Genomic DNA, 554,695 nt, shown 5'->3' on the forward strand with positions numbered 1-554,695 from the left:
GTCAAATGAGCAAGTGGGCTTACCACAGCTGCGGTCCTCTGGCAGTCTGAAAGCTTTGCGCACAAGCCGGATTCTAAGCGCCTCCCTTGGCCTTTTGGCAGTGCTCGTGCATTGCCAGCACTAGGCGTGAATGGTCACTATCCCGCACACACGTTTCGTTGTGCCTGTTGCCAAGCGCTCTGGAGCACTGTTTATGACGAAAGCGGAACACCTCTTGCCGTTCCATTCTCAGAGCTCCTCAGTTAAGCAATCTGCGACTCTTGCTGCGAATGCCAGAGGAAAACATTTCCAATGCGTCTGGCAGGGAGAAACTGAACCTGGAGAAAAGCTTTGTCAGGAGCTGGCACCTGCACCTTACACACACACGGGTTTTCAGCACATCTAAATGGCCAAGCTCTTTCTTAGGCAAGTTGAAAGCTGCTGTCAGAAGGTTGTGCTCCTTGTCAGATGGAAGCAGCAGCACGCACATAGCAGTTTGGCAAGCACTAAAGAGCCACAGAAGAGCGTGGCCTAGCAAAATGAAACAGGAAAAAGCATTTGCTACATGTGCCCTTGTTGTCGCCTAACAACAGGTAGCAGCATAAACCAGATGCGGGTGAAGTTCTTGCAGGCGACAGCTAATGTCAAATGAGCAAGTGGGCTTACCACAGCTGCGGTCCTCTGGCAGTCTGAAAGCTTTGCGCACAAGCCGGATTCTAAGCGCCTCCCTTGGCCTTTTGGCAGTGCTCGTGCATTGCCAGCACTAGGCGTGAATGGTCACTATCCCGCACACACGTTTCGTTGTGCCTGTTGCCAAGCGCTCTGGAGCACTGTTTATGACGAAAGCGGAACACCTCTTGCCGTTCCATTCTCAGAGCTCCTCAGTTAAGCAATCTGCGACTCTTGCTGCGAATGCCAGAGGAAAACATTTCCAATGCGTCTGGCAGATAGAAACTGAACCTGGAGAACACCATTGTCAGGAGCTTGCACCTGCACCTTACACACACACGGGTTTGCAGCACATCTAAATGGCCAAGCTCTTTCTTAGGCAAGTTGAAAGCTGCTGTCAGAAGGTTGTGCTCCTTGTCAGATGGAAGCAGCAGCATGCACATAGCAGTTTGGCAAGCACTAAAGAGCCACAGAAGAGCGTGGCCTAGCAAAATGAAACAGGAAAAAGCATTTGCTACATGTGCCCTTGTTGTCGCCTAACAACAGGTAGCAGCATAAACCAGATGCGGGTGAAGTTCTTGCAGGCGACAGCTAACGTCAAATGAGCAAGCGGGCTTACCACAGCTGCGGTCCTCTGGCAGTCTGAAAGCTTTGCACACAAGCCGGATGCTACGCCGATTCCTTGGCCTTTTGGCAGTGCTCCTGCATTGCCAGCACTAGGCGTGAATGGTCACTATCCCGCACACACGTTTCGTTGTGCCCGTTGCCAAGCGCTCTGGAGCACTGTTTATGACGAAAGCGGAACACCTCTTGCCGTTCCATTCTCAGAGCTCCTCAGTTAAGCAATCTGCGACTCTTGCTGCGAATGCCAGAGGAAAACATTTCCAATGTGTCTGGCAGATAGAAACTGAACCTGCAGAAAAGCTTTGTCAGGAGCTGGCACCTGCACCTTACACACACACGGGTTTTCAGCACATCTAAATGGCCAAGCTCTTTCTTAGGCAAGTTGAAAGCTGCTGTCAGAAGGTTGTGCTCCTTGTCAGATGGAAGCAGCAGCACGCACATAGCAGTTTGGCAAGCACTAAAGAGCCACAGAAGAGCGTGGCCTAGCAAAATGGGCCAGGAAAAAGCATTTGCTACATGTGCCCTTGTTGTCGCCTAACAACAGGTAGCAGCATAAACCAGATGCGGGTGAAGTTCTTGCAGGCGACAGCTAACGTCAAATGAGCAAGCGGGTTTACCACAGCTGCGGTCCTCTGGCAGTCTGAAAGCTTTGCGCACAAGCCGGATTCTAAGCGCCTCCCTTGGCCTTTTGGCAGTGCTCGTGCATTGCCAGCACTAGGTGTGAATGGTCACTATCCCGCACACACGTTTCGTTGTGCCCGTTGCCAAGCGCTCTGGAGCACTGTTTATGACGAAAGCGGAACACCTCTTGCCGTTCCATTCTCAGAGCTCCTCAGTTAAGCAATCTGCGACTCTTGCTGCGAATGCCAGAGGAAAACATTTCCAATGCGTCTGGCAGATAGAAACTGAACCTGGAGAACACCATTGTCAGGAGCTTGCACCTGCACCTTACACACACACGGGTTTGCAGCACATCTAAATGGCCAAGCTCTTTCTTAGGCAAGTTGAAAGCTGCTGTCAGAAGGTTGTGCTCCTTGTCAGATGGAAGCAGCAGCATGCACATAGCAGTTTGGCAAGCATTAAAGAGCCACAGAAGAGCGTGGCATAGCAAAATGGGCCAGGAAAAAGCATTTGCTACATGTGCCCTTGTTGTCGCCTAACAACAGGTAGCAGCATAAACCAGATGCGGGTGAAGTTCTTGCAGGCGACAGCTAACGTCAAATGAGCAAGCGGGCTTACCACAGCTGCGGTCCTCTGGCAGTCTGAAAGCTTTGCACACAAGCCGGATGCTACGCCCCTTCCTTGGCCTTTTGGCAGTGCTCGTGCATTGCCAGCACTAGGCGTGAATGGTCACTATCCCGCACACACGTTTCGTTGTGCCCGTTGCCAAGCGCTCTGGAGCACTGTTTATGACGAAAGCGGAACACCTCTTGCCGTTCCATTCTCAGAGCTCCTCAGTTAAGCAATCTGCGACTCTTGCTGCGAATGCCAGAGGAAAACATTTCCAATGTGTCTGGCAGATAGAAACTGAACCTGGAGAAAAGCTTTGTCAGGAGCTTGCACCTGCACCTTACACACACACGGGTTTTCAGCACATCTAAATGGCCAAGCTCTTTCTTAGGCAAGTTGAAAGCTGCTGTCAGAAGGTTGTGCTCCTTGTCAGATGGAAGCAGCAGCACGCACATAGCAGTTTGGCAAGCACTAAAGAGCCACAGAAGAGCGTGGCATAGCAAAATGGGCCAGGAAAAAGCATTTGCTACATGTGCCCTTGTTGTCGCCTAACAACAGGTAGCAGCATAAACCAGATGCGGGTGAAGTTCTTGCAGGCGACAGCTAACGTCAAATGAGCAAGCGGGTTTACCACAGCTGCGGTCCTCTGGCAGTCTGAAAGCTTTGCGCACAAGCCGGATTCTAAGCGCCTCCCTTGGCCTTTTGGCAGTGCTCGTGCATTGCCAGCACTAGGTGTGAATGGTCACTATCCCGCACACACGTTTCGTTGTGCCCGTTGCCAAGCGCTCTGGAGCACTGTTTATGACGAAAGCGGAACACCTCTTGCCGTTCCATTCTCAGAGCTCCTCAGTTAAGCAATCTGCGACTCTTGCTGCGAATGCCAGAGGAAAACATTTCCAATGCGTCTGGCAGATAGAAACTGAACCTGGAGAACACCATTGTCAGGAGCTTGCACCTGCACCTTACACACACACGGGTTTGCAGCACATCTAAATGGCCAAGCTCTTTCTTAGGCAAGTTGAAAGCTGCTGTCAGAAGGTTGTGCTTCTTGTCAGATGGAAGCAGCAGCATGCACATAGCAGTTTGGCAAGCATTAAAGAGCCACAGAAGAGCGTGGCCTAGCAAAATGGGCCAGGAAAAAGCATTTGCTACATGTGCCCTTGTTGTCGCCTAACAACAGGTAGCAGCATAAACCAGATGCGGGTGAAGTTCTTGCAGGCGACAGCTAACGTCAAATGAGCAAGCGGGCTTACCACAGCTGCGGTCCTCTGGCAGTCTGAAAGCTTTGCACACAAGCCGGATGCTACGCCGATTCCTTGGCCTTTTGGCAGTGCTCGTGCATTGCCAGCACTAGGCGTGAATGGTCACTATCCCGCACACACGTTTCGTTGTGCCCGTTGCCAAGCGCTCTGGAGCACTGTTTATGACGAAAGCGGAACACCTCTTGCCGTTCCATTCTCAGAGCTCCTCAGTTAAGCAATCTGCGACTCTTGCTGCGAATGCCAGAGGAAAACATTTCCAATGTGTCTGGCAGATAGAAACTGAACCTGCAGAAAAGCTTTGTCAGGAGCTGGCACCTGCACCTTACACACACACGGGTTTTCAGCACATCTAAATGGCCAAGCTCTTTCTTAGGCAAGTTGAAAGCTGCTGTCAGAAGGTTGTGCTCCTTGTCAGATGGAAGCAGCAGCACGCACATAGCAGTTTGGCAAGCACTAAAGAGCCACAGAAGAGCGTGGCCTAGCAAAATGGGCCAGGAAAAAGCATTTGCTACATGTGCCCTTGTTGTCGCCTAACAACAGGTAGCAGCATAAACCAGATGCGGGTGAAGTTCTTGCAGGCGACAGCTAACGTCAAATGAGCAAGCGGGTTTACCACAGCTGCGGTCCTCTGGCAGTCTGAAAGCTTTGCGCACAAGCCGGATTCTAAGCGCCTCCCTTGGCCTTTTGGCAGTGCTCGTGCATTGCCAGCACTAGGTGTGAATGGTCACTATCCCGCACACACGTTTCGTTGTGCCCGTTGCCAAGCGCTCTGGAGCACTGTTTATGACGAAAGCGGAACACCTCTTGCCGTTCCATTCTCAGAGCTCCTCAGTTAAGCAATCTGCGACTCTTGCTGCGAATGCCAGAGGAAAACATTTCCAATGCGTCTGGCAGATAGAAACTGAACCTGGAGAACACCATTGTCAGGAGCTTGCACCTGCACCTTACACACACACGGGTTTGCAGCACATCTAAATGGCCAAGCTCTTTCTTAGGCAAGTTGAAAGCTGCTGTCAGAAGGTTGTGCTCCTTGTCAGATGGAAGCAGCAGCATGCACATAGCAGTTTGGCAAGCATTAAAGAGCCACAGAAGAGCGTGGCATAGCAAAATGGGCCAGGAAAAAGCATTTGCTACATGTGCCCTTGTTGTCGCCTAACAACAGGTAGCAGCATAAACCAGATGCGGGTGAAGTTCTTGCAGGCGACAGCTAACGTCAAATGAGCAAGCGGGCTTACCACAGCTGCGGTCCTCTGGCAGTCTGAAAGCTTTGCACACAAGCCGGATGCTACGCCCCTTCCTTGGCCTTTTGGCAGTGCTCGTGCATTGCCAGCACTAGGCGTGAATGGTCACTATCCCGCACACACGTTTCGTTGTGCCCGTTGCCAAGCGCTCTGGAGCACTGTTTATGACGAAAGCGGAACACCTCTTGCCGTTCCATTCTCAGAGCTCCTCAGTTAAGCAATCTGCGACTCTTGCTGCGAATGCCAGAGGAAAACATTTCCAATGTGTCTGGCAGATAGAAACTGAACCTGGAGAAAAGCTTTGTCAGGAGCTTGCACCTGCACCTTACACACACACGGGTTTTCAGCACATCTAAATGGCCAAGCTCTTTCTTAGGCAAGTTGAAAGCTGCTGTCAGAAGGTTGTGCTCCTTGTCAGATGGAAGCAGCAGCACGCACATAGCAGTTTGGCAAGCACTAAAGAGCCACAGAAGAGCGTGGCCTAGCAAAATGAAACAGGAAAAAGCATTTGCTACATGTGCCCTTGTTGTCGCCTAACAACAGGTAGCAGCATAAACCAGATGCGGGTGAAGTTCTTGCAGGCGACAGCTAACGTCAAATGAGCAAGTGGGCTTACCACAGCTCCGGTCCTCTGGCAGTCTGAAAGCTTTGCGCACAAGCCGGATTCTAAGCCCCTTCCTTGGCCTTTTGGCAGTGCTCGTGCATTGCCAGCACTAGGCGTGAATGGTCACTATCCCGCACACACGTTTCGTTGTGCCCGTTGCCAAGCGCTCTGGAGCACTGTTTATGACGAAAGCGGAACACCTCTTGCCGTTCCATTCTCAGAGCTCCTCAGTTAAGCAATCTGCGACTCTTGCTGCGAATGCCAGAGGAAAACATTTCCAATGCGTCTGGCAGATAGAAACTGAACCTGGAGAACACCATTGTCAGGAGCTTGCACCTGCACCTTACACACACACGGGTTTGCAGCACATCTAAATGGCCAAGCTCTTTCTTAGGCAAGTTGAAAGCTGCTGTCAGAAGGTTGTGCTCCTTGTCAGATGGAAGCAGCAGCATGCACATAGCAGTTTGGCAAGCACTAAAGAGCCACAGAAGAGCGTGGCCTAGCAAAATGAAACAGGAAAAAGCATTTGCTACATGTGCCCTTGTTGTCGCCTAACAACAGGTAGCAGCATAAACCAGATGCGGGTGAAGTTCTTGCAGGCGACAGCTAACGTCAAATGAGCAAGCGGGCTTACCACAGCTGCGGTCCTCTGGCAGTCTGAAAGCTTTGCACACAAGCCGGATGCTACGCCGATTCCTTGGCCTTTTGGCAGTGCTCGTGCATTGCCAGCACTAGGCGTGAATGGTCACTATCCCGCACACACGTTTCGTTGTGCCCGTTGCCAAGCGCTCTGGAGCACTGTTTATGACGAAAGCGGAACACCTCTTGCCGTTCCATTCTCAGAGCTCCTCAGTTAAGCAATCTGCGACTCTTGCTGCGAATGCCAGAGGAAAACATTTCCAATGTGTCTGGCAGGGAGAAACTGAACCTGGAGAACACCTTTGTCAGGAGCTTGCACCTGTACCTTACACACACACAGATTTGCAGCACATCTAAATGGCCAAGCTCTTTCTTAGGCAAGTTGAAAGCTGCTGTCAGAAGGTTGTGCTCCTTGTCAGATGGAAGCAGCAGCACGCACATAGCAGTTTGGCAAGCACTAAAGAGCCACAGAAGAGCGTGGCCTAGCAAAATTAAACAGGAAAAAGCATTTGCTACATGTGCCCTTGTTGTCGCCTAACAACAGGTAGCAGCATAAACCAGATGCGGGTGAAGTTCTTGCAGGCGACAGCTAACGTCAAATGAGCAAGCGGGCTTACCACAGCTGCGGTCCTCTGGCAGTCTGAAAGCTTTGCACACAAGCCGGATGCTACGCCCCTTCCTTGGCCTTTTGGCAGTGCTCCTGCATTGCCAGCACTAGGCGTGAATGGTCACTATCCCGCACACACGTTTCGTTGTGCCCGTTGCCAAGCGCTCTGGAGCACTGTTTATGACGAAAGCGGAACACCTCTTGCCGTTCCATTCTCAGAGCTCCTCAGTTAAGCAATCTGCGACTCTTGCTGCGAATGCCAGAGGAAAACATTTCCAATGCGTCTGGCAGATAGAAACTGAACCTGGAGAACACCATTGTCAGGAGCTTGCACCTGCACCTTACACACACACGGGTTTGCAGCACATCTAAATGGCCAAGCTCTTTCTTAGGCAAGTTGAAAGCTGCTGTCAGAAGGTTGTGCTCCTTGTCAGATGGAAGCAGCAGCATGCACATAGTAGTTTGGCAAGCATTAAAGAGCCACAGAAGAGCGTGGCATAGCAAAATGGGCCAGGAAAAAGCATTTGCTACATGTGCCCTTGTTGTCGCCTAACAACAGGTAGCAGCATAAACCAGATGCGGGTGAAGTTCTTGCAGGCGACAGCTAACGTCAAATGAGCAAGCGGGCTTACCACAGCTGCGGTCCTCTGGCAGTCTGAAAGCTTTGCACACAAGCCGGATGCTACGCCCCTTCCTTGGCCTTTTGGCAGTGCTCCTGCATTGCCAGCACTAGGCGTGAATGGTCACTATCCCGCACACACGTTTCGTTGTGCCCGTTGCCAAGCGCTCTGGAGCACTGTTTATGACGAAAGCGGAACACCTCTTGCCGTTCCATTCTCAGAGCTCCTCAGTTAAGCAATCTGCGACTCTTGCTGCGAATGCCAGAGGAAAACATTTCCAATGTGTCTGGCAGGGAGAAACTGAACCTGGAGAAAAGCTTTGTCAGGAGCTTGCACCTGCACCTTACACACACACGGGTTTTCAGCACATCTAAATGGCCAAGCTCTTTCTTAGGCAAGTTGAAAGCTGCTGTCAGAAGGTTGTGCTCCTTGTCAGATGGAAGCAGCAGCACGCACATAGCAGTTTGGCAAGCATTAAAGAGCCACAGAAGAGCGTGGCCTAGCAAAATGAAACAGGAAAAAGCATTTGCTACATGTGCCCTTGTTGTCGCCTAACAACAGGTAGCAGCATAAACCAGATGCGGGTGAAGTTCTTGCAGGCGACAGCTAACGTCAAATGAGCAAGCAGGCTTACCACAGCTGCGGTCCTCTGGCAGTCAGAAATCTTTGCGCACAAGCCGCATGCTAAGCGCCTCCCTTGGCCTTTTGGCAGTGCTCGTGCATTGCCAGCACTAGGCGTGAATGGTCACTATCCCGCACACACGTTTCGTTGTGCCCGTTGCCAAGCGCTCTGGAGCACTGTTTATGACGAAAGCGGAACACCTCTTGCCGTTCCATTCTCAGAGATCCTCAGTTAAGCAATCTGCGACTCTTGCTGCGAATGCCAGAGGAAAACATTTCCAGTGCGTCTGGCAGATAGAAACTGAACCTGGAGAACACCTTTGTCAGGAGCTGGCACCTGCACCTTACACACACACGGGTTTGCAGCACATCTAAATGGCCAAGCTCTTTCTTAGGCAAGTTGAAAGCTGCTGTCAGAAGGTTGTGCTCCTTGTCAGATGGAAGCAGCAGCACGCACATAGCAGTTTGGCAAGCACTAAAGAGCCACAGAAGAGCGTGGCCTAGCAAAATGGGCCAGGAAAAAGCATTTGCTACATGTGCCCTTGTTGTCGCCTAACAACAGGTAGCAGCATAAACCAGATGCGGGTGAAGTTCTTGCAGGTGACAGCTAACGTCAAATGAGCAAGCGGGCTTACCACAGCTGCGGTCCTCTGGCAGTCTGAAAGCTTTGCACACAAGCCGGATGCTACGCCGATTCCTTGGCCTTTTGGCAGTGCTCCTGCATTGCCAGCACTAGGCGTGAATGGTCACTATCCCGCACACACGTTTCGTTGTGCCCGTTGCCAAGCGCTCTGGAGCACTGTTTATGACGAAAGCCAACACCTCTTGCCGTTCCATTCTCAGAGCTCCTCAGTTAAGCAATCTGCGACTCTTGCTGCGAATGCCAGAGGAAAACATTTCCAATGCGTCTGGCAGATAGAAACTGAACCTGGAGAACACCTTTTTCAGGAGCTGGCACCTGCACCTTACACACACACAGATTTGCAGCACATCTAAATGGCCAAGCTCTTTCTTAGGCAAGTTGAAAGCTGCTGTCAGAAGGCTGTGCTCCTTGTCAGATGGAAGCAGCAGCATGCACATAGCAGTTTGGCTAGCACTAAAGAGCCACAGAAGAGCGTGGCCTAGCAAAATGGGCCAGGAAAAAGCATTTGCTACATGTGCCCTTGTTGTCGCCTAACAACAGGTAGCAGCATAAACCAGATGCGGGTGAAGTTCTTGCAGGCGACAGCTAACGTCAAATGAGCAAGCGGGCTTACCACAGCTGCGGTCCTCTGGCAGTCTGAAAGATTTGCACACTAGCCGCATGCTACGCCCCTTCCTTGGCCTTTTGGCAGTGCTCCTGCATTGCCAGCACTAGGCGTGAATGGTCACTATCCCGCACACACGTTTCGTTGTGCCCGTTGCCAAGCGCTCTGGAGCACTGTTTATGACGAAAGCGGAACACCTCTTGCCGTTCCATTCTCAGAGCTCCTCAGTTAAGCAATCTGCGACTCTTGCTGCGAATGCCAGAGGAAAACATTTCCAATGTGTCTGGCAGGGAGAAACTGAACCTGGAGAACACCTTTGTCAGGAGCTTGCACCTGTACCTTACACACACACAGATTTGCAGCACATCTAAATGGCCAAGCTCTTTCTTAGGCAAGTTGAAAGCTGCTGTCAGAAGGTTGTGCTCCTTGTCAGATGGAAGCAGCAGCACGCACATAGCAGTTTGGCAAGCACTAAAGAGCCACAGAAGAGCGTGGCCTAGCAAAATGAAACAGGAAAAAGCATTTGCTACATGTGCCCTTGTTGTCGCCTAACAACAGGTAGCAGCATAAACCAGATGCGGGTGAAGTTCTTGCAGGCGACAGCTAACGTCAAATGAGCAAGCGGGTTTACCACAGCTGCGGTCCTCTGGCAGTCTGAAAGCTTTGCGCACAAGCCGGATTCTAAGCGCCTCCCTTGGCCTTTTGGCAGTGCTCCTGCATTGCCAGCACTAGGCGTGAATGGTCACTATCCCGCACACACGTTTCGTTGTGCCCGTTGCCAAGCGCTCTGGAGCACTGTTTATGACAAAAGCGGAACACCTCTTGCCGTTCCATTCTCAGAGCTCCTCAGTTAAGCAATCTGCGACTCTTGCTGCGAATGCCAGAGGAAAACATTTCCAATGTGTCTGGCAGGGAGAAACTGAACCTGGAGAACACCTTTGTCAGGAGCTTGCACCTGCACCTTACACACACACAGCACTGACAGACCAAATTTCAATCTTTCTGTCACACCACAGATGGAACAAGCCCAATTTAGACCTATCTCTATCACCCCAGCGGTGACAGTGCCAGGTTTCTCTTGTCCGTGAAATGACATCAAAGACAAGTGGGAATTCATCCCCTCCTATAGGCCACAGCAGTTACAGCCTCAGTTTTCCTCTCTCTGGGAGATCACTGCACTGACAAGTCCAATTGACACCTCTCTGTGACACCACGGCGCTGAAAGACCCATTATTCCCCTCTCTGGGACATCACAGCAGAACCAATTTAAAACTCGCTGTCATACCACAGCCCTAACAACCCCAATTCCATGCCCTTTGTGGCAACAGACAAGTCATAGCACCTGTGCAACTTTCTCTGGAACTGCACAACAGTGATCACTCCACTTTTCCCCAATCTGGGACACCACAGCAGTGACAGACTCACTTTTCCCCTCTTTGTGACACCACAGAAGTGACAGGCCCAATCGATGCCTCTCTGTGACACCAGTGCAGAGGCAGTCTCAGTTTTTTCCTCTCTCTGACATCACACCAATCAGGGACCCATTTTCCCCTCTCTATGACATCACTGCAATGACAACTCTAATTTACGCCTCTCGGTGACAACACAGTGATAATGAACTTATTATGTTTCTCTCTGTGACATCACATCAGAGACAGGCCCAATTTACGCCTCCCTGAGACATCACAGCAATGACAGGTGCAATTTACGCCTCTCTGTGACACCAGAGTATTAGGTGCCTCAGTTTTCCCCTCTCTGTGACATCACAGTCATGACAACCTCAAATTCATTCCTTTTGTAACACCGCAGTGTTGCCCTGAAAACTCAGCTTCTGAGCTTGCTAACCTAGTTTTCTAAGGACTTTCCCAGGACAGTAACTATAAACATAGATATGTGTACATTCTTTCTGCTACACGTCTTGTGATGGGCATCTCTCATGGCCAGTGCAGTGAGAAGGTGTTATCCTGACCATCCAATCCCTGGCCGTGGTAAGAAGCTTATAAATCCTGGGAGGAAAAATAAACTCTGCTCTTTCTTCCACCACACTTTGACCTGTGTCCGCGTGATCTATTCATCTTCAGCGGTAACACCGCAGCAGTGACAGCCCCAGTTTTCCCCACTCTGTAACATCACAGCTGTGACAGGCCCAAGTGATGCCTCTCTATGACACCAGAGCTGTGGCAACCCCAGTATTCCCCTCTCTGTGAAATCACACCAATGAGTGACCTAGTTTCCCCTCTCTCTGACATCACTGCAGTGACAAGTTTAATTTACGCCTCTCTGTGACACCACAGCGGTGACAGATGCATTATTCCCCTCTCTGGGACATCACAGTCATGATAGCCTCAAATTCATCTTCTTTTTAACACTGCAGCTGTGACAGGCCCGACTTTTCCCCTCTCTGTGACAGCACAGCACAGAGAGAACCAATTAAAACCTCTCTGTGATACCACAGCCATGACAACCCTAATTGCATATCCTTTGTGGCAACAGACAAATCAGAGCACCTGTGTAACTTTCTCAGGGACTGCACAAGTGTGATCAGTCCAGTTTTCCCCTCTGTGTGACACCACAGCAGTGACAGACTCTGTTTTCCTCTATCTGTGACATCACAACCATGACAGCCTTAATTTCAACCCCGATGTAACACTGCAGCAGTGACAGCCCCAGTTTTCCCTGCTCTGTAACAACACAGCAGTGACAGGCCAAATGTATACCTCCCTGTGACACCAGAGCTGTGGCAGCCTCAGTATTCCCCTCTCTGTGACATCACAGTCATGACAGCCTCAAATTCATCCCCTTTGTAATACTGCAGAAGTGACAGGCCCCAGTTTCCTTTCTCTGTGAGATCACTCCAGTAACAAATCCAATTTACGTATCTCTGTGACACCAGAGCAGTGGCAGCCTCAGTTTTTTCCTCTGTCTGTGATGTCACACCAATGAGAAATCCAGGTGCCCCTCTCTGTGACATCATTGCAGTGACAAGTCCAATTTACGCCTCTCTGTGACACCACAGGTGTGGCAGACGTATTTTTCCCCTCTCTGTGACATCACAGCTCAGACAGAACCAATTGAAACATCTCTATTATACCATAACCATGACAACCCTAATTCCATCTCCTTTGTGGCAACAGACAAGTCATAGCACCTGTGGAACTTTCTCTGGGACTGCACAAGAGTGATCACTCCAGTTTTCCCCTCTCTGGGACACCACAGCAGTGACAGGCCCCAGTTTGCACTCTCTGTAACATCAGAGAAGTGACAGGCCCAATTTCTACCTCTCTGTGACACCAGTGCAGTGGTAGTCTCAGTTTTTGCCCCTATCTGTGACATCACACCAATGAGGGACCCATCCCTGTGACATCACTGCAGTGACAACTGCAATTTACGCCTCTTGCAGACAACACAGCGGTGACAGACCCATGATGCCCCTCTCTGTGAAATCACATCAGAGACAGGCCTAATTTATGTCACTCTCTGACATCACAGCAGTGACAAGTCCAATTTACGCCTCTCTGTAATTTTACCAATTTACAGTAGTGGCTGCTTCAGTTTTCCCCTCTCTGTGACCTCACAGTCACGACAGCCTCAAATTCATCCAATTTCTAACACTGCAAATGTGACAGCTCAGTTTTCCCCTCTCGGTAACATCTCAGCAGTGACAGGCCCAATCTACGCCTTTCTGTGACACCAGTGCAGAGGCAGTCTCAGTATTCCCCGCTCTGTGACATCACTGCAGTGACAACTGCAATTTACGCCTCTCTGTGACACCACAGCAGTGACTGGTCCAGTTTTCCTCTCTCTGTGACATCAGAGTAGTGACAGGCCCAATTTACATCTGTTTATGGCACCAAAGCTGGGGCAGCCCCTGTTTTTTCCTCTCTGTGACATCACAAAAATGAGTGACCCAGTTGCCCCTCTGTGTGACATCACTGCAGTGACAAGACCAATTTACGCCTCTCTGGGAAACCACAGTGATGACAGATCCATTATTCCCCTCTCTGTGACATCATAGCAGAGACAGAACCCATTTAAAACTCTCTGTCATACCACAGCCCTAACAACCCCAATTCCATCTCCTTTGTGGCAAGAGACAAGTCATAGCACCTGTGGAACTTTCTCTGGGACTGCACTACAATGATCACTCCAGTTTTCCCCTCTCTGGGACACCACAGGAGTGACAGACTCAGTTTTCCTCTATCTGTGACATCACAGACATGACAGCCTTAATTTCAACCCCGATGTAACACCGCAGCAGTGACAGCGTCAGTTTTACCCTCTCTGTGACATCACAGCTGTGACAGGCCCAATTTACGCCTATCTGTCACATCAGTGCAGTGGCAGTCTCAGTTTTTTCCTCTCTGTGACATCACACCAATGAGGGACCCAGTTTCCCCTCTCTGTGACATCACTGCAGTGACAACTCTAATTTACGCCTCTCAGTGACACCACAACGGTCACAGACCCATTATGCCTGTCTCTATGACATCACATAAGAGACAGGCCAAATTTTCGCTTCCCTGTGACATCACAGCATTGACAACTCTAATCTACGTGTCTCTGTGACACCACAGCAGTGACAGACTCAGTTTCCCCCTCTCTGTGACATCACAGTCATGACAGCCTCAAATTCATTCCTTTTTTAAACACCGCAGGAAGTGACAGCCCCAGTTTCCCCTCTCTGTGACATCTCAGAAGTGACAGGCCTAATCTACGCCTCTCGATGACACCACAGCTGGTGACAAACCCATTAAGCCTCTCTCTGTGACATCACATCAGAGACAGGCCCAATTTAAGCCTCCCTGTGACATCACTGCAGTGACAACTGCAATTTACGCCTCTCTGTGACATCAGAGTGGTGACAGAGGCATTATTCCCCTCTCTGTGACATCACAGTCATGACAGTCTCAAATTCATCCCTTTTGTAACACCGCAGCAGTGACTGATTCAGTTTTCCTCCATCTGTGACATCAGAGCAGTGACAGGCCTAATTTACGTCTGTTTATGACACCAAAGCTGGGGCAGCCTCAGTTTTTTCCTCCCTGTGTCATCACACCAATGAATGACCCAATTTCCCCTCTCTGTGACATCACTGCACTGACAACTGGAATTTACACCTCTCTGTGGGACCACAGTGGTGACAGACTCATTATTCCCCTCTCTGTGACATCACATCAGGGACAGAACCCATTTAAAACTCTCTGTCATACCACAGCCCTAACAACCCCAATTCCATCTCCTTTGTGGCAAGAGACAAGTCCTAGCACCTGTGTAACTTTTTCTGTGACTGCACTACAGTGATCACTCCAGTTTTCCCCTCTTTCTGACACCACAGCAGTGACAGACTCCGTTTTCCTCTCTCTGTGACATCACAGCCATGACAGCCTTAATTTCAGTCCCGATGTAACACCATAGCAGTGACAACATCAGTTTTCCCCTCTCTGTGACATCACAGCTGTGACAGGCCCAATTTACGCCTATCTGTGACACCAGAGCAGTGGCAGTCTCAGTTTTTTCCTCTCTGGACATCACACCAATGAGGGACCCAATTTCCCCTCTCTGTGATCTCACTGAAGTGACAACTCCAATTTACAGCTCTTTGGGACACCACAGCGGTCACAAACCCATTATTCTCCTTTCTGTGACATCACATCAGAGACAGAACCAATTTAAATCTCTCTGTGATACCACAGCCATGACAACTGCAACTGCATCCCCTTTGTGGCAGCAGACAAGTCATAACACCTCTGTAACTGTTGAAGAACGGCTTGCTTCTTGAGGCCATAGCTTTTTGGAAGGCCTGCACAACCCTGACTTTGAACTAGCAGATGTCCTTGGCAGAATATTTTATCAAAGAAATGAAGACTAATTGTTAATATGACAATGAAGAATAAGAATTTAGGATGAGAAATCTGCTAAATGTATCTTAATAAGTTTTACTAAAATGTATCTTATAGGGTTTGGGTGTTATGATCTGGACCAATAGAAATATAAAAATTAACGTGTGAAAAATAGCAATTATCCAATCATAGTAGAATACAGATCACACGTTACCTTTTCAAAATACTATAAAAATGTAGCTAAGATTGTAATAAATTTGGAACAAGCAGCTAATTCATACTGGATTGTCTCTTGATTCCCGAACCCATCTCCTACATTCTCTGTCTCTGTGCACAGGCACAGGAAGCCACAGTAGGTCTTTCTAAATATTTTTTGTTGTGTAGTTCTTCCCTTGCCATAAAGGTTAAGCTGCTGTTTTCTTATTCCTTAGAGATGCTTTTTAGTCAGCCCTCCTGGATGAGGAAAAAAATAAAGTGGAGGTTGAATTGTATAAGTGGAGTTAGTGTGTTATATTTGCAGCATAACTCTAGCTTGATATTAATTTGAGTGTAATGTATTAATAGAAGCAGAGATAATTTTAAGGTGGTCCTTTTAACACAACTGAAACGACCCTGTTGACTTTTCCACTATGTCTTCATGCCCTATCAAAAGTTTTGTAGAAGGGGTACCTTTGAGTCACCAAAGGATGATTCCCCACCACTGGATTTAGTTTCTCTACTGAGAAAACTCTAATTTCAGCACACAAGGGAAGGGAAGAAATTATCAAGTCTTATCCCTAGTGATTGCACTATCATCTTCTTTGGTTTTGCACAAGGAATTTTCTCTGCTTTTACAAGGCACACAATGATTCATTGACTGACCAGATCATGGGCTGGGCTGATTTGAGCAGATAATGCTAATAACTGCATTAAACCCTGCAGATGAAAGCAGAATTTAGGCTGGTTTTCGCAGAGAACTCAAACACATGCAGTGACCTGCTTGTGTGTTACTTTGATTATCTCTGAGTTACAGGGGGTGTGTGAGGTGCAGAAGCGATGAAAGTGCTTCTCCTGGTGAGGTTTGGATAATGCTTTCTGTTTAGCCAGGACTGTGAGAAGTATTGCGGAGTAGTTGAACAAGTGTGGTGGCAATTTTATTTCCAGATTGAACTTCTGATTGTATTGATTAGGCCCTGATTCAATAACACACCTCCTGAGGATATAATTAATTTTGTTTTATTTTAAGCCCCCACCCCAAACCCTCCACCCTCCCTGAGCTCCCTGAGTTTTTTAGTGTATGTAGCAAGCGATTTCTTAGATTGCAAAGGGGAGGGGGAAAATCACAGAATAATTGTGCCATGCAGAGGAAGTGAAAATTCAGCTGCTGGCTGCAATGAAATGTCAGCATACTTTGGGAACACCACAGCCCCAAACAGTGAGACCATCTCCAAAAATATAAAGAAATAAGAGTGGTTGTAGAAAAACTTGGTGCCAATTACTGTTTATAAAGCAGTAATTTGTCTGGATTAGAAAACACATTTAATGAGCTACAGTTATGAAATAAAAAGGTAATTCTGTATCAATGTGAACCTAAATCCTTAGGATAAAAAGAAAATTAATTAAATGCCTATATGGTTTCCAGGGATAGTCCCTGAAGTTAATGTGTCAATTTTTAGCCTAAATTGCAGCAGCAAACTGCAAGCAGCATTTTCAAACTCAAGTCATTGTGATATTACAGATAAAATGTAAGAAATTGCAGAATGGGTCTGGATATTTAGTGAAGGATCACTGCATCAAACAGGAAGGTATCTGGGAAAGGGCAAGGAAGTGAAGGCTTGTAGGGGTTGTAGCCATTTGTTCATTCTTCTGGCCACCCTTCTTGCTAAGAATTCAGTTTAAAATTTGGTATGCTCACTTTTAATGATGCTTGCCTTTGATGCTTAAATTAGGGATGGGCTGTGTACATGAATCTGCCTTTAATTTGGATGGGGAATCACACTTTCAAAAAGAATAGCCTCATTATCTCCGGTGCTTTTGTTTCAGAGTCTGCCAGCTGATTTGCTCTCAGATACAACTAAATTAGATGATGTGCTCAAAGGGTTCACCTGATGTGCCACAACCATTAATGGGCACTCAGGTTATAAATATTCCAAAATAAAATCCCTAAGTCACATGTAGTCTGGGTACTGCATTCTCAGCATCAAGAGCTCACCTTCTACAGAGATCTGCACTTCAGTTCTCCAACTGACACTGGAGACCTGGCAATGAATTTGAAGTTTGTGAAAGTGGCATGAGGGAAACGGATCTCTTTTTCTCTCAATAGAGTATTTTCTTTCAGAGATTTTTAGTCTTTTTCAGTCATGAAAAATATAGACATCCCCACGAAAGAAAAACCTCTGTGCATTCAACAGTGGAATTCAACCGGAGCTCTTTTTGTTAAGTTCCAAACTGGCTCAACTTCGCCTGAATTTGCGCAAAATTATATACACTAAGTTGTTTATACCTGCTTTTATTGAACTTTAGATATTTGAAGTACACAATTGTAACTTCTGGAAGAGGAGATCTGATAAGAATAGCTGTGAACTTCAGTGAACAAAGGGAAAAGAGTTCTCAATTTATTTTCTGATTAAAATGTGAATTTTTTCTTCAATTTTTCAAATGTTGACAATTTCAGATCAGAGTTATGTCAGTGAACTTTCCCACTCTGTGTCACAAAACAATCAGGTTTGTTGGGGTCAGAAGCACAGAAAATAAGCCCTTATCTGTGCTGCCTGGCTCTGATACCTAAGAGAGCACTGAGTTTAGCATAACACTATGAAGACAGCTTTTAAAGTTAAGTAGAGAAACTGGGAATGTGAGTGTGTAAGTCAGATAGAGTTTTCTTAAGTCACTGGGTGAGAAAGAGTTTAGGATTTAAGCTGTATTAGAGAATAAGAGACAAGACGGAGGATTTAGAGCATTGTCCCTTTCTTCTTCTTCGTCCTTCTTCATCATCTTCTTCTTCCAAGGGTTTTTGGGTAATAATGAGGGATTGGACAAAGAAATCCTCAGTGCAGCACACAGGTGGTGGGTCATTGAGTCACTAAGAAAAATAATTTACTTGGCATTTGATCTTTGGACAAATAGACACATAAATGACCCTGGAGAGATTCTTCGTTCTCCATTTTGCACTTTCTTATCTTAGTGTATGTAGCTCCTTGTGTTCTGTGTATATGTAACATAGATAAGGAAAAAATAAACAACTGAGCCTGAACACAAAAAATCAGCCTCTCTCTCTGTGGTCAATCTCAGTCCTGAGGAAAAGAACCCAGCCACCAGTATCACTGTTCTCAATATTTTACTGGATATGCAAAGCCCTCCTCTGTGAATCAGAACTGAAAAGTCTAAGGCAGAGTGGTGTCTACTCTCCTTCCCACAATTATTCCATGAAAGACAGAATTTGCCTAATAGTCATTATTCACATTGCCTGAATGAACTAACACTACTTCTACTAAAGTTGCAGTAAGTGAATCACAGAATATTTTGACTTGGAAGGACACACAAGGATTATTGAGTCCAACTCTCAAGTGGATGGCCCATAGGGGGATCAAACCCAACAGCCTGGATCTAAGGAGTTTTTGCAGGAAACATGATGACCTTAATTAAAGGGACATACATAAACACGTTAATAGAGCTAATCTGCCTTCTAACTGGGCCTCCTTCTTCACAGTGGTTCCAAACGTCTTTCTTGTGAGGATTTTTTAGTTTTGTTTTCTTGTCTTGTTATTCCCACAGAGACACAAATACTCACAACAGAACAATTGCAAAACAGAATTTTGCCATCTGGTCCAGCCCAGCAAATCTATTTGTAGCACAGTGTGCTGCCACTTGCAGGAGCTTTGCTTGAGCTAAATTTAGTGGTGTCGTAAGTGGTACGACATGCCAGTAAATCAGTGCAAATCAGCATGAAGGCAATTTGGATACTAGAAAGTGTGGGTTATAATAGGAAAGGATCCAATTTAGGTATGCAATATAATGGAATGTCTATCAGCTGATCACTACTATAAATTATAAATTTAGGCTCTAAAGTCAGTATGGAAGGCTGCATATAATGTCATTCAACTTAAAACAAAGCTTTTTTCATACAAAACTCCCAAAAGCTCTATAGAAACAAAAGAGGAAGACTATTTTTAATGATGACCACAATTACAATCACAAAACAAGGGAACTCTACGGGAACTGGATGCATGGTGCAGAAGCATGTGAAAGAGCAGGGAAGCCTTGTTATGTACATTATTTTTAAAACTAGGCAGATAGTTTGACTTTACTAATCTGCTGCTGGATTCTGCTTTTCATTTCCATTTGAGAACTGTCCCACAATACTGCTTTATGCTCTTAATTTCCCTAATTAAACCTGTTGCTTTTGTAGCTACACTTAAACTAAAAAATAAAATAAAATAAAATAAAATAAAATAAAATAAAATATAAAATAAAATAAAATAAAATAAAATAAAATAAAATAAAATAAAATAAAATAAAATAAAATAAAATAAAATAAAATAAAATAAAATAAAATAAAATAAAATAAAATAAAATAAAATAAAATAAAAATTGAATTGACCAGATTAAGCACACAGCATGTTAGGGTTCAAACCTAAAGACTTGAGATTTTGTAAATGGTGGATGTGTTTCACCCAACTTTAGGTGTCTATTCTTTCCCAGACCCTGAAAGGAAATATCTGTCTCCTGAGCGTGATCCCCCTCCTTCCTTCAGTGGACCAAAACAGGTGCTTCCTGTGGCTCAGCTCAGCTTTCTCTGTTCACTCCAAAAGAACCTCCAAGTTGGACTTGTTCACAGTGCCTTTCACATTTCCAGCCTGCAAAAGCCTGTTCTAATTCAGATGCATATTTGACAATTTGTTTTATAGTTAATCTATCCCAGTTTTAAGGAGCTGGTAGAATACTGTGGGTTAGGAAGTTGTTAGGCTTGGGTTTACTGTCCTGAGCCAGGGCTCAGGAGGATGATAGAGGCTGTAGCTACATCAACTTGAATGTGGGATGGTAAGAGGGGATCTGTGAATGAGGCTGTGTCACTGAGGATCCAGTGTCCCTGTCACAGTGCTTTTAAGCAGCTCTGCCTCAGTGCCATGGTGACCTCAGGCACAGCTGGTGGGAGCAGTGCAGGTGTAAGACCAGCCTGACAAGAGGAGTGATGCTGTGGTTTGGTGGGTTACACTTAGGATCGAGCAAGAATATTGGAGCAGGGCTAGAGTTCTTAAAATTCTGAATGTTATAACTGTCCTCTAGTATGATGGAGGCCTTGTATGCTCCTGCTGATGAGGGAAAAAGTTATTGAAACCTCCTTTTTGAGTGGTTCACTCTTTGGTAAGGTATTTCACAGAACAGAATTCCTTATTTCTGCTTCAGTTCTAAGCCTGGATTGCAGACACTGCCTATGTTTTATTTCCTGTCCCGGTTTCTGATGCTATTTGGAAAGATGATTTCTGGAAAACACTGCAACTTTGTCTCCATTATCCATGACTTAGCACTTACAGATAAAGATAAGCTCCTTTTGGGTGGCCAGCTGGGAAAGGATTATCATAGACTATACCCTGTGAACTGCTAAAGTATATAAACAGCTTCTTTTTCCCCTATTCTTTTATATCATTTATTCTTATCGCAGATTTGTGTGACAGTAACAAACTACAAGAAATTTGTGTTAAGTTTTAGTCTTCAGTGTTTAACAACTTTTCCAGTCTTTCTTTTAAGTGGCACCTTTAGCAAATTGCCAGGTAGGTACTCTGTTTATAATAAGATGATGGAAGAGGAACACGGTTAAAGCCAAATAACAGCAGGGGTCCATCTCGGATGTCATTGTAATGTCTGCCTAGATATGTAGTCAAAAAGACCGATTCATTTTTGGCATTTAGCTCTTCTGTGTGAAAGGTCTGTGTGAGAATTCATGATAAATGAGGCTGAGGTTTAACGAATTATCACCACAAGGGAAAACACAATTTCGTGAGTCAGAGCCCAGCAGCAGGTAAAGGTCAAGCAGAAAATATGCTTTATTCTGAGAGCTTTTCATGGGCTGCCTCAAAAGCTGCTAGTCTGCTGCGGTTCAATCATATGCTATCTTATGCATCTTGCCCTACTCTGTCATCCTATTGTGGCTGAAGGTGCTTTAAGCCACAGGTATTTTGTAGAGAAAAAGTGGAGTTGTTGCACAGCTAAAGAAGCATTTCTGCTTAGGAAAAAAAAACCAAAACAGCAAAAAAATAGTGAGAAAAGTGTAATTTCTTTTGGCACCACCTGGTTTCTTTTAAGTCAAAATAAATGAAAACTGAGAAGGGCAGCACAGAAGAGCAGTATAGTGAAGGTACTGCTGCAGGGTGGCTGACACGGGATCTGACCTCTGGCCCATTATTGTGTCATTACAGATCTCATTTCCTTCTTCAGCACATGTGGGCCTGTTATATCTATGAATTGTGGTATTAATTTGATCAGTTTGGCTGTTTCTTATATAAAACCATCTGCTGCTTTCTCCCAAAGCCAAACTTTTGGTGAGTTGTATGACTGTCTCAAATGTCTCTTACAAAATTATGCTATTTTCTCCCATCATATCAGTGTTTCATCTGCTTTTGGTACCTACTTGATACTATGTTTTCCATGTTTGTTTTTTGTTTAATTTGGGGTCCAAATCATCAGGAAAAACACTAGATTATATTCCATTTTTTTATTAATTGAAAATGTAGCATATCAGTTTATTAATATGGGAAATAACTAAATTTTACTTTCTAATTATTAAAAAAAGGCTGAAAATATAAAACATGAGCAGTGATGTTAAATTAAAAGATGCAGACAAATAGAATAAAATACTAATATTTGTATTCTATTTTTACCAGAGAATGTTAATTTGTAAGGCTGGCAGCAAATTAATGTTGATCCAGCTATATGCCATTGATCATTTCAATAGAAATGGAGTTTGATGGAAAAAGACTATTGCTCTTGATGAAAGCATTCTCAGTTCAATCACACAAAAAATAGAGGTTTTTACTTTTTAAACATAAAATTAATACTTCTCTCCCAAAATATTGAATTACAGAACATAAGCTTGGACCAGAGTTCTCCTCTGATTACCAGTGTGCCAAATTATTGCATTTTCTGACTGTGTTGAATGTTTTTGTAATCAAAGTAAGTCTTTCAAACCTGATAATGCTTTCTTGAAATACTTGAAGTTCAGTAAAAAGGTATATTTTAATAAAGACAAAAAATTGTTTCTCAAACGAGCCATCTATTGACTCAGCAGAGAAAGCAGGCCAAGGTTTGTCAGTAATGGACATGTTAATGTTCATTACCTGCATTTTTGCATATTTTCAACTGCTGTTCACTGATTGCTAAGGGACTGGACAGGGTGAAGTTGAATTTTAGTCTATTGCATTTCCATCTTTACGAGTCAAGATTTTCACTCATTTAAATAAATAGAAGTATTACCTGAAGGTCTTACGCAGCTTCATAAAGCTCCTTTGAATTCATTGTGATTGAATCCTGGAATAATTTCAAATAAGTTGCACTGGTCTTTGTCTTCTTCATTCTGCTGCATCTGTTGAAGTACTTAAAGAAGATCTTGTTTGGGCTTTTTCTGACGGAAATCCTGGCTTGTGGCATTTGTTTTAGATTTACCAACCAATATTTTAACTGCTGATCAATATTTTTATGTATGACCTGAACTCAAACATAGCTTAATATAGATTGCTTGGCCTGCTAAAGGAGAAATTTTATTTTTCAACTATGTGTCAATTCCTATGTGACTTCTCACTGAGGATTGCTGGAAAATGTTATGCTCTCTTTATGCAAGGTTAAAAATGTAAATCCTGTTGCCAGTCTTTGGCCATACAGTAAGATTGTGAGATGCTGCTGCTCTGATGTTATGTGTTCAGAGAGCTTCATTCCTTCAAACACTTCATTCCTGAGTGTTCCTTAAATGGGAATAATCTACATTGTTTATAGGGTCCTGAACATGGTCTATCTTGTCATCATCTCATTTGTATCAATTTAAATGATTTATTATTTATGCCTTGTTGCACACTCTTTACTTATTTAGCATTGGCTTTTTTGGCTTATTATTAATTTTTGACCACTTTGGTGAAAGGCACTGTAATTGGTCCACTCAAACAGTGCCAGCTGTAGAACGAACTGCAAGACTCTCAATAAACAAGCTGATTATGTTTAGCTTAAAATCAATAGAATATTTTTTTCCTACGAAAAGCCCAAAAGTTGCTTGTTTGTTTTGTAATTTTTGTTTGCTTCTCTGAGCAAGATTACTTAAAGAAAATGGAGCTAAGAACATTGAAGTGCTTCAAGCATGAGTTAAACTGCCATTGGTAGTGATGTGGACTTTGTTAATTGTCTGAGTGGTGAAATAGGAAACCCCTGACAGTCTTTGTAGAAAGCCACATGTCCTTGCTTGTGTGGACACTGAACTGATTCTTTATTATCACTGAAGGTAGTGTTTCTGGGGAAAAAGGGTTTATGATCCCAGTCTATTAAGAAATATGAAACTCTTGCACACTCAGAAATGAGTTTAAACAGAATCTGCTGAGGGAGTGAATCAGTTGCTACAGCTGCCACAAATTTTTGCTGTGGGTGCAAACAACACTTTCCATTTTTTGCTGGGTGAGGTTGGTCTCTACATCTCCTTATGAAATACCATCAGATCTCCTTATGAAACAGTCTATCAGATACTGCTGCTCTATGTATATCTGGTCTTACAAGTGATTCTTTAGTTTTAAGATGTTACATCCCAAAACCCCAAACACTTAAATGGTCTAGATATACATCCCTGGCAGGTTTCATACAAGCTGGACAACAAAATTCCTAGTAGAGATTTCACCCAAACATGCTGTGTGTGCATCAGGGCAGAGGAAAAAGATCAGGGAGTTAGAGAAACATGAAATCATCATTCTCAGATTAATTTCTGCAATTACAACACAATTAAGAGAAAATATCAGTTTTCAAAACTTAAAAATTTGAAACTGATTTAACCAGAATAACTATATTCTTCACTAAGTGCTTTCCTATGTACTAGTAGGATTCAAGTTTTTGTGACATAGGAGACAGAACTATAGTGATTTTATCAACTACTTTACTATGACAGCCACTCACAAGGCAAAATATGCTGCTATTTTTTGGTATGTCAGTATTTTTCTAGTAAGCACACTGGGGTTGTTAATAAATTGTATACAATAAACACAGAGAGTAGCAGCTGCTGCTTTTGATTTTCATCAAACTCTCCACAGATACGTGTTGAAAATTATTTTCTTCCACAAACACACTGAGGATTTTTATTGCCTTAATTTGTGGGGAGTCTGAGGCATCTTGAAGTCTGATTATTTTTCAGTGGGTGTAATAGCACTCTAAAATTCAGAGCTCTACAAGATCATTTGATGATTACTGAAACTGTTGGCTTGTGATCATGATTTAATAGAGAACTGCTTAATCAGATATAGAAGTCATTAAAAAAAAAAAAAAAAGCGCAACATCTCTTTCACATGTTTGTTTTTTACCATAGTTCCATATGTTTACTCTCTTGGTCTCTTGCTCTCAGATATGTATACTTTAACCTCTGCTTGTGCTTTTGTTTCAGTGACAACAGCAGTTACTTTATAGTGCAGAGTAAAATAATTAATTAATTTTCCTTTTCCCAGTTCTGATTAGAGCATGTCAATGCTGTGTATTAGATGCTTCAGTGATGAATCCTTTTCCCAGTAGGAATGGGAATAGTCCGTATTGTTGCTTTAGAAATTGGCTGGCTCTGCTAAGGTCTGTAATTGACCATTCCAATGAGATCAGGTGCTGAGCTTTGGCATGACGTTGAGGTTGAGTTAAGGCTAAGCAAAATAATCCGGCTTGGCTTCTGATGAAGTGTCAACACTGTGGAAGCAATTTTATTCTATTAACTGATTTTTTTGAGGCATCTAAAATTAGAAAAGATTTGGGATTGGCACTGGCAACAGGTTAAAATATGAAGTACTCCAGACATCCCAGAAATTATATCTCTGGAAACAAATATAATGGAATATTACCATTTTCTACTGTTTGGTTGTCTCTTTGAATTTCTCTTCCAGAAGAGTTCTGTCATGTTAAAGAAGGAAGTAATACAATGTGTACTGCAACTTTTTGTCATAATGATTTTGTTCAAAGACTTAATAGTGTTCAGACTATTATTCCTGAGTTAAAATGGCAGCTGAAAGGCCCTGAGCACAGGGTACCTGAGTAAGAATCTTTGCAGGGGACTCTGTCACCTGCCAGTATTCTCAGTGGCACTGATTTCCCTGAGGGGGAATCCCACTGCAGTGGAATTTGTTCAGGTTTGCTGCAGAATAGGTGAGAGCAGAGTTCAGTGGCCTCAAATTCCAATTAATGGTTGACAACCTTTGCTAGAAAGGAGTCGGTAACTTCTGTTTTGAAGTGGATTTCATTATCTGCAATATAACTTTTAAAATGTGATAGCCATGATCTTTGAAAAACTTTAATCTCTGAAGGTCTGTTTTGTAGATATCCTGAGTCTGGTGTCTTTTGAAAAACCTTTTGTCTTTCTGAGTAGCAATCAAATTCAGAAATGGAAAACTGCATTGCTAAGGCCTAATTAGGACATTTTGTGTAAGAATCAAAATGCTGCAAACAATGAGGTTATACAGCTCAAATCACAAATGATCATAAGCTCAAGTGCTGAAAGATTGCTGGTGCCTGGCTTCCCACTGAACTGTTTATTACTTACAAAAATTACACTTTTACATCCTTCTTTGATATGCTTCTCTTTTCATATTTGAATAACATTTACTATTGGCTGTTTCCTCAGCCGTTTCTAACCTTCCCTGAAATTTTTAATGCAGTGGTTCTTGCCTTGCTCAGGAAATGCATCCCCTAGTTTTTTAACTGTTAATTCACACCAAGTCCTGGACACTATCTGTGCTCTCACCTCAGCAGTGTGAATTTTTCTGTTTTTATAAGTCTGTAAGACTAACGCTGCAATCTGTCTGAAGTTGCAAATTTCTAATAATGCTGTAGAACTGAGCAGCAGGTCACTCTTGTCTCCCAGGAATCTCTGATAAATGAATAGTTGCGTATGTCCTGTCAGTTTTGATGCTGCATCGGAGACAGTAGCCACATTCCTTGCTAATACCACCACCAGCAGTAGTAAAGTGTTTATTTAGGTTTTTTTAGAGCTAAAGTTGATCACCATACATAGCTGTAAGCACAATTAACTGCCCATCAAAGTTCTAGTTAGAATGCTTAGAAATGCTTAAAAATTTTCTCCATTATCTTCTTTCTTAAAACTCTTGCACATTAAGCCATTTCTTATCAGGTGGACAAATATTGCATATCAATCTGAAAGCATATTTTTGCCTCGTTGCTTTGCGTATCAATTTTTTATCCATTTCAAAATGTCCTCTATAAGGAAAATGAGTACATGAACAGGTCAGTTTATACTTCCATGATTCAGGCAGGAGAAGGCCATGTGGATTATGCAGAAACAGACAATTCACAGTTCAATGTCCTGGGCCTTAAAAATAGTTCCAGTTATATCAGAGACCAGTGAGTGTGACAAGATACTCCGCACAGCACTATGATACAGGTTTGACAAATACCCTTCCTAAACCCCAAGAAGAGTTCCTTGAATTTATGACTCGTGTGATTGTCATACTGCTCTGCCATCACAAATGAAGTCTCCTTCAGAGTATTCAGTCAGCACTCTCTCAGCAAGTTACTTTGAGCTTACACCCTGCAGCACTTGAAGAAAGTGTATATTTAGACTGACAGAAAAGCAGTTCCAGATAGGCAGTTTCATATTGGTTACTTCCCTAAGGCACCAGATTTACCAATTTGTTAATGCCATTTGCCTGTAGCAATTTCATACTTGGTTTGTCAAGCACATTTGTTACATATGTTCAGGCAAAGACTGCAATAATGAAAAATACCTTATCCTGCAAGTTCTTCCATCTCTTCAATTCAAAACTTAGAGCTGAAGCTTTTGCATTCCAGCAGTAATTGACACTTAACTCTTGGCGGTTTTCTTTCCAAAAGTTATGGAAGACTTGCAAGAGGGGAAAGCAGTGAGGAATAGCAAAAGTATTTAAGGTTAACTCAGAATAAGGTCACAGGAAAAGGCAGTGGTACACAGTACATAGTAGAGAGGAGTGTGTTCCCTATTTGGAATAAAGGTCATAGGGTGTTGCTGTTGGACACAATGTATCAGTGTGGGTTCACAGCAAACACACCATGAGTTGCTAGGAAAAGGGGGCCTTTATTCTCTGAACTTTTCAGCTTTTATAGGGTCTTACACTACAGGGTTGATATGATTGGGTAAGGGAACATTACCTCTTGTCCCATTGGTGGGACAAGAGAAAAACATGCTACCTACAGTTATGCAGAATTGTTTTGAGAAAGCAAGATGATTTACAAATGTTGTCCTTGAGTGCAAGATCTCCCAAGAAACTTTCCCTTGGGAACACTGACACTGACAGCCTGTAATTCTCTCAGACTCAGAGAAAATCAGGTCCACAATAGGGGACATGAATGTCCCTTTGTTAATGGCTGTCCCTGTGTTAACAGGAATTGTGTATATAATCATATATATACATTATATATAGTATATATCATATATCATTGTAGTGGTTTAGATTTGCAAATTTTATTACCCGGCCAATGCACCAAATAAATGTTGTGGTTTTAAAGCAGTAACTAAAAAATCACTAGAAAACTTGCTTATTTCTTGCTGTGAGATATGGATTAGAACAAGAACAAAACAGGTTTAAAACTTAAAAGGAATAAAGAAAGTTTATTAACAAAACTACAAGAATAAGAAAACCAGAATAAACCCTCCAGAAAACCCTTTTTCCCCCACTACCCAACCATTCTCTTGTTCACATGACAACATAGAGACAAAAAACTTTGGTGTTTAAAACAGTCCCAATTTTTGCTATAGTCTTTCCATCAGTCTTTGTAAAGAAACAGAAGTCTTCTTCTGCTAATCTATGGAGTTTTTCACAAGAAAACTATTTTCTTTATAGCTTTCTATTTCTCTGATGCCAGCTGCCCAGAAATTCTGCCATCACTCCATTCCTCCCATTCACATCACTCTGAGGTGTGTTATGGGTCAATGGGTCTAGGGATGGCATTTTTAAGGATGAGTTATTCAAAGGCAAAAGTTCTCTTCATCTGTTTTTGTGAGCCTCTCTGGAAACAGAAGTTTTCTCTTTGCCTCTTAAAGGCCACAAATCTTCAACTATTACTTCTCCCCCTCTGTTCCAGCATCCCACATTATAACAACCACTTTACCATTTGCTCAAAATCCACACATTGACACACTCCATTCCTCCCAATATACTCTGTCATGAATTAAAGGAGTTTTTTTCAGAACAATATTGTCCATCTCCAGAGCTTTAACAGAAAAATATTTCAGCTTATTAAAGCATCTCCTTATTTCTCTTCCCCATCTAAACTTAATTCTTTTCTTCACTGTCTTTGATGGTTTTATGGCATCTCCTTACATGTTGATCATTCCTCTCTCTCTCTTCTCTCTCTCTGGGAAAAAAAAGATTAATCTTTAAGTTTCATCCAGGTAGTAAAAGAGTTAAAGTCTTGCCCATGCAGCAGATGTTCATGGTGTCAGGTTTCAGTTCAGCGGCAAAAACTGCAAACCAGTTCAGGCTGGCCAGCTCTGTTTCTCCCGCCACCCCCCCCGCCCTCTGCGGCCTTGTCCGGCCTGGAGGGAGGGGGGAGGATGAGGCCAAGACAGAGCCTGTTACCTTGTCAGAAGCCGGAAACCAAAGAGAACAAGAAATTCCCGAGCTTACATCTTAAGGTAGGTTGATCTCACTTTTCAATGGTCAAAATCACTGCCAGTTCTCAGAAATGGTTAGTTATTGGTCAAGAGAAAAACTCCCTCCAGCAGTTTCAACTTCCCCAGCTCTCAAAGCTAATCTTAAAGGTGCAGAACTTAATATATATATATAAAGCAGGAGATTGGGAATACCAGTATCATAAAGTCACCCCAGGACAATACTCATATATATAATATATATACATGTTATGATAAGTATATTTATATAATGCATATAAAATAAACATATATTCAGATTGCAATTGCATTCTTGGATTGATTAAAAAAGTTGTACTTTCGTCCATCTTTGCATTCAAAACAAAATGAATAGGGCAGGCTTCCAGTTGAGGAGCAGCAGACTTTTGAGGCAGTGAAATTACTGTGAAAGTGCATCAAAAAGTGGACTGGTTTTGGTGTAGCGACTTGAGGGTTATAACATGGTCTAATCCCTTACTGATGTGAGAAAATAGGCAACAAGGGAAACTACAGGATTGTTGAACCTGGGGCTGTTTTCTTTTTTAGCAAGGGCCAGCAAGGATCAGCTTAATCCAAGTTTGGGAAATTTAGGCAATGCATTAAAATTTGTTACTTCAGCATAGAAGAGTATCTAATTCTCTTAAATCTTAAGTCCAGAAATAATAATCCAATAATTAAGACTACATAATGTGCCACTTTACAAGAGTTTATAATGGATTAGTCCATCCCTTGAATGCTGTAGAGGAACAGCTTCTTCCTAGAAGAGAAAGCAGGGCAGTGCTCATTTCTAGGAGTTTTTCTGACAAGCTTCTTCATTTTTTTTTTTTTATCCAAAATTTACTTCTGGGTAAATTGTGAGTGTGCTGACCTCAAAGAAAGTGAGGGACTCTTGAGATAATTTGAAAAGAAGATTGTAAACTGCAGCCTGACAAGCAGAATTCCCTATCCCTGTCCTGGCACTAGCCAGACATCCACAGCAACATGTCCTGTTTGTTGTTTGCTTGAAATGTGCAAGATGCTTGGAATAATTTGTTTACACAGTGATAGAATTTTTCTAAAGCAAGGATTATCCCAGGTGAACTGGTTTAATACAGGCCATGGGTATTTCTGGAAGTGTTTTGTAGTCTGCTTGGGAACTATAGATCTGAAGATAAGTTAAATCAGTTAAATAAAGAAAAAGAAAAAAAAAAAGAAAATAAAAGAAAAAATAAATCTATTTAAAAATAAAAAAACCCAGCCAGACTCATTACTGATTGAATAGGTCCAGTATGCAGAATAAATAATTTCTGTTCTCTAGCTCAGCTTTTGGGTTTCTTGTCTGTTCTATAACAATCTCTTTTGAGATTTTCACTATCCTGAAAGCAGTTCTAGTTGCTTCCAATATTCAGCAGGAATGTATATTTGCCTTCCAAAAGCTGGTTTCTGTGGGTAAAAGCCTGCTTTAAGAGCAGCTGTTGTTACTGACTAACATGAGTGGATTCAGACATGCAGTCCATGCTTTAAATGACACAAAAATAGTGCCTCATCTGCAGCCAAGCAGTATTACCAACATTTTGAGGATCAATGAGATCCTGATATACTGTTTATTTTTTGGAGAAAAATAGCTACTTGAAAAACTCTTTGGTCCAATTCTCAGCTGGTTCAGCCCCATTCCATTGATCTTAATGTTTCAGAGGGAGTGGAAGCTTTGAGGCACTGACAACATGAATCATGTGCAGACTATTCCAGATGAGACAGTTGTATAAAACAGGTAAGTGAAATAACATGGTGGTAAATTATTCTGTTTGAAGATTCCATTTTGTCTTGCACAGTCACTAATTCAATATTCTGTCCCTGTTTTGCCTCCTTTTCTTGAATTGCCTAACATCCCAAAATTAGTCACTTACGATTGCAAACAGGGACTCAGAAGAGTTGCCTGGATCTGTGGTTATGGTCAAACTGCAGGAAAATAAGAAGAGAAGACTGCTGACAAGTGATTCCAGAGTTCACTTTTGCAACTCCCATTTTACAGAAGGCGCACACAGCACTGGCACGCTGCACTGGCTCAGAACGATCTCTGAGTGAAGGAGAAGAATTTTCATGTGTGGAACTTTTATTTCTTAGAGGAATACTAAAGCAAGCTAGAGGAGACGATTTTATAGCTGCTTTTTGTGGGGCTTTGTTGGTACCATTGCAGTAGTCAGTAGACAAGGCACAATCCTCTTCTTGACACCATCCATATGCTGATTCTGAAGGAGCACTTTTTGCCAATGAAAACAAAAGGGAAGTAACTTGTGGATCTGATTTTCTCTGAGCCTGAGAGAATTACAGGCTGTCAGTGTCAGTGTTCCCAAGGGAAAGTTTCTTGGGAGATCTTGCACTCAAGGACAACATTTGTAAATCATCTTGCTTTCTCAAAACAATTCTGCATAACTGTAGGTAGCATGTTTTTCTCTTGTCCCACCAATGGGACAAGAGGTGATGTTCCCTTACCCAATCATGTTAACCCTGTAGCGTAAGACCCTATAAAAGCTGAAAAGTTCGGAGGATAAAGGCCCCCTTTTCCTAGCAACTCATGGTGTGTTTGCTGTGAACCCACACTGATACATCGTGTCCAACAGCGAGAGTAACTGAAATTTATGTTACCCACTTACATTAAGAGTCAATATTAAAAAACCACACCCCTGGGAGGTTCACAAAGAGCAGTGTAAAGATGTCTGATGTTTCAGCATGTGCTCAAAGGGCACTCAAAGGCAGCTGCCTGGGCATTCAGTGGCCTTATGAACTGCTGTTTTTCAATGATATTGGGAAAGAGGAAAGTAATGCAGCATTACTGACCCTGTAAATATTCTTATCTACAACAATTTTCCGGAAAGGGTTAAAAAAAGGACAGCTTAAGTGGTGTTTTCTAATAGAATACAGTATCAGTGATATTATAGAGTGTGGCATAAACTCTGCCTGGATTGTCCAGTCTGCAGCCTCATAATTTTTTGGTGTGATGAGCTGTTTGTTTCGTGTTGTAAGACCTACATCAACTGCAATTATCACTTAATCAGTCTTGAGCAATAGAAAGTATGTAATGGGCTGCTGGATCAATTAGGAAGTTAGATAACTTTGTCAATATAGCAGGGCAAGATTATTTTCAAAACTGATCTCCTTTCATAAAATGTGCTTCATATGTCAGAGACAAAACTGAGGTCAGGCCTAAATTATACATGAAAGTATTTTATTATCAAAGCAGCAGTCCTAAGGTTGAAATTAGGCTATTACTGAGTTATGCAAACAAAGCCAAGCATAATACAAATAAGTGTTGGTGCACTGTGCCATTCTTTATGCAGTGATGAATCACACATTTGTTCCAGTTAATAAAAACTTTCTAAGCAGTTGCCTGGTACCAAATATTCACCCTTCTTATTCAGAGCTTCACCTCCTAATTTGAATACACAAAGTTTGATTGCGCTAAAACAGTCTGTTGCTGTGAAAAGAGAACACAGTTGTTGGTTGTTGGAATCTGAAACACAGTGTGTGCCCTTGTTTCTGATACCTGGCTCTGAAATCCAGAAGAATGCTGAATTTCATACAACATGAAATTTATGAGCATGTTTTCATAGTGATACATGAAAACAACTGTTAGATAGGACAGATCAAAGTGTGAGTGTGTAGATCAGAGAGTTTTCTTAAGTCACTGTGTGAAAAAGCTAGTTTAGAGTTTAAAATAGTTTAGAAAGCAGAAGGCAAGGAGGATTTAGAAAGTTGTTTCTTCTTTCTTCTTCATGTTCTTCTTCTAGAGGTTTTTGGGTAATAGTTAAGTGATTGGATAGAAAATGCCACAATGTAGCACATTGTGATGGGTCTTTGGGTCATTAAGAAAAATAATATACGTGTCTATTGTTAATTGGATAAAAATAAGTATAAAGTTAAAAGAACTGTGTAATTCAGGGCCATTTTGTACCATCAGAACAAAATGAGAGAGGTTGCGGTAAATTGAACTTGTGCAGAGAGTCTGGAGAGATCTGCAAAGTTTTGTGATAACATCCTAATGCACATGAGAAGCAAGATCCTAACAGGCTTTGGAGTTTTTGTCCTGACCCGGAGAACTGAAATAAGTGGGACTCCCCGTAAGCTCCCAAGGAGCTCAGCTCAGAGGAGCTGAGAAATCCAGGAGTGAAGAGAAGTGCAGAAGAAGCACAGCAGCAGAATCAAGAGAAAAAAGAAACAGGAATTTTAAAAAGTTATAGTTGGTGAATTAATTAAAATACAGTATCTACAACTGCAAAACATATTATGAAAATTATTAAGAGAACATCAGAATGCTGAGTGGTAGAAAGATAAATCACTCTAGAAAGGGAGATATTTTAAATTAATGGGGGTTTGTGGGCTTTGAAATTGCTGCAAATGAAGTCTTTGAATGGCTTCTGGAATTATTGGTATGGTATGGTGTGGTTTTATGTGATGTCTTAACTGTAGTAATTAATCTTATTTTTAAATCTTCTGATAACATTTCTGACAGTTCTTCAATTTGAAGTCTCTGAAAAGACTTTTTTAATGATAAGAAGTTAAATTAAATGCAGAGCATTTAGAGCTGAAGAGTTGCACAGATAAACCTACAGAAAAATGTTACAATTTTCACATAAAGGAGTAAAAGCAACAGCAAAAAAATGAGCCAAGCCAGAACACCATTTTTCTTGATGAGTAGAACTGACTGAAGTTGTCATGAAGGGTCTTATTACATAAGGTGCTCTCCATAGACCTGATTGAAAGCCTATTTATAAGGCAATGGGAATCTCTCAGTGCAATTCCCAGATGACTTTGAATCAAATCCAGTAAATTTTGACTTGTTCCTCTTGAATCCAAATTCTTTTGTGTCCTTGTGTGTCTTAAGTTTAGCATTATTTTAAAATAATCTAAATAGTTTTTCTGTCTAAATATTATTAGGCCTGTAGCAGCTCTAACACATGTTTTTTGCCACTGAAAAAAGCTGAGAAAACAAAACAAAACAAAAAATCCAAACAAGTAAAAAACCAACAAAAACAAAAAATTATGATAGATAACCATATTAATAACATCTTATATAGTGGGGCAGTTTGGAAAGAAAAATGGGAATAACTGGATTGGCAAAAAAACCCAAAAAGAGTATTGCGAGGTGCCCCCCTGCCCAGGGAGGCAAAGATTTAGTTTCAGATAAGCATTGTTAAACTGAGAGGTGTGGCTATAAAGCCCAGGAAAAATAAATTCCACCCTCTGCCTTGGGGGATGTGCCCTGTGAGCCCAAGAAGAGTTGCCCCATCCCAGACCCTCGAAGGGTGGCAGCCCAGGGTGTTTGGATTGTTCTGTGCCCCTGGGGTTTCTCCCTTGCTGTGTTCCTATTAGAGCCTGACCTTAAACTCCACCCTGGTTCTGTCCCATAAAACCTCTACCCTGCCTGTGCTCTGGGTTCTCTGTCTCTGGATTTAAGCTGAGTTTGTTTCTGTGTCAAAAATGGTTTCCTGAGCCAAGCAGAAACCTGTCTCGCTGAGTCCTGTGTCATTGGGTCAGTCACCAGAATCCATAACCTCCCTGGACTTCATTCTGCAGCTGCAGAACACAGGAAAGTATATATATATATAGATATGAAAAAAACTGACCAGGAGACAAGACTCTTGTTTGATGCCTTTATTAGGATTCAGCTCTTGGGGTGGAGGGCTGTTGCAGGCTGTTCCCACACTGTCAGCTCCAAGAAGAGACACAATTCAGCTTTGCAGCACACACTGCAGAGCTGGGGCTTCCATCCTCATGAGAGTAGCCAGGAGGCCCATTGTTCTGGCTCACTGTCTAGGGGGGGTCAGTCCTTTCCAGTCCTCTTAGGACATGGTGATACAGGAAAATGGTTTTTAAGCAGGCTTAGGTGATGCAGGGAGATGATCTTTCATCATAGCTTGCTAGAATATGTTTCCTGTCCTTTTATTCCTCTGTTAACTTGTTGTTTTGGTGTCCTGCATGCCTTAGTTTGCATATTACTCGGTTGCACAGCTTCATGGGACTTTCTTTGTTCCAGGGTGGCACAGAGTCCCTGGGAGTTGCCTCCTTCTGTGGCATACCTTTCTAATGGGTCGCTTTTGTTAGTTTGATTTAGCCCCCATGGGAGCAGCTCTGTTACAAAATAGCAAGGAAGTAAGGGAAAGGGTACAGGAATGTCTCATAAGAACCTTTATAACACTTCAGAAACTGGTAAGTAATTAACATTACTAATGACCATCGGAGTAAACAAGGGGTACAAGGTTTACAAATGGGATAAGAACATTAACTGTACATAACTAAACACAGTATTTTAACCGGGGTGGATTTCTTGAGAGATTTTATTCATGACATATATAAATAGAAAATGCTAATTTTGACATACAAAAAGAATTAATTTCAAATACTTTTAGGTGTCTGTAAAGTTATCCAGTAACATAATGCTTCAGAAAGATCAGTGTCATTTCTATACTACATAAAGGAGCCATTTGGAGTCAAGGTTTAATTAATTTTATATACCGATTTAAACAATTAGAAGTGGGTAAAAAATACATTTACAAAATGAAAAACCATTTCTGCTTGGATAGCAGTGGAATGAAAATATGATCTGTCAATTAATTTGGAAGACTCTTGTAGGAGTAAAGTCGTGAAAGTATTAGTATTAGTATTTCAGAATAAAATATTTCTCTAAAGACTCAAAATGACAGTCGCTTCAGTTTTAAATCAAATATATGTATATATCTCATATATTATCCCACTCAATACAACCTGCTTCATCTGTAGACTCAGTACTAACAGGAACATTTCAAACAAACATAAATACTTGGCAGAAAAATCTTGCTTCTTAAAATGAGAAACACTTTGTATTATATTTAGTTTGTCAAGGAAATGATGATAAATAATTCCTAGATTAAAGCAGAGTAGTGTGATTAAGTGATCTGAACAACTAGTGGCAATATCCATTCTAATTGCTTTCCCTGTGCTTGCATAATCTCTTCTGAAAGCTCAGCCATGCTCATAGTGAAATACAAATGCGATAATTGACATTTTCAATCTAGGGCAGCAGAGACACCTCAGCAAACAACCTGTTCTTAACGGCTGCAGAGGAGATTTTGGATGTGCATGGATGTTCTCATGGCATGTGGCAAGGAAATGCATGTTTTCTTTGGTCCTTAGAGGAATCAGGTTTTCTCCCAGAGGGAATGATTTCAGGAGAGTGTCCTATGAGCACAGGCAGCCATTGAAAAGATGTTGCTTTCTCTTGCCATCTCCAAGAACAGCAAAAAGGGGCAGGGATAGAATCAGTATCTTTGTGTTTAATATTAATATTTGCCAAGCTAAAAAGTAAGTGTAGAGAGAAGATCTTCCTGTTTTCTATAAAAACTTGAGTGATGAACACCATGGAGGTTGGAAGAGCTATTGCAGATGATGAACAATGCTGGCATAACAAAAAATGAGTCTACAGTGCCCCTGAACAAATTTATGGTGGAAATTATAAAGAATTATGAGTGGAATTAGGATCTGGAGCAGCTATTCACAGGGGCAGAGGGGGCCATTTAGTGTTAGCATGGATTTTATTGTGCTCAGAGTTATGTGATGTGCTTGTCTGAACAGCTGATTGGATGGCTTTGTGATGTCTGGGTGCTTTGCCTTGTCCTTTCAGAGTCATTCTGCCTAAAGAAATCAGCTGCCTGGGGAGATGTAAGCTAGGAGACAGTGACAATTTTTTAGCTAGGTTGAACTTAATGATCACAACTGTAATGAGGCTTTGAGTTAAATCTAGGAAATGATAGGCAAAGGATGACATGATTTAAGCATCAAAGCCATGCTTGCCTTTCATGACAATTATTTGTTGACAGGTGTGTTAGTACCTCAGTTGTGAGAAAGATGACTTTCATCCTCCTAGATAAAAAATGGATATTGCAGTTGAGCACTGAAACCTTACAAGTTTTAAATCAGTACTATATGTAATTAAATGGAGATGTTTGGCAGTTTGGATTCCACTGAAATCTTATAAAGGAAAACCCTATAACTAAGAAAGTGGAAACACATTTTGAAGACTGTATTACAGTGCTGGTCAGATAACACAGCTATAGTAATCACTGGCTCCCATCAGTCTTTTGTGGTTTAGAGTTTGTGAATATCTATCTTACTAAAACAGGTGTCTAAGTTGCTTTCTCTTTCTAGAATTTTATCTGATGTCAAGATGGACTCTTAACTCAGAATTTTTGAACAGAAAGTCTTTTCATATGCACATCTCTGACAAAGCCTCTTTAAAAATTGAACAATTGGAAGACTAATGCAATTCTATTACTTGTAACCATTTTCAAATACTTATTCTGACTGATTTTGAAAAGGAACTTTTAACTCAGTATTATGACATTCTTGAACTAAATGTAAGATCTCTCTTACACAAGGTATCTTATTATTACCATGTCTAATCAGATTGATGTTTAAGATCACACAAAAATCCCTTTTATGTGGCTGTCCTGGGGTGACTTTACCTTTAAGATAGCTTTGGGAGCTAGGGAAGTTGAAGCTGCTGGAGGCTGATGGGAGTTTTTTCTTCTGACCAATTATTGGTAATTTCTGAGAATTGGCGGCGTTTTTAACCATTGAGAAGTGAGATCAACTTGTGAACACCACCTTAAGATGTAAAGCCAGAGTTCTCTTGCTCTCTTTGGTTTCCAGCTTCGGACGAAGTAACAAGGCTCTGTCTCGGCCTCCTCCCCCGCTCCAGGCTGGACATGGCCGCAGAGGGTGGGAGGGTGGGGGGAGAAACGGAGCCGACCAGCCTGACTTAGTTTGCAGTTTCTGCTGCTGGACTGAAACTTGACACCATGAACATCTGCAACTTTCCAAGACTTTAACTCTTTTACTACCTGGATGAGACTTAAAGGTTACTCGTTTTTCCCAGAGAGAGAGAGGGAAGAGAGAGAGAGGGATAATCAACATGACAAAGACATCATACATAACACCATCAAAACCGTGAAGAAAAGAGTTAAGTTTTAGATGGGGAAGAAAAATAAGGAGATGCTTTAATAAGCTGAAATATTTTTCTGTTAAAGCTCTGGAGATGGACAGTAGTGTTCTGAAAAAAACTCCTTTAATTCATGACAGAGTATATTGGGAGGAATGGAGTGTGTCAATGTGTGGATTTTGAGCAAATGGTAAAGTGGTTGTTATAATGTGGGATGCTGGAACAGAGGGGGAGAAGTAATAGTTGAAGATTTGTGGCCTTTAAGAGGCAAAGAGAAAACTTCTGTTTCCAGAGAGGCTCACAAAAACAGATGAAGAGAACTTTTGCCTTTGAATAACTCATCCTTAAAAATGCCATCCCTAGACCCATTGACCCATAACACACCTCAGAGTGATGTGAATGGGAGGAATGGAGTGATGGCAGAATTTCTGGGCAGCTGGCATCAGAGAAATAGAAAGCTATAAAGAAAATAGTTTTCTTGTGAAAAACTCCATAGATTAGCAGAAGAAGACTTCTGTTTCTTTACAAAGACTGATGGAAAGACTATAGCAAAAATTGGGACTGTTTTAAACACCAAAGTTTTTTGTCTCTATGTTGTCATGTGAACAAGAGAATGGTTGGGTAGTGGGGGAAAAAGGGTTTTCTGGAGGGTTTATTCTGGTTTTCTTATTCTTGTAGTTTTGTTAATAAACTTTCTTTATTCCTTTTAAGTTTTAAACCTGTTTTGTTCTTGTTCTAATCCATATCTCACAGCAAGAAATAAGTAAGTTTTCTAGTGATTTTTTAGTTACTGCTTTAAAACCACAACATTTATTTGGTGCATTGGCTGGGAAACAAAATTTGCAAATCTAAACCACTAGAGTGGTTTTGCAACCATGGCTCCTCATCTTTATGTTTACATAACAATGTACTTTCATCATCCAAAAATTCCTTCACCTGAAACTTTGACCTCTTTTTCAGAAAAAAATGCATTTTCTATCAGATTATTACTTTTGTCACACAGAGAAATTAAGAACAGGTAAAGTGATAACAGGGTCTTTTTCCTTGTGTGGTGAGGAAAAGACACATTCTTGACAGGTGAATGAAACCCTACCTTTCCAGGTAAGAAATGGATCTATTTAAAGAGATAAAATTTAACCTATAGTGAGGTTTTAAGAAAATCTGTAAGGTGGAAGTTAAAGGTTTGAATATGAATAGAACCAAAATCAAGTATTGGGTTATTAGTATCCTTTGCTTATAGAGGCCAAGTTCCAAGATAGAAGATTCAGAGCTGTACTCATCAAGGCCTAGGTGTCCTAATAGTTTAATAGCTGTTGAAAGAAAGACAAAATAGTTATGAAATATAGGAAAGTAATTAAATATATGTGGTTTTCCTTTTCTTTTCTATGCACCTGGTTCTAATCTTCAGTAGCAGCATTGTCTATATTTGGGTCGTATCAGAAAGTTCTGTCTTTGGATAGATAATGAGTTCTACCTTTGGATAATCACAGCTGCGGCTTTTGTGTAAAAAAACTTTTCAAGGAGCTGCTCTGATTTAGAAGGTAAAGATAATTTGAGTATGGTGAAATAGTGTGTACCCATTGCTATTTTTCCCTGAGAGTGGTAACGTTATTCTGAGTGGAAAATTATTTTGAAGTTCCTTTTAAAAGATGATTTTTGAGAGCTGATGATAATGGGAGATGGTAATGAAAATTAATTGCACATGTTCCTAAGTGTTAATTTCCATTGCAGCTTCTGAAGATAATGAAATTGCTATTATTCTTTGATCCATAAGGACAGACATTTTCCTAACCTGTGACTGTTGTCTTCTCAGAGGAAACTGAGCTCATGTCTGTGCTGCTGCAAATGGACTTCACTGCATGCAGTGAGGAGAAGCTTCCAAGGGAAGGAGTCTTTCCCAAGTCTCTGTTAGTACATTATAGATATAAACAACCAGATAATGCTAAAAAATGTGTTTTTCCAGGGTGGCTTGTTTGTTTGGTTAAGTACCATTCTGGCCTGCTGTAGTTTTTTTGCTTGTTTTATATACTGTTTGTTTTCTTTGTACCAGATCTTTAAATTTGTTTCAGAATTTTGGCTTTAACTTCAAGTCTCACAACATGAATCATCTTTTTATCTCCCTATTACACTGAGATCTGCATAGTTAAATGGAATGAGGAAATTAAATGTCAGTGCAAAGAGATGTACTGACCTTTACACTTCCTTTTTCCCTTCTGAAAAACTGTTTTCAACATGTTCATCCACAGCACCTACCCCCAGCAGATTCTCTGTGCTTGATTATTGAGCAGGAGATGTTTTTGCAATGAAATCTTCATGCTTGCAAGGCAGTGCAAAATTAGTTAGTATCTATTAAAGAGGGAAATAGAGCTACTAAAGAAATACTTCTTAAAACTCTTGGGGAATCTGTATTCTATAAGCTGGAAAGGAAAAGCCTACCAGAAACCAAAGTGTAATTGCAAGGAATGAAATGTGGAGTTTGAAGGTACTATGTAGATGCTAAATTCAAAAAGAAGGGAAAAGAGCCTGTGTGAAACTAAGTCACAGGTTTCTCATTCTGGCCTGACAAAGCATGAGAAAGAATCCAAACAGTCCTTGATAAAGGACAACAATCCTTGCAGGTGGTGTTTAGGAAAACAGTCAAGGGATGATGTTACACTTAACCAATGATGGCAGATGTGTTGCTTTAATGACCAATGAGAGTTTTACCTCTTGGACTTTCTTGAACATGTCTGTAAAAGAAGATCAAGAATAATAAACTTTGCTCTTCTGTTCAACACACAAGAGAATCTGTGTCATTCTTCTCGCCATACCCAATAGAGCAACAGTATTAAGTCAATGCCTGTGACAGGGTTATCTAATGGGAAGCCTAGAGGCACAGAACAAAGGGTGATGGCTTTAACATGACAGATGATTCAGATTAGATTTTAGGAAGAAATTGTTCCTTGTGAGGCTGGTGAGGGCCTGGCACATGGTGTCCAGAGAAGCTGAGGTTGCCCCATTGCTGGGAGTGCCCAGGGCCAGGTTGGACGGAGCTCTGAGCAGCCTGGGACAGTGGAAGGTGTCCCTGCCCATGGCAGGGGCTTGGAATGAGATGGGCTTTAAGGTCCTTCCAATCCAAACCGTTCTGTGATTCTACACATTGATGGGCATTCTCATTCTCAGTAGCTGTAGGAAAAAGAAGTCCCTTGTAATGGTAAGTCCCTTGTTAATGGTGAGCAAGATTTGTCAGGGAAGTTCTGAGTGCATAGAAATTTCTGTTCCTTTATCCTCCTTCTTCTGGGTGTTCCCAATGCCACTAAATTAATTTGGCTTTAATATAAGGATTTAAACTTAAGTTCAAATATATCATAATACATTCTAACTCTCAAAATTACTTTCCTCCTAGAAGTCATGGTAATTTTTTTTGAGAGAGGAATAGCATAATTTGAATTCCAGTGTGTGACACACTAAAATAATGTTGCATGGTAGATTAGTCCTATATGCATTTAACAAAGTTGTCACATATCACACATGCTGGAGAAGTGGCTATAATGAGAAAGTTGCAGATGGTAGCCTATTAAATATATTCTTTATCAAGCCTGGCTGGCCAATGAAACTGAGCCACCAATGTGCTCTAGGGGAGATTTTCTAGCTGAAGTTATTTACCTTCAAAAGTACAAAGTAATGAGAGAAAGTAGGTTATATCTGTCTCTTGAAAAGAAAGACACAGGATTTTTATAAAGTCATACCTGCCCTGGGTAACACATATAGACCCTGGGGTAAGTGAAATTATAATAAATGGAACAACACATTGCTGATACTGGAACATTTGCTTTTAGTGTTCCCTGTGCTGGGCAGAACCCAGTCCAGAGCAGTCAGTTCATAGTGTGCTGTGTAACCTGCAGGAGGAACCTGAAGGAGAGGACTTCAATTAGGAACCTGAGGAAGAGAGGATTGAATCAAGCAGTCAGGAGAATAAATATATATTTTTATAAGAGTTTAATCAGGCTTTATAATAATGAAAATGAAGGGTGGGTTTTCCATTCCTTTTTTTTGAAATTAAACATTGAACATGTAGTGATTATTTGCTAGATAAATATAATTATTTTTCAATTACCATGAAATTGTCATCCATTCCCTATCAATATCTCTGGAACTTTGGGTTCCTCTAATCAATGTCACACAGCCAAGTCTCACATTGGCAGGAGGTGAGAAAAAAAGCCCTTGATATAAGAACCATTGTTCTTTGTTGAGTACCAAGGTTTGCATTTGAAATTGGACTAATGATAGAGCTGGACAAGATCTGCTTTGTTATGGTGATAAATGTTTTAAGCATTATCTTTAGTTCCTTCCTGCCCTTTGTGCAAAGCTTACTTGTGGGGTTTTGATCAGATAAGTAATGATTAAGGTTACTCAAAGTGTATCCTGAATATGCTTTTCACTGTAACACTGAGGAAGTGTCCTCAGCTTTCCACTTCCATCTATCCAGGGAAGGAAATTGAAATAATGGAAATGAGATTCTGAAGCAATACCATCACAAGACATGTGGTAGGGAGGTTTCCCTGATGTATTAAATTAATTGACAAATAGGTGTGATTGAAACTTCGAATGTACAAGTTGTAAGGACTTGCCAGACGCAATGTATCTTTTCCAAATTTTAAAGGCTCAGATTACCTCTGGTCTTTGTGCAGAATGCAGAAACCTTCTTATTTGTCTGAAACTGCACTGTAAAGCTTAGCAAAAATTTCTTCTTTCTGCAGCTCTGAGAACATGAATTGTGAGACTTTCTGGTATTTGTGAAAGAAAGAAGGGCCATCACTCTGCCCTCCTTCCATACTGTGAAAAGGACACTGCAGCACTGCAAAGGTTACAGCACCCTGAAATCCAACTGTAGTAGCAGGATTCTGTTTTTTCTTGCTCCTCTGTTCCCTCCTCCCTGTGTCTGGGAAATAAGAATTGAGTAAACTTCCCCCTGGCTGAGTAGATGAGGTTCTGGTTTTCCAGGTTACGTGTTGGTTGTCTATACTCCAACAGGTTCCAGGAGATTTCAGAGGGCTCTGATCTGAGCAGACACAAGCAAACTGTGTCACTTCTGAGGTTAATAAAATGTTAATTAATGCAGTAACACCACTCTGAGTTTATAATATCCCACTGAATAGGCTGTTTTATTAGCCCACTTTCAGCACTGTATTAATGGGGTGTCTCTAAGGGCTGTGTGTCTCAAAGGTCCTAAGTCCTGTGGTGCTAAGGACACAGAAGCCCCATAATGTTTTCCTCAGAAGAGCATTTTGAGGTGCTGTGTTAAATACCACAAGTGCCTCTGTTTGTAAAATACATTTATTTGTAGGGAAAATAAGTGCTTTGAGTTTAAGAGAGGACAAACACATAAAAAAACTGTGAGCAGAATTTTCTGATTAACCCTCTAAAAAAACTCCATGTGGAACATAAAACATGTCTGTAGCTGAGCAAAATTCCTGGTAAATTTGTGGATGACACACAGTAATCTAATGTGGAGCTTTCTGTAGCTCCTGAAGTTTCCTGAGGTGCACAGCACAGTTGGTCTGTTGTGTTTAATTTAGAATAAACCCTCATGAGAGGGAGTTTGTGTAGTCTTAGTTACTTTTAATGTGTTTAACTGAGTCAAATGGATGTTTGGCTGGATAAGCTTGTAATGATTTGATTTCTAATTTTATAGCAAACTGGGACTTGAATGAGGGCTCGCTTGAAATTTATTCCTCAGTGAGTAATTCACTGACTAAGAATTTGATGAGAAAAGATCAGTACAAGATAAAATCACCGGCACTTTTACCAAATTTCTCTACACCGTGACAGACTCATCCACTTCTAAACTCATAGCGCAGTCTCCTTTAGGGGTCAGTTCACGGATGTGCAGAAATGCAGAACTTGATTCTGCTTGACTCAGTGTTGCCGCTGAAGATGAATAGATCACAGGGACACGGGTCAAGGTGTGGTGAAAAGAAGAGAAAGTTTATTTTTCCTCCCAGGATTTATAGGCTTCTGATCACAGCCAGGGATTGGATGGTCAGGATAACACTTTCTCACTGCACTGGCCATGAGATATGTCCATCACAAGACGTGTAACAGAAAGAATGTACACATATCTATGTTTATAGTTACTGTCCTGGGAAAGTCTTTAGAAAACTATGTTAGCAAGCTCAGAAGCTGAGTTTTCAGGGTGACATCTCACCCTTTTTGGTTTAACAAAAAGAAAAGGAAAAAGAAAAATGAACAAAGAAACTAGCAACATTATAAACAATCAAAAAGGATAAATAATAGGAAAATACAATACTTCATACAATCAGAAGGCTGTAATTTCAGGGTGATATCTCACCCTTTAGTTATAACAAAAAAAACAAAAAAACAAAACAACGAAACCCAAAAAAATAAATGAAACAAATGTCCAACATCAACACCTGCTTGTGGATGGCTCCCAGTTTGGTCATGGAGGCAGAATCCATGGCCAAATTGAAAGGTGCCTGGGAGAACTTCTGAAATGCTATGACAGCAGCCCATAATTCCACCAACTGGGCCTCATGACTCTCCAAAAAAAACAAACAAAAAACCAGCAACATCAATGGAAATATCAATGTGATAAACTTGATGAGCAGAAACTGCTCGCAGAACCTCCTCCAGCATCTACTGTGCCTGTGGGGTCAGTGTCAGAGGTGACTTTAAATCAGAGTCCCCCTTTAATAGACCAAACAAGGGAGACAGTTGTGTAGTGGTCAGTCCCATATAGGGAAACAACCATGTAAAAGTCCATTAATATTTGAACATCATTCATGCAGTGTCTGCACTAAATGCAAAAAAAATAATTGCACCTCCAGACACGGGACTGTTCGTCCCAAAATTATTTTGACCCTCAAATAATTTCAGGGAGGTTGTAGAGACGAGCAGCAGGAAACTGCTCACAAACTCCAAAGAGGGCTAGAGCCCCATATCATTGGTAAATGCTGGAAAATTTTCACAAGCTTTATGGCACAATCTCCATTGATATCTGTGTGGGTTCAACATTAATGATAGCTGGCACCAGAAAGGCAAATTTTGGTCTGTCATTGGGATGCAAAGGAATTGTAAAGAAACAATCCTTCAGATCCACAATGAGGACTAGCCAACCAGCAGGAAGCATGGCAGGTGAAGGCATGCTAGCCTGCAACCTCCCCATGCTTTTCATCATAGCATTAACTTTCTGGAGGTATTGTAGCAACCCCCATTTCCCAGACAACTTCTTGATACAGAAAACAGGAATGTCCCAGGGACTGGTTGAAGCTCCAGATCACCGTGATCCAACTGTTCCTGCATCAAGTAATGGAGGGTGACTAGTCTATCATGAGAGAGGACAACAGAATCTGCTGAACAGTCAGTCTCAAGTTCTTCTTTGTGTTGAATGTGTCAGCATTGGGTCCAAGGGTCACTCCGGGAGCCCGTCAGCAAACCTGACAATCGTGATGTCCATGCCAGTGTCAAGAAGCCCACGGAGGCTAATCTCTGACAGCATCTCACCAAGGATGGACAGGGTGCAGATCATTCAGGATGATCCCTGGCTGTCAGAACAGCAGTCCAGTGACCCAGGGAGGTCCAGGGAACCCGAAGCTGACGCTGCTTTTGGCTGCACCGGAGCTCCAGGCTAGCTCTACGGTGCCACTCCGGCACGGGCAGTCACCAGGAGTGGGGAACTGCAGGGGAAAGGCGATCCCACTGCAGAACCTTCAGAGCACCAAATCCTGCCGGGCTCTGCCAAATCAGGCGTCGTGGGTGGTGGCAAAAGGAAGGAGGAGACTCACTCAACTGTACTTCCCAGGAACAGGTTTATTCGGGAGAGGGGATGAACACAAGGGTCTGGGCTGGGAGAAATCAGGACTGAGGAGAGCCCAGAGCACCTCTGTGCACTAGGTTTTATCTCAGGGGCGGGCACAGTCCAGGGTCCAATGGGAACTCATGGAGGGAGAGGTAAGGGGAGGAGGTTACAATATCAGGGGCCAACGGGGATACAAAGAAGGCGGGAACATAACAACCAATAACATGTCGGGGAAGGGATGATATACATGGAAGGAGCTGGAAGGAGAGGCAGGGTTTACGATGATGGATGGGGAGATGGGGCAGGGTAAAGGTGATTGACCGGTAACATTCAGGAAAACTGGGAGGGGTTTACATAACAGACAAATGGAACCAACCAAAGCAGTAAATGGGGGAGAACCAGGAACATACCAAACAGATGAAATAATAACAATTTTAACAAAACTGAATAAACATACTCCAACACGAAGCCACCATCTCCCCGCAGCTGGTTCTCAGCTCTGCGAACACAAGACTCAAAAGGCACAAGGAGAGCAAATCTGGGTCCCGCAGGGATAGGAACAGGAGGGGTGAGTGTGGAACCCATGGCAGAAATGCACCCCAGGAAATCTGAATCAACATCCCCTAGGTGAGCAATGATGCCCTGAACAGTGATATTCAACCACGCCACAAGAAGAGCACTCACGGCCTCACCCACCGGACCAAAGCATTCGGAAGCACATGGAATGCCTAAAATGCTCAGCTGCACCGTCATCTGACAGGAGGACAAAGTCCACAGGACAGACAAAGAGGCTCCAGCAGCCTGGGACCCTTTGCCTATGGAGGCCACCGGCTTCGCCCCCTTGGTAGCACCACCGGAGCCAATGATAAACAGCACAGGACCTTGGTCTCCCGCGGCCACAGGAGGCGACGGGGAAGGGCCGGCTCCAGCCACAGGCTCGGGCGATTCCCGGGAACCCAAGGCAGGGTGGGTTGGAGCCAGATCGGCACGGCCGGCCTCCAGCGCTGGGGGAGACCGAGGCGTAGGTAGAGGCACAGCCCGCGAAGCTGCGGCACCGCCCCGCCCCGCTGCCAGGGGACAACCCGGGCTCGCAGGAGGGGAAAACCTCAGCATGGGGCCAGCAGCACCCGTCCCCATGCCCCACGAATCCAGCGCGGGAGGATCAGCACCCAGAATCGCCCCGAACAGCGTTTCTTTAGGGGCAAAAGGCCGCTGGCGCGGAGCCTGGGCCTGTCCCGTCCCCCACCGCGGGGCAGGGCACAGCCCAGCCGCAGCAGGGACATGGGACTGACCCTGAGGCATCCTCCAGGGCCAGCGCGGCCCCCCGTTCAGGCAGCCCCCCATCGGTCTGTGCCAGGAGGGCACACGAAGGAGGCAACCCCGCCCCAGGCTTCCACCGCTGGGGCACCAGTCGAGGCGGGGTTACGTCCCCCTTGTTCTGCAGCATCCCCGACATCCCGTTGGCCAGGATCCAACCCCACCTCAGGCCTACGCCTCCGGGGCGCTGGCCGAGGCGGGGTCACGCCCACTGGTCCCCCAGTGGTTCAACCTGCTGGGGGCCCCAGCGATCCCAGGGGAGCCGACCTCAGGACCCGAAACACAGCTGCCCCCCGGCTCTGTGACACCAGGGGAGAGGAAGAGCCCCGCCCCGCTCCCACAGCCGGAGCCGGAGCCAGACCTCTCGCCCAGGGCAGAGGAAGCAGCTCTCGACCTGGCAGAAGAGGACGCACAGCTCCTCAGAACGCTGCCGCACCTTCACCAGATCCCCAGCAGCCGGACCAGCTGGGGCTCATAACTGACCAGCAGAGCCTCGAGCAGGGAATCACCTAAAGCGTCCCAAGCCGACTTCAAAAAAATCTCTTCAACCACAGGGAAAACCACCTCAATTCTCCCATACTCACACAATCGCTGAAAGTCAGCACCTGAAACGTCAATCCTCCTCTGATTGAACACCGCATGCCATATTTCCATAACCAGATCCTCCGTAGGAGAGAGCCCAAAAACAGCCATAGCCACAGGCTATATAGTACCCTGTAACGTCACCTGCAACACACGTGGGAGGTCACCAGATGTTGCTGCTGAAGATGAATAGATCACACAGACACAGGTCGAGGTGTGGTGAAAAGAAGAGAAAGTTTATTTTTCCTCCCAGGATTTATAGGCTTCTGACCACAGCCAGGGATTGGATGGTCAGGATAACACTTTCTCACTGCACTGGCCATGAGAGATGCCCATCACAAGACGTGTAACAGAAAGAATGTATACATATCTATGTTTATAGTTACTGTCCTGGGAAAGTCTTTAGAAAACTATGTTAGCAAGCTCAGAAGCTGAGTTTTCAGGGTGATAACTCAAGAGATGTTGCACCATGATTTATTCTCCAGACAGATTTCCACCACTGACAATGAGAATAATAAATATCATTCCCTAAAATGATTTCCTAAAAAATGTAGGTAGAGATAACTTAAACTGTAGAGTTTTCAAAAGAATTAACTAAAGCATTTGCTTGACCACTTGTCTACTTCCGAATAAGTTTTGGAAAAATTAGGAATGTATAACTGCCCAGAAGAAAATTATGCAATAACTATTATTTTAAAAGAAGCACATATAAGTATATATCAACAGTGGTGAATAAGGGAAAAAACTTTGATCTTACAATGATTATTACCTTTTCCATTTCAAATTTCCAAATATCACACTGATAAGTTTTTAACAAGATTCACGTACATTTATTTGGCACTTCTGTTAGAAAGCCCCTTTGCGATGTTTTATTTTAGTTCCATTTGAGATAGTCATTGGAAATATTTCTTCTGTGATTGTAGACATTCATAAGGAAGCTGGGCAATAAGAGAGACTTTATCTGGTAGAAAGAAATTTTAAATATCAGTTGCATATAATTAACTTCAAAGCTCAGGTTTGATTTTACTACTGGAGAGGGTGAAACTCCTGGCTCAGGGGTTATAATACAAAAAGTTGTCAGGATCTCAAAAGGGCAGCACACAAATTCAAATTTTTGTACCTGACAAAACCCTTAAGCCATACCTTCTGAAAGTTTGTAAAGTATCCCTTCCTACACTCTTCTGCTGGTCCCAGTTGGAGGCTGTGGATAGTTGTTGTGTCACACTAAGAAGTTTACACTAAATGGTTTTCCCCTGTGCCCCCCTCCCTGTTTTGTGATGTTGGTTCCTTCCCCTCACCCCACCCCCTTGGGGGGTTGTAATTCTACCCGACCCCTCCCCCCAGTTGAAAAGGCTCCGCCATGTTGTGTTCGGCCTCTTTTCTCCCTGGAGTGATTCTGAGAGTAAACTGGCAGTCAGTGGTCCCGGGAGAAAAATCCTCCTTTGTTTTTATCTTCGTCCATTGTCAAATCCTTCCCCCACCCCCCCACCCCTGTGGACTGGAAGCTAGCTGGGTGATTCCCAGGGCTGGGAGTTGAGGATTACGGCAGACACTGGGCAGAGCTTTCATCCCACCTCACTGTTCTTACATTTGGAATCATTCAGATCACTAGGAGCTGTAACACTGCCTGAATGTGACCATACAGCTCACCTGTTGTGCACTGAGTCCAGAGTGCTGAGAATCCATGACAACATTCCACTGCTTCTTTAGCCTAAGAGTTCTTGGAGCACCGGGTTCTGCCTTGTTAGTTTGTATTGTCTCATGAAGTTCGAAAATTGCTTTGAAAAGTTGGTTTCTGGATGGTTGGGCTTTCTTATGAAAAAGTGTGTACTACTTACTGTGCAGGCTTCCTGTTGAAAAGCTGAGCATTTCAAAGGGTGAAACTACTAGAAAATACAGTGTCATTCCTGCTCAGAGTGTTAGCTGGGGTAAGGTAATCCTAGGGAAGTCACTGATGTGTCCAAATGTTTTTGAGAATAAAAGCTTTGAGGATATTTTTTTAATGAATAAAAAGACGGTTGAACCTTTTCCCTTTCACCTTATGAATCTTGTGGAACATTCATATTCATTTGAGTTACAGTAGAATAAATGGCTTGATCTTAGATTTCCTATGATTTGTTTCCTGCAATGAGCTGCTAAAAGCAAGCAATACAAAAATCTCATGATAATTAGCATTAATAAATGCAAGGGAATGTCCAGGAGGTTTTTATTTGCAGACCAAAATCCTAGAATTTATAGCATCTATCCTAGTTATTATTGTAAAGAAGAGGGGGAAAAAAAGCAATGAACTCTATTAAAAATATTTGTGCATGGCTGTAAGAGCTCTTGACAATTGAGATTTCTCTATGAAGTGTCATTTACATATGTATGGCACAAGAAATGCAGAGGAAGGAACCAAATTTTGCTGCGAATTCTTGTAGCACTTTGTATCTATCAAAATAATGAAACAATTGAAATACAAATTCTGTGCAGCCAAGAAAATAAAGTATTTTTGTTTTACGAAACAATAACTCATGCCAGAAAAAAGAAGCAAAATGATTTCAGGGTATTTGAGCTGCAGGTGGTCTATATGGGTGTGGTAGTTGGGCTGGTCACAGTACTCTGGTCGTTTCTCTTGTTGAGTCACTGCCTAGAACAAGAACTTTGAAGCTGGTAGGTGATCTTCCTGTGACATGCACATCCTAGCAAATGTTCTTTTAAAGATAAAGTTCTCCTTCTCTTCCTGAAGCTGAAATGTTCTTTACTGGATGAGACTTGAGACTGTTGTCCTGTGAACTCTCTCTAGTATTGGACAACATTGGAATCGGTTTTGCGCCTGAAAAGAATTTGTAATATGTAACATATTTCACTGTTGATTTAAATTTTGTATAACACCAGCTGCTTAAGTGAAAGCAATAATTTCTGAACACTGTTGTGTCATGGTGCTTGGGAAGTTTTCTCCCTGCTCTCAGATGTTTACACCTTTCAGGCAGGCTGTTACTTTATCCTTGCTTTGCTGTCACTTGGATGGATATTGAGAACTTCGTTCTCATACATACATTAACTTTCCTGGAAATGTTAGGGAGAGCTTGAGGTCTTCAGTAATGCAACAGAGAAGTTAATGTTTAATTTTTCTGTGTAAATTAATCCTCTCTGATCTCCAGTAATTTTGTTTGTCTTTTACTATCTAGACTTTACTATCCTAAAATAGTACTAGATACTATCCTATCCTATCTTTTGTTCCAGTTCCACTAATGATTCTATTTTCTATGGCAGGAGCAAGTAACCAAAACCTTACATTTATGGATACATGTTTCATGTATTTTCAATTTTTTATTTTCTAATATCTAGTTCTTTTTTCTGTTTATTTGAGTTCTGTTTGTATTTTCAAACTACATTATTCAGATGCTTTTGACTGAAGATGCATTGGGGAGAATAAAAGTTGTGATTTTGCATTTTTTACAAAAGAGATATTGTTCAAATCACTTTATGAGTTATTTTTTCAGTTTTGTTCTCTCTTCTAATTATGTTTACAGAATCTCCTGGTTTTTATAATATATTTCTCAGCATCATTAGACCATAGTATTACAGTCCAGAACAGAAGAGTTTTAACAGGCTGGTTTTATGTATGTATTGCTCTGCTTTATTTTCTTAAAATGCTGACTTAAAACAATACTTGTAGTTGGTCTTGAGTTCATCATTTAACAAAGAGAGGACCCACCATCTCAGAATATTTTCTTTCAAATTTTCATTTGCTTCAGCCCAGCTGTTTTCGTGCCTTTGGAGGAGGTAGTTTGACAGCTACCTTTATTCTGTAATGTTTTGTTAAGGATTGGTTACAGACATTCCAAGAGACAAATGGTGGGAAATGAAACAATGGTTCATCTAATATTTGATTACATATATGTCTTTCATTTGTTTATCTCAGCCACCTGCCCAGCACAAATAGATGCTTATTGTTCCCTAAATAAATTATATTGGTTCTAAACTTCTCTGCAATTTGATACAAGAGTTCTGTGTTTATTTGCTGGCAGAGCCTGCTCTAAAAATATTCAGCCTTCTGTGGTTTGGCTTCTGTTATACTCATTACCTTGAAAAGTAATTATGGAAATATCACATTGCATTAAATACAGGCAGGTTTTTACTTATTTATAAACATCTCAATATTTCAATTTCTGGGCAAGCAGCTGAGAAAGGTCTGCTTGGAGTGAGAGATGGTGCTGCCTCCCCATCCATTGCTGCAAAGGAAAATTGTTCCATTCCTTGCCTTACCCGCTTATTGGAAGGAATGCAGTAAATTGGTTTGTAGACATCTAGTCACCAGGGGATTTGACTGTGCTCAGTTAAGTGCCTGCCTACTGCATGTAAAAAACTTAACACATCTTTTTTTTTCTCACACGAAAATAAGGAGGAAACCCTGGAGAAAAAAAAAAGGAAGGAGCTGAGATAGAGATGTTTGAAATACAGTTTGTTAAAAAAGAAATGTAGGCTTCCAGCAGCCCCTACTGATGGAACAAAAATCCTAAAGCTTGTGGCTTTGGACTGATTTCTGATCTCTCAGTGATATTGATAAAATGTTGCCCCATCTCAGTGATCTGAGTCAGGGTTTATGTGAAGTGGGAATTGGGAGCTTAGTTTGGCTGTTGCACAGAGCTGTGCACAAAAATGGCCTCTCTTGGGCACTGCTGGGTACAGAAGGCTGCCATTCTCATGGATGGCCAAGTGCTGCATAGGGATTTTATCCACCTGATCCAAATCAGTCTTACACATCTACAGAGAAATAAACTAAAAGGGATGGGTGAGTATCTGGGGAGCTACAAACTACCAACAAAAACTCACCCATCCTTGAAAAAAGTGGAAGATGTTGCTGTCTGGGGAAGGGGTTTTAAAAACCGTAAGTATTGGAGGAATAACTGGGCTTTACTATATAGAGAGCTGACATTTAGATTTCTGCAAAAATCTAGCAAAAGTTTTAGAATGCAGGTGTGATAATCAGGTTCCTCTAAATATTCTAATATAAGCTTCTCAAAATCAGACAATACTGTAATTATTTAATAGGTTTGAAAATGCAAGCTTCTTTTAATAGCCTTTACTCCTGTCAAGAGACTTGGTTGAAAGAAATGTATGTTGTCAAGGAAAGGCTGCACAGAGGTCTTGGCATGAACTGAACATTAAATAATAATAATAATAATAACAACAACACTAATAACTAAGCATCACTAATACCCTGCTGACTAGCATAAGACAGAGAACTTGGCATTCTGAGAGTTCAGATTTCAGCTTTGCCCTTTTGTTCGGACTCTTTTGCCACATTTGCCATCCATAAAGTGAGTAGAGTATCACTACCTGGCAGCAAAGCTAAAGTAGAGCTTTAGAAATGAAAGGTGCAATAGAAAAATCATATATTATTAATAAAAATACCTAAGATGTATTATTTGCCTTAAGGAAGGTAGTAGGAGGGCCATGATTTCATAAGCAGTATTATGGGATTTTCCCCAAATGGATTTGTTCTGTGCAGAAGGTAAGACACAGATATGCAGTTTAAATGAGCTGGTAGTGACTCTATTTCCATTCCTATCTAAATGCCCTACTTTACAGGGAAGAAAAAGGAAATCCACCCTCTAATAGTTATCTGCAACTTACATCTGAAACAACTTATTCTCTTTCGTCAAACAGTAAAGGACAGTGACATCTATATTGTACATATTCAGGAACACTGACTTTCAGTGTTGGTTTCTGTACTGTAGCTAACTGAATTTTCCAAAATTTAGCAATTCAACTTGTTTTAGTGGGTTAATGTGTAATTGGGAGTTAGTTAGACAGGTCTTAACATAGTTTATTGTAACAGCGTCTTTGAGCCAGTTTGCTCAAAGTCTGTTTTGCCCAGAGAAATTTTAATTCACTGATCCAGAGCCCTACAGTCCATAATGGCTGTGTCTTATGTGTAAACATTTACATGATGGGCAATAAAAGGTTCTTTGGAATGGTTATAACCTATTGTGTCAATTGGATTTGCATGCATAAGTACTAAATTTGTGTGGTGAATAGCTTTCTGTAGCATAACCTGAACTTTTAATGGATGTTATTTATTCCCTTTTTCTTTCCAGTTTAAGCAATGGTAGTGCTTTTTTTTACTGTGTGTATTTAATTTTGGGGTATTGAAAGGCTTTTGAATTTGGTCATTAGAAAGGGATCTTGTGATGCTTGTCTGACTTTTGCAACACATTTGTGAATACATGTGGAGTTTTTTTGAGGAAGAAAGTGGGAGAATAAGAAAACAAACAAAATGTGTGTCTTGCATACTTCATACTGATACTTAGACCCTCTTTTTCATTTTTGCATAATACTGAGGCTAATAGCACTTTGTGCATATATAATTATTAGAAACATATTGTTTTTTTCTTGCATTCTGTGTGAATTGTGCTTTTTCTACTTTTCTTGGACAATTTTGTCTTCTGCCTCATATATTTCCTGTGACTTAAGAAATAGTAGAATTTACAGTACTCATTTTTTCTGATTTTCATTAGCCTTATTGTTCGTCCTTCATTCAACTTTTTGCCTGCAGTGAAATGCCATCCCTGACTTATGTTTCTAGCAGCAGAATTATTTTGCTACTTTCTATTGAAAAAAAGGCAGAATTGGTGATATTCAAATCTCCACAACTGAGCAGGAGTTTTGGCAGTTAGGGAGGCTAGATGCAGCAGCCAGACCAGGGCAGGGATGGGGATTTGCTCCCAAGGTCAGAATCTGGTAAGAACAAAGTGCTGTTAGACTTTAAGGCTCGTTTATTGCTTTAAAACTGGATAAGGAGTATATCGTACTGGGTGCCAGAAGCCTTTATTCCTAGATAAAAAAATGGATGAGAAATTATTGCAAATTTCCTTTGACCACTTTCTGATTCTAAATACAAGGAATATAATCTGATTTATTTATGAGGTCACTCTGTTGACCACATAATATGAATCCTCATTTTATAGTAATTTAAACTGTCTTTGACTTCAGAACTATTTGTAATTACTGTACACTACAAAAACTACAACTGTTATGATTGATCGAGAATGAGGAATATTGTATTTGAGGAGTATATTATTTGACCCAGAGGGAAAGCTAAGAGTATGCAGTGCCAAAGGAAAGGGTTTTCTAATATAATTTCGGTTGTATTTCTTCATTAGCAAACTTAACTGAGATCATATAGTAACACAGTTAGCACCAGAAATATCTAGATAAGAATAATCTTGATGGAATAATTTTTAAAAAGCAATTTAAATGAGCCTAGTATTTTCAAAGTATCAGGGCCTAATAAAATTCATTCAAGGAATATAGACAAATACTTGAAGTATTCACAGTGGGCTTGTTCTTTTTTGAGAACACATGAAGAATGTTGGAAAAGGTACAGGACTAGATGAAATTACACAATTTAGAAGAAAACCTAAAAAAATCTCATTTTGGTTGAGACACATTACCCACAGGACAAGGGCTTTATAAAGCTCATGTGAGAGAGAAATCACAGCATTTCATTCCCCTTTTCAGAAATCTCAAAGGCATTAAGTGAATCTCTACAAGATGCTTAAGAGGGTCTATATTTAGGAACTACAACCACACACTATTTCCACGGTCTGCATGAATACTAGGGTCTGAATGCATCAGCTTTTCCAACCTATTTCTTACTCCTGCTGTATGAAGCCTTATTTTATGTATTAGTGTTACAAGGCGAGCCCTGTCATTGTTTGGGACCCATAAAATTTATGAAAAAAGTCATAAAAGCATTTTACAGAATGTCTGGAAATACTGGCTGTGTATTATCTGTCTCTCCTTTATTCCTCTCCAGCCCTTGTGTACTTTTTCCTTATCCTGGTGGTCGCACACATATCCTTTGCCTGATGTGTTTTGGTTGCTGGGTTGGCTCACTTTTGGATCCCCTTGGTTTCTTTTTGAACTTGTTTATTCCCGGAGTAAGGGTCTTCATATCCTCAAGGTAGACATGACTGTGCTGCTCTTCAGACCCCAGAGGAGAAACTTCAGTTCAAAGCAAACACTGCAGCAGTGCTAGCCACAACAAATGTAGCAGCTACGAACCAACACATTTAGAATTTAGGGCCATGCTGTGTTAAAGGATGCTGTACTGCATGTTAAACAACTGTCTGTGTGGCTACAAACCAACCAAACTTCTTTGAGGTTTTGGGTTTTGTTTTTTTTTAAATTCTATTACAAAACTGGACACCAATAGAACCATGCTTCTTAATGTCAAGTCTTTGTCGTGGTCAGCAGTGACAGGGTGTTTGCACACCTTCAGACTTGTGTACCCTCTTTCTTAACCCTAGGATCCAGCTCCAGCCTCATTTTTTAGTCTGGTTTTCATTTTTGTGTTGGTTCTCTGCTGGACATCCCGACTCCTCTCTTGATTAGCCTGGCTCCAAGCAGCTTATTAGAAGGCCTAGCTGATAAGTGAAATATGCACTAATAACTTGGCTCTACTTAAAAGGGGAAAAAAAACCCAACTAATTTTATCACTTATTCTCCTAGGGGAGGAGAGGAAAATAAAAATGAAGTGGGCGAGGTGAGAGTAAAGGCTTTATGGAATAAGCAGTGGTAATCACAAGGAATTAAAGCTGTGGTAAGCAGCTTTATGATCAGGGAAGTGAGAATTTTCCTTCACCTCCTTCTGTCCACCTGAGAAGGTTTATCATATATGTAAAAGAAAAATAAAGTAAGTTGGTTTTAGAAGAACTTTTGAAGAGGGAAAGAAGAGCTCCCAGCAAGGAAGTTAACAAGTGTAAACACTTAATCTGTAATTAAGATCTGAAGACAATGCTTGCAGCTCCCCTGTGGCGAGGATGGAGAATATACCTGTCTGCATGCACTGCATGCTTCTTGAACAAAGCTGGCTGCTGTGAGTCTAAGTTTGCACTTGATTTAAGGCTGGAACTATTGTGTCACAAACAGTAAACATTCAATTTTACTTACAGTTTGTGAGGTGCCCCCCCCCCCCCGCCCAGGGAGGCAAAGATTTAGTTTCAGATAAGCATTGTTGAAGTGAGAGGCGTGGTTTTAAGCCCGGGAAATCTGCCTTGGGGGATGTGCTGTGTGAGCCCTAGAAGAGTTGCCTCACCCCAGACCCCTCGTGGGGTGGCATACCAGGGTGTTCGGATTGCTTCTGTCCCCCTGGGGTTTCTCCCTTGTGTTCCTAGTGGTCCCTGACCTTGAACTCCATCCTGGTTCTGTCCCTTAAAACCCATCACCCTGCCTCTGTTCGGGGCTCTCTGTCTCTGGGTCTGAGTTTGTTCCTGTGCTGGATAAATGGTTTCCTGAGCAGAATCCCATCTCGTGTCCCATGCCGGTTCCTGGTAACTATTGCCTGCCTGGACATGATCCTGCAGCTGCAGAACCAAGCAACAATTTTGCAGCTCTGGGGTTTTTTCTCCTCTTTATGCCCCTGTGCTTGCTGTGTGCTTACCTCTTGTGCATTCACCCCGATGGGAAAAAGATGCCTACCAACCTCTCAATCACTCCCCTCCTCAGGTGGACAGAGGCATAGAAAATAACAAAAGGCTCATGGGCTGAGATAAGGACAAGGAGACATCACTCAAAAATTAAAAGACCTTCCCTTCACCCCTCCCTTCTTCCTGGGCTCAGCTTTGGGTTAAGAAAATTAGAAAATTAAGATTTTAACTAGAATTGGATCAGTTTAAAAGAAATATAAAGAATCTAAGAAGCAATGTCGGTGATTAATGATTACTAGGTGTGGTTGGAGGCAAGCTTCTATTCAGCTCCTGCTTGTAGTCAACAATTGCCAAGATAAAATGAATAGCCCAAGGATATATAATACCATTCTTCTTGTCTTAATACTTAGTTAAGAACAAGACTATATATCATTTACTTGTCTTAAGCTGTGTTTGTCGAAGGAGATAAGAAAGATGGACCATTGTGGAATGGAAAGAACCATGTCTGCACTCCCAGGCAAGGGGTCTGAGCCAAGTCCAAGAAAACTAGGAGAGCTGCCAATAGAACACAGTTAAAAAGTTCAAGCCTGAAAAAGAGAAAGATGTCATTAAAAGAATGAAAGACCCATTTCAAAAGAGGAACTGAGCATGCCCAGAGGGGTGTGGAACTCATTGCAATATGAGGCAATGAACATGTGTTAGGCATGTTGTGTAATCTTATGCATATGTAATACTTTGGGGAATAAGTAGGGAATAAGCAGCAGTGGTAGAGTGCACACATCTTTGGGAGAGGACTCTGGCGTGCTGCCCAGTGGTAATAAAACCCACCACTTTCTAACTTTAAATAGTTGGAGAGTCCTTTGTCCATTATTTTATTGCTTCAGCTTCAGTCCAAATTTCTTTTCTCTTTCAATTTCTTCCCATGAGCAGTGTAGGGGGACAGGGAAGGTGGGTTGAAGTCAGTTTATCCCATGTCTCTGTCACTCCATTCTCCTCACATTCTTCCCCTGTCCCACTGTGGGTCCCTATCTCCACAGGTCCCTTGGTCCTGCCAGGATCCTTCCTCAGTGCAGGCTTCCCATGGATGTCACAGCCTCCTCCGAGAAGAACCATAGAATGTCTTGGGCTGAAACAGACCTTAAAAGTCATCTTGTTCCAAACCCCTTCTGTGGACAGGGACACCTTCCACTAGGACAGGTTGCTCTTAGCCCCATCCAGCCTGGCCTTGAACTCGTCCAGAAATGCAGGCATCCACCTTCTCCAGGTCCTGCACCAGCTGCAGGCGGATCTCTGCTCCTCCCTGTCTGCACCACCGGCTACCATGGAATCTCTGCTCTCACTTCTGGACCAGCTCCTCCCCCTTCCTCTTTACTGACCGTGGTGTTTCTCTCACATGTTGTCACTCCTCTCATTTTTTCCCTCCTCCTTGATTATGTTCCCCCAGAGGCACTCCCACCTTCACTCTGCCTTTGACAGTGGCAAGTCTAGCCTGGAGCCAGCTGGCACTGCCTCCACTGGACACAGGGAAGCCGCCTGTAGCTCCCCACCACTAAAACCTTGCCACGCCTCTTGTATGAGAATGTCAGAGAAGTACTTTTGTTATTGCATTAGGCTTATCTCTACTCGGTTTCTCATCAGTAGTAAGGTACAGGATGCTGTAGTCTGATGAATATTATTTCTTACTGGAAATTCCACATTCTATACCATAAGAGATGGTCCTTTATTGCTGTTTCTTCTGTTCCCTATTTAAGTTTCGGACATGTCTCTGTGTGGTGTTTTGGAAAGGCAAAGGGTTCTCTTTAAATGTCCTCTGTCTTACTTTATATAACACAACAGGAGTCAACAAAGTTTCCATTGTCAACAGCTTTTCATTCAACTATCTGGGATTTAGAGAGTGAATGCTTCTGCCTAAAGGCTTAGGTTGCTGTTCCTATACCAACTATTTAAATTATTTTTCCCCTAAAGTATTTTCATTACTGTATTACAGTAATAATACAAAATACCAAAATACAAAATACACCAGAACACATGTGCTATTGTAAGTGAAAAATGATGCAGCATTTGCAATCATTTGGCTAACATGTAGAGGTGATGATGGTGATTATAATTAACTGAATTTGCTGTTCACTCTTGGCTGCAGAAAATAATGTGCAATTATTATCTAATGTGCTCGATGACTGCCTCAATTTCTGATCCACAGACATAGACTTTACTAGTTATATATTACTTGGTGCAAATAGATGTAGTATGCTTTCCATTTAAAAAACTTTATGGAATGAATCTTCTTTTCTTCAAATTAATTAATATGAGTTGTCCAAAAGGCTTGTATTGCAAAATCTCGTGTATATTATATCTGCAAGCAGTTCATTTGCAGCAGGTACTCCTTGCTGGGAGAACATAATTAGTCACTTAAGTCACACCTCTTTTCCCTCCTCTCTTCTCTGTCTGAGTAATAAAAATTTACGTGTAGGAAAATGAATTTGCAATTTTTTAAGTAGAATGAAAGTGATTAGTAGCATAGAGTTTGGTTTCTACAGGGATCTATTCTGATATACAAGGAGGTATTTCTAGAACAGCAGTTAAAGCACAAACACTGCACTGAGTGATAGTTACAGTATGTAAAAGAAAATTGCATTTGGCTCTGGATTCTTGGATTTGGAGATCCATCATCACAGTTTTCCTGGTTGCCACTGAAGTAGCAATGCTAAAAGACATGGCTTCTTAAATGAATTGGCTTATTAAGATTATAACAATGGGATAGTTTGAGTTTCATCTGATCTCAATACTGTCTACAATATTTTACTACGAGAGCAGTCTGCTCCAAAGTGTGATTCTTATACTGAGATGGAAAAACAGAGAGAGAACCATATGACAGGATGACGTGCTTTTTAGGTTGAAAATAAGTGTATCATACAGTGACAGAGACTAAGCTGTTATAAAACTTTGGGAGTAGAAATAATAGTGTAGAGCTGAAGCATGTGAAGAAAGCTTACTCCAATCACAACTGGATTATAAATGAACAAAATCTTAAACAGTAGTCAGTAATTCCTCTATCCGCTCATGGATAACTGAGCTATGGGGAAAAAACCTGCAGTTTGATCTCCAGCCCTAAGCAAGTGACTTAACCTTGCTGTGCTACAGATTTGCTGCATGACTGGTTTTAGGATATTGGTTGAAAGTCTTAATTTTTAATACTTTAACCTCCTCAAGATTCATTGGCCTATATATATGCAAAGGGTTGTTTGAGTATTGGAGTAAATTAAGTCATTAGATTGTCTTATATTGAATCCAGTTGTTTTTTGTTTTTCCCTCCTTTGAACAGTAAATACTAGAAGCTTTCCACTTAATTAGGATGTCAGGCAGTGATGTCAGCTCCTGAGATGCACTTGCTGTTTTCCAGGAGATCCCCACAGGAGGTAGCAGTCAGTGATTTCTGTGGCACTGAAGGAGCCAGCAATAGAATACTGATAGTGCAATGTGGGGTGCTGTGCTTGAAGCAGTAGACTAAAACTTTAAGATGTCACAAATCTAGCTCTTTCTATATAAACCGGGTGTATTTTGGTTATTGCTTGGATAGCTTGATGTCCTTATTTTTTAATTAGGGTTACAGTAGCAATCAGTCTCATAGAAGGCTGCACCTCATTATTTTATTATTAGAAATGGAAATGTGGCTCAGTATGATACTGCAGTGTTTCATATACTTCATGCACTTGAAATGTCACACAAATGATATAACTTCATGGTTTCTTTTTTGTTGTAATGTTCCAAATTTTTTATATAATCCCATTATTAGTTAAGGAAAACCCCTCCATATAAGCCAAACCTCTGTGAGCTAAGGAGCTAAATTTCATTCAGTGATATGTATCATGTATCTCATTTCCAGCAATGATCATTCTCCCTTTCTTTTACAGTTGTCTTCATTCAGCTGGCTGTTCCTTCAACCAATTTTTATCTTGTCATATAATTCTAAGAAAGAATTTGGCTGAGGACTGGAATCTCAAAGGACCAAATTATGAAAGCTGATATAAATAATTTTCTTTCATATAGGAAAAAAAAAGGCTCATTGTTTCCTGTTTCCTGAAACTCTTTCTGTGTCCTTAAACAAAGTAGTTTTGTCAACTGGTCAAAACTTTTGGTTTTGGTCAACTTTTTTATGTTCATGGGCTGACCTGAAAAATTCCATCACCTAATAATGAATGAGTGGAATTCGAGCAGAGGGGGATTAACAGCACAAAGTTCCTGGTTGCTGCAGGGTGCAATAGGCAAGGAAAATATCTTGCTTTTCCTGATCCATGATGATGAATGTCAATGATTACCACGAATTTGAGACGCTTTCCTGCAGCATTCTCCTGGAGAACCTGGCAGTTTATGGCTTACACAAGTGTGTTCTTCACTGAGTGAAAAACTTAATGGATGGCTGGGCTGAAGGAGGGGTGGGATTAAATCCAGAAGATATAAAACTGGATATTCAGATCTTCTGAGCGGGATACAAATAGCAGAACATGTTTTTACAGTTTTGTTTCTAGCATAGTTAATCCTACTCAGTAGAAGATAATCTCCCTTCTGCATTTTAAGATGGATTCTTTCCTCCCTACTCTGTGACATCTGTGGCTCTTTAGAACTGAAGATGTTTACTACTCAAAATTTACTCTGGCTTATTGCAACCAGTTTGGTTTTATTGAAATCCTCTCTCTTTCCTTGTATAGCTTTACTTTTATTAGTACAATGCTTGTACCTTAGAGGGAATAAAAGTTGTTATACCTTGTGGAAATAAATACCTTTTTCGTTATAATTGAACTCCAGCAAACTCTCCAGAGAGTGGTAGGAACACCAAAGGTGTTCTTTGTGTTCAGTGGGACAAGAATAGTTTTGGCTTTAAAGCTGGTAAATTTATGACCCCTTTATGTACAGAGTGCAAGCCTAGATATTGTCAAGGAGGCTTTTCCTGTGCTAAGGGAGTGCTTGATTTGCTGTTCACATGTGATATTGAGAAAATGTGGTGTTGAACAAGGCAAGTTGCATGTTACCCCAGAGTTGCAATTTGTGTGGTACTGGAACTTGATTAATTAGCAGATGTCAGATCAGAGTTTTGGCTTAATTCTCATTTATTAGTGTTTATGCCTAGAAAGGAATTATCATAATTCTTCCTTTGTCCTAACCAGATTTTTTTTTAAAAATTATCTTGAGCTTTGGGAAGAAAAAACGTTGCTTTTCCACATAAAAATGTCAGTACTTTGAGTCCTTCTTACAAGGAGAAACAAAAGGGAGTATTCCTTTATCTAAATAGCAGCAGATGAAAAATCAGGCCAGCTTCAATCACATGAACGTATCTTCATTTTGTTGTAATACATTCTTCCTTCTGCTTTCATTTTCTGCTGTGTTTTCTCTTGAGAACTGGAAAGCAAAGCTTTTGCTATCACACTCAGAAAATCAATCAGGTCCACCTAAAGAAATAACTCAGACACCAAGCAGTGTTTGCAATCATCTTTTTTCCTTGAGAAATATGTTGGAGACTTCAGACTATGATTATTATTGAACTTACAAATGGGTAAATGGGATGATTGTTTTATTTTTAATGTGTCTGGAATAAAACTGACAAGTTAATAGTAGATTCACTTTTATTCTGCAGACCTGTTTCTTGGGTAATTTTGAACAGAAATTAATGATTTCAATGACATCTGCATATGTTTATACTAAAGTGCTTCCCTTAAGTTTATTTGATAAAACAAGTATTTTTTAGAGCAGAGAGTCCTGCCTGCTGTTGTCCAAGTTTGTTATGCTCTAGAAGGACACATGGAAATGTGAGGAGGAATCACTGCATCCTAACCAAACAACTGTGGGATTCTGTCACATCTATGCTGGGGAGTGAAGGCTCAGGTCTCTGAATTCCCTCTGCAGTGAGCTCCAAGTTCAAACCTGAGGTGGAGTGGTGTAGCTGCTGTGCTGCACATGGTGTTCAGCCTTTGTCTGCTCCGAACACAACTGCCCCTATAACCCAAGGTATCAGAAGGAACTCTGCAGTACTTTCGGCTACATTCTGCAGCTAAACACTTTTTTGGGAGCAAAATGTTTGATTGTGCAGTGGAATGAAAATTGTGTTGCAGAAGAAGCAGAAAAGAGGTAGAGAAGTTGTAAAAAAGCAGTCAGAGACAGTGCTTTTAAAGACTAGAATTATATAGGCAATTATATATTATTTTGCTCACTGTGTCATTTCACTTGGACACAAAACCAACCAACCAAAAAACTCCAAACAAGCAAAAAACCCAAAAAAGGAAGCCAAAACAAAGAAAAAACAAACAAAAAACCCCAAAAAACAACAACAAATAAACCAAACAAAAAACAAAAAAGCCCACCTCCAACCAAGTTAAAAAAAAAAACAGTTTTTAGATGGCTATGATTTATTCATAGCAAATTCTTTCAAATTCTGAGACTGGAAATAGCATAAACTAAAAGCTCTCAAGATGGGCAGCCAGTAGCAAATCTTTTTTCTATGGTATTGGTGCAATCTGAGAAATACTAAACAATTCTGGTCCTGTTTTATTTTCTTTAACATACATAGTAGCCAGAGATTTAACTGCAACTCTTACAGAAATGTATATATTACTCAGGAAAGGCAGTCTGATTTTTTTTCTTGTGTCAGTACATAGATGCTGATTTCTGTGGCATTAGAATTTAAGGATGTAGTTTAATTTTATGCTCTACTTCAGAAGGGTGTAGGAGCTACCAATCTATTGGTATCTGTCGGACTTTGATGAAGTCCAACATTTGTCTTTCAACTTTCTGATAAAGAAGAAAAAAATGAAATTGTGGGCAAGCTCACCTACTACTTGCAAAAGAAGAGTTAAGACTTTGAAAAACTAATATTTTATTAACTGAAACAAGAATCTTTTTCTAGGCTCTCTAAAAAAGTAGTTGCCCCTAAACTCTTGGTATAGCAGCATTTATAATAAGTTTTGACATCCTGAAGACGTGGGGTTTTTTCATTTGATCTCTGTTCAAACTTGCTTAACAAGAAAGCAAAATCAGTTCTTCGAGTCTGAAGTATATTTATGGAAAACCAGGTTATGGAATAAAAGAAAATTTATTAATTTATATCTAACTGCAGTATTTTTATTAATACAGATCTTTAGTCTTAATATGGGTGTAGTATTTTATTTTTATGCATTTTTGGAAATAGATTTCAACACATTCAGTCCATTAAAAGCATTTTGTCACTAGAATACAAGATCACGTGGCAGAAACAACTGAAGGTGAACCAAAACATATGGTTTCCCTTTTCTTTCACATGATAATCCTGGTGTGCATAATAGCTCTAAGCCAGAAACATCAGGGAATTGTGATTTGATGAAAGCAAATCTGTTTGCCAGAAGCTAATTTGTGTAAAAAACTTCTCATGAAGCTGCTACGATTTAGACCTCAACTCAGAATAAGATATGATCTTTATAGTTCTTTGAATCTGAGATTCTTGCCAGGAGTATTTGCTTTAGTAGTTGATGATACAGTAAATCTGTTTGCTATGAAAGTAAACAAAGAAACTGTCCTTGTCTTGGGAGCTGTTTGATTATTGAGAAACTGTATTTATCCCTTTAATTATTTCATCTTCAGACTGCAGTGGTTTTTTCCTTCTTGGTACATAGCTGAAAAAACTGTTTCCACATGGAAAAAGAAACAAGGGAACAGTATTTTTCCCCACCATCCTCAATGTGTTTTATCAGTATTCCAATCTTTCACATCTCTAGTAGAGATTAATATGCAAATGTTGGATTATGAGCCTTGTCAGCAAGTACAGCAAGACTGTGAATGAAGGATATCTGATTTAGCAAATCAATTTAACAGTTGTATCAGATCTCCCTTGTCTTTTCCATAGTGGAGTGTTTAGCAGACAAGCTTATGAGGAGATTGAAGGCTATTCCTATTGACACATTTAAAATCTGACATTTTTTCCCATTCTGTAATGAAGTACCAGTTTGTCTGGATTCTCAGCTTCCACATGCAGTGTCCTTTCACCTATATGTTTTCTCATTTTGTAATTTTATAACAATGAATCATTACATTCAGCAAATGAGTTGTAGGTCCCTCCTGCTTTCTCAGCTGCTGTCTGAATTTTGAGTTCCCTCTGAACTCCTCTTTTTTGTGGCAGTATTTCCATTAATTGCTGATATGACTTTATTCCAAGAGCAAAGACATGACCTTTCCTCTGAAGACTGTGTCAGACAGCTGAGCTCTCAGCCCCCAACTGCAGCAGGATGTGTCCTCTGAGTGGAAGAAACTGTGAAGCATAAACAATTTGTTTTGCTTAGTTGTCGCTGCCTGCTCGGCTCTTCACACCTCAGCTAGCTCTGGCCGACGTCAGCGGCAGGAGTGGGGAACCAGGCGAGCACTGTGTGGCTCAACCTGGAACCTCTAGAGCTCCTCTGCACTCGGGCTCTAAAGCCCGACAGGGCAACACGGGTTATGGCGAAGGGAGAAAGAGTGCTCAGGCTCTTCTAATTTCCCAGAAACAGATTTATTCCAACGAGGGCAGGGAAAAGAGACGAGGTACGGGGCTGGGATCGCAGGGAAGAGGTCTGAGCCAAGACCCTGGGCACCTCCGTACGCCAGGTTTTAAGGACTGTGGGCGGCCCATACAGCGACCAATGGGACAGCAGCAAGGGAGGAGTTATGGGTGGGGAATACAACACGCAGGACCAATGGTAGGGACCCGGGGCAGGGAAGACAGTTGTACAATCAATAGGGCGTCGAGGAAAGGATGATAGGCAGGGAAAGAACTGGAACAAAAGGTGGGGTTTACATAGATTGATAGGGCTTGGGGGCAGGATTGGGGTGATGGATGGGGAACAATCTGGAAAAGGGGAAGGGTTTACAATGATGGGCAACTGGGGACAAACCATTTTGGATGACAGGGGAGTAACTGGGGTAAACCAACTCTGAAATTAATAAAACTAAACAAATCGGTGCCAACACTTAGTAGCTGTTATGTGTAATTGTTTGTACTACAAAGAAGCCTGGGGAGCCCAGGCACAGAGGAGGACATTGCGTTAACCTGGAGCTTATTCTTCACTGATAGTAAGAGAATTTGGCTTGATAATGAACTAACAAAACCAAAGTTCTGAAGATCTGGCAAATAGAATGTATGGTAGTGGACTTCAACACGTGTCATGTGTCAGGTGTTGTTTTGTGTTTGTTCTTGGCCAAACCACTGCAACCTCTTTTATTCTGAAGTTACACTGAATTTCTGAAATTTGTGAATACAGCATGTGATTGATAAATACCTGCTGGTGTAAAATCAAAAATAACTTTCCCCAAATGTCCATACACTTCTAACATTACAATGCAAGAAAATTAGATTAGAAGGAAAGTCTGCTTTGTTTACAAGAATATTTTGATTTATTTTGGCTGAAACTTATTGTTCTCAGTTTTTCTTAGGAAGATGCAAAGAATATGACTGTTAAGGCTTTTCATGCTGTTGTGGTTTTAAAACAGTAACTAAAAAATTACTTATTTCCTGCTGTGAGATATGGATTAGAACAAGAGCAAAACAGGTTTAAAACTTAAAAAGGAATAAAGAAAGTTTATTAACAAACGACAAGAACAAGAACACCAGAATAAACTTTCAGAAAACTCTTTTTATCCCTTACTACCCACCATTCTTTTGTTCACATGACAACATAGAGACAAAAACTTTGGAACTTTGGTGTTTAAAACAGTCCCAATTCCTGCTAGAGTCTTTTCATCAGTCTTTGTAGAGAAACAGAAGTTTTCTTCTGCTAATCTATGGAGTTTCTCACAAGAAAACTATTTCTGTTATAGCTTTCTATTTTCCTGATGCCAGCTGCCCTTAAATCTTGTCATCAGTTCATTCTTCCCATTTCACATCACTCTGAGGTGTGTTATGGGTCAATGAGTCTAGGGATGTTATTTTTAAGGATGAGTTATTCAAAGGCAAAAGTTCTCTTCATCTGTTTCTGTGAGCTTCCCTGGAAACAGTTTTCTCATTGGCTCTCAAGGCTTCAAATCTTCAACTATTACTCTATCTCACTCTGTTCCAGCACCTCACTGTATCACAATTACTCTACTTTTTACTCAAAATCTACACTTTGAACACTCTGTTCCTCCCTATATACTCTGTCATGAATTAAAGGAGTTTTTTCAAGACCCTATTGTTCATCTCCATAGCTTTAACAGAAAAATATTTCAGCTTATAAAGCATCTCCTTATTCTCTACCTTTTCTGAAGCTTAATTCTTTTCTTTACTGTCTCTCATAGTTTATAAAGTCTCTTTACATGTTGATTACTCTCTTTTTCTCTCTCTGGGTAAAAGGATTAATCTGCAAGTCTCATCTGGGTAATGAAAAGGTTAAAATCTTGCCCAGGCTGTTGTAGATGGTTCTGTGATCTCTGCCGGAGCAGGAGCTGGAGTTGTCTGCGATGAAAGATTCTTCATGGCTGCTCTGGAGAGTGTGGTCGCTGTCTCAGCCTGCCGCAGGTCAAGAGCTTTTTTTTTCCTTTCTTTACTCAGCAGTCTCTGGTGAATTCAGTCACGGCAAAAACTGCAGTGAAGCCAGGAACTGGCCTGGCCTGACCAGAGCCCGGGGCAAGCCCCGCAGGCCCCATCTCCTGGCCGGGAGCTGCTGGGCCCAGCCCAGCCCCCGCCCGGGCCACATGGCCGGGGCAGGGAACGGGAGGCCAGCTGGAGCTCTGTTGCCTTTCACAGCCAGGAAACACAGAGAACAAGAGTGCTCTGACTTTACATCTTAAGGAGGTGTTCACAGGTTGATTCCACTTCTTAATGGTCAAAACTGCTGTCAGTTTTTAGAAATGACTGATAATTGGTCAGGAGAAAAAGACTCCCATCAGTCACCAGCAGCTTCAACTTCCTTAGCTCTCAAAACCACCTTAAAGGTAAAGTCACCCTATGACACATGCCAAGAGGCAAACTGAACAATCTCTTTACTTGAGTCCAGGCTGGACCGTCTTGCCAGTTTTTCTGCTGAGGGGAAGACAGTTTTTTTTTCAAAGAACCTACAGTGTGTGACTGAATAAACACTGTAGGTGGTAGGCAGGTGCAGTGGACCTTGAGAAAGCTAATTCAGTGATAAATCAACTTCATATTTCTGACACCTCTGATTCCTTGGCTCCTAAATATGATAGAAGGTGCTATGTGAACTGCAGTTCATAATGGTTTATAAAATGTAAGCGCAGTCCCTGGTTCCATGATGCCTAAACTGAATTCTTCACTGCATTTAGGCAGTCATTAGACAGCATTTTGTTTGAAGCCCATCCTAGAAATTTTGGGAAAAAGTGTGGCTTTAATAACTGGGAATAGCATTGCCAATGTGTATCAGAAAAAAAACCAAAGGTTTTTCATGTAAAGATAGACATTGAATCTTGGAGTAATTACTAATTTCAGGATCTTAGCTTTCCTTGTGTACTGGCTGTAGCTGTATTTATCTAGTAAAATGTGGGGAACTGTACACTGGAATGCAGATCTTGGGTGGTGAGGAAAAGAGGGATGGTGGTTTGTGTGATGAAGCCTCTGTGCTGCTGTGTTATCCTGGCTTGTAATCTCTTGCAAAGAAACAACTGTGTGAGTAAAGGTTTTACATTCAGGTTTAATATCTGCAGAGTAACTGCAGTCTTTGTGCCTTGAACAGGGATTTAAGCTCTGCCGACCATGACACTGTCAGGTCTGCCTGGGACTGCAGTGTTAGCTGTAGCCAAACATTTCCATGAAAAGCTCCTCCCTTACCAAGATGCTTTCTCCTAATGAATTCTTGGTTTGGGTGTGTGTTTCTTGTACCTTTATTCTTATGAACATCCATAACCACACACAGAACAACTCATCCCCTTCAGGCTGGAACAGCTGCTCACCAGCCACCAGAGAGGAGAGCTGTCTCCTGCTGACCCAGGTCATGGGCCAGCACTTTTCTCACCCCTCTCTTACACAGTTTCAAACCACTTCTAGTGACTCATTTTCCCAGTGAGCCTGGGAAAGATCATCTTGCTGGTAAACCAACATGATATTGTTCAGCAAAGTACATGAGGAATCTTTATTCCTGTTGGTAGGTGCTATTCTGAAGTATCAGTACACACACCTCTCTTGTTCTGACTGCAAACCCAGTAATTGCCAGGTTTACCCTTTTGTTATCCTGACTTAAAGATCATACTGTGTTTTTCAGGGAACATATAATCCATATACCCACAATGAATGCTTAGCCATCAAACCTAGAGCAAAATCAGAACAATTTTTTTCAGAAATAAGAACCTGCCAATGAAATATTTCAAAGGACTGGAAGGAAGAAACCATACTTTATTCTCTCACTCCCTCATTCAGGTGACCAAAGAGACAACTGGAAGACTTGTAGTAAGCTACAGTTAAAGAAAAAGAAATAATATATCATGTTGCTATTCACTGCAAATATTAAGATAGCAGGCTTGTAAATTTATCTTTTAAAGAAAACAGAGCAGTGAAACTGTTTATAGCCTTGACATTTTATTTGTTGTATATGCACATATACCCACAAGCATACATATAGGTTTAACAGAAATACATTTTTAGAAGTCTATTTATTTTAAACATATAAAGTTATATCATGAGGTGTGACAGTGTCTCGGTTTGGAAGACAGGTGTCTGCTAGGGAGGGCAGGAGCCTCCCCTGGAATGAAAAAAATGTAGACCCCCTCCCTCCAAATTATTATAATTTTGGAATCAAGGGGCTCTCGGGCAGAGATCTGGGGATAGGAATAACAGTTCTTTACTAGTATTTATAACAAGGCAAACAAACAACAATAACTACAACATTAGCAAGAAAACAGAACCAGGGGCCCCATGGCAGCTTTCTCGGCTGAGACGGGAAGGGATGGAGGAGAGGCTTTGTTTCACAAACCCCCTCGGGCGGGCAGTGCCGGTGCTCCTGCAGGGCTCTGAGGAACACTCAGCTGGAACAGCAGGGATGAGCTGAGATCCTGGGCCAGTGGATGAGGTGGATCAGCAGCTCCGCGGCGGTGGCTGGCACTGCCACATGTCCCGGCAGGACAGGGGGTGCGAAGCCACCAAAAAAGAGGGAAGAAGGAGAAGCAGCAGCAGCTCCATCTGGGTGATGGCGAAATTCCCTTCTCTCCACCGCAACAGCTCCCAGTGAGTGTCTCGCTCTCCAGCCCAAAAAACCAGCCTGCCCCCAGCTCTCCCCCGCTGCTCTCCCTTTTTACTGCCCCCTTCTCCCCCTGGGCCCAGCTGAATTATTTGTGTTTCTCAAGCTCCCACTACGTACCAGCAGTCAGATTTTCCCTGCCACTGATGAGTAAAAATTCCATAGGTGAGAAGGAACAAAAGGAAGGATGCCTAACCCCCAACTGAGAAAAGAAAACATGATAGAAGATTCTAGTCTTCAGAGCTGGTAGTGTGACAAACTTCATAAGCACCACGTATCTTAGAAATACATAACAGAACTTATAAAATATTTATGGAATTCAGTGACTGTGAAAATTGCAACTGCTGGTATTTGGAGTAGTAGGAGAGTTGTACTTCTATACAGAAGATGACATCTATATTGCCTTTGCTGTCTATAACCATTTTTTTGTACACAAAAGAAAGAAGCATGTCTGTAAGAAAAGTATAAGGCTTGAATAAGTGTCTTGAGTGGAGATGATGTGAAACATTATATTTTACCTTAAATATTCTACTTGTCAGTAAATTATGAAATACTGGTTATTTTTAATTTGATTAATTTTAAACCTAAAGTAGGAAACATCCATATAATCCGTAATCTGTGACATATGTCTGGAGTCATTAGAACTCATAATGTGGAGTTAAGCAGGTTGTAAACATTTCCTTCTCTGGATTATTGGTCATCTCTTTGACAGCTAAGTTAATGCAGCACACAGTGCATGAAAAAACTGTCACTGTATGAGTTAGAGAGGTTGAAGCATAACATTAATTTGAAAAACTCTCTGAATTTGTTTGTTCAATGTCATTACTGTAACCAGCAGATTTTCTGTGAATCTTATCTCACCCATATGAAAAAAGCTGTACAAGGAGGAGCCAGTTATCAGATCCCTTTCCCTCCCTCATGTGATGACGACTATGTACAGTTTTTCAGGGTGATGCTGCTGAATGCTGGACATGTAAAACACCTAATCTGAAGAATATATTTCATTTTGAGTAAGATAATGCAGAGATAAGTGTAAAGGTCTGAGTTTCTCAGCAAAGTGCCTTACCCTTTACCTTAGCTAAATAACCATCATACCCTTGTATGGATAAAGAACAGAAAAATGTGAAGAAGGAACAGTTTTGCTAATGTCCAATAGAGCAAAATTAAAAAAACAGTAAAGACACTACTGATTCAATTTCACTATCCCATAGTAGACCCTTGAATCTCTCCCAACACATTCTCTCTTTTACCTCGCTTCATAGCTTATCCCATCTCTTTGCTTTGTAAGGTTTCCAGCCTTGTCATTAATTCTGTTTTTACACAATGCCTGGTACCATAAATCCCTCACCCTGGCTAAGATCACAGTGTACCACTTAATTTTGTTTTGGCACAGGGTAAATACTGCTCGTATGCTGAACAATGACTGTGTTTGCCAAACAAGTAGGAATTGAGGGTAGGGAAGACATGCTCCATTAAAATCAATGGCCTTGCCAAGTGCTCTTTCTTAGGCTTAACAAGAACACTCAGGTTCTCTCATTAAAAAAAATACCAGACAGTCAAGGTATCTGCTGAAGGCAGAGATAAATAGCCTAGCTAATACAGTCAAACAGAACACCTGGAGCTGTAATACATGGTCTGGGATACTGCTTGAACCTTTTATTTTTCTATGAAGGGTAGCAAGAATGAGATTAAAAAAAGGCAATATTGACTTCTCTGGACATCAACTGGGCAGGCTATGGCTGCCCACAGTGCATTCTGCCTACCCCACAGCTTTCTTCTATCAGCAGCAAATTCCCCACAACATCACAGCAATGAGAAGGGTTTGGGTTTGGCTGTTGTTTTTTTTTCCCCCTCACCTTAAAATTAATAAATAGTAATAATAAATTTTAATCTCAAAAGCAATGAAAATTATTGTTGATATCTTTCAACCCTCTGTATTCTGTATCTAGCTGAAAACTGGCTTGTCTGCTTCCTAACTCAGATTTTGTCTCAGCTAGTTTTGAAAATATTATTTTTTGAGTTGTCTTTGGTAGCTAATTTTCTGTGGGAGCCCTGCAGACAGAAGGAAGCATTACATCGACCTAACTGGGACATATTCACCAAGAAGAGGAAGCACAGGGGTCAGCTTGTGGTGACAGCAGGAGGGGCAGATAGATCACACAGAGATGCACCTTTTATTCTCCAAGAAAACTGAGTCCTTTTATCTCTTGCCATGTATTTCTAACCCTTCTGCTGCCTTTTGCTACCTTGTACCCCTGCTTATTTCCTGTAGTGACAGCTCAACAATAAGGATTTTATTTACAGTAAAGTACATCTATGGAGTTTTGTGAATTGGGGGGCACTTAACATCTGCTAGTCTGTTTTCTTTCCTTGCAAGGTGAAGGGCTGCAAGATTTAAATTGATTTTTTGCAGAAGAAATACAAAATGGAGGTGACAAAAAACATAAGGCACTGAAAAACACAGTCAGATACAACTAGATGCACTACAACAGCAAATGTAAAATGTTTGAATTCTGGTCTGACATCACAGTATTCTTGGTAGGTCTTCCTAGGGCTCCATGAATTCTCTACTTTCTTTGTATGTAGAGAAAAATACAAAGAAAGAAATCAGAATGATTTTTAACATGCTCTTTAATGACTGGTTTGAACTAAGATGCACAAACATGAATCTCAGAGATGTACTTCTTAAAAAAATCAATCATATCCATTGATGAATTCTCCAAGACATTAACTATAATTTGATTTATAACAATGTAGCATAACTTGAATTCTTGGTTGTGTAAAAAAGATCAATGTAAAGTCACTATTACAAAGATTTATTCATGGGTACACAATAGTTTCTGGCTAAATTTTTAATTAAATCTATGGTATCCGAACCAATTTGATTGGGTCAAAGTTTGTGCACAGAGTAGCTGGCAAGTGCTGCATCTGCAGTGCCATTTAGCTATGGCAATTTGTCAGTGGCAGTCTAAAATGATGAGATGTTACAAACACAGACATTTCCTTAACATTGACAATGTCCTTTCAGGCATCCTTAATGACATTATAATTTTTATTGTTTGCTATCTCATTCCTTCTCAGAAATGCCTCAGAGGCTTTTGAAAATAACACAAAAACTTGGAAAGTAAAAGTCACTCATAATTCTTTGCCTGCTTCTTCACAGCTTTGTTGTCTGTAGAAAAACTTTGCAAAGGAATAGAGTTTGCCTAAAGAAAATTAAAAGGTATGTGAAGTTGCTTATCTAAAGTCCTAGTTTAATGAAACAAAGATGAAAGCTCTTCATTTCAAGGACATCTGTTCAGTTTTTGAAGATAATTACAGTGATTACATGGGTGTGTCTACATAGGAGTAATTTTCTGGTAAGAGGAAAGATGGGTGAGAAATAGTAGGTGTCATAGCTCACTAGGAAAAAAAATGAAAGTAAAATGTGTAAAACTTTCATTCTTTCTGTATTCCTATGGTATCTACGTTCAGCTGCATTAAAGAGCTTTACAGCTTTCTGTCCAGTTCCACCATTTTCTTGAAGGAAGGAAATGTAGTTTCCAGGATTTTAAGAAGGGTATTTGTCAAGTGGTTTTGTAGCACTAAGGTAGCACAGATGACCCAGTTAAGATACTGCGTAGCTTTTTTTTTTTTTTTTGGGGGGTGGGGGGGAGGAGGGTGTGAAGAGGTATTTTGGGGGTTTACTATTATTATTATTATTATTATCACTATTATTATTATTATTATTATTATAAATTTTTCTTTAATTTTTTTTTTTAATATTTTAATCATTTTTTAACTGTACTTCCCTCATGTCTAGCACACACATGTGACTTCATGTTGGTAGGGGACTGGTATGTGATCTCCTGCTGGGGAGGCAGAAGAGTTCCCCGTAGCTCCCAATGTATTCCTGAATTTGTTTGATTTGGCCTATTTAGGAGACTTATTCAGAGAGTTCCTTGGGAAGCAGCTCTTAAAAACAAAGGAGTCCAGGAAAGGTGGGCATGCTGCAAAACAGAGATCTTGAAGGCACAGGAACAGACTGTCCCTGTGTCAAAAGTTGAGTCGCTGAGGCAAACATCCAGCCTGGATGGGCAATGAGGTTTTGAACGAATTTAAGAATAAAAAGAGGATGTATCATTTTTGGAAGGAGGGTTGGGTTTCTCAGGAAGTGCTTGAGGGGGTTGCTAGGGCATGTAGGAAAAAAATAGGGAGGTCAAAGCTCAGTTAGAACTTAATTTGTTAAGAAAAATAAAAAATGCTTTTATAAATATATTAATGGTAAAAGAAAGGGTAAGATCAGCCTTTGTTCTCTATTGGATGTGGGAGGGAACTTAGTAACTGCAGATGAGGAGAAGGTAGAGGTGTTTAACACCTTCATTGCCTCAGTTTTTAGTGAGAAGATGGCTTGTCCCCAGGACAGCTGTCCTCCTGGGTTGGTAGGTGGTGTCAGGGAGCAGAATGGTCCCCCTGTTGTCCAGGAAGAGGCAATCAGAGAACTGCTGAGACACTTGGATGTTCATAAATTAATGGGACCAGATGGGAACCATCCCAGGGTGATGAGGGAGCTGCCAGATGAGCTTGTGAAGCCTCTCTCCATCATTTACCAGCAGTGCTGGCTCACTAGTGAGGTTCCAGATGACTGTAAGCTGGCCAGTGTGACCCCCATTCACAAAAAGGGTGGGAAGTTGGATCCTGGTAATTGTAGACCAGTCAGCCTGACTTCAGTACCCTGTAAGGTAATGGAGCAGTTTATACTGCACTTCCAGGATACAGCACGTACAGGATGGCCAGGGTGTCAGACCCAGCCAGTGTGGGTTTAGGAGGGGTAGGTCGTGTTTGACTAACCTGATCTCCTTTTATGACCAGGTCCTGCCTGGTGGATGCAGGAAAGGCTGTGGGTGTTGTCTGTTTGGACTTCAGCAAGGCCTTTGACACTGTCTCCCACAGCATTCCTTGGAAAAGCTACAGCTCAGGCTTGGACAGGAGCACTCTGTGCTGGGTTCAGAACTGGCTGGATGGCCAGGCCCAGAGAGTGGTGGTGAGCAGTGCTGCTTCCAGCTGGGGGCCAGTGACCAGTGGTGAACCTCAGGGGTCTGTGCTGGGGCCAGTCCTGTTCAATATTTTTATTGATGACATGGATGAGGTTATTGAGTCTTTCATTAGTAAATTTGACACTAAGCTGGGAGCATGTGTCCATCTGTTGGAAGGGAGGAGGGCTCTGCAAAGACACCTGGAAAAATTGGATGGATGCGCAGAGTCCAACAAGATGATGTTTAACAAGTCCAAGTGCTGAGTCCTGCACTTTGGCCACAATTAACCCTTGCAGTGCTACAGGCTGGGGATGGTGTGGCTGGACAGTGCCCAGGCAGAAAGGGACCTGGGGGTGCTGGTGGCAGCAGCTGAACATGAGCCAGCAGTGTGCCCAGGTGGCCAAGAAAGCCAGTGGCCTCTGGCCTGGATCAAGAATAGTGTGGCCAGCAGGAGCAGGGAGGTTATTCTCCCCCTGTACTCAGCACTGGTGAGGCCACACCTGAAGTGCTTTGTCCAGTTCTGGCCCCTCAGTTTAGGAAGGACACTGAGACACTGGAGCGCGTCCAGAGGAGGCAACGAGGCTGGCGAGGGGCTGGGAACACGAGCCCTGTAAGGAATGGCTGAGGGAGCTGGGGTTGTTTAGCCTGGAGAAAAGGAGACTCAGAGGTGACCTGATCACTCTCTACAGCTCCCTGAAAGGTGATTGCAGTCAGGTGGAGTAGTGTAAGAGACAGTCCGAAGATTCTTTCATCTGTCTCACAACAGTCTCAAGGACAGAGACTGAGACCCTGAATATCACAAGGGACCTGGTTTGGGGGTTTGGGCCCAGCTGAGGTGGATGTTTGCTAAGTGATTGTTTGCAGGTGGTTGCACGGTACACTGCCCTCGTTCCTGCTGGTGAGCAGAGGCTTGTGCATGGTACCCTGCACCATGGGTTTCCACGACGCATTGCCCTCGTTCCTGTTGGTGAGCAAAGGCTTGCAAGACTTGGTTTGCTCTGTACCCTACGCCTGCCCCCTGCGCAATGGAATTCATCACAATGATCATCAGTCTCCTCTGTTTTTGGCCCTGTGCCCCTCGCTTTGTAAAAGACTATAAAATCACACCACAAATTTACCTTCCTTTGAGATCTCCGCAGTGGACAGAAGACTCTGCGTCACTGAACAGCTGAGTGGACTTCGACGTTGGTAGCTATAATCCCCTTACTCTCTTTTCCTTATGCTTTGCTTTCTCCTCTGTTCTCTCTAGCACATATTAGTGCTGATGAGCACTCAATATAACGTGTTTTGCTGTTTAAGTCCCTGGTTTGCTGATAATCTTCTGTACACTAAGATCAAATAAAAGAACCGCATCATGAATCCCACCTTGCGGATTGTGACAGGTTGGTCTCTTTCTCCAGGCAGCAACAGACAGAACCAGAGGACATAGCCTCAAGCTGTGCCAAGGGAAATATAGGTTGGATATTAGGAAAAAGTTTTTTACAGAAAGGGTGATAAAGTATTGGAATAGTTTGCTCAGGGAGGTGGAGGAGCTGCCATCCCTGCATGTGTTTAAAAAAAGACTGGATGTGGCACTCGGTGCCATGGTTTAGTTGAGATGTTAGGGCTGGGTTGATGATCTTGAAGGTCTCTTCCAACCCAGTGATTCTGTGAATTCTGTATGTGTGATTTCTGGAGATTGTTTTGTCCCACTGCCGGATTAGTATGTTACTGCACTCCTATCATGAGGTTGACTTATTTTCAGTCTAGAGAGTCCCACAGCACTGAATCAATCAGTTTGATGTATTTTTCCTGGCATGCTGTCCCAATGGACTTTTCACACCTCCTGTGTATTTCTTTCACGCCTCCTGTGCTGGCTGCATTTCAAGGAGAACAGGCACTTGAGTTGAGAGGGACATTGAAACCCTGGTTAAGATATCACCTAGGGTTGATAGTTTGCTTTTTGAATCCATAGGAATATATCAGGAGGCAGAGAAGATGAAAACAAATTGAAAAATAGGGTCTTAGGATGAAGTGGCATAGGATACTTTAGGAGCAAATTGCAAAATTAAACTGGGATTTTTACTGATGTAGTAAAAAATATAAACTAAAAGAGTAAAACAAAATTAGTAGTAAATGAGACTTGTAAGTCAACTGCAAGAACTGTATTTCCAGAAAGAGCTAGTTTTTAATATATTTAATTTGCTTGTGGATATTAAATAATGTATTTTAAAAAGTACCTGTATCATACTTTATGGCAGGGGGACTGAGGTACACAAAGTGAGTGTGTTTCAAAGCCCCAGGTCTGTTCACTTTTGTTCTAAGCCTCTGGAAGTATTACTGTGGTCACTATTACTGTTTTTCAAAAGGATCAGTGGGCATCTTCATTTATTTGATAAATGACATAGAAGTGAAAGAACAAGAGTATTTTGTTTTTGGCCAAATACGATGCTTCTGCAGTCAAAGTAGAAGAAAGGTATTTTTTATGGCAGATGCAGTATGTATACGCATTGAAACTATATTTGTGCATCAAAATCTAAATATCCTGTATGTGTCTGTTTTATACATATTTCCTAGGAACTTTGTAAATCTATTTCTGTGTGTTCTCTGTTGGAAAACAGCACTGCAATGCAAAAGTGACATATTTTGAGCTTTTTATCTTCCTATGTATGCCATTGTTTACATTACTTGTCTGAAACAACAGACTAGTACCTTGTTTTGTCCAATACAAATGTTTTGGTATTGAGGTATCCTAAGTGCTCATAATAAGTTATAAGATCCCTGTAATTAGACCCTACCTAAATTTTAGTCCAATTTATGATTCCAGAAGATTGACTAGAGCAGTTCAGTTGGATAGAACTTATGCAATCACCTTGTCCTACTGCTTGACCATTCCTGTTTCATTCTAAAAGTCAGTTATGACATTTTCTGCAGCTACTGTGCTCAAAAGGAGCTACAAGAAAGTGGTTTAAAAAATTCCATTTAGCAGAAGGTAGATACATGACTATTTTGATTTTTTTGAGTTGTCCTGCTGTACCTGGTTGCTGCTCCTAAAGTTAGGACAGGAAAATATGCAATCTGTGCCATTTCTGAGGCGTTCTAAGCAAGAAATGAAAGAGAGAAAGGTTTATTACTCAATTTAAGTAAGGGGGAAAGCAACATTTAAGAGCTATCCTAACTGAGGACTATTATGTACAGGTAATACAAGGTTTACTCAATATTTTGAAAGGAAACAGTTGTCCTATTGTAAGGTACCTCCACCCAGGAGGCAAAGATTTAGTTTCAGATAATCATTGTTAAAGTGGGAGGCATGGCTTTAAAGCCCGGGGTAAAGTAAATTCTATCCCTCTGCCTCGGGGGATGTGCCCTGTGAGCCTGGAAAGAGTTGCCCCATCCCAGACCCCTCGAAGGGTGGCATCCCAGGGTGTTCGGATTGGTTCTGTGCCCCTGGGGTTTCTCCCTTGCTGTGTTCCTATTACAGCCCGACCTTAAACTCTACCCTTGGTTCTGTCCCATAAAACCTCTACCCTGCCTCTGTGGCACTCTGCCTCTGGATTTAAGCTGAGTTTGTTCCTGTGTTGAATAAATGGTCTCCTGAGATGAACCAAGCAGAAACCCATCTAGATGAGTCCTATGTTGGTCACCAGTAACTGTAGCCTCCCTGGACTTGATCCTGCAGCTGTGGAACGCCACACTGTATTTTATTCTAGTATCATTGGCTTCTGGATCTATTTTTATTTATGTTACAAATCTCTCTCAGAATGGTAGTATTGATTAAAACAGAAATTATTTATTCTTTGAAGTTTTGTTCTTTCAAAAGGCAGATAAAATTAATTGATTTCCTGCAGAGTTCAGAAAAGAAAGTCCTGCTGAAATAATCCTTGGTTAAGCATTAGCTCCAATTGTAATTATAAGGATGAAATCTTTCAGATGAGATGTTTGCAGGACTGTTTTTTGTTGTTTTGATAAGCTCTGTATTGCTTGGGACAGTTAAACCCAAGTCCCAGTCAGTGTTTTATAAACCACACACCTTCCTCTGTCAGGGATGCTTTGGCATAATTGCAGTGAAGACTGGGATAAAACTTCCATCTTACACCAGGCACTTGGCAGAGTAAGAAATGCTGGTTCCAGGTCACAGCACAGTACAGGGGAGTATCAAGGGCTTCTCCTGTGCTTTTCCAGCTAAGCTCTCTTGCATCTCCAGCTCAGCTGCTTCTCCACCTTCTTGTGTGCTTTCTTCTCCTGGCTTACCTCCATCCCTGCTCTCTCCTTCCTGTGGGAAGCAGGGATGTATTCCTGGTGCTGAATGGAGCCCTGCCCTGCACAAGTGAAACTGTGCCCGTGGAGGGGACACGTGCAGGGGAGGGATTGTGTGCAGCAGAACCCAGGAGAGTGGTTTGTGCATGCTTCCAGGAGCTGTAGTGATCACTGGGGCCGAGGGAACACACCTGTGTGCAGCTACAAGGAAACTGCCAACTCTACTGCACACTGTGCCTAAAGTGAGCCTGGGATTATTTGTAGGGCTCATCCCTCCTCTTAAAGAACAGAATTTGTTAATTTAAGAGGCACACAGCTTCATTTAAAGTCATCTAGTACAATTGGAGCTTTTTAATACAAAAAGAATTATTAAAATCTTAATAAATATGTAACTTTTCAGGGTAGATTAAGGGCAAGAGGTGTTTTTTAGCAAGGAGAAATGAGCAGTATGATTAAAATGAATTTTCTATTGGTCTAAAGTCTTATTTGTGAGTGCAAGAGTTCCTGCTCCTATTCTGAATGTATCACTTAGGAGCATGGGAGCTGCCATAGTGCATCCTCCCAGTCATTTGTCTGGTGCAGCACAATCTTTCCAGCAGTGACCAGTGTGAAACACTCGGAAAAGGCCAGGAAAACCTGTGAGGAGGCCAAAATGGGGAACACTGATCCTGAGGAAAGTGGGGAAAGTGGCTTATTTTCCCTCCTGCTTTTGTTTTGGTTTTGTCTGGATGAAATGGATTGAAAGAAAGCTTTAAAGCAATCATCTGTTTGTGACAGCATTTTAATTTAATAAGTTTTCCCTTTTGATAATTCACCAAAACCCAAATAAACTGCTTAATAAGAAGGCAAGGGGGAAGAGGGATATGGCTGCATTAAAAAGTACATCTAATCCAGTGTAGGAAAAACTATTCTTCAGCACAACAAGAAAATGTATGTACTGCTACCTCTTACCTTCCAGCCTGCGCCTTCCAGCCTGCACCTTCCAGCTCACCTCCTCCACAGCTGGTAAATGTGTGTGTGTGTCCATGTTTTTAGAGGTAAAGTTAGGTTCTGCTTTCCTCATCTTTCCAAAGGGAGATATCTTCAGGAATGCTTGATGGCTTGTCCAAATTTAGGGCAGATTAAGGGGCTGTGTGTAGCCATAAATTCTTAACATGTCTTGTGATGCAGAGCCAACGGAGTAATTCAGAGTTTTTCCATCAACAATGCTGCACTATGTATTGAAAGTAGGTGATGAAAAACACTTAGAGTTGACGAAAAGTATATTTCTCTTACATATTTTTCTTCTCGCCTCCATTCTAAGCCTTCATTATCATATTTACAAGTTTTTAGAATACTAAACAAACTATTGATGGAAGGTAATTAAGATCTCTGCATTGAGCCTAAATGCCAAAACAGGAAGAAATAGAACATTTTTCAAGGAATAACCTCACAAGACTGATTTGTGGATGTGGGAGATAGGAAAAAAGTGTTTAATAAGTCCCTCTGGGAAGGAATAGTGTGGGTTTGGTGACTACCATGGATCTTGTTTTAAACTGAATACTGGTAAATTCACTATTCACTAATAGTGAATTTATTGGTTCTGCTGCTAACAAATCTCCATCATTGGATTAGGATGCAGAAATAGTTCTAACTGTTATGGTGAGAACTAATGAAGCCTCCTTTCAAATGAGGGTCCTTAAAAATCAGGTTGAGATCTACTGCTCTGTATGCTGCCCATTACATCTTGAGCAAGCTTTTTGTGTTGGGTACAGAACTGGAGCTTCAACAGCAACAACAATCTTTAGTCATCTGAAAAATTTTAAAAGAAAGCCAAATATTAATGTGGAGATTCTGGTTGTAGGTGGCATCCTCATTCCATCTGTATGACACTGATACATTTCTCTCTTTGCTGTAACCAATCTCAGGATTCCACATGATACCAAAGGATTTTCTCTTGTGGACCACAGAGAGTTTTCCTTACTAATATTACTTTAAATCACCAAGAAACATAGTGCATTTTTATGTAGGTAATGACTAATGAAAAAGATTGATTGACTGATTGCTTGATTGCTTGACTGATAAGATTGCAGAGTAAACACAAGCAGAGAGGAGGGATAGGACTGAAAGAAGAGCTCACATATGCAAATAGCTGGCAAAGAAAAAAGAGAATATAATAGGGCTAAACACACCACAATGCAGAGAAACAGAGTACTGGTAATGACTTGCATTCCTGCAGCATCTTTCATCCAGATTTGTCTTCAGACACTGCAGAGATCTCATCATTCATCCCTCCAAAGAAGTCACCTTTCAGGTGAAGGTGAGAAAAACAGATTAGAAAGTTATGGAGAAGAAATATTGCTAAAATCTAGGGAAAGGGAGGGAGAATAGGCAAACCTATTTTTCAAGAATGTTTTGCAAAGCATCCCACTCATAAACAAGTCATGATTCTGAACTGAAGGCATAGATATTCCATAATAATTTATATTGTGTCTGGGACCTCATCTTGGGAAAAATAGTTGGATGTCTCACCTACTATGAAACTTGAAGACATAACCCCCTCTGTGCTGTATTTTGGGGCTGGTCCTGCCACATGCAGGCATCATCTACTGAGCACATCCTAGTTTCCATAGGGAATGGCCATGAGGGAACTGTGATCTCCACCCAGTCCCTGATTTGGACTGAGGATATCCACTGCAGAGGAAATCCACAAGTCTCTTCAGACAAAAATAAAATTTCAGTGATAGTTGATGACTTAAATATTGCATTCATCTTTTGTAAAACAGGAAGAAATTAAGGTAGCATCATTTTCTGCCTATTGTTTCCAAGAAGCATGACAGACTTGTGAGTTGGAAGGGTTAAAGTTGTTTCTTCACTTTGTAGATGCAGGGGCTTTCATCTCCAGTCCCCCCACAGGCTGGAATCATTTCAGGTGCAGTGGGATATTCAGTGGTGGAACTGCAGATTGAGGCAGTCCCGTTTAGAAACACAGCATGATTATATAATTATATGTACATTCATGCCCACAGTTCCTAAACACAGGCAGGAGGATGTCGCTAGAGCACATAAAATAGAAGCATGGATTCAAAATCACAGCAGCAGAGGTTTTCATCCCAAGGAGGCAGAAGCCTTTATTTCAGGGTCTTCAACCCCTTTTAAAAGGTGTTCCAATAGAGGTTAACATGATTTGTAAAAGGAACAACACCTCTCTTGTCCCATTGGTGGAACAAGAGAAAAACACACTCAGACATCTGTACAACATTGTTTTGAGAACCAAACCTATTTACAAAACAGTCCTTGAGAGAGAAGAGTTTCCCAAAAGACTTTCCCTTGGGAAACAGATCAGGCACTGACAGGCTGAAAACTCTCTCAGGCTCAGAAAATCATGTCCACAGGAGGACTCTCTTTTTTTCTCCTCATTACACATTTCCCGTTCCTAAAGAATAGATTTTCATTTTGCAGCCATGCAGCCAAAGCCATCTTAGCCTGTAAGAAAGAGAGACCATTCCAGCTCCAGCTCCAAGCTGCACTGCAGCAGCACTTCAGCGTGACAGGGAAGGCAGTAATTCAGTTAGGAGCAGAGGAGTTTAATACCCATTCTCTGGGAAGGGTGAGAGCAGCTGTGGTGTCCCATGTGGTGGCATGAGAAGGGAAAAACCTTTGCTCCTGATCCACCCTGGTTTCCGTATTCCTCATGTGCAGAGTGCCGGACACGTGTGGGCTGCTGCAGAGAATTCCATGCAAGGTGCAGCGTGGCCGTTTCTGGACACTGAGTGATCACACCTGTCACTTTTCATCTTCAGACAGCTTCATATTGACGTTCCCTACTAGAAAGTGCAGACCCCTTTCCCAATGCCTCAGACTGAATTTCTGAGAACATACCTTATGTTCCCCCTTTGAAAAAGACAGAAGGATATTTAACAAAATGCTGCCAGAGGACTTGAATCCTCTGCATGTCTCTTTGCCTGATCCCCTACTGCCATTCTCCCATCAGGCAGATATTGTGGTGTGTAATGCAATTTTAAGCAGCAGAAGCTGCATCCTTCTTGTACATCCAGGTCAACTGGTGCATGAAATAAAGATGCATGCACAGCCCAAAGAGATGTACGTCCTCTGCACCTGAGAAAAGCACACACCTATGGAATGATTTAGAAATTCACACTTTGTCTTCCAAACTTAATTTTGCTCAACTCATTCACAATAAAATGCTCCCTTCTTTTGCTTCTGTATTTACATAACTTCATACTTCACTTCACAGTATATCTGCTGCAATTTTGGGTTTTTTTCTTGAAGAGTGGGGATGCTCTTGGTTTTCATTTTGTCTTCTGGTTCTGAGATTTATTCCCATTATCTCTGTACTTTTTATTCTAGTAATTGGTACATTACCTCATCTGAGCTGACATTTTGTCTCTTTAATTTGTACCTATATTACTGATGTTCGTTTTTTCACCTGTGTTTACATGCTCAACCAAGAATTTCTGTGATAAATTAAGCCATAAGATGAAGTTATTTTCATTATGAATAAGGCCAAAATGTCCAATCCAAAGCTGGAGTTTTAAGGCATTTGTTACACAACTTTGTTGTTGCCTGGTGAAGAAGTAGCTCCAGATTTCACTTTTAAAAGTTTTAATAGCTCATTGTATAGAAAATGTCTATACAATGTAGTGGTGTTCCACTAGCAAGGCTCCAAGAATTATTGAAAGCAATTCTACTTAGATTTTACAACCTATATTTATGCTAGAATGTTCTTTCCAGGTTCTGAAGGGCTTCCAGAACAACCTGTAAATTGTGAGAAACTCTCGTAAACTGGTTCAATGCAGCAATGTCCATAAAATGAGCATGGCTGAACATTACCTTTGTATCCTGACCATGGAGCAACCAGAGTCAAATGGCTTCTGGAAAATACATATCAGGCTGTGGAAAAGGTTGTTAGAAGAAGACATACAAGATATTAGAAGTTATAAGAGATCAGAAGTTTCCTGGTGCAAACAGGCAGCTCCAGCAGCTTCTGCTGCCTGAGTAGATTTTAGCGCTTGTCTCCTTAATTTGTGCAAGCATATAAAATGTAACACTGAGACACCTATGTTCCAGCACTGCCATTCCTTGTGCTGGGTTCTGGATAATCCTTTCTCCCTCCCTCTGCACCTTCAGCCATCAGTGCTGACCAAAGTAACTCATCTAATGTGTCAGCAGAAGCACATGGGCTTCTGGATGGAAGTTACAGGAAGGGAAAGCTATAAGAAAAAAATTGAAACGATTTTTCCTGGCTTGTGCTGTAAAGCAGAACAATTAATATTTTTTCTGTGACTTGCACCAAATGTCTCACCCAGTAACTTAGACTTCGTCTTTTTTTTTGTCAGACTTATTTTTTGTCTCACTTGTTCCAGTTTGAATATGTAACAGATTGGCCTGCTGTTAAACCTTTACCCAGAAGTGCTTTCTGTACCATGGAGTTCTTAACTGCAGCTGTTACTTGAAATGTAAACTCACTCAATGATGCAACAGAGATAAGTTTTCAGTCTTTATTCAACAATTTTGCATTGGATACTAGGTGATTTTTCATTTATCTAGCAGAGAAATTTGCTATCATCCTTGGTTAGTTCTTCAGTCATAGTTTTAGTAGTTCTCAGAACACCATAGCTTTTCCTCTCTATCTCTCTCCCTCGCTTCTTTTTTAAGTACTGATATTCTAAAATATGTCTGTCCCTTAGTACAGTAAAACTTTCTGATTGTTGTTTTCATACAAACAATTCAGTTTATTCAAATACTCAGAAGAGACATATGTAACCAGGTCAAAACATAAGCTAATAAAGTTCTCCAGATGTCAGTGAAATGACCGAAAGAAGAAACCACATCTGCAAATATCTAGCAAAGAAAAGCACACACTGCTGCAGCAAGAGAATTTATCTTTTTTTTTTTTAATAGAAAACACTGTTGACCCATTGAATAAACACCAAAATTGTATTTCTGTATGAAGCAAGCTTTTACTGTTCTTTGTAAATAGGAAAACTGCATTTCTAAAAGGCCACTGTTCTCTGTAGGCAAATCCCTTTGCTATAGAGGAAAAAAAACCCTCTGATGGTCTTATGGGAGGTAGTTTATAATAGACCAAGGACAGCAAATATTGTTTTGCCATCAGTCTTCTCTAACCCAGAACCACCTACATTGAGAAAAATATAAGGTTTAATTATTTATTAGATAAAATATTACTAGAGGGCAGTAAGTCTTTTGTTTAATTTTTGATCTGTTCTGTAATTTTATTTGTACATTTCAGAGAAAGGGATTAGAATACAATAGTCCAGTGATAGTGAACTGCTGGATCACAGGTGACAATCAGCGTCAGCCTTGTCAGTGGGCATGATTTATTGAAGGTAAATAATCAGCCTTTATCAGGGTGCATGGAAAGAGCAAGTGAATATTGTTGCACTGCCAATAATGAAGAGTCAAAAATAGGCATTTCTAATGTATAAATGAAACATAGCTACTCTGATTTCAGGAAATATACCCAAGTTCTAGTGATTTGCTTACAAATAATGTTTTTTTTTTTCCTCTTTCTTTACTTTTTTCCTCTGTTATTCTTTACCTTCTTTTTATCATTCAAGTGCCTGGAGGAAACCTGTTCCAAATGTTTTCTTCTGGCATGATGGTCAAAAGAACCTTTCAGCATAAAAGTCCATAAGTTATTTATAACTATTTACATGTAGGTATTTTTTTCTGCTTTGGTAGTCAGAGGGCTGTGTACAGGTCTCAAATCCCCAGGGTGGCCAGTTCAGAGGAAGCTAGACATAAAAAGACTTGCAACTACCCCTACAGTTGTAGTTGCAAGAGTTATCACCTTTTGTTGGCTTCAATTAGCAAGACAGCCTAGAAAGCAAGGTGAAAAACTTCCTGTGCTGCGTGGTGACAGTCAGATGCAGTAAAGAGACATTTTACATCTTCCCTTAGCTGCTGTTCAGTGCTGGAAGCACCTGGAATCTGTAGCCAGTTCTCCTTCTGCACCATGTGTTTGAAGATAAAGCAGAGTGTGATAATTCATAAAACACAGAAAAATTACCGCTTCAAATCAAAGTCTGTTACAAGAGCAAGTAAAGAACAACAGGAAGATTAAAACATAAACAAAAAGACAAATTGGCATGCACGTTTCAAGATGAATTAGAAGGTTTGTGAGATACTGGAGAAAAAAGTGTCTGTAAAATGTAATCAGAATGATATCCTCTGCAGCTGGGGGCACTGTTGGAATTGGAGCTGGCATGTGGGATATTCTGATTGCCAGGAAGCAGTCACTGCTCTCTGGTGAAGGTAAACACATTTCTGGTGGGTCTTTGCTGAAATTACTGACTCTGAAACACAGAAAATCTGGGGAAACTGCTCTGCTGGGACTGTGTGTTTGCTAGGCCTACATGGGTATTGCTGCAAAGAGTCTGGGTTGTCACCTGGTCCTGCAGAATGTGCTCAAAACTGAGGAAAGCAAATCATATTTTTTGAAGGAATTTGGGAAAAAGAAGACCAAAAGCAGCAGACAGTCTTAGCAGGGAAGGCAGTCTTCAAGTCTAACTCAGGTGACAATTGGGCAGTGATGTCTGCCACAACAAACTTACAGAAAGTCATCAGTGTGGTACATCTGGATTTGTGGCTTTTTAAACAAGATGCTGATCAAAATAAGGATATTAATATTTATCTGTCACAAAATCTTCTTCTTACCTGAAAGGGTGAAAGTAGGTGGTTTCATCTGGATGTATGGAAAGCCTGTGATGATATATTAGGTATATGCAAAATAAAAATTTGCTATGGGTTTGTAACTTGCTAAATTGCTGTAAAGTATGCAGAAACTACAACAGTGTGTGTTGTGCTGGAAAAAAATAAATATTCCTGGTATACATTCCTTGTACCTGAGGTCAAAGTAAGTTCTGTTGTATGTCTTACTGTTTTGCTGATTTTGACTGTATATGGAATGTGAGAGATTTTGGTTGCAAATCATAATTTCTGTCTGCTTCTATGCATTAAATCTGTGACATGAGGCAAGAACACTGAACTGAGAGGAGTTTAATGACTGATCACTGATGTCTTCTCAGTCCAAAGAAGGCAGATACTGAAATCCTATGTTTGTGTTGGATTGTTTAGGGCTTTTAAATACATCTATTGTCAAGGACATGGGGAAATTTGTTTGCTGAAAGTGAACAAGTGAGAAATTAATGGATTTTCTTTGTAGTAGGGGGTGATATCTTGGCCATTGGGTGTTACCCCAGGCTGTGTTGAATACCCCTATGCAACAGGGGCTGCTGTGAATGCACGTGGTTCTTGCCATTTGAGGAGACAGCATAAACAAACTTCAGCAGGATGAACTGACCATCTTTGCATCCCAGAGCAAGTTAGGGATAGTGTGGTGTACAGACCTTGGCTGCAGGTTCTGTTCCCACCTCCTCAGAGCTAAAGCATCATCAGGGTTCTATGCTGGTGGCTGTCTGGCTGTCTAATAGTACAAATAATGTGTAGTCCTTGTAACTCACTAGATAACTACAACTGGCTTTAATCCTGATAGTAGATGAGTAATATTATATATGATGACCAAAAAGAGCATTTGAAAGACTGAAACCTGGTCTCAGTTTTTTTGTGTAAAATCTTTCAGTGATGTAAGTCACAGTTATCAAAAAAAGAAATAGTTTTTCCAACTCACAAAACCTGGATCTGACTTTTTGTCCTTGTACATTGGGGCACATGAAAGAAGTTACTGTCTGGAATTAAAAATGCAGGCAGAAGTACAGGTCCTAAACACACCAATTATTAAAGTAAAACCATAAAAAAAAGAATTAAAGCTATTAATGATCCCTTTTCATGAATATAAAAGACTTTCTGTAAAATGACTGCTTTTGCCTTTCATTTCAGTGGCTGTTTATCAGTGTCTGGCAGCAGCATTTTCATTATCAAATTCCAGCAGACGGTACTGTTGGCTCATCAAGATGTCCCTTGGGTATTTCTTGGCCATGTGATCAAATAAGGAACTTTTCCCAACTTGCCTCCTTTGATATCACAGGAGGTATCATTCTTTGGAGTCATATTCAAGGTTGCAAGTTGATGAGAAAAAGGATTAGAAGGTGCACAGCACCACAGGCACCTTGACTTTGGCTTCAAGGATAAGGTATTGCCTTCAACCAATAAAAGTCAGGCAGTGCTCTCACTGTGTCTATCTTTTGTGTGCAGTTTATGAACAGAATTCCTCTTAGTTGAGGGGAAATTCTGTAAGGGAAAGCTTAGAAAAAAATCAAGACTTAATTCAGTATCTTCTCAGTTCCCAATGAAAATCTACTTTAAGTTTAGTTTACTCACCAGAAATTCCCCTCCCATTTTATTTGCTTTCTGAGACTTTATGCAGACTTCAGTGTTGTCCTGATTCAGTAAAGCACACAGTCAAAGCTCTAGAGTAGCTCCACAGAAGAAAAAACAATTCACAAAGTCAATGAGATACTTTTGCTTTGTATCTATGTGCATTCTTATTTACAGCTCAAATGGTATCAGGAAGTCAAAATGAAAGAAAAAGGTTGACTGGTAAACTAAATGTTATAAAACAGTTTTTAATCCATCAAAGCTGTAAAAAGTGGCCCAACTTTCATTTTAGCAAAATTTGTGTGCTGATGTAATTCTGGTGTGTCCTTATCCATGCTAGAAAGTTTTGTAGTCCAAACCATGTGGAAACATGCGTTAAAGTAATTGGGTCTTGTATTTCTCTATAGTGACTTTTTATAACTAACCACAACAGAGTTCCTTGTTCCTTTTACCCAGAACTGATGAGAGCAACCCTAATAAGCCAAGCAGAATATCAAAATGATAAACCCCCTTGTATAGTTTTCATTCTATACTCGGTACACAGAGCACAGGCACCCCTAAGTCATATTTGCTTCACATTGTAGTCTTCCAGAAGCATAACTTCAAAGATAGATGTATAAAAAAAAAAAGAGAAAGAAAATAATTTGTCTTAAGAGATGTTTCCATCAATCATATTCTATTCATGTTTTGCATTGAAGTAGTGCATAATGGTTTGCAATTCCTTGTTGTTGTTTAAGAAGTAAATATTTCACAGCATTGTGTTACTGGGGATGACTTGTATGTTTGTGGTGGTTTTAACGCTGGCTAAAATCACCAGGGCATTTACTCATTTCTTGCTGTGAGATACAGATTAGGAGAAGGGCAAAACAGGCTTAAAATTTAAAAGGTATAAAGAAACTTTATTAACAGGACTACAAGAATAAGAGGCATCAGACTAAAACCTCCAGAACCCCTTTTTTGCCCCTACCCAACCTTTTTCCATTCCCAACTGACCACGTAGAGACAAAACCTGGGATGTTAAAACAGTACCAACTACACAATGTCCTTCATCAATTCTTGTAAGGAGAGGAGTTTTCTCTTGTCATGCCATGGAGACTTGTCCACAAGAAACAGTTCTCTTGTGGCTTTTCATTTCCACAAATAGTAGCTGCCTGGGAAAAAGTTCTGCATCATGAAATTCCTTCAATTTTCACAGCCCTCCTGGAGATGTGTCCATAGGCCATGAACTCATGGGGTATTATTTTAAGGATGAGTTATTCAAAGGCAAAGGTTCTCTCCATCTGTCTCTGTGATCATCTCTGGGAACAGAGGTTTTCTTCTTCTCTCTTTGGGGTCAAAGGGTCCTCATTTCTTTCATCGCTCTCTCTGTTCAAGCTTCTTATGGGATCACAGCTACTCCAGCATCTGCTTGGCTTCATCAATGGATGCTTCTGCTCACATCTACAGTTTGAATGCTTCAGCCCCCCATACTCTCTCATGAATTAAAGGAGATATTTTCAGTGTATCATTATCCATCTCCATGGCCCTACCAAAAGAATATTTCAGCTCTATTAGGAATCTCCTCATTCTCCTTCCATCTGAGGCTTGACTCCTTCTTTTACTGACCTTGATATTTTCATGTTGTCTTTCTGTGTATTGTCACTCTTTTTCTCTCCCTGGAAAGATGAACAAGGTCTGCAGGTCTCATCTGTGTAGTGAAAAGGTCAATATCTTGCCCAGTGGCCACACCAGTCACAATGATGGATTTCAGGCCATGCTGGGCCCCTCCCTTTCCCTGGCAGCTGCTGGGGGGGCGGGTGGTCCTGGCTTGGCCTGGAGCCGTCAGTACGGGCTGGGGGACTTAATGCTGGCAAGATGTGTCAGCAGCCATGGCCCAGCCCAGCCTGGGACTGGGATCCCGCTGCCTCCATCCCCCACCTGGGAGCCGCTGAGGTCCGGCCTGGCCTCCCCCAGGCCGCACAGGTCACACAGGCTGTGTGGGAGCAGGGCTGGCCTCACCAGAGCTCAGTTACCTTCTGAGTCCAGAAGCAAAGACAGTTTTCCCCGTTTTATGGTTTTTAAAATGTGGATCTCACAGAGGCGGATCTGATTTCTAAATGGTGGAAAATGTTGTCAGTTCTCAGAACTATTTGCCTTAGCTATTTGCCTTTCCCAGGCACAGAGGAAGCTCCCAGCAGCTTCCCTCAAAGCAATCACTTCCATGGGTGGTTTCTCACTTCTTCTCCAAATGTCAATAAATGTGAAACCACCACAATATTAATGAAAGAAAAAAAAAAATCTATCCGTATTGCTCTTTTTGGCTTCAATTATAAAATAACACCCAGAATATTACATGTCTCTTACTTCATAAGGGAAGTGTCACACAGTGCAAATTATTTCAAAATTTTCTTGCATATTGTGCAATCAATTACTGTTTGAATGTGTTCCATTGCAAAGGAGAAAAGGACTATACTTCTTAGAGACTTGCTTATATTATCCTAGGTCCCACCAAACACATGTTAAGGCTGTTTCTCTGTTTTGACTGTTACTGCCAGAATTTTGTTCAGCGAGAAATACATAAAACCTTTATAGCTGGAGGAATATAATTAGGTTATTAGTCTATCTATAAGGTGACTTCACAGGAGTCATAAGACCATACATACAGTCCTCACTGATTGCTTTTTATGTCCATCTTTAAATTAGTTGGAAGATCCAAAGATAGGAATGGGTTTCAGTGGCTATTTTGATGTGTGCCCTGTGTTTTGCCTGTCTGAAAGAACCTGGGAAATGGGCTGTGTACATGGCAAGGACTGCCCAGGGGAAGCTCTCAGAGGTGTCTCTGTGAATCACTTAGTTATTCCTCAGTTACACTCAGAACATTCTTTGTCTGAGTAGTTTCAAGGTAAGGATATACCAAATCAGTGGTGGTGTAACTGAACAGAGAAATAACTAAATGACAGGCTAAACTTGGGTCAGAAGTTCTTCTGCACCCCTGTTATATTCAGATTTTTGTGGATTTCTCATACATGTCTTGTCTGCTGTGGAAATACACATCTGAGGACATGTACAAGATGTGCTTGCTATTATCCTGTGTCATTCTTGTTTGAGAAAAGGAAGGTCTGTGTTCTTATCCCACTTTTGATGTCCTGGTGTCAACTTCTGTCCCTCTGGTTCTCAGCCTATAAAATGAAAAAGGCTTCATTGAGCCTCAGTCTTGACATGTAGTCAGAAATTTTCTAAATAGCCCTGAAATTTTGGCTATGTTGTCACCAGTTATCCCCAGTCTGAGTTTTTGCTCTGTAGTAGAAAACAACTCTCAGAGATATGAAGGAGGATTTTTTACATTTTTCTGCAGGTATCAAGAGGGTGGGCTCTTATTCAAACAAAATCAGTATACATACACCAACCTCATTAACTGTAGCAAGTATTAAAAATTGCAAATTACAGAGGACACAGACATCTTCAAATTATAATCCTATGTCAATTTCTTGTCAAAAGAAATTGCAACAAATCCTGCATTGTGTGAGTCAATGTCTGAATCTGAACCAAATAAAATACTTGCTCATGCCCTTGGGAATCAATACTGCCAGATTTTATGCAGCTCCAATTAAAATACAGCTCACAAGGGATCCTCAGGCCCAAAAGCCACAGATTTGATTTCCATACTGGTACAGCATCTTATTCATCCTTCAGTGCCGGATTATTCATGAATAATGGATATTTTATTTGTTATTTAGATAAACAGTCTGTACCCTGATGCTCTGCTCTTTGCTCAAGTTGTGAGAAGTTGCACACACTGCATGAAATTAAATGAAAATTCAAATTACCAAGGTCTTTTGGCCTCTGCAAGAATGAATGGGAAACCTAAAGGGGGAGAGCTTCTGGGGGGTGCCTGCTTACAGTTGTTGGGGTAGGCAACAAGTTTGGTATCGTGTAAGTAGATAAACAATTTCTCATCTAGAATCCAAAATCCAAATGTAGTTGAAGAGGCAACATTTCCATGTATATTTTGTTTGGCAGTGAAGAAAATGGTGTCAACTATCTTCTGTCCATCTCTTGTTAAGCTTACATATACACTTTTTGCCTGCATGCCATAAGATTCAGAAGAAATATATAAAAATGGATATTAGAATTAAGTTTTGTCTTCTTTTCTCATTGAACTGCCCATAAAACCACAGCTGTTAATAAAGCTGTGTGTGCTGTTATTAAATCACTTATATATTGGTCTAGCCTACAAATTTGGGATAATAAAGCAAGATTACTTTTTCAGAAACTCATTAAACTTTACTGAGTTATATTGTACATGCAATAATTCTAAGTCTTCTACTGCAGAAATGAAGAGGAGCAAACCTCCTCTGAGGTTTAACAGTTTATTTTGACATATCTGGTTTTGCAGCTGAGAAAGGAAGCTGCACATAATGCCTCTGGGGCTTCTGAAAACCTGGAGTTTGCAGAAGATACACTTCCAAAATGAAATGGGGGAATGACTGGGTAGCGAGACTGAACCAGCATGGGCAGCAGTGTCAGGATACTGAGATGTAAGGCAGGGACCATTCTGATGTATGGCAGCAGTTACGTAGAAAACCCTGTTCTCCACAGTCTGTGCCTGGCAATGCCTCTGCCTACATGTGTTCACTGCCACCCTCTCACACATAGACAGGTGCAGCACCCACAGCCACACAGCACAATCCATTGGCACAATCCATCAGCAAATCCATCGGCACAGTCCATCGGCACAATCATCCATTGGCACAATCCACCAGCACAATCATCCATCAGCACAGTCCATCGGCACAATCATCCATTGGCACAGTCCACCAGCACAATCATCCATCAGCACAATCCATTGGCACAATCATCCATTGGCACAATCCATTGGTACAGCCCAGCCTCAGTGTGCCGTGTAGACAGGTTTTTCACTGAAAATTTAGGACCCCTAAATTTAGAGCTGCTTTGTGAGTGCAGAACTCCTCCAAGTTTGACCGTATAATCCTTTGGACTTCAATTCTGTCTGATGGGGTTTAATGTTTTTTTTAACCCAGATTCTGAATTAGTCCTTGTGGCAGGGACTGCCTTTGAGTTCCACTGTCAGCAAAAGTGTTGAGATGTCTCTTGATTAGATGTGATGAGTAACATATATACAATGCAAATAAAATTTTCAAAATTTCTCTCCCTTCAGCCAAGGAAGAGCATTCTCTCCCATTTTATCCAAGTTTTTTTATCTCTTCATAGAATGTGCTGAGTTGGAAAGGACCTGTCAGGATCATAGCAACAAAAGGTAAAAGATCTGCATAGTAACTCAAAAGTGTGTCACATTGTCGTGGTTTTAAACTAGTAACAAAAAATTACTTATTTCTTGCTGTGAGATATGGATTAAAATAAGAGCAAAACAGGCTTAAAACTTAAAAGGAATAGAGACAGTTTATTAACAAACTACAAGAATAAGAATACCAGAATAAACTTTCAGAAAACCCTTTTACTTCTCACTACTTGACTATTTTTTTGTACACATAACAACATAGAGACAAAAAATTTTAGAATCTTGGTGGTCAAAAACAGTCTTAATTTCTAGAGTCTTTTCATCAGTCTTTGTAGAGAAACAGAAGTCTCTTTCCGCCAATCTATGGAGTTTTTAGAGTTTACTCCTCCCATCTCACACTACTCCGAAGTGTGCATGGGTCAAATAAGTCCAGGGATGCCATTTTAAGGATAAGTTATTCAAAGGTAGAAGTCTTCTTCATTTGTTTCTGTGAGCCTTCCTGGAAAACAGCCATCCCCTTGCCCCCTCAAAGCTTTAAAATCTTCACTTTACTCGTAATTTCCAGCAACTCACAGTATCACAACCACTTTCCTCTTTTCTCTAAAGTCCACACTTTGAATACTCTATTCCTCCCATACTCTAGTCATGAATTAAAGGAGTCTTTAAACTACTAGTGTCCATCTCCATAGCTGTAACAGAAAGACATTTCAGCGGCAAGCATCTTCTTTCTCTCTCTTTCTTATTTAAACTTAACTCTTTTCTTCACTGTTTTTGGTAGTTTTATGATGTCTTACATGTTGATTGTCTCTCTTTCTCTGTCTTTTCTAAGAAAAAGGAGTAATCTGTTTGTTTATCCAGGTAGTAAAAGAATTAAAAGCTTTAGAAAAGCTGCAAAGGTTCATGGTGTCAGGTTTCAGTGCAGCAGCAGAAACTGAAAACCAAGCTCGGCTGACCAGCTCTGCTTCCCCCCTCCCCCGCCCCCGCCTTCCCTGCGGCCTCGTTCCGGCCTGGGAGGGGGGGAAAGCCAAGACAGAGCTTGTTACCTGGTCAGCAGTTGGAAATCAAAGAGAGCGAGACAGCTCAGAATGTACCTCTTAAGGAGGTGTTTACAAGTTGAATTCACTTTTTTAATGGTCAGAACGGCTGTCAGTTCTTGGAAATTACTGATAATTGGTCTGGAGGGAAAACTCCCATCAGCCACCAGTAGCTTCAACTTCCCCTCTCTCCGGTCTGTCTTAAAGGTGAAGCTACCCCATAACACATGTAAAGAGCTGCATGAAGTTATTCTTGCAAGTATCATTCCAAAAATGAGACTGTACCCTTTCAATATATACCTTATTTTCAAAATTCATTTGTTATTAAAATTATAGCAAATAAATAATGCCATGACATATTATTTAAAAGTGACTTGTTTTAGTAAGAAGCTGGAAATTAATTTTATAGGACATTATTGTTGTTTTTGTTCTGATGCAAACAGGGTTATTGTACCTTTATGTGTCTGTTATATGGAGCAGAGTTTACAAGAAACAAACATCTTGTGTTCTAATTGAATTGAACAAGTATATACAAGAAACATTCATTTATTTATTATTGCTTTTTCCACCCATTGTTATCATATGCAGGCATACCTTTTATTTCCTTTTCTCTCTGACAATTTTTGCTCTCCGTCTCTGGGGATATAAATCAGCAGAACATTGTCTTTACTTTTTAGAAGCTCGAGACTGGAAGAAGAGAAGGAAATGCAGTATTGCTTCTGCTGACCAAATCTAATTCTTTCAGTGTTTATTTTTTCCTGATTCTTTAATGATGTCTGTTGACCTGTTGTTCTTCCAGCTTTCCGGCATGGAACAGACACAGAGCACAGCAGTGCAGTGTTGAGGGGTATCTGTAGCAGAAGCCCTGTTCCCTCTCCATGAGAGGCAGTAGCTCTCCAGTTCCAAGGATGCACAAGGTTTTAAGCCAGCTGAGGACAGCTGCAGGACATGTGATTTCTGAATTTCGCCTTGTTTCATTGTCATTCCAGCTTTGCCACATGTCCTGTCTTATCTGCTTCACCTGACAGCTCTGTTGATATTCAACACTTCCTGCTTGTGCAAGTTCTCAACCTCTTTCGTTCAGAGCAAAGTGCTCAAAACCTCTGGCATTGAAGAGCTGCTCCTCTTCAGTTCTTGACAAGGCATAGCTTGAGAGGATCCAGCTCTGTCTGTGCTCCAGGGTAGAAGGATGTAAGCGAGATCCTCGTTCAAAGAAGCGTGTGAATCCACAAACAGGCACCCCTCACACCTTCTCAGGAATCTGATTAATCACAACTAACAATTCTAATATGTTGTAGTGCATCTAAAAACCTTGGTATATCCCAAGGGTAAACTCACCTTCGGTCTGTGTAATGTTAGTTCCTACCTGAGAACCTTTTCCCTTCTCCCTTCCCATTGGCTGTGACTTCCCTGTATCCCTCGATCACCCCCACCCCCTAGTAAAGGGATAAGACCCAGGGAATTTTTGGTCTCTTTCTTGCCCCTGATGGATGACATGCAATAAACCCTTGATTATTCCAGCAAGTTTGGGCCTCCTGTGTCTAGATACTTTGAGTCCGTGTTGTATCCACTCTAGAACCTCTCCAGGGCCAGTGTTCCCTGATGAGCAGGGCTCTCACCACGGGGGGTAGGACAGAGGGGTCCCCCGGGAGTGGATTGCAACACTAATAGCTTTGGCATAGGCTCATGTCCCTGTCTGCACCACACCACTTTCCCAGGCCTAAGCAGAGAGAAGTGGGGTTAAAATGCTGCCCTGTAGAGAAGGACTTTTATTTTTCTGTTTTTATCTGGCCTACATACTCTGCAGAGTCTGTGACATATAGCTGGACTATAGCTGCACAGATAATTTGGATTAATGGATACCAGCTCAACCAGTTTAACCCATTAGGAGAGTCGAAGTAAACAAGCCCCCAAGGATGTTATTGATAGGACAGACTCAAGTTCAAACAGGAGACTGCAGCCAATCCCTTTGAAGTATGAATGCATCATTTCCATAACATCTCACTTTGGCCAGTGAGCTAGGTGGAGTTAAGACCCCTGACCAATTAGATACGTAAGCATGGAAAGTTTGAAAGCCCTATAAAAGGGGCTGCCCAAGAATAAACTTCAGCTGTTGCTGCATGAATTTGGTGTGTGCTTGTCACATTCCTGTCTCCACCATCAGTGATACTCATCTTACATAAAGTTTAGAGTTTTCTTCTCTTGGACACAGGTAATATCAGCATTTCCTGGTTTAAATATGCATCTGGTTCAGCCATCCATTGCAATACAGCTTTTGCTAAACTTCCTTGTTTTCATGCAAAAATTTCTGGGGTGAGACATACTGATTAATGTGTGTTATGTTGTTGAATTTTTGTACTTGAGTATATACAAAAATTAGGACCATTGTGTCTGGAGATGGACTTACTACTGAGCTAACTTGCCTTGACAGTTTTTTTAAAAAATACATTTACACAGAATTACATTTATGGGGGTTTCTCATTTTCTAGTAGAAGTTTGTCTTCATTTATGTCAACATGAATGTCAAGAGTAGTTATTCAGCCCTTGCTAAAAACTTTCTGAGAGGTCACTGATCATCCAAAGCATCCATGCAAGAAAACACACAACCATGTTGTCACTAAGCCTTAGGGAATAAAGTGCTAAAGGAATCTACAAATTCCACACAGCCTATTTTACTGTACATAACCGCTACCTTTCAGTAGCCTCAATTCCCTTCAATCTCTTTGCTACATGATTTTAGTCTTCTGGGCTTAGAGTTCTACCCTTCTCCTTTACTACTGAGTTCTTGTAAGCAATCTCAATGCTAAAGCTTTTTTTCTTGTGTTTTCATTTGAGAATGCACTTTTGCTGCATAGGATGAAAGCATTCTTAGAGAAGATCTATGCATATGCAAGTCTAAACTTTGGGTTTTGTGATTGTTCATACCACTGACATTTCATTCTGTTTGACTTCAGGGAAATTCTATTTTGAATACAAAAGGAGAGTGAGAAAATTAATTTCTAAAATAAAATATGATAAATAGTCTGTCTTATTGCATAACACATTAATATTTTTAGTAACAACAATCCCAACAACCATGCTATTGCACAATTAGTTTCCATATCTCTCGATTTTAAAACATTAAATAGCTGAAAGTCAAGGAAGTACAAAATTGCTGGGGAGTTTTCTCAGTGAGGATGAAATTAAGCAGGTTACTCTGAGAGCTGGTTGAAACCATAAGTTTAATTAATTAACGGTTCAGGGCACAAGATTCTGATAAAGCAAGACTCTTTGTGAAAAAAGAAAAAATAATAATAAAATTAATTTTTATTTTCCCAAGAAAATTAATTAAGTCCTGGTTGCTTTTAACAGGTTTTGCTCCTGCTGCCTTGCCCACCCTTACGTGATTTCCTAATTAGACTACATGTCATCAAGAGATGATCAATACTCCTTGTACATGGAGTCCCTGCAGAGACTGTCTGACTGCCTTAGGCTAGGAGTTTTCAAAACAAGTTAGTGCAGTAAAATATATTGGAGCTCAAGAGAAAACAAGATGAATGAGCACAAAAAGAGACATGTATTTTCAAGCAGTTCAGGTACTAAGATGTGGTTATACTTGTAACATTTTATTAACATTCTTACTATACAGTGAATTTTCTTTCTTCATCATCTTTAAAGATACCTGTCTATGTTCATTAAAGTCAACAGACAAGCCTTTTGCATGGCAAATTTGTAAATTTTTATGAAACCAGGAAAGGTTTGGCTGATTTGAATCAAGCACAGAACATATGCAATTTAGATGGGCACAAAAATACAGGGAGAGTGAAAAGGAGAAAAGAAAAATCCATAACAGCACCCTGGGCCTCCAAATCCCAAGGTGTCCTGCTTTATCAGTTCAGCTGTGTCAAATACCTGGTCAATATAAAGTGAGATGTTGCAGAGTCTCTGCTTTTAAGCTGGTTCAAGTCTGTGTAGCTGCAGTAGTAAAACACTGGGTTAGAGTTACCCTGATCATAGCAATCCAGCAGCCCCTCTGGGTGCCAGGCAGGCTTCAGGCTGCAGCAGACATTTGTGGACAAAGCAGACAACTGTGGGCAAAGCAGTGGCTGGGGGACAGAGGAAGGCTTAACTCCCTCTGAGTTCTGCAGGTGGGGTGGTGATTCCAACAACCTTCTTTCCTTCATGCACCAAGTGCTTCATGACATTGCTGAAGTTTGTGAGAAATGAGTGATCAAATAAGCGCTTATAAGGTCACATAGAGTTGTGGTGTCAGTTGGAGTGTGGTCCCGTGCTGGGTGTTGTCTGCCTCGGACACTGAACAGCACGGTAGCCCTAAGGAAGAAAATGGGAACAGTGCAAAGATATCAGTTCATCAAAATACTCCTCCACCCTGCATAAATGTGCAAATGTAGGAATTCTTGAGCTGGAGACAATACTTTTTAGCTTAATGGCCCTTGATGGATGTTTTCTTTATGCTTGCCACTGGTTTGTGCTGTTTCTCTGCACAGACCCCTGCCCCACACCGTGGTCAGGGATAATCTACCACAGACTGGTCTTTGTGACAGCTACTGAAAGCAGATTCTATAAAAGTGCTAGACTTGATCACCCTCTAGACAAAGGAAATTAAAACATTAGTGAAACTCCCTGGAAGGAAGATTAAACTTTTTCTATTAAATTGAACTCCTTGGTCAAAGAAGTGGAAGATTCAAAGCAGACAATATATCAGTGGTTAGAGAAGATAATTATCCTTGAGGTAGTGAGACAGCAGTTGAAAACTTTTACCCCAGAGAATAAAACTTTTCTTATTAGGAAATCTTTTAGAAGTGCCTTAGGGATTAGAAAAATGAAGTTCAGATACAGAATAAAGATGTTCATGTGTGGTTCTCTGCACTTTGCACTGAGTGATCTTGTAATACATTAATTCTTTTTGTTTTTTAAATAATGCCTTAAATAATGTGGTAAATTGCAAGCAGGTTTTTTTTTTTTTCTTATTCTCTTCCTCTTGAATTACACAGTAAATAGGCTGGATTTTTCTTTAGGTGGTCATGCAGACATAAGTTGTGCAGTTTTAGTACTCTACATGGGAAGTGATCATTTCAGATATGGTCTGGATGTACTGGCCCTCATTCTCTGCCCTTTGTACTAATTTTGTATTGGCAGATAAAGAGTGACACTCTCACACTGTTGGTGTCCATTTGGGTCAATGTGCTTGAGCCTCCATTAAGTTCCCAATTCTGAAGAAGATCTTTTGTTTGAATAGCTGATCTTTCAGGTTTTTAGCTCTGCTGGTGACACCATCATGTCAAGTGGTGCCATTCGAATTGAAAGGCTACTTCTGAGCAATCCACTTTGTCCACTGGTTCCCATTGTTCCACACTGCATTTCCATTTTTGATCAGTTTGAGGACAGAATAATTGCCAGTTCTGCATGAAAACATCTCTGAAGGGATATTATTGATTTTTTGGTTTTGTTCATTTGTTTACTCCTTTTCCTTACAATCTGAAGCAAATATTAATGTCAGTATTAGGGTTTGAACACGCAGTTCAATCATCATGGCTTTAAAAAGTCCTGGTGTTCTATAAGGCATGTCCATGTGTGGTAGTTTGACATTTAGGGAAAGAAGTAAAAAACCCATGGAAGTGATTTCTTTGAGAGAAGTTGCTGGGAGCTTCCTCCGTGCCTGAGACAGGCCAATAGCTGGCTAGTTCTGAGAACTGACAACATTTTCCACCATTTAGAAATTAGGTCCACCTCTGTGAACACCGCCTTTTAAAAACCAGAAGCCCGGGAACTTTCTCTTTGTTTCTGGCCTTGAAAGGTGGCAGAGCTTTGATGAGGCTGGCCCTGCTCCCCTGTGGCCTGTGCGGCCTGTGCGGCCTGGGCGGGCCAGGCTGGACCCAGTGGCTCCCGGGTGAGGGATGGAGGTCAAGGGGTGGTCCAGCCCCAGGCTGGGCCGGGCCATGTCTGCTGACACTTGCCAACACCAAACCCCCTTCTCGACCAGTATCGACAGCTCCAGACTGAGGACCGTCCACCCCTCCCAGCGGCTGCTGGGCAAAGGGAGGCACCAATGCAGCCTGAAATCTGACACCCTGACTGCCTGAAATCCGACACCCTGACTGCCTGAAATCTGACACCCTGACTGCCTGAAATCCAACACCCTGATTGCCTGAAATCTGACACCCTGACTGCCTGAAATCCAACACCCTGTCTGAAATCTGACACTCTGACTGCCTGAAATCTGACACTCTGACTGCCTGAAATCTGACACCCTGACTGGCTGAAATCCGACACCCTGACTGCCTGAAATCCGACACCCTGACTGCCTGAAATCCAGCACCCTGACTGCCTGAAATCCGACACTGACTGCCTGAAATCCAACACCCTGACTGCCTGAAATCCATCACTGTGACTGCCTGAAATCCGACACCCTGACTGCCTGAAATCCAACACCCTGACTGCCTGAAATCCGACACCCTGACTGCCTGAAATCCAACACTGACTGCCGCAGCCTGGGCAAGATTTAACCCTTTCACTACACAGAGACCTGCAGACCTAGATCCTCTCTCAAGGGAGAGAAAAAGAGTGATTGGCACATAGAAAGACAACATGAAAATATCAAGGTCAGTAAAAGGAGTCAAGCCTCAGATGGAAGAGGGATGAGGAGATGCCGAATGGGGCTGAAATATTCTTTTGGTAGAGCCATGGAGATGGACAATGATATATTGAAAATATCTTCTTTAATTCATGAAAGAGTATTGGGGGGATGAAGTATTCAAGCTGTAGATGTCAGCAGAGGCATCCATTGATGAAGCCGAGCAGATGCTGGAGTAGCTGTGATCCCATAAGAAGCTTGAACAGAGTGAGAGATGAGAGTTGATGAAGACCCTTTGACCCCAAAGAGAGAAGAAGAAAACCTCTGTTCCCAGAGATGATCACAGAGACAGATGGAGAGAACCTTTGCCTTTGAAAAACTCATCCTTAAAATAATACCCCATGAGTTCATGGCCCATGGACACATCTCCAGGAGGGCTGTGAAAATTGGAGGAATTTCATGATGCAGAACTTTTTCCCAGGCAGCTACTATTTGTGGAAATGAAAAGCCACAAGAGAACTGTTTCTTGTGGACAAGTCTCCATGGCATGACAAGAGAAAACTCCTCTCCTTACAAGAATTGATGAAAGACATTGTGTAGTTGGTACTGTTTTAACATCCCAGGTTTTGTCTCTACATGGTCAGTTGGGAATGGAAAAAGGTTGGGTAGGGGCAAAAAAGGGGTTCTGGAGGTTTTAGTCTGTGCCTCTTATTCTTGTAGTCCTGTTAATAAAGTTTCTTTATACCTTTTAAATTTTAAGCCTGTTTTGCCCTTCTCCTAATCTGTATCTCACAGCAAGAAATGAGTAAATGCCCTGGTGATTTTAGCTAGAGCTAAAACCCACCACATTATTTAGTGCATTGGCCAGGCAATTCAAATTGGCAAATCTAAACCACTACACCATGTGCACATTTTTAGCTCTAGCATTCTGCAGATGACAAGCAGCAACTTATTGTCTGTTCTGTCACTTTGGAGCACTGGCTTAACCCTAAGAAATTACTTTTATAGCTGAGTATTAATCACCATGTTTATGAAGGCTTTAGAACCTTAAGAAAAGCAGGAGGAATTGGGTACCTTTTGAATTTATATTTGCAGATTTGTCTAGATCTCCACCAACAAACTGTGTTGTTGACCTATGAAATGTTTGTTTCTTATTGACCTCTGTTTCTTAACATGCTTCTGTACCAGGACATATTACCAGGAAATACTACAGCTGGAAGGTGGACTATCTGGACATTTATTTAGATCCAGAACTTTAGAGCCCTCTTAGAAGAATTCTGTCCTTTTTCTGTCCTGGCCCATACCAAGCTTTAGGGATCTGCTAACTGAGACTGTCTGCCATGTGAATTAAATAGTGTGGATTAGCTGCAGTGTCTTCAGAGAACTACTAGCCAATCTTAATGTTTAGTTGTCATGGGAAAATGCAAAAAAAAAAAAAAAAAAAAATTTAATTTTCATTCCAGATATAAGTAGGAAGGAAAAATATGATCTTGGTACTTAGTAATACAGTGAAGTTGTCTGCAAGGTGCAATTTTCCCTCTCAAAATAAGTAGCTCCAAGTAATGCATAATGAATATGATTGTGAGCTGTGAAAGCAATGAGAGCACTGCTGAATATGCTTTTCCTGTTAATTTGTTTCTCTCATTATTTCATTCTTTCACTTATAAATCACAGGATGCTTGTTAAATATTCTTTTATTCAAACACAAGTAGCTTAGCAGATACCATACATAATGTGCCCACAGGCTGCCTGTGGTCTTTTCTGCATCTGAGGCTTAACATAAGAAATGACAGAAGAAAAAATGCTTTATATTAAACTTGGGGTTAGAAATACAGCAGGCTTTCAGTAATGATATATGATCGGAATTATTAAAAGATGATGAAAATATGCCAGTGGAATTCTGTTCAAAAATGTTTCCCTTTTGGGACCATCCTATGAAACCAATAAGGAATAAACCCAAGAGGATTCTATTGAATTTGTTTCAAAGAGATACTGTATTTAATAAAGAGAAATTGCTCTTTTTGTAGGGTTTCTTTATTTAATAATCCTTTAGAAGATCATGAATAATTATACCTCTGTTAGCAAATCTCAGAGGCTGGTTTTAAAAATCTGCAAGAATTTCCCAAAAGAATTAATTGTTTTTGCCAGTATGATAATATTCTTTAGGACAATTACTCATTTCTTTTGTGACACTTTTGAGGACTGAGTATTTTTACAGAGGCTCACCAAACCTTGAGGTAGAAAAGCTGTATTTTGGTTCCTTCAGAAATCCCCTTTAACTCTACACTTGAAAAATCCTCTCTTCTATAATGTATTCAAAGAGTTCCCTGATTCATTGCCACGATGGTGATGGGTTACAATTTTTCTTCAATTGCTAAGACTATCTAGAACATCCCAAAATCTGTTTGTAGTTATCATCCTTAGTCTTCTGATATGACCAGTGTTCTCTGTCTGCTCTTTTATCAGAATTTTTCCCAGTGCAGTTCAAATCTGTGCACGAGTAAGAGAGATGTGTTAATTATCCCTGTGATGGGAGTGTTATGGAGATAACCTGGTTTGTTCCTCCAGCTCCCCACCATGCTGTGCCATGGAGTGGAGACACAGCCAGGGAGCTGAGTCCTGAGTTGATTCCCATGGGCCCCCACATGGGCTGCATGGATTTGGCTGATAACTAATGGCACCTACTTCTAAAATAATGTCAGAGGGTAGAGTGGAGGCCAGAGCCAGTAAGATGAATAGCTACATTTTAAAGCATATTTTGGCTTTAAACTATACAGAAAAATATCCTTGTGATATGTCTAATGATCCTATGCTCCTCATGAAAAAAAAATAAATTATAGGGTAAAAGGATTAGATGTTTTTTTTGAAGGTTAATAGCTCCTATCTGGAAATTCAGCAGTTGGAAGCAGTTGTTTAAGTACTAGGAGCTCCCTGGGGAGGAGAAAGGGGGCTCTTCTGAGGCAAGCTGTCTTTTAGGAGGACAAGGTCTCTCCTACCATCAGTTCCTGCACATTTTCCCAACTGATTCTATTTCTTTGTATTTTATTGGTTTTTTGATATTTGCAGCTTATGGGTTCTAGTTGCTGTCTGTTAATGATAATTTCCACGTTTCTTGTAAAATCTGTTATTGATATAACGTAATTTGGATAAAATACACTATTAGGGGACTTCTACCAAGCTTTGCCACAGAATAACTGGGACTGAGCAACCTTTATAGTCATATCCTTTTTCAGGTTACTTATTTGGAAAGCCTAGGTAACTGTGGATTTAACATTGGAGGTCTCTAGAAAGGAGTAGTTGAATGGCAGGTTTAATAGAACGAGGAGCTTCTGGGATGAATAAAATACTATCATTACAAGACTCAAACAACTGAAACTTGAAATATTTCTGGACTACCTGCCTTGCAGCTGCACAATGGGCAGAATAGGCTGCCTCTTCTTAAAGTACTTATGTAGCCAATGAGCATGACTGGAAATACAGGCGGCATTTGTTTAATGAGAAATGAAGAATTTAAGCAGTCACAATCATAACAAATGTGTGATAGAAGGAAGGCAAATTAGCCTCAGGTGTTAGGATCTGGTACGCAACAATGGAGCTATTTGGAAGCAAAGTACCCCCAGAGTGAGTCAGGGAATACTGAGCTTTGAGCCATTAAGGGCCAACAATCCCTTTACAGACACAATGAAGTAGGAATGCTCTAAGTATTCTATTAAAATAGAAAATAAATCTTTTATTGGCTTGAAGAAGGACAAAGCTAAGTACGACTTACAGACACAGTTTTCTCACATTTGTGAAAGCTGAGTAACTGGAAGCAGACTTGGCATCTGAATAGCCTCTTATAACTCCTTAAAAGCCAATCACAACTCCTGTAGACTGGAGTTGCACAAAATGAATGCACTAGAACAATTGCTGGTGCCTGCCAAACCTAACCAAGCCCCATGGATTGGAGTCTTACACTGCACTAATTACTACAGTTACACACCCACTCCTTGCCACTGGCCTCACAGCCCCTGCTTGCATAATCTCCTTTTACCCAGCTTCTCCCTCCCCTCCTCTCCCTCAGTATCTGAACTGCTTTTGTCTCAGCTCTCTGCTGTTTTGTAAGCTGCCACCTTTTCACTAAAACCTCCTTCTTTGTATGCTCTTATGGATCCAGGGTAATGCTGGGAGAAGTGTTCTCCTTGTCCTGCTGGACATGTGTGCTCAGAAAGAAATCCCTCCAAGACAAGGAACCATTTTGTGGTAACTTCCAAGGAGTGGCGCCTTCTGAGCACATCTCATACCCTTATAGAGATTTAGATCTGACCCCACTTGGTTTTGCTTTGGAATAAGGGGAGATGTGAAGCCAAAATCAAGGCTCACACTCTGTCCTGGGTCTTCCTGTGAATTTTATGCCTGTGACAAGCAAATGGCTGCTCTCAGTTCCAGCCAAACCTGTTTGCTATACAAAACCGATCATTGTCAAGAACCTGATGACCCAGAGCTGCCTCCCCGTCTGTAACTTAATTGCTTGTCAATTAGTAGCCTTCACAGAGAGTATATTTATGCAAGGATGTGATACCTGCAGTGTCCTTGAGAGAGCAGTCCAGGCCAGTGTGCAGCCTGCCCACTGCCCTGTGGCTGTGTGTCCATGTGGCCAGGTGTGTGGCAGCACAGCTGCTTACAGTGTGGGCTGCTTGGGCAGGACACAGCTCTTCTGGGATGTCTGGCTGACATTGTGAATCCTAACAGATGGCAGGAGAGCATGCAGCACTTGGCAGTGGGCAGAGCTGCCCCACTGTAGTGAAGATACCTCAGCTGCATCTGGCAGTTCGGGGGAGGTTGGAAAAACTTCTTTTAACCAGCAAGTTGTGTGGTATGGACTGTGAGCAAGGGTCCAAAGTGATGCAGGGTCCCCAGGCAGATGCAAAGGAGAGCTGCTTTATTGCAAAAGCCAGGCCTTTATCAGTACATAGTTTTAAACCATAATTCAACCAACCACCATACACAACAATGTGAACATAGCTTGTTTTTCCACCTCTAATTTAGCTGAGTCACTTTCCCATAGTCCTTTTCTACTTAGCCAAAGTAACAGGCTTGAGCCATGATTTTACAAGTCCTTCCTTTTGTAACCTTTATAAGGTTACCTATATGCAACAATGGACTTGTAAAAAAATTGAGTCTGAGAAAAAATGTTTATTTCAGAGCAGTATTCATCTACCTTTTGGCTAAGCCTGAAGCAATATAAGTTTTATTTAAAGGGGGAAAATCAAATCTGTGAGGAAACTCATTCTAAAAGATCCACCTCTTTCTGAGGTGGATATACAGTGGAAAAAAAAAAGTCTTCTCTGTCTTGCTAGTACTTCTAGGAATAAAAACAATTGTTCTTTGTCCTTCAGCACTTTATTGAGCTTCAGAGCCTGGTTCACTTTGAATATATGCTTAATGAAGCACAACTTGTATTAATAACAGCAATGAAATCTAGATAATGTAATAGAAATTTCAGCTGGACACAGACTCTGACCCAAGTAGCAAAGTCCAGTTGTGATGCACTCCAGAGATTTCAATTCACTTCCTAATGACAGTTCCCACGAATCACTGCCCACGTAAACAGAAACCTGTTTCTGGATAAGAAAACCCCTTTACATGTTCCAAAGGATGTCTTAACAGTATCTGTGAGGCACAATGCCCAAATGCTTTCAGATAAGCATGCTACAGAAAACTGAAAAAAAATTTTGAAAAAATCCAGTATTAAAAGTCAGCCTGACAGCTTTGGAAAGCTAGGAGGGTATTTTTAATAGTCAACTCTTCCTTTGTGAAGATATTAGAGAGACTTTTGATATCTTGGATACCCAGAGGCTTTTAGTAGGCAGCAGTGAACCTGAGCTAACAAGCTGTGTGAAACACAAGGTGACCATGTGGAGCTTTGGACGGAGATGCCCAGCCTGACTTTACAGCTGCACCAGCTTAGGCCCAACAGTCTTGGCCAGCCCCCTCTGTGCTCTGCAAACACATCTGCTGGGTTTCCTGGCATGGGAGGGAGGCAGTGCCCCTGCATTTCCTTGGTAGCACACTCAAGGTGCTCAGCCTTTCCCAATCCATCTGCCATTGTATCTTGGGAGCTGCTTTACCTGTGATACTGTTTATCCATAGATAAACTGTTAAAGTGTTAATCTGAGTTGATTGTGGTTGTCAATCAGACAGGTTGAGTGCCTTACATTCCCATCTCATTCTTCGTTCCAGGAGAACCAAAGCACTTTACAGAGTTACTAATCAATACATGAAGTGCATTAGACACACAAAACGTGTTTTGTTTCATCTATTATTGATCTTTGCTTGTTGACTGAATAAGAGCCTTAGTTTAAGTCTAGATATTTACTGACAACTATGTGAGAAGAAGGGATGAATAGTATATAAAGAAATATAAATTCTACTAAGGTAGGTAAATATGATACAGTGCCTAATTTGGATCCTCCAGGTTTTAATAGGTGAAAATTAGACAGCAGGGAAACAGTGTGAGTTCTGTAATTTGAGAGGGTCATGAGGGATCTCATCAAAGTGTATAAGTATTGCAGGAGATGGTATAGAGGAGTGCTGGGTCTTTGCAGCAGTGCCCTGTTACTGCTGAAGATGAACAGATCACACAGACACAGGTCGAGGTGTGGTGAAAAGAAGAGAGAGTTTATTTTTCCTCCCAGGATTTATAGGTTTCTGACCACGGCCAGGGATTGGATGGTCAGGATAACACTTTCTCACTGCACTGGCTATGAGAGATGCCCATCACAAGACGTGTAACAGAAAGAATGTACACGTATCTATGTTTACAGTTACTGTCCTGGGAAAGTCTTTAGAAAACTATGTTAGCAAGCTCAGAAGCTGAGTTTTCAGGGCGACAGTGCCCAGTGACAGGACAAAAGGCAAGGAGTACAATGTGAAACACAGGAGGTTCCTTATGAACTTCAGGGAACGCTTTTTCTACCGTGAGGGTGTTGAACAGAGGCAACAGCTACCCAGAGAGGTTGTGGAGTCTGTATCCTTGGAGGTGTTCCCAAACCATCTGAATGTGGCTCTGGGAAGCCTGCTTGAGGTGTAAGGTTCCTGCTGGGGCAGGGGCTTGGACCCCCAGTAGTCCATTCCGGGTGCCAGCATTCTGTGATTCTGTGACACAGAATCACCTCAACAGTACCAGGCCAAAAGTAAAAAGATTTAGCTTTCAAACTGCAGTGTCTCACCTGAGATAGTAGTAATCATTGTGGATCTTGAGGAATCTCTGCTTCTCTCAAATCCCAGCTATGCCATGAATCTCCTGGTGTGGTTTGGTCTATGATTTTCAGGCTTCATTGGATTATAAACTGTTTCAATCAGTGATCAAGATGATTCCTGATCTCCACTGATGCCCACACCACGTCTCATTAATATTATTGCAAGTTAAATGTTGCCTTTAAGAAATCTCAAGATCTGTTTTTCCCAAAGAAACCACTCTGGCATTTATTTTTTAAAGAAAAAAACAGTGTTGTAAAAAAAAAATCTGTGATGAATATAGTGCTTTTCTGTATATAAATGTCACATAAAGTGGTGTCAATTGCCACATTTGTGGCTTTAGTGTTGCTGCACTAACATAAACCAGACATGTCTCTTGCTCCATGTATAGATTTGCACTGCAAGGTCCAATTCTCCCAGCATAATTGAACACACAATTGCCTTGACTGTGCATATGAGAAAAACCTGTTTACTTGAATACTACATCTGAGGACTGCAACTGAATGCTCAATAATTTTATTTTAAATTTTAGAAAATTATTTGTTATTGTAACCTGATGTTCACAAATATAAGTACAAAAGAGTGCAACAGTCCTTGTATTTAAGAGCTTTTTTTTTCTCTGTGATTCCACAGGGGCCAGAGAATTGGAGAATTTCCCAATACACAGGCCAAGTAGCGAAGTTACTCTTTAACATTTATTGTTGTAAAAACCTTTAATTCACGCCCAATGTGCAAAGTAAGGCTGAATCTTGTTCAGTAGCACTCCAGTGAGTAATTCCTCCTCTTCCCCCTTCAAGACTCTGACTGACTCATTTTTTGTTTATTCCTTTAGTTATCCCTTATCCATCTCTATATTGCAGTCACATATTCACAGGTACTGAACCTTCCTTGTCAGCTCACACTGCTGCCAGTGCTGGGATGGCTGTGGTGAAGCTGTCTGAGTGTTCATTCTTTTTTTCACCTCTAGTACTAGGGAGCTTCCCAAAACCAGGTTTTCTTTCAGTTCATGGACCAGGGTGTGTGCCTGTCCAGTGGGAATTAGTTTTCATCACACAGAGTCTCTGAAGCAGCTGTGGAACAAGGATGTTTCTGGATGAGAAAGTCGTGGCCAAAATATTTTCAGAGGGCAATTGTTCAATATTGTGCGAAAATCAACCCTCACTGAAGTGCCCCAAAATGCAACCACTTCCAGGCTGAGTAGACATGGTACAAAATCCTAGCTAATTTCTTGTTCTGTCACACTTAAATGAAGCTGGTAGTTAAGATTAATTTTCCCTGTGATAATTATTCCACTTAGAATGGAGGTTTTTAAAAAATAGTACAAAATATATCTGTCTTCAGTGAAAATCAGCAGAGACAGAATAAATAAAATAGATGCTTCCCACTTTAATAGGCTTTTTGCCTCAACAATTATTTTGACTAAATGCCTCAGCTTTTCCTTGACATTTATTTAAACAGCAGAGGAATGTATTCTGCAACAATGCTGTAGTCTCTGGACAGGCTCTCTTAGCTACCCTAAATATGACTGAAACCAGCACTTTGGGAAAAAGGCACTTATTTATTGTAAAAGAAAACCTAATAACCACAATGATGTCATTAAACTGAAGAAATATATGGTACTCAGGCTTTGAACTCAAACATTTGGGCATGATAATTTCAGAATTTCTATGCAACCTTCCCAATTTCAAGTCTCTCCCCAGCTCTGCAGTTATTGTTGTCTTCCAAACAAACGTACTATGGGAATGCAATCCTGGTGACTAACAGTTTTATCCTCAGATATAAACTCTACTTCTTACCTTTTAACTGCCTCAGAAGTATTGTAAGTTTAAAAAAGTAAATAAAAATTGCATTGCAGCAATCCCTGGAATGAGGCCTTATCTCATTGTTGGATTATCCTTTCAGGAGGATAACCTGTCAAAGCAGGCATCAGCATTTAGATTTTATTTTTTAAAACATAATGTGCTAGAAGAAGCCCTGAAAGCTGTGAATTTCAGACTCCTCTTGCTGTCCTTCCTGCATATCACTGCTTCTTAGTAGGCTTGATTTTGTCCTCTCCAGAGACATCCCCCACCAGCATTATGTACTTTTCAATTCTTGTTTGTGTAAAACTGAGATCCCCAGCATATACTGTGGAATTTTGGACTATAAGATTTCATAGATAATAAGGTAGAAGGTATTTCTAGTACCTTGAGTATTTTTTGATGTTGTGCTTCGTAATGTGAAAAAAATCTTCAGTGTCTGAATCACTTTAGTAATACTTACATTAATATTCAACAGTCACGTAACTTTTTATTCTAATGAATTTCTAAAGGTCTCCTAGACCACTGTAGAGCTGGTCCTAATGTTCATAAAATCAGAGGCTTCTGTAGCCTCTTATTGTTAAATAAACAATATTTTTATTATTAAACTTTCCCTAATAACATGACAAGTACATATCTATATGTACTTGTCATGTATTTAAGGAGAAAATTATATTCAGTGTAAGTAATGAATTTCATTTATGAATAATAAATTTCATTTGGACTGTTGCAATTATCTTCTTTCCCTAGACAGAACCTTTCACTCTTGGGCAGTTGGATGTCACCCTCTGATTCAGTTTGTAAAGGAGCTGTAGGAGAACAAGATTTGCTTGTAATGGCAATATTTACCATCTGCAGTAAATGTATTTGGTTAGTTGTATTGCCCTGTAAAGTGTTATGTTGGATGAAGCACAGTCACACCATACAGGAGAACAGATAACCAGAAAAGTTTTTTAGATCCACTTTATAGGTGTAAAAACTGCAATGCAAAGGAGGATGCAGAATCTTATGAAGATGACAGGCAAAAATTACAGGAAATAGAGTCCAGGTTGGCATAGTTGAGGAACAGTTCTACCTGTTCTGCCCCCTCACATTCCAGGTATAACAATAATATTTCTATCCCTTCTGTGATCTGTTCTGTGTGGTATCATTCATGTGAATAAATCCAGGTGTCCTCCATGCTACACTCTGTAAAATATGCAGTAGAAAAGACTATTCCCAAAACCTTACAAGGTAAGTTTTAACAGGCCACAACAAACAGCTAAATCTCAGACAGTGGAGAGCAATGACACAAAGCTGAGCAGTCTGATAAGAACCAGTCTGATTCTTCAGATTGCTGAAGTCTAACAAGAAACCGTTCCAATAGTTTTTGGAACTGTTATTCCAAGAATGGCTGTTTCTATCTTGAATAATATTTTTACTCATGAGTGGCACAGAAGAAAAATTCAGAAACTGGATGGGTTCTTTGACCCACAGAAAGGCAGACTGTGGATGTCACCACTGAGGGCTCTTCCAAGTATTTCATATACAGACATTAATTATTTGGTTCTTGGTGGAGTTGCTAATAGTATAACTAATTTAGATGGTTATTCCTCTGTCATAAATATCTGCTGGAAGGGATGAGACAGAAGTGTACTGCAGTTAAACATAGAAAGCTCTCAGATAAAAGAATGAATGTAAAATGAGGAAGCACAACCAATCCTCTCCATAAACTACCATCTCTTCAACACAAAAATACTTTGCTTGTTCTAAAGATATAATTGAGCATGAGTCATCACTAAAACTCACAGCCTCTCATTTCTGCCTACTGTCTGTGAAAAGATAAGCTTCACAAATAAGTCCACAGTTTTTGCTCTTTTCCTTGACCACTGGACTGAAAGACAGCAAGAGCTGACAGAATCCTTCCTTTTCCTTTGAAAAAGCTGCTGGCAGAGCTAGAAAAGGTTAAAATAAAGCACTGCTTACAAAGTTTTACTAATCTCAGAGACAGAGTAGAACTCTTTCACTAAATGCTAAATTTCTAAAGGTTTTGCTTATATTTCTGTGTGAACTCTGTTCCAAGGATGATGTTTGCAATAATATGCCTAAATAATTTCTTCCTCCCTTTATCTACTATTATGTTCAGGGAAGTTATAATTTTTCTTTTTATTAAGGTCAGACTAGACAGACATTTCAAACCCTCTAATTTAAAACACAGTGAAAATAACTCCCTGTTTTTCCTGACTCCAAGGTCTCTAGTGATTTTTGTGTCTAATACATGACTCTGTCAACGTCTATTTGTAACACCATTAACTCTACAGCACATGGCATCTTAGAAAGTCTTGGGAAATTTGGAGACAGCTGTGTGTTAATTTTATTTTAACAAAATCTTTTACACAGATTTATTTTTCTCTCTGAGCCCCTGCAGCAATTTTTCTCATTCACAGATGTTTGTGAATCCTGTTTTTGGTGGTGTTTTCATTTGAGCCGGGGTTTCTGATTGAGAAGTTAGTGGGATTTGCAGAAGTCACACTGAAAAATTCTCTGTTTCAGGAGCTTCCCTGCTGGAAGGCACACTTTGATTCCCTTGATGAACTTTTCTCTAAGCATTTCATGCAGAAGCAGCCAGGGAAATGTAAAAACTGTCTGTGGTCTTATTTACTAGTTTGTCCCGTTTTTGCTGAGAAACATCAGACTGTAACTTCTGTTGGGATGTGACACTGGTGATTGAGTTCTTTTCCCTAGGACTGAGGCTGACAAAGGAGAGGCTGTTTTTTCTTGTTCCGACTTACCTTGTTCGATAGTTTATTCCTTCTTTATCTATATATTACATATATACAGAGTACAAGGACCTATATGCACTAAGATAGAAAGGTGCAAAATGGTTAATGAAGAACCTCTTCAAGGTCTTTTATGTGTCTGTCCAATTAACAAAGGCCAAGTAAGTTATTTTAGTGACCCAATGACCCAACACCTGTGTGCTGCACTGCGGCATTTTCTATCCAATCACTCATTATTACCCAAAAACCCTTAGAAGAAGATAATGAAGGAAGAAGAAGGAGAAAGGGACAATGCCCTAAGTCCTCCATCTTGTCTCTTTTTTTCTAAAATAGCTTAAACCTTAAACTCTTTCTCACCCAGAGACTTAAGAAAACTCTATCTAAGTTACACACTCACATTTTCAGTTTCTCTGTTTAACAGCTGTCTTCATGGTGTTATGTGAAATTCAGTGTTCTCTTGGGTGTCAGAGCCAGGCACCACAGATAAGGGCACATATTCTCTACCTCTGACCCCAACAACTTCTAACTTGGGGAGAGTGAGAGAAGAGGCAGAAGGGCTGTGAGGGAGAGCTGCTGATGTGCTCAGGGTGGAGTGCTGAAACGAGGAGAAAATATTTGAACACTGCCACAGCCAGTGTGTGTAGTGAAGGTAGAAACCCTCACAGGCTTCAGTCTCTGGTGCCAGGCTACAGTCAGTGCATTTGTTGGAGTCAAACTGGAATAACTGGAGATCAGAATTTCTAGACCACTAAGCCATTTGCTGTCTCCTGTATTATGCAGAAAAAAATTCATCACATAAGGAAGGCAAATATGAATCTGTTGTTGCTGGATCTGTTCCTGCTTATGTCTTTATATCTCATATATATAATCATAAGATCAATAACAGCTTTTAAAAATGTAGATATCTATGAGCATTTGTCTATATGTGTCTCTGTATGATCCATCAATATATCACAGAATGTTTTGGGTTGGAAGGGACCTTGGAGACCACTTTGTTCCACCCCCTGTCATTACACCTGTACACCTTCCATTATCCCAGGTTGATCCAAGCCCCATCCAACCTGGCCTTGGACACTTCCAGGGATCCAGGGGCAGCCACAGCTTCTCTGAGCAGGACCTCCCCAATCTCACAATAAAGATTTTTTCCCAATATCTAATCTAAACCTGCTCTCTTTCAGTTTGAGGCCATACGGCAGGGAAGAACTAAATCCTACTTTATCTTCCTGGCTGTAATACCTTTCCTTGCATGTGATTTTGGCATTAGCACCAGCTGCTCATTTCCTTTGTTTCAGTGTGGTAGAAGACTGATGTTTATTGTTATAGTATAAGCAATAACTTGTAAATAAGTGAAAAAGCCATTTGTATCAGTTAAGCTTTAATTTTCAATTTTTTATTCCTAGTATATCTTGCGTGTAACTAAGAGAAAATCCTGTAAGTTTTGTGCATCTGTGTTAGGAGGCTTTCAGTGTCCTAAACTGGAGAAGGTGTAGCAGTGTTTGACTACTTGACACATATTTTTAAATACACTAAGCCAACATGATTTGTTGTAGGTTCTCTAAATTCAGGAACAAAGATCATGGAGATTATTAGAAAATCTGAAAAGGTAACAACGGTTTGGAATTATTAAGAATGCAATTATAAATAGAAATTATTTTATTAATAAAATAATAGGTAAAAATTGTTGTATTTTCTGTAACAAGAAATAATTTTTTGCAGAGGGTTGTGGAAATCCTTAAGATGACCTAGCTCATACTACTGATTTTTCAGGAGCTTTTCAAAAAGTCACTACATTAAATACACATAACGATCACATTATGACTTCGTTATTAGACAAAATAGAGTTTTTTTTATATATTTATATATGAATTGCCACAAAAGGAGGAAAATTAAGGGTGGAAAACTTTAGATTCTTTCTCTAAAGAACCTGTAACGTGTTTTGTTTCTTTGAATCACTGCAATTTCATTGTAAGTCCTTAGGTTTAGACTCAGGAGTTGTGAAAAGCCCATCCTAAATTCTGAACAGATTCCAAAGCTATTTAAACAGCTAGAAAGAAAATGCACTGTCCAAGCCTGCAGTGACTTGCATGTCTTCTCAGGTCATGGCAGAGTAGATGTATATTTTTTCTTAAGAGAGCGTGCCAGGACTTAATGCTTACTCTGGTGGGGACTAATGTGGGATACCATTTTCTTTCCTTCCTCTTTTATTTTGGTAACTAATGACACACAAAAAGTAAAAACCTAGATTCCACTGAGAGGTGGAGAAAGGCAGTAAGGAATTGCTCTCTAAGGAGGGAAGGATAATTAGATTTAGGAACTTTTTTTCTATTAAGAAAACAAGCCTTGCAGCCATGCAGACTGTTGATGGGTCCAGCCTCGCTGGAGGCACACTCAGCACAGCTACTCTTAACTAATATTTTGGACCCTCAAGAAGTTTAATTATTAAAAGGTGAAAGTGGCTGTATTTAATCCTGTTATACCAAAGGGAATTGCATCCCCACTCTGGATGTGAGATGCAGGAAACAGGGACTTCTGTTTGGAATCTGTGAACACCGGTTGTGTTCCCAGTGCAGGATATGCATTTTCCCTGACTTTCCCAAACTCCAGGCAGCTGTGGGAGGCTGTGCCACTGAAACAGGGGTGTGAAGGCTGATCTTGCCTCCAGCACTTCCTGTGTTCTGCCTTGCACAGCAGTGGAAGGTTGGAGGCAGAGATTTGGATGTCCAGGTTTAGCTTTTGCTTGTCACTGAGACCTGTGAAGTGGGAGATGAACCCTTCTGAGCACTGGAAGGGTCTGAATTGCATCTTAGACCATACTTTACTGTATGTGGTAAAGAAGTGTGCATGGTGAGTTTGTGATGTGCACAAACAGGTAATCAGTGGAACATCTTGGAAAAGAATGACTTTCAGCCTGGGGAGCTCCAGGCAGAGCAGAAGGCAAAGAGAAGTCACGCACAGTCCTGTGTGTGATGAGCTCACATACACCACTTACATGTGCTAATGCAATTCACAGGCTGGTGACCCAGAATAAGTTTTTCCTCCTGTACTATTTCACTTTTTATGTATGTAAAATGCAGTATATTCATCCTTCTCTTTAATATTTTATCATCTTTTATCTCACCAAAATGAAGGAGGAAAATAGATGACTATTAAATGTAAATACCAGCAGCTCTTCAAAAAGTTCCCTTTCCCTTGCTTCCCTTTCTCAGCAGCAGGATAAAAAGTCGTGTAAATGCTCTAAAACTGGGATGAGTCTTTTGACATGTGGCATTTTCCTCCCTAGGAATTTGCAAGAGAGGTGGCAGACAAGTGCCAGATATTTAACCTTTGTCACCACAGGTGTGTTAGTGTTTAAGGGTTATGGTTCAGGAAATGAGAACATCCCAATAATCAGTGAAATAAAGATTACATAACATTACCTTTTATGTGAAATTCTAAAATTATATTTATTGGCCAATTCACAGAAAGTGCTGTAGTGACCACAGAAATGACTCTGGCTTTATACAAGTACAGATGTACAGAACAAATTTTAAAAGATCTATTTGGAATATGCATTTAATCAGTCCTGTGGAAAACATATGAGTACTAACAATATCTAATTCATAAATGACTGTGCAAATTGATGTGGCTTTTATGAAATACACCACTATGCCATGAAGGAGGTTTAGTACAACTTCTTCTTACTCTGTGTTAAGTTAGGGTTTGTGTACTGTTTTGTCTGTCAAAATTTACTGTACATTTTCATTAAGAAAGGGTTGGGTTTTCCTTTAAAAAAAAAACAACAACAAACAGCTGATTCATATCTATTAAAAATCATTTCATATTCATCTTTTTAATTGCATATAGTCATTTAATTAATCATACTGCATAAATTGTGTAGATTCATGCTTTCAGAAATGCATTTAGCATCTGCAACAAGACATTTCAAGATATGATTTATGGTTTTTTCACATCAACAGTAAGATATTTCATGTAAGAGCATTTTTCCTAGGCTGAACAGTTTGTTGGTTTGAGACACATTTATGGAGTACAACTCTTGTATGTACAACCATACAGCATGTGTTGGTTTAATCCCTTCTCTGGTATATTTTTTATTATCCATAGAAGTGGCCACAACTACACAGAATTTTGGACAGCCACAACTACACAGAATTTGGGAAGGAATCCTAAGCTACAAAATACATGCTACCAACTGCAGTTACTGCTCCTCAACAAGAACCAATACTAACATGGAAGCAATCTGGGAAATGACAAACTGTGTGGGGAAAATTGTACATTTTTGCAGGCAGATGAAATACCGTTTTTACTGTCAAGAGATGATGAAATATGAAATAGAATTGTCCCAGCCACTTAGAGCACAGCTGTTACATTCAACATGATTAGATTATTTCTCAGCTCTTCAAAATCCTACACTCTAAGTAACATATAAATTATTTAATATATGGTTAATTCTAACTAGAACAACCTCTTTCACCATACTGCAACAACATTCAGAGTACCTGTCTGATTCCTGCCCTGCTGCTCGTTGCAAGTCATGTTTTACAGCTCCTTTCTCAGGAATTCCTCTTCTTTTTCCTCTCCTTTGTGTTACAACCTGACCTTGCAGGGCTCATTCATCTTCCCCCCTGCCCATCAGACCTTGGCTACTCCCCATGCCGTGTCTCATTTTGGGAAGGTGAGCAGAGCAGTGACAGCAAGCAGCCACTGCTACGGCAGTCATTGTTTGCTCGTGTGACCTAAACCCACTCCTGGCAGCTGAGCGTTTCCTACAATATGGTTTGCACAATTTACACTCACTGGGGACAGAGATGTGCTGAGGGAAGCAGAGAGCTCACTAAACTCACCACTGGAACCCTCAGTGTATCTGCTCTCCCCTTTACACCAATCTTTGCAGACAGAGCAAATGAGGAAGAAAAAAAATTCTATTTTCCTTGGTTCTTAGTGATGCAGTGGCTCTTCCAGCACAAAGATTTCAGTTTGAAGTTCAATATTTGGAGTCCAGGTACAGAAGGCAGGAGCAGATGAAGGAAACACATCAGTGAAAAGACCCAAGCTGACTTTGTGCATCCTCCCTGTTTGCCTGTGTGGCTTCTGAGCCAGAGAACACAGGTGTGCTTGGGGCATGCTTGAAAACAAACCACATGGTCATCATGCCGTCCAGAGACCAGAAATGGATCACAAATTTGAAATAGAAGGGTAGGCATGGCAGTAATCAGAAGAGTTGGCACAATTCTATTTCTTTGCAGCAGTTAGTGCTTGGCTAGAAATCTTGAGCATTTGTTTTAGAAAGTAGGTGCATTCTACTGACATTTGAGGAGAAACAGTATTATCTGTCTTAGTGAAACTACTGGGTAATAGCTTCTGTTTATTGTAGGGACACTTAAAAACATGGGCACATGAACAGACCAATGTCTGTTTTCACATTAAAGATAGCAATCTAATTTTTAACAAATTATACTTTGTATTACTGTTTAGCTGACTCCAGTGTTTATTCGTTAGCTTTGTTAAATTATACCCATGTAAAATACACTGCCAAATTCATATCATATGAGAACTTATCCATAGATTACAGAAAAGATTTTTACAAAATCAGGTTTCAATTTAAATTTATTGTTTAATGTTTGACAACTTATGCAGTGACACACACCAACACAGAGCACTTTAAGGGAATGAACTGACTGTGACTCATTTAAGGAAATAGCATGGGGATTTAGTTTGTGGATTAAAGACATTTAATGAAAAGGTAAGAAATACAAAAGTGAAGGAATGAATTGGGATGAGAAAGGTTTCATAGCTTCTCTAATAAATGGCCAAAGGCAATGAACTTGATAACTATCTAAAAATATTCAACAGCTATAAATCATGGTTAGAGGAACTATTTAAAGCAAAAGGGTATAACTGACACTAATGCGATAAAAATTACAAAAATTATTATTTAAATTAATTTTCAGGAAAAGCTTTCTAATGGTGAATTCTAATAGACACTAGAACAATCTCCCAGGGGAAGAGGTAGAAGCCCCAAGCCTAGAAACATTTAAGTAGGTTGAAGCACCCCCACCCATAACACTAAAAAATATATTCTGGGAAAGAATTCTGCACTGTTAGCATAATACTCTACTGGCACTACTTTTCCCTTTTGTCTACTAATCTTTAGTTCTAGAATTTGATAAGTCTAGTATGAACTTCTATACACATTGAAGTTGAGATGAAACAGTTCTTAGGAAGCCCACCCATAGTGTGTATTGCCCCTCAAAACAATAATGCACTCTGGTATATCTTCTCATCCCAGTTGTGATGAATGTTTGAGCAGAACTGCCTGTTAACCACAATCAAAAATTTACTGAACTGGTGGTGCAGTATTTGCAACAGAATCCATATAAAAACCCCATTTCTTTTTAGATGTACCTCACACTTTTACATCCGTTTGTGGAGAGGCCAAAAATAAATGTGCCAGTAATTGACTCTGAGAATGGAGGCAATAACTTCAGCTCTCAGATTGGTGCAGGGATGGTCGTTATCCTTGAAAAGTTTTCTATTATGTACATTTTCAAAATTCAGGAGTCCTAACTATGTGGCCACTTAGGAGATTGTATCACTACAAAAAGTTTGCTTGAGGGCCTTTTCAATATGGAGTACAGTCTCCCTTCGGTGTCTCCAGCTTCTCATCAACCCATGGAGTATGTTTGTTCTCTAAAACTAATCAACAACCGTCTGTGGGCAAAAGTTCCATTTCTTACATCAAATTAAACTGTGTGGTAACTGTACCCTCAAACTCAAGTCACAGTAGACAGAATGTTTGCCCCAGGCTCCTTGGGCTGGCTTTGGCTCTAGATTTTTCTACTTCATGCATGTACAGGGTAGCAACAACTCCCATGGCCCTGCTCCCTTCCCAGCTCTGCTGGAACTCAAGGAGGCAACTTCAGCATCAGCCAGGCTAAAACCCTACAAGTTCTCCTTCACCCCTCAGCCACCATTCTGTGATTTTTCTTGTACACAACATGTATATGTATACAAAACAAAATTTTTGTGTATTGCAACATAATTGATGTGTATCGCATCTATGTCTGGTCATCTCGGAACTCTTTGACATCCTACATCCATTCTCTTTTTTGTTCATCATGACAGTGTGAGTTCTGGCACAAAAACAGAAAATATTTCCATTTTATTTCTATTCGACACTCAAGCCTTTATGTCTCTATCTTTTCTACAAGATTAAATTTCAGCTTTTTTCACATCAACACTTTCTGTTATTCATGTAGTATTCTCTTCTACCTTCCTGCTTACTCTTCCTAAAATGAAAATTTGATTTTCTAATGGAACTGAGTGTAGTTGATCCATTTCATATTCCAAGGAGCACACCCAGTTAAAACAACCATCCACCTTCTCATCTACTGCACATTAAGCAGCTTGTAGACAAGGATTTATTGCCAATTTCAGTACTGGTTTGAAATGTCATTGTAGTCACAGAATTGGTCAGGGTTGTCTGATAACTCTTTTGTACCTGTTTATATATTTAGGAGAGGCAGGAGTAGAAAAAAAAAGGACATTGCAATTTAAAAAACCTTTAATTTTTTCCCCTCCTTAGCCTTCAGCCCCCCCTGAAACCTTCAGGCAAAAATAGTTTTATACATTAGTATGCCAAAAGACACCTGAAAGAACTTTCTATCCATCTGGGAAGTTAAATGCCTCTGTAAACCCAAGACTGTATCAAGATTTATAGAAAAGGAATAGGTAGGGCTGCAGAAAAGCATTTTACTCCCATTAAATTTTCTGTGTTTCTGAAGTATGATGATGGAATACCATTGTAAAATCTTTGTTCCCTATTTGGAAAATAGGAAAAAATTGAAAAAGCTTCAAAAAGCTTTGAAAAATTTGTAAAGTTTCTTTTTGCATTTGGCAAGCGTTGTGCACCTTGTCAAGGGAAAGCTGAACTCTTTTATTGTACAATGTACTTAACAGGGGAAAAAAATCTGCTGCTTCTTTGTTCTCAGCACAGAAATAAATAGTGACAATACACGGCCATGGAGCTTCAACAGCTGATGAATGCACAATTTCCCCATGAGCTACTACTGAAAATAAGAATGAGGGCTTTTCCTGAACTCTGTTTCATACTTTTGCAGTGCTCCATGCTGCTGAGAGTGTTTCTTTATGGGCAGTAACTAATGAAGCACCAGCCTAGAGCTCTCCACTGCAACCACTGTATCATTCCCGCTGCATGTTTGGAGTACTGCACCATGGAGGGATGGGAGCAGAGCTGCAGAAGAATTATTGAATTATGGTTCACCACCAGGCTCTTTCACAGGGCTGTTTCAAAGGATTCCAGCAGCATTGTTCCTGTTGCCAGCAGAGACATGGAAAACATAATGAGCCAACCACTGGCAATACATACGCCAAAGGCAGCAAAATGCCTCTAGAGAATAAGGGTACCTGCTCTGATGCCTCCCTTTTCATCATCAGGACTGAAGTTGTGAATATACAAAACTTCCTGGGTTGATTTTATTCTGCTGAGTTTCAATAATGAGGGCTACAGTTGTTTATTATTTTAACCCCTATGTTAGACAGAGGCTTAGGAGATTAAAGCCCTTGCTCCACTTTTGTTTTTGCAGTGTTCAAGTGTTGTGTGTTTTTAATTTATGGCCATGTCTTCTTTTTCAGAGAAAAACAAAACCAAAAAGAACATACCAGGCTTGTACCTTGCTAATCCTACAAAAATGATGAATTATAATTACTTTATGAGATATCACTGGAGCAATTTTCCCAATATATTTAGCAGAAATATTTCTTGAGATTGGGTGTGTTAAGAGACTATGGATTTTGCTCTGCTGTAGCTTTAGTGGTTATATCTATTCTTTGTGTCTTTATTCTCCATGCTAAAAAAACGAAGTTGGATTCCAAGAGAGTCCAGCAACCAGAAGTCTGATCATTGGATACACAATCTGAGACATGCAGCATCAGGGAACCTGATCCATGTCAGTTTACATCACTCCCCACACATTGCTTGTTATGCCTTTATTTAAAAAAAACCCCACATTTGACCCAAATGTACAAAGATTGTACAATATCGCAACTTCTGGGTGCTGTGAAAAGCATTTATTTTATATTACAAAGTGTTGCATGGTTTGGTGTATGGGAATGTTGGTTTCTTTGCTAACACAAAGGTCTTTGAGGGATGGGCTAGCTGCTATTCCCACAGCTGTTTGCAGTGGCACTGGGATGCTGTGAGCTCTGCAGGCTCTGGCTGTGCAGGAACAAGACCTGGCAGCTTCCTTGGCTGTGATGAGGGAAAATCTAATGCCATTCTGTGGCTGGTGATACTGGTTGGAGCATGAGGGAGGTTATACAGCACAGGATTATGTACACTCAACAGGAATTAATTTAGTGACTTAGAGGGCGGTTTGATTTCTTTGGCAATCTTTTTGGTATTTATGTTTTGTCATTTGGGGTTTTTTCTCTTATCTCCTTAGATTTGCTCACTTGGTGTAGAACTACTTTAAGCAGTTGCTCCATGAAGGTCAGCAACTACAGGGATCACCCAGAGATCTCAACACCTGCTGCTAGATGAGACTACTGCATCAACCAGGTTCCTCCCAATATTTCCACTTTTTTTTATTCAGTAATTCTATCAGGGCAGGACCTGATAAAACCTGATATCTCCCCTGAGGCTGGGGATATACTAGTTTTGAGATCCTTATTCTGGTCAGCATATGTGAATTAAGGGAAAGGGAAGCCCCTTAGAGGAGATGTACCCACAGCTTTATTTCCTCTATCTCTCTCATTATCCATATGTTTTTGCAAACATCCTTAATTTTGGTATTATAATTTCTATTCCACGATACCAGAAGTAGCTCCTTCCCACCAGACCTTTACCTGCTGTCACTCCAGTAAAGTCTTTCCTGGTGCTGTTCTGTAGAAATGAAGAGCTGTGTGTGCTGGCACCAAAACTTTCAGAAGAAGCAGTGCTGCTGCCTCTGAGGTTACAGCTGGGGAAAGGGACAGCTGAGACACAAATTATTTATCATTTTATTATTTATCAAAAATTATTTTATCAAAGCTCAAAAGGCTTTGCCACAGTGAAGTAAGGGCTGCTACTGCATTACCCTCTGCCCATTACCTGGGGCTGCTGATCTCCCATGGCATTATTTTCAGTTTGGGGTCAGGCAGAGACAGCTCCTGCAGTGGAAACAGTGAATTTCATCACCACAGGAGGAAATTTAGAACACTGTGATCCTTTCTGAGCCTTGCTTTGTTCCAGAATGGAGTAAGGATGGTGCTCAGCAAGTTCATCACTACCACATGCCAGACAGGAAAATAAACTGCTCCCTCCCATTAGCCTCTGGTGCGGTAAAAAACAGTCCCACCACCACTGCAAGGTATTACCTGTTGGCATAAGAAAATAGCAACAGTTTATTTTAATTAGTATTAAAGATGTCACAAACCCTACATGTCTATTTCTAATTTGAACTGGTGTCAGCCAATGCAGTAAATATTGAGATTAATCTCAACTGTGCATTTTAAGGTTTACTTGCAAAGATAAAACACCTGTGGATGGGGTAGAAGTGAAAGAGAAATGGGAGCTGTTAATCACAAATAGCCTCTTAGGCAGTTTTATTAATTCAGATAACATCTTTAATTTACATTTGTAGGTTTTGCAGCTTTTTCCAGCCTTAGAATAGAACTTCAAAAACTTAAAGGCGTCATTGATGTGATGTCATTTTAGACCTCTGTTGTCACCTCTGGACTCCTGATGTCATGGATTATAGGTACCTCTTCAGAACTGCTTTCTTTGGATACACTTGTTTTTTTGCTAGTGTAAAAAACCACCTCACCACAAGACATACCCTGAGGGGCTGCAGTGGGTCCAGGGAAGGGAACTGAGCTGGGGAAGGGGCTGGAGCACCAGGCTGATGAGGAGCAGCAGAGGGAGCTGGGGGGGCTCAGCCTGCAGGAAAGGAGGGTCAAGAGAGGCCTTTTTACTCTCCAACTCTCTGAGAGGAGGCTGCAGCCAGGCGGGGTTGATTTCTCTTCTCAAGTAAGAAGTGCTAGGACAAGGGGGAACAGCCTTGAGCTGTGCTGGGGAGGTGTAGACTGAATACTGTGGAAAATTTCCTCATTGAAAGGATGATCAGGCATTGGAAGAGGCTGCCTGGGAAAGTGTGGGGTCACCACCTCTGGGGGAATTCCAATACATGTGAATGGGGGACCTGGGGACATGTTAGCAGTGGGCTTGGCAGTGCTCAGTGATCTCAGAGGTCTTTTCCAACCTAAATGGTTTTACAGTTCTAAGCACTTTTTTCAGGGAGGAGAGGAGAGAATTTTGGTTTTTGATTAGGGGCAAAAAGCCCCCATGCATGTGTCTTTATATACATACTTGTGTGTATGTTCTGGTTGGTTTTTAAGGAAGTAGGTTATATTGAAAAATGATTTCTAGAGGCATAGAAACATTGCTAGAATTGTTTTAGAAAAGGAGATATTTCTCTGATTTTCTAGTAGTAGTTTTGCTCAGGAAGTCACTGCTTTCAGTGCTATCCAAATATTCTAGGGCCCATTTTGTAAAGAAGTATCTCATTCTCACTGCCATTTTGTGAAAAGGATGTTTCTATTTATTTGAATGAAAAATGCTGCATAATGCTCTCCAATGAGTAATCTAAAATAAGTACAGTGATATATTTTAGTTTGCTGAATATCTTACTGCAAACCAGGTTTTAGTGATAACACACATGCCTGTATTACTTTGCTTAGGTTTAAAAATGTAGGTTTATTTACAGTAGAGAAAATACTTTGCTTCTTGCGTAATGTATGAGTACAGCCTGAAAAGGTCTGCTTCCAGTAACAAAAACATAAGTCTACTAGATGGAGAAACACACTGATGAATTCACAAACATATAAAAGAATTAAAGGCTGTCAATAAGGTTGTAAATTGCTGTTTTCAAGTTGTCCTAATGTTTGCTATGACAACAACAACAAAAATAATAATAATAATAATTATAATAATAATAATAATCATCATCAGGAATAACAGAAACTTTAAAATAATTTAAGTCCAGTTTTAAATTTGAAATTAACGTTTAAATATCTACATTTAATTTTAAATCTTTTCTTTCTGAGCAGAAAGATTCGCTGATATGTGCTGATAACAAGCATCATGAAGAGCCTGCTTCATGTCACGAAAAAAAATAAAACTAGAAATTATCTAGAATACTAGGATGGTAGGAACTGATCTAAAATAATATTTTTTGTTCAAGATATTCAGAAATATTAATATTAACTTTGTATTAAACAGAAATTGTGGGCATTTTTGCAGTTGTTATTTCTGCATATAAAATGTACTTATGTGGCCTTGATTCTGCAAGTATTCTAAATTAATATATGTGAGGGAATAGAAAGAAACAGGATTGAAAACAAAAGAAAACTGCTGTATTGCCAGTCTTAACAACCATGTGACAATGTGATTGCTGGCACAACAAATGAAAGCATGAATACCTCTAATTTTAAAATTAATACAGATTTTTCTTTCACTTACTTTCTAGTTATTCTACTAGAAGGCCTAGTTGTTGTCAGCATTTCCCTTCAGCTATCAAATGCTGAAACCAGAATTACAAGAACCCCCAAACACACTATGTATTCCCTATATCCCATGACATTCAGGAGCTGTTAAATAATCCAGTATTGATGAAGGTGGATACCCTCAAGATTGTTCCAAGCATCCTTTGCAACATCAGCCCCCACTCAGGGCACTCAGGAAGGTTCTGTTGTGGCAAGACTGAGTGGAAAGAGGAAGCAGCTCATTTTAAACAGCAGATTACAAAAGCAAAAGTCAAAGATGAAATTGCAAAGAAAACAAAGTACTCAGGAAAATAACCCAGACAAGCCACTAAGCAGTGTTCACTTCCATGCTATTTTGCTTCTAAGCATTGGAGAAGCTACCCCAGCAAGTGCTGCAGCATTTGGTAAGCAAAGCAGTTGAAAATGCAAAGGTACTCAAAGAAAGGGGACAAAAAACCACACCACACAGACTTATCAACACACTGTGTACATAACTCTGCTTTTTCCTTTTTTTTTTTTTCTTTTTAAACAGTGTTTAAGAAAAATATGCTGTGTTACCATAACAAACTAAAATACTCTCTCAACCTCTTAAGATTTTAGTTTATGTTTTCAACTATTTTGGTTCCGTGTAGGTTTTACTTTCCTTGTCTACTTTATAAAATCTTCTCTCAACATTAATGGCTTCAGGAAGAAGAAATAAGGGAGAATTATGAGCACAGAAGAGGGCTCACAGTGTTGTTCTTTTCTCTTGTGCACTACAGGCAGGCAGGGGTACAGAAGAAATAGGGTATCATGTTTCTCTAGAATACAGTCAGACAGGAATTCCAGCTGGCATTCACTAGGCAAAAGGGAACATTTTCTTCATTTAAAGTAATTGCTTAAATCCCAGCCATACATAGTTATGGAATAATGGGGTCACTTATTTTCCACTAGTTCAGTAAGATGCTGCAGCAAGCTAATGATTCCATGAGACAGACGGTTTAAAGCATCGATTTGCTGCAAATTGCTCAATCCATAACTAATGAGCAGCTCTACAGATTTTCAGTGAAACAATCCCATTAGAATTTACAGTTTGCATAAGACCATATTACTTTTTGTGGACAGAGAATGAGCTGGGTTGTTGGTTGTTTTTCTGGTAACCTTTAGCAGCCCCTTCTTGTTGCTGTTTTTCTTAAACTCATTTTTAATTTCTATTGGTAGGTTGGATAAAAATCCCTCTCTTGAGGGTATTACAGCATGCCTGAAAAAATACACCATCCACATCTACATAGGCACACATGCATCCCTTGTCAAGCCCTAGATATTCCCATGGAGAAGACAGTTAACATCCAAAAGGCAGGAGTTCAGCCCCTGTAGCACTAAAGCCCTGCCCCAGTTTGGAGATGGATTATGTGTTTTACACCTGTAAGAATATGAAGTTAGATGGCAACTGGTATTTGGACCCACAGAAGTAATTTTTCCATAACAAGCTGAAATCTGTCCTGTGTGAAAAAAGTAGCAAAGGCAAAAACTTCTATGGATTGAGTGACAGGACTTTTGTCACACATCTGCAGGGTAGAAACAGGAAATTGAGAACTATGCTTGCTAACAGATCAAGTTCTGGATTACTTTATTAGTGCATACGCCAGGAGGTTTGTAGCACGTTTTCCCCAGGCTTTGTAAGAAAAGGGTCAGTTCTATCAGTATAAATTACTACAACAAGATCATTTTAGGCTAAACAGCTATAGGCAAGCAGAAGTTCAAATCCTGTCAGTGAATTCATAGACTCTGAAAAAACATTGTATTGGTTGCTACAAAAGAGCTGTGGCTGGAGGGCTGTTTGTTAGTAGGGGAGTGTTGAATCATCCCACTCCAACTGCTCTTGCCTGGTCGCATTCTGTTTGTCTCCCTTTTGGACAATCACTTCCTCCTCCTCTTCCTCCTCTTCCTCCTCTTCACTGTCATCTGATTCAGCACTGGTTGTGTCTTCCTCTTCATCGTCTATGTCTTCTTCCTCACTCTCCTCTTCTGTCTGGTGTGGCTTTTCATATTTCTACAATACATTTAAAGAAATGAGACAGCAGCAGAAAGGTGCCTTCTTGCCAGCCAGAGCTGTCTCAAATGAGCATTTAGAAATGCTAACATGATGGGCAAATCTGCTTTCCATCATTATATGATTATTAGGCATCAAATTCATACAAGTTGCTAGCAAACATTCAAAAAATACTGTAAGAAGAATGGAATGTCAATAAGCAATCTATTTGTTACCCACACTGCCAAAATTTAAACCTTCACCATCAGCTTCTTTAAACTGCTGATGATTTCCCCTCCTTTTAGAGTATAAATGCTTACATGAAAAAGTTAAAGCCAAAGCAACTGCTATCTTGGATACCTACAAACAGACATGAATTGAATGGAAGTGATGCTGGACCTGAGAGTTCTTCACCATCTTCTTTAATAATTATACATAACAACAAATCTGAAATTCTCAATTAGATCTGATCTAGGTGTGCAGCGCTCATACCTGGGCTGGGCTCCTGAGTGTACAGACACACAACTGAACAAGTGCACCCTGAAAGAGGCTCAAACCTGCTGCCAGTCCAGCCAGTAGCTCCTGGCAGTGCCAGGGTGCAGTGCTGTGCCCCAGTTATGTACCTCCATGGGGTTGACAGTGATGGTGAGAGCAGAGTCATCCCAGTCCATCTCGCTCTCCCTGGCTCCCTCGTGCCCCATGGAGCCGTGCTGATGAGCCGAGCGGAGCCGGAACACTCCCAGAGTTATCACCAACACCAGGATGCTCACACAGATGATGATAACGATTGTGGCCACACCGGGAATCACTGGGACAAAGGGTGGCAGAGGGAATGCAATTACATTTGTGGAACAAGTCATCTAAACCCCACTAACCTAGTTAGTTTTCAACCCACAGCACCCCCTCCTTTGGACTGAGAATCAGGACAGATACTTGCCGTGTGCCTGGGATGACAGGAAGTGTTGACCAGTGCCCATCCACTAAGGTGGAGCACACACAAATGATGTTCACAGATATCCTGAGTGTGATAAATCCTAACTAAAAAGCGAGCATGCTCTTTGAGCCACTTAACTACAGAAGACAAGCAGTTAGTAAGTGCAGAATCAGTTCGTTTTTGCAGAAAAATTCTGTTACCTCACCTGCGTGACCCCTTCTGATCTCACCTGAGGACTCAAATATACATCTCAAAGCTCATATTTTCAAAGGTTTCAAACGCTTGTGGTTTCAATCTCAAGCTCCCAGAAATAAATGCATTACTACCCTATTTGCCTGTGTTTACAACATTCCTGGAAGACTCTTGAGACTTAAGACATTTTTCCCCACTGTTTGGTTGCACTCTGAGAAGGCCCTGTCTCCACCTAGCCACAGGAAGAAATCTCTCTGAACTACCACATGTAGTCAGCTCCACAATTAGGTTACTGGAGAAATGCTGCCACTCTCTATGGTATACTCAAGGTACTGCAGTTCCAGGAACAATAGTATAATCCTACCCACAACCCATTTTATTGCCTTGCCCTGCCTATAAGAATGAAGAATGAAATCAAAACAGTATTTAGGAACAAAAAAACCTGCTTTGCAGTAGTTTATCCATTAAACATTCAGTTTCATTTTAGTGAACTGCCTGCACAGTATAAAGAAAAATACAGTAATTTTCTAAGCATGTCTGTATGTAGCTACTTATAACTGCCTACACTTTACATCAGCTTTCCTTTTTACATATATATCATTCAGCTAAAAGGATTTCAGAATCCAACTTTTAAACAGGTATCTTTGCCCTGGATTTAACTTCACTGAAAAGGTTCAAGATTTGGGTATACATCTTAACTCATATAAAAATTAAATAAAATTACATAATTAAAATTAAAATGAAATAAAAATACATCCTAATGCCTACTGCACATGACTAGATAAACCTCCTTATCTCCAGAGAGCCCAGACTGAGGCCTTGACAGCAGCTAACAGAGGCACTGCAGCAATTTTGCATTTTTAAAAATAATACAATTTCTTTCTTTTGTTTAGAGTGGGTAGAAATTAATATGCACAGAACTACAAATACGTAAGAATAATGTAAGCATAAATATTACCCTTCATACTATTCAATACTAGAAACAAGGCATTTTTTAACTGCAGGGGTCAGGGTACAAAACCACTAATGAAGACTTTAAAAAAGCATACCTAGTTTTAATTACAAAGTACATTCTTGGACAGAACATAATCTAGTGTTACCTTCTTTTGCACCTGTGCAGTGATCTCTGAGAGATTTTGGAAGCTGAAACAAAGGACCTCAGGGCTTTAGTCTGTGGAGCAGGCTGACCCACAAGGGAAGCACTGACATACCAGAATCATTGTGAGCAGTCTCTGGGAAGTTGTCACGTACCTGAGCTGTGAGCTGCACTTACACTCCCCTCAGGGTGCTGAACAGATTGGAGAAATTTGGGCTGGACTATCATGTGATTTACATAGTCCATGAAGTTGGAGTTGGAACTGTGTAGGATATTAATCTGGGAGAAAAGAAAAATAAGAGACTAGATACTAAGAAGGATGTTATACTCCAAGCCTGCTGGTTCCATATATTACATTGGACTATGAAGTTCATCAGCAGATAGGAATACTACTTCATAGATTCTAAAGACCAAATTAACTCATTTTTTTATGCCAGTGGACAATACACAGCTTAATATATTTCTAATTTGTAGCATGAAAAATGCATTCTAACCTTTCTGGCTCTTGACTCTGAAGTGGCACAGATCAGGACTCTTTTGATATACCTGTTTGGATAAGTAGTGACTTTTTCTCCTCTCTATATTAATCAGCTTTCAGGTGTTAACTAAACATTATGGAATAACTGTTAATTTCATTAACAATTATTAAGCTGTTAATTGTCTTTATAAACAATTATTAATTTTGACCATATTGCTAAGTGGGCCCTGCAATTTCCTGGAGCTGTTACCTGGGCTCTAGGTGGGAACACATGACTCAGTCATCGCTCACCTCCAGGTTGAACTCGTTGCTGGTGTAGCGCCCGTTGAGCTCGGAGCACTTGACCCTGAATTTCCTGTCTGAGGTGGCCGAGCTGCCCCAGTTGCGGTAGCGGAGCTGCCGCAGCACCTGCTCGTAGCTGAACATACTGTCAACACCTGCAGGGTGGGAGGGCAGGGACAGCTCAGGGACAGGCAAGGGAACACTGTTCTGGTGATGCACAAGAAATCAGCTGCTCACAGAACACATGGAAACTGGCAGAAAGGTCTGGAAATGACAGGGCATCAAATGTTCCCTTATGCTGGAACCCTGGGCACAGAGAATTTTATCCTTTCTGTGCTGACAGGCACAGACCCATAAGAAAACACCGTTTGGCCTGAGGCCATGGGAAAGGCTTCCAAAATTAATAGATACAACTGAAGATGTGAATGTATATTAAATCACTAGGTGAGAAAGCTAGAGTTTAGGGTTTAAGCTACATTAGTGAAGAAGAGACAAAATGGAGGATTTCTCTTCCTTTTCTTTCTTCTTTTAGGGTTTTTGGGTACTGTTAGGGGATTGGATGGAAGAATCCGCATTGCAGGACACAGGTGTTTGGTTATAGGGTTATAAGTGAAAATAAGTTACTTGGCATTTCATTATTGGGTGAATTGAGACTTAAAAGACCTTGGAGAGATACTTCCTCCTCCATTTTGTAGCTTGTTAGCCTAAAGTACATCAGTCCTTACTGTCTGTAAAGATGTAATACAGATAAGGAAGAATAAACATCCTAAGCCCAAACATGAAAGCAGTCTCTCTCTCTCTCGTTAATCTTGGTTCTGAGGAAAAAGAACTGAGCTATCAGTGTCGCACCCTGGCATCCTGATACTCAATTACGTGAGGACAGTTTTCAGAATTGAATGTAGGTCCCTAATGGAGAGGGGTAAATACATAACAATGGTACAGAATAAATTACTTAGTGACTAGAAAAAGTTGGCCAGTTTCCCAGCATTGTACAGGAACACTGAGGAACCCCCTCCCTCCCATGTTCCACTGTGATGGTCCACAAGAACTTCAAATTTCAAGAAAGCAGGGATGCCATTTTCCTTACCTGGGGAGTAGCAGGAGGGATGCTGAGAATCCTAAGGGCAAACACAGCACATCCAGAGATCAAGAAGCAACTGTGTTTTTTTAAGATACAGTCACTCTTGGGATATTTTCATGGCTAGAAAATCACAGATTTCTTTCCCATTTCTTACATATTTGAGCTTTCGTTCCAATATATAATTGATGTGACAAAATAATGGAAAACAAATTTCATGAACTTACCATAGATTGAATATCCTGCAGTGGAATTTGTGGCATCTAGATGTTTTCCTTGAAGCTCCCCATGATCTAGTTCTAAACACTCTTGCTGGGGGTCTAGTTCTGCACCAATGACCAAAACATCACAGAAATCCAAGTTGTGGACCATTTCCTCTACTACCACTTGCTTATTGGCTGTGAACCCATGGCATAGAGCATGGAAAAAAAAGAAGAAAATGAAGAGAAATGATCACAGAACAGCTCAGTTATTTTATGTGCTTTGCATCACAGCTTTCAGTTTTTGCCAAGATGGCTGAACTGTTTTTGCTGATATTAAATCCAGCACACTTGAAGCAAATCAAGGGAAGTGTCCTGTCTGTACAGGTGCTGTGATGATAAAGGCTTACAAATACCCTCTGAGATAAATAGAAAATATCTTGCTCTATAATAAAAGGCACCCAAGAACATTACTGGAAGTAGAAAACTGAAATTTGATCTTGGAAATAAATTAATATAAAAAATTCCAGGTTTCAATGCTGTATTGATACCATCTTTCTCAAGGAAAATCAAACTGGAAAAACACACATCCAACATATCTATGCTGGATGATTCTCTTAGTTACTCTATGCCCCATAAACAATTTGCATTACAAAGACCTGGCCATCTATCCAAGAGCAGGGCATTATTATAAATAGCAAGAGCCTATGCTGCGTGAATTAAAGAAATTAAGTTATAAACTGACTGTCCTTCAACATGTAAAAGTGAAAAAATAATTCTGTCACTGGAAAAAGAGTAACATATCAAGTTAGTATTTAAATCTTCTGATCAACTTTGCACTGAGTGCGTGGCAAAACTGCTTAAGCAGCTCCCTGAGGGCACAGACACTGCAATCCTGGAACTTCCTGCCCATTTTGTGAAGTTGATGTTAGAGGGTATACTGGGAAGGAAGGCACAGCCAGGAAAGCCTTATGCCTTAGATGGCCAACTCCTGGTGCAGTGAATCTGGGTACCTAAACTCTAGGTACAGCTGTGACATATCCAAAAATGCAGCCCAAGTCAAATTTGTAGGCTTCAGGTAACCCATGCCCCTAAATTTGCATATCATTACCCATTTCCTCTTCTCCAGAGACTTACATCTAGTTGCTGCTTATTCTAGTCCAGCAAATAGTGTTTAGAATGATCTCTCAAATTAGGCATTTCATCTACCTTGCACGCTAACATCCGAAAAGAATATTCCTTTACACACAGTGATTTTAAACTTGATATATACTTTTGATTCATACTTTTGAACATTCACACAGTGTTGAATAATAATACATCCATTGCTTAGCATTTGAAACTGTCATCATTGAAAATAAATATTTTAAAAGGATTATATATACATTTATAGGTGGGAAATTGAGGCATGAGATTACTTTCTCAAGTATCACTCACAAGCTAATTTCAGAACTGGAAACAGAAGAGCAAAGTAAAACTTAAACTTTTGTTCAATTACTGCTTTTCACTTTATCAACACAATTAAAATTCTGCTAGAGGCATTTTAATGAAAATAACCTATGTAACAGAGTATGAAAGTAAGAGTAGAAAGGAATTATTCTGAAGTATAATAAATGGACACTGCATGGAAAACCTGCTTTTTTTGAAGAACCTTTTGATCTTCCACCATTTAACAAATTTTTCAATGTGTTGAATTGAATTTCTTCAGTATAGCATTACTGTGGCCTAATTAATCTGGGTGAAGCGACAACCTTTGCATTACTTCTTTGCACCAGCCTTTAAAAATATGAGGACACCTTACAAAACTAGTAATAATATTGTTGGGGGTTAGGTGTCCTCCTTTTAGTTCTGGCTCACCTGTGGAATTTTTACCCATTAGTTGCGGGGAAAACCTGACTGTGGGTACTTGGTGGGTGCTTGACAAAAGACGAAGAGTTTGGCCAGGCCCAGGGGGGGAAGGGGGCAAGAAAAAAGGAGGGTTGGGACAGTTTGGCGGGCTTTCTTCAGCTTCGGAAAAGGACACACTTTGAGCTGTTGCAGTGGAGAGAAGGGAATTTCGCCATCACCCAAACGGAACTGCTGCTGCTTCTCCTTCTTCCCTCTTCATTGGTTGCCTCGCACCCCCTGTCCTGCCGGGACGTGTGGCAGTGCCAGGCACCACCGTGGAGCTGCTGATCCACCTCATCCACTGGCCCAGGATCTCAGCTCGTCCCTGCTGTTCCAGCTGAGTGTTCCTCAGAGCCCTACAGAAGCACCGACACTGCCCGCCCGAGGGGGTTTGTGAAACAAAGCCTCTCCTCCATCCCTTCCCGTCTCAGCCGAGAAAGCTGTCACAGGGTCCCTGGTTCTGTCTTCTTGCTCATGCTGTAGTTATTGTTGTTTGTTTGCCTGCTTGTACCAGTAAAGAACTGTTATTCCTATCCCCAGATCTCTGCCTGAAAGCCCCTTGATTTCAGAATTATAATAATTCGGAGAGAGGGGGGTCTACATTTTCATTCCAGGGGAGGCTCCTGCCTTCCCTAGCAGACACCTGTCTTCCAAAACCGAGACAAATATGTAAAAGAAAAACACAAACCTCTGTCATATTCTCTCAAGTCCATTGAATGCTCCATTTTAGTGACTGTGCTGATGATCTTGATGTCAGGTAACAAAATAACACCTCTTTCACTTTCAAACTCTGCAGCTGGTCTAGCAAAGTGGTCCATCCCAGTTATGGTAATCTTAGGCTCATTGGCCTGAAACACCATTACATAGGCATCTATGTCTGGGATACTAATGCAGACATCTTCACCAAAACATCTGGAAAAATACATTAGTCATTAACTGCATGTAACACGTTGCAAATCAGAGGAGTGTGGCATGGGCACTGCTCCAAACCCAGCTCATGGCTTTCAGATCAGTCCAATTCATCCCCGGGCACTTCCACACATGAGGATATATTGCTTTGCCACTTTGCACACAGGCCAGCTCTGGCTCTCTCCTCCTTCACAGATATCACCTTCACAGATACTCACTCTGAAGGGCAAAATCATTCTTTCCTAAGGTCACTATCAGAATAATATTTTAATGTTTAAATGACATTTAACAGAGCAGTAAATGGTTAAAAAAGTTAACTAGGTAACAACTAACTTCGGTAAACCTAACATTAAATTCAGAAAGTGCCAGCAAACAAATACAACATGGTTATCTTGTCATGTGTGATTAAAAGGGCCTAATTTTCCATTTAAATTTGTCCCATCATGAACTCTTTTTGGGACCCTCCAATATTTGCAGGGGGCAAAAGGTGCCTGTATTTCCATTTTTATCTGAATCATCAGTGTGCTTCGGCAGTGAACTCCCTGACAAGCTCTGCCTCATTTCATGCTGGCACAGGAGCTGGGTTGGTTCCATGGGACTGCCCTGGAGCTGCTCCCCCAGCAGGGAGCTCAGCCCAGACCTTGGGAACAGCTGTGCCCACAGCAGGTGAGAACTGGCAGAACTTGGTGTGTTTTCCCTCCAGAGCCCTGCTTGCCCTGCCCTAAAGAGAGCTGAGCCTAGGGGAGCCCAGGAGAGGCTGTGGCAGCTCTGGACATCGCTGTCACTGTGATGGGGAGGGACAGACACAGACCCCTGCCCAACACCCTCCACCAGTGCCCAGGGGCAGCACAGATCAGTCAGGTGACAGACACACAGGCTGTTTAAAGCTCACCTACAGATACCTTGCAGATATGTCCTCTGTTAGATCGAACAGGCCTGCTTTAAAAAGTCATGGCTCTGGCTAGCTCAGAAGGAACTATAAATGTTTAAAATTAAAAGTAAATAAGATTGCAGTGAATGCACTGCTCAGTCCAGACTGTATGCCCCAAACTATAAAGAGAAGACACATTGACAAGAAAGGTTTCTTAAGAAGATAATATCAAGAGAAAACCACCATGTAAATTGGCATAAAATTAAATTAATCCTTTAGGTTCAATAAAAAAGAGGTATGATTTATTAATTTAATTTAGTCAAAATTATTCTTTTTACATGACCAAAGAGAAAAGTAATTCATTAAAAATGTTCCTTATCTATTCAGTTCAGCTGATGTATAACTTACTGGACTTTAGACGAGACTTTGAGACATCGTACGCCTGCAGTAGGAAACTGTCTAGAGTTGATGTATGAGACCTTTCGAAGGGCTTGATTTATATTCTCAATGTCATCTCCTTCCATGACAAGGACTGACTGCGAAGGGTTGAAGTGATACTAGGAGAGATGCAAATAATTAGTATTTAAGGGACCAGGTACAGAGTACAAAATAATGTATTTTTTCAGGAATGGTGCACGGATGTAAGTTAAAAATTTAATAATTAAAGAAAAAAAAATCTTAGTAGCTATCATTGGCTGAATCCACATGTTGCTCTCTAAAACATGTACTTGTATCGGTCACCTAAATAACTACTGTTATAATTAATTTTATAGTAAATTATATTTTGCTCTTATTATTTGTTGCTCTTTTCGCAGCCTTATCAACCTTGATGATACAATTTCTGCAGCATTTTCCAATGCTATTTATTTTTGAACTCTGTAGATGTTCAAAATCTTAACTTACCACCATGACTATTATTCCTATGTAATCTTTTTTAGGTTAAACACACTCCCCATATAAAAGCATTGCCTTTTGAGCCAGCCTGGTGTGCAGAAGCATATTTTGGCTGCTTTCTGTGTGGTTTTATCCTGGGATACCTTTCTGAGATATATTTCAACATGAATGAACACAACAATTACAGCATTTGCCTCCTACATCTTCATTAACGTCAGACACACTAAAGGAGGCTCTCCATCCCGTCTGATGATCAATAAGGGTGTCATGATTTAAGACAGAGCTGCTCACTTGGCCCAGAAAATCCTGCAAAGCCACTGCCTGTGCCTGTAGCCCCAAGCCTTCTCTACTCCATTGCAGTGAACACGGATCAGTCTTGCTGACTGAGAAACTTTGTCACTATTGTGACATAACCAATGACTGATTTGTACCTTCATCGCAATTAATCCTAATTCCATGTTTTGTCTTTGAATTGGCTCAGTAAGCCATCTGCACTGCAGAGGAAACCAGTGTAACCCCCTTGACGCTGCACCCTACTGCTGTCAGCACGGAACACAAATGCACCTTTCTCTCCTGGGTACTCCCTCCCCAATAAAAAGCAGGGCATGGATTACATGAACATGTTCTGTTAAATACAGACAATGGCTGCCTGCACTTCCTTACAGCCAGAAAGGTTAAAAAGCAAAACACATCAAACAGACTGTGACAAACAGGAGGAAGTGCAGGGCCCTCTGGCGAACAGAACATGGAGGACTGGGTTTAAAGCTTGTGCAGGAAGATCGCAACACACTGAAGGGTATTTTTTAACAAAGAGGAGGACTAACATGAATCGCAGCCTGCATACACTTCCTTTTCCTGTCTTTAAGCTAGCAGCAGTAGAGAATAAAATTACCAAAAGGGGACTCTAGCTAGCCAGTTAATAGCTCAGCTGCCAAAACAGCTGGAATGCTGCCAAAGGGACTGGAGAAAGCCCCAGTCTGAGCCATTTTTGTCTTTCTCATTAAAAAAAGCTAAAAATAGCAACAGCTTAGGCAGTGTCTCAGAGAGCTGTTAGAGATAACTGAAAATTAGGCTGCAGCCCAAAAACGTCCAGCACAATCATGTCAGAAACTGCTGCTGGTCTCCTCTGCTCTTTCTTAGGTGGTTAAAGGGTGAATCTCCATGATACAAAGGGCCTGGAAACACCTTCCAGCATCAGTCTGTCAACACGTAATCTGCAAAGCACCACATAAACAACCCCACAGAACCCATCATCTGTGCAGCTGTCACACTTACCTGTGTGGGATCAGGTGTGTTTGTTTTTCACACCACACCACCTTTCTCTCTAATTTTCTCTTCAAGGTCAGGCAAAGTTCTGCTTTCAGCTGAGCTTCCTTCTGTCAGCCCCCCAAAGACACCCTTCCACAATATCTCTCTGGCTGTTCCTTTCATTTTTGCCTCCTGCTGTTGCTCTTACTCTTGGCTTGCTGAGGCAGTAAAAGCAACATCAGTAACTTAAAAAAACCCACTATGCCTCATCTGTATTTCAGAAAATTAAGATGTTTTGAAAGTTTGCAAAAGCATTAAAAGGCAGAAAACAATCCCTTATCTTCCTTTTACCCTCTGCACTGCCAGTACATTAAGGAAGTCACAAATGCTGGACCAGCAGTTGGTGGTAGAAGAGGGATTTTCCCAAGCCCATGAAACTGGGGTGACTCAAATATTGTTAGGTTTTAGAGGGCAACAATAGGGGAGGAATTACTATGCTTTTAAGCACCATGGAGAAGTGTACAGTGCTTTAATTAATGGAAAATCCCAGCAAAGAACTTACTATTAGGCATATACCATGTGGGTTCCAGAAATGCCTACCTGCTCCTGGTGTACACTGCATTTTAAAAACAGCTTTAACCAACCCCTGTGTCCCGTTGCTGTGAGAAGCAGCAATGTGAAATTCTTAATAATGTTGCTGGTAGGATGATAATAGAATTCTTTGGGGTCTTTCCTCATATGTAAAAGAGCTAGCAAAATTCCTCCTTACTTTTGCACTTTCAATTTTCATTTTTACCCTTGTTTTCACAAAATGTGTCAGTTATACTACATCACTGCAAACTATCATCACCTGGACACACATTTGGGCACATTTCAGGTCAGTCTATACAACAGAAAGGTTTGGCTAATAAAATACAGTCCATGGTATTCCCACTACATGTTCCAGGTGAGGTGTTTTAGCACCATCCCCCTCCCCTCTGAAAACTCCACACCAAAACACCCCTGGTTCAATTTCCCAGGACGCATTGTGTGCACCCAAAGGAACTTCCTGAGTTGGGTCTGAAGCTCAGCTCCTTTGGAAGTGGTATTTGTGTACCAGGAAACAGCTTCACAAGTGCATTTACACTGAGCACAAGAACAGTGTCAGCAGATAATGGTGTCAGTAAAGAAAAACTGACAATGCAGCTCATGCGAGCATTGGGACAGCCAAGATCCTACATATGTATCCAAAGAACAATTGGATGCATTCTGTATCTAAAGAACAGAATTTCAGAATTCTCGGAATGAATGCAAAGCCATCTGGCCACTAGGTCAACTGAAACAGGATTTCCCTGTCTGTTACTCTCCAATCTTAGAAAAAGCTCTACATTACCAGTAATCATATGCGTATTGAAGATGGATAATGACTTATATTTAAATCTAAAAATTTAATTTATTCACTTTAGGAGATTTTATTTTTCAATTTTCATGCATAAAGTTTTCCTCTTTGAAAACACTGAATTTTAGAATGCTATTGCATTAGGACTTATGTATTCCACTGCTTTAAAACTACTTGAGATCAAAATTCAATAAATCATTGTTATCATGTCTATTTCTGTACAAGTTACAAAATAAGCATGAAAACACAACCTAGCAATTCATACAGACTCTGAAATATCAGCAGTGTGTTACTTTCTGATCATCTAGCACTGCAATAATAGAAATGTTTTTCTTTGCAGTGTCACAGCTCTTCTACTTTTTTCTTTGCATGATTTTATGGGAAATTACATTGCTTCTGGGAGTACATCTGTACTGGGTATACTCTACCTTGGGCTCCCCACTTCATAAATCAGATCCAATTTTTTATCAAAGATGATGTCAGTTCATCCCTCACCTTTATTCCTTGGCCAAGACTCTCAAGAGAATTGATATCGAGGCCTTCCTTGCAGGCCTGCAAACAGGAAATCACTTTCTGACTCTCAATTTTTCCTGGCCGGATTGTCAGACTGGCCAGGCTGCCATGGAAATACTGAGCAAACCTGGGCTTGGTGACTTCACCTCCTGCAAGAAGAAGGATGCAAAATGGTTATTGGTACCAACACACAAACTGCACGTATAAAAAATCGCTTTATATTTTAATATATTTAAAGAATCTCAATCCATCTTAGCCAAGTGTATTTGAAATCCCATTTATTGTGGTACAGAGGACTATCTTTGTGGGTTGGGTGGTAGCTGGTAGCAGGATGTCTTTAAGATTCTTGTTTTTCCAGGATTGTATTCAGGTGTTTATAAAGCTGAGACAGCAAACCCAGATATGAAACATGGTTTCCCACAAGGAAGTATGTGATTTTTAAAATTGAACGTATTCAAGTACTCAAACATCAATTTGATAAATGTTTAAGTCCAATATTTATTTATAGATAAACTGTATTTGCAAGTGTTCCATGACAAGATCAGCTACCTCTGCCTTTGTCCTCCCAAGAACATAGTCCCAGATGAGCTGACAGTGGTGCCTCTGTACACAATGTGCTACACTCCCTGGGTTGGGTCTGAGGACACACTGGGGACTCCAGAGTGAGCAGGGACCTGTGCACAGCCCCTCTCTAAGATGCTGGGAGTGCTGTGACACCTGACTCAGGGTGCATCATTTGGTCCCATCACTCCGTGTTGCACCAGGCCCTGCAGACACACTTGGCTCGGTTTTACTCCAGGAAGCTCCCAAGGAAGACTGATCTTTAGAAGCTGTCAATAAAATGTGATTACAGACTCCTGCTCTAGTGATCATGGCATCTCAATTACTCTTGGGACAGTTAGTGATTAGCTCATCCTCCTTTAGGAGAATTTTTAAAGCTTGTCTTTCCTTCAGTGTTATCTCTCACAGTGCATGTGAATTACTGCCTACCTCAGGCTTGGGAGGACTGAGGGAGCCACAGGGCAGCGAGCTAGGCAGACTAATTGGATTAGCAGTTGATAGCCTGTTGATAAGGTGTTGTAATTGGTAGATAACTCATCTCTACAGTGTTTGTAGCTTTAGTGTCAAACAGCTTATTTTTGCCAGGCAAGATAGCTCAAGCTTGAACTTTACCTTGTGTGTGGATTGGAGCTGGAAAGGGATGAAGTGTAAGATTTTCTTTAGGCTGCTATTGTTACCTAAAAACCTGCAAACCCTCACTTCCAGCCTCTGCAGGATGAGCATTATGAAGAAGACTCGAGCTATTTTATATAGTGAAGAAAATACACACTGGTGTACTGGCAGAAAAGAGGTATCCAAGCAGGCTGTTTCTTCAGAGAAATAGGCAGGTTTTGTTCTTTTTTTTTTAACATTACAGCATAAACTGCCTCTTTTTCTTACCCCAATGGAAGGCTCGCAAGGGGCTATTATTCTTGTCCACTTGTCCACTCTCATTTGTTTGTCCATTACATGGGAAATTTCCTCTGGGCAGAATTTTGTTGAGATTTCCTAGAAACTCTTACATTTACAATAGCTACAGTTCAGCCTTTCTGATACTTACCAAGACAATTATTTGGTAATTATTTGGTAAATCGATAGTGCATTATGGGGACATTTGCTTTTCAGCCAAAATGCTCTTATATTTATCTTCTTACATTGTCTTTAAAAGCACATATACAGCAGTAATGCAACTGGACAGAAAAAGGTGTGCCAAATTAAAAAAAGAAAAAAAGAAAAAAGAAAACCTCTTCTTAAAAAGAAGACAAAGAGAGAAAACCATTTAAGAGCTTACAGAAGAAATAGGAATCACATTTTCTTTGAAGCTTCACATTCTCATATCACTACAGAATTGTGAAGATAGCAAATTCCAAGGCTAAAATACCAACACTAATCCTGAAGCTTTGAAATTTAGAAATATGATAAGTCTGCCAGTATAATAAGTCTGCCAGTAGGTCTTAATAGTTCTGAGGAGATGCAAAATAAAAAGCAGGTTCAGATCAGTGAATGTATTTAAATGTTAAATACACTCATTAAAATGTATATAAAAGACCAGACAAGAAGCGAGAACAAAGAACTCAGTGCTGTGGCTTTGCCTGACAGAAAGAAGCAGAATGAACCAAAGCATCCATGAACAGATATTTGTTGTTCTTCCACTTTGGACTAGTTCTCCTCTGGTATTCTTGACACAGAACTTACAATTACATTGCAAGCTCATTAGCAGTGATACAGTATTTGCCCATAAATCATTAAATGTGCAAGGTATTCACTGTGCCTAAGCCACACTTTTAAAAAATGCTGGTGCACAAGGAGGTATTACCATCTTGGAGATGTATAATTCTCATTTAAAGTCATCTGTCCATCCACCAACATAAAAGCATGGAAAGGAATATGAGAATTTCCAGGAATAAGCTTTTAAAATACTCTGAAAATACAGGCACTACAAAAGCATTGAGCATTTAAAGAACTAGACTTACATACCCTCTTCAAGGGAATAAGGGTGGTGTTTTGTGTGGGTGCAGAGATTGAGACTCGACTGTAAAGGAGGTGATACAATCTTTGCTTGTAAAAGGCTGCCAAATGTTATTTAAAAAAAAATCCCCAAGTATTTCAAGAAAATGTGAGTGAAAAATAGCTTGGAGTAGCCAGTGTCATACTGTGTGAGTAGAGAAAATCTACAGAGCCATGGCCATGGTGATGACAGGGTGATCCAGGCTGGGACAAGAACAACTGAGAGCAGAGTCTGCAGGGACATGGAGGGATGAGGCACTCTGTCCGCAGCACCAAGACAAATAGCTCTGTACCAAATCTATTCTTGAGAATATTGCCTGAGCTTTCCAAACTCTCCTAAAGACAGAGGCTCCCCAAGCAATCCCCTCCATTGACCACTGACCCTTGAGGTGTACATTTATTCCCAATAGGAAATGTGAGTGGTAAAATACAGCTGTATCATTTTCCTTTGCCAGGCTAAACAAGAACTTCTCTTTACATCTTCCACCTAACACTGTAGACTATGACCATCCCTGTTGCTCTCCCTGGAACTTATCCTGCTGAGGTACTAGCCCTAATGTAGTGTTCTTGTATGTAGTGTTGTTCTTGTATGTAATGTTGTTCTTGTAATGTAGTGTTACACTGTATGTGTAAAACAGGAGGTGCCTGTTCATCCAGGGCAATGAGAACCCCAGCTTGTAATCACAAGAGCACTTAAAGAGGGAATATTATCTTGTACCAGATTGCTAAATAAGCCTTCCATAAGCAACTTTTACCAGTGTTAAAGACAAAATGATATACCTGCCAATTCTGAACTTTAAGGTGAACAGAAGACATTATATCTGACTCTTCTTACAGTTGCTTGTAATTGCAGCATGCTGTCATTTTGATATTCTTTTTTCTCAGCATTTCAGAATCTTCTCAGCTCAGTGGGGTATGTTAGCTGCTGATGTTCAGTAATTATTAGATTGCAAATGGACAAAATCAAATGCAATAAAACTGGGAAAAAAACCCCAAAACTCTCACTAAAATTAAAGGAATGGCCTAAAGCCAGTTTCCTACAATCCTGCTTTCTAGCTCTGATAAAATGTTTTATTCATACTTGGTTCTACTGTATTAGGGTGTTTGAAAGCTGTGTTTCTTTCTACTTCTGCAATCTGATATTCTTCGAGTATTTTACTTCAGCTTCTCAGTGGGTGGAAATTTAGCCTGGGATGGCCAATCTCCAAATCCTAGACACTCTAAAATTCTGAGCTCCCAAGACTAGATGACTATATTTAATCCAGAATGAACACGATAATTCCATTGCATGTGTAAGCACAATGGATAAATATACCTAATGCTGATAGTAACATTTTACAGAATATTATTGAAATTCTTCTAAATACTGATTTTTCAAATAGAGATCCTTTGACCCCAAGCATGATTCATTCCATGCTCCCCAGGCAGCTCAGAGTCAGTGGCTTTACTGGGCAGGAGGATGCTCAGTTCCACTGCCTGGATTTGACTCAGCACTGACATTACCACCTGCTAAGAAACAACTGAGAAAAGAAATCAGCTGCTCCTAACAGCCCTTACTGCTTTAAGGCACTTTGAGCTCTTTGTTCTGACACCAAACTGAGCCTAAGCAACAATGTTTTAGGGATAATGAAGAAGACCCAAACAGATTACACAGAGAACAAAGTGGAGCTACAGTGACAATGCTCTTGAGGAAATCCAAGAATACAAAAATTTGTAATAGTTCTGTAACACAGCATCTCCAGATTCTCTCCAGAGATCAGCATACCCAGTTAACCTGGATTGCCTCAGCAAGGTTCACGGGACTTCTTTGATGTCAGGGTCTTTTTGCCCTTTCCTACAAGTGAGATACTGCTCAGATACAGCTCATCTCCATGGAGATGTTGGTAAGTTCTGAGAGAATGAGAAAACCTAGGCCTCAACTATGTTGTATCTGTGTTTCACTCAGCACTATGTTTATTATTTATGGGTTAATATACCGTGAGAGCTTCTTGGGGGACAGTTAAGTATTTAAGGCTGATGAATGATAGGGCCAAAGAGAGGAGAACAGAACCTTCCCTCCTGTCAGGGAAATAAGTTAATGGCTGTAACACAACAAAGACTGAAACTACACTATAGTTTGGCCACCAGCTATTCTTACTGCAATTCCTTCCATGAAAAATCTTTGAAGTTACTGATTTTTTTTTCTCTTCCTTAAATGTAAATGTTGTGGTTGCCATCACAGTTGTGAGGGAACACAGGCCACAGGATTGTTCAGATCTTGCTGATAAAATTGTACCTTACTTTTCACACCTGACCCAGCACGCACCAACATTCCCAAAGTCTGGCAAATACAGGAGGAAGGATGGTGGCTTTTGGCATTAATTCAACCTTTGTAAAGGGAAAATGGTGTCAACAGACTGTGGAGGTATCCGCAGGAACCATGACGTCCATAATTGTTCACTTCAATGCTGTTCAATTCTTAGTCTTTGTTGAAGTAGCATGCATCACACCTTTCACTTGCTAAAACAATAACTTTTCTGCACTGAGATTCTTCTGTGCTGGTTCTGATCTCTTTTGCTGCTGGAATTATCTAGATAACTAGATAAGGGTATGCTGAGGGGCAGTGTCCCATGATAAAGCTGCAGCCTAGAGGTGTCTCCTATACTGGAGCCAGGGTATTCCCCTCCCACAAGAAGCCTACAAGCCTCTGAACCCTTGTCACTTCTGGCTCCCTCCGGTGCCACTCCCAGCTGGGGCTGAGCTCACAGCAAGCCCAGCAGGGAGCACAGCCAGGGAGGGACTCATCCAGCAGGACATGCAGGAGACCCCTCAGTGGGGAGCGATCAGGCCGTCAATGCAAGCAAGACTTTACAATACCACTGCTTGGAACAAACCTAAATGAGAACAGGCACTGTTACAGCTCCTGCCTGAAGTTTCAAACACACCAGATCGAATGGAGAAGAGCAACCTACGTAATTTTAGCTTAGAGTGTTGCAGATGTCTCTCTGTTTTGGGGGCAGCTCAGTGGGGACAACTTCTTATAAACATGGAGGAAAACATATGTTTTATTATAAACTATTGAAGACTGATTGAACAACAGTTTAGGAGGGTTAAGTACTGTTACCTGGCAATCAGTTCCTGGTTACAACCACAGAGAGGTTCTGCTAGATATAACATGCTATATCTGTAATATATAGCATTGGAGAGTCCAGGGGAAACTGAAGAGTCACAGGGTTTGGACTTCATGGGGTTAAAATGCATTCATGAAAGAAGCTGAGCCTGTATCCATGACATTTTTATTTTTCCTTTTGCATGGAGTTGATACAAAGTGTGACAGAATTTGATTAGCATTGAATTTTACAGTTAGTTTGACTACATAGATGTAAAGTGCTGTTCGCATTCCTTACCAGTCTCCAAAGAACAATCAGGCATGTCAAAACAAGTGACTTTATTGAGCTCACAGATTTTACAGGCTTTTTGCCCTATCCTAATAATGAGCAAGTAATTATCAAGGCAGTCAAAGTACAATGAGGTTTTCATGGGACATGGTGAAATCAAGAGAATTTCCAGTTGAGATGCAATTATTTTAAGAGATTCTAGACTCTGGTTATGCTGAGCCAGATAATTAAAGAATAATTGATTATTCAGAATTCCAACATAAAGATTGAATGAATCTGGAAGCAGACACAAGATATTTTGGCTCTGAAGTCCACAAGTCCAAGCTTCCAAATTTATCCCATCTTTTTATTATGGCAGTTTAGGGAGCTGGGTTTAATTCCTTGACAAACAGATTGACTGTTAAACAGAATAAAACTTAACACAAATTTCAGGAATAGCCCCAGTTAGTGACAAGACATTTTATACCCCCAGAGCTTCTCAGCACAGAAAAGTTTTAGTGGGGATTTTTGTATCACTTAGATAAAATAATCAGAAATTGGTCATCAAACATGGCCCATGTTAAGTCTGCCTGTGCTCTAGGTAGATATCATAACCCAACAACCTCGCTCAGACAGCTTTAGGTTTTAAAGCTTCATCTGAAGTACAAGTTCAGAGAACACCAAGGGCTCCCTGCTCATAAGTGTTCAAATGCCAACCGATCTCAGAGCAATACATCCTTAAAGTGGGTATAACTTACACCATTGAATATACATGATTTTTCTCAGGGTAATAAAAACACGCTACAATTTTTCAAAATTCAGCCAATAGATAAGTGTTGCTCAAAAAACCTATACCCCAATTCTCAAAAAAATATTTTTGTGCTGGTAAGTAGCGCTCCCTGCAGAAATTCAGTTAAAAATGGGATATATATCTAGGGTGACAGATTTGAATGCAAATTCAGCTCTCCAAGGAAACAGCCTCCTAAACAAAACCTTCCACATGTGTTTGTATTTCTCTTACAGTGGAAATTCAGCAAAGATCTGTGAAGTGCACTGAAATCTGCTCCATCTTTCTCTTGATGAGAAGAACAATGCAGCAAGAACGCTGCTAAACCCATGGAGACATCGGGACACAGCATCACCCTGTGATGAGATCTGCCCTGGTGCTCTTGCTTGTACCACTCCTCTCTGGTGTCAGGTTTGTGCAAGCTATGTCAGCCCCCTTGGCAGGTTCCAGTGGTGTTGGATGCACAGTAGGGGGAATCTTTATCTGTTGAATACCTTAATTTCTGGAGGAAGGCCAAGGCTGAGTGATACAGTGAAGGCTGCTACACTGGCTCTTCTTTTTCTGACCCCTCTCCAAATTTTAACTCTTTTAACTCTTAGGTCTTTTAACCTAAGAAGGTGCTTCTTGCCTTGAATCATTAGTCAGTTCCCTGACTGACTGGGTGATTTCTGTGTCAGCAGAGAGAGGACTGGCATGTGAGGATGTGAGGTTGTTCCACAGAAGGGCTTTACAGAAAACCTGATCTCTCCAGCATAGGTTAAGGAAAGAAGAAAATGACAGGAGAATACAAATTAAAAATAGAATAGGAAACATCAATTCCTTAGAAAACAGGAACTACAATAGCCTTCTGCTGTATCCATGATAATCAAGTAGCTGTTGACAGGCTTCTCCTAAAGACCCTCTCTATGCACTGTCCAGCAGAATTGCACTGTGAGGCTCCAGCACTGCTGAAGGGGTGGAACTATTAAAAACAGTGATTTAGAGCCATGGTAAGCTACAGCAAAACCTTGTGACAAGTCATTCACTTGTGTCACTACTTTCCTGACAGAGCTTTAGGGGCCAAACACAAACTCCTTCCCTCCCAAAATGCCTTATATGAACTCCAGACCTTATCTTTTCAGAGAAACCACGAGGAAGCCTGTCTTCTGCCTTTGATAGAAAACATTAGACTACCAAATCATGTAACTTGCTCCCTTCCTCTGTCTGCTTTTGCCCCTGAATGTATAGCAAAAAGGGGATGAGTGTGGGAACCTATAAACCTTGATTTAGTGGAAGAAGTTTCTTACTCTGTGAAAGGGTCCTTTTTCTATGTGCTCAGATAAACTGAATCAGAAATAATGAACACAGAGGAGAATTTCCTGGGCTAAGCCCTTGTTAAGTGCTCTCCAGGACAAGCTAATGATTTGTTTGCATTGCTCAGGAGAATGAAACAGGATGTTAAAACCTAAAAGGAGGAATAAGAACAAAAGATCATGAATTCTGATTCTATTCTTGATGTGATACAGATTTTTTTAAGTGACTTGAGGAAGAATCATCTACTGCACTTTATCCCCACAGAGTACAGGTGACTCTCCCACCTTGCTGCAACTCTTTATTATTTGAAAATATCTTGAGACTCTTAAGGTAAAAGAGAAAATCTAAAAGTATTTTTATGCTAAAGAAGAATAGGAGTAGTAATGAGAACCAAAGCTGAGGCTTGGGGAATCCTCTCTTATCCCAATGGACCATGACTGCTTTAATGCCCATTCAGGGAAGAAGCAGTTCAGACACAGGGCCACTTCCCTTCTCTTGTCTTTGTGTCTCTTTTGCTCTAGATAAGAGGCAGATGTACAAGCAAGTCAATATTGTCCTTTAGATACCTGAGAGAGTAATTCTGCCTGAAAATTTCTTTCACCATTAGAGACAGAGAAGCACTCTAGCCTTAAATAACATGACCTACATCAAAATCACACCCTTGACAATCACCAGTGCGACCAGTGGTGTGATCAAAATTTTAAAAATGTTAAGATTAAGTTTTATAATTAACCCTATGTACTTGCTGAGAAAGCTGTCAAACTTCACCAGGGTACAGAAAGGGCTGATTCCAGGAACAGCTGTACCAGGTGTTTGTTTCTGCCCTCACTAAGAGCCCAGTTTGCTTAGCTCTGGTGTCAGCATTACCTTTTCCTGGGCCCCATGGCACTGCAATCCCAGCTAAGGAGTAAGATGGGATTTGCCATGCATGAGGTCTGGCACTTTGCTGGGGTTAGATGCTACCTGTCACTGCTCCTGGGTGACATGTAACCAAACCAACATCAGCACTTGAGCCTAAAGATAATGCTTAAACTCCCAACCTCAAATAAACCACCCCCATTCAAGTATAGCAGTACTGAACATCAACTGCACAAAAAAGAATTCACTCTAGGCTGACCTTTGTAAAGGACCCTAAATCAATGAGGTAGCTCTGCTTAGATCTTCCTTTTCGTAAGATCCCTGAAGGAAGCACTGAGGTTTTTAGATTAAAAAAGGAAAACTATACCACAGTAACATACAGTATACCTAATTTTTAGTAGATAAAGCTCATATTGATAATGCCAGAACAAATCATGCAACTTTCCTCATGCACAGAGTGTCATTAGAGCTGGGAACCATTCCCCAGGCTTGGTTTTAAGTAATTTGGCCATTTCCTGGGCTGTAGTAAACTTTACCCTGTGCCTGACAGTCCCTGGGAAGGGTCTCTTCTATCACTTTTAAAGGCTGGCTTTCTGCTCTTTCAACCATCTTCACTTCCTACTTGTCTCCAAGAATCTGCCCTTCAGGAAAAGGCTAACTTCCCCTCCTTTTTAGAGAGTCCCAGCACTTGATTCACATTATTTTTAAAAAAATTGCATAAAATCAGGAACAATCAAATCAGGCAAGATTTTTACATTACGAGGGAAAGTGTAAAGATGTAGGAGAGATTTGCTTATGGCACAGACAAACCAAGGCACAGTGAGCACATAATAGACTAAAGCTGGAATTTGTCACATAAGCCTGAAGAACTGCACATTTGGTTTGTTTTTGTGTTATGGTCAGGAGAACAGCACTGATCTTAAACTGCTCTTATATTTCACTTGAGCAGCTGAAGGTAGAAACAAAAAAACAACCTAACTTTTCATAATGGATGCTATAAACAAGGCTATAAAAGTCAGAAAACAGTTACTCAGTCATTGAAATATTAAAAATAGGCAATAATTGTCGCCCTGAAAACTCAGCTTCTGAGCTTGCTGACATGGTTTTCTGAGGACTTTCCCAGGACAGTAACTGTAAACAGAGAGATGTGTACATTCTTTCTGTTACACGTCTTGTGATGGACATCTCTCATGGCCAGTGCAGTGGGAAAGTGTTATCCTGACCATCCAATCCCTGGCCGTGGTCAGAAGCCTATAAATCCTGGGGGGAAAAATAAACTCTCTCTTCTTTTCACCACACCTTGACCTGTGTCCGTGTGATCTATTCATCTTCAGTGGCAACAAATAATAATCTTGAAGAATTTTCCATGTCCAAGATTCCTGTGGGATACAACTCTGAGAAAGACAGAGAAAGGTGCAGGCATGGTGCTTGCTGCAGAACACCAGGATGAGGACCAGTGTAAGTGATGGAAAGATCAGGGCTCACTTGTATCAGAGGGGACACTCAGACTCCTATAGAAGCAGCAGAATTCCCAGTTTCCAAACCAGAACTGAACATTTTCATCTACAAGAGGGTAAATCCCTCATGGCAGTGCCAGATTTTCCTACTGGTGCTAACAGACCAAATTGCAATTCTTGTTCTTGATTTTCCACTGTCCTCTAAACACTCTCTTCCTGCTCCCTGCCAGTCCTTCAGCTACCCCACAGCCACAATGACTTTTGGCTGTCAGCAAATCAGTCAGTGTGGGAAGAAAAAAGAAATGTTATTTCTTCTGATTCATTTACTTGTCTGAGACTGTTTTTCAAATAATTTGACTTTGACAAATGCATGCTGTGTACTCAGAACTGTAAAGTGGTTTAGTACAGATGGAAAAGAAGGTCTTGCCCTTTCTGAAAGAAGAGGTTAGAGCAGTGCTTTGATGAAAAGAAAGTAGTAGCAAACCAGAGCTGGGAACTCTTCATATCCTCTTAACAAGGACACTCCTGAATGCCTTATGATACCAAAATCACTTTATATTTTACTGAAATAAATCATAGAATACTGTAAAGCAGCTTTATAATGCTTTGAAAATACAGAGGTTTCAACTATTGTTACTGGCTAAAATGTATTAGCCTAAGTATACTTATTAACAGTTTCACAGAAAGTATTTGTAGTTAAAATATTTATTTTATAGAGCCCCTTTTTCTTGAAATATACAAATTTTGAAAATTAATGTTTTGACTAGAAAAGATTGGTTTTCTATGTTGATTAATTACTATTTCACAGACTGAAATACAGTGCTGAATCTTATTAACAAAGTGACTTTCCACACCATTCATTTCGAACAGAATGAGGGGATCAAAACAAATGTACCAAATGATAAGCTTTGTCAAAAGCAGTTATCTTGAAATCTTGTTTCACATAACCATTAAAAGTTTTTCTTTTTGCTTGACACATGATAGTTTATCAGATTCTTTAGCACACTGTATTACTAAATCTTAGCATTTTTACAAGGTGGAAAATTTTTTTCTACTTTTGAGGCGCTCCAATTCTCTTAGTATTAAAAGAGCAATAACATAATGTTGCTGTAAATATTAATGGCAGCTATAGGTACGATTTCAGTAGTTTAAATCAGGTGTTTCACCAAAACAGAAGAAGAATCTTATCCTGAATGGCTAATTAAGCAATCAAATTAGCCCAAGCAAAAATAAAAATGCTTGAAAATTATGGCAACTTTTAATTTAACAGCTTAAATATGAAATATACTCTGTGGTCTGGATGTATTGGGAGCCTATGGGAGCAGTTTTGCCTTAATTCCTCCTCAGACAGAGGTGCAAAGGGAACAAGATTATCATTGTTGTTTTCAGCTGCCTTAGGCTGCAGATGACCCCAAGGACACAGGGCTGTGGCAGAGCTGGCACAGCTTTTGCTGAGGCAGGGCATGTTCCACAGATACTCAAACTTCTCCACAGGCCCCCAGACGTGGCTCCTGCAGCGTGACTAACGTGAGATTCATGAGAGGGCTGAGAGCAGTGGGCTCCCAGCAATAACAAGACTTTTAGGAAAAAAAATTACCCAGAACACTAAGGACTGCTTTTAGACAGTAACAAAAACACTGAGTGTGAATGAAAGAAGGTAGGGGCAGAAGTAATACAAATAATGCTCAAAAACATTATGTTGACCTACACAGAAGAACCTTGTAGAAATATGAAGTAAGGGATTAAAATAAAATTTTTAGCACAGCTGCAGAGAATTGGTGATTTTTCAGAAGACAGAACTCCATGGTTATTCACAGCCTCTATGGCATTTGCTCATATCTGGAAAGAACTAAATTTACAAATGACATTGGCATTTGCTAACTCCAGAACTTTGATCTAAAAGTACTTCACCAATACTGCATAACAAAAAAATCAGCCCATGCAAACACTAGCTAGACAAGAAACAGTCTATACTTTTCCAAGTATATGGGATTAGTGGAATGCCAACTGGCTTATCACACCTTGAATAATTATAAATATTGTAAACTTACCAAAGTTTGTTTTTAGGGTTAGTGCAGCTTCATTCTGCATGTTGTCATCAGAGTAAAGACTGGATCTTTACCCGACTCATAATCTAACAGCTGGATTTGCTTCAAGTACTATTTACACTGAGCAGCCCTGCCATGCATAAGATGTCCAAATTTTACAAAAAAGCACAGATCAAATTGGCAAACAAGCTATTAATGGAGAAAGTGAGACCACATGAAAGAGTGGGGAAGAAACACAATCTGTGTTAAAACATTTTTTCCTAATTATAGTTTCCTTCACTTTATTGGAAAAAAGACAGTGTAAATAGAAAATTAACATGGAGAGGTAATGGAGACAACTTTACAAAAACAGACAAGCGGAGAAAGAGGAGCACTTCAGGTGTAAGGCAGAGAACAGATAAAGAAAGTGGTATAAGGACCAGGTAAAATTAATGAGAAGTATGGGATTATGAAGGGTAGAAAACAGAGAAAGGTAATATTTAAGCAAATGCCTGTACAGGTATGGCTCAGGGGTTTCAACTTTTGGATTTATTTTACTCTCACTTTTACCTCTGGTGTATAACAGAGTGAATCTAGTAAATTACTGGAATTGCTGGTGAGATACATCCAATGTGAGCTCAGGACCGGGCCATGAATTCTAAAAGAAATCTGAGGGAGGGACTGAAAAGAGATAGCTGGAGTTCTTTAATACCTAGATTGTTTACTTAAGGTTGGAGGATAAGGGAAAAAAAATTAAAAGAAGTGAAGATAAAAGATAAAGACAACAATCTTTCACACTGTGTAGACAAACTGTATGCAATACTTCTTCAGGTGATGAAAATGCAAAGCCTGTTAATGTCCTGTCCATTTTATCCTTGGACTTGATTCATTAACAACTCTGGATTTACACCTGATTTTATACCATCAATCTTTTAGCAGTTTATTTCCTATGCAATCAGCGAGACAAGATTCTTTCTTGGCCTGACCTCCTGACTGTGTTGTCTGTTATGTGGTGTGATTTTACCTTGCCAGCAAGCCCCCACTGTGAGTTGCATGGCGATGTGGGAGGGGTGGATGGGCCAGTCGTTGGTCACCAGGTATGGCTCATACGTAGTCCCATCCATGTACAGTGTCACCACGGGGAACTCCACGTTGACCACGTAGTAGTGCCACTCCTTGTCACAGATCTGGGAGACACAGCAGAGTATTAGTTAGCTCTTACAGTGACTGATTTTTAGATCCCATATGATTTTTAAACTGTGTTGTTTCCAAATTTCACTTATAGTAAATAATGTTACTGCAATTTCTACATCTCTAACATTAATGAAAGCCAAAACAATGTTAATAAATACTCTTGGCACATTTTGAAAATACAGGTGATAAATAGAAAACACACCCTGAAAACAAGACATGAATAGAAAACAGAAAAATCAGACAATTTGGTATTTGATCTGTATTTTCACATTTGCTAATACATAATATTAGTTTCTTAATGTTTGTATATAGCTTTTAAAACACAACATTTCATGTAAAATACACACAGGATGTACTGGTGTAGATACTGGGGATCCCTATTAGGTTCATATTAAGAAAATACACAGTCCTTAGTCACTGGATTGAAGAGCTATTACCAATGATTGCCATTATTAACTCATCCCACCAGTACTTAGAAAGTCCTGTGCAACCTGCCAGGATCTCAAAGGTGCTGAAAGGACCTGGGCCATGCTCTGTGTAACACAGAAGGACTAGCAGTCTACAGGTTTGGGCAGGGAACTCACCTCTTCTCTACCCTTCATCTTTTGGCCTTGAGGTTTTTCCCATATGGTGGGAAAATGAGGATCTTCATGGTTTCCCTGATACCCACCAGCTTTGAAAAGCAATGCCCACAGTTACAACATACTTTCAGCATGTAAAGGATGACAACATTAGGGTCAAATCACATATGAATTTCTGAGCTGGACAACCAGGGACGTCCAGGATGGCCAAACTCAGCTTTAGTTCAGAAATGTACAGCTGGGTGAACCCATGCCTCTAGACAGAAGTCTGGTGTACAAATATCAATGTCTGCCCAATTATTTTTTTCTGTTGTTGTATCTTTCAGATTTAAAAGTTTAAAGGAATGAATCACAGCAAACTGGTAGGATGAGTGGGCTGTTTTAAAATCAAACAATAGTTACAACAATGGTACTTTCAGTTCTGGGGAAATCCTTGTTTTGAGGTATTAAGAAATGGAAGTGCTTGAAGGCAGATATCCTTGCTATTTCACAGAAGCAAGTAGAAAATGATGTTTAAACGTAACACTTTGTCCTTGGTCAGGTTAAGTACCAGCTGGTGCAGTATCTGCCCTTTGAAAGCAAAAACTAATGTTTTCTTCCAGAAGACATTTCAACAAGCACTTAATCACCCCTATTTCAAACGTATACATTTATTACTGAAGACATCATAGCTCCACAGCAAGAGATAAATGCAGCAAGGGGCTGCTGGAGGGAGCCTTCCTTTTGTAAACAGCAGACAGCACAACGTTTCTGAAGATTAAATGAACTGAAACCAAAATTGAAAGTAAATAAATTGGAAGACTGAAAACTTTGTTGAACAAACACCAACCACCAACAGTATTATGCAGCCCTGCCTTCCAAGGAAAAGCAGCTTGCCAAGCCCCTGACCTGCTCATTAACATGTGATGCATCACAGCCACATGCAGCTGACATTTCATAGAAAACAAGACCTGGTTTTGAGAGACTTTGCATGGCCAAACTTACAGGATGAATACCTGGCACTTTGTGGAGAGCTGCTCCACACTATTTCTGTTTTGCAGCCCTGAACTGCATCAGGCAGGATGCCTCAGGTGTACCCCAATGAGTGCGTGATCCTCATATTTAACTAAAGCAAGGGCACTTTGACACAGAAAACCCAAACATTTTGGGGCATTACAGACACAAAGAGCATGATAATGTGTAGCTAGTGTAATTAACTAGTAACTCATTAGTCAGTTACATTTTTCAAAAAAATGCTTCCTGGAAACACATTCATAAATTCCACAATTCAGAGCTCCTGCAACTAGGCTAATTGCTTCCAAGAGAAATGCAGATGAACAACTGTGGATGTCCACACAAAGTATTCAGTAACTTTTATTTTTTCGTATACATTCTGGAACATAAGTTATTGCAAGTGCAGACCACTCGGTGACGTCCTTGAACCCTCACTTACCTGCATTTCCTTAAATTTCAACACATGAACACATCAAACATTGTTTGGAAGGGAATTTACACATTTAAAGGCTCAGCTCAGTCGTTCCTGAGATTTCAACAGCATTTGTTCGTCATCTTAATTGTCACCCGATTTCAGTTCAGCTTAGGGACACAGACACGTTTATTCCTCCAAATCATCTTTCAGTATCTGTACTGGGCCAAAGTGTAAAAACAAATGTTTTACAAGGAAGCAAAAAATTAATTCCAAACTCTGGAATATGTCCCAGTCATTCAGCACCAGGTGGTACTTCATCGCCGGCCATTTCACAAGCAACAAAATAATGAACTAAATAATTGTGGTGTGCAATTTCTTATGTGTCCTGGTTTAGGGAAAATTTGGGAGAAAACCTCCAATGGGCCCCCCCCAGGAAGCAAACCCACGTGGCCCTTTTCTCCCACCCCCAACTGGTTCGGGAAGAAATTTCTCTGAGAGAAGTGGAAAAAACCTGTTTATTTCACAGGCACAGCACTACCCAGCACAAGAATGAACGATATCAAATTACAAAACCTCTCGCCGTTCCGAAGAGATGACAAATTTCAGAGGGTCTCTTTCCTGTGGGTGTTTGCTCTGTTATCAGTCCCTCTGGCACTGGAAAATGCTGCTGCCCAGGCTGGGCTCCCGGTAGTTCACGGGTGCAAGCTCCCGGTGCTCCCCCGAGTCCCCAGTTCAGGGCAGGTTCAATTCGTTTCAGAAAAAGGGAAAGAAAACAGTCCAGGAAGACCTCTCTGCTCTGGCTAGTTGGAAAGCCAAGGCGATCTGTCTCTTGTTGTCTGTCTGTGCTGTAGTCAAAACTCCCGATGCGGGGGGAGCAAGTACAGTCTCTGATAACAGACTCGGTACTTCTTTTCCACTCACTTTTACTCTTAGATGAAATTTTAAGAATACAAAATCTGTGTCTGGGTTAGGTGGACGAATGGGGATACAATTTAACATCATAATCAACCCAGGACATTATGCTATTGTTTCAGACACCTTCTTCACCTTCTTAACACAGGAAGATAATTTTTTCCATGCACGTATTCCATTGCGGCAATGGAATGCAATATGAAGCAGTGAAGTCAGGAAAAGAAAATTGTAAAATATACTACACTGGCAAATAAAGAAATTTTAATACTGTCAAGTTGGAAATTTATTTATAAAATCTAATTTATAAAGCTATTGTAATAAATAAATGAGAGATAAAATTACAGATGAGGAAGCTGGGCTTTCCAAAACTGCTGGATGGCTTGTTTTAATCACTTTATCATGCCAGTCTGCCTCTAAAAAGTATTAATCAAATCACAGTTAATTAAACAGCCTAAAGTCCTTGTGCTGATTACAAGCCATTGCATTGGAATATGCTTTTATGAAATAGCTGAAAACAACCTTCATATAAATCTATGAATGTAGGCTCTTGGCATCTTCTAATGAAGAATGTCAGATTTTTGTGCTTTATATTGGAATTCTCAGGAGAAGACTGAAACCAAAGTTCTTGGTCTGAGAAGCATGTGGTGCTTAGAACCAGACTTTGGTGGTCTACAAGATGCCCCATTTTTCAGCTTTGTCTACACAAGCCTGGCATGTGCCTGGGAGAATCTGCAATTTCCAGCTCTTGAAGCCTCCCTTGGGTCAGCTGGGGCCACTCCTAGACTGTGGGTCATCCACCTGCTTGGCTACACACGCTGAGGCAGTCTGTGCTCCTTGAGCACCCAGTGAAGCGCTGTTCATGCTCACCACGAGCCTCTGCTGAGCAACCTGCACCTCCCTCTGGTGCCCCTCAGCAGCCGAGAGAGCCTGAGCAGGAAAACAGCTCTGCACACCCCAGGGAGCTTGAGCAGGAAAACAGCTCTGCATCCCCTCAGTGCTGCTCAGAGCAGACCTGAGTGTCCCCTCAGGGCCCGCAAGGCATGTGTGGCTTCCATCTTCTGCTTCCTGGGACTTTGCTGAGGAAGTACTCTCAGAGCACACTCAAACATCCTCAGCAAAAGCAGGAAGGAGGAAAGGAAAGCAAAGAAAGTGCTTTGCTCACTGCAAATAGTACCACTTATTGCAGCTATGAGACAAAAATCCTTCTGCCTGAGTGGTCTGTACCACTCGTTCAGTTACCAAAAGTGGTCTGACCACCTGTCTGAAGAAAGCATCTTAATCCAAATTTAAAACAGAGAATGTCACCGCAGTCACTTCTTGATGCCTTTTGTAGCATCTTAACAAGCTCTGAAACCATTACCCCCATCCTTAGCCATCATTTATTAGAGTACATCTAAAACACCGGGCCTGCTTTGGGCCCCTGAATACAAGGAGCATTTAGATAAACTGGAGTGAATTTGATGGAGAACCAGCAGAAGGGCCAGCTCTGGCCACAGGAGGAAAGGCTGGGAAAAATGGGCTTGTTTGGCCTGGAGGGAAGCAGCCTTAGGGAAAAACAGCAGCCCCACAGTGTCAAGGGAGAAGACAGACCACAGACAGGCTTTTCAAAGTGGACAACTCTGTATTTTTATATCCCCTCACTAAAGAAGACAAAAAATGCAGGGAATCTCAATGGCATTAGCATTATTCACTCAGACACAGACCCTTAGTCAACCCACCTGCCTTGTTCTGAAAGCAGCCAAATACTTTGTGGCTCTGCTTCAAAGCCTGGCCCCCACTACCCTGGCTCAGAGAACTGAAAATAGATGACAATTGAATGGGGAGAGGGATATTGCTTTGAGTTAAAAAAGATACTATATTTTTCTCTCCATCTCTAAAAAAATCCTTCTGAAAGAGCTTTTAAAAAATTTAAGAGGTTTGGCATTGCTCTTTATCTGTTGATTACAATAATTTTGATAGTTTTTTTATATATTTTGGGACAAGAAAATATTTTATTATGTATTTTGAATGTATTTTTATAGTACTGAGAGAAAGCACTGCACTGTTTACAAACAGGGAGCTAAAAGGAAGGTTCTGAAAGACTGCTTCATTGTACTTAGAATGAGGACCTAAGGAATAGTGTCACTGCAACAAGAAAGCCTAAAAAAGATAAAAATTTGGAACTGGTTGGCAGTGGATTTCATATCAAATTTTAAAAGTTACATATATTTGCAATTTTTCAAAGAAAGATGTTGTGTATTTACATATGTAAATTTAAAAAAAATTAAGCATTTTAGGCAGTTGAGTCATTCTGCCAGAGACTGTTGAGTTTTGCATGGAGGCAATTCACAGGTGAGCACAGAGAGCCTTCCTCCTCTCCCACTTTGGGGTACAACATTGTCTGAAATGGAATCTTTAAAGATATTGAATGAGATTTTATCTATTATTTTAGAAACTAATTTATTATCCTAATTGTTTTCCTAATGCCAGGTTCTCATACACAGATGTCTGTAATTGGGGCATGTTAGTTTAAAAGAAGAAAAGGACCAAATGACTTGGGGCTTTGCTGTTGCTATAACTGCTGCTTCCTTTTGATTTCTTCTAATATATCTTTGCCTTAAATTTCAGTATCTGAGCTACCTGCAAAGCTGATTAAGTGGTACAGGAAAAAAAAGTTACACAGCTGACTTTTGGAGATCTTTTTCTTATTGTCTATAAGCACTTCTGGTTTATTTATTTATTTATTTATTAATTATCCTTATACCACCAGGAATAGAAGTAAACACTGCTAAAAATGTCCTGGTGTAGATCTCAAGTGTGTAATTCAGTATGCAGATATTCAGTGTAAAGAATGGCATTGTTTCACTGGGTACCTGGGTTACCTGGTGCCTTTCTGTTTTTTAATGTAACGAACAAAAACCTGTTTCTGCTGTGAATATGTGATTTTATGGTAGAAGTCTGCTTTTGTGGGAATCAACAGATATGCACTTGAAATTGGCTTTGTGGTACAGTACAGTCTGATATTCATTTTGGGGAAAAGTGCAAACACTGAATAATCAAATCCATTCAATCATGTGAATTGCTGTATCTTGTAGCATTATTTATTCTACCTCAGCAATAGGCTCAACATTAGGACGTATTTGCCATGTGCTGGCTTTACTCAGCCTAAGCACTGCTTCCCTGGGAATAATCAAAACATCTCTGGGAAAGGGTTTGATATTCCTGACCACTAAGTGAAGGTGTGCAGGTTGCAGATAGGTCTCCAGTATCTCCACAACCTCTTCTGGAAACTTTAAATAAAGCTATAAAATATTCATATTATGTATCAGGGCTTTTTCTTTGATACTCTGTGTTTCATCTTCTACATTTATCCTTCAGCAGCTCCTTCACACATCTTTTTCCCCTGTCTGTAAAATCAATACATTCTGTCTCTGCAGTGCCAATAGACACAGTGTGGAAGTAGTAATTAAGGCAGGATGGAAGGAGAATATACTGCATATGGGAAAAGAAGACATTGATACACAGCCCCAAAGTTGAATTTACAGGTGATACACTGCAAAGAATCACCATAACCTACCAAAGCAGTGTTTTGTCCGTAAGAATACTGCTGCACATGCAACCTCCACATAAATCTTGCAGCTTGAACCTCAGCCTGCATAGCCCTGCTCAAAAATGATCACAGAGTCTCCCTGAGCAAGCTGCAGAATTCTGACAGCTGGTGGCTGGCAGTGAAGGAAGAAACTCAACCAGCCAGACTTCTTTGCTCTGGACCAGTTTTTCTGCTTTTGAGATTGGAGCATCACCTCTCTTCCAAGTGTCAGCAGTAGTGGCTGCGGCATGGTGTAATTTGTAATCCTTGGTAAGGATTGTTCCACAGCTATCAGAGCTCTATCAGAACTTGGATGTCTCTACTACAGATGCTGATGTCATGTTACAGCTCAGTGTGCAGGGAGTTAATTTGGAACATTAAATAACCATTCTTCTGCAGCTGTATTTGTAAAGGACCATGAGTGATCACTCTGTCATGGGGTTACTTTACCTTTAAGGAAGTTGAAGTTGCTGGGGACTGAAAGGAGTCTCTTCTCCTGACCAATTATTGGCCATTACTGGGAATTGACAGCAATTTTAACCATTGAAAAGGGGGATCAACTTGTGAACCCTACCTTAAAGTGTAAAACCAGAGCTCTCTTGTTCTCTTTGTTTCCTGGCTGTGAAGGGTGGCAGAGCTCCAGGCCTCCCGTTCCCTGCCCAGGCCATGCGGCCGGGCGGGGGCTGGGCTGGGCCCAGTGGCTCCCAGCCGGGAGATGGGGCCTGCAGGGCTTGCCCTGGGCTCTGGCTCACCTGCAGGTTTTGCTGTAACTAAATTCACTAGAAACTGCTGAGTGAAGAAGGAGAGAGGCTCTGGACCTGCAGCGGGCTGGGGCGGTGACTACACTCTCCAGAGCAGCCATGAGGAATTTTCTATCGCAGACGGCTTCAGCTCCTGTTCGGCAGAGATCACAGAACCATCTACAAAAGCCTGGGCAGGATTTTAACTCTTTCATTACGCAGACGAGACTTGTGGATTAATCTTTTTATCCAGAGAGAGAAAAAGAGAGTGATCAACATAAAAAGAGACTTTATAAACTACTAGTGACAGGAAAGAAAAGAAGCTTCAGAAAAGGTACAGAATAAGGAGATGCTTTAATTAAGCTGAAATATCTTTCTGTTAAAACTATGGAGATGGACAATGAAGTCCTGAAAAGAACTCCTTTAATTCATGACAGAGTATGGGGAGGAATAGAGTGTTCAAGGTGTAAAATTTGAGTAAAAAGTAGAATAATTGTGATACAGTGAAGTGCTGGAAGATTTGAAGCCTTGGGGGGCAATGAGAAAAACTGTTTTCTGGTGAAGCTCACAGAAGCAGATGAAGAAGACTTTTGCTTTTGAATAACTCATCCTTAAAATGCCATCCCTAGACTCATGGCCTATACACACCTCAAAGTGATGTGAGATGGGATGAGTGAGCTCTGATAACAGCAGCTCTGGGCAGCTGATATCAGGGAAACGGAAAACTATAACAAAAATAGTTTTCTTGTGAGAAACCCCATAAATTAACAGGAAGAAACTTCTGTTTCTCTACAAAGACTGTAGAAGGAATTGGGACTGTTTAAATCGTCAAAGTTCTAAAGTTTTTGTCTCAGTTGTCATGTGAACAAAGGAATGGTGGGTCGTAAGAGATGAAAAGGTTTTTCTGGAAGTTTATTCTGGTGTTCTTATTATTGTAGTTTGTCAATAAACTTTCTTTATTCCTTTTAAGTTTTATGCCTGTTTTGCTCTTGTTCTAATCCATATCTCACAGCAAGAAATAAGTAATTTTTTTCCTTTTGTTAGTTACTGGTTTAAAACCACAACACACTCATAGAATAAAGGAGATGAGCACCTTCTTTCTGGGACCTGCGCTCCGTATCAGAAGAGAATTACTTCTTCAGAAATCTGGGCAAAGCTGAAGGGATTTCCTACAATTGTGTAGTTTGAAACAAACTGGAGGTGAAGGACTGGGAAACACTTCCTTGTCCTTATAAGCTCACTAATTGAAAGGATAATGCAGCCTCATGCTGATTGATTTAAAAAGAGAGTTTGTGTACCTTATAAAATAATTGTTTCTTCAGTATGAACTATTCAGTTGGATAGTTTAGAAACCTGTCCATTAGAAAAACCTGCTGGAATTTCTTGTGTACCTGCTCAAGTAAATATACATGCAAATAAGCATGTACCTAATCACAGTCTTTCCAAACTGATATTTCCAACTATTTACTCACTGTCTAGTACATGTTTTATTCTTCTGCTTAATGTTTGTATGACTTAGACATTTTCTTTCACTTTAAAAGACAGGCTTTAAAAGGCTGTTCAGGAAACATCCCTAAGATTTGATATTTTAAAGAAAATATGGGTAGAATATTTTGTTAGAATACCTTGAGCCCTGCAATTTATTACACAATATGGTTTATTTAACATGTCAAACAGAAGGGTGGATGTCCATTAAATCACTGAGAAAATTTGGTGAGGAAAGTTCTATCTTTCAACAATTTTTTTTTTTCTCTTGAGAAATATCCCAACAATACAAATTCATCAAACTAATTCCTGAAATACATTTATATAACAAATTTGCCAAGTATCTTTCTTCATAGCTATGGATGTTCCCATAGGAAATGCCTTGTTGTATTTTATCAGAAATTTTTCTTTACTTTGTAGTGACAAATAGAAGTAATTATTTTTATCCTCCTCAGCCATTTCCTCTCCACATGCATTCAAATGAATGCAGGAACAGATGAGTCTGTGTTGAGCACCAGACTTCCAGATATAAGACATGTCTTCATCTTTGATTTTCCTGCAATTAAAAACCTGAATCTTGCAGAACTCTGTAGTGTGTTTTATTTGGAGGTTGACTGACACAGCCAATGTCTTTCATCTCAAAAAAGGTGAACACAGACACTGCAAGTCACCCTGTTGCAACTGGGGAAAAATTTTCGTTACTGTGAGTTAGTTTTATTCTGGTTTGTGTGTCATTCTTGGTGCAAAAGAGCTAAGTATACAAATCTGACTGTGAGTTTTCCAAGATTCATTATCACATTTTGTCTGATCTCCCTCTTCTGTGTGCTGGAGAGAGGATGTTAACTGTGGCACGGAGCTCCCTGTTAGCCAGAACCCTCTGCCAGGCAAAGCAGATCACTGCCGTGCATCTCAGCATCCCCTGCCCCTTTTGGAATCTTAACAGCCACTCGATTATTCCAGCACTTAATGAAGCCAGCTTCATTCCGAGCATACATGGCATTTGAGTCCTCTGCAAATGAACCTTCAGCATGTAAAAACAGAAAGGATTTAAGAACTCTCAGGGTAAACCTCAGTTCACTAACTATAGAAAAAGAAAAGGGAATGAAATAATAAAGACATCTCTTAGTTTCTTATTCTGCAGTTCCCTGATGAGATCTTGCATGACCACAGTGATGGCCTGTTTCCATCAGAAACCACTCTCATTTGAAATTTAACTGGCTGTTCACCAGCACAGATGTATCTCCTGTCTTACTCTTAGAAGAGACTTGACAGCTCTGTCCCGTACCTGAAGACTTTTACATTGTTGTAAGACGGAGGGATCGTAAAAACAATTCACTGGTGCAGTCCTTTACAGCTTTTAGTGATACATATGAATGTATGAGATATATAAATATACATATGCATACACACACATAAACTTCAAGGTTTCTAATTTCAAACTAGAGTGAAACATTTGACAACAGTGTCATAGAATAGTTACGTATTTCTAAAGCTTTAAAGTAAAAAGGGAACACTGCTTTTAGAAAGTCAACATGGTGCAGTCACTGAAATGAATAAACTCCAAACAGTTCATATCAATGAATATTTTCTTAGACCAATTTATTCTAGTTCTAGATTTCAGGGTTCTTTCAACAGCTCCTATCAGAATAAATTGGTTTAAAAACTATTAAAGAAAGAGAAATTATCAGAGCATACAAAGATGAAAAACATTTTCAGAAACTAAGTATTTAATAACTGAGTTGGACTGAAATTGAAACAAAACTATTGAAGTGGTACACAGCTAATGAAAACTGATACCTGTTAACTCTACTATTAATGTTATTATTGATATTCCTTAAGCTACCAAATAGCAAAATCTTGGTAGATAATAGAAGAGGAAATAATTTATATAAACTGTTATAATGGTCCCATAAAGAAATTTCGATAGGATTAGGATGAATGTTGGTTCTTCTTTACCAGTAAGGAAATTTTTCCTGGCCATTAATCTCTCTCTTTCTCTCACTGCTTCTCACTATGAAAATAAACCTAGTTAACATTATTTGACTGTGGTGCTCCGGACTGGGCCATCCCTCTTTCCAGGCTTTCTGGGCTGAGGGCTGGTATCCAAAGGAGAGTCAGAATGGGAGCAGGGCAGTGGCCTCTTCTTTCAGAAGCAATATTCCCTTCTGAAGCTGTCAGAAACTGATACCCAATGAAAGGAGCAGCGTTTCTGCCAGCAGAAGTGAGACAGCCAGGAGGAGAGCAGACCACTTAAAATGTTTTCCAGGTTCCTCTACTGTTGTTTAAAAAAGTAAATAACAAACCAATTAATTTTTATTTTATCTGCTCTTTGTTCTTATTTCACTACTTGTAACAGGAAGCTTTACTAAACGGTAACTCATCCTTGTGTATTATTTCCCTTTTTTCCTTTTTTTAAAAATCTCCTTTATTTTTCTATTCATTAGCACCAATTGATCACAAATTAACAAAAGGCAGAAAAGTCCCCTGATGTCAGGGTGCAAAAGAACAAATAAAACCATTAAGATTAATGCAAAGAATTTTGCTTCAGAGATGCAGCATGGGCACTGCCAGCTTGGAATTGCCCTTGGAAATCTACAGATGAGGAGAGCAGGAAAAGCATGGGAAGAGACACACTGAACCTCCCACTACAGATCTGCAGTTTGTCAGGCTTAATAAAATACTGCCTTGTTCCTATCAGGGCAGAAAACTACTCCTATCTAAATGGAAAGAATGATCAATATTCTGAGATAAATGCACTTTCGACCAAGTAATGAAATATGGGGACATTTTTATAGATCAGCTTGAATCAACTGAATCTGAGGAGTAGAAAGATCAACCAAAGTCTTAGCCAGAATAAACACTACAAGTTTGATTTCCTGCATCTATATTTAAAGTGCTTCTATGATTGTTTCATTTATATGCCTGATATTGATCTACACTCTGATTTGTCAGTATAAATTTTCTGTTAAATATCTCTTTAAAGTAAAGAAGCTACTGTAAATGTTATATACCTAAATGTGTATATATATGATCAGAGATGAAAAAATGCAAAGATTTGGGAAGATCATGTTGTTGGGAATTATTCACAAACAGAACACACCTACTACTTAGCAAATAAGAATAATAGTAAGGAGAACTATGAAACCCACCAGATCTTTTGAGCTCCTACCTAACTGAAACAGCCCAAATATCTCCTTTGTTTCCTAATCTGAGACCTGACATCTGATTGACATAATTTATTGAAGTGTTCAATTATTTTTTTTTTAATTTTGACTATTAATGTGTTTATAAAGCATGAAACTGTTTTATTTTCAAATGGTACCCATTCTATTCCTGAGGGCCTCACTGGGAAGGGAGCACAGAGATTAGGGATGTTTTCACATACATTGAGGCATAAATTGTGTCAGTCTTATTTTCTTGCATTATTAATGTCCTTTCCAAAACTGAAAAGGTGTGGGCTTTTGAACAACCTGACTTCAGAGGGAGCTGAAATGCACTTTTGGTCTGTGAGTTTGTTCCCTCCTCAAGACAGCACACAGAATTCTACTTCATTTCTCTCATGAACCCTCATCATTCATCTTTGACTCTTATATGGAATTTAAATTACTTTGTCTCATTTCCAGGATCTGCCTTCTTAGGTGACACATGCAGGGATGTGTAAATGCCTGTTAGATATTTCTATTAAGAGATTTGCAACAAATGTATTTTTCACTCTTTGGAGGGCTCTGTCTGCAAATGGAATTGTGGTCATAAGCTAAATGAAATGCCCATTTAACATGCCTTCTGAAACACACATTATTTACTAGCAAAGAATTTTCAGTTTATTAATAGTACTTAATTAAAGCATAGACTTAATTTAAAAAACCCAAAAACTATGAGTGTTAATACAAAACAAGTCCTGCTATTCTTTGCCATTACCTCTCAAATGTATACAGGGGTTTTATTCAGTTTGCTTTACAGAAACCTGGCTGAAATGCTAATACTTAAATGTTTCAAGGTTACATTTGAGTCAGGCATCTTGACTGCCTGCTGCTCCAAGAACTGGGACAACTGAGAGGGATGGTCACACTCCTGAATGGTCCTCAGGAACTGAGGATTTTTGTCTCTCTGGGCATCAGAAGTTTGCATGTCACTGTTCACAGAAGGAGGATACATCCTTGCTGGTGGTGTCTGAACAAATAAAACACTTGGTTCTGGCAGCTTTCAGGATGTTATAAAGGAACAAAGAGTGGGATTAATGCAAACTAGACCCCAGAGACAAAAAAAGGGTAGCTGGAGCTTGTTTGCTTTGGAGGGCAAACATTTCTGCTCAGCTCTGAAAACATCTCCTGAAGAGAGCTCTTGTCTCCTCCCACTCACACAGTCCCAGCTACACACATCACTCACTTTGTCAGACCAAAGGACTACACCCCCTTATCGGTCCACATTCCACTGGAAGTGTTGTATGTTGACATTTATTCATTAAATAAACATCCAGACTTGATGCCTCAGTTCTCAGCTCCCATCTGGCAAAGGTTCCAGGCTGGTTTGCACACAGGAGAAAGCCCACCAGGATCCTGCCCGGGGCTGCAGACCTGTCCTTTGCTGGCTCTTTGAAGGCTCCCATCACTTGGCAAATCCCTCTTCAAAGGCTCTGATCTCTGAAGGAAGTGCTAAGACTAGTTGCAAGGGTTGCTTTAAACGTACTAGGCAAAGGCAGATGGAGCTGATAGGGGTGTTAAACACCTCTCACAATTTCCACGTTTTGGGAGAGGTAATTTACTTGAAAGATTATTTGCTCTGTTCAAAGTGCACAGTGCAAATCGGGGACGAAAGAATCCCTGCTCTTACACGTGTGTCACACTGAATTGACAGGATCTCTCCAGGGAACCATGGGGGGAATCTCATGCAGCCCAGAGCCCATGACTCTGGCAGATCTGGATACTGCAGCAGTCTGAGTTGGAGGCAGCCACAGCAGCACAAAGGCACAGCAGAAATAGGTGCTCATTCCCCATACAGGTTATTCTGGGATTTACTTCTGTTCCAGCAGGCAATTAGGGCATAATGCAGGGAAAAGCAAATGCTATTTTGTTTTTAATGCAGCTAAAAGGTGGCAATGAATCATACTTCGCTACCTTAATAATTTCTGTGAAGTGAAGATTGGTTGTGTGTCCATGCTGCTGTATTTATACATAGAGATATGTCAGGAAATTATACAACCCAAGTTATGCATAGTCTCTTTAGTAAAATGGGGACTGCTGGGACTTTAATTACAGAGCTGGCATTTTGCAGACAAATTATATGTTACATACCATAGGAAGGTAATTAGTTATCAGCTGAATTTGTGACTTTGTCAGAGAATGCTGTTATTTTGTCAATATGCAGCTTGCTTTTAGTACTAATCATGATCATGTTCTTAGGGCTTTTATGGGAGGAAACAAGTCAGCATGAGGGTCTGCATCCCACAGTAGTTCTGGGTTGACATTAGGGAATGAAACAAATAGACTGTGGCAAGACATTCTCAATATCAGTGTTGTACAAGCCCTTAAAGTTTTATGGATCTCATTAAAGTAATTGTTTAAAGGCTCAAACATTTATTCAGAGTTGACCTTGTCTGAAATTTTTCCAGTGAAGCACTATTTTGCTGATTGGCAAATGGGTGTTGAAATTACTACTGTTAGAAATGGGACAACAGGTTTTTCAGGTAAAAAAACCCACAAAACCCAACACAGAAAAATATGGCTTTTTAGTTTTGCCAAATAGGTCAGGTGTTTGCTTTCAAAACTGTAAGTAACTTACAGAAAAAAAAAATCTGAATATTAAGGACAAAAATTCCAACATGCTCCCCTCAAGTACGTAATAACAGACTCAGACCAAGTCATATGGAAGTCTTACATGACACCAATCAGCTGTAACTGTAGAAATTAAGACAATACATGAATTCTCTGCCAGCTGTGTATTTTTGAAATCCAAAGACAATTAGTCCATTTGGACTAGGAAGTAATGGTCAGAGAGAGCAAGACCAGTTCGGCTCTTGCAGGAAGGAATCAAGTGTGACATTCAGCAATGTCTCTGATTACCTAAAGGCAACTGGACATTTCCTGTCACCTCTGCACACACAGGACTATCTGTGATCTCCTATTGCATGTGCTCTAGAGTCAGATTAATACCATCTTTTTATGTTTGAATTGTAATACACTTAACTGTTATCCCAGTTCTCCTTCTATTTACTTTAGCTGAGCACTGGGTGATAAGTTACTGCAAGAATTTTCAATAAATCAGCCACATTTGGTTAAATATTCATCATACAGAAAATGAAGGCTGAATTTCAAATCAGGGTGTGCTGGTTTTGCATTAATTGACATTTGGTGAGCAGGGAAGAAGCCACCCACAGAATTTTTTTTTGTTTTTCTGGGTTCTCTGGCTAAGAGCTGCTAAGAGCTTCCTCTGTGCCTGGCAAAACCAATAGCTGGCTAGCTCTGAGAACTGACAGCCTATTAAACCATTAGGAAGCTAGATTTGCCTCTGTGAGAGCATGGTGAGAGATCTCCCCGATGCACAGCCTGGATGAGATCAACCTTTCAGTGCTGAGGGACTCTATAAAAACTGTTTCAATTGATAAAGTTTGAGAACATATCAACCTATGAACACCAATTCTCTCCTGATTCAGGAAAAGGAAAAGGTGAAGACACATAGAGAAAACAACATAGGACACTGAGGTCAGTAAAGAAGGAGTCAAATTCTAGTTAGGAGGGAATTGAGGAGATGCCTTGATCTTGGGCTGAAAATTCTCTTTGTAAGGCTATGGTGAAGGTATAATTTGGATATATCAGACTTTGTAATTCCCTGTAATTCATGAAGTGCATGGGGGGATGCAGCATTCACCCACAGCCCATGAGAAAAGGGCACTCGTGCTGGAGCGTGTGGATGCTGAAAAGCTCTAATCCAGTGAGAAGCTTGAACAGAGAGAGATGAGAAACTTTGCCCCAGGGATAGAAGAGAAAAAGCCTCTGTTCCCAGAGATAAAAGAAGTTTGTTTTTTTTTTATACTACAACAGCTCATCCTTAAAATAGTACCCCATAAGTTGACATGGCCCATGAAAGCAACTCTGGGAAAGCATAAGCATAAGCAGAATTTTCACACTGTGAACGTTTTCCTTTCCCCAGCAGCTGATTCCCTGTGACATTAAAGCCACAAGAGAACTGTTCCTTGTGGAGAAGCCTCCATGGTATAGTGAAAGAAACTCCTCTCCCTACAAGAATTGATAAAAGACTATTGTAGAGGTGGCAACTGATTGAAAATCCCAGGCTTTGTCTCTACGTTACTGGAGGGAAAGAAAAGAGGTTCTAGGGAGGGGAGGAGAAGTGTTCTGAAGGTTTTATTCTGATTCTTATTATTCTTTTATTTCTGTTAATAAAGTTTTCTTTATACCTTTTAAGTTTTGAGCCTGCTTTGCCCTCCTCCTAACTCATATCTCACAGTAGGAAATGAGTAAATAATTCTAGTAGGTGCACTGGCAATTTTAGCCAGCGCTAAACCTACTACACAGGGTCTCTGTGCTGGCCATGGAATTGCAGCAAACACTCACTAGGGAGTGCATCCAAACCCAGGGATGGTGGCAGAAATCCCTCAGGGAGAGAGGGCATAAGGCCACTTAGGAAAGAATAAAAAATGCCACGCAGGCCATGCATGCAATTACGGCAACAGTGAATTTCTCTGAACAGGTCTGAGTCCACAGGTTTACTGGAGCAAACAAACTTGAAGGGAAAAGACTGAATTAGTAATGAAAGGATCACTGTAAGATTGGAAAAGAACTAGTGAGACCCTGGACTCTGAGTAACTGCTTGGAAAAATACAGTAAAATTCTGGAGTGTCTGGAATACCATGAATTTTCCATTTGGAAGAACACTAAAGCAGGGCTAGGAAGATCTGTGCAATATGAGTCTGCAGCTTTTTGTTTGTTTTCAAACAGTTTCAAACAGTTGTGAGTAAATTAGAAATAGGAACTTCACTGGCTGCTGTGAGGTTATTTTAAAATTGGAATGTTTGTTATAATAATCTACCAGAGCTTAATGCTTCTTTTGGGAAATTTTCTTGTTGATGGAGGTTTGTTATGACTTTAATATGCAATTACTTAAAAAAACCCTAATACTAAAAAAAAAAAATAATCACATCAATAACACCAAAGAATGCCAGGAATTTTCCTGAAATTATGATTCAATCAACTTGTGATTTCTAACATTAAAGTTGCACTTCGAATTTCATTTGACAACAACTTCTGCTAATGGAAAATTCAAGTGAGGATCCGGGTTTTGCCTCCCTGGGAAGTTTCCTTAGGGCTCATTGCTTGCTTATGAAGAATATGCAACTCTGAAGTAGAAAAAACTTTCACAACATGAAAATATTCATAAGGATTTCCATTTCCTAGCCAGCACTAGTACTGCTACAAAATTTTAAGTGGATCCACAATTATTTGTAATCTAATCAGGTCATAATTGCTTATGAGGGAATGGTTAATGTTAAACTTAGAAGTTATCCTGGCTTTGCCATGCTCTAGCAAAGCTCACAGATCCAAACACAGCTTGAAGAGCACATTTTTAAATGGTGGCATTGAACTGGAAACCTGCATAGTTACCCTGACCTAATTTAGCAGCTTGGTCCTTACACATTAAGCATCTGTTGGTAAGGATGCAGAGGTTTGGAACCTCAGCCAGTGCAGTCCTCAGGAATCTTTTACTTTTCTGCAGCACATAAACAGTAATAACATCAGAGTTCAATATGGCCAATAGATATCAATTCTTCTGAAAGCCCTGTGAATGCAAAAAAGTGTTTTTTAAATCTATGTCTTAAGACAGTCAATATCTTTTGAAAAGTAGAGCTCTTTATGAAAAGTGAAATTGATCTTCCTTCAAATTCATGTAAATCACGCATTTGGTTTACCCACCATAGTCATTCCTAATACGTGCCAGGAGCTCTGTAAATAAGAATATTGATTTTGATGACCTAGGGAGGTGGTGCAGTGAGAACTGACAAATCCATTGTATAGCTAAATGACTCTTACAGTCGTAAGTGGGGAGTTGTTTATATGGCTACTTTCACATGACAAATGCCTGATGTAAGTTTTATTAAACCACTAGCAACCATAATAATATATTTTTAGAACATTAGGCATTACTTAGAGGGTAATATGTAAAGCTGGAAGGAATTTTAAGGGGGTATATAAAGTGCATCTCTCTCTCTGCCAAGGTTGCATGACGTATACCCACTACAGCTTCAATAATAATTGTAAGAAAATAAAAATTTAGTTGGTAAAGTACAGAAACAGAAGATTAGGAGTTCTTATTTGGTGCAAGTAAACAACTGCATTAGAAAATGCAGTTTTCAAAGGTTCTTTCAAGTAAGAACCTTTCTGTTTAAGGTATATTCACTTGTGGCAGTAACACAGGACATTTCCCAGCAGTGACAGGAAGTTTTAAAACTGATTTGCATGCAAGGTGTGAGCTGCTTTAGTAGCCTTGAAACTCGTAATGTAATGTGTAATACTGATTTTCACAATGGGTTTCAAAAATAGGGATGGCTTAATTGCAACTTTAAATAATGAAATTGCTTAATTATTTTGACACATAAAGCACCTGAAAAGCCTGATTATGTACTGTAGCTGCAGCATGTCTTAGTGCTGTCATGCTGTAACTTCCAGGTGTCTTAGTAAATTAGATCAGTAGTTCATTCATGATGAAATAATTCTATTATAACCCACCTTTCTTGTTGCTAAATTGCATTAAGCAAATATGTCTGTACAACAACAGTCACTGACTGCAGTTTGGCAGCACCCTGTGTTTAATTTTTAACTGTAGAACTAGAAAGCTGCTCAATTCTGCATTTTTACATAATTTTTCATCATGTGCTTGAACATATGCCTTTCTAGGCTTCGACATTTTCAAGAGACTACCCAGATGTTAAAGTAATTCTGTGGAATCATTCACTGCTGCTATATTTTATATATTAGTAAAGGCCTGTCTGCACAAAGCAGTCTTTGAAATAAGCCGTGATATTAAAGGCTAAAGTCCTTGAAACCTTCCTGCAGAATAGAGAGTAAAGCAAAACAATATCCTTGTGTACAGGAGAAAAAATGTAAACCTGTGTGTGTTAGCCAATGCTAACTTGCTTAGCCCGTGGACCCTGTAAAACCCTATATAAGTGTGCTAAAGATAGAAATTAACGGCGTTCACTTTTACTTCTGTGAAGGGTTGTGAATAGCTGGCGGTCTCTCAAGAATTCACCACCATACTTTATTCCTGAACTACAGACGTCCAGAAAACCCGGCTCCAAGGCTGGAATAAACAGTTCATGCACATGGATAAATGAATTTATATTTCTTAATTACACAACCTCTTTGTCTCCTAACCTGCCTTTGGAATGATAAAGATGTCACTCCTACCTTTGTGAAATGCTTCAGACAGCACCTGAAAGCCAACCTGATTTTCATTTAAGATAAATTTCCTGAGGGGTCTCAGGAAATTGCCCAAGTACATTTCCAAAACAGTTTGAGCATGTGTTGAACAAATTCTGGTGCACAAGTGATAAATCACAGATAGTGTAAAAGAGAAATATTAGAAATAGCTGACAAATACGAGAGCGAATATGACTGTTCACCTTCAAATCATCGTTTGATTGGGAATTTCCGTTCTAGGCTTTAAATTTCTCAAGTTCCCAGAGTACTGTAAAATCAGGATATTAACAGACACTTGTCCAGCTTGTTTAGGTGTATTAACTCCATATCAATATTTTCTTTAAGAAATGTGTCATGGGGTGACTTTGCCTTTAAAATAGCTTTGGGAGCTAAGGAAGTTGAAGCTGCTGGTGGCTGATGGGAGTCTTTTCTCCTGAGCAATTATCAGTCATTTCTAAGAATTGACAGCAGTTTTGACCATTGAAAAGTGAGATCAACTTGTGAACACCACCTTAAGATGTAAATCCAGAGTTCTCTTGCTCTCTTTGGTTTCTGGCTTTTGACAAGGTAACAGGCTCTGTCTCGGCCTCCTCCCCCGCTCCAGACCGGACAAGGCCGCAGAGGGTGTGGGGAGAGAAACGGAGCTGGCCGGCCTGGCTTGGTTTGTAGTTTCTGCTGCTGAACTGAAACTTGACACCATGAACACTTGCAGCTTTTCCAAGTTTTAAATCTTTTACTACCTGTATAAAATGTACAGATTACTCCTTTTTCCCAGAGAGAGAGAGAGAGAGACAATCAATGTGAAGAAGACATCATAAAATCATCAAAGACAATGAAGAAAAGAGTTAAGTTTTAGATGGGGAAGAGAGAATAAGGAGATGCTTTATAAGCTGAAATATTTTTATAATAGTTGTTAAAGCTATGGAGATGGACAATAGTGTTCTGAAAAAACTCCTTTAATTCATGCCAGAGTATACTGGCAGGAATGGAGTGTTCGAAGTGTGGATTTTCAGCAAAAGGTGGAGTAATTGTGATACAGTGAGGTGCTGGAACAGAGTGAGGTGAAGTAATAATTGAAGATTTGAGGCCTTGAGAGGCAATGAGAAAACTGTTTCCAGTGGAGCTCACAAAAACAGATGAAGAGAACTTTTGCCTTTGAATAACTCATCCTTAAAATGACATCCCTAGACTCATGGCCCATATATACCTCAGAGTGATGAGAAATAGGAGGAGTGGACTGATGGTAGATTTCAGGGCAGCTGGCATCAGAAAAATAGAAAGCTATAACAGAAATAGTTTTCTTGTGAGAAACTCCACAGATTAGCAGAAGAAGATTTCTGTTTCTCTACGAAGGCTGATGAAAAGACTAGCAGGAATTGGGACTGTTTTAAACACTAAAGTTCCAAAGTTTTTTGTCTCTATGTTGTCATGTGAACAAGGGAATGGTGGGTAGTGGGGGATAAAAGGGTTTTCTGGAGGTTTATTCTGGTGTTCTTATTCTTGTAGTTTTGTTAATAAACTTTCTTTATTCCTCTTAAGTTTTAAGTCTGTTTTGCTTTTGTTCTAATCCATATCTCACAGCAAGAAATAAGTAAGTTTTCTAGTAATTTTTTTAGTTACTGCTTTAAAACCATGACAAAATGAAATTATTTTGAGGGCGTTTCCAAAGGACGTTTTAAGAATGTCATACTTTTTATTTATTATTTCATGGTACTATAGACAATTTTATGTTCTTTTTATTCTCTGCAGAGCTTTCTTCCTTTTCTTTTTCCAGTATTGATTGAGAAATGGGTGTCTTAGGGTCCAAAGGATGTTTGCAACAGTTCTGACTTCACTTGGGAATGACCATAACTACATATGGGAAAAAAAGTTGTCCATGTAAGACCCAAAGGACAGCACACAATAGGGATCATTTTCAGAAGGGTTGACTCAGGTCATTTGAAGTCTTGGGGAACAGTAGCTGAGCATGAACAGGTGTGAAAATCCCATACCAATGTAATAAAACAGGTCAGAAAATTGCAAAATGTAGAACGGAAATATGCAGAAAAATCTCCAAATAACTTCAAGCAAAAGCAAGTAGAGAAACTGTAAAATATTGAGCTTGATTGCTCCTTAAGGTCATAGAAGTTTTACAGAAGCACAGAACAGTCACTGCATTTCACACTGGACTGTACTGCAGAAATCAGGAATGCACAAACCCACACCAGTTTGTAGGGAGTACTCCGAGGGGGCCCAAGGGAATTTCTGAATTTCTGTATGTCATAAAGCAAATTCTGGACAGCTACTGTGACTGGTTTGTCAAGGTTTTGTTGTTACCAGTGATAGAGCAGCCACATTAAGAACTTATATTAAACAAGTTTCTTTCAGTTGGGATCTCAAAGAATATTTTTGGCATTTATCATCACTGGTGACGCATCCTTGTGCTACCAGAAACTGTTCTGAAGCAAAAAATTGAATAAATATTTGTCAAAATACCATTTAAAGATGGAAAGTGGCAATAAAGTGTGTCAGAATAGGCAGGGCTGTAATGGAAGGCACTTGAGGTGCCAGGAATGCAGCAAAGACTTAAGTCCTGCAATTATTTAATCTCTGTTGTAGAATTAGTGGTTCATTTGTCATTTCTCTTATTGGTACTGTAGGCAAACACCTCACTGATTTGTTTCTGCAGTTTCATTAAAGGTGTATGCATAAAGCACTGCAAGGCCTGCATACTAATTTCTAAAGTAAATGTTTAAGAGCATAAGAAACTCTTTTGAGCTTCAAGTAATTAACAGCTAAACTCCATCATAAAAAAAAAGTTGACTTCAAATAGAGCATCATGTTGGGAAGGATGGGACTGGCAAGCCTGAGGGCTTTTGCCTAGAGAAGAAATTTTATGCACAGAGATGATGGAAACTTGCAACATTCTGTCTCTCTGTGTACCCTTACCCCTCCTGGACTGAGATGATTGTGTACTTTCCACAAGTATTCACTTGTTTTCTCTCTCTCTCTGAATCTCTCAAGAGGGAGGCCACTCACAGCTTTCATTATATGAAGTTGTTGTTTTATATATATATATATAAAATGAGTCCAGATACCAAATCAGTTTTGCTTTACCCTCTTATCATGTAACATAAGTTCCTTCAAAAGTCAGTTCCTGCTCTACCATATTCTTGAGCAGGTGCAGATTTTAAAAAAGGATCTGGGAGTGATCAAAGGGCTTGACTGGGCATGACTGCTTCCTCCAGAGGAAACCCCTGGGGTGTGTGGCCACTAAAGTGGTGAAATGCAAACCAAGGCCTTGCCTTGATCCTTTAGCAGCTCTGTGCCCACACAGACAAAATGCACCACATTTAGATTTATCTAAACTGTCTTCTGTAGTTCCTGTTAGAAAAGGAATTGTTTTGGGTGTTTTTCACAATTAAAAGCACTGCAGGTTAATTCTGGATTATTCAAAGCAATTTATCTTCTCTTAGTAAAGAAACAGTAACTTTCTGTGTGTTTATCTGGTTTTTCCTGATTTAGAATGATTCCACACCATGCACTGCATTCCTTGTATTTAATGGGATCAACATAAATTTTGCCCATGGGGTGAAGAAGGTTGCAGACTGATAACATGTAGAGAAACATTTTAACAGTGTAAAAGCATGATATTTTAGTAAAAGCCTGTCTGCACAACCCAGCTTTCAATCCAGGCAACAGTGTCCTTGAAACTCTCCTGGAACAGCGAGAATAAAGAAAAACAATGGCATTGTGTACTTGGAAAAGAATGTAAACAATATGTATTAACCAATAGTAGCTTGCTAAGCCTGCGGACCCTGTAGGACCCTATAAAAGTGTGCTAAAGATAGAAATAAACTACATTCACCATACTTCTGTGAAGACTCAGTGAATAGTCTGAGCGGTTTTCCAATAGTAACATCCTGAAAATAATGTTGAACTGTGAATAAAGTACGTGAAAGAATTGTTAATCTCTGGCTCAGACACCTTCTCCCACTAAAAAAAGTGTTGCTATCCTATTGATTTAAGAGAAGGAAAGATACCTTTTGGCTTGATTCATGTTTGTATGAAAAGTGTAATACCTGTGCTGAACAGAGTGTGAAATACACCATCTTATTTAATGTTACGTATTCCACTCTCACCAAAGGCCTTGTTTCATCATTCAAACTACAATTTTTTTGCTTCACAGCTTTCTAAGAAAGTCAGAGAAACAGTTTTAATATTTTATTATCAGCGATTGAGAGAGATGGGGACAACTGAGTGGTGACCAGAATCCAAATTTACTGTGGGCTACATATGCTTATATACGCTGCTAGGAGGGCTAGTAATTTTTTACTACGATTGGGTTTAACATCATACAAACAAACTTACACATTTTTGCAACATCTCTTCTACTTGATTCAGTCTTCTTCACTGTGACGCTCTGATCCAATCCTTTTGCAGTCTTCAAAGCTCTGTTTGTTCTTGCCAAGACATCTTGATTATCAAATCTTTTATGCTAATCAGGTCCAAAATACTTTCTGTCTTTGTAATACTTCATATGTTATTCTTAGATGGCCCAAATGCTTATTTGGCTGCCTAAATGATTCACTTAAAATCACACCTATGTTCCTATCTGAGACAATTAGATGACAATTTAGATGCCTTTTACTGACTTCAGTAACAAAACTTTTTGTAATAAGTTCTTGGGTTTAAAAAGTGTTTAATACTTAAAGTTTGAGGGAAAAAATGACATCAGTGTTGACAAACACATCATGATATTCAATTTAAACTTCTGAATGGGAAACTCAGAAAAAAGGTCACGGTTCTGAAACAAAGGAAACACCTGGGCTTACAAGGGAATGGGAGCAAGTAAAACAAAGGAACCTCCTTTACCTGGGTATCTATTGCAGTTTTTATTACCCAGCCTTTTAAAGACCTGATACTGATTTTCTTTAACATTGCTCTTTGCATACCTTTTCTTACAGGTTACTGCTAATGGATTCTCCCACAACTAAGACACTTAATTTGCAAAAGGATGAAAGTGGGTAAAATCCCAAACTATCCACATTTTTTTCCCCATGTTTCTTATAAATAACAAGGATATCCTCAATAAAAAGTTTGACACCTCTGATTATCAGCATCTTTTGCAGAGGTCCTGTGTCAGCAGGTCACTGATGACACAGCAGGACTGTGGCACTCTGAGATCAAGGATCACTGCATGATGAAAGTGAAAACTTCACAAGTAAAGTGAAAAATTCACTTCATTGAAAAATACAAGTGAAAAATTCACCTAGAAAAAGCCATTAATGGAACAAGTAGGGCTAAATAATCTGAAAGCCATACTGGAAATAAATCCTTAGGTTTATGAACTGATGTAAAGACACAATCTTCCCAGAGCTAACCTGGCAGACACTGTCATGTGGAGGTTGCAGACACTTCTTGTGCAAGGCTGCCATGGTGTCAAGAGGCTCCAGATGCACTGCTCAGGGGCAGCTGTAGGAAATGTTCAGTGGATCCCTGTATCCAGTCAAGGACAGAGCCTGCAGCTAAGGTGTGTGTCATACTCACCCACCACAGAAATGAGATCTAGACAATTAAATTAAACTTGGAATGACAATTAGCTCACATTCCTGGTCAGTGCCCTGAAAGAATGAGAAGTCTCATGGAGGAGATAGAGCCCAGAGCAACTGGTATCATAAATTTTACTGTTCCACAGTGAGAGTGATAAATGATTTCACCAGTTCAAGCTTCACCCTCTTCCAAGGTCACTGGATTCCTCTCAGCAAAAACAATCTCTGTACCTGCTACTTTATGGTGCACTCATAAAGTGAGCTCAGCAATAAAACGCTCTGCCACATTTTCCTCTGCTCTGGCTGTGCTTGGGACCAAGCCCTGGAGGGTCTTGCAGAATCATTTCTATGCTGTCCTGTCTTCAGAGCCCTGTCCCACAGGGCAGGTGGGGGAACAGGGACAGCAGCTGGGCACAGCTCCATTCCCAGGCTTTTTTTAACAAAACAAAAACAACAGGGAATCGGACATTTTGCCACTACAGAATGAACTGTTCTGAAGATGAGATTTCCAGAGGTATGTCAGTGTCTAAATATGCAAACAATCAACTTAATCTACTCCTGAAAGTCTAGCCCAGCTTCTTTTCATATTGAGTAGGATCTAACTTGTTTTATGATGTGGTTTTAAAATATCCTGTGCTATCTAAGATAGACCACTCTGGGTATACAATTAGAAGAAGGCATCATTTTACTACGTTATAGTGACAATTTCTCACTGCCTTGTCTTCAAAACCATGCAAGTTCTTTCCTGACCCATTATTCACATGTTTTATTTTCAGTTTCTTTTAATTTACTCTACCATATAGGCCAGATGGAGCATGAAGAAGAGATAAAGCAGCAATTTTTATGAGGTCCCTTCATGACAAAACTTACAACAGTATCACCATGACAATATAAATTTATCTTCATCGAAGTCTGGGCACACAACCTATAACAAACTTTATTTATACTTTAATCTTACTTTCTTCTTCAGCTATGAACAACAGCTGAAAATATACTGTGGAAATCAATTGACAGCAGCTGAATGAAAGAACATTAATGAAGTGACCTAAAAAAAAAAATTGTTTTCTGTCTCTAGTTTCCATCATGTAGGAGTCTTCAGCAGTAGTTAGGAAGGTTTGTGTCCAAGTTATAAGAATCACACACAAATTTCATTCATTGAGAGGACACTGGTTCTCTCTCATTGCAAGGATATAGACTGCACTCAATTTTCAAAATCAAAATACTTCTCAGAAACTTTGCATTATTATTAATTTAGATGCTCAATACAGAGTTCAGAAATACAAGTCCATCTTCAGCACTCAGAACAGCCTTATCTGAAGTGATATCAGTTACTTCTGACTTGCAATCTTCAGTATGATTTAATTTCAATTTCTTTTGAGACACAGTAAGATTTCATATTGGGTACAGCACAAACTGATTCCAGGCTGGTTAGTGTAAATAAAGAGCAAGTGCTATGACCACCACAGGCTCTCTTACCACACTCATCTGATAAACACAATGGAGATCTCATTTTTATATGCATATAGAAGGTGAATTAGAAAAGTAAACATTCCTATAGCTACATCTTCGATAGCATAGCTTGAACTCAAAGATAAGAAGAAATTTGCTTTGAAAAAAACAGTACCTTGCTGAAGTCTTTCATGCAAATGATCCTTATCCTACCAAGAATTAAAAAATCTATGAAAGGCAACTCTTATCTCTTTAATCATAATTTTCTCGTAATATATTCTTAATAATAAGGCAAAATACATACAGCACAGTAGATGAAATAAAAGGTCTGCAGATTGGATTTGCAATGTAATAGGAGTGCTTTTCTGTGTGTCAGCATACTCTTTACTGAAAAGGTTTCCATCACTCCCATTGTGCTGATAAAGCAGATTTTAAAAAAATTATAAATGGAAAACTTTTAGGGAACTATATGCAATGTCACATCTCTCTCCACTGCCAAAGGATATAAACCTCTACTTACCATTTAAAGTGTCTCAATTAAAAAAAAACACAACTAGTGCATAAAATGACTAGACAAAGTTAATTCATTTCTCTGTTTTTCTGTGGATCCTAATTAGAATTGTAACAGCTGCTCTGGGATCTGGGTGGTTCCCTGTGCTGTCTAAAGGGCTGACAGGAGGGATCTGGGATCTGGGATCTGGACCTGGGTGGTTCTGTGCGCTGTCCAAGGGGCTGAGGAGGAGGGATCTGGGATCTGGGATCTGGGAGGTTCCATGTGCTGTCCTAGGGGCTGACAGGAGGGATCTGGGATCTGGGAGGTTCCCTGTGCTGTCCAAGGGGCTGACAGGAGGAATCTGGGGAGGTTCCCTGTGCTGTCCAAGGGGCTGAGGAGGAGGGATCTGGGATCTAGGTGGTTCCCTGTGCTGCCCAAGGGGATGAGGGGAGGGGAAGGTACCGGATGAGCTGGGTACCTGGTCAAGCTTCCAGTGGAACTCAGCAGGGCGGAAAGTGTCAGCGCGGTGGAAGTCCTTGCGCAGCAGGAGCACGAGGCGGCAATTGTGCACGTAGAGCGCGTAGTGGTGCCGGTTCATCTCTGCGGGGACACAGCCAGCTCAGCACCACACACAGCTCAGCCCTGCCTGGGAGTCTGACACACTGACAGCACCCAGCCACAGCACACAAACCATGGATAACCCTGGAGCTTGCTCATGGATCCTTATGGCTCTTCTTGAACTATGCCTTAACAGCTTTGTTCATGGAATCATCCTGTCCCAGCTAATAAATCAAATCCAAATGCTTATTTCATCTAACTAGTTTCAGTGAAGAGTTAGAACTGTTTCTCCCAATCTAAATAATGAAGAAAAAATAATTTATTTTTTTTTAAATCAATCAATTCTTATGAAATCTCTAGCTGTGTTATCCCACCTGTGTTTGAAATTTAGGTTGTCATCAGGCCCCTCAATAAGCTCTCAAGTCAGCAGTGTTTGGAGGGGCACCATCTGAGATTAGTTTTTTTTATCAGACCAAATTAAATGAGGAGAGATGGCAACACTGTTGCTGGTGATATTCCCTTTGAATAACATTTTTTCCATACACAGACTCACCTGTCTTGTCAGAGTTGCAGAGAATGGTTTCCTTCTCGGCTCTTAATCCAGGACTAGGTCCATGTTTCATCCACAGAGTGATGGTGAATTGATCAGTTAAATTTTTTGGGACTATTCCGTCTGGGATTTTGGCTCCTTGCTTTCCATCAAATTTAAAAATTATGTCGTTGTTATCCATGAGGAGCCCAGCTGTCCAGTTGGTTGTTGCACTGGGAGATGGTAACAGATCAATGGCACCTGAGGAAGCTCCTGCCAATCATATATAACGCAATGAGAGACCAATGAAAAAGCTGTGAAGACTTATTTAATGTAGGCCAGGGTTCTGAGTCACACTCTTTAGACTATTTTACTACCAAAATGGTCCTACCAGCCTCAATGCTAAATCACTGAAATATAAATAAAACACCCACCATCGTAAACCAGCAAGAGTTTTCTAGTTTAAATGTACTGCACAGAAAACTACAGAAAATAATGTAAAGTTACCTTTCTCAGAAATGTTAATTTTCTGAAATTCATTAATGACATTTCTTCAGCTGTTTCAAGATCTGCTAAAAGTCAAAACAAATTTTCTGCATTTACCTTCTCTCCCTGACAGCACAAAGCCATGTGGGGATGATATGCTGTAAAACACAGCTTAGTGGGGATGACTGCAAGACAGACCCCATAGTGTCCAGCAGCCAGCATTTATATCCCCAGTAATGCTGGGAGGAATGCCCATTCACAGGGGAGATTCACCCCAAGCAGATCATATCACTCCAGTGCTGGTTTCTGGTACATGTTTGATGGCTGGAGATCTGCATGTTTCTTAAAAATGGACCGAGATGGAAAACACCGTGGTGCCAAGATCTGATAAAACAGCACAGTCCTTCACAGCTCTGTGTTTGCTTACAGCTTAACAACTGCCAGGCACTATGAAAAGCATGCAAGGAACTACCCAGAGAATTTACCTACTGGTGAAAGACAGCCTTTAGCAGGAAATATGATTCCAAGTGCAAGAAGTACAATTTTTGTATTCCTGTTGCTGCTTTGTTAAGTAACAATATGGTGAGCAAACTGTGATGGCATAAAAAAATCCCCTGCTAAGATGTTCTGCCCTCCTTCACCATCCAAGAAGAGATAAAAGATCCCAAATCTCTGTAGGAATGCAAAAATTTTAAGCCAAAAGTGTGTAAAATTGTTTCATATAGGCTTTTCTTAAAAAAGTATTATAGTTATGATTTGGAAATATTCACCAAAGCCTTGGATTCTTCTCCAAAATTTATTACTGCAAAACTGAATACCAAAACTAACACCTACATGTTCATAGTTTGAGCATGGAGACAAAGTGTATTTATTTTACAAACTGTAATTCTGGAAAATACCGGACATTGCATTTGTGTAACCAGCACCAAGCTCAACAGGTTCTATTTTACCTGCCCATATTTGTATGGAGATATGCGTCTAAGTTTGGAATCTCATCCTGTTAGTGTGTTTTAATCCTTCTCCAAGAAAAAACAGTGGATTATGTGCTTGGGAGATTGGCTGGAATAAATCATGCTTTTCCTATCCTAATAAATCCAGCCAGAGTCCCAGGCTGCTCAGCCATGTACAGAGTCAGACCTGGAACAATGCAAATAGGATCTCTCAGGAGGTGTTCCCAGAACAGCCTTATCACTGTCACTTATCACTTATCACATCAGTGCCTGATGCCGTTTTCTCCCAAAATGCTTCCAGAACAATGCAGGAACTGCTGCATGAAGCACAGTTTTGGGTTGAGACCCCTGAGGCACCTCTTGCATATAAAAGTGCTTATTTTCACAGGTGATTTATGCAGTTGGCTCCACCTTCTCTCCCAGTCCTGTGCATTTGGGCTCCAAACTTTGTGACAGGGTAAGCACTCAGCAATGTTGCTTGCTGAGCTGGACCAGCCTACTGGCTTAGCTGGAAACAAATCATCCAAATATGATCTACCCAGCCCAAATTGTCCTTCATGATCAGATCAGCAACTTTCTTTGAGCCTCCTGCAATGCTACACCACCCAGGATAACAGAGAGAGGGGGCAGGATCCTAGTTGGAGCAGGATATTGAGTCTGAAACTCAGTGTTTCCCTCTCTCAGTTTCCCATCTGCTACATGTGAGATTTAACAATCCCATTATTTTCTATTTTATCTACATTTAGAAAGAAAGGACACAGCAACAGAGCCATCTTTCCACTATATTTTAGGCTCCTTAACCTATGTTTATTTTAGTGTGATTTATTCTGATATGTTTCTGCAGTCCAAATGGTGTCTTTTGGACAGTCTGTACTTCTTATAACTGTCAGGTGACAAGGTGAAAGAATGCTTACTAAAATGCATTGAGGCACAACACTAATAATTCCTTGACTTTAAAATGACTCAAGTGTAATTTAATCATTTAAGCTTCCCACCTTTACCATCCAAGGGTGTGCAAGTCTCTGGGTTATTGAAAGGCAGACTTGAACCTTCTGTCATACAAAAATTAATTTTAATTCACCCTCCTTAGCATCTGCCTTCTCCAGATTTCCAACAGACAAATGAAGAAATTACCACAGGATTTATAAACAGGATCTTTAATTACATAGAGAGAGCCTTGCATTTTACATGGTGCAGAGATATCTGAGTGACCAGTTCTGCACTCTCTGCAGTCACACAGTGTTTCACTGTACAAAAAAAATCATGGTTTTCTTCCTTTTCAAAGGATTTTATCATCCAAGAATTAGTTACAATAAAGTAATTTCTGGGAGAAAGCTGATTTCCAGAAATAATTTAACCTGCTTTCATAAGAGTTCTCTCTACATTAAGGATGGCAATAAATATTAAATTACAAAGTGCAGGCTGAGCTAAATGCAATTCTCATGTAAAGCACATTGTCACTTACAATCTTTTTTATTGAAGTCCTGTTACAAGTTTCTACCATGTCTGTTCTCTATAAAGACATGGAAAACCTGGACCAAAAAATGTATTCTTTCAGCAGTGAGAATTTTCCCCCATTTACGTACACTCTCAAACTCTTGGACATCTTCTCAAGTGCTTTCCATTCTGCCCCTTGGCGGATATGCTGAGCCTGAGCTGAGGTTCATTCATGACATCTGTCCATTGCTCAGAGCTACCTGCAGCCACCACAATGGCCCTGGCAGACCTGAGAAATGTCTTTAATCCTCTTTTCTACTCCAGTGTCATCAGGTGAGGCAGTCAAGCCACACTCTGCAAGCTGAACCCCTTGGAGTTTGCACAACCTTCCTCAACTAAGGACTTTTACAGCAGCTGAAGGTACCTCCTCTCAGCCCTGCGCTTGAAATGATAACATTGTTAGATGTAGCTGCTATCAGTGTTTGATTTCAAGGTAATAATTTTGTGGTTTAGGTCTTGTTCATAGTCATCCTCACTGAGTGACTGTGCTATTTGCAGTTCAGGTCTGTAAGAGCACACAGCAATGTTCTTTTGGCTGCCAATACAGCTTCTTACAGGAAGCAAAAGTATGAGACTTTAGCTATAACATATTTATTTTTATTAAAATTCTAGTATTTTATGAAATCAAGCCTTGCACAGCCTCTCAAATTTAATGATTAAGATGCATATTGTGGCAGATGGATTTTCATCTGCTATTCTAGAGCCCAGGCATTTGGATAAAGATACAGAATTGAAGTCATGATTGTTTCTGTGATCTTAACTAAGCAATTTTGAAGTTGAAAACATTCAAATTTTATCACAATGCTACTATTCCCACTCACCTTCACCTCCCTTTCTCCATCTCCACAGATAACTGGTAATTGTGACTGCCAACGATTTTTCCCTGGGAATTGCTTCCAAATTTTTAATGATTTAGTAACACTGGCTGAAATTTTTCATTTACAAAAATTATTTCCTAAAGGTTAGTCTATTGATCTTAACATATCTGCAGCACTGCTGGGTGGTTATCAGAGCAAAGGCAAGCCCTACACCAGAGCACCCCAAACCAAAATCCACCCATTTATATGGAGAAAATTGCACAATTGCTACTGTAGCTCAGACAAAAGCCAGGTAAAATGATGCAGAAGATGAGAATTAATGTCCACACCATCAGGGACTCAGAGGAGGACTCTAGAGACAGGATATTAGAGCGGGAGAGACATCTGATCTCAAAAGATAAAGGGATTTTTTCATGGCCATTGCCTTGCCAGATACAGAATCTTAAAGTATATAAAAAAACCAGCAGTACTTTCAAGTGTTTAACCTACCTTTCATAACTGACTTTTGCATTTTACACAAAGTCATCAAAAAGCACAAAAAGGGAGGAAAAAATTAGGAACTATTTCTCCACCAGGTCAGCTCTTATCTGAAGTTCGTGATTCTTAAATATTTTTGCTCAAAATATTGCCCAGAGTATTGTTTTACTTTTTGTTTGTTTGTTTGTTTGTCCTCTGGCACAGCACTGAACAGCAAAGCAGAAAGCTGAGTTCGGACTGAAACACTGAAACAGGGAGATTCAATTCCCTTCAAATCCTGTGGTCTTCCTGTGATGGCAAATTTACACTGGAAACCTCACTACACTATCACACCAGTATTTGTAGCAGATGGAAGAAAGGAGAAAGAGATAAGAATGAGGAGTAAGGAAAAATCGAGAAGGGAATAGAAGCAGGAGAGAAAAAAATTAAAAGCAGGGAGAAAGTATGAGATGGAATGAAAACAAATGGAAAAAAAAAGATGGAGCAGCTGTCAATTATCACCACTCTCTCAATTTTCATTGCTATGATCCAGAGTGAGCCAGCTGAGCTAAATCCATGCTTACAGGTCACAGGGAACTGCTGTCTTGTCTGCACAAACATTATTATAGCAACTGAAATCCGTATTCATACCACATAATTTCTGCAGAGACTTTTCGGAGTAGGTTTCACGGTCGCAGCCCTTTCCGATGGAATTGGTCTGCAGCTCAATGGTGGTGTGGATTGAGGACACTGGTCCATCACACGTTTCCAGGTGAATGCTGGGGAACAAGGGGATGCTGCCAGAGCCAGGCTTGTATTCAATCCGTTTGTTCCAGTCTGTAAAAACAAACAGATCAAAAACAACAAGATCCAATGGTGAAGAAAAAAGAGAAGGGAGTTATATAATTTCAAATGACAGTGTTCTCAAAGGTCACTGTCTGAGGCAAAAATAAGAGTTCCTGAACTTGGCATCAATAAGCTACTCTCCTAAAAAAAACCCTGGATTTTGGCTCTGTTTTTCTAAGAGTGTCAGGCTTACTTAAGTAACACTACTGCTGGTTGAGTCACACAAGTAAGGGCTACACACATCTGCTGACAAGAAGTGCTAATTGGTGTCAGTCTGGAGCTGCAGTGCTCACATTCCCGTGACAGACTACAAGCCAACTCTGCAGGAAGGAGGAGTCTGCTGCACCCAATTTGGTCAGATTTCACAATGTTGTGGTAAGAACAAATGCCTCCAAGGACCAAGCTACACACATCAGTCTAATATAACACCTCTGTAGTGCCACTTCTTGTCTTTGAACATCTTCCTAATTTTGTGAAGCACTAATGACAGGAAGGTCCAACTGAAAGGATGACTTGTGCTTCCAGCCAGATCTGACTAATCCGTGCTTATGCAGATGCCTCACAGCCCACAACATTTAAACAATCCCCTGCCTCAGGCAGCCACCTGTTTGTGCCACACATACCCCTGTCTGCTCAACTGAAGCATTTAATGTTTGAAATCCAATTAATTATGGTGTTTGCTACACGCTTCAGAGAAAACCCAAACAAGCAGCAGTAATTATAAACGTGTATTTTAGCTGTCTTTATAGCTCATATTTTCATCAGGTCACAGAATGACTGGAGCTGGAAGAGATCCTCAAAGCTCACTTAGTCCATCCCCTTGCCATGGGCAGGGGCACCTGCCACTAAACCAGGTTGCTCAAAGTCCCATCCAACCTGACCTCAAACAATTTGAGGAACAGGGCATCCACAGCTTCTCTGGGAAACCTGTGCTGTGCCTCAGCATCCTTATAGGAAAAAACATCTCTTTCATATATCCAATCTAAATCCAACTTAAAAGCTGTTGCCTCTTTTCCTGTCACTACAGGCCTCAGTAAAATCTTTCTATCCATCTTTCTTATAAGTCCCCTTCAAGCACTGAAAGGCCCCTGCAAGATCTCTGTGGAGCCTTCTCCACACTGAATAACCCCAGTCTGTCCTTAAAGGAGAGATGCTCCAGCCTCCTGGCCATGTTCATGGCCCTTCCCCTCATTGCTCTAACAAGTTCAAATCTTTCTAGGTAAAACAAGACTTCACAAATGGAAAAGTTCCAGGTCCTGGCAGTCAGCAAAATTCCCGAAAGCCAATGGACAGAGATTCATTCTAAATATCAGTGGAAGGAAAACTAATAGTGGATAGAAATACGTATGTGCATTTAGTAGGTAAAGGAGTTTGGTGTTTTTCAACAGATCTCATTTCAGAAAGCTTGAAAAGTGGTGCTGGTGCTCTCTCCCCTGGTCTTAGACTGCATTACATTTTTACCAGACAGGCTGAACATCCATGCAAACACTTTGAAGTATGAGGCAGTCCAGAGCCCAAGCAAAGATATTACAACCACTGGTCTGCATCTCAGAATTCTCAGATCTTCTTCCTGACATAACCCAATTGGTAATCAATCATGCAGCATTTTTTTAAGAAGAAGATGAGACTTCCTGGAACATTCTGAAAGTATTTTTAGTATCCATTTTTACTAAAATCTTTAGCACTTGGACATTATGACTAAAACAACCATGACAACATGACTGCCTATGCACATATAACTGAGTTGCTATTTCAGTTGTAATTTTTAGGTAATTCACTCAGTTTGCTCCATATTAAGTTAAACTTGATCTACAGTACTGCCTAATTTCTCTGCAATTGTCAGTTTAAACAGTTCCATTAGAATTTCAAGTACCATATACAGGACATCATTACAATAATAGGTTTCTGTTCCCTCTCCATTGCAGAAATTTGAGGTTAACACTTTTCCAATAGAACAAGAGCAGCAAATTCTTTCAGGTACTTCAGTTAAAAATAAAAGAATTTGCAGGTAAATTCAGGTAAAAATAAAAGGATTTGCTGGTTCTATACAAACTAATAATGTATGAATTATTGATCTTTGTAATCTCTTATTCACCAGTTTAGGCACTATGTTCCTCTACCCAAAAAGGAAGATAAAGTCTTTTATATATCTGAAACCTTTCTGACTATTTCAGCAGCTTTCAGCCACATTTCATTTCTCAGCTATACCAAATTAACTGTTACTCATGCAAAATATTCATTAGTGGATGTGAGATGTGACTGAATTAAGAACTGCAAGGTACCTGCAGCTGCACACTCACATCCAAGGATTCATGATACACACTCACATCGCTATACAAGGATTGTCCTTTAAAACCCACAACATATAAAATGCCAGCGCTCACAAGGAAGAACAATGGGAGCCCTCTGTTTTTGCCACAAGAACTGAAAGAGGTATTTTGTTTCACGGTATTACCTTTCAGCTTGGCAGAGGTGGGAATTTGTACTCAGAGATCATAAACGCTGCATCTCCTAAATTCCTAAATCACCCACATTCATCTCAGCTCTAAGTTGTAAAACATCAACAAGACTTGAACGAGTGTCTTTGTCCCTTGGTCCACCGCATCACCACAGACCAATTCTCATCCTAAACTGCACCAGCATTTCTTTCATTGACTTAGTGCAGATTTAGGAATTCCACCAAGAAGTCCCTCTCCATGCCAAAGGCATTCCCAGGCAGGCATGAGGCAATAATGGAGCAGGTTGCAAACCTGTGATGGCAGAACCATCCCTAAAGGCAGCAACAGCTCTGTTTGATAAAAACCACCTGGCTTATTACTACAGAACCCTCCCCCAACACTTCAGCTCCCAGAGCTGGGAAGCTGAGGCCAGCACCCTCTGCATCTCACCACCAATGCAGGCAGCAACGCTGGGAAGTACAGAGTTTAAACAAGCAACAGTAAGTGGTAGTAACAGTACAAAGAAATTATTGTGAGAGTAACCAAAGTCCTTAAATTAATTTTGAATGGGGTGAATATCATTATTTTGCTTTCTCCCAGAATAACATCCCACATTGGACTTACTCAAAAGATCAGCACCTTCCCTTCAGGAATGTGGTGGCACTTTTTCGTTTCCTCTGGAGTGACTCAGAGGAAAAGTCTTATGTAACCTGAGTCTGCAAAAGCCTCTGAATTTAGGTATTTTCTAGATATGTTCAGATACATAATCCCACTTGAACTGGCAGGCTGCACTTAGATCAGCTAAACCCAACCAACACAGGTCCTCCTTTGAAACAAACCTGACACAAATCCTGCTACAACCCCATGTTACACTGCAAACTTAAGAAAGTAAACGCTGTCAGGGCAGAAGACTAATCCCAGGGGGAAAGTCTGAATAAAACTACCACTGTTTAGTCTGGAAGCCTCTGTTTGGATTTTGTACTTCAACAGGCTTTACTTGCCACTTGTGGCACAAAGCTGCTCCAGACAGCGCAAGACAGCCCCAACTGGGTTATCCCTACAATATAACATTGGAATGTAAATATCACACATCAGGCTTTTGGTTCAGATTTCATCAATTATAAAGCAGCTATGTAAACATGGATCTTGACCGCTGAGATACTCAAACTGTCCCAAGCTCAAAATGGATCAAATTTCAATGACAGTTTGAGCCTTTAAAAGTAAATCTTAATGCAATAAACAAATTTTCCTTTTAACAGATGGCTAATGTAAAGACTTTTCTTGATCTCTAAACTTAAGGTTTTCTGTACTGTCTTTGTGATCCGTTTTATATTTTAATTGATTTCTAATGCTAGATGACACTAAGAAGGATTTAATCTGATTTTTTTTCCTTGAAGGAGATCACACAGAGGAGGTATGATGTGATTCATGTCTCCTACATGTGTGTGGCCATAAACTTTGATTCCATTTCAAGGTGTTAAAAATTACGGTAATGTAATTAAAGATAATTGTAATACAATGAAATGTGAAACTTCTCTCCTGTTGCACTGAAGATCTGCATCTTGGCAGCTAAATGTAAGATAAAATTTATGTGGTGCCATTAGTGAGTCTCTGCAGCATCCCTACATAATTGCTGGAAGAGAAGTTTCCCAGAGCAGTGTAATTGGTACCTCTTCTGTTTCCTCTGCAGCATCTTCACACCTGTGCTGTTTATGTAGGCTAGAGACTTGGCTAAATGTTACTCTGGTGCCTTTTTTATGTGAAATGAGTGACTTGTTACAGATATGATAATAAGGTCTGACTCAGTTAAAGGGTTTCCACAGCAAAGAGAAAACTCAAACTAATACTCTCCTGGTTTGCTAAGAGATTTAAATACATATCTCAAAGAATAAACAAACATTCATATACACCTTTTCCTTGTACAGCATGTTGTTATTTTTTAAAAGACAAACAAAAAAGACACAGAAATATGTGCTTAGTACAGGACAGTGGAAAGCCTGCTGCTGCAGGAGCTGGTGAACCCAGTGTAATAAATGTTGTGCCTGACCTACTGAAACTGAATATTCCATCAAGTGATAAAGTTCCCAGATCTAATGGTGCTTCATTATGAAAAATAAAAATAGAAGAATCTAAAAACCATGAAACAGCACAGGTTAAGCTGTTATTTGTTGTGAGATTGCATTTGAATAATGTATTTTCCACAATGTCAGAGCCCCAAAGGCACTAAAAAGCCCTAAAGAACCTCCCTTCTCTGGGTCTGTCCTGCTCCCCTGAGCTGGGTCAGGGCTTGGCCCTGGGTGGCTGCCACCCCACCCTGCTACATCACCCCACCCTGCCAGCTCTGCCATTACAATTGGCTCTCTGCTTGCTTTCCTTTAGGAAATAACCTTCTTCTTGCCAGGTTTGGGTTGGTCACAGGCTTCTAATGTCTCTCCTGGAGAGTCTGCAAAGTGCTTTTCAGATTCTCAAAGACAGACTCTGAAACACTGTGTGGAGTAGCTACCCAAATCAATGAATTGAGTGTCATAACTCATGTAGAAAGTCGGAAATTTTTCAGCCCACATCCTAAGAATATGTGGAACTTTTTACATGCAGAGAAAAAAAAATCATAAGGAAAAGCTTCAAATCTAACTGGATATCCCATAGTGCTTTAACTTTTGAGCAGAGGAAATGTTAATGGAAGGATGCTGTCAGCTGCATCTCAGAGATAAGAAACTTCTCAATGAAGTTATAATTGCCTCAGTAAAGCTCAGGAGGATTTTGCAGTGAAAATTCAAAAAAGAAAAGACTATTTTTGTAGTTGCAAATGCAGAAATGTGAACAAAGGAGTTATCTTCCACACAGTTATATGGAAATAAAATTCTAGTTAAATAGATCTAAAATGAATGGAGTTTTTGTATCACTTTAGATGGAAAAGACTGGTTTCAGTATTTCAGTCCTCATAGATAAGCAGAACAGCCTGCAGAGAGGGCAAAAATGGGTTACTCTGAAAATGTGAAGTTCATGGTACACAGGGAACTAACTGGTAATGATCCCTGTGAGTCTGCCTTGGGAGTGTTATTTGATATTTCCATTTGCAGTCCTGGCACAAGACCAAAACTGTGTTAGTTACTGCTGCCAGCAAAGGGAAAGAATGGCAGTGCCACACTAGAAGTCAGTCTTGAAAGAGAATATCCTAAGCACAGAATAAGATGACCTTGAGAGCTGGTGTTACAGAAATAGTGCTTAGTAATGACACAAAGTGCTCAGGAATTTCAGCAAACTGCTGGGAAATCACTGAAAAATGACAAATAGAAAAAGAGCTGATTTCATTAAGACAAGAACAGCATTTCCATGGGCCAGCAGGCTGATACAGCCAGGCAAAAGCAAGGCAGCCTTGGAATATACAAAACACTGTTTTCTGTAAGAGTCCATGGTACAAAGAAACAGGAAAGGACCTGGAGCGCTCAGGGAAGATGTATTTAGCTGTAAGGCAGACCCAGAATGTATTAAAGAGAGCATATCTGAAAAATCAGATTGAAACAGGTATGACTGCTTTCTCTGAATATGTCTGGTAGTCAAAACAAAACAAAACCAATGTACTTGTAAACAAGTAAAAATCAAGAAGGAACTTACATCAATTTAAAACTCAAGACTTGGTAGTACTCAATTCAGTTAATTTTCAAATGTCTGGAGTGGGTATTTTACTAAAATGGTGCCATTCAAGTTACCAGATGAATGTAAGTATTTCATCCCGATTCCCCTGGTTGAAGGATGTGTGGCTAATGCATGCACAGCAGTGCCAAGCCTAGACTGGCATCAAGACTCCCTGCTTCACAATAAATTTAATTTATAAAAATATGGGTGAGTATCTTACAGCTAAGCCAACACAAGGATGGTGTTTTGAGCTGCAAGGTGTGTGCACAAGAGTAATACAAATTGATTTATGTTTAGTGCAGAAAATACTTGGCCCTTTAAAATTGTTCTGGAAGACTGAGAATATTATCCTCATCAGCAAGGTTTCTGCACTTGACCAGCCTCCTCCAAACATTTAATTGCCTTAGTAATCATATTCCTCCTTGTTAAAAGTATTGGCAGAATGAAATCCAATATGGTTTCGGTTTTCCTCAGTAATTGGATCTTACTAGAAAGCCCCCATGAAAACCATTCTGAAGTCACTCAGCAGCTACTGCAAACAGCATCTCTGAGGAATGTTGACTTAGAAGTGATGCAAGATCACTCTGCTACTGAAGTGGAAGGTCCTGCCCTTCTCTGTACAAAAGAAGGATTTTATTTCAGCAGGAAAAGCAAGCTGATCTGACGGCCTCTGAATGACTATTCAGCCTTAAAGAGGAGGTAGGAATGTGCCTTTAGGTGGTAGCAAGGGCCCAGGACCTTAATGAGCCCTACATGCCTTAGAAATTATATGTACTATATTTGATGCATTAACCACCTTTATTAAATATTTTTATAATCTATTAGGTGAATAAACAAAGGGATGCTTTTATTTCAAAACTGTTTTTAAGCCGACACTATGTAAAAGTAATTGAATTTTTCAATACTATCTTTTTTTTGGATGAATTATTAAAGAACTTCAACCTTATTCTCTTTATTGAGAAGTTTGGTGTGGATGCATATGGGTTTACAGGCACTGGAAGGTAAATGCAAGAGATCTTTTCAGATTGGTAAAACACTTGAGGCTAGATGCTGTGAAATCCTGTTTTCTGTTGAGTCCCAAAGGTCTGTTCAGCTACAGGTGAGTGTTAGTCACCACTGCCTATGCAAGGCCATATGAAATTTGCCCTGGAAAAAGTCTCATGAGGGGAAACAATGTGACTTTTGAGTTTTGGACTGTTGTCTTTGCTCCATACTCACCTCCCCAGGAAGCACAGCCAGCTTTCCCAGTTGTGAGCTCTCTGACACTTTCCCAGGGTGTTCACTTAGTTGCTTTAGATAAGTTTTTTTCTTCTAGTAACTATTTTCTGTCTGAAATCAATTGCTTTTGAGGGAGCAACCTCTCTTGTGGTTTAATAATTGTGGTGTCAATAATTGAGCAGACCTCTGACAGTCTCAAAACATATTTTTCAAGTTTTTGGGTCCATTATTCTGCCTTTTTTTTTTTGAGGCTAAACTCTTTTTCTCCCCACACAGTAAATCACTCACCAGAGAGCTTGTTACAGGAATAGTTCTTTTCAATTTTTTGCTATCTTGCATCTTTCAGCACATTGGGTTATATTTAATTTCCATTTGTTATCCCACTATGGGGGGAACAGTAACAGTTTTGTGAAAACTGTTCCTGAAAGTAACAGTAATGTGACAAAAGATTAAAGTACCATAAATGACCTAAAGGAAACCTGGTCTAGATTGCAGGATTTTGTCTTACTTCACCTCATGCTATTTAATGAGAATACTTTATGGATGTTTAGTACTGGGGTGCCACAAGTCTGCCCACCCTCCTTTGAATAAGGAAGATGTAACTTTACAGAAATTGGTATTTGTGACTTTAAAACAGCAGCAGTGGAAGGAACCCCTGTCACTGACAGTGAATGCCCAGGAAGAAGTGAGGTGTGAGCTTTGTGTCCACAGAACTGAAACCAGTTCTGGAAGGACAGAACCTGGGGAAGATGTTGAAGGTAACAGGTTTTTGCTTGGGACAGAAACCCCATAATGGTGTTTAAAAATGTTTTAAACCAAAAATCAAAGTATCTTCGACTGCAGACTGAGCCATTGTGGTGTCAGGAGTACTGTCGTCATCCAGCTTTTCTTGGTAATACAGTCCTTTACCTACCTGGCAGGACATGGTCATTCCCCTCTTTGGAAATCACAGACATGAAAACGCAGCTGGCATGAAGAGATTTTGTAGCACAGCTCTGGAAGTCACTTCACAAAACTCACAATGAGAATTTCCAATTAAAATAAGTGATTAGGAATTAATTAAGCTCACCGACTTACATTTTTAGCTTGCTCAGGATACAAATAACACTCCAGAGTGGTCTGCTCAGAAAGCAAATGTCAGCTTGGGTCGAGTTTGTTTCTAAAGAAGCCTCTGAATAGAGGGGAGTTTTTTTTGCTGAAAATGTCTGTGTGGGGATCTGGCCACTGCTGTGTTAATGTTCATCATCAGAGAGCAGGGAAGCAGCTCCTGGATTTAATGAAGGCTTCAATGCTGTTAGCCCAAGGGAATATTGATGAAAGGAAAGCACCTTGGTTTGTGGAGCCTTATTTGCTCTGCCACACATCAGTCACGTGCTGTTGGCCTCGAGAAACAAATAATTTTGAATTGTTTTACATAAGCCTGTTCTTCCCTGTCCCAGCCCTGCGCAGTGGAGGTTATCTGAAGGGCATCTACACTGAAATTTGCTGCACTAAAATTTTTAATACTGAATTTGCATTAGACTACTCCTATTTCTATTCATGATAGTTACATAAACAAGTGCACAATATTTCAGATTACAAAAGTCATTAACTTTTAGGAACTAAGTTCCAATGCCATAAATTGAAAATCCAAGTATTTATTTGTTCAGGATAACTGAAGAACAAGAAAAAAAAAAAATCACATATTTTAGCAACATCTCTATTATATCCAAAGACTCAGAATATTCCTCTTTTCTGTTGAAACCTTCCTATTATTTTACTTCTTGTAGTCATCCAATCTTTACAAATATAGCATTATTTCAAAGAAGATGGAGAAAACCTGCTGGCTGCCCCTTTGTGGGGAGGTCACAGAGCAACAGACACAGAGAAGAAAGAACACTGTAAATATCTTCCATTTCTAGTCTCCAGATTTCCTCTTTAACACTACTAGAATACTCTTGGAAGGTTTTGCTTATTTGATCTTATTTTTTTCTTATTTTTTTCCTTAGACACAGGTGATTTTTACAGATACTGGCTCAAACTATCAAACAACATCTACCTGAATTTCTCTGCCTTTAAAAATAAATAGGCATTAAAAAATCTCATTAAGAGAAATGTATAAATTTCTGGAAGTATTATGTTGCAGCTCATTTTCAAATTACAGTTAATGAATTGAAAATAATTAAGGACTGATGCCTTATCTACCCAATTGTTTACTTAAAGACCTTTCACCCTGAGTAGGAGACATCCGCTTGCACTTTGTGCTCCTTGACCTGGGCACATGCCAGGGAGGTGAAAAGTCATGTGTTTGACAGATGGAAAGGTACAAATAACATGAGCAAAGCATCAAAAAATAAAACAAAAAAACAAAAAAAAAAGCCCAAACCCTGACCAAACCTGCTTGAGGTTGTTCCCTTCCTTTTATTGGCTGCCTGGTGCCTAAACCAACTGATGGAACCAGTAACAACCATAACAACCACATTAACTATGAAATAATAATGAGCAATAGAAATACACCATTACCACCTTTGCAAAACTTATTCAATTAATAAAATACCTAAATTAAAAAAAAATAGAAATGAAAAAAAAATATTCATCAATTACACCCATTTTAATACAAAACCCAAGCTAATTTGGGGGTACTTAATTTATCTGAGATAACTCCACAAAATGGAAGCAGAACATTCCTCCAGTGTAGAGACCATAATTAGTTTTATAGAATAAATAATTTGAACAGTAAGATCTGTTAGAGAATGTGGAAGTAGTTCACAGGTATTGTGGCTTTTTTCAACAAAAATTCTCTTCAAAGTACTTGGGTACTAGTACATTGCAAAAAACTGAAACATGATTCTGCTCTAAGTGAGGGTTGTGGAAATGGAATCCTGCCATTGCAAACACTTCATTATTAGCTCTAGACCAGAGCTTCTCATTTGACAAAGAAAACCTTTTTTTCATCTAAATGTCAACCTGCAAATTTACCTTTAAGTATAACAGCCAAACTGATTTTTTCCTTCTCAATCATTATGTTTAAAAATTACAGTTATGAGTGTCAAGTTAGTCCTGAACGACAGCTCCATAACGTGGTCACATCCTATTGATTTGTCTATAATCCAGTCCTCATTTCCATCTTAATTCCTAATAATTAGTGGCATATCTATCTTCCCTGTACATTGTCAGCTGGGGTTTTCTCTATTCCAGACAGGGTATAGATCCTTACAGCCCTTTTAGAAAATCAAATTGATTCCTACCAAAATATCTCAATATCAAGACAGGAATCAGTTTAAAAATGCTTTTCAGTCCCAGTGAGGGTGCCTTGGCTCCTGCATGCCACAAAAGCCAATCCTGAACCTGGAACAAGATAACCTGAGCAACTCCAAGTCACATGGCAGGAGTACCTTCAAAAATGTTTTTTTAAGGAACAGTAGGCAAATCAGCAGCATTTTTTTTTTTAATCTTCCAGAATATTCAGACTGACTCATAATTCAGTCTTACTCCTTTTTGTCTGGTCCGCTCTTTGTTCTAGAGAAGAAGCATGGCAAATGGAAGCAAATGTGGGATTACCATCTACTTTGTTAGCAGGCTTGGAATGAGGCAGAAGAAATAGCAGCAGTTTTCCACACCAGTGCCATAAGCACTCTACTTTCCTTACTGCGAGGTAGAGGGAAGACACCAAAGCAAAGAGATTCAATAAAAAATTAAAATAGAAAAGCTCTTCAACCTCACCTTGCCAGCCTGGTTTGCACACGGGTTTGACATTAACGTGTACCAAGACATCTTCTGTTGCACGTTTCTGCCCACAGTCAAAAGCTGTCACCTTTATCTCATACTGGTGCTGTTTATCATAGCTCAGTTTCTCGGTGTTCCTGATGTTACCTAGAGGTTCAACACAACAAAACATTCGGAGATTAATTCTTGGCTAAGCATGCACAGACTGCAACATTTGGGTCCTGGTTCATCAAGTGCTTCTTGACTTTGAGCTCTTTGAAGCACATGGGACATGCACAGGAAGGACAGTTCGGAGGAACAGGAAAGATTTTCTTTCAATCCAGAAGAGAAATAAGAAACTTGTAGGCAAATATAAGATGGGAAGGATATCATGTGGGCATGGCTCTATCAGAAAACATCTGATCAACAACACTTTCTAAAGTAAGATGGTAAAAGTAATTAAATCTTATTAAATCTTGACACATGAGCTGTGAGTAGGTGCACCCTTCTTTTCCACATTTGCCCCAATACATGGCTTTAACAGCCACATTCCTGAGATCCATTACTGAACCCAGGTATCCTCCTGTTTTCCCAAAAAGTATTACCCTGTAAGTGAGAGATATTTTAAAAACAGGAAAATCCCCAGAATCACGTCCTGCTCTGCAGTACTTCGCAGTATTTGATAGGGCAGCACAGAGTTATCATACGGAAAAGAAAGCCCAGCAACAGGGTTTATCTACTGAACCTGACACACATATAAAGGTGACAAATTACCTGCTTTGGGAACAAAAATATCCAAACTTTCAAATGGAAAGGGAAAGATTTTTCTCTGAATAGCTCCTAGAGGACTGGGAGAGCACCATGCAAAATGTATGGGTTTTCTATTAACAAGTTCAGCATTTTAATTCTGTCCATTTCCACTGAAATTTACTTTTTGCACAAGTTGAAACTTCATCCTGTTTAATTCATTTTGTGCTTTTGCTCAAACCTATTGGTTTTACAATCTCTTTGAATGAGGATTTTTGTTTTAGAATTCAAGGGAAAAACTTACTCTGCAGCAGTGCTACACACAACAACTGCTTTCAAGCAAGGATCAGCAAAATCCAGTTGTTTGTGCTAAATTTGAAATGGACAGCTGGGCAGCCCCCATATCCCAGAGTTTAGTCAGATGCAGTGAACTGATCCCCACAGGTGCTGGCTGAAGTCTCTTTTGTCAGGCACACAATGTTAGGTTTGGTTTGGGCATTTGGGTTTCATTTCTTCTTCCTTTTCACTCAAATGAGTGAGAGACAGGAGAAAGCAGACAAATGCAGCTTCTTAAAAGAAGTCTTTCACCATTTATTCGCCAAGTGAAGACTTTTCAGCAGGTGTCTCTGCTGCACACTCCTTATCTTGTCAGAGCCCACTTTTCTTTCTACTACTGCTACTACTACATTAAAGCTTTAGGACTTTAATTGAAATGGATGCAGAACTTTCCAGGTCAGGCCTCAAGGAAGGCTGCTGTTTGCATTTATCACCACCTTTAGGTTCAAAACCTGTACCTTAAATAGCCCCTTGCACCTGCAGTTACAGGTTTGGCCCAAAAACCCATTTACTGCTTGTTCTGAGTCTCCCTTGCACCCTTTGTGAGCAGGGCACAGAGGAGGACATGCCCTTCTCGTATTTTTAAGTCTTGAAAGGGGAAATGAAATGAGCTGCTGAAGGCTGATTTGGAGACAGGACAGTGTCCTGCAGACTGTGGGGTTCTCTCCCTGGGGTACCTCATCTTGCCAGGCATTTTCAGGCCTGCCATGGGCACAGCTCTTTCCTCCCCACAGGAATGGCAACAACCACAACTACTTCATTGGGTTTTGAGTGAGTGATTGACAAAACAATCTGATCACCCATTCTATTGTCTTGAGTTGCCTTATTAGTGGCTGCCTAAGAGGATTTAAATTGCCACTGTATATACTTAATTACTGATTTTTCATCTGCTCAGTTCTTCTGTCCTTTCTGCATTATATTATTTCTTACATGAATCTTTATATTTCCTTTATATTTCCCTATTTGGTTTTCCTTGGTATTATTTTAGTCTGTGATCAGCAAAGATAATCCTCAAGAAACCAAAATTGTTCAAATTTTCATTAGCAGATGGCTAGAATTTGTGTGGCACATTAACTGTCCTACAAGATTTATAAATCATTACATCATATTTACATTTCATTAAATCTATCTTCCAAGATCTGTATTTGTGTACCTCATTACGGCCATTTTGGATTTGGACTACAAAGATTCTGACTCTTAGGTGTTATTCTGGAAGGTCATTTGGATGACTTGCAGATGCTACCCAATAGTTTATTGATTTCCTAATAACTTTTTTTTCTTACCTCTGATGCTTTATGATTCTTTGGGTTTTTATAATTTAATCAATATGATTAAAAAGTAGACACAGAAGGGAAGCAGTATAAACACAGAGCAATTAAAGTTTTAGAGATGATAGTCCGCAAATTTCTATTTACATCTCACCCACAGACAAAAAAGTTAATAACATTAAAAAGAGGAAGTTTTAATGGGAGAAGTAAGTACATGTCTACACAATTCAAAATCAGGCCACACAGATTTTTTTCAGTCTTCCCAAATATCTGCCTATTCCTGGAAATACCCAGAGCTATAACCAATTTTCAAACAACAAAAAGCAGGTCAGTGACTACAGGAATATAAAAAGTCCGTCTGGAGGACATAGACATTTACACCTCTGCTTCTTCAAAGTCAGTTTTAGGGATAGATGGATATAGACATCCCTCTTTTACAGCTCTTCCACCTTACTGTGGAGCACTCACGAGAATGGGGAAAGACTTGCTCCTACTGCAGCTCTGGGTACTGTTAAGGGGGATCTTGTGAGGCCCTGTCCTGTCTAGGATTTGTAACCTGATAAAACTTGTACTGCCCGGACAGATCCCTGTCTCATCTTCACATGGAACAGTCTGAACACGCATTTGTGAAGTGCTCCCCAGAGCTGGGTGGCAAGTAAGAGTCATCCCCATTTTTGAGGTGAGACTAGGTCAGAGCCATGACAGAATTTGTATCTATACCTGAGTTCCCAGATTATCTGACCATAATCCCTGATAAATAAAGCACAAGATATGTGAATAGAAATGAGTTTTTCTGGCATTCCAACAGATCTGTACATTGTGGTTTAATTTTTCTGTAATTTTTCTTTTTTCTGAAAAAAGCCTACCCAATATTGCTGCAGTAACTGACTTGATTTGGATTCTCTGCTAAGGAGAAAATGAGACTAATCTCTATGCAATACTGCTTTAAAACATATTACACCTCATACCTTTAATCACAGTTCTTTGCACAGCAAAGCATAAATTTGTCCTCTGCCTTTACAAGACTGTATTTTATGACTCAGAGTTCATTACCCTCCAAGTTGGGCTCATCACATACAAGAGTGAATTTTATTAGTGCTACAGTTTCAGAACACAAAGTAATTTTATCCACAAGGAAATCATGTATCAAGGGCCAGGGTTCCCAAACATAACTGGGAAGTTTTATATTACCTCCCCAAAGTGCCTAAGTTACAAGGACCTATAGGAAATACCCCCAGAGCTGATGCTGCTTCCTGAGCCTCACATGGAGGGGGGATGAGGCAGCCTGTGCACCAACACAGTCTGCAGGGCTCTCTCTGCCACTCTGCAAACTTCCCCAATGTGTAATATATTTTTTTCAAGGCCAAAAAGTGCTCCATGCATGGATCTAGGGACAAGAAATCAGTTTTGCATAACAAGACAGTGACCTGCCTAAAGAAAAAGGGCTGATGAAATAGCTTCACCTTTTTACAGATATATATTTGGGGTTATTTTCATATGTTGGTGATGAAAAACATCCACCATCTGGGGCAGACAATGGCATGTTTTCCTCACAATTCACCCCCACCTCCATCTTTTGGGGCCTCCTGTAATATTTAGATTTGAATTTAAGGTATCTGGTTATACTCTTTCCGAGCAATGAAGCTCCACATGTAGGTAGGTGACTGAAAAGCATAAAAAAAATCACAACCCGCAGAAGACACAAGAACCTAAATCTGTATTTCACAATGGCTAAAAAAAACCCTGTTAACAAAATCCTAATTAGCACAGTATTACCAGACAGTCCCAGCCATTTCATACATCTATTTTAACCACCCTACAGGGAACAAAAATGGGCATGTTTCCAAAGAATTTGCACCAGAGACAGTTTATATCAGCTGCTATAGAGAGACATTCTCAGCAGTGAAATGTGTTGCAACTAAGCAACATACTTCTGTCACAAAATGAAAGTATAGCCATCTATTCTAACTTTGTCTCTAATCCCAGTGGGTTTAAGCAATTACCATTATCTTTAAAAATTGCAAATTAGACCGCAATTACTGTTGGTTGTGACAGCACTGTTCTTTTAGTGAACAAATAGATCAAAAATATTAATTAAATTAATGACCAAGAAACTGCAAGTATTACAACCTTACACCAATTATTCACTGCAGGCTTTAAAGTCACATTTAAATCAATGGTTTTCTCATTGCCTTTGCTGAAAAGCAGGTCCCAGGCAGATGAGGACAAAGATGTAACCAAGGACTCCTGACATTTCCCATGCTTTTGATCATGTCTGTGGCTGCAGAAAGACATGAGCACTCCTGAGGCAGCTACTCTGTGTCACAGGAGCTGAAAAGCAGAAATGACTGGTCTGTATCACACCAGTTTCAGGGTATTCTCTGTCCCTTACATCTGCCACAAACCTTGCAGAAAATCAGAAACAACCTGCGACTTCTCCAAGTACCCACCCTCCACACAGGCAAGTCATGTGGAGCCTTGGGAAAAAATGGATTCAGAGACATGGAGAACTTCCTTTTATGACAAGGGAAATCTCTCAGTTAGAAAAAAAAATCCATGGAGAGGAATTCTCACAGGGAATTCTGGGGAATTGCTTCCAAATGTCTCCTTCCAAATGTGTACTTGCTGTAAAAAATCCTTTGTGCAGTTCTCTGGATTCTCAAGAATACGTGCCAGTGCCCGTATTTATGCAAACACATACTCCTTATTGCACTTCCTATACCATATGCTTGCTTCCCAGTGTGTGGTAATGAGAGGGATTTTTCTCCAAAGTCATTACAATTTATTGATGTAACGGGTTATTGTCTTCTGATGCTCATCTATACATTGTGCAAGAACTGCACAAATACAGATGAATAATCTTTGAACAGGGTAAAGAGTTTTTATAAAACATCCCAACATTAAAATGACTGCTCAGAGGAAACAGTAGCTCCATGCATGCTTTCAATTTACAATTTGGCCAAAAATCAGATTTAACTTCCGAACTGTACTCTCCTCCTACAAACAACGTGGATTAAATGCATCTGCTAGGAGAGAGAAAACAGAGCACTCCTGGGTATGCACACAGGGTGTTTCTTCTGGGGAATATATTTTGCATTGTCCGAAGCAAGCAGAGAAAGGGAATAAGGACCTTCCACACACTTTTCATACAGGTCAGCCACCATTCCCAAACTCACTTCCATGTTCTTTGCTGTTCCAGGAAGCTGCCATACAGAGAAAAACTACTCCATATGGAAAACTTAATACAGTTTATTATTTTCCCTAAAATACAAAATATATACCTCAGAAAAACAACTAAAACAAAAAAACCCTGAAGTTTTACCAAAAACTTCAGAATGCTACTAATTCTCCAAAGTACATTCTCTTTCATGCTGCAGAATAATAGATTCACTTCAGGAATCTGACTAGGCAGGTCTGTGGACCCATGATCCTAAAGTGTTAACAATCAATGAACATATGCAGAATATTGCATATTCAGGCTCTGCTTCAGGAAGTTCAGCTGTAATCCAGTGAATAAACCCTGCACTGGGGAATACATGCTGCCTTGGGGAACGCCATCATTTGGATGGGAAACATGATCTGAGGTAGTTAGGAGAATGGTCTGAGTGACCAAGAGTCACGCTGCTCACCTAAATCCAGTGGTTTAATTTCCACGGGAGATCACTGCATTGCTTTCTGCCCCAGTGTTACACAAAAGGGCTGGAATTGCTCGCTGTGAGGATCCCTCTGTTCTCAGAGATGAGAACAGGATGTCCCTCTGGAGGATGTCCCTGTCCAGCCAAGGTGGCCCCAGGCCCTGCAGACAGCCCTGCAGACTCACCGTTCCTGTCGATGGCAAAGGGCACATCTGCGGTGACAATCTTGTAGTTGCAGATCTGGCTGTACTGGGGGGAGCAGTCCTCGTCTGTGGCTTCCACCTGCAGGATGCTGTCATAGATCTTCCCCTCTGTCACTGAGGCCTTATACACGCTCTCCTTGAATGCTGGGGAGAACTCATTGACATCCTTCACCTGGATATGGACTACTGCCCTAAAATAGGCACAGAAAATATCAAAGAGAAAAATTAATTTATTGGGACACCTCACTAACAGTTCATTTTGAAAACACTTGAAAAGACTGACAAAACATATCTGGAAAACTAATAGGTAATTAATAGGTAAGTCCCTATTAAAATGAGATATTGCTGAATTCTTATGTTTAATTTGCCTAATTTAGTATCTTAATGTGGCACTAGGTAAAAGTCTATTGCCATGGCTTGTAGGAAGAGAGTTTCTTGGTGCTCCCTATTAAAATCTGCCTCTAAAAATGAACCCCGGCAGAAAGCAAATTATATAATTACAGGGTAGAATAAGCAATGAGGAAAAAAATTCACAGTAGTCTTCTATATCTACTACCTAAAAATGGTCAGTTTACAAACATTCTTCCACATTAATTAAGGCTCACACCCTCTGCTGATGATAATTATCTAATCCTTCAATGAGTTACAACACTGTACATTTAGCCCACCAAGGCCTTTGGTATTTAGTGAATAAACCCTAAAGGCCTTGCTTTGGAAGAATTTGCTTTCAGGTTTGATGGGCAGGGTGCCAGAGGGATGCAGGAGGGATGTTCTGGAGCAGTGGCAGAGCCACAGTAAAGGCTGGGGCCCCAGGCAGTGTGGCTAAGAGTGTGTTACCAGACAAAGTCTGCTGGCAGTGGGCCAGATTTCATTTAGTCAAAATTAGACAAAAAATTTCCACAACTGTATTTCTACCAGATTGTTACTGATATAAGAGGGGGGAACATAAAAAAATTAGATATTGTGAAGCAAAACCTGTTTCTGTGATTTGATGGTTATCTGCTATTGCAGGCTTCCTCCTAAATCTGTATTTTTTTAAATATCCTGAAAACTTCAGCATGCATTATAGACCTAATTAAATTTTTAGTTGTGTTCTGGATGAGCAAAAGGAAGAATGATTACTATAAATCATTTATTATAATGGCTCTCAGCAAAATGAACTATTTGTACAGCACTTATACATCTATGTGAATTAAATTCATCTTTAATGACAAATGGTCTGGAGCTTAAGTTTCATGAATTCAAAGGGAAGAAAACCACGGTGCCACCTAAGCTTATTCAGGGAATTGGCTCTACAGTAAAAAGTACCACCTACTGACTTTCAATACACCCCTCTTCAAAGGACTTCACTTTGAGACTCCCTGGACAAAAGCTGATGTCAGACACCATTCAAATGTGACACTGCTCAGCTTATGACATACATATACTAAAAAAAGGGGATGATTCCTCTTCTCTTACCCTTTGAAATGAGATGAACAGAGAGAAAACCTGTTTAAAAATTACAAGTATCAATTGAAAGCTGGCTTCTATGACCTGGATGTATTTAACATGAAAGTAAGAATGGAAAATATAAACCAAAACTGAGATGCATTTATCCACTCGAAGGAGAGTCCTGTCTAAAGCTTTAACTGGAGCAAGCAAAAAGGAGTATATTTTCTAATAGGAAAAAGGAATTAAAAAATGGGTGGAATATTGCAACAATGGTTCATCTTTGTTTTATTTGTTTTCTACCTGACAATAACATAGACTGTGGGAGTGAATGTATGCCAAAGCAAAAAAAATATTTCTCCTCATTTTCACCTACTTGTGAGATTTCTTCCAGTTTTTTCCACCTGGTCCTGATCCACAGTCATAGGCCTGGATGATGAATGTGTATTCCTTCTGTAGCTCACAGTCAATGGGACTCTTTGCTCGAAGTTGACCTTCTCCAGATGTCTTGTTCAGCACAACAGCCTCAAAGGGCATTTCCTGCCCATGGATTTTAAAAGCACAAATTTCACCTGTGAGGAACAGCACAAAACAGTCATAACTGGGGGGGTGGGGTCTGAGTCATGCACTGGAGTGACACCTACAAAGTTCATTTGTATTTCATCGGCTGTTGCTGAGGAGGGAAATACAGGCTCAGACACCAGGTATCCAAAAGGACCACTGAGCAGGTGCCTGTGTGGTGGGATGCGCTGAGTGCAGCTCCAAGCACACTCCTCCCTCTTCCTCTGTCACTACTAAATGGTTTCTGAAAGCCCTAGAGGCCATTCTATATGGTACCAACAGCAACAGTGAGCAAATTACTTCTGAGCTAAATTAAGAGACTGTATTTATTTAAAGAAAATAGCAAAAAGAAAAATAGATAATACTTCAGAGGTGGTCTTTTTTTAAGTCCTGTCACTCCTTGAGCCACTTGAACTGCCAGGTGGTAGCTGTATGGATGTGCAGATTCTTGCAGCTTAGTTTCCCAACAGTGGAAAAACTAATGGTGTGGAACATGGGCACATTCAAAATACATCCTCCTTTATTTACAGACATACATTTTCTTTGGAGCAGAAGTAGTTGAAGGCACACAGACAAGCGTCCCTTTTGGATGTCTCAGTCAACTGCCCACATTCTCACTCTCATACATGAGCGCATTCTTGGCAGCAGCTCACTCTGCCTCCAAACTGCTTCCTAACATAAAAGATTGGTAGCATCTCTCAGAGGAGCACTACAGAACAGATGATATAGCAAGGACTAAAAAAAAATTGATTTGGTCACAAAAGACAATGTAAAGAATCTTGTGAGAATGTGAGACTGGAAAGGGAAAAAAGACCCAGTTTCTGGTGTTCCTTATTTTATCCTTCATAATCATAGCAAGAATATGCACAGGGAGTTCATTTTTAACCACTCCAGAATCCAGCTTTAAAAATGAAATATACAACGATCAATGTAACTTAAATATTTTGATGACACATTAAACACATGCTCTTCTATGAGCAAGTCAGTCTTGGGACATGCATTATGGATTCAAAGCTGTCTCCCACTCACATAATCCTTTTTCATTTATTTCTAATTTACAGTTGCAGCCTTTTGAAAATCTTGCCAATCATATTTGAGCCAAGTGCCAAATTCTAAATTAACTCTGAATCTATGACCTCTAATTCAGGGCTGGCTTCTCTTTCTCTATTAAAATATACTGTTTATTTTTGCAAAAGAGAACAGACAGTGACTTCGTAAAAATGCTGAAGTTCATAACTCCCTTTATGTCTGAAAAATAAAAAATGGCAAAGGTGTTTGTGCAGGGAGGGTGGGGATTAGGTACACTGAGGTATAAACACAGGATTTTTAGAAAATTCCCTCTATTATCATCACACAGGTTTCCCTTTATGACCACAGGAGCTGAAGCTTTGCTCAGCTACATCCACTGACATCTAGGCAGACAAATCCCACACTTAACAATTGCAATCAATCCTATGAATGTCTTTAAAGGATCAGCTGTTTTGGTAATTATGGGGCACTGAAAACATACATTAAGCATTGCTTAGACACTTTCCTGCTGCACACTCTCCCTCCATTGGTATGAAAGGACCATGGAGTTTCCCAGGACAAAGCTGTGCTCTTTTCCAAGCCCTCTGCTGTTCATCCTCAGTGAGCTCAAACATTTGGGCTACAGAAGAAGCACTGGACTTCAGCCTGAGAATCAGATTTTCAACAAGACTAACACCTTGGACATCCACAAAAGCAGATTGCACAATGGTAATGAATTGTGCACAGGGGCCAAAGCACAAGACGAAGAGAAGGCTGAAGGGAAGCAGCTTGTCCAACTTTAATCATGGGCACTGATCTCTGAGTTTGTATCCCACTGCTGTCACACACAACTTTTGAAAAAATTATTCACATTTCCTTGTAACTTCAAAACAAAACATTCACCTGAAATGATACTGTGGATTTCAGTGCAAACATGGGAAGTCTAATGGAAAAGACTGTTTGTTGTGTTCTATAAAGACTGGCCTTCATAGTCTCTTAACAGTTTTCCTCAGATGCACAATCCATCAACAGAAATCCTGACTTCAGTGGTTTGTATTTATTATTTTATTGATCCACTGTTTGATTGCAAACAACACAGCATTTGCAGACATCCAAGCTGCAGTTCTTAAAAAAACAGAAATAGCTCTGGGCAGAAAAAAGTTTTCTTAGCCCCAATCTAAATATTTATCATTTTCCCTCTCCAAAGGCAGAGCCCTAATGCAAAGCAATCATAGAAGCAGCACAGATCCCAATTAGTTCTTGTGAAATATTTCAGAAGTCTTTATATCCCACTCCTATGCAAGATACTCCAGCTTTAAATATAACTCTAATTTTGTCTCCAGATTCCCATTTGCCAAAGATAAAAAAATGACAGCTGCCTGGATACGGTGAGATATTTGTAAACACACTGCAAAAAACCCACATACAGTTCCAGAATGTGGCTACAGAAACCTGCTTATTTTAAAACAACTTCAAATGTCTTTAAAAACTGAGTAAGTTGTTTTGGTTTTTGTTTTTTTTTTTCAAAAGAAGGGCTCTACTGTTGTTTCCAAAGAAATTAATTAACACTGTAGAAAAATTTAAATGTATAGACTCATGATATTTTTAAAAGGTGTCTTAATGGCTGTATTGCAAGTGGAAATGATAACAGAGTTCTAAGAGCTGTGACAAAGCAGAAAAATAAGTAATGTCCACTGCCAGACATAGACACATTGACAGATATATAAAACTACTATTATTACACATTACTGTGACAGCTATAGCTGGTCTATAAGCTGCACAGATAGTTTGGTTTAACAGATGTCAGCTTGACCAGCCAAGCTTAAGAGAAGCAAGACCCTGGACAGGATAATGATAGGTCAGATTCAAACCCAAAGAGGGAGCCCAGGCAATCCCTTTGAAGCATGGATGCACCCATATAATGAGTGAGCTGGGTGGACTTGAGACCCTTAACCAACCATGTCTATAAGCACGGGAAATTTGAAACCCCTATAAAAGCGGGTGCCCCACAATAAAACCTGGCTGCTGCTGCACGAACACGGTGTGTGCTTGTCTCTTTGCCTGTCTCCAAAACTGCAACACATTGCAAACAAATCCTTTAAAATATAACAGATACTATTTCTCATTATTAAATAGAGCTACAGGGCTTTATTTCAACCCGGCTGAGCTAACCCTGGACCTACATGATGCCTATGGGAACTGTGCCAAGCTTATCTGTCTTACTGGGGTCTTAGGTAAGCATGGGTTTGTAATTCACTGGATGAAAAGGAGGCAGGGATTCTCTCCTACTCATACCCACTACTGAAGATGCAGGACCTTGGCACCACCTTCCTCCCTTCTCCTTTGCAATGCTGAAATAATGAGAGTGCAAATTGGGACATTGTTTTTCCCCCCAAGATCAGCAAAATTCTGTGCTTTGCTCTTCATTTCATTTGAATGGTTTTGGGAGCAGGTGGACATAGGATTTTGTGATCATAGAAGTGATGCTAGCACTGAATTGCTAAAAAAAGGATAAGCTGGTGACACCATGTAAAGGTAGAAGCACATTGATGAAATTCTATAGCAATTTCCAGGGCAGAGGGAAAGTATCTCTTCTGCCAGGCCAGGAAGCACACTCTGAGGGCTTCCTATAAAACCTGATTGCAGGGTTGAACTCTGCTGAGAGTTTCACTTTAATACATGTTTTAACTAAACTCTGGACACGTGTTTTCTTCAAAGCATTCAGACTATCATTAGTGATAAGCACATATTAATTTTTAAGTTTAAATTTTTTTCAATTTGAAAGCCTTGGTAGATCCATATGTTACTACTGCAGGGATAATAAGGAAATAATTTCCTCTGTAAAAATTATAATAGCCTGAAAAAAAGCTACTGATGGTTCACAATTTCTGAATCATAACCAACAAATTTATCCACTGTTTGGACATTGATAAAGACAATGTTTTACATTCAGTAATATTTACATGCAACATTTAGCGATTGTAAGCCTCAATAAAACTGTATTACAAATGACTGCCTTTTTTATATGAAGCATCAGATTCATGCTCCTTGCAGTAAAATAATAATCCCCAGTGTTACTCCTTTAATAACTACACAGCCTTATTAATTTCAAGTCAATTTCAGAAGTTATTAAAAAATCACTGCATGCTTATTTGGTCTTTCACATCTCCCTTTGCAGTTTCCTCAGCCTTCACTACACCAAGAATACCAAAGACTTCAGATGGAAAGCTGGAATCCCTGACATTCTATCATTGACATCAACAGTTAAAAAGGGCACCAACTGTATGTGAACCAGGAATCACCAAATGCTGTTTCACTGGGCTGGCTAAGGTCCAGCAAGGCCAAGTGCTAGCCCACCACGAGCCTGCAGAGCTGCAGGCTGGGGCACAGTGGCTCAACAGGACCTGGGGGTGCTGGTCACCAATGGCTCAACATGAGCCAGGTGTGCCCAGGAGGCCCAAAAGGCCAGTGGCACCTGGACCAGTGTGGCCAGCAGGACCAGTGATTGTCCCTCTACACTCAGCACTGGGGAGGCCACACACCAAATCCTGTGCCCAGTTCTGGGTCCCTCACTGCCAGAAAGACCCTGAGGGGCTCAGTGAGCCCAGAAAGGGGAACACAGCTGGAGAAGGTTGGAGCACCAGGCTGGTGAGGAGCAGCTGAGGGAGCTGGGGGGGCTCAGCCTGCAGGAAAGGAGGGTCAGGGCTCTCTGAGAGAAGGCTCTAGTGGGATGGGAGTCAGTCTCTTCTCCAGGGTAACAACTGATAGGGTGAGCAAATGGCCTCAAGTTGCACCAGGGCAGCTTCAGACTGGATGTCAGGAAAAATGCTTCCACCAGAAGTGTGGGTTAGGCACTGGCACAGGCTGCCCAGGGCAGCGGTGGCACAACCATACCTGGAGGGATTCAAAAGACATGGAAATGTGGCACTCAGGGACATGGGTTAGTGATGGGCTTGGAAGTGCTGCGTTAATGCTGGACTCAATGATTTTAAAGGTCTTTCCAACCTCAGTGATAATTGCATGCTCAGGCAATCCTGTGATTCCTCATGGGAATGGAGCTCACACTGCTGTGTCCAGGACACATCTGGGTGTGTCACTACACACACGGATTTGTTCCTGAAACCATCTGTTAACTTCAACTGTGTTTTAAAAAGATGAATTGTTTCCCTCAAGTGCTATGAAATGATGCAGCTCCACAATACAGAGATGCTACAGAAAAAGCATAGGGGTGACAAAGAGGTCACATCTCACTAAACAGCAAACAGAGCACACAAAAATGTTTTAAAAGCTCCACAAGAAGAAAAGCTTCAATTACATCTTGTACCTTTTAGGTAGCAGTAAATCAAACATGAAGCTCAAACCTCTAGGAAACCAGGCTTCATTAGTTTGCTGCTGACAAAATGACTCATTTACATTCATATCCTGTTCTAATTTTATTACTCTCTAGCCTTTTATTACACTTTCATATGTGTTTTTCTCCAATGTGCAAATCAACATAGATAATGCCTTATTTAAAATTAAGGTTGCAGTTTTATACCTCCTGAGGTAAGCAGAGAGACCCTAGAAGATCCTTAAGTGCCTAAGAATTAAAGCCCCAGGATCACATGGCAAATCCACTCTCACCTTGAAGGAGACAAAACCCCTGGTCAGGACAGATGCATATCAAGTTTTGATGCAAAGGACAGAAATGCCATGATCAAGGTGTTACAGTGACCTCTAAAGCTTTGAACGTGAATGACAACAACACTGCTGTTTCCTTAGGTGTATCCTTCAAGAACCTAATTCAGCTCCACAGATCCATCAAGTGCTAACAGAGGTATCTGGGAGTCACCAATCTTCTCCATGCATTACATGCCACCAGAAGGCTTCCAAGAATTTTATGTAATGTGTGGATTTGCTTGCAGCATGACTTTCCTCTTGTTCTAACTACAAGTTTGTCAACAAAACTGAAGTACTGTCAGTATGAATCAAATTTGAATCTTTAAGGCTTTACAGGTGGATGGAAATCCAAACACAGGCATTGTGTTCTTGGAAAATGTATCAGCAAAGATCTCTTCTTGCTTGTTTGCTCATCTTGTTTGGATGGACACCTGCAAATAAGTAACCTGCTAGGACACTGCTCAGTTTGCTGTTTTCTCAGGAATACAGCACTGACCCACGGCATGCTGTCAATGTCAGGTTTCCCAATAACTTTTTTTAGAGGTTGCTGTTTCTCTGGTTTGTTTTTTTTTTAATCCAGCCTTCCACAATAACACATGTATACAAGTTTCTCAGCTGGAATCCTGCAAATGCCTCCTGCAGTGCAGAGCTGGTGACCCTTTGAGTGCCTGTGTGCCACTTGGAATGTTCACAGCTTTGACATGTTTTTCTATCACATGCTGTACCTACTGTTTAAGTAATTACAGAATGCAGAAGGTTATGTTTTGAAGGAGGAAAGGGCAGTTGTTTTGGAAAAGGAGGCAACATAATAATTAGAGATGTAAAATATCTCTAAGGGTAGGAAAAAAAAAATAAGGTAATAACTACTGTATATGCTTTTAGAGATTATTTAAGTCAGTGTTATTTAACTCACACTGAAATACTTAATTCCAGGAAGCAACACTGAAATCATGAATCATGAGGAGGTATCCATGCCTTGATATAATACCAAAACTGATTATTTCCTCATATCTAATTTTATGGGCAACATGCTCTGCAAAGCAAGAGCATAAATCCACTGCTACCCTGCCTGTTCCATGGATTTGAAACTGGAAGAGGGGGAAACTGCACTGGCACTCCAAGTAATTAATTGCTGCCATAAGCTCACACCAAATGAACCAGACTTCATCCTTCTGCTGAAGCAGGGACCAATTGCTCAGGATAAAAAGATAGTTCTGTGGGCAGCATAAACGCAGCAGTGATACCTGGATTTCCTCCTGGCTCCACAGTGTTTCCTTACTCTACAAATTTGTTTACATAAATCTTGCTTTAAAAGTGTGATTTTTCTGGACAAACTGATTCTAGTGAGATATCTGACCACATTGCTTTATTGGAATCCCTCACTGCTGAGATGCACAACACATCCCACTCAGGTCTGCACTCCAGCTCAAATGACGGAGAACTGATAGATGTTTATTTGAAAACTGCAATAAACATTGAGGTGGATGAGAAAGTAAGTAACAAGAAGATAAATGTTTGTGCACATAAAGATGTGCTTAATTAACTACTGACTGGGCCTTTTGCAAACACCCTCTTTTCTAAAAGCATAGAAATATAAAATATTGTAATTCCTTCATCCCATCAATCAAACCCTTACCAAATTAACACTCTATTGCAAATAATTGAAGCATTTCTTAATATTTTATTCTTTCTAAAATCTGCAAGATTCAAGACAGGGAAAAAAGGAAGAAAGTGTGATTTTAAGAACAGTAGCAAAAAAGTACAGTTTTGTAATCAACGTGTGGAGCTTCATACCCACTGCACCAATGGAAGGCTTTGTCAGGCTCAAGTTTCATGCCTGGGGTTCACACAGCGCCACACAGCCACACCCTCAGCACACAGGAACTGCTGTCCCATTTGGTTACAGGGCTCTAGGGCACAGCACTGTGGCTCTGACAGTCACACAAGCATCACTGAGAAATATTTCCCTTGACGGTTTTTACAATACCACATTATAATGAACTATTTGAAAAATTAATCCTGCAACTATGTAGTTAAGACTGTGGAAAAAGCACATTAATAAAAGGAACTTTATCCTCCAGGAGCCAAGTGAAGCTGTGAATCACAGGGTTTCCCAGCATTTTCTGCTCTCCTTTTGAACAGGTGAGTAACAACCACAAACACCTCTGGGTGGTTGTCTTCACACACATGACCTGCATTCCTTGGGCAGAGCTCACTCCAGGCTGCAAGTCTGTAGCTGGGGCTGCGGCTTTGCCGCTGCTGATCAGATCAAACAGCACTCCCAGGAAACACAGAGGCCCACATGCTCCCACTGCCTTAATTCCACTTTCGTGCCTGAAAGATGGGTCACAAAGATATTTCACCTCTGGATTAGTGAGGTCTACACTGAGAAAAATAGGAGATAACGTGCCTTATGAGGACCTGACCCAATTTACGATGAATATCCTTTAAAAAAAAAAAAAAAAAAAAATGGACCTATTATTAAAAGAGCAACCTAGAGGTCTCTGCACGTAAAATTAAAAAGGTTATTACAATGCTTGCAATAATTTCCTGCCACTGAGTATTAATGAGCAGTTAAAGAACAAATGCTAATAAAATATGTGAAAGTGTATGTGTAATGTTCCCAAGATTTTCAAATTGAATAGAGACCTAGAATTAGGAATGTTGGTAAGCAAATACCTATATTGCTTACAGAAATCCTACAGTTCTACAAGCAAGTCTAACACAAACATTTCCTGCAGCAGGATAGGTGTTCCAAAATGATCTGCTAGATTTGGCTCCCTTGTGAGACACACTCAGAGAAATAAGAAAATTAACATCACCATGTCACACTCAGAGTAGAAAATCAGCAGCTGTTTAGTCTGCAGAGGACACAACAGACTGACAGAAAACCTTACTTTTTAATTAAACTACTTTCCCTAGGGCCTTATATCAAGGCAGACAATTTCTGAGATAAAGCAGCTTGGAAAATGTTGAATTTATTAAATTATTATTTCCCTGAATAATTTTAAAGGCATTGTTTTGGGGCATCATTTGCTAATTCAAAGTACACAGTGAGTGATCAATGAGTTTTTCTTTCTTTTGAATAAAAGGCATGAGTTAGCTCTAACTCAAGAGCTATACCAGGTACTTTGGACTGGCTGGCACATAATTTAAACAGCAGACTATGCAAACCAGAGGAGAGCCAAGTACTAGTAGCTAGGGCTATCCTGCAAAAATAACAACCATAAAAACCAAAATTATTCCAATATTATACCTTTGAATAATTGTGGAGCTTGCATGGCATTGTCTGCCTATGAAACAAGTTCAAAGGGAAAGTTTGGATCATTTTAGTGGCTCCTAAAATGCTAACACACAGTAAAACTTCAGAAATGCATTAGGTGTGTCAGTGAATCAATGGGTTAAAAGAACTTAGAAGCTAGCAAGACAGACAATATATTTTGATTAAGAGGGGTAGTAGAAACTATATAAAGGATTAATTATTATTAGATGGACCCAGTAGAGCTAAGGCAATATATTTGCTCAACTTAGTTGTGTTTGTAGATGGAAGATGAGCCACTGTGAAGATGAAGAAACCATAATTGCACCTGGGCCCAGTAACCACCCAGAGCCAGGATGGAGAGGGTGGATTATGGCCAAGGGAACAGAGAACCTGCCAACAAGAGAAAGGTGAAAAGGTTAACGTGAGGAAGACATCTCTGGCATCATCCCAGGAGACCACTGACTCATTTCAAAACCCACTGACCTGCTTAGAAGAAGGAAATACGCAGGCTCAGAAGGACTTTGAGCTCATTTTAATACAAAGCAGTGGTAGGCGGGGTTACCACATATGTATAGATTAGTATATAGTAAATAATTATATGGATATTCAAGAGCCTCGTAGATTTCACACATGCCTTTGGAAAATTTTTCTGGATGTGCCTGGCATCATAATAAACATACTATCTCTAATTTTAATTAGTTGGAGGTTTTTTTGTCAGCGTATCATCAGGACTCTTCTACCTTTTGCCCACGAAAACACACGTGAGAGGCAATGCATTGAGTGAGAGATTAGGAAAGGGATACAGTGCTCACACATCCTGAAGTTTTCACTCAGCTATTTACTCTGTTGTGGCCTCTTCTTACAGGAGCAGATTAAATAAAAAATGTAGGAACATTAATTTAATCTTGGCATGGAGCCTGGACACAAGGGATTAATGTGTGCATCCTGCAGACATGCAGCAAAGCAGAGCACTGAATTTAACTGTTACAAGAGTACCATATGGTTCCTCCTGATCATGGCTTTTTTTCATTTGTCTTTACTTCCACTTGCCTGTCTTTAAACAATCTGAAATGCTCAGCTCCAGATGTAAAGTTATAATTTGGATTGGATCTCTAGATGGGATAAGTTACTTTGGACACAAATGCTTCTGCTACAAAGCATCATCTCAAATGAAAAGCAACACAGTCAAAATTATAGCATCTGGCTTTTTATCAGAATGGATATCACATAATGAAGATAATAAAATTCATCAAACGAAAAAGTAAATGCACATCTCCCCAGGAAGATCAGTTGTACTCTAATTGGTTTGGACACTTAGAATTGCTTTTTCTATTTCTAACAAAATATATTCAGATCCTCCTATTCCTCTGACCCTCACAGTCTCCTCCTCTTTTATTCTATTAAGTTTAGTATTTCCTACACCTTCATAAAGAGATGTGTCAGTGCTTTCTTATACTGTGTTGGTCTTAAGCCCAGGGTAGCTCCCCACCAGTCCAATAACCCAGGATATAGCTCCAGCCACTGCCCAGACTTCAGGCAGCCAGGAAATGTCTGTAATTTAGTGCAGACCAGGCTTGCAGGGCTGTGTCACTGCCAGGCAGCTCAGGAGAACGTGGCTTTTCAGACACAGCAATCCAAGACTTCCCAGCACAGCTTTGGGCAGAGCTGCCTTCACCAGCTCAGGCTCAGTATCTGACACATGAGAGGTATGAGAACGTAAGCTGTGTGAGCTGGCTACCTCAGTACTTCCAGCTGCCCTCAGGCAACTCCTACTTGACATTTCACTTCTTATTCCCAGCTTTTCATTCTCCTAACAGCAGCACAAACGTTTAAGCAATGCAAAACCCCAGATTTTTCTGAGACAGTAACAAATTCCTACTCAAGAGTTTAGTAAGATCCTTGTTTTTCAATCCTTGAAGGACTCTGAAGATCATTTTTCTTCAGGACTGCCAGCCTGAAGAGGTCCTGATATATTATTCCATGATTCAGATGGGACTCCAGCCACCAAAAGAATTCCAGAAGCACAGCCCCATAGCACAATATTTATAATGGCAGGGGGATTGTGCTCCAGTAAATCTCAGGCTGATTGCAAACATGGCTCTTTCATGGACTGTTGAGATAAAATACAAGGGATGGGACCACCATGCATTGAGATGATTTATTGTTCAAGTAGCCCGATAAGATATCTGTCTCGAGGTGCGAGATTTATTGGAACAACAAGTCAACCATTGCTTGAGGAAGTCACAAGTTTCTTCTCTGCAGGGCAATATATAACTTTTAGTCCAATAGGCAGTTGACATGAAGTTTGTTTTCACTTATTAAACTATCAACTTTACTTAATTTTGCCGCACTGTGTCTCTCTCTCAGCCACTAAGATGACAGGTTACATACTCATGCACACTTCTGTTATAGTTTCTAGATCTCTAACTTACTCTATAAGTCACGCTATTACAGTTCAAACTTCAAACTATTTTACCTAATATAATTTCTTACCTACTTAAGACATATTCTTACTTATAACTATAGAGACATAAGTCTACAATTTCTCCACTCAGTGTCTGTGTACCTTCACTACTACATCAATCCAGGCCTTTTCTAAGGCTGCAGATTTTCAGTTACCAACAATGGACTGGTATGGTCAGGAGAATAAAGTAACTTCTCCTGGATGGAAACTTAGATTAAGGTTTTTATACTCTCACTGACATGAAAGTAACTATAATGGATATTGTGCTGGCTTGGAAGATTAGAAACTTTTCATGAAACTGAGCTGTGTCAAAATAGTTGTTTTCAGAGAAAGGTCAGACTCTCAATCCAGTCCTCTCAAAACCTCCCTCAGCTCTGCAGAAATGGCAGAAACATAAAAAAAATCCATGAAATGCTTCTATGTCATTATAATTGCATTTTTGAAAAACTGTATTTTTTCCACCTACACTATAAATATTTAATGACTTTGCTCTTTGTCTTTGACTCCTGCTCCATGTCTGGCTGTGTTAGTCTGAGAGGTGCTTCTGACTTTTAGAAGAATTACCCTTCCTTGCTTCCTCACTCATGTAGGAGCTGGGGGGTGCCAGTCCTAAAAACACAGAGCACTTGTCAGACTGCAGTGGGGCTGAGAGTTCACCATCCAATTTAGTTCCCACTTTATGTGAATTTGGCCTTTCTATGAGTTCCTAATTCTGGATTTATTGTCCTCAAAGCATGCATGGTCTTGCAAACATTTCAGTATCTGGGGATATACCAGGGTCATTGTTCCCTCACCTTCTGCTTCAGATCAGCCTCTGAGTAAGACCCAGCTGCAAGTACAAAACTGAAGTTGAGGGAATGACAAAAACTCTAAAAGTGGACTGAATTCAGTGGAGTTCAATGTGAAACAAACCATGTTGTGGATGCATATTTCAGTTTTACCTCTGCATTGAAATATTTGTGGATTTATGACCTATTCATCTAAAACACTTAAATCTTTCTTTCTTTCTTTCGGCATATTTTGAAATGGTTTGAAAAGACAGGTGTCTGCTAAGGAAGGCAGACACCTCCCTTGAAATGGAAAAATGTAAACCACACTCCTTCCCTCTGAATTATTATAATCTTGAAATCAAGGGGGTCTCAGGCAAAAATATGGGAATAGGAATAACAATTCTTTGCTAGGAAAATTAAAATAAAAATCCAGTAATAAAAAAAAAAGAAAACCAACAGAAAACCCCACCCACTGACAGTCAGAATACAGCCTGACACCCTGTTGGTCAGGGTGTTGGTAGCAGTCCGATTAAATGGTGGCTGCAGCTCCCTTGGAGTGACAGACGTGCTTCTGTTGAAGCAATGATCCCGTAGCAGGGTGTAGCTTTCCTCTGAAGTTCTGGTGCTGTAGATGGGTCCGGGCTCTCTCCTCAGGGAATCCAGTGGAGAAAGGCTCCTGTGGGGTTCCGAGTCTCCAAGGATATCCATGTTTAGATGCTTGGCTCCTCCCCCTGGGTGGAGCATCTCACAATGGGATGATGTCATTTTATCAGTCCTGCAGTGAGACTCAATGGCCCATGAAGAGAAGAGATCCCCCTGGAGGGAGGATGGGTGGTAGAAGAGATAAAGGACACTGCCCCACCTGGTTTTAACAGATGGTGATAGAATACAGACTTTTGGTTACATCTTGCATTGCAAGCCAAGACAGAGAGGTCTGGATTTAAGCACAGACATAAGTATTTGCATAACAAACCCTTTTAATGTTTCATAATGTGAACTCCAAGTTGTGTACCGGTTTTTTGAGCAAATGAGGTACCACATTAAAAAAAAAAAAAAGACTACCTGAAAATAGATATGAAGTTAGAAGTACAGGGTCTTACTGGTTATTTACAAATTTTGCACTGCTATCAATGGCAAAAGGCAACCCCTTACTGAGTGCTGGTAAAATCCATAATTATTAAAGGCTAAATTAACCTTGGGTAGCTGAAGTGCAATAAAGCTAAAGGTTGTAGTACAGAAATGGACACCAATCTCACAGTTACCAGCAGCTGTTATGAATAATATCACAGTTCTTGCTGAGAGATTATTTTTCTACCTAGTCTGTATTCCACCCCCACTTTCATTCTAGAAAGTGAAGACCACAGCTTAGTTTTTATGCTTTAGGAGCTATGGCTGAACTTGAGTTGCAATTTAATTTTTAATCTGAAATTAATGGAATGAAGATGCAACTATTAAAACCAAACATGTGCAATACAAAGCAATAAAAAAGTAACACCATGTAAGTTCCACAATACTAAATCATTCCAGTGATTCAGAAAGTGCAAATAAATATCTATGTAGTTTCTATTTAACTGTTCCTCAACAGTGTAAAGAAACAAATGATATTTGCAGTTTCTGAATTAAATTATAATATTAATTTGAATATATCTAGTAGGAAACACAAAGTATTTTATCAAGATGCACAGTTAATTCAAACCCAGTTTTGTGGTTACCACTCAACATGGAGTGGCATTTGCATTTATACCTTCACAAATGGTCAAACAGAATTTGGCTGTGGCAGAACTCCGAACTCCATTGTGAATGTTGAGCTCTAGCCCTGGGAAGCAAGTGCTGTGATGACACAGTTTTTAGAACAGCTTGTTCTACAGACCTGAATTTTTGGGTGACAAATGTGGTTTTGGAAGGAGGAGCTGAGTAACTGCTTGTCAAGGCATTTGCTGAAAACAGCTTCTCTGGTACCTTTTATTCCATATATTTCTGAACATTTTGATTAAATTTAAAAGTGGTATTTTCTCTCAGTGAATATGCTGCAAAGCTGTCTTCCAAGAATTATCAATAATGGCAGTGTTATCTGTACAGGCTGGGCTGTTTCACTGCAAGTCACCCCTGCTTACTCTGAGGACACAAATGTCCCTGAGAGCGTCTTCTCCTCTCAGCCCTGCAGCAAACAACTCACATAGAGTAACCAGACCATCATCATTCTCCTACCACAGCATTAGCAGCCTTGTTTACTGAAAAAATCTCATTTCCAGATGCACTGAGTAAATGCTGATCCTTGGGGATTCACTGGAAATTGCAGGTGGTTACAAAGCCTGAAGACCAGGCTTTCTCTCATGATCACATTTGAGCTAGGTAACAGAACTGTACAAGTGGCTTTAAAAGCATATTCTGAACACAGAGGGATCAAACAGTTGTCAGGGAGAGCACAAGGAATCTTTATTCTCATTACATACTTAGAACATTTTGTCTCTGTAAGACTGGGCTGAGTTTATAGATCTAACAGTTAAAAAAAGCTTGTCATTTGTTTGCAAACTGAGCACAAAGGAAATAATGAAAGAGTGACAAAGCACTGCTTTAAGAACTGCTGGAAATGAAATAACACTGGGAATTAGCCATGCTTGTGCCAAGGCTCTTGTCTGCAGGGCAGAGCTGCACACCATGAGACGATGGGAACCATCTCAAAAAACCCAGCAAACACCTGGGAACAACTAGGATTCAGGACCAAAACTTGCCCACTTGCACATCCACTTGTTTCCTGGCATGGCTCTCTGGGCAGGGTGCTCTCCTGGGGACCAGAAGGAACCCAGAGAAACAGGGTGCTCTCAAGCAGGTAAATCTCACCCAAGCGCAGTTCTTCAAACACTCCAATTGTTAATTTTCATTAACACCAGTTCTTTGGTTAATGAAAAATAAACAGCCTCAACTGGCGAAATTGCAGCAACAACCCTCATCATTCTCCCAGTGCTGCTCCATAATCAGTACATTATGGTTGACAAAATTGCTTATCAGATACAATGACAGCTCACTTGGCAGATTATAACTACTTAAAGAGCCATAATTGTACAGAGACATGCAGCTGAGGAACCCTTGAAGAATTTTGACTATTACAGGTCTGATAAATTAGATGATAATGAAAGGAAAGTTATTAAAGCACTTTTAGTTTTTCACGAGTTGGGATTTTCAAATTACCAAGTGTGACAACTTTTCCATCTACAAACCACATTCTGTAGATGGGGTAAAAAAAGCTTCCCAGATTTGGCACTGGTACAAGTGTGTGTGATAAAGTTTGAAAGGAACATATTTGGCCCATTTCAGGTGGAGCAGCAGCTCCTCCTCTTCAGAATTCAGGGAATTCTCAGAAGAGTGTGTGTGTAGGCATGTCTGCACTGCAGAGAGCAGGTGGGAAAATACCAATAAAACCCAAATTTACAGAAACTTCCTGTATGTTTGGGTTTTACTGGCATTTTCAATTGGCATTTTCAAGGGTTCATCAAAAGGAGATGAACCCTTGGTATCTGCCCCTGCACATCTGGAAAGTCACTGACACCAACGAGTGACTACAACTTCAGTCATGTCCCAGGCTTGCTTGGTCTTTTGAAATGGCTTCTCTGGTTTTCTTTCCACAGTGGAACAAACGTGGGAACCTTTGGGTGCACAAGCTGCTTACACCACAGCCCTGTGCCCTAAGGAGTCATTTCAGAGGTTCCCTTCTCCCTCCTCTTTTCACTTTTTGTGGGGATTTTTTGGTTTTTTGTTTGTTTGGATTTTTGTTTCATTTTTGTTTTTGTTTTTGTTTTGTGGGATAGGGCAGCAGAAAGTGATGGAGGAAGAAAAATCAAGTGTTTTACTAAAACAGCCAGTTTTTCTTTTTCACAGTTTTACATTCTGGGCACAAGACAATCATGTAAAAGAACTGATAATGACTTTTTTTTTTTTGTTTTAGTGATGAACTAGATTATGAACTAGATCTCATATCAATTTATTCACAGCATTGTTCCACTGACCTCAGGAAACTGTTCTCTGTTTTTACAGCTGGAAGGGAATGGAGTAAGCCAAATAATTCCCAGTGACAGCTGCAAATGAGGTATTTTGGGGGGGAATTCCAGAGCATTAATGCCTTTTTCCTGTGAACAACACACCAACATTTATTGTTTCAATAGTGCATATTCACTGGAAGTGTAAAAAACTGTGCAAGGGTCTGTGTAAATTCACTGGAGATCTCAAAAGCGTAATTTAAAAGTTACTATTACTCCTACAATTCGCTAGTATTTCGACCTATAAATCAAGGGTACATGGATACAACCACACCCAGAAAGTGATTCTATTGGCCATGATAGATGAATAAACAAGTGTTTTTACACAGTACCCATTGCATCTGCCCTGAATTATATTCTCTTAGCCTGAAAATGGATGTGAAATATGGATGTGGAAAGGATTATATGAAAACACAACCACAGTGCTAGTCTGACAGGAGCTTTGGAAGGATGTTTGACAGACTGTGCTATCCAGGAATTAGAGATCTCTTTGCTTTGATCATAAGGGAAAAAACAAACAAACAAAAAGAATCAGAAATTCTTTACATGATACTGGATTTAAAACAGTGAAAGCACCAATTCAAAATCACAAGAAAAGTTTCCACAAAACTGATGACATATAAAACCCAGGTAGAGCTAGAAAAATCAATATTCATTATTCCATTAGTTCCTTGCTCTCCAGAGTAGAAGCTCTGAAGAGGTCACTGCCCACCAGGCAGTCTGTGTTTTGTTAGAGTATCAAAAATATTTAGTTGCAATGACTCTCACATGTTTGATTTCTGCTACTGAATTGCACCATTGGTAGAATGACAAGGTTTAAGGTGGAGAATAGTCTGGCAGAAATTATTCTGAAAGACTCCCTGTGTTTCCAGCTCTGTTCTGTAAAAATATACAGCTTTAAAAATATAGATATTCAACAACTCAGTGTGGCTTTCTGGTTTCTATACTGAAAATGCTACTGATGCCAGACAACAGGGACTTATTTAAAGTGAATGTTACAAATTCCTCCCTCCATCTCCTTTAAAATCATTCTATGAGGCATGGAATTGCATCAGAAATAATGGTACTGGATGAGGCAAAACAAGAAACCAAACGATGATGGAAGCAAACCTTGCAAAGAAATACTTGAGGGGTCTGTGAATGAACAATTATTACCAATAAGATTGCTGCTTCCAGCCAGGGTCAAGGAACCTGTAACACCCAGAACCAAAGTCCAGGTGACAAAGTCCCTGTTCCCAGAACAGAGGGGTCAGCTGCAGCAGGCGTTGATAGAGAGCAGGTCAGGGGGCAGCAGGAAGGGGTGTCTCTGGCACATGGTACAGACAGACCCAGCATGACCAGAAAGATTACTATTCTAATTTAGGATTACTCTTGTGACAATTGATCAGTGGAATTCCACACCAAGACAGGCTCAAGAGGGTCAGACAGAGTCAGGTTTGACTCCAACAAGACACTGTCAGAGACTGATAGCAAAGAGAGGTCAGTGACTAAACCAGACTTGTCAAAACATCATGAAATGATAAATAAAAAACCCTGCAGTTTATAGTGCCAGTCCTACCTCACCTACGTTAAACACCAGGTTTAAGTGCTATTAGAGCTGTCTCTTGGAGAGCATCTTCGGTAGAGGAGCTGGGAACAAGGTATGAGTGCAGCTTATCCCTGAGCCATCACACTATTTTAAAGAAAACAACGCAGCCAGATTTTCAAGTCAGAGCCAGCAAAGCTATCAGAAATACACCATGGCAGCAACTGCACAGTTTATTCTATGTCCATCAAGACTTCCGGATTACAGTTTTTGGAACTAGATGTTCCTATATATACACATGTATTTTCTCTTAACTTTCACAATTTTAGTAACCCCAGGGGTATGTGAGGCACAAAGAAAGATCTTGTACATGCTGAATACAAGGTGGCTATTTGCCACTCCCATCAAGAGGCTACCTGAGGGGCAGATTGCAAGGCCTTGTCCTAAATTCACAGAACTCACAGCATCACCAGGTTGGAAGAGACCGTCATGATCATCAAGTCCAACCCAGCCCTAACACCTCAACTAAACCATGGCACTGACTGCCATATCCAGTCTTTTTTTCAACACCTCCAGGGATGGTGATTCCACCACCTCCCCAGGCAGACCATTCCAGTACTTTTATTACTCTTTCCATGAAAAACTTTTTCCTAATATCCAACCTATATTTCCCTTGGCACAGCTCATGGCTGTGTCCTCTGGTTCTGTCTGTCACTGCCTGGAGAAAGAGAACAACCCCACCTGACTGCAATCACCTTTCAGGGAGCTGTAGACAGTGATAAGGCCACTCCTGAGTCTCCTTTTCTCCAGGCTAAACAACCCCAGCTCCCTCAGCCATTCCTTACAGGGCTCGTGTTCCCAGCCCCTCGCCAGCCTCGTTGCCTCCTCTGGACGCGCTCCAGTGTCTCAGTGTCCTTCCTAAACTGAGGGGCCAGAACTGGACAAAGCACTTCAGGTGTGGCCTCACCAGTGCTGAGTACAGGGGGAGAATAACCTCCCTGCTCCTGCTGGCCACACTATTCTTGATCCAGGCCAGAGGCCACTGGCTTTCTTGGCCACCTGGGCACACTGCTGGCTCATGTTCAGCTGCTGCCACCAGCACTCCCAGGTCCCTTTCTGCCTGGGCACTGTCCAGCCACACCATCCCCAGCCTGTAGCACTGCAAGGGTTAATTGTGGCCAAAGTGCAGGACTCAGCACTTGGACTTGTTAAACATCATCTTGTTGGACTCTGCGCATCCATCCAATTTTTCCAGGTGTCTTTGCAGAGCCCTCCTCCCTTCCAACAGATGGACACATGCTCCCAGCTTAGTGTCAAATTTACTAATGAAAGACTCAATAACCTCATCCATGTCATCAATAAAAATATTGAACAGGACTGGCCCCAGCACAGACCCCTGAGGTTCACCACTGGTCACTGGCCCCCAGCTGGAAGCAGCACTGCTCACCACCACTCTCTGGGCCTGGCCATCCAGCCAGTTCTGAACCCAGCACAGAGTGCTCCTGTCCAAGCCTGAGCTGTAGCTTTTCCAAGGAATGCTGTGGGAGACAGTGTCAAAGGCCTTGCTGAAGTCCAAACAGACAACACCCACAGCCTTTCCTGCATCCACCAGGCAGGACCTGGTCATAAAAGGAGATCAGGTTAGTCAAACACGACCTACCCCTCCTAAACCCACACTGGCTGGGTCTGACACCCTGGCCATCCTGTACGTGCTGTATCCTGGAAGTGCAGTATAAACTGCTCCATTACCTTACAGGGTACTGAAGTCAGGCTGACTGGTCTACAATTACCAGGATCCAACTTCCCACCCTTTATGTGAATGGGGGTCACACTGGCCAGCTTTCAGTCATCTGGAACCTCACTAGTGAGCCAGCACTGCTGGTAAATGATGGAGAGAGGCTTCACAAGCTCATCTGGCAGCTCCCTCGTCACCCTGGGATGGTTCCCATCTGGTCCCATTAATTTACGAACATCCAAGTGTCTCAGCAGTTCTCTGATTGCCTCTTCCTGGACAACAGGGGGACCATTCTGCTCCCTGACACCACCTACCAACCCAGGAGGACAGCTGTCCTGGGGACAAGCCATCTTCTCACTAAAAACTGAGGCAATGAAGGTGTTAAACACCTCTACCAGTTACTAAGTTCCCTCCCACATCCAATAGAGAACAAAGGCTGATCTCTCCCTTTCTTTTACCATTAATATATTTATAAAAATATTTTTTATTATCCTTTACAGAAGTCGCCATTTTAAGTTCAAACTGAGCTTTGACCTCCTTATTTTTTTTTCCTACATGCTCCAGCAGCCTGCTTAAATACTTCCTGAGAGACCTGACCCTCCTTCCAAAGATGATACATCCTCTTTTTATTCCTAAGTTCCTCCAAAACCTCCTTTCCCATCCAGGCTGGACATTTATCTCGTCAGCTTGTCTTTTGGCACACAGGAACAGTCTGTTCCTGTGCCTTCAAGATCTCTGTTTTGAAGCATGCCCACCTTTCCTGAACTCCTTTGTTTTTAAGGGGTGCTTCCCAAGGAACTGTGTGAATAAGTCCCCTAAACAGGCCAAAGTCTGCCCTCTGGAAGTCCAGTGTAAAAGTCTTATTGATGTTCCTCCTGATTTCACCAAATACTGAGAACTCCGTATGGTCACTGTGCCCCAAAGTGGCCTCCAACCACCACATCTCCCACCAGCCCATCTCTGTTTGCAAACAACAGGTCTAACACAGCCCCTCCCCTGCTGGGCTCACCCACCAGCTGTGACAAAAAGTTGTCCTCCACACACTCTAAAAGCTTCCTGGACTGCCTCTTTTCTTCTGTATTAAGTTCCCAGCAGGTGTCTGGTAAGTTGAAGTCACCTAAAAGAACAAGGTGATGATGATCCTGAAATATTATCTAGCTGCTTATAAGTTTGTGATAGATTGGCATTTAAGAAAAGTTGGGAACACCTAAGGTAGTTAAGGCTGCTGGAGATTGATGGGAGTTTTTCTCCTGGCCAATAATTGGCCATTTCTGAGAACTGACATTGGTTTTGACCACTGAAAAGTGAGATCAACCTGTGAACACCACCCTTTAAAACCTAAGCCCAGGAATTCCTCTCTGTCTTTGGTTTCTGGTCTTGAAAGGTTACAGAACTCCAGCTGGCTCCTGTCCCCTGCCCAGGCCATGCGGCCCAGGGTGGGGGGGCTGGTCTGGGCCTGCCGTGGTCCCCGGGCAGGAGATGGAGCCTGCGGGGCTTCCCCTGGGCCCAGGCCAGGCCAGGCTCTGCCGCGGTCCCCGGGCAGGAGATGGAGCCTGCGGGGCTTCCCCCGGGCCCAGGCCGGGCCGGGCTCTGCTGCAGCCTCCCGGGAAACCTCCGGGGTGGCTGAAGCTTTTCCCAAGGGGGTCCCGGGTTCTGAGCGCCGCTGAGCTGAAACCTGGCACCATGAACACCTGCAGCTTGAGCAAGATTTTAATCCTTTTACTACCCAGATGTGACTTGCAGATTTAATCCTTTTTCCAGAAAGAGAGAGGAAGAGAGAGTGATCAGCGTGTAAAGAGACAACATAAACTATCAAAGACAGTGAAGAAAGGAATTAAGTTTCAGCTGGGGAGAGAAATAAGGAGATGCCTTAATAAGATGAAATATTCTTTTGTTAAAGCTATGGAGATCGACAATAATGTTCTGAAAAAACTCCTTTAATTCATGAAAGAGTATTTTGGGGGGAATGGAGAATTTCAAAGTGTGGATCTAAGCGAATGGTGAAGTAGTTGTGATCTTATGAGATGCTGGAATAGAAAAGGAGAAGTGAGAGTTGTTGAAGATTTGTGGCCCTTAAAAGTCAAAGAGAAAACTTCTGTTTCCAGAGATGATCAAAGAGACAGATGAAGAAAATTTTTGCCTTTGAATAACTCATCCTTAAAATGACACCCCTTGAATCACGGCCCATGAACACACCTCAGAGTGGTGTGAAATGGGAAGAAAGGACTGATGGCAGAGTTTTCCGGGCAGCTGGCAACAGAAAAATAGAAAACCATAGGAAAATGGTTTTCTTGTGAAAAACTCCATAGATTGACAAAAGAGAACTTTTTTCTCTACAAAGAGAGATGAAGAGACTATAGCAAAGTTGGGACTATTTTAACCACCAGGTTGTGTCTCTATGTTGTCAGTTGGACAAGGGAATGGTTGGGTAGTGGGGAAAAAGGGTTTCTGGAAGTTTTATTCTGGTTTCTTATTCTTGTATTTTTGTTAATAAACTTTCTTTATTCCTTTTAACTTTTAAGCCTGTTTAGCCCTTCTCCTAATCCATATCTAACAGCAAGAAATGAATAAGTTTTCTAGTGGTTTTTTAGCTAATGCTTTAAAACCCCAAGAAAGTTGTCCACCTGTCCTTCCTGGCTGGGTGGACAATAACAGTCTCCCAGTAGGATGTCAGCCTTGTGGGCCATTCCCTTAATTCTTACCCGTAGGCTTTCAACTCTATCACCATTACCTTCAATACCCATGGCATCAAAAGCCTCCCTGATATAAAGGGCCACTCCTCCACCTCTTCTCCCTTTCCTGTCTCTTCTGAAGAGCTTGTAGCCATCCAGTGCAGTGCTTCAGCCACGTGAGTTGTCCCACCACATTTCTGTGATGGCAACTACATCATGGCTTTGCTGTTACACCACTGTCGCCCTGAAAACTCAGCTTCTGAGCTTGCTGACATAGTTTTCTAAGACTTTCCCAGGACAGTAACTATAAACATAGATATGTGTACATTCTTTCTGTTACACATCTTGTGATGGACATCTCTCATGGCCAGTGCAGTGAGAAAGTGTTATCCTGACCTTCCAATCCCTGGCTGTGGTCAGAAGCCTATAAATCCTGGGAGGAAAAATAAACTCTCTCTTCCTTTCACCACACCTGGACCTGTGTCTGTGTGATCTATTCAGCACCAGCGGCAACACACCATGGCTCCAGCTCCTCGTTTGTTACCCATGCTGTGTGCATTGGTGTACACGTGCCTTAGCTGGGCTACTGATTTCACCCCTAACTCTGGCTTTCCAACCTTGGGCCTGCTTCCAGACAGCCCAGCTGCATCTTCTTCTCCCTCCAAACCTAGTTTAAAGCCCTTTCAATGAGTCCTGCCAATTCATGAGCTAAAAACCTTCTGCCCTTAACAGAGATGTATTCCATCTGGTTGGAATGGCTGGTGCCATAAAAGTTGCCCCATGATCAAAGAATCCAAAATTTGCTGATGACACCAACCCTTGAGCCACTTGTTGATAATGTGGGCTCTCCTATTTCTTTCACCATTTTTCTCCACCACCAAAGGGACTGAGCAGAGCAATACCAGTGCCCCTGTCCTGTCAACCACTTGACCCAGTGCCCTAAAAGCCCCTTTTAATTGCCCTGCCCCTCCTCCCTTCAATCTCATCTCTGCCAGCCTGGAGTATCAGCAGTGGGTAATAATCAGAGGGCTGAATCAGCCCAGGAAGTCTCTCAGTGATATCCCATACCCAGGCCCCAGGGAGGCAGCAGACCTCCCTGTGGGATGGGTCTGGTTGACATACAGGGCCCTCTGTTCCCCTCAGAAGGGAGTTACGCACTACGATCACTCTTCTTTTCTTTTTGATGTTAGAGGTGATGATCTGTCTTTGAGATGAATCATAATTGGAAGGCTCACTGGGCAGATAATTTTCTTCTAAATCATCTGGCTGGCTCTCTAGATCCACTATTCTGAAGTGACACCTGGCTAGGGGATGAGGGTCAGGAGGAACTTTTATTATCACCTCCCCAAGCAGGGACCCATATCCACTCCCGTTCATCCCCCAGGTGCCCTTCTACTTCCTGACAGTGGGAGGCATGGGAGTCCTCTGACTTTTGGGGGGCCTCCCTTAAAGATGGAAGGGCTGAACTCCAGCAATCTATTTCCCTTTCACTTTCCCTGATGTTCCTTAGTCTTTCAACTTCCTCCCTAAGCTTGGCCACCAGTGAAAGATGGTCAATCACCTGTTCACACCACAGGCAGGTTTCCTCCTAAATGCCCCATGAAGCCACCGATAAGCTCAAACACTCCAGGCAGGGATGGGTGTGTACAGACACATCCTTTCTGGAGGGTTCCATTTGGTTACCTACATTTGACCATGTTAAAACCATTACTAACAGAAACCCCCAAACCAACCAGCCAACAGAAACATTGTAAACACACAGTAAACCTTAATAGCAATAAACCCTGCAACCCTGCCTGCGCCAGCTGCCTTGCCAACTGCTGTGGCCACGCCCCTGAGAAGTGCCACACCTCCAGAGATGTGCCACGCCCCAGAGATGTGCCATGCCCCCAGAGATGTGCCACACCCCCAGAGATGTGCCACGCCCCCAGAGGAGTGCCACACCTCCAGAGATGTGCCACGCCCCAGAGATGTGCCATGCCCCCAGAGATGTGCCACACCCCCAGAGATGTGCCACGCCCCCAGAGAAGTGCCACACCCCAGAGATGTGCCATGCCCCCAGAGACGTGCCACGCCCCTGTTTGCCCACTCCTATTCACCGCGTTCCCCAGAGGCCTGTGAAAATCAGCCACTCAACAAGGAAGGGAGCCCCACCCCGTTCGTGCGTGACTCACAAGTGAGATACAGGCTCTCTGTAAAGCCTGTTCAGAACCCACCCCTCCCACAACTCTGTCCCCTTAGGTAGCACCACGAGTCTCTTGACATGAGATGGTCAGGACACCCTGAAAAGAATTTTATAGACAAAAGTACTGTGCAGGTATTACAGGCATCAGCATCTGGTCTGCAAAACCTGTCAGGTTACCAACTCTCTCCACAAAAGACACACCCAAATTCTCTATGTTTTACTTCAGAAAAAGAAACTTTGTTTTTTTCCTGCAAACTTCAGCATATTCAAAATGGAAATTGCTGAGGCACAATTAACATTAGAGCTACATCTCAAGTTTTACATCATCATCATTCACACAATGACTTTTCTTTAAAATACTCTCAAAGAAGTATCTAGGTTGATCACAAAAATCTGTGTTATGGCCATTATACTTCTTAAACAGTTATTTTTGTTGGATGCTTAAACTTGTAGTGACAACAGGATGATTAAAGGTGAAATTAATTATGTTGCTCTGTGAAATTTCTTAGCTTGTCTGAAGAATTCCTTAGGGTCATCCTAGACCCAAGAACTGAAATATAGTTCAGTGCTTCCCTGTGTGACATTTTCTAATTCTGACACATTTAAATTTCTTTAAATTACTTTGCATAAACGAGAGCATTGTGAAAATATCTAAGCTAATGCCTTATGCTGGACACATTCACTCTCATGTTGTAGCAGAACACAGCATTTTCATGCAGTCAGAGCCAAGACCTAAAAATCAGGAGCCAGAACTAATACCCAAGTCCTTACAGAGAGACAACCCTTAAGGGCTCTCATAAAAGGATATGTTGTTCTATGGCAGTTATGGGAGCACATAAAAGATTGCTCTTTCCTGCAGTCTTGCAGAGCATAAGGATGGTCCTGACATTATTCTCTCCTTTGGGTAAGGGACAATCACAGTGACCTGGCAACATAACTCCTTGTTAGCCAGTGAAGTTTTAATGAGGAGCATCCTTTCTTCCTCAGAAGCAAAACAAAATAAACCTTTCAAATGAGAAAATGGATCAGAAAAATAGTTTAAAAATACAGAGGAAGGAAAAGACTAACCATTCCCACTGGACCTACTCAGTCCCAGATTCTCTGTGTGACAGATAAAGCAGTCACACATTGATTTGTTGTTTTTTTGGTAGTTTGTTTAATATGGTGTCTGATCTGTCAGCTCATTCGTCTTTGCTCCAGCTACCTTGTTTTCAGTATCTGTTACTCCTTTGTCTGATTTCAGGCAAAGGATCAAAAGACTGAGAACAAGGAAAAAAACCAGGGTGGCTGATCATACACAGTGCATAGCATCCAATTATTCCATGCAGCTTGCTTAAATTATTCAAGTGCCTCTGCTGTTGTTTATAACCATGTGAAGCTTTCTTTCCCCAACAGTTTTTGTGGGAACTGATTTAAAAGCTGTAAATACAAATAATGGGGAGATGTAGTTTAATTGAGGAGTGAGCTGATTCTTCAAAGCCTGACTCATTCTAGTATTTCAAACCACAGAGTTCAGCCTGAATTGAACAGAAACAATGTCCCCCATGCCAGAAGACTGAATCAGGTTGCAGAGGAATTTAGTTGCCCACTCCAAAATGATTTTGTTCTCTGTTAGCATTAACTTAGCAGCTGGACCTCACCATTACTTTTCAATCTCTTCGAGCTGACAGCTATGAAAGGTGCTAATAAAGAAGCAAAAATGGTTGAAAAAACACATGGGATATAAAGCAGTCACAGCTCAAAGACTTAGATTACTCATTTTCTCCTTCAACAAATCTAGCCTGCTCAGAATAAGAATTCAAGCACGTTATGGCTCTGAAAATAAAAACACCAGTTGTTTTTTCTCTCTTAAAAAAAAATAAACCACAAAACAAAAACCAAACAAAACCAACCCCAAAACAAAATAAGAAAGAAAAGGAAATGTGAATGTAGAATGAAAAAAATTAAAGCATGCACAGTCAAAATCTATTGTGGAGATAAGAAGTTTAAATAAAATTATGAATAAATGATATGACACTTTCTTTTATAAAGTATGTTTTGTGCTGTTCCCTTACCCTCCTAATTTTTAACATTTGTCATGGCTTAAAAAATATTTCAAATGTTTTTAAATACTTGCTATGAATTTGCCTTATGTCCACCAGGCCACCACTGGGCTCACAGGCTGGGTGGACACCAATACATCTGCTCTGGACCAACTTCCCCACTCTGGGCATTGGAGATCTGCAGATCCCAGAAAAGTTTCCTCTTTTAAAAGGATTGTTGTGGGAATGCCTTTTAATGACTCGTGAAAATTGCTTTATAAGAAACTCTGCCAACTGAGCTTTTCATCTCATAACAGCCACCAAATAGGTCCTAAGGTAGAAATGCCACTAAAAACCTCATTCTTCTGTGAGTACACAGAAATTCTTGATTGAATGTAGGTGTAGATCTTCCAAGAAAAAAACAAATCACATCTCTAGGAAAGAGCATCCTCCTTAAGGTTTCTTTTCAAACAACTTTCAGCTTCCAACCAGTATGGATTTAATGTTCTCTCCAATATTACCCAAGGCAGTATGAAATATATTGAGAGTTTTTCTTCAGATAGAACAGAATCATTGTCTTAGAAAAATGATTCAATTCTGTCCTCTAAATACAGTTAAAGTAGCAGTAAATGCATCTTATCAGTCCAGCTACTCAGGATTCATTTCTCAGAATAGATTTCTGCTTATAGAGATATTTATTTTCTAGTTCTCTATATGTATTCCTAGTGAACAATTTTGAATTCATTCACCCATACCAATTCCCCATAAAAGACTGCCAGCAATATCTTGCAGAATAGGAAGTAAAATACAGCATCAATGACTTGAAATTAAATGAAGCCACAAGAGAAACAGTGTATTTTACCCAAGTCGCTGCCACCACAACTGCAATTTAAAGTTGTTGGATATTTTTTATTTCAAAATAAGTGCTTTTATTTTTTTTTATTTTTATTTTTTTAAACCAAGTAGTCTTGGTCTCACCTGCTGTGCTGTGAAAATCTCTGGTCAGGGAAAGCATCTGAGAAAGACACAGTATTTCCTAATGACCAGGCTTCCTTAGACCCCTCTTGGGATGTTGGCTGGAGAGATGGAAACCTGGTCTAGCAGGTAACTTTTAAATGCTTCTTGGCATTTAAGATGCATTTAGACAAAATGGGAAATAGGGATGGTGAAGAATTCTTTGTCAATCAGAATCATTGATGAGAAAAAGGTACTTTTTCAGATTAGGAGTTGTTTTCACTTACTTAAACTTTAAATGCATTGCAAACCACTTTCCTAATTGTGCTGTTCATTAAATGAGGGAAAAAGTTATTTACAGGTTTAATACATAAAACAAAATTTCTGTAATGTCAGTGGCCTCCTTTATATATATAGACCATATATTACACACTAAAAAGTGCTATTTAAAGAAAATTACTGTAAAAAGTAAGCAAAATTTCCAAAGAGGATGTTATGGAAATTAAAGGTAAGAAGAGAAAAAAAAAAAAGAAAATAGTAAATAAATAGAAATAATGAATAAAATAGAAAGTAATAATGTATTTTAATTTATTATTTAACTAAATACACCACAAGGACGCGGGGAAGAAGACATGAAATATGCACCGCATTAGGGGAAAGCTATGCACAGTTTCAAAATTACAATATGGAAAATTTAGATTTTTTTCCCATCACTATGCAGTTCAGTCTGCAGTGTAATACATATTTTAATATTCAACTTCAAAGGATTGTCTTTAATGGCAGAATTTTTTTTTTTTTCCAGGAAATACAGATGAGAATGGGAACATAATGGGAATTCTGCTGTGCCAAAATATATAGAATTCAATTAGCATACATGGCTGAAGCCTCAAATGAAACTAATGAATTGCCATGTCCAATATTCCTCTAGAACATTTTAAACTACGTTATTATTAATGTAACAATTAATGCTCCTAGTAATTGACAGGCCCTGCTTTTGTTGCCATTAATGCATTCCTTTACTTGACAGGCTGCTGTCCAGTGCAGGGATTTTGAGGTGTTTTCAATTAGGCAGGAAAAGGTTAAGCAGCAGAAGTAAGTGGACATTTCCAACCAAATCATGGTGCAGAAAATCAGACAGTATTTGCAAACAACTACTTTTGCTGATAACTCCACACTTTGACCACAACTGTACCTTCCCTGGTGGATGGCACCTGGGAATAAACCACTGCATTTTACTAACACTGAAAAACCATTTCAGTGGTTTTTGCATGAGACACTTCACAAGAATTCATACTACCCAGGACCCTGTGGGATTTCAGTCACAGTCACCTGGGCACTCTGAGGGCAGTGTCTCTAAAGGCACAGCTCAAACCCTTTCTGCTGTGCCAACTCCCACCTATGAAAGAAGAAATGCAAAAACAAATTTAGGGATCTCACTCCATTAAATGTAGAACCAACAATTATTTCTCCCATCTACCAACCAGACATCTGGAGTGGCAGCTCTGTGAACAGGGACTCATCTGAAACTGCACAGTTCTCAGGGGATCTGTGAACACACAGGAACTATTCCATCTCTCCTGGACCCTGGAGACATGGCCAAGCAAAAGGAAGAGGGTCAGTCACAGTTTCCTACAGCAAAATCATTTGCTGGAGGATCCAGTTGACCAAGGGAAAAAAAAAACCAGCAAAATAAAAAACCCCAACCTGATGCAAGTTCCCCAATCACTTGTGCTTGCATGGAGAAAGGCAGGATAATATGGCTGCATCCCCACAGATAAAGCCAGCTTCTTTTCCATGTGAGAACATTAACTTCAGATGCCAGAAGAAAAGATATTTCATTTTTTAACTAAATATTCAACAATGGAATATTCATTTATTACTATATTTAAATTCTAACTGTTGTACTACTGAAAAAGTAGTTTGAAAGTATAGAAATCATCCATGAATTTTAACTGGAGTTTCTCAAGCCTGGGCTTCACCCTTCACCTTTTATAAACTGACACTTAGTCACTGCTCTCTAATAGAATGTGTTAGAATGCCCCGATTCAGACTCCCACAGACCAGAAAAAAAAATAAAAGCCAGCCATGCTGCTGGCTTGGTTCATGAAGGTTTCTGCTGCAGTGTTCTGATGTCCCTAAGAACTTCTAGGGGTCTGTATAATGTCAGAAAACATCTACCTGCTACTTATAGAAAAAGAGATTTTTTGCAGTAGCTCTATATTATTAATCGTATTGAAATATAATTTGTTTTTAAATCCTGACAAATCTGATATATTCCCTCCATGTTGAAATATATCACCAAGAGATCATTTGTATTGAATAAAACTCTGTGGGAAGTAAGGGTTATTTTAAATATTGCTGGAGTCTCTGAAAATCAGTGAAAAAAAAGAGAGTGCCCAATGCCCAGAAATAAAATTTGTATGATTGTTGGAAAAGAAATGTTAAGATACAGACTCACATTATGGGAAAATACTTTTCATCTGGAATTCATTAGCTCCTGACACACATCACTCATGTAAAAATTTACATCTCTCTCCAGTTCCTTCAAGTAAAATCTGCAGAAATAAACCATGAACACTTTAATTGGCTTTTGAGTTGCTGGCTGAGATTAAACATGAAAAGCAAATGGGAAAAATTATTTAATACCAGTAACTTTATTTATTTTGGACCACAGTGTTTTCCTGCAAATGCCTTTGAAAATTTGCAAATAGAAACTGAAATAATGCTTCAAAATTTGTGAAATATGGATTTCACAAAAACCTCCTGAAATATTTATGTTTACTACTCAAAAGCATGTAGTACACAAGCAAATACCAATTTACTATCATAGTAATATTATGCTTTTTTTAAAATACCAGGAAATCATAAAAATTATCTAAGATGGAATTCTGAGATTTTAGTTCCTATTTTCTGATTGATAAGAAGGGGCAGATATGAAATAATCATTATCTTCTTTCATTATACAGTCAGTTAACTGTGTAAGTAAAAACCAGCATTAGTAGCAATCTTCCCTGGCCCATAACTTTTCCATGATTTTATCACAGCAGAGAACCAAAGCAGGCACTCTTTTGCTTAATTAAAAGACAAGATGAAAGAAATCTTTTGAACCGGTCGAAAAAATCTGTAAAATACTCTCATAAAACACTACGTGAAAACAAACTTAAAACTATCAATAACATTATTTATTTACCTCTCAAATGTATTCCATATGTGCAGGATTATCTGAGTGAGCTGCCTTTATTGGGTTTTGCTTTTCCTTCTCCTGCATCTAAATCAATATGCAAATCTATTGGCCTTTCTTTAATGGGACATACTAAATGTATTCCTTGCTCCAGCACATCTGATCAGATTTGAAAGCACAGTGAAATTGGTGAAGCCAACCCTTCATTTCACCATCTTATTTGTGACAAATACATTTCAAGAGCCAAAATTCCTCTCTGAAGTGTGCAGGTGAGGTGGGAAGGCCCTAAGATGACACCAACACCCAGCCCCTGTTCTCACTGCTCACTCTCACTCTTCCTCCATAGTTCACTGAAAAATACTCATGGGAATGTGTTCTGAAACAGATTGCGAGCTGAGCCAGGTTAAAAATAACTCTTAAAACCAAAGCCAAGTCTTCACATTTTGACATAATCCTCAGGGTTTTAGAAAAGCCTTTTTAAGGTTGTTTTCACATCCATAACCAACCCACCCAAGCAAAAGCAAATACTGCTTGGGCTTTGCCCTTTACTTTGACACTCTGTGTTTGTTTCACAGACAAAGAGCTATGACTTAGGTTTGTGATCTCACTGAAGATTCCAAGATTAAATCTACATATAACTAAAGGCAGAAAATCATTAGTGCCATGTCTCAGGAGCTAACCTAAATTGACTTTCAATTTCCAGGCCTACATAGAAAAGTTTAGAGGTTTTTTGATGCCTTTTTATTTGGAAGACAAGTTTTCTCATTTTTTTGGTATGGATTGAGACTTGTTGGTGGTGTCTGTGGAACACAACTTTTTTTTCAGAAAAAAAAAATTGTGCTTAAATGCTCTTCCCCACAAGAGAAAAACTGGGTACTTCAATTGAATGGTCATGTCATTTTATGAGCCAGCAATACAAAATCTATCTTCTCCCTCTTGTTGAAAGGATGGTGAGATTTTTTTCCCCTGCTTTTCCTATAATGGTGGTCTAAAGGAAAAGAGGGCATCCTGCAGCCCTTCTTTGGGTAGCAGAGCCAGGTGAGGAGAGCAAGAAACTGTACAGGCAATTATAGTGAGAAAAAAATAAGCTCAAATATAATGCACAAAGGAAAGGCACTACTCAGAGCAGGCAGTTAATGTAGTTCAAGAAGACTTTGATTCACACAATGAAATGTAACTCAGAATATACTGCTGTTCTCAAACCAGAGTCTTTTACTTGAGTGTACCCAGGTTAAAGCCTCCCAGCTCCCTCAGCTGCTCCTCACAGGACTTATTATAACTCACCCTCTATGACAGAATTAACACTGCTTGGCAAGAATTTGTCCTGTTATTCATGTCTAGAACATTAAAAACATTCAAAGGAATAGAGAACCACTAAAAATGAAACAAAGCTTGAAATAGCACAGACAAAAGCTTTAGCACATAGTTTGTTGCTATTTTCTCACTACCCTTAGATTTAAAGCAGCCACAAATTTTAAGTCAAGAACTATTTCTGCAGGAACAAGGGGTGGGTAAAGAGGAAGAGAATAATGCTGTGAGGCACCTTGTGTTAACTGCTACAGTGAGCTGGTCCTTTTTTTTATTTTTTTTAATTTTTGTTTTGGGTATGTGTTTGTAGAGACACAGAGTATTTAAGAAAACAACGGACTCCACAGAGAAGCAATGGAAAGCAGGTGCAAAAATACATCTGTGTGCATTTTGTCTCTCATTTAAAAGCAACATTTAATCATAGTGACTCTGCAAGCGAAAGTAGGGCTTGTGTAAAGGCCAAAGATTTATCTGATATACAAAGAAACCGAGGATGATTTCTCAGAAGTATTAAAAAGCTTAATTGTTTTGTGATGATGGAATAAGAAGTCCTTTCAACCACTTTTATAACATCAGCTCCTAGCAACCAGGGTTATTCCAACCTCACACTCCTACCTGCCAAGGCACAGATATGGGACACAATCTGTGATAAAGCTCATAATATCCAAGCAGGAAATTGCAAAATTATGGGCAATTCACTTCCTCTGTGCAAATAGTCCTATTTCCAGCACCTGAAATTTTGAAAAGTGGAATGACAGCATACCAGGTTTATGTCAATCACCGCAAATTTTGGGACTAAATAAGTAACAGGGACCCTAAAGGCAGGAAACATAGGCTAAAACCTTAACATAATTTTGATTTTAAATTTTAAGTCACCCAACATTGCCTTAGTGAAAATCTTCAGTAATATTTTTAAGCAGAGGTATTACATTCTTTATGAATGTATTTTTTCCTGTTGTGTCCTGATGGAAGTCATATTAGAATCACTTGGTCTTGCATTGTCTTTCTAACCTTTAGTACTTAGAACCTAATATTAATGTACCAGCTGCCCAGTGCGTAATAGAGAGAATCAAGGGAAAGTCTTCTCAACTCAACCAGTAAAATGGAAGTGCACTGCTCAGTTTAAAAAGTACTTTGTGCCATTTTAATTTTTCACACCAGTTAATTCTGTGACAAATACTCCAATTTTGAGACTCACTTCTGACACCCTGACAATACTTAACAATATTTTGCCTTCTGTCTCCTGTATTATCAGGAGAATTTCACAGGCTTCTTTTACCCCGCTATTCTTCTCTCTTTGCCCCCTTTCATCACAAAGCAAAGCAAAGATGTGCTCCTTATCTACTCCTGTTATCAGCCCGGGCAACACATCCCATCATGTCCTTTGGTGGAAATTGCCTGCTCAGCCTGAGTCTCTGTCTTTCCTCTTGCAGGGTAAGGACATTTCCTTGCCTTGTAAAGGATCCAACCAAACTAAACCAATCCACATCTTCTCCATCACTTCTCCATCCATACATTTCCCTGGCTGCCTGGTGGCCCTGATGATTCCGTGTGTGGTTTCTTGAAGGCAAAAATCCTTTGAAAAAAATTCCACCCCACCTACTCCCAGAATTTACTGGGATCTCCCAAAGTCAGCACATCCCTGTCCATTTAAAATGTGGAAGGGTTGGGTCTCAAGTCCTCCTGCAATGCATGTTTGAGATTCTTCAAGCTTTCAACTCTTAAGGATCATTGCAAAACCAACAATACAACACATTCAGATTTCATAAATTTTTAACATTTCCTGAATTTTGAGACATTACTCCCCACTAACTTTTTTCAGCTAGTAAAAAATCTTTAGATAATCATCTGACTTGACATTAAAAAATATCAAATATTATCTGAAACAGTTTTTTAAAATTTTAATAACTCATCAAGCAACATTAAAATAATTATCAATAACTATATTTTACACAATGCATAGAGTGCTGAAAAATTAGCTATGTAACACCTAAGAGTTAAATATAAAATATGTGCTTTTTGGCCTCAGCTCACTTTAAGGTATTATTTCATACTACTATACTGATTGCTCTTTTAAAGATAAAACAACAGAAGGCAAATTTTCAACTAATGGGCACTTTTATTGGGTGCAGCAGGGCCTGGGATATGATCAAGAGAGAGAATATTTGTGAAGTACCTTATAAAATTATTTTCAGTTTTGGTTACTTTCTTATTAAATGTATTTTCCCTAATGTTATAAAAACATCTAGGTGTCATTATTTTCATTTTTGCATCATGTCTGAAGGCTGCGGAATCTCTCTGGTTCAGCTGAAAATTAAACTCTACTTTTTTGAGGTAAATAGCATGGAAATTATGAAGGGACTCAACAATACAACTGAAGAGGATGTGCACTGAAGGGGCTTGTCAGAAGCATGGCACCGTTCCAGCCTTCCATCTGTACAGCACCAATGGGCTCCGGTGTCTCCAGCACATCCTTCATGCTCTGCCTTGCGTTTCCTCCGCTTTGGTTGCCACCATCCACCTGGACCTTGAAGTGGCATTTGTGGGGGGGAAGCAAGACAATCCAGTTCTCAGCCTGCTTTGGAGACAGCCTGAAAGCAGGTGAGGTTTGTGAGTCCATAGAGGCAGCTCACTCCTCCTCCTGTGTGGAGCTGCATGGCTCTCCCAAGGTGGCAGGAGCAGGGCACAGCTCAGGGGGTGACCTGATGGGACACTGGTGGCTGGGTTCTTTATCTCCCTCGGACCGAGATTGATGAGAGAGAGGCAGTTTTCTCTTGTTTGGACTTGGTTGTTTATTCTTATCTATATTACATGTATACAGGGTACAAGGAGCTACATGCACTAAGATAGAAAGGTGCAAAATGGCTAACAAATAATTTCTTCGTGGTCTTTTATATGTCTGTTTATCCAATTAACAAATGCCAAGTAAGTTATTTTTCTTAGTGACCCAATGACACCTGTGTGCTGCACTGCAGCATTCTCTATCCAATCACCTACTACTACCCAAAAACCTCTAGAAGAAGATGAAGAAGGAAGAAGGAAAAGAGACAACACCCTAAGTTCTCCATCTTGCCTCTTATTTTCTAAATTAAACTAAACTAAACTAGCTTAAACCTTTAACTTTTTCACCCAGTGACTTAAGAAAACTCTATAACTTACACACTCACATTCTCAGTTTCTCTAGTTAGCTTTAACAGTTGTCTCCATGGTGTTATGTGAAATTCAGTGCTCTCTGGGGTGTCAGAGTGAGGCATCACAGATAAAGGTATATATCTTGCATCTCTGACCCCAACATGGGGGTGCAGGCTCCTGTTCCGAAACATGTACTCCTCCAAGGGACAAGCGTGCAGTCTGCACACCAGGAATGCAGCAATAGTAACCCCAGCAAGGCACAAAATTTAATGTGATGTTTGTACTGTGACTGCAGAGCAGAAAATTTGCCCCTGCTGATTGTGCAGGATGCAAGCACTCAGGGTAAATGAGACAGAAAAGGCTTCTGCAGTCATACTCTGTGCAAGTCAACAGAAAATACAGATGGAGAGAAAAAGGAAAAGCTAACAGAAACACAGACCAAAGTTTGGCACATGAGTGTGGTTCTACAGTATAGAAAGCACCTGTTAGACTTTCATCTGGCCTCTAATCCTACTTACTGCACAGAATTTTACTCAAATTATGAACCAAATGTGGTTCCCTTAACCCCTTTTTTCAATATTTTAAAGAAATGCCTCAAGTTTTCACACAGACTGTACACACAGTGATTACACATCAAAATATTTAGGGCTGGCTTAAAGCCAGACTTTTAAGTGTCAGACTTTCATTTAAAATATCAACATTGCATGGGGAAAATGAACTGATCTCAATAAAGAAACATACACCAGCACTATTCATTAGCCAGATGCAATTCATTCAAGGAAGAAAGGAAGGACTGATGAACATTCCAATCGATATTCAAGATATGAGGTATTTCCTTGGCCACAGAAGGCACTTGAGTTTTCTCTGGGAGGTCACCTCTCTCATTCCCTAAATGCAGGCAAGAGGAGAGCAATGGACATTATTCATCTTAACTTCAGGAAGGTTTTCTTCACTGTGTCCACAACATCCTCATTGACAAACTGAGGAAGTTCAGCCCAGATAAGCAGACAGTGAGGTCTATTAAAACTTAAGATTGGAGTACCTGACACGCAAATACTTGAAGTGGTCACTTTTAACCTGGGATTCATCCTCCATGCACATTTGGCTGACATTTTATATCACTGGGAGGAAACAACTCAACTTAGAAGAGGAATATTAATGCACTTTACAGGCACTGAGAACTGAGAGAAGATGATAAAATTTTCAGGTGTGTTGACAAGACTCATCTCACTATCAAGGGTAGAAATAAAATAATTAACAGGAAATTGGGAAGGCATAATGCAGAGCTGAGCAAAGGGTTCAGAGAAATTAAATATTGCAGTGCTCTGCAGCAAGGTGTGATGTGCACATGTTCATTATATAATATCTTAATTCCTCAGAAAGGCATTTTAGTTGGAAATACACAACGTGCCTTCTTGGACTTGGATTACACCAGGCTGTATTGCAATTCATATCTTATACAAAATATGTGGAACAAGATATTCTGAAACTAAGAAAAAAGTGTGACCACAGAGTGACTCAATATCTCTTAAAACACAAAAATATTTTCCTAAAGAGGCAAAAAATGTTTACTATTTTAAAGTATGTACAAGAGAACAAAGGATCTCAATGTTATTAAGAAATTCTATGGAGTTTTATATATTTAAATTGTTATGTTACCAGGAGAATGGTTGCTTTCCAGTAGAATTAGACCAACATCTATTCATTCCAAACCAAGAGGAATAATCTGATTTTGCCATTTTCCAGGTTTTGACACAAAAAATAAGAAGGCAATTTTGTCAAATCTTATGGAAAAGTGTATCTGAGGGGAAGTAAAATTGCCTCAAATAGCAAACAGTTTTGTGGGGGGAAAAACCTCAAAGAAACATTTTGAGTAGTTTCCCAGAGCTCCGATGAATACCATAATGAAAGAAAATTGAGGCAGACACTATGGAACACAGTTATCAAAAATCTGTATGAAAGCACATTCTTGTCTCCTTGTTACTGCTCTCTGAGGAAGGAGAGCATTCATTTTCCAGAAGGAGGGATACTGGAGATGCTGCTTTGGGGAGGGAGACGCCATTTGGAATGACACTGAAAAAGCATCTGTGAAACAAATGAGATATCAGACTGAGGGCCCCCTCTAATGATGGATTTCAAGTGTTCAGTGGTGGTGAACAACTGTATGTATGGAACAAGATACTGCATGAAGCAATCTGGCAATAGTCTCTCCTGGATCTCTGCAGAGAGGCTAAAATACAGGTTATGTGGGTTTTTTCAAACATGCCCTAGGAAAAACACAGGGGCTGCTTTTATTTTTTTCTGTCAAAAATATGCTTAGAAAAAACTCTGCAACAGTATATTTTGAAGATACTCCTGGTTCTTCTTTGTCATCTCTTTATTTAAGTATTTCTGTTAGGCAGGGAACTCATTCTGCTAAATAATTAATGTACACCATGAAAACTACTATAAAAAGATTGCATAGGTTTCTGCTCTGGTGTTATGTACATTTTAATAATTTCTTCACCTTGTTGGTAAGCTATGTCACTTCATATAGTATCTGACATTATACAAATATTTTAGGGTACAGGAAAATTAAGTGATTTAAAGCTCCTGGCTTTATTCTCTCTCATGTTTTAGTGTGTGCTGTCTCCAGTAAAACAATGATCCTGATGCATTTTTAATCTTCTACTCTACAAGGCACAGAGCCAGCAATGAACACTTTTTATGCCACGAGCGTGTACACATGGGCTCACTCTTTTCTCCTCTAGAAAGCTTGGAAATGGAGGAGAGCATTCATGCTTTCAGCCACCAAGGAGGTGTCTCCTTTCTGTCTACCCTTAAACATGAATATATTTGCTAGGCTGTAAGTCTGCAAGCTTAGACACTTCTGTAATGCACAGTCAGCATACACAGGGTGCCAAACACCCTGCAAATGTGATCCAGCCATTTATTACATTGAATTACCAGGGTCTTTCAAAGTCGTGCAGCTTCTCACACACAGGGAGAGCCCCTCCATATTTATATATTCACTTCTGAGCCAGGGAGCCGCAAAGGCCTACAGCATGTCCAAAAATGGCACTGGCAAATGGGGAGGCAGCAGCAACAAGGCAGCTTTCCCCCATGCTTACAAACAACTTGTTAAATGTCCTTCATCACTTCCAGAGCATTTATTTCTTATTGCTCTTGAGAAGAGAGACTCAGGTCCAGAAGCAGAAGTGATTAACTGCAGAGTGCTGCTCTGCCTCCTGGATTAGGAGCTCTGTGGTGACTCCAGCTGTGCCCTCATCACCTCTGCCTCCTCTCCAGGGCAGGGTGAGCTCTTGTCCAGTGTCTACCCTCATCTGTATAAACACATCAGGGTTACTCCCAGGGGAGTTCATCCATGCAGCTCCATGGGATGATTTGCTGGCTTATACCACTAGGACTACATTTAAATCAAGTGGGAGATTGCTGCTTTCGGCCCGTGGGTGGGTGGTGTAAGCACACAAATATCTGTTGGAAATATCTGTAAACACACAAAAACCTATAGGAAAGTCACAGGATTTGGTGAAGGGACAGAATTGATGAGCTTTGACTGAACAGGAAAGAACAGAGTTGAAACTGTTAGAACACAAACTCACAGACTCAGGACCTTGCTAATTTATCTTCATTTGGCAGCTTATAGGCGACATTGGTCTCAGGCAGGCAAAGAGAAGATGAAGAATACTTCCCTTGTGCCCTGGGAGCAAAGCAGGGCACATGACCATGCATCTTCCCTTCTCTCTTGGTGCACAGCTCCCCATGGGACTCTCACTTGCTTTATTGTCAGTGCTTTTCAAAAGGATGGCTTGTTGTCACTTTATTTTTGTCTTTTCCTGACAATGATGCCTCTTCCTTTAAGCAAGGGAAGGAAGTATTATCCTTTAGCCTGAACCAAACCTCTAAACTTAGTTTTCTTGCCTCAATTCACTAATTATAACAAATTACTAAAATTGTCTTTTTGTCAGTCTTGCTCTGGCCAGTTCATGGTAGAAAGCAGAATGAATTCTATGCATTCCAATAAGGGCAATAGGCAGAATAAATAAATTGTACAAATTGCTATCAGATGGCATCTTGGGCTCAGTTTTCACCAGACTACTTAAAAATCTCCCTAACCTGATTTTTATTAGACTTGTAGCATTTATATGTCCTGGGTTTTAAAAAATATGTAGGAGTTAAAAGCCTGATGATAAAGTAGGTTGTGTAAATTCATATTACCTACAATATCATTACTGCCTACACAAAGCTCAAATATTTGACTTTTGAAACTGATTCTTGCAGACAGAGAGCTGCCAGGAGAAAGTTTGGATCTGGGGTAGCCTGCACACTGATGCTTTGTTGTGATCTAACTCTTCTCCTGCAGGAAAGCTGTGCAGTTCTGGATGCTTCCAGAGCTGCCCAAGGGGATGACACCAGATTTCCTAGGATGGGAGCTCTGAGCTGCCCAACTCACAGCACTCCTGATCCCTTTCTGTTCAGCTCCCTCAGAGCCACCACAGTGTGTAAGGTGTCTCTGAGGCGGCTTTTTATTAGAGTAGAATCTTGAAAAGAAATAGCTGTAGTGAAATAAGTAATGAAATTAATTCCCAGCTCTAAGTAGCCAGACATCCTTCTCACCTTCTGGTATCCACGTGGAAAAGGTGAAGGGGGAGTTTGGTTCCAAGGATCCAAGGAGTTTTACAGCCTGTAGATGCAGGAAGCTGGGACAGCATTCCCAGCAGTGTGGCATGTTGTGTTTAATGCTGTTATGGAGATTTTGTTATTGGGACTCTGTGAGAAATGCTGCGCTGCAATGAGAAGTGCCAGAACAATAATAAAAGTGTGCTCACATTTGCTTTTCAGGCCACATTTCTGAATTCCACACTACCCAAGAGCTCCACATCCTTGGTAACTTTTGGATGTGGGTAGAAATTGGCATGCATCAACACCTCACAGGTTTCCTAACTCCACCTGGAACCTGAAGCATCAGAATGAAAAAGAACCTAATATGTGAGGTTTCTCTTGTCTGCATCAAAAGGTAAAAATATCCTAAGAGAAATAAAAAGCAGAGAATTTATTCAATGACATGATCTGAAGTAGCAATGTCAATCTTTTCCATTAATTTCTTTACATGGAAGATTTCAATCTAAATGGTAATTTCATTAAAATCAGTTAGTTTTGGCTTTTCACTTTTATCTTGCTCCTTTTATCAGTTTATTTTTTGGTTATCAGACACTTTTTAGTGGGTGCACATACATAGACTATAAGTGTTACATTTTTTGGCACATAAATAGACTTTAGAAATGTTTCACTTTGGGACTACAGCTTAAGCACATAGTTTTGGTAAGGATGTAATTTTTGGAGTAGTTCACTCAGTGTTTCTCGGACATTTAAGAGGAAGAAAGATTCAGAAGTAATTGCAGGATAATTCTAATAGAAAGGGATTTTCATTCTGTATAACTGAAAAACTGGTAAAATTTTTCTCAAAGGTTTTTTGTTCTACAGTTTTTTCAAAGATTCAGTTAATATGTATTAGTAATTATACAACTACAAATTCACAGAATGCAACTTACTATTTTAGCCTTAATTAGAAAAATAAGAAAACACAACTCACTAAGAAGTGTCCTAATCAATCTACTGATTTCCTGCTCATTTGAGTCTTCTGCTTATTTCAGGGAATTTATATATCTGATACATTTTTTTAAGTATATTTGATGCTTTTCATTTACATGGAAAACTGGCCTTTTTTTTCATACCTAGTTCTAGAATTGCACAATATCCAAGATTTCAAGCCTTAACATTTTTACTAAGTTTATCAGTTGTACCTAGGGATTAGTGGTTTGACTTTAAATAGCACAAGAGAAACAGCTGGAAATCATCTTTATAAATGCTTGGAAATTGTATCAGTGTTCCTCTGTGTAGAGAAATAGGATAAGATTCTGTTTCATTTAAATGTTAAAAAAAAAAATTATAAAGGAAGAAAATGTAGTACTATTTTCATTCTCTTTTCAAATAAATGACAGCTATAGGATTACTTACATATATGACCTAAAGCTTGTGTAAAACACTTTGATCAGAGTCTGAAAATGTAACTTTTATGGAACAACCTATGCCCTTGCAGGATGGATTTTGCAGCATAATAGGTACTAAGCTCTGTCTGCCCAGAAGTCAGTATTCACAACAAAAGCACCTTCCAGCTACTGTATCCATTTCAGTCTTCCTGGCCTTAAATTAGCTGTTACTGACACTCCAGTGGGAAGAACTACTTGTATTACCTTTTTAATCCTAATTCATCACCTTCTCAGTAACCCTAAATGCAGCTCTCATCCTCAGGTTTAGAAATAAATGTTCTTTTGCAATTGTGTGCAGGAGACCTGTTCTTTCCTGGAGTTTTTTGGGTCTTTAAAAATGCTTGAAATACCAAAAGAATGGTTGTGTGTTTATTCTAATAGCTTTGGACAAGTTTCTGCCTGTGTAATTTGTCTTGTTCAGGCTTTATTTTACGTACAATGTCTGTCTGTGGAGTTTTAGCTTTCAAATGAGCTATCTAGAGTCTTTTCACTCTGTTTTTAACCAAGGGCCACAAATGCTGTGTCCCTCACATAACTGATAATGCCATTTAGCATCAAGGTGTGTTTGGTCTGTGTGGTGCATTCATCTGCAGAGTACAAGGAATTGGGATGTGACCACTTTAAACTTGATGGAGAAGGGAGGTTGAATACCCCACACAATCCCACAGCACGGGCTGGGCACTGCTCCTCTCCTGCTGCCATTGCTGCCTCTCTGGCCTCAGGGTCCCTCTTTATTTCACTGCCAGGAGGCCTCTGACCCACAGAACCATCTGCTTTGGGATGCCAGGAAAAGGCCCTGGGAATGGAGTGAGTGTCAAGAAACAGCACAGCTGAAGGTGTGGATTGTCACCTCTGGGTTTCACCTGTACCCAGGCTGCTCCTGCACCATCCCTGGGCAAGGTCACAGTCCCCTGCCAGCTGAGCACAGTCTGTTGCACTTCCAGGAAAATACAGCACAAGAAGGAACCACATCTAAAACAGAAATACTATCTAAAGCCATGGCAGATGTTGGAGTCTGAGATACAGAGTGTGTGCCCTTGTTTCTAGTGCTTAGTTCTGGGATTCAGGGAAACACTGAATTTCATGTGATATGAAATTCACGAGCATGTTTTCATGGTGATCCATGAAAACAAATGTTAAAGTTAGATAGGAAAAGTGTAAGTGTGTAGATTAGAAAGTTTCTTAAATCACTGGGTGAAAAAGTAGTTTAGAGAACAGGAGACAAGATGGAGGATTTAGGGTGTTGTCTCTTGTCCTTCTTCTTTCTTCTTCATGTTCTTCTCCTAGGGGTTTTTGAGTAGTAGTAAGTGATTGGGTAAAAAATGCCGCAGTGCAGCACACAGGTGTTGGGTCACTGGGTCACTAAGAAAAATAACTTAGTTAGCATCTGTTAATTGGGTAAATGGACATATAAAAGACCTTGAAGAGGATCTTTGTTAGCCATTTTACCCTTTTCTATCATAGTGCACATAGCTCCTTGTAACTTGTAATGCTGATAAGAAAAAATAAACAACTGAGACCGAACAAGAGAAAACTGCCTTCCTCTCGTCTATCTTCAGTTCAAAGGGAAAAAGAAACCAAATCCAAAGGTCCATAATAAGACAGGCAGATACGAAAGAAGCTGTGTTTGTAAACAGTTCATCTTTTAGCTTCTCTGCCACTGCTGTCAGAAAAAAAATAAAAATAAAAAAATCCCTTTTTACCTCTATTCTGAGTCCCTGAAGAGCATGATAGTTGGGTTGTTCAGGAAATAACGGCAACACGTTGGTGGACCACAGATGGATTTATTTTGTTTTATCCCTTCAGACTCTCTGCTGTTTTGCTAACACAGCTTTTACTCATTATCCCACTGAGATTATGGCATCTGAGGTCAGCTATCAGTACATGCCTTTTCCCCCCTTTCATTCACTCATTTGTCCTGGAACATTCTGTTTCCTGCTGTGTGAGAATGTTATCCTCTCACTCTGGTTTCAAGTGGGGTCTGTTTGAGTGTGTCAAAGCAAGATGCTGCTGTCTTTCAGTTCCTGCACTCCACTGTCTGAACATTCTATGCATTCATAAAGAAAGAACTTCTATTCAGAAATATTTTATGCTCATCACTTTTCAGATATACTTTTGATTCTTGCTGAAGATAAAAATTTTGAAAGTCTGTTAATGAAGACAGCTGACAGATTTTGCCATAGTTAGTTAAGGCATACGAAAGGCTTCGTTTCATACTGGGCATTTGTAGCATTTAAAATGGTTAAAATTTAAATTTCTTAGAGCTAGAAAATGCAAGATGTAACAGCTCTTCCTTTAATGTTGCACTTTAAACTTTAGGGCTTGCAAAGCTCACAACTTTCCTCCATGCCATTATGAGCTGGACAAGGAATTGGAATGTGACCACTTTAAACATCATGGAGAAAGGACTTGACTTTGAACTCTGTGCTGCTGATAGGAGCCCTGGGAGCAAGAGATGACATCCTGCCTCAGATCAGTGTTTCAGATACACAATTTATAGTTCCCCTTGTTTTTCAGTAAATTAAATCAGGGACTTGTTTGCTTTATTTACTCAATGGTAAACTGGCTTGCTCCCTCCTAAGTTGTTGCTGCTGTCATTTATTGTGGATGGTTCTCCAGTGCTAAATGAAATGTAAGCACGGGATGTCTTCACAAAATCTGTTTAATTTTCTCCTGCATCAATGAAACACAAGTGTCTAGGACTGCTTTTGTTACTGCTTGATATGGTTTTTTCTTCATTAGATAATTACTTATGTTCAAGTAAGCTCTTGTTTTTACTTTGGTAGTGGAATTTCCTCTTTCTGCATAGAGAGGCCATTAAAAAGGTAATTAAATTAAATAATGGGTGAACATGCAGAATACAGTGATTGATTGCAGGTGATAGTGAGCAGAGATGTACTTCAGATATTTATGTGCTGAAGCAGGATCCAAAATGCCATGTTCTTGTAAGAATGTATTGGAACAGAAGTGAGGGGTAGAGATCCTGAATTATGGACTCTCATTAGCAGTTATTTGTAACTTTTATCTTCTTGACTGAAGATTGAAGAACAGTTCTCTTCTGTATGATTATTTATTACAGGCTTGTCTTCTGAAGTATTTGCTCGAGATAACTCTTGATGAATCAGCTTTACTTGCTTGAAAAGCATTCATGTCTGATAAAACAATACTTGAATAACAGGATAGTAGGATTGCAACACAAGATGTTTTGCTGGCAGCAGATATGAGAGAACAACTCTTCCTGAGAGTGCTAAATTCAATCTGAGTAGCACTTGATCCATATTCCTGACAGGTAAAGCTAAATGGTGTTAAAGCAACAAAGAAACTTTTTTGTGCATGAGAAAGGCAGATAAAATACAACACCATAGCCTGCAATACAAACAATGGAGCTTCAACATGAGGCAGAGAATTATTTCTCCAGGCAGATGTGATTAGGAAGGAAGTAAAACAGTGAAAGAAAGCTCAGACCGTGTGAGACTGGACTGCAAAGTCTTCAAGGTGCAGAGTGGGAGGAGGTTGGAACAAACCTCAAACTAGGAAAGAAAAAACATCCAGGGTACAGTTCGTAGCAATAAAACAAATTAATAAATAATTAAATAAATGCTAAACCATGTTACCATCAGCATCAAAAAGGTCCTCCCAGCATCCACTTGTATTCCCTCAAAAGCAGAACTTTAGATGTTGTCCATTCATCCCTGATACCAAAGACAAAGCCCTCAGTATTTTCTCTTTCAGTAACTTTCGTGATGTTTTTTCTTTTCATTCAGACTACAGACGTAGTCTTTGGAAATGGGCTGTCAAAATGCAACCTCTTAATTCATTATATACTGCAGAAAGAAAAGACATAGAAAGCTTCAACATTTTAAATTTTCACATGCTAAAAGGTTTTCCATTCTAATCGTATCAAGCTGGATGAATGGAATTCAAATAGAGAAAATTAGGCTATGTTTGGGCAAGTGTTCATTCAGATTTTTGCTTTTCAGGTATGTCCTGAGATAGTGAGGGATTTTGTCTGATTTATTGACACACCCACTCCCAAAACCACAAAACAGAAGGTGGCAGCATTTCAGGAGAAAAGAAAACCAGGATGATAACAGAGAATTTAGAGACTCAAAGTGTTTCTTGTTTCTTTGACACCAAGATTACTTAAAGAAAATACCTCAACAGAGCCACGCCCAGCTAGAGCTTCCTCGTAATCTTTTGACCATTTGGAAATTCTGGCATCAGTGTGAGAATAACAGATGACCTCTAATTCCAAAGGAGATTTTCCTTTAACATCATGCAGTGCAGAAATACAGGTCTGCTGAAAAGTTCCTGGGAATGAAATTCATTTTTTCCTTTACATTTTAGCATGGCTGAAGCCTGGTTTAATCCAGGGCCATTTCAGAAAAGACATTTCCCTGACTGGAAACAATCCAAAACAAAACGAGGGGAAGAGCTGTGAGTGACATGGCAAAAAAAAAAAGACAACCAAGGTTAGGCAGATTATGAGTTTTATAGGCATGGAGAAAAGTAATTGAATTTTTATCTTGCATTAAGGGGAAGAAAATATCCCTCTATCAGCAATAGAGGGAACAGAAAGGCATATTTTACAGCCTGAATAAACTTATTCTAAATCACACCAAACACAACAGAATCTATTTTTCAAACTCCTGAAAAAAATGAAAGCTTTTCAATTAAAAAAAAAAAAAAAGTCTTAGCCAATTTGTGTTAATTGAATAAAGACTGAAGCATTTTTATTTTTAAAAATTTTATTAGAAGAATCCCAAGCCCTCCAAGCCTTCGAGGACAGAGGAGGTCAGACAAACCTACTTAAAATCAAACAAAGCAGTTTGCAAATTACTGTTTACAAGAACAAGTTTGCAATATGTGTCCATGAGAAAAACAAATAATAATAAATGCAGCAAAAGGTTTGAAAATGGCAAAATAATACTTCTGTTCATTCAGGCATGGGAGTTCAGAGTATTGAATATCCACAGGCTATACCTGAAGCTAACACTGCCAGAATCCCCCCTTGCAGAGAGAGGGTGACTGGCTATTAGAGGGTCTGACAGTGCAGATTAGAAACAGCAACAGTTGAGAGAAGTTCTTAAATAAGGCCAGATATTTTCTACAAACTAGGAAGATTCAAGCATATTTCATCTCCAGACTAGAAATGATTTTTGTATCAAGCAGGTGTATGGTAGCTCACTCAGCTATGAATGTATTTATTTTGATTTTTTTCTCCCAAAGTATAAATTCTTCATTAAATATTTCAGGTTTCCTTTTCTGCCCTAATTCATGCACGAAAATCCTGCTAGGTGGGTGCCTCAGCCACAGAGACAGAAGAGCAGATTTTGTATGCAAATTTTCTACACTTGGGGCTCTCCTTACCAGTAGTTCAAGGAACGTATCTGGATTACAAACACAGTTTGGTCAAATTTTGGTAACTGGACCAGGTTGGGCTTACTGCAGGGTAAAGCATTTAATGAGCTGCAGGAATGACACAACATTCCTCAGAAGATGCTCCACAGCACTGACAAAACGATTTTCCAGAGCAAAGATATCAGCTGCAACACAGAGAATGAAGAGGTCCAAGATGGAAGGATGTATCTCTCTCAAACTGGCACCTGAACACCCAAATTCATGAGCTTGTTCCAGCCCCACCAGAATTCTAATAGTTACTGCATCTGAAAATGAAAGGGGAGTCTGGAGGAGAATTTTCCCCTCTCCTCCAGGCAGAGACAGCTTCAGCAGCAGAGTTTAGCAGACAGCATTTGGTATCACAAAGGCAATTCCCTTGAAGCCCTCAGTGCTTACAAGTGTCCAGCAATAAAGTCTGTCCTTTATTTCCTACTGACCAGGGGCATTCATCTGAAAATACTAATGCAACCCAAGAACAGACACAGCCCCTATCAGCCTTTTATCCCTCTGACATTTTGTGCAATTCCTAAGTTTAATGATTCATACTAAAAATTAAATAATCTAAGTACCATTCCAATGCTTCTGCTTTCTGGACTTCCCACACTGCATCCGTGCCTAAAGTGTCTGGGCTTCCTGGGACACTGGATGACAGACGAAGTGACTCTCACACCTGAGTGAGCCCAGAACAATGGCATGTGTCTCCATTTTTCTCAGGGAATGTGCCCTGATGCTGTTCCCCAGCCTGTCCCCTCTGGCTCCACAGCACATGCTAAGAACAGGAGGGAAAAACAGAAGGTGAGCCTCAGATATTTTGCACATGTATTTGTATAGAAGAAAACAAACCCTAAGAGAGCTGGAATAATGCAGTGTGTTCCAAACACACTCCTCTGGGGAATTTTTCTCTCCCAAAGCACTTTCTGTCTGTTGTTTGTGCATCCTGCCACTGAGTGTTGTACAACTGAATGCTCCACATGCTTCTGTCAGACTTTCATCATCCCCTTCTCACAGCCATCTGAAATGCCATCAAACTCTGGAGTGATTCAAGTAGGGACTGAGGATTTCACTGCTTGAGAACAAAACAGAAACACCTTTCCCAGGCTGAACTGCAATTCACCAGTGCTATGGTGTTAAACCAGGCTGCCAAAACATAACAAAGATATTATAAGGGATGAGCCACAAACGTTTTTGTCTGGTCAGTCTGGATTTTCCCACACAAACTAATTAGCCCAGTGTCCTGGCATGCTGCAGGCTTCGTGAGTTATCTGAATTTCATTTATTCTGTCACATTCTGAGACCTGACAGAGAGAAACTATCATAATGCTGTAACTAACAGTTTGGTTGGGTGTTGGGTTTTTTGGTTTTTTTTTTTGGTGTGATTTTGCTGTTCTGAATACAAAGAGTCACCAAGCAGTACTGATTGAAAGATTCACAAACAGAGGCTCCACTACTTGTATACAAAACCCTCTTGGTAAAAACTTTGCTTTTACCTTTTTCTGGTACCACTGTTATCACACACGGAGTTTTGGTTTCCAGAAGCTAATTTGTTGTATCTCAGTTAATTGTTTTATTTCTTTATCTAAAAGGGAACTTCCCACAGTTGAAGGCAACAGAATAACCAAGCTCTACTAGAGGAAATATTAAAGTACCTGTTAAAGCCTGTCGTTTATGGCAGGGAAAAATAATGGATTTTTCTTCTTCGTAATTCTAAAGATCTGCTTTTTACATTTCAGTTTTGAACTTTGAGAAAATCCAACTGATGAGTACCATTTCTTCCCAAAACTGTGAATTGCAAATTACTAGTGGCAAAGAGAGCAAAATTGAGAAAAAATGCAGAAAGAAGTGATGCTGTGAAAAACGGGGTTTTGTTCAGTGATTACTTCAATAAGAAGAGAATACTCATGTACGAGAGCACCCATTGATGCAGGATGGAAAAGTTGTTCAGCAGCTTCCATGAGTGTCTCTGCTTTTTTGTTCTGCTTATGCATTCTGCTTACAGAGAACTTCATTTTCACAACAAGGCACACTTAATTTAGGACATTTATAAAAGAAAGTATTTGCCATTAATAAAGGTTAGGCCTAATTTTTCTTACACACCTTAGTACAAAGGTGGAATTCACCACACTTAACCACATTAACATGCAGTTGCTTCACTGGTGCTTCCCTCAGCATGGAAGAATGAGGTGTACCTGGATTATTCCTCATGTAATATCATCTTGCAGGCATTCCCTGCAGTTTGCTTATCTCTGTAGCATGAAGCAAGAAGCAGCTTATGGATGTGGTCCATTAAAAATATGTTTGCTTTATTCTCCTGTATTGTATCAATAAGGAGAGACAGATTTAAGATCTGGAGCTAGAAATGCAAACTAAATCATCCCTTTCAGCCAATTTAAAAGGTGAACATCTTATCTAGGTTATCCAGATCCCATCAATTTGTAGAGGTACAAAGGATATAATCCTCTCTTGTTCTAAAAGATCTCAAACACTAAAGGCTCTATAGTGTGCACAGTGCCCTCTTAGAATCTGAAACATTAAATTTTCCTCTATTAACCCAATCAGCATTTTCCCAGTTGTTGTCAGTGTAGCAAGGGCACACTTCCAATCATTTGCCTTAAGGAAATCTATTCTATATATTTATATATAAATACATTATATATATTTATATATTGTGGTGTTAAATGCCACATCTGACACACACTTCAAACTCCAGTAACTACAGGGGCACTAACAGCAGGCTGTACCCTAAATGAGTTCTGGGGGAATTAAACTGCAACTGTAAACAAGCAAAGTCACTAATAAGCTGAGACAGAAAACAGAGCTGCTGGCTGCCTTTCAAGTTCAGAGGAGTATTCGAATGGGTGTGTTATACTCGAGAGCAGAGAACTAGATCAGGGCAATAATTAATTCATTGTTTATCTGAAAGTTGTTAGAAATTTGAAGGGTAATATCCAGAATGCAGGAAATTGGAAGCTGTGTCAATTCTGTGATCCAATATTTACCACAGCAGGGGAGCAGGAGCTGTCACTGAGGTCACAGTTAGACACACAAATGTGAAGAGACAACCATCTCAACACAAAGATCCACCACACATTAAAATCTATTGCAAATGCATCAGAAACACAATGTCATGTCAATCCATATGTAAGAAAATTACTCTGATGCCCAGAAGTTGTCTTTGCCACCAAGGGGAATTGCAAATGGTGTCCTGCTGACATTTGTTTCCATAAAAAGAAAAATCAAGAGGGGACGAGACACATGCTCTCTACTGGGGTAAGTTCAGAGGGGGGAAAAAAAGGCAATTATATAAGCAGAAATGTCTCCACATATCAGTACAGTTTCTCTATACTCTGAAGCAGTGATCTTGCAAAAACTCTCTGAATGATTTTTGCTAGGTCTGCTGGCCAGTGGGAGGCTGTGTAAACACATACACATGACCTTCAGCTTCAGATTACAGGCTTACAGACGACAGTCATGATGCAGATTCAGGGAGCGCTTTCCTGGCCCAGTAAGTCACAAACTTCCTAGCAAGTCCACAAAACATAAATACATAAATTTTTCTCTTTGTGTTTTTAGTACAAGTATCAAAAAACCTCCAAAAAACAAGTGTTTAGAGATGTTTACTAAGGTCAGAACTTTGTATTGCTTTATGAAGCAATGCTCTATGTCAATGTATTCCAATGTGCCTTTCCAAGGGAAATGTATGGCACTGGTTTCCAGGAAGTGGAAAAGGGCTCTCGAAAGCACAGGAGAGATGTTCTGTCCCAATCACCTTCCTCTCAGATGGGCAAGAATGAACAAACTTTTAATTTCCTCTGTGAATCAGAGACTTGAGTTACCTGGTTTGCTCAAAGAAATCACAAAAGCCAACTTTATGTTGAATCTGATACTCTTCTCTCCCCAGAACAGATCTGCCCTCCCATTCTGTGCACCATGGGATATTTGAAACCAGGCTGCTGTTCATGCAGCTCACCAGTACATAACATAAGCAGCACTGCTCTCAGGACTCTTTCACACCACAGACAGACTTCTGGAGCTCTTCCAACCTTTACAGAACAAATAAGCCTTTGTCATTTTTTATTTCATGTTATTAAAAGAAATACATTGATAAGTAAAGCAGGGTTCACTGTGGTAAAACAGACAATCTATTCTTCAAACATGCTTTTAGCTCACCCTTACCACAAAGGCAGAAGCTGGGAACTCAGAGCATGTAAGGACTCAGCCTGCACTCCAGGTCACCAGGAACTCCACCTGCTCAGGTGATCCCAACACTGGTACATCAGTCTTGAAACAGCATTATGGATTTAATCAGAAAACAGTTCCAGACATCACTCACTTCAGATCACCTTAGTGAGCACACTATAGGTGTTTCTATAGGTGACACAGGCCACTGAAAATCTTGTGCTAGTGTGTGCTTCACACCAAGGCCAGCAGTAACTGGAGTTGGAATGCAAATCTAATCATAAGTAGTTGAACTGAAATTCAAGCTTATGCTTAATGAATTCAACAAAAAATTATGTGTTTACTCTTTAAAACAAACAAACAAATTCAAGACACCCCCACTGAAAACAGATGTGTTTCTTTTTTATTTTCCCCATCTTTTAAAATAAGTGCTCTGTTTATTGTTCAATATTTCAAAGGATCTATAACTATCTGAGTACATGCCCTTATGCCTGTGGGGTCTTATAAAATTTGACATTTAAAAGCTGGTAATAAAGTATGTAAAATTATTTGCCCCTTAACTAAAGATTATACATTCCCATTTAGGTAAAGTCAAATTCTTACAGAGTTGTTTAAGGCACATCAGCTGCATAATCTGATTCTGAAAATCAGTTCTTTCTTAGACTATGAGATACGTTTTCTCAGTTGTAGGTCTTGTTATATTCCCTAAAAAATCAAGGCTAGAGACAATGAAGGAGGCTCGAAGTAAAATGAAATTTAAAAAAAACCCCTTGCTTCCCTGAGTATCCTTGTATTTTCTCAGATATGGTAGAGTTAAATCTCTGTATTCAAGCTGCAAGTTTCAAAGCTGATATTACACTTAGTTTCAAATCCTTGAAAAGAGAAGTTTGCTAAGGAAACTTTGACAGACCTTGAACAACAGCACCTCACAACTCCTTCATAATGCAACCTGACTGCTATTGATTTAAAGCTGCTCTGTATTCCACTTAGCTCTGCCTCTTCATTTGAGTTTCTTGTATTATCCTCATTAATTGAACTGGTTTTGTGGTGGAACCTTCTGAATACTGAAGTCCTGGCCCTGTTCAGTGCTTGGTTCCCATGACTGCTAATGACCAGGTTGTACTGAGGGTACTGCTGCATCACTGTGCACTCCTGGGCCAGGAAGAAAAGGTGACAACACAGGTGATGTTCAGAGAAAGGGAGACTTCCTTTTGTCCCCAGAACTCTGCATTTCTGGATGGAACATCAGAGCAAGGTGCTGGGAGCACGAAGTTCCTTTTCAGCCAGTGCTCTGCTGCTGAACTTCAGAAGGTGACAGTCCTACACCTGTCTGTGTCACTGGAGGTTCACCCTGGCGCTGCAAAGGTTCCCAGGAACTCTGTCCAGCTTCCAGGGGAGTATGGATTATCCCTGCTGGAGCAGTGCTCCCAGTGAACACCTCTGCTCAAAGCAAGCCCCTCTCTCCCAGCAGTGACTCCTGTGAGTGCTGAGCCATCCTGAGGAGCACACACACGTCATTCTGAGTACTGTACTCAAAACATTGTAAAAACATTGTAAAAACTGTAAAACCCTGCCAGGTGACATCCAGCAGGAACTGTACAGCCTCCCTGCAAGCTCCCTGCACAAGCCTTGATCTGTTTTTATGGATGGCACATTACTGCATTTCCCAGTGAGCCCTATCACATTTTGCCACACTGGAAAGATGTAACTATGAGTCCCAGTGATTACTGAGTAGAAGGATTAAAACAGCATTCATTAATAGGAATAGAATTCATTTCATTTGTGCCATGAAACTGTCTTTGCTGCACCATGATAATGACACTTCAAGTTCTGTGGGGTTTCTCTCCCCCAGCAATGTGGAAGAGTAACAGAAGGAACAAAAGGCACAGCAAAGGATCACTTAAGCAATAAATATTCTTCAGGGTCATTGAGACAATAAAATATAACCTCTGCCAAAGGATGGGGTTCACACTATATTTGATCAATTTTCTTTAATGTAATGGACATTCTGATGTTTAGCATTTTTACAATGCTTCCATATAACTTTGCTGGTATCAAAATAAGATTTTTTTTCATCAAAGCCTTTCAGTTAACTGATTTTGTTTGAGGTTTAAAATAAAAAAAAAAAAGGTATCTCAATCACACCGGAACAATGAAAAGCTTGGTTTTATCATGTAGTTTTCACAGAACACTTGAGGGAAAAACACCTTTAGCTACTTAGCTGCCTCTTTTCAACTACCTTGAAATTAGCAGGAAATGAGGATAAATCTTGGCTTTTAGCAAGATTTAGTATCAATTAGTCAACTGTGTCTGAGAAGCTTAATGAGCAAAAATGTACCCTAAGAGCATTAAATAACCAAAATTCCCTAATAAATTTCCTGACACATTCCAGAAAGAGAAATGTTATGCTACAGGAATTATTTTTTTAAATGTACAATTTAGTTTAATGTTAGCATTTAATTTCCCATCAGGAGCCTGTGTTTGACAGGCATTTCCCAATGTCCCCACCTTCCCCAGTTGGCTCAAACATGGTGTCAAAAGCCAAGTTGTGTTCCGTGCTGCCACTTCCCTCAGAATCACTTTGTCATTTCCCCAGGGATTTGTCTCACAGTAATTCTTCTACAGTTTGTTTGTTTTACCAGCAACTAAAGAATTGCAGTGCTGGGGCTCAGGACTGACCTACAAATGTGCACAGCACAAGGCCCAGAACCACTTCTAATTCCAGAAAGCTGCAGAACATGGATAGCTCAGACAACCATTTTTCACTGGTGTAATCTCAAAGGATACAAAACTAAGCTGTCATTCCAAGAAGAATGATCTTCATTTTAAAGTCATTTCTTCTTTTCATTACAATCTGCTTTTTCTAATTTATGAATTTATTTTAATGAGAAGGACTGGGGGGGAGTGAGAAAGAATAAAATCAATGCAATTACTGGTCTAGTACTAAAACATGGGGGGTTTTAAAGACACATTGCTTCAAAAGAAAACCCTTTTTATATCTGAATGTCAGAGCCCTCACCCTTTAATCCTAAAGTGTGTAGTCTCATGAAGAAGGCTTAACATTTTCTAGGCAGTTCTGTGCTGAAGATCTCACCCTACAAAGCACATCCCAGGACTTTGAACACAAAATCTGTATCACAGAAAATGGTCCATTCTCTGCCATCTGTAGCCACCGTAGTCCCTGGGGGATGTGAAGAAAAACATTGATTAAAGCACAAAGGCAGCAATACAATTTTCCCTGCTTTGCTTTGTTTAGCCTCAAAGAGCAAATCAATGATGTGACCATAATGCAGCAAAACACCCAAGGTAGATGACAAGATTTAGAGGTAAGAAGCAGACTTAAAGGAATGGAGAGGAGATAATAGGAAATAGTTTATCCTCCAGTAAGACAAAATTTGTAATTATTTCAGTGAGGTTCTGATTCAGGAAAACATTTAGTCATGGTTGTTTCCCCAAGTGCATTCAGGGTATGCTGAACCTGGGGTTCCACCTCTGCAGGAAGGCAAGGATCCTTCATTCACAGTGCAAAGGTGAGGCAACAAAACGAATCAACATAATCTGATCTCTCTGTACGTAAAAATCGCTAAACATCTTTTACAAGCCCTGTGATTTTCCAGCATTGAAATATTTTATACACTTATGAGATGGTCAACCTTTCAACTAACTATCAGACTGAACAAGGTTCTTCCCACATTCAAAAAAATGTGGAATTCCATCCCAATCAATGCACTTCAGCAGTGGGGAGAGTCTCCTTGAAAAACATCCTGCTCAGACCCCTGCTCAGGGGATGTTTTCTGAGCCCATCCAACCCAATCTCAGCCTGCTGCAGTCCTTCCCCTCCCAAAGACAGTGGTGCCACCGCAAGGGAGGAAAAGGAGCCCAGTGTGGGGACAGTGCCACTGCTCAGAGCAGCAAAGGCTCCTGGAGGGAGATCACCACAGCCAGCACCCAGTGTCCCAGGGACCAAACAGCAGCACTGCACAATGCCCAGGAGAGCTGGAACTCCTCAAACAGAAAGAGGAACACTCATGAGAATCTGCCTTGCTGGATGTGGAAAGGTAGTGCTGAAGGATTCTTCCCTATCTCCATTAAGAAAGGGTCTCCCCTCCTTTCTTAAGGATGTGGATCCTTTGCAGCAGTTCAAATTCCCAAATGCATGAGCTCTGTAGAAGCAAGTTCTGCAGTTTTGAACTGCAGAAGCAAGTTCAAAAATCCAAACACCTCCAAAACTGGACTAAAACTCATCAAGTCTTGATGGTGTTAGAAGCTGGTGTGGTACTAACAACATGTGAGGCCTCAAGATGTGGCTCTGATGGAGACAAAGCTGACTCCAGCATCCAGGAGGCTGGAATGTCACAATGCCAAGTGCCCCCAGTTCAGCCCCAAGAGGCACAGACTGCACTCAAGGTACTGCTGCACAGAAATATGTGTGCCCTGGCCTGCATTAAATAACCAGAGAACAGACCGTGCCGCATGAGCCATTGCCTTAAATCATCCACACATTAAAGAACAAATGGAAAGGAAAATCTGCTCTGAAATCATGAAAAAATTTCCTGCCATGTGTTTCTTCATGGGAAAGGGAGAGCTGGGCTCCAGATTTGTGTGTTAGATATTTTTATTCTATAAAGCTGATCTTTAGTTAGTGCAATAGATTAGCCACAGTGATGGATACTGGAATGAAGAGTAAAGTGTCCCTATCCAAAATGTGCTCATACCAAAGGAAGAACAGATGGCTTAACAAACAAACTATTACACAGCACAAGGATTTTCCACAATATACCAATTCCCTTTACTACTGGAATTATTAATTTCCTGGGACATTTGTGATCATATCTAGTTAAAAAGTTGGCTAGGCTAAACATTAATTTCCAAAATACTGCGGCATCTTTTTACTCAATTCAAAGCTGATTGCAAGAGTAAAGCCTGGAAATGCTATTCTAGAATACTCTTCTAATTCAGTATCACAGCTTTGATAGCACAGGAGTGAAGGAAGGTGCTTATATCCATCAGGAACAGATGGAAATAACAGTCTTACAGTAAATTCCTTGTGGATGAGCTCTCCGAGGGATTCTTTGAGAACACAGAAAATGGTTATTTCTAGAGACTGTGCATTCTACTTTGACATAAGCCTCATTCCTAAAAAATTACTTTTAGTACATCATTGAGACCTCAGTTCAGATTTTTCAGGTCTTTATTACCATTTTTGCCATTAAAGCAGCACTCCCTAGGTTTTAGAGACTCAAAATGACATTTTCCTTCCTGCGAAGGGACTAGAAATTCAAGGAACATGGCCTAGAGGTTGTCCTAAAGTGAAGTTCTATGAAATAGTCTATTAAATTCCATCCAGAAATGAAAACACTTCTCTAGGAAACAAGTACTTTTAAAAATATTAACTTTCTTTCTTATCATCATTCATTTAATTCTTCAAATCAGGCTGAAAAAACTGAATAAAGATCCTATGAACTCTGTTATGTCTTAGAAATAAAAGTGTATTCTCACACTATTTTGAGACCTGAATAATGACATCATACATACAGGATATTTTTTTACTCATAGCTCTCTATTTCTAAAAGGATGGAATGACAAGGAATATTGACTGTACTCCAGTTTCCACTTTCCCAGCTGCCAAGGTTCTCAAGAATTAAAGGATCCCACGGAGACACAAATCATCGTCATAATAACTCACAGCTTAATCAAAAAATAACTATTTTTAAGCAGCTGCAATTAAATAAATTCTAGCAAGCTGATGCTGTAAAACTACTTCTTATCTTTTAGCTTTTCTCTGGCAAATTTGTATATGTATAAAACTCTCTGCTCTATTACTGTGTGCTGTCTATTAAAATAACAACCTTTCAGAGGGGGCTATAGGAGGAAGGAGTCTTGGACATTGCAAATTTTCCTTTATCTTGCAAAGGGATGAAATGGTGATGAAAAAGATGCTTTGGGGGAAAAAACAAACAAACAAACAAACAAAAAAAAACCCCAAAAAACAGAGATAGGGGAAGGAGTAAAAAGCATCATTTTAACTGTCAATCTCATATTTCACCTCTGACTCAGATGAAAAACTTTGTCTCCTGCACTCCAAATGAAATCTCTCAGTACTGGGTTCAATGTAATTCTGTTTCTTATAAATTCTTCTGCTGAAGCTGGTTTTGTTTGGCTAATTCTGAGGGGAAAGAGAAAGATAAACACTCTACAGTCCACTAGTGAAGGCATTTGCTTGGGATAGAGGAAGAGAAGTGTTCAATTTTCCATCCCAACAACTATTTCAATATTTCTGCAAAATACAGCAAAGGAAAAAAGTGATGATAAAAAAAAACCTTGCTTGTTTTGGACACTGCACACCTCACCAGTATCTCCTGATCCCAATCCTCATGCCTGGGCTCATCCCTGCACTGTCCCTCCTGTCACAGCTTTGTCCTCTGGGGACCAGGAAGGACAACTCACGATTGATGGAACTACTGCATTTAAAGTAGAAAATGGCCAACACAGAATGAATCTGCATAAAATAATCTAGAGCTACTGAATAATTAGATACATATGGATTAAACTTTGAGCTCATGCCTGAGTCTGGAAAACTCTGTAGAATTCAATGCACTACATTGATTTGCTTCTATATCAACCATATAAATCTCAATCTGATTGCTAAGAGAACTACAGGCTATTTTTCCCGTTATCCATAGTGCAGAACACACCTGCTTTCACAGGCACTGAAAAAATATTCTAATGATTTTGTTGTTGTTTTTCTCACGTGTAAAAATTCTAAATACAGGATATACACCATCATCTATTCTCAAATTATGTCTAAATACTGAATTACAACAGCCTTACACTGTTTGCTCTAAACCATTTCTAGAGGTAGGCAGAACAGAATAATTAAAAGAAGTCAAGGTTTTTGTCCATTTCATTAACATCTGGTAATCAACAAAATGTTAATGAACATTAAGGATTTGGCAAAATTTGGTAAAATTACTTGAGAATATAAATTACCAAAACAAAGTAAATAATAAATACATAATAAAAGTTAGAGTCATCAGCTCTGTCAGGGGACAGTTCTGAATAGGAAAAGGTCATCCAGTGAAGATTAGGGACAATTAAAGGAGAACTTTGCCATGTAAACAGTTCCTTCCACTGAGCCTGTTTTACAGCCACCTTGAAAAAGAGAAGGCAACATTCATTTATTCTGCCAATTTTTATATACTTCCAGGTCACATCTGTGCTGCACTTCCTTTGTATATGCAACAGATTAAAGGAAAAAATTAATTGTATTATATAAAACACAGAAAAATATCTAATTCTGTTATATCAAGAAAGGAAGAGAATATGTGGATATATACAACAATATATGGATATGTATATTCATTTTAAGTTAACAGGTTTATACATTCATTTTTCAAAGGATTGTGAGAAAATTCTGCATCAACAAAAATATCTGGACCATCATTAGTCTCCCTATATATTTTTTTTTTTTAATTTTAGGTTTTTCTAAACAAAACAAACAAAAAAAAAACACATAAGAAAACCAAGTAAGCCTCATAAAAACCAGAAAGATTAACAGAAGACAGACCTTTATTCTGTATCAAAGCTGTGGTCTAGAAATTCCTGAGAAAAAAATGTCTTTCAAATGAATTAAAAGTGTAAATGTTAGCAGCTAAAAATAGTGTAAAGGAAACCAAATTCTGAGACCCCAAGTGGGATTCTGAGAAAGAGGTTTTCTTCCCAGTTCTTCCCTTTTTCTTCCCAGTTTTACTGATAAACAGGAGTCCTAAAAGATGATAAACCTCAGCTTTACAAGCCTCCTCAGAGACTGTAAATATTGTCATTTAATCTGTATTTAAGACATAGCCCTGGGAAACAACAGAATAGGAAAAAAAAAAAAAAGAAGGAGCTGTTAATAACGTTTTCCTAGAAGAACCTGGCCAAAAATAGAAATAAACAACAGAACCATCGAGGTGAAAATAAGACTTGTGGTTCAACAAATGCAATTTTAAGGACCCAGCATGGGTGGGCTGTATTGATACATCCCAGTATCATGCTGAAGAACACATGGATTTTTCTAGCTGGTATTGCATAGGAATTCACCAGATTATATCCCCTAAAAAAAATAAAGCTATAAACATTAAAGCTATATAAACAAAATATGTGGAGGATGGGGGCTGCAGAGGATTCACTCCAACTATCAAATCCCCAGCATCAGCTTTACTGACTGTAATTGGGTGCAGTTCCTCAGAAACATTCAACACCTGGAGCTACCTTACAAGTTTTCAGCTGTGCAGTGGCTGGTATTCAAGTGAAATCCAGAAATATCCAACACGATGGGAACATCTCTAATACACACATTTAGGACTATGCAAGTTCATAAGCTTTAGGAGACATTTATTTAAAACATGGCCCTCTAGCAATATATTCTTTTTCATGGGTAATATGTAGAAGAACAAGAAGTTCCTTCTACAGTAACTTAATATTCTTTGGAATGCTGGTTGGGTTTTTTTCTTTACTGTTTCCTAATTCATTTTGCTCCAGGCACTGGATAGCAGTATGGCATGTATTTACTGCAACTGTTTCAGCTAACACAATGACAAGTCAGCTGTTGTAGTTAAGGCCTTGCGCTGCGGAAGATATCGGGATGTAACGGAAAGCTAGTAACCCACCCCTCTCTGTTAGGATAGCAGGGCCCCCCTGCAATTAGCCAATAGCACCTAACTGTGATGTAAGCAGATGGGAGTAACACAGTGAACCCAGGCTATAAAATGTTAAGTTTCCCTGCAATAAATCGCCATATTTTGCCATCCATCACATTGATGCAGTGGGATATGGACCGCGCGGCTGAGGATAGCTGCCCGTGCTGGTTCCAGCCAGGGTACCAGCCTTGCTTGAACCCCACAGTCAGCCCACTTTTACTTGAAGTCAACAGAAAACATGGAAATTCAATTTGCTGTTGCAGACCACAATAAACGCTCTAATTAAATTGTAACATCTGTGAATGTTAAAAGTAAATATTGTCATTCATAAAGGTAGGCTTCTCTATAAACATGAATGTTCAAATCAGTTTGGTAAAACTGCATTTCTGTTAAAAAGCACAGATATTACAACTCTTGAACTATGTTTGGAAACGCCCTCTTTATCATCTTTGAGCACTGAGAAAACCGCACTTGAAACCTGTGTCCATTTCCAAGTGCAAGCCAAATCCAATGTCCCAGCTGGCCAACACTACCCAACTGCACTTAACCTCCTTAGAGTCACTTTGGATTGGCCAATATAATTTTTCATATCTGAACTGGCCTTTCTTTTTTTGTTTGGTTGTTGTTGTTTAATCTATGAAATGCAAGTGTCAGACACCTCCTGTCCACGTTGTTTCCCTGAGTTTTATTCCCAACATGTGGGGTGTTGCTCGCCCCTCTGTTCAAGCTCCTTCAGTGTTCAACCCATGCACATCAAGTGATAGATCAAGTGATATATCCCATAAATTCTGCTTCCCTTGAATTCACTGAGGAAAGTCCTCATGGACTTCAGCAGCCCTGGTGTTTCGCTTTCCAACACGCTGATGTCCTCAGAATCACGATGGCTGTGGTTATGTGCTCGGGCCCAGCACCGTTTTTGTGAGTTCAGAAGGGCAAAAAGCAAACAAACACATTGATGCAGAGATTTAGCATCACCTCGAGTTCTCAGCAATCCTTCCCTCTAACCAAAAGCTCTTGCCAGCATCGCCCTGATGTGCAGCAGGCACCCCCTGGGAGCTCAGGCTCTCCTGGACACCACACCTCTGTCACCAGGGCTCAGACACTCCCCAGGTGACAGTGACACCCACAGCACATGTCCTGATAAATGCAGTCAATACTCCTAAGAATGGCATCAATCAGAGACAAAGAACAGAACCAAAAGATGACACCAAAAGCCTATTACAACAGACAGTGAAGCAGCTAAAGAGGCACAGAACAGGATGTGACAGACTTGGCTTTAAGATTCCTCTCATTCATATCCTTTGATGTTTAAAAGCAGGCAAGACAGAATCTGAATAACATTCTTACTTAATCTACTAGAAAACTGTTTTCAGCAAAAATTGCTAGTCAACCATAACAGGATTTTGAAACAGAATTAGAATCTGAGGAAATGAGAGCCCAAAAGAGATAAAAAACCTACGTGTCCAGATTAATATGATTAGAAAAAATAAAAATAAGAGAAGTGTTAGTACAGTAGAACAAAACCCTATTATGCCCATAATTAGATGTCAGCACACATTCTGTCAGCTTACATGCTAATTTTAATTTCTAGGGCAAAATGTTTTATATGTTTGGACATTTAAATTGATGCTTTACAGTCTAGTCATGAGCATCAGATCTGAAAATTAACCTCTTCTGACAGGCTATTATTTAGGAGTTTATTCTGCAACCACAAGTGAAGCATGTTTGGATCCAGCTGCAGTTTGGTGGGAGGCAGCATTTTTCAGCCTGTCTGCTTTGAACAGAGGCAGGTACAGCTTAGGACAGCAACAGACATTTAGAGTTTCACTCACTCCAGGGAGGACCTTCATTTACTCCATGGACTTCAAGTCAGTGGAGCACAGCAGAGTCAAACAACTACAATTGTTTCTGTTTGTGGGATCAGACTCCACAAGTGCTACACTCATAACAGCCTGGGACTGCTGGTCACAGTCTGCTACTGAAGGGAGAACTGTTCATTCAGACATCCCAAAACACATTCAAATATCCCTATTAAATAAAGTAAGCATATCAACTAACAAAATAGTACAGACATCCATCTATTATGCAAAAGATCAAGTCCCACTGGACCAATATTTTTTCTCTTGAGTCCAAGAGAATTCATTCTGATTTGTACAGAACATGAGATCTCTGTCCCATTAGGGGGACTAACATTTTGCCTTCTGTGCCCATTGAGCAGGAGTATATAAGAGAAACTTGAACAGGAATAGTGAAGACTTCAATTACTCCTTTTAAGTTCTATTTAGAGGAGAAAAAATTTTACATCCCTCCCTCCCTCCCTGTTAACGTTATTCTGTTTTCATCTGAGTATTTCAATCCAATGTCTATGCATTACATATAAATTAACTGCCTACATATCAGTGTGGTTCAGTCTCCTTGCTATTATAAAACATTGATGATGTTGATTTATAGCATCACTCAATGAAAAAGCACTCTGAGATGATGGCTGAGTGGCACTTTAATTCCATAAAATAAAGTAAATTCTAGGGTGCCACTGGAGCAAATTTGAATAGAAAGAAATTGTTCCCAAGCACAGATAAACAGTACAGTGACATATTTCTTCACCCAACACAGATATGAGCTTATAAGAAACTTGGGTTTAGCTTTATGCAGGAATTTAAACTGATTTTAAAACAGTTTTGTATTTATGAATAATCATAAAAGATAAAATTATGGGCATTTTAAAAAGCAAAAACCAAAGGGCTGTTTAATGCTGAGGAGTCTAAACAGTGTTCATTTGAGAATTTTGCAAAGGCATTAGAATGAGAAACTAATGAAAAATGTATCTGCTAAGTTATGGATAAAATGCTTTCATAAAACCATCTATTAATTTTGTTAGATTTGTTATTTTAATAAAATCAGTGTTTTTATTTCATCAAATTAGTCTCTTATTAAAGCCCCCATTATTGTGTGGTTTCACTTGTGTGCATCTTTACTGTTTGTGATCTTGAAAACACTGATTTGAGACAGCCTGAGAGTCCTCCCAAAGTCCTCAAAAGAGAACAAACAGAAAAAAGTCTTTACTGTGTACTGCAATAGCTCTAAATAACCTGGACTGTTGTGGAAATGTGACTTGGATTCCATCTCCAAATAGCCAGGATATACCAGCTAAGTTTCACTTCCCAAACCAATTTATTGGCAATGGAGCATGAACCAGGATGAACACAGCTGGATTTGCATCTCAAGCTGAGCTCACAGCGCTGACAAAACAGTAGCAAGAAATCCTGAGGTGCTTTACTTGGAAATTAAACAAGTTTATCCCAGAACACTTGTCTGCAATACACATCAAATGCTGCACATGCAGTTTCAGGTTATTTTATCTTTCATCCTAAATGCATAAAAAATATTATGCATTTCCCTTATGGAAAAAGCAGAACTCAAAAGCAGACAACCAATCTACAGTGATAGCTTTGTATTCTATTTTTGTCCACATAAGTAAGCAGCTCCAGTCAAGAGTTAATTATCCTTTCACACACAAAAAAATCTTCATTATCTGATACCATATTAAATCTCAGAGAGAGGTAATTTATAGTAGATGGTAAAAATTGATGATGGCACATACCCCAGGACGTTGTTTTGCTTCTGAACCTAACTGGAAGCCAGAGCAGTGGAAAAAGAAATTCAAAAAAAGTAAGAATTTAGGAAAGAGAGGAGATGACAATAAAGCAAATTATGTGAATTGAAAAGTTAAAATCTAGATATAGTCTGGCTTTACTCTGGAACCGAAAGTTGTTCAAGTTTGGATTTTAATGAACTGGTACATGTACAGATATAATTTATATTGTTCCAAGTGTCCTTTTTTAGGTCACCATCACAGATGTATATTTGAGCATAGTCTTTGACAGACAGCTATTCTTAAATAAAACAAACAAACATGCAAACATGCAACCTCCCTCCCCAACAAACGAACAAAAAACCCCCCCGAAAACAAAACAAAACCAAACAAGCAAAAAAACCCCAACCCAACAAAACAAAACAAACAAAAAAATCCAAACACTGGTCTGTACAGGAGTCTAAGACTACCCAAACAAACTTATTTGTATTATTCCATGAATTCAGTTGTGGAGGCAATAACCTAGCTTCAAAGAACAATGGACATCATTTCAATAGCAATAGTAATTTTACACCAATTATGTGTGTAAATAAAAAGAAATTCTTTTCCATCCAAATGCTGTAATGTTCAGGGGGTTTGATCTAAGAGGAATGAGACACTTTTCTTCTCTCACTTATGACCCCTCAGAGTGGGGAGTGTTCCATCTATCCTACAGAGAAAGGCAGAATTTCTGGTATTTCGCTGTTTCCCAGGGCACAGCTGTGCTCCAGCCTCAGCTGCTCAGGAGGGCTGAGAAGATTTTCTCATCTCTTGCACCTTGTGGCTCAAGCTTTCACCTAATGCTGTGTCTGCTCTTCTGAAATTAACTCTGATTCTGCAGCACAGCCAGCAAGAACATGTTTTTCAAAAGCTATAACACAAATTGTCTCTGCACATAACAACACTAAGGGAAAACTGCTTTAATCACTTCAGGGCACTTTCTTTTGTATCATTATGAGAATTATCTTATTATGTTAATGTTTTGTACTGGAGTTCTAATCCATTGAGGAACTCTGGAGTGATACTGAAAGGAACAATTAACTACCAGCTAGAAATGTTTAGGTATGAGGCAGAAATGAGAAGTTCTGGGAGAACAGTCTCAAAAAAATTAACAGATCAATTTATGTCGATTGAAGCAGCAGAAACGAGAGGTTTTTCTCTGTTCTCCCATAAAATACAACTTTACCCATTGAGAAATATATCACTGGATGTAGAGGGAAAAAACACCTTTGAGGATTAAATATTTGAGATTTTGCTCTGCATTTTATAAAATATCTCATTAGTTCAGCACTGGTTACCATGGAAGTAATAAAGCTCTGAATGAAACAGTGGCATGGTTAGTAATTAAGGATTTTGGGGATTATGAGATTTTTTTCCTCCATCAAGCTCCTCAATGAAAACAAACACACACACAAAAACGCATTCAGGGAGAATAAGAATTCATTTCCTAGCAGCCTAATCTAGGACTGGAATCAAGTTCAACAAAACATAGAAACATTCATGTTTTAAAGTTTTTTACCACAGCATTTCAAACACCTATGTAGGAGAAAAACTCTGCAGAGCCCTCAGCAGTTTGTTGGTTTGTTTAGCTTAAAACAAAGCACCAGAACCCTTGCCATGAATAGGGTAAATAGAGTTCAAAGTCCTGTATACAACATATAAGGAAACTACTTAATTTTGACACCAGCAGTTTTGATCTCCACTGGAATAGCAGGTACGTGATTAGGAGTTGTTTAATTGAATAAAGACTGGTTTGTAGTAGAAAAAGAAATGGCAAATGATGATGTTCATTTAATTCACTTGAGATTCAGCTTGTTTTCTGCTTCCTTGATATTAATGAAAAGAAAATTTGTTCTACATGGCAAGAGCTGTAATTTAGATACTTATTAATGCACAGTTCTGATAGCAGCTCTCTCAGAAATGTAGTTTTTTTAAATGTTTGCTTTGTAACTCCAGGAAGCTGTAAGTGTAACAAAACAACATGTTTTGCATCCAAGTATAATAAAATTGGAAAAAAACCTGTTTCTTACTACAAGCAAGAAGCCTTGAAGACTTTACCAGAATCTGGCAAGAGAGCTTTTGTGACACCATGACTTAAAATATACATGTCAATACGTTATTTTTTGAACTTTACTGTAAATCATGCTTAAATCATCATCATCAAGAAAAATGACAAAATAATTCTCCTACAAACTCTAACATTTCGTAACATTACACACACTGGATGCAATCTCAAACTCCTTGGAAAAATATTACTCATTGGCTTTGTCCTAATTATTTAAAAGCTACCACATCTGTTCTAACCAGGAGAATCCTTCCTGACACTGCTGCATTCTTGCCTCCCAAGGAATGCTTCTGTTACTTCTTTCTGTTGCATGAGTAGAGGAGTGTCACAGGCTTTGCAAATCTCAGCTGCACCACAGGTTTAAATACCTATACATATAATAAAAAAGACTTCAGACTAGATGCATAGAGCACTCTCATCATGCTGGCAATTAAGCTGGTGTATTTCTAGAAACTGAAACTTGTTTTTAATGAGTTGTACAAACTTCTAAATTTTGTTTCTCAAACTCCATTCTATTCCAGCTAATTGTCTAGTTTGCTAGCTGCTAATTAGCTGCAAGTCAATAACTGAAGTTTCTGTCAACAGGATTTGAATTTCAGCTACAAAGCAATGAAAATTCATTTCCACTAGCACACCTTAGAAATTCTTCCAATTAGCTGCCTTTTGTCTTGATTTATTCCCTTGGGATGAATACTTACAGTCCTGAACTTTATTTGTTGCTGCACATATATAACCAGGATTATTTTCCAAAAGCCTATTAATGTTTTCTTTTTATAAATCACACCTAATCTATTTCCACTAGGATGGCTGCCCTTATAATGTAAAGCAATTAGTTTCGTGAACACCATTTGTAATAAAACCTAATTTGCAATAATTAGAATGTAACAAAAAATAGTTACCATTAGATATTAGATACCTACAGGCTTTTTGCTTGGATGGTAAAATAATGAGGCCATCTAAAAATGTTTTCCTCTTCAAAGTAAAGATCCAACATACAGACTCTTCAAAATAATATATTAAGACAATATATTTTAAAATTGAAATACAATTAAACTTTAAGACACGGTCCAAAACTGCAAGCAGAAAAAACCCAGCTTCTCTTTTCCTTAATACAAACAGTCAGAAGTCTGAAGGCAAAACTTAATAAGCTGGTAACAAAAAAAAGTCACTTTTTGGTTTTAGATTTCCCAGATTTTTTTCATTCATGTTAGATCTTGCAATGGCACAAGAGATACAAAACAATTTTTCCTGTAAATATGAACACATTGGATCCATTTCCTTCTTTATTTGCTGGCTTTAATTACAGGTTCTTCTGAGAAGAGATCTTTTTGTGGAATGGTATGAAAGAAGACAGGATTTGCTGAAGGGAGAGCAGGGCTATCAAAAGCATTGTATTCCAGCAGAAAGAAAGTATAAAAACTGGAGAAGCATTTTCAGATACTTTATTGGACATTAGTTTTGCTCTGGTTCCACTGCATTAGATGGCATGTAAATATTGTGATGCCACGTTAAATATTGCCTTGTACAAGCACATCTGAACCTGACTCCAAGAGATTGATTTACCTGGGCAGTGTATTTGCATAGATAGGAAATTGTACTAATGCCCATATTTGATCAAGAAAGAGATGAACTTCCAGGTGCAAAATCATAGAGGGTGGAGATTTTGCTGTTCTGTTTGTACACTGAGCTCAGACGGAACAACAGAAGCACTGACAAACTTAAAGAGAAAGAAAAGTATTAGAATGAACTTAGGTTTCCCTCTGATAAATTACATGACATGCTTCAAAGTAAGTGGAAGAACTGAAAAGAAAACAAGCAGCATACAAGACTACTCTCTTCAGAGAAAAATAAGGAAGTTCACTATACCAGTTCTGGGCAAAACTTTGTCATTTTCAGTTGTGAACCCTTTAAGTCAAGTCTCCAACAATGAGCAGCCTGCATCCTGCCTGCCTCATGAAGTCCTGAAGAATTCTTAAAAGAGCTTCTGGGTACTTCTAGATGAAAGAAATTGGTCAGGAGACAAGACTCTTGTTTGATGCCTTTATTAGGATTCAGCTCTTGGGGTGGAGGGCTGTTGCAGGCTGTTGCAGGCTGTTCCCACACTGTCAGCTCCAAGCAGGAGGCACAATTCAGCTTTCCAGCACACACTGCAGAGCTGGGGCTTCCATCCTCATGAGAGTAGCCAGGAGGCCCATTGTTCTGGCTCACTGTCTAGGGGGGTCAGTCCTTTCCAGTCCTCTAAGGACATGGTGATACAGGAAAATGGTTTTTAAGCAGGCTTAGGTGATGCAGGGAGATGATCTTTCATCATAGCTTGCTAGAATATGTTTCCTCGTCCTTTTATTCCTCTGTTAACTTGTTGTTTTGGTGTCCTGCGTGCCTTAGTTTGCATATTACTCGGTTGCACAGCTTCATGGGACTTTCTTTGTTCCAGGGTGGCACAGAGTCCCTGGGAGTTGCCTCCTTCTGTGGCATACCTTTCTAATGGGTCGCTTTTGTTAGTTTGATTTAGCCCCCATGGGAGCAGCTCTGTTACAAAATAGCAAGGAAGTAAGGGAAAGGGTACAGGAATGTCTCATAAGAACCTTTATAACACTTCAGAAACTGGTAAGTAATTAACATTACTAATGACCATCGGAGTAAACAAGGGGTACAAGGTTTACAAATGGGATAAGAACATTAACTGTACCTAACTAAACACAGTATTTTAACCGGGGTGGATTTCTTGAGAGATTTTATTCATGACACTAGATACTGCATTGAATATTCCCCAACAGCAACTGTCATCTGTTATTGCACTGATTCAGTGCCATTAGAATTGTGCTAAATAGAAGAAGGGGAGAATATTAATTTGAAAATTACTGATGGACACATATGTGGGTAGATCAGAGCTGGGCAATCAGCAACTGTATTAAATTTAATAGGAGGAAGTGCAGAACTCTCTAACTGAGATGGGATTATTCCAATTATAGGTATGAATTGAGGGACACTGCTGGAGAGCAGTGCCATGTGAAAAAGCTGATGAACACAAGTAGCCAGTGGGCCCTGACACAAAAGGGCCAACCTGTCCTGCACTGCCAGCTGGTCACAGGACACGACTGTCACACCTCAAGGGCTGTGAGCAGTCCTGGGAGCCAAAAGGACAAAAAGCCATAAGAGCATCAAGAGGAGTGCATGCCTGGAAAATAAAACTGTGTACAACAGATTCTCTTAGCAAAGGATTGTTTCTCTCACTCATAAGGATTAACATAACCCAAAAAGGACTTTGCCACTTTTATCACAGAATAAAGATCCACTGCATCTGTTTGTGTTACAGAATACAATGGCCCTCTGCTAGAGAGAGAACTATCAATAAGGAATTGGAAACAAAAGCTGATTGGAAAGCAACCCTAGAAAAATATTACCTAAACAGCAAACCTGTGATGGCAAGTCAACATTTCTAGAACACAGAAGAATCCTTTGAGTCTGAAATACTACAAATGTAAGCACAAGGTCTCCTGAATTCTGCTCTGGGTGTTTCAAGTGAGAAATGAAGACAACATCTGGATGGCTAATCCAGGAAAAGTTGATCTACACATTTTGCTATGTCTGTTGTGCACTCCTAAGACACAAAGTACAAAAATATTAACTACCATTATTCAGCATGTCACCCTAAGATCTTAACAAGCTTTGCTCATACAAAACATTTATACTGCACATGACCATGTGTCTTAGGAAATAAAGGTTTATTCTCCTAGAGCTGGTGCAGTCAGCTCTGGACTAAGAACTGGTAGGGAGCCAGGCAGCTACTCTGGTCAAAATGCAGCCCACACTGAAGGAGCAGACCAGCTTAGAGTTTGTTATTCAGTACATATCTGTATTTAGCATAGTTCCTAATACCAGTGTGGATCAGAATTGGACTGCTGGATCAGAATCATCTGACTTTCAGGGACAACTCGTCTTCCCTTATACACTGTCCACACACAAGAAGTAAAACTGCATTTTGGGGAAAGTGGTGGTCAAAAAATTGAAATGAGCAACAACATTTCGATGTGCCATGTTTCTCATGTCCTGGATTTCAGCTAAAGCCCACGAAGCTGTGGGTAGGACTGAACTGTGCAGGAATTCAGGGTGGGGGAAAAGCAGGCAGCGCACACAAGCTGTGTTGTAGAGAGTTTTATCTATGCCTGATAATGCACTAAAGCTCCAAAATGTAAAAACACAGGACGAAAATCACTTTTCCCCCCACTGCTGTTAACACTTGGAAATTCCTCCTTTTCACTAATTACATCATCAATTTGTTTCTGTTGGTATCTTAATCTTCCTCAAAGCCATTTCACCCCTTTTGAGAGCACCAGCAGAACATTACATATCCTAGTGTTGTAACAGAGCCTCAGAAGATGGCCCTCCTCATTCTGAGCTGAAGTCAGTCCGGGCTAAGGACTGCAGATGTACCTTTCCACAAGATTAGCCACCAACACAAGTTTAATTCCCTATGTTTCCCAAGGTACAGAGAAGTGAAGAGTGTGGAAGACAGGCAGAGAAAAAAATTGGTTTAGGCTAACCCGAAACCTTACATTTGTCTTCATGTCCTGTCCCCATGTGTCTTTGAGGAAATCAACAATAACTTCAGTATTTTCTCCTTCTACCACTGAGCCACAAGTTATTACAGCAACCCAATTTCCAGCTAGAGCCACAAAATGTGATGGACTGTGCTTCTAAGGTGAAAAATGTGTGAACTGGCTGAGGTCAAAGACACAAAGGCATTTTTATTTTAACTGGTTTCTTCCCTTTAAAGGCCTGTTCTCAGATTCCATCCAATTTCGAATATATGACACAGTACAGAAATGCAGCTGGGAATGTCCCTAAACAAATCTTCAGCACTTGGCCATCTACATCTTTGATAATGCCTTTAAAATATAAATCATGCTACAACAAACATTAGTTCCTCTAGGGTTCTCTTCAAGACATTATCTCACACAGCTCAGCAGGGTTTTATTTATCTCAGTCATCTTTTTAAGTTAAATCACAGGTTTGTCAAATGTGCCTCTGATCAGAGCCTTAGATTACTCATGTGATTAGCGTTAGAGCCGGAAACAAGATTCTTGGCATTCCGGTTATGATTTGTTTAGGAAATTGATATTGGCATTTTCTGCATCATTTGCTCTTTCACCAGTGAATTACTTTCCTGTCTTCAATTCTCCTAAAGAAACTTCAACCTTCTGGGAGAATAAAACTAATTAAAAAACCTGGAAAATTTAACTTCAGGCAGAGTCTGAGCTTCCTGTTAGAATTAATGTACCTACTGATCTATTAAAATAATAAACTAAAACTCACAGTCTATCACAGAAAAGAGTAAGGTGTTTGAGGTCAAACACTGATTTATCCTTTAAAGGATGGTATAGGGTTTCTTAAACAGTCTATAGCTTAACCTGGCAGCTTTCCAAGATAGGATGAGAAAAAGGAATGGGAATAAGGCCCTACAGAAGACACAGGGAAACAACTGGTCATATTAAAACATGTTTTTTTCTTTACACAGACAGAACTCCGTGTAGTAATACAGAGATGATGCAAAGCATTCATTCTTCTCAGGGACACATGTTAAACTGCCTAGGGATAAATTTTTTTGTTGTTTTTTGGTTTTTTTTCAGACCACATTAGTTAACAGTTTATTGTAAGGTAGTCTTAATTCTGCAATGTACTTTCTGTGAACTTTTGTCCTCTTCCCCATTCTTTCCTCAATACAGCTGCTGCTATTACACAAGTTAGAAAGAAAAGGTCTGCTTTAGATTTTCAATATCAAAGACAAAACAAATCAATTCTAATTTTTCAGGAGATGAAACCACTGATGCAGGTCATTAAATACTGTCTGCATTTCTGCGGCACTGGAGCCCACAATCACTGAGATTGAGAGGACGAAGAGAAAGGAAGAGGGTGTTGAATATATTTACAAAAGAGACATCCTCCTTATTAATCCCATATTACTGATTATATCCACTGAGTACTTAGGTGCTATCCCTGTGATGAAAATCCTTACACCATATAGGAATTTATGACCCAAAATTCCAAAGCAAAATTAATCTTTGCCAGCTGTCTTCCACTAGCATCACTATGTACCTGTAGCTTAACTTCAAATTTAAAAAACCCTTAACAAACAAACTGATATTTTCATTTCAACCAATGCAGTCATGTTTCTTTCTGGTATCTTATGCAATGGAATCTTTTTCACAACTACCACAAAAACATATTCAAAATTACCAAAATTCATTATGTCAAATTGAAGCAACAAGAGTATTGCATAGATGAAACCCAAAAGCAATGTCAAACAAAAGAGCAGGAAATCTGAAATTGGCATCCATGATTTAGGCCCAACACTGGACCACAATCTGCAAAATGGCACATAGCAATTTACACATTAATTCTTTCTGCAACATCTGAACAGCCTTATAAGCATAGTTTCCAGTCCTTTAGTCTTGTTGGATTCTTCGTAACACCCTTGAATTGTTACTTCCCTGATCAAAACCACTTGTGTAAATATATTAGATATTCATCACAATTTTAAGTCAGACTTAAAAGTATTGGTTTGGTTAACCTTCCCTTTTTTGCTTGTTTTCTTTCTCCACCTATTCTCTTTCCTTTAATCTTTCAGTTGCCTTTTGCTTAGCAAGTATCGGGTTTATCCAGACAAGACCATTTTTCACTGAGCCTGTGACCAATGAGGCAGTCAGAAGCATTGACCTAAACAGTTCAACATTCATTCAGTTTTGTCAGGTGACAAAATTCCTGGTAAGACTTTGAGCTGAGCCCTCTGTTTCTGCAGAGGCAGTACAACAGCAAAAGGCTGAATGAAAAACAAACAGAAAGGATTTTTTCTTTTTTTTCACTTTTAGTATTGGATTCCTCTCCTCTTTCCTGCATTTGTCTTCTTTTCACATAAAAGAAGTAGGCTTGACTTCAGTAGTAGCTCTGGCCCTTCTCAAGTAACTGTCTCTATTAACTCTCCCTTGGCTAACTTTGTATGATCTCAAAATAGATTGTGTCAGTTGTTGTTAGAAACGGCAATTCCTTTTTTCTCCTGTATCTTTGGAATTAATTTAAAAGACCTGCAAAATGCACTGCTCTTTGGTTTGAACTGGCCACTGTACACTGCAAACTACAAGCCCTGCTTCACTAGCCAGTGGCATAGGCTACCTGCAACTGTCTTGCTCTTTATTTGTACTCAGTGTTTTTCCCTCCAAAACAATGCTGATTCTCTAATGCAACACCGTGTAAATTAATTTTCAATATCTACACATTTAAATCAGGTAATCTAGTTTATCTTCCTGTAGTCACCATATTCCACAGACTGAAAACAGAAAGGAATAGTTCAATATCAAGTTATCTTACATAAATGCTTTAGCAGGCTCTCCCAAAGTACACAAAGTTCATGGAAATTAATGTGAACAAACTGATTCTCTGATTCTCAGATGTGGAACTAATAATAAAAAGTATTACCCAAACTACAGTTGTTAACAGAACTGTAATTAGGATTTTAAAAATCAGAGTTACTATTAACTTTCAACAGTCATCTTTTTATGGTCATGTTAATTAGGAAAACGTTCTAAGGTAAATAGTACCATATGCTTTCAGTGAAAAAATATTTCGTGAAGTTATCTTGCCCTTCAGTGTATTACACACAATGTTGAAAAATAGCCTTTCTAAAGCAATCTGCATGCTATCACACTTAGGTAGTATTTTTAAAACATAAAGAAGAATTTTCACAGGTTCAATATTTAATTGGTGTTGAAACCTTGAAAGTTATCCATGTATTAAAATGCAGTGTGCCTCGGTCGCTGTGGAACACAGCCCTGCTCTGAGCACAGCTGCTCCCTCGGCTTGGGCCCTTCGAGTGCAGCCAGTGCCCCAGAGCGGGGCTGGGGACACGTCCTGGGTCACACGTGCCACCCCAGCCCTGCCCATGGCCACCAACGTCCCCTCGCCCACCCGGCATAACCTGGACACCTGTGCTGCCAAAGGCCAGGTAGATGGCAGCCACTGCTCTCTGCCTGCCCACAAACCAGGCTATTTCACAGCAGGGAAGGTGGCAAGGCAGGAGTTACTCTTGATAAACCCACACTGACTGTGAACAGTCACCTCTTCTCTTTCTAGTGCCCAGATATGCTGTTCTGGGAAAGTCTGCTCTGTGATTTCACCTAGGACAGACCCTGCAGGGAGTTACCTTCACTTACCTTGGGAAAACGGCACTTAGGCCACACTTCACCTAGGAGATAATTTAACACTATATATATATATATATATATATATATATATATATATATATATATATATATGAAATAGCTGAACATGTCCTGTCCAGTTCTGAAATCAGATTCAAAACTCACAAAGGCTGAAGTTCATTTTTGGATCAAGTGAGTGCTCAAGCCATTTGTGAACTAATAAAAGCTGCTATTGCATTAAGTGACAGGACATCTCTATTACCTGCTACAGCTATATTAAATGTTTTTACTAGCTGAATGACAAGATTTTGATTCTTGAAACTATATTTCAATCAGTGTGACAAGTATGTAAAATTTAAATTGACTGTGTTATGATAAGGTCCACTGGTATGGCTAAAAGCAAAATGCAAATCTGTCATCCAAAATATTTAGGAAACATTTCTCTTATTCTAACTACCTATGTGTATTTTACATAAAAGTCACATGAAGATCACTTGTCATTCTACAATACCAACATCCATCAAATGACAACATATTCCATCATCAGCTATTTGCTATAATGGAAACAGAGTCCCTGAAATACAATGTTCTAGAAGGATAAATGACTCTCACTTTGAAAATAAATGTCCCTGCTTCACCTCAATGTTTATTTCCTATGAGTGCCAAGGGACGCTGAGACATTCATCCTGCAGTGGGAGGACATTATCCCATTCCAATGTTCTGTTCTGATATTCTCTCTTAAATAATCCAAGGTCTATTATCAACATCCCTGATCTATAAAGCTTCATCTTCCAGTATGTGTACTGTGTACACTGGGATCAATCCTGGAAGATACCCACATGATGGAGCCTTTCAAAGAACCTTGAAAAAGGCTTCACTATTTTGTGGCCTTCTGTCCTTAGTTGTGAGAGACTGAGACACAGACTCAGCCCAGCAGGGAATCTGAATAGTTTATTCAAAGAAACAAGCTGGTTTTCTGCACTTTTCAAGGCACAGTATTTCTTTACATGGTAATTCTTACTACATGGCCAATCCTATGCTGCCACATCAGCAACACACATTCAAAATGTCCAGTGTCCTTCTCTGGGGTGATCATGTGCGGTTCAGGGGTCCACCAACTTCCAGCAGGCTCCTCTCTGCAGGACTCTGCCACATGGTCCTGCAGAGACGAGGCACTGTGTGCCTCCTCTGTGCCACCCAGAGCCCCTCTGTGCTGCCCAGAGCCCCTCTGTGCCTCCCCTGAGCCCCTCTGCGCCTCCTCAGAGCGCATCTGTGCTGCCCAGAGCCCCTCTGTGCCTCCCCTGAGCCCCTCTGTGCCTCCTCTGAGCCCCTCTGTGCCTCCCCTGAGCCCCTCTGTGCCTCCTCTGAGCCCCTCTGTGCCTCCTCTGAGCCCCTCTGTGCCTCCTCTGAGCCCCTCTGTGCCTCCCCTGAGCCCCTCTGTGCCTCCTCTGAGCCCCTCTGTGCCTCCTCAGAGCACATCTGTGTTGCCCTGAGCCCCTCTGTGCCACCCTGAGCCCCTCTGTGCCTCCTCTGAGCCCCTCTGTGCCTCCTCTGAGACCCTCCATGCCACCTTCCACTTCTGCAGGCGTGTCCCAGAGTTCCAGTCCATCCCATCTCTTTCCACACTTAGCCAATATCAAATGTGCCAAAAAATAAAAATTAAAAAAAAAAAAAAGACACACTTATGTTTTTAATGTTTGATTCAAATAAGGGCCAACAGCAAAATTTTAGTCGGTTTGGTAAAGTCGATTTTTGAAGGCTTATGATTGTGCTCACTTTAAGTCCTGAATATATATAAAAAAAATATTAATTTTAGTGATTTCAGTTGTTTCAATTCAGAAAACCATTCTGTGAACTTATAATTGCACTCACACCTGTAGAGATATGAGCAAAACCACCAGCCTTTTGTAGAATGAAGCATTTTAGCTGAATGCTTTACTCTAATAAACTAAGAACTAAGCCCCAAGTACTGAAAGTCTGCTCAGAGTGTACAATAACATTAGCATTTCAGCTTCAAAAAAGGCCTCTGACTTTCCTTTTCATACCTGACACTTTCAAATCCTGAAAAATTGGCCAGAATGTTCTTATAACTCCACCTGGCTGCAGGATCAGGGTCACATAGACACAATTGACTTAAAGCCTATGCACCAGGTACAGCAAGAAAAATATACTACATCTCCTTAAAGAAAGTCTGTAGATTCTGTTAAAGGGCTTATTATCAAATAGCATCAGGAATAAAAGTGGATGGTTTATGTCACACAAAGGACATGGCAGCATTTTCCTAGGTGTGCACTGCCTTTCCATGTTTTTCTCATCACAGCAGCCATGCAGATTTATTTGTTCATGAAGAACTTCAAAGAAGTAAACACAAATTAGGGTCCCAGCTAAGTCACAAGTAAAATGAAGACATGGGAGTCTACATCTATTTAGAAACATACAAATCAAATACTAACAGAGAACACTAAGAACAATATCTTCATCTCCCAGTGTATTAAACCTTAGAGAACATTCCCTATTCTTTTCTGCATTATAAATTCTGCTCTTCAATGTCCAGTATCATGGAAGTGTAGAATAGGTGTCTTCTCTCTATAGGTTTAGTTGAAAACAACCTCTCAAACTCAAATTGAGCCTTTTTCATCTGATTGGTCCTACTTTGGGTTTGAAGCTTCCTTAGTTGAAAAATTTGGTTGTTAGAGCATTCCACAATATACCTACACCACAGTGAAGATTTTATTTTTAAGGTTTAACTAACATTCACCAGCAGTTCCATCAGTGCAGTTTCAGTCTCTAGATGCTTCCAATCACTTGGTTTCATGCATTTTAAATACAGTCAACCTGGACATAATTTCCAGTTAAAAATAAAATAATAATGTGAATTTCATATTCACATAAGACTGGTGAGAAAAAAAAGAAACAAACAGGAAAACTAGAATAAAACCAGAAAAGATACTGCCAGCAAAAGCAATATCAAGGGTTTTGCTTGACCTATAAGTATTTTAAACATACACATTTCATTTGATGCGTGCATGGAATTATTTTCAGTTCTGCAGAACCTCTTTAAAGTCAAAATAAAACCTGGAACCATTTCTAGGTTTCTGCACACACAGGAAAATGTTTATACTCCTCAGTCTGCATTTGGCAGGGGAAGTCCTCAACTTCCCCTATAGTTTGGCAAAAATTCAAGCCTTCTACTATAAGTTTGGCAAAACTATAGTCTGGCAAAAATAAGAAAACTTTACCCAAAGTATTGATGTTGTCAAAAGAAAAAGGCCTAAACAAAAAGAAATGGGCTGATGCCTAAAACACCAACATCAAATTGATTTTCCAAGTGCTACATGACAAGCCAGCTTGAGAGAAGAGGCCATGACTTGTGCTCCATGGACTAAAATACGCAGCATCCGTGTGACTAGAAAATCACTGGAGATTCTGACATTTCAAAAACTGCTCTTCTTCATGAACATCCTTTATAAGATTTCCAAAACAGTTACAAACTACTGCTTTTATCCTTAGGATTTTTGTTGCGTTTTTGAACTCAGAGCACTTACTATCATTTCAACTTTGTTTACCAATGCTTGCCCAACAATTAAGTCTATGCCTGAAGAGATCCTCAAGAAAGAATTTTAACAGCCTCACCACCGATACATGATGTTTGCCAGATGGACAGAATTCAGGTACTTTTTACTTTAGAAGTCAGATATGTCCATAACACTTGCTTGTTTTCCTTGATATTAACAGTATATATTTAATTTCCTAGCAATTTTGACAATGTACAGCCACAACTCCTGTAAAGTCACAACATCAAATGTATGCAATAAAGCATCTTTGAAGAAATCAGCAACGCATTTTTAAAAGGAATGCAAAAATCCAAGCTTATATACTCGGGATTTTTTTGGGGGGGGCAGGGTTTTTTAAGCAACTAAGCTTTGGAATTTAAAACAGTAAAGCTAAGATGCAGAAGAAGGACACAGTAAATAAATACAAGTTAGGACAACAGGATGCTTTAACCTGAGGCACCTTTCACATCATCTTAAATAAGTTAAGACTCTGCAGAAATGTACTTCTAAGAGATCATTAAGGATTATGTCACCATCATGCTACATTTCACTGAAATGCAGCCACCTCTGGGATAAACACAAACAGCAATTCAAAGGGTACATCTTCTGCAGAGTAGTTAAAAGAAGTTTCCAAAATTGCAGTAACACAGCAGCAAACTGAGCTTACTTGGCCTACCATGCACAACCTTGCAAGCCTCAGCAGTGATTAAGTGTGATAAATTTGTGTCCATTGGGCAGATTCCTGGGACAGCAGAAGTGAACTAAGTGAAGGGGTTCAGTTGTGGCTGTGTCATAAACATGAACATCTCTGGAAGCAGGAAGGACGGAAAGCCCTGAGCACCTCCAGCTGGCAGTGTGTTCCTGCTCACCCAGTGAGGGGATGGCAACATTATCGGTCCCTGTATCGTTTGCCTGGAGAAACTTTGCCCCAGGACTTTGGAACAGAACTAATTTAGCATTGTCTCTATCACATACCTGAGGCATGTCCACGGCACGAAAGTGTAGAAGTATGTGCAGAAATACTAGGGCTGAAAACATATTGTATGACCCCTGTACCCAAAAAGGAAGCAAAAACCCAAAGGTGCCCTTGTAACCCCATTTCCCTCTGCTACACACTGGGAAACCACCAGCACCCAACTCCTGGCACACCACCACGCTAAATATTTATGTAAAACTTCATTAGCAATTCAACAAATGCAAATTTTAAGATAATTTGTAAATATTCCTCCCTAATTTAAAAGCACCATGCAGCAGCACTATGAATTATATGGGTAAATCTCTGCTATAGCTCAGGAAGAATAGACAATATGTTTACATAATTCTGTTCAGATCAATAAGGCTTGAATAATAACTAAACCTATAAAGACAAAGACTTCAGGGAACCTACTTTTACTATTAAGGAACTGCCTTTACACCTAATTTGAAAATACAATAGACACACTATTACATTTATGGGATCCTTGTTAATTGTTTTATTATATATTTAACATTTGTAACGGCTCTCACAAGTCCAAAATTAATAATTGATGATGCATTATCTGAAAAATAACCTAAAGTGTCTAAAACATGTATAATTTGCCTATACAGAAGTATTTTCTTTTTAACTAAGTATTTTCAGAACTTCCATAGGAGCATCTTAATTTTCATGTCCAACATTTATTCTCTGAGATTAACAGTAAAGCATTAAAACAAATAGGATTAAAAATGTATAGATAAATAATACACTGCTTCCTGATATTAGCAGTGTATTTTCAGCAGAAAAGGGGTAAGTTACAAATAAAATAATAACAATCATCTTAATTGTTCAGTTACATATTCCCTTAGGACTTCATAAAACACACTTACATATAGCTGCACTAAACCTAAAACTCCATTCTGTGTTAACCTTCCTATTTTTCGAGGTGAGTTTTTTGTTAAATTAGTGCCAAGGTTAATTTACCTAACAGGACTCAGAGGACAATACCCTGTAAAATCCCCAGACATTTGCTGCCACACCTATTGTGCTCAAATTCTCCACAAGTCCTGCAACCACAATCTTTACTACCGTTTTTGCACATCGTAATAGTAAAAAATGTGCCACTAAGTATTATCTGGAAACTCAGCAGCCTCATATATTTTGTTGTACTGCTTCTTCTTGTCCTAAAGATTCCAACTTTTATTATTCCCCAGCTCAAATGATATTTGCTTATAGAAATCTGAGTATGTTTTCCTCTCTGTGCCTTTTATTGAGCTGTACCTCACGCTCCAGGCAGTCACTTCCTCAGTATAGGACATTTGCTGTGTTTGTGGCTACAGAGCTCCTGCCACTCCTGTCTCACTGGGACGTTCCATCTACCCGACACCCAGCCCATGGAAGTGAAGCCAACAGTCCCCCCATCACCTGCTGCCCACAGCCAGCACCTGGAGGGGTTTTTGGCAATCAGTCACTTGTTCAGCCACATGCTGAGCTGTTTGTACTCAGGTTTCTTAGAGGGAGCCTTTGGCCTTCATTTTGGAGATCATCCCTGGAAGTTCTGCTGATGTAAATCTCCCTAATGCAAACTGACAACAGGCAAATATTTTCTTCCTGTTTTCTTTCAGCACCCTTCTTGCTGCTGTGACAGGGGGAGAGGGAAGCCTCCTCTCTTCCAAATCCTCCTCCAGCTTGTCTCACAAATGCCCACACAGATGGGACTGTGCCAGGGAACAGCAGCGTCAGCCCAAGGTGATCTCTGCCAGGTTTACAGAAGTTTCTGAGGCACACACTGTGGATTTTAACCACAGAAAACTCATGGCACAGGCAAAGCAAAGCACTGCTGAGCAGAGCTAGCTCAGCCCATGCCGGAGTTCCCAGATCCCAGGCTCCCAGCAGGAAGAGGAGACTGCACAGGGAGACAGGAAGAGTTTGGGATCCAGTACCTCAGACTCAGACTACACTGTCCTGGGTAGGGGCACAACACCAGGCCAAATTCCTGTGCTCCTTCTATTTTCTAGGATAAGGAATCTCCTCAGAAAGGCTGCAAAATTCAATTTTGTGACATTTTTGAAGGATCCTGGGATGGCTCTAACTTCAGTCATGCCACATCTTGAAAAAAACCAATGAACATCTGTGGTACTGTTTGACTGCAGATTCCAAGGGAAACACTGCACTGGATACACTTCATTTGAATTAACATGTACATTTTTCTGTTCAACACCATGAGCTGCAAAATTCCTAATATTCAAAAAAACCTAGAAGTTGTCAGATTATTCAGAGGATGTAGTGGAGCAAGTATTTTATATTTATTCTGCATAAACCTCCACACACATAGCAGGCCATCACATTCCAGCAAAAATATCTCAGTACAAACAAGACTGAAACAAATACTCAAAAGGTACATCAAAGAGCAAAGCAGCCAGAGTTTGCTCTTCTAAAGTTATCAGTTTTCATCACTGAAGTGGAGAGATGAGAGAAGAGGAAATGCTGGATGCAGTCATGTAAACAAAGCTATGGATCTGGGAATGGGAGATGGCCAACAAACACTGCAGTTAGCAGAGAAACAAAGACTGCTGACTAAAATATTAAATCTCTGTCTACTTTTACATTAAATATTGGTATTTACTCATCCTTACCACTGCAGGTGGTTACAGCTTTATTCTAAAAAAACCCAAAACCCACCACCCCAGCACACATTTTAGTTCAGACTGTAAAATGTATTTACCTGAACTTCAGTTAAGTGTTGATCTAAGAATGCTTTACACAAATAGTGTTCATATGTGAACTTCTTCCCAGCTTTGAATTTCATCAGTGAAAAAAACCACCAAGGTCCAAAGCTGTCAATCCAATCAATTCTTCACAAACAGTTACAGCATCCCATTAAGCCAACACATCCATTCACTATATACACAACAATTACCACAGAGCACTCCAGGGTACCTTGTTGCCTAGTGCAATATAATTATTTCAACACTAATTTTGTTACACATTTTTAGTATTACAAGAGCACCAAAATTAGGGCCCTATGAAACCCCAAACAGAATTTCTCATGGCAGATGTAAAAGCCAAATTTTCCAGCGTGCACATGGCCTCTAGTTCAACATGCTGCTGTGGAAACTCCGGTCTCTTAGCACCTCTGTGTAGCTGGATCTCTGCTGTTGTGGCCTAAATCAACATACCAAATGGTCTGCAAATTGCATTCAAAATTTTATGATCATTTTAAACTGTTCTCCCTCCTCCTTCCATTAAAGATGAAAGTATTTAAAATCTACCACACAGCTCTTCTCTTTAAACTATGTTCATCTATAACCTAGGGCTAGGTTAACCTAGGTAAGATGAAGAAAAGCCTGCAGAAAGTGCAAAGTTATGACGCATTTCCCTGTGAAGCCATTTAAAGGTTCAAATATAGCACTTCATCCATTTTAATAACAGCTTTAGGAAATTGAAGTAAAAAAAACCTGCAACTTTTAAAATTCAACTGTCTCATAACCTACAGAACATTACTAAGAAACAGCTGTGCTACTTTTTCTAAGAACCATTTCCTTTCCTCCTTTTCAATGACCTAAGTAAAACCAAAAATAAGGATGAAAAATACAAAACTGACACACATTAAATTTCCCTCACTTTTACCCTTTCACTCCCTTTGTACATAAGACATTACTACTGACTACTTTCTCATCTAAGAACAACATTCTTCTGTCCTTAAAATTACTGTGTCCCCAAAACACAATGATAGTTTTTGCTTCACATTCATAGTACAGCTAAAAAAATAAAGCAGGTCTGATTTTCCCCCATGTTTTAATGAGGAAACAACCTCTTAAAAGAGCAGATTAAAAGAAATATTCAGGGGAAATGCTGAGGACAAACACTCCTGAGGCTTTACTTTCACACAGAAATTGTGAAGCCTGGGGGCTCCCCACATAGCTAACCTGCTTTTGTCCCCAGCCCAGTTCCCCCAGTCTGGCTGAACTGGGGGCACAACTGGGATCCAGGGAGTCCCTGGGTGTAGGTGCAGGTCAGCCTGCCAAAGCTTTCCCTTGGAGAAGTAGGACCATCCTCTCTTCTTATGGTGAGCTATCCCACCATGCCTTGGTGACTGTGCTGATCCTTTGTAACCCACTGGCTTTCCCCCATAAAAATCCCAGCTCCTGCCTGGTTCTGGCTCCCTTTCACAGAGCTGCTGGACTCTGTAGAACTGCCACATAGGTACTCCTGTCACTCTGTCTCTGACTTGGCCCAGGAGAACCTCACAAACTGAGCTGAAATCACTCGTGGCCACAGGCTGCCCCTTGCTGTGGTTACCCAGGGGCCAGGGATTGCCAGAGACCCCTGAAGCTGTCTCTTGCAGGACCTCTCTCTCTGGGAAGGTTGTGGCATCCCAGGTCAGATCAACAGAGCTGGACTGGCTACCACACCTGGGCACTGTGGTGTGGCCAACTCTCTCTGCCCCACACCCCATCTTGGGGCTGCTGCTCCCCAAAGGCAGAGTCTAGAAAATAAACGTGAAAATAAACTCCTATACACCCAAGATGCTGCAGAAAAGTCCAGGTTCACGAGGTTCCCCATAAATTGTGTGACAAGAAAACTCTACCCCAAGGCCAGTAGTCCCAGCTGTGGGTAATTGGGTAATTGGATAATTGCCACCAGCTGGCACTACCCAGTCACACCTGCACCACTGCCTGCAAAACCTCCAGACTCAACAGTGTGTAGCACAATTATTTGCACTGCAAACACCTGTGACTTAATAACAGTCCATCCCAGAAAACAGGTGAGAAGGAATACTAAGAAAGCAAGTCAATTCAATTAGCATAAAAATTCTGTTTGCTTCATCTGCTATATTGGTGCTTTACAGCAAAGCTAAAGATGGTTCTTCAGGTAAAAGAGGTGAACCCGGTTGTCATTTCCAAGTGGGAAGGGGTTGAAAATATATTTTTTTCCAAATGAATGTGAACTAAGAATTCAGCATGTACATTTTGCAATATCCATCATTTATACAGCGTGATTTGATGGCATGAAATGGGAGGCCAGGAGTGCCTTATGTCACTGCTGCACATGATGGAAGCCATATAGGACAGGCCCAATACCACCAGCCCTGTGCTGACTGTCCCCACAACCAACCTGCTGGGGGCACTTGCCATGCAGCAGCTTCTGAAAAAATGCTGAAAGGTGCTGTCATGGAAATGTAAGATAAAGATTCTTTAACTAATTTATGTTTCTGATAGGATGAACCAAGAGAGTGGTCCCATTTACTTCAGAATTAAACCAAAACTGAAGACACAGCTTGAGCCCTCTGAAACAAAGTGATTTTGCAATAGGGAGGTCAACATAGCTTGCAAATGTTGAGGTTCTCCAATTCTTAAGTCAGAATAATTTTATATATTGCTACAAATACTTAACAGCTCCCTGGAAGATTAAATTAATTTCTTACTCCTCAAATATCCATGTGTCACATACCTTTAGTCTACTCTGAAAAGAGCCAAGTATACTTTACAGCTTCCAGACAGGACATACACTGGGATATTTATTTTTAGAGAATTTATTTTAGAATTTATTTGTCTCCAGTGAGACAACATAAATTAAAAAGAAGCATGAATATTCTAAATACTCTTGATGGGTTTAATATTTTTATATTTTTACACCTCAGTGAAATTTGTTGCATGAGAAAAACCTCACAAGGTTCTCACAGCTGGAATCATTTCACATCATCACAGCAACACTGTTAAATGCCACTGAATCAGGTCAGCAGTGGGGCATTATTAAGAGGGCTCAGATGGCTGGCTAAGGCAGTGCTGTTGCTGTACAAATGATCCTAAAGGTGTAAATGCTGTTTCCTTTTTCTCATTTAGTCTTCCTGCATGCTTGCCCTTTAGCACACAGACCAAGTGCAGTTTTGTTGCTGTGTCTGGGCACAGGACAGGTCTTGCAGTGCTTCCACAATGAATTCCTCACAGCTCACTCCAGCTTCCGTGCAGTCATAATCACCTCTGTGCGCAGGCTGGGGAGAATCTCCAATATGCACACAGGGCTATCTGTAGGCAACAAGGGGGCATTTGTAGGAAAGGCTCTTTGGTGGTTAGAGCAATACCTACAGAATTGTTCATTCTTGCACAGCTCTTCCTCATTGTGTCAGTCTGAATGCAGCCAAGGGAAAATCAGGAAAGACAGTTCTCTTTGTACCACAGCCCTAAAAAATACTCTTGCTTTACAAGTCTGTGCTTCTATACTGAGAGCAATTTTGCACAGATACAATGTGTACCTCTCACTGCAGCTCTACCTTTAATGACGGTTCAAAGGAAGGTGGGTAAATGCCTGTCTTTGCATTCATTGTGTACAGTGGCTAAATGGATTTAGCTTGAATACTAAGTTCAAAAAAATTGCCTCTGAAATATACATGGTGTCCTGATGACAAATAAACCAGTGTAGAAAGGCAGCAATTTCCAATGAATTGCCTCTAAAGCAGACAGCTCTGGCACATGTGAAGGAACAGGCCTCAGTCTCTGATGGAGCTTAATTTGCTTTTGCTTACTGCTAACTCAATTTCATAGGAATGGTTTATTTCACGCTCAGAAATGTTCTGTTGAGGAAAAAAAACCCATGCCTTTTTATGGATGCTAAATATGAGCAAAAGCAGGGGGCACAGTGCCTGTGGAAAAGTAGGCCACATAACTTTCTCAGTCTCGCCTGAGAAAGTGGCCTGGGAAATCATAAGGAGGAATTAAAACAATCCTCAGAGATAGAAGACAGCCTTGCAGGTGCTGTTTGTCAGTTTCTTGTTTTCTTGCAAAAGAAGGTCGAGGGGTGGTGTATCCCACTGACCAATGATGGTAATGTGTTAGTTCACTAACCAATGAAGGTTTACCTTTCTATACTTTCACGTATCAGTCTATAAAAGAAGATCTGAGGTAATAAACCTCACTCTCCTGTTCAACTCACAAGAGAGTCTGGGTCGTTTTTCTTGCCGTTCCCAATAGTGGGACACCTTATGGCATCTGAAAACACCAGAATACCTCATCTATACAGACAGTCCTTCCTCACAATTCCTTATGCAAAGACTAGGTAGCTATTCTCTATGTAGCATAAAAAGGGCAGGTGCCTTTCCACAAGATGAAAAAAGTTCTCACTTTTGCACCTGCCTTAATTCAGACATGAAATCACAGAATGGCTGACAAGACTGTTAACAGTCTCTTTAAAATATTACTTGCTACATCAGTGATCTCATCAGTGACTGTCAGGTGTTAAGGGCAGGATGAAGAGCTTTCCTCCCACACCAGTAGCTCCTTGGCACATAGGAGAGAGTGCTCAAGCAGAATGTGAGTGCTGGAGTGTAACCTGGTCATCTATCATTAAAAGTTATGTATTTCTTTTTTGACAGTCATTACTTCCATATGTTGTGAAAGATAGAGGAGGCTCCACTTCGTAGCTGGAATAAATAATTGTTCGTACTCCTTCTGCATTTCTCTGGCCTTGTGGAAGCATTGCAGAGCTTTGTATCACAGGACACAGTGCTCTCCTCCACACAAGGCCCTGAGCTTTGCCTCTCTGAGGCACATTCGCATTTGGAAGATCACCAGAGCGTGGCTGTGGTTGTGGCTGTGGCAGGGTGCTAATAGGACTTCTGGAGAGGAAATCACCAAAATGATTCGACAGCAATTCATCGACTCTGAGCTGTTAAGACAGTGCTTTTGTGACTCCATCGCCCAGTCCAGCTCTGAATCAGGGCTGCATCCCTAGCTCAGTCTAATAAAACACACACACACTCCCAATGCAAGTGGAAAAGCTGACAGGGAAAATATTTTTTTATTTTATTTTAACCCTTGCTCCAATTCATTTAGTGAGAAATAATGCTGTGCTGAACACATGCCCCAAACTTTGCCTTTCTAGGTTCTACCTGTCTAAATTAATGTCCTGGGCACTCCACAGCTTAGATCAGGCCATGTCAATACACTTTACTAATTTAGGATTTTCCACAGTCCTTTGTTAAAGGGCTTTCTCCCTTCAGCTATGTTTTGTAGAGGAAAGAAAACACAGGTATCATGGGGCACTATGTGATGTGAGGTTCTTCTGTACCTAAAGACGCCTGCCTTTTCATGCCCTTACAAATTCTCATTATTTTAATTTGGTTGAAGCAACCAAACTAATGTTTGGATGTGCGAAAAAAAACCCCGTTCTTCAAATCTGTTTCCAAAAGATGTGGTAGAGATGCTACAAAGTCACTTGAAAAAGTCCAGCCCATCTTTTGTAGCACTCGTTAAACTTAGATTCATTCCTATGACCAGTTAGAGGAACTTTTCAGTTTGATGCCTGTCAAGCACGGTTTTAATAGAAACATCACTGTAAACACAAAGGCTGAAATTTCCAAAGCCACACACAAACCCCTGGACTGAATATTTTAAAGCTTCTTAAGAGAAGCTTTACCTGTCCCTCAGGGTAAAATTCTTTCAGGAAGACAACAAGAGTTTTGATGCACTTAACTGCCTCAGGCTATGTCACTACTCCTTCAAGTTAAAATGGCAAAATTTCATTTAAACCCAGAAGATTTTGTGATTTCTGGCCTAAGATGGTCACAATAACAATGACGCGATTTTTCTGTGGTCCATTTACAAATCATGACAAGAAACATAACCTAAGATGGCACAAACACTAAAAAACTTTAGCAGTCCTATTTCTATTGAGTTTATCTTTTTATCATGCATTAAATGTAATACATATTTCACATTATTTCTAATAAAAAGTTTCAGGAAATGAAAGCAGATATCTCCATTTTTAATGACACTAATGTGCATTTCAATTCTGCCTGTCAGTACACAATTCATCCAAAAGGGTCTGCTAAAAGATACAAATAATATACAAATAATAATTAAAAGACTAACAAAGTGGTACCCTCAGGGTAAATAACCATAATTTGGTTAATTGGACAGCCTATTTAGGCATAAAACTGGACTCTTCCCAGGACTGCACCTTTATAAGAGCAAATATAAATCTGATAGAGATCCCTCTGTAGAGTAAGCATGGGATCGGGGTAAAGATGCTTGGAAATTAATCTCTTCAGAAGCTCTAAGAAATTGTTACAGGAAGCAGTAGATGTTGTCTGAGAGGCCTGGATACAGGGACATCTGTTTGATCATCCACTGATTCTGCTTGATTTGTGCCTGTGCATCAGTTATGCTCTATTTTGAAAAAGATGGTGTTTAAGGTGGTTTGTCTGTTTGTCACAGGCTCCAGGGAAGGCTTAGTCACTGATGTTGTGATCTCCTGTGTTGTTCCCTGGGAAACAGTGATGCAGCCTAAAAACGATGATGATTCTCTGCTTTGTCTTAGAAGAGAAGTAGCATAGCCAAAATTTGAGAAAATATACCTAATCCACTGTTCTTAAAATAGAGTGTCATTTGTCACTGTATTTGTGAGGAGTGCAGGGCCATGGGGACGGTGTTCTGTAATCCAAGGATCCTCATGATATTATGTTAGAAGGCTTTTTTTACATGTTGAAAGGGGAGAGGTAACAGTTGGTCTCATCAGGTTTTTAAAACCTTTTCTCATTCCATCTCCTTGTTATTCTACTAGAGGAATTTATTATTATTATTGCTATTGTTATTATTTGGGGCAGGGTGGTACCTTCAGCCAGTTTCCTGTGGTGTAATTCAAACATGTCCACTGGGATGTGGGACATGTTAGAAAACGCTGAATGGCTTATCCTAAAAATCTGGTCCCTATGAAAGATTAAGCAAGTACTAGTGCCAGTTAAAAGCTGCTTCACAAAAACTCCAGCTCCTCCACAAGGACACAAACATTCCACAGCATAAAAACAAAAGGGAATTTAGATTCAGGTCCTAACTCATGGTCTACTGGAAGGCCTTCTAGCAGCCTGAAAACTTGTCAGGGTATTAAAACCTCTTAAATGGCCTCACTGCTGAATTGCCTACATTTTCTGTTATTCTTCTTTACTTTCAACAAATGTCCTCTTGTAAATGTCAGCCTGAACAAGAGCACAGTCGTGTAATACTCAATGAGATCTATGTCAATAGAAATAAAAGGAAAGATCCTTTACTTCATATCAATAGAAAAAAAATGGTGTTTTTCACAATTCTAATTAGAATGGTATCAACGTTTTATCTCTTCCCTCTATAATTTTCACTTCACCATTTTATTGCATCTTTCTACTTTCTGCTTGATTTTTTCTCCTAATTAAAGTTATTTTCTGTTTTATCTTTCAGCTACATCTATAATTTACAACCTTTCATTTCAGAAGCACAATTTCTTTGTCTTTCTCTGTTCTCTTCTGGCAGGTTTAGTATTGGAAATCATAAGAAAAGGGGAAGGAGTATAATGACAATATCAGGCAGATGATTTATCATGAAGATTATAGGCTAATAGGCCATGTCAAAGCCTGTAAGAAAATGTGTGAAACACTGTCTGTGTTTAGTGAGCTCCAAATGTTACATTAGAAAAATTATGACAGGTGGTAATTGACAATAGTATGGTGATAAAACTAACTGGAAATAGGACAGTGTCCTTAAAGGTTACGCACTAAAAACCAGAATTCAGACAGAAAATAACCTGAGCTACTTGAAACTTGCAGTCAACATGTCAAGTTTTCTTCATTGTTACAGGTTTGTTTTTTTACTCTATCCTCTGTATTCAATGCAAAATAGGACAGGAAGAGCATACAAGATAGACTTAAGAGTGAAGTCTCTTAGTTTCTCAAATGATACAGGGCACTGCCAGCAGAAGCCTTTCTGAAAGATGTTCCTGTGAGGAAAAACTCCTGTAATCCTTCAAACAGAGCTGAAGCAGCCAATAGTTCCGAGTTCTTGGACTCTGGGTGGAATAGAGAAAATTTTCACCGCTGAAAATCATCTTGCATGTGTTTGGCCTTCATCTCTTGATTTTTCTGGTAGTTCCTAATAAAGGATTATCCATTCACTAACCAGCTAAAAGAACACTGAATGTGTCAGCAGCTGGAGAGTTTTTCAGTGCCTTTATTTAAAGATAATTTTGTGTCTACAAAATGGAGGGGAATAGGGCATCCAGGCAGAGTCACTGCCATCTGCATGAAGATGCTGTGTTCTGGTTCTTCATTTCTCTGAAGCACAAATGAATAGCTGTGCCCAAGTTTGACTGTGTACAGGAACATCTGACAGGCTGGAAAGCACCAGGTTAATAACTGCAGCTCACCTTTCCAGCACCAGATCACAACAGATTCAGAGCTGTACCCATGATGATGTTTATCAAAGCCCTGGCAAAAGAACCCAGAAGTGTTTCTCTTCTTCCTCCTGCAGCACAAGACAATATTTCGCTGAGGTCACACAGAAATCTCTCATCTAAACAACAAGATGCCAGTGCAGGAGCCCCAAAAGATGTGTGCACTCCAGTGATGCAACTTATTTTTGGGACTCTAAAATGTCTCCACTAAATAAAGAAAGGCTGATAAGCCTAATTTTTCTAAAGCAGAGTAGTTCATCCTTTTTCCTGCTTTAATTTCAAATATTGTTATTCTATCATTCAGTGTCCACTGCCCAGCCTAAAGTAAAGTCATGAAGTCTAAAAATATGGCAGAACTCATCAATCTTCTCACTTGTATTTTTAACAGTTTTTGAATTTAAAATGAATTACATACTCATATTAATTTAATGATCTTATAAAAAGGAATTTAATACTTTTCCCAAATTAATTAAACCCCACTGAACTCATCTGCTGCCATATTAGCACGGCTTCAGGTGAGATATGGATAGGAGAGATATGGACAGGTGAGATATGGACAGGTGAGACAGGTGAGACATGGACAGGAAAAGTTCATAAAAGCAGCTGACAGTCCTTGTAAACAATAGCTATTCCTCATAAGACCACATTAAGTTCTCTATTCCAGCCAATTAAGAAGCATGAAATAATTTTAATGAAAAAAGTTAATATTTAAACAGAATTATCATGCCAACATTTTTTCTACCAGTGGACTCTCTCACTTAGCTTGTTTCTGTTCTTAAAGAGTGTCTAGCAAATTAAGGAAGATCCTGACATTCAAGAGATGTGATATTAAAATATTTGGCTTAAGAGATAGGAAAAATGTAGTAAAAAATTCAGTAGCAAACCTCAAAAATAGATTACAAAGAATTTGGTCTCAATAACTGTTACAATATAGCATTCTAATGATAAAATAAATTGTAGATAAACAATTTATCTACAATTAATAAACAGAGTTTGTGATATAACAATCACAATCTCTGCCATTTATTCTTTAAAAAGCTTTTTAAAACTGGGTATTCACTGAATAAACAGCTTTGGTGAAGAAGGAACAGTCAAAACAAGCACTAGGGCTGGTGACACAGCACCAAATATTTAATTTTGGTAACATGGTATGGTAGTTTGACATTGATTGATATTTAGGTAAGTAAGTGGAAAACACCCATGGAAGTGATTTCTTTGAGAGAAGTTGCTGGGAGCTTCCTCCGTGCCTGAGACAGGCCAATAGCTGGCTAGTTCTGAGAACTGACAACATTTTCCACCATTTAGAAATTAGGTCCACCTCTGTGAACACCGCCTTTTAAAAACCAGAAGCCCGGGAACTTTCTCTTTGTTTCTGGCCTTGAAAGGTGGCAGAGCTTTGATGAGGCTGGCCCTGCTCCCCTGTGGCCTGTGCGGCCTGTGCGGCCTGGGCCGGGCCAGGCTGGACCCAGTGGCTCCCGGGTGAGGGATGGAGGTCAAGGGGTGGTCCAGCCCCAGGCTGGGCCGGGCCATGTCTGCTGACACTTGCCAACACCAAACCCCCTTCTCGACCAGTATCGACAGCTCCAGACTGAGGACCGTCCACCCCTCCCAGCGGCTGCTGGGCAAAGGGAGGCACCAATGCAGCCTGAAATCTGACACCCTGACTGCCTGAAATCCGACACCCTGACTGCCTGAAATCCGATACCCTGACTGCCTGAAATCCAACACCCTGATTGCCTGAAATCCGACACCCTGACTGCCTGAAATCCAACACCCTGATTGCCTGAAATCCGACACCCTGACTGCCTGAAATCTGACACCATGACTGCCTGAAATCCAACACCCTGACTGCCTGAAATCTGACACCCTGACTGCCTGAAATCCGACACCCTGACTGCCTGAAATCCGACACCCTGACAGTCTGAAATCCAACACCCTGACAGTCTGAAATCTGACACCCTGACTGCCTGAAATCTGACACTCTGACTGCCTGAAATCTGACACCCTGACTGCCTGAAATCTGACACCATGACTGCCTGAAATCCAACACCCTGACTGCCTGAAATCCGACACCCTGACTGCCTGAAATCCAACACCCTGACTGCCTGAAATCCGACACCCTGACTGCCTGAAATCCGACACCCTGACTGCCTGAAATCCAACACCCTGACTGCCTGAAATCCAACACTGACTGCCTGAAATCCGACACCCTGACTGCCTGAAATCCGACACCCTGACTGCCTGAAATCCAACACCCTGACTGCCTGAAATCCAACACTGACTGCCTGAAATCTGACACCCTGACTGCCTGAAATCCATCACTGTGACTGCCTGAAATCCGACACCCTGACTGCCTGAAATCCAACACTGACTGCCGAGGCCTGGGCAAGATTTAACCCTTTCACTACACAGATGAGACCTGCACACCTAGATCCTCTCTCAAGGGAGAGAAAAAGAGTGATTGACACATAGAAAAGACAACATGAAAATATCAAGGTCAGTAAAAGAAGGAGTCAAGCCTCAGATGGAAGAGGGATGAGGAGATGCCGAATGGGGCTGAAATATTCTTTTGGTAGAGCCATGGAGATGGACAATGATATACTGAAAATATCTCCTTTAATTCACAAAAGAGTATTGGGGGGATGAAGTATTCAAACTGTAGATGTGAGCAGAGGCATCCATTGATGAAGCCGAGCAGATGCTGGAGTAGCTGTGATCCCGTAAGAAGCTTGAACAGAGAGAGAGATGAGAGTGGATGAAGACCCTTTGACCCCAAAGAGAGAAGAAGAAAACCTCTGTTCCCAGAGATGATCACAGAGACAGATGGAGAGAACCTTTGCCTTTGAACAACTCATCCTTAAAATAATACCCCATGAGTTCATGGCCCATGGACACATCTCCAGGAGGGCTGTGAAAATTGGAGGAATTTTACAATGGCAGAATTTTTGCCTGGGCAGCTGCTATTCGTGGAAATGAAAAAACACAAGAGAACTGTTTCTTGTGGACAAGTCTCCATGGCCTGACCAGAGAAAACTCCTCTCCCTACAAGGACTGATAGAAGAGTATTGTATAGTTGATACTGATTTAATATCCCAGGTTTTGTCTCTACATTGTCAGTTGGGAAAGGAAAACGTTGGACAGGGGCAGGGATGTTTTGGAGGTTTTATTCTGGTTTCTTTTTCTTGTAGTCCTGTTAATAAAGTTTATTTATTCCTTTTAAGTTTTGAGCCTGTTTTGCCCTTCTCCTAATCCATATCTCACAGCAAGAAATGAGTAAATGCCCTGGTGATTTTAGCTAGAGCTAAAACCCACCACATTATTTAGTGCATTGGCCAGGCAACTCAAATTGGTAAATCTAAACTACTACAGATAGTAAAGTATGTCTATATGGAAATGTTTATATGAATGTACCCACTCTCTTCAGAAAGGTCACTAGGAGAAACAAAAATCTCAGGGAAGGTATGGCACTGGTGGTACTGTGATGTGTGGGCTGCCTGTGGATCTACTGCAGGGCTGGCTGAGGCCAAACACCATTGCCATGATCCCTGTGTCCATACAGAAATCCTATGGGTTATGTCTTTATCAATGATAAGAAGAACACAAAAAGGCAATCCTTAAACTCAGAAATGTAAAACCTGCAGAACTACAGACAAAGCATATAAGCTTTATTTATTGGAATAAAAAAAAATCTATGAAAATCAATTATTACAATTTTTAAATACTAACGGCTCAGTACACACTTTCCATGTTATGAATCTTACAGCACTTAATGGTTCTGAAGCACCTCTCATCAGGGAGCTGGTATTCATCAGAATCTTATTACTCAAGCTGGCAGCGTTCTGATTGCTATCATCCACCAATTTACTAAATCAGATATGAACATTCAGCCAACCACTGTCATGTAAGTGGGAACCCTCAGGGGAAAGTAGCCTTGCTATTTACTACATGCAGAAGAAATGCTGCTCTCTTTTACCCCCTTGTATAAGATATGTAAAGGTTTCTGAGACAGGGATTTCTAATGCATTATCATTTACAAGAAACTGGGTTGGCTAACAGTTGTCAGAAAGACTAGACACTTGCACAATCATAATGAAAATCTAATCAACTCCTCAGCTAGAATCAATTAATTTCAGGAAGAGTTAAGGAAAACTGTAAAGGTTAGCCAAAAATATATATCTAAAGTATAACACAACATAAAAAATAGGAAATAAAACATCATGAAAGGTATTTTTAAGTCTATTCATAGGAAATCACTTTAGCTACAGTTAAGAGGTAATCACATGTCTGAATAAAGCACACCTATGAAAATCACACTAACAAAGCCTGAGACTGTGATACTTAGCTACAGCCAGTGAAAAGGTGAGGAAATATCCTGAATGGGTTCTGAACCTGGACCTGAACCTGAAATTTTGTGCCCCAGAGAGTGGTTTACAGGGCTTCTCATGGCACCAGGAATTCACTGCTGTGCTCCATCTGCATGCCTTACACTGAGCTCTGTTTTTAAAATTACTCAGTTTCTTACCAGACTGCATTATATCTTTAATTGCTCAGTGTTGGCCTTCCAACAGCAGCTCAGTGCAACATCCAGCCAGCCCTTCTTCATCACTACCTGTGCATTTCTCCTCTTCTGTCAGCCACCACCACTTACATGTGATCTGGCTCTTAGGGAAACAGGCCTAAAGCAAACACCATAGAACTCAGAAACTTCTAATCAAATGCAGTAATGCAAATCTCATTTCAGAAGGAATCATCCTCCTCTCTGCAGTGCAGAGATTTTCAACAACACTCAGAAAATTGGTTTGTGTCTTGAAAAAAAAACCCCTCAGCCCTCAACAACTATCAGTTTTCAAAAGAGTTGACTGAAATGAAAACTGATACTCTAGAGAGAGATCAGAATTTCCATGTACATGTGGCTGGACATTTCTTGCATCTCTCTGCCCACTGGCTCATTTCCTGAAAAATTCTGCTTCTCAGAGCAGGAGTTGCAAATGCAATCCATTTTGTTATCAAATCATGGACACTTTGGTCACTAGGGCAAGAGATACCCATCCTGCAATCCCTGCTCAAATTAAGAGAGGAAAAAAAGAGTAAATCAGAATTCGGGCAGACATATAGATGCCTTGATGTCAGGCTGAGTTCTCCGCTATTGGCAGAAACTCTTGCCTTTACATGGAGCATCATTCTTTATTGCACAAAAAGGAAAGGAAAGTAAAGCTTTGCAGAATAAATGCCAATCATGAATTGACTTGTCAAGCTAAATGCTCACATCCAGTGCTATAACCCAGTGCCTCCTTTGGCAGAGAGCCATCATTCTACCCATCAGAAAAAGCTCATCCTAAACAACATGTGGAGACCCAGTGGACCAGCAGCAAATACATCTTTCAAATAGGATACCAAGCTGTTCTCACTCTGAAAGGCTGAAAAATAAAGATATTCAAAGATTCTGACACTTGAAAAATAAGCCCAGTGAAGTTGATGTGCTCAGTTACACAGGGCACTAAGAGTACACCATGCCAAAGATTTCTACTGCCAGAAGCCTCTCTCTGAACACTGAGAAATTCTACATTTTTCTCATCTTAAAAGATCTCAACAGATTTGGCTATACCTGAGAACAACCCAAAGCTACCAGAGAAAATTGTATCTATCAGAGTCAAGAATTTTGGGGCATACCTGGGCTTTCCCTTGCATACAGAGCACAGAGCAATCACCAGCTACAATTTTAGTATCAAGCAATTAACAGTAAAATACCTCTAAGCACAGTATTTACTTTTGGAAAACCTAGGCAAAACTTAATGTTGAAGGTATGTATTGTGTTACTGAATATGCTTATGCAGGTTAAGAGATTTTTACTTTTAAGTTGCAAAGAAAAGACTGATGTGGATTTTCTTTCCTATTTACATTTCTATTTGGTTAAAGCATTCTGGGCAGTTTGTCTTCAAAACATGGGCTATTCAAAAAGGCAGATTAACAGCTCCTCTTACAGGATGACAAAATAAAACAGGACCAACACAACAAACAAAACAGAAGACAGTTGTATTAAAATTAGATCACCCACCAGAGAAAAACAGTGTAGATGGGGACATGCATGACATTTTATAAACTTCTAAAACAGAAGAATAGTATCCATCTTAAGGACAATCAATTAGATGTTAAAATATCCAAACACTCTTTCTTAATGCTTTACATTTTTGGCTGTGTGTCCTCTGGAAAACTGGGAACAAAACTGAGAGAAGGATGCAGTATTTCTATTCTTTTTCCCATTTCTTGTGATGTACTGAGAACATTTTCCATGGGAAAAAAAAAACTTGTTAAAACAGTGAGACTTCAAACTTCTATTCCTAGTCTTGTCATGGAAACTGCATTGCTTGACAGCACACTGGAGACTCCCTGCCATATGCTTTTAACTCTTTAATAGGGTGGATTTAAAATCCTTCATAAAATAACCAGAAGCTGGCTGAAAGGGGTAGTAAAGAACTATTTATTCCAACTGTATCTCTAAGCAAATATATTTCTAACCCAAACCTTTTTCAACATCTATTTAAAAGTTTCTAATGACAGAAATGCCAAAAGTTCCTTACCTGGCTAGTCTAGTAGTTAATGCTAGTAAGCACATCACAGGATCTCATAAAACAAAAATAAATAGCAATGGATCAGAAGCTCTCTTACTGCAATTTCAAAATACTACTCTGTTGTAGTCCTGGCAAGCAGAGAAGCTATTTTCTCTAGATTCCTACCTTCCTCTTATCAGCCCTTTTACGTACCTGAAAACTCCTTTGTTCTAGCAGTCCTCTCTTCAAGAGACCAAATAACCCAAATTCCTTCTATGGTCCCTTCCTGGGATCACTGCCCATGCTTCCTACAGTGCAGCATGACTCTGTGTGTGTTTGTGTGTGTGTGTGTGTGTGTGTGTAGAGCTGCTAATGAATAAAGGGCATAGCATCCCCACGCTTACACACACAAAGAAAGGTATAATAGCTGTAAAATCCAATTATTAAAGGCAGACTTTACATGTTTCATCTTCTTTGTGAAAATTACTTGAAGTTAGTCAAAAGTGACAAGACTTGATCCTATGAGCCAAGCCACATTTAATTCATGTAAATACCCTTTCAACAGCAGCCAAGGGACCTTTTCTTGGTCTAAGATCATCTAATAACAGGCAAGAATGGGACCAAGGAAGGTGCAGCTAGTGGAACCAATGGCTGACACAAGGAGCAGCACTGGCATTTGATAATTTATGATCTTGAAATCAGAGTTAATTTTCAGGTGCATGAAAGTTAGACAAGAGTTGTATCACAAGAAGGACTAAAGTTATCCCTGAGATTCAAGGCCAATGGGAATTTTAACAGGACGCTTGCACCTCCAGGTTGTGTTCTGTACACTCCTCTCAATTAAATTCCTGGTAATTAAATGAGATTGATGGAATCAGGAATGCTTGATTGGTTGATCTGCTTGTCTTTAGAAGCAAAGAAGATTTCCCTGATTCTAAATATGAGCATGCTGGAATCCGTTTTCTTTGGATACATTGGTATTTCAGCCAAGTGCCACCAGAGAGATGCACAACAGAGGAGAACCTTTTCCACTTCTGGCCAGCATGTTACCCTGTGAACAATTCATTGCATTCCCAGATCTGTTTGTAGGAAGATGTATTCATCAATAAAACCTTGTAATATCAATAACATAACAATCCTGGTAACAATCCTCTCACCTGCTTTTGACTTCATCACTTTTCTACTCCCACAAATTCATTTCAGACACAAGTTTAAAGGAGAATTTTTATGCACTGTAAGTTAAGAAGCTGAGCAATTCCTAATTTATGTATCTGTTGGAAAAACATGAACTCTGAAAAGATTTTATAAAATTTGGAATTGGATTTATTTTCCAGTAAAAACAAATTACAGATTACTGGAACTGATTAATTTATAACCTGCTCATTTGTGGCCAACTATGAAATCCTTTGCAGCTAGCATATTTTTGATTGAACTACAACACTAAACATTTTATTTCAATGTTTTAGACCTTTAAACAACAAAAGAGGTGCAAAATAAAAACTTTATTTAATACAAAAGGGAAAAAAATTTTTTGTATAAGTATAAAGGAGTTGATTAATTTAAAGTATTTTCATTAGGACTTTCATTATTTCATTATATAAATTCACCAACAGTAGGTCAAAACCTGCAGGTTTCTAACTAAAGTCAATACCAAAAAATTATTTCTGCATTACTAAAACATGTCTAGAGTGTATTAATATTACAGTTATCAGTTCTTAAACAGATGCACAGTTATATAGCTTCATTTTGTATTGAGGCACCTAAAGTCTGAGAAGTGACAAAATGGATTTATAATCCCTATTACTTTTTGACATCTCTCATCCATATGGTTTATGTACAAATACTCAATGCTATTGATTACTTAATGAACACATTTATGTGAATGTCCAGAAATATCCTAGAGTTAAGGACCTCAGCTATGCATTTCATGAACATGAATGTGTTTACTTGCACTGCTTTACACATTCCATATATAAAGCTAGAATTATGAACCAATAAATCAATAAAGCTAAAATTATGAACCAATACAGTCAATAAAATTTGCTCTGTCAAATTTATAGCAAGAATGTACACACACATTTAAACTCTAATCATTCCTGGAAGCATTTTAAGCACATAGGTATATCAAGAGCTAATGCTGAGAGTACCTAGAGAACCAAGTTCAGGTAAATGAAATTCATTTGATTCTCTGCATGCCTGAGAAGGTCAAGATTATATAAGATTATATAAAAGTACAAGAGGTTTATTGGCTGTGTGCAAATGTCACTTTAAAACAAAAGAGAAAGAAAAGCAGTTTGTCTAAAGAAGTGTTCTCTTTAGTAGCTTCCAACAACCTTTAAGAAGAAGGAATCTCACCTTGACAACCCCTGAAAGGTCTCCAACTAAAGAACTACAAAGATCTAAGTATAAAAGCAAAGAAATCAGTATCTTAAGCTTTGGTACTTTTTAATTCCAGCAAAGTGATTCCAGTGTATTCTGAAGATTCATTTATATATCTATATGAATATTAAAAAAATATATAAAATATCTGTAATTTCAACTCAGACACTAAAAGATAAAAAATGGTAGAGCAAAACTCTGGGTGTTTTAAGCTTCTACTCTGTCTTAAGGCTTTTATTATTATCCATTATTCACTTACTTCCTGCAGCATTGGGTATCTTCAGGATCCTACTCCTTATTCAAATTAAGAATACTAATCATACTGAATTTTGATTAATGCTTTTCAGGGTTTATTCTGCTGATGGTTATTTTCCTATGTTGGCAGCTTGATAGATATTGCCATGCACATTTAAGTAAAATAATTAACGAAACTGATTTTCCTCCCCTCTGGAAGTAATTTTGTTTATATGCTTGCTTCACCCCCCCCCCCCCCCCCAGTTGTAGCCATAAATGGAACCATTTCATTTATCAAAAAGATTGGTCGCTATGAATTGTAAAATTAAATATTTAGACAGCTTTGTAGAATGGATTAAATGTCAACTGTGTCATCTAATACCAGATGACAGATCAAATGTAAAAATACATTTGATAGTAGATATTTTCTCATAACACTAAAAAGCTGGGAAACAAAAAATTCTGAGGGTATTTCCAAATTGAAAACCATGCATAATTCAGCACTCCAATTGAATTTTAATCTTTTCATAATGCTTGGGGAAATATTTCATACTTATGAAAACTAAGGGAGATAAAGAACATTACAAACCAAATAAATGGTTTTATGTTTAGGCAGAAATGATACAACAGCTAATAGAAATAGGTTACTTGAAGCAGTGAGAGGAATAGGAAGCACCCTGGACATTACAGATTCACACCCAAGTTCACAGGACTGTTGAAGGAAATTGAAAAATATGGTATGAGGAACTGAGGGAAACTTTGCATCCTAAAAAGGAACAGTGAAGGCCTTTAAGAGTTTAAACAGAGGAGAAGCTGAAAGCAGCAGTTGCCCATCAGCAGAGGCTGCTGCACTTTGCTCTGATGATGCTTAAAGTCCTCCCTTGGGACAGCTCCCCTCCCTGTACTGAGTTACTGCTGCTCCTCAAGTGCCCATGGGCACAACCCTCTGCTCTGCAGTCAAATCCTGCCTGACCAAGGGGGTTCTCAGCCTGAGAGCTGCGATGGACAGCACTTCCAAAATCACTGCCTTTTAGACTGGCAGAAGGATCATCATCACCAACACCAAAACAATCAAACATCATTACAGTTACATACATACATCACAGCTGGTGTCAGCACCAAGGAGAATCCAACAGAAAGAACCAGCACTGGCATGGCATTCACACTGTGAAAACACAGAGTTTCCTTAGGGATGCAATAGAGATGCTCTTCTTAAATTTACTGCTACTGATTCTCTACCATGAGTCAAACTCCCGCAGAACCATCCCAGGAAACATGCAAAGGACTATTTGACTCTTGAGTAATCCCTCACAGCTGGCTCAATAGGTCTACAAGAAGGTATTTGTAAAAGGAAAAGAATACCCAGCAGTTTCCCTACCCTATCCCCTTCAAAACAGTAGGAAAACACCTGCTCTACAGGACCTTCTTCTCCTATTCCTGCTCAAATTTCCTAACTTGGAATATGTATCTATTCTCATTTCCTTAGGTACTTTGGTACTCTAGTCTCAAGCTCATATCCAAAGCAATTCCTAAACATGTGAAGTGAATCTTTAGCAGCTGGGAAGAGCATCTACTCTTCTGCAAATTTCAGGCCCAGGTGTCTTTGAGGACTCTGATGTGCAAATGAACTTTTTGTACGAGTTAAGTCTTTGGGAAGAGCGGGGAACTCTGTCCTTGTGTCCCCCAGAGGGCTGAGCTGAACACTTAAAGACTGGTTTGTAGTGAACAATGAACTTCCAAACCAGGAGAACTATTTCATTTACAGTGCCCAAGATTTCCATTCCACTCATCCTGATGCAAATCCCAGCTCAGATTTTCATGGCTATTACTGCTGGCTGCAGCAGATGGTTGCACACTTAGAATTAGTAATTAGTCATGAGAAGAAAACACAGAGTTGGGTAAAAAAAAAAAAAAAAAAGAAATAGATTGTTTCTCTTTTACTGTTATTTTTGCTCATTTTCAGCCACACTGAAGATCCTGCTCTCCTGGCAGTGATAAAGATTGGCTGTTTTTCTGCAGCAGTTGATTCATTTTGCTTTATAGGTAACTGGATTTTGTTTGATAGTCAATTTTGCAATTCTTCAAGGGCTAGAAATTAGGAAGATAAGGTCCATCAGGAAGGTCAGTCGCTATTTGCTGAGCACAGGAAGAAGGTAATGCATTAGAAATACAGCATTTTTACAGGGGAGACTGGGAAAAAAGCCAAGGAACTGCTGTCAGCATTTCAATGAAAGAAATGAAAAGTAGATCCAGGACTTGAGTCATCATTAACAGAGCAGTGGGTTCAAACAGCTGTTTAATATTTAATTCTATACATATAATTTTAAATCCATTACACTTTTGATATTTGCAGATCTAACAGACATTTATTTGCTGCAATAACATGGCCATAATAATGAAATAAAAGATGCAATGTTATTCCAAGAAAACCAGAGGGAGGCAAGGTGGTTGGGAATTTTGGCTCAGATGGAATTCTTGGCTTTTTCTGTTTCTCTGTAGCAGGTGGATGGCTGCTTTCCCCCAAACAGAACTATTTTGTGTCACACACTTCACACAGACCAGAAATGAACACTGACACATTTCATCATTATCGGGCTTTTCTCATTAGTGTCTGAAACATGGAAACTGTTTTATTTATCAAGGAAGCAATTGCTTCCCCTTGGAAACCAAGAGACATGTTATTTAAATCAGCCCCAGAACTGAGCTATTGCAGCTGTCCACTCTCAAGCAAACAGATCTATTAACAAGAATAAATTTTAAAATACACATTTCCTACCCTTGTCTCTGAAAAAAAAAGGTTTCACTGATGTCACAGAATGTAGCTTATTAAACTTGTCATTCATATAGTAAATATGAAGCCATTAAGTAATTTTCTGACTATCAGAAATACCTTCAAGAGGGCTTTTTAAAACAAAGCTACTTTCCTGACTAGAAGGGAGAGTAAATGAGAAAAAATTGTTGGGCCAGACCCATGTGTGTCTTGTTGGGCCAGACTCATATTACCTTCAGTCTTTTAGCAGAGCAGTGATAACTCATTGCAGATGAAAAGCTGACTTATTATCATTTCAAATGGATTGTCTCCATTTTCTTAATAAACCACAGCTAATCTATTAAGTGAACAAATGGCCTCTGGACTATTCCAATGCCAAGAATAAACAGAGTGTCTTCATGAAAAGGTTTTTATTTTTCCTTTCTGAAAAACACTCAGAAGAAGAAGGCAGCAGAAAGCAGAAATTGCCAATAGGTGCAGCCCTGACATGAGTAATCCTCTTCAGATGTGTGTCAGTGCAAGTCAAAGGTTCTAATGTCAGTGATGAGATCATTATTAGATCAGAAATCCTGTGACAGTTGCAGTACTGCGTGGCAAGAGAAATAAAAGAGACAGGAGCCAAATTGTAAATACACACATATTTATTTGTGGCATAGCAGAAAAGGCAACCTCCATTTAACTTTAAAAGCTTACAAATTAAATTAAAACTATATTTCCATTGCCTATGATTAAGACCACTTAGAAAGAGACAAACAAGAAAGCCTTTGTGTAAAACCTCTTGGACATGTCTGTTGAAGTGCACAAATAATGAACAGCTGAGAATTCTCTGTTCCCTGCAGGACAGGCTCACGCCCAGCACATGGAGCACTGCATTTTCTTGACCTAATGCACTGATGATCTGGAATAATTTGAGAGACAACAGCACATGAGACTTGTGTGTTTAAGTTCTGTTTCAAGTACAGACTGTGATTAACAAAACAGCAAGAAATCTAAAATTAAATGCTTATCAAGTGAGACAATTGAAGAATTTGCAGTAAGCCATGAGAGGCAAACAGCTCCCTCTCAGGACTAACCTAGGTCTTTTGGACGTCCACAGAAAATAAAATTAAACACTCTGAGGGTTTTAAGTTGCTAAGAATTTTTCCTTCAAGGAGAGGAATATCCACAGACATACATCCTGTAGTTTGACCAGTTTGGACAGGGCCCTGAAACAGAAGCAAGCATGCTTTTGGGAATGGTAGAAGCCACCTTTCCAGACCAAAAGGAAATGCAAGGCAGAAAAAGCTCAGACAAATGTTGGAATATGAAAGAAGAAGGATTGCATACATTACAGACAACAGGGAACATGAACAGCAGCAATTATATATCAGTAACAGCCATTTATTTCAATAGATTACTCTGGTGACATTCACTGATGTTGATGGACACCAAATGATGAATGGTAATCAACCTGGGCACTTCTTAAGTGACTTCCCAAAATCTGTGTCAGATGAAAGAATTAAATTTTGATTTCTGAAGTTCTCTGGGCTCTAATTACTTCGAAGTACAATTACAGATACATTCCCTTGATCAAAGAAGAAATTAAATTAAATTAATTTATAATTCTTAAATAAGAACAAAATAAACTGAGTGTATGGGAAAACTGGCTGTCAGGTGAGATGGAAACACCAGCTCCCAGATCACAGCCTGTCTTAGCCAATTCAAGTATTTGTTGACAATTAATGGAAGAAAGGGAACTCCTCTCTTTCCCTCCTTTTCTCAGCTGTTTCCACTGTCATCAGCAAAAGAGCATGTAGTGGCTTAAGTGCAGAACACTGAAATATTAATTCTTATGCCCTAGTTTTGTGCTCTGTGCACCCTCCTGAAGTGTGGTAAGTTACTTCCTTTGGTTGCCTGATAAAAAATTGATTGATTCTGACCAGTGCAAACCTCCTAAAAAGCCTGATTTTACTCAAGTGGCAGCTGGAGAGCCAGCACAGTGGTAGCAGCCTTGGTGCACTCAGAAAGCAGAAGACCACAGTGCAATATCACAAACCCAGCAGAGTTTTCAATAAATCACAGTGAAAGATACCAGTTCCTTCTTCCTATGCAAAATACTACCGAGTCTGAACATTTCTTGAGATGAAGACAAACTCAGAATAAATATTATGACTGTAGCTATCACAGAATTACCTGAAAAGCTCAGTATGTCTCTCCTACTGTGTATTCAGGCTTCTGTTTCCTAGAGTTTATCTACTGACTTATCAATCTCAAAAGTTAATTATAAGCCACCATCAGTACAGTTTATTTGAGCACCTTAAATTACTTCCCATTAGTTTTAGGAAACAATGACTCAGCTTTCTGTTTTTTCATTCAAAGCCAAAATTTCATTTTTTAAATCTATATTCACTTCTGATCTTTACATCTTTATCACAGGAAGAAAGATCAAAATATCCCATTTTCATAATAAAAATATCCCAGAATGAGCGAATAAATATTTGATGTTATTTATGTATGATTTAAACTTGCAATCTGAACATAAGTCAGTATCTTCTACAATTAAGAGTCGGTTTTAAGGGTGAGTGTAGGAAGTAATTTCAGTACAGCAACTTCAAAAACTCCTAGGAAGTTGTATGTTATTAATGTATGTTGTTGTATGTTATATAAGCAAAGTAACTGTACTTCAGTCCCTTATTCTGTGTCTCAGACCAATTCATACAGAAACTGCACTGCGGGAAAAATGTTACTGAAAATTCCGACTAAGTTTAATGACAAAGCAAATTTAAGCACTACCTTAGCTACATCATGGCAGTGTTGTCCTTCCAGAAGGTGCATGCTGAAAACCCCAAAATGCAGCCAGCCTGTGGCTCCAGATGCCCCACCTGTTTATCTAATGCCCCTCCACCAGTGTTATTTCAAACCTCAGCAAACCTTCACGTGCTGACGCAGCTTAAGACATGGCAAAGGATTTAACAGACTTTAAGATGGTCTACAGCTTTCTGACTTAAGGGTTTATTTAATACATTTAAATACACTTAATACATTTTGAGAATTATTTATCTTGGAGTTTTTTACTCCAAAATCTCTCTATTCCAAGAAATTGTCCTTTTGTTTTGTTTTTCTCCTCTCAGGAAGTCATGCCACCACCTCTACACCTGGAGTCACAGCATCAGGACAGACACACGTGGAAGTGTTTGTCTCTGAGTGTTCATTCCCTCTGTTCTATAAAGGTAACATGATATTGAAATAAAAAACTTTAAAATAAATCAGTACAAGGAGAGTTATTTCTATATATAATTCTGCTCAACAAAGCCACAGTCATTGGCAACAAAAGTTCTAACCAAATTAACTTTTCCCCGTACGTAAAACCACACCAAGTAAATTAATTACATGGGGACTCCAGAGAAAGCTGTGATTTTTCTGCTGTGCTTTCACATGCAGCATAGAAAAGCACTTTGCAGTAAACAGCAGGCAGGGCCTGCTACTTCAATCTTGCAGATTAAAGCAAAGGACTGTTTTGTTTTCAGTGCAGCAGCTCAGCCCCACACCTGGCAGCCCTTGGCTCCTGCAGTGCCACTGAAAATCTGCCATATGTGGCACATTCTATAGCAGCACCCCCAGAGAGATGGACCGAAATCAACACTCTTGTGTTTTGTAAAGGGCACTGAAGAACTGACAGATGCGACAGCTGGGGCAAATTCCATTCAAGGAAGCACTTTTTAATCAAAAATTTTATACAAAGCATATGGGGCTTTTCATTGCACATGATTTCTCTTTCATTGCACGATTTCTCTTTCATTGCACATGATTCTCACTGCCTTTCACGCTGCTGCTCCAGCACGCAGCTCCCACACAGCAGCCAGTTCCCACACACAAGGACAGCACTGAGGCAGAAATGGGCAAGCATCCATTGGAGGCGACAGAGCTGCAGAATTCTGCCCTTTGCTCTACCCAGTTTTAGTGGAGCTGCAGAGGTGCAGCCCGGGGAGAAGAGGCTGTGCAGAAACAGCTCCCAGCTCCAGGGAAGCTGCCAGAAGCTTTGCTGTCCTAAATAATGTATTCTAGTCCAAAAGCATCTAAAGCTGATGTTAAATTTCTGTCATCTTTTCAATTCTAGCAAGCCTGTTAATTACAAGGTTGTGTTGAATTTAATTTCTGTACTCTGGATTCCACACCAAATACATGGCTCACCATTCCTGACTTCATTCATGACTGTTTTCATTAGCACACCTGGAAGCTCTCCAAGGCAGGCAGCAGTAAGGAGCAGAAGTCTTGTCAGAAATATCCATTAAATCTGTCACAGGTACTAACAAATCAATTGAGTGCCAACGAGCCTTTCAGAAATTTTTTTAGCAGCTGGTTAAAAAGAGACTCACCTGACTCAAAACTTTTCAGCAACCACAAAACACACGAGGCCTGCAGAACTGCTGCGGAATCACAGTCACTTAAATTCCTTTGTCATGTGACAGAAATAAGTTAATTTTAAATGCCTGAACTAAATTTAAATGAAATTAATTAAATAATTTTAAAGAAAATTAGTTAAATTTAAATACAGTTTTTTATGGAGATGAATCCCTACAACAGGTTGAAAATTGCTCTCACTTGTTAATCCAAATTATTTTTCTGTTCTTTTAAACTTTATACAGAGGACAAGTAAGTTAGATTACATCACGATTTTTACAAAACAAGAAGAAATCAGAAATTCAAAAATTACATTTTTTAAGGTAATGTAGGTTTGTTTTGCAGTCCATGTCACCATGGTAATTGCACACCAACAGGAGTCAGTCTGTGAAGTAAAAACCAATCACTTCAAAGAACTTGTTCTTTTTCTCTCATTCTTTGTCTAATTTTCAAAACTTCACATAAGAGACAGTGCCATAAATGAGGAAAGCTGACTTATGGTGTGAAATACTTTATTACAGAAACGGTGTAAGGCAAGTGTTTGTGTGGATACAAAGTGCATCTGCTGGTTGTGTCCAGTAGCTACTATTACACCAGAGAAGTTTTACAGTAACCTACATCATGAATGCCTAAAACACATCTCTCTATACTTCATACCTACCAATATTTTGTGTATTCACGCCCTCCTGGGTTCTCAGTAAGTACAGAATGTCTTGGGCTCAGGGTGGTGGAAGGGGGTGAGAAACAAATCAATTAAATCCTTCAGACTAACACAAGATATTGAGGGGGAGGCAGAGAACCACACAACTCTCCAAGGAAAGGACCACGGCACCCAGGAGATGACTGGAGCTCTGTGGATAGGATTGGGTGCCCGTTTTCCATCACTTGACCAGCCCAGCATGTCAACGTTAATTAAACTGCCCTGAGTCGATTTAATGGCTACCCAGCTGGGCAGCTCCAGTACTTGCCAGCAGGGCAGGGCAGGAGGTCTCTGTCAAGCCTGGGAGTGGCAGAGCGTGCAAAAACTAACACAAATTATATTTTGTATTCTCAAAACATTCTAAACTATACTATGTTTATGTTCACCCCCCCAAGATGGAGGCAAGAAACCAAAAAAAAAAAAAAACAAAACAACCAAAAAACCAAAAACCTAATATTGCCTCCATTGTCCTTTCTACACTACCTTTCAGTCTGAGAAACAAGAGTCACCCTGACATCAGACAACATTTAAAATAATACAAAGACTTGTGCCAGTCTGGTGTCACTGTCATACTCCCTACAAACACACCACAAATGGTTGTGGAACAGAAAACAGCTGTGAGCAGCAAATCCTCCTGGTGCTGGGACTGCACCCAGAGATGCTCAGTGCTCCACAGACACTGAGATAAAAGCACTTGTGAGAACTAAACACAAAGAAAAAAGGACAGTAGAGGAAACCACAGGCCAGGAGAACAAATTGGTTTGATCCATTTCACACAGCCAGAAACAGGAGAATTGAGCAGAAAATCAATGACCTAAACCACCTGTCCAGAGTTTGAATTCTTTATATTCTCCTTCCCCTTCTTGCTTCATAAAAGAAGCATCACATGCATTTTTTAGGTGGCCCTAGCAAGCAAAGGGATCAACAGCACTTTCAGGCTATTGGGAGTGTTTGTTCTTGTCCAGAAAAATAATTTTTTTTCAGCTGAGTGGAAAGAAACAGGTTTAAAGAAAAGTGGTTTCTTTGAAGCTGCTTTAAAAAGCAGGTTTAAAAAAAAATCTTTCCACAAGAGAATCATTGACCAATAAGCACAAGGAGCAATAAAGAATAAATAATTACCTATTCAGGCTGTTCTTTTAAAATGCTTTTTAATATTTAGAAACCATTACAAGCAAGTGACATGTCCCTGCTGCTTTACACTAACTCAAGTTACACTAACTCAACTCCATTCTGAGGAACACATTTTAAAGCCTTTTGATTTTATTTTTAAAGCAAGCTAGAATCCTGCAGTGCCAATTTTGCTGCAGTAAACTTTCAAGTGGTGAATATTTCAATTCCACTTGTTGCATTACTATCACTTCCTGGTATTATAAATTATTTTTCTAAGTCTGTATAAAGGAAAATAAAATGAAATATTTATTAATATTTATGTAAAGGAGAGAGGTGTAATTGAATTAATGGGTAGAACACAGATGGAATGAAAGTGTGAAGAGAGATATTAGAGTATAATTTGCATTATTTGACTCAGTTTATTCCTTCAGGTCCTCCCACTGCTCTTTCAGCGTTCCCTCTGAGGGTCCCTCCTGTTATTGCAGCACTGGAAGTAAAGATGGGTGCAGATTTTGGATTCTCAGGTTCACACACACTGGAGAGCAGAAGTGAGCAGCTCAAGTTTACTGCTCCCTGAATGCCAAATAATGAAGAGAATCAAACTACACAAGAAGAGAAAATGTCCTGGGGTATCATTCTTGTTTGCTTCAACTGGCTCTCTGGAAATCTTCCTGACTAAGAGTTATGCTTGATTGCACAGTTTTTAAATAATTTCATTTATATCAATACATGTTAGAAAACCTTCATGTCTACCTGAAATTGTAAAAACCTAAGCAGCTACGATTTCCACTGCAATCTTAATGATGAGGAATAACTGGAGCAGTTTCTCATTTTTCAGCTGCTCACACTTATTTTAATATATGAGCCTGTTCAGACCTCAGGTAACCCTCCATGTATCACTCAAACCATAAGGAGAGACCTATTCCACATCCTTTTTACCCCCAAACAGATGAGTTTCCTATGCTGTCCTTCCTGTGACTTTCAGAATTTGAAATCCTTGAGGAACTATCTCTGATTTCAGAGAATGCCTAAAAATTGTAGAAACCATGCTTAACTACATAGCGAAAATCACACCTCAAAAGCAAGTTACATTCGTAGTCCACACTAAAATGTTTCACTGCAGAAGAAAAATGTGTTAAAATAGTACCTCAACAAAATAAATACTTTCTGCAGCTTTTAAAATATTTTGTTGAAAATAAAAAGGTAATGGCTATAGTTCATTGAAATAAATGACTTCATATTTCAGCTGCAGATTCAGACACATTGTTCACAGTATAATTTTTAATTGCAAGCAATGGCTCTCATACAGCAAGGCTTCATTTGTTTCAAAGGAGTGTGACACAAAATCTACATCCACCTTCAGAGCATAACAGCAGCAACAAATTTTTTTGACCAATAGGCTCAGCAATTCCAGTACTCCCCACTCAGGTTTCTGTTTTGTGTTCTGAATAGCCCAGAAGTTTAACAACTCTCACTATTTTCCTGACACTTTCAGTGATAGCCTGTTTGAACTTAACAATTTTTTACTTAAATAGTTATTTAGTATACATTAGGATTATGAAATGACAAATTCTGTCCCTACCCTATTGTGTAGGGTTGCAATCCACTGTAATATCCTGTCCTATTTTTCTAAAGATCAAGTCTTATACATAAAAAGAAAACTACTCAAAAACAGTTCAACTGTATCTCAAATCACTATTTTCTGTAAGTAGTTTTAAAAGTCCAAGTGGATATCATCATTCTGGAATTAGTTAGTTGTTTTCCTTGCTTCTTTCAAGCTTTAAGTGATTTAGCATATTTTGGTGTAATGAAGTATCTGAGTGTTCCCATTCATTATTGGTTTTGCCTGTCAGGATGAGCTGGCATTCACTCCCATGCATATAATTCTCATTTTCTGCCTAGCCCCTTCCTCCTGCAGTGAAGACCACGCAGCAGCCACTGAAAGCTCCATCAGAACAGCCTGAATCTTTGACCCTTTAGTCTCCTTTGGACACACTGATGTCACCTACTATTATTTCACAGCTGCAAAAATGACTAAGAAAGGCAATCACAGAAAATAACCAAACCCCAAAGCCCTCAAACCCCTCATCTCTGAGCTTCAGGGACTAACAGAGGTCACTGTGAGAGTGATTGATTTTTTTGAGCATTCTCAATCTGAAACCTGAGCATTTTTATCACTCTTTTACCGGATAATGAGCAGCATCCCTTAAGTCAAAAACAGATTCTCCAAAATTAATTGTGCTATTACCAATCTTTTATTGTACCTTAGATTAGGATCACTGTGAAGAGATTGTTTTTTTGGCTTTGAAGGCTAAAGTCTTAACTAATTAAGCTACAGTAATAAAGGTAAGCTTCAAAGCTAGAAATTAAGAATAATTTAAAAATTTTTATAAACAACTGCAACACTCCATGGTTTTGCCTGCACTTCATATTTTTTGATCATGTCTCATTTTCACAGAGAAATATTTAACACCAATGAATTCTGGGCAACCTAAACTGACTCATGTTCTAAGTCCGGCTGACAGTGAATAGAAGGGATAATATTCAGAATGACAACTTAAAAATAATTTCTGTACTTTTAATGTTGTACCAAAAGGATAGTTGCTGTTACTAATGCCACTGCTTATCAATACAAACAAACAAACAAGGAGGCTGGGCAGCTTCACAGTCAGAAGCAGAGAAATGGGAATTTGTGTTCAGCTCCTAGGTGTAAGAGGGCTGACAAGCGGTGGATTTGCTGTGGTGCAGCTGACAATACACACAACTCTGAACTGCTAAAAATAAAAAAGATTTGGAGAGTTTGTGGTTGCAGCTTGTAGTTTAGTGATATTGAATATGAATATTCAGGCATCCTTCCTGGCTGGTTTTATTTTCTTCTTATTCTTTGCAGTGCTTTTAGCACAGCCAAAACACAGTCAGAGACTGGGACTCCATCTGCCCAGGAGGTGTGAACTCAAACTGCTTCTGAGACAAAGATTACGTGTCTGGGGGGAGCCAGACCTCTGACCTCACCAAGAAGGTTCTCTATAAATTTATCAAGAGCATAAAAATAGCTGAAGATGTAATGTGCCCAGCTCACACCGGTACAATTACCCAGCTCAGCCCTGATAGGACACCAGGCACTCAGATGTGACTTTATCAGCCCAGAAAAGGGGACACAGTGACAAGTTTGGCTCTTCCAGGATGAGAAGGGACATCCATCCCCTCACTGCCCTGAATATTACCTCCTGTTTTTCTGCTTCAGAAAAAACCACAAACAGCAGGAGCCCCCTCCACACCAGGCTGTTTAAGATGCTCACAAGTGCTTTTAGGGAGTTACATAAAAGGCTTCTGGACAAAAAGAGTGGGAAAAATCTGCTCTGCCTTGTGGATAGGACTAAAACTAATGGACTAAAACCACTGTACAGAAACTTCAGACCAAGCTTCATGAAAAACCAGGAGTATGGTGAAGTGTACAATAGATTGCCCAGGGAAGCAGTTGCATCTCTGCCACTACAGATCTGTAAGATTAGGAGTGAAAACTGTTTTTTCAGGAATGACAAGGGGCCTGCCTTAGGCAGGAGGATGGACTGAGGACATCCTGAAGTCCCCTTCAGATCTATTTTTGCACAGCACTGCTGATGAAACGTAGTTGCTGTTGTTGGAATGCAGCTAGATGTCTCTTCCAAAAGCCTTCCATAATCTCACAGCATTTTATGAGAGACAGAATCCTGGAAAATTGATTCAGTAGATCCCACCTTGTTTCTATCCAAACTACCCCTAAGCCTGAAAGCCAAATCCTGGAAGTGGCTACCAGCCTCCCCACCAGAAAGGGTGTTGACTGTTGCATGGCTGACTGTACCAGTCGGTGTCAATTGAATTAAAGTTACATCCTCCTTTTGGGGATATTTGATCGGATTTTTTAAAACAGAGATTGCTCCCATGGATGTCCCTAAATGAGCTAAGTCCACTTTGCACATGTACAATGCTTACAGTTTCTCTGTAGGTTCTGTAGGGGTTTATTTTTTGGGGGGTATTTTTTGGCCAAGGGAGGGGAGGAGGGCCAGGGAATGTTTCTGATACCCTGCAAAAGGCTCCAAGGTGCCATGGTGAGTTTAGTTATTTTAAAGGTCAGTTGTATTTCAACACCAGTCTGTAAAAATCCTTTTTGGGCCAGGACTTGAAAAACTGAAATACAGAAAACTGCTGATCCTGAAACTTCTCACAATCTTATACTGTTATTTTCAGGCTTTCTTCAAAACTAGGAGACAAAAAATACAATTGCATAAAAAAGAGAAAGTGAGGTATGCTTATACCATGATAATGTTAAGAACCAGGACTTTACATATACTTCAATTATTCACAATAAATTCATTAGATGGAGACACCAAAAGCCATTCATTGAAGTCTTGTGAAAGTCTTCATGCTCCAGTTATGAAAAATGCTGATCCCATTTGACAGCCAGCACTTCCACAGGCACATTTAGTCCTGTTAGTCTCTCCATAGTCCTTCCTGGAACACAGAGCAGTTGGGAAGGAAAATGCACAGAAGAGTCCTTTTTCTCCTGTCATCACCCCTGATGTTAAACCTTAGATAGAGGTGGAAAAAAAGTGCAGATTACAGTGATTTTCTCCTGTGACCACTCAGGTTTGATGTGCACCATAATGTGTGCACTACTAGAAGGGGTTGACAGACTTACCTTAGTAGCCATGGTGATGAAAAAAAGGCAGAGGTATTAGAAAAAATGTTTAAGTTTCCATAAGTGAAAACCAAAACACTGTTTGCAGCTTGGAGTAGGCCTGTGCCACAAGTAACATTTAAACTAAAAAAATGAGATCATGGGGATAGATACAGAAAACACATCAAAGCACTAAGAGCAGACAAGAATCACTGAAATTATCAAATTAATTGGTAAGAGCAGAAAGGTACAAACAAAAGGACTAAGTTAAGCACATGTCCAAAAGAACTACATCCTCACGTGCAACATATAAATATGGAATAAGTAAGTAATAAGCTAGTAGATAAATTTATTAAATAAAGAGGCATTTCCCCTACCATGACCTGTCATAGTGATAAATCCCATAAATTCCCCTAAACTTGTCTCTGATGGAAGACGATGAAAGGAAGTGTATTTTTAAAGTCAAATGTACACTAGTACTACTGAAAAAATAAGTTTACTTCTATAAGGTAACACAAATCCTGATGGAAGAGCCAACAATCTGCCTGTTAACTATTGCAGGGGTTTTTGCAGAGGAGAAATCACAGAAATTTAGTCTTACTACAGTTTGCTCAAGGAGATCTCAGCACAGATCAGAAACTGCCCTGACGCATTCTTGAATTTGGGCCTGTTAAAAAAACAACCAACCAAACAAAATGGAGAATTTTCCAACTACTAGAATGTTTTTCTTCTCCAGTATTTGCACAAAATACTGAAAATATTAACAGGTAATGATAAAGGAACAGTTGGAGCTCTGATTCTCTGTTACAATGGAAGACTGATATATTATACAACTGAAATTTCCACATCTAAACAAAATATGGCCATAAAAGATATTCCACATTACCACACTATTAAATGAACAGCTACTGAATATTGTTAATTTTGTACTTGTATCTGTTTCAGTTTTCTCCTACTAAATATATGACGCAAATTGAATTTTCCACAAAAACCTTTATTGAATTAATGATATTATGAAACCAAATAAAAGTACATGATATTGATGTTGGAGTCTGAAATACAGACTGTGTGCCCTTGCTTTTAATGTTTAGTTCTGGGATTCAAGAGAACACCTAATTTCATATAATATGAAATTCATGAGCATGTTTTCATAGTGATACATGAAAACAAATGCTAAAGTTAGATAAGAAAGGTAGGTGTGTAGATTAGAAAGTTTCTTAAATCACTGGGTGAAAAAGTAGTTTAGAGAACAGGAGACAATATGGAGGATTTAGGGTGTTGTCCCTTGTCCTTCTTCTTTCTTCTTCATGTCCTTCTCCTGGAGGTTTTTGGGTAATAGTTAGTAATTGGATAGAAAATGCTGCAGTGCATCACAGAGGTGATGGGTCATTGGGTCATTAAGAAAAATAATATACAATGTCTATTGTTAATTGGGTAAAAATAGGTATAAAGATAAAAGAACTGCGTAATTCAGGGCCATTTTGTGTATCAAACATGAAGTGTGCCACAAGGCCTTGTTTGTACCATCAGAAGAAAGAAATGTACCAAATTGCAAAGATTAACCTTGAAACCAGCCTAGAGAAACCTGTTAACTTTTGTAAGGATCCTGCAATAAACACGAGAAACAAGATTCTAACGAGCTCGAGAGTTTACTTCAAATAATGAAGATTGAGATAAGTGGAACTCCCCACGAGGGAGGATCCCGGGAGAATTCAGCCCAAAGGAGGCTGGGGAACTATAGGAAGCTGTATCTACAGAAAATTCAGCCCAGAGAAGGCTGGGAGACTATAGAAAGCTGTATTCACAGAGAATTGAGCCCAGAGAAGGCTGAGAGACTAAAGAAAAGATATATCCACAGAGAACAGAGCCCAAAGGAGGCAAAGAAAAGAGAGACAGAGGTAACAATTAAAGCAAAAATTACAACAGAAATAGGAAGTTCCTCCAACATTTAAAAAGACAGGAGTTTTTAAAAAAAGTGCATAGAGGTTTTTCCAAAAAACAGGGAATGCAGGCCCTTCAAGGGAATGAAGAGCTCAATCAGTACTATATTACTATGCCTGGGCTGCAGATCATGAAGCCAAATAATATCAGGATATGAACTATTAATATCAGGGAATACACAGAAAGTACTTACCCTTGTAAGAAGTAGATAGTTCTCACAACAGAAATACTTCAAATCAATAAATGGAGAAGCTAAATGAAAACTACTGTCTAACAGAACCTGTATCACAAAAGCCAAAGTTCAGTATTTGAAAGGATAATTTTCTACATGAAAAGTAAATCACTATTTAATGAAAAATATGTTGATTCTCCCAATGTAAAAGCTAAGAAAATAATTAGGCTAACGAATTCCCAGTTGGAAGACTTTGCAGTGGCAGTGACAACAGCACCTGATTAACAGCCCTGGAAGGATCCTAAGGGAATGCAAGCTAAAGAATTCAATCTAAGATGGAACACCCACAGTGACAGAAAAATTTAAAGAAAGGAAAAAAGTCAAAAGGGCCTCTTTTCACTAGGAATTGATCTTCAGGCAGCCAAGTATCACTGGGCACTATGAGTGACAAACAAATCTTGATATTAAAATGGGGGTCAATGTATAAAATCCATTTGAGACCCCCGGTTTGACAGGGTAGGAGTTGATGCCAGCATAAGCTTTTGGGAAAAGTGACTGAGAGCAATACCTTCAAGATGCTGTAAAATGCTGTTTGGGACAAGCACTTGGACTTCTGGGACAACTCCCCAAGAACAAGGATACTCACCTTTACCAGTTCCTTTCCTTAGAAAAGGTGAAGATTCTAAAGCAATATTATCTTTTTAACAACTGCACCATCTTAGGATCCTCAGAGCAGCTATCAAGCTTTACAATTCTCCCTTTTCTTCAAAAAGTATTTTTAATGAAAGACAGAATTTAAGAGAAAACTTGCTCAACATGCAGAAGTCCCATATTCTGCTTAAGAGACTCAGGACAGAAAAATGTCAGGTAAAATAGACTTAACACAAATTCAAACTTGTATATAACATACATCTACCATACAGAAATCTGAGCAAAAATGTTCAAAACCTCCATTAAATTTTCTTAATTCAATCAACTCTTGACGGTTACGAAGTACTTACACAGTAAGATATGATTTGAGCAACTTTAAATATTTGTCACACGTTTTATCCATAGCCAGGGAACAGAACAGGAATAGAGAAAGCAGGGGCTGTTACTGCTGAACAAAATTAATTATGCATTATTACTTTAGGAAAATGCTACAATTCATTTCCATAAAAGCAAATTCAAGTGTAATTGCATAATTATTGTGTTTTCATTACAAATATATTGATAGCGGGTGCCTGCTGTTATTATTCTCTTTATTCTGTTCTGCTTCACAACAAATTCAGTATAGGAAACATCTCATTTCAGGATCTGTGGGCCAACAGTCAGGTCCTGAACACTCAGAACTTTACATAAAACCTTGACATGGTTTCAAATTGCACTGGAAATTCCTTCCTTATAAATGCCCATAAATTCCCAATGCATTCCACAGGCTGAAATGCTGCTGCTCATGAACATTCCTACCTGCAAAGGGAACAGGTGCATCTTTATCCAAAGCAACCAGGGGAGGGTCCAAGATCACAGTGTCGTTGTTTTCAGTTATGATTCCATGGTACGATGTCTCAATCCAGGGCTTGTGTTTGTTCACTAGAAAAGAAAAAAATATGTCTAATTAATTTGGTTTGTGTTTCATATCCATTCAGCTCTGTAAAGAGAAATTATTTAACATACTTCCAGTATTAATGGTATTACTCAAAAGCCACTAACAAAATCCCTACAATAAATATTCAGATATAAAAGAAAAATGGCATGCACATTGTACTGCACTGATGAGAAAACCAACACTTGCAGACATCCCTCCAATTAAGACACCAACATAAAAAGGCGATTTGGAAAATGATTTTAATGTGTTCTCAACTGTCAGCCTAATTAGGTTCAGACATTTTTTAAGGATTTGCTTTCAGGTGCAAAAGAAAGGGCATGCAGAGAAACCCAACTTGACAAGACACAAAGCAGAATGGTGAGACACCAGCAGAGTGGGTGAGAACACTCTACTCTTGCTCACCCTCTCACTTTGTGTTTTTGGAAAAATACCTACAATTACTTCTGTGTTCTGTACATTGTTGACAAAACAAACTTCTACATTTTAATCACTGATAAAAGTCTGCACTTCTTTACAATTTAACCAGGGGATCTGAAGTTTTTCTGGAAAAACCTATCCTTCAAATCCAGCTGTTGAACGTTTGGATATCTGGTCTTGAAGCACACAGGAAGATCACACAAAAAGTTGTTTAAGGAGGGGCTACACCACATCGCCAGATTGTCTTATTGCTGAACCCTCTCCATTTACAACCCTCTCACCATCCATCTCCTGCTGACTGGAAAAGATGAAGACACAAAATGAAAGAAGGGGGAAATGTAAAAGGCTTAGCTTTGCTCTGCTTATAAATTAAATTGAGCTTTCTTCCCTCAGGCACAATCTGAATATTATGTCACTGGAACTCCTACATAAGGAATACAATGGTGACATCTAAATGAACTTCAATTTGAGGAATGTACTCCCCCAGGCAAGATGGAGCACTGCACCAAGGAATATCTACCCCATTTGCAGTAAACCCAGATGCAAGGTAATATCTACGCCTTTCATTTAGCTGTGTGTGCCAGATGCTGAGGAAAATACCTGGTAAGTTAACAGAAATCACCTTAAAGGTGGAGAATTTACACTCAAAGTGATACTAAATTAAAAAAAAATTACAAAACAAAATAAATTCCACAGATACAACTGCAAACTCTTTCCTGCCTTGTCTTCTGTGAAAGTCCCAGACATCAATGAGATCCAAGTTTCTCCCTTTGTTAAGAAAGCAGTAAACCCACCAAGACAATGGAGAGGGCTCTGGCCACCAGTAAATGTGGGCAATTAACAAATTATTTTTTCTCACTGGCTATTTGGGAAAAGCATATGAATATATTTATGGCAAACTGAAATTCATTCTTTTCCTTTCTTGTTTCTTTGTTTAACCATTAGGAAACTGGACTTGGGAAGACAGATCCTTCTAAAGCTGAATTATTTTATATTCTAGCATTAATCTGGGTGCTTTAAGTTCATTTCTGTGTTGCAACAGATCTTTCAGAAGAAAGCATACTTATCTTCACAGCAGTTGGTTTTGTCCGTTTTTGCAATAACTAAGCAACAGGAAGATTAAACTGGGGATGTGTCAGTGAAAGGTGAAATGGAAAACAGGGATCTCAAATCTCTTTATCTTGTAATGACTGTGCAGCCAGAGGAGAAATTGGTGAGTTTATGTAATAGATGAAGGCCAAAAGTCTTGTCAATGTTGAAAAATGAGAAGTGATGGATGCAATTTCAGAGCTTTTTATGGCATTTGGGATTCTGGTTTGCAGGGCAGCTGAAGTATTCTGTATTTGTTATTGGAATAGGTGAATTGCCTGAAGACACACTCCCACAGAAGTGCTCCAGTGGCACTCAGGTGTGCCTCGGGCTCTGCGGGACACAGGCTGTACTGAGCCAAAAGGCATCCCTTGATTGCGGGCAGATGCAATTGAACCGCAATGAAACAGAAAACAGGAGCTCACATGAAAAGGGAACTCCTTATGAAACTCATATTTGAAGTACCAAATGCTTTTTATTCTTCCTGCTTCTGTGAAGGGTCTAAGCTCTTAAAAAACCAATCAATCAAACAAAAAAACTCAAACAAGGAAACAAACAAAAAAAGCACCAAAACTTTCCTTTTACTGATTCCTAAAGAATGCTTTTGATGGCATTTTTACTTAAGGAACTCTCAGGATACAATGAGTACAATTCTACCAGCCTCAGCTTTCTCCAGGTGGTGTCCAGTGAGCAATAACAGCAGTCAAATGAGTGACAGCAACAACATTCCTTAAATTATATTGGGGGAAGAAAATAAAAGTACATTACGAACAAATGCTAAGGTCTAACAAAAGTTTAGACCTTAGAGACTGGTACTGGGAAGAGGAAAAGAACAATAAAGCAAAAATAAAATAAAATAAAATAAAATAAAATAAAATGAAATAAAATAAAATAAAATAAAATAGAATAAAATAAAATAAAATAAAATGAAATAAAATAAAATAAAATAAAATAAAATAAAATAAAATAAAATAATAAAATATCAAATTATTTGCAAACTCTTATCTTGGAGATTAATCTTGGAGATTCATACCCAAATGTAAAAACTATGACTATATAAACTTTATGTGTCGCACTCAGTGGAAATTTTACAAATAATGGAAAACATCCATGCTCTTTAGGAGTGCAGAGCAATTCTTTTGCATCAGATGATCCCTCTTCAAATATTTTCGCATTATGAAATTTATTGATCATTTTACACTGTTCCAGATTCTTGCTTAAAAACAAGAAATCTCTAATCCTGAGATGAGCAGCTGTTGTTCTGGCTGGAGGGGTTGTTTATATTCTCCCTGCTTAAGGCTGGTAAAATATTGCTATAGAACTAACTGTAGAAACCATTCCACAGGCTTTCATAAAATAATAGATTCTAAAGGAAAAAACTTCAGATATAACATGATCAATGAATACTTGAAGTTTTTTACTCTGAGACAAAAGGACAACTACAAAATGTTAGACTGGTTCAAGTCAGTGTTTATCCACAGGTTAACACAGCTCTCAAACCTCTGATATTTTCCCATTCCTATGCGGTGTCTTCAAAAGAACAGAATTTTCAAAATTCAAGTGTTTTGTCTTGTCTTATTTGAGCTACTGACTCTACTTCAGGATATGTGAGTCAGATTTCAGGTTTCCAAAAACATAGTAATGCCACACTGCATTTATTTAAACACCACAACAAAAACATTTTACCACGCTGTCTATTTCAGGCTGTAAGAAACTGTATGCTTAACTAGAAAAGAAAAAAAAAAATCACATTATTGAAATAAAGTTCCATAATTTTGATTTTATACAGTGCTTATTAGAATATTTTAAAGATTATCATGTATCCATTTTGGAATTCTTTAAAGTTTTAAGTAAGATGGGACTTTTTAATTTTATCTTTTAAAATGGAAAAGGCAGGAATGGCTAAAAAATATTTCAATGCTTCTCAACAATGCTTACAAATTCACAGCAGTCTATGAAATAAATTGATACGCAGAGTCCTTTTCTTTGGTTTGCTTTGCTAAAGATGATGGAAGAGATCTATACACAGATTTGTATGTGGTTTCTGGAACTAAAAAGGCAGAGCACTACACAGTCAGTTAAGCTCAAATGAGCAAATAAGCTGGATAATCAGCAGGTAAGAGTTATACAAAAAAAATACTTTCCCTCTTAAGGCATATTAAGTTGTAGCACACTGATATTAACTCTAAAACTATGGAAAAAAAAAAAAAGAAGTTTTGTCTTTCTCAGAAAATATCTTCTCTGCAAGCATTTATTGTCCCCCCCTTTCCTTGCATTTGTCTAGCTGGGTGGAATTACAAGGCTTGCATGAATCCAAACATATTCAGTTAAGACACACAGATACCCATGCTGTGGGTTATTTGCCCTTTTTTAACTTGCCTCCCTTCCTAAAATTTACTATTCGTTCACATAAATCCATACTATAAATAATTTATAGCATCTAGGATAAGGCAATTAATCTTCCTTTATTACAGCTCGAGGTCAATCCATTAAAATTTGTCTGCACCATTCCCAGGGCATTGTCCCAGTCTGTCCCACCAAAGGCTGTGATCACAAGCCTTGGGATGCAGTGAGACCAGAAAAGTGCCCTCTGTGCCCTCTGCCAACGTTCTGGCCATGGAAGCAGCTGAATGGAACTCAGGAAAAGCAGCCCTGTCTGAGGTAACTGCAGGGAGCCCTGTGCCCCAGCATTGCTGTCCTGAAAGTCAGCGCAAGGACAGCCCCAGATGGAACCAAACGAGGGCACAGAAAGGCCCAGGTGACCTTCAGAGCACCACAAGCCACACTGAGCTAAGACAGGGAATTCAAGAGTGCAGGACATGCACAGCACTTCCCAAAGGCAATCACAGCCTGGGCATTACATCTTCCAAGTCTCAAAGCCTGTGAGCAACTGAGCTGTGATTTGTCAGTGCAGGAACACAATAATAACGGGAGTACAATAAGGACAACATGTCTGAGGACATCATCTTCTGAGCAAAGCCATCTTGTCTCTCAGCTGAGACACGCACTTGTTTGGGCCAGGGGAGACGGGGAGTGAGTAGAAAGCAGCACGTGCACAGGGGACACACTGCAATGGTATTTGCAAAATTCACATGGCTTCTGACTCAAGACAGAAAATTTCACTGATTCAAAAATAACATATTATAAAAGAAAAAAGTGACTATTAGAAGGTTTAGCTCCTGACACCAGGGCAAGATTCAATATTATCAGTTGATTTAACTGACAATCTCTAAAGTTCAGGCAGCTAAAACCTGAGGTAGCAAATTATAATGGTTAAGAACGGCTTTATGAATGCAAATGTTTTCTTTCTTTGTCTCCTCTAAATAGCACAATGGATTTATTTTCCATTTAATTGTGTTGATAATATGTTCTCTCATCTCTAGCTTAAAGAGGTTGTCAATTCCAGAAAAATTGGCAGAAAATTTAGTTTTTCTTACCACCTCTTTCAACTCTAAGTCTTTTCATCTGCTAACTTCAATGATCTTCAGCTCAGCCTGCTGGAATGCTGTGTAGGTGTCAAAGGCCTTCCCCTCAGAACCAACCAAACTGAAGATGCCCAGGAAGTCTTTGAGACACACAGAAAATCCCATTAAATCCCATTAACTCCTGCAGAATGCCAGAGACTGAACTTCCTGCCCCCTGTATGCCGCAGCCCTGCCCTGCTGGGGGATGCTGCACAGCCAATTCCAGAGGGATGCAGCTGCCACAGGCACCATCCCTGCAGCTGGAAAAGCCCCCAGCCCTGGACACACTGAGCTGGCTGTCACCCCTCTCTGGGGACTGTGCTCTCCTGGGGACTGTGCTCTCCTGGGGACTGTGCTCTCCTGGGCAAACACCACATTTCTCAGGTGTTTCAAAGGAAATGGCAACTAAAACCACAATCTGTCCATTGCTGAGTTTCTGTGAGCTGTTCCCTGGAGAGTTTTTACAGCCCTGGGCTCTGGTCCAAGAAGAAGAAACTTGAAAGAGTGAGGTCAAAAGATGATTTTGACTCACAAGTGTGGCATGTGCCATGGTCATTCTTTGATGAAAAACCGAGACATTCTGAAAACACATAACCTTGCACAGAAATTCACTAAGAGTCCCCAGCAACTCCAGTTTCTGGTAACTGAAGTATTTCAGAGATTGTGTTTTTTACTAAGATTCCTCCAAGGTATGCCTTGAGATAGAAACCTGGATTTCTAGAATGAGTCGAGAATAGAAACCAAAGGCAGCAGCAAAATTGCAGATCTTATAAAGTAGCAGCTAAGAATAAAAATGTTCAGAAGACAGGCAGATTTGGGGGCCTAGGTCACTAAAGAAATGAGGATTGGAGCTTGAGAAAGAATTTAAGACTTTCTCTGGAAGGCAGAGAAAACAAGGACATGGATAAAGGTATTTTCGAGGAAAAAGAAACTAAGAAAAAAGAGGAAGCTGAAAATGTCTGTGAAGTAGGAGAAGTAAATAAATGTTTGTGTTTTACAGGATTAAATCCTTCTCATCATTAGGAAAAAAACCCACAAAAACATTGAGTAGCTTTATCAGGAGGAACTGTGTTTCCTTACCTACAAAAACCCTGAGAACTTTCCAGAAACGTTCAGATATAAAACACATTTATATGTTTTGCCAAAGACAAATTGTAGAGAAGAAATTTATTCTGTCCCACACCCTTCATTCTCCCTGTGATGCCAATGCCTGAATTACTGAAATTCCAGTAGTTATGTTCTGGCTCTATTTTTTGATAGACAACTTTAAACCATAATGGTTTATGTGCTTTTACATAAAATAATATGAAACTCCTGCCCCAATTAAAGCAATGGGAGTTTTGATACTAAGAGCAGTTAAAGCAGAATTTATACGATTTATGATGTGTGGTGATGTGAACTCTTTGGAGAGCATTTTAACTGACAACACATTATGGGTAGTGCATCTCAGCAACATCAAATTACTCAGTGCAGCTCCTGTGGATGACTTGGCTCTGCTTTGATTGTGCAAAACCTATCCTGCACCAAACCCACTGCACTACATTTTCTGCCATAACACATCTTCTGGCACCCGAGAAAAGGCCTTTCAATAATGACAGTTCCTAGCAACAAAATTTTTCTTATATTAAAAAGGAACATTTGAAAAGGAAGACTCTTTAGGTAGTAGTTAATTCTTATTACAAACTAATTTGACCAAAAGCACTGAGTACCTTGCCTAACAGACTTGATAATATCAGTAATTACTCTGCTGTTGGCTATTTCTAAAGTAAAATAACATACTCTGTATTTATTCTGACATGTTGAGATGTTTATGCAGCTATAAATATGCTTAATTCTCTTGTAAGTCTGTTTATTTGTTTGGGGCTTTTTGTGAGTGGGGGAGAGAAACTTCTTAACACTGACCAAATAAAAATTAAACATTTAACAGAAACTTTGTGAATACTTTGCTCAACCCAAACTTGTGTGGTTCAGGAAAAAAACAATCTAGCTGCAAATTTCTTAGAACTCCAATTACAATACTGACATGTAGAACTTTCAGCAGCATTTTTTACATCTGACCCTAATTTCTGAAGAGTACATTTTGAATTTACATATGCATACAGGAATTAGCCTGTACATCCTGCCTCATTGCCCTGTTTTAGGGAATGGACCATGTAGTTGTGATCTCTGGGCCCTGAACTGCCTTTAAAATGAAAAATTATTTTAATTAACACAAAAGACATTTCAACTCCTTCATCAACATGTCCTTATAAATGTATCTATTGATAGTTGTCATAACAAACAGACTTCAGGGAATGCACACCTGAATTCTGAGCTCCCACAGTTTCCATGCCTCAGCATTAAGAACAGGAAGCTGCACGGGTCCCATATCTAAGGAACAAAGCTGGAATAATGGGATGTGTTCCCAGCTACCCATGGTAACTTTAACAGGATGTACTGATTGCATCCTCAGACATGAAAGTTACACAGTTAAAAAAATGTTTTCATTGATGTCCCAAGGGCACAAAAAACTCACAAACAAGGTGTTTTCCTATTTATTTGTACTCAAAAAGTACTTCATTTATCTTGCTTATCAATGCTGACCTTCAATTCAACATGAATTCCTCATGAACAGCTTCATTCTCATTTAAAAAGACATAAAGCTTGAGATGCCCCATATTTATTTCTATCATTTAATTTATCTTCTTCAATATTTAATAACTCCACACTCACTGTATGAAGCTGTCCCTGTCTTACATACTTTATCTCTTTTTGTTTCGGCTGAAAGTTGTTCAGAACATGGGTTTATTTTTCCATTAGGAGCATTAACAGCAGGAATTTAAAATGAACCTGACTCTCATTCCTTAAATAGCCAAGAATGGAGTGAGCTCTGAAGAGTTCTGTCAGAACTGGCCAGGGCTCCCAGCACTGTTTCACTGATAGAGCACAATGCCTTGAAAATACTGCAGATACTTCACGTAATGCTGAGGAACACACAGATCTCCAGTGAACATTTTTGTCATGACAATGTGTTTTCATAGGAAGAAAAACAAATAAAAATCAGTGGTTCTGCAGAAAAGCAAGAGCAATCCCGTAACAGCACCAAAGACAGACCTCACTGAGGAGCTGCAGGCCTGCAGGATGCCCTGTTTAACTGAAGAACTAATTTCCGTCTGTAAAACCTCTCTTACTGCCTGAAATACCAAAACCCAGGGATTCCAACTGCTGCTATTTCTCCCTTTGAATGTCTCAATTATGGCATCTCTAAAGCGAACATTGCAGCTACTACAGAACTTGAGACATTTTAACACTGCCTGAGCAGATTTTCAAAGGTTTTTCAGCACCTTATCATTCAGATTAGCAGGTTTTCCTTCATAAATAGTACTTTGAGTTGAAGTTTTTAAAAAGGATATTAAGGTACCTTGGGTTTCATGCAATTATGTCTCAAGAGTTTCAGCTACAATACTATGTAGCTGAACAGTATTTTGAAAAATTCCAAGTTAAAACCAGTTACATTATGAGGCTAAAATAAATGAAAAAAAAAAAACCTTAAAAAATGATAGCCTTTATAAAATTTCATGCCACACTATGTATAGCACAGAATTGAGTGCTATCACAAATTTAATTTCTCTGAAATCCTAGGCTCCTACATATAAGCCTACACATCTGGAAATCTTGGGAAATGAGATAAATCCTAATGCCATGGATTTCAAAGGAGTAAGTAGATTCTTCTTTAAAAAAATAGAAGAAAGTATTGATGTTTATATTTTTATTATTTGTTTAAAATGACAGATTTCCATACAGCAGAAGCTGAACGATATTGCAGTAGAGAGAAGCTGATCACGTATAGGACAGGTATTGCTGCAAATTACCTGTCCTGTACTTCATTCAGCAGATCCTGAAAGAAGCTACTAATATTTTTCTTTTATATGGCAACCACTCCTTCCAAATCAACCATGTTGGTTTTGAAATTGTGACTGCACTATAGAAGACATGGTTTATTCCCTGATGAAAACCAAGAAACTCCAATTCTTTAAGAGGGAATTACAGGAAGAGTGCAAGAAACTGGGAGAGACTGATAAATTCTAGGCATGTTTGTGTGGGCAAAGGCTCATGAAGCTGAAAGGTCAAGAAAGAGATGTGAAAATGCACAGAAATCCAGAGCTGGCAGCATGAGAACCCTTTAGAGTACATCTCTTCTGACTGTCTTGCACCATTGGGCATTATGGGCAGACCACAGGGGGACTGTACATGTCACATCCACTTTTCCCAGGACTGGGACAGCTCACAGATCACAGGGTGGCACAGCTTTGTTCCATGCCCATCAGGGTCATCATAACCTTCCCAACAGCCATGACCAAACCCACATATAAACCATGAAGTGTAAAAGTAACTACCAGCAATGCAGACAGAAGTGCACCACAGAGAAACACAACAGGAAGTCAATTTGCAAGTCTTTATTTTGTGTTCAGATGTCTCTTAAGTCAAAATGTACCTCAAAATAAATCTATTAGCTGACTTTCCATCCTCACTGCAAACCCCTCAGAATATGCCTTTAAATGGCATATGTCACACGGTCCCATGCATACATTAAACAAGGATTATGTAGATTTTACTACCACCAGTGCACAAGGCAGGTGTCAGGTGATGGTGTTGCCCTTCTCAGTCCCAGCAGAAAGCTGGAAGGCAGTAAATGACACACAGGCAGCACAAAGGTAACACTGGAGCATCTCCTTCTTTGGTACTGTCCAGTGCAGTTCTATCCACGCTGGTCATTTCTGACACTCTCTGCTGTCTCCTGAAGAACAGCAGCTTTTAGGGACAGAGCCCCACTTCTTTGCGCTTTCATACAATAGCTCTTCTCAGTTTGTGGTTCTGATGGAAGCTTCTATACACTCCAAAACAAATAATGATCTGTCTACCCCCCAAAATTCAATGGGAATGTGGGTGTTCTAGACATTGTAGGAGTCAAGACCTCTGTGTTTCAGCTCTCGAAGGCAGAGAATGCCTTAATTCCATGGGCTATGTAATCCATATGGTGAACACACCGACATGCTGCTTTTCATAACTATTCTGCATTCTTCAGACATATTCTAGCTACACTTGAATTTTTTCTACTTTTTTTTCTTCTGACAGCTGTGTCTAGACCTAAGAACTGCCTGAAATAAATATGGTTTTAGGCTTAGATGTTTCTGATTATAAACAGCTCTGACTTCATAATACAATGCTTAATTTAATTGACTTTTATGCACCTCCTCATTATCAATGCAGTATTTCTTTTTTCCAAGGCAATCTTTTCTCTCAGTACATTTTCTAGAGATTTAAACCTAAAATTATCACTGATCCTATTTGAATGGTTTATTCTTCCCCTCACCTCTTTTTTTTTTGCATTTCAACCTGGAAACAGGCTCTTATTTTTCTTTCTTCCCTCAACATTCTCGAGTATCTTCTAATTGCTGAGTGTTTTGAAACATATCAATCTATTTACATAGAAATTATACTGCCAAGAGCCAAGTTTTAAAATGCAATTTAAAATGCAAGTACTCCTTCCCCATATCCACATTTACGTACTTAAATAACAAATGCTGAGTACAGGTGGAGCTTGGGGTGAAATTGTGGCACAATTTTCCTGCATTAGGAGTCAGGAGTTCCCACAGTTTCAGTCAGAGCTGGACCATGACCTTGCATCAAATGACAAATTCTTGTCCCCACATGGCTCCAAAAACAGCATCAAGATGCTTTTTGTATTTCAGCCTCTTTAGGAATGAGAACAAACTATCAAATTCCACAATGTAGTTTCCAGCTCTCCTAAATCTTGACTCTGAATCTGAATCTTGACCCCAAAGAACCTCCCTGCACAAATATCATGTTAGCCTGATCATATAAACAAGTGAGGAAGGAGATATCCAAGTAGAGGAAGGTAAACCTAGAAAACACCTGAATGCACAGGTTACCTTTTCCCCTCCCTCTGGTGTTAAACATAACTGAAACCAGCATTCTGGGGTCTGCACAGCTTTTCATCAGATGCCAAGATAAATATTATTCCAAGGTTTATTTTAGGGTTTCTACTTCTTCAATAAAATTGCAGTTCCTGCCCACTTTTCTGCCTTCCTCGGACAATACCAAAATTTTGACTTTTAGACTTGGGGCACAGGGTATAGGGGACCCCACAAGAAACAAAGAACTGGGGCAAGGCTGACCAATCTTTCTGACCGTACAAAACCACATGGTAACACTGCCTCCTCTTTCTCATGAAAAACCTCATCAAGCCAACAGCTGGGTTACCCGTGGTAGGTGACAAGGCAGCAGCTTCTGTGGGATGGGACATTCACTCACTCCTGTGGAAACCAAGGGACATCTGCACAGTGATTCCTGCTTGGCAGCTGTCCCCAACAGCAAGCACAGATATCTACCAGCTCCTCCCTTCCAGCACAGCCCTGCTGCCCATCCAGTGACATCCCCAGCCCTGCTGCCCATCCAGTGACATCCCCAGCCCTGCCGTGTCCCAGGTGACATTCCCAGCCTGGGAACGGGGCCCTGAGCCCAGCAAGGTCACATGTGGCTCATGAGGAATGGACAGCACCAAGGGAAATGAAGGAAAATCAGATGATGCTGGAGAGCTGCTGGTCTGCCTTGTGATGTAGAACATTCTGTTGTGCTACAGGCCATCACTCGCACAGGAGTGAAAGAACCACTGGGCAGCCAGACAGGAGCTCCTGCCTTCAGACAGCACAATTCCAAGGAGCGCTCACTGCTTAGGACATGAAAACTTAGCCACATTTCTTCTCCAAAAATGACAATACTCATTTGGAGAAAATATCTGATTTTAAGAAATATGGGAACACTATATGCAATCAATACTTTTTCCTCCAAAACAGGTACTATATAATACTGGAATAATTAATTGCTCACAAGAGCTTGATATGAGTACTTGCATAAGATACATTCTTTGTCTATAAATTAATTCATTTTTGTCTAATCTCAAAACCAGATAAGCTTCCATTCATTCCTTATTAGTATTCCCTGATAATTAAACAGATCATTTCCTAATTACTGCTGTCTGCTGTAAAAAGTTTCCAGGGCTCTGGTTAATGCAGAAAAACTTGTTTGTCAAACAAAAGACAGACTGATGGAAGAAAACTGAAGTTGCATCTTCTACCCATTTGGAATTTTTTTTGATTAATTGGTTAAGTCTCATGACTAAATATGAAACACTATTGCCCCTCATCAGTTGGTCCCTAATTACAAACCACCTCTATGAATTTCTAATATGAATGATTTTGACCCGTGACATCTCAGCTTTTGTCCTACAGTACTGCAGATGGGACACTTTATTGCAAATTTCATTTTACACTTTTTATTGTGAAAGGTATGGAACACTGAGCAATAATTATATATTTTACAGTTCATTCATTTCAAACTGATCATTTCATATTCATTATTCCAGTGACAGACATGTCATCTCAGTTTTACCCCTCATCATGCACATCTTATCTGCATTTTAGCGAGCAACAGAATTTTGTAAGGAGATTGCAACCAAGTTTCCATTTTAAAAAACTCTACCAAAATTCAAACAAGTTCTGCTAGCTCATTACACTAACTTTAGGGGCTGCTGTCAAAGAAACAGCTGACAAAAAACACACTTCGGATTTTTACAACTTGGTTTAAAAAACTAGGTTTGGGCATAAAAATATACAACTATATAAATAATTCCTATGAAATATGAAGAAAAGGTTAAAGCTCCTGGACATATTTTCAATAAATTAACTTTGTATTTCCTAGTACTTCAGATTTCACCAAAAAATCATTAATTTTTTGTATTGCAAAAAGTCACCCTGGTGATAGCCAGGGATTACTTGAAAATGTAACATAAAGAACTTTTTTTCTGTGCTTCCTAAAGCAACTTCTCCAGCCGATTTCTATGTTCCAATCTATGTAAGAGCTCTCTGGATACTCTGTTTTTGCAGCTACTTTCCTCAGAAATAATTGCTGATAATCAGAATCTCTTCATCCATTGATTGCAATGGATATATTCAGTGGTATATTCAAAGGATGCCTGGCCCTCACAAAACTTGGGTTGCTAATAGAAAGTTGTTCTGCTCTTCCTTTTAATGTCCCCAAGAAGAGGTTCTGGCTCCAAAACAGGAGGTTATGATATAGGAAATATGGCATGTTAAATAGAAAATACATGGAAGGAATGAGTACAGTTGGAGAGCAAGCACACATAAAACACCAAACCAGATACACCTCAATGCAAGCCAAGAGAGGATAAAATGAAGCTTTGTGATAATCTCAGCTGAACCACATCAATGACTAAGCACTTCCTTTGGGTGACACCAAAAGGGACCAAAACGAGACAATCTGTTCAGTCCCCAGCCTGGTGAGAACTTTCTGTATCAGTCTGTAGAGCTCAGGAAGGGTGTGGCAGATCCCAAACGGGGGGGGCACACCAGATCCCTCAGAGTTTCCTGACAGGAGCCAAGATCTCCACAAAACAAGTCAGCCAGGATGCAGAAGAAACTGCCTGGAGCTATTTAAACAAGCAGAAATGACACCATATCATAAGTGGTAAGGCAAAAAATAATTATTATTTAAACACCAACAGCTGTTTATTGCCTGATTTGGAGAGACCAATGCTTGAAAGGATGGTAGAATGAATTAAATCACAGCTACAGCCTTTATTAATTTATTTGCATTTTGCAAATAAATAAAAGTTCTAAAGACTTCACCTTGAATGTATGACCCTCTGTGCAGTAGCAGAAAGGTCTGGATTTGTCATGTCCTCAGCTGAACTATACACAAGATTTATCTGATCTAAAAGCACACTTGTAACTGCCCAGAGCCTGTCCTGGATAAAACCCAAAATAATCCCACACAACTCCAGGTATTTTGTGACTTTGAAACTTCATTCATTCAAGATCCACAAACAGCAACATGACAATCACACTTAAAAACACCAAAATTGTAATATATTAAAATGCAACAAGAAACAGCAGAGTTCCTTCAATGTTTGGATCATGCTTGGGAGCCTAGGAAAGTGACTGCAGCTACATAAGTGCAGAAATGACACCCTGTAATCACGTAAACATGAATTTTACAAGGCTGGCACAGGGATTTGGCAATTGGCTGTGTTTATATCAGCACATCTTCAACACTGCTCATCAACCTTTACTGCTATGGCAGAGATTAAAGAGGCAGGGGAGCAAAAAAAAAACCCAAAAATCCAGACTAACCTTTGGAGACAGAAAAAGTATTTTATGTTATTTGTGTCAGTAATGGAATCTACAAGCCCAATTAAGTAAAGTCACCTGACTGGCAAGGGTCAGAGGCCTGCACTGGTTCAGCAAGAACAGGCAAAAGCGGCCTCGTGTTTGACTGCTCTCACATCTGGGCAGTCCCACACACAGAGGAGGCAGAAGGGATATGGAATTGAGCAGGGTTTGGCAACCCTTCAAAAGTCTCTTCCCTTTCAAAGCAGCACTTTGAGTGCCTCTATATCAATGATGCCCCTGAATCTCCCCAGCAGCAGCAGCTCCACATCTCCTGTCCCTTGCAGGCCTCATCTGAGCACGGAGGGGGAACAGCAGGACCTGCACATATGGGAGCTGAAAGGTTCTGTAGAACATGGCCTGGGAGCCACTGCCAGACACTGCACACACACTGCACACACACAGAGCTGTGCAGAGATGGCCCCTGAGCCACTGCCAGACACTGCACACACACAGAGCTGTGCAGAGATGGCCTGGGAGCCAGTGCCAGACACTGCACACACACAGAGCTGTGCAGAGATGGCCCTTGAGCTACTGCCAGACACTGCACACACACAGAGCTGTGCAGAGATGGCCTGGGAGCCAGTGCCAGACACTGCACACACACTGCACACACACAGAGCTGTGCAGAGATGGCCCTTGAGCCACTGCCAGACACTGCACACACACAGAGCTGTGCAGAGATGGCCTGGGAGCCAGTGCCAGACACTGCACACACACAGAGCTGTGCAGAGATGGCCCTTGAGCCACTGCCAGACACTGCACACACACAGAGCTGTGCAGAGATGGCCCTTGAGCTACTGCCAGACACTGCACACACACAGAGCTGTGCAGAGATGGCCTGGGAGCCACTGCCAGACACTGCACACACACAGAGCTGTGCAGAGATGGCCCTTGAGCTACTGCCAGACACTGCACACACACAGAGCTGTGCAGAGATGGCCTGGGAGCCAGTGCCAGACACTGCACACACACAGAGCTGTGCAGAGATGGCCCCTGAGCCACTGCCAGACACTGCACACACACAGAGCTGTGCAGAGATGGCCTGGGAGCCAGTGCCAGACACTGCACACACACAGAGCTGTGCAGAGATGGCCTGGGAGCCACTGCACACACACTGCACACACACAGAGCTGTGCAGAGATGGCCTGGGAGCCACTGCACACACACTGCACACACACAGAGCTGTGCAGAGATGGCCTGGGAGCCACTGCCAGACACTGCACACACACAGAGCTGTGCAGAGATGGCCCCTGAGCCACTGCCAGACACTGCACACACACAGAGCTGTGCAGAGATGGCCTGGGAGCCAGTGCCAGACACTGCACACACACAGAGCTGTGCAGAGATGGCCTGGGAGCCACTGCCACACACTGCACACACACAGAGCTGTGCAGAGATGGCCCTTGAGCTACTGCCAGACACTGCACACACACAGAGCTGTGCTGAGATGGCCTGGGAGCCTCTGCACACACACTGCACACACACAGAACTGTGCAGAGATGGCCCTTGAGCCACTGCCACACACTGCACACACACAGAGCTGTGCAGAGATGGCCTGGGAGCCACTGCACACACACTGCACACACACAGAGCTGTGCAGAGATGGCCTGGGAGCCACTGCACACACACTGCACACACACAGAGCTGTGCAGAGATGGCCTGGGAGCCAGTGCCAGACACTGCACACACACAGAGCTGTGCAGAGATGGCCTGGGAGCCAGTGCCCCTCCCAGACACATCACACACCATTATCCCAATGTGTTTAATGTGTTCATACATTTTAACGATATGCAGATGACAAACGACGACAAGCAAGCTGACCTAACAAATGCTGCACATATTTTCATCAGTCTTACCACTGATACTACACTGCACATTTGCATAACAAAGTGTAAAAACATGCAGGCCACATGCTTGTATCATTGGGAGGGGCAACATGGAAAAAAAGTCACTGAATTTGCTTGGTATGGCCCTTGTTAATTAAACAATATCACAAATAAGAGCCATGCTAACCAAATAATTCATCTGCTCCCTCCTACCTAACACCAGCAACAAGTCTTCCTTTCACTGCTCCTTAATTAAAACTTAGTAAAAAAGAAAATGTTATGATTATCATGCAGATCACATTCGCACTGGTGCAACAAGTCAAATCAGAATTTAAGCAGCTGATTTCAAGGTAACAAGTATATACCTGTTATATATATAATGTGAGTATATATTCATCACTATGAGCTGCAAGTTTTGTCATACTTCAGGGCTGGAGTAGAATTCCATGGATGAAAATCCTCTGCGCTGCCTTTTACCCCGTGTTTTTGACAAATAACTCTGCACTCCCCTGAGGCTGGGCCTTGGTATCCCACTGGGAATGAGCTCCTGAACTACTCCAGTCTTTCAGGTCAGTGCATCAGCTTTGACAAGATCTCCCCACAAAGCTGCAGCTCAGCTGCTTTGCTCATTTCCTGCCCTGGACCACAACCCATCACTACAATCCAGAGCCCACCAATATTCTGCACTCCAGCACCTGCCTGAAGGAGGAAGGAGTTGGTTGAAACTTTTTCTTCTCTTTCTGCATGGATCAAAGCTGTTGGTTTTGTTAAGCACAGGTTTTAGGACAGAGCCTATTCAGAGAGCTTAGCAGAGCAGAAGCACTTTGAGCAGTGTCCAGGCTTTGCAGGGAAAGCACTGCCAGAGGAAAGTTTTCTGCTTTTGTAATAGCATGATGCAATGCCAGCATCTCTACTGTGCAGGCAGCATGGTGCAGAGGTTCTGCCTTTCTGGGGAGACAGATCTGCCAGCTACCTGCAAAATCTGAGAACAAAGGGCTGAGGGAAAAGGCAGCTCATGTCTGCAGGTAGCTTCTAGTCTTAGCCACTGAATAAGGGACAGTGTCAAAAAACTGAGTTTAAATAAAGAAAACAAATGTCACATCAAATATATTGTATATATTATTTTATATATATATATAAATTATAACCATTGAATTTTAGGAAGGGGAAGAAATATTTGTTTATAAAAATACTCCTGACAGTTGTTTCATTTCTTTTGTTTTTGTTTTGTTTTTTTTAATTCAGTCATATTCTATAGAGAAATGCTGTGGCCAGGTTCATTACCAAACCTTTTTTATCAGAAGCAGGACAACAACCTACACAAGTCTTAATTTGATGGACACTGAAATGAACATAAGTCAGCTCTACTCCAGCAGTTTCACTGTATCCTGGGCTTCTGTAGCCACTGTCTCGTACCAGCATCACCCCCAGACAAAGATACTCAAGACAATGTGCAGCAATGAAATCTTCCCACACCCCACACCTTCCCCTTGCAAAGGCATCTGTTGGGAAGTCATTTTCTTTTGGAGGATGTAACAAATACCTGCTGAAAGCTTCTGTGCAATAAAGTGTCACAAAATTCCACATCACAACTATAGCAGAGCAATCTGAAACAGCATCACAGACATCAATGAGATTATTGCAGTTTTAGGCCAATAACCTGCCTTGGTCATGTTTGCACACAGCTAGGAGACAGGACTGAAGAATCTTTGGTGAATTAATCCAAATAAGACCCCAAACCTATAAATAAATTAACTTTTCAATGTGTATTCTTCCAGCTTCTGATTCTACTTCTGGGTTTATTCCATGGTCATCTTGTGCTGTTTGCAATAGAAAGATCATTAGAAAAAATACAGGTTCTAATCATCAGTTTCAAATGCAGTGGTTTAAACTGCCCCCGTGCAAGCCTCAGCATTAACATCAACAAAATGTGCAACTGGGTTTCTTTCTGAACCAAACAAGGTTAAAATGAAAGTTTTTTCAGACAAGAGATTATGGGTGATGGCACATGGCCAAGACAGGGCTCAGCTCCAAGAACATCACAAGTGTTCACAGTGTCACTTACAGCAAAACACTGCCAGCAGAGAGATCAGGACAAGGAGAATATCCCCAGCACAGTGAGCCCTGCAGGACTGTCAGCAGTGTACGGCCACAAGCTCCTTTGCTGCTCCCCGGTGTGCACACAAAACAATTCCACAACAAGTTAAAAGGAAGGGACACGGGTTGGGGCTTTTTCTGCTTGGTTTCTTCCTTTTTTTTTTTTTTCTATTGCCTTAAACTTTTAAATGTTATAGACAGTGAACTTTATTCCTGTACATTTGTCAGTCAGTGTTTGGATTCACTTATCCTTGTCTGTTTCTGGTATTGATCACAGTGTATTTACTTTTTTCTTTCTTACTTTTTACAGCAATATTTTCATATTTTTGGTTTTTTTTTGTTTTTTTTGTTCTTTTTTTGGTTGTTGCTTTTTGTTTGTTTTTAGCTTTTTGGTTTTGTGTTGTTTTGGTTTTTTTTAGCTATCTTCTATACAATGGCCAAAATATAGCAACACAAATTTCTTCTTCCCAAGGGAATGGTGCACATTCAGAAACTAAAGCAGTTTCAGGGCTCCACTGAAAAAGGACAGGCAACAGTTATGAGTACACTTTTAAGCTTTTAAAATAACCTTTTATGAATCTTCATCTGAGCCAGCAGTTACCATAAGGGGCCACATGCAGACAGACCAGACCTTTTCCCAGCTCCTTCCCTCATCATTTCCTTCAGGGCATTTCTCAGAGGGCAGGATTATAACCCTAACTCTATTACACCAAACTTGCACCCCAGATCTAACATGCCGAGCGGTCTCATGGCGATGCTGAAGTATTCTTTTATGAATAGAAAAGCTTCTAAATTATGAAAATTAGGAGTATATTGCAATCTTCAGACTACAATACACAATTCTCAAGGTTTTGAGGAAATCCCTTGAGCTGTGATTTGAGTGTGAATCTATGAATGCTCCAGGCCATTCCAGTGCAGAGCCAAAGCTTTACGAAATCACGAGCACTCACAGGTCCAGCAGGGACACAAGTGAAAGGCACATCCCAGCTTTCAGAGAGCCCGTTCTAGCAGGTGACAGAGCTAGCACAGCCTCAAACCCGGCAGAACAAGGCAGTATCTCTGACCTCAGCAGCCAGCAGCATGAAGTGACCACACCAAATAACTCTGCCTGACATAGGGATCTGGTCACAGAACACAATTTGGCAGCCCAACCCCAGCCCTGAATCAGGAGTGTAATTCTTAATGTAGCCTCATTTCAGATTTCACCTAGTTCTGTTATCAAATGGGTAAAATCTGGACAAGACACAAAAAATCTGCAAGAAAAGCAAAGCAGAGGTGGCTCAGACCCCTCAGCTGAGGGCAGCCAGAGGTGGCCATCACAACCCACACAGGTGCCCAACTGCCTGCCTTTGTTTTGGTCTTGTTTTTAGAACTATTTAATCACTCACAGACGTTCTCAAAGCCCAAGACCACACCTCTCCAAATTCCAAAGCAGCATGAAAAATGTGTGAATTGTTTTTCAATGGCACGATACAAATATTTTGGCTGAACAGTAACTGGAGATTAAACTTTGGAATTTCCACGTACAAAACAAACATCAAGAACCAACCCATTCCTCACAACCTCTTCATGTGCCCCACATGCTCTACTTTCAAGTCTCAGCTGATGTTGAACCCCTAAAGAAATACCCTCCACAGCAGCATTTTAATGTATAATAAGAAAAAGATGAAATTTAAATTAATCCATTGCAATTCATTATTACATTGTTTCATTCATAAAGTGAACTTCTCCTCCTTCCCCAGATGATAGGCTTTTCCTCCTCTTCTCTCTCCCACTTTAGACTCCTGTTTTTCCAAACATGACTTGCAGCTGCATCCACTGTAACCCTCGAGGAAGCTGAATGTTCCTTTTCTATTAACAATAAATTATAAAAAAGCAGGTACTAGCAGGCTTTGGGAGTGTTTGGCTATGGGGCTGCCCTGACCTGGACATAGTAACAGCTTTATTTTGTGTTTTTAAAACAGTTCAAAGTAAGCAAATTGAGATTATAATTCCATTTTTTGTTATTCTCTCTCTGTATAGCCACCCTATTTCAGTACAAACACACTCTCCTTATTCTTTTGTTTGAAGAAAGCACAAACAGCTTTGCAGTTGTTTGCAGTTCTTGTCATTCTCCTCAGAAATTTGCAGATCTCCTCACCTCCCTGTAATTTAACTATCACATTCTTTACACCTCTTACAATGAAAACAGAATTCTGAGCAACATAGTAAAGTGTGCACTCAATAGCCCTCAAATGTTTCTTTAAAATTATTTTATTCAGACAGCATATATTTTACAACTTTTATTTGTAGCCATAATTCTGTTCCTTTAAGTAGTATCATCTCCTTGATTTGCCTGCAGGTGTTAACAAATTATGTTTATAAAAATTAGGAGTACAAAGTCAGCTTCCTAAGACTTGTAAGTTGTAATTCTATGGAGATAAATTATGTTTATAAATTATTCTTTTAACTGACTGCTTTGTTACATGAATCAGTAGGAAAAACTAATTTTATTACTATTTGTTATAACAGTGGCATGGATTTGCTTTTTCTGAGACATGGAAGATTACAAGCACAGACACCTGTCCACTCATATAGTTTTTTACCAACATGAAAGAGTGGAGTTGTGTCACTATGAGGAAAATATCTATTAACTTGTCAGTTATGATATAATTTGCCTTAATAATGTGTAGCAACTGCAAGCTCAAAAAGTGACAGATAAAGCACAGATATGTCACAGGAGTGAAATACAGAACAGCAATTAGCATGGAATGAAAAAACACGGAGATGCAAATGAGCAGAGGGATAACATCTCATCTGCAGACAGAAACTGTGTGACAGACAGAACCCAGAGAGGATCAGGGGCTGTTCTGTGACCACTGCTTTGCCAGCAGATAAAGAATCTGCCTGCTTGTATTCTGCTATGGACAAAGACCTGCCTTTGGGCATCCCAGGCCATTTACTACTAAACATGGGATTGTTTTCATTCCCTCTGCGGCAGGGGAGCACAGATGAGCCAGACAGACACCAGACATTTGCTCCTAGAGCAGTGCAGACGCATTCCCCCTGAAGAAGAAACTGTTTGTAGGTAGCACCACATACTGAGGACTCAGGTGTAATAATTTCTGGCTGACAGCCCAAGCCCTTTCTTTCCACCTGTTTTTCAGGTGGAGGAATTAAACCGTTTCTCATATACAAAATGACAGTCACATGAAAGTACTGGCAGTAAGAGTCTGCATTCAAAACTAACAGGATTATGCAACCCACAAGTGTACAAATACTATTATCTCTTTTAGTCTCATTATATTAACATTTTTGAAGTGGGTGAATGATAAATAAAAGCAGTAACTTGCACTTGCAGGAACTTCTTAATCGACATAAAGGGGCAAGGATAGCAGTCTGTCAGTGTTAGGTCTGATCAGCCCCGAAGCTACATATCTTTTTTAGGAAACAGAACTGAAGTAGAATGAAATGTTGAGCTGACAAAAAAATCTGACATCCCTTTTATAACAGAGGAAACAAATAAGCCAAGAAGAAAAGATGACAACAGGATCTACTATATACTGAAACTAATGTAACAAATGTAACCATCCCAATCATTGTAAATTATTAAAAGCAATGACATTTTAATTATTATGGGGTGTTTTTTAGCTTAAAACTAATACTTTGGAAATTAGATCCATGTCACATGAAGCAGTAGTAAGACAATAGGACAGGTTCCATCTCTGGAACACATTCCCAACTGAACTGACAAAATAGCAATAGCTAGAGGTAAAATAAAGGGAATATCAGATCTTACCTAGATGTCATCCAATATGGATTAGACACAGTTCATAAAAGGGATGCATGTTTAAATAGTGCTGGCCGAAGAGGGCAGAACACACTCAGTAGTGAAAGTTCCAGTCTGAAGTCTTCAAGATGAGTTAATTGACTTAGGGGTATACACTTGTATATTTTCAGCATGTTGAGACAAAGGAATCTGCTGGATCAGTGTCTGCATAGATTATCTGCCATGTCAAGTGCCAAAGTGCCAAGTGCAGAACAGAAGCCTGTCAGAAGCAGTTCTTCTTTCATCAAGAGTAGATACAGAGGTAACATTTGTAATGAGTCCTTCAGACCAGCTGCCCTTTGTGCTGGCTTGTGTCATGCCTTGTTTCTATCTAGAACTCTGCACAGAGCACACTGGGATAACCTCTCCCATGGAGGAGAGAGGTGCACACCAACCCAGAGGCACTGAGCTGGGATTTAAGCTGCAAGCAACATGCTGTACAAATCAAAGTAATTCAGTAATTCTTTAACTGCTAAATAATGGAGAGTCACACCACACGCCTACAGCTAGCCAAGTAGTATGAAAAAACAAACAAAAAAAACCATCCAAAAATTAATACTCACAATATAAACTATTCATTGGTTACTTCAGTCCTCTCCAACTGTTTAGCATTAGAGTAACTGCTCTGATCTCAACATATTAGACATGATTTTAATGATGTACCAATACAAAAAATAAACACAGCCACATTAAAATCCATTTCCATGCACTATTATCTATATACTCACTATTATGAGTAGGTTACAGGAAAGACTTCATTTTAAGAAGGAAGTTATTTTCTCTTCACTAACAAGCTACTCTTCTCACACCTTTAGAAATGAATTAAATTATCCATTCAATTATTCAGTTAGTCAGAGTCACACTTTGCTATTTTTCCTCAAGCAGAGGGGTCTTAACTTTGACTAAATCTACCCCACATTCTCACATATTTTCCACAGCGACTGAATTGGGTACATATGGTACTCACTGCCTGCTTAGCCCTGCAGGGAACCATCACAGCATCATGCTGTGAGGTCACACTGTGATGGGATCATTTAAATTTCTTCAGGACCAAAATTATGCTTCATTAAAAAAAAAAACAACTAAAACAAAACAAAACAAAACAAAAACCAAACCAAAACAAAATATAGAAGACAGAGAGAAAAAGTGTTACTTTTTACCCACAGGACTTTGGAATCACACAGCACAATTTTATGCATGGAATTTGTGAAACACAGACTAGATATTTCAAGAAAAAATTAATACTAAACAAAGTTGGGCAGAAAAAAGTTCAAAACCAGTCCAGCATTGTTACAGAAAAGCAAAACAAGGACAGTACAGGAACAAAATGCAGAGGCAGGAAACACTTATTCACAACAAAAACTTTCCTTAAGCCTTTCTACTGATAAAAACATATTAGAGAATTATTTCCTGAGCGTGTCTGTTGTGGCCTTTCCCCCCACCCTGAGGCCTCATTTATTATTCAGTCTGACAAGAGCAGATTGCTACAGCCTGAGGCTGTTTAACCTCACCCTGACTGTAGACTCTGCCACAGGGGCCCTGGTCCCTCTCTCACACCCCAGCCACAGCCACAAGCACAGAAATCTTCATCTTCTTGCAGTCCTATTTCAGTACCCTGGTGAAGATGCTACCATGACTCCCTTCTTCCTTCAAAAAGAAAGAATGAAAAAATAGATCTACCTTAGAGTTACAAGTAAACTCCAGAACAGAGAAGCAAAAGAGATTATAGCAATTCCTAATTTCAGCATGAACCCCATGCATCTGTTTAAGGTAATAATAAACATGATTGGTTACAATTTCATAACTAACTTCATACCAGAGATTTTTTTACTCAAAGGAGCCAGAGATCCAAGTCTGAAGTTGGAGACTCCCACACCACATAAATATCTTGTACATGCACCTACCTATAGGAACTGCCTTTAATGGTTTGGTTGATCACTCAGAGGGGAAAACACCTCCCTCTCCAACCCCCACTCCTTTATTGTAAGTGAATCATTTTCTATAAAACATCAACGATTATGCTTTCTGTTGCTCAGCCTGGCTGAGATGTAATTTGCCATCCCAGAAATCTCTATAGCCCATTAAACTCTGTGCCTGTGTTCATACTGCTAAGACTTAATGCCTGCATGCCAAAGCCACAAACATCCGGTGCTGGGGGATTACCTGTATCTAAGAACAGTCCTTCAAAATAATGGATGCTGTACATCATCCCAATGAAAAATCCATAAAGGACTGTCATTCAGAGAAGCACTTCATCTGAGGGGAGAGAGATTTACTCTCCTTGTGTTTGAGGCACTGCTTCCCATGCTTGCCATGTTTTCCATGAAGACTCAGTTTGACTTTCCCAGGTGGACATGGGAGTGTCAGACAAACCCCTTCCCTGGCAGGGTGTCAAGCCAGGCAGCAGATGATAAAATGATACAAGAGCCATATAAAGATGGCAAAGAAATAGTTAACAGATTAAGGAAAATATTTTAAAATATCTTCTATTTATATCACGAGAAAACCAAAGCATTTCAAGATTTGTTAAAAAAACTCACACACCAAAAAAAAAAACCCAAACCCAAAAAAACAAACCCCAAACCAAACAAAACCAGAAAACAAGAAAGTGCAGATGACACCAAGCAGACAGCTTTAGCATGAAGGCAGCTCCAAAATAATCAGCTAGGATAGGAACAAGTCACATGAGATGCCAGATCCCATATATGAGGCTAATATATTAATCTCTACTCTATGGGTTTCCCTTGGGGATTTCTCTTTAAAGATATCACTTTCATCAGAGACCTGAGGAAATACTCCACAAAAGGCTCATCAAAGCTGGCACATTTCCCTGTAAAATTTCACAGTCAATAAATCAGTGTTTCTGATAAAGCACCCTGTGCTGAAAAAATTATCACCTTCTCTTATATCCTTCTAAAGGATAATTTGTTTCTACAAATATGAGGCTTGCTCTAAAAGAGTGGGCAGTTTCATTAAAACTTTGTTTTCATCAGCGCTAAAAGGTGCTATAGAGCTGTAAGGTACAGTGCCTACCACTGGCATCACACAAAAGCAGCTTAAGGATCATGAGCTGAGAAACAATGTATTCAAAATTCTGAATATTCAAGCACAAAATACATATGAAATTATTTAAGCAGAGGACATTATTCAAGATAGAGACAATATGGTTTTCCAGGACCAAATCAACATATTAATCAACCTGCTAGCTGCCCCAGTGTCACCACTACACTCCTGCAGATGTACCCTACAGTGACTGAGCTCTGGTTTGATATCATCACCTTTTCTTGAGCCCACAATCCACCACAATGGACCGAGAGCTGCTGAATGGCTTCCTGGGCAGCAGGAAATGTGTCTGGCGCAGAGTCTGGAGAAAAGGGTGATGTGCCGCATTTGGAATGCAATCAGTGCACATTTAAAGTCAATTTTGTTTATCCCAAGTCCTGCTAGATAGGGTTTCTGTTTCCTCTAGCCAAGGAGACAAGGTGTAGGTGATCTAACCTTGGCTCAGCGTGGTACCTTACACCTGCCCCCTGGTCCTGGTAGTACCCCAGACTTTTCAGCTGTTTGATTCCTCTTTTCCTCCTGGGCTCTTGGGAGGTCCTCTGGGTGTGTGAGCTGCCAAAAGTGATGGTGAATGAATCTGTGTGATTATTGTAACTTTCCTGTATGAGCTTTTTTCCCCACTCAGTCGACTGCCTAAAGAGCTTGAAAATAGCCATTAGGTGAATAAATACTACAGCATTTCTAACAAAAAATTATGCCAAAATTCCCTGTCCTTTGAAAAATTACAGTAGTTAGTGAATAGTATGCAGAGCAGTGGTCTCTAAACAGTTAAGAGATTTTCATTATGAATATCACTACTACTGTTCATTTCTAAATTCAGCACTATTGAGGGAACAAGCAATTACCCACCAGTCAAGGAATTCCCTCTTGAGTTTCCATAAGAACATTTTATGAAGTGATTCAAACACCTCATTATTGTGAATCTCATGTCTTTGTCACAGCAGTCTATGTAATATATGTGTATGTAGAGAGACATTATATAGAGTTACATTTTTAATCAATTACTGTAAATATTTTGTGTGAGAGGAATTTACTATTGATAAGCTAAGATCTTGCTGACTGGGATTAGGCCTACTGCAGGCAAATGCTTTGCAAGCTCTTCGTGTAGCTCCAACAGTTCTGATGATTTTACCTGCATGATTTCTTGCTCTCCCTATTTTTCATCTTGTTTCTCTCATTTTTATAGAAGTGATTTTCAGTCTGCATCACAAGATGCTTTGTATCATGTGGCTCAGCAATAAAATGTTGCAGTAAAGCACAGCCACGGAGTTCTGCCAGTTCTTGGGAGTTAACAGAATGATTACCCAAGCTATTGGGTTCCTGTGATTGATCTTGTCACACTCAAGTGTTACTGGCATTGCCTTGATTATAGTCTAATATCTGTCTGCAAAAAATGTTTTACATACAGAATAGCTTTAAAATGCCAGCAGAAATGTCATTATTGGTAGCAATTCTCTGCATTGATGCAGAGCATTTGGAATTGCTTTTTGTGAGGGTATTGTTCCACTGAGAATTCTTACATACTTTCCATTGTGTTTTCTTCAGGATCCAACTTCCTTATGACCTTGGAGTTTCAGCATGGTACAAATGCTGAATTTATATTTGCATCATCCCTCTGATAAGAAGAAATATGCATTTTCTGATGTGTAGATTCAGATTTGAGGGGGTGATTAGGGTGCCAATCTAGAGGGTCAAGAAAAAAGAGTGTCAGAGACTGGTGTCAAAATGTAGTTTGAATCTGAGTCTGGTTCTTTTCTGAGAAAAAAAAAGGTGCTTTGGCATAACTTGAGAGACAGAGATGCTGTCAGGAATTTGCTGACCTGTGCAAGGAAGGGGTCAATGTGCTGTGTGCCAGCAGTCTCTCGTCAGGAGGAGAAGGCTCCCTGCTGTGGTTAGCACCCAACAGTGCAGGTTCCTTGCCTCATTCTTCAGCTGGGGATGGGAGCAGGGCTCCTTTAGAACCAGCTCCCTTCACAACTGAGTGTCTGGAGCTCTTAACTGTTGATACCTTTACAAATCTTGCAGAATTGCTGTGCCATTTACCAGACACCAGTTGCTACCTTAAATTCATAATGACGTAACAGCTGGTCAGGTAACAGGTGGGGATTTGTCTGGCAACTCACAGATTTATTGTTAAATGAATTACATGTTTCTGAAAAACACTGCTTTTTGAACAGGTTTTGGTGTTTCATATTCTTAAGGTTTTTTTGAGAAACACAGCTCTTTGTTCAAGTCAGTTGAAACCTACTCTTTATTTCTTTACACCAATAAAACACACTGTGATCCAGAGACTATCCTGATACAGACAACACTGCCCTATCAAAAAATTTGTTATTGTCTTTCCCTACTGCTGCATTTGATAACTGTCTCCACTGAGACACTCAGGACTCCACTAAAAACTCCCAGGAGAAAAAAGAAAAGAAAGGAAAAGGAAAAACTAGTCTATGGTAGGTGCAAGCATGTTGAATTGCCTGTGAAAGAGGACAGCTCTGTGGGAGAGATGAGCACCAAGCGCCCCTTTCTGAAAAGGTGGGGGTGTGTCCCCTGGAGCTGTGTGCACCATCTGTATGAGTCACCTTCTTTACTGGAAATGGAATGTCTACATCTGACTGGATGTTCTTCAAATGAGGACATTTTAATAGAACACAGGTGCTATAAATTTCAAATGAATCTGCTGTGCTGCCAAGTGTGGGGTGGATTCCGTTCTCCAGACAGGCAAATTATGGGCAGCACGAGTCTGAAACCATCTTCTGTCTTGCACGACTCAGATCAGTTTCTTTTTTCCTCCTCCTGCTTTATTTTATTGTTAGCCAGCAAAAGCTTTAATCATCCCTTTCTATCCCTATCTGCCCTGAAAGAGAACAGTTGTGAAGATGACTCTGTGCTTCTAAACTGGTTTCTCTTTCAAAGGGGACCTAATAGCGGACAGATGGCCAAACCCTGGAAAATAGGAAATGACAGTAAGGAGAAAATTTCCTCTGCCAAATACCTCTACAGCTCATTGGGTGAAGGGAACAAGGGGGAATATTCTGTTCCTATATCTTAATGTGAATGAATCTGGCAGAATTTCATTCTGTTTGGGTCAGAATCTCTGCTTAGTGTAAGATTTGGAGCATTATCTTCTTTATCTTTTTCATCTCTTGGATTGCTTAGCAAGGCATTTTGATGAAAATGTGCCCTCGATGTTGAGTTCAGGCTGCAGCCACAGGAATGAGAATGACAGATGGGGCCATTTGACTGAAATCAATCTGATGTGATAAGTCTCCTAAGGGCAGCCTTTGAATGCTTGTTGGAAGCACCCAAGCAGTGCAGAATTCCAGGGGGTTAATGCCTGCACCATTTTCCTGTTAATTCATTTGAGATTTAGAAAACTTATGAAAGGAAATACTCTCTGATGAAACTCTTGCAACTCTGTGAGGGTGAGACATCCCTACTATTTTGTGACTTGAAACACCCAGCAGCATTTCTTGGGACAAACTTTTTCTCATTTTCCAGGAGAAGCATTTCAAAATGTACTGTCTTAAAACAGCCCAAAGCTTTGCATTTATAGAAATTTACCAAAAATATTTGTTGAAATTTTCATTCATGAACAACTTTGATATAATGTGAGATTATTATGCACACACTTGATTCGGATGTAATTTTGAGATATGCTCATGAGATCAGCAGAGATATTTTTTTCTCCCACTCTGTCTGTCATGTTTTGGACCTGAGCCAGCTGGGAGTGGTGTGGCAAATAAAAAGGACAGGCACAATTGGGTGAGCCAAAAAGTGAAATGGCTTTAATGGCAAGATAAACACCGAACACACAGGGACACGGTCAGCCACAAAAGGGGCAAAAAGAGTGGACACAACAGTATGGAAGATCTGAGGGTATGTCTGAAGGCAGGGTTCCAATTACAAACTGGGATTAAAAATATTAAAAATAATATGACAAATGACAGCTAATTGGGGGAGAACTAAGAACATTCTGGAAGCATAACCTTGCATGAACAGACTTCCTAATGTCCTGCCTACAGGCTACATTCATTATCAGCCCCAACCAGTACTATCCTGATATATGTCTATAATTGAGAGGGAGGGAGGGATGGGGAAAGGACTCCTATCAGGACTGGGAAACCAAACTTTCACACAGGTTAAAGGTGAGGATGCACTACTGCACTGTGTTAAGGTGTTTAATACCTTGTGCCTCTACAGTACTGCACGCCTTGGCTCAGGTGAAACATCTTCCATAGCCCTGTCCTGGGTTTGCTTGAAGTTCAAATGGGAAAAAATCTGCAGAACTTAATCATTTGAATATTGATGTGTCATTGTCTAGGTTCAAGCATTCCTGTCTTTGTTTTGATCCCAGATGATAGCTACCTAAGAGTAGAACAGCTTGTTCCTTAGTGTGATAATGAATGAAGTCTTGGAGTCAAATAAATGTTCTTGTTCTGGTTTGTCTGGTGTTTTGGTAGTTTATATGTGTGGATGCAGCTGGTGGAAAAATGGGTGACTGGGATGTGAAGATAATGCCAGATCATTGTGGCAATGACTATCAGAATCTATCTGGGACTTGTGCAGATCCACAGCAGGAGTTTACCTGCACTTGCCTTATGGAAGGAGAGCAACACAATTCTTGCATAAGAAATTATCCTCGAAGTATTTAGCAATGAAATTAACATAAAGTGAGCTGGCTAAAGAGCTATAATTTTGCTTGCAGTTACTCATTACTCTGTGGTAAATCTTAATTTGGCTCTTTAAGAAATATTTTTTTTCATTTTAGTGTATTCATTTAGGAAAATCAAGGAGTTACTTAATATGCAGTTTCCATATATTGCAGCGTTCTTTGCATTCCTCTTTGTTCCTTCAACACTTGAAGTGTGTTTCAGCATAATCACCCTCCCAATGGATTTTAGCATGAAAAAATAATCTCGCTTTAATTTCACAAACTTCAGTTTACCAAGCAGTGCAAGGAAATTAAATTACCTGTTTGCAAACATAGCCTCCTTTCTACTATCACTTGCAATTTCCATGTAGCTCTTTCCATTGTCGTTTTTTAACTGTTGTGGTTGTGCCATCAATCAAGAGTACAGGCGGGGGAGCAATAACTCAGACAATTTTTCTGCTTTGGGACTAATTCCTCAGAATCAACTGCACAAGAATTTCACCATCATGTATGAAAAAACTGTAATTTTGTAATTAAAAACATCAAAATTCCCTGAAAAATGCTATTACTGATAACCCAAAATATCATTTTAACAGACAACAGAAGATCAGTTTCTTACACAGGTGCAATAGAGGGTTGCCCAGTAATCAGGTCGCCGTTGAACCAGATACAGGAAAGATGATAAAAATTGAATTTTATCTCATAATCCTGCTATTGACCACTGAAAAAGCCATTTTTGCACAGAATCACAGCAATGATAACAAGGCCAGACCTTTTAATCTTCCTATTGTACAAAAAAAATTAAGTAAACTTTACTGTGCTATTTTAAACATGGAAAAAAAAGTGACGTGTACCCATTAAAGGTCAACACGGTTAATTACAGATCCAAGAGCCATGTGAATTAGGAAGGACTCCAGTGACACAAGTAAGTTCTGTCTGAGTGAGGCTGTCAGGACTGTGCTCAGGGTGAATTTGGGGCTCCCTGGCCACTTGGACACAAGCAGGCCTGGGTGAGCAGCAGCTCAGCACAGCAGGCTGTGGCTGTGGCATCTGCTCCTGAGACTGTGCTCTAGCCTTGGCTGCAATTGTCTTTTCTTACTCTGCATGCTCTTTGGAGACTGAACAGAAGTAACAAACAAGCCAAGGCTCTGTGTGGGCACGTTGGAAGGAGTCTGACTCACAGGGTACAAAACCCATCAGGCAGGATGAGCTGTACCCAGTGATACACTGCTATTTCCTTCATCATACTCAGAACACCACCATCCCAGCCCCTCATGTCAATGGAGTTTGATGGCCATTTATCAAACAGCAGCCATGTCCTCTTCTGCTAAATGGAACTGCTTAATGTGCAGTGAGCATTCTATATAATATATAGAATTATATGTATTCTATATAATGTGCCTTCCCCACAGCAACCTGAACAGCCAGGTGAACATGTGCTGCAAGAGCTGATCCAGGAGGATCAAGGGTTTACCTCTGACCTTAGCAAGGTAAGACTTTGAGATACAGTAAATGGATAATTTTACTTATATAGTTTGTTTTCCCCTTTTTTAGTTAGGACAAGGTCTAGAACAGAAGAGATTAATTAGAGTAAAATTATAGGATGCTGATTAACTTGCTGAAAAATGCTGAAAGTATTTATCTAATTTTAAAGCAGATATAATTTCAAAGATTTCAGGATACAAGTCTAAGTCCTATATCAGTTTTTCTGTGTAAATAAAAATAATGCTGTAATTTCAATAGCCAATGCAGAATATACAGAAATAATTTTCATTAGCACAATACTAAGCTGCTATCAATACATTTTTTCAGTGAACATCTCTTTCATGCTCAGCCTTTTCATCATAGAGGCACTGAGATAATTTTCTTCAATAAAACAATTTAATTTAAAGGATTTTATCCGCATTTCACAGTCTGCTCATGACCTACTTCTTTGTATTTGAACTAAAACTATTGTATTTCCCACTCATTTTACAGAATAATACGATCATGAACTGAATATTGGAGAGAATGGAAAAATACCACAAAAGATGCTTCCACACTGCTTCAACCAACCTTGAAAGCTCCAAGTCTGAAACACTAAACTTCTGCTCTGGAGGCACTGATAGCTTGAGTTTTGAAAAAGTGCATGGGTTAATTAACACAGAACCTGCCCTGAGCAAAACCCAGAGAAAATTCGTTTACAGCCCAGGGGTTTTTCTAGAACTAATTCCAGTAAGCAAGTGCAGTGAGCACCTTAGTTTCAGCAGTATCAGTGGACAGAATGGAGGTACATGTGCCACTCTGAAAACTCTGGTATCTCCTTGTTACCTGATAAATTAGTGGGGTTTTTCAAGCATACCTTCTTTTCTTTAAAGTAGACACAATAACAATCTTGACATTTTAGATACAGCTTCTGTCAAGCTGATCAGAGGAAATGTCCAGTTTGCTGATTAGTTCCTGGTTTTCACTGATGATCGGAAAGGCCGATAGCCTGTATGTGCTGAACCCCTACTGAAAGGCTCCCCAAACTTCAGACCTCTCATTATCCTTAAAAAAAACACATTTCAGACATTTAATCCTTTCTACATTTTGCAGACCAAAATGCAGGGATGCTGTGTTCTTTAAAACTTTCTGCTCCTGGCAAGTCAGCCTGTTGGCCTTTCATTGGTGACACAAACTACTGTGCACTACCACAGCGGGCTGAATGATTTATTCATACCTCAGGCTCTCTTCTTCTGCCCTGGATCAAGCTACAACAGGATCTATACTGGATTGCAAATCACAATGACCTATTACCAAAACCCAAGGGCAAAGCTGCCACTTTTATAGATACATAAATGATTAATAACTGGGAAAGAATTGCATATATTTTTTGCTATATTAAATCATCTTTCTAAAGTGTGTTGTATTTCAGCTTGCAACAAGTGAAATCACAGACGAATACAAAAATCTGAGCCTGCTGTTTCTGTAAATGCAACAGAGAATGAGAGCCTACGGACCAGCAGACTCCACATCACCACTCATGCTCCCATTTTCACTATGCCAAGAGAACAAACCCTTCATACTCCTTCGAGCCTTCTCCTTAGCCTTCTCCAAATTAAAAAAAATTAACAGCAGAAATAACAATTGGCTCAACAAAAAATTAAGTATTTAATGAAGTAAAGCAAAGGTTGTCTTAAATGGAATAAGTCACATTTTGGCAATGCAAAAACAATGCAATTCTCTCCATCTGAGGTAAGAAAATTAGAAAATTAAGATTTTGACTAGAATAGGAGCAGCTTATGAGAAAATTTAAAGTAAAAGAAAGGAAAAAGAATTTAAGGTAGAAGCCATGTAGGAGTAAGTGTGCTTAGCTAAAGGCAAGCCTACAGAGCTCCTACTTGCAAAGGGAATACAATGTAGCCAAGAGGAAATGAATGGTCCATGAATATATATATATCATTCTGCTTGTGTCAAGTTGTGTTCATAGAAGGAGACATGAAAGATGGACTACTGTGGGAAAGAAAGGAACCATGTCTGCACCTGCAAGCAAGGGATCTGAACTGTGTCCAGGAGAACCAGGAGAACCACCAACAGGACACAGTCAAAAAGTTCAAGCCCAAGGAACAAGATTTCATTAAAAACCCCCAGACCCATTTCAAAAGAGGAACTGAGCATTCCCAGAGGGGCGTGGAGTTCATTACCATATGAGATGAGAGCAGGCAGAGTCAGGCAATGAATATGAATAGTGTATGTTGTAATCCTATGCATATGTAACACTTTGGGGAATAAACAGGGAATGAGGGGCAGGGGGGGCACACGTCTTTGGGAGAGGACTCTGCTGTGCCACCCAGCCATAATAATAAAAACATACCCTCCCTAACTTGAAATAGTTGGAGAGTCCTTTGTCCGTGATTTTACTGCTTCACATCCCTGTATCAGTTTTACCAGCATATGAGCCTGAACGATCAGGAAAAGTAACTTGATGTGCTCTGTGTGAGGCACAAAGAGAAGCACTTGCCATTGCAGAACTGTACAGACAGGTCAGCTGGAAGAACTCACACCAAGAGCAAGTGTTCATCATCTCTCTGCACATCATCTCTCAGCAGACTGTACCAATAAAAAATAGCATATTCAAATTGTCACCATGGCAGTTAGCTTACAGCTGCCAAATAAATTCGGCCATATCAGATTCCCAAACTCAACCAGCCTAGAAGTGAAAGAAGTCCCTGGATGGGGCAGGGAAGGGTTGGATTCAGACCCAAGCAGGGACCTCAGCCAGTGATGTTCAATCCAGAAAGCAGACACAGCCCTGGTCAGGGAGCTGGGCGGTGCTGAAACCTCAAACAATAAATTCTCTAGGTGCGGAAGTTTTGAATGGACGATATAAGTGAGCTCTGAACAATAAGCCAGGCTGATGATCAAGGGAGGACTCAAGCTGTAATTTCTGTCTCCAACCCATGATCACCACGTAACATCAAATAATATTTAAAATTTCTTCATGTTCACAATTATCTGTAAATTATTTACTCTTTGCTACAATTAGTCCATGCAGGAAGTTGAAAGGAAACACCACAGAGCTACATTAGCAGGTTTTTATCCTGTGATATGCTACAAGGATGCCTATAAAGCCCAAATAAAAGCTTTTAGCATACATCTTGAACTTTTGATCCAAACTGGCAAGTTCAAATGTTTCAAAACCACATAGCTTCCCTGAAAACACAACAGCACACAAAAGAATGAGTATTCATTTTTAATCAGTTCTGTCTGGATGATAACTGCCAGCACTCCACCACCACTGCAGCTAATAACATGGCACTCCTTGACCTTCCTCACTGCAGATTTCCCCAAAGCCAGTGCAGCTTCCTCCAGCAGCAGAATGCTGGAATCACATCCCACTGCTCACAGGCAGGGGTGGAGAGTCACATGAACACGAGATGCATGAGCTGTCCCTCCTCTGGCCAGTGCAGGAACGTCATATTAATCAAAATACCAGCAACAGAAGGATCCAGATGGGAACTCTAAAAATTCCAGGATTTGTTACCTGTTTACAGGGTGGTTCTGCAATCTTCTGCTCAGAGAAGATGGATACATAATTCTATGCCAAAAAAAGGTTAAAACCCCAAGTATTTAAAGGAAAAACCTTCTTTTCCCTGAAAATAGAAGGATACACATGCAGAACAGTGGATTTGTACTTGCCAGTCCTTGTCTTTCTTCTGCACTATTCCCAGTTATTCTGCTCTGGGAAGAACCAATTTGATCATTCTGTGTGCCCTTGACCAATGAAGCACTAAGACATTAAGGCTGTCAAACACCTTTGTTTTCTAAAAGAGCATCATTACCTCTCCATATTAATTAACCTCCTCCTCAACTGTAATCCCAAACCAGCAAACAAAGCTAAGAAATACAGAAAAAATTGAGTCACATGACACAGGAAGAAACAGGTAGAATGAATGTAAATCACCGACAACCTATTCTAGTTCTAAACCCTAGTTTCCTCCTGAGCAGCAGCTCCCCCTAAAGCTCCATCTGCTTTGATCAAGTCCTTGTTCAAAAGCCTCTTTCTATTCCTCAAGTGTTTTTTAGTTAATCCTACCTGGTGCAGAGGGACCACGCTCACCTTCTGCAGCCCTGACTTCCCGAGGTAATGATGATCCACCAAACAAAGACAGTTTGGATTTCAAAGCACTCAGGTCTCAAAGTGCTGGCCTAAAATCTGCCAAATTCAGTCCCAGATGGAATAAAACCAAGCTGAACCAAACTGGAAGTTAAACTACAAATGTATGCCCCTGCTCCCAAGGAGTTTTAGTCCCCTGCTCCAGGGAACAGGTCACAGTTAAGTCCTATTCTCTTGAAATTCCTTGGTTTTATTTCAGACACTAATATTTATAGATCTACAACATATGCTTACAGTTCACTGTTTACTTAAAATACCCAAATTTTAGTTCTTCAAAGTCTCAGTTCTTCAAGTTCCTTCTCCCATTCTTTTTTTTGTGTTTCTAACTCCCAAGAAGTCCATATACACACTTCTGAATCTCTAACCCTTTACAATTCAAACCATGCACAGTGTGCCAGCCACAAAATTAGTCTGTGATTTGCAAAGGAGGCTCAGCTTAAAAATAGAAAAAAAGAAAAAAAAGAAAGCAGCATGTGCAATGATTACTCCATTTAAAGAGGAGGTGGGCAGAAATCTTACCTCAAGATCAGAGAACCTTTTATATCGATTAGAGTTTAAAATGATAACAAGAATAAAGAAGCCTGTGAAGAGTTATTAGTACAGGGTAATCACTACTAATGAGTTATCGTTAGCAAATGCATTTTAATGTCATGAGAGATCTCAGGCATGTAACTCCAAGTACAGAAGGAAGGAGGATTTATGGAATATGGGTATTCACAGGGATGGGGAAGTTTATCCACTTCGGTACTGGATTCCTCTCTACAGAATAATTACCTCAATTCCATTTTTTTTTTTTTGTCTTTAATCTCACATTTCTGGAATTGTTTTAGCACAGCTATTCTCACAAAAGCACAGTAAACGGAAGCATTTGCCTGTACAAGCTCGATGATTAATTCACTTTTACATATCATTACAGTTTCAGCACACTAAACAATTGCTGCTAACTTTGTGCAAAGCAGATCAATGTTGCCCAAAGATAAAAAGAACTGAATCAACTCCAAAATCTGCACTGAGTTGCAATGCAAGGCAAGCAGCTTTTATGCAGTGTCCATTAGACTGTGTCATGCCCTGGGAAGCTTGGATGTCAAAACACACTTGGTTAATTAAAACCAAGGTCAAATTAACAGTGTTGCTAGTTTATTTTATAACTAGGTATTACATCAAATTTCCTAATGTCAGCAAACAGGGTATATAAATTTGAGCTGCAAAATTAGTTCTAAACTTCGGCTAATTTAATAAGAAGCATGGAGGGGTTAAATTTAAAAGAAAAAGAAAGTAATAGTGGCTGCTACACTTTCTCCTGAACCTTTTACACTTTGTCTGAGGTTCCTCAGCTTCCTTGGCATATTACTCTTCTTCTTTCCTTTGAGTCAAGAATTGCAAATCATTAACAGGAAAAAAACAATTTATAGAAAACAGTGCCATGCGCACAGACCAGAGGTAAAATATTTACTTTGCCAGTCTTCTTGCAATAATTACAAGTAGGAGGAAAGGACTGATGCTCCAAGAAGTAAAATGCAATGTAATTACTGGCTTATTTTCCTTTCCAGGAATGCTTTGGATTCTAGTGTAAGCTTGGCTTTGTTTCTTATTGTGACAATAAGAACCTGCAACACAACTGAAGCTGTGCACAGCTCCTGCATGGTCTGACTGCTGTGGGCATCCTGCCAGCTTGGTGGGAGACTGTCACACTTGAATAGGAAGTGTTGAATTTACCAGAGAACCAATGGCCTTCAGAATTTGGGGGAAAGATCTCTCCCTGAATAGATTTTACTTAATAAAGGGTACCTGCTACATTCCACAGGTACATCAGTGTAGATCTCAGGTCTGCTCTGGGTGTGAACCCAAAGCACAACAGCTCTCACAGACTCGTAGCTGTGAAGCTTCCAGATCAGATTTGGTGCAATTTTGAAAGCTTGGTCCGAGCAGAATTTGCAGAGCACATTCAATGCTTCCCTTACATTACTTACATTGGTCACCTCCAGCCAAAGTCTCAGGAGTGGCTGCAATTACAGAGACTTGAGTAAAACAAGCCTGAAGTTTTTTGGAACCTCTGAATATAGAAGGGACCTTCAAAACTACTGGCATTCAAATTACAGACTAAGGGAAGGAAAAGCATGATGGCCTCTGCTGCTTTTTTTAAGTGAGGCTTGCTTTATTAGCATTAATGAGGGGAACTTGGCCCAGGTATCCACAGAAAGATAAAATCAGTATATTTTGCTCAGAAAGGATGCCCTGTAGTGACCTGTGTCGGACAGATCTTCAGATCTTTAACTTAAAACCTGTAATTATAAAACTACTGGTCCTTCAAGGTCTAAAAACCTGACAATTTCTTACACTTGTCTAAAGGAAATGCTCATGATACGAGAACAACTCACAGTACAGAACAACCCTCTAGCTGCACCCAGCCAAAGCGTGGGAGGTCACAGGACCTGTGCTTTCAGAGGATGCTGCAGACACTCTCACTTCCTCCATCCCTTCCCCACCACCAAGAGCTGCTCTGGAAGGAGCACCCTGCTGGGGTGATGCTGCCCTGAGCTCCCACAGAGATTGGGTCACTCACCAGCCCTCCATCCTGGGATGTTCATGAATGATGGATTTCTGCCTTCACATCCATCTCAACCACCTTCCTTTCTTCCTGATTCCAAGGGTAGGTTATACCTTGACATCTCCTTAGTTTTGGTTTTGGTTTGGCTTTTTTAAAAACTCCTTCCTTCCAAATAAAAAAAAAACCAACAAAAAACCCCAAGGCAAAAAACCCAAAAAAACTTAACCTCCATAAACCCAACACCAAAACAAAGCCCCCAAACACATCCACCTGCCAACTCTTCTGTGTCTGTATTCTCTCTCACATCCCAAAGATCATGGCTTGGTTTTGAGCTGCTGTTCCTATTTTCATACACTTTACAGAAGGAAGCATTTTTGTCACCATTCAGCAGAATTTAAGTTTCCTAAAGTCACAGTCCACAGCAGAAATGTCACATGAATGTTCTATTTTTTTTTCAGTTTGAAATTCATCATTCTCAAACTCATATTGAAGCCCTCATTCAATTAAAGTCTCTTCACTGACTTCAATCAGACCAGTACTGATCCTGTTTCTTCCCATACAATTCTACCATAATCTGCTCCCTTCACACTGTAGCCATCATATTTCTCCTTTAAATCCCTAATCTCACAGAAAACATTAAGTATTTACACCATGCAGACCAAGCAGTTATCCCAGTGTTGAAAAAAGAATGGAAGAAAAGCACAATATTGCCTGTTCTTCTGTGCAGGTGTAGAAAAGCTAAGTGCCTTTTTGTCCCCTGGAGGGCTGCCTTTGGTTTGCAAAGGTCCTGGACTGTCATGATAAGGACTCTGTTCTTCAAAACAGATCACCCCAGTGGCCACCCTGGTTTGCAGAGCATGGAAACAATGCCTCGGTGCCACATCCACAAGCAGCACTCGGGACAGGCCGCTCTGCTTTCGGCTAACTCCAGTTTGAAATAAACACGGCGTGTTTGGGGACTCAGAGAAGCCAGTCTGGTCCCCAGTGCCCTGTGTGACATCCCACAGCACAGTGTCCAGCCACCTCTGCTGCACAAAGGGTCCTTCCTTACAGCACATTCCCCAGTGCTCTCCCAGCTCCAGCATTTCAGGTGGTAACACCTCCCCTGAGAAACTCCTCAGCAGCACCTAGCTACAACTTTTTTTTCCCTTTGGTATTTGTATTAAGGATATCCCTTTACTGCCCTCCTCACTGCTGAACACAGAACAAAAATTGAGTTCTTTATCTGTGCTTACACAGAAATGGTTTGTTGGCAATTAGATTAATGTTATTATACACGTTCTGCTTTTCAGAGTTCTCTTCCCTGTTCTGCTCTTCAGTGTTCTTTTCCCTCTAGTCCTAAAATTTATCCCTTCCTTTATTCAGTTTTCCATAGTGTTTCACTTATTCCTGCTGTAGATCTGGAACTGAATGTAGCATTGCCTGTGTAGAATCAGACCTGTCTATAATCTCATCTCTAAACTCATGGTCTGCTGTACCTACTGGTTTCTTGCAGATTTCTTTTAGAAACCACCAACTTTCCATTTCTTCTGTCTTACCTGGTCACATATGTACTCTTCAGTCCATGTTCTTATCCAACACTCATCTTTCCCCCCAGACTTTCCACAGATCTATTTGGTACCGTATTTCTCCAAGAGGGAAGTACTTTTGATCTCTACTCCTATAACACAGACACAGCTTCTGGTTTATAGTCACTGAAACATTTATGCCGCGAACAAACAATTCTTCTTCCATTAAAAAATAAATGTAGATAAATAATTTTAATTAAACAATTAAATAAGAAATATTAATTTAATAGTATTATATAATTATAAAAACATAGCATGAAAATAATAATTAAATAATAAAATAAAATTAATAAAGTTCTAGAGCGAGCAATGACCTCATTCAGCACCTCAGAAGACACCCATGAAACCCCACCAGAGTGGCTTTGTCTGTGAGCTGACCAGAACTGAAGCTGCCAAGTACTGGATGAGAGCAAGAGCACACCCACAGCCTCGAGACACTCAGAGACCAAAGGCAGAAAAAAGACTGGTTTTGAGACTAAGTTTGAGACTAGGAGCAGAGAATCAGAGGAAAATACTGTCGGGTTCACCAAAAATGCACAGAGATTTTCCACATACTTCCAAACATGGAAAAGAACAATGCAATAGAAAAGGGGATAGGTTTTTTTCAAAGTTGCTTTTACTTCTGCAGTGCCGCAGTAATTAAGTTTTCCTTAATCCTGTGAACAAAGAAGGTTTTAAGTAGACTTTACTTTAGCTTAAAATTGCTACACTTTTGATGGATTTACTCTACATGTTTACAAGCTGCTGGAAAACCAGCAGAAGTAGAGAGGAACTTCTAATAAAAGCTCATTCTCAATTATTGCAGCAATTAGAGCAATTCTAACAAACTGTCACTCTCTAAGGATCAGAAGCAGTCGGGGTGCAGTGAGCTGCCACATTCCCCCTGACTGGGGAGGAACTGGGCTGTGATCCCCGGATGGCAGGCTTCTCTGATGGATTATCTCTGCTGTACCTGGAAAAACTCCACCATCAGGGCAGGCAGTGCTGCCTGTCTGCTCTCACACCTTCCTGGAGCCTGACAAGAGCAGTGCCAGCATCAGGTGAGAGCAGGGCACTCCTAGGAGACACCCCCAAAATTCCCAACCCCAGTCCCGGGGCTGGAACTTGCTGCTGTGATCAGCACCATTACAGCAACACACTTCTTAGGCCAAGAAGCAGATACAAATTAAACCTAATTTACTACTAATTAATAAACATACGGCACCAAGCAGCCCTCAGCAGTCCTGCAAAGGCATCTCCTTGCAAATGAAGCTGACTGAAGTCACGTTAAAGTCTGAATCCTTCAGGACTCCAGGGAGCAGCTGGAAACAGGAGGTGGCACCTGCAGCAGGGTGCTCTGAGGGGAGGAAGGATCCCAGCCCTGTTCTCCCAGCCCTGCCCTGTGCTCCCAGCCCTGCTCCTGCTCTCCCAGCCCTGCTCCTGCTCTCCCAGCCCTGTTCTTCCAGCCCTGCTCCTGCTCTCCCAGCCCTGCCCTGTGCTCCCAGCCCTGCCCTGTGCTCCCAGCCCTGCTCCTGCTCTCCCAGCCCTGCTCCTGCTCTCCCAGCCCTGTTCTTCCAGCCCTGCTCCTGCTCTCCCAGCCCTGCCCTGTGCTCCCAGCCCTGCTCCTGCTCTCCCAGCCCTGCTCCTGCTCTTCTAGCCCTGCTCTCCCAGCCCTGCTCTCCCAGCCCTGCCCTCCCAGCCCTGCTCTCCCAGCTCTGCTCTCCCAGCCCTGCTCCTGCTCTCCCAGCCCTGCTCTCCCAGCCCTGCTCTCCCAGCCCTGCTCTTCCAGCCCTGCTCTCCCAGCCCTGCTCCTGCTCTCCCAGCCCTGCCCTGTGCTCCCAGCCCTGCTCCTGCTCTCCCAGCCCTGCTCCTGCTCTCCCAGCCCTGTTCTTCCAGCCCTGCTCCTGCTCTCCCAGCCCTGCCCTGTGCTCCCAGCCCTGCTCCTGCTCTCCCAGCCCTGCTCCTGCTCTTCTAGCCCTGCTCTCCCAGCCCTGCTCTCCCAGCCCTGCCCTCCCAGCCCTGCTCTCCCAGCCCTGCTCTCCCAGCTCTGCTCTCCCAGCCCTGCTCCTGCTCTCCCAGCCCTGCTCTCCCAGCCCTGCTCCTGCTCTCCCAGCCCTGCTCCTGCTCTCCCAGCCCTGCTCTCCCAGCCCTGCTCTCCCAGCCCTGCTCTTCCAGCCCTGCTCTCCCAGCCCTGCTCCTGCTCTCCCAGCCCTGCCCTGTGCTCCCAGCCCTGCTCCTGCTCTCCCAGCCCTGCTCCTGCTCTTCCAGCCCTGCTCTCCCAGCCCTGCTCCTGCTCTCCCAGCCCTGCTCCTGCTCTCCCAGCCCTGCTCAGCGCTCTCTGCTGAAGGACAAGCACCTGCAGAAGCAATGAGGAGCAACCACACTGCTCCCAGCATTTATGTAAATCACTTCTGCTATGTTCTGTAAAGGTTGCATGGAGGTCTTCTCATTCAACCCATCAGGATGTAACTCTGAAATTACAGAACACCTTAACCAAGCTGTGCTTCAGAACAACCTATCTGACCTATTTCTATTTTCAAAGCCTCCACTTTAGAGGCTGTAAAGATGTAACACCTTCCCAGTGTAAGTCAACAGTCCCACCGATTTGGTGTATAAAACTAATAAAACAATTAATACTTTACAGATTCAGGAAAGCAATTCCAAATTTAGGATTTTAATTTAAAAAATGAAGTGCTCTGCTACACGACAGAGAAGAAAGACACATAACCAAGTTCAGCACTTTACATCAAACTAGAGATTCAAATCTTTTGAATCTTTTCCTTTCTCTGGTGTGATCTTGTGTATCTCCAGTTATGTAACTGGATTTATTGACCTGAATCACTGGAGTGTAAAATATGAAGTTGTCTGTGATGGTAAAATTCTTTTAAAAAGCATTATCATTTAGTTGGCAATAAAATGTGCTTGTACTGTGAAAATTTTAGTAATATTGAAAAAAAATAAACATCTACTTTCTCAGCTAAGAGTCACCCGATGACAAGGCATCATCTGGAAGATACATTGGTAATGACAGAATAGTTCTTTATGGAAAGTAAGAACACAAGTTTCAATGAAATAAAAAAATAAATTGGAAGCTTTGTTATTATTATGTACTTAAATAAAACATTCATGTTTTCCCTCTATGTGCCTCTCTCAGGATAGGCAAGGAACCCTGTCCTGAACCTCTTCAAGCGTTCCTTTCTCAAAATTTAAAACTGTACTTAATTAACAAGGAAAACATAGAAGATGACTTTGAATTTTCAGAGAAATGCTGCTCATTTTCACACTCACAGCTCAGGCAGGTAGCCTTAAATCAACACTTCTCTCAATTAACTGCATCCAGTCTTTCCTGTCTTTCCAATAATTGGAGAGGGTTTTCTCTTGCTCATTGGGTTTTGTTCATTTTTTTACTGACACATTAAAACAACAATTCTCAGGAATAGAAAAGGAACAGAGAAACTGGAAGTGAAAGAGGAAAGAAAGAGGAAGTGAAAGGTCTAGAATCATGTTTTTTAACTTAAATTTTTTCCCAAAGCACACCCCACCTGCCAGGCCTTTGGGGTGACCCTGTAAAGTCTCATTCCAGAACAGAACAAGAATTTACCCCAAGGCAGGAGAGGAACCAAGCCAGGGAAGCTCTGGCTGTCGTGCTTCACACACACCCCTGAACTCCAGGCCTGGAGTGGGAGCAGACCAAGGGAGAGAAAAGAAAAACCATTCAGCCTAAAGCTGAGGGGGGAAACTTCAGCTCCAACAAAGGCTCAGGAAGATCTTCTCTTCCCAGGATTAACTGTGTGAGAAATCAACTGCGGATGGAAAAGGAACCTTTATAGTCAAAGTCACCCCACAAACCCTGATATAAAACATTACAAAGCAAATGGGGGCCCTTGTCAAAGGCACACACTCTATCAGCTATTTTTAACTCCTAGGATTTTACATGCAAATTACTATCAAGAACCTGCATTGGTTCATTCAATGAAGCTCCAGTTATTCCCTTCAGTTAAGAATACATGTTAGACATAAAATAGCAGCCAAATTAATCAGTTATAAGACTTTTCCTGCTGCTAATCCATACAATATCAATTATTTGGCCCTATATTTCTGTGGCAAAGTGAGGACTGCTGAAGTCAGGAAACTTGTCTGGTTATATGAACTTTTGATCACCCAGGTCACGCAAATGGTCCTTAAAATACTGCCTACAACCAGCTCCGTGGAGAACAAAACCAAAACACAAACTAATTATTATTTCAGCAAAGTAGAAATAGTATTTTACTAATTTAATTATTCTGATTTTTTTTTAAATCATAAATTTAGCTTTAATTCCATATTAGAAATTGCTCCTTCTTCTCTCTCTCTTTCTCTCTCTTGCTGAAAAGGGCAGACACTCAAGGAACTGAGCCCTGAGTGACAGATGAATATTTGGGCCGTGTTCCACACAGGAGGATGTCCCAGCACTGCGCTCCTGCTTGTCCTACCCATCCCCTCTGCCATGGCCCCAGCAGAGGAAACTCCCCCATGACCAACCAAGGCAGCCCCTGCTCAGCAGGGCCAGGTGAACTGGGAGAGGACAAGGGAGCATCCAGAACACAATGGCCAAAGTCTCTCACCCTGCACTGTCCCCTCCTCCACTGGCCCTTTCAGGCCAAGATCACGTTTTAATTCCTTATTTTATGGCTTCGATATCATCTAAACAAAGTTGTCAAGTGATGTATGATTCCTGATCTTCTACTGATTCTTTAGTACTAGGAAAATAACAGGGGTCCTTTTGGCACACATTTTACTTGCTAAATGTAGTTTCAGGTAGGAAATACAGTAACCTATTCAACAGCTTTCATCTTCTATGGAACAAGGTGTCAATGAGAAGCAGTTTAGCAGCTTTGATAGCAGAAAACACAAAAAGTTACTCATTGTGACTCATGTTAAGTAAATAGCAACAGGAGATGGGCAGATCTTCCAGCCTGTGAGCTGGGACAGAAAGATTCTACTTGGGAAATCCTTATCAGGTTTGCAAGTCCAGAAAACCAGAAATGAGACATTAACAGTATAAATTGTTTGGGATACTGCTGGGATTTTTTTAGGGTTTTTTTTTCTGCTGCTGTTAAAACAGAAGAGGATGATTAAAGGGGAGAAATGCAATGTTTTGTAACACTGAAGATGATTTATAGGATGGTTCATCATAAAATACACGTTTTGCTTTCAAATCCCACAGACAGGGTGCCTGTGCTAAAATATGCCCTGCATTAACTACAAACCAGCATTACCAATTTGAAAGCTTCCCATTTAGACCAGTGGCATCTTCCACAGATTTACATGACTAAGGAAAGAGCATCAATGTCTCACAAGGCAGATAGGTTTGAAAATACTGGGTTTAAAAGCAGATTTAAATCTAAGCATACTAAATGCTTCAATTCATGAAGGAGACCAGAAGCCTTTATTTCCAAACAATGATTTCTGAAAAACCTCATGTCCAACATAACATAGCCCAGCTGTTTGTTAGTCAACAGCAAAATGTACTTGCAAACACAGTCCCTCTTAGTATTTACTGCTGGTAACTTGAAGCCAAAATCCAGCTGCTCATTAGAAATTGATCCACCAGGCAGTGGCAAGGTGTTTTCTGAGGGAATTCTTCAACCTTTTGCAAGAAATGAGCATTTAACTCCATGACCTTTTGCAGTATTTTCTTAGCCAACTGCCAGAATTACTATTTTCTTTTGTCTTTTTCTAATATACCCTTTTATCTTACAATTTCTGATCTATTGAAATGATAAACTGTGTAAGAAGAAAAAGAGAATTAACTATTTCCTCTAAATTTCATTGTGCTTTTTTTCATGTTAAAAACTCACCATTTTCACAATTACCATCCTGGAACAATCACAGATACAACTGAAATATCCTTTTTTAGACGAGCACCAAAAGCTCTGAATTCCATTAATTTATATTTATAAAATAAAAGTTCAGCTTGAACTGTTCAATATTCAAATTTGAAATCTGCACTTGTTTTAAGTATTCCAGTTTCAGAGTTTCAAATTGAAAGGAGAAAGGAACCTAAAATCCTTGACTGCCCAGCTCTGTCAGCCGGGGAGGAAATCCATTTTTGTATGAATAAACCCTGACAGGATGCTGGCTTGGCATGTCCACTGAAAAGCATTACAGTAGAAAGAGTCTACTTAATTCTATTAACTGCTTCTAATATCCCCTCATTTCAATTTCTAATTCAACTTCAAATTGTCATAATTGGATCCCATTACTGCTTCTGGGGTTTTTGGTAGATTAGAGGGCTGTTATCATGAATGTCTCTCTCCCTCCTACATTGGCAATTACATAATCTAGTGACCCCTTATTTTTCTAGGCCATAGAATGCAAGAACAGATTGAGGTGAGTCTCACAAAGAACTTTTCCTCCCTGTCCCTGCTGACTGAAAGGACTGATATCCCATGAAACTGTACATTTGGACAGCTCAGCTGAGCCACCTCTTCACTCAACTACCTGGGATACACCACTGCTCCTCAGCCCTGCCTTACCTCCATTCTGCCTCTTCAGATAAACTGGAAAGAAAAGGCAGAACCAAGTGATTTTCTATCTCAAAACTGTCCTTTTTGCCAGAGGATGCAGCTGCCAGCCCAGTATGAGGCAGGAGATGGTGCAGAGCAGCCCTGGAGCACTCCCTGTCCCTGCTCAGGCAGCTGTCCTGGGATGTCACCTCCAGAGCACAGAGCCTCAGCCTGTCCCAAAGCAACCTCTGCACAGAGCACACCTCTGGAGAGCTGTCTGTAACCCAGCAGAACAGCAGCTGGAACATCTGCAGCAACCCTTGCCCTGGTAAGAGAGCTGCTCTTCACCTCCCAGGAATAATCCCGGTGGATCCTCTTACCCTCAGTCGCCACGCACTGCGCTGCCAAAGGCTGGATTAGTGACCTGAGCAACGCTTTCCTTTCAAGTGCCTCCGGGGAAAGACACTCCATGCACCAAGAACACATCTGCTTACCAGAGGTGCCCAAGACAGAGGCACTTGAGGCTGCAGCTCACACACATCAATTTCTCAGAGGTTCCTGCAGCTCTGCACCTTTCCCATGCTCAGTTCCACAATCCCCCAGCTGCCCCCCAGCGTGTGTATTTCAAACAGCACAACCAAGCAGGAGACACCTCAGGAATATCATGTATTACTTTCTTCTTGGGTCATATCAATACTCAGTTAATCCCCTTTCCTTCCTTCCTTCCCCCCAAAAAAGTAATTCATGACTTGAATTCATGACTTCTGTAGCCCATAGAGAGCACTAGGACAGTTGTAGATGTGCTAGGCCACATCCAAATCAAGTTTAAGTTGACGTAATAAACTGATTTATTATATATTAGACAAGAAACTGAAAATACATGGAATCAGAAACTTTTAGCATGTATCTTGAAAAAAAAGCAAACCAACAATTAGTTACCCTCACGGAGCAGCTGCTGGCAAAACCAAGCTCTTGGTAAGGAACTGATTCCTCTCTTCTATAGATCAACAAGCATTATTGACAAAAGTATTTAAATATAACTTTTTTTTTTTTAATTGGCAGTTATTTTCTGTAGAGCAATTAACACAAAGCTTGATTGCGAGGAAACCTTAATTTGCAGAGAAATACATATTTCATGAAAGCTGATAAGGTGTTTCTAATTGTGGAAATTGCCTTACCTCCAAAAAATGCTGCAATCTCTTCTTTTGGGAAGGCGAGAGGTTTTTCTATACCCTAAATATCCACTCCTGCTGAACTAATCAGTTGGTGATGCATGAAATTAGACTTCACCTGTCAGGGTGACCTTGTAAAGGTCTTTTGGAACCTATTATTTAACAAACACTCCAGGATAATTCATCAGGGAGGTCACAGAACTGGACACAGAGCTAACTCACACCTAAGGAACAAACACATCTGGCTTTTTCGTAGCTCCATATTATTTTAGGAGCAAATGACATTTTGAGGAACCTTTCACTGAACCTTTATTTTCATATGGTATATTAATACATACAATACATACTTTAAAGAGACAGAAAGCTAATTAAATATAAAAGCCCTTCAAAAAGTTATTTTTTTTCAAATTTGCTATGTCTTTATTACCAAGCAATATTTGATATCTACATTGATCAGGTGAGCAGCTACTACAATGAAATCCACGTGGGTAGAAAAAAGTGACATTACAGCATCTTGTACTGCTGAGCTTCCACAAGGCTCCTGCTTCTGGAATGGGAAAAAACAGTTGGGGAACAGCCCCACTGATCACAACTACAGAGCCCAGAGAGAAAAGGAACTGAGCTCACATCGTGCCAGATTCAGGCCTGCACCTGCTGGTCAGAAAATCCTACACTGGGTAACCTGAGACAGAAAAACAAATCCTACAGTACTTCCCATTGAAATGAGAAGTCCCCAGACACTCAGCAGGAGAGATGGCTGTGCTTTTATTTCTAGGAAATAAAAAGAAAGTGGCTGCCAAAAATTTAATTGCAAACAACAAACCAGAATAGTTGAAACATCTGATATGACAGATAAATGATTAGCTATTGAACAGGTGGTTTTAATCTGGATCATAGCAGTTTCTTCCTGGTAGACACAGGACACATGATTTTGACAAAACATACACATCATTACTTTTTCAGTGGGTTTTCTCCCTTCTCCATGCTCCTGTATAATCTGACACTGTATAATGGATTCTATCTACTTTAAAGGGTTGTGTGTCTCCTCTGACTGCAGAGGACATTTAAATGCCAAGGGAAGAATCCAGCACAGAAAAAATGTGTGTGTGTGTGTGTGTGTGTGTGTGTGTGTGTGTGTGTGTGTGTGTGTATGATCTCCACATGTCCTTAATAAAAAATTAAGAATGTTACAAAAGAAACACAACCACCTCAGATCACCCACTTTCCTCACAGAGCTTCTTACTTATTGAGTAAAATGCACAGTAAATTGATTTATAAGCTAATCAAAGGGTAGCAGAAGAAGAGAACAGAAAAATAAGCCCTGACCATTTTTCCCCTGTTTTACCCAGGTAGTCCCCATTTCTCTGCCATGACCCATCCATCCCATGCTGCAGACTGCCCAAGCAGGAGGATGAATTCCGTGTCCATGGCTGAACACGCAGCTCCATCACCCAAGAGAACTTGTTATCATCCTGTGTGCAAGCTGATCCTGATCAGATAGGGCACATCACCAGCAGCTGATCCTCCCATTCCTGCTGCAGGCTTTGTGATCCCCGCTGAGCACTGGCACCTGTCAACCGGTACCACACTCTGTGCTGCAGTTCCAGCAGGCTCTGAAGGGAACCATTGCCAGGGAGACTGGTGGGCCAGCCCAGTGCCACGCCAGGTGAGGAGCAGGGGCAGGAGTAACTCAGCTTTGTGTGTTATCCCAGCTCCTGGGGACTGTCAGGATCAGAGCTGAGCTGCAGATCCTCTGAGCTGCTCTGCAGGCGCCTCTGTTCCCCAGGAACGTGGCTCAGAGGGAAGATTGCAGCTGAGCCCAGCAGTGCCAGCAGGGCTCTCGTGATGAAAGGATGAAAATTACAGCTGAGTGCCCATGGCCATTCCCAGGAGCCAGAGCACACTGCACTAACTCACCCTCCTCATGCACTGACCTGCTTTAACTTCCAGCAAAGCTCCATTTATAGAAAGTGAACACTTAAGAAACTGGAGCGAGTTTTTGGCTGGCTGGGTTCACTTCAGCACAGACACAATTCTGACAGAAATTACAGGATCCCTTTCTGACAGAAGGGATTTGAAAACATTGATAGACATTTTCATCAACAGAACTTACTGCTTTTACCCAGCTCCAGATGTGCTAAAACATCCTGACAGCTGAAATGCAGACTTGAGGAAAACACAATTCAAAAATGAAAAATACTTAGATCAATTTTTGCAATCTTTAAAAAAAAAAAAAAAATTCCTATGTTGAGGAAAGTTAAATGCTTTTATTTCACTCCAGGCTAATAATACACAGTCTGTCAATGATCAAAGAAAAAAAACCCTGAAGAAATTTCAGAAGCTAGCAGTAACAGAAGCTCTATAGCTGCTACAAATCCTCATTTTTACTGACTCTTGCAGCAATATCTTTGAAGTACAGGCCCAGAAAGGTGCACAGAAAGCTGAGTTTCCTTATACTGTGCAGCTTGAATTAGGAATTTTCTAAACTTACTGTGTGTACCCACAGGGGCTATGAGAAAACCCAGGCCAATCCTCTGTTACCAGATGTCCTGCATGCAAACACCAATGGTGGCAGAACCAAAAGCAGAGCAGAACCAACTCTAAATTATAACAGCAGAAAAGTTTTCATTTCAGTGTTTCCTTCACAAACTAATTGTGTAGCAGACTTCTCATTTCTGGGAAAAGGAATGATGCTACATCATCTCCACTTTGAAAGGCATTCCTGTGCAATTTATTCTCCAAGGTTAAAAACAACCCAAAGTAAACCCCAAAACCAATCCAAAACAAAAACAAACAAAAAACTCAAACAAAAAACCAACCAAAAAACCAACCAAAAAAAAAACCACACCGCAAAAACAAACAAAACAAATGAAAAAAAACAAACAAAACAAATCAACAGCAACAAAAAGCCACCATGAGAAAAAGAAAAAAGCTCCTAGGAAAAAGTAATCAGCCATGTAGTGCCCCCTCACAAATAATAATTCATTACATTTAATAAATTATGGACTTGAGACCACTGGAGTAGTCATGAAATGACCAGGCTGTATTTATTCTCTCCTTTTATGAAATGAAGGAAATGCTGCAGCACAGAAAGGCTTTTCTCTTCAAAGCTTTTTTTGCATTAACAAATAAATGCTGGGTTTGTATTTGGAATTTGATGAAGATTATCAGTGTAATTTCACAGGTTCCCAGTGCCATGTCCAAGGGAAGCGTTTAACAGGGAGCTGAGCTGACATTTGGCATGCAAAGCCCTCGAACTAGTGAGTGCATTAATTCCACTGCAAACATCCTAAGCCCACAAAGGCTTATGCTATTGTTCCTGAATTATCCACAAGCTTTGAATTAGCACATGGGAAGCCTCCCAGAGGGTCACCCATCATTGATTCTGCCTAAACAAGTTTCCAGCATGCTGATCAATAAGAGACATAATTGGAAGGTCTTGAATAATTGGAAATTTCAAAGGACTGCTGCAACCTCTACAACACACAACTGATACAGAAGAATATAAAAATATCAGAGTCTGAAGGGACTTTAAAACAATGCTCTAGCTTAAGTTTATAGAGACTTTGTCCTTTCAGAAACATCCTTCTTCATCATTAGTAGCTGGAAATTCTACCCATCATTTTCTGGACAAAATTAGTTCAGGTTATGTATATCTGAGATTTGAAAACTCTCTGCTAACTTATACTGGAATAGCACTGTCAGACTTCTGGGGGAGAAAACAGAAATAGCAAATATGCTTCAAGGATTTTTTTTTTCTTTTTTAGAGAGCTGGCAAACTTCCAAGTAAAATCAAATCCATATAAATGAGATTACACATTTCATACAAGATTTGCAGTACATCCTGGTCTTACTGAAGTATCAGAGTTCTAACAGTAATAATTTTCCCTGCCCCTGCTCTGCCAACAGAAGTTTATCTGAGCTTAGAGACTGGATGACATCTGGGATGTGCTGGTGGTGCCAGAGAAAGCACAGGAGCTGAATTCCCCCACCATCATATGCCATTACAAAAGTGTGAGAACACCACCACCACAGTGGGTTTGGTGGGAAAAAATATGAGCTGCTGATGAGGTTACCTAATCCCACAACAAACTTCAAAGGTTCCACCAGCAGTGTGGAATGACCTACAACTCAATTTTGTTACATCCCTTTGCCACAGAATGAAGAAAAAAAGCAAAGGTCCTGAATGTAACATTTCTTTACTTTTTACAGCTCGTAATCTCGAAGGGAATGGTATCTTCTGTCAGTCCCACTTCTAAAATGCTGCTCTTCAGCACGTTTTTGGTTTTGTTTTTAAAGCCTCAACTCTTCCTCAAGAAGATCAGACAACAGCTCATCATCTGCTTAAATGCAAATCTTCACGTGATTTAGGGATTAATTGCCAAGGATAAGACTGCACTTTCAGATGTTGAAGTAGTCTGACAAGAGCAAGAAAAAGTTTCTAGCGGAGAGCTACGCAGAGGTCAGATCAGCCACAGAACAACCAGCCTCCAGTGCAGGTCTTATGATTTGTCGTGCCTCCAATGAATATTTCATTCTGCCTGGGGGTGCCACCAGGAGCCAGAGTGCTCAGACAACACAAAATGCTTCTGTCCTAAAAACCTTCCTGTCCACAGGCTTGCAGCTGGAAATGCAGGCCAGCAGAAGAGGCACCTGAGGCAGCCACGCCGGGCAGGGCCAGCCCGACCTCTGTGTGGCTCTGAGTGTGGGAAGGAAAAGCACTTTCCTCCTGCACTGGGAGCAGGGACACAGGAGGGACCTGGATCTGTTTATTTCTCTGATTTACACCTAAACAGGCCATGGGAAGGTGTCACAGTCCACAACCTCAGGTTCGTGTCCAGGGAAGCCACAGGTTCTGGGAACCACCCACGAGACGGGCTTCTGTTCATGAAACCATTTATTCAGCATGGGAACAAACTCAGATCCAGAACAGAGAGCCCCAAACAGAGGCAGAGCAGGGGTTTTTGAGGGACAGAACTCCTGAGGGTCTCCACCTTTGAGGGTGGAGTTCAGGGTCAGGGACCACTGGAAACACAACAAGGGAGAAATCCCCAGGGACTCAAACCCAACCAGAACCCCTGGGCTGCCCTTCACAAGGGGTTTGGGGTGGGACAACTTCATCCAGGGCTCTCACTGCCCAACCCCCAACACAGGGGGTCAGAATTCACACACATGGCTTACAGCCATTCCTCTCCTTTCACAGTGCTTATCTGAAACTCACTCTGCCTCCCTGAGGCACCTCACAACAGGAAGGCTCTGCCCCAGCTGGTGAAGAACGTGGAGCTGGACACTGTCCGAAGGCTCCGGCTCCTCTGCAAGCCCCTGAAGGCTCGGATCCCTTCTTTGGAACAATAACACTTCTACACGGGAATGCCAGAAAGGAGATTCAGCTCCCCACACAAATGGGAGCACAGGGGGGAAATGCTGTGCACCACAGGCCAGGGGCTCAGGGCCCTCCATAAATAAACGGAGCTGCTCCTGCAGCAGCCGAGGAGGGCAGAGCCCTGCGACACAAACGCTGTGTGCTCACCACACATCCATGGCTGGGGACCTTCTTCCCTTGCTCACATCAGAGAACAAACTGCACCCACAATATCGTACATAACATCTGTTATATTAGAGACTGTTAGTCTGCTGTGCAGCAGATACATGTCTTTTCTTGGTAAAATACATCAAGAGATTCCAGTTAAACATTACATTCCATCCCATTCTAGCAATAGCAATAGAGAGAAAAACAGACAAGCACTGCCAACACCCTCAGAAAGAAGAAAAATAATTAATCATCTGGAAAGTTCCTAAATACCATGCTCAACTGAATTTTTTGCTGAACTATCCTCTCTGGAAATTGCATTTGAAAGAACTGAGACGATACCTAAAATGAAAAGTTTAAAGAACATCTTTTGAAACTCAGCATTACTCCATGTTTAACCATCATAAATTCATCCTAAAATATGAATCAGTCAATAATGCAAAACAAGTCAGTTGAGTAACAGGAAGGAAAAGAGAACTGGAAACAAGGCCCAGAAAAATAAAAGAAATATCATATTTTTAATATGACTTTGAGGCATTTTAAAATATCGAAAGATAGGTTAAAAGAAAAATCCCAACTGTAATTAACTGTCTTTGAAATTATAAACATGTAATTTTTACACATTTCTTGACAAACCTTTTATTTAGCCATTGACATAATTTTGCAGCTTCTATCTTTGATAACATTTAATGCCCAGCACATTTCACTGTGACAGCTGGCAAGAAATCTGCTGTAAGTTTTCTCATTAAAAATAAAGCTGTGTTAATAGCCAAATACTCAAAAATGTGAAAGGTTAAAATTTAACGATGGGGAAAAGACTTGTTTCAACTTAACAAAAATCTCAGAACTTGAACTTTGTCAGAAACAGCGGTTTCTATTATTTGAAGGGAAAAAGTTGTAGGTGTTGAAAGGTTTATCAGGAGTTTAAAAAATTGCCAAGAAGTTAAGGGTGGAAGGTCAAAAAGAACAAAAAAATAATTATACAACACATGTCATAAGACACAGACCAGAGTTTGTATGGTATAATACAAGTGACCCTCAAGGATTTGCTCTGTAAAAAGCTTGTGAGAGGAAGTGCTCCTGGGACTATCTATTAGCAGAAGATATCCCATTCTAATGGGCATTCACTAAATCCTCCACTCTTAATGGAAAACATTGCCTCTGGGGGACACGCTTTTATGACAATACTATTTCTTCAGAAGCAAAACTCATCTCATTCTTACTTTAACAAAGCAATTCTACTTGTGCCTGGTTTTCCTTGGGTGAAAAAGAATGAAAGGCTACCAAAATATTCCAATCATCAGAACAGCAGGGTGCAGTAAGTGCTAATGAGGCACAACCCCAAGCCATGCAATATTCCATTCCCAACACAAATGCAATAGCCCTGTATTAACCACCACAACGAAGTATTCACACAGGATATACATTTGGGCAAGTTTTATACTGCCCAAACTGATGTTTTAGAACAATAATTGTAATTTCACATTGCTTCTGCCTCCTGCATCTGATACTAAGAAAGCAAGCATTAAGGGGAAGCAGGATCCAGTTCAGAGACATTAATTCAGGTGACAGAATCAATAGACAATATTTACTGGTCAGCACAGTATCAGCCTGAGCTTTACGACTAAAATCAAAATTATTGACAACAGCAATTGAAGTGACTTCAACCCTCCCAAGCATTACTGGAATTTGCTCTCCTTTGGCATTAATTTCTTTAATGGGAGCTTTGGGAGTTCTCAGATGCAGATGGCTTATTTAGGTGTTTAATTTTAGGCACCTGCACTTGCTGTGATCCAGGCTTTGACTTAGATTTATGCGGGTTTGCCCAAGTTCACTGAGTAGGGAGCAAGGTCCCTTGCAGCAAGTATTTACAGGAACAAGCTCCAATACTTACATTCTTATTTTAATGATGATGTCTAGCTCAACAGCCTCTGCCCACACAGATTTTATGTACCTCTTGGTCTAAGAACACGAGTCCCAGGGTGGATTTAATATGAAGGATTTAACCAGTCCACCAAGTAGATTTAACCCTTTGGACTGCGCTCACACATCACAGCCACACGGAGTTCCTGAGGCACAGGATTACAGCAAAATTATCTCCAATGCAAAAGTCACTTGTGATTTTCCAAGGCCCCTACGTGGATCTCCTTCTTCACCTATATCCCTGAAATAAGATGGATACTGCCTCTACCTTTCTTCCTCCCTTTCTCAGTTGGCTCGGTATTGACCTGGCCACATCCCCTCCTGCTCAGGAAGCGTATCCCTGGCTGAATTCCAGATAACAGAAGCATTCCACATTCACCTGCAGACACAATGGCACAAACTGCAAAGACTCCACAGTGCTGCCGCTGAAGATGAATAGATCACACGGACACAGGTCGAGGTGTGGTGAAAAGAAGAGAAAGTTTATTTTTCCTCCCAGGGTTTATAGGCTTCTGACCACAGCCAGGGATTGGATGGTCAGGATAACACTTTCTCACTGCACTGGCCATGAGAGATGTCCATCACAAGATGTGTAACAGAAAGAATGTACAGTTACTGTCCTGGGAAAGTCTTTAGAAAACTATGTTAGCAAGCTCAGAAGCTGAGTGTTCAGGGCGACACCACGGTATTTCCTGAAAGGGACAAGGTTTATTCCACACTTGTGCTTCTCAACAGAAGCTTTATTACACTGCTCTGTGTAGTGCCTCTCCACAGAAAAACAGAGCCCGGAATTCTAATCTCAAGCTGCAAGCATGAAACAAACAGTTATTCCTCAGGACTCAGCTCCACACAGTTACTGCTACTTCCACTCATGATTTGCAAGCGTTTCCTTGTTGTTAAATTACACTCTTAGCAGCGTGCCAAGTGAGCACACGTGGCCCTGCACAACCTCCAGCAGCTCTGAACACTCTGCACAATTAACACACCAAGGACTGGTTATATTTCACTGCAACTGCTCTTTCTAGAAAATGCCTCAGCAAACTGCAGTGCTGCAATTACAATATGCTGATGATCAAGTCTTTCACACCACCCCAACATTTTACGGAGCTTCCCAACATTTTAGGGAGCTTCACCCATTTCTATATATTCTGTTAGGCAATACGTGAACAATATAATCATTTAGCCTCCTTTTGTCACTTCAGCATCAAATTAACTGTTCACCCCAAAGAGAATACTAGCCTGTACATCTCTGTTTTCCCACTCTTAATCAGCCCAAACCAAATACAGTGATGGCAGCTCCCAAAAGCATTTTCTCTTTCAAAACCATCAAGCCAGCTCAGCCAATAAAGCTGTTCCTGTGGTTTCACTAACTACTGCTACAAATTTGATCTTGTCAGTTTTCAGTGTAAATGGCAAGATACAATTAATGCAATGTTCTGTATCCAAGTCAGTTTTGAAAACAAAATACACTTGCTACTGGTAGTATTTTTATACACTGGAAGATGGAGTCATAGAATAAATTAAGTCAAAGAACCCTTCAAGGCCATCTGCTGCAGCCACCTCCTCAAACCAGGGCCGAATCTGAAGCTAAATGCACTTGTTCAGGGCCTTACACGCCCTGTTTTCAGTATCTGCAAGGATGGACATCCCACAGCCTCTCTTTCCCTCATCTCTCCTGTAGGGAGAGAGGGAATCTCAAGGGATCTCCACGTCCATCCCCCTTTAGGCTTTCCTTTCCAATTTTATTTTTTATTTAGACCCAATGAATACATTTTTGGGTATTTCACTTGGGTATTTAGCCTAGAGCCACATGGTAGAAACTCATGAGAGGTATGGTGAAACTGCTTCCAAAAGACACTTCCTTTTCAGCAGCAGTTTCCATTCCCTGAGGCAAGGGGCTGGGATGGGTGGAAAGCAGGTGCAGGTACCATTCTATCCATACCTTTCGTATGCCTGATCATCCTCCAACAAGGAAATCCTCCAACATCCTCGCTGTGCCTGTGGAAGGACAAGACTGAGGCTCTCTCTAGGAGGATCTGGCACCTTCTCGTCTCTCAGTGCTATCAGGTGGAACATTTCCTCCCAGGAATGGATGTATGGAGGAAAGTTGCCCACAGAGTTGAAGTGTGCAGTCAATATCTGGGATTTTAAACCCTAAAACAGATTTTAAAGCCCCACTAAATCCAGACACAGTATTTTATTTTGATGTTATTGATTCCAGAAGCTTGAGAACAGAATCTTAAAAATTAAAAAAGCACCCATTGTGATTAAGACAAGCCTGTATCAGGTAGCAGTCCTACCTCATTCTTACCACATCCCAGAACTTAATTTTATGGCACCTGCTAGTTCAATTGCATTAAAATTTATTTTAAAGAAAAATCTAAAAAGTAGTTATTTATAGATGATATAACAGTTTGAGAACTGGAAGTGCAGAAATGGCACCTTTTTCTGAAGGATACCAAAGGAAAAAAAATTCCAAGCAAATAACAAGACAACTGCACTTGTTTTTATTTCCTTCTTTCTCAAAGGTTTTCCAAGCAGGCATCCCCCTTCCTCCCATCCAGACCCCATGGGCAGCTCTTCTCAGATCTGTGAGGAAATGTGGATGTTTCCTCTGCTCCAACAAACCCCTTCTGTCCTTGAGGATGATGGAGAAGACATATCCCCTGTGGGAAAGCTGCAGTACCCCCTGAGCCCACCCCAGCTCTCCACAGCACCTCATTCCCAGGGCTTGGTGTCCTGCCTCTCTCCGCCACCGAGTGAGCTCACAGAATCTGAGCCACGGGCATGAGGTCAGCTCAAGCTGCTCATCCTGAATTCACAGCTTCACTTCAACCTTCTGCTGAGGATGGGGTAACTGGGTCAGGAGTGGCTGGAGTGAGGAAGGTCAGGATCAAGGTCTAACTTCATTTTATGTCTGTTAACGTGTCAGCAGACGTGGAGATTAGAAGCCAATTCAAATGCTCATTTTTAAAGAACAGATGGCAAACCAATCATTATCCTTATCCTTAGTTCTGAGATGAATATTGCCCCTTTTTACTTTTCAAAACAATTTAGCTCAGCCTAAACAAAACTAAAAATGTATACATACATTATAACCAAATTACATATTGACTGATCACAGTTGAAGTTTTATCTTCAACCACAAACACTCAAAACCATTTTTAACCTACCCTCCATACATAAAATTCCAGGATCTGCGTCACAATTCCACCACAATGAAACTTTTAGTAATTACATGTAAAGTCAGCAGCTTCCTTCATTACTCTTCTGTTTACAATAAATCCAAAACTAAATTGCAAATATAAATTGTGAGTATTTCTCAGTGAAACAGCAACAGCACCAAAACTCATCTGCAAAGCCATCATTCCATTCAAACATATGAAATAAACTCACTTGAATTCTTCATGTGAATAATTTTAGATTTAAAAGGGCAATAATCCATTTCATTCTGTCTTGTCACCACAAGAACCAGATGAATGCTTTCAGACAGATGTTAATAGAGGGTTACATTAGAATTGTTTTTCTTTTTTCCACAAAGAAATATTTCTAAAATTCTAAGTAATAAAAGAAAAAAAACAAACCCAAACTATAAAAATACTTAAATCCTCCTTTAGCTACTGTTTAGGTGTAGACTGGTATGATAACAAATCAATAAAATCTCACCTGATGCAATTTCTAGTTGGAAAAAACTTTGGAACATAAGTGAATCACATTCATTATGCAGCTGTACCAGGATTTCATACATTTGGAGCTCATTTATTGCAAAGAATGAGGTTCTTCAAAGTCAGTCTTCCACAAGTTATCATTTCTATATATTATATACTCCCTCCTGTCAGGAACAACCATCCATGACATATTTATCTGAATTATTTGCAGCCATTATGAGAAGAATTCCTGTTACACCTGCTTAGAAATACTTTTCCAGGCCATATGCTCTCCAAATTGCAGCAGAATGATTCAGGAAAAGGGTGAAACAAAGTCAGATTGGAATTTGTTCTGCAAATGTTCCCAGACCATCAGAACCTCATTATATTTGGATATGTTAATTTATGTAAGTTTTGTATTTGACCAACAGTGGCCAGAAGAGTCTCTTTCGACTCAAGTGGTTTGAAATTTAGAAAATTTAATATTTAAGAGAAATTTCAGAAAATTTTTATTGTTTTCCTTCATGTAATTTCATACAGAAAGTCTACATTATTCCTGTTCACACATCCACAAGAAACATCAGGAAGTCAAAATAATCATTCATGACTCCTAAATCCCAAAGACTCTGCTTGGTTTGGCTATGAAAATATCACATAGAACATCGTCTTCAAACATTTCATTTGAGCAGAACATGGAGATGCAGACAAAAAAAAATCCAAAAAATAACCCAAAAGCAAACACACACCTCATCAACAAAAGGCTTTATGAAGTGCTGATGATCAGGATTTGTCATAATATCATTTCTCCAGCCTTTAAAAATGAGGAAAATGGCCAATTGCACAATACTTTCAGTGCAAAGGGCGATGTCTAACATAGATAATTTTTCCTTTTGTTTAAATTGGTCCTGGAATCACTCAGAGCTGGAAACAGGCAGGTAACATCTGCAGCACTGATTCAAACTTCCCAAAAGTTCAAATATCAGGCATTCACTGGATTGTTTGTAAGTGCTCTTTTTCACCATTACTGCATTGATGTTTACTTGGAAAAAGCCAAGATTTAAAAGAGCAACTCATATTTGCTTGTCAACTCTGTCAAGTGCTCCCCCAACAAGAAATGTTGGATTAAAACTCACAGGGTCAGTTTATCCACCACTAAACTTTCATTTTAGAAGAAAAAACAGATTTCTACTTAGTAAAATTCATTTCAGCTATGTAATAAATGCAGTTTATTTGCCCTTACAGACTAAAAATTATCTGAGGGGATTCTGCAGTCAAGACGATAAACACACAGCAGGTGACAATATTTGCAGCTTTATCTTTGGGGCTGCTGAGCACAAGGCAGATGTTGGAGAGCAGAAGTTTGAGGCAGCACAGACTCTTCAGCCAATGTAAAATCAGAGAGGATTCCTGATATCCAGGGAGCAGAGGAGCATTTCCATGGTTATCTCCACCTCTATCCCCAACACAAGAGATCCCACCCTGGGTTTGGGCCACACTGACCTGCCACAGAAGAGAAATCATCAGGTTTTTCCCCATTCCTGGGTGTGAGAAATTACACGCTTATCATTTTGAGCACTCTCATAACTTTAGGTTACCCCTTTATCTTGTCTATCTAGTACTCCTCTATAGGAAATCTCATTGAAAACACTACCAGGGAGAAGGGAGGGAGAGAGAGGTCTGCCACCTCACTGCCCACTTTTAGCTTCCTTAGACCAAGAATTATTTTGGCAGTATAAAGAGAAAGATGAGGTCAAGGGTGAAAGAAGCAGAGCCTGGTTTAATCCATGCCTAATACTCTGGTGTTTTTCAGAACATTGAAAGATGCAAGGTCTAAAAGACTTCCATAAGAAAACAAGAAATTTAACTTACTAGAAGTAGGACTAGAAGTACTGGCTTTTAGATGAGGAAGTGTAAAGTGGTTGAAAATGATGGTATTTTGTTGTTCAAAAATACCCACAGCTGGATCATGCATAAGCTGAACACTTACCTGCCCAGCAGTTAAGTGCTGCATTATATCCCCTTCATGCTTTTATTTATGGTATTTAACCATCACCTACATTTTTACTGTTCCAGAAGACAAACTCAGTTCTGAAGCGCTTTAGCACACCCTGGAATAACAGATGTATAATTTTCAGACTTGATGGCACAAATACCATCCAAGACAGGTATCTCAGCTAATTATCCCCTTAAGTCTGGTAGGGATGGAGTTAACTGTGCTCCTTGCTGGTGAGCTGGTGCTGTTTGTTTGCAACTAAAGCAGCAAGAAAACGCAGCAGAGTTTTGGCTGCTGCCGAGCTGCCTTGCACATCCTCAAGGCTTTTCTCCCTTTTTCCCCACTCTGCCCCCAGAGGCAGCAGGGGTGGGCAGGAAGAGCACACAGCCTGGACAGGGACCTGGCCATGCTGAATATAAAATTCAAATTACCTTTTTCAACTCCAGCTGCTGCGCCTGTGCCAAGCACAAACACAGCCATGGAGAAGAGTCCAGTCCAAACCAGGGCTTCACACCTGTCACACCCTCAGGCCTGGGTGGCCAGACTGAGTGACCCATCCCACCCATGCACTGCCCATGGGAAAGGTAGAATTTCCCCAGGGAGCAGTTCCTGGTGGACTGCCTGCTAGAGAATGGTGACGCAGTTTCCACAGCAGTGACAAAAGGCAGGAAAAGATAGAGCAGCTCCAAGTCTTTCAGGGCAGCTCTCAACACTGGTGCAGTCTCACTTTACAAAAAGGTTTAAAGGAAAAAAAGGGGATGAAAAAGTCTCAGAAGACAGCCTGTTCTTCTGCAACCCTCCACTTTCTTCTCAAAGATGGGGCAGGAAGAAAGATTTTCTCCTCCAGTAGTCCACAAGTACAGGACCATTATCACTTATTTTTTCCTTCCCTTTCTCTGCAGCACAAGTGAAGTCCTTGCTCCCAGTAGTCTTGTGAGCAAAAGAAAATGGGAATTAGTGATTGCACTGAACTGTCTCCCTCTTCCCCTCCACCAAGCAGGAACTCACCCCAAACAGATGATGTTCTCTCTCTCAGTGAAGCCAAGAGCCAAACCCTCTTCTCAGTTTAAAGACCCAAAATGGTTTTGTCTCAACACCAGAAGGGATTTTCAGGTTCATAGTGTCTTTAACACAGAGTTGTATCTTGGTATTACACTTACTTCCATAAATACTCGGTAGATTATACTACAGGAGGGTGACCTTTCTGACCACTAACTTCCCCACTGGAATAAAACTTTTAATTTGAATTTGCAGCAAATTGTGTTATAGATACAGATTATATTGTTGGCTTTTTGCAAATATTAAAATGAATGTTATATGTATAAGGTTAGAAAACTCTGTTATATTAATACAGTTCCTTCTATTTCTGTTATTGATGAAACTTAGAAAGAGTAGTATACATATATGTTGAGCTATGGCATAGTATTAAAACAAAAACTGCTTTTGTTTGTATAACCCAAAGACTGAAAAAGATAATTAGAGACCCCCTCCATTCTTAGATTATCTTGTCCAGATGAGGACAGCAGTGACCAGAGCTCTGGGGGAGGAAATTTATTGCATTTCTGTTATCAGGGAATGTGAAACTCGGTGGAGCCAAGAAGACTGATTTATTGGGAAGGGAACGAGTCAAAAACTAAAGAAAGAAACATCCAAAACTTAAGAAGAATGTTTGAATCATGTATGGGAATTTATGAATATATAGTAAGGTTCTGTTTTTAAGGGACAATCCTTTGTTAGTGAGGTGTGCTCTCTTGGCTGAATGCACTGACACCCAGCCATATCTGTATACTTTACTTTATTTCTATCTCCTAATTGTCTTTCTATTAAACTTTTAAATTCTATAAAAAAATATGTGAACCTTGTTTTTCACAATTGGCTTTTATAGCTGAAAAATACCCCTTCATCTTGATGTAGAACTTCTTTCTTAGAAAAACTAATCTACAACTATGCATTATTAAAAAGATTGCTATTTACAGATTTCAAAAGACAGAGCACAGATTACAGTAACTTGGATGTTTTTTGTAATGACTTAGCACATTCTTAGACTCTTAGAACTTAAACTCAAAATGAACAGAGGTATAATCTCCAAGGGAAAAACATCATTGTAATTTACAAAAAGCACTGAAAAAAACCAACCCCATAGATACTAAGCATGTAATTCTGGATCTGCTAAGTACTTCAAACACATTTTCTACCACTAGGGCTTTCACGGTATATTTTCATAATTCTCCATTTTAAAGAAATAATGAAATATTTGTTTTAGGAAGTGCAGTACATCAAAGTTTATTTCCAACTCCCTAATTTTGCCCTGGGTCTGTTTGCCAAGGCCTGTCCCTGTTCAGGCTCCCAGTTTCCCTTCCCATGGGGAGCTGCTGCTGGACAAAGTCCTCACAACCAGGAGCAAACTCCTCCTTCTCTGGACAATCAGCCTGGACAGAACACAGTAAAGCTACGACTTCCAAAATTCCCTGGCCCTGGAAGCCAAGTCAGCTCCTCTGAGGCTTTAGAGGCTCTGACACCACTGAAGCCTAAGCCCAAGTCACTAAGAGAGATTCTCTGTTTAAATGGTGCATCCATAACCTGCCAAGGCCATTACACCAGGAGGGTTTTTTAAATCATTTTGCATTGACTCAGAAAGAATTTAATTTCTGAACCCCAAAATTTATTTTTTTTAATTAAAAAAATAATAAGACTAACCCAGAAGTTACTACCAATATATCAAGGTCCTATGAACGTAAACTTCTTCCCTGTCATTCTGGATTTGGAGCTGAGTCGTTGGTATCCACCCACCCCTGACTCATTTCAAAGAGAATTTAGGAAGCTGTGGTTTATTCCCAGACCTCCCAAAGTGGAGGAGAAAGTGGCTGACCTGAGATGGTCAGAATGTTTGTTTTTCCCTTTCCACAGATTAACTGCTTAAAGGAGACAAGGAGCAGAGGAGAGGAATGTTATCTTCAGTGTGGAAGAGACACCTTTGAGCTGCCCAAAGAAAATGGCAAGCCAAGGACAGACTCCAGATGTGGCAATGAGGGAGAATGAATGGAACATTAATACACTGCAAAGGAAGTTTTTAGTACCTGCAGGAATCTGGAGCCTATTATTCTGTCTGGTAGTTGTATTAGTCCCTGATCTGGACCATCACTGCAGCAGAAATTACTACTACAACCAGTAAATAACCAGATACATAAGGATCTTGGCTCAAAAATATCAAGGCACTTGGAAAAAGAGTGAATACGAAGCCAGGGAAAGGGGAAAACCAAGACAAAATCAATAGGAAAATGAAGCTCAGTTTCATGTCCATATTTTCAATTCTAAGATAAACCAGTACATCTCACCCAACCACCACTCATCTAACAGAAGTCAAAACACAGAACTGTTACTACCAATCCACTTTTTTTTACTGGATCCTAAAAAAACATTTCACTGTGTCTTTTTGTTTCTTTCACTGTTTTCCTGGAGGAAAATCTTCAGGAGTATGTTAGCACAAACTCAGGGTAACACTGATTTCTAGGTTAGAATAACACTCACACAGTATCTTAAAAAAAAAAAAAAAAAAAAAAAAAGACTCCCAGTGCACAGTAAAGGGAAAAGAACAATAAAAGGGGAATCCATTGCCTCCTATAGCATCAAGACATGTTAATTTTAGAAGGCATTACAGTTAAACAGGATAAATGATTTGAAAATCTCGTTTGATCCCAGTAATTATATGGGAGGTGTATTTTGCATTGGAGAATTAGTTTGTAACTGCAGTAATAATTAGACCCTTCATTATCCTTGTACAGATGATTTTTAAGCAGGCAAGGTGCTTTAAAGACTTTCTGACCAAGACTGTGCTCTTCAATAAGTTGCTGAAGATGGGAACTGTAACATAGGAAAACTACCAAATAAATTTTCCTCCAAATGTCCAATTAAGAAAGAAATGTAAATATGAGTAATGTGGTCATTAAAGCCCCAGTATGAAAATGCAGAGCAGTTATCCCTGCAATGTGCAGCTGGAAGCCAGGGATCTCTCACCTGCGAGCTTGGGCTGACAGCAAACATCATCATTTCCTGACCTCTCCAGCCTGAACAGAAGACTTGTGGCCCCTTTAGTAGGTGAAAGCATCTCATTCTCATTGCTCTTTTCTCAAATGATCTGTCACCTCATAACAAACTTCTGTATTTTCCAAAGCAGCTGACAGATACGCTGAGAGCTCACAGATGGAACGTCGCAAAGGTATGCAAATCCCAAGGGCATTTTTGTCTGTTCTGAGAAATGAACACCCATTTTTCAGTCCTTACTGAAGGTGTAAAGAACAAACAGTCCACAAATGACAGAAATAAGATGAGTCTCTTGGATTAATATCAAGGTTCTTTTTTTTAATTACTAAATTTTGAAATGTGTGTGGGGATAAAAGATATTCTTAATTCACATGTCTGTATTTGTCCAGGCACAAGCATACTGCTCCCTTTTAGAGGGAACACCAATCTTGTTTTCACATTCACATGAAATTTGTTACAAATACTGGAGTTCTTTAAACAAAATAGTTTTGATTAAATTTCTCCAGAGACCATAACAGGATTATAAACCACTTCACAATTCATTTATCTATTATTTAAACAGATCTACAGTGAAATAGGTTTTGACACAATACAAACAGACAAAAAAAACCCACATAATTTGAACAGTATTTCTGGCAGAACATTAGTTTAGTATTTTCCCTGTTCCTTCAGGTGTTTGTATTGATTAGATGAACTATTTTAACTGCTGTGGCTGAAGCAGCTGGATGAAGATGTGAAATATACTGCATGAATAAAGTTCTGGGTCAGATGTGCACCCCACCAGTCTCAAAACCAGCTGTGAGAAGAAAGGTGCGCAACATTGCTGCTTTGAAACTATGGAATGATGGAAATGATGTGACACAAAACCCAGAGACACGGGAGAAGTAGTAGGAGAGGTGATCCTGCAAAGCATTTTCATCTTTATCAATATTTCATCTTTATCATCATCATCAATACAACTGGGGAATCAACTCAATCAATCTGGATTTTTTTAATACGCTGTTTAATGCTTCTGTTTGAAAATACGTTTATATACAATGCAGAAAATAATTCTGAGTAGTTTCCTGCCTTTCAGCAGATCTGTCATACTTTCAAGCACAAGGACCCTTAGGTGGTAAAAGGCATGCAAAGACAAAATGTAGAAAAAAGCAGACAAATACATGTGCCCTTGTGTGGTAGAGGAGGCTGCAGATTGCACACCACAACAGAAATCCTGAGTTTCAAAGCAGAACGTGACTTCTTGGCAATTATTCAAAAGAATTACATCCTATCAAGGGATTTAATCACTTCTCTAAACATTACTGGAACCTCCTTCACCTTACACATTAGTCACAAGTGCAGAAATTCATCTGATATCTTGACAGAGTGAAAGGCTGGAGGAGCAGGCAGCTGGAGGCAGACAGGTTGAGAGTAAGCCCTGAGAAAGTTCAAGTGTGTGCAGATTCTCCAGAGGAACAGGGAGCAATTAGGGTGAACCACCCACTGCAAGGCTGTTATTAATCCTGGGTAAGCAGTCTGAACACAAAGGTGACAAACCCTACATCTCCTTTATGCCTGTGAGGCCACACACAGCATTCCCAAGAAGGGAGTGAAGAAGCTGTTGCCAAATGAGAGCAGCCCTAAGATGCCAGCTCCAAGCCCCCCCCTGGGCTCCCAGCCCTGGCTCTGCCCCTCAGCACCACCACAGGCTGGCTGCCAGCCCCTCTCACACTTGGAGAGAAAATTTCCTGGGAAAACATCACATGGCATCTTCCAAAAGTAAGATCTTACAGAACGAGTCCTTATTGCAGCTTGAGCAAAGCAATCAAACTCTGTACAAAACCATCACCTTGCTGAGCTGTCACTGAGGATTCTGACACACAAGAACTGCCAAGTGTGGAAAATACCCATCAAAGGGAAGCTGAAATTTTACACATAAAGTGCTAAGCAGATTGGACTTGGCTGTTGACTTTGCAGGAATGTCCCCCCAGTGGATCTGTTCCACAAGCCTTCAAAGCAAGGTGTTTCGTCAAAATAGTGCAACACATGCTTAGGCACTTCTGATTGAGCAGGAGGGGGATAGTTGTGGTGAACAGATAGAAGTGACACACTAAAGCAATCAGATTTCAGCTGACTTAGGATGGCAGAAAGCCTCATCCTAACCAGAGTTCTCAACAGGCCCCTACAGAACTGTCTAGGGACCAAGGCATTGGGAATCTTAAGTCTTACTTATTCTGAGATTCTAGTCAAAGCAAATGATGAAAAATCACAGCAACTTAAAAACAAAACAAAAACAAACAAAAGAAAACACCTCAAAACCCCAACCACCCTAAAGCTAAGAACCGAAATCTGTTCCTCTCCATGCCCTCCTGTTCTGCCTGCTGCAGAACTGCCTGTCCCACCTGTCTGCAGAAGCTCCTGCAGAGTCCCCACGCTTCTCCTGGCACATGCACGGAGAAGCTTTTCAGATGCTCACCATGTACTGGCAGGGACCACCTGACCACATACACATCAAACAGTCATTTTTATCAGCTCATATTCTTCAGCAAAATCTAATTTTCTTGGGAATTAGCTAATCTCAGTTAAATGAGCTGTTGATGGTTAGTCAAAGACAACAATAATTTTAAAAGCTGTGAGAGAAGAAAAACCAGAAATAAGTCTTGATAATGAAACACAGTTATAAGCAGTTTGATGTAGCATTTTTGTTCCTTTTACAAAGAGAGACTACAGGTAATAAAACCAAGCAGATGTTTTCATTAGTGGATATTCTATTTTGCTTGGAATTATATATATATACATATATATTATTTTTGTTAAATTCATCAAGCATTTAAGATGTTTTACCAGGAACTGTTTGCTGTCACATCTGGCAGAATTGCTGTGATGTGTCTGTACCACAGCAGAGGTGAAAGCAGTGCCTGGGATCTGTCCCAGGATCTGTCTGAGGAGGAGGTAGGCAATGGAAGTACCAGACCAATGTAGGCAGTACCCAAACTAGCAATAAATCTTCTCTGCATGCAGGTGTGTGCACTGTGGAAAGAACCCTGTGGGATTAACAGAGGTGAAGATTTAGGGAAGGTCTCAAGGCTAGTTAGAGATGTCAAACCTTTTAGAGTGCACAGAGACATAAGACATTTTCTTTACCCTGTAAAAATAAAGATGAAGATACACCATCACTAGAAGACACTGATCATCACCAACCTTTCTTTAAGTCATAGAAAGGAAACACATTTCTGCAACATCTTTCCAATGTCTTTGGTGTGGTTTAAAACCAGAGTGACAAAACACACAGACAATCAAATGCCACTGTCTCCTTGTTAGCTAAAACACTGGGAGACACACTTGTCCCACTGTGAGGCTACAGAACCCAAAGCACTTTCTGTAAAGGGAATGAACTTGCACCAGAGCAGAACCACCATGGCCACACTGCCATGGCTTGTCTTCAATGGAGTAAGTCTTGGTATATCTTATCAAAACCAAGCTGTGCAAAAAGCTCAAATAACAATGGCAGCAGGGAGTTACAAAAAGCTGGTATTGAATTCTTCATGAGCAGAAAAAGAGGAAAAAGAAATACCTTTAAGTCAGAGCTGGATCAAGATTGTTTTATCTGTGGGGGAAAAGCAAAAGTGACAAGGCAGAGAAAGAGATCTATGAAAATAACAGCAACCAATCTATAAAAACAAGATGGTACATAAGAAAAAAACTCTGGAAAGAATATTTTAGGTACAATAGTCTGGAGCAGGTTTTATTTATAAGTAAACATTTCATTCATGATACACTTGGCTGAACTGGCAGCAGATTAATTTTGCATTGCAGCAAAGATTGAAGACAGCCAAGGAAGACATTACTCATCACATGTTCCAGAGGCTGACCAAGCAGCAGGTGAGAGGCTTTTCTGTAAAAACAGATGGCATGATAGATAAATGTGGGGAATGAGCAGATGAAGTACTGGAGGTTCCTTCCTGAGCAAGAGGACAAAACTTTACTTCCGGATGGTCTGGCACAAAAATCAGATCTGTTCAGTACTGCCCTTCCATGAAACATTTGCAAAGATAAGGAACAAAAAGTGCAAGTTGTAATCATCTGAAAAGATAGCAATTCATCACCTTCTCACAAATTGCTAAGACTGTGCTCTTGGGTTTTCAGACTAATGCTCTTTCTTCTTTCTCAGCTGATGCCATTGATATTAAATGATATCAGCACCCTATTCTGAGAATAAGGAAAAGGAGTTAATTCTTGATTAGGAGTTTAATTACTTTAAAATCCCATAACCAGGTATCACTTCTTTAAACAGTTCCATTATCAGCAATTAGTTTCTTCAGGCAACTTCTAAAATTGATTTAGCTCTTCATACTTTTCAACATTTTTAATGCCCACCTGTGACAACACCAGGGATCCTACTCTACACCACAGCATTTTTAATTTCCCTTTCCTAGGTTATCCCAGGATAAAAAGAGCATGTCCCTTTAAGGTCATTTCAGACCTCCTTAGCTCTCACAGATGAAACATCCGGAAAGAGTCGGTTCTACAGGACAACTCAGCCTGGCTATGTCACAGATGTGAAATACTTTGTCAGCTTTACCTATCACGAGCTCAACAGCAAGACTGGCAGCTGTGGGAACTGAACCAGGGAACCATCCAGAGAAAAGAACAAATTGGCATCAGCTGGATTAATTGTGAGAAGGTACAGACAAGACAAGAATCAGGGAGCTAAGTCATCTGACATTTCCTGGGGGGATAATCAATGTAAAAGGCTGAAAAGTTACTTTGGGAAAACAGAAAATGTAATTTGCAATCAAGAGACAAAAAAACCCCAGATCTAGGTCTGTGTTGAAGTGCATCTCAAATTGTTTAAGACATGTTTTAACTAAATAAAAATTACACAAGAAAGAGACAGACAAGGACCTACAATGTGGTTACATCTCTCAGATCTTTAGTGTTGTACAAATCCAAATTACCACTGAAAAGGTGTTCTGATTACATCTTCCACTCACATAAAGTTCCAGCATCCATCAGGGTAAAGAGGAGGTGATTGTCCACAGCTCCTATGGAACACCTGCAAAGCTCTGCTCTCCTCTGCAGCTGAACTGTCCCACGAGCCACAGGGAGGTTTTTGATCTTTGGTGGTATTTCAGCAATAGCATTTCTGTTTAGATGTGACAGAAGTCATTGACAAGAAAAACAAATACAACTGAGGTCAGGCAGACACTACAGGCAAGTTCTCCCCTGCTTCCAGGACAGTCTGGTACCAGTGATTCTCATGTCATCCCCCACAGCAATATCAACATGTGCTTCTAAACATTATCATCAGCAAGGCATGGTAACTAAAACATAAAATACATCAACTTTCTAAATTTCTGATTTCTACCTGAGCTGCTGTGGCTCAGGTTGGGCAAAAACATTTCTCAAGAGCAATGAATTCACTCGGAAAAAAAAAAATAAAGATCTTTCAAGCACTTGGTGCTTCTCTAGATGTTGCAAAATAAATTCTCTTTGTAGCTAGACAGTAAGTGGGATAGCAGATTATCAGAAAAGTCAAAATACAGCGGTTTGACCTTTCCTGAGATATTCTGAAGGAGCTTACCATAAAGTAAAATAAAGTAACAAATTAATAGATTTACAGAACTGGAAGTTCATTTCACTCAGCCTGCATTTAGGACCATCAAGATGCAAGGCACACTCGGCTTTCCTTCACAGGTCCCACATCTGCTCTAAAAATGTAAATCTACACCATGACCACTGTGCAGGAAAGTATTCTGGGATATTCTGTTCTCCTTCCCTCCACAGAATCTGTGCACATCTGCAGCAGTCCTTAAATGCTCAGTGAGACAGTGAGAGATATTTTAATGCTGTCAAAACTTACATGACACTACTACAGTTTGCACTGAAATGAGTTTAAAGTGAATGGGACCCTCTAGAAGTCAGAGTTTAAATACTTTCCTGCTCCCCTTCTAACACCACAGAAATAAATACCAAAAGAAGGCTCTAAATGAAGCTTTGTAAAAATCACATCATCTGAGATGTTGAAAAATGACAAACCACCAAAAAAATTATAAAGCAATCTCTGAAATCTAGATTTCAAGGCTAAGCACAACACTAAAAACATCAGTATTTTTTTCCTTAACTTAGAATATTCAAACCTGAAACATAAGTTGAAATTGTTCTTTTACCATATTTTTGGAATGTATGAGAAGAAAACAGCTGCTGGAATAAAAATCACCCAATGCTGCTGCCAGAGCAGTCTTATATCACATTGCCAACATTTCCCCTAATGAGCACTTTCAGGACAGCCCCATCACAGGTTACTAAGGCAAATTCCAGCTGAACTAGCTGAATGAAGGCACATGTGAAAGAGTAACAGGAATAACAGGTTTTATGCAGCCCGAGCAGGATCCCTGGAGCTCTCCAGTCCCAGTCCTGGACAAGCCCTAGGTGAAGTTAACAATTCCAGTGGTGCCTGCTGTGGCCACAGCACAGCAATGCTCCAGAGCACGGTGGAGAATCAGCATCATGAGCCAAACTGTGCTTTTTGAAATCTCCATGGTTTACCACAGGGTGCTTCTGTTAAGGGAAGGTTTGCTTGTTCCTACCTGGATAAATAATTTATCAGTGTAACCTCTGAGCAGAGTCCTGTATCAGCTCACACACCACATACCATGAACAGTTTTATTCTCACTGCTGTGACTGCAAAGCATTGTTTTCTGTTAGTACATTCCAGTGTTTTAAACTGATTTTTAAGGCTCATTTATTTAAATGCACTCGTGCTACTATGTAAATACTCATGGTCCATGACTCCTAGGATTTTGCTCTTGGATCTTTTTTTCTAAGATTAATCATGACAGCTTTGGTGCTCCTCCCAGCACCAGAAAATACACTAGAGAAATTAGCAGTGTGCCCTCCATTTATGTCAAAGAAATATGGTGTGTGGTTACTGAGAGCTCCCGAGACCCCATGGAAATGCTGCACAAAGAGCTGTCCCTCAGCTCTGCAGGACAAACACACCCAGGCAAATAGAAGCTGCAGAAACCTCCACACACCTCCTGCCACAGCTATTCCCTGGTGTCAGCGATCCAGGGATTGTGAGGGACAAAGCCATCTTTTCATCACCTTCTTTGGAACAAAGACAGGCTTAAGTTATTATTTCTATCTTATTCTGATCTGACAAACCCTAAGCCAAGGTTTGTCTGCCTGCAAAGTTACAGGAGTCCTCAAAGACCACCGAGCACCAATTTATGCAGCTCCACTGCTGAATTTAAGCCTTCCACCTTATCCCTAGCAATGTATTTCAGACTTTCAAAACTCACTTCATGGTTTTTGTGTACCTTCTTTTAGTCTTGATAATCATTACTGTTAATTCTTCCCAACAGCATTTCTCACCACTGCCTGTCACAGCCCTCAGAGGCCACTCCACGCCCTGAATATTTGAATTACACACTGGCTGCACAGTCCTGTTTCAACACACTGGGTGGAGAGCCATTGGAGGTCTTGCTCTCCAGCTACATAAATCAGTTGAGCATTTCAAAAAGGTAACATGGAAGATTTATTACCCCATTTTCAGGGTTCACATGTATTGCTTCTTAACAATAGTTTAATAGTGGTATATACAATTCAGGTTTTGAAAACAATTCATCATAATCTGAAAGGACTTTGGTTTGCATTCCAGACTACCTAAAACTTCAAGCTCCACCTCATACTGAAGTCTGAACACACCTCCCCTGTTCTGAAATCTGGCATTTCCCATTTCCAGGCCTTTCCTTGCACACCAGCTCCCATTAGTTCAAGGCACTCACAGCAAGCAGCTCACAGAAAATGTCACCAGTGACGTGGGTGACAAACCACTGGGACCAGCAGCATCCCCAGAGAGCTGACAGCTAAAATCCCACCTGTGCTAATAGCTGCTGATGTCTCTCCACACAGCTTCTCACAGCCAGTGCTATTTCCTTCTGTTGAGGCAGGTTCTCCATCCAAATCAGCAGCTCCTTGTGATCTTTTGCATCGCGAGGGCAGCAGGCTTTTATTTTCCTGTGGCTGCCTGAACTGAAAGCAACACAACATGGGAGCACAGGACTGGTGGCAATCATCCCATACACAGCTCCTCAGCTCTAACAACTTGTCCATCATTCGAAAATCAATTCCCAAGATATGGCTTTAAAATGAGGTACAAAAGCCACACGTATGAAAGTTTTAAGTAAGAAGATAAAAAGCACTGGGTTCTACGAAAAACATCCTTTCCTTTTTTTAATCTCCATACTTTTTTAAAAAAAAATCAGATTAACTTCAGACAATTACAAACACTTCACCTTTAATAATCACAACTCTTTTTGACAAACTTTAGTTTAAAACTCAAGCATAAAACACCGTCTCTTCACAGTCTCCAAGACTCCCTGACCTTCTCACCTGCTGTGCTGAGCAAAATAGGCATTGTTCCCTTTCCATACCAGGAGAGACAGAACTGAGACAGCAACAATGTGCACAAGCCAAAGGGCCACAGTACAATAAAATAAAGAAATTCACAGATCTATATCCTCAAGAAGTATTTGGGGATGGTGAACATACAGAGAATGAAATTAAGTCTGAATCACTGTAAAAGCCAGGTGCTTTCTCCTTTCAAGTGAACTTAAGGGACTACAGCCTAAACAGCAAAGAACCAAAGTTAACACTGGAAACCAGACTTCAAATATATCTCTACACTTCCAAAATATACTGGCATTTAATATCTCTGCTGAGGCTATATTGTTATTATCATTATAAAAAGATGTAGCAGTAAAGGTCAGTTTATCTCACTATTCTTCAGGCACACAGAGCTCAATGCATTGGCCAATAATACATAAATGGCCTAAAAAATGTATTATCACGCTTTTCTGTAGGCTTTTTTTTCTGTGTTGCTTTTTTGGCAGCAACGTGTAATTTCTGTCTGGAAAAGATCTTCCTGTGTTCAGCACAAAATCCTTCCTGGCACATCTGTGTTTCAGGACGTGGCTGGTGGAAACAGTCCATTGCAATACTTCACCCAGCCAATGTTTTATGGCAAAATAGCCTCATGTCAAAAACAGGGAAGATGTGCAACTTGAGCTCAATACAGCACCAAGGCCAGAAATCTAATTTATCTTCTACGTCTACTGAACAGAGACAGAAAAGCATTCAGCTGGGTGAAGAAGCCATTTATTTTGCTATCCATAAGAAAACAGAGTAAGACTTCCCCGTAATCAAAAATTACATGTTCAGTTGCTTCAACACTGGATGAACTTTTCATCTACTGAAGATCCACACTTGTTCCGCTTCCTCTGTGAGTCTATGAAAGCACTGCCATCAGAACCAAGCTACAAGATGCACAGGCTGGTTGATAAAATATGTTCCACATTCTCATGTGCAGTGCTAGATTAACAGTTGCACTTGATGATCTTAAAGGTCTTTTCCAACCTAAGTGGCTCTGTGATCCACAGATCTTTGTTGCTATATTTTATATATTAGTAAAGGCCTGCATGCACAAACCAGCCTTTGAAATAAGTCGTAATATTAAAGGCTAAAGTCCTTGAAACCTTCATGCAGAAGAGAGAGTAAAGCAAAACAATATCCTTGTGTGTAGGAGAAAAAATGTAAACTGTGTGTGTTAGCCAATAGTAACTTGCTCTGCCTGCAGACCCTGTAGAACCCTATAAAAGTGTGCTAAAGATAGAAATAAACAGCGTTCACAATTACTTCTGTGAAGACTGGTGAATAGCTGGGGGGTCCTTCAACAGATCTTCATCTAATGAGAACCATCACTGTTCTCAGGAAAATAGTGCAGAACAACTTTATGCATTATGAGAACAGGCTCCTGTAACTCGGAGTACAACTGAATTTCTGTCACCAGTGCAGGCTGTTGCTAACTGGAAGTGCTGAGACAAACCCCCAAATGCCCAGACAATATGGGCCACAGCCATAGCAGGCAAAGGCTATAGAAACAGCAATAAAGCCATCTGCTGCTTTTAGGAAAGCCTATTCCAGGGAATGCCCCACCTGGGAAACAGCAGAATACTCACCTGAGACAGTCTCTCTACTTAACACAGTTGAGCATTCATCAGGCTCTCCTCAGCCGGGAATTTTGGCAGCTAGAAAAATGTTCTTGTATTTCTACTTTATCTTGTTAAGTGGGCCCTTAAAACACAGAGAACCATAGGATTAATTTTGCTTATCTACCTGAGGGCAATCTGCACAATAGAAATGCTCTCAATAAGAGGAGAAAGCTCAGCAGCATATTTCAAGGTGGCCTGGCTTTAAGGCAGAGTGCTGAGAGGACTAGATTTACATCTCAATCATGATGCAAATAAATGCCAACAATTTAATCTCCAGTGGTTGTTTTGAATAAATCAGCTCCATGCAGCAGGTATGTTTTAATTATACCAAGAAATCCCCATAGTTTATACTAACCCCTAAATGAACACTCTGTCACAATGGATTTTCCTTATATCTCAACTTCATACTTTTTCACAAAAGTTTTTATATAAATTAAAAATTCAGACTTCCTATCACAGACTCAGGAATAAAGCTTTCTTCAGAGAAGAGTGTTTTGCATCACATATCAGATGGGTGTCATCTTTTCCCTGTAATCCTGCACTTTCTCTGAACCCAGATCATTTAGGAAATTACCTCAAGTTGGCTTTCTTTTTCAACTGCACAATGTGTAAGCCAATTTTAGAGTTTTAATTATCATTAGGGGCTGATCTTGCATAGCTCTGTACTCAGTGACCTTTGAAGGCACCTCTCAAGCAAGACTACAGCTGCTGGAACAAATTTCCCCAGAGCTCAAGTGCAATCTTTTGGGAGCAACAAAACCAAAGGAGAAGTTGAAATGGCAAAGGGAACACTGATCTGAGCTAGAAGGCAGATCCCTGTGTGTGGGAATGTTAAGCAAGCCCCTGAGGCAAGAGGCACTCACTGGAGTAGTTCAGAAAGGCATCATGTGTTGGAGAGGATAAACAGTCACATTATTTGCTGCCTGAAATTCCAGCGTTTTCCTCCCATCATGTAAGTATTCTTTCATCAGCTAACAAACACCTAATTCTCATGACACCTATCATTCATGACAGGATTTTCTTTATTCCTCAGTGAGAGCCCTGAAAGGTGCAGGATTTATCTTGCTGGCTCAGTAAAACAAGGGCAGTTAACACACTGTGCTCTCCCCTTTTTCACCTCCAGACTAGTGCTTTCCTTCAAAAACTCCTTGCTTATGCTGCTGTAGGTAATGAAATTTCATCAGTGAACAAACCAGGCACAACTTCCATGGCAGCTACAACTTTTATTACAAATAGACTAATTGTCCACATGGATTCTTACAGTATTTTGAGCAGATTAGCAATAAAATTGACTCCTCATTAGCAACGTGACAAATAATCCCCTGGATTTCACCAAGGCTACTGCACCTGCACACAACAACTTTGATTCCTTCAGGGTCCGTACAATTTAGGGAAAAGCCATTTCTTTTTCTAAGTGTTTTTCAGTAGACAAATAACGTTCCCAAATATTAATCCATTCCACTTTAGACTTTTTTATTTAGACTTTAACTCCTCAGTCTTCTTTGAACTACACTTTTCTAAATTTATTGGCCTCACCAGTGAGCTGGAATTCAGTAATAGACTAAAATTTCCTTTGCCTTCCTCTGAAATTTACTGCTCTATCCCCAGAAATCTCCAAATGATTGCATGACAGACAGGCCATGACTTACTGGCATTCTCACATACCTCAAGGGCTGAGCATGAAAGCTTTAAGCATTGCTGAGTCAGCCATTAATGCATTAAGGTTTAGCAATTCAGAGCTGTAAGATACAGTTTTATTCATTTCCAAGTCATAAGTTAATACCAATGCCTCAGCTCTGGAGTGAAACACCAATACTAGTAATGTTCACATTATAGTCTGAGTTGGTTATCTGTTGCTTACATGTAAAATTGCCATCAAATCCATTTCAGAAAGGTCAAAGAAATGGAATAGTATAGGGATGAGCAATCTGTATTTTAAGATGAGTTTGAAAAATCAGTGTATTTTCTGATGAAGCTGAAATAATTTCAGCCTCTCAAAAGAAGTGCATATTTTGCTTTGCTTCAAGACCAATCATTCATTCTCCATTTGAGCAAACCTCAAAACAAAGCAAGATTTAGTTAGAATGAGCATTTGTGACACTATGATCCTGCTAGCTAACTACAAATGACACTGTAGAAACAGAACTGCTTTGGGGACTGCACACACATTTTGCTATTTGCTTATTGCATGTGGTTAAAACAACCAGCACTCTGCAGAGCCACCTCCTTGGCTGGCTTTTAGAAGCATCAACACAGACACCAGTCCTGAATTTGGGATAAGAAATACAAACCTGCATGGGTAGCACAGAAGACACTGGTAAATGTTTCCCACTCGTGCTCAGTGACAGTAGTGCTGTGAACAGGTCAGACTGGAGCTCTCAGATAACCAAGCAAAGGAAGGATGGAGCACAGTTACAGCATGAGAAAGGAATAATTCACTTGGCTTTTCAGTCAGCGTTGTCCAGAAACCTCATTTAGTATCTTGCTATTTAAGAGCCCACATGTCTCATGTCTCACAGCCCACTCATGTACTGGGTGCCTGCTGAGAGGACTCATAAAGCAGCACTCACAAAAATTAGTTTCTAGCACTGCTACAGATGCAATACATGAATATTTACTACTGCTAACACTCAGGTTTGGGAAAAAATTACAGACATACAGGAATGTCCCATCCTGTACTGTCCTCTGATTAGGAGCTGACAGATGTTACAGAGAAACAAAGGTTGGTGCATTACTGATGAATTATTTTGCTTTATATCTACCTTTGCAATATTCTGTGATTTACAAGGCTGAGAAGAGTCAGTTGTTTTTCCAGTAGGAGGTGAAAAAAGTAGGAATTAGTGCAACTGCTTTACACAAACAATAATGCTATGATGCACCAAGATGCTGTGAGACCAACTGAAACATGCACACCTCTTAAAAAGACAAAACCCAGAACCTGCCTGCAGCAATGGCAACATGAATTCCCTCACAATGATGCAAAAAAAAAAAATTCTCCCTAAATCCCTAACACTTACCACAAAACACACAACATGACAGCCATGTAGGTGTTTATTTACGTCACAGTGTGCTTTGTTTCAATATGTGAGCAAGTCTAAGGTCCATAAAGAGGCTTCCACCAAGTCCATGGTGCATGAAATAGAAGCACACAGCAGTTCAGAAAAGCTGGGCAAGTCATCATTACATATTGGATCTTATCATAAAAGATTAGGTGCCTTTTGCATGTGCAATAAACATTCCAAATTTAATTACTGATAGTCAGCTCTGACACCATTTTGGACAATCAGCATTATTAGAAAGATGAAATAGAGCAGAAAAAAATATGCTTCAAATTTAAAAAAAATCCCTTGGACAGTACAGTTAAATCAACAAGTGAGAAAAAAAAAATCATACATCTGAACCACCACTACTTTCTTAAAAACAGAAACATAAAATCACATGAAACTAAGTATTACACTTAAAACCACAGAAAAAGCCTAGTTCTGTCCATTTCCATGGTAAGCAGTTGGAGGAATGAAAAATGAAATAGTTATTTCAAATATTTCAGGGAGTTCAAACTTCACGTGTATCAGTTCAGCAGCAAGGCATAAAATGTGCAGTATGGAAACATTACTGCACATCCAGGGAAAGGACACAGGGCAAATCAGGGATGTACAAGTGAATAATTTGCTATAGTGAGAATGGCTGAGGCTCCATTTCCCCAGGGAGCCACAGGCAGCTGTGGGGCACAGACTCCCACACTGTAATGCTGAGAGAATTCTGCAGTGAAGGAATCAGTCTGGGACCAGAGGGTAAAAAGGCAGCTATAAATTTAGTTCTGCCTGAAAACAAGAAACATAGGACAGATGCAAGAGAGGAAAACAGGACTGAATACTAATGGAACGGAGGTAATGGAGTAAGACCAGACAGGAAGGTTACCAAAAATAGTTCTCAGTGTTACCTTCTGATGATGGTTTCAGATTAAATCATGAAAATCCTTGAACAAAAATTCAAATGCTTTTCTGACTGGAAAACAGAGACAACAAAACAGCAAAACTGATGGACAACAACATTCCTGTTAACTCAGGAATGAGGGTATTTGTCTAATAATCACAAATCATCCCACATTTGCAAAATTTGAACCACCAATGATCAATGAACAATGACTTGTTCACTTACAGCAGCTGCTGCAAAAAGAAGGAAATATAATAAAGCATTATAAAATTCTAGGAACTCTTAGTAGCAGCTCATTTTGCATTATCTGGATCATAACGTGCTGGGAAAGCAGACCATTAATACTCTGCAAATAGGACTGGGTGCTGTTTTATTGCATGCTGCTGTTCTAATTGTCCTTGCTGCCAGAGCAATCATTCACAAAGGAAAGCACTTAGCCCAAGACTAAATAAGAGACTGTTGCTCTACTAAAAGCTGCGAAAGGTTTCTTTAATACATTTATTTTAAAAAAAGTACTTAGAGGAGCTAATGTGAAGCAGATGTTTTTGAATCACTCCAGAGAATACAAAAAGACCTATTTCATCACTATATGAAATAAGATGTTACCCAAGGCAAATGCTGGTAATAAAATTTTCCCACAGGATTCCTGTTGATATTATCTTACCCTAAATATTACAAGAACTTAATTTTCATAAATGAAGCAAGTACACAAATTTTCTGGAAGGCAATAACAAGACGCTAAAGCACCTTTGAAAAACTAAAAGGTTTCCTATAGTTTGCAAGTTGCAATGGTTTCCATAACTTCTTTGAAGAGCTTCCACAACTCGAACGATTCCAAAACTCTAAAGATACTTATTTTATATAGCCTAAGGAATGGGGACTGATGTGATCCTATTCGCTCCAAACAAAGTCCCACAAGTGCTACATCCTATTCCAGGCCTTCCTCAAGCCTCCCAACTTTGCTGTGCTGTGGTTAAACATAATCAGAGAGTGAGCTAAAAAAAAGCCAAAGCTACCTTTAAGGCTGGACTCTATGGGCAATCTAATAACAAAGCATGGCCTGGAGAAGTTGATGTAAAAGCAATAAATCAGCAGTGGTTTGAGGAAGCTCCACACAAGCACTTGTACGCAATGCTGGTTTTTTGTGAAAAAATGGTGGTTTCAGGTGAGGGAGCTGCCAAGCCAGGCAGTTTCTCCATAAGAGCACCAAGAAATTTGGAAACTGTGTGTGGAAGAAACAGATGCTCCCTTGCAGCCTGGACAAGCACATGAGCCAGGCAGGGAGCCACAACAAGGGACACAAGGACCTCATCCTCTTTTCTGGTCATGCTGAGCACCTCCAGGGCAGCATTCAACCAAACCCAGGAATTCTCCTTACAGAAGGGACTAGGAACAACAGCGAATGACTACATCACCCTTGTAAATCAGCTTGAACAGCTTTTGTTTCATACTCAGGAGTTTGTAGAGTGACAGTATCGTACTGCGGTGATGGGTAATGCTGCTCACCCAGCTGGGGTGCTGCTCTTGTTTAGGAGGGCCCTCATCAGGAAGGAGATTTGGACCAGATCTGAACTTGAATTTTTGTTTAGAAAAAACAAGAGAGTAAGCGATTTTGAAGTCCAGCACTGAAGCACAGAGCATAGCACCCACACTGCACACAGTGTGTAAAGGACACAGAGCCAATTCCTCCCTCCTGCTTTCACACCTCACTCAGCAGCTCACTTCTCCAGCTACTGCAAATGGGACTTCATCACAGAAACCCCTGGTTCTTGATTTTCCTTAGAAACCACTGGAGCCAGTGGAAGCCTTTTGAGCAAAAAAAAACTTCCTGAGAGCTTTAAAACATCTGAAACCTCTACAGAAGCACTAGAAAAGAAAAGCCTTTCTCTCCATTTCCAACAAGCAGAGAAACAGCTATTGTTAAAATGGCTTAAACACTTAAATGTTCTGTGCCTGGGAGAATTGAAAGGCATCAGCTGGGATATGGTAATGAGAAATACACAATTGCCAGGTAATTATTTATGATGCAGTGTTTTATTATGCAGTTTGAGGGGTATTAGTGCAACCCAGAAGAGTGATTGCTGCTATACTGCTGCAGAGAAGTTCATATGACAATCACAGCTTTGTTTTTATTGTTTTCTGTTTATTAGGAAAAAAAAATCTCTTTTCTTTTAGACATGTTTTTCAGCTGAAAATATGAAAACCAAAATGACACTTCCATTCTGAGATTAATGGCTGTGTATTTTTGAACAAACAATTCTGAATTTTAATCTGAATATCTCAATGCATTATTTATTTTTACGCAGTCATTTGAAAAATACTCCCTTGCTCCTATCCTAGAACTTTCTTAAAGCCAAGGAAAGTAGTATTGCAGAAAATAACTCTGTACTTCTAATAAAGAGATATTTCCATATTAAAAACCCATGTGACAACTACAATCACAATAGAACGGATTGTTTTAAGGAAGTATTTGTTATGTTATAGTAAAAAATAAAGGAAAGTTTGCCTTAGTTCTAAATAAGCAAGAAGTTTTCTTTTAAGGATGACAGTGCTGTTTATTACAGCAGCCTGCAGTCATTTCTCTTGCAAACAGAGGTGCTGCCAAGTGAAAGGCACTGACACTTGGGCAAACATTTATTTACATCTGTAAACATCAGCTACCTATTGCCATTTATAAAATACCTGCTTTTTTACTTCCCTCAGATCTATTTCTCTGAAATACTGTGATCCTTTGAATTATTATTTCCACCACAAATGAAGAATTTAAGATTAGAATGAGACAAATATCAACATTCCTTTTGTCCTTTATTTGGAGCTCTAAGCAAAACCCATCCTCTCATGGAATCAAGGATACCTGGGTACACCAAGTCAGTCACAGGATGATTTTAGCAATGGTCATTAGGAGATACAAATAGAGGCATTTAAGTCTTTACTTCCCCTGACTAAAGATGAACATGGAGCTTCCACAGTCTGGAAAAGTAGAAAAATTCATAGATACAGTCAAGCAGAACTTTGATTTTTAGAACTTAATTATTCAAAATACTCCAAAAGAGCATATGCATTGTGATTACCTTGGGACCCGCTGTGCTACCTCAAAAACAGATGCTAAATTGAGAGCACTAATTACAGAGTAAGTGCCCACTAAATCAGACCCGATGCTACCGCACAGTAGTTACTGACATTCCTGCTAGTTTAAAAGAGAAAAGCACAAAAAATCATATTTTGTGCATCACTTTCTGCCTCTGCATGGTTGAACTTAACACCACTCACTAGCAATAAAATCGAGGAGTGCCATCCCCCTTCCACCTTGGCTGCTTTCAGTCAGGGTCACAGGGTTCCCCCTTGTACAGTGCATTAGGAAAGGCTGCTCTTAAATCAGTATATAACTGAGTTACAGCTCTCTGTCAGGTGCTGACAGCTCCCTCAAGTCTCACTTGAAGAGGAAAACATCATCTCAAATGTCAATGAGAATGAGGAAACAACAATAAAGAAAGGAAACTACTTGAAATTGTTTCAAAGAAAAAAAACCCTAGACACTTATAAAGACAGAGATTCATAGAATTTTGGGAAAGAAAAAATTTTCCTGTGGTCCACATACATGCACATTGTTTTTCCAATTTTTCTGGTCTAAGCAAGGATGGCATTTTCAGAACCACTAATCCCACCAGCACTACAGCATGGTTTCTTCCTTTATAAATTGAGACTAAGGATTTTGCACAACCACATGTCAGACAGTAGCTGACAACATTTAATTAAGCAGTATGTACTGCAAATGGAAAACACAGATTTAGAGGAGGAAAACCAATCAGCTACTAAGTATTAGATGAGAAGTCACTCATTTCAGCAGCAGCCAAACCCGTATTTCTGTCTTTCCACTAAGCTGTCTTCTGGAAAGCAACGTCTTGAAAGTACAGTTACACTGCAAAAATGCAACACAGACAGGAGAAGTAATGATTAAGACAGGTCACACCATTCCATCCCAGAGATTCTCAAGCTGCTTTATAAAACCAGTCCTACCACTTGAATGAAATGCATTTTCCTATCTAGAAAATGCACAGTGCAGAACAACAAAGGAGCAAAAGGAAGTTCTGGCAGAGGACATACAGGCCCTGTGGTTAATCACAGCAGGACTGACTGGACTAAGAGGCTTGTAGCAAAAAGTATCAAATAAAGGCCCTTTCTTCCTTAATTTCTCTATCCAGCCTTCCTTTATCACTGATAAATTACTTTTTCTTGTGCAAACTTGTCATTAAAGAAGGACTTCCAATACTTTTTTGAAACAGCTATCTTGCCAGGCCACCTTTGTCTGATGTCCTCGGCTACACCTGATCTCTCCCCATCTTTCTGCCAGGATGCAGATGGCCAGAGGGAGCATTTGCTGGGATTCATTCTCAGCAGGCACAGCCCCCTGCAATCAGTCTCTGAGAACTGCTCCTCACAGCAGTTCTCTTCTTGGGCTGAACCTGCCAGTGCTGACACCAGGGGTCTTAGCAGACATCTGTTTAAATTAAGAGACCCAAATTCCTGTTGATTAATGACCTTTTTCTGTGAATAAACAGAGTATCATGAGTTAATTAAGAAACACGTTCAATTAATCTCACAGGTGTCAGGTTCACTGCCCCACATGGGATGCAAGAAAAGAAATCCTCTGGCACTGAGGACACAGCACACATATCCCAACAGCCCGAGGCTCCTCTGGGCAGCAGCTCTGCACACGCTTCTGCCAACCCCAAAATTAACCAGTGCACAAACTAAATCTATCCTATCACATATCCAGAAACTTCTCTTCAAATTGACTCTGCTCAGTCCTAAAGCTTTGGGATTTCACTGTGCTAGCACTGAAAATTAATGCAGGAGAGATAATTAAAAAAAAAAGCTGTTTCCTTCTCTGAATACTCATGACCTGAACATTAAGGAAGGTTATTTTCAGTCTATTCTAGGTGTTCAGCTGCCAGCATCGAGTGGTGCAGCTGATGGTGAGGCATCCAGGCAAGCACATCTCTTGTGCACTCAGGGCTGAGTGAGGTATGCAGAGACAGCTTGGGGCACTCCTGCAGCTCCTGGGCACCACCCACTGCTGCTCAGGCTTCCTTCCACAGCAGCTTCAGTGCTATTGCTCAAGAAATGGTACAAATTCCACTCCTGACTAGACTTGTTCTATGCTCTTCTGTACTGAAGAACATCATAAACTTGGTCAAGAACATCCACTCTATAAAACCAGACCCTCTATAAAGACATTAGGTAGGTAGTTATTAAGTCTACACAGTCCCTCCAGGAAGATAATAATTTGAAAATCTTTTTAGAGATTGTCATGAGACATATAAGAAAATACCAGAAATACATGAACTGAGTGTCCAGGGCCCCATGTAACTCACATGTAAGCAAAATAATATAAATTTTTAAAACTGGCCTACTTATTTTGTACAAGCCTTAACTCAGGGCTGGAAGTTGTTTACAGCTAGCAGAGCCAAGAAGTCCATCTGCCAAAAAAAAGCTGAATTTTAAATGCTAGAGTGAACAGGAGACCTAAAAACGTTTATAAGCAAGTTTCAGAGAAGCACATTGCCCATGGCCTTGGGATCATTAGGCTACATTACAGGAGTGCAGGTTACTATTTCTACAAAGCTGATGCTGTAAAACAAAAGGTATTGCTGCCATGATTAGTGTCAAAAAGACCACCAGAAACAATAACTCAGTATTAATAGAAAGAAAATGTCCTAAACCAAGAAAAGGAACAAACCAGAATGTTCACCCTGGAATGCCATGAATTTCACATCCCCAGAGTCACAAAGGCTTTCAGAGATCTCAGCAGGGTTTTTACAGCCCTGCAGCCTCTTTAATACAGAGGCTGTTATTGCAGTGCTTTGCATGGTGGTTCTCAGCCACTTTTGTCTCACCCTTCTGATCAATAAATAATGGCCTAAAGAAGCCACATCTCCAGGAAGTTCACTTGTACTTCCCTCCACATATTTCACAAGTCAGAGTAGCCTGTGAAAAAAACTGACTATGTAATTTTTTGTCTACTAAATAGAAAACTGAAGCCTCTTCCAGCGTTATTGTCTATGCCACTCCTCTTAGCAGGTTTTGAACCATCCTTCTAGAAATTAAATAGTATCAATAAAAGGATGCTTAAAAGCATTAATGTAGTTGTGTTTCTCTAGTTAATTGGCAGCAGCAGAAAAAATTGTACTTTTAATTATACACAGTCTGCTTTTAATGCCAATACTAGATACAAAACTTTGCAAAACAGCTGCTGGAATTAAAGCCAGTTCAAGTCAGTCTGTTGCTGTCACTGATCTTGGCATCTTCCAAATGACCAGCTAAATGTCTACCTCTCCAACACATTTGTACAGCAAGTAAATCTCCTTTCTGTCCAGTTTTAACTATGGCCTCATGTCATATGCCTGAAAAACTGCAAGGACATTTAATGCCTCCTCAAATCATGTCCTTCATTCTTTAGTCTTTCCACTCTGTAAGGCAGAGATCCATCTCTTCCACTAGGATTTTTTCTTTACACATTTCTCCAGCTACAAAGAGCTCTTCTTCTGCCTCCCTCTGCTGCATCACCTCCAGTCCTTCCAATTACACATCTATCAATCTCCTCTCTCTGAGAAACACAGAAAATTTCCTCCTGACATAGCCTGAATCTCTCTTTATTTCCAATCACCCTAAATCCTCCTCCTCAACAAAAATTGGTATCCTCAAATGAGGTCCTGCCCTTATCTTCTACAGGTATTTGTGCTTGATTTTAGCAAACTGAAGGACCTGGCAGTCACTTGAGCAAGAAATACAGGGATACAAGAGCATATCTGCTTCAAGGTGCTTTCCTATCAGCTCTGTCATCGCCTTACCTTTTACAGAACCTGGTAGTGGACAAGTCTCAGCACAATTTCCAAGGGTTTTGGAAGGCCAAAGATCCATCAGTGATCAGTGATCCGTAAGATCCATAAATGATCTGTGCTCAGTGTGCCTGCAGTGCAGAGGGGCAAAGCACGGCACTGCACCCCAAGGGGATGGACGAAGACCTACAGGAATCATCATGGTGGCACACAAAGGTTCAGTTCCAATAGGGAAATGAGCACAGTAAGAAACAAAAGTGCAGGTTACATTCCCAGTTTGAAGTGAAAAACACTTCCCCACCTACTGCACCCCAGGCAGCTCCCAGTTTTCCTCATACAGCCACACTGTCCAGCTTGCTCCCATCTTTAACTTCTTTGGATCAAATCACAGACCCAGCTTCACACCCAAGCACCCCAAAGAGATTCTCATTTCCTAGCAAACCAACTGAATTTGTGTATTTGACAATTCCCACTGTTCTGGAGGCACATGGAAACGAGTTCTCTCCAGCACAGCCCTCTGGGCTCCCCACTGCAAGCCCCAGGTACCACGGCAAAATGAGGCATTCACTGAGTTGTGTTCACATTCACCAGATGAACATTTCATGAACAAACTCAAATGAACCGAACTCAGGGAACAACTATTTGTATAAACAGGAAATTATCATAATCCTCAGTTACAAAATCAGGATTGCCTTCAATTAATTTATATTTTGTGCTAAGCACACCCTGCCTTTATATGTCAAATGCCTTTTCAGCAGTAATGAGAATGAGGTCCCTGATTGGATGAAGGTAGAATTATAATTAAAAAAAAAAATCCCAAACCTTAATCTTTAAAGAGCATTACTGCTTCCTAAATCCTAGTGTGGGCTAATAAATCCTTTTATCATTTCAAATATAATTTCTGTAAATACCTTATGAAAAGGTATTTGAAAATATAAGAATAGGCTTTCTATAGTTGTGCAAAACAATTCAACGCATTTGCTTACTCATTTAATCTTGTTAACTTCTAGCAAAAGAGAAGAAAAATTTGTCCATATGTAAAGAAAATACTTCATGTAAGGCCTTTTGATTTTTTTCATATCCCAAATTACCCAAGTGTTTGAAAGAACTGCACCTACTTACTTCTAAGAAGGAACATATACAAAACCAGGCAATTCAGCCAAAGTTCTTTTGCTAGAAATTAACAGAAATCAGTAGCTATCAGCCATAATGTACAAATTCCTTACACAGCAATGCTGGGAAAATATCTACAGTCTCAAAAATAACTTAATATCACATAATTTTATCCAACAGAATCCTTCACAGCTTTCTCCTTTCAATGATGAAATGGTTTGTTTGTATTTTTTCAGATCCTCTTGATCAAGAATCAATGTAATTTGAGAGGAAAAAAAAAAATGTTTTTTTCTGCCCCAGGTACCATCATAATACACATTAATCATGTTCCTATCGTACAAGTAAATTAAATTTTTGTTTACTCTGTTGGATTTTCACAAATGCAATTTAAGGCAGGATTTTTGAGCACAAAAAGTTATGATGGCTTTCATAATGACATCTTAAGGAAAAACACGTATTTATGCCTTTTTATTTCCACTTGAAGAAACTTTATTTTGGAATCCATGCAGGCTCAAGAAACCAATTTTAAAATAGGTCTCCAAAGAGGCACCATTCTTCAACCCTCGATTTTATACAAATGGTGGTTTGTGAAAGCCATTTATTCTGACTGGAGAAGATGCTTTCAAATTCCATTTCCTCTCCCACTCTGAGAGGGGAAGAGGGAAAGACAAGTTTTTCTAATGAAGGGATATTTAGATGCCTTCTTTAACTGTGAAAATATGACATTTTTCTCAGGCAGCTAGGACAGATAGACCCAATATCCCTGTGTAAAGGCAAAATAAGTATTTTGGGGTACATCTATTAGATAGAGTGGAGCAGCTGGGAACTGAAACTGAATTTAAGGTCAGACGAATTTTTGCTGAATCCTCATTACCATGGACAGCTCCTTTAACTTTCTGGAGAAGTTTAATGCCTGAGTGGAAGGCTGCAAAATCCAACACTTATGGTAACAACTGTCCCCCACGGAACTGGAGCCATTTGGGCAGATTCTAAGGCTCTTCAGAGAAAATTCACGTCAACTCCCTTCAAGTGAGCAGCAAGGCATTTAAACACCTGAAGAGCAAATTATAACCTTTCTTTCTCCAAAATTAATGTGAAAAATTTCAAAAGGCTCCCAAAATGGATATCTGCTCCGAGCCCCAGAGTACAATAGCGGGATAGAGCTGGAAAGAGGAAAGAGCAGGCAAAGAAAACCAAAGAGAAGAAAAATGCAAATGAGTGCTCAACTTTTTATCCTAAGTGTTCAGGTATGACTCAAACGTCTAAAACAAAAGCAAGATGTAAATTCTACAGCCCATGGCACAGGGAAATAGGAATGGAGATAACATAAGGAAGCCCCTAAGAACTTAATACAGAACCATCAGACTGTTAAATAAAAATGGAGATATAAAAATGTAAGTGCCAAGTGCAGCAGATGAAGCAACAGGAATCTTAACATAATTTAAGAAAGGCTGAAGTTGCCTACAGAGCACAGCAATCTCAGTCTAGCTGACAAAGTTCATCTATTAATTAGCCTTTTAACGGGCTTGTGCAGGATGTTTCTCTCACTCTTTAAGGGCACCCACGACGGCTGGGAGCAGACAAGCTCAGGGAGTATTTAGGGCAAGGTAACTGATAACAGAAAGGCTGGCTTGGAAGTCACTACACCCATTTTTTTAATCTGTTCTTTTAAAGATAAATAATGATTGAAGGTAAGTCTGGAAATTCAGTAATACACCAAAAGGTCAGGAGGCCACAGAGGCAATCATTAATACAAAAGATTAATTATATCATAGAAGAAACACTGCTTTATGTTCAGAACTATCACTGAAAATAAAAACAGGTTCTTAACACAGAGGAAATGCTCCTCACACAACAACAACTACAGAGCTAATAAAGAGTTAATAAAATTTTAAATAAATACAAGGATAATATGCATACCAAAGGAGATCATGCATTTGCAGTCAAGTGATAAAAGTGTAAATACAAGGCTTCAATGCAATTAGGAACATAGCATTCTATTATTCTTTGCAAAAAGCATTAAAGTATGTGGGTTAGGGCTTTCCTAATGCGTTCCTAGCATTCTTTTTTTCTTCAGGTATAAAAAAAATCTGTATTGGATACTCGCTCCTCCTCCATCCCCTCCACACAAAACTTCAAATTGAAAGAGGCACTTCTTTGTTTTATGATGGAAACACAGTAAAGGAAAATGTCTCTTGGAACATGCTCATAAGCAAAACAGATGAAGTTATTTAAAAGCCTCTTCTAGATCAGATAAAGGAGTGAGAATGTAAATGTGGAGTGAAAGCTTTGCAGATTTGACAGAAACACCACTCAGGACATGCAGTGATGGAGAGGACATCCCCAGCCAGGGGGCTCCTCTGATCTCATCATCCTCACCGAGCTAGTGCAGACAGCAAACACTGCCACACTCCATTCTTCTCTCCCTTTGGCTACCAGAATTTCTCCACTGACAGACCATTTGCCTAGGAGGTGCATTTTGGAATTCCTGGAATAACACTTCTGGCTAAAAAAAAAAATCTACCCAAACCCAATGATAAGACCCTTAACTACTATCAATTTAATAAAGCTAACATTAAAAATTAAGTGCTTTGTTTACACACAGATGGCAAGAGAGATCATATATCCAGTAAAATTTTCTGATTTAAAGTGAAAAGGCAAGAGAGGGAAAAATTAAAAAATCTATCTTGAGAAGACAATTGTGTGGGCAAGCCAGTTTAATAAAGCCACCTGAAGGAAAGCTTCTACAATTTCAACAGAAGACAAGTCAAAATCTTGTCAGTTTGCAGCTGGATCACTTAAAATACCTAAAGCACAAACATTATGAGAAAGGCCAAAAGGGAAAAATGGAAAGGAGTTCCCTGGGAGATGAAATCACGCTCCAGAACACAGAATTAGTATAAAGCTCTTGTGCAGCCCAGGAAACAATTCTGCCCAGCCCTCAGAGCGCTGTGATTCACTGCATTCAGCATCCCAGGCACTGCCAAGGAGCACAGGCCTCTTTCAGCCGAGCCAAACATTACCCCAACCATATTTCCACTGGAGTTAACCACTGATCTGAGCAGTGGGACAGCACTGACCGAACTGAAAATCCCAGACCTACCTGGGGGGAAAGCAAAGGCACACAACCTTTCCCAATGTTCGTATTGAATTCTCTCCGCTCTTTAAAGCGCACCCAGCTCCACTGGAGCTCTCCAGAAGCTACTGACACATCAGAAAAGAGGTGAAATCCCTAAGCAGAGGCACATGGGATGGCCTTGTCCTGCCTCTGTGTCTGGAAAAAACACTTCAACTGTTGGGGTCAGAGATGCAAGATATATACCTTTATCTGTAATGCCTAACTCTGACACCCAAGAAAGCACTGAGTTTCACATAGCACCATGGAGACAACTGCTAGAGTTAAGTAGAAAAACTGAAAATGTAAGTGTGTAAATTAGAAAGTTTCTTGGGTCACTGGGTGAAAAAGTTAAAGTTTGGAGTTTAAAGTAGTTTAGAGAGCAGAAGACAAGATGGAGGATTTAGGGTCTTGTCCTTCTTTCATGTTCTTCTTCTAGGGGTTTTTGGGTGGTAGTAAGTGATTGGATAAAGCATGCCACAGTGCAGCACACAGGTCATTGAGTCACTAAGAAAAATAATTTAGCTGGCATCTGTTAATTGGCTAAATGGACATATAAAAGACCTTGAAGAGGATCTTTGTTAGCCATTTTACACCTTTCTATCATAGTGCACATAGCTCCTTGTACCTTGTAATGCTGTTAAGAGAAGAATAAACAACCAAGACCGAGAGAGAGAAAACTGCCCCCCTCTCATCAATTTCAGTTCAAGGAGAAAAAGAACCCAACCATGAGGTCCATAACAAGACACAGCCACAGACTCAACAAGCTGTTTCTGAAGCTTTATTTATGGGAGCTTGAAAGCCAGTTGAGACATGGCTGCTTCTCCATTCCAATCACTGTTCTTACCAAAACACAATGAAAACACTGGCAAATACTCAATCAGCAATCAAGAGAACAGCTGATGTTTCAGTTACTTCAGAATAACTGTTACATAAAATGATGTTGGTTTACTTTCTGAAGGAGAAAGCACACAAAACAGTAAAAGAATGCTAAGGCATTATCCATCAAGCCTAAAGGGAGGCTAAGGCATGTTGTAACAGATGTACAGATAAAGTTTCATAGAGTAAAAGAGAATATTTGCACAGAACAAATAATTCTGACCTGGACATAAGCATCTCAAATGGATAAAATCACTTCAACATAAGGAAAAAATGCATTAATTCTTCTTCAGTGGGAGAAGGGTACACATATTGCCTACAGACCACCCTGTGTTGGAAAGATTCTGCTGTAGTTCCAGCTAACATGATGTTTCCTCTCAATGGCCATAAGACAATTGCAAGCCCGGGTCCTTGGGTGGTTAAGATGTCATTCAGCCTCTGTAGTTTGCATAAACAAATAACTCACTGGTTTGGGGATGAGGACAGGAAGTGTTTAATGCAGCTATGACCCAGACAACAGGCACAACTATCAGGTGTTGTAAAAAAACAGAACTATACACTGAATTACACTTCCCTATGGTTACAATTCAAATATAGGCAAATAGAGTTGCACAGATCTGTGTATGAGATTTCATTGCAAAAACTGGTTTAAAGAAATGGGAAAAAAACCTAAGCACTGTTTCAGAACAAAACAACAGCAACCTCAGTGGGCACTCAAGCTCAGTGAAACCCGGCATGCACAGGAAAGTGGTTATTTGCCAAAAACTCAAATTCTAGTGCACCTTTCTACCAGTACTTAATTAAGCTTTTTTCAAAACTTGGCATTTCAATGTCATATTGAAAATTATAAGAAAAAAAATAGGTACAAGAAAATCAAGAATGCCTTTTAGAGGAGTGGCTGTGAAAAGGTTGGAAGATGCACAGTGTAAGCCAGAAAAAGATACCAGAAATACCTGAAATGACCTCGAAGACACTGGCAGCTGACAGAGTGCTTCTTATGAAATAATGAAACAACTTTATAAATAAAAACGTAATAATAATAAAATAAAATAATAAAATAAAGGGGATTAGTGGGAAGAAATTCAAGTAGTTGAGCACCACACCTACCCATTTATATTGTCCTCATGAGCTGCAGGGAAAAAAAACCCCACAAGACTTCTCTAGTCACACTTTACTATTCAGTCTGGGTACCTCAGGGCAGTGGCAATGCCACAGATGCTTAGAGGGAGACACAGGGAACAGGAGAAACAGCAGCAGACTGGAAAATGCAGGAGTGACCTCTCAAAGGCAGTCACAATTTCCTTCTGTGAGTGAGAAGCCAGCAAGGTTCAGACAATTGGTTATATAAAAAAGATCACCAAGTCCAGGTGCTGCCCCAGCTCTGCCCCATGTCCCCAAATGCCACATCCACGTGGCTTTTAAATCCCTCCAGGGCTGGGGACTCAGCAGTACCCTGGGCAGCTGTGCCAGGGCTGGACAGCCCTTTCAGCGAGGAAATTGTCCTCAAATGCCAGTCTGAACCTCCCCTGGCTCAACCTGAAGCCATTTCTTCTTGTCCTAATGTGACAGACAATTTGTGCAAAACACAAACCATCAACTATTCTCAATCCAGAAAAAGGGCTTTCAATGACCTTGCTTTTCTTATCCAGTTTGTTTTGGTTTTTTGCCCAAGCTGCAAAGACGTGCAGCCTCTCTTTCTTCATCTAGGGAATGAAATAAATTTTAGTTGAGAACTGTAAACAAAACATTAATCTTCCAAAATACTTGTGAAATGCTCTATGTCCTTTATGAACTGTCTACACAATACTTTGCATCACTTTTTATTTTTCTCATTTAATAGATTTTAAAAACATCACTGCTATATGGTACCTTGGAATGTATCCTGCAATATAAATCTTCCATAGGCTCTATCTCAGTTATTCAGACAGACCTTACGGAAACATGGTATGAAAACACTTCCTTGAATAATAATTCCAATTAGTGTGCAAGCACCCAGCCAGGGGTGAGCTCAGTGTGTGTCTGCAGCTGCTGCCACTGAAAGGATTGCAGCTCAGGGGGAAATTCCCACCCTCGCTTCAAAGCAGGCACCTGCAGCTTGGTGGAACAGCTGCACAGCAGGCACCCACTGCTGCCTGATCTGCCCTGCAGCATCCCAGGAGCCCTCCCAGAGCTGCAGACAGGGAATGGAGCCAGGGATAAGGGCAGCAGCAAAGGAGAGGCTCTCAGCATGTCCCAGTCCTAGCCCTGGGAACACCCAAACCAGTTTCTGAACACAGCTCAAGCACTGAGATGCCTACCTCAGCTGCCAAGATGGATTTAAGGGTCAGGTCCTTGTATGGACAGTTTTCCTGTAGGGTTTGGAACTGTCTTAGGGCTCACAGACACTGCCCACTGCTGCACAAGCTGTAGTGGGACAACAACAACAGGGACAGCACAGCACAGAGCCCCTGGGGCAGCACAGGGCAGGGGCACTGAGCCAGAGGTGCCACAGGAAACAGCATCTCCCCATCCCACTGCTGCTGCTGCTGCAGGAAACAGCATCTCCCCATCCCACTGCTGCTGCTGCTGCAGGAAACAGCATCTCCCCATCCCACAGCTGCTGCTGCTGCAGGAAACAGCATCTCCCCATCCCACAGCTGCTGCTGCTGCAGGAAACAGCATCTCCCCATCCCACAGCTGCTGCTGCTGCAGGAAACAGCATCTCCCCATCCCACAGCTGCTGCTGCAGGAAACAGCATCCCCCCATCCCACAGCAGCTCTTTCTCACCTCTCACCAGCCTGGGAAGGGAGCTGACTTGTCCAGCTCAAGTGCTGCTCCCAAGAAATGTCAAAGAGCCAAGAGAAAAACAAGATTAACCTACCTGAAGTCATTTTCCCCCACCACCTGTTCATCTCCCTTTCCCTAGAACCAGATCTAGTTTCAGATGTTTATTTCTCAGCTGGTTTACAACTTAAGTAACTTGTTTTCTTAAGCCTTACTAAGACTGAGATAAATACAGGACTTCAGGTCTCTTGTTCTGCATTAACAGAACATGATAATGTACATTTTCTCTGCATCCCTAGATAAGTACTAAAGTTAAGATCCCTGAATTAAGGGAACACCAGCTTGTAGTCTTTAATATTAATAAAGCCAATTAGGCAGAAAAAAGACTAACTTAGAGCACATTAAGAGGAAAAAAAGGCTTTGCTGGCATATTTTCTCTGAAAATCCAAGCTAACATTTCTCATCCTGCGTGAAGCGCTTCTTTTCATGTGTATGTTCAGGGACTTTAGCAGTGGAATATTGCAAATGAGGTAAACACAGTGATAAATTTGCAAAGACAAGCAAAGAGCAATCTAATTGTGTTGTAGCAACCAAAGCCAGCTCAATGACTAAGCTCTCTAAGGACATGGAATATAAAGCCTTTTTTTATTTAACGACTGCAATTCAATTTCTGCTACTGTTGGTTACCTGAGGAAATCCCAAACGATGCAAGATTTCCCCTTCTGGAGACAACAAATAATGGGATATGAGTCTTAGCTCCTTCAAACAGAAACTGCAGCAGTACTGAAAGAAGTTCCTTCCAAATGTGGCTAAGGAAACAGAAGGGTTTGTTATTTCTCGTTGGTCAGGATCAGATCCCTGTGGTTCAGGTGCAGTCAGTGCCCTGCCCCCAAGCACGGCAGGTGAAAAGGTCCTGGATCAGAGCAGCACCTGAGATGTTCTGCTCCAGCTCGTTAGGAACCACCTTGGTTTGCAGACAGATTCATGCTCCAAGAGGGCTAAAAGAGGCTATTGCATAAAACCTTTATTACTTGATACATTTCCACAGTAAGAAGTTGCTTCATGATGGGATGACTTAATCTCAACTGTTAATTAACCATTCATTAGAATCACCACACAAATCCATTCATACATTGCACAGGGTTGGGATTTTTCCAAACCTATTCACGTTCATGGATCAAAATACCATTAACTAGCAAGTACCTCCCTTTATTTAAATAGGGTTAGGGAATGTGCAAAGTAATTTTTCCTTAATACATTCTCCCAGCTTTTTTGCCTCAAGAAATCTATCAAGTGTGAATTGCTGTGTTTTGTGTATACAAGACTGCTCAGGAACAATGAACATGCTCTGAGAATTTCATCAATCCTTGCACCCCTCTTTAGTTCTTTTACAACTCTGCAAACATATTTTATAATTTTTCCAAAATATCTTTTTCTTATGAATTCCACAATGCAGTGAAATGTAACATTACAAATAACACACAAATTACTGCTCTCTTACTCAAGTTTACAGAACTGCACATTTACATTTCTGTCCTCATAAACTGGAGTTCTTCATTTTTTGTGTTTCCTGTCCGTATCATTCATGTTTTGTCCCTGCTTTAAAAGTGATTGCTCCATGAAAGGACCCGTTTCCAACTTCAATGATATTCAAGGAAAAAAAAAAAAAAAAAAAAAAGGCAGCAAGTACCAAATTATTTTTAGTGCAGAAGATCTCTCATCTACTACTAAAATTCTGTCCCAACTCAGATTTCATTACAAAATACCCTCTTTTCCAGGAGAACACAAAGGTTTTCAGAACCACTTATGGAGTAAGCCAGAAAGGGTATTTCCCAAAACAGAAGGAATTCAACAATCTGACCTGAATTTGCACATGAAAAATTTGCAGCTGTGAAAATGGACTGCAAGTCTCATAGTTCATCTAATTTATCCAAACTCTAGTTTCAGGTTGCACCTAAAACACTTTTCAGAATTATACACACACACGAAGCTTACACAATGAGCTCCTGTTGTTTGTTCCTGCATCTCCTGCTCTGGTCCTCCATCCAAACCCCTGGCAGCCAGACACTATTCATTTTCCATGCCCAGTCCACAGTAGTATTGATTCTGAAATAATGCACTTAATTGATGTTTACTCCTAACTCTACAACAGAGCAAACGAAGAGAAGCAAAGCCCATATCTAACAAAGCTCTGCTCACCATTGGTACTGGTGTTTGAAAAGATTATAAAACATTGATGATCTCTTGTGTTAGCATTAACTCAACGCTGTTAAATGATTTTATTTGAAGGTAAACAGCCCCCAGGAAAAAAACTGCTCCTGATTCTTCTGACAGTCCAGCAGGGCTCCTAATGCTGCTGCTACCAGAAATACTGGTAGGTGGCAGAACAGTGCAGCAGCATGTAGTGACACATTTATTGTCCCGTGAGTTCACTGGTGCTGTGCAGTTACCTCTGGCCTGTGCAGATCACAGATGGCCCCAGCACAGCTCAGGGATCTCCAAATTGACTGATGTCAATTCCAGCTCTTGAAAAACTGAATTTGAGGAATTTTTTAGAGGACAAATTACCACATGAAAATAGGAAGCACATAGGGTTTAGGGTTTTTTACAACTGAAGGAACAGATATTTCCTATTTCACGTCAACATTCAGAAATTAATAATCACAAAAGAAGTCAAACTATTGTGGACACCTGTAATCATTTCTACAGCTAGCTGCTACATTTCAAATGCTCAGAGTCTCTGAAAAGAGATAAAATGGGGAGAAAAAAAATCTACGTAACTATATGAAAGAGTACACATAACATATATATATAAACAATATGAAAGTGTAGAAAAAGAAAAACTGGCAAGCCATCAAACAGCATCACTACAGTGATCTTCCCTATGAGAAAGAACTCACAACTCTGGTGTTGGTATTTCATCACCAATCAAAAAGCAAGAATTCTGGGGGGTGGGAAAAAAACCCCAACCAACCAGTAATAAAAAAGGTAGAGCTTGTATGTGTATTCTTGGTATCTATTTCAAGAGGTGCTCTAGGAGAGTATTTCTCTGCAGATCCATCAGGAGCTGCACTGTGCACGGGTGTTCTGACAGGAACCTGTCCCATGCTCACTTCTGCAGCAACTGAATGAAGGAGGGGCTTCCTCTGCATCTGTGGGTGTTGAGAAACTAGAACAAGTCTGATTGCTGCAGTATAACTGGATTGCAGTGGTTGGCAGAGTAATAAAAACCCACTAATTACATGATCAGACCGTACCACAGGCAGAGAAATGCCTGTCCACTGCAGCCTTGTCAACCTCTGTCAGTCATTTTGTGTGTCCCACTCAGACTCCTTTTCCATTCTGCTGACTGCTAAAACAAATGCTCATTTTGGTTACAAATCTCTCCATCAGTTATCTGAGGTTACTCTACTTGATTACAGTCTCAAGGGTATTAAAAAATATCTGTATTATACGAGGCAGCACCAGAAAAAACTTCTTTATCGGGTCACCTAATGAACTTGAGGGATGTCATTCTTGAAGAAAGTGTAACTTGACTGAACAGCACCAAAATAAAATCCAGCCAAACTGAGTCTCCAATTGCTCTGAAAAAGACTCAAAGCTGCATTTCAGAAAAAGCTATTGTTATGAAGGTAATTAAAATTAATTTGGCAAATGCCAAAACACCATTTGAAAGTGTGAACTGACTGTGTCCCCTTTTTTAGCCTCTCTAACCTCACTAAAAATTTAGGTCTCTTTCCATATCTAAATTTGTATTCAAGTGCAAGACTTTCACTTTTCATTAATGTCTTGTGCTCCCCTAGCAGAAAAAGAAATCTAAACTAATAGAATGTTAAGACTGTACCACTCTAGAATAGAAAAAAATAGCTATTAATAAAAACCTTAGCAGACAGTTCCAAATACGATAAATATATGACTAACAACATATTCTATCAATTACTGGATTCACTTTACTCAAGGATTTAATTTCACAACTTTACCTCTATTTTTTTTTTTATTCTCATGGTACAGCGTCCTCACAGTCATAGTCATTTCAGAAGGGAAAGTAGCCTGGAAGACACCAACTCACAATGTCAGCTGCTTGTATCAGCCCAAATGTTATGATAATCAAAACAAATTCCAGAATTCCCCTATTTGTTTGCAGGAAACATCCAAACCCAACTCAACAGTTCAAATGTGATGCCCTGCACTGGGGACAATTAAAGTACCTGATTAAATAAAACTGGTTAAAACTTTGCAAACTAGGAAAAAACGTGGGACTTGTCCCTTCCAAAGCAGATTTTGGGACACGCTGTCACACTGCATTTGTGTTTCAGACTCTGTTATTGTGCCTGTAAGTTACATCTGGATGCAATTTTTCTTTAAGGTAACTCTCACTAAACTCAGATTTAGTGTTTTAGGCTCTTTTTGATCACATGTTCTTAGGAAGGTTTAAAGCTCAAAACCCAATCCTCATTCAGTGGTCTGAGTTCCTTTTCTGTTTGTCTCTGAACTGTTGCTGGGGGAGGCCTTATCCCTTAACTGCTCACCAAGATCCAACCCACCCACTGCTGGAATTGCCCCTGACATATTGATTCTTCTCACTCTTGACAGCTGCTGGTGGCCACAGCTGGACCTGCTGTCTGTGCTACAGCTGAGCAGCCAAAAGTTCCTAAAATTACTGATCCTCTCCTAGCCATGGCTCTAAGGCTGGGTACAGCTCTGTGTGACAGCAAGGCTCCTGCTCTGTTTATCATTTCTTCATATTTCTGGGCTTTTTTATACACTGCATTTCCCCCCAACCTGTCAATAACATTCCCAAAGACAAGGAGACACCTTAGGTATTAAAATAATGATGAAAGTCAGAAATTTACACCAGCAAAATGACCTTTAACAAAGAGCTCAGGGAGCCGTTTGTGAACGGGAGTTTCAGTGTCTAGCAACTAGCACATAGGTAAAGGTGAATTATAATAAATCCTTTATGCTTTTCCACAGCACCCTGGCAGGAATAGCAAATAAGCATAGTTAATATGCAGTTTAATGATACATTTCAAAAGAATTCCTAATGAGCCCACACTCAACATTAGCTAAACTCCTTAGGCAGGGCTAACCTTATGAAAAGGTTTTTTTTTTCCATCATACAATAAATAATATAACTTCTAGTGAACATTTATTTTTCACCTCTGTTAAATCTTTCATCATGCAAAAGGCATTAACATCTAGAAGTTCAGGTCATGTACTGAATCAAAACACAAAGAACACTTACACACACTTTCAAAAAGAGAGTTTAGATTGATTTGTTTCAAAATCCATCAAATTAGAAACAAATATTAATTAGAAATTTAGAAAACTTTTCATTTGGGGGATAAATGAGGGTCTTATCTGAACACTGGTGGATTATTTTAAATAAAGCATTTTTGCCCTCAGAAATGCAGCTCTTGCATTCAGAATTAATAAACACACAAGCCATTTGTTTTCTTAGAAACCAAAAAGTGAGAAAGGATTTGTCACAGTTTCAGGGGCTGTACATTCCCAGTGTATTCAGTGCAAGGTTTGTATACACAAGATTTATTTCCACCCTTCTTTGTCCTCCTTTTCCATCAATCCCTGCCACTCTAAGATATGACACCACTTCTTTCTGAAACATGAACTGCCTTTGGCTCTGAGCAGAGGGAAGGGCTCATTCATGCTTTAAGTAAGGGAAACAGAAGGTCCCCAAACTTTCCAACACTGCTTGTACAGGGGGAACAAAATCAAATTCAATTTAACTTCAAGTTTTGACCCCACTCCCACTCATGCCTAACTTAAGCTGACAAAATTGAAATAGAGCTGTGAACCTCTCTAGATCAGTAAAATAAATCAGGGCAGGGTCACCCAGCAGCCTCTTCCTCATCTAGGTAAGTTCTCCCTACAGTCCAGCGTCTACCCCAACAGAGCTGGCTCCCTGAAGATCCAATATTCCACAACTGCCATCACATTTTCAGCTGACCCTTGCCTGTTCTAGGTTTCAGAAGAATCAGTTTTACCACAGAGTGCCCAGGACTTACAGAAGACTATTACAACCCTGCTCCCTCAAAAGAACAATTGTATCAGGTGTCGACTAACACTGAAATCAAACACTTCAGGAATGAAAGAAAGTTCTTCAGATCACTTCAGATTCAAGTGATTTCAATTACCTGTAATTGAAATCCAAACACTATCTAAGGATATTTCAAAGTGAAACACCTTGAGCAAAGGCAAAAGAACAGTCACTGGTACCAGCGATGCTTCACACTGTTCAATTCCTTGGAATCTCTTCCTCTTCAGGCGACTTTTCATAACAAATGTGTCATGTTCCTCCACCAGCATTTTTCAAAGAACAGTAGGTACAAAAGTATTAAATTTTTATTTCTAAGTCCTTGGCAAATAGAAGTTTAACTCCAACAACTTAGTGACAGAAATGTTCTCCTAAAAAAATACTCAGTACTAAGATTATAGGGATGGGCTCCCCAGCTTGGCTAGGGAACCATTCAGGACACTGACAGGCACCCAGGGCATGACTGAACAGGATAAATCCTGACCTTGCAGCCAAGGAGCTGAGGAGTCACTTCTGGGAGGATCCCTCCCATCTTAATGATCATAAAACCCATTCCAAATTATAGACCAAATTCAATTTTATACAATTCATCCTGGTAACATTAAGATACTGGACAAGAGTTGTGGTGTAACTATCAGTGATAATGTACAAGTATCACAACCAAAAGTTTTGTCCTAGCATGAGGGTTTCATGGGGACAGTGGCTGCACTAAACCAGCAATCTTCCAAAAAGCACATTTCCCCTCCTGCAACTTACACAACAATATTTATAGTTCTTCCCTAAAGAACCTCAAAACCAGAAAAGAAATCTACAGGACACCTTGGCCATCTACACAAAAATTAACTCCATCTCCTCTGAAATCAAAGTTTGCAGAGTAATACTCATCATTAGTTTGACATCACCAAATATATATATATTATATATATATATATTATAGCCCCTTCACAACTTGCAGTGCTGTGACTGGAAATAATAGGTCAGATACACCCAAACAAGCAGCACTGTGTTCAGCCCCTTAAAGAAAACGTAATCAGATTCTTAAGAATATTCTTAAATTAACAGAATGAATTTAGAATATTTTAAGTTTTAAAATTTTAATCAAAATTATAATTTCCATTGGTATCTTTCCAACAAAAGACCATGAAACTGCCTCAGTGACTGAATTCTGTCATAAAAGCCACAAGTACTCTGAATGCTTCTTTGAGTCTCCTGTTCTGCTGAGTATTTATAACAGCCAAGATTTGTAAATTATACTCTTAACACTTCGAACTGTTGATGGAATACAGGAAATGCAACAGCAAAAAATTCTATGGGCTGCTTGTAAATAGACTGGGAGGTGAGATTAGTGGTGTTGGCCCACAGGCTCCTCTGCTGGAGAGATCTCCAGCACTCGTGCAGTCTTTGAACAGGCTCCTTCTGCCCTTTCCTCACAGGGAACGCCTCAGGCTCTCCTATCTCAAGTTATTTATTCAGCTCAGCTGTCAAAGCTGCACTCACAAATGACTTCATGTGGCGCTAAAGGTCAAAACCATGTCTCTCCAGCTCAAGCCACTCTTGCTGCTCTTAAATTGCAAATCAAGGTCAAGAAAGTGAGTTTCCTCTCGTGAAAGAATGAGAAGCAGTTAATTTCACTACGGACGGCAGTACCAGATGTAGGGCAAACAGCAAACAGTAGCACTTTACAAAATGTGACATTCACCTCACTTCCCAAAGATTGTTTCTGGTGGCAAAGAATATTCTGTAGCAAGTTACCTTCTTATGCCACATAAACAAAGCTGAAATAAACTCAAATTTTTCTCATTTAGAGAATATATTTATCAACATTATATGAAAATATTTCCACATTCTAATTCATGGGGTCTTTCATGCAATCTTTTACCTAGAGCACTTCAATTTGTTTACCTTTGATTATAAATTATAAACAAGCAATGCATGTGAACTAAGTCCTCCTTCCTTCTCAGAGAAAATCAACCCAAATATGAATTACCAAAAACCTACCCAGTTGTTTCTGCAGCAGAAACATACTGGCCAAATTAAAAATGTTTCAAACTCACTATTTCAAAATCTAGACTTAAGCCAGAATGCAACTCCACTTACTTTAGCTGTCAAAAAGAATGATTTGTTCCATCTTCTCCAGATGAGCCTTCCTCTCTTTATAAATATTGATTAGAGAAATAGCTTAGAGACAATTTCTAGCCAGCTCAAGTTCATAAAATGGGTTCCTGCTGCAGTGTGCTGCCTAAGACTGTGTGCCATATGCAGCTTTGGCTGCAAAAGGCTCTGCAGGCAAGGCAGTAATTCCAGGATCTGCAAGAAAAGCCGCTGGAAAGGCAGGATAGCAACACTGACTACAACACGTCAGTTCTCAGCTGGACAGACCTCCTCACCCCAGAAATGCTAGATTCCACTGGCAAATCCAACCAGCCCAGCAGGCAGTGCCTGTCCCAGCCCACAGGACCAGAGCAGTCAAACTCTGGTGTATCAGCACATTCACCCTGCACTGCCAGGCTTAAACACAGAGTTAAACCTTCCCAATTAGATCAGCACAACTCAACTCCATCCTCAGAAAAAAGGAATTTGAATAATCATTCACCTCTTACCAGGACACCGTTCTGCCATGCAGAAAGTGAACTGCTGAGAAAAGCACTCGTTTGATCCTGCAGTATGCACAGAGGAATATGCTACACTGAACATTGTAAAGTAAGAGATTTCACACACAAATTGGGAGTTACAGTTACACTTTTCCTCTATTACAACCCTGAGCTTATTTCTACATATAGTTACTCGCACTGACCAATTGGTTAAAAAGCTTCCTAACCTATTTAAACTTATTTACTTATGATACACTAGAGCAATAAAGAAGAATAATCATTTAGCAAGGAAAACATTCACCCTGTACAAATCTCTATGCCACACCTGTCCCATGCACAGCTTTGTATGACCACACATATATAAAAGTGTGGTATTAAGAGGGCTGGACCTTCCAGGAAAGCCACATCTGTACATTGCAGCTGAATCCCCTGGACAGCACGAGCACTTGGGTGGGGCAGAGATTAAGGCTTGAGGTTCTGCACCCCTCCATTCCCAGAGGGGATTACCTACCCCAATTGGGGTCAGAGGCACCTACCTGTGGTGCCTGGCTCTGACACCCAAGAGAGCACTTGAGTTTAGCCTAAAACCGTGGAGACAGCTTTTAAAGTTAAGTAAAGGAACTAATAGTGTATAAGTTAGCTGGAGTTCTCTTAAATCACTGGGTGAAAAAGAGTTTGGAGTTTTAGTTATATTAATAAGTGAATTCAAGATGGAGATTTTTGGGGCGTTGTCCCTTTCTCCTTCCTGTCCTTCTTTATCTTCTTCTTCCAAGGGTTTTTGAGTAATAGTGAGTGATTGGATGAAAGAATCTGCAATGCAGCACGCTGGTGTGGGGTCACTGGATCACTAAAAGAAGTAACTTGGCATTTGATTATTGGACAAATAGACATATAAAAGATCTTGGAGGGATTCTTCTTTCACCATTTTGCACTTTCCTATCTTAGTGTATGTAGCTCCTTGTGTTCTGTGTATATGTACCATAGATAAGGAAAAAATAAACAAGAAATCAGCCTCTCTCTCTCTCTCTGGTCAATCTCAGTCCTGGGGAAAAGAACCCAGCCACCAGTGTCACCACCACACTCCTCAGTCTGTTCAGAAGGTGACACTGGTTTGGGCTGTTGGGCTCCACCAGCCATTCACACACCCAGCACCTCCAGCTGGGATGGCAGCAGATCCACAGGGCTCCAGATGCAGGACAGAAATTACCTGTCCCCTTAGCCATACCACAGAAATCACAGAAGGCACCCAACTTCCTCCTTTAATAAGGGAAAGCATTTAGTGTGAGCTGGATTGGAGATTCCAGGTATATTCCTGAGATCCCACATCCTCTCCCCTGGCCAGAGCAATGTTTCCTGCCATGGATCACATCCCCAACCAAGCACCTGTGGTATATCAGCCATGGGAATGGGGAAACAAGGTACCACAGCCCCTGCACAGCAGGGGAAACCTAAAAAGGGATTTAAATTAACTCTCACACACAGCACTTCAGAACTAACAGATCTGCACTTCAGTTTGTGCATTGATGGACTTGAACACCACAGTTTTACTTGATTTTCCAACCATTATCCTAGATGTGAATCAGAAAGACAAAGCCTAAATGTCTTAAGGCCTTCTCGTGAAAGTCAGCAGAATTTATCCTGAGGCTATGATACCAATCCCCAGACATGGGACTGGACAGAACACCTCTCCACTTTTCCAGCATTTCAGTTTCAGCGATGTTACAAGGAGCTGCAAGAACATGACGGATAAGTGCCAGCCACACAAGTCAGAAAGCTGGTCCACACACGAGGTGTGAGCCACCCCTGACAACTGCAGCAGCATCTGCATCGCCTCAGTTCAAAGTCAAAGTACTGGTGGTGTGCACACAGGTATATAAATATACTGTAAATGTATAAATATCGCACAGGTACGCATACTGTAAATGCAGACTGTGGGATCCCATCTGCAAGAGAACACAGAAATGTATGCAGTGGAACTATTTCCATTCCCTCTCCACTATAGCATTCCCTCTGCTATAAAATTAAAGTAGCCCTATTGGACAAAATCTTCCAAAACATTAGACTGACCTGAAGAGACGAGACAGTCACTCTTCACTGGAATAAAACCTTACCTTGATGTTTTCAGATGTAAGGTTTTGCTCCGTTCATGTTACAGTAACTTTGTAGAGTTTCTGTTAACTTCAATTCTTATGTTCTTCTATTCCTTTTGATCACATCATGGCAAAGTCATTTCAGATCAATACACTGCCCAAGAGGTCAAAAGAACTCCAATCAATGGGTTACTTGCACCTACCATGTACTATTATTAATTAATCCTCAGAAAGAAGGATTGTCCTACTCACAAAGCAGAGATAAAAATGGAAGAGCTCAATGAAAATTCAAAAAAATCACTTAGTCCTTAAAGTTAACTAATTGTTTCTCAATACTTTCCGGGGGCTTTTCCTACTACAGCTGACCACAGCTGGCCTCCATTATTTCACATTATTAGAAACAGTATTTAATTTCACAAACATTTTATTTGGAAATTATTACATTTTAAGTCTTTTGTGGTTATCCTTTTCCTCTGTTTTAGCAAGGTTTGAAGAACACTGTTCACCCTTTCCAACACCTATCTGACCCAGGGAGGAAAAGAGTATCTCACGCCAGTTCATGAATGAGAAAAGGAGAACCATGAGACAGAAGGAGAAACCCTGAAATAACCAAATTAGTTTAAGCCTTTATGAACTTCTTTATGGCTCCAAAAAACATCACTTACAGTTGTAGCTGTTACCTAAGTTTATGTAATACTGAATAAATAATACTAAATAAAGTACAGCATTGTGAAAAACTGTAAGTCTGCAAAGCAATGTCCTCAGTATTTCTGTAGAAATCTATTACTGTTATGACTTACAAGATGATGTGCATGTACAGCTTCTCAGAAGCAAATTGGAAGTCTGCAGACTCTGCTTCAATACCAAAATTCAATTTTGATTCCTCAACTCCTCCTGAAACACGCTGAAATTACTTTTACAATAAAAAGAAATAAATTATTTGGTACCAAAAAAACGTGGTTTATTTAGATTAGTAAACCAGGTCTAACAAAAATCTCAGACAACAAGAGTTTTACTCTGAGTTTTACAGGTGTTCAAAGGATAGACATGTGCTTTCCTTTGGCCGTGTATCCATGTACAGCAACAGCACCCCTGTTCCTGCTTTTAGAATCCACACCAAAATCTAAAAGCTGTAATTACTCATATCCACTTGATAGGAATTTTTGACTCGCTGGAAAACTTCCTGTTTTAGTCACTGATTGTTACAGTTCCCAAGATTTTCAGTTTCTCCCAGTGAACATCGTGATTCCACAGAAGAGCTGTGTCTGATGTCACAGAACATTCTGAGTTGGAAGGGAACCCGCAGGACCACAGAGCCCAACTCTCACGTGAGGGATTGCACCCACACTGTCATTAGCACTGAGCTCATCTGATTTCATTGCTCATCTCACAGACTTGGGACTCGTTAATTCTGCCTTCACAGGCAGCAGCAGCAAGAGCACAGCTACATCAACATCCTGCATCAGCTGCTCCTGCAATGCTGCTTCACAGCTGCAGAGAACGAGGAGCAGCAGTAATTGTTTGTTTAATGCCACTGCCAGAAAAATGCATTTTTGGAAGAATGAAGACCCAGATGTGTTACGTGCTGCACAAGGACCAGCCAAAAGCAGAAATAACTCCATGAAAAACGAGGCAATTTACAGTTTCTTGAACTAAGGCTGGCATATCCAGAAGGCCCAAGAAATGAGCATAAAAACACAGAAAGCACAGACATGCAATAGGCCTCTGCTCAGACACTGCCTGTTCTACCTAAACCCTTTAAATTCAAGTGCAAGTCATCTGGGCTAACTACAGAGTGGAAATACATACAGTGGGGAGAGCAGATTATTTTTTCCTTCCTATTATGAAGCCACACTCGCACAAATTTAATTTATCTTTTGCACTATCTTCAGTATCTTTGCACCCCTGTATGCTTTGTATTTACACCTTAGCTCATCTCCACCAGGAGGACAATGATATTCTGTTGCTATTTTACAGCAGTGCTTGAACTACTGGCATGAAATTGAGAAGCATTTCTGATACAGAACTTTCTGTTCTGATTCATGACAAACATCCTTCCTGAAATTAAATTCTCCCTTCAGAAACTGCAAGTTTTGCTTGAATGACGACTACAAGTAATCCTGTGCTGTATCAGATTATATAATATAGGGCACACAGTACCTCTAGATAATTGCAGGGCACAATACAAATGAAGACTAATCTTTTTCACCCTGACAAGTAACAAACAACAGCTGCAGATTTAAATTATAACCATCAAATTCCACAAGACAGTAAAAGCTTAACAGTATCAACACCAATTTTCAATCTAAGTGAAATAGTATATATTAACTAAGGCACCGAGAGATTTTCACAATTTAGGAGAGAAGCACCTGGTATCTTGTGCTTTGCTCTTACTCCTAAAGCTTCCATTTGTCAAAACCCAATTGCAGTTGCCTCTGCTCCCAACCCTCCTCAAAACCTTATACTACAAGAAACGCTTCACTGACTGCAGCTTGTTAAGCAAAAGAGCACCTAAAGTACACAGATTCATACTGGGAAAGCAGATAAACAATTATATGGGCATATTGATTACCAAAAGCATTTACTTTTATTAAAAACATTATTCAGATTTGAACACGGTCTGAACATTCCACGCTGCATTCAGCCAACAGCCAACGCTTCCCCTCCCGCTGGGCTGCAAGCTAAGATGCAGCTCCATGGCACAGCATGTGGCAGAAGCATCTAACCATGGAATTATCCCATTTATCATCCTGATTATGCCTCGGAAGCTGCTGCATTAACATCAATATCTGCATCAAACTCCAGGTGTCACCGCAAATTCTCAGGCAATGAGCAATGTCAGCACGTTGACAGAGCTGCCCCACCAGAAATCAACAGGATATTACTTCCATCCTCCCTTCAGGATCCTGGAATAGATGGAATCATTCTTCCAGATGAAGAAATGTGTTTGATCCTTGTACTTACAGAGGGCCCCAGCTGACAGGATGGCAAATTCCACAAAGCTGCCTGGAGAACCCTGATAGCACCCAGACCAACAGCTCACACTCACATCAAGTGCAGAAAGAGGTTTGTACAGTCTTTTTACCAGACATGTGAAACAAGGAAAGGGAGATCCCTTGCATAGTGCGTACATTTAGACTGCTGAAAGAATAAAGAGCAAAGGTATTCTGTGAAATGTGCCATGGGAACACATGGGTGCTGTTGATCACCGAGATATGGCCAGTTGTGACCAAAGGGAGCTCTCATCTCAGGGTAACAGCACTCACAGACTGACCCCACAACAATGAAAGCACCCATGGCATCGTGAAAAAAGGACAATGCAAGAGGAGATTCACAGGAAAGACATTTCACAAAACTCATTTGAAAGCAGCCCCAAAAGCAGTGCCAGTATATGGCTTTGTGTTAGCAGCACTGCAGTGTGGACACAGCAGAGCAAAACTGTCACCAAAAATAAACCTGTGCAGCACCTCTGCAAGGAACAGCTACAGGGACTGCCAGGAGAACAAACACTGACCTGTATTCCTCTCTGACACACTAATGGTTTTTACATCCAGCACAAACAATGCCACTGTGAACCCCCAGCCTCCTGTTCTACAGCTACAAACATGTGAAGCAGCAGAAACAAGGAATTCGCATAAGTCGTTTTTTCACAGAGGAAAAAATATCTTTCCCACAGATTAAATACAATCTTTGATTCAGATCTTTACATTCAAGAGCAACAGATTTCTCACTGCATTTATATTAATGCTCAGATGGGAAGCTTTGTTGATTAAACATTCATTTGCTGCTGAGTATCATCACAGCCTTATTACTTCATGGTGAGGCTTGGAGTGAATCCAATTCCAGACCAGCACTAGTGCCTGTGCCTTTTTTCTTGACTGAATTTGCTTTTTCATACTTGTGCAAATGACTAATTTACTCATCAGTAAAACTTCCTTGCTGACTGCTGTAAAAAACCAACAAAACCACACCACAGCCATTTTAATCAAACCTAGCCCATTTTATAGGGCCTAAAACAAAGGGGGAGCTGTGGGCAAACAACTGGAAAGAGGAACAGCAGCTTTCACTTTTTATTTAAATACTGTGCTCAAGTTGGCTGACTGTTTTTTTGTTACAATTTAGGCCTCTTCTTGACTAGTCATTTGAACTGCGACAGCATTTATTTGATAGAAAACTGTCAAATACAGGAAGAAATACAAATATTTCTATTCTACAAACAGAAATACAGGAAGCTCTTCACAGAATCTGTCAAACCATTTTAAAAGTCATCCAAAAGAAGGCCCATGTAAACATGATACTCACTGGTTAAACCACTGTCAGTCTGGATTGTATTTATAGTATCAGATATTCTTCAACATTACCTTGGCTTTTTGTTTAGTACTACCTATTCCCAGTTAATGAAAGTTAAACTCAACAGCAGCATTCTGACTGCAGAACAATTTTCTAAATTGAATAAAGAAATACGATTCTGCTGATATTAATGCAGGATAGAAGAGATCCCCTGTACCAGTCTGAAAAGAACCACAGCCTCCTCCATCGTGTCCCCTAACTGTATGAAACCCTGCACAATAATGGCACAGAATAACCTACAAAGAAAACAATCAGGGATATTGAGCTGTAATTTAAGGTAAAAATGGTCTGTTCACAGACAAAAAAAAGAAAACAACAGAAAAATGTGCTGCAGAGAGATGCTTCCTCCTGCAAGGTAAAGCTGCATCACATTTAAAGAGATTTATTTTCAAATGAAGCTTATATTATATTTTGACAAGAATAAACATCCAAGATGGATAATGACTTCTAAATTATTGAAAATATGAGTTGACTTAATTTTATTCTTACGTAGACTAAAATAAAGCTTTGTCCTAATTTTGTTCTGAGACATCTTCTCAAATAAGGAGTTGTCCCTGCTGTTACACTCATGGCTTTATTATTCCCCCTTGAATTTTAAGAAGTAAAAAATGAATATAAGAAATTATTGCTTAAATGGCTCACACATCATCTTAGGACCCCTTTTTCAGCTTATGAAATTTTCCCACTAATCTTGATTTTACAAAAGGACGAAGGGAAGTAAAAACATTGGAGACATTATTCTGATTCCCTTTTTTTTGTACACAAGTGCAAACAATTAGATTATAATTAATGTTTTATCTGTCAGCTACTCCTTATATAACAACATGGCACTTCCATCTGAGCAGTAGTTTCTGTCACTTACTGCTTTTTCTACATTAATACTCCATGATCTTTCAAAAAACCCACAAAAACCACAAGAACAAAGTCAGCAGTAAAATAAAATACAAGAGAGACCAAAGAGTCACTTCAGAGCTCATTTGCTATTCATGGTGTATAGCTTAACAAATAATGTGTCTGTACTGGATTTTATTATGTTACTGGGTGACCTACAGAATCTCAGGAGACCAGCTAAGAAGAGAGATGACCATTATTCCATCAGTAAGAAAAATCAATAAGAGTAGTTACGCACTTTATGCAGTCTAAAACCTAAGTCATATAGAATTTTTAAGGAGAAGAATAAAAAACCCAAACAAACAATTCTTAACTTTCCCTAGCCAATAAAGTAAAAGAAAACTATGTTCCATTCAGAATCAAGGCCAGGAGTCTGGCTGTTATGCTTAAATACACCAAATGCAAATATAAATAGCATTTGTATCACAATATAGGCTTGCTTTGGGGCTTTGGTGGGCGGTTTTTCCCTACTTTCAAACCATTCTTTCAAACCATTCTTATCTGTAATTTCACACCTATTAAAAATAAAATCCTTATTTAACAGTAGCTAGAAATGCTAAACTAAAAACCTACGTAAATGGAAAGCAGAGATGAGAGCCAAAGTGTTCTGCCCAGAAAAAAAAGTTAAAAAAAACCCCCTAGGCTGCAATCTTTTCTCCCATCTCTGTTTTCTGAGGCTCCATCAGTGCTTTTGCTAGAGGAGAAACTTAAACTGGGGGGATAGGAAGACTAGCAACATCCTAAGAAGAATATTTGTAATGCCCTGAAGAGCATTTCCAGCCAGGGCATAATCACCGCACAGCATATTCCGGCATCCCTGTCACCAAGTGGGACCCTGCTGTGCCACAAGTGACACAGTAAGGGGACAGTGGGCACACAGGAACAAATGCCAGCCTGATGTACACTGCAGGAGCCCATCACACATCAATAATTACCAGCAGCACTCACCACACCTTCCAGTTCTCCTTGGAATGCACAGTCACGCTGTGGTTTAGCTGAAGGAACAAAGTGCCAACTATTGCTATCAGAGCCTAATCAAAACAAAACCCCTATTTCTCAGATGGTGTGGGGATGCTCAGAATAATGAATAATCTTCTTAAAAAAACCCTGCAACGCAGAAAGATGTGTAAGCCTGGAGTTACCACCCCAGTGCTGGCTGCACCACTCTCAGGGGCTGGGCAGTCACTCACCCATGAAGCTGCCCTGAGGACTGCCCTACCCAGCAGTGGCATCCCAGCCCTGCTCACACCTGCCTGCATCCCAGTCCTGCTCACACCTGCCTGCATCCCAGCCATGCTCACACCTGCCTGCATCCCAGACAGGGCACACACCTGCCTGCATCCCAGCCCTGCACACACCTGCCTGCATCCCAGCCCTGCTCACACCTGCCTGCATCCCAGCCCTGCTCATACCTGCCTGCATCCCAGACAGGGCACACACCTGCCTGCATCCCAGCCCTGCACACACCTGCCTGCATCCCAGCCCTGCTCACACCTGCCTGCATCCCAGCCATGCTCACACCTGCCTGCATCCCAGACAGGGCACACACCTGCCTGCATCCCAGCCCTGCTCACACCTGCCTGCATCCCAGCCATGCTCATACCTGCCTGCATCCCAGCCATGCTCACACCTGCCTGCATCCCAGCCCTGCTCACACCTGCCTGCATCCCAGCCCTGCTCACACCTGCCTGCATCCCAGCCCTGCTCACACCTGCCTGCATCCCAGCCCTACTCACACCTGCCTGCATCCCAGCCCTACTCACACCTGCCTGCATCCCAGCCCTGCTCACACCTGCCTGCATCACAGCCCTACTCACACCTGCCTGCATCCCAGCCCTGCTCACACCTGCCTGCATCCCAGCCCTGCTCATACCTGCCTGCATCCCAGCCCTGCTCATACCTGCCTGCATCCCAGACAGGGCACACACCTGCCTGCATCCCAGCCCTGCTCACACCTGCCTGCATCCCAGACAGGGCACACACCTGCCTGCATCCCAGCCCTGCTCACACCTGCCTGCATCCCAGACAGGGCACACACCTGCCTGCATCCCAGCCATGCTCATACCTGCCTGCATCCCAGCCCTGCTCACACCTGCCTGCATCCCAGCCCTGCTCACACCTGCCTGCATCCCAGCCCTGCTCACACCTGCCTGCATCCCAGACAGGGCTCACACCTGGCTGCATCCCAGCCCTGCTCACACCTGCCTGCATCCCAGCCATGCTCACACCTGCCTGCATCCCAGCCCTGCTCACACCTGCCTGCATCCCAGCCCTACCCACAGACAGGGCACACACCTGGCTGCAGCAGCAGTGCCTCTGGGCCACTCAGAGGTGACAGGGTGCTGGAGTCAGAGGCACGGAGTGTGTGCCCTTATCTCTGAGACCTGGCTCTGACATCCATGAAAGCACTGAATTTCATATAACACTATGGAGACAATTGTTAAATAGAAAAACAAGTTAGTGTATAAGTTAGTTTTCTTAAGCTACTAGGTAAAAAAGTTAAAGGTTCAAGCTAGTTAGAAAACAAAAGACAAGCTGGAGGATTTAGGGTATTGTCTCTTCTTCCTTCTTCATCTGGAGTTTTTTTGGTAGCAGTAAGTGATTGAATAGAGAATGCTGCAGTGCAGCACACAATTGTTGGGTCATTGGGTCACTAAGGAAAATAACTTACTTGACATTTGTTAATTGGATAAACAGACATATAAAAGACCATGAAGAAGTTCTTTGTTAGCCATTTTGCACCTTTCTATCTTAGTGCATGTAGCTCCTTGTACCCTGTATACATGTAATATAGATAAGAATAAACAACCAAGTCTGAACAAGAGAAAACTGCCTCTCTCTCATCAATCTCGGTCCGAGGGAGATAAAGAACCCAGCCACCAGTGTCCCATCAGGACACTGTCCCATCTTTCTCTGCAGACACAGACCGTGAGCACTGTCTGCCCTGCGACACAACTGCACCAGTGCTCCAGGAGAAACTCCATCCCTTGGAGCAGGTGGTGAACAACAGCCCAGGGTGCTGCTCAAACCCCTCAGCAGGCAGCAAACACAACTCCCAGCCCAGCTCTGCCCTGGCTGGGGACAGCCACTGGCTCTGAGAGCACTGCAGGATGGCTGCAACTGGTACCAGTAACCCCTGGGTGCTGGTGGGCAGAGCAGCCAGCTCTGGACAGGACAGGATCCAAGCTACAAACCATCTTCTTGAGGAGATCAAGTAAATAAATCAGCTTTATGAAATCTAATGGTCTCAATAAAACATAGTGCAAGGGGAAAATAATTCTTTAAGAGCTACCAGAGTCAGCAAAGGAAAAACCAGATTAAACTCCAAACACACAAAACCAAACAACCTTCCCAAAAAAAAAAAACCAAAACCCACAAAAAAGCCCCTAACAAAACCACAGAAAAAAAAAAAACACCACAAGCCAAACAACCAAAACATTAAAAAAATATAAAAAAATGAACAAATTGCAAACTGTTTTTCAGGAATAGTAGAAAACCCCAAGGGAAAGGAAGGGGAGAACTGCAGTCTGGGACTTAGAAGCCCACGGTGCCAGCATTGCCTCTTGGTCTCTACATCCCGGGTAAAAACACAGCTGAGTTACTGCACTTCAAAGGGATTAAATTAAAGTGTGTGCCACTAAGGACAGCTACAAACTGTAAGACAGCAAGAGGAAAGAAAACTGAAATCAAGAAAAGAACTAGCTAGTCTGAGCTCCTCAAAGCTAACTAAACCTTTTGGGATAGGGTATTTGGGCTGTGGAAGACGTTTTCTTCTGACGTTTTAGTGGGAAACATTTTCAGCACACTTCACAAAACCAAGGCACTTGTTTTGCTTTAACAGCAGAGCTGAGAGTAAATGACAGTGCTGGTTCTACCACCATAACCCCGCTGGCTCGTGAGAGAATTCAGAGATGATTTTGCCCATTCCCAGGAACCAAAGCAGCCAGATAAAGCCATCTTCTGGCTCCACACACACAGCACACACTGCTTGGTCTCATTGCACTTCACCTTGTTCCTTACTCAGCTACACAGAGCAGAGAGATCTGGCCTGGGAGCACAAGGGGATTGTCACAGCACATGGATCATCTCTCAGCAAAGAGCAGCATTTAAAACAGAACAGGCGTCATGCCTCTGTCACGAAGAATAAGCAGCAAAGGAAAATAAACTTCAAGCCAAATCCTGTCCATGGAATCTCAGTGAGCCAAGAAGGAAGCACGAGGAGCAAATCTGTGGTGTCTCATGAACAAAGTCTTAGCCCAAAGCCTGCCTTCCTTCCAACACTGCACTCAGAGGGAAATCCTAATACAAAGTCATCTCATTGTGAAATATGGGTTTATGAGCTCCTTGAAAAAGAGCACACAGTTTTGTACTGCCTTGGACACTAATCCTGATCTGCAGAATATGCACAGTTATGATTCCCCAACTGAAATCCCAGTTTTAATTTCTTTACTTTCTACTTCATTCACAAGCCACCCTCCTGACTTCAATGAAGGAAAAAAAATAGGAAAATACATTGGTTAGCATAATTAAAGGGATTAGAATCTGATGCATATCAATCCCAAAAAGCCATCTAATTACAGAACAAACCACAAATAATGTATAACAAAAAGACAGACATTAAACTTAAGTCAAAAAGCGTCTTTTCACCAAGTCATTAAGAAATGCATAAAACATTTGTATTTTCTGCACTTCAACTGTTTACAGATCTTGCCTGCAAAAATTACAAATTAATATTTAAGAAGTTAACAAATGCACCATTCCCATTCACAGAAACAGTGGCCTAAAGCTAATCAATCAATTGCTGCACAATATGGAAATGGAACAGCTGAATTCCACATATAATCATTTATTCAGAATACGCAGGGTACGTACCTATAAATAATACAAGGTATGCAGCAAGGATGCACAATATTTTTAAAGCATTTTTTATTATTTCTTCAAGTCTTCACATCATATTACAGTTCTCTTCAAGGAGTCAACTTAAAATGGTAAACGTTTTCATGAATCAGTGCTCCGAATGTATTTAGAAAGTGCTAACAGCATGAAAAATCCTTCTTTAGGGTAGAGTTTTTACAAATTATTTGATGTGAAAAACCAAGTTCACATATTTTTTATAGAATTTAAAAGTTTAGCAGAAAGACAATTATAAGATAAAAATAATGTATACAGATATGGCTGGGTGTCTGTGCATTCAGCCAAGAGAGCACACCTCACCAACAAAGGATTGTCCCTTAAAAACAGAATCCTACTACATATCCATAAATTCCCATACATGATTCAAACCTTCTTCTTAAGTTTTGGATGTTTCTTTCTTTAGTTTTTGACTCGTTCCCTTCCCAGTAAATCAATCTTCTTGGCTCCACCGAGTTTCACATTCCCTGATAACAGAAATGCAATAAATTTCCTCCCCCAGAGCTCTGGTCACTGCTGTCCTCATCTGGACAAGATAATCTAAGAATGGAGGGGGTCTCTAATTATCTTTTTCAGTCTTTGGGTTATACAAACAAAAGCAGTTTTTGTTTTAATACTATGCCATAGCTCAACATATATGTATATTATACTACTCTTTCTAAGTTTCATCAATAACAGAAATAGAAGGAACTATATTAATATAACTAAGTTTTCTAACCTCATACACATAACATTCATTTTAATATTTGCAGAAAGCCAACAATATAATCTGTGTCTATAACACTTGACAAATAAATTTAAATTGTAATCAGCAATATATACACCTAAAGTAAGCCTAACCTTGGACTAACTCATTTCCCCAGATGCTGGCGGAACATTTTGTATGAGAAGTCTGAGTACAACACAAGGAATTGCAACAAGCACGTACAATGAACTTTATCCTGTTAGCAGCTGCATTCAGATATGTTGGTGATGAGACGTTTTAAAATCCATCTTTTCCTCAGAAGCACCATTCTGAGAAACAGCCCTGTCCATCCAGCAGCCTGCATCTTGCAAATCAATTATCTTCTTAGTCTTTTAATAATATTTTTTCTATCTGAACAAGCTATTTTAATACATTCCACTTAGCTTTAATATTCTTACCAATTGCTCCATGATATTCAATATTTCTCATGGGACGCAATCAAAAATTCTGGCATGAGTTAGGAATGGCATCAGTGGTGTCCTGTACAAAATACTCTGCTGAGTTTCTCTGAGCTGCAGGTTCAAGAATTATGTCCCTGACTGAAAGGACTTGAAGTTAAACAAAAAACCTGCCCAGGTCAGCCCCTTGAGAAAGAGAGGAGGTCAAAAGGTCAGGGTGGGCTAAACAGCATTTTCCAGAAACAGGGAAAATTTGCAAGCACAAAGCAAGACTTTCTGGTACACTGTCATGAGGTTACTTCACCTTTAAGGAAGTTGAAGTTGCTGGGGGCTGCCTGGAGTCTTTTCTCCTGACCAATTATCGGTCATTGCTGAGAATTGACAGCAATTTTAACCATTGAAAAGTGGGATCAACTTGTGAACCCTACCTTAAAGTGTAAAACCAGAGCTCTCTTGTTCTCTTTGTTTCCTGGCTGTGAAGGGTGGCGGAGCTCCAGGCCTCCCGTTCCCTGCCCAGGCCATGCGGCCGGGCGGGGGCTGGGCTGGGCCCAGCGGCTCCCGGCTGGGAGATGGGGCGGGGGGCTTGCGGAAAGTTTTTCCCGGGCTCTGGCCGGGCCCGGCCGATCTCTGGCTCAGCTGCAGGTTTTGCTGTGACTAAATTTACTAGAAACTGCCGAGTGAAGAAGGAGAGAGGCTCTGGACCTGCAGCGGGCTGGGGCGGCGACTACACTCTCCAGAGCAGCCATGAGGAATTTTCTATCGCAGACGGCTCCAGCTCCTGTTCGGCAGAGATCACAGAACCATCTACAAAAGCCTGGGCAAGATTTTAACTCTTTCATTACGCAGACAAGACTTGCAGATTAATCTTTTTATCCAGAGAGAGAAAAAGAGAGTGATCAACATAAAAAGAGACTTTATAAACTACTAGTGACAGGAAAGGAAAGAAGCTTCAGGAAAGGTAGAGAATTAAGAAGATGCTTTAATTAAGATGAAATATTTTTCTGATAAAACTATGGAGATGGACAATGAAGTCCTGAAAAGAACTCCTTTAATTCATGACGGAGTATGGGGAGGAATAGAGTGTTCAAGGTGTAAAATTTGAGTAAAAAGTAGAGTGATTGTGATACAGTGAAGTGCTGGAAACAGTAAAGCAAAAATTGGAAGCCTTGGGAGGGCAATGAGAAAAACTGTTTTCTGGTGAAGCTCACAGAAACAGATGAAGAAGACTTTTGCTTTTGAATAACTCATCCTTAAAATGCCATCCCTAGACTCATGGCCCATACACACCTCAAAGTGATGTGAGATGGGAGGAGTGAGCTCTGGTAACAGCAGCTCTGGGCAGCTGATATCAGGGAAAAGGAAAACTATAACAAAAATAGTTTTCTTGTGAGAAACCCCATAAATTAACAGGAAGAAACTTCTGTTTCTCTACAAAGACTGTAGAAGGAATTGGGACTGTTTAAACCATCAAAGTTCTAAAGTTTTTGTCTCTGTTGTCATGTGAACAAAGGAATGGTGGGACGTAAGAGATTAAAAGGTTTTTCTGGAAGTTTATTCTGGTGTTCTTATTATTGTAGTTTGTCAATAAACTTTCTTTATTCCTTTTAAGTTTTATGCCTGTTTTGCTCTTGTTCTAATCCATATCTCACAGCAAGAAATAAGTAATCTCTTTTTAGTTACTGGTTTAAAACCACGACATACACTCAAATTCACTCAATATTCACCTCAAAGACTTCAGAAACAGGGACAGTATCATGATTTCTGTCATTTTCTCCTGCACATTACAGAACATTAGTTAAACTAAACGGTGTTTAAAACTGGTGCAATAAAGACACTTTTCAGCACATCAACAGTAACCACATCACTTGGTCAGGCAGCAATTTGCTCAAGACAAGATTTGTAAAGAGATTTACAATATTGACATGTAAATATTTTTTTTGTAATAAATCAACATTTTGGTTCTTTTCGAGTTCTCTAAAATTGTTAGACTAAAATCTTACTCTCCAGTCTTAAGAGGCTATGAAATATGTAAACATTCTGTCTTTAAACTTACCTGGGTTACAAAGAGGTATCAAGAAGAACCAGGAGACTGCAGCCCACTTGCCCATAACTTTGCACCTGAACAATTCAGAACAGGCTGCAGAAGTCCCTTTGAGTGTGCTGAAGACAGGTTATTTTTAACAACTGAAGACAAAAACCAACTTAACAATTTGACAGGAAAGTGAAACATTTACAGGAGAGAGAGGAATAAAGTCAATTATAATTTAATTAGCTTTCCAAGCTATTCAGTGAATGTTGATGCTCATGAATAGCCATCAATACTGCATTCTAGTAATTTGTTAGGCAAATGAAGCACTTCAGCAGATTATTCCATCCAGAAGTTAATACCCTTAAAAAAAACTCAAAAAAATATTAAAATCTATTTGCCCTTATTATGAAGGCAAAGGAAGGAAACAACACAGAGACCTTCCCTGGAATTTGAACTGGTTCTACAAAACACCTGTTTACATCCCAGAACAATTCCCCCAAATTGAAGATTTTGATACCTAGATGCTTTTGAAATACCAAGGCCAACTTTACAAAAGACAGTTGTTCAAGAATTATAGCAAAGAAAGTGAACCATTAGCATACGTAAAAGGAGCTCATAGCCTGAGTACAGTCAGAACAAAGTCAGTATCTTCATTCTGAATGAAAAAGAAAACCCAAACCACTGGTAGTGGTCACACTGAATCCAGGCCTGAATACAGAGGAGGAATGGTCAAACCTCATGTAATTACTGCTATGAAAGGCAGGAAGACAAGACCCAAATTTTCCCTGCAATGTTATTTTTAGTGATGTTTGAAAATAACATATGTGAAGCTGCGTGGTCAACACAGCACACACAGCAATTCATCAGTAGTGTTACGTTAATCCACTCAGCAATTGATGAAAGCTTATTTAAAAATCAAAAGCACTCTTTATTTTTCTCCTGCCCAGACAAAGTCTGGGGTGTTAACAGAACATGTTAATCTCAGCAGCAGTCAGGTGTTTGACTGGTCACACAAAAGTTTATCACACACATACCCAGATATTGCAAATCACTGGAAAATATTCTCAGTAATTTCTGTCAGCACAAAGGAGCACAATCCCATGCAGTTTATTGGGTTTTCAAGCATACTACCCACAACATTTCTCTTTAAGGTCACAACTAGGCTATCAAACACAGTCAACACCATTTCTGTCAGACACTCTGAATTCCTGTGTGCAAACCTGCAGATTACCAAGGCTCTGCACACAGGGACTGACCCAGCCTTCCCAGAGTTAGGAGAATGAGCCATTGATTTCCATCTGAGCTGATGTGTCCCTAAAATACAAGAATGCTCAGAATGATACTTCAGTAAAACTTTTTCTCCAATTTTTGTCAAAATAAATACTGCATGGAAATTCCCATGCAGCCAAAGTGTCTACAGCTAAATCACTGCAGTGAAGAGAGCAGCAGCTTCTCAGGGTCACAGTCCCACACAACCCATTTAGATCTGTAAGCTGGCAATGACATCTCCATTCCCTTTCTACAATGGGATCACAGGCAGTCCCCACCAAACACATCCTGGAGAAAAACCACCAGGGGGAGGGCGAGCACAGGATGCTGCAGTTCTTGTGCAATTTAAGCAGCCCATTTTTCTATGAGGATCACAAGGGAAATCATGATCCTCCCAAGGCAGGTGCAATTGTTGTTCTGAGCCAGGTATTTTGGAAAGGCTATGAAGAACCTTCCCTTTGAATGGCATAAGTCACTCTCAGTTTTCCTGAATGCACTCCAAAATTCAGCCAAAGCGAGTTCCCCCCATGATGGGTCATACAAAGCTGATGGCAATCAGTTTCACTCAATAATGGGAGTGCCGAATGGAACAGCATTTATTACTACAGAAATTGAGCATCAGATCTTCTGCATTTCAGATCAACTTCCTGCAAGAGCAAGCACTAAGTTGAGAACAAAGCCCTAGCTTTTAAGATATTAATTCCTACATGCCTAAGAATATGAAAGGATGCAGGTTCCATTTCATTTTCTCTCTGCTCTCCTGATCTCCCAGAGATCACAGGCTGCTGAATTTTGACAGAGCCACTACACACACTGATATGCATCACAAAAATACTGCCAAGTTTACAGAGTTCTGACAAAATTTTACATTTAGATCTGAGACTTGGAATTTACCTTATAATAACAAACATGAAACCAGCTAAAGTATTTATTACAAGCCAACCAGGAGAAACACTTTCTGTAAGCAGAGCCCTTCAGTTCAGCCCCCCAGCCTCTGGAGCCTTAGAAGTATTACATTTCTTCTGAAGCAGAGAAGAAAACAAGAGCACCCTGTGGTGTCCCCCATGCTCGAGGGGGCACTGACACAGGTGTTAGCACTGCCCAGAACAAGGCAGAATAATCCCTAAGCAGCATCCCACTGGGGCTGTTTTTCTGGGAGTTCCCACTGTGCATTTCCTTGCTTGCCTCACCTCCCCATCATCAAATTTCTCCTCCTGTGCACACAACAATAGCTGAGAAAGAGATCTGCACGTTATCCCCAGGAAAAGACAGCAATCAGCTCCCTGCCCGCAGATTACACCAGACTTCTCCAGCTCCTAGGTGATTCAGCTCCCCTGGGTATTTGGCCTTCAATTTCCTCCTTTGTTCAACACACTCATTATAATCATTGCAGCATAAAAGTGAAAAGGTCAGCAGGTCATAAATTATATCAGAGCAATTGCTTATGTGGAATATAAGATAATTCTCTGATGTGCAATCAGCCTAAAAGAATTGGGCTAGACAAGATCTGCAAAAAGATACCCAGGAAATATTTTGCAAAGATAAATTTAAAAACCTCAAAAATCCTTTACAATTATGCTACAGTCAGCATTTTGTAGAAGGTATTTTAGTATAGAAAGTGGTGAACTTAAACACAGACTAAAATTAATTTTCCTTCTATGTCCCAGTTTACCCTTCAGCTATTCTCAAGGTTTCACTAAATCCACTAATCTGCCAATATTGGCAAGCCTTGCAAAAATATATTGGGTTTTATTAGCTTCCAAAGAAACAGAAGCTGGTCTATAATTAAATTTCTATAACAGACCTTATTCCCTGGCCCTAACTTATTTTTAGAATTTGTGGTCTCAATGAGAACTGCTTCCTGAAATACAGTCAAGGCCACACACCCAAAAGTTTACAGAATTTCAACGTTTTCCCATCAATCCGAGCTCTTTGCAGAAGGCTCATGGCTCAGAGCTCCTGTCCCTCTCTTGGGTTTGCAGTGCTGAAAGCCTTAAAACCTCAGAACTCGATTTGCCAACCACTTTGTTTATCAAAACACCAAACTGCTTTTCTTCCTCTGTTGATCTTGCTGTAAGTAAATGCTCTCTATTGTGCAAAGTAAGTACACAGCCTCATTCTGTACAAAAAGCATTTATATTGTTCAGCTTCATGTATTTCCAAAGAAGGTCAAGCCAAACCATGTTCAGATTTAGCTCTTCACATTCAAATGCAGAGTGTAAGAAATCATAACAACATTTCAGGATTGATCTCCTCAGAAATTCCACTGTACATTAAGGAATATATATTCTCTGAGACTAGGAAGGAACACAAGTTTGTATTTTGCAGAATGTAGGGGAAAAAAAGTAAGTATTCCCCTGAACTTATAAGGGAACTACTTCTTTAAGACATCTCAAATTGAAGTACTTTCTAAATAAAGGCATTATACTCAAATCTACAATGATTTAAGTTACTAAAAATAAAACATATTGTACAAAATATCTTAAAATTTTTTACTATTAGAAAGCCAAACATCTAACAAACAGACTGACGTTTTTTGAGGTCATGTTGTTTCCACCAAAAATATTCTCAGATATTTTTTGCTGATCTTCACAAGCAGCCCCAGCTCTTTTTGATTTGTGAAGCCCTACAAATTTAGATGGACAGCTGAATGGTATCACAAGCCTACTGAAAATAGACGTGTTTTTCTTGATTATTTTTTGACGCTATTGGAACGGGCCCACAGATCCCACAACACCAAAGACCACCATTAAAGGAGGAGTGCAGAGGAATCAAAAAAGGAAATTATCTCAGTTTCCCAAAATAAAACTCGAAGTATTTCTCTTCAAATTATTTCATCTCAATAACTCTGCCTCATCTTGTGCCTTTCGCTTCAGCAAAATACTGAAATAACTGCATTTTGATCATTTTATACACCACTTCTTATGCTGTTTTTGAGGAAGAAAAAGATAGAAACCAACTACAATTGGCTTCAGCAGCCAATGCTTTTCCCTTTGACACCAAATCAAGAGTTTGAGTCCACTTTTGCCAGGTTGAAAGACCACTATCAAAAGGCTGGCTTTTTAAGGCAATTAAGTATAAATCAGACATTTAACATCTTTCTAGGCTTCCTTTTTCAATACAAATTTAAAATTCTGTTAACTAAGGAAGAAAAAAATGAACTTTTAAGATCTAAGCCTGACAATAACAGCAAATACCATCTGTTCAGCTGGAGCTGAGGAATTTTTAAAGTAGCTATCATAAGGAAAAGGGAAAATCACCCTTCAAACATGATTGCTTTACAGTTTCTTCAGAAATGTCTCAAATATACCTGCCAGTGCATTCTGTCACAGACTGACCTGTGCTAGTAGCCTTTGTGAAACTAACTCCAAACCAAATTTCAGAAACCAACATCATCTATCACACAATAAATCGTGAGAGGGAGTTCACAAATTATTTTAACTTTGTCCCACCAACATATATTTTACAAGCTCCTCTCACAGCCACGAAATTCAAGCCAATTACTGCAAATTTCCAACCTGGTATAGGCCAGGGGTGTAATACTTTCCAGCCACAGTCAGACTTTGATTACATTTCCAAGAGTCAGGTGTAAGGCAAAAACAACCCCCCAAGTTATGTGGGAAACCCTCTCTACTTCCTTTGTGATTTTAAGTTTTTGTGATTTACCTGCACAACCTTTGCACTTCATCCCTAACATTCAAGGTAGGGTTTATTACTATTTTTTTTTTAGGGGATAAAAGACTACATTTTCTTAGTTGCTTGATTTCAGAAGCTCAAAGTTTATGGATGAAAAAACCCAAGTGCCTGGAAAGTCATGAAGTTCTTGTAAGCTGACAATGATAAGACATATACAGTACATATATAAACACACAGTGTTGATAATCTTGTGCATACTCAGTGAGAGGATAATCTACGCAAGAAAGAAAGAGGAAATCAGTGAGTCTGTTTCTTCTCACCTACTTACTCAATCCACTAGCAAAGGAGAGATAGATGAATGCTGATCAAAAAGCAGAATTTCAGTATTTGCATTTGATTGCAATTTTCAGCAAATTAAATAAAAGGTTCACTTATTTTTAACTGTCCTAAGACCCGCAAAGTAGAGCAGTAGTAAATTAAATGTTAATCATTATTATTAGAAAAACAGGCAAGTACTATCCGTATTTGGGATATGCAACTTCAAGTGATGGGTCTGATTTGTAAGAGAAACAAGAAACAGCTCCATAAAACGAGCACAAGTGAAACCTCGGCAGGGTGCACCACTGCTTGACTTTACTACACTCCCAGTAATTTACCCAGTACCGGGCAGGAATCATGAGGCTGGAATACAGGCAAGGAGCAAACAGCCTGCTTCCAATACAGCTGTTCTGACAGGCCACACAGGGAAGAACAACCACACTTAAACCTGCAGGACACCCATCTTGGCCAACTTCACTCAGTAGTTTTAAAAAAAGCACTTCGAAAAGAACAAAAAAAACCCAAACAAAGCAAACAAAAAAACCCCAAACAAAACAAACAAAAGCCACCAAGACTTGTTCTCTTGGCTCAGTGAAAGCAGTTGTAAGGTGAAAGAGATTAAATCAAATATTCCTCCTGTTTGGATAAAGGCAACTATTAGCAGAGTAACTTTAAAAGCTTTGAAATAACTGTTTACATTTATAGGAAAACACACAAAGGATGAAACTCCATTCTACCAAGACACGAGGCAAATCTCGCATTGATTTAACGAAGGTCAGGATTTCACGTACAAAGACCAAACATCTAAATAATAGCATTAACTGCTGAGAAACTGCAAATCCTGCAGAGCCATCTTAGAAATCAATACAGAGAAAAGCCACATTAAAATGACTTGTAATTCAGCACATACACTTCTATTCTATTCCAAAACATGTTTTTTAGGTAAACTGCAAAATCTGTCTTTCCTAGCCCAATACTCTTAAATAATCTATTGGTCAATTCATGCTCCATCTGGATCTTGAGGATACTCAGACTCGTAAGGGCCCAAAAAACCTGAACCACATCTCTAAACCCTTTAATTTCTGCCAAGCTTGAACATCTTGTACACCCCCAACCTGTACCAGAGCCAGCGGCATAAGGGATACCTCACCACCAAGCACCATGAGAGATTTACAGAAACCCAAATAATTTCTTAAAAGATGGATTTTAAGAATTATCCATTTTACACATAAAGCAGGATTTCTGGGAAGGGAGGGTAAAACCCACGTGTCTTAAACACTGATTTTTTTTTGATATTTTTTTCCCCCTAATATCAGTTATCAAGAACGACAAGAACCAAATTAACCGATGCAGTGAGATGCACATCCAGAGCCTTGAGGTTGATTTGATTAAGAAGTCACTTGGAATTTGATGCCATATTATAATGCATAACGTTCTAACAACTTACTTGAAGTAACTCACTCCCTTGCTTTACATCTATAAGAAATCATCATGTCCATTTTTATTGGAAGGCACACAGCAAAGAATGGGAAGGCATTTAGAGTGAACTGTCCTGAAGTGCACTTCAGAAATTGACACTTGCACATTTAAAATAGTTAAGATTCCACTCATTAACCTTCTTGAGAGAGCAAATTTGCAGCTCCTAAAAAGAAACAAAATACTGAAGCATTACAGGCATCCTGAATTTTGTGCTGAAAGCCCCCAGTGAGCATGTATGACTCTCACCTCCTTGGTACTGCTGCTGGGTGTTTAAAAACCAACTGAAGAAAACTGAGGTCCCTTTTAAGTGTACCTGACTGCTCAAAAGCCACTTAATGAGAGGTGACAAAAGACACACCTTGGAGGATGTTCTTTAAGTGGCACACACTCTGCTCACAATTAAAACATGCTCTGGAAGCTGTTAAGTTCCCTGTCTTGGTAGCCTTCCAAGTCATGCAATTAAAATTGGTAATAATATGATTCTGACTGACGAACATTCTCCAACTTCATAATGACAATTTAAATATAGTTGTCAGTCTTCTATGCTGTAATACCTGAATACTAAAGCTGCTATCAAATACTGACTTCTCTCTTTTGAGACCTCTGAATCATTTCATTATCTTGACACCCGGACTTCATAATCAGACGAATCTTTTATCCTGTGAGACACAAGAGTCGGTCTTCATGAACTGCTTTTCAATCAAAACACTCTGGGGGAAAAAAAAAGGATTCCTCACTCAATTTATTGATGAAAAGAAACAGAAAGATGAAATAATTTACATGTCTTTATTGGGGTTTATTGGTGAGCTACAGGAAGCACCAGCAAAAGAAAGCACAGTTGCTTCAACTCCCATCTTCTGACCTAAGCACTTGCCAAACACTGCTTCTCATGTGTTTTGGATAAGGTTGAAAAGAAAGCTTTTTTTAATGTCTCAAATGAACTGGTAATAAGAAGGATTTCATTATTATTTACTACAAAAAGAAATACAAGGAAACACTGAGTGATGCAAAAATTTCAGACTCTAGGATCTGTCCGGTGCATTCTCAAAGCTTTTCCTTCACTTTTCTCCCCCCAGAATGAAGGTTTCTCTCAGGCAGAGGATGCTGGCTCTGCTGTTCCTCTGCTGCTGGGAGTCAGATCTGATGTAGTCACAGCACACACCTAGCAAGCGGGACTGAATGTTCCACGGATTTGGAAATGGTTGCAATGGCTAAGACTTCAAGTTTTGCCCATGTAATTAATTTAATTGGAATAAAATAGTCTTAGTTATTCAGATCATTGAGAGGCTTTCAGCTGTACTTAAAAATTAAAATGTTGTTTATGGTAATGATGAAGTTCAAATACAATGAAATTTAAGAGGTTGATTAATTGAGTCTTACAAGAAATTTGGATATGACAGCCCTTTTAAGACTTCATTGAGTAGTTTAGTAGTACTTACTATAACAATAAATTATTTAAGAGATCAGCCTTATTCAGAGATTTGGGGAAACAAAAAGAGAAAGTGCTGCAGGTTGTATTGCTCCCTCTCTGTGACCACATAGACCTATGAATTTTGAGTATGATGGAGAAAATAAAAACAAACCTGATCCTTCAGCATAATCTCTTTTCCATAACTGAAGACCACATGAGACAGTTCATACAAATTCCAGACATTATTAATTTCGTATCAATTGACAATCCTCAATTTCAATAAACCAGAAAGTCCGCCTCTCTGTCTTATTGAGCAAAGCTAGCTGAAAATACTGAAAAGAAAACATTTTTCTGTCCAACAAGGACGATTTTTATTGGACCCTATGATAGAGATCTCAGTGTCAACAACCTCCCGCAAAGCTAAAAAACTGCGTATCCATATTTAATACACACATTAAGTTCTGTAACTAACCACCTCCTAAACACTCTGATGTATTTCTTTTTCCTTGGGAGAATTTAGAGAGATGTTTGGTTTGTTTTTTGCTTGTTTTTTTGGGGGGGGACACAGCCCCCCCCCCTTCTATTGAGAGTAAACAATTTTTGCAGCCTGGAGATATTTAGTGAAAGAAATTGTTATTTTCTACTAAGTGAAAAAAGTGACAACCAGAACTGCTCCTGTAATCCTTCTCCCCATGCTCACAAACATGTGGGGAAAAGGAGTGGGGGTGGAGGGGGCTCGGTTTTGTTTTTAAAATGAGAAGCAGAAGAGCATATAGAAGTTAGATGGGATGAGAATTGAAATCATTATCTTTGATTCTCTATACAACAGGATGCTCATGGGGAGCTTTGTACACACCACATCCCACCTCCATCTCCCACCAGAATGCACCTTCAAGCCACAAGTCCAGGTTATAGTTATAGTTACAAAAGCATTGCAGTTGTGTGCAGGAGACACCCATAAAACGCCTTTAAACTTACTTACTGTAGAAAAACAGAGCAAGGGAAATGAGCACGAGGTTCTTGCTGAAATAAACCCTTTTTTTATTTCCTCTACCGGTCAGGTGGAGGAGGAAAAAGCATCTCAGATATTAAGTACATGCAGTGCCAAGATATCTTACTTCATTTATTAACACTGCATTACAGTCTTTGAAAAGATCCAATTTTAAGAAACAAAATATATAAAGTAATAAGCAAAAACTTAAAGCACTTGAATATCAATATAAATAACCTTAAAATGCCTATTTTTAACCACCAGCTACTGTGAGATTGTGGCTCCTGTTATCCAAAAATGTTCTCTGCAGCCCTCCAGTGGTCAAAGGCACAGCACAGAGAACGACCCCGTTCTGTCTGATGAACTGCCGGCAGGTTGGAAGACATCGCCCACGAAATAAAATAGACATCAACCTCCTACGCTTGTCTAAAGAAAAGACCCTTATAAAGGGGATAATTACCTTGAATTCCATTAGACAGTAAAGAGAAGGAAAGTAACTCACATCCATCAAAATGTGTTTTGTGTTAATCTGCCCAGAAAGCACGGCGTTCCCACCAGGACAGCGAGGCACGTCGGGTCAGAAACAGAAGGAGCAACTCATGTCCTACAGTCACTTTCTGCTATTCGTACGTGTAAATGTAAACGAAGTCAAGTAACATTTGCTGGAAACAATCAATTTCCCCACAAAGTTACGGCTCAAGGTTGGGGTTTCGTTAGGAAAACAAACACTGAAGTTTTCTATAAACACCAAAGCCCCATACAAAATTAAGAGCAACTGAAACGTTTGAAAATAATATAAAATAGACTGAGACAGAGCTCTCAAAACTAAGTTTCTAAAACTTGGGGCTCGCGAGCCAGTCCTAAACGGCATGGAAACAATGCAAGGAGAAAGAAAAAAACAAGAAGAGGCAAGAAATCGCCGACACCTGTGAGGTGGAGGAGGCACGGCCGGCTGGGAGGTGGGAGAGGGCGGCAGCCCCGCCGGGTCAGCCCCGTCCCGGCCCGGGGGAACCGGGGCACCGCTCCGCCGGTGCCGGCCCGGGGGAACCGGGGCACCGCTCCGCCGGTGCCGGCCCGGGGGAACCGGGGCACCGCTCCGCCGGTGCCGGCCCGGGGGAACCGGGGCACCGCTCCGCCGGTGCCGGCCCGGGGGAACCGGGGCACCGCTCCGCCGGTGCCGGCCCGGGGGAACCGGGGCACCGCTCCGCCGGTGCCGGCCCGGGGGAACCGGGGCACCGCTCCGCCGGTGCCGGCCCGGGGGAACCGGGGCACCGCTCCGCCGGTGCCGGCCCGGGGGAACCGGGGCACCGCTCCGCCGGTGCCGGCCCGGGGAGCCCCAGCGCTGCTCTCTCCGCCCGGCCCCGGCGCGCTGAGGCGCGGCCCCGGCCGCCGCAGCATCCCCGCGGCAGCGGCACCTCCCGCCCGGCCCCAGCGGCTCCCGCCCGGCCCGGGACAGCCGCCGGCACCGCCGCCGACCCGCGGAGATCCCCCCGGCCGAACTTTGTGCCTGCCCTGTCCGGCAGCCCCGCTCAGCCCCCGCAGGGCGAGGAGCGGCCCCGCTCCGCTCCCCCGCCCCGGCGCTCGGCCGGGCCCGCGCCCCGGTACCTGCCTTTGGCGGCGAGCAGGCTGCCCAGCCCCAGCGGCAGCAGCAGCAGCGCCGCCGGGCCCCAGCAGCAGCAGCAGCAGCGGCGCCTCCGCATCCCCGGCGCTGGTGGCGGCTGCCCGGCCGGCTCCGAGCGCTGCGGGCCGGGCAGGCGGAGGCTGCAGCCGCCGTCACCCGCCCTCGCTGCCAGCGCCGGGGCGGCTCCGGCCCGCCCGGGACCGCGGCCACGTCACGGCGAGGGCAGGCCCGAATATTCATGAGCCCAGACACCCCGGGCAGCCGCTCCGCACCTGCCCCCGGCTGTCACCGCCGCACCGGACTGGCTGCACGGGCACGGCACGGCGCGCCGGCAGCGAGGACACAGCCCTGGGCAGGGAAGGACACGGGACGGAGGGGAAGAAAATGAGGCTTTGGTGAAGGATGCGAAGGGCACCAGGAAAGGGAGAAGCAAAGGCGGTGGCTGGAAGAAAGGAAAGGAGAATAAAAGATTAAGCAACAGTTCAGTAAAGTTGGAGGGAAACGGAAGACCTTGGAAACCCAAGGTGGGAAGAGAACATGAAATGCTTTTGTTTTAGGAAAAGAATAAATTGCGAAGGTTTTGGTAAGGGGGTGGAATGGATGGGACACAGAGACTGCCCCGGCAGGCTCAGAGGATGCACAGAGGCCGCGGGCTCCGGCTCTGGAGCCAAGGACAGACTTGGGGCCTCACGAATGATGCCCAGGTACAGCTTGGTACCAGGACTGCTGACAGCTGAGATATTCTAGCAGGAAAGCACCGACAAATGTCAGGACACTCACATTATCACATTAACATCACACGTTACATTGGCCACAACGTATTCGCTCTATATAAACTGTGAGAGCCAGAAGGAATTACTGCAGGTAACTTGTACCCTTCCAAGTTCCCTCCCTGCTTCAAATGCTCCATCATCTGTGCTCTGTCCTATAAATTGCTCAGCAAAGCCACCTGACTCTGGAAAAGCCAGTACTTCCAAGAGAATCACCACTCCAAGGGGTTGATGTTGGTCACTGGGCTGTGGCAGCGTTGTCATTCTGACAGAAACATTGGGATGCTCTCCTGAAATGTTCCCTGAACGCCTCGTGCCCGACAGCAGACCCAGGGGCCATCGCACACTGTAACTTCAGCACCACAGCCAACACAGGCCTTGAATAAAATCATTTGGCTTCAGGTCTCTATTCCTTTCCATTATTTTTCCCTGCATGTGGTGCTAGAAGCATGAATCATCGAGCAAATTGCATGGAGTAGATGGAATGCAGGATTCCCTCTTCTTCTGCCCACACAAACACACAAAATGGGAGGGGCTACAGAGACAAGAAATTAAAACTGTTGGGACAAACTTCTAAAGTTCTTTTTGGCTGCTTGACAAATTAGTTGTGGAATCTGCTTTCCTGTAATCTCTCTTGTGAGCTTGAGTAGAATAGTGTATAGAAAAGCCAGGGAAAATCAGAAATAACTTTGAGTACCAGAAAACTATACAGAAGAATCAAATTTTTGCCAGCATTCACTTCTTTTAAAAACTTTAAAATCTATAGGACTGTAACTTGTTAATTTATAAATAAATGAATTAATAAAAATAGTGGCAAGCAGCATAAGCTTTTTTTTAACACAACATCCCACTTTTTGAAAGGCGAGAAATGTGACCTGTGGACTAACACTCTGAAACACACATAAATATAAATAAATTTATATAAATATATATAAACGTGGCATCATCATGCAGAGGAGCGTATTTTCATACAGGGAACCAGCAAGTCTTTGAGGGAGCTAAAATTGGAAAATACTGCATTTTTAGTATGAACCTGTTATTAGCAATCCCAAATACAACTGCTTTGGTGGTGGGATATAGAGAGCAGGTTTGCAAGGCAGATGTTTTATCGGAAGAAGCATCTCCTCAACCAACTTACAGTATAAACAAATAAGCCAGAAACCAGAAATGAAAAGGGATAAATGCTGCTCCATTCCATGGGCAAAGAGCTAAAGCACAAAAGATGAAGAGGCTTCATCAATAGCTAACATTACAGTGGTGTCAGAGTCAAAACCTAATTTCAGCTCTGGTACCTTAATCAAAAATTCTCTGCCTTTTTACCCAACTGTGTTTGTTTATTGATGTGACAGCCTGGGTGTTCTGCAGTCTTCTGCTGGTGGCTCATACAGGTGATGGATGTAGATGGATAGAAAGGTTTACAAACAGTAATGATGACATGGTACTGTGCAGGAATTTATAATAGATAATTGCCATTACCTCTTCTATTTAATGCTGACTTGCAACCCAGTGTGTGCATTAACTCCTACAGCCTTCATTAGGGCTTGAGAAAGCAAGTGGGAAATCCTTTACTCATTTTATTCTTTCTTTCTAGTCATTGCTTAACCAAAAGAGTGTATCCCTCAATTTTTCCTTGCATACATTTTTGACAGAACCATTAGAGCAGGGAGATGTATTCTGTAGTCCCAAACAGGAGCATGCTGAAGGATTACCTCTGACCTGAGATCCATCCATTCATGTGTCTAGAACTGCCACTTTCTCCTGACATGGTTTATTGGTTCTGTAAAATAGAAATTCTAAAACAAGGGGGAAAAGGTCACAGCCATGCATTCCCTGCGAATTATTGACATGGACCTGGCACCAGAGGCAGTCAATCAGAAAGATCCATTTGAGTCTGGAGATGTAAAGATTATTTTTAGCATAATTTCCCTAGTGTAGATTCAAGATACTTCTGGAGGCCAGGATTTATCCCTGACAGGCAGAGTTTGCTGAAGAAATCTGAGCTGCTCCAAGGTCGTGGTCAATCCTACCTCATCATATATCAGGACATTTAGTGGGGAGCTTTAACTATAGGGATGTTCATGTTTTCTGAATAAAATTCTTTAATACCAAGATGAATATTTTCTAAGTAATGAAGAAGAGAGAACTTAGAAGTAATATTCAGGTATAAAGTGCGTTTACTATTAAGTGCATTGGACTCCATTAGTTAAAAAATAACTGAAGCAACAAAAATCATAAAGGAAATCATGAAAGAAGAATCTATTTTAACATTATAAAAGTCACTTTGTCATCCATAGAAAATAATTCAGTATGTAAAAACACGTAATTCAGATCCTGTAGCAAACCCCACTGTAGCACTGGTTGTAGGATCAGGGTGTAAGGTTCAAAGTCCTTCATAATTTTATTTTGGGGCATTTTTGTGTAACAGAAAAAATGGGAATAATCTGATACATAATCTGATTGGGTGCCTGTAGCCATGATTCCAACAATGTTAACGTATAGTTAAAATAACCAGCCAACCAAAGTACAAGAATCTAGATTTGATCACATTTAGAAGATGTTTACGTATTACCCAAGAGAATGGCAGCATATTTTCATGTTGGAGAAACGAAAGGAGCATAAGTGTCATTTTAAAGAGGAAAATGGATTTAAAGTACAGCATTCTAGAGCACTTTCTGTGATACACAGAAGTTTGTTATTGCAGACACAGGATAGGAAAAAAGTTTCCAATAGAATGGAAGTAAATTTTTCTGGTGAATATAGAGTAATGTTTTTTTCTGTGTGCCAAATGCAGCAGCAATAACTATGATGTAATTTATGTTTCTTCCCAACAAGCATGAAGTAAACCTGGGCCCATCCTGATTATTTGTTCTTGCTGCATGGGTTTAAACTTGCCTTGGACATCTGACGGCATGAAGAGGATGAGGCAGCATTTTGCTACTGCTTTCACAGGGGTCGTTGCCTTTGTAGAAGTTTGCAAGCATTTCTGCAGACTTCTGCAGGTCAGGAACTTTCCATAAATAAACATGGTGGCCATCAAGCAGAACAAAGCAAACAGCCTGAGAAACGAGTATAAATACAAACATTACCTCCCATATACGCTGCAACTGCTAATGTGTTAATTAAACAGAAGAAAATGTACTTAAATTATTTATTTTTAATAAATGAACCATCTGAATAATAAATTTGTGTGGTCTATTAGCATCGGGAAGGTTTTTAAACAAAAGGTCCTTTTGCAGAAGGAAAAATCACATGAAAGGTGGGGAGAGAACTGTATTTGTTTAAATACCATTAAGAAGCCAAGCAAAGCCAAATAGCTGTAATGGTGGGAATTAATACTGCTGACAGGCTATTGCATTGTCCTGTACACTTTGTGCACAGGGCTGTAATTCCTCTTGGAGAATACAAATGGGAGCTCTGCAAGTGCATTTAAGCCTACAGTGGCTAATCAGAATAATGGAAATGTGCACTCAGCTCCTCAGCTCTGGTGCTTGAATCCTTACACTGAACCCTGCTGCCTTCAAACTCTGCTCCTGTCATACTCCTCAGCTTCCATCCTGTTTTAGGCTGCAGAAGAGGCATGTGGGTTTAATTGTTATTTCCAAAGCAGTTTTTGTCCTTAACCTATTATGAGCCTTAATAAAATAATATTTTATTTAGTAATACATTTATTAAATTTATTAAAATTAATTTCTTTTAGTATTTTGGTTTGTTATTTTTATAATCATAAAACCCTGGGTTTTTATTGTGACAGATCACTAAATAAAATCATGTTACATGCTAAAAGTTAATCTTGCTTAATCACATCCAAGCAGGCCTTTGATGGACACCTGTGTAAAACACTTGTTTGTCTTTTCAGTGCAGGATGAATTACTGGGTGCTATTATCCTTCTTTTATGTTATCCAGTTTAGGTCTTTCATTTAAAACATTCACTTTTAAGACATTTTACATTTTATATAAATAAAATAGAATTTGGAAGCAGAGATAACATCTTTTTTATAGCATTAATGAGATGGTCAGCAGAGAACAAAAAAATCAGCAAATCTATCAAAAGTTTTTCATGAAGGTAACACAGAATTTCCACCTTAACGTTGGATCCAAATTGGGAAAGATACAGTTAAAATTAAAAATTGGAAGTGAATAAGTGTTTTGCCTATAGCCAAAATGTAATTTCAAGAAAATTAAACCAGGAACACACTGAATAAATATATATATTTTTTAATTCTGTGAAGTCTGACTTACAATTAGTTTTTGATGCCTCTGTCCAAAGGTATGAAGACCACTGGGTGTAAGTCACAGCTAAGGCACTGTCTCAGATTCTGACTAGTCAGAGAGATTAATGCCTCCAGCAGAGCCACAACTGCAGCTTCCCACATCCCCTCACCAGAAATTCCCTCCCCTTCTGAAAGTCTGGGCAATGCAGTACCCTTCCAAGCTCACAAATGTACATATATACATAAACATATGTACATTTAAACTGGTGGCTGCTGATTTCAAGTAAGTGACTGTTTTACCTCTGGGATCTCCCCAGTTAATATTTTTAGACTTTTGAGAAATATTTCAATGGAAAAGTAATGAATCTTAACATAATTTCACCCCAGATTCTCCCATTTTCATGTGAGAGTGTTCTTGGTGTCATTCCTGCTGTAAAAGTGACAGCCCTTCTCACCTCTTCTCTCTGGCAATAGCAATTGGGTCCCAGCAGCAGCAGATGAGTTTTTATTTGGTGGCTGGGCAGGCACTGGGTGATCAGAGCTGCCCCAGCAGCACTCAGGACCTGAAGCAGGGCAGGAGAGGGGTGACAGATCATCTGCACTGGGGCTTGCTCCAAACAACATGAAAAGTGAACAGAGGGGGCTTGGCACAAGTGGATAATGCTGTTTGCAGATTATTAGGTCATGAAATTGGTGCTGCTGTGCAACCTGCTGAACCAAGTCCTTTCTTTGGGACCATTTTTCCTGCACTCAGAGAGCCGAAAATCCAGCCTTGTGGAACGCTAGGTCAGCTCTTCATGGGATGAACTTCACGCTGGCTGAACTTGGATGGCATTTTAGGTACCTTAAATATCCAGAGGAAATGAGAACATCACCATAACTCCAGTAGTCCTGGTTCTTGGGAGGAAATGCTGTCACCTAAAGGAACAGCAAGCAAATTCTTTAACTCATTTAACTCTTAACTGTTTCTTCAAAACATTTATTTCTCCTTCCTCATATTTCCTGCCTTCAAACCAACCTTCCTCTCCTACATACAGAATAGTCTGTGAACAGCACAGTAAAGCCGGAGGTGTAAACTGGAACCCCATTGCAAGGTTTATAGCCCGTGTTCATTCATTATATTCTTCTTTTTGCTTCGTACAGACTGTAGGGAAGATGTGAATCCATGTAGGGAGATATTTGAATGTGTGGAGGGGGAATAACAATAAATAGTCAAGGTGACCTTTGAAGCCCAACTAAAAATGTGATTTGACAAAATTTTAATTCTATCTACCCTGAGTGCCCTTTATGGCTCCCATCAGATAGCAAAACAGAATTTCTGTAGGATGTTTTTCATGCTCCATGTCTTCTTCAGAACTTTCTCAGCTCTTATACCTTTTCCTGTGTTCTAGAACTTTTAAATGAAATTTCATTTACTTCACCCTCATTATTTTACATATTAACTTTTCAGTTAATCAATAGTTGCTGTGCCTACTTTCTTCTAGTTTCTGTAAATTTTCTTAATACTTCCTGAAGCTCTAGAACAGTGTCAGATTATAAATTAGGGTAAAGTAGGCTAAAATTTATGAGGTTTTCAAGTTATATTTGTAACAAACACGAGTAATTCTAAACTAACACTTAGAGAGCTTCTGTTTATTTGGCAAAGGACAGCTTTCCTTTTCCAACTCATGGACTTCAAAATGAAAAAACACACCTTTGCAGGAAAAGAATAATCTAATACAAAAATGTTGTCAAAGCTTGGAATCTCTATGTGGTTGTTAACATTTCTGTAGTGTTACCTTTCCTGTAGCTTAATTACCATTATTACATCAGGCTGAACATCAAAAAATGTTGATGCAGGTAAAGATTTTCCACTCACTGTAAAATTTCCTCCTCAAGCTAAATTTGAACCAGTTAACTTTCAATTGCTGCTCTTCATTTTTTTTTTTTGATTGATGATAATTCCTTATAATTCCCTACCTTTTATCCCATGTCTGATTTCTCCTGATTATTATAATAATGTAATCCTATACCATATCTATTTTGCTTTCTTCTGAGGTGTATTTCTCAATAGTAACCAAGTTAGGTTTAGTGCTGCTCAATCGGAGCTGCTTTGAGCTGCTGTGTTTTGGCTCATCACTTAGCAAGAGCTGATCTTTCCAGGAGTTCATCATTTCAGAGGGAATGTAGGTGAAGAGTGCCATCCAGAGCCACCCAGAGCTCCAGGGAAATGGGGAAAACCTGAGTCACACCCAGAGCTCCAGGGAAATGGGGAAAACCTGAGTCACATCCAGAGCTCCAGGGAAATGGGGAAAACCTGAGTCACATCCAGAGCTCCAGGGAAATGGGGAAAACCTGCCTGAGTCACAGCACAGGGGGCTTTCTGCCTACTCTGGGAAATCCAGTGCAATGTGGATTATTTTTGTGTGGAAGAGCAGCCCAGGTTGGATCTGTATCACAGGAAATCAGTGTTCCTGGGTCCTCAGCAGTGCCTCACGTTGTGCTGTTGTTAGCACACAGCTTCTGCTCCAGCTGTGCCCTTTGCAAATCTGAGCCCTTCTCTGCAGGAGAGAAACTACTGTGATTTTTGTGGGTGACTCTATCATACCCTGATGAATGAAAATGTAGTTTGGAAACCAGTCAGAAAAGCTCTTACTGAAAGACAGTGTTTCCAAGGATGATAAATAAAGGAAATATTACAGTAGGGCGATTCAGTGCTGAAATGCATCCACATTGCTATCCATGAATCTCTGAATTTCAGCAAAATTCAGCTGAAACCAAACAAAGGAATTGCAGTCAAGTCCTTCTAAAAAAATGATTTTGAGAAACCCCGAGTGACTTCAGAGAGAAATTACATACACAGAGCAGAGATAGCAGATTCATCATTCCAGGAGCCGAGATGAATTCTTAAAAATATAACCTTATTTGTTGGGTTTGTGAACTAAAGGAAATAAAACCACCAGATTTCACATCCTAGAACCATTCCAAATGCAGTGTCATCTCTTCAGCATAGATATCCACAAAACAGCAATTTTCTTATGGGAAACTCAAATACAGCCAAGGACAGCTCCTGCTTTAGTCACAGAAGACATCTCCAAACCCACAGTGTCCAGACTGCTGCTGGAAAACTGAAACAGGAGCTATTGCAATATCCCCCTGATGTCCTGGATCACTGGGGAAAAGCTTCCAGTTTCCAGAATTACTAATCCTTTAGCTGTGAAAGTGATAAATGTTGCAATTACTCTCAATTTCCCCAAATGAAAAGTTTTAGTATACAAATAAAATGCAAGCCAGGAATCTTTTTCCACATTAAATGGTTCAGAGCCAAACACTGCAAGGGAGACAAAAAGAATTCTCCTAAATGCATTTTGTGAACCAAATTTGAAGTATTCCTCCAAACTCTCCTGCCTGGTTTACACCACCAGGGACACACTGAGTGGCCATTACCAAGAGTAACTCACAGAAATAGTTCATTGGAACACAAGGTATCCTACCCCATTCTCTAAAAATCAAAAAAGATTTTGGCTTCTGCCTGAATGGGGTTGCCCTTACAGTGTCCTTTCCATCCCCTCACTTTCTGGCAATATAGCACAGGACTCCAGATTAAGTATATTCATTTTTTGTATAGACTATAATTGGTGGAACTGCTCAGGTTTGGAAAATTACATCTTGCTACACTTCCAAGGACAGTGCTGGGCTTCCAAGTAATTGACAATTGACTTTTTTTGAGGACTGTAAACTTCAGAAAAGCTTGTGGTAGGCAATGAATTTAGAATGAACTTAGTTGCCCACTGACTCAAATTCTACTGTATATAGACTAACAAAAAAAAAGGAAAAGAAGCAGAGCATTTTCACAGAGCGGAGTTTTGCTGCACAGAATTCAATTTCCCCAGGGAAATTTCTTATCCCCAAAGCTCAATAGTCAAGGATTGTTTAGTAGCTGCCCAACAAGTGACTGACATTCACATTTCATCTGTCTTAGGCAGCAAGAAAATAACTTCTATATTTCAGTTACTTCAGTTTGGAAAGGCTGCAATTTAGATGGGATATTATGAAAAGCCATTATTGTAATACAAAAAAAAAAAAATTAGCTTCTAAAATCTCCTAGAATTTGATAGGTAAAGCAAAAATATGCTTAAAATAAAAAACCAATCATGCAGTATGATATTCTTTCAGCTGCCCATGGGTCAATAAGGAATGGCCTATTCCCTGAGCTGCTCAAAACTTTTCATTAATCAAGAGGAATGTTTACTGTTCCTAAAATGTTTTTAGTAAGCACATCATTATTTTGCCTCCTTTGACTGGAGGTTTGCAGTGTCAAATAAAGTTTCATACTGTGTCAATGAAGTTGCTGGAGGAAGAGTGTAACTCCAAAGTGAAAGAGAAAGCAAATTCCCAGTCCCTGATCCAAAGGGGCCTCCAGCTCTTTCCCATCCACGGGGCTCATCCCATGGGAGCCTCCAAATCAGCACCAGGATACCTCAGGCAGGAGCTCTGTGGCTGAGCAGGACCAGCACAGAGCTCCAGGAATGCTGCATGGGAAGGGAATTCCTGCAGCTGAGCTGCAGAAACACCCAGGGACCACAGCTCAGTCCCAGCAGGATGGACTGGGAGGAAGAGGAGGCTCTGCCTTTCTCCCAGGGACTGAGCCAGTGCTGCAGGGGCACTCTGAGCAGGGAATGCTGGCTGTGGGCTCAGCATCTCAGACAAAACACCCTCCCCAGCCCATCACTGGTGTGGCATCACCTCACACTGTGCCAAGCACATTGATTGATAGGCTGTTCAGAACATTCAAAACAAGCTTTCCTTCTCTCAGCTGTTCCCACCTTACTGAATCAATCAAAAGAAGTGTGATTATATTGTAAATTAAGCACATCAAAAGTGTAAGGTTTCCTTTTTAATTTATATTTTAATTATAAGTGCAGGATCAGCAGCAAACTAGGTAATAAACATAAGAGATGATTTTGATAAGAGACATCAGAGAATGGACATGTTGCCCACTTTAGTTTGACTCACTTTGCAAACAAAACAAACAGTCCCAGCCCACCATGCCCTGTTCACACTGTGGAGCAAACACAGAACACAGGAACTGGATTCCTATCAAGTGACATCAAAGCAGCACATGTGGTCCTGCCCACTCTTGGTGTCCTCCAGCTCTTTCCTGTGGCTCAGTCCAGAGGACCAGTCTTGGGTAAAACTAAAGACTGGAGTTAAATTCATTAAATGGGGTAGTGTGGGCAAAGGGTTCTCAGCATGAAAGCTGCAGTCATTCCATCTCCTCCTATTGCACATTAGCAGAGCAGACCAAGCTGAGCTGGGATTTAGTGGCATGGAGTTAATTTCAAATATTTCTCTCCAAAAACAAACTGCAATCTGACAAAGATTTTGTGATTTATTTTATTTTATTCAATCAAACATTTTAAAAACCTGGAAATGGACAAATAGGATTGTTACCGCTGAAGATGAATAGATCACACAGACACAGGTCAAGGTGTGGTGAAAAGAAGAGCAGAGTTTATTTTTCCCCCCAGGATTTATAGGCTTCTGACCATGGCCAGGGATTGGGTGGTCAGGATAACACTTTCTCACTGCACTGGCCATGAGAGATGTCCATCACAAGATGTGTAACAGAAAGAATGTACACATATCTATGTTTATAGTTACTGTCCTGGGAAAGGCTTTAGAAAACCATGTCAGCAAGCTCAGAAGCTGAGTTTTCAGGGTGACATAGGATATCTAGGTGTCTTTACTATTCTGTAATAATTCATGTTGCAGTCTATAGTCCCTTCTCCCCCGTTTTCCTTATCTGGTAAATTATCTTTCAAGGTAATGTACAGAAGGACCTCCTTTGTGGTGGTAGAGTTTGCACTTACATTCCTCTCCTTACACTCCCTTAAGGAACACTTGTGCATGTTCACAGAATCCCAGGATGGTTTGGGTTGGAGCGACCTCAAATCCCACCCAGTGTCACCCCAGCCATGGCAGGGACAGCTCCCACTGTCCCAGGAGCTCCCAGCCCCAATGTCCAGCCTGGCCTTGGGCACTGCCAGGGATCCAGGGGCAGCCCCAGCTGCTCTGGGCACCTGTGCCAGGGCCCTGCCTCCCTCAGGAGGATCCTCAGGAAGGATTTTTTCCTCATATCTCATGTGAACCCACCTTCTTCCAGCCTGAAGCCATTACCCTTTGTCCTGTCATCTCTCAAGATGTACAAGGTGCTGTCAGGTATTGATCTGATCCATTTAATCAGTTTTCTATCTTGGCTCTGGCACAGCAATTTAGTGATCCCATGCTGACAAGTATTTCTGCATTCTAGGTAGCTTGAATATCACCCAAGCACCTGGACATTTTAAATGTGAATATTTGAAGTTCAGATTCTGTGAACCCTAAAGTGATTAAAATGTAATTTTCAAATATTTATAGGAGTTAAACAAAGACAGCTTGAGCTACATTTCCCATCCAGAAGGAAAATGGTAGAAGTATTTTTACAGTGGTAATCCAGCTTTTCCCATTTTGCCTTAGTGAACATCAACAGTATAGCATGTAGGCAACAGGTCTGCTACCAATTTATTGTATATATTTTCATGTCCTAAATAAACGTAAAAGGATTTTGCATGGTTTTCAGTGCATTTTCAGAAAAAATTATCTCCTGAGGGAAAAAAAAAAAAAAACCCAAAACAAAAACCAAAAAGCCTCAGACTGAATCAAATATTAACAAAAGAGATCCATGATAAATGCAACAGAGGCTGCAGTGAGCAGAGCAGTACAATGGTCTTTGTTTGGGAACTTGTATTCAAGTAAGTCTTGTTTCTATCTATATCTTGTCATACAAATGACTCTTTGACACAGAGCTTATATCCCATCAAAAACTATCATAAAACCATAATTACTACTTCTGGATCATTAATCTGAAATAGCAATATGTTTCTGCATAAATGGAAGTGAGTTAGGAAATTGTGCCAGCCTGTGGTCCCTCAGATGTGTTATAAAACTGTTAATTAACAGAACTGAGACCTACATAAGGTCTACTTAATTCTGTTATCTCAATGAAAAAAGCAAGACTGGGGGCCAGATTGTAATTCTGGCCATGTCAGCACTTCCCTGGAAATTTCAGTTATCCATTCCCTGCTCAGATGTCCTTTCCCTTCTCACTCAGCCTGTGGTGAGATGGGAGCCCAGGCAGGACCTTCAATGCCCACGGCACTGTCTTGTTCTCACTGGGATTTCCCAGGAATGTGTTTGTGCCTAAATACTTTCCAAGGAAGACAAAACACAACTTTCTCTCCCACTCTTCAGTGTTCTTTTTTTCTTTAATTTTTTCTTTTTCTTTTTTTTTTTCTTTTTTTTTTTTTTTTTTTAATTTCATACTGTTATCTTCCAGTATCTCCATCCTGTGCTGCAGAAAAAAATGTTCCCTACAAAAACTGGCCGTGTTCAGTCCTGAACATGAGGTAATTACTGGCTGGTGAATGCAGCACCCTGCCATAATACTTTATAGTTGTGCTTTTGTTGATTAGCATACATAAAAAAGGCATCTGATGAGGTAGCACATTATGAGACAATTATTGGGAATGACAAAGGAGAAAGGACTGAGGGGAAAAATTAAGAAAACTGAAGCCAAGGAGGTCAGAGGTGAAGATATATTGGAAGTGTTATTCATCTTTCCAGATCAGACAGCTTTACATGTGAAAGAACTACAGAATTTGGTCCTGAAGAGAATAACAATGTGTTAGGTTTAGAAAATAAATGAGGTGATTTAATGCTGAGTGCTACCAGAGTTGTCAAATATGGGTTGTTTTTTCACTGTGTTCTGCTATTGCTACTGAATTGTCTACCAACACCTCCCCTGTAAATCTCCTGGTGTGATATTTAAGGAAAAGTAGCAGAAGAGGCTCAGATCCTCCATCATTAGCAGATATGAGAGCTCTAAAGCTATGAAAATAAGGAACTACCAAACTAATCTCAGAGTTATCAGGAGATACTGTTCAGAAGTGATGCTGGTTTCACTGAGTCCAGATTCCAACTACTGCAGAATAGAGGATATTTCAACTCAGATGTGATTAACTTGTAGGGCTACCACACAAGAATCAAGACAAAACTTGTTAGATTACACAAATAGTTACAGCTTTCAAATTATAAATCATATTTCATATAATCAAGTATTGATTACTTAAGACTTCTGAGAAAAAAACTGTTAAATTGTTTCTCATATGAGAAAATATAAATTTGTTTTAGACTTTAATTCCCATAGAACCCTATACCAACATGAACAGCAGGACAGAAAAATGAATGGTGTAATCCTAACCTTCTACCAGTTAAAATCCTGATTTTGCTCTCCAATTGCTAGCATAAAAACTCTAATATTTCATCCTAGATTGTTCCTCACTGTTTTGGAAAAAAATAAAAGCTCTGTTGTAACACAAATATTGAAACCGTAGAAGAAATTTGTTACAGCACTATTGAAGTTATAACAAAGCTGGGAGGAAGGCTCATTTCAGAGCCATGGACTCCAGAGGATCAACCACCACTGATTCCGCCAAGTTTTGCCTTAAAAATTGATATCCAAAGGCTCTGAGCAAAATTTGCAGTGACTTCAATGAGGCCAAGAAATCACATCTCTAAGGCATGCGTGAAACACAGAAGAATGAAGTCCAAAACTTAATTTTCACCACCACTTTCTGTGGTTCTGTTTGACTTTGGTTGTGGTTTTTTTGTTTGTTTTTGGCTCTGGAAGTTAAGAGAAGAGCCAGAGTGTCACTGGACTGCAACAGCAAGCTGGGGTTTGGATCGGCTCCTGGAGGCTGGGGCTGAGCAGCTCACTGCTTGCTTCTCTCTAACAAAACTGCCTCGTGTTTCTGTGTTCCACCTGAGCTGCTGCTTTCTTTGTGTTCAAAGCAGGCTTTGCTAACTTCAAATTTTGAATCTTTCACTAGCTTACCACTAAATGATATAAAATATATCTCATATATAGTATAATAAAGACTAATCTTCTGCAGCTATCAAATATCTTTTTCCTGTGTTTTACTTTTGTCTGCTGCTTGTAGTTTGCTCCTCCTACAACTGCTTGCCTTAATACTTCTGCAGTTCCATGAATGCAGATGTTTTACAAAGCCAATTACTGTATATGTAACAATTATTTAAAGGTGTGTGAAGCTGATAACTCACAGAAGAGTAAGAATTATGAAACTAATATATGAAAAATATATGTAAATGCTACCCCATTATGAGATGCAAAAAGATGGATAAGTATGCCAGCACACAGATTTATGTTATAAAAGAGATTATGACATTGAAATGCATTTTAAAAAGTCAATTATTTCTTCTCATCTGACCAGTCTTTACATCAAAAACATTGCCTACGTTCTGAGTCATGTTTGTCAGAAAGCAGATATAAGAAAGACAGATCAAAACGAGAATAAAAATGAGTTTGAAAAAGGAAGAAACCTAAATTGTCTAAAGAGAAATCCAACAAAGAATCAGCAAAGAGTTGGAAAAATCAGTGACTGCAGTGCAGCGAAGGCACAAGGCAGACAGACTGGAGAGAGTCTGTCAGCAGGGCCTGCTCATCCACTTCTAATGAGGAACTTGGTGCAATTAATTGTCTAAAATAAGCAATGCATTCAAAGATGGGGAAATCCTCATCCATTTCTTGCCCCTTCCTACCTGTTTCCACAGAATCTCTAGAGATGCAGGAGAACAGGAACCATACTGTTTATTAATTATACAAAGGCAGTTCCTTCTGAAGGATTTCAAAGCATCTTGTCAAACATTTAATTACATCTCGCAGTTAGCCTCACTTCAGAAGGGTGTTAGTCCCTTTTCACACAGGGTTTTTCAGGAAGGAGAGGTTTCTGCACTGCAAAGTCATCATGGAACTGAATAAATGTTCTCAGAAGGGAGAAGAGCAGGACAGGCAGGAGCCATCCCCAGAACACTCTGAGCACTGCAGGGGGACAGATGGATCCCTCCTGGAGCTCGCCCTGCTGCCAGCAGTGACCAGCTCCTGCATCTTTGGGAGGAATTCCATCTCTGATGCTCTGGTTGGTACAGCTCCCGAGATCCCTGAGGGACAAAGAGGTCCTTTCAAGCCAAGGGTGTTCAAGAAGGGCTGCCACCCCTGTGGAACGCTGCAGTGATGCTGCCCTGGCACTCTGCTGTTCCAGCGCTCATATCCATCTGGGAAAAACCATGGGAAACCTGCAGAGGGATGGTGAAACAGCCACAAAGGTGTCCAGAGACCTGAAAAAATATGCTTTGCACACATAAGCAGGAAATTCAACCTACATATTTTGGCAAAACATGTTAAGTCAGGAACCAGTTAAAGCAGAATACTTTAAATAGAACAATTTCTAAATTATGGGGCCATTTAATTCAGGTGACAAAATGAGAAAAAATAAACACACCAAAAGATAACACTACAAATTGAATCTTTTTTCTTAAATAATTCATCACCTATTGGAATAGATTAATAACAAAGCTGATGAATTTGCCAACAGGCAACACTTCTAAAGTAAGGCCAGCTGCATTTCAGAAAGAGGGACAGCTGACTGGAAGCTGAGAGCAGCAGTTTAGGTCAGCTTTATGACTACAAAGGATTTGGTGTAACCTTAAAGCCACCAAATCGCTATGAAGCACATGATTTCTGTGCAGATCCTTCCCAATCATGAAAATGTTACGGTGATTTAGTTATTTGGTCAAGCTTTCCTGCCCTTTCAAAAGTCACATGCCTCAGAAAAAACCCACGCCAACATTTCAGGAAATGCATCAGGAGAAAGTGATTTCACATTAATGAAAAGGCAGAAATTTCTGGTCTATGATTTTTCCATTCTTTACACAATAATTGCTTTTTCTTAAAAAAACCCCAAACATTAAATAGAGCTACTGCATTAGTCATTTTGTTAAACACAGCTCTTAGCTTTCAGACTTATCAAGAAAAGGATTAACTTCTTAGTCGCCATTGCCAATCATTATCTGCCTAATCTGGGAATAGGAAAGCTTGGTAAATAAAAATTCAGGGAGCAGAGTTTCCAGTCAGATCCATATGTTTTAGATAGGTGCCACTGAGAAGCATCGTGGTCTAAACCTGCCACTGTGTAACCCCCCTAGGCACTGGTAGATGGACAGGACAGACCATGAGCAATCCTTTTCCTCTCTTCTCCTTGGGTGGTGTTTTGGTTTTGTTTTTTAAAAGACAAACTCTGCCAGATTTTCTAGCAGCAGTTTCAGACCTGCCTACAGTGCAGGACAGAATCTTTCATGTACAGTGACAGCAAAAGTCACTTCAGGTGACAGCAGGGAGGGCAGGACACTGCTGGAAGCAGGAGAAGCCCTGGCTCCTGCTTCCCTGGGCAGTGCCACTGCCACACTCTGCTCTCCTGGAGGGGCAGGAGCAGGAATTCCACTGGAATGGGGCCAGAATGGGCGCCCAGCCTTGTGCTTTGCTTACAGGGCTCTGAAAAGGACCCTGCTCTGCTGTCCCCCAGCTGGGCCCTGTCCCAGCATGGCCAATTATATAATTATTGTAGATGTAAGCATTGTTTAAAGGTGCATAAAATCAATAGCTCACAGAAGAGTATGACTTAGGAAACTAATCTATGAAAAGTATATGTAAATGCTGCCCCATTATGAAAAGCAAAAATATGAATATATATGTCAGCACATGGACTGCCAAAAAAGAGATTATGACATTGAAATGCATTTTAAGAAGTCAATTATTTCTTGTCAGCTGACCCCCTGCACTGCCTGGCAGGACTTTGGTGCCCACTTTGCTCAGCTGAGCCCATTCCCTGCCCTCCACACAGGATCCCTTCCAGCAAAACCCCTGTGAGCTGCCATTAGCAGCAGCATGAGGTGGATGCTGCTGTCAGACAGTGCAGTGTGGGTGAACACAAAGAACTGCAATTCTTCTGTTTGCAGAAAGTGTTTTGAAGGTCCAGATTGGTGTTTGGTAATCTCCACGGGCCCATGGAAAGGGAGAGCTGCAGCCTTGTCACATGGATAACCCTGCTGGGTTAAACCCAGAGAGGCAATCATGGGCTCACAGCTACAACCTGCTGGAAATCACAGGAACTGGAGAAAAAACAAAGCCTGAAATGAATTAAAAATATAGGTAAACATGCAGCACAGCACATTTTATTATGCCACAGTCTCACTGCATAACAATGTAAAAATAATAGAAGGATTACTGAATAAAAACTACTTTAATGTTTGTGCTGGTTTGGGCTCTCCAAATCTGCCATTCTAAAAGGGTTGAACTGATGATAATTAATGAGTGACTTTATTCAGGGCTTTGACAAAAGATTTCAATTGCACATTAAACTTGTCCATATGGCAACGTTAGACTTTTATGCTGCAGGGATGTCACAAGCACATTTGAATTCTCTCTGCTTTAATTAATATGATCATCCAGAGTCAACTTTCTTTGAAATAAAATACGGGTGTTACAAATCCAAAATGATTGCAAAGGAATATCCTAAACCAAGCTACAAGAAATAATTTAAATGCTTTATTTCCATGTCCCATTTCTGAATGATATTCAGATATTTGTTTCTTGAGAAGAAGGAATACTTGTAGTTCTTCCAGTTTATTTGTATTCCTGTCAATACACAGCATGCAGGTGATACTGCCCAGGAACTTCAGTGTAAGAGCAAAGTGTGGAAGACTTTGCATAACAAAGGAGCTCATTCTACTCAGAAGGAAAATTGAAAATTAAATAAATGCAGGAAGGACTAAGCCTAGACTTGAACAGAAGACTTGAATTTCTTGAATTCACAAACCTTATTTTTTAGATATAAGAACATTTCATTTAAAATAAATAAAGGGGGAAAATATTTTTTTAAAATATTGCTGTAAAGCACACTAGCAGAGTTCTCTAGCAGGAACAACAATGATCACATCAGTCTTGCAACAGTGAGGGGACTTTCCACTCTGTTCTTCCTGTTACAACCTCGGGCAATGTTTTCTGCAATTGTCGATGGAAGACCTGAATATTTTTTCCTGGGTGAGAAAGATGAGAATTTTGTTTCTTAGTCTTTCCCTCAACCTTTCCAAAGAAAAAAATAACACTTTACTTTCTGTGGTCAGTTTAGGAGCATCTGGAAGCTTCCATTAGGTTTGGAGATTGCAAAAGAACAGAATCTGTGGGCACTGAGTAGGTGTGGGGGCCATGGAATCGTAACTCCAGCAGAAACATTTCATGGCTTCTCTTCTCCAATTTATTTCCAATTTATCAGGACAGAGGGTAGCACTACCCTGCTTTCAGGCACAGTCAGACCTCACATCTCCCTGGAGAAATTATCAGCAAGTTCACAAAGCCAGGCATAAACAAATTCATTCTTGCAATAACTAAGCAGTGCAGGAGAAAAATATCCTTCGTACTTTCCCAGTGGAAATGCCTCAATCCCAGGATGAGACTGATCCAGAGATGCACTTTGATTATGGGGGTAAAACTCCCTGAAACCAATGGGAATTCTGTTAACCAAAGGAAAAGGGACCACTTGAGAGCTGAGCATGAAAGATCTTCCCTTTTCTCAGTGCTGGGCTGTTGACTGGCAGTGAAGTGTTCCTCATCTGCCCTGACAATATCTCACAGAGAGAAGGAGGAAACCTCCTGAATTTCCCTTCTTAATTTATATTCCCCAGTCTAACCTCATTGATCCCCATTAAAACTCCGATAAAGACAATCCTGCAGTCATTACTAGAAATCATTATATACATTTAAGCCTCTTAAGGATCTCCATATTTTGCTTTGTGCTATGAGACCACTACTGGAGAGAAGAGTTGGATACATTGAAAAATAAAAATAATCAGTAGGATTTTTCCCTTTTTACAGTAACTAATTCTAACCTATCTCTAAAGATTTGGACAAGGAAACCTGTTTTCTAAATACAGGAAAAGAAAGATACTTGAAAGGGATTAAAATCTTTTTGATATAAGAGACAAAAATGACTAACTTGCATTCTGCTTTCCAGCTGAGAATTAAAATTGATGCACAGTTCCTTACAAACCCAGGTATTCACACTAATTTAAAATTCATCTCTCCATGAGCACCAGAATCCATTGTCCTGAGTATGCAGAGTAAAGGAAGCAGGAGTCTAACCAATTTGTCAAAATAATCTTCAAGTTTAATTTTTTCACGGTTTGTTATAATCACAGCCATTTCAAGCAGTGTGATAAATCTCCAGATGTGTAAACCTCTGATTCCAAGGAGTAAACCCCAACAGGTTGCAAATACTCAGCTTCAGAAAAAGCATTTATTTGAAATACAAATCTTTCTTTCTAAATAAAAGTAGTAATAAAAGATTCCTATCAATAAGGACATTTAAAAATACGTTCTCACAGCTGTATTTTTAAAAGTCTTAAATACATCTCCATTTTGGAGTTCCCGAAAAGGGCCTGGAGCTTAAGTTCTGTGTGTTTTGAGAAAGCTTTATCCCAGCATTTCAAAGGTTTTGCCTCCTTTTCCCAGGTACTGCCAGGGTCGGTAGCTGGAACATGAGGGCAGGGATCCATTCTGTGCTCCCCAATCTGCTGCCCCCGCTCCCAGAAGGAAAAGGATCCTGAGCTGGCTGGGAGCAGAGAGACCTCAGTGCCTGCTAATGGCATGTGAGCTAAGCTGTAATACAGAATGCAAACTTAATTCCAGTACGTGTGAGCACATTAATATTTGACTTGGAAACTGTAGGAGCATGATGGGTACATGTGGGAGCAAAAGGAACAGAAAGAGAACAGAAGTGAATGATACAATTATTATTTAGCAATCCTCAGATCAGCTTGAAAGTTGCTAAGCATGGTAAAACCTCAGTGTAAGTGACAATTCCTGTATAAGCATTTCGAAATCTCAAAAGGTATCAGAAGGAGAGCTTTAAGAGGCAAAGCACTTCATTCAAAGCCCTCCCTTCAGTGGCTGTGGCAAAGGAGTGCTTTGATTTGCTTTATGGGCAATAAATAACACAAAAGCCTGAAAGATGCAGCAGGACTGACAAGGCTGTGCAATCCTCACAGGACAGCACACACAGCTAATCAAACACACTGGCTTATTGCCTCCTCTGCCTTGAGTGCTCTCCCACACCTGAGTATTCCTGCTTGGAGAAGAAAAGGATGAAATTAGAAATGATAGCTTGCAACACAATGGGTTTGGCACATCCTACACATTAATTTATGCAAGCTTTTCACAGAAATACCTGAGTACCTAAAGAAATGAGCAAGCAGCATCTGCAGATTATTATTCCTTTTGCTGCAGAAGGTGAAGTGCTGCCTTCCAGAGTCCTGAGGGGGCAGGATGCAGGAGGAGCAGCAGGTCTGGGAGTGCCCCAGGTGAAACTGCAGCCTCTGACTGCAGGTCACCACCACTCACAGCAGCAAGCAGAGAGCAAACCCAGAGGGAACATTGGGTGATCCTGCTCCTATCTCCACAGAAAAAGGGATTTTTGATCCCAAGTCCAAAGGGTTCTGAACTTCACCTCCCTCTCCTCCTTTCCAGTCGCATTCCATTACCTTGGGTGTTCTTGCCACAGCATCAGAGGTGAGTCTCCCTCGGTCTTGCAAGGTAAATACACTTCCCTGTGCACTCCAGCAGATGAAGTACCATCACATTTTATTAGAATTAAGAGAAAAACTGCAGGTCTACATACCTAGCTGAGAGTATTTTACATTGCAATGTAATATTCAGTGTTGTTATGTTACCAAGCACTGAGCAACCTGACAGATACATCTGTTAGAAGTATAATTATATGGGATAACTTGTACTGGTGTCCCTCTCTGTTAAAGAAAACAATGGATTTTCATTCAGAGGGGCACCTTGGAAGATTAATGGTAGTAATGAAGCATGAAATATTTCCTTGCTAGCATGGTTAATCTGAAACAGAGGAAACAATCATTTCACACTGGAGGGATAATCCTTTGAGGAAAATTTTCAGTGAAATAATGTATTGTCATATCTTATCCCACATATGTCAACAAAGAAACTGCTAGTGCTGTGCTTATTGCAATAAAGGCCAGCAAGAACAGAAAAAAGGGAAATGCAATCAGCACAGCCAAAAAACAGATCCACAGTGGGATCAGCAGGAGGGAGAGGGCAAGGCAGGAAAACTGTGACAAGAAGCACCAGCATAAGGAGCAAATGAGGCTGGAGACCAGAAATTCAACCATGGGGAGAGAAGGTGGAAGGCACTGTTCAAATAAAAACATTTGGGGGCAGTTTTTTAGGTGAGCTATGTGCAGTGGTTGTCAGAAGGAAATGGCCACAGAGGCAAGGACTGCAGCTGGGCAGGCCCTGTGCTCCAGAGCTGCCCTTGTCACCCTTTGGACACAATTTGTACCTTGAATGGGCTCTGCTAACCAACACAGAGACTAGTACATAGACATGTGTGTATATGTCTAAAATGTATGTATAAAAGCAACATTTAAAAAAATATATACTTTTTTTTTCTTTTTCTTTTTTTTTTTTTTTAGTACAGCCTTCTCTAGGAAACACTGGTCTCCACACAAAAACAACAAAAAAATCCCTCGATAACGACTTTTTAGAATCATCCCCTCAGATCCTCACCAATGTTCTATCTTCAAAGAACACTCACCAGCCTTTCATTTTTGATAGATAAGCCATTTGATCAATATTTTCAACACTAATCAAGGCCAAGAGCAATTTCATTTCTACCCTTTCCTTAAATTGAATTGGAATCTAAGCAAGTGCATCACTCAGTTACTTTGGTTGTGGTAAGCAGATTCAGCTGAAGGAGATAGAGGCTTTCAGTGACAACTAATGCTGTTCAACTGATACTACTTTATATTTATCTCACATAAACATCAGTACAGCAGGAAATGCTAAACTTTCTCTAGGAAAAAAAGTCCCATTAAATAAATCTATTTCTAGATTCTCTTTTTTAATACCTAAGTGCCTTTTTATTACTGGAACTGATGACTGCTGTTGTCCTGATAAATTTTTATTCTGCAAGATGTTTTATGCTCATGATATTCTCAGTGTGAAGCACTAATTAGAATCAGAAAACTGGTCTATTCTCATCATCTTTTTCCTGTCTGTATTTCTTATAAGACATTTCTTTCCTGTGAGAGGTGCACCTTGTCCCTTGTCTGAGAGGCTGGGTGAGCGTGGGGACTGTCACCTCCCCTGCTCAGTGCCACCAGGAGTGAGTTATTCCCACAGCCAGCAGAAGCTGTACCACCTGAGACACAGATGAGACATTCCCTGGGGCTCTGCTCTCATCTTTTCTTTGTTCCAGCCATACAGCACTCACTGTGCTGGACCAGCAGAGCCCCAGATGTGAGGAGGCAGCTCAGCTGCACTCACCTCTTCCTGCAGCAGGAGTTTTTAGGTATCTCTGAGTGGATAGCTGCTGTGGCAAGGACAGCTCTGTCTGCCCACCCCAGGCTGGTGTTTGCTGGCACTGGGAGCCTCATCTCATGTGGCTGTGGCCACCAGAACAGCTCCAGCAGGATGTCCTCACTGCACATTCCCCACTTCTGTTTCACACAGCCATCAGGACTTTGCTGCTGCCAGGGAAAGAATAAGGGATGAAGTGTAGAGAATATCAGCGTGGCTGTAAAAATGCACTGCCACACTTCACTTCATTGGGAGAAAATGCAGCTCAACTATTGCAAGCTCTGTGGCAATCCCAAAGACTTGCCTTTGGCTTTGAGAAGGCCATTTTGGCTTTATCCCTCTGCAGCAGACACTTTCAAACTTGTCATACAAGCTGGGGGCTTTTTTACCTTTTATTTTTGCCCTGATATTACAACAGAAAACACACAAAAGAAAATGTTTCCTCCCCCAAACATCTCCAGAGCTAACAGGAGCTTACCAAATGCTGTGTGCTGTGCAAACACAAATTTAAGACGATTTTATAGGGCTTGTTATTTACCCAGCTATAATAGCTTCTTTGTTAGAGGATGGCACTGTCATTATCTGCTTTTATCATTAATAGCTTGAGTCAGTGGTTAATGCAGAGGTGACAAATCACTGAAGTGCCTGACAGTTTATGGCTTTTAGCAAGGAGTATTTCCTTTATTCCCTATCCCTTGTGTATATCATATTTCCTTTAGATGTCTTCTGCTTTCTTACATACACATCCCCATTCATAATTAAACATACCTGATGGTAATTTATTCACATGCAGCCAATTATCAAATCTCTGTTAGTGATGGTGCCTATTTGGAAAGTGGTGGAACAATGGGAATGTTTCTCACTGAGAAGGACAACACTAAGGACTTCAATCTTTTGTGTCCATTCTGAAACATCAGCCAGCAAATAAAGAAAAAGTACAACTGCTTGAATTTACCAGCCACTGGAAGATTGGGGGAACTGCCAGTACCCTCAGCTCCGCTCCAAAAAGTGGGATCAGAAATGTTTCAGGCCAAAAGCAGGAAAAAGCTCTGCTTTCCCTGCAAACTCCTGCGTCCACGTTCCACTGCATCCTGTTACAGACACACAGACCAAGGAGCTGTCTCCAAAACTGCTGCTGCCTGTGCACACCATGCTGCAGAGCAGGGGCCTCGCCCTGCAAACCCCAGGATGAGAATACAGAATACACTGCCAGCTTCAGACTGCCCTTCCCTATCAGGAGATGCAGCCAGTGGAACTCCATTACTTACAGGGCATGAGATTCAGCCTGGGTATAAGCAGGATTTGCTCCATACAGAGAGGTTTAGTTGCTTACCCTCCTGCCCCACGCTCACAAAAGCATACACCCCCCATTTGAAATGGAATGTAAGCCCTTGTGTTGTAAGAAGTCAGTCACTTTTGGAAGCAATGAGTAGCAACTGTTAAAACAAACCAAACTCCATTTCAAATCCACCGTGAAGCAAAGAAGCAAAAAAAGAATGAAGCAGAAATGACCTTATCCATAACTACAGCCATAAGGCCAGTTAGGATTCCTTCTGAGTAAAAAATAGAGAAGAACAACTGGAAAATGTCAGCCTCATTATCATGAACTCTTTTTAGTAGTGAAACAAAAATTACCCTTAGATCTTTTTTCAACCGCCCAAGCCATTCTCTGTATTAGAAGCCTTTCCATTTCTTCTGAATAACTATCAAATTATGGCAACATCTTTTCTCTTTAGTACTAAAAGCAAATATTTCAGCCTTAATCACTATATGCACACTATATTTGTCTTCCACAAACACTTGATGTTAAACTAGTTGGGGCATAATGTGAAATACAGTGAGCAGAAAAAAAGGAGGCAAAGCTGAGCAAAAAGAACATTGAGTTCAAAGGTAATTGCTTCTGTGTGATACCTGCAGTTTTTCATATTTTCCTTTAGAAATACTAAAATATGGAACATTACAGCTCAGTAAAAGAAATTCTGAAACAATTTCATGTAATGCCCGTGTCACTGTTTAAAGCCAAGATTATGCTCTTCAATCTTGAGTCCACAATGTCTATAGATAGAGAATACAGTTGTCCTTAACCTGACAGATGTCAATGGGAGTTTTCCAGAATAATTACTTGGTAAGAAGTCAAATTCTAACCTGCTGCAAATCTCTGAGGCTCCAGTTATGTTAACAGAATTGTGCCATTTCATGTGAGCCCAGGCTCTGGCACAATTTAATCCGGACACTTTAATCTTTCTAGCCAGCAGTTCAAGTAGTGCATGTTTTTACAAGACACTTGAGTGAAACAAGGGCAGTTTCTTACCTTGGAGTTGTTGTCTCTTCTATAGTTTTGGTCACTTATTCTTTGATATTCTTCAGTAGTGCATCCTCAGGTGTACCCCCATCTCCTCTTGAAGGCCAGGGCTTTAAGTCCACAGTTGTTATCCCTCCCAGGTATGACCCATCAGTTATTGAGTCCCTGGGACAGTGATGGAGCACAGCTGATTTTGCCTGTTCATGACATCAGGAATTGCCCTTTATGGGAAAAGATGCTGTTCACATATCCACATCATCTCTAGGTAAGGCTCAGACAAAAAGACCAGACATTGGGTTTTGTAGTGGATTCTTCCCCCCACTTATTTCCCTGTAAAGAAACCTGTGATTGTGATCTCAGGTCAGGATTAGTTGTCCAAATCCCTCCCCACTTCCATTTGTCCAGCTTCCTGAACTGACATGAAACTGGGTGGTTCTTCACCACATTTACCCACCTGGCATCACTGAACCAGGAGTACAAGGACACTTGTCCCTTAGAGCTCCTGTTTCCCATTTCTCTGCTACCTGGAGATACAAATGTGAAGCTGAGTGTTCTGGGTTTCTGTGACCTCAAAACCCCACATCCAACATTTCTCCCTGGAAGCACAGACAGATGCACCAGCTCTGTGTGTCTCATGAGTCTTGTTACAAACACATTCAGGTTCATCCAGCCTCACTACAAACACATTCAGGTTTATCCAGCTGTGAAGACCCTGCTCCAGCTGCTTCTCCAGCCTCCACTGGGCACTCTGGGCTGCAGGACTCACCTCCACAGAGGGATGATGGACTAAACAGAGAGATTTCTGACACCTGACCAGGGAGCAGCAGAGAAGGGAAGGCATTCTGCCTCGAGCCCCATTCAGAAAAGATCCCTCAGAGGCAACTCCAGGTAGCCAAGGCCATCTCACACTGCCTGTGACTCCCCAGGGAGCAGCATGAACCAGAAGCATCACATAAGGGTTTTACCATGTGAAACACATGAGGATTCCCCTCAGCCACAAGTTTAAGATCAGAATATGAAGGCTAAACAGAACATGCCATAAGGTACAGCAAGAGGTGAAAATTCATATTTGAAAAATGGGAGTGATGATGCTTACTTGCTCCAGAGGGTTGTTCTGAAGCTCAGCAAAGTTCTGTGTGATTCCCTGGTGTGCCCTATCAATGCCAAGGGTTATTACCTCTAAAGAAAGCACCCTCCAATGTCTCCTGCAAAAGTATGATTTACAGAGGATGCCACAGAGCAAACCAGAGACAGCTCTGAGAGATGCAGAAACAGCAGCCTGTAACACAAAGGAAGCTAAAGCCTGAGGCAATGGCTCCTGAAAGCAGGATTGAGTTTGTGAACAGCTGTCCTGGCTTTACAAGGGTGCTAATAAACCTTCCAAGACTTCTCCTACTGTGTTCAGTGAGTATCTGTCCTATACCTTGAATGCTTGTTGGGAATGGAAGATACTTTTCCCATGGACTTGCAGATACATGGATTATGTCATCTCCCCTCTCGTGACAGCACCCAAGGAAGTCACAGCTGAAATCCCAGTGAACTTCCTGAAATTCCTCTTCTTGCTGCTTTAACTCAAGGCAGCAATAGATCACTGAGGTTATAACTATCCCTGAAGCTTCTTTTAAAACATTGTTACAAACACAGAGGACATTTTCCATTTTTTCCAATGAATCCAGGAAATTGAAACACTGAGTCAGCTGAAGACTATAGCTATCATCCTAACATTCCATTCCTTAAATATGATGTTCATTGCTATTTCAAGTTACTTCTAGCTGATATTCCATCAGAAAACAGACACATTCAGGATACATCAAATAAACTTTATGTTATAAGATCAGAGAAATACAGCGATGGTACAGAATTTATAACAACAACTGCTAGAAATGAAAAAATCCACAGTGGCCTAATTCTTGATGAGAGTCAGTAATAACTCAAATTCAGTGCCAGGCAGAGATGCTATTAACTTCTGACCCAGTAAGCTAGCAGCTGTGAAATAACATGTTCACTTAAAAAAAACAAAGCAAAAAACCCAAAGCCCAACAAATCCCACCACAAAAAATTAAGACTGAACATGTTGCTTATAAAATGTTTACACCCAGTTTACCAATTTGTTCAGTAATGATACTCAGAGTTTGTTTCTCCAAAATGACTTTGAGATGCTTAAGGCAAAACAAGAATAAGAAGACTTGAGAACAGGGGGCATATAACTTCTACCAAAAAAGAGATGGCACCAGCATATCACACACACCCAATGCAGTCCATATGACCATGACTATTTTCAGCTATTTCAGCCCTAAATTCCCTTGTGTCCTCTCTTCAGAGCTGATGCATCCATGTTCTCAATGGCATCTCCAGTAACTGCGTTTCATGGCACAGAACAGGGCCACTCTAGACTCAGAGAGAAGGAAATGAGCAATTTGGGAGCCAAGAGCATTGTCTGGAGGAGGGGAAGCACAGAAGCACCCAGGGAGGCTGGGAAGCAGAAGGTGCAAAGTGAGGGCTGGGATTGAAAGGTGTGAAAAAACAATGGGGACCAATGTTACTGCTTTGGGGTGGGATGAAAGAGAACAGAAAAATGTCCTCCAGAATTTCCTTATTCAAAGATTTCTAGGTTCCAAAAGGAACAAAGAAGAGGCCTGGATGCAGTGGAGTTACCTGAGTACATGCCTGACTTAATGGGTTTTTCTGTTTGTTGCAAGTCGCTGAATGTCACAACTCTCTGACATTTATTTTTATGATTATGTCAGATTCCTGCTCTGGAAACCTTACTTCTCCCAAAGTTGCTGTTAAAGCTGAAAAACCCCTCAGTTTTCTAGTTCATATCAATTTTGTCAAAGACTGCAACTAGAGAAACTTGGTTTTTTATTTAAAAAACAAAAAAGCAGATATTTGTTTTTCTTCTGATTTTGTTAGTTTTTCCAATAGAAAAAGCTAATCAAACAGTGTTTTTTGAATATTTTAAAATACTGAAAACCCATAAAAAAGCCCTGTGAACATCATATGATTGGAGTGTTGGAGTTTCCACAGTGTCTAAACACAAAAACTGGATATTGCCCTTTTTTCTCCGAATTCTGAGTCTCACTGTATCACCAACAATGACAAACTCTGTAAAGAAATGGGATGGAGATCAGACCTTCCCAGGGGTCTGTTCTGGTGGAGTCAAATGGAAACTCCTTCTGATGCCTGATGAGAAAGGGAAACTGGAAATGTAAACAATGTAAAATGGAGGAGATGCTGCCAGGGAAGAAGCTGTGACACTCTGAAGCACAACAGGATTAACAAATGTAAGAACAAGTTGTCCAAAGAGCAAGAATAATTAACCAAACTGCAAACTGAGAGCCAGACCTGAACTTTCTCAGAGAAATACTGAGAACTGGTGTTTGTTTTGCTCATTGTCTTTTTCTGAGTTGTTCATGGCACCCATGGCTAATGAGAGGCTCTGAAATTTCCAATCTGGCAACTTTTTGAAGTCAAAAGCACAAACAGGTTACAGGTAAGGAGACTTGTACAGCTAAAGAGGATGTGAAAGTTTTGAACTACTAACCAAAGTCTCATGTTCAATGTGAAAACCCTTTTTGATATGACATCTGATGGGCATTGCTGATAGAGCAGAAATCTGGAGACAGGAGAAACTCACCTTTCTCCCTCTCTGTGTCTTTCCTGAAGAAGCTTCCAGCCCCACATGGCTTCTTGGCATTTGTGTGGCTGCAAAGAATGCTGAAAACATGACATTTTCACGCTAGAACCCAATTTCTCCCTGTTTAGCCCTTGACACCTGATTTTATGTACATGTATACGTATCCTAAAGTCCTGCCAGCCAGAGCATTGCCCACAAAGGGAATTCTATCAGGCCCCCAAAGTGCAGGAAGCTTAACACACTAAATAGTTTCGTGCTCCAAGGAGAGGTAAAGCTTTTGAGGGCGATTTGTAGCAAGTGGCCACATGCCGAGCAAACTTCAGTGCAACAAGTGATTGATGTCCTTTCTGATATTCCCTTTTTCTGTGCCAGGCTCCTGCAGCAAATCCTGCAGTAAACTGGCAGCTCCACTCAAGTGAACAAGGCTGAGGTAATTGATTTGTGCTGGGAATCTGCTTCCTCTCAGCCATGGATTTCTGTGGGCAGCCACTCACCACTAAAATCTACTCTTGGAGAACTGAGGCAGCTCTGTTTCACACATAAATATCACCACTTCAGTTTGGCTTCCTGTCCCTCACATTAGAGCCATACTTCAAGCCAGAATGCTGCTGAGCTTTTTCCAAGCCAAGGAGATAACTCTTACTTAAAGCAGTTGGGCACCTAGACCTCCCAATAAAAATCATACAACTCCTAGGCTGAGAGCCAACAGCCTGGAGGATGACATGGGAAAAAATAAACATTAAAAAGAAAGATCAAACTGCATTCCTCACTGTTGGGACTGTAGGACTTTTCCTTCTTGGAGTAGCTCCTTAAGGTGCCAATATGAACAAGGATCTGTTTAAGACACAGGTTGAGGGGCAGACCTTCACAGAGACAGAAGTTTTGGGATGCACAGCGAACAGAAAGCGCAGCTGGGGTGATGGGAGGTGCAGGGATGATGGGAGGTGCAGGGGTGAAGGGAGGTGCAGGGGTGATGGGAGGTCCAGGGGTGATGGGAGGTCCAGGGGACACTTTTGGAAGTGGTGTTCTACAGCCAAACCTTGGGGCTCAAACCTGAGTGCCCACCCATGGGCTGGCTCATGGCATGGGCTTCATTCACTGGCCCAAGGGGACAAGTTCCAGCCCTCTGGCCACTGAACATGGTGGATTTGAAGAACACAATAAACAAAATGCTGAACTGCTAATGCAGATAAAAATGCTTCAGAATTAATGACCATAAATTTGAAACAGTGATTAAATTTTCCATGCCACTTCATCAGCCACAGGTAACATGCTCCCCAAACTGTCTTTTAAGCAAGCTAAACTCTAAAGAGAAACTATTCATGCTATTACTTCTACAGCACAGGCACAATATAACAAGTACATGACCTGTGAAAAATTTGGAAGGAGCGCTCAGGAGTCTAAACCATAAAATATGGTAAAAACAGGCTTACAAATAGATGTAAAAATATCTTCTTTAGTCTCAAGTTGTAAAACATTCTACAGATGGGATTCAGAAAGGTCACTCTTCACTTTCCAAAGCTTCTTTATAAAACAGTTCATTAAAAAATTAGAAATACCATGAAATTATATTATAAATATTGCCTTACTTACAAATACATTTCTCAGTAGAACTGGAGAGCCCAGACCATCTGCTCAAAGTGCCAAGGACAACCCCTTTCCCTCAGTAAAAGTAAATAAAGCTGTGCCATAGAGACAGACCCACTGCAGTTTAGTAGATTTGCTGTTAGAAAACCATCAAATGGTTCCCAAGCACCTGGCTGGTGCAGCTTTATGAATGAAATGAGTGAGACAACAGCATTTGCAAATGAGTCCTCACCACTAATTTGATGGTTTGTCCTTCTTGCTATTTATTGCCATGATTACATCTGAAGGGAGAGAAGAGAAATATTTATTTTTTTATCTAAACATTTCCCATGGGCAGTGCCAAGTCCATGAGCTGCCAGCTGTAAACCAGCAGAATATTTACAGCAGGCCCTAACAGCAGCCACAGCTGATGGAGAAAGCCCTGACAAGCTGCTCAAGTTTCTCCTTCAGTGGGTCTTAGCTAAACTGTATTGCATAAAACATACCTTCAGCACACAGAAATTTGGGCTTGGCTTTTTCCTTCTGTAGGTCAGATTTTCTTGCATTTAAATGCAGCGTTTGAAGTCCCTCTACTGAAGTTTTACAAAGATCTAAGAGAAACAAAACATCTGTCTGAAAGATGAAGACAATACACTCTGTCTGTTTCTATAGTTATTTTAAATCAGTTTTATGCTGACTTCGACAGGGGTCTATTAAATCAAAAGCCAAAGATTGAAGTGGCAGTTCCAGTAGAATTGAATGAAAGCTAAAATAACTGCAGTCAAAGAAAGGGTCAAAGCCTATTTTCTGCTTCAAAAGCAGCTTGCTTTTGTTTGTAACGACAATTTTTAAGCTACTGAACATTCTGAGCATGGAGAGATGGCACTGAAAGGTGCTGGAGTGAGCCCCAGTCCAAGAGGAGCTGCAGCCCCTCATTTCACATCCCAGACCAGGCACATGAGGAGAACAGCCTCAGCTCCCAGACAAGCTCAGACAGGGTCCCTTTACAGCCAAAGAGCTGCTCTGCTGTAAGAGATGATTCAGGAAAGAACATAAACCCAGAAAAATGTGTTCTTGTGAGTCCCTGCCCTAAACAATAGCAACTGTTTTGAGATAAAATTCACATGGACAAAATGGTGTTTAAAAAATCCCTATTGATTCACTGTGACTTTTTGAAAGATACTTTGTTTTTATAAGACTCTTGTCTAATAACTCAAAATCAAAAAATCCTCAAGGCTTTTCTTGAGAAACACTGATTATTTTTTTTTCTGTAAATATTTTTTTCTTTTTTTCAAGCCACTGTTGATCTCAGAGACCTCATATCCTCTCACATGTGAGAATTTAAACAAGCATGTGCAAGACAGTGACATTCTGAGCTGTGAACATGTCTCCCTTCCATGGAAGTCTTATTTCATACTCATTTAATGATACCTAAGCCTGTATTAAACAATGCTACAGCAGGGCAAAGACCTCAGCATGTCAAGAGCACAGGTTTCCAGAGGGGAGAAAAGGTCAAAATCAGTCATATAAATGCCACTGTTGCAAAGAAGCAGCTCTGCTGGAGTGATGTTACACTGATGGTTTTACAATAGATACTGTCAGCATCTACAAGAACCTGGTATCTCCTGGTGAAAATGAGGATCTCACAGGAAACCCTGGTCAGGATTAGAGAGGAAAGTGAACCAAAAGCGGAGAGTGCTTTGTGTTCAGAAAAAAACAGTGTTGGGTTTGTTTCTAGCATTTGGTTTGCTTTTCCAATTTTAGAAAATATGTGGTAAGAAATGCAATGGATTCCATGTGGCACCTGTGATTATGAATTAAAGACCTTCTTCAACATAAATGTTTCACAGTTTCACACCACATACCTGCTCAAAGGTGATTGCTGAGCACTTTGCCTTTCCTTCCAAGCCTCAGCCACTCCCCTCGCAGCTGGAGACCAAGGGACCTGGCTGTGGGATCAGTAACTTCAGCTACTGATTTACATCCAAACTGCAACAGTTCTGCAGTTATCTGGCTTGTGCTAATAAATTCCATCAAACTAATTCAAACTCCTGAAGAGAGAAACAGTCCAGATCAGAGTTATTACTTTTCAATTTCAATTTTCTGACTTTTTTTTCTCATTCTGAGAAGGAATTTTAGTTATCATCCATTTTATCATATTGGAACTGGGGGAAGAAAGGTGAGAAAGAGGGAGATGAAGCAAAGGAGAAAACCCCAAATGTACCTGAGAAAATTTAGAAAAATGGGAGGCTGATCGGACAATTTAGTAGTGAAGGTCCTTACGAGAGCAGGCCATATTGCTACTTAAAAAAATAAACAACCAAAAAATGAAACAAAACAAAACAGAAACATCACAACAAAAACACAGTAAAAAACCCCAAAACCAAGAGAAAAGGATGTTAGATGGAATGACAGCTTTCCGTTGCCAGCTGAACAAGCTGTGCCTTTCCAGCCACCTCCAAAGGCTGCAGGACTGTCCTGGGGATAGTTTATTATCCCATCCCATTTGGTGGGTTTTGATCTGTTCTGTCAGAGACACAGGTCTCAGCTCATGCCAGCCCCTGTGAGGAAGAGGAACCATCATGAAGAGCTTGATGCTTTAGCACCCTGTCAGGCCAGAACAGCAAAGGTGTTTCCAAAGCAGCTTATCTCTCTCATGATCCAGAGAGCAAAGAAAGAGCATAAACCAAAACAATGAGACAAATATAAAAGAGAGAAGGGAAAAATACATCTGGAGCCAAAAGGTGTTACACAGAGATTACATTGGAGCAGAAGTAGTAAAGAAGAGTAAGTGTGCAACAAAACAGGGATGGAGCTGAGGAATTTCTTCTGAGTTTTCAAATGGTCAGCAAAATGGTGCAGTTACATAACAGAAATGAGTTACAGACACTGATGGAGATAAGAGCATTGCAACTTAGGATTAGGGGAAGTTTTTCTGGGACAAGAAAAGATTTTTCTATTTTCTTACATAGCCCATTTGTTTCTTAATTTTCCAGGCATTCCAGCCAAGTGCTCAGTTGCTTAATCCAGCTGTAGTAGGGGAAGGGAGGGAGGGATCCCTGCTCACTGGCTCCCCTCCTTCCCCCAGGGATGACCTTGGCAAAGTCAGCAGCAGCCAGAGGAGTGTTTTCAGGCAGAAAGGTCTGCAAAATCACAAATGGACAGTACTTCAGGGTTCCCTGGACAACAGAAGTAAAATTGATGCTTCAGCATCTCCAAAATCTCCTTTAATTCTGCTTCAAAAAGGTAAATATTAGAGTAAGAATCATAAAGGGAGTATCTGAAAGTCACAAGTTAGTGTTCTGTCTTTGTTCCAAAGGTCCACAGATAATCATAGCCAGTTCCCAAAGGCAGATCACTGTCTCAGAAATTCACTTGGACAAGCAAAGAGCACAAGATATTTCCAATATTTAATGGCTATGAGGTGAAAAGATGAGTTTCTGGAAATTCTGCAGTGAGCATCCCATTGCTTATAAGAAATTTGCAGAGAGCAGACAAAAAACAGTGAGCAACAGAAGGCAAGTGAATTCATCCAGAGCTGGGGCTGCAAATTCAGAATACATTTGGTGAGCTCTGACACAAGCATTGGAGCCATCAGGGACCCCTGATACACTCCTCTGACATTTCAACTCATGCACAAAATGGGCTCACATAGAGCAACCACGTTGCTTGTGCTGATTCTGCTCCACCTGACCACCCCCTCACACAGAAAACAAAAAAAAAGTGCAAAACACAGCAAAGAAAGAATAAAAATTCAGTGCTGAGGCATATGAAATGTTTAAAAACATAATTTTTGAATGTTCATTAAGTGTACCAATTATTTAAGCTATGCATTAGAGAACTTTGGGCATGTTTAAACAAAGTATTTGAAAGGATCTAAATAATTTTATCATATTTGCAGTACAGATAGCATAAGAAATTCCACCAGCTTAACAGCAAGTGATCAGGTCACAAAACAGCAGGTGAGATTTAGATTAAAAAAAAAATACAGGGCCATCCACAAATAATTTCCCAGCTCACTCACATACCCTGCTGCTGGTTCTAAAAGGAAGAGCTGGGGGAATGGTGCTGTGTGAACCTGGCCCTCAGCTCCCTGCAGCTCCTCACACACGGACAGAAAGGTGGGGCTGCTTCAGCAGCATGGAATATGGAAATGGGAAATATGGAACAGGAAATATGGAAGATGGAAAATGGAATATGGAATGGGAAATTGGAAATGTGGACTAGGAAATATGGAATGTGGAATGCATCTGGGCCAATGAAGGGGATGGAGGCTTTTCTTCACCTTCCTCAGCAAGTTCTGGTCTCTACCACACAAAGAGATTGAGAAAGTAAACCGAAACCTTGTGTTTCAAGACAGAGAAAAATGAAAAAAAAAATTTGCCTTCCACCATTTTCTGATTGAATTTCAATTAGTTTTCAATCCAAAACTTGATCATGTTTGTTCTTAGGCAGTGCACCTGCTGAAATTTTCTGCCATTTCTTTCCAGCACAGCAGCTTTTCTGTGCCCCTGAGTTTATCAGCACCTGTGTGTGTCCCCCACTGCCTCAGCCCAGCACTCCTGATGGGAAGAGAGCTGGACTGGTGCAGGTTGTTTTGTTTCTCCAGTTTCATGTCAGATCTGACAGAAGGAACAACTATACACTTGTCATCCCACTGCAGACACTCCTTTTATCGCCAGACCCAGATGCTTTTCATTAGATTTTGCTTCTCCTACAGCTTTGATCTCCGTTACAAAAGGCAGACTGCTACACTATACAAGAATGTGAGAAAAAAATCCTGGAAAAGAGCCTCTAAAGTATTGTATCTTCCTTCCCTACTTTTATTTTTATGTTTCCTAGTCTTTCTGTACTTTGCCATGGGGTTCCTCATAAAATATCTGGACAAAAAGTCAACATTTTCAAATTAATTTCTCACACTCAAAATTCCTCTTTCCTCAGACAACCCCAGGGCACTAATAGCATATTTTTATATATTCCTGCTTGTCTTCCCTTCCATCCATTAAATGTCTAGATCAAGGGTTCTTAGACTCAGCATGCACAATCTTATCATGCTGTTTTCTTAATTTAAATGCTTGTCTTCACTCCACAGAGTCTAATACTTCATCTGTTCATTGCAGGTCCCCTTAATTCACTGAATTGATTAAACATTTTATATATATATATATTCTTCATGAGAGTCAGTTGTGTGTGTCCCCTGCCCCGATTCCTGCCCTGGAGAAATACAAACAATCAGTCTTTTGATTAGTGCAAGCACAAAGGCACATCCCTCACTTCTCCCTGCATCAGAATAATTGTGTTTCACTTTTCACTGGGTCATACCCAAATATCTGTTCACTTCTTCACTGGTGTCCCTGTGGCCACTGCCCCTTCCCCACTGCCCAGAAGCTGAGCCACTGTTGTCACCTCAGGCAGCCACACTGCTGAGTCCTGGGCCATGGTGACACTGCTGAGTCCTGAGCCATGGTGACACTGCTGAGCTCTGGGCCATGGTGACACTGCTGAGCTCTGGGCCATGGTGACACTGCTGAGCTCTGGGCCATGGTGACACTGCTGAGTCCTGAGCCATGGTGTCACTGCTGAGCTCTGAGCCATGGTGACACTGCTGAGTCCTGAGCCATGGTGACACTGCTGAGTCCTGAGCCATGGTGACACTGCTGAGCTCTGGGCCATGGTGACACTGCTGAGCTCTGGGCCATGGTCACACTGGTGAGTCCTGAGCCATGGTGACACTGCTGAGTCCTGAGCCATGGTCACACTGCTGAGTCCTGGGCCATGGTGACACTGCTGAGCTCTGAACCATGGTGACACTGCTGAGCTCTGGGCCATGGTGACACTGCTGAGTCCTGAGCCATGGTCACACTGCTGAGTCCTGAGCCATGGTGACACTGCTGAGTCCTGGGCCATGGTGACACTGCTGAGTCCTGAGCCATGGTGACACTGCTGAGTCCTGGGCCATGGTGACACTGCTGAGTCCTGGGCCATGGTGACACTGCTGAGTCCTGAGCCATGGTGACACTGCTGAGCTCTGGGCCATGGTGACACTGCTGAGTCCTGAGCCATGGTGACACTGCTGAGTCCTGGGCCATGGTCACACTGCTGAGCTCTGGGCCATGGTGACACTGCTGAGTCCTGGGCCATGGTGACACTGCTGAGCTCTGGGCCATGGTGACACTGCTGAGTCCTGAGCCATGGTGACACTGCTGAGTCCTGGGCCATGGTGACACTGCTGAGCTCTGGGCCATGGTGACACTGCTGAGTCCTGGGCCATGGTGACACTGCTGAGCTCTGAACCATGGTGACACTGCTGAGTCCTGAGCCATGGTGACACTGCTGAGCTCTGGGCCATGGTGACACTGCTGAGCTCTGGGCCATGGTGACACTGCTGAGTCCTGAGCCATGGTGACACTGCTGAGTCCTGGGCCATGGTGACACTGCTGAGTCCTGAGCCATGGTGACACTGCTGAGTCCTGAGCCATGGTGACACTGCTGAGCTCTGGGCCATGGTCACACTGCTGAGCTCTGGGCCATGGTGACACTGCTGAGCTCTGGGCCATGGTGACACTGCTGAGCTCTGGCCATGGTGACACTGCTGAGTCCTGAGCCATGGTGACACTGCTGAGTCCTGAGCCATGGTCACACACCTTGCTCTGCCTGCTGAAAGCCTGGGGACTGTGTGGTGATATCAGGGCAGCTGTTGGGGTGGCAGTGGAGCAAAACAACTTCTGGCTGATGTGCCTCCTTCCTGAGCACCAGCAAACAGGGGGTACTCAGGACTTACACAGAATAGATGGGGGCTCCCAGAAACACACAAACCCTGCCCAGGGATGAGGAATGTACCCCACACACACACGGACAGGAAGGGATGTTAGTCCCAGGATGGAACTGGGACAGTTCTGTGGACACCATTTCTCCCACAGCCAGGTGTGGCAGGAGCAGTGGCCTCCAAGAGCAGGAGAGCCCAGATGTGCAGTACTGCCAAAAACTGAGAACTGCCATCCCTTAAAGTCTGCTGTCCTAAAAGGCAGCCTGTCACACAAACACATCCTGGCTTTGGCCTCAGTAGTTTTTGAGTAGGTTAAAAACCACTGCCTCACTCCCAGAACATGATGAGGAGATGGGAGAGCTGAGGAGGGAAAACAGCACCAAAGTAATTCAGACCCAGCAACCCCCACAGTTTATCATCCAATTCCAGCACAGGAATTCAAGGCATCCAAGGAAATTTCAGCAAAATCGGTGGAGCTAAATTTAACCCAGTCACGTTGCTGAGGAATGTTTCTGAAGATGGGTCTGGATGGACTGACCTGTTTTCTGACATAACTGAGTGCACCGCCAGATTGTAAGCCTGGAATACAGCTCCAGCAGAAATCAAAGGGAGTTTTGTCTTCAATGAAAGAATATTTCTCCCTCAAGCCTTCAGCAGTGCTTTGTAAACGATGAGACATCAGAGCAGCTGTTCAGCTGTGACAGCTCTGGTCATCAGACAGATAATGAAAGAGGGGGCAGTTTTATGCTCTTATCCTTTTTTATTTCGGGGGTCTGTAGTTCTGTAGTTCTGGGGTCTGCTTTGGAATAAAACACACAATAAGTTACGAGCCATGCAACCTCCCTCTGGGGAAGCGGCCTCATTTCCTCGGTAGAGGGAAAAGCAGTGGTAGCAGAGAAGAGCAGAATTCCTGGAGATTTCCAAGGCCCTGCAGGAGACACCGTTCCTGCCTTCAAAATTCCTCTTATCCCAGAACTGACTCCTGCGGTCCAGTCCGGTAACTTTGAATTCAACTTTAGTAATTGAAAATATTCTATCTTCCTCCCACATAAGGGACCATAAAAAACTTTACCTTAAGACAGAAAACTTTAAATCATGATATATCAGAGTTTTCATCTCAGTGTTCTTTTCTTAATGAAAAGATTTATTTCCAGCAGAAACCTAGTTTAAAAATACATTCTTGCACTTCTAAAATATTTCTTCTTCTTTTTTTTTTTTTTTTCCCCAGTAAAAGATAGTAAGGTCAGTTTAAGAAGCTGCATAGAAAAGAATTTCCTTTGTACTAAAATTTCTTGTATTGTTGCTTTGAGTCCCCAGGTCAAGGTGTCAAGCTGCCCTTTTCAGGCAGTCAGAGTCTCAAACAGCCACTTTGCAGGATTTACAGTGATGGGCTCCCTCACCCTGCTGCCACAGTTTTTCTGGGGTGGGCACTCATCAAGACCACTGCACACTACAGAACTGCCCATTAAAGGGAAAATTAGCCTCTCCAGTGAGGTTCCAGGCACTGCTACTTAGCACTGATGTCATGTTTAAATAAGTCCTGTAATAAAGCAGTGTGGGGCTTTGGACTGTATCTACACTTTGAGGTATTTTCATACTGCAGCTGCACTTTGAACATCTAATTAATATTTCTCTTCTGCTGCCACCTTCTCTCCTTACTCCTCACCCCTTCCTGCTGCTGTAATTCCTTCTCAGCTGCTATCCCACCCAGCTCCCTCTGATTTGGAGCCACCCCATGACAGGGGCGAGCTTTAAAAGCAGGGCTTGTCTTTATTTTCATCAAGAGAAATCACAGCTGCAAGTTTCAGTACCCACAGAGGCTTTTAACTGTGACTTTTTATTAGAAGTGCTAAATTGGGAGCAATAAAAATTCCCAATTTAATAGTTTAATAAAAGGAGGAAGCTAAAAGCCAGCATGGCTGTGGAGGAGAGCAGTGAGACTGGAGATGCCAAATATTTGGGTTTTAAATGGCTCAGTGTTCTGCTGTGCTTTATGGCTCTACAGAAAAGCTCTCCAGTGAGCTGCTCTGGGCACAGCCAGGTTTTGCCCATCAGCTGGAGAATGTGGCTGTGCACTGTGCACCCAAACAATGGGCTACCCTTGGATGGTCTGTGACCACACAGGGGTGGTTTTGCACAGCAAAAAGGCAGGAAAAGTCCTGGCTAGGATTTTCTGAAGGATTCTGCAGGCAGACCTGGGGCCAGTCTGATTGAAACAGCGAAGGATTTATCTACAAACAGGGGTTTCTGTCTCTTTGTAGCACCAATGTTTCAAATCTGACCTTTATTTCTTGTAAGAAATTTGGGATTGTTTTCCAGAAACAAGGCAGGCTTCCAAAGCTGGTTTTGAGCAGCAAGGGGTAACCATGATAATTCAGTGAGAGTGCAGCTGGAAGCTTCTGCCCAAGTACCCAAAAGCAATCCTGATGTCAACAACATCACATAAAAAGACCACACTACCAGACCCTACTATTGCCAGGCTCCCCAAACTGCTGCCTGGTGGAACATTGTGTTTTCATTATTCTGTAACACTAGAAATATTACAGGAGTCCAGTTTTATTTCCAATGTCAGAATTCAAACTGGCCCAGAATCAGCAATTGCAGCATAAAAAACAAAAGAAACACAAAACACTAAAAACCCACAAAAAAACCCACAAAAAACCCCCAACAAACCAAAACCAAACTAAACCACAAAAAAACAGCTGAAAAAACACTCCTCAAGTTTTGATTTTTTTTTAAATCTCATGAGTCAGCTTTGTGGTCCTTGTAAGCCCTAATATTGCAAGCATTAAACAACGATGTAAACCTAAGATTGGAGAAGATCTAGTTTTGTCAGAAGTCACAGCTGGACATGCTAACTTCAGAAAAATTAGCAAAGGCCAAAGGAAAACCTAATCTAAATGACAAAACAAGTTTCTAATTGAAATGAACTGACAACTCTGCAATATTTGTCTAAATAAGGACAATTCATCTCTTATTCTTGGGAATAAAGGAAGAGTAGGCTTTAGCTAGATTGTGCCAGCTGTCCCTGTCAGTATTAGAGAGTGTTCTTGGTACACAATCTCTGCTTACAAAAGACACTTTAAATGTTGCTTTTAATTATTTCCATATGCTAAAGCCAGGCTTTCTAGACTTCAGACAGTTGCTGTTCCCCATACTGTAAACTTTAACTGGAGTTTTTAACCTTCTGCAGGTCCAGATGAAGCAGTCCTAAAATGTTCTATAAAGAATTTAGCAGGTTTATTAGCTGGCTCCATTAAAAAGTGCTGATTGCTGTGGGACTACACAGAAGTTAACGGGCAGGAATCACTCTGAGCTCTCTGTGAAGCACCATCAGCACATCAAAACAACAATCCCTGCTGGATGCCACCAGAAACTTCTGGGGAACTGGCAGGGGAGAAGGCTAAACCAAGTGCACATGCCTTGCCTCAGTCCTGAGGCTCAGGGAGGTCTGAGAGCAGAGGAATGAAAGGATGCAAAGCCTCAGCTCCGCTGCTGCCAGAGATAGCAAATTCACCTTCAAGGAACGAGCAGCTTGGCTGTGGTTCCTGCTCCCAGGCCCACTTTCTGCTGGAATTGTCAGAATCCTGCACGGCTCTGTTCCCAGCACCACCCAAAGATGTGTGTGTGCATGTGTGTGTGTGTGTATATATAAATATATATGTATATTTGTGTCACTTCCACACAAGAACATTCCCATCCAACCCCACTCTGAAAGCATTTGTTTCACCCATTTTAGTATTTGTCACTTGAGAAGTTTCTCTTCCCTCCTCTTCTAGGAACTGCCTGTCAGAACCCGTGTCAGTCCCTAACTTTGGCAATTCCCTCTTGGGTGGCATCTCCTTGGGCAAGGAAGGCAGGCTGGATTCCAAACCCCGCCACCTGCATGAGCAATTCCTGCTAAAAACAGAGCAGGATCAACTGCTGCAATGAAGGAGGGAGTCCACACCAGTGGGAATTTGAGGCTTACAGTTATTGAAAGAAAATAGAATCGGTAACACTCCTTGTATTTGTTCCACTGAGTTCCTTTCAAATCCACGTAAAAGGGCATTACCCTGCTGCTTCTGAATCTTATAAAGCCTGATTTCTGAAAAGACTACACTTGTTAAAGTTATTTTACACAAATTCCCTAGTCACAGATATTTGATGTGTTTCAAGAAATTCTGGCATCTCTCTTTTGATGAGTTTTGGGGTTTTTTCCCTTGCTTCTGGGAAATCTTTGCATAAATACTTTGGATTACAGGATGAAGTTTTTTGATAGCACAAAGGATAAAAGTTCTGTTTCAGTAGTAGATGAATAAAAATGGTTAGGGATTATACAAAGAAATATTACTTTGTTGAAATAAGAGTCTTACTAAGTTTTCATGAAAATTTTATCAGAAAAGGCTTCTGAAGTTCATGATTAAATTCAAGAATTAGAAGCTGTGCTGTGATCCCTGAATGACCAGCTTGATCTTAGATTTATAGACAATGAGAAAGCTCCCAAGGAAAAGGAAATCCAGAATCTCTGGGTGAAGACACTCCCTGTGGCCCAGGCTCTGAGGTTCTGGCCCTTGCTCTCCCTCAGACAATGGGAACCTTCCAGATTGCTCTCCTAAGACCCCTCTGCTTAAAACAGGAATGGCAGTGTCATCTTCAGTGTTTTGGAGCTTTTCCCTTGCACTACATAATAGAAAAAACTTTCAAGTTTCAAAATAGTTTTAAACAGAAGTGAAGAATATTTTTAATACATAAAATATTTTCTGAAGTTCTTTTTTTCCTTTTTTTTTCTTTTTTTTTTTTTTTTTTTTTTTTTGTGATTTCTAGAGCTGTTCACTTGAAGTTCTTCCACCACTCTTGTCCATAGACAGCCACACTCCATACCCAGGCTCCTTTCCTCAGTTCCTCTCATTCTCATGATGACTTTCCAGCTCTCAGTTTCTCATGCAGCCTGGCCTGGCTCCCAAATGGGTGTTGTTTCCTACTCTATCACATTTCACAAAGTTTTCTCCACAGCCTGCAGTAAAGGACAACTGCTGGATTTCAATCTGTAAAATTTTGCAATCCTGGAAAGACCATTTAATTGATTTGTGGTCATGGAGGAGATGTCAGGTGGATCTGTCTGGAGGAGAAAAAAATTTCCTGGTGCTGCAAAAATGTAAAAGATGGAAACACCAGGGACTGGTAATTCCACATCAATAAATTCCAAGGTCATCTAGAAGCGACAGCAGATAATTAAAGAGTGTAACTGTACCACTGGCAACCTGATCTCAATTAAGCATTCCATCTTAAAACTGTTGAAATTAAAAGGAGAAAGAAAAATCTGATTTTTAAAATCACACTTTCTAGGAATTTTTAAGGTCCAGTCATGAGCTCTCCAAAAGGCCTGATTTTTCACCTCTGCTCTCCTTTGTTATTTACAGCTTGGGCATTTTATTTATGCACAGCTACAACTCTCCCTGCTCCTTCCCCCGGAGGAGTGCCTAGTATTTAAAACATGCATTAAAGGGCTGCTGATACGATGCTACATCTATTTCTGTCCTTGTAAATACTGCTTTGCTCAGGGGAGCCGAAGTATTTTGGAATCCAACTTTATTTGGCATTCCTATTTTGGAACAAGAATTGCCAAATGCCAGGCATGACGGGAGCAGAGCAGGAGCTCCCTCCCAGTGCTACCCCAAGTGTGACACTGGGGAGGATTCTCTCTGGAAACTGTTCCTCAGGAACAACCCCTGCTGTCACCTCTGCCTCGCAAATATCAGCAACTGAGCGACTGAAAGGGAGCACAAAGCGCTCCTGGAGAGGGAGACAGCCCTCACTCCTCCCACAACATCTCCAATGCCTTGCACAGCAAGGAAGTTTCAGAGCAGTAGCTCAGCAATAAAGGTGGAGATATTTTATGGAGAGGTTACATCCTTCCATTGTGCCAAGAGCAAGAAAACCACAGTTTCTGATCATTCTTCTCCTTTTGTGCCTTGTGGCACCTGCTGAAGAGCGGGTGGGCTCTGAGTGAGCTCCCCAAGCTTCTTGGCTTCCACAGCTCCTCGACACTTCCTCCAGGCTGCTCCCCACAGGAGATTATCAGACTCCAAGCCTCTACTGGCTCACTCTTCCCCTTTTTGGAGTTTTCCAAAATGGTTTTCCATCTCCTCCTGACATTTTCCCTGACATATTTTTCTGAACATTCCCATTTGTACTAAATATTGCCAGACACAAGGCAGTATTTTAAATGAAGCAGCATGTGCAAATGCATGCACAAATATTTTTAGCAGACTGCTTCTGATTTTCCATGTAAATAACCAAGTAAAACAAAATTCTGGAAGAAAATTTAAATGCTGTTAATTGATTAAATAGAAAGATAATGTGATAACAGAAAAAGCTATTAGTGCTCTGGGAATGATCTTGGGACGCTGAAGGAAAGGTCTGAAATATACAGGTGCAAGTCACTGCAGTGAGGACTAACCCCCTCCAAAACCAACACAAACCCACAACAACAGCAAAGATACAAGGAAAATCCCCACAAAACACGATGAAGAAAAAATGCAAGAAGCACCAGTTTTCCAGATAAGGATACCAGAGTTTGGTAGATCACAAATTGAAATCAGCCTTATCAGATCACTGCTCCATACCAAGCCAACGTGAAGTGTCATTAAGATGTCATTGCTGTGTCCAGCCTGGCAGTGGCTCTGGTGGAATGGATCATCTGAGCACTGCACTGGAGGTTCACATCCACCACAGACTGCCTTAGGAGAACAACGACCCAAGACCCAATGTGATATCACAGAGTCACACTTCCATTGAAATTCCTGAGGAAAGAACTGAAACAGGATTATGTGTTCTTTAAAAAACTCACCTTTCTGTGGCTCTGAGTCTTAATCTGTACATACACAATACAGAGGGGAAGAGAAAAAGTTAATAAATTGTTTATCCTCTGTGGGCAGAAGAAAAAGTAATGGGCTCAGCATTCAGCGGGAGAGATTTGGGCAAGGCACTAAGAAAACTCGTGTGGTGAGGACAGTGGAGAGCTGTGATACATTGCTTTAGCACTGAAGGCTTTTGGAGAACACATTACAGGAACATTTATCAGGAAAAGCTTGGTAGAAGTTATCTTGCCTTGTGAAAAAGTATAAACTAGATGGTGTCTCGGGGTTTTTTCAAGACAAACCTTCCCCATAATTTAATAGGATGTTTTCCAAAGCTATTTGTCTGCAAATTTCACCATTTACTCCCCTCTGAGTTAGTCAGATTCATTTGCAATTTCTTCTTCACTTAAATCTTCTCTCAAAGCCCCGTGCCATGTCCACCCATCTTTATGGCTGACTAGAAAGCTGTCTGGACACAGTAAATATTTGCCCTTCTCCAAGACAGAGCCCAGCACCCTCACAGGAATCCCAGCCTTGCCACAACAAGGGGAAGAAGTTGTGACTGAAAAACCAATCAGATGGAAACCTTCCGCTGAGACTGGATGCTGCACTTATTTCCTTGGAGTGTTAGCACAGCCATAATTCACAGCTGTGTTCATGGAGCTGTGGAAAGCTTCTCGACTGCTTGCAGGGTTTCATTACAGAACTGCAACCACACAAAATTAATCAAATGTTTCAGCAGCCCAGAATGGTTTAGTATTGAGATTCCCTAATTAAATCTGGAGGGGGGAGGGTGGGGTGGGATGGATAAAGGAAAAGATGTTTTTAGGTAGGAATTAACCAAAATGTGACTTGATGCGTAACCACTTCAACCAGCAGAACCTCTGTGTTTTATTAGCAAAATGTATTAGAAATAGACTTGAACTAGAAACTGGAACACAAATATCCAGTTTGAGAGAAGCTGGCATATAAAACTGAACCTGGGTTTTATTTTACAGTTGAAGACTCTCTGTATTATATCAAGCTATGGGCAAAACATAAGAACTTTTCCAATTCCCCTACTTACAGCCCAAATAAACAAACAGACAAATAAACAATCTATTTTAAATCACTATTTTCTACCTACTCTATTTCTTCCACATTATTTGTTTTCCTCCAGATTTCCTGGTTAACGTCCACTGAGACAGTTTTCAGGCCTTACATTTTGATTTGTGTTTTCCCCAGTCAATACAGACCCTCTCTAACAAGCCAGGCACCCAAAATGCCAACTTGGCCATTCATTTATTGAGAGAACTGGAGGAAGCTCAGCTCACCTTCCTGCTGTACCCAGTGAAAGAGCTAGCTCTAAATACAGGATCCTCTGAGACTTCCAGGTTTCACTGCAATACAAATAGCTCTCGACAGCCCAAATCCACCAATCATGCCCTCCTGCAGGAGAAAGCTGGAGTCGTAAATCCTCTCCACTTCTGCTCAGAAAGTTTGTTTGACTGCACTCTGTCTCATATATCACATGCTGTCTGCTGGATTCAAGGGCACTTTCCAAGTGGACATTTTTAAGTAGGCCAAGGAACTCTTGGACAACAATTAATCAACTGCACAAGTAACATTCAGAGAACATGAGGTTTTGGGGTGTTCTAAACATTAATATAAGGAAGCATATTTAGAAAAAATAAAGGTATAAATGACATCCCAACTTCCAAGCCTGGGTTCTGTTCTAATCCAGAGAATTAGCATGGTAACAGTACGTGAATTTTGGAATTAATAGACAGAGGGAAAATGATGAATCCCCTGTTATAAAGTGCATTTGATGCCCGTGTGTAATTTGTGCTATGTGGAGTTGGGATATGCAGAAGTGAGTGCACTCCAGGGTCGTGGTCTTGGGACACAAGGGGATACAGATTCATGAGGTCCTTCAGAATAATGCAGCAGTGCCAGGAATCAGATTGGCCACATCATCAGACTGTAGGATTTGTGCTTTCCAGGCTGCACTGTGACACCAGGACACTCAGTTGTGCCTCTGCCCTTGTGGCCAGCTAAAGCATTTTCACACACCTGCACTTCTCTAGCCAGGGAGTTCTCTCACAATAACCCAAGTGACCTCCTAAACTTCGCCCAAATTCAGTTTTCAGTACAAAGAACACTTTAGTTCATCTGTGAAATTAGGGTATGTCTTCCCCACATCCAAGTGTCTGGCAGGGATTCCCTCAGAGTCTGAAAGAACCATCCCTGAAATCTTGGCCAAGCCTTGCTGTGCGGGGGAAGGCAGGGACTTCCTTCCCTGGCAAGACATACAAGCTGTACTTGTGTGGTTCTTTGTCTCTGCCAGCTTTTTGGGGTAGAGTTGGCATTTTAGAAACAAAAATAAAACCTATTAATGTTCTACCTGAGTTATTCAGTGGTCTTTTAAAACAAATTTTAGTGAGACTTATTTCAATTTAATTATTTGTGTTAAAAAGTCCAAAGCTGCACTAGGTTCTCAGTACCACAACAGAATTTCATTATAGTCATAACTGTGTATTTTCCAAAAACTGAATGTGATTTACTAGTTTTGGCTTTTTTCTGAAAAATTAATTAGTTAATTAAAAAACAAACATAATACTCACATAGTTCTCAGATCCTAGAAGGAAAAAGCATTCAGATTGAGCAGAAGGAAATTCAAATCATGAAAAGGGTTCACAACGCACAGAACTAACATAAACTCTGGGAGATTGGATTAACTGATTCTCTCTTAAATACAGACATCAAATCTACCTCTTGGTGTTTCTGCTGCAAACATTGAATTCTATTCTCATAAAAGAACTAATCAGATTTAATAGGGTTAGGCACAAATTCTAATGACAGTGCAGTAGTAAAAGTGCCCAGAGAATTTCTTGTCAATCAAGGAAGGGAAAGGCACAGAAGATGCCTTAAAAATCTGTGACAACCATTCTTTCTCTGCTCTCTGGGACACATTTTTAAGCCCCCACTTAATCAAAACCACCTCCACTTAGTCCTCTCACACTAAAAAGAACTCCTGACACATAACTGACCACTCACATCTCAAACACTGGAATTAAATGGCTGTTATCATCCCTAAATCCAATAGAAAAAAGTCCTAATAGCAGCAGGAAATCAGTTGGGTAGTTTTAAATAATGAGGAATTGCAACTTTTTTATACCCTAAGATTTCATGAGTAGAGAAAGAAGCCAAACTCAGAGTCAGTGCCGATGAAAAGCAAAGAGACAGCAAATTTTACTGTCTATCAGCTTTTCTTAATGCATTCTCTCTACTTTAATGATGATGCAGATAAATCTCAAGTGCTCCTCTTTGCAGGCAGTGTGTTTGTGCAAGGTGTAAGGAACTAAATTAAACCTTTCACCTCAAAGCTCACTCTGGGCTCAGTTTGATACTTTACCCTAGAAGAACAAACCCAATAAATAGAGAAAAGCACCACACCTGGTTTAACCAGGAACCAGAAAGGCATACAGAGTTTCCCAAAAAGGGAGGAAAAAGCAGTCACTGCATCCATATTTTAAGAGCCTGTAATATAATCTGCACCAAAAACCTCGATAAAAGCTTAGCTGGTCAAACATGCTTCTGTTTATTGTACTTTTTGTCAAAACAATAAGTCTTTGAAGAAAAGGTTTTGCTGCACTCAGTTTAAGTGTAGGCTATTCAACAGTGCAGTCAACTGGAAATTCATCAAGAAGTATTAATATCAATTTTTCCCTAACTGGAGTTAGAAACAAATGAAGTTACTATTAAAATAATCTATTTTATTTTTGGTTTCTGTAAAATTAGATACACTTTAAGAGCTCATTCCAATCAAGCACAGATGAATTTTCTTAATTGTCAATTTTCTTACTTGAAACCCCATCCCATCCAACTCCAAATTAAGTTGCTCCTGTAGCTTCCCCATGCCATAACTGCTGAGTTGCTCTGGCTGATTTACCTGTTCCCAGAATACTAATAGAGAGTTAGGAAGTGCTGTAAGGCTCATCCTGTGATTAATCACTGCAGGTGGGTTTCAGTGGCCTTAATCTCAGTGGCCTTAATCTCGCAATGTAGAGATCATTAGCAGCCACTAATTGCTCCAAGCAGCCTCTCTCAGGATCCCATCCTTGTGCCCAGGAGCTTTCAGTCTCAGTTTAAAGCCATTTGTAGATTCTTGTTTTTACCCCTGTTCTTTTGGTGTCTTAATCTGACATCGACTTGTTGCTTTATTTGGTGTCACTGATGGGAAAAACTGCTGGTGCCACCCTTGTGCTCTGCCTGCTTGGCTCCAGTACTGTGGGACTGTGCCCTGCAGCCACCTCTGGTTCTCCTTGGCTTCCTGCTGGACTTCCCTTTGGGAACAACTGTGTTCCTGCTGTTCTACACTGCTGGACTTCCCTTTGGGAACAACTGTGTTCCTGCTGTTCTCCTACACTGCTGGACTTCCTTCTGGGAACAACTGTGTTCCTTCTGTTCTACACTGCTGGACTTCCCTTTGGGAACAACTGTGTTCCTGCTGTTCTACACTGCTGGACTTCCCTTTGGGAACAACTGTGTTCCTGCTGTTCTACACTGCTGGACTTCCTTCTGGGAACAACTGTGTTCCTGCTGTTCTACACTGCTGGACTTCCTTCTGGGAACAACTGTGTTCCTGCTGTTCTACACTGCTGGACTTCCCTTTGGGAACAACTGTGTTCCTGCTGTTCTACACTGCTGGACTTCCCTTTGGGAACAACTGTGTTCCTGCTGTTCTACACTGCTGGACTTCCCTTTGGGAACAACTGTGTTCCTGCTGTTCTACACTGCTGGACTTCCTTCTGGGAACAACTGTGTTCCTGCTGTTCTACACTGCTGGACTTCCCTTTGGGAACAACTGTGTTCCTGCTGTTCTCCTACACTGCTGGACTTCCCTTTGGGAACAACTGTGTTCCTGCTGTTCTCCCATACTGCTGTCTCCACACAGACATCCAGCACACCCTGTAAGACTCTTTAAGGAATCTTACAATGTTTTGTTCCCTTTCCTGCCTCCTGTCTCACTCCAGTTTCATTGCAGAAGCTCCTCAGCCTTCAGGCAGGCTCAGAAGTCACCCTCGAGTTTCTAAATAACTCCTGCTGAACAGCACTGTCTCTGGTGTGTCCTGCCTGTGTTCCCACTTGGCAGCATTTTGGGCACCCCAGGAGTGCAGCAGAGCCCATGTGCTCACCTCAGGGTGGTGGGAAGTGGTGTATTACAAATCCTGCCTGGTTCTGCAGTCCCTAAATTACCGCTCAGCCGTGGCCACACTGCGCGAGACAGTGGAGAAGAATTAAGTTCTCTCCCTGCAATGACAGGTTGTACTGCTCGCTGAGATGTGCTGCTGCTTCACTGCCTTGGCACAGAGTAAGTTTTGCCTTTCATTTCACCACTCAGTCCAAAAAAAAGGGGCTAAAATCAGGATAAGGGAATCATAATTCTACTTTAGCAGATCACATGGTTTTCAGCATTGAATTTCCAGTGGCCGATTTTTCTGTGCGCTGCAGATGAGCAGGAGGCTCTGGGGACTGGAAATGGGGTCTTTTAGCACTGGGTCACTGCTGTGAATCCAGCTCAGGTCCGTGAGAATGGCAGCTCAGTTGCCTGTGTTAATTTTGCTGTTTGCCTCAGTCCAGCTCTGTAGAGCATCAATAGCTACAAACAGCCCATCACCACAACTGCCAATATTCAAATTAGTTCATCAGTAAATGAAGTAGCAAACTAAAGGTGCAATAAGCCTTACTCTCACTAATAGGCTGCTTCTAAGACAAGATCTAAGCCTGTGAGTGGAGTTCCTATAGTCAGAAAAAATATAGATTTGCCCTTTTCCCAGTGTATCTACAGCAGATAAGCAGCCATGAGTCCATCACTTTAGCATGGATGTATCTTTGATTAAATCAAAGTTTTATCTTATATAAACAAATGGCAATTCATTGTCTAAAGTTATCTTTGAATAGGGAAGGATTTTTCTGTTATCTTTGAGTCTATTAAAGGCTGTACTGTTCAATATATAAGATCTCTCAAGATTCCTTTGGTGTCAGTGAAACTGTAGGTAAGGAAGTACACAGCCAGACAACATAAACTGTCCTGTTTAAGGACATCATAAGCAGGAACAATGAATAGACATAACCTCTGTGTACTCAAGAGCTACTTTCAGACTGTCCAGCACTACAAACATTTAACCTCCTCCATTGTAATCGCAGCTCTTCCACAACAGCACAAACTAAAACTGCGTGAGTGCTTTAACTATGTATTTCTTTCTGAATTGTTTGGCTGTCTTTTGAATAGAGCCTGAACTCTGAATACATTTAATGTGTAATACCTGTTTTGGATACGCAGAAAAACTTTGTTCATGTTCACTTTTCAGCTGCAACAGCAGCTCCCTTTGCCTTGGGAAACAAGGTGAGTGCCCTGGTGCCATGCAGAGACACGGAGCAGTGAGGGCTGGGTGTTCCAGCCCTGCACTAGAAAGCCAAGGTGCAGGAGTGAGCAGGATGTGTTATCCCAACTCACCACACTCAACACCGTGAGGGCAGCGTTATCTGCTCCGAGGGGATGGGGAACTCTGCACTTCTGCTGGAGTGATCCCATCTGATCTGATCTGACCCATCACTGAATGATCTGCACTGCCAGACTTGTGGGGAAAGGCTCACTGTGCTGAGGAGGAGAAAGCAGCAGAGGCCTCCTGCAGGGCAGTGATGTGGAAGAGTCTCCCAGGGAACTGGGATGTGTCTGATGGCTTTAAAAATGCAGGAGCAGCAGGTGAAGATAAAATCTAAGGAAACATCATCCCCAGTTTTATGAAAAGCAGTGACCCACTTTCTGCTTCAGATAAAGGTATCACCTGTGGGTCTGGGGCCTCCTCAGAGCACAAGGCCAAGGAAGAGCCAAAAGGAAGTATTTCCTGCAGGATAAATGGTACTGAAACAGAGTAGGAAGCAGAGTGCAAATGAAGCTATGGTCCCTAATAAGCTATGGCCAGTAAGAGAATGAGTAGCTGAGAAGAGCAGCAAAATGAGCACATGCTAGACTAATTATGACTGAATCTGAAGAACTGGCAGCATCAAGCACTCAGATACTGTAAGTCAGTCCACTGATTGTGGAGCCTTTCCATCTATTGTCTTCTTTTGCTGAGCTTTTAGAATAATTTTGTACTTTTGCTCTAACTCATAGCAAAACCTAATTTTCCCCCATGAGGCTTGGCTGCCACTCTGAAATGTTGTCCCATGGTTCCCAAAGGAGGTGCTCAGGGGGATGGTTAGCCCAGCACATCCCCTCCCTGCTTCCCCAAAGGTGTTGAGTGCTAGGAAGGTTTAGATTTTTCTTTATACAGAAATAAAAAAGCTTTTGTGTTTGCTTTTTAATATGACCCAATATAATTAGAGGATTGATATATTTAGATCATGCAGATTTTCAAGTGACAGCCCCACCTGTTCAGTGGTAACAACATTCAAATACTTCTGTCAGTGAATTCAGGCAAGAAAAAAAATATTTCTTGTCTTTTGTATTAATGCCTTGTTCTCATCAGTTAACTCTGTCAATTGGATTTTTTAGGAAATGTTTTGCAAAACACCAAGAACAGGATAGTCCCTTTAGACTGAAATGGACTACATCTGCCTGTAAAGTAGAAGGCAGATTCTTTCCTGCTGTGTAAGCACACAATAAGTAAGGTTAAAATGTTTTATTTGAGAGATTTGAACTGGAAGAATGATAATTTGTTGGGCAACAGAGAGAGTGAAAGTTATTTAACTAATTCTGGTGAATCCCATTCAGCTTAGAGATACTGACTTTTAAACTGGAAGCACGGAGCTCTAATAGGCTGATTAAATCCATCAGTATCATGGCACATTATGTGAATAATGCAAAATCACACAGCAATCACTGACCAAGATCTTTGCGTCTTTCAGGGTTTGTACAACCTCACATTCCTTTACTCACTGTGATGTAGCTCTGAGAAATAGATTCATGTTAAAACAGGTGATCATAGCCCTGGCTCCATCTATAATTTACATGCAAACTGTGGTTTTCTGTGAATTTAAAGTGAGCATGTTAAAAGATTCTACATTTGGTAGCATCTTTTCTTGTGCCAATATCAGCCGGAAACAGCGGCTCCTTCAAGAGGTCACTGAGTTTTATCAGCTGTCAAAAATGTGAAGGTGAACCCCTCAGTACATCTGCACATTTAATGACATTTCTTTGTATTCTCCAGTAAAGTTCTAAATCTGATCTCATACCTAAATCTGCAGATTAAACACCTCCAGGTATTGAACGCTTACCGTAATAACACAAAGTCCAAAGAAACTATTTAACATAAACTGCAATGTTGCATTAGTAGAACACATTTGTACATAATTAGTGAAATAGCAGCATTTGCTTCAGTTTAAGAACATGAAACCTTTCTATTTTAGCATTTTTCCAGCAAGCACTACTTGTGCAAAGAATGAAAATACTTTATTGAGATATTTACAATAACTGCCCCTGAAGCACAGCTGCCAGGTAGATCTGATTACCTGCACTCACAGCTAGAAAGCAGATCCAGCAGTTTATGGGGCACGATTATGATATGAAAATGAAAATAACAACAGCTATTTCAGTGGCTCAACATAGGATGAAGCACCAGCTATAATAAAAGGGTCCTGAATAGATCCTTGTTGGCTCTGCACCATTCCAAAGGGGTGGCCTAATCACCAAAGGCACCCCAAAGCACAGCTGAATTGGCAGTCCAGGACTCTGCACCACCATCTGTTCAGCATTCTGAACTGCCAGCCTCGTCTTCTTCCAGCCCAAAAATACATTTTTTATGGCAGAAACGTATTTTTCCGTGAGCAATTAAGGCAGCTCTAGGAGATGGATTATTACAAGATGCACTTAAGTCACTGAAATGTTAATTGGATGTTCTGGACCAGCCAAAAGAAAACAAGTCCATTTTCCAAAGTTTAACTGATTTATAAGGCCTGGTAAAAGCAGCCCAACCTACTGTCCTCAATAAAACAACTCAAACCCTGCTCTCCTGGTTCCCCAAGTGTGCCCTTTACCTCAGCTCTATAGAAATGTGCATGCAGATTATAAAATTACTGGTGTGTGTTAGCACCAGCAGCAGAAACTCACTTGGAATGACTATGGAGAATTTTCCATGGACACTGCCTGCTCTGTCAGGGAATGTTTGGGCTGGAAAAGACCTCAAAGATCCTCTAATTCCAATCCCCTGCCATGGACACCTTCCACCAGAGCCTGCTCAGAGCCCCATCCAGCCTGCCCTGAGCACTGCCAGGGATGGGGCACGGATCTGGGGAACAAAGGGGAAAGGAGGGGATTAACAGGAATTGTGATGAGCAGCACATCAGCAATGGAACAATGGAATTTGCCTTTACAGTGTAACTGGACAGGGTAATTTCTAAAGTGCTACAAGCACTAAGTGCACCAATGGAAAAAGAAATACCTTTTATGAAGGCTGACTTTACATGGCACACATCAGCTGTAACAAAGCAAGTATGAACACACACACACACACACACACACACACACACACACACACACACACACACATATGTACCTGGTATGAATACATCAAGTTCCCCAGGATTCCTGAGGAGTGGAACAGCAGCAGCTCCTGCCACCTTCCCAGACTCTGCAGTGGCTCACATGGCAGGACACAACTGCAGGAGAAGCTCACAGGAGCTTTGACTCCCAAGCAACCTCCCAGACAATGTGCTAGAAAACCAACAAGGCTTCCAGTGGAAATCTGTCAGCAGCTTGACAAAGATTTATCAAAACCCTGCAACCAGAGTACAAACAAGTGTTTCTCAGTTGGATCACACCTCTCAGGAAGATCACCATGCATGGCTTTTCATTTCCTCATCTTTCCTTCCCACCAGAGCCCTACTGGATGTGTCATTTCCCTTTGGATCCATAATAAAAATTCCAGATTCTTTTGTTCCTAAATGCTGCTAAAGCATCACCTTTTGTAAGTTGTGAAATTAGATGCAGTTCACAATTTTAGTTTGGGACTGAGTCTCTGTTTCCCCATATCTTTGACTGTGTATAAATCCTCTCCTCCCTCCTCTTTCCTGGTGGATGTTGCACTTGGGATCCAGCCAGCCAGAACTTGCAGGCACTTGCAGAAGTGATCTTTGATTAGTGCTGTTTTTCTAGGGATATAATGTTGTATAATTGCCATTTTTGTACATCATCTTGGAAATCCAGCCTGAAGCAATTGGGTAATAATTGGCTCCCAAGTTTTTTTCCTTTAATTTGGAAATCAAAATAATACATCAGCACACCTCTCCCCCTCCCCCCAAGTAATAGCCATTTCACCCTTTGAATATATTATGGCTTCATTTTCATTTTTAAATCACTCTCTGTCAGCTCTTGGCTATCAGTGCTCACTTCAGATATTCAAAGATATTAATCAGTTTCTTTCATCATCTAGTGAGTGATTGTTCTAGAAGCCACTGCTGTTACAGTTTAGAAACCTACTTCAAAAGGGGTTTTTTATTTCTTCTTTACTTTTAGCAAAAGATAGCTTCTATCAAGTTTAAGATTACTACAGCAAAGAGAGTGAATAAAGCAGTGCAAAGAGGAGGAACAGTTTCTAGCACAGCAACAAATTCCCAGCAAATATGAGGGGGTTATTACAGGAGGCCATTAAGTGGAACATTCGTTTCCTCACACTGCTGCAATTACAGAAATATCCCATTCTTTATGAAATCCATTTCTGGAACCAGGCTATCACCTGTCTGAAGCCCTTGTGCATCACGAGGTTAACATGAAGCCTGAGTAGTTAGGAGAGAGAAAGCCAAATCAATGGGCTTTGTACCTATAGTGTGCTTTTGTTCTTCCATGCCTCTGTCTACTCCTTTACCAGCAGCATTACTGGCTGAGAGAAACTGTGGCACACTAATGCTACCTGTCCTTAAAAAGAACATTAAAACCCACAAAAATCCCCAACCAACCCAAGAATTAAATTCTGCTGATAAACAGACCCATCACCAGACCATGGTGGGTAAATATGCTGGAGTTCAAGGTTTGGTAATTTCACTTGGACAGCTGTCAGATGGCTGTAGGCTTCCCCAAATGCAGATCAGCCTGCCCACTATTCATTTAGGAGACTTTGTTTATAATTTTTAATCTTTTTTTTTTTTTTAATTTTTTCTTTGCCACAAGAAAAACCTTTATGTTTGTTTCTAGCCTTGTCAATCACTATGTTTAAGGCAACCTGAGGAGCTGAGTTAAGGCTGATTCTGGATGGGAAGAGTTTCTAGCACAGCAGTTATTTGGTTTGACTTCTGCATTTTAACTTTGCTATTTGCACAGGTATTGTTGCAGCATGAACATGAGATACTAGGGATACAAAACTGAGGGAATCCTATGATGTGCAAGCCTAAGGTTTGGCATTTCCAGAGTTGTCAGATTCTTGCTGCCTTTAAAAGGAATTCTGCATATTTCTGGAGAAAAATGGCAACACTGCACATTATCTAGGGAAATAAAAACTTTCTGAATAGCAAAACAGAGCAAAGATCAAAGAATTGACAGAGAAAAGGGAAAGCAAGAAAGATTCACAAGTAGAAGAGCAGATTGAGAGCTGTCTGAGAGACTGGGAGAGAAAAATAGAAGCACTGGTCTTTATAAAGTAAATGAGAACAAAAAAATCCTGGAGAATTTACAGACAGTGTAAGACTGACATTAATTCATATTAATAAAGACAAAACCACATCTGAAATGCCTACTGAAATTTTTATTAATTAGCACTATTGATTTCTTCTTGCCCACAAATGCCCCAGGTATCTCACAAGGCACGTGAGACACTTGTGAGCTCTGTACACCAAGACTCAAGGCTGAGATGACAAAACACAGATGGACCTCAGTGACAAGACTTTCCTGCCTCCCTAAAATCAGAGGCTGTTTGGCAAGGAAAATTACTCCACTGTAACATTTTAATTAGTTTACCTTTTCTCGAGCTTTCTGACAGATGTAGATTTTAAAGAGGGATTTGAATGAGAATAGTGTATCTGGCACTAGATACTGCAGTCTGGAATCTAATATGTGTTGGTTTGCCACAGGACATAAGCTCCTGAGTCACACTTCAAAATCCAGAATCACTGAAACCTTGTGTTATTTTTCAACATGCCCTCACTTTTCAGAACATTACAATTTCTCAAGATCAACAACCATTTATGCACAATGTAAATATCCCATTTCTAAAATTACATTGATTATGTGGCCTTAACACCCCTGCAGAGAGTTTTGGCCATATGTTCACTTCCTATAAAATACCTCACCACAGCTCCTGGTCAGCCCAAAATTTCTCCAGTCATCTAGAGACTGAATTCAGTGTGATGTCTCTTGGATTAACTTACACCAGAAGAGGTTTCAGTCCACAGGTCAGGCAAACATATAGCTGGAATCCAGTTTTGTAGAAATAAGACCTATAAATACAGGCAAATTCTGCAGATTCCTTTCCCAAACACTTGAAAGTGTTGCCAGCATTTATTTCTCTTTAATTAAATTTTGAGCAGGATGCTGTGACAGATTCCCCTTGCTATGTCTTGTATGCACACCTTCTATATTTTTTAAACCTCTTCTCCTCCTTCTCCCACTCCCTACAGACTCACCAAGACATAAAAGGAATCTAGAAAAAAACCTGGCATTAAGTTCTTATCTTTGAAACCTCAAGGGTGAGTGGATTTGAAATCTACAGTTAAAACAAGTTAGTTTTACAAGAGCTGAACATATGGTGATAGGAAGTTTTATGTGTGTGGAGACCAGCTCTGCTCCCTCCACCAAGAAATGTGAGGAGTATTAAAACACCCATTTTTTCTTAACATTCCCTTTCTATATTGTCCTAGAAGCAGGCATATTACATCTTTTTATCTAATAAACAATTTGAAACCACTTCCTATTTCTCACATCCATAAACCTAGGTGCTTTCACTGGTTTTTTGCTCTCAGCAAAACAAGATTTTTCAGCTGTCACTTAGTAGCTGGATGCGAACCTGACAACCAAACTGCTCCGTACTTGCTGCTAGTGCCACAGGAACCCTTGTCAGACTACAAAAACAAAGAGATTTTAAATAATAATTGTTTCCAAACTCTCCTTTTCTCCATTTTCAGCAGACTGACATTCATTGCCATGGAAACAGTCAGAGAGCAGAGTAGCAGGGATACAATCTGACCCAGGGGTTCTGCGATTCTTCCAGCTCCCATCACACTGATAACAGTTTCCAAGGAGTGACCTCTCTATTTCACCTTTAACAAGCATCAGGAGCACATAACTTAACTCATGCAGTAAAACTGCACTAACTTTTCACCTGGGCTTCCAGTCCCAATTTGCATTACCGAATTTCCAGGTGTATGGTAACACAAGCCATCTAACACCTTCAGCACAACCAGCTTCTCCTCCTAGGGGTGGAAGAGCTCCTGCCTTACAGGGGGATTTCCCCTTGCACACTTCACTCTACTTGCAGCCCTACAAGTGCTCAGCTGCTTTTCATCATCCCCACGTTGTGATCTGAGCAAGACAGAAGCAGAGCTGAGCAAGCAGAGCCAGGCAGCTCTCAGGACAGCAAGAGATGAGCTCTGCCATGCTCAGCAGGAAAGGAAGGAGCTACCAAGGCTTCAAAGGAGCAGTCTGGAACCTGAAATTCAGATACCAGCCCTGGAACACTTTCTGCTAAGCACCACCACTTCACTATCAGAGGTTTTACTATATTTAAATATTTATTAAGTGAATCTTAAATATTTTAAATTCTATATAACAGCAATTATTCTAGTCTTTTGATCACAACCTTTTATTTTTGTCACTGTATTTCCATAAAGCCTCAAGAGATTTGTCCCTACACTTTCAGTGCTCAGCTACCACAGTGCTGATTCAGATCAGTGATACCAGAGGTAAAATCCACAAGGTTCAGAGATGATTGTGATTTTCCTTAATGGCTATTATTTGGAGAACCAATACCAGGACACAACTGGATTGCAAGATGCTGCACACACTTGAAATAGACTTAAAACTACCCTTGGGGCACCAGCTGCTAGTTGAACAATGGATTGTTCAGGTAACATCAACATCACACTTTCACTCTGCACTGGGAGTAGCTTTGGAGAGGACACCAAGAAACTCCTTAGCTGGGGAGACACTTTTGGTACTCAGGTCATTTCCATTGTAATTTTAATCACTGAGAGCTATGTTAAGCCTACACTAGATACTCAGGGAAAGCTCACCCTGAGTTTCCTTTGGGGGATGTTCAGCAGAAAATAGCATATTTTTTTCTGAGGTATTTTTTTCTCTCGTTATTCAAGATTTCAAAAAGCACCTGTATAGCCTCCCTGCATTTTCAATATGGATTGCATTGTGCACTTCAGAGACTTTGGCTGTGATACTTTCATGCAGTTTGCCAAATGCTTTGAAAGGTCTCTGAGTTTATGAACTCAAGTTCAACTAATTAGAGTGAATGGAGAATTCTGAATTCATGAAAACCATAGGACATCAATAAAACATAAAGCCTAGCAGGTCAGTCCAGAAGTCAGCAAGTCCATTTGGCAGCCACTGAATAATGGCAAGGATGAGGAATTCCAAATAGCAATGGGAGCTTGTGGCAAGAGCAATCCACTCACCCACACGTTCATTGTGACACCCCATTCTTTCCTAAAGCCCTTTAGCTGAGTGACACTGGAAGAGCCAGCCTTTCCCCATGGACCTCCAAAATCATATTTATCTCTGCAGAGTGAGATAAGTGATGGAAACAAAAAAACCCAGGCATTATTTTCTTAGCAGGCAACTAAATAAATTCATCATCTCAATTGAGGGAAAAAATATTGTCTCAGAGATTGTTGTGGTATCCAACATCCCCACATCAAAGCTATTTTAACTGGAAATCTTGAAGGGCAGGAACTTTCCTACAGCTCACAATCTGAACAAAGTAAGTAACAATTAGAAACCAAATAGGCTCTATTAGTCCCTACTGCATCAGCTGGCTATTGACCAGAAAGAGGAAGGCAACTGTTCTTTTTTTGGTGTGTAATAGAAGCTCTCCAAGCGTGTCTGGCCCAGCAGCCAGCCCGTGGGTGTGTGAGTGTGGCTGTCTGGCACCGTGCTCTTACACAATCCTGCTGGGAATGCTCCTGCTGGGAGCTCTGCCATGGACCACTGCCTTTTCCATCCCAGGCTGGCTGTATGATTTCCTTACCTTCTCCTGCTTATCTGGCCCCAAACCATTCTGTGGTGCTATTTACACCCTCATGATTTCAGCAGGTCCTAACAGAGGATGGACCTTGTGCTGCACAGACACAGCAGAGCTGTTCTCCAGCCTCAAGGAGCTCCTCATCAGAACAGACCACACACACATGGGAAGGAAAAGTCTTCTTATTTAGAGCTGCTACTTAAGTTTTCCATCTCTGTGTTCCCCAGGTCCATTTTCACTGAGGTGTGTGCTCTGCATGGCCTTGGGCAGGATTTTGTCAAATGAATCTACGGTGCAAGTGATCTCCCAAGAGGGAAATGCCTTCAGCTCTGGAACAGCCATCCCCAGCAGCAGTTCAGAGCCCTCTGCCCTGTGCAATTCACTCACTCAGCACCAGGATCTGAGCTCAGCCACCAAAACAGCTCCAGTCAAATTTTGGGTACTGGAAAGAACTGGGAAATAATTGCCTACAGTTAATCTAAGAAGGAAAATAAAAGGCAATGAAGAGAAAGAGATACAAGAAGAATGAAAAAAAAAAATTAATTTCTTAAAGCTATCTGGGTGAGATTTTGATGAAAATCATATTGCAATTGGTCATTACCAGATTCAAAAAAAGCCATGTTTGTTGAGGAAATACTGTGTTGTTAATTTATGAGTTTGGCTGTATTGAGCAGCAGTGAGGCTGTTATTTGTTCTTTATTTCTTCTAGGTTATGAGGGGAGGGATAACCAGAAATTACCTGCTAGGAAATATTGCAGATTAACAGAAGGGAGAAATGAAAGGCAATCTACACACAAGAATGTATCTTCTCAGGGCAAAGACCACATTGGTGCACTTCAGCTGGCATCCCTAATGGCAAGCATGAACCTTTGACACCCTGAAATAGCACATCACATTTATTGATGGGAAGAAATTAAGCAGAAATGGATCATTAAAAGAACATATGCAAGGAAGTCCACAAACACCAAAGTTTGCATGGAGAGCTGACAGAAAACAACACAGAGAAAATTGATGTGAGGAGACAGCAAATGAGCAAGAACTCTGATGGAACAAAGGGAAGCTGCTCTGCTCAGCCACACTTCTGCGCTTTGCATTGACTTTTCACCAAGGTGAAAAATGGCTTTAATCAGGTCCTTGGGGCCTGTGCTTGGCTCTATCAGCTCTCTATTGACAGCAAGAAAGTCATTTCACTTTGCTGGGAAATCAAAGTGTGGGGTGGAAATGGCAAGATGTGCACCTTGACACCAGAATTATGGGGACCCTTGACCAGCAGAGTCAAAAACGTCTGTCTCAGTTCCCTCTCTATAAAATCATGAGCCTCTCTGCCTGCTTGGCTGAAGGAACACTTCTCCAAACACACTTGCTCTCAGTGTGCTGGGGATTTTTCCCACATCATCAGCTGCTAAAAATGTAATTCTGTTCTGTTGCTTATCCCTGCAAACAAGGCAGCAATGCCAGATACAGGAGAGGCAGATGACACAGGAGAATGATAGCCTCCAACTGGGGCACCCAGCCAGGCTGCCTGAAGCACTCACAGCCAATCTGGCAGCTTGAAGCATCCATCCAGGATCAGGCCACTATTCTGGCAAGTCTAAATGTTTGCCCTTAGCAGCCAGAAGCACCAAATATTTCAGGAGATGAATCCTTCCTCCTTGAAACAGCCAGTGAGTTGTCCTCTTTTAGGTTAAAAATGCCACTCCTAACTTCAGCCTGAGATTACTGGAGCTTAGTGTTTCTGTATAGTCTTGAGTAACAGTAGATCAAAATATTCTTACATCCTTCCAAAATCCTACATCATTTGTTGGAAAGTGGGAAGTTCCCCACTGAACACCCCCCAGTTATTCTGGCAACCAACAAAATTACCCATGGCTTGGTACACAGAAGAGAAAGCATTTCCAGGTATTCCTTTAATATTGATCATCTTTGCTTTAACACTGACCACCTCTCAGATTTCAGGGTCTTCCTGGGCATTTATAACAGTTTGTGAAGCTGTATATAGATAGGTTTATATATCTCTCGGTTTGCAGTGGTTTTATTTGGCAGACACAGAATGAGCAGGGCCATCCTGGCTGTGCTGTAATTCAGTGTATTCAGCCCTTGGAGAGGGATGGGCAGATATTGGCTCTCCCCCTTGGGTGCTCCAGGACTTTCCCATATCCCCAGAGCTCTGTGGAGAGCAGGGAAGCAGTCTGGCTGCAGGGCAGGCAAACATTTGTGGGCAGAGTTGGATTTGTAAGAGACATTAGATTAGATCCTTCTGCAAACTGAACTTAAATCTTGTTGGCAGGAGGACCAACAGAATATCGATCGTGTTGGTTTTTCCAACCACCAAGATTTAGGTCTGCTTCAGAAGAGAGGCAATTACTAAAAAAGAATGAGATCAAAGTTCATGAAGAGCAGCAAATTAGCCAGCAGTGGAAACTCCCCAGTATTTAGATTTATCCCCAAGTTACACACTATGAATCTGTGCAGACAGTAGAGCTGTGTCTATAAAGCAAATGTTTTGAAAATTAGAAGTACCATGTCCAACTTGAAAAAAACTATAATACATGACTTGTTTAGGTGAAACACAAAAATAAAGATTGGACCTTTTTCTTAAGGAAGCAAACAAGAAAAGCTCGAGGACCCAGTCTGCTAAACCATGAAACTACCACTCATGTAGCACAGTGTATTATATATAATAGCATTAAAGTGCTAAAAAAGTTGAAGTTCAATTTAATATTACTTGAGATGTGATGACAAATAATATTCCACTGATGTCTGGCCATTTAACTACACTTTTCTATCCAATATTTTTTATCCAATGATTTTTTTCAATATCCAAGTAAGTACAACTCCGGGAATACTTTACAATATTCAGATATATGACTTTGAGTTAAAACAAGAATTTTCTTCTTCTAAAGACTGTCACTGTAACCAGCTGGTACCAAAAATGTTCGCATTTTGTGGAATCATTTCAGTTTCAGGAAGATTCATCACTGAGACAGCTGACAAATTCCTAAGGCCACTAGAAATGGGCTTTTTTTAACCACTTTGCCTTGTTCTTTTTAAGTTACAGGCAACTGGAAACAGAAATTTCTCCATATGGTTTGATTTTTAAATTATTTTTCTTTTTTAGTGAAAGAATATCTGGAGCTGTGAGATGTTTGGGGTTTGGCTTTTGTTGTTTTTAACAGGAACACAAGCTTCAAATCCCTTCAGGCTGAAGAATTTCTTTGCCAAATTTCAGCAAGGCCAAATTATTTCATGTCCAAAGTATAAATCTCAAAAATTCAAACCTGTAGTAACAGGAGATGTTAGAATAATGGAAATGTTAGTACTGCAATAAAATAACAGCAGCAATCTTCTCACCTTATTGATGGGCATCAAATGAAGAAAAACAGGAAAGCCTCAAATACAACCTTTTAGTGGGTTTATCATGTCAGGAAAATTAATCCACAAACACCAGAGGTTTATGTCCAAAAAGACAGAGGAGTTCTTTTACTTTATTAGAATAAAGGGAGAGGCCATGGGGCATTCCCCTGGGGTCTCTCAGATTTTTGGAGGACGAAGCCTCCTTTTTATCCCAATTTCCTGGCTCCATGTCCCTCTCTCTTTCCCCATTGTCTGAGGTACTGGAGAGGTACAGACTTCCCATAACACCTGATATCTAAGATTCCCCTCTAATCTGTAACTCTTCATCTTAATTTTTAATTCGTAGGAATTTATGGTGTTTCATCAGTCTCATCTTTCCATATCCAATTTCATTTATCAGAAAACATACAGTTTGTTTGTAAAGGCAAATATCTTTTTTCTATTCATCAATCAGTGGAATCCTTCCCGTTGTTTCTTCTATCCCTCATTGCTAGTTTTATTTACCAGCAGACCCACAGCCTGTTTGTAAAGACAAATCCATCATTCCTCTCAGTCAGGACATGATAAAGACGTGAATTCTCAGTTTACACACTATAATGTTACAGAGAGGCTGTGGCTCTTTACCAAATTAAAATGAACCAACAGAGTGAGAAATTCAAGTGTTTACTACACAAAGCAAACTCAATATCTGAGTACACTGTTCATTGGCACAGGGTAAGGCAGTGCAATGTATTTGCTGCCTTAGCCAGCCTTTTTCTTACAAACATTTGGTTCCTCCTGCTGGTCAACCAGCCCATTTAATTTCACTCTCTGGCATAATAAAGGCTTTTCCTAATAGTTACCCCTGGTTTTCAAATCATAACAAGTAGGAGAGACTAGGAACTGACTTTTCCATTAATTTTGTTACGAAGAGCTGACTTCGGAAACACAGATAATCCTCCCCTCCCTCCCTGCTCTTAAGCCTTTGAGGTTTGAATTTCCTGCAGGCAAGTCAGAAGCAGAGTGGGAACAGCCATTCACAGGGACTTAGCTGGAATTTGTGCTGAGAGGAACCTGAGCTCAGCAAAGCGCTGGTAATTGGGTCAGAACACCTTCTCCTACTCCACACCCACCTCGTTTAGGCAGGTCGGGGAGGAAGCTCAGCCTAAATGCAAAGGTGGCAAAGGTGTGGCTGTGACCACCCCATGCAGGTCCAAAGCCACCCCAGTGCCACCAGGGAGGCTTCCCCTGCTGCAGTGGGTCAGGAAATGCCTCAATTGAACTGTTAAATGAGATGGTTCTGACCCCAGGCTTCACCCCAAGCTGCCCATTTCCCATCTCCCACAATTTATCTCCCTCCCGCAGCCCTAAATATGGATGTGTTCCCTACTCCCACCCCAAAAAAAAAAAAAAATCAGACTCTCTCAGCAAAGCAGGCTTCATCTGTGAATGCCTTGAGGAGGACATAAACTAATTTTCACCATTTATCAAGTGTTTGGTGGCAAATTTTTCCAGGCAGGTATCTATGGACAGCAGAGAAGGACTGATGTATAATCAGTGTGACTGACCCAATGCATGCCCCTGTAGCAGCAGGAACACCCCACTTCCATCACAGCAACTCAAATATGGTTTTTAAAGGACCAGTAGAGCTGCACACTAACTATTAAACAAGACAAGAAGAGGTCACCTATGAGCATAAACTGGGAGGTTTAATGGTGCAAGCAACAGAACTTTGGTAGTTGTTTTATTATTTTAAATGCCTTTTGAATTCTCCATCTTAGGTTCACCACACCTGGAATATAATAGTCAAGGAAATTTAATCTGTTGAGAAAATATATGCTTCAAATTCACTGAATTTTTTCTTCCTTTCAATTTCCTTTTAGCCTGTTTAGTTACACTTTTGAAGCAGAGGTGAAATATTGTTGGAAAAACTACTCCAGGACTACCTTTCAAACTGACTGTGATGTATATAGCATACCTGTGCTTGCAGCTTTGGAAAATTTTGATAAATGAGAGAAAAAATACAGACAAATGCCTGTAACAATATTCTAAAGATCATTTTAAATAAGAAAATATACTTGTCATGTATTTAACAGGAAAATGCTAACAGCAAACAGAGAGAAACTGAAACTCATGCTGCCCCATTTCCAACAGCACTCAGCCTCTCATTTCAAAGGCATATTCTTGCCTGTTTAGGGATTATTCTTTTTCTACCTAATCCCCTTCTAAGTAGCACAAATCCAGCATTTGAATGTGGAGCCAGCACTATCCCCTGCAGAGCCTGCAGCTGCCACCTCTGAAACAGCATTTCTTTGGAAATCGGGAAACAGCCTCACCTTTAACAATCTGTTAGAGATGGTATTCCCGGGGTGCAATCCATCCTGGTTTATGTGTGATCATTGCCCAATTTGTTCTTATTATGTTATTAGTACTGAAAGATGTTTTCCATTAGAGAGTGCAAGCTTTCAAGTTCTTGCTGGCTAAAAGATGAAGTTAAAGGCTTTCAGCTCTTAAGGGAGAGACATATTTGCAAACATTTCGTTTCTATGGAGCAGATCTCTTCTGCACAGTAGCTTCACTGTTTGGATTTTTAGGTGTCATACATGAAATGAAGCTCCCAGTCTACCCAGGATCTTTCAGCATCAGCCTTAATAGCATGTTAATACTTCACAAGAAGTCTGATCAATGTATTTGAAATCAGTTTAAATATAAGACTGACCAACACCAGCATCAGCTATAGAAACAGCTGATTCCCAGGAGGAGTAGCTGGTGCCCTGTATTCCATTAAACATTGGCTCCCAGTCCCAAGGAGGTCTGGTGGCAGAGTCCAACAGCTGCTCACCCCATTTTGGTTGCTATTCACTGCCTGTGTGAGTGGAGTTTGGGCAAACCACAGCTCCAGCCAGAAGGTGTCCCCCTCCCAAATGTCCTGTCACAGCCAACACCTGCACTGGCAGGCACATTCACAAAGCCAGACCTTGACAGCCACAAACAATGCTTTCTGTATTTCTCTGTGGCTCTTCTGGGCTGACACTGAAGGAACTGGGTGCTGCCAGCTGCCTGGACACTCCTCCCAGAACTTCAAGAGCCATGAGCCTCCAGGCTTAATCTGGCATTTGCTGTCAGTGCAAATCAATAAATCAAGAATTAAAATATATGTTTCTAACTTGCTGAGGAATTGCTTATTCATACCTTGACCTGTCATTTTATTTTACTCAATAAGGAAACAAAACCCACATCCCTATGCCAGTGCTCTTTAATTTGCCTGTAAAGAAACCTGCTCTGGTAAAGCCCAGACAGCTCCAAGTCCTTCACAAAGATGTACAGCCTCTCATTTTACAGATGACAAAGTGAGGTGACTGCCCAGTACCACACTGAGTCTAGAGAAGACACAGAACTAGAACCCACATCTCCTAAATTCTTGGTTTTCCTGCTACATTTATGATGGACAGACAATTTGGTAGCAATCCTGTAGGAAGCCATCTCCTGCCAGTTGTTAGTGTAAGTAATTGTAAAGGAAAATTGTCACAGGCCAAATACTCATAAAACTGTGTGCCTGTACTGAGCTAGACTTCCATGAGATCAAACTCACTGAAGTTTTTCCATTCCTAGTGACAACAATTAATTCCCTTTCTACCATTAGGACCTTTGCTCTCAGAAAACCAAGACAGGTGTTACTGACCTTGAGCAAAACACAATGCCCAGACATGGAAACTCCACTCCACATGCCCTGGACTTTGCAGGAGGGATGTCATTTCTGCTACCCCATCAAAACCTGACAGCTGTGCCAGCTTCCAAGTGACAAACACAAATTTCAGGTTACTCCAAGGCAATTCTAAGTTCAAATTCATCCAATTATGAACTGCTATTTCCAAAGTACAAAGCTGCTCGTGTATCCATGAGAGCCCAGAGCGCCTCCTCATTCCCTCCTGGAAAATACTGCAAGGAGCTATGACAGCAGGAAAAGGACAATCTGCTTCTCACAAAAATAAGCTCATGTAGTTCTATACAGAGAAATTAGATTTATTTATTTATTTATTTATTTATTTATTTTAAAATTTAAATCATTCAAGGGAAACATCTTTTTCCTTTGCTGGCTGATGCAGCGCATTTTCCCTATGTTTCTACAGAAGGGTTTTGAGGGATCAAAGTTTGACAGCATAAATCTTTACTTTTGGATTAATAAATAGGGGGCAAAATGTCAGAGAAATTTATTTTATACAAAGTTTAGAAGTTGCCAATCCTTTGTGTGATTTTGACAGTTCACAGGTAATAGGCACTATCCTTAGTACAAAGTTTCAGCAGATTAATTAGAAGCCTTATTACACGTGAGATACATATAAGATAAAGCAACTTGAGAACATAAATACACCTTTTTCTCCCCAAAGTTTATTGATTCTTTCTTAGGTTTACCAGGCTTAATGAAATAAACTATTTCTTTATTCTCACACAGAACTTTTGGAACTACCTATAGTAATAACAAGTTCCATGATTAAACGAAGACACCTTACCTGCTTTTCACTTCAAAGCAGAAATACAGAAATATTATTTTAAAGTCATCTTTCAAATATATACAATACAATATGAATATGCAAGCCTATGATGCCTCCAGTAAATATTTCAAACTATTTGAGCCACAAATGCTCTCAACATTAGCAAGAGGACAAGAGAAGGACTTGAAAAAGTAAACCTTGTTTGTAATGAAGACTCAAACAGACTCCAAAATGGACCACTAAAAATTAACAAATAGTTCAACTGGCTTAAAACAATCATATATTATCATGAAAATTACCTTTTCAACTTTAAAAGCTTAAACAAGTAGCAGTGAAACAATGCTATTCCTGCCTTAAGCTGCCAAAACCCAGGGCATTGGTGGCCCCTTCCTATCGCACCTTGGCTCTGCTAATCAGACTGGACAGTTCTCCTCTACTCCAACACATAAATGAAAACCAACTTGATCAGCCCACGTATAAACTCTAATTTAACCTAGGCAGCTCACAGGACTGGGCCCAGCGCCCTAAAACACGTTCCTATTGTTAGGCACTATGGGAATGAAGGTCTGCTACAAACACAGGAGCCAAATGCAGTCTGATGCCAGCCCAGCCGAGGCTCCCCTTGCCTGCTGTGCCAGCTCTGCCAGGCACCCGTGTTCTGGGAGCTGTTGGGATGGGTGTCACCATCCCCTGGCAGTCCTGGGCTCAGTCCTACACTGAGCCACTGCTGGGGAAGCATGGCTTCCTCATTGCCTGGCTACCTAGAATGTTCCAGCTATCAATTACATTGAGAGCACTCAATTTATCAGCTCAATTCCAGCCATTTTCCATAAATACATTCATATATAAGCAAAGAGATACACATGCTGTTCTATTCCTAAAGGAACTGGTAACTACAAGCCATTTTGGAACCATTTTTCCTTGGCTGTAACTACTTTTCTCAAAAGGGAAAGATATCAATAATCAAAGGAAAGTGATATTTAAGCATTCTGAAACTGAGGGGACTTAAACAGTGCTGAGTAGTATGTGATCCACCTGAAATAAATCTGAAAAGTCACTGTCCAGTAGGACACATTAGCACAACCTAATCCTAATTGCAATTAAAGGCCCTTATATTTTAAGTCTGAAGTCACCAGATTGGTCCCCGTGGGCAGGGAGATGAGAACGGTGGAAATCAAAATGAATCACTGCAGTGATTCTAAGCAGATGGCCTGTGATGAACGGGCCAGGAGACCAGCTCCTTTTAAAAAGGCCTTTATTAAACAGGACAGCTCTGGGGTGGGGGCCCGAGGGGTCGCGCACACCGCCACTGCTCCCACTTGGACACCGCAGAAGAGAAGGATCCATGCAGCTTTGTCACTAGGGCAGAGCTGGGCCTTCCTTCCTCACGGGAGTCCCCGGGAAGACTCGTTTTCTTGGCCTCGTAGCCTAGGGTGTCATCCCAGTCGAGTCCCCTCGTGGTTATGTCGGCCTCTGGAGGGAAGTCAGGGGACTCCTCTGGGTCTTCCTTGTTCGATGGTACTGTTTTTATTCCTTCCCTTTTGTGTGGCTCGTTGTCTCGGGGTTTTTTCCAGTCTGGGTGCGTCCCATGAGTCTCTGGTCTCTCTCTCGTTTACATGAAAGTCCTTATGTCATCCTCCTCCTCAGGGCCCAACTGAACAAGGTACAGCAACTTGGGGCAGGGGTACAATGTTGCCATGTGGGAGTCTAGGAGCAGTGGGGGCAGGGCCTGGCTGAACACGGAACAAGAAACACAGGGTACAGCAATTTGGGAGAGGGGGCAGGGCCTGGCTGAACACCGAACAAGAAACACAGGGTACAGCAACTTGGGACAGGGGTACAAGGTAAGTAAACCTGGGACAGGGGTACAAGGTAAGTAAACCTGGGACAGGGGTACAAGGTAAGTAAACCTGGGACAGGGGTACAAGGTAAGTAAGGGGTTTACAAACAGTAATATGGTAACAATATTCAAATTATTCTTAACAATATCCCCCCTCTTATATTTTGATCGGGCTCTAGCCCGCATCAACCTTTAACTTCTGGCTCTTGGAAATATTTCTCTCTTAATTCTTCCTCAAAGCAGAGCCAGGATTCTCCTACAGGGCATTCTCCAAGCAGGCGTTGCCTAAATGAGGCAGTATTTCTAGTAATCCAATATGTCTTTCCCTCCTCCTGGCAGGTTTCCAGTTGGGTATGATCAAAACAGGTGGGATTGATGTTCGTGTGGACTCTCATCAGTGATCCTAGATCCTCTCCATCATATAGGGGATAGTAGCACTTTGTACATGCTTCTCCACCGCCCCCTATCCCAAGGCTCACCAGCTGGACCAATATCAGTCCACCTAAGAGTCCGGTATGAGCTGGTTTCATTTTAGGGAGCTTCATGGCTCACCTCCTTTTTAGCCTCACCCGGTCTTGCCTCTTAGGTTTGGGGATCGGGAGAGATGGGATCAGGAGAGATGGTATGGTCCTTCCCTTCCCACCTTTTCTTTAATTTAGTTGCCTTTTTGGAGAATGTTCTGTGGGAGAAGTTAATGGGGGGAGTTTCCTATTAAACCAACTTTACTAACATCAAAATACTTAACAGCAATAACCACAACAACAACTTAAAGAACACTCCCGGCTTAAACCAACACACTCGGCAGAGTTCTGCAGTCTTTGTTCCAATTCTTTTTCTCTCAGTCTATTTCTGGCTGCCTCTTAAGAGTCACTTTTAGACTGGTAGGATCTGTAATGGCAGTCCACTTGGGGGAATTCGTGGAGTATTTTTCTGTGCCTTGTCCACAGTCAGGAGGGGGTGATACTGGTCCTTTTACACGGGAGACGTGAGTCCACCCCTTTTCTTGGGTCCGAATAGCAGCGTGGGTCACCAGCAGGACCTGGAAGGGACCCTCAAATTTTGGGGTTAAGGGGGTGTCTTTCCAGGATTTAATCAATACCCAATCCCCCGGATTGATCTGGTGGATGTTTGTGTCAAGTGGGAAGGTTTGGGGGAGATATCCTCTCTTTCTTAAGTTGTTTAGGGTCCTTCCAATTGTCTCTAGGTACTTTTTAGCCATTTCTTCCCCTTCTATATGATCTCCAGTGCTATAAGGGGTCATTAGAAAGGGGAGCCCAAACATCATTTCGTATGGGGAGGCTCCAAGGTCAGATCGTGGCCTGGTTCTGATTCTCAGGAGGGCGAGAGGCAAACACCTTAACCAGTTCATCTGGGTCTCAGCTATTAGTTTTGTTAACACATTTTTCAATGTCTTGTTCATACGTTCCACCCGACCCGAACTCTGGGGGTGCCATGGAGTGTGCAGTCTCCATTTTATTCCTAGAGCCTTTACAATGGCCTGTAAGGCTTGGGAGGTGAAATGGGATCCCCTATCCGAATCAATGGTATTCACTAACCCATATCTTGGGATAATATTTTCCAGTATTACCCGGGCGACCTCTTCTGCTGTTTCCTTTTTTGTGGGGAATGCCTCTACCCAATGGGTTAGATGGTCAACTATCACCAATAGGTGTTTATATCCTTGTATGGGAGGCATTTCTGTGAAATCTACTTGCACACTCTGAAATGGTCTCATGGCTAACTCTCTTCCCCCAGGTTCAGCTTTTCTCATTACTTTCTGGTTTACCTTCTGGCATATTACACACCCCTTTGTTATGGCCCTTGCTAGATCGTAAACTCCCAAGCATAGGTTTTCCCTCAGAAAATGATCACACAACCCTTGGGTTCCCCAATGAGTCAGTTCATGCATCTCATTTAATATTTTCCGGGCTAAAGCCTTGTTTAGAAACTTTCGCCCATCTGAGGTTAACCATTCCCCTTGTTTCCCTTGAGACAGTTCTAATTTCTTTATTACTTCCCACTCTTTTTTGGTAAATATTGGTTCCTTCCTTCCGTTCTCTTCAGTTATTACCTCATCCAGTTTAAAAACTTTTACTGATTCCTTTGGATCTAAGGCCACTTCTTTAGCTGCTTGGTCAGCAAGCCTGTTCCCTCTGTTTTCTAAGGAGTCTCCCTTCTGATGCCCCTTTGTGTGGACCACTGCAATCTCTGTGGGTTTGGTCAAGGACTCTAATACAGATTTAATCAGCCCTTCATGTGCCAGGTTCTTCCCTTTGGAGTTCAGGTAGCCTCTCTCTTCCCAGATCTTACCAAAGGTGTGGACTATCCCAAAAGCATACTTTGAATCTGTATAGATGGTTCCTTTTTCTTTCTCTAGCAAGTCCAGACCCCTCTTTAGAGCATGAACCTCACAGCACTGAGCTGACCAACTGGGGGGTAGTTTCCCTTTTTCTAGGACCTCTAGTTTTCCTTCCCCTGCCTCTATGACCACTGCATATCCTGAATATCTTTTCCCCTCCACCACCCTGGAGGAGCCATCAGTGAATAGTACCTTCCCATAGGGCAGGGGTACATCTTCCAGATCCTCCCTCACTTTGGTTTGGAGATTTACCAATTCTAAGCAGTCATGCTCTAATTCGGGCAGAGGCTCCCCCGATAAAAACTGTGCCGGGTTCAAGCCCTTGGAGGTTACTAGCTCCAAATTGCTAGTATCCATTAGGATGACCTCATATTTTAATATCCTGGCATCTGTCAGCCACTGCTGAGCCTTTCGGCTCAAGATTGTTTTTAAATCATGTGGTGTGTGGACTCTGATCTTACCCTGTAGGGTTAGCTTTTGAGCCTCTTCTATTAGAATGGCAGCAGCAGCTATTGATTGCACGCAGGTGGGCCACCCACGAGCTACAGGATCCAGCAGTTTAGATAGATAGGCTATGGGCTTACGACATCCTCCCCATTCCTGGGTCAGAACCCCATATGCAGTCCCTTCCTCGGAATTGACAAACAAATCAAATTCCTTCTTTAAATCAGGCAAGCTTAAAACTGGTGCCGAGGAGAGCTTATGCTTCAGCTGGTTCAATTGCTCTTCATCTTTAGCTGTCCACCTTATGGGTTCACAGTCAACCAATTTTTCATAAAGAAATTTGACACTTTGGGTATATTGTTCTATCCATAGCTTGCAATATCCAAAGAGACCTAGTAGTTTTCTTATGTCCCTCTTTGTTTTTGGTGCAGGTATGGCTAGAATGCCTGATACTCTCTCTGGGCTCAGTTCTTTACGGCCTTGTCCTATTATGTGTCCCAAATAGATGACTTTGGGCTCTACAAACTGTAATTTATTCTGGGACACCCTCAATCCCTTGGTCCCCAAGAAATTTAACAGCCGCACACTGGTTTTTCTTACCCTATCTTGATCTTCCCCTGATATCAAGAGATCATCAACATATTGTAAAATTTGGATGTCACCTTCGGGATCAAATTGGCTCAGTAATTCTTCCAACGCTTGCCCAAAAAGGTTCGGTGACTCTGTAAAGCCTTGAGGCAAGCGAGTCCACCTTAGTTGTTGTTTTCTTTTCTTTTCAGGATATTCCCATTCAAAGGCAAACCAATCACGGCATTCTTCTGCTAGGGGACATGCCCAGAATGCATCCTTCAAATCGATAACTGTGAACCAAGCATGCTCATTAGGCACTTGACTCAGGAGGGTGTATGGGTTTGACACCACTGGGTGCCTGGTAACAGTCCTCTTATTTACCTCCCTCAGGTCCTGGACTAACCTGTATTTCCCTTCTGCCTTTTTGACAGCCAGAATCGGGGTGTTATGGGGGGACATGCATGGCTCTAAAATGCCTTCTGTCAACAGGTGATCAATGACCGGGGCCAGTCCTTTTCTGCCCTCTAGGGACATTGGGTACTGCCTGATTCTGATAGGAGAGGTTCCGTTCTGGATTTCTATCTTTATTGGGGAAATGTCTAAATACCCAAACTTTCCCTCTTCTGCCCAAACCTCAGGGTTAATCTCTTCTATATCTTCTGTTGTTAGCTTCATCATATGGACCACCATCTTTCCGTTCACTGGTATTATTCCCACCCCCAGCTGCACCTGCAAGTCCCTTCCCAGCAGGTTAGTCTCCAAATCTGGTAGATACACAAAGTCTGCATAGCACTGCCGAGAATTTCCCTTTACTTCAACATTTCTTATCACAGGAGCCATGAAGGGTTTTCCCTCAGCTCCTAACACTTCACAAACTTTGTTACTTAAAAACATTCCAGCTGGGAGCTTGTTCAAACTTGAACGGTCTGCTCCCGTGTCTGCTAAAAATTCAACCTCCTCACTCTGGGGACCTACTTCAAGGTTTACCAGGGGCTCTTCTCGGTGTTTCATCGGGTCCCCTAATACATACAGCCCCTGACACCCCTAATCACAAGCTTCCTCTCCCCTCAAGATTTTCTCCATGACATCCTGCTCTCTAGCTATTGCCTCATCCAGAGATAATTTTTTGCAGTCCCTTTTGAGATGCCCAGTCTCTCCACAGTAATAACATCTCCCACTCCCTCGAGGGTTCCCAGGGTTGGTCCATGGAGGCATAACGGATTTCTTCCTATCTCCCTCCAACTGGGACTTTGGCTTTCCATCACCTGGCTGATCCCTATCTGCCTGATTCCTGACAATCTCCCTGGCTACTGCCACCATGAGCCTTGCCTTCGTCTTTGTCTTCTCCTCCTCTCTCCTCAAGTAGACTCTTAGAGCCTCCTTCAATAGCTCATTGATCCCCTTTTCTTGCCAGTCGTCTAATTTTTCTAGCTTCCTCCTGATATCAGGCCAGGACTTAGTGACAAACTGGACTTTTAAGAGTACCTGGCCTTCAGGACTGTCGGGGTCTATGTTTGAATATAGTTGAAAATTTCTCCTCAACCTATTCAACCAGGTGGCTGGAGTCTCGTCCTTCTCTTGGGTCCCATCAAAGGCTAGTTTTGTGTTATTACCACGGGGAACTGATTCCTTAATACCCTTCACTATTAGGGACCTGTAGTCCCTCATGTTCCGCCTTCCCTCCTCCCTGTTAGGATCCCACCCTGGATCTACCTGCGGGAGCTTATACTCTCCTGGGAGTCCCGATCTATTCTCCCTTTCCCAGATCCGTATCCCTGCAGTACGGATCATGGCAACCTCTTCAGGGTTAAATAAGATGTTTAAAATAGAGTTTAACTCCCCCCAGGTGTAAGTGTTTGGACCCAGGAACTGGTCTACCTGGTTGGCTATCCCTACTGGGTCTTCAACTAGGTTCCCTAGCTCTTTCTTAAATCCCCGGACTTCTGAAGCTGTCAATGGGGCATTGACAAACCCTACCCCTCCAGCTACTCCTCCCATAGGGACTTCTCTTAGGGGAAGGAGCTTAGTTGTCTTAGATCGTGTGTGACGGTAGGGTCCATCTCCAAGATCCTGTTCCTGACTAGAGGTGGGAGTCATAGGGACCTGCTGGTTGTTAGGAGGAGGATTAACCTTGGGGGTACTCAGCTCCCAGTTGGGAGGGGGCAAAGGGACAGTACTAGGCGAGGGAGAAGAAACTTGGTCTGATATAGGGGTTTCTGGAGGTAAGGGAGAGGTGACAAGTAGATTAGAAGGGACTGGGGCCACCAATGGTGGTGGGTTTAAGGAAAAGGGTATCGGGATGGTAGAGGAGGCTGAAGATGTAGAGGGGGATTGGTTTGGGTGGAAAGGGTTTGAATTGGAAATACAGGGGTCTCGTGGGGATGATGCAGAAGAGGAAAAAGTCAGGGAATTAGGAGGAGAAGTCTGGGGTGCTCTTGGGTATGCAGGAGGAGGGGGTAGATGATCTAGGGGGTCCCATCTACTACCTGTTTCGCTAGCCTCCTTTTCTTGCTTCCTACTTTCTTTCCCTTCTCCCTTCTGTTCCTTTAACTTGCATACCTTCACCATCTCTGTGTCCACTCTTTCTTTCAGCCACATGGCTGCATAACTGATCTCTAGACTTGAGCCTCTTCTGGTTTTTACATGCTGGTATAGTTGGGAGCACATCCAAGGATCTTTAGTACCATACCAAGGCCATTGTCCTTGCATCTCTAGTTTGGGCCAGACCTCTATACAGTAATGGATCATCTTGATCCGGTCTAGGCCCTTGGCGGCCTCTTGTGCATCCCAGCAATTTAACATTTGCCCTAGTGGGCTATCAGGGGGAATGGTTCTGGTGGCCTCTTCATCTTCCTTGGGACCTACACTCTTACTTAGACACTGTCCCATTGCTCTTTTGTCTATGGGCCTTAACTTAAAACTTACGGTGCCTCTACCCGAACGAAACTAGAACTGACAGGCAACACAACCTCTAAACAACTTAAAACTGGCCCTTACTTAAACTATACTTTATAAAGGTGCCCCTACTCAAACTGAAAATCTGTAACGACAGGCAACTGACCTTTCAAACTTCAACAAAAAAAACCACTTACACTCCAGGAACTCACTCTCTCCTTTCACACTAGGGAATACACTCAATCTCACACAGGAATCTGCACCCTTTCTTACACTCGGCCGGCCTTCCACTCACACTTCGAACTTTCTGGGGCTTGCAGTCTCCGCTTGCCCCTGGGGTTAGGTCCCAACGGGGCTTGCAGGCTCCGCTTGCCCCTCCCTACACCCCAATCACGTTCCCCTCGCGCCTCGCCTCCCTGACCCCTTTGCCAGCGAAGACTATGAGCACTCCTGGGTCGACGTCGAGGGGACCCTAGCACTAGACACTCCTGGGACCTTCCCCCGTCCCTGTCTCAGTGCCGTCCACCAAGGTTTGGTCAGCAGGGCTCACCCCGGAACCCCCTGCCCCTCCGCTCCCTGACTATCCCCCTTCCCCAGTGAGAATAGCTTCTGCGCGAGGGCTGAGTGTAAGTGAGTGGTGGGAAAATTCCCCCTTGCCTCCTAGCCACTCCGCCCACCAGGGAATGGCTTCGGCTAAGGGATGCGTGAGTGTATTACTCTAGCTGCCTTGCCCGCCCGCGCAGACTACCTGCCCCTGTGCTCTCCGGCAGCAGGTTGACGACCTCCCTTCCCAGGAACCCCCTGAGCCGAGACTGAGCCGCGACAACTAGAGCCTTTCAGCACGTCCTGTGTCACAGACCCTGGGAAGCGAGGGCCCTTCGCTGACCGCCTGGTGCCGGTAGGGCCTGGGGACCCCCAATTCCAATTCCCCGGTCAGGTCATCTTGAGTACCCAAGCAGGGGGGGTGTGTTCACTCACACCTAACCTAGGCACCCCCACACACCACCGCGGGAGTTACCTAGATTTCCAATTCCCCAAGCGGGGGGGGTGTGTTCACTCACACCTAACCTAGGCACCCCCACACACCACCCCGGGAGTTACCTAGATTTCCTGCGTGTGACTCTCACTTGCCTAGGCCTTCCACACGCCCAGAGCAGCCTAGGCCGCTTAGCCCTTTTCAGTAGAGGGGCCTACCCCTATGTGTGCCACTCATTCACTTAGGTACCCTCTGCACACTCAGAGGGGGGGCTTTTATCCCCAGGAGACGCCTCACTCGTTTCTCTGGGCCCAATTGGGCCTCTTTCGCTTCCTGCCGTTCCCGGCCGGCCCCCTCGCGGGAGTCCGGAACCGCGGTACTGGGCAGTCCACACTCGCCCCGGGGGTCCGAGCTGCCAGCCCCCGTCTCACTCACACCACACTCGTTCGCCTCCTACTCCCGCCACCGGTGGCTTACCCAATCCGGTGCTCTTCTGCGCTGCTGATCCCAGGCTGTCCTTCTGGGTCCAGTATAGCCAGCTGTCCCCCGGAGGCCCGATAGGGCGGGCGGCCGTCCCGTCCCTGGTCCTCTTCAGGGCGTGGCTATCCCGGACGAGCCCCCAAGCTGTGATGAACGGGCCAGGAGACCAGCTCCTTTTAAAAAGGCCTTTATTAAACAGGACAGCTCTGGGGTGGGGGCCCGAGGGGTCGCGCACACCGCCACTGCTCCCACTTGGACACCGCAGAAGAGGAGGATCCGTGCAGCTTTGTCACTAGGGCAGAGTTGGGCCTTCCTTCCTCACGGGAGTCCCCGGGAAGACTCGTTTTCTTGGCCTCGTAGCCTAGGGTGTCATCCCAGTCGAGTCCCCTCGTGGTTATGTCGGCCTCTGGAGGGAAGTCAGGGGACTCCTCTGGGTCTTCCTTGTTCGATGGTACTGTTTTTATTCCTTCCCTTTTGTGTGGCTCGTTGTCTCGGGGTTTTTTCCAGTCTGGGTGCGTCCCATGAGTCTCTGGTCTCTCTCTCGTTTACATGAAAGTCCTTATGTCATCCTCCTCCTCAGGGCCCAACTGAACAAGGTACAGCAACTTGGGGCAGGGGTACAATGTTGCCATGTGGGAGTCTAGGAGCAGTGGGGGCAGGGCCTGGCTGAACACGGAACAAGAAACACAGGGTACAGCAACTTGGGAGAGGGGGCAGGGCCTGGCTGAACACCGAACAAGAAACACAGGGTACAGCAACTTGGGACAGGGGTACAAGGTAAGTAAACCTGGGACAGGGGTACAAGGTAAGTAAGGGGTTTACAAACAGTAATATGGTAACAATATTCAAATTATTCTTAACATGGCCCCTGTAAATCAGGGAGTTACTGATGCCCTGAGCAGCTCAGCCTGAGGAGGCACAGGCTGGGCTGGGCTGGGCTGGGCTGAGCTGAGCTGGGCCAGGCTGGGCTATGCTGGGCTGGGCTGGGCTGGGCTGGGCTGGGCCGGGCCGGGCCGGGCTGGGCTGGGCTGAGCTGAGCTGGGCCAGGCTGGGCTATGCTGGGCTGGGCTGGGCTGGGCTGGGCCGGGCCGGGCCGGGCTGGGCTGGGCTGGGCCGGGCTGGGCTGGGCTGGGAAATGCCGGGCCGGGCTATGCTGGGCCGGGCTATGCTGGGCCGGGCTGGGCTGGGCTGGGCTGGGCCGGGCCGGGCCGGGCCGGGCCGGGCTGAGCTGGGCTGAGCTGGGCCGGGCCGGGCCGGGCCGGGCCGGGCCGGGCCGGGCTGGGCTGGGCTGGGCTGGGCTGGGCTATGCTGGGCTGAGCTGGGCCGGGCCGGGCTGGGCTGAGCTGAGCTGAGCTGAGCTGGGCCGGGCTGGGCCGGGCTGGGCTGGGCCGGGCTATGCTGGGAAATGCTGGGAAATGCCGGGCCGGGCTATGCTGGGAAATGCTGGGAAATGCCGGGCTATGCTGGGAAATGCTGGGAAATGCCGGGCTGGGCCGGGCTGTGCTGGGCTATGCTGGGAAATGCCGGGCTGGGTCGGGCTATGCTGGGCTATGCTGGGAAATGCCGGGCTGGGTCGGGCTATGCTGGGCTATGCTGGGAAATGCCGGGCTGGGTCGGGCTATGCTGGGCTATGCTGGGAAATGCCGGGCCGGGCTATGCTGGGCTATGCTGGGAAATGCCGGGCCGGGCTGGGCTGCAGCTCCAGCTTGACTGAGTTTTGTTCACTGGCAGCAGCCTCGGCTGCAGAGCTCCCCCAGCCCAGGGTGACAGAGGGCTGAGGGCAGCTCCTCAGGGGGATGTCACTGCCTGCGGGCCCTGCCTGCCACCACAAGGGCCACAAGTCCGCCTTTGAACTTTGGGGTGGTTTGATAATAGAAGTACTTAGTGGGATAGCTTTCTGTTAACAAAATCCTGAAAGATCTCGAAAAACCCAAAATTGAGGGGCAAGTTTTCCACAGGTGGGATCTGCCTGGGTGAAAACCCGCCTGATTACACACAGTTTTAGGTTCCCAGTGTCTGAAGGGCCTCAAGGTTTTTTAAAAACCTCCTCACAGAGTCCAAGTGTTCTTTTTACAGGGATCATAATGAACTTTGTGCAAAACAATGACATGGGGGAAAAAATAAATCCTTCAAGGTTTTCTTTCAGAATTCCCAATATCCGTATCTTCCCTTTGGCTCTAAGCTTAGCTACATAAAGTGTCTTCACTCCTGGCTGCTTGGATCACCATCCTTACAGAAAGCCGTGTTTAAATGCTTTGCATCTTACCCATAAACAAAAGTTCACTATTTCATTGCTGATACTTAGATCTGAAATATTCACTCGTGAGTTTGAGTTTAGTTATGCCAAAGGAAATATTCTATATTCATATTCAAAACTGGAACAAAGATTTCTCTCCCAACACTTGTTGCTGCTTATTCTAATAGGTTGTGGCTTTAGTAATAGTTAAATATGAGAAATCTCTGGGCATTCCAAACTCTGGTTTAAAACTCTTGAATTTGAGAAGAAGCACTGCATGCAGAGAGCCTCCAAGGAGGCTGTATGGTGAATCAACTCAGACTGCAGGAAATCAGCACCAAGAATAGCCTGAGCTTTATATAAAAATCAGCCTGACATGGTCACTGGCTAAAAGTACAAGGCAGGAGGATTTACTGGGGGAATGATTTTAATAGCACTAACGGCAAGATTTTAGTTTTGGTATTATCTGTGATTGTCTCAAAAAGCAGAGAGTTAACCAAGCAGGTCATGCACCTACCTTCACACTTCAAATGCAGACTCTCGTTCCTATGGAATAGATTTTTCACCTTAGCAGTATATTAGATTGTATTAGCCACACTCAGAAGCGAAGTAGGTTGAATCTATTTTAGCTTCAAACTCTGATTATCTCTGTATTGTTATTATTTATTATTTAATTCCTTCTGGACCATAAGAGTCAAAGAAAAGAAATTATTATATATTTCTAAATGTTCCCCTATTTGATATATTGCTTCAATAACACAGTAATTTTATTTTTATCTCCTAGAGAGATATAGCAACAAAGAAATAAACACAGAAGGATAAGTTAGAAAATAAAAGCATCGTTTCATCTCCTCAAAGCCTCAGAAATTCCATCGCTGTTGTCTAACACAAGTGTTCAAAGCCACCATTATTCCATAATAATTTCCATAATAACTCCTACTTTCTCTGTTCTTTTGAAGAAAAAAAATATAAAATGTACTTCACTTCTGAATACTTTCAGTGATCCTCTCTGTTAAAATCTGCATTTCCCACTTTAATTACCTACCCCAGCAATACCAAAACCCTTGTCATTGATGATCTATTGTGATCAGGTTATTAATCCCAATGGGGAGCTTCTGACTGAAATAGCTCTGTTTGGGTCAGTGCAATTGCTTGTGTGAATGATTTACCAGATCACAATCTGACAGAGGATCTCAAAAAGCTCTGAGAAACTTTACATTTGTTAACACTGGGCATGAAGATGCGATGGTTAGAAATGTATGATGTAGAAATGCAATATACCCTACTGAATACCTACTTCTTAATAGACACATTCAGAAAATGGTCTAATTTAGGGCCTTATAAAAACCTTGATGTGACCACATAGTATTTAGAGCAGTGCCCACCACAATGCTCACAGCAGTGCTACTGCCCTGTATTGACCAATAGAGACGTTTGAGATAACTCTTGCAAAGATTTGTCTTTCTTCTGATATTCTGATTTCCAGTCTGCTCTGAAAGGTTAAGTTCTCCATGTCTGAAATTTTCTTTGGGTTTTGGGAGGCTTTCCTTTAAAAATTAAATGAAATATGGTCTTATCATTTCTGTGACCATGTTCTAGAAAAATTACAGGTTAGTTTTGTTGGATTTTTTTGCTTCTGAGAATTCTTTCAGAGGATTCTGAGCAGTTCTATTATTTGGGTCACAGAATGAAAGCAAGACAGGATTTCTGGTATCAAGTCACATGGAAAAACATGTATTTGATCACTTTTTTACCTTTAGACACACCTCAGTTTATGCTCAGAAATGCTGAGATTTCACTTAGATGTGGCAATTTCTAATCTCTCAGTGTCCAACTTCCTAGCTTTATCAGGGCTCTTGGAATATTCAGTGTCTGGCGGTAAACTTAGAATTCAGTGAGAATTTTGTGAGGATTATACAGACACTTCCTTTCTACATATTGTGTATTGTCAATAGAATTCAATAATATTTGGTGTTTCCTAGGGACAGCATTTACTGGCAAACTTCATTGCAATTTGACCTTCTCCAGGCTCAACCCTTCCCAGAACTGCTGTTGGTCAATGTCCGTCTGTGCCTCATTGTAACTTCATAATCCAGAAAAATAACATCAGTACAGAATTTTTAAAATATATAAATAATTGGCTTTTAGATATCTATGAAAATACAGCAGGCACACAAAAAAAGCATCACATCAATAGCAGTTTTTAAACTATTCTAAGTAATATGATGAATGTTGTGACCTGAGAAACACCAAATTACTGACTGACTCACCATGTGTGCTTCATCTTCAAAAGTGATTTCACATAACTTAGAGTAGTCCCAAGTCAATAGATTTCATCCCTTCAGAATTACACCAAGTACAAGAGATCATAGAATAATTAAGGAAAAAACTTCAAGATGGTGTCCAACCACTTCCAGCACTGCCAAGTCTGCCACTAAGTCATCTCCCTCGGTGGCACATTTACACATCTTTTAAATCCCTCCAGGGATAGAGGCTCCAGCACTTCCCTGGGCAATCTCTTCCAAGGCCTGGCCACCTTTCTGTGAAGTTTTCCTAATATTCAGTCTAAGCCAGGGCTGTTTCCTCTGGTCCTGTCACTTGCTATATGGGAGCAGAGCCTGACCCCCATGCAGCTGCTCCATCCCCTACACCTCCCTCCCTGTGCAAAGCCAGAAGGGCCCTCCTGAGCTTCCTTTTCTCCAGGCTGAGCCCCTTTCCCAGCTCCCTCAGCTGCTCCTGGTAGGATTTGTGCGCCAGTTCCTTCCCCAGTATTGCTGCCCTGCTCTGGGCATGGCCCAGCTCCTCAATGTCTTGGAGGGAAGGGCCTAAAATGGATCTGTAGATCATAAAAGACCCCAATGACATCATCCCTTGAAAGGGAAGTTGAAAGAATTTATGATGTTACAGTTAATATGAATCGGAGTTCCAACATAACTGAGCTGCAACTTCTTTGTGATTCCTAAACAGAAAGAATAAGGCACTCTTTGAAGGAACCACCCCAGATACAGCCCAGCCAAGGAAGAGCAGCCATTGGCCATCACGGATGCAACTTTATAGGAATTTTTTCCATGATAGTCCCTCACCTATGCTGGTGTAAATGATTAGAAATTCATTTTAGCCACTCCAGACCCCCAGCACAGCATGTGTAACCAGTCCTACAGTCTCACCATCCCTCTCCAGCATACAACAAACCAGGAAACAGCCAACTCCAAACGATGAAGTTCCCTCTCATAGCAAAAGTTATTGTAATTAGTCTCTATGTGTTTGACTTTGTGCAATTAAACTTCATTCCATTCCCATTAGTCAAGTCTACAAGGCCATATAAAATTTGTGGATGACAAAATGAGAAAGTATTGCCAGTCCTAGAGGAAGACTGAGTCATAATTCAGAAAGAATTATTCCCTTAAGGCTATCTAATCCTTCCTAAATTATGACCTAGTCCTCTTCCAAGATTGGTAACACTTTCTGACTTCGTGTCAGACACAAATTTCATAATTGTACCCACTTTGCTCTTGTAACAAGGTTGCTAATTGAAATATTGGACAGGGTTGCTCTCCAGACCAAACCTTGAGAACCAGCACTAGTAACTTCTCATTCCGGGAACTTTCCCTTCCATTGAATTTACCAAAGCTTCTACTTGAGCAAGCTTTTTATCCACCTCATAGTTTTTTAATTAATCCCCATTTTCTCATTCCTTAAGAATAATTTCCCTTGAGAAACTATGTCAAACACTTTGCTTAAATTTAGACAGATTAGGTTCATTGTATTCCCCTTGTTTAAGAAGTCAGCTATCTTATCAGTGTATTAAATCAGTCTGATGAAACCTGCACTCGATGGAATTATATTCCATTTCCAAGTTATTCTGTTTACCTCTGAAGCTTTGATTGTTCTTTCATTCAAAATCTAGAGATTTTGCATATCATCAGGGTCAAAGTCATGATTTTGTTCATTGCTTATAACTCCCACTTTTGTGAGCATATCTTTTTGGTTATTCTCCACATTTTGATATCAGTAGCAGGGGGACACAGCAGCAGTAATAAGAGCCAGATTTCAGGCAGGATCAAGGCAGAGATTTAAGCACAGTCCGTGGCCTCAGAGAACTGGACATTAACAAGAGTGACCGCTCCATGACCCCAGCACGCACTGTGGCAGGAGTGGGAGCTGCCTTTAATGTCCCTATCCACGAGTCCTGGCTGGGAGAATTTGTTTCTATGGAGATGTGTAAGAGCATAATGCTCTCACTGAATCTTGGTGTACCAGAAAGTGCAGCACTGCAAGGGTAAAAGATTGTCGGAAGAATTGCCTAAAGATGGGAAGAACAGTGGGACTGGTGAGCCCCATCAAAGGCAGGATCTGATCACGACAATCAAGGAGGGTCTCACACAATGCTGTACACACCAAGGTTTTCAGGGTCAGAATTGCCTATAAATGCCATCTTTATCGCAAAACCAAACCTTTACTACTGTTTACATAGTGATTTAGTAAAGCACCCACAAATGACCACAGTTTTTCTATCTAGATGTCAAAGGAACTGCCACTACCCCAGTACAGAACAGTAGCACACATCTGGAGTAAAACTGCACGGGGAGCAGACACTTGTACAGAAATAATCCCCCAGCTTCTAGTCACCATCACAATGATCTGCCTGCAGACTTTCTGAACCTGGAGAAACACCGTGGAAATACTAGTAAGATCACTCAAAACAGGCACTGTTGTGATGTATCTTGATACAATTGTACATATTATAATTAAATTTTATCACCTAAATTTTTTTTAAATTAACAGGGCCCCATTTACACTGAGTTTTGGAATACCATTAATTTTTTCCTCAGTAATTTTCTTCTCCCAGCATATTCAGCTGACACTACCCACAGCCAGCCATAGCTATTTCATCACCAGTGGACCCATGACTTTGCTGTAGGAAGTGCTCTGTGACAAAGTGACTTGAAAGGAACAACCACAGCTAAACTTAAAATGCAATCACTTTCTGTAGATACTCTAACATCCAGAGCTATATGGGAACATCTAACCACTCTAAAACATATAATGAGTAGTTTCTACCTGTGAAAAATTCTGCCTGCTTAGGACAGAGATATTTTATGAACTATGGATTGTTAAGAACAAGTCATCAAGAATAAAACAGATTTTGCATAGCCTGCATGAGCTCAAGAGCTCTACAGGTTATTGGTATTGATTTGACATTCAAAAGAACACTACCCTAATTCTTTCAAGAGAGCCTAACTCAGCAAGAAACACAGTAAAACCATTTAAGTCAGGCTTGGAATGCTACAATAATAGCAAGGTTTGAGTTATTTCAATTCCTGTCATTGTCAGTTTGAAGCACTAAGCACAGAGAGGCGAGTGAGGAAGGAGAGAGATTTTTGAAAGATAGGAACACTTGAGATACTTCTTGACTTCAGCCCATTCATTATTAATTGGTCTTTGGTACCCTTACAAGGGAAAATTGAACCAATAACCAGTTCAAAGCTGATGTGTGTTGATATCTTGGCTGAGAATCATTTGATAAAAGATTAGAGGACACAAAGCAAGACCAAGAGGATGGAGTAATCCTATTGATGACATGCTTAATTCATCTGAATTTCCACATGTGGAAAGGGTAATCAGAGATACCTTAGTAAGGCCAGGCTCCCCTTCTATTTATACTTTCTTCTAGTTTTTCATCAGTTACATTTTTCAAAGCAGGTATCATTGCTTTGGATACCTCTGGATGTTTACTAGCAATTCGAGAATGCACATTATGAGCATAATACCTTTCATGCTGATGTTTCACATAAGACCCCCAACTTCTATCAATTCAATAAGCAGAAACATTGGAAAGCTTTTAAATGTTTTCCCGGAGAAGCTTTCATTTTCCATATTGCTTTGGATAAGTTGTTTTACACTGACTTGGAAAATATAAACAGCCAGAGAGCACTTCCAAATTAGAAGTTAATTGATTGCACTTCAGACTGGGGAGGTTGTAGGGGAGGGAGAAGAGACAGTATTGCTACTAAGAAGCATCCTTATAGTCATTAGCTGCAGAAAGGACTGCTCCAGATGCACCCAGAACAAGCAAACCTTTCCAGTAAAATAATGAGGAGTTTTGAACAGTTATGTGCTCTCTAACAAGAGCATTCCAACCTTTAAGAACACACCAGCCACAGATCCTTCAGTCTTGCCTGACACATTGCCAGGTAGAAAACCACACTCTGGAAGTGTTGAATTGATCCAAACAAAGGCAGCTGTGCCAGGGCAAGCTGGGGACAAACCCACAGTGAGAGCAGCCTTTTCTTGTGGAGCCTCAGCTCTAAACCACCTCCTCCTCGGACAACCACTCTCTCAGCTTGCTGGGGCATCTGAACCCTTTCTGATCAGCTCACAGACAGAAACAATAAACATCTTGCTACCCATGTCGTGCCATAACTGTACCAAAGCTGGGAGAATACAGAATTTGAGCCCTGGAAGATGCTAAGAGCCAGGTTCACTCCTCTCTTGTTCTGCTCCCTCTCCTGTTGTCCATCGAGGAGTTCAACCTTTCATCAACACCGAGGGGTTTGCTGGGCCTCAACCTCCATCTTTATTTCTCATATTCTTTCAATCAATCCCGCCATGAAATAGCCCCCTGAAACTCTCTTCTATCAAATATTTTTTGGTAAATTTTGGCAACGAGTCAGAATAAAGCACAAAAGACAGTGTGTGCAGAAGGCTTCCTTCTAGACATTATTACTGTCCTGGATGAACTCTGTGTCCAGCTGTGGATCCCTCAGCACAGGATCCACAGGGACCTCTTGGAGCAGGGACAGAAACACTGGAGTGCTGGAGCACCTCTCTGGGGAAAGGCTGAGGCTGGGGTGGTTCAGCCTGAAGAGCAGAAGGCTCTGGGGTCCTGGAACAAGAAACTTTTTTAGCAGGGCCTGTTGCAACAGGAGGAAGGAAAGTTTTTAACTCAAGGGACGGTAGCTTTAGACTAGATACAAGGAAGGCATTTTTACAATAAGGCTGGTGAGACAGGGGAACAAGTTTCCCAAAGAAGTGATGGATGCTCCATCCCCGAAAAAATTCAAGCCAGGGCTCTGAACAACCTGGTCTCATTTAAGATGTCCCTGTTCACTGCAGGGGGATGAACTTCATACTTTTAAAGGTCCCTTTCAACCCAAACTATTCTGCGATTCTGTGTCTAGATGCCCTTTATTTGTGCTTTTATTTGTGGTTTTATTTCAAATTTCTTCAAGCATGAAATAAGTGGGGATTTTCTTGAGGTGGTGTAAAGATTAAATCCTGTATATTTTGAGGAGAATGCTAAGCCAGAATAGCATGAGAAGGTGAAATATACAGTTGGACAGTAGAAGTACCCTGAGGATCCTTATAGCTACCAAGATTTGGGGTTGGACTGATCCTGCTGCATCCCATACTGAGGGAATAAAGAAGACAATGGCAATCAGAACAGGGATTCAAAGTCTCTCTTACTCAATTATTAAGGGCAGCTACAGGGAATTCTGTCATCTGTCCTGCTAGCCTTTCATATCACCTTCCTCCACTTTCAGATTGAAAAAAAAATAATCCAGAGTGTGAATGGATTAAATTTAGTGTTATCCAGCAAAGACAGATATGACAAAGTGATTGTTTTTCATTTGACACAAACTACCTATGGATTATCAACATTAGCTCCAATTGATGAATTATACTCTGTGATTTGGAGGGTGTCCTTCATCAGTCCTATCTGGTCTCCAACTTTTTTCTGTCAGAGGAATCAGGAGTTACAGAGATCCTCAACAATTATCAAAAGGAGCAGGAGGCATGAGTTACTTAGTGATATAAAAATAAAGGCGTCTATTTCTGGGTTTGTGGTAACTCCAGAGACTATTTCCCATGGCTAAGGATCTTCATTTCCATTTCTAACTCGAGCTTATTTTCTGTGTCAAACTTCACTTGCACCACCTCAAAGTATCAGAATTTTCTGTCCCAGTTCTCAAAGACAGGAGATTTCCATTGTGTTCCGTAGGTATGTGGGCTCTGGTAGGACCAGTGACAGGGTTTCATTTCCCTGCCTTAAGTGATGTCTTCTTGGGGCTACTTAAAAACAGAGGCCAGACAAAATTCAGAGAATAAAAAATGGATATATTTAATGAAAGGCCTTCAGGTACATTTAGAGAAGATGAAGCCCACCCAGAGGCTACACCCAAAAATAGATGACGGGTCACATATTTTCACTTTTACAAGTTTGGTCCATTTGCACATTGGGGGTTCATCTTCCAATTACAGCTTCAGCTAATGAACTCATTTACCCCAAGTTTGCTGCCCCAACTCACTTTTGTTTCCATCTCTCAGGGCCTGAGCCAGTGAGGTGTCCTTGATTGCCAGGCCTGGAGAGGAATTGAGAGTCTGACCAAAATGGGAAAGCAGCAGCTCACACTGTGTGTGGAGTTCAGAGTTATACTCTAAAGAACTGCAGTTCTTTAGTTATGCACTAAAGAACTGATTACAAATCTATGAAAAGTATAAATGCTAAAATCCTAAGATATCATAAGGAATGAGAATTTCACTGTCAGTCCCAATGCAGCCCCACAGTTCTGGTGAGGACTCAGACCCTTGCAGAGAGCTTAAGCCTCCTGAGGCTGTGCAGTCTGGGGTCCCTACTCCACCCTACCACCCAGCCCTGAGTTTACTACATGAGGAGCTGCTAGAGCTCAGAATTGCCATCCCTCTGTCATTCAAAGTATTTTGACACAACCTAGTGAAAAACAGCAGCAAACAAATGCCTGATCTTGCAGTAAGTGGAATTCTGTTCCCTGCCACCAGCTGTTCAGAGGGAAAAACTCTTCCTGGCACGGCAGAGGTGGCACACACAGAGTGCAAATTAAAGCCACATCTTCTCCCCAGAAGGGCTGGAAATCCCTGCAGTGCTGGCCCAGTGACCTGTGCTCCTGACCTGAGCACAGGAATGAGAAAAGTGATGGGACTGGACACAGAGCAGGGATGAGCAGCTAGGTGTGCTGAGATGGCTCTGGAGCACCCACGCTCTAACCTGGAGGTGAGTTGCACTTCTGAGCACAGAACCTGCCCGAGTGAGATTTATTTAACCTTTTAAAAATCTAAGTGCCGTAGTTTTTGAATTAGCAGTATTTCAGAATCTGCAAGAGACAAGCTATGTACACTAAAATATACAGCTTCCTGGTAATATTTATTGTTCCCATAAAGAAGCACAAGCCATACAGAGAGCTCTGTAAACTCAATACCAATGAAAACCAATCAATGTGCAAGCAAGAAGCATCTTTTGATTTCAGCTGCAGTGGGACAACTTCACATAAGGGAGATGATGCCAGATTCATTCTGACATCAGAGAGATGGGAGATTAGATTTGCTGCAACAGCCCAATGGCCTGAGCCACTGGCAATGCAAATCACCCCAAATCCAGAGAGCCCTGGGAAGAGCTAGGACTGGCTCCTCCAAACCAGAGGAGCAAAGCTGCAGCAATTCACTGGTGCCACTGAGATAACATCGATTTCCTCAGCCCCATCAAGAAACTGAAAACTACACACACTGAATGCAATATCTGCTGCAGGTTTTGTGTCTCGTTTTTTTGGTGTGAAGTTGGAGCATTTCTTGTGTTTTCCAATGTGGGCTGTTCCCTTCTGCAGGCCATGTTATTATGTATTTATGAGACTGCCTTGTTTGCTTCTCCTTCATCTCTTTGGTATAAGAAGGGGCTTAGTCTCAACACAGCTCTCAGGGAGAGGGGGAAAGGCATAGTGATGCATGAAGTCGAGAACATTACGTATTTTCAAAAAAAGAGAATGGAAAATATCTTAACAAAGGTTCCAAAAGGCAAGCTGAAACAAGCTCTTGGTTGCAGAAGACAAAATACTTTACAGATATGAAGTCCTTCCTCCTTTTATGCCATGATCAATATTATTAGTTCCTGTGGATCTTTAGACAAAATAACCTGGTTCTAACAGTATCTCCAAAATTTAAAATGGACAAAGATAACTAAATGCAGGAATATCCTTAGAATTACAATAGATATTTTTTCCTCCATCTTTGTAGAAAGCTAATATTTTTAAATATTCCTAGTATTTTAATTTCACATACATTAATCTAAAGTGCAGGTTACCATATGACACCCTTCCTTTTATTTTTGAGTCAATTCTCAGGATATTCTGAATGTTTTCAGCCAGAATTAACCCAAACAACACATTATGTTGTGAAGAAATTCTGACTTTAAAATCCTGCAATAGACTTTAAGCACAGTCAGACTTTCCTAGTCCTTGTTCTACAAAGGTCCTTCCCCACATTTATCACAGCTGCTTCAGCAAATTGCTGAGGGATGCCCTTTGAAGTACCTTGCAAAAGCTCCAGGACTGAAGCACAAGATCTGCAGTTGCATCTGAGATCTGACAAACGCCAGGCAGGCACTGGCAGCTCGGCTCTGTGCATCTCCCCCAGTTCAGCCACTGCCCCTGGCATGCTCAGCCAGCTGTTCTCACACCTGTGGGACAGCCCAGCATTCAGGGAGGTGCAGCAGGAAAACACTCATGGCAAAAGGGGGTGTTTCCAGCCAGAAATGGCTGGATGCACATAGAAGAGGGGTAAACAATTTCTCCAGGTCATGCCATATCTTGGTTTGAAAAGATAGGTGTCTGCTAAGGAAGGCAGACACCTCCCTTGAAATGGAAAAATGTAAACCACCCTCCTCCCCTCTGAATTATTATAATCTTGAAATCAAAGGGGTCTCAGACAAAGATATGGGAATAGGGATAACAATTCTTTACTAGGAAAATTAAAATAAAAATCCAGTAATAAAAAAAAAGAAAACCAACAGAAAACCCCACCCACTGACAGTCAGAATACAGCCTGACACCCTGTTGGTCAGGGTGTTGGTAGCAGTCCGATTAAATGGTGGCTGCAGCTCTCTTGGAGTGACAGACGTGCTTCTGTTGAAGCAATGATCCCGTAGCAGGGTGTAGCTTTCCTCTGAAGTTCCGGTGCTGTAGATGGGTCCGGGCTCTCTCCTCAGGGAATCCAGTGGAGAAAGGCTCCTGTGGGGTTCCGAGTCTCCAAGGATATCCATGTTTAGATGCTTGGCTCCTCCCCCTGGGTGGAGCATCTCACAATGGGATGATGTCATTTTATCAGTCCTGCAGTGAGACTCAATGACCCATGAACAGAAGAGATCCCCCTGGAGGGAGGATGGGTGGTGGAAGAGATAAAGAAAACTGCCCCACCTGGTTTTAACAGATGGTGATAGAATACAGACTTTTGGTTACATCTCACATTGCAAGCCAAGACACGCCACTTGTTAGGCTAGTTTGCACACCTGTGTTTGTAAATGTCAGTGAGAATCTGAATGGATAAAGCAGGAAAATAAGCATATTCAGCTTTTCAGATTCAGAGAGGGAAATTATATAAAATAGCTCAAAAATTAAGAGACCAATATATCTACAGCTCTTATGGCAGAACTGTGCCGCTGGTGCCAACTCTTTTGTTACAGGAACAGGAACTTTCTAGTGTCAACTGAATATGAAGTCATTAACAGCCTGATCACACACATTTATTAGAAGCACAACATATTATCTGCCTGGTGGGACTTATGATAGAGGGACAAGTACATCTCTGACTCTTGTGCAAGAAAACGGCTGCTGACATCAGATCTGGAGAGAAAAAGTGGAAGACCATGCATTGAACACAAAGAATCTGTAAGTTTGCTGGTGTCTTAAGAGCTCTCTCATTTTTCAGGGCAGATTAACCTTGTCATTTCACTTCACCTTCCTTTTCATACATTACCACAGCATATCAGCAAGGCCAGCTCTGGCACTCACACTGAGCTGCACGAGTATCTGTGTGAAATGCAAATCTGCCACCAAAAATGTGATCATTATTTTTTTTCCTGCTCACTTGGGCAACAGCAGCTTTTGCTCATTTTTAGTATCATGTTTCCAATGCAAACACCAGAACTGGGTTAAGGAACAGCACATGAGTGGCCCACAGGGGACTTCATTTTGGAGCACCAAAGCAGAGCCATAGGGTCCAAGCCCCGGACCCTGACACAGGAACTCACAGCAGGAATGTCAGCTGAGCTCTTTTCTATTTGGCATGGAAATGCAGGCTGAACACCACATAAACATTCCCCTTTGTACAAGGTAAATGCATTTTTGCAAACCTATATTTCTTGCTTGTTCAGTCTTTTCTCAGAAGCAGCTTATTAATGCTCTGTTCTCCAGTGTGTGAAATGTGGCTTTTCCCTGCTTTGGATCTCCTTTAGTTCTGGGCTTTTTGGAACAATTGCATGGATTTCTTATTAGCGCTGCCAATGTTTCATTTAACAAACCACTAAAGCCAATGCCATTCTAAAAGTGTCAAAAATCAATCTGTCATTTCCCTGCTAATCCAGTAACTGTATCTGAGGAGTAAATGATCACTCACTGGACTTTCTGTGTAGGGTACACTTCTAGCATCATTTTAGTGGTAACAAGGATTTTACTGATTTATACTGACATATATTCCATTACAGACTCTACAGAGGCATTAATAATACTTGAATTTTTTTTGGTGTTCTTTTTTTTTTCATCCTCGCAGATACATGAACAGAATTACATTTTTTAGACAGTTTGATTTGGTAGGCAGTAGATAAAGATACAGAATGATACATTTGTAGGAAGTTCCTACCAATAAATTTAATCTTACATACATCTGGTACAATTTCCTACTAATTTTTGTATCATTTGCTTTAACTTTTCACAGTTTCTCTCCCTTTTCAGTATTGATTTTAAGTATGGTGCACTGCACAGCTTAGGGAGAGTATTGAATTGCGTAGATCAAGAATTCATTGACTTATTACTGCTAAAAGGAATGACATGACTTGGTTATTCTTTATTGTGTTCTGTACTTCTGGATTGGCTGGTCAAACTTATTTTAACCCTTTCTTTCACAAGACAAGGGCAGTCACATTTTACAATGGGTGGATTATATTTTCTGAGATTCCTTCCTGCTTCTATGCCCATCCTGACACAGCTTCTTTTACAGAAGAAATTTTTAAAATACCTTTCCATAATTACTATAAGAAATTCTAGTTATGCTGTTCAAAAATATTTATATCATTTGCTAGAGAAATGTTCCAGAGGAAAATGTGGGGAAAAAAATTATTTTTTACTGATCCTGATGGCACCAGAATGTCACCTTCCTACAGGGAAGCCTGATACCAGACAGCTACAGAACTTCTGCAGGGCACAGAGAGTCCTACAGGGTTGACCTGAGACATAAATTTGGGCTCTATTCTCTCAAAAATTTCCTATTTTACCTTGGCCAAATCACCCAAACTCAGGCCTTCTAAATTTATCTAGATGCTTTAGACTAATCTACCTTAATAGAATCTGTATCCTTTTCCTCCTCCTTTACTTCTTTTTTAAGAAGTAAAGCCTTATCCCCTACAAATGAAAACCTAATACACATTTTGAAGGCCATCAGTTTGTCTGTAACAAGTGCCAGTGATTGATAGGAGAAAAAGTTACCCAGGTTTTTTGAAGCATGTCTTTTGAAGAATTCTTATTCTAACTTAAGGGCAAATTCATTTCTTGAATAAAGCAGTGCCAGTGTCATTAACCTCACTGAATTGCAAGTCTTGGTAAAAAAGAAAACCACCTTTCCTGCTACTTCTTTGAATGTAATTATTCATGATTAAAGAAAGCCAAATTAGTAGGAAATGTGAATTCAGTTCCATAAGGCAATTTCAGAGATATGAGCAGCTGCACCTTTGCTGCAGAGAACTGTAAAAGAGAACTTTAACTGCCTGCTCACAATTCAGAGCTGCTATGCACGGGCTAAGGAAGAAGAAAGGAAATGTTAATTATGTTTCTTTTAACCTAACCCTCCTTTAATATACCTGTTTCTAGGAATACCATATCCATAGATGGCTGAAGTGTTCTTGGGTTAAGAAGCTTTATTTCAAATGTGAAGACTGAAATCAGGTATTACATTTCCTAGCTATTAATTATGTCTTTCAATTTTATTTTTTTCTGAGTATTTTTTGGAGTTTAAAACTTCTCTTAAGGCAAGTCCATTAGCTATGTAAGAACATCAGGCATACTTTTCCTTCTTCAATCCTGTTAGTGTGCCATTTCCTGCAAATTGCAGAGCAATTGAGTCGTTCTAAAAATGGCACTACCAAACGCACTCCCTGCATTTCAATGTCAACATATATTCAAGTTTTAAAGGTTATTTTTCCTCCTCTTTTCTACTGGTTTACTGTCTGATTTCCCTTCCTTTCTGAAAAAAAGCCAGGCCTTTCTGCAGTTGTTTAGTTGTACATCTTGTATTCATAAACAGCAATTAGAGGTTAAAGGCATCAATGTTTTAACCTTTCAGTACATGCAAATAATCCTTTCTCCAAAGAGAGGAAGGATTCCACCCTGCTTTCTTCATGCATTTTTAACCAGTTCTTTATTCAGTGCCATGCTTTACCTTGAAGGTTCATAACTTTTATCTTGCAAAGAAATCTCTCATTGTTTCCACTGGAGTTTACAGCATTAAATTCCAAAAACCTATCAGTCCTGCAGCTGGCACTGAGTTGGTCACTTATGCAACTCCAAGGGCTCCACGCTGGAGTCATCCTCTGCTACCAACAAACACCACCATGGGGGGAATGCAGGGAAACTGAAAACAGCAAGGAATCAAATCCCAGCTTCCAGCAGTACAGAGGGGTGGGAGCTTTAAAAACAAAAGTGATGAGTCTCAACACATCTGCAGAAAAGTCTGGGTAGAACAGGAGAAACATGAAGAGCTGGCTTTCTACCTTCTGTTCTTCACTTCTTCTGTAAAACCAGCAGCACAAAGAAATGACACCACAGTAAAGTCACATCACTCTGCATAAGGCAGTCCTGACTCTGCAGGCTTCAGGGAGAGACAGACATGGCCCTCGTGGCCCAGGGCTAGTCATGGACAACAGCAACAGGACTGAAGCTCTGCTGAGGTAAAGACACTGATGCCTGGAAAAGCTCAGGGGATTAGGGGACAAACAGAATCACCGCTTTGGATTTCTGTTTATTTGACTTACAGATGCCTAAGGGGCAGAAAGAAACAAGCAAACAAGTCTGCTCTGCAATTCATGAATGTTTTCAGCAGAACTGTTGTTTCCTTTTCCCTTTTCTCCTTTTCTAATCAAAGAGGTATTTAAGGAAAAATCTTTTTAAATGGGCTGAATGTCCTTCTGCTGCTGAAACAGCTACTAGCCTAACACAAGGCTTAGCTTTTAATTTTAACAAGGTACACAAATAATGATTTTCATGTCTGTCTTGCTGCATTAAAAACCTCACATATCATTTTTATTGCACATTTTGAGGAGTTTTCTTATTATAAACATCTCCTAGATTAGCAGAAGCAGCCATTAGGAAGAAGCAGTGGAGCAGGAGGAAAGTGGAAGTGAAAAGAACAACAGAGGTAATGTGGACTGGCAAAACCATAAAGCTCAGTGAAAAGAAGGGGACAAACTGTAAGCACAGTGAGATGAGCTAAAAAGGGGTACTGAGATATCTTTTCAGACTCTCTGGGGTCCCCTGGAGACAAAGTTTTGGTCAGGGGCAGAACTCAAGTGACCACTTTGCCCAAGAACCAAACAGACAATAGAAGAGCATACAGATTAAGGTGCACACAGATTTCACACTAAGGTACAGAAGTGACAGGCCACATCTTCCTCTTCACACTCAGCTGAGGTACAGCAGCCAAAATCAGCACACATTGTCCCCAAACATCCAAACTAGCTCAGGACTTCCCCAAGGACTCAGTGAACTTGGGAGTGGAATTGTGTCTTTTCTTTCAGAGGACATGACAAAATTTCCATGAGAAAGCTTTAGGAACAGTATCTCCCTCCTGAATGGCTTTTCTGTAAGAGACAGACTTAGCCTGAAGTACATCTAGGCAGATGTGGCCTTATTCTGAAGTTTATACCCGCAGCTACAAAAATACGAGCAAAAAAATCTCAGGGACTGAGCTCCTCCTTCACACCCAGATGGTTTCATATTCCAGACAACTCCCCCTGTACTCTGCTCACATTGTTAATCAGAAGGGCCCCATAGCTAACAAAATATCCTCTGCTTCCAGAGGACTAAAAAAATCCTGTAAGGTCAATAGAATTAACAGAATGAATAGCAGGCAATTCCATCTGCTGCAGCATCAACAAGGCGCTCAGAACACCAGAAGCTGGTTGATCAGTGATAGGAGGAAGATGAAGAAGCTCATCAGTGTCAGGAGGTGACTGCCAGCTCTGGTAAAGCCCTGGCTCCAGGTGCCTGGAGTTGATCACTGTTAAAGGCAGGTTCCCTTCACAGAGTCCCAGCAGGGCCAGTGGGCAGCTGTTGTGAGGTGCCTCAGGGAGGCAGAGTGAGTTTCAGATAAGCACTGTGAAAGGAGAGGAATGGCTGTAAGCCATGTGTGTGAATTCTGACCCCCTGTGTTGGGGGTTGGGCAGTGTGAGCCCTGGATGAAGCTGTCCCACCCCAAACCCCTTGTGAAGGGCAGCCCAGGGGTTCTGGTTGGGTTTGAGTCCCTGGGGATTTCTCCCTTGTTGTGTTTCCAGTGGTCCCTGACCATGAACTCCACCCTCAAAGGTGGAGACCCTCAGGAGTTCTGTCCCTCAAAACCCCCTGCTCTGCCTCTGTTTGGGGCTCTCTGTTCTGGATCTGAGTTTGTTCCCATGCTGAATAAATGGTTTCATGAACAGAAGCCCATCTCATTGGTGTCCCGTGCTGGTTCCCAGAACCTGTGGCTTCCCTGGACGTGATCCTGAGGTTGCTGACTGCAACAGGCAGTGACAGAGATTTCTGCTCAGGGCTCTGCTGGGACACCCATGCACTGATGGGGTTAGCACTTAATGCTGTGTTGCATGTTGAGGTTGTGGACTGGGAATTTTAACCACACTCGTTTGCTAAGTTCTTGTTAAAATCTTTTCTTAAAGTCTGCTCTCTTTGAGTTAACTTCAAGAAGTTATCATAGGCATCAGAGTACTGCAAGTCACCATTTCCAAGGGCTGAGTGTGACTGGAGCCATCCAGAGCACCACGAGACACAACTTTTACAGTCCCAGACTGTTCTCTCTGTGTTGTACTGCAGCAGAATTCCACCTGCATCATCCAGCTTCAGAACATTTACACTCCCTATGCAGAAATGGGGAAATGTTATCCCACCTTCCTTGCAAACTTTTCTTCTGCATCAAGTAATTCAGCTAAGAATTTTTTTGCACATAAAATCATTCTTGTCTTAAGTATCTCTCACAAAAGAACCCAGCAGTAAGAATTGAGAAAAATTCCCTAAAGAATTATGGATTGCAGAATCAAGAGCTAACTTTTGCATTCCAATTCCAACAGAAATTCCAATTTCTAGATGAAAAGGTGCCTCTGAAAGCAACATGTCGTTTTCACTTCTGAATTTCTGCCTCTCCATTCCTCTCCTTTCCTGCAGATAAATCAACTTGTTCTTGTCATCTTATTAGCCAAGAAATTCTTGCAATATCTTACATAATTTCTGCTTTTTTCTTTATGTTGCATATATCAGTTTCGACATATAAAGTCTCCATCACTCCTACTTCTTGCTTAATATACACAAAATATCAGTAATAATCATCTCACATACTGTCCAGGTGTTTTTTGAAAATAAATTGATGGCAAACTGTTGAATTTCACTATAGGGAGATTTTGCAATTTATATTAGAGCATGCAAATAACTGTAATTACTTATGCCACAAAAAAGATTAATAAAAAGTAGTTTTGGAAGTCACGAAGCAAAAAATACTTTTTCTTTTTTTAAATAAACCATGAAAATATATACAGGAATATCGTAATCAACTATTCATAATTACATTTAACACAACTGAGAATGAAGTTTTCCTAAACCCCACATCTGCTGATTTAAATGGTACCTTTCACACACTGCAATAAATCCACAGCTTTCCTAATGCTAATCAAAAATATGCAATAGATGAATGATCCAATGCAGCAATCATGGTCCATAATTGCAGTAAAACAATAAACAGACACAGCTTGAATAATGTTTCTAGTTTGATGACAATGTCAACAATAAAAAAGTCAAATACTTTTTCTCCTGAATAAAATTTAGAGAAATGAATAATATTTAAAACCTCCTGCAGGAGACATTCATGACATATTTTCCTCGTTGTTCAGCAACAACTTCTTTTTTTTATTCTATTTTTTATTTTATACAAGCAAGTCACAATTTGCCAGGACATTTATGTGGGAACATTTACCTTCACATATGTTTGTCAAAAACATTATTTCTCAAAAAACCAGAACATTGTAAATTGGATAGACTATTTCTTGAGGGCAAGGAAAATAATGTTGTTTACTGCTATTTTTTCTAGGCTTGCACATATAATAAGACTCTGAAATTAGCTCCTTGGGATGGTTAATGAAGTCAAGGAAGCCCATTCATTGCACAGCTGAAGCAATAACTTGTTTTAATTCCATGTTAATATAATTTAGCCTGGATTTTTTTCAAAATAGACCAATTCCACTCCATTCTGGGACAAATTATGTACTCTGTGCACATACTGAGCATGCCTTGATAACCAGAGATCCCATTACATGTTTAATAATTGACTATTCAATAGAGCATTGATGCATTTTTGTCTGGAACTAATTCACCTTTGTCTGTGTATCAAGAAGTACAGTGAATTACAGATACAGTCTTGAAATGTAAAGGCCATATGCTTTATTCATCTCAGGTCTTTTAAACTCCATATTCATGACAGGCACTGCTTGGGAATTAATATCCTGGCTTGGATATGCCAGTATGTATACAATATGATTTATTAGAGCAATGATTCATTGAAAAGCACCTTGAACCCATCTGGGAGACAGCACCTTCTGCAACAGGTTTGACCTCGCAAATAAATCACCCACTGCTGTATTTGCAGAGATGTGTGTGATGTGTTACAATAACAAATAAACCCGGTGGTTACAGTATTTAAAATATCAAGTTTAACAAATGCAGCGAAAGTTTAAAAAATCCACACACAAATGTCTCTGTGGCAGAACAGTAAGCACAATAAGGTCCCCACTGTTCATGCAGAGCTGTCATCTATTCACTGCCAGCTTAGGAAGATCTTAGCAGGGGGCTTATTCTCAAATGTAGGCTGTTCCATCTCACCAAAAAATAAGCATCTCCATCACCTCTCTTCTCACCAAATAACTCTAACCAAGGTCAATCAGCCTACCTGGTTTCAAGCAAAAACTCTCTGATCTAGGTCTCACAACCCCACTGAATTCAGCCCAGAATGAAAAATAAAATTGAAGAAAACAATCTCTAAAATTTTCAACTAATGGCATTCAAACTCAAGGAGAAAGAGCAGTGATTTTTCTCCATTGACAACCATTCTCTCTTAGCTGTACAGTAACCAAACTACTTTTCCGTGTTTGGAGGCTGCATGTCTAAAGGTGAATTTGTTGTATATTATGCCATTCAAGGCAGCATCTACAAGAGCAATAAATTCACATACAAATTATTTTTGTCACTTTGCCACAACTGTGCTATCGGCCCAATTGTGCCTCTGAATTTCCTCTGACTATAACCAATGCCGAATCCCTCACAAGTAAAGCAGCTATGCCCTGAAGTAAAGCATCTGTTACTCTTACAGTGATTTGTAAAGTCACAAATGTCAATTTGTCACCAAGCAAATCTGGTGAAGGGTTGCTTCTATCTGATAATCTCACCTGTTACACTACCTTGTAACATATACAGACTGACATAAATCCTGTCATGGAAAAAACCTGATAATGTTCAATTTAACACTTTTAGAGATTTCAGATACTGACTTTAGTATTACTTCACCATTCTTATTCTTAGGAAGTGTTTATCTTCAGATCACTACAAAGTAGAAAACCATTTCAGACATCTCTTTTCATTTTACCTTATTCTTTGCCATCTTTGCAGCCATTCCTCCAAAATATTTGGGTTTCATCTCTAAACATGGTCACTTCAAACTGTAACACTTTTCCCTGTACATGGCAATTATCTGTTTTCCTCAGAGGGTTTAAGAAATCCTTTAGAGCACAAAGCACCTCAAACATTTTTATCCACCAATACACAGTTATGTTTTGAGAGGTGTTTATCAAATGAGGTCAGTTTTGCCTCAGCCACAACAGAGCCCACTACACTGATCACTCTGCAGAGATCCCAGATGAGTGCACTGTTCCCAAAGCCCCACTCCGAGGGTGCACCATCACAGCAGTCACTCACTAACATAAACCCAGGGGATCCCCAGCATTTGTTAAATTCTGCTTGAGGAATAGCTGCAGACACCGCCTGTATGGGATAAATGACCCTTCATTGCTACTATCAAACCCAAAAGGGAGACTGTTCTGCTAAATAAGTGGTTTTTTCACCCACCCACCCTGTGGCTGTGTATGAGCAACAGAATTTCTTCCAATCTCAAGAAAGAATTTCAAGTCATGTCAGCTACAAGCCATTGGCTCAGCTCTAGAACTGGGGCCACTGCACGTACCCCGTTCTCCTTTAGGTCTGGAGAAAAAACAAAGTAAAACACTGAAAAGACCTGAACTAGGATTTTTAGGAATCTACATTCATTGCTTTCTAATGCATTTGAGCTGTCTAAATTTCATTTCCCTGTGGACTATAGGTTTGACTACACAGCTATCCAAATGTTAAACAGCTTCATTTGTGATTGTATGCTGTGATTTTATTTAATTTTATCTTTTTCTGTTAGGGCCCTCAACAGGCAAAGTCAATGTAGTGATTTTTTCAAGCTAACAATAACTTACAGTACGTGAACTCAATTCACGGTCCAGTTGAAGTGTTGGGAACCTCCCCAGTTTAATCTGTCCACATGTTTAATGTGGTTCTGCTGTACTTGGGAATATTTCCACTCTTTCACACTCTCCTTTGTTGAGAATACCTTTGGTAAGTACCATTGATTCCCAGTGATTTATTTACTTCATGTTTATTTAACAAGACATGCTCTTTACCCACTTGTGTGGTGTTCCAGCCCTGACATGCTGCACTCTCACAGCTCCACTTCTGCTTTTGTGGGGATTGTGATCACAGACACATGGGCAACAAAGACAGTGGACACTGAAGACCTTAATTACAGAGCCTGTTTCTCCTTGTTTTTTTCCTTCAGGACAACTAATAATCATTTATAACACAGACAGCTGTTTATTTTTCTGTTCCTACATAAGCGTTATGTTGTCACTGCATTCAGTAAAACACATCTAGTGGAAATGCTTTCCACTGACGAGGTCAGGAGATAATGCTGCTTCTGCATTAGCTGGAAAATTGCTGACATTTCACTGCATGAGGGATGCTGCTTCTGAAGTGGATACTTCACCTTTTAAAGGGCTTATTACAAGCTTTGCTGTAGGCTGTACCATTGCATGCAGATTTTGTCTTCCATCAACAACAATGGCAATCACCAACACTGCTCTACAGCTCCAGAGACACTTCAGCTGCTCATGGCCTCAAAGTGGTAAAAATAACCAGGGGTTTCTTGTTCCTGAGTTATTCTGTGCTTTTCATAGCTGGCTCTCTTACTTCTCTGGATGATGTATAAATAAGTCAAATGTCCCATCCAGGACCAAAATGAAAATGCACTCAGAAATATATGGGAAAGGAAGATTTTTATGAAAACATTCTTATCTTTAATGAAAAATAGACCAATCTCTCTTTATCATTTCTGTCTCTGTTTCAAATTTACATATATTGTCAACTGTTAGCACATCACAACCAGCTGTACTGTTTTGCAATAATAAATAACAACAACACTTACACAAGATTTTGTGGCTCTCCTGAGGGAAAAAATCTTGACACAGCAGTTATGAAAAGTAAAAAAAAAAACAACAAAAAATCCCCCAACACGCTTAGGTCTGCTTTCCCAGAGCTTCATACAAAAGCATTTTTCTCTGCAAGGGTTTATTTCAGGAGTGATCTCTGCAGGAAGAACAGAGCTCCAGACAAAGTCAGGCACTGCTGCTGGATTCTGAATTTCCTGTGTATGGGCAAACCAATTAGTGACTGGCAATAAGTCATCAGGTGCAACTGAAAGGAATCTGCAATCTGGCTTTCCCTTCTCCAGAGGCACTTATCTTCCCAGCCATCACTGCTACAACTTGGAACTCCTCTGCAGCTGCCATCTGGTATGCAAATGTCGATCTGGGCCTAAATGAGGAGCAATAAAGATGGATGGAAGCCTTGATGCTTTGTACTGCACAATATGGCTTTGTAAAAGGTTCTTTATATTAAATGATACTGAAATCAAGATTTTATGCATTATGACTATGCATCATTATATAATTTCAAAGTTTATATAAAACAGATTAAATAATCCTCTGGCCAAGACACTGAGAAGTAAATTGGTGAGGGATGAAAGAAATCTTCTAGCTGACGAAGATAACAGAAATAATAGTCAAAAAATGGGTAAAATGTGATGTTTAGTTTTTATTCTCTAAAGTACAATACTGCATGTCCTAAAAAAGTGTATAAATATGAATAAAACCATAATTTCTTTCTTTTTTAAATTAAAACCATGTTGCCCCTCAATAGGCCTTGAGGAGGATGGCAGTAGCAGGTCCCCAGGGAGGGCAGCAGCTGACTGGCAATGAGGGACTGCAGCTGACCTGCCATGGCCTGGTGACATTGCTGAGAGCCAGAGCACCAGCACTGGGTGGGCACAGAGGGATTTCCCTGTGGGAACAGTGACCCCCACAGTGCCTCCCCAAAACACAAACCCCACTGTGCCAACTGGAGATCAGTTAGAGGAAGAGAAGAATTCAATTTCCTCCTGACAGCTCCAGGAGAGGAAAAGGAAGTTACATGGTGGGGGGAAAACCCTGTAAGTATGGTTTTCTATCAGAAAATAGCAACAAATTTGAGTATTTCAGCAAACCTGTGTGGCTGTGACAGAAGAAGCAAAGGCTGGAGTGCCTTTGCTTCTGAGTGGGGAAATGATATGTCTTTATAGCAATTCCTCTCAGAAAAGCAATAATGAAATCCACATCTTATCACCAGTTTTTCTATGTTACACAATTTGGTGTTACAGAGAAGCTATTCTAAAAATTACAGAGCTCCAAAAAATGACAGCTCTGTTTCACAACAAACCTTCAAGGTTTGAAATTAGTCTTTGTTCTGCATTGAAAGAACACAAAATCCTCCCTGTATCTTTTCCGAAGGGAAATGTGTCAGATACTCAATTTTATGAAAACCCAAATGCTTTCCAGTCCTGGACTCATCTCCTTTCTCTCTTCCCTACCTGTGCATGGGATCAGTGAGCACTCCACAGTCAGAACATTATCAGAACAAATATGCTACAACGATACATTTCCATAATGACTCCTGCCATGTTTGAACTAAAAGCAGTTTAATTAAAATCATCAGCACAGGGCACACAGAATCCAGCAAGTGCCAGTGAGAAGTTCTAACTCTGCTGGGCAACCCATGTTCCATGATGGGGATGTCACTGCACCTTTGCTATGCAGAAATGTATCGCACATCACAGCAGCAGTATTTTTTTTGTCTTGCTCCTTTCTGAATTAGAACAGAACCATACCAAGAAAACAGGAATGGTTTTCTTCTGATAATGGGATTACTCCCACTTTCAGCTCAGCAGAACTATTAAATCTCAAACTTCCAATGATACAGAGGCTTTAGGTATAGGAAAGCTGACATTTGACAAAAATGGTGCTGTGATTTCCAGTGCAATTATTAGAAATACCCGCAGTTAAATTCTGTAGGTTACAGAAGAATACAGCACCACGCTAACCTTCGCCAACAAAGATGCCAAAGAATGCATGAATGAAAAGCAAGGCGCCAAATACTTTAATAAAGTCCACTTGAAAAAACTGTATCAAATTTCTTCTATTAAAAAATTGATTTTTAAATGACCTTACAAAATTTTTGTTGGACTGGTTATATGTTATTGTTGTTGCTACCTCCAGACACAACCCTGCAAATTGTTTTTAATTGTGATTAAAATACCAAACAACTGCAAGATTGTATCAGCCAGTAATAGCACTTACTGTGCTGGAATGATAATATGGAATGTCTTCGAAAACATTATGCAAACAAAACAAGACATTTTAGCTCCACTAAAATTCAAAATAGAAGCAAGTAAAGGAAATGACAAAAACGATTGATACACATTGGCATAACTTTACAAATAATGGAGGATTAAGGAGAGGAAAAAAAAAAGGAACTCAAAGCAATTTAAAATGCATGTCTGAGAGACACTCTAAACACAGAAAGAAATGAACCAAACATTTCATTCTGTTCACCTGTGACCAAAAATAAATTAAAATAAAAGGACTGTTTTGATGTTTATGGAACCTAAAACAAGTGAAAAATTCTGTTTATCTCTCTTTCTCTGTTTGTATTTTATCTTCTAGATAAGTCTTCCTTGCAGCCAAGTTTAAAAGTTTTATGATTGTTTTTGAATCTTTTAAAGTTGGTTTGGGTTTTTTTCTTAGCTTTCAGACAAAGCTTTGTATTCTGCCCTGTCTCTACCTCAGCTCATTTATCTTCTGTGGCTTCAGAAGAATCAGCACACCGGAGCTTCTTTGCTTTGTTTCTGTACTGCAGTTTAGCCTTTTGATTCCTGCTGCTTGTCTCAGTAATAATGGATTTGCTAATGTTTGCCTTTAATTTCAACAGCAATCAACCAACAGAATGATTTTCATCTGCAGGAAGTTAACATTTTCTTGCCCACCCGTAAGTGTGATATTCAATATAATGTTCAAAGTAGCTATAACTGCAGTACTCAAGTAATTTCAAGATAAAAGCTGTGTATTTCCTTTACTTGTGTATAGATGAAGCCATGTGAATATCACCAAAGCTTCAAGCTAATGATCTCCTGTTGCAGCCTGCAACCTCAGGATCTTGTCCAGGGAAGCAGCAGGGTTCTGGGGACCAGCATGAAACACCAACGAGACGGGCTCCCGGTTCATGAAACCATTTATTCAGCATGAGAACAAACTCAGGTCCAGAACAGAGAGCCCCGAACAGAGGCACAGCAGGGGTTTTTGAGGGACAGAACCGAGGGTTTACACCTTTGAGGGTGGAGTTCAGGGTCAGGGACCATTAGAAACACACCAAGGGAGAACCCCCCAGGGACTCAAACCCAATCAGAACTCCTGGGCCGCCCTTCACAAGGGGTTTGGGGTGGGACAATGTAACTCTTTGTCTCCCTGAGGCCGCTGCAACATCTGCTCCTTTTTTATTTTTTTTTTTTTTTTTTTTTTTTTTTCAAATTTTAATTAGGAGCTTAAAATGTTTCCAAACATACACCTTAAAATCTCACCTCTTCCACAGAGCACCCACTTTGCTTTGTGGGACACCAATAGCTCAATAACAAAACACACTAAGCAAACAGAAAAAACAAAATTGAAAACAAACACTTAAATCTCGGACTACGCCGGGCAAATTAAACGGTGATGGTACTTAATGCAAACATAATTATTTTTTTTTTTTTGTTCAGTCTCTTCCACTTTAGGATTCTCTGTTAGGAAGGGTGCAGCTCTTAGATCTCCTCTCACGAGGGGCAGAATTCTTCGATCTCCAGCTTCGGCTCCGGCTCCCATGTGGGCGTCACCGCTTTAGATGATCTCAGTGTGACACTGGCTTTCGGAGCTCGGTTACAGTTTCGATTTCCCCGGAGGAGGTGTTGCCCACGATGGAGAAGGCACAGCCCCCAGGGGTGGAGCACCGAACAAAGGGCTGAGACCGAAGCAGGAGTTACTGGGAGGTTCGGGAAGGGAAGGTTTGGGACCGGAAAAGAAGGAGCAAGGCGGGAAACAAGGGATCCCAGACCGCGTGGCCGGCGCCATCTTGGGATGGGGGGGGAGGCCGGGACAGGCTTTCCCGGACAGGGAACGGGGAATATGGAAAGACAGGGGGTGAAGGAGGACACGGAACGGCGGGCAGACGGCAGCAACCCCGAGCCATCTTAGCTTTTTTCACCCTTTGTCCTGCCCTTAGGAACAGAGGAAAGGGGAAGGTACAGGAAGGTATACACCAAAAAAGGAACTCCACAGAAGACAAAAACAGCCCACCGGAAGATCCATACCGTCCATAATCGTCCATAATGTTGATATAATCGTCCATAATGTTGATATAATCGTCCATAATCGTCCATAGTGTTAATAGAATCGTCCATAATGTTGATATCGTCCATAATACGTCTCGTTGGGTGATGTAAGGTGTTTGTCCCAGCGTCTGGTCTCGGCTCCCCCACCTCCGTAATCCCTTTACTTCCCCCATGCCCGAGGCACTCCCAACCCAGCTTCCCTGCCAGGTACTCTCGAGTCCTCCTTTCCAAGGCGGGGGTCTCGCTGGCTCTCAAGCCATCAGCCGGGGACTTACGAGGTGTCCATGGAGCCGCTCCTGCTGTTCTCCTGGATGCCCGCATTCTCCACCATTTGTTGCAGCCTGCAACCTCAGGATCTTGTCCAGGGAAGCAGCAGGGTTCTGGGGACCAGCATGAAACACCAACGAGACGGGCTCCCGGTTCATGAAACCATTTATTCAGCATGAGAACAAACTCAGGTCCAGAACAGAGAGCCCCGAACAGAGGCACAGCAGGGGTTTTTGAGGGACAGAACCGAGGGTTTACACCTTTGAGGGTGGAGTTCAGGGTCAGGGACCATTAGAAACACACCAAGGGAGAACCCCCCAGGGACTCAAACCCAATCAGAACTCCTGGGCCGCCCTTCACAAGGGGTTTGGGGTGGGACAATGTAACTCTTTGTCTCCCTGAGGCCGCTGCAACAATCTCCAACTCTGTTATGGAGGGGAAAGGTTAATGAACACTTCTCTCGTGTCTCTTGTCCATCTCATCTCATTTCTTCAGATCTGGACACATCAGAACGGAGCAGATGCCAAGAACTAAAAGATTTTTTATTCATTTACAATTACAAGCCCTAATTCTACAGCCTCAGTGTGCATAACTTGTGTAAGACCCTGGGAGTTTTGTGTCTCAAGAACTGCATTAAATGCCAAATTTTCTTACAAAAACCGATTTACAACATGTGGAACAACTTTGGCTTGGAATTCCATACTCATGCTTTCACACCTTGACATGAGTATTCTGATTTATGTTTGACATTATACTAAAGCAAGAGTAACAAAATAACATGTTGCTCCAAATTCCCCCTGAAACTAGGCCAGAAACCCATGAAAATAATTCTGTGATAAAGAGTAGAAGCCAGTCCAGTGATTACCCTTCTCTTTAGGAAATTGTTCAGAACATCACATGATTCTGCAGCAGTAACTTTGTCTTCATTTGGTTGCCAGAAGACAGGTTTTAATTAGCCCATCTTTCATTATTGCTGGGGAACTTTCCGTGGTCATTTGTTCTTCCTTGCAGAGGAGCATCTCAGCGCTTCAGCTCTTGTACACCTTCTTGTCTGATACTCATCTCTGCCCACATCATCTCTTTTACACCACTGCACTTCAGGCATGCTTTGCAATTTCACCCACTTCCAGAGGGCTCAGTGGAGAACTCAGCTTAGGATCACACCCAGCACTGTTACCTTCAGCAAATTATTCTCAGTTCTAAAACATTTTATTTATTAAACAGTTTCTTAAAAACTAACGTGAAGTGGAAACCTTATGTTTAAAGCCAGAAATGCTTATTTCTACACCTGTGATTCAGTTTACAACAAAACTGGTGAAGGACAGAACCTGAGCCAGCACAGAAGAGCTCCCAGTGGGATCGGTGGAGCCACATTCATTTGTGCCCGCTCACCAGTTTATCCAACCTGATGCACAAGATTTAACCTTTGGAAATTGGTTGTCTTTTCAATAAATGAAATGTTTCCTTTTATAGGGAATCTTATGTATTGACAAAACATGTAACAGTAATTCAAACTCTAGAAAGAGGAGGTTTTAATCCTAGCTACCACTTTTCAGGAAAAACTTTCTTTGTTTAGTAAGCCTGGTCAGCCAAAGTAAGCGGTCCATCATGCACAGGATGTCAGTGTCACAAATTTTTTTAAAGTGGACTTTTTTCTCTCAAATGGAGTTGGGAATTGCTTTTTCTACAAAGTTCTAGATCCTTTTTTAAGAAAGGTTATTTATACAGACACATTAGGTTATTTCAAAACTGCCAATCTGGCTTTTCATCATTATATAATCCCACAGCTTTTAAAAGTTAAGCATCTACAGTCTGGACTGCTTATGTGTAAGAAATTGCTTGTATAGTCTTTGTCCAAC

The 554,695-nt window shown here is 40.8% G+C and overlaps 1 protein-coding gene across 6 annotated transcripts; it reads right to left on the bottom strand.

Annotated features, from left to right (window-relative positions):
• Window positions 1-120,371: 120,371 nt before the first annotated feature.
• Window positions 120,372-448,461, bottom strand: CLSTN2 (calsyntenin 2). 6 transcript variants are annotated; one of them, XR_009278086.1, is made up of 20 exons: window positions 448,271-448,461; window positions 320,492-320,614; window positions 205,151-205,346; window positions 203,329-203,537; window positions 197,176-197,325; window positions 185,987-186,172; window positions 181,153-181,401; window positions 180,520-180,641; window positions 153,275-153,437; window positions 139,908-140,074; window positions 136,301-136,449; window positions 134,801-135,024; window positions 132,253-132,423; window positions 130,957-131,102; window positions 130,343-130,466; window positions 128,589-128,773; window positions 127,820-127,986; window positions 123,523-123,581; window positions 123,279-123,407; window positions 120,372-120,544 (listed from the first exon to the last, which is right to left on the bottom strand). XR_009278086.1 is itself a non-coding variant. In XM_058843586.1 (19 exons), exons 1-18 carry the CDS (start codon window positions 448,359-448,361, stop codon window positions 123,554-123,556), a joined length of 2,850 nt encoding a protein of 949 aa, XP_058699569.1. In that variant the 5' UTR covers window positions 448,362-448,461; the 3' UTR covers window positions 120,372-123,407; window positions 123,523-123,553. The 6 variants fall into 6 exon arrangements, 4 of the variants coding, with proteins under 4 accessions (XP_058699569.1, XP_058699570.1, XP_058699571.1 ...); XR_009278085.1 differs by having other exon boundaries at window positions 120,372-121,745; XM_058843586.1 differs by having other exon boundaries at window positions 120,372-123,407.
• Window positions 448,462-554,695: the final 106,234 nt, after the last annotated feature.

Source organism: Poecile atricapillus, chromosome 8 (assembly GCF_030490865.1).
Source record: "Poecile atricapillus isolate bPoeAtr1 chromosome 8, bPoeAtr1.hap1, whole genome shotgun sequence".
NCBI classification, from domain to species: Eukaryota; Metazoa; Chordata; class Aves; order Passeriformes; family Paridae; genus Poecile; species Poecile atricapillus.

What these genes read in the sequence shown, in the direction of transcription:
- CLSTN2 (XM_058843585.1), bottom strand. Translation starts at nt 448,361, where the DNA reads ATGCGGAGGCGCCGCTGCTGCTGCTGCTGCTGGGGCCCGGCGGCGCTG. An exon ending in GTCTTGGCCAAGGAATAAAG is followed by an intron (nt 136,450 to 139,907) that starts GTGAGGGATGAA and finishes CATCTCTCCTAG; the next exon opens with TATCACTTCAACCCTTCGCA. An exon ending in AAAGTCTCGTCTAAAGTCCA is followed by an intron (nt 135,025 to 136,300) that starts GTAAGTTATACA and finishes GTATTTTTCCAG; the next exon opens with ATGTTTTGGTGAAGATGTCT.